The 576716-nt window shown below is 42.4% G+C and overlaps 2 protein-coding genes, 1 non-coding gene and 1 pseudogene across 5 annotated transcripts; 1 reads left to right on the top strand and 3 right to left on the bottom strand.

Annotated features, from left to right (window-relative positions):
- The first annotated feature begins 13042 nt into the window (after nucleotides 1-13042).
- On the top strand, nucleotides 13043-87784 carry LOC126412441 (Hermansky-Pudlak syndrome 5 protein homolog). Of its 3 annotated transcripts, none has more exons than XM_050082041.1 (7): nucleotides 13043-13279; nucleotides 13375-13492; nucleotides 24531-24641; nucleotides 45746-45979; nucleotides 52521-55330; nucleotides 68598-68724; nucleotides 87300-87784. In XM_050082041.1, exons 2-7 carry the CDS (start codon nucleotides 13409-13411, stop codon nucleotides 87564-87566), a joined length of 3633 nt encoding a protein of 1210 aa, XP_049937998.1. In that variant the 5' UTR covers nucleotides 13043-13279; nucleotides 13375-13408; the 3' UTR covers nucleotides 87567-87784. The 3 variants fall into 3 exon arrangements, with proteins under 3 accessions (XP_049937998.1, XP_049937999.1, XP_049937997.1); XM_050082042.1 differs by having other exon boundaries at nucleotides 13043-13269; XM_050082040.1 differs by having other exon boundaries at nucleotides 13043-13492.
- A 66339-nt stretch (nucleotides 87785-154123) lies between these two features.
- On the bottom strand, nucleotides 154124-399224 carry LOC126412241 (mucin-2). The gene is made up of 10 exons (XM_050081733.1): nucleotides 399153-399224; nucleotides 370026-370076; nucleotides 268172-268404; nucleotides 240775-240910; nucleotides 215346-215513; nucleotides 210235-210413; nucleotides 185981-186116; nucleotides 165188-166431; nucleotides 159123-162001; nucleotides 154124-155593 (listed from the first exon to the last, which is right to left on the bottom strand). Exons 2-10 carry the CDS (start codon nucleotides 370056-370058, stop codon nucleotides 155208-155210), a joined length of 5394 nt encoding a protein of 1797 aa, XP_049937690.1. The 5' UTR covers nucleotides 370059-370076; nucleotides 399153-399224; the 3' UTR covers nucleotides 154124-155207.
- Trnat-agu (transfer RNA threonine (anticodon AGU)) lies at nucleotides 256543-256618 on the bottom strand. Its single transcript has one exon. It is a non-coding gene; the product is annotated as a tRNA-Thr (tRNA).
- LOC126413662 (5S ribosomal RNA) lies at nucleotides 368734-368850 on the bottom strand (annotated as a pseudogene).
- Nucleotides 399225-576716: the final 177492 nt, after the last annotated feature.

A 576716-nucleotide genomic window follows, 5' to 3' on the forward strand; every position in this document is an offset into this window, starting at 1 on the left:
TAAACAGATGGAAATAATATATGGTAAAACTCAGACGATATGCTTCTTAGTTGACAGGGCAGAAAACATCATGCCCTCGATATTAGCTAACATATTACTGCAATTTAAAACAAGACTGACGAAAATTCTTGACTTTAGCAAGGATAATTTTTCTGCTGTGGCGTAAAAGCGCACTCCTGTGATTTTACCATGTAGTTAAAAATTGAATCCATGGAAGATATTACAGTCAGTCATCTGATAATTTCTGAACTCCTTCCATATCGGGCTCTGAGGAATGCATTTCAGCACCGCTACGTTGATAATTAGGCAATCAGCAACAGAATCCAAAGCCACCAAAAATCCACATTTACTCCTCCTCCTTTATGATGTGAAATTCTGCTTTTCGACATCGTTCAACATTGACATGTCACAAAGCTTCGTGCATTAATTCCACTATGTTTGGCAGCTTAAATGTTTTGCTATTTCTCATGACAAATCCTTTAACTTGCCTGCACATCAATTGTGTTGGGTTCAGTTTGTAGTATTACACTGACTACTGCAAAAATGCAGCATGTGTATAGTGTGTTTTCCGTGTTCCTACGACACTTATCAGTCTGGCTCCTGTAAGAGTACATCTGTCCCACAAAACAATGGGCAGATTCAAACAACAAAAGTATCTGATTTTTCATTTTTCACCAAAAAATGTAATTGTGTAATTTTTTTATAACTTCATCAATCTTTTATAAAAATTGACAATTCAGAATATGTATTTCCAATGAAAACCAAAATTTCGGGTCCAATATGTAATTCGAAACCAGCAACTGTGCACTTTGCTTGAAAAATAATGGTTGACTACGAGTTGATTACAATATATTTGCTGAATTTCATATTTAAATGATTTTTTATATTCAAATGGAACAAAAAATTATAGATCATGAGGAGATTTGAATCGCCACTAACCAGCTCACGTGAATGTCAATCTACGAAGCTACCGGTTACACGAGGGACACATTTTCAATGTGCCCTCTTATTTCTATTGTATAGAGTTCCTTGAAAAACGTCAAAGCTGATTTTTCTGTGTAATCTTGGGAAAAACATTAACAACTTTTATCTGACCATTAACGATGTTTCGCTCGCATATTGCACTACAAAGCAGGAAGCATTGTTATCCATTTTGGCGATACATATGAACAGCGAGACAATCAGAGCACAAGTAGCGTTTGCAGAGACTGTGACTGTACACAATTTTTTAAATAAAAATTACGTAGTTAAAGTACGATTAAGAAAAACGTTGATACCTGTTAATAAACCTGAATGTATTAAAGTTTCATTTCCAGTGACATAGTAATAAGCTATCTGATACATAAGTTGGACCTATTTCCAAGAGCAGAATAACACCAGTGTGCGTGAGCTACGGCTGCTGACAGTCATCTCGTAAGCGTTTGTTTACACCAGGTTATTCTTATGATGAACGAAGTAGAGCAAGATTATACAGGGTGAGTCAGAAAGGACTTTATAACTTTGAAATAATATAGAACTTTATTGCGATAACTTACAGAGGCGGTAGGTGTGCCATTTTGTGGGAAACAGGCTCCGGTTTGATTCATGTGGTGCATCAGTATCCCATTCCGTCACCAGGATCGCTAGTGTACAGTTAAAATGGCTACTTTCACTGCTGCAGTGTGTGTTTGGTCACATGACACGAACTCTGCAACAACTCTCGGTGTTCAGCGTAAATTTCGCACCGAATACGCTAAAGAACCTCTAAGTAGGCCTAAAGTTTACTCTTGCACAAGAACTTTGTTGAGGTGGGTTGTTCACTGCGACATGATAAATCACCAGCTCGCCCATGTATTGATGATTATGTTAGGGAGAACTTTGCCCCCAGGCCACAAAAATCGACGCCATGTGCGTCTCGTGAGACGCCATTCTACAAAAGACTGTTTGAGGAGTACTGCATAGACGGTTACACTTCAAACCATACAGATTCACAATGACTCAGCACAGCAGTGATACAGATAAAGTTACTCGTGGGGATTCTGTGCAGAAATGTTGCATCGGATAGACGATTCTGAGATATTGCTGAACACAATAATCCTCAGTTACGAGCCAACATTTTATATCAGTGGCATGAAATAACACCCATAACAACAGAATGTGGGACAGCAAGAATCTTTATGAAGTCCTGGAACACGTACATCACAATCCCAGAGCTAATGTGTTCTGTGTGTTCACCAAATTGAAAGTGTGCCGTTCTTTCTCTTCCATGAAGAAAACACACTGATATTGTGTACTTGGATATACTTGAAAACTTATAATTCCACGGATCAATTAAGATGACCGAGAGGGGATGGATCACTACCGCCAAAATGGTGTATCACCTCATTTCCTCGTGGAAGTCCGAGGTTTTCTCGATAATCGCTTCCCAGGTCGATAGATTGGCCATGAAGGGCGCCTCACATAGCCACCTTGCCCCCCCAGACTTCAGGCCACTTAATTTCTTTCTCTCTGATTTCGTTAAAGACTGTGTGTATGTTTCTCCCCTACCAAACAATTTAGCTGGCCTGAAAAATCGAATCTACATTGTTGTTGCACAAATTACGCCTTATTTTCTGCAACGAGTGTGGAACGAAAATAATTACTGGTTGGATGTTTGCCGCATCACAAATGGTAGTCACATCAACCAAATTGACACTTGACACTTTCATGTGAATCTTGAGGTTGTTTGCTGCAAAGTGACACATTTACCGATTCTGTAAGTAACCTCAATAAATTTCTATACCATTCCAAGTTTGTAAAGTCCTTTTTCACTCATCCTGTATATTTCACTGGTGTGCCACAAGCTACACGTAACTGTGTCACCACAATCAGGTCTTTTGCTTTCACCCTGGTAGCTTTCACCACCTAACAGAAAAACCACTAACTTTGCATGTAACTTAGGCCCCTGGCTATCCCACAGATCAGTCTGTCACCACAGCCAGACTTTTTGTTTTCACATTCATTGGCTTCACCAATTCGGCCCAAATTGTAGCATTCCAGCCTAATGACGAGTCCTGGTTATGCTACAGATCAGTTTGTCATCACAACCAGTTTTCATGCTTTCACATTCGTTGGCCTCGCCAACTCACAAACAAACTGTTGCATTAGGACTTTAGCCACGCGACAGATCAGTCTATCACCATAACTAGGTATTTTCTATCAATTCAGGCTGTGTTCTTCTTTCCCAGCCTAACCACACCCTCGAAAATAGCTAGATGTTATGAAAATAAAGCCAAAAACAGTCTCAGGACACTCTTGGAAACTGCGACCTGTTTGTATAACAACAGCCAAATATTTGTAACAATGATGAAAATATATGTCAGCGTTTCACTTGCAGTGGTTTAACCCAAGATTTCTAAACTCTCCTAAAATTTTCGACTGCAATTGGTGCTAATTCGTGGTAGACGCAAACAGTTTGAGTAGTATAATTTTCAGGGTAGGGTAGCTTTGCCAACCCTACGATCTGGGTACGATAATTTAAGATGGTGCATGAACATATGTACGCCCTTCAGATCAAACATCTGCTGTATGACCTTTTGAAATGCTTACTGTTGTTAAGATTTCATTTTTTATTATTTTAAGTTTATAGTTTATTTAATTTTTGACAATTTCTTTCACAAATACGATTTTGAGCATCCTACTTGCCATAAGTAAACTTAGGTCATCACCTCAGATGAATCCCCTGAAGAATTCACCATTTTGAATTCTTTGCTTCCTGTGTGATGCTCATACATAAGTGAAAAGGATTAGAGTTATCTTGTTGGCTCAGATGTGCGATTTGTAATGTTTTAAGTAGTGCAAAACTGTGTCAATGGAAGCTGAAGAGAGTGACAGTGGTGCTACTACTCCCAAGACATCTACAACAGACGTGTTTAAATGTAAGAGAGGAAAACAAAAATGTAAAAAGGTCTGGGAAACTAATCATGAATTTAAAGTTTGCTTGTATGCTGAAGAATCAAACTCTGAAAGTGGTAGAAGTAGAATCTGTAACGTAACTTTAGTGCCTGAATTGGGATGCATTAAAAAACATTCTAAAAGTTAAAATCATGTCAAAAAAGTGAAGGTAGTGTCCTCTAAAATCAAACAATTTTGAGTACATTTGTGAAATCAGTTTCATCTGAAGCATCTTTAAATAAGCAGGCTCACATTGCTGAAATAAGTTGGCAGAAAACAATCTTCCTTTCAATGTCATAGATCCCCTGAAGGGTATAGTTAAGACTATTTTCCTGATTCTAAAATCACCTATTCTATACATTTTTGTCGCATTAAACGTTCCCAGATGGTAAAGAACGTGATAGGAAAGATTCATAAGAACGAATTTTCAGAAAAAAATGTAACATAAAATTCTGTGTTCTTACTGATGATTCACCATTCTTGATCTGTTAAAACGTCATGTATTGTGGTTAGATATTTTGATAAAGACATATAGAATTGAAAGTAAATGTGGAATATTTGCGAAATTTTTAAGCAGGGTAAATATGATAACAAAAAGAAGCTGTAACAAGGAAAAACCTTTATTCTAACCAACACTTTCATTTTGTGAGTACAATATTTCTTAAAACAAAGTTATAGGATTTGGTTCTGATGGATGTTATTCTGTGATCCGGTCAAGAAACTTTGTTGCTACTCCGTTAGCTGAAAAATGCCCTGGACTAATTATTCTCAAATGTGCCAGTTAAGATTGTAAATGTCTTCCCAGACGTTGTGAAGACCTAGCCAGAAACATTCACAACTATTTTAAAGCTATTGGTAAGAGACAGGTACAACTGCATGAATTTCACAAGTTTTTAAATATCAAAACTCATTAATTGTTGCATCCATCAAAAACTAGAGGGTCATCTTTGTAGGCAGTTGCAGTGATAATTACAAAACAGCATCCATCTCTGTTTCGATTCTAAACACGTCGAGGAGAGGCTGACTGCAGCAGAAGCAATTCACCAGCGCCTCAATGACAATTTTTAAAAATTATTGTATTCATTTTTGGCCTACATTTTACCAGACTTCACAGATTTAAATAAGTATTTCCAGAGTTGTAAATTTTTTATTATTGACTTACATGAAAAGATGATAGAAACGTGCAAGGAAATGTTGCTTTTCTGCATGGAATGACGGTATGTTGTAACCAATAAGTTGGTTGACATTGAACCCAACAACTGGTCAAAGTTTATTTCTGACAGCAAAATGTATTTAGAAGATAAAGTTCTGAAAGCAGGTCAGAAAATAGAAATATGTAATGAATGGGATGCCATGAAAGACTTTTACTGCAGATTTAGGGATTTCAAACAGACGGGATGTTCAGAACTGAAAAAGACATATAACTATGATGAGCATTTATTATCATTGCTTGCAGTTTTGACACCTAAAAGGGCTCTTTCAAACACAGAAAGAGGAAAAAAAACTCCCTCTCTTTTACAGCTTATGTCAAAATTGCCAAGTATACTCTATCTATATGATAACAAGGAACTAAAATTAATCGGTGAAGACTAGAGGAAACTTCCTATCGCAAAAATAGAGGAAAATATTAAGAACTGGTCAGAAGTGCATGTATTTTTGAGGAGCCTACACAACCTGAAAATATTATTTGGCGAGAAAGAATTTCCAGCCCTACCAGAGTTTACACTCTCATGTTGATCCCTTCCACATTCAAATGCTGTCTGCAAAAGAATTTTTAGTAAGATGAGTCTTATAAAAGTGAACAACAAGAATAGGTTTGTTACTTTCGCGGTAATTGGATTTCTGCTGGTACTTGTCACACATTGGCTGGCAAGCATTTATTTTTATTTGTTTATTAAATAATTATTATTTATTAAATAATAATTATGAATCATTATTTATTATTACTTTATTATCATTTATTAAATAAATAAATAAAAATAAATGCTTGCCAATCAGTATATGATGAACAGTAGCTCATGTAAAAATTTCGTTCCTACTGAAACATGTTATGTTGCAATAAATAGCAAATCAAGCGTAGTCTTAGAAAGATCAGCTAATAAAATATTTGTGGACATTAATCACTGGTTCCTAGCCAATTCTTTGTCACTAAACTTTGAAAAAACACACTACATGTAGTTCAGAACTTGTAAGGGGTGTCCCACGAGTATATGTCTAACATACGATGACAAGAAGGTAGAAGAAGTGGACAGTGTTAAATTCTTGGGATTATAGCTTGATAATAAATTCAACTGGGAGGAGCACACCACAGAACTGCTGAAGTGTCTTAACAAATGTCTGTTTGCAATGCGAATTTTGTCAGACATAGGGGATATAATAATGAAAAAGCTGGCATACTATGCTTACTTTCATTCCATAATGTCATATGGGATTATTTTTTGGGGTAATTCATCAAGCCAAGCTAAAGTTTTCCAGGCACAAAAACATGCAGTAAGAGTTATATGTGATGTGAACTCAAGAACATCCTGCAGAAGCCTGTTTAGGGAACTAGGGATACTAACTACTGTTTCCCAATATATTTATTCCTTAATAAAATTTGTCATTAAAAATATATCACTTTTTCAAACCAACAGCTCAATTCATGGAATCAATACTAGAAATAAGAATAATCTTCACAAGGATTTAAAGTCACTTAGTCTTCTACAAAAAGGTGTGCATTATTCAGGAACACACACTTTCAATAACTTTCCAGCACCCATAAAAAGCTTAACAACCAATGAAATTCAGTTTAAGAGAAGCCTAAAGGATTTATTGGTGGCGAATTCCTTCTACTCCATTGATGAATTTCTCAGTAAAACCAACTGATAAATACAATATAACTTATGCACAATTTCAGTGCAGTAATATGTTCATTGTAAATGTGTATGTGTGTGTGTGTGTGTGTGTGTGTCAGTATACTCTTTCAAAGCAACAGTGCATTCAAAAGTATCACAAACACGTCACCCTTTAGACCCTTAGTGAATGTAAGTTTAATATACTTCTCTAGAATATAGAGTTCTTAGTATTGAAATACCAGAAGCTTGAATTGTAGCTACTACTGATTCTAGAACCAGTAAAGGTCTTTGACCTATAATTAGTAAGGAAATTAAATTCATTGCTATTGCAAGTCCTGTGTTTCCTAACAAAGTTTGCAATAAATGACCAGCAATTATGTTTCCAGCCAATCATATTGTTAATGTTCCTGGTTGAATAACATTTCTAATTGTTTCAATTAAAATCATGTATATTAGTGCAAGTGGGGTACCTTGAGCTACAAGGTGTTTAAATATGTGGTTGGTGTGATATTTTATCCAAATAATATAAATATTTATCATATACCTAATGCAACTGCAAATGTCAACGATAGGTGTATTTTTCTGGTGAAAATATAAGGGAATGATCACATAAAGTTAGTAAATAGTTTCATGATAAAAATTGAGATAAAGATGAATGTTGTTACATTAATTGGTCTTTCCTAATAAAGCTTGTGCAAGGTTAAATTTAATTTGTTTCAAATGATATTAATCTGTGATGATGTAAATCAGAACAGTGATGGGTTTAGTAGTAGTCCTAAGAATATTGCAGTTCAATGTAATGATAATTTAAAGATGTTAATAGATGACTCAAATGTTGAGAATAAATTTGTTACCATTTACAGGTTAGGTTTTTTATTTCAATTGTTCTTTTTCTGTGCTTCTTGTAAGGTTGAGTTTAAAAGAGAAAAGATTATTTGGTTGAATAAAATCAAATTGGCTGAGAATATAATAAATAGGAAGAATCATATTAGTGGCGACATTTTAGGGATTTAGCTTGAAAATTCCCCATCTGAAGCAGGCGTTAACTTACTGTTCTTTGATTTAAGAGTCCATTACCTACTTTCAGTCACCTCATTTTTCAAGGAGTACTAATTATTTACTTATTTTAGATTGGCACTCTAATGTTAAGGTTTAACTAACTCCTTATATTGACTTAGATAATCACTTGATAAATATGTTCACCCCCCCATGAACCATGGACCTTGCCGTTGGTGGGGAGGCTAGCGTGCCTCAGCGATACAGATAGCCATACCGTAGGTGCAACCACAACGGAGGGGTATCTGTTGAGAGGCCAGACAAACGTGTGGTTCCTGAAGAGGGGCAGCAGCCTTTTCAGTAGATGCAAGGGCAACAGTCTGGATGATTGACTGATCTGGCCTTGTAACAATAACCAGAACGGCCTTGCTGTGCTGGTACTGCGAACGGCTGAAAGCAAGGGGAGACTACAGCCGTAATTTTTCCCAAGGGCATACAGCTTTACTGTATGATTACATGATGATGGCGTCCTCTTGGGTAAAATATTCCGGAGGTACAAACTACTGTGCAGTTCAAAGATTGGAGCTCAACTATTAATAGTTGTATTTTATTTTTTATTGATTGTATGTTTTGATGGAGGATTGTTAAGTCTGTGAAATTCCCCATGTTACTCTTTCCAATGGTTTGTTTTTCGTTGTGACATTTGGTATATGTGATATTTGAGCTGTTAAAATGTGTCTTGTGAGAGATTGTTTCAGTATTTTTAAAGTGCTGGAGATACTCTCTAGGCAGGTGAACGTGTTGTCTGGATTTATCCTTAAAAAGACTAACTTTTCCCACCTATAACAACAGATATTTGACCATGTGTGTCCCAAGATCCACTCCCTATACTTTCATGAGTCTTTCCTTCCCAGTCCTGTTTAGGTGTAGGCCATGCCTAGTGAAACCCCATCTGTTGATAGTCCCAATGGGCACCAGGAAATGTGAGCAAAGTTGGCTATCCTCAGAGCCATCTCTAACCCCACATTGATTCGCCTCAGAGCTCCATCAAGGTGTGGCCCATCATGACGCCAGAACAGCTCAACAAAGTGTACATTGGTGCCATGAGTCAGGGAAGCTATCTTGTTGAGGTCACCACCTCTGTCATATGCCCCATCCCTGACCAAACTGTTTCCCGCCCCACCCACTATCACTACATGGTCCTCTTTGTAAAGTTCTTACATAAAGACCCTAGATCCTCTATCACATGATTTAGCCCTGCATTTGGCTTGAAGACAATGGTGGTCTGGTACGCTACCACTAAACTTTCTTGTACCTGAGGGCCTGCACCTCGCCCATGGCTACTACCTAGCAGCAGCACTTTCTTCTTCCTAAGACTTTGTACATTCCTAGGCTTCTTGGCCTTGGTTGAAGTGTGCTGCACATTTCCTACTCTTCATTCTACCTTAGGCTCTTCTCCACTTAACTCTGGCAGTAGTAGATACCTGTTTTTGGTGTTGATGATAAAACTGTCAGAAAGCGTTCTCTTTCTTCCTATCCTCCTACCAGCTGCCAGCTGCCAGTTCCGAACCACCCTCATCCCCCCTACCTCCCTTGATCCTTATGAGTTGCGTCCTTGCTTCCTCTAACTATGCGTGAAGGACACAGATTTTCCTTTCCTATTCCCCAATCAAAATGTTCCTACTGCGTACTCTGTAGTTCCAGGAGAGAGCCTCTTCTGTTCTCCCAACATTCTCCCCACTGCACCCCCCGCCCCCAGTGAAAATATTTCCTAGATGATTATACAATGTCTTAGATTTATACTTGATGTGTTGCCATTCTCTATAGGAAAAGTGAAGCCAGAAGTACAGTGTCTGTGTGAACATTGGTTATCAGCTCAAAAAGGTGAGTACCATGACTATATTGAATACCTAAATTTGGTAAGTGCATGGCTCAGAACAGCTGCTTCATTTGATGGCGTATCTGCATATACCAACAGAGAATTGAGTGTTAAAGAAATTCTGTCAGGATCTAGATTTAGAATGGGAGTTATTAGATCTTCATATAACTGTTGTGTTAGTCTACCGTTCTCCAAATGGCAACTTTGAAAGTTTTCTCATCCAAATGGAATTGTGTCTGTGTTACTATTCATAAATGAACTTGAAATGAAAAATTGCATTGTGTGGAGATTTCAGTGTTCACTTTGGTGACGAGAGTACTAAAGAGAGAATTTATGAACCTAATAGCCAGGTACGAACGACTTGTTGCAAATCATGCCTGCAGTTGGTGACTGTAGTTGACACGATGATATCTGGTCACAAAGCACTTGTCATGGAAATTTATACAAAAAGAGCTATTTATCGACCAACTGTTCCTTGCCATTCTAATAATGTATTTACGAAAAGGGTCATAAATAAATATGAAAGGTTAACTGCTTTTGAAACAGCTCTATCTGCAGTTGAGTGACAGCTTGCATTACAGGAAATGGCAGTGACTGATACATTTGAAGAGTTCTTCCAGACTACTGAAACGATATTTCCCTACATCACTCCACAGACGACTAGAAAACGTTCTGTAGACATGAAATAACACAGACAATATATGGTGAAAGAAAAAGCAAGGTACACTAAAAAAAGGAGAAAAATAAAATGCATTTTACTGCTATCACATGATCACTCCGATACAGCAACAGATCCCAGTGCAAAGGAAATTTTCTGCAGCAAATATTTACAGACAAAAAGATTTTATAGAAAGAATGTAGAAGAAGCTAAAAAGAAAAGCAATGATAGGTTCGCTGAAGAATTTCACAACTCATGCAAGGCATTCTGGGACCTGATCAGTGAACACAGGAAAAAATTCCCTTCTCCATTAAACTTGTGTAGTCCAGAAAACTTCAACAATTACTTTATTGCCATTGTGAGGAACACTACAAATGCAGTCCCTGACTTGATTATAGACCCCACAGCTGCTGTAGGAAGTGACAAAGTTGCGTAATGATGAACTGGATGCAGTTTCAAAAAACGAAGTAATAATGATTGTAAAATCTTATCATCGTTTTGCAATCATCATATGTATGGGATGACCTCTATCATGCTCAAGAAAATTATCCACAGCATTACTTAACCATTAACTACAGTAATTAATAAGTGTCTCTGCTGACTTTCTTAAACTTTTTGAGGACAGTACAGTTTATAAAAAGGGTGACCCAGTCATGGTAGCAAGCTTCAGATGCGTCTCAATCATTTCAATCTTTGCTAGAGTCATTGAGACTACACTGAAAGACCAAATATCAAACTAAATGAAACAATGGAAAATACAGGATAGACTGTGGCAATATTGTGAAAAGGATAGTTGCAACTCACTGTACAGCAGAGATGCTGAGTCACAAGCACAACAAAAAGACTGTCGGAAAGTTAGCTTTCTTCCAACAAGGCCTCCATCAAACACACACACACACACACACACACACACACACACACACACACACACACACAATGCCTTGTTGGTCGAAAGCTAACTTTCTGACAGTCTCTTTGTCATGCCTATCTACTACTCAACATCTCTGTTACGTGTTGAGTAGCAACTATCCTTTTAATAATATTGTCACACTTCAACTACTTTGAAATTTATGACCTTTTTTATGTGCACAGCATGGTTCCCAGAAAGGCAAATTTACAACAGCAGCACTAGATCTGGTTACTGCAATAAAGCACAGTTTTGAAGAAAAACAATCTTTTCCTGTGGCATTTTGTGACCTTACAAAAGTGTTTGACTGCATTCCTTATAGGGCCCATCTAGATAATCTCAGTCAGTATGGAGTAGGCAACCCTCGAATATTGTCTCGAAAACACACGGCAGATAGTGCCAGTCCTTGGAGCGTTTTTGTGTGAACAGAAATTGGAATATAATCTGCCACGGGGATTGGTAATGAGCCCCTTCCTGCTACTAATTTGTAAATGACTTAGGCTCTCAAATGCAATTCTTGCAATTTGCGGACGACACAACTCTTTACTCAAAAGGTAACGATGCCAGCAAGGCTTAAAATAAGATGCCTTAATTGATGTGACAAAAGAATGGTTTGTTATAAACAAAACGAACATCGACGAAGAAAAACCGCAAGAATTGATAAGAAGCATCAGCGACAAGGATACCTAAACTGTGTATGTTGTTGTTGTTGTTGTTGTGGTCTTCAGTCCTGAGATTGGTTTGATGCAGCTCTCCATGCTACTCTATGCTGTGCAAGCTTTTTCATCTCCCAGTACCTACTGCAACCTACATCCTTCTGAATCTGCTTAGTGTATTCATCTCTTGGTCTCCCTCTACGATTTTTACCCTCCACGCTGCCCTCCAATACTAAATTGGTGATCCCTTGATGCCTCAGAACATGTCCTACCAACCGATCCCTTCTTCTGGTCAAGTTGTGCCACAAACTTCTCTTCTCCCCAATCCTATTCAATACTTCCTCATTAGTTATGTGATCTACCCATCTAATCTTCAGCATTCTTCTGTAGCACCACATTTCGAAAGCTTCTATTCTCTACTTGTCCAAACTATTTATCGTCCATGTTTCACTTCCATACATGGCTACACTCCATACGAATACTTTCAGAAATGACTTCCTGACACTCAAATCAATACTGGATGTTAACAAATTTCTCTTCTTCAGAAACGCTTTCCTTGCCATTGCCAGCCTACATTTTATATCCTCTCTACTTCGACCATCATCAGTTATATACCAACTTGTCGACCCAAAACAAGAGATAGTCTTCGCATCACTGCCCTGAAAATGTTCAGATCATTACCTATGGAAGTGCGGATCCTATCCCCGGAGAGATTCAAGAACAAAATTTCAAGAGGCTTGAAACTATGTCCATTGTACTCCATCAAATAATTTTTTAGTGTGAAGAAAGTAAATGGATCTACGGAACTTTCTCCAAAACTAGTGAATCTTTCAGAGAAATCTAATGTCAACAGCAGCTTAAAAGTATATGTAGTAAAAAGCTTAATGTATTAAAATATTTTGTATTGTTACACATTGTTTGTAGATATCAATTTTGTAATTTTTGTCTTAGTCTCTCCAGCCATGGCTGGCGAACGACACAGACTTGTTAATAAAGTTCTGCTCACAATAAGGACACTTTGCCTCATGAAAATATTACACAATGCTCAGTCTTCCTTAAAGAAAGAAAGATGTTCGCAGTAAGTAAGTCGCCGTGTTTAATGAAAAGTCCGGACATCGACATCAATAAATAAGTCACATTGGTAAATGTCAAATATTTACGTAAATATTATCTTTGATTATGTAGCAGTGGTTGGGGGCGGTGGTGAGGACGGTGCGTGCGGGATGAATGTGGCCAATATTCCAGTAGTAAAGAATTAGTCAATTAAGACATACTTTGTTTTTGTGTTGTGTAGTACTGTTACATAATAACATGTGTTGTTTATTCGCTGGCGCAGCTGAGTCGGGTCCATATTAAGTTATTAATGCGATGTTAAAGTGATGGATCCGTTCTATTTTTACGAGGATAGTAGGCTCAGAAGAGACTGTGTAAGATAGAGTAAATGTCAAAGACATTTCATCATGCCATTCGTCAGAAGTGTACGTCCTTTTTTTCATACCAAGATAAATATAAGTAGTACAATTTTTCCTCAGGAATTTAAACTCAAGATGATATAAGGTCTGAAACATGGGCTCTGTGCCCTATGTATTATCCAGTTTAGAAGATGTGTCATCGCTGTACGCTCCTCTCAGATCCACACAGAGAATCAAGGTAAGTTACTAACATGCGCCTTTCTCACTTAGTGTAAAAGATGCCTTCATTGTGATATTGTGCCCGCTGACAAATTCTTATAAGCAACAGAAGTTTGTTCAGATACTTACTGTAGTTCAGTTTTGATATATCACCACGTGTTCCAATCATCTATGAACCAGAATTTAAGTTTTGTTTATGTCATATAACAGCTTCACGACGTGCCACTTTATTTATTTCAAATTCCATGAATCAGTATAGTGATGAATCACAAGGATGTGCATCTTTATAAATATACAACAAACATTAGTGTAATGACAAGAATGTAGCGATATGGCGATATAAGCTTAAAGGATGAACTAAAATTCAATAGATACAGTTCTAATAAACATGACTTAAACTACTGAAAGTAACTTTTGATGCAGAGTAAAGAAAATTAGTACATTGATCATCTTAGGCAGCAAAGACGAATTACAGCTAACATAATACACCCAGAGACTGGAATGTTGTTGTGGTCTTCAGTCCTGAGATTGGTTTGATGCAGCTCTCCATGCTACTCTATCCTGTGCAAGCTGCTTCGTCTCCCAGTACTTACTGCAACCTACATCCTTTGGAATCTGCTTAGCGTATTCATCTCTTGGTCTCCCTCTACAATTTTTACCCTCCACGCTGCCCTCCAATACTAAATTGGTGATCCCTTGATGCCTCAGAACATGTCCTACCAACCGATCCCTTCTTCTGGTCAAGTTGTGCCACAAACTTCTCTTCTCCCCAATCCTATTCAATACTTCCTCATTAGTTATGTGATCTACCCATCTAATCTTCAGCATTCTTCTGTAGCACCACATTTCGAAAGCTTCTATTCTCTACTTGTCCAAACTATTTATCGTCCATGTTTCACTTCCATACATGGCTACACTCCATACGAATACTTTCAGAAATGACTTCCTGACACTCAAATCAATACTGGATGTTAACAAATTTCTCTTCTTCAGAAACGCTTTCCTTGCCATTGCCAGTCTACATTTTATATCCTCTCTACTTCAACCTTCATCAATTATTGTGATCGCCTAATAGCAAAACTCCTTTACTACTTTAAGTGTCTCATTTCCTAATCTAATTCCCTCAGCATCACCCGACTTAATTCGACTACATTCCATTATCCTCGTTTTGCTTTTGTTGATGTTAATTTTATATCCTCCTTTCAAGACAATGTCCATTCCGTTCAACTGCGCTTCTAAGTCCTTTGCTGTCTCTGACAGAATTACAATGTCATCGGCAAACCTCAAAGTTTTTATTTCTTCTCCATGGATTTTAATACCTACTCCGAATTTTTCTTTTGTTTCCTTTACTGCTTGCTCAATATACAGATTGAATAACATCGGGGAGAGGCTACAACCCTGTCTCACTCCTTTCCCAACCACTGCTTCCCTTTCGTGCCCCTTGACGATTATAACTGCCATCTGGTTTCTGTACAAATTGTAATTTTACCCCTGCCACCTTTAGAATTTGAAAGAGAGTATTCCAGTTAACATTGTCAAAAGCTTTCTATAAATGCTAGAAACATAGGTTTCCCTTTCCTTAATCTTTCTTCTAAGATAAGTTGTAGGGCCAGTATTGCCTCACGTGTTCCAATATTTCTACGAAATCCAAACTGATATTCCCCGAGGTCAGCTTCTTCCAGTTTTTCCATTCGTGTGTAAAGAATTCGTGTTAGTATTTTGGAGCTGTGACTTATTAAACTGATAGTTTGGTAATTTTCACATCTGTCAACAGCTGCTTTTTTGGGATTGGAATTATTATATTCTTCTTGAAGTCTGAGGGTATTTCGCCTGTTTCATACATCTTACTCACCAGATGGTAGAGTTTTATCAGGACTGGCTCTCCCAAGGCTGTCAGTAGTTCTGATGGAATGTTGTCTACTCCCGGGGCTTTGTTTCAACTCGGGTCTTTCAGTGCTCTGTCAAACTCTTCACGCAGAGTCCTCTCTCCCATTTCATCTTAATCTGCATCCTGTTCCATTTCCATAATATTGTCCTCAAGTAAATCACCCTTGTATAGACCCTCTATATACTCCTTCCACCTTTCTGCTTTCCCTTCATTGCCTAGAACTGGGTTTCCATCTGAGCTCTTGATATTCATACAAGTGGTTTTCTTTTCTCCAAAGGTCTCTTTAATTTTCCTGTATGCAGTATCTATCTTACCTCTAGTGAGATACGCCTCTACATCCTTACATTTGTCCTCTAGCCATCCCTGCTTAGCCATTTTGCACTTCCTGTCGATCTCATTTTTGAGACATTTGTATTCCTTTTCGCCTGCTTCATCTACTGCATTTTCATATTTTCTCCTTTCATCTGTTAAGTTCAATATTTCTTTGTTACCCAAGGATTTTTACTAGCCCTTGTCTTTTTACCTACTTGATCCTCTCATGCCTTCACTACTTCATCCCTCAGAGCTACCCATTCTTCTTCTGCTGTATTTCTTCCCCCATTTGTGTCAGTTGTTCCCTTATGCTCTCCCTGAAACTCTGTACAGCCTCTGGTTTAGTCAGTTTATCCAGGTCCCATCTCCTTAAATTCCCACCTTTCTGCAGTTTCTTCAGTTTTAATCTACAGTTCATAACCACTAGATTGTGGTCAGAGTCCACATCTGCCCCTGGAAATGTCTTACAATTTAAAACCTGGTTCCTAAATCTCTGTCTTACCATTATATAATATATCTGATACCTTCTAGTATCTCCAGGATTCTTCCATGTGTACAACCATCTTTTATGATTCTTGAACCAAGTGTTAGCTATGATTAAGTTATGCTCTGTGCAAAATTCTACCAGACGGCTTCCTCTTTCATTTCTTACCCCCAATCTGTATTCACCTACTATGTTTCCTTCTCTCCCTTTTCCTACTCTTGAATTCCAGTCACCCATGACTAAATAAATTTTCGTCTCCCTTCACTACCTGAATAATTTCTTTTATCTCATCATACATTTCATCAATTTCTTCATCATCTGCAGAGCTAGTTGTCATATAAACTTGTACTACTGTAGTTGGCGTGGGCTTCATGTCTTATCTTGGGCACAATAATGTGTTCACTATGCTGTTTGTAGTAGCTTACCCACACTCCTATTTTTTTTATTCATTATTAAACCTACTCCTGCATTATCCCTATATGATTTTGGGAAATACGGAAGTGTCCGATCTCACCCGTCGGCTTTGACCCATGACGTCACAAATATAGCGGAAACGACAATTCCAATATGGCGGATATAGAAACGTTGCATACGTATCACAAAGACGAAAACACATAGAAAAACAACACACACAAAGGTTTCACAAGAACAATCTGCTAACATTGATAGCAAACAAAGATAATAATAAACAAGTGGTACTCAAGGCCAAAAAAAAACTCCCAACCTAACCTCGTATTCAGGGCTACGCTACAGATCAATGTGTAGGTCAATCAAAAGATAAAAAAAAGAAACAAATAAAAAAAAAAGAAAAAAACCAATATTGATTCATTAGACATAACGAGTAGCGACAAAACTCCGCGCTGTAATGACGTCACACACCACAACACCCTTACGTCACGGGTCAAAGCCGACGCGTGAGATCGGATGTTTCTGTTGACCCTGATTTTGTATTTATAGCCCTGTATTCACTTGACCAAAAGTCTTGTTCCTCCTGCCACCGAACTTCACTATTCCCACTATATCTAACTTTAACCTATCCATTTCCCTTTTTAAATTTTCTAACCTACCTGCCCGATTAGGGGATCTGACATTCCATGCACCAATCCATAGAATGCCAGTTCTCTTTCTCCCGATAACAACGTCCTCTTGAGTAGTCCCCGGCTGGAGATCCGAATGGGGGACTATTTTATTTCTGGAATATAAACTTGTACTACTGTAGTAGGCATGGGCTTTGTGTCTATCTTGGCTACAATAAAGCATTCAGTATGCTGTTCGCAGTAGCTTACGCACGCTCCTATATTTTTATTCATTATTAAACCCACTCCTGCATTACTCCCATTTGATTATGTATTTATAACCCTGTATTCACCTGACCGTAAGTCTTGTTCCTCCTGCCACCGAACTTCACTAATTCCCACTATATCCGACTTTAGCCTACACATTTTCCTTTCTAAATTTCTAACCTACCTGCCTGATTAAGGGATCGGACATTCCACACTCCGATCTGTAGAACACAAGTTTTGTTTCTCCTGATAACGACATTCTCTTGAGTAGTCCTCGCCCGGAGATCCGAATGGGGGACTATTTTACCTCCGGAATATTTTACCTAAGAGGACGCCATCATCATGTAATCATACAGTAAAGCTGCATGCTCTTGGGAAAAATTATGGCTGTAGTTTCCCCTTGCTTTCAGCCGTTCGCAGTACTAGCATAGCAAGGCCGTTTTGGTTAGTCTTACAAGGCCAGATCAGTCAATCATCCAGGCTGTTGCCCCTGCAACTACTGAAAAGGCTATTGCCCCTTCGCAGGAGAGCTTCTGTAAAGTTTGGGAGGTAGGAGACGAGGTACTGGAAGAAGTAAAGCTGTGAGGACGGGGCGTGAGTCGTGTGTGGGTAGCTCAGTTGGTAGAGCACTTGCTCGCGAAAGGCAAAGGTCCCGAGTTCGAGTCTCGGTCCGGCACACAGTTTTATTCTGTTTTCTTAGCTCTGCCCTGCTCCCATCTCCATAAGTTCTTACCTCTCTTCAATTTCTTCAGTTGTAGTCTGCATTTCATAACCAGTAAATTATGATCAGAGCCCACATCTTCCAGTGGAAATGTTTTGCAGTTTAAAATCTGGTTTTGAAATTTGTATTACCATTATGTTATTTATTTTAAAGCTTACAATGCCACCCGGTCTCTTCCACATATATAGTCTTCTTTCATGATTCTTAAACAAGGTGTTAGCTATGATTAAATTATGCACTATGTAAAAGTCTGCGAGGTGGTTTCCTCTTTCACGTGGTTTCCCCTGTTCCATATTCACCTACTATTTTTGCTTCTCTTCCTTTTCCTACATCCGAATGGCAGTCCCCCGTCACGATTAAATTTTCGTCTCCCTCAACTATCTGAATCATTTCTTTTATCTTATCATACATGTCTTCAATCTCTCCATCTTCTGCAAATGTAATCGGTCTATAAACTTGAACTACTGTTGTAGGTGTTGGCTTTCTTGTCTATCTCGGCTATGGTAACATGTTAAGTATACTATTTTCATTCATTGTGGAACAGATTGTCAGGGAAGTAAAATAATTACAACTTGGAGAAAAACTGTTGCATGGTTTTAACATACTGACTTATGCAGATGATACCATAATCTTAGGAGAAAATGAAGAAGATATTAATTCACTCATCACAATATTGTGTAACAGCTTACTTGGAACAGGAATAGAAATAAATGCCAATAAAATCAAATACTTCATTGTCTCATGGCTAACTAACGCAGATTATATCTTTAAAATTGGTGCGAAGGAAATTGAAATAGTAACAGAGTTCATCCAGAACTGCAGTACTAGCACAGCAAGGCCACTTTAACTAATGCTGTAACACCAGATTAATCAATTACCAGGCTATTTTCCCTGTACTTCTGAAAAGGCTACTGCCCCTCTGCAAGAACCAAGGGTTAGTCTGTCCTCTCTACAGATACCTACCCATTTTGGTGGCACCTATGGTACAGCTATCTGTATTGTTGAGGCATGCAAGCTAGTGTAGCTTGCCCAAGGTCTGTGGTTTATGGAAAGGAGGAGGGCTGGGGGCTGATGTTTTCAGTGCCTATCTCTGATAATATCCGAAACCTCCAGTTTCAATGGCTTCTCATAGAATTTTATCAGATTTCTGTTTTTGCCTTACATTTATTGAACTTCTGTTGGTCATTATTACTGCTATAGAACTGGAATCTGTGTGTTGCAACAATTTCCCATTATTACCGCTAGCTCCTTGGTTTTATGTAGTGTTCCTTATGAAGTTTGGAACTGCTTTTTATTTGCTCCAGTTTAGGAAGATATTAAAAATACTGGCCTCTTACTGAACTGAAGTGGGTCTCAGATTGGTACCATGCCTTTCTGAAATAGATTTTGTGTAATTTATGTATGCACTTCAATTCACCATCTGTATTGTTTCTTCAATGAGCAACAATGGCTTCCTTACCTCATGTTGAGACACTGGGTCTGCTGCAGTGCTTTTTAATATCCCAAATATTCTACAAATGAAGATGTAACACATTGTAAATTGTGATTAGACTACAAAGATCTAGAGTTTGGTTCCCAGTCAGCTCTAGAAGTTTGCTGTCAGCAGTTAATCTCCAATAATTGTTTGTTAAAGTGAAAGTTACCAAGTTGCACTGTGATTTGTTGTTCACAATAAACTGTAGGTGCCATAGAATTTGTTGAAGTCTTTTTAAATCTCTGATAGGAATAAGGGTACGCAATCTCCAACAGGATCACATCCAGTAAAGCACTGTGATGTTCAAACCAACCTTGGGCTTCTTGTGGACAGCTTTACCACTTTTTTACTACATTGGTAGATGGAGAGATCTTTCGAGTGCTGGTGTAGAAAGTATACGAAGTTGACTCTGACATAGAACATTCCTTTGTATCATTCTTTTAAATTTTGCATCATTTTTCAAAGTGATTAATTTAGTTGGCAAGGTGATACTGATATCGCCCTGACTACTGCCAAGCGATTGGCAGCTGCTGTGAATCAGTGAGTTGGAAGAGCTCCTGAGAGTCTTGTGCCTGTGATACCTGTACCAGAGATACCTCAGGTACTATTCTCTCATGTGGATCCTGGCTCCTCTGCAGAAAGTACAAGATCTGTCATTACCTGTTCACTTGACTGCAAGTGGTGTGTCAATGGTAGATCTAGGTGTCCTGTCCAGGGTGGATTCGGGTGTTGTACCGATCCCTGTAACCAACAAGTTCGAGATGCTGCCTTTCACTGATATTGAAACAGCCAGTGGGACTCAAGTCACCTGTTTTGGGAAATCTGTTTTACCTGGTGTTAGGAGGCAAACGCAAAAGGATAGGGGTTTATTAACTGTCAGTGGTCCAAATGTATGGTGAATGATGGTGCCCCTTAGCAGCAGGGGATAGGAAGGTACACCAGGTGCACTAGGTGCACTATGTGTGTGTGTGCCTGGAGCTTTATTCAACTTTTTGAAGAGACTATTACAGTAGCCATTGAGGGAACAGAGTGCAACCAACTGCAAATTGTGGCACACATTGGAACAAATGATGCTTGTCATCTGGGCTCCGGGGTCATTCATGAGTCATCCCGGCGACTGTCATTGTAGGTTAAGTAGACCAATCTGTGTGTAAAGTTTCAAGGAAACTCACAATTTTGCAGCATGGTCCCCAGATCTGATTGTGGCCCTTCAGTTCTTAGTCAAATGGAAGGACTGAACCAGAGATTTTGAAAGTTCTGGGACAAGCTAAGCTGCAACTTCCTGTATTTGCACTATAGTGTTGAGAACTGTAGGGGTCCCCTTAAATAGGTCCGGTGTGCACTACACATAAGAGGCTGTTACTCCGGTAGCTGACTCTGTGTGGGGTGCACACAAGATTTTTTTTTGATCAGGTGACTCTCCAGCAAATCCAGATAATAATAGTTGTAGAAAAACCAGACATATCAAAGATAGAAAGAAATGCCTCACGCAGGTGAGAATATTAATAGAATATTGAAGTGCTCATGAAATGTAGTGAAACTCATATAATAGTAGTTATAGAAAGCTGGTTGAAACCTGAAATTGATAGCAGTGAGATTTTTGTTGAAAATCTGAGTGTTTATTAAAGGACAGGCAAATGGGAAACAGAGTTGGTGTATTTGTCGCAGCAGGCAGGAAACTCAAATCCACTGAGATAGAAGTTGAAGCTGCATGTGAGATTGTTGGGGCAAGACTCAGTATCGGGGGTGGTCATAATATGTTAATTGGGTCTTTCTATCGCCCCCCAGACTCATCTCCTGATGTAACCGAAAACTTTACAGAAAACCTCTGTTCACTTATACACAAGTTTCCCAAACATAATGTAATCATTGGGGAAGACTTTAATCATACAACAATCAATTTGGGAAAATTACAGTTTTGTAAATGGTGGGCATGATAAGACATCCTGTGAACCATTATTAAATGCCTTCTCTGAAAACTACTTAGAACAGATAGTTAGGAACCCGACCCATGAGGGAAATGTATTGGATTTAATGGCAACAAATAGACATGACCTGACCTTGAGGATGTCCACATTGAAACTGGTATCAGTGACCATAATGTGGTTGTGGCAAAGGTGATTACCAAAATATAACTAGAACAACCAAACCAAGCAGAAAGACATATATGTTCAGTAAACTAGATAAAAAAATCAGTAGTTTCATATCCAATGAAGAACTTGAAACTTTCAGAATGGGGCAGTAGCTCAAATTTAAAAGAATAATTAACAGTGCACTGGATAGATATTTATCCAGTAGAACAGTTCATGATGGGAAGGAAACTCTATGGTATACAGTCACTCTAAAGAAACAGAGATTACTGCATAATAGGTGTAAAACAAAGGATAAGACTATAGCTAGAGAGATGCTGAATGAAACGCATTTGGCTGCCAAGAGAGCAGTATATGATGCTTTTAATGACTACCGTAGCAGAATATTGTCAAATTCTGATCATATGTAAAGACTGTTAGTGGCACCAAAGTTAGTGTCTAGTCACTATAGAATGACAAAGAAACGAAAGTTGATGGTAGCAAAGCAAAAGCTGAAGGGCTTAACTTTGTTTTCAAATATTCCTTTTCAAAGGAAAACCCACGAGAATTGCCCCAACTTAATTGTCATACCACTGAAAAGATGAATGAAGTAAGTATGTGTCACTGGTGTTGAGAAAATCATTAAAATTGAACAAAGCTCCAGGCCCCCAATGGAATCCCCGTCAGATTCTATACTGAATCTGCTGCTCAGTTAGCCCTTCTTCTATCTGTAATCTGTCATAGATCCCTTGAACAAAAAACCATCCCAGTCCTTAAAAAAGGCACAGCTCACACCTGTCTACAAGAAGTGTAGTAGACGTGATCCACAAAATTACTGTCCGTTATCCTTTATATCGATTTGTTGTAGAATCTTATGACATACTCTGAGCTCGAACATAATGAAGTATCTTGAACAGAATGACCTTCTCAATGCCAACCAGCATGGATTTCAAAAACATCTTGTGGAACCCAACTCGGACTTTTCTCACATGACATGCTGAAGACTTTGGATCATGGCAACTGGGTAGATGCAGCATTTCTCGCTCTCTGAAAAGCATTTGTCTCAGTATGACACCTATGTTTATTGTCAGAAGTACGATCATATAGAGAATCAAGTGAAATTGGTGACTGGATTGAGGACTTTTTGGTAGGGAGAACACAACATGTTATCTTGTATGTAGAGTCATCAGATGTCGAGATAACTTTGGGTGTGCCCCATGGAAGTGTGTTGGGACTTTTGCTGTTCATGTTGGATATTAATGACCTTGCAGACAGTATTAATAGTAAATCAGGTTTACTGTAGATGATGCAGTTGTATGTACAGTGAAATACTGTCCAAGAGAAGCTGCGTAAATGTTCAGTCAAATCTTAAGATTTTGATGTGATGCAGGTACTGGAACTTGCCCTACATGTTCAGAAATGTAAAATTCTGCCCATCACAAAAGGAAAAAAATTAGTATTCTGTGACTGTAATGTCAATGAGTCAGTGTTGGAATGAGCCAACTCATACAAATAACTGGGTGTAACACTTCATAGGGATGAAGTGGAGTGATCACATATGTTCGGTTGTGGGTAAATCAGGTGGTAGACTTCGGTTTATTGGTAGAATTCTGGGGAAGTGTAATCAGTCTATAGAAGAGATTGCTTACAAATCACTTGTGCAACTGGTTCTAGGACATTACTCAAGTGTATGGGACCCGTATCAGGTAGGACTGACAGGGGATGTTGAACATATGCAGAGAAGGGCAGCAGCAATGGTCAGAGGTTTGTTTAAACTGTGGGAGAGGGTCACAGAGGTACTGAAGAAACTGAATTGGAAGATTCTTGAAGATGGACATAAACTATCCTGAGAAAATCTAGTAACAAAATTTCAAGGACCAGCTTTAAATGATTACTCTAGGAATATACTAGTGCCTCGTACTTATTACACAGGTAGGGATCGTGAGCACAAGATTGGAATAATTACTGCGCGCGCGCACACACACACACACACACACACACACACACACACACACACAGAGGCATTCAGTTAATCATTCTTCCCATACTCCATATGTGAATGGAATAACTGGTGCAACTGGTAATAACTGGTACAGTGGGATGTACCCTCTACTTTGCTCCTCACGGTGTTTGCAGAATATTGATGTGGATGTAGCTGTGGCTATAATTCCCCCCCCCCCCTCCCCCCCCCCCCAAAACACACACACACACACACACACACACACACACACACACACACACACCAACAACAAAGTGAATCGTGAGCAGAAATTTTGATCCTGTCAAGGCCACCCATCAGGTTTGACCCAAGACATATTCACAAATCATCATAAACCAAGTGTGGAAATCCAGTAAGTGTAGGATACACATTGTAACAAGAGTTGTAGTTGTCATCATGACATCATATTTATTGGCTTTGCCAACTCGTAACTAAATTGCCAACTTCCAATCTATTCTAAGACATTGAGTTGTGCTGCAGATTAGTTTGTCACAATAGTCTATATTGCAAAAAAAATAATTAAGACCACAATAAATTTTTCAGTGTTCTTTTTTTTTCTCTGTTTATGTATATACAAAGCTGCACAACTCATCGTTATTACATCTGGTGTTGATAAGTTCAACTGACCCACACAAGCTTATAATAGTAATTTGCATGTCACAAATAAGTGTGGAGTTCTCAGTCACTACTGATTTATATTATGTAAAACTGAGAATACTTCATTTTAATGGGAAAATTAAAAAAATACATTATATATACATAATTTAACAGGTTTCATAAATGTTATTGAAAACAAAATAAGGTTATCACAGCTATTTCTTTTTCAGTACACCTGCTTCACTGTCTCAAAAAGTTTTCTAATATTTGGTGCCACAAGTGGAGGCCTCTATGTGTTTCGCAGAGAATCGTGTGTTTTTCTACAGTTGATTCCTAACAAGGTAAATATATGAAAAATAATTGAGATGTAAACATACTTTTAATGTATATGTGGTAATTTCAAGTGTTATTTGTTCTGCACATGCACCAGTTTTGAATTCAATTACAGGTTTCACAACTTGTACTTTACAATAAAAATTGAACTGGCAGTTTTCTTTCTCTGTCCTTATGGCTGTGGCCTATATACCTATGCTGGATCATCATTGCCTGTAGAAAATACTAATTCATTGGAAAATATTACATTCTGTCAATCACAATACATATTTTCCTCCACAAATACTCATTGGTAGTCAGTGATCATCATGGAACTTCCCCTTGGTGGCTGCACATTTCCTTTGTGCCACAAATACTCATTGGTAGTCAGTGATCATCATGGAACTTCCCCTTGGTGGCTGCACATTTACTTTGTGCTCAAGTCTTGTGAAACTTGTACCAAACCTTATCAACTGACCTGGGAAATGCCGTAATATGTGCATGTTAAATTTAACTGTGTATGGATACCGTTCCGACATTTTTCTGAAGATTGTGTGGCAGCTGTGCCACAGAAATGCATGAATGAAACAGAGCTACTTACAGCTGGCACAAGCTAGTTGCATCAGGTATTTGTTGGCATGCACATTTACCGATAACCACAGTCCTGACAACGGTGTGACACGCATAGGTGTAGTAGGTCTGCATAAAGCAGCAGTGCAGATGCATTTTTTTTCCCTCCACAATCTTCAGACTTAGTGTGTCGAGCCCAATGCGAGCTCTGCATCGATGCGTATGGAAGTTGGTTTGATGATCTGTGTTATTTTCTGCTTGCATCAGCCAAGTATAGGCACCCTTCAATCATGTAAATAGCTTGCTTTGTTCCAGACACGGGTCTATTGTTCTCTCTCTGTCATGGGATCGGTTGACGCACTGGGCACTGAGGAGTGTACACCTTCCAGGGCAGTGTTCGAGTGGAATTATCGTACAAACACCTATACCTCTTTTGCCAATTAATAGTCATTGTAAACATATCATTTGTCAGTTGTTCATTTACTCTTTTGTGTAGAATAAATATACTTATGGCAAATATGTACTTTATCAAGTCCCATCACTATAACCTGTGTCCTAAACATAGTGCGTGGGTGCAACATTAGAGCAAACTCACTGCATGACTTGCGTGTAAGCAGTGGTGCCCATAAGTTCCATACTTCACTTCCCAAAGTTTTTGCTTTCATTCTGTTGTCTGCTTCAAACAGTCAAGTTACATCATAACAACATCCCACCATGCGGCACAGCCTGCCTGTAATCCAGGTATTTAATGGGTTACAACTTGGCACCTCATCACCATTTGATGTAGGTGCCCTGTCTCCAGCAGGCCACATAATCAGCACATCGCCTCCACTGGAGCTCCACACACCAACTACCACATGACTGGTTGCTTGTCCATTGCAGCTCCTGGACTCGTGTTCACTTCCCTGTGTCAGCACTGTATCAGGTGTCTAGGCAGGATGAACTTCCACACTGGTTTTTATGTTCTTTGCCATCAAGCTCTGGGCACCGCACTCTGTGCTGCTGGGCTTGTCCTTTGCAGTTCAAGTCATGATGAGATCAATGTTGCAAGAGAATGGACACTTCGCTTAAACTATGTGGTTCCACTACGGTGAAGCATTGAGGCCGCTTTGAATCCCGCACCATGCTTCTGTCTCTGTGTGTGTGTCAGTGAACTCTGAACAGTGCAGCCCATGAATGCTTTATTTTGTTATCATTTATCATCAGTGCTTTTCTAGGTGGTCTTTTGTACTCACAGCCGTGAGGTCAGCTACATGTTACTACAGGCAGTTTGCGACTAGCACCGTGTGCCACTACTGTCACTAGTCAGCTGCAGGAGGACACACCTACTGTGCGCGTGTCCAGTCACCACTGATGGCTCACCGTCATGGTGCTTGCAATGATGTCACGATGATCTGCATGAAACCCAAACATCTGTCTACAAGCCATATGCAGGCTGGATGATGCTTGTGCCTTGTTAAAGCTCCGTAGCTCTGCTCTCCAAATGGCGATCTATGTGCAATCGTGTTGCAGAAATGTGTGAACGGGCCAGAGTTGCTCACAGCTGGCACAAGTTAGCTGTGTCAGGTATCCATCAGCATGCACACTTACCAATAGGCAGAATTCTGACAGTGGTGTGATATCAAGGGTGCAGGTCAACAGAAAGTAACAGGCAGTGTGAGCTGAGCCACTGTACAGTGCAGATGGACCACAAATAGAGTCCAATGCGAGTGCTCTGCTGGCATGTATTGAAGCTAGCTTGGTGCTCTCTGTTTGTTTTTGCTTTCATTTTATCATGTACATGAAGTACACAGCACCTCGCAATGGCGAAGAAAGTTTGCTTCGTTCTGGTCCACGTCACTGAGAAGTGTGTACCCTTCAGGACAGTGTTTGAGTGGAGCTATCATGGTCATGAGGCCATCAGCTTCATGATCGCAAGTTCTTAGTCATTGTGAACGTTTCATATGTCAGTTGTTCATTTACTCTTTTGTGTAGAATAAATATATTTACTGCAGATGTGCGCCTCATCAATTCTTGTCACCATAGCACATGTCGTGAATAGTGGGAAGGTGTGACAATAAAGTTGGCTCACTGCATGACTGACATGAAAGTGGCAATAGCACCATGTTCTCTCTTTACTGTGGTAGTGCAATTAAGTGTTGAGAAGAGAACTTGAAACGTGCTAGCAAATACAATAAGAAGTTGAATTTAACATCAGGAGTGCCACATGAATCATTTTTGACGCAGAAGGGTCCTGCCCCCTTCATAATCATTGCAGGACCAGACGCTCCTGTGACTTTTAGTCGTTTCTGGAGTTATACAACTCGTCAAAATTTCATCCCTATAGCTTACTTAGAAGTACGAGAAATTTACCTATTACACCTGATGTACCATGTAGGACGTTTTTTTACCCATGTGCAGTTTAATGTAATTTGATTTCAATAACACTGGTCTGCAGACTTCAAATAGTTTCTGAGCATGGCTCAAAGCGATTCACGAGATGTTGAAGTGTATTATGCCAGTTTAGGACAAAAAATAACCTGAAATAAGAACAATTTGGAGGTCGGACGATGTTATGTATCACTGTGGCTTTCCGTTCCTTACGGACTGGCAACATGCTGTCTTCTTAGGCTTAATTTTATATCATCAAGGAGACAACACAAGAAAACTGATAAATTTTGCCTTCCTTCAGAAATATGGAACCTATATACTGCATTGCCTGTTACAAGCGAGGTGAGAACATGATTGCTGATGGGTGTTGTATCCTTGCAACTGCAGGTGCCCATTCATACAGTATATGCCAAAGAAACCAGATAAGTGTTGGATAAAATACTGGCTTTTGTGTGACGCTGACAAGTGCTGCTGCCTGAACGGATTGCCTTACTGTGGCAAACATGAAAGTCTAGGTCTGAGCGAAGGTCTTGGGCACCATTTTATGAAGTTGGCACAGGCAGTCCTCAACTGTGACCATTTAACATCACGAATGACAATTTCTTCACTTCTGTGAATCTGGCAAATGAGCTGAAACAAAAATGAACTATTTTAGTTGGTACTATGCGGAGATCACTGAAAGAGGTCCCTCCTGTGGTGCGAAGTGGAGATGACGCATTGTATGCAACAAACTTGTACAAATTTGGTGACAATCTTCCTACAGGATATTAAGACAAAAAGAAGAAGAAAAAAATGTTCTTATTCTGAGTAACATGCATGCTGGATGTCACTTCAATGAGAATACTGAGAAGAAATTTTCAGAAACTGTGAACATTGTGTATATAATCCGGGACATGTGGAAAAAAACCAGGAATTTTTTCATCTTGGAGAAAACTAGGAAAACCCTGGAAATTTTTTAGAATTCTGGGAATTTTTCATTGTTTTAAAATTCAGTTAAATGTTTGTAATTTTGGCTGGTAAGAGCTGGTAAGTGGCGAAATGTGTCAAAGGCTGTAGGACGAAGACTGTGGAATACTTCATAACAATAAACTGCTGCCGACAAGCATGACATCACAACTGTTTACATTAGGTTCGTTTGACCAGTTGCCTGTGGGCTCACGCACATGCGCAGTAGTTGCGTATGGATAGTACCTCCTCCCGCTTCTGGCTATTTGAAGTGTGGCTGTTAGCTGTATCAGCAGTAGCGACAAGTAGCCAAATGGTAGCCGGAAAAATTTTCTGGTACACCCAAGTTGCCAGATTGCTGCATGCACTTAGGGGTCTGGGTTTTAGCACGGAGCGGGTTAGTCTCCACATAAGCCATGCTTACGTTTAGTGATTTTGATGTTTCCTCTTTGTTTACACTTCTCACATCAAATGAAAACAAAATGGATTTCTGTTGTTGGGAGCTATCGAGTGAATTAAAATACATTCACATAATTACAGAAGGCTGTCATATGTTATTTGTTTGTTTTCTGATTTTATTTTATTTCCACGTTTATGGCAGTCAGTCGCCTTGCAGAATAATGAAGTTATTTTTGTCAGTTTGATAAATAAATTTGGCTTTCATTAATGTTTTCCCCAGAGGCAGTCAATTTGTTAGAAACCAAGTGTTTCGTTCCACAATGTTGTCTAGGTTCAACTATTCACTGAATTTCAAGTGCACATTTTCATCTTCTGGCACTTACGTCATTATGCCATAATAAAGAACCAGACATGAGATAATACAGTATTGGTATTCCAAGAAAATTTGCATCCTGAAAACTGCACTGAAATCTTAAGATCAGGTTGGGACCTACTTCATTTGGAATCTGGACATACGAGGGGTGTTCGAAAAGTTCGTGCAAAGTCCGAGAGATGGCACCACTAGTGCATATTGAGGTCGTGTTTAGTTAGTAGCATCTTTGGAAAGAATGCACACCAAGTTTCAGCCATATTGGTGTATTTCTTTGGGTTTGGCATTTGTGTGAATCAAGGAATCGAGTGATTGTCAAGAAATGGACAAAAAAGGATTTCGTGTGGTGATTAAAGATTACTTTATGAAAGGCAAAACGCCTCAGGAGACTAAAGAGAAGCTTGATAAACATTACCATGACTCTGAACCTTCGATTAGAACAGTTTATAAGTGGGCATATGGGCACAAGTGATGCTGAATGTTCTGGACACCCTGTGCAGTTTACGTCTCCAGATATCATTGATAAAATCCATGATACGGTGACGGATGACAGAAGAGTTAGGGTGCGTGAGATTACTAGTGTTGTGGGCATCTCGAATGAATGAGTACATAATATTTTGCATAAACATTTGGACATGAGAAAGCTATCTACAAGATGGGTTCCGCAATTGCTCACGCTTGACCAAAAATGGAATCGTGTGAAGTGTTGCAACGACGGTTTGCAGCTTTTCAGGAAGAATCCGCAGGACTTGAAGCATTGTTTTGTCACTGTGGATGAAACATGGATACATTAGTATACTCCTGAGACCAAAGAACAGTCGAAACAATGGGTTGCCAAGGGAGAATCGGCACCAAAAAAGGCGAAGACCGTTCCTTCGGCCGGAAAGGTTATGGTGACTTGTCTTTTGTGATTCATAAAGGATAATCCTCATAGACTATCTGGAAAAGGGTAAAACTGTTATAGGTGCATATTATTCATTGTTATTGGACCGTTTGAAAACAGAGCTGCAAGAAAAACACTGGCGATTGGACTGCAAAAAAGTCCTTTTCCATCACGACAATGCACCAGCACGCACCTCAGCAGTTGTGGTAGCAAAATTAATGGAAATAGGATTCCAGCTCATTTTACATCCCCCCCTACTTCCAGACTTGGCTCCCAAATTTGAAGAAATGGCTGACAAAGATTTCATTCAAACGAGGAGATGATTGCAGCAACTAATAACTATTTTGCGAACTTGGACAATTCCTATTTTTTGGAAGGGATTAACAAATTAGAACAGCATTGTACAAAGTGTATAAGTCCAAAAGGAGACTATGTCGAAAAATAAAAAAGGTTTACCCCAAACTCGTAAGTAGTTTATATTTTTGCACAGACTTTTCAAATGCCCTCGTATGCATGTGTACTTTAAGCCTAATTATGCATCCTAGTATGGTGTATGAAATTCCGATGCTCTTGGAGTATCCTATTTCTTGTATGACATCATGTAAGATCTATTAATTCTATTTATCTATGAAGATATGGACTTCCTACGTAATTGTAGCTGCCCATGTGCAATAACTCCTGTTTTCTGGTACTCTCTGGCAACTGATGAAACAATTTCTAACAGACCGTAGGAAAATATTGTGAATGGTGCTTTTAAAAGCATTAGTTTCAAAGTAAATTTCCTTTTATGCAAGATGAATTATATTACATGTGTAAATGTGCAATGAATTTCTTAAATCGCAGACTGTTTGGCTCTCATTTAAAATTTAATGCATTGAGGACTAGCCACTTTGAAGAATTTCGAACCCAGAAGACCAGACATTGTCATCTACTAGCACATTTGTGTGATGTATCTTAAAGTGTAACACATCCGAGAAAGACCAATATTATACATGATAGTTTAGCTTTTCTTGTAGCTACACTGTTTGCATTAATTTAAACTATTAACTTTTCCTATTTGTGTGTCCACACTACTTAACAGTGATGTTACTGTTGGTTGACTACATTACATGTCGTATGCTCTGAATATTTGCTGTCATTGACAGATAAGATCATGTGACATGAGCTATGACCGGCTTACAAAAGTGCATGTCAGTCTTGATTTCAGTGCTTCGAAAACTAGTGTGCTGTTGCAAATCTATGCTTTCGCAATATGAATACAAAAATATGCACCTTATCATAATATGAAAATATGCAGCATAAATGTTGCTGCACATCACAGGTTTTTCCAAAACTTTCTCTTTCTGCCGAGTTTTTTTTGTTTCCTGAAGTTCCACACTGGTGTACAAAATCTTTACTATTCAAAGGATTGATATTTTTACAGCTCCAAGGGAAAGTTTACTGTCGCTTATCATGGAAAAAGTATATTTTTCACCTTGGAAAAAGTGCGTTGTTAACTGGGAAATTCAGGTAAAATCTGAAACTTTCTTCCTTGTCCGCGTACACACCGTAGTTGAAGTTTTACAATGAAACTAAGGGAGGAGGCGATATAGTTGACTGAATGACTAGGCTCCATAGTGCCCGAGCTGGCACCCACCAATGGCTTGTGCATGTCTTTTACAGCATTCTTGACCTTGCCATGATCAGTGCTCACACAGGTTTTAAGTTATTTGCCTCCAAGATGATTTGATGGTGAGACTATCATCAGAGTAGCAGATGAGCTTGTTGGCGCCTACAAACTACAAAGAGGAGCCAACCTCTCCTTGCAGGCCTTCTGTACCAGCACTGGCCAACATGGGAATAGAAAGCATTGTCAGATTTATGTCGCCATAAAAGCTCCTTGTCTACTGTTGACATTTCCTAACTGATTGTAGTTGACTTTTGCCATAATAGTGTGGTAATGACTTACGACAATCAGCTCCATCTGATCCACCAAAGTAGCAGTTTGCAAGGGTCTCTTGGTTCATTTTATACAGTAGTTTATTAACCTATAACAAGCAGTTTTGAAAGCTCATAAATATCCTGGTTTGAAGCATAGCAGATTCTGGCAGATAAAATAAACAAATTTGCCTATCAAATACATTGTTTTAGTGCTTAACTTTGGCTACAAACAATGATTATTGATTATTCAAATACTTTGTACTCAACACTAAGATTGTACAGTGTCTACACCAAAGACTACACCCCACAGGAGTGATGCTGTGAAAATTGCCAATAATGAAAGCAAAAATTGAAAGTGGTGATTCAGCATTATATAGATAGAGCCTTATTGTAACTATTGCTTCTTTATGATGCCGATGTAAACTGAGCGTCATGCACCTCCGTGAGTTATAGGGTTAAATTTTTCTAAAGCAACATAGCATTCCATTGTGATCTTCTAGGTTTTGTAATCTTAAAGAGTATTTTCTGAGGTTTTATTATATTTATATTCCGTGCTGTAAAATAATGTAAAAACACTTCTTATTAGCAGAGTTACATTCCCTAAACCACAGGAAAATCTTATACTATTAGAAGATAGTACAATTACAAATTTTTTGATGTACAACTTCAAATTGTATTAATTTTTTTGTATTTATCGATAATCCATTTTTCCCTACTTTTGATAGATATTCTTACTCATCAATATGCAAGACTCAGAAATTAAACAATATAGCTTTGAAAGGTTAAAGCATGCTTTTTCCAGCTGTGGCAAAAAAAAAAAAAAAAAAAAAAAAAAAAAAAAAAAAAAAAAAAAAAAAAAAAAAAAAACAACCAGATACAGTTGAGATATTTCCTCCCAAAAATTCCCTACAATTTGCACATAGAAAATTCTGGGCACCTTTTGCAGATGCATATCTTTTCATCTAGGCACTCAGTGTTAATTAAATTTGATCCATATATAGACATCATAGGAAGGAATAACCCTCTGAGGTTTTGGTGTGATTCGTTCATATGAAAAGTATAAGTGGTCGGTCAAACCTAGGCTCTCAGAATAGTGTGACGATTTTTTTTAGCTGCTTACGGGCTGGTATCTATATTTAAGTGTGGCTAAATCCCTAACTTTTGCTGTGATGTGGTTCAGCATAAAAAATTATCTGATGTATACTAAACCAAATGACCAAATGCCTGCGAGAACTTTTTAAAAAAGCCTGGCAAACTGGGCACATTTGCACCTCTGTATGTGATGCGAACATGAATAACCTCTCTTTAAAAGCCCCTAAAAATTCAACCACTGAAGGTGCTGGACTGAAACCATCAAAGTCCATGTAGAACCTTAACACCAAATTTCATTTAGATTTGGAGATGGTCAAGTGGGAACACCCTGTAATAGTGGTCCCTTTGACGTGGAACGACCCAAATGCTATCCTTACTGCTGCGGTATGTTCCATACCTGCATCTCTTCCTCGCCATGATGTGCCCCCATCCCTTGGCAGACTGAGGCATGCCACTTAGCAATCCGCGTATGGAGCAGAGTTTGCGTTTTTAAATTACATTCCACGATGGCGAACTGTATCTGTTATAAACAGCTAAGTGCGCAGTGTTGCTGCATTTTCAGAGATAGCAAGAAAGTTAGTTGACTTCCTTTTCAAAGCTCTTTTACCAGTTTTACTTTCTCTCTTCCGTCATTTGAGATAATCTCCATCAGCTTTCAGGAACCTTGGTTTCTGGTTCGACCATAACGAACAATGTCATTGTGGACCCTCTTGATCTATCCAAGACCTTGGACCAATATTTTGCCCTCTTGATGAAAGAGGAAACCGCCTGGTAGAATTTTGCACAGAACACAACATAATCATAGCTAACACTTGGTTTAAGAATCTTGAAAGAAGGTTGTATACATGGAAGAACCCTGGAGATACTAAAAGGTATCAGATAGATTATATAATGGTAAAACAGAGTTTTAGGAACCAGGTTTTAAATTGTAAGACATTTCCAGGGGCAGATGTGGACTCTGACCACAATCTATTGGTTATGAACAGTAGATTAAAACTGAAGAAACTGCAAAAAGGTGAGAATTTAAGGAGATGGGACCTGGATAAACTGAAAGAACCAGAGGTTGTACAGAGTTTCAGGGAGAGCATAAGGGAACAATTGACAGTAATGGGGGAAAGAAATACAGTAGAAGAAGAATGGGAGCTTTGAGGGATGAAGTAGTGAAGGCAGCAGAGGAGCAAGAAGATAAAAAGACGAGGACTAGTAGAAATCCTTGGGTAACAGAGAAATATTGAATTTAATTGATGAAAGGAGAAAATATAAAAATGCAGTAAATGAAGCAGGCAAAAAGGAATACAAACGTCTCAAAAATGAGATTGACAGGAAGTGCAAAATGGCAAGGAGTATATAGAGGGTCTATACAAGGGCGATGTACTTGAGGACAATATTATGGAAATGGAAAAGGATGTAGATGAAGATGAAATGGGAGATACGATACTGCGTGAAGAGTTTGACAGAGCACTGAAAGATCTGAGTCGAAACAAGGCCCCCGGAGTAGACAACATTCCATTGGAACTACTGACGGCCTTGGGAGAGCCAGTCCTGACAAAACTCTACCATCTGGTGAGCAAGATGTATGAAACAGGCAACATAGCCTCAGACTTCAAGAAGAATATAATAATTCCAATCCCAAAGAAAGCAGGTGTTGACAGATGTGAAAATTACCGAACAATCAGTTTAATAAGCCACAGCTGCAAAATACTAACACGAATTCTTTACAGACAAATGGAAAAACTAGTAGAAGCCGACCTCTGGGAATATCAGTTTGGATTCCGTAGAAACACTGGAACACGTGAGGCAATACTGACCTTACGACTTATCTTAGAAGAAAGATTAAGGAAAGGCAAACCTACGTTTCTAGCATTTGTAGACTTAGAGAAAGCTTTTGACAATGTTGACTGGAATACTCTCTTTCAAATTCTAAAGGTGGCAGGGGTAAAATACAGGGAGCGAAAGGCTATTTACAATTTGTACAGAAACCAGATGGCAGTTATAAGAGTCGAGGGGCATGAAAGGGAAGAAGTGGTTGGGAAGGGGGTGAGACAGAATTGTAGCCTGTCACCGATGTTATCCAATCTGTATATTGAGCAAGCAGTAAAGGGAACAAAAGAAAAATTTGGAGTAGGAATTAAAATCCATGGAGAAGAAATAAAAACTTTGAGGTTTGCCGATGACATTGTAATTCTGTCAGAGACAGCAAAGGACTTGGAAGAGCAGTTGAATGAAATGGACAGTGTCTTGAAAGGAGGATGTAAGATGAACATCAACAAAAGCAAAATGAGGATAATGGAATGTAGTCGAATTAAGTCGAGTGATGTTAAGGGAATTAGATTAGGAAATGAGACAATTAAAGTAGTAAAGGAGTTTTGCTATTTGGGGAGCAAAATAACTGATGATGGTCGAAGTAGAGAGGATATAAAATGTAGACTGGCAATGGCAAGGAAAGCGTTTCTGAAGGAGAGAAATTTGTTAACATTGAGTATAGATTTAAGTGTCAGGAAGTCATTTCTGAAAGTATTTGTATGGAGTGTAGCCATTTATGGAAGTGAAACATGGACGAAAAATAGTTTGGACAAGAAGAGAATAGAAGCTTTCGAAATGTGGTGCTACAGAAGAATGCTGAAGATTAGATGGGTAGATCACATAACTAATGAGGAAGTATTGAATAGGATTGGGGAGAAGAGAAGTTTGTGGCACAACTTGACCAGCAGAAGGGATCGGTTGGTAGGACATGTTCTGAGGCATCAAGGGATCACCAATTTAGTATTGGAGGGCAGCGTGGAGGGTAAAAATTGTAGAGGGAGACCAAGAGATGAATACACTAAGCAGATTCAGAAGGATGTAAGTTGCAGTAGGTACTGGGAGATGAAGAAGCTTGCACAGGATAGAGTACCATGGAGAGCTGCATCAAACCAGTCCCAGGACTGAAGACCACAACAACAACAACAACATCTGTCCAATACCTTGGGTCGATATTTTGGAGACAGAGTCCCACCCATTACCATTCTGCCTTCCTCACTCTGAAACAGGTGGTGGAAGATATCTTTCTCCTCCCAGTATCGTGAATGTTACTATACTGTCTTTACTATGAGGGAGCTTAAACTTGAGCTCTCTTCGTCCCAGTCGTACTTTCCAAGACCGGGCAGCATTCACATTCTGATGTTGCAATACCTATGTCCTGAGGGCTCATATGCTTTGTCCTCCATACATATAGTAACCGTGTTTGGACAGATGGCAGATTTTCCAGTTGCTAGTGGAACACCATTGTCATTCCCATACCTAAGCCTGGTGAGGACAAACACTTTCTTTCCAGTTAATGCCCTGTGTCCCTCACCAGCGGTGTCTGCCAGGTGATGAAACGTATGATTAATGGTCAGCTTGTGTGGTGGCTCAAATCTCAGAATCTCTTCACAAAAACTGTATGTGGGTTCTACAGGCATTATTCTGCAGTTGATCATCTTGCCTCAGGGTTCCGTGCTCAGTGTCATATTATTTGCCATAGCCATTAACCCCGTTATGGATTGTTTCTTGCCAGGTATCTCAGGCTCTCTTTTTGTTGATGACTTTGCAATTTGGTGCAGCTCTCAATGAACCTGTCTGACTTAAGCTGCATGTTCAGTGATTTCTTGATCATGTTTACTCGTGGAGCACCAACAATGGCTTCTGCTTTTCCGCTGACAAGTCTGTTTCTATGAACATATGGCAGCACCAGGAGTTTCTTCACGCATTCCTATGTCTCGGCTCATTTTTTCTTCCATTCATTGACCCAACAAAATTCTTGGGACTTGTGTTTGATAGGAAACTCTTTTGGTCTTCCCACATCTCATATCTGACAGCTTGTTGTACTTGCTTCCTCAATAATCTACATGTTTTATGCAGTGCCTCGTGGAGAGCGGATCGAACCATCCTCCTCCATTTATACCGCCCATTTGAAAATGGATTATTGATGTATTGTATATTCATCCGCACGTCCGTTTATCTTACAGTGTCTTAACACCGTCCACCATTGCAGGATATATTTATCCACTGGTGCCTTCTATACTAGTACCATTGAGACTCTTTACGCTCTTACTTACCATTGTCTTACGAGCGGGATGTTCTCCTCAGTTGTTACACAAGTCATCTGTCTTCTATGCCAAGTCACCCATCCTATGCTCCATTTTTTGATGATTCACTTGACCACCAGTATGGGCTGTGTCCATCTTCTCTCTGTTTTGAAAGCGTTGCTTTACGCTTCATGCCACATTACCCACCCTCCTTTCGTGTTGAGGTATGTGGTCATTTCGGACTCTATTCACTTCCTAAGGACACTACTTCCAGCCTGGTGTATTGCAGGGAGTTTCTCGCTCTTGACACATGGCTTGGGGACAGTGTCGTTGTCTACACTGAAAGTTCCAAGACTGACCATGGTGTTGGGTGTGCCTTTTTACTTGGCGATGACCCTTTTCAATATCTGCTTCTTGACTAGTGCTTGATTTTTACCGCGGAGCTCTACACTGTTTTATCATACCACCCAGTATATTTGCTGAAACGGGCTTCCAAACTGTGTTGTCTGCTAAGATTCTCTCAGTGCTGTTCAGAGCCATAGTGCACTTTAGTCAGTCCACCCTTTAGTACAACGGATCCAAGAATACTTTCTCTCGCTTACTGTGGGGGGCGTTAACGTGGTGTTCGTATGGGTCACTGGTCATGTCAGTGTGCCAGGGAACAAGGGTGCTGATGTTGCTGCAAGGGCTGTAGCTCTTCTCCCTCGGGCTGCTAGTCATTCCATTCCCTCGGATGATCTTCGTGTCACTGTGTGTCTTCATATAGTATGACCTAGGAGTGCACAGTGGTCTTCTCTCCAGGAGAACAAACTCTGGGACATAAACCTCTTCCCGTAGCATTGTCGACTTTCGGTCCTCACATCACGAGGAGATAATTCTAGCCTACCTGCTTATAGGACACTGTCTTTTAGTCACCATCATTTATTAAGTGCCGATCCTGCCCCACTCTATGCTTACTTCTCTCAACCCTTGATGGTGCGCCACGTTCTGATCAGGTGACCATTTTTTGCTGTCTGCCTTGTCGGATGTTTTAGCAGATGGTGTGCATTCTGTCCATCGCATCTTACTTCTTATTTGCTGCAGTGGCATGGCGAAGCAAATTTGATTCCCTCCCCTTCGTGGGGACCTCTGCCATCTCAACAATGTTTTGAGAAATTTTCCCTAGGGCTGTCCTTGTCCTTAGTTGCTCCTCTTTTAAAGTTGCTTGATTGGGTTTTGCCTTTTTCATCTCGTGTTTTTATTTAATACTTTTTTTTTGCTACGTTTTGATATAGGTGCTTATGATATTAGTATTTTTGCATCCTGAAGCACTAACCAACAACCTCAGTACCATTACGGTACTGTAATTCTTACAGCGTCCATTCTGTTGTTCTCCAAGCACTGGCCAATCTGGCTACGAGCACAGTATGTATGCACACTGATAGGCCGCCCACATTGTTGCATGTCTGCTGTCGCAGCTCTGCCATGCCTGAATGCATCTACCCACTGAGCTGCTATTTGGTGCGGTAGAGCAACATTCCCCACCGCTTCCATAAGCATTGTCGTGCATTTCTCCCATGGTGAACTAGAGTCTTTACTTAAGAGTGCTGTTAAAGTTGGGTAACGTCATCCTGAATGGCTGCGCAACTCACAGTGTGGCCCCTCTTCACATTTCATTCTCCTGGAAAAAGACTGCCATCTAGTCTAATGTTACATTATTGTCGATTCTTGGGGAGACTCCTGACGATGCCATGAAATGCGTGTAGGTTGTGATGTACTGTTATGTACTGTTGCAACTGACAGTAAAACAGGGTTGCGACAACAACCTTGTTTTCATGTTTCTTTTTCTCGTGCTGTATCTGTGTGTGTGTGTGTGTTTGTTTGTTTGTTTGTTTGTTTGTTTGTTTGTTTGTTCATCTGTCTCCCTATATGTAATGTTTACAAATGAGTTAACCTTCCATTTGCATAATCCAGACTTTTTTAGTTTTTTATGATTTTTGAGACAATAAATTGTTGCCGTGACTTCCAGTTATGTAAAGCAAGACTTGTCATCGAGGGGTTTAATAGTACTGTGGTGTAGACTGCTGTAAAACTTTTAGTGCAGTAGCTAAACTGAGTGTAGTTTGTTCCACGTTAGTGTTGGTGCAGCTGAGATGATGCATATGATACATATCTACTGCTTTCTTATACGAGGATTTAGATGTAATCTATTTGCAACAACCAGAAGGATACAGTGATGGCACAGGATGAGTTCGAAAATCTAGGTGAAGTTTGTATGGACTTAAGCAAGTACTGAGATGCTAGAGAATAAATGTGTTTTAGGATTTCTCTTGTCAGCAGGTTTCAAGGCAAGTGATGTGGATTTCTTCTTATACATCAGAGAAGAAGGTGACACTGTTATTCGCTCTTTATGTAGATGGTGGGTTAGTTATGGTGAGTGAGGAGCAGGAAGCCAGGAGTTCATTGAAGAGTTGAAAATTAAATTCAAGATCATCATGAAACCAGCACTGTGCATCCTCAGACTCAAGATTTAATGATTTGAGGATGGTGCAGTCTAGATAAGTCAGCAAACTTATGCAAGGAAGATTTTGGAGCAGTTCAGTTTTCAGGAGTGCAAACTTCTTTCAACATCTATTGTAAAGAAGCCAGATACATCACCTATGAACAACCAGTTGGAGCACTGATGTTTCTGCTGCTTGGAATGGGTCCCGATTTGACTTAAATGTATCAAACACTTCACTCAGCACCAGCATATGATGTAGTGAGATTAAAATGAATATTTTGGTATTTAGCTGATATATGTGACCTAGCCATAATCTACTGTCCAGTTTTAGCAATGGGGCTCCAGACTGTTATGCTGATGTGGCCAGGGGGGGGGGGGGGGGGGGTGCAACAAAACTGGTCAATATCTGGTGGCTTTATTGTACACGCAGATGGTGCTATCTCCTGGCTCACTCAAAATAGGTAATGACTGCCGTATCTACAGCTGAAGCAAAACTGGGAGATGCTATAGATGCTGCTAAGCAAATAATTTATCTGGTAGACAACAAAACAAATCCCAGGTAAAGGAACGAAATAAATTATAAATGTAATGGAGAAACAAACTGTTGAGATCCTACAAAAACCAAGTAAATGAATGCAGGAAACAACAAATCTATCCGGAAAACAAACTATACAGTTTGCACAAACCAATGAAATCACCAAAGAAACTATGAACCACTCAAATTTAACCAGCAAAGACCAGTCAGTATCCTAAAAGCAAACCTTCAAAAGCTATAAACAATCAAAATCGCCAAAGGAACTATAATTGATTGAAATCCAAAGAGAATAAAACATTTAAGAAACCTGATAACATCTGTGGTCAAAGATTACAGTCCAAAACACTTCATTGAAACCCAAATAGAAAACATTATTTAAGAATCCTGATAAAATCACAATCGAATACACATTCTACATTCTGTGAAATATTTTCATGAGCATACATTACATTGTTATGGAGTTTAGTGATGATTTTATCCTGAAGTAATATTTCTGCTTTTGTAAATTTATGTATGTACTTTCTTCATTTGTTTAAACAAATCAAAATGGGCACTGCGGAAAAGCTAATTTCCATATTTGAAACTGTGTTATGACACCATTCCAGTTAAAGGGAACAGCTCATTGAAGATCCATCACAAACTCAACATCTGTGGTATGATTTGTAGTAATGGCTATTACTGCCATGATGAGCTAGTAACACAATATCTGAAATGCTTATTGTTATGTGTTCCGTGTAGCCACATGGTTAGAAATGTCATATTATGAAGTTGCATTAGGTATGAAGATAGTTCGCGTTCTGCTGCAGACTTTCTTCTGCCCCCCCCCCCCCCCCCAACCCTCTTTGCATTTGTAAAAGATTCTGAGAGGTTCTTATTAAAAATTGAAATAGTTGCTATACTGCTGCTTACAAAATTTAGTTTTTTATTGCGAATCTGTTGGTTTTGAGGTTTTGGTTAGGCAGGAACTAACAGTAATACTGTTTTAATTGCTGTAATTTGTTTACAATGATGCATCTCACAAATATTTCATTTTTTGTTACATGTGTGTTTATTTCTGTGGTTGCATCCTGGATTGCAGACCAAAATAAGCAGATGTCATGTAGGAATACGTGTCCGTGTGTGTGTGTGTGTGTGTGTGTGTGTGTGTGTTAGTGCCACCTTGAGCCGTTAGAATTAGAGCACACTGATGACCAGTGTTTCATTATTTCCCACATAGATGTCAGTCAGCATGCATCGTTTCCCCAATGCAGAGCTGGCCGACATAGATTTTGTATATGGGACTGCACAAGGAAATGGATTTGTTCTTCAAAGGATGTACAGGGAGTGATTCTCGGATAGGAATCGGCTGGTTCGCCCAACATTCGAGCGTCTTCATAGAGAGTAGCTCATTTTGTGTTTCCAGTTGTGGAACTGGTGTTCTAAGATATTGCAAAACTCCTGTAATGGAAGAAATAATACTAAACAGAGTAGAGGATAATCCTTCGACAAGCTCGGGAGCTGTAGGACGTGTGCTAGGTGTTAGCCATCGAAGTATTTTGTGGATTTTACGTGAAGGTGGAATGCATCTGTATCATTTACAGAGAGTACAAGCAGTGCCCCGTGATGATTATTTTCCATGTCTCCACCTGGCTCATTAATACCTATAGTGAACTACAGCCAATGAAACCTTCCCTACAGATCTTTTATTTACTAATGAGGTTACCTTTACACAGTTGTGTATTTTGAGCATCCCTAATTCTCGCCTGTGAGCACATGCTAACCCACATGTCACAACAGCACATGCCTACCAAGAAAAATTTTCCATTAATGTTTGGGAAGGCATAGTGCACAATAACTTAATAGGACTGTACATTCTATCTGTCATTTAACTGGCCACACATACATCATCTTTCTACAGGAGGTCTTATCAGAACTTGTGTGTGATGTTCTTCTAGCCATCTGCAGATGAATATGGTTCCAGCATATTGGATGGAGCCCCAGTTCACTTCAGTCGAAAGTTCAGGAATCAGCTGGATGCTGTCTATGACCAGCTGTGGATAGGATGGGGTGATCCACTTCCCTGGCCACTGTGTTCTCCTAGTTTGACCTGTGTGGATTTTCTTGCAGGGTCATTTGAAAAGCCTGGCATTACAAGAGTCCTGTCTCATCTGAAGAAGAGCTAGTTGCCTGCGTGTCTGTTGTTGCTGGTCATGTGATCAAAATGCCTGACATCTTTCCTAATGTATGCCGATCCATGCGCCGTCACTTTTAATTGTGTATCGCAGTTGGTTGCCACTGTTTCGAGCACCTCTCGAAAACTATGAATAAATTTCTGATGTTATTTGTCTTTACATGTCTTTTCGGTTTCCTGTGATTCATACCACTGTACAAGCTAGCACTGTAATGTACCATTACCGCACACTTTATTTGTGTTCGAAATCTGCTTATTTAGGTTCCTTGTACCTGCCTTTACATTTTTGACACATAGTTTAGGACCACCCAGTGTATGGGATAGTCATGCATGTTTAACTTGGTACCATCCTGTATGCAGATAACTTAACACCAGTAGAGCACTGTGAAACTAATAAAGAGTTAATCCACTGTCTCGAGCAAACACTTGGGAAGGTAGAGACGTGGGTAAAAAATAACTGAAATTAAACGTGCAAAAACAGAAATTTCTCATTTCACCACAAAACAACCTGCACAATGTGTAAGAGACACACACGACAGAGGGGTCCAGAAAAATTTACATTCTTTTTGACAGATAATATCTTTGAACCAAAATGACATACCATTGCAATTTTACACGGTAGAGTAGTCCATTGTTTTCTCAACAGAAATTAGCATGCATTTTCCAGCAGTTGGCAGTGCAGCAATGAATGAAGTAATATTTTCATTTGAGTAATGCAAACCCATATTGAAGTGGTACTGGAAGTATGAAAACATGATGCAGGTACAACGGCAATGGCATGATGTGTACAGATCTAGGCTACCAACACGTATAATAATTTATCATATTCGGGATAAATTTGAAACTGATGATGCTCTTCAGGTTGTGCATGAGGAAAGGTCTGGCTTACCAAAAACATCAACAAATCCAGCTTCCAGAGCTGCTGCATTGCAAAATTTTACTAGACCGGCTGAGAAATCCATGAAGCACCGTGCACATGAAAGCAGGGTAAGCTGATAAAGCATAAAACAAAAATCTGAAGACTGCAAAGTGGAAAGTGCAAATTTCATGCTATGAATGAGGATTAACTGGATTGAAGGATGGAGTACTTAAAGTGGTTTGAAGGCGTGCTTTGCAAGGATGAACATTTTTGCATGGTTATCTGGTCTGATGAGGGACAATTCAAACAAAATAGTACTGTAAACTGCCAAAGCTGCATCTACCGGGCACCTGAAAATCCTCACATTCATTTGGACAAACATGTTAATCTCCACGATTCTCCTGCGTTCCGCTGCCCATGTACATTGTTCTCACAAGTACATCTTTCCACACTTGGCAGATTGAAGTCCCTTCATTGTTTACAGTACACTGTGGCTCACCTGAAATATAACTTTTCACTATGTGTATATAACATCTAACTTTGCCTCTGTTACATCCTTTGCTATTCCTCCCCCGTCCTTATCCCAGTCCCCCTCTCTCTCCTTTCCTTCTCCTCTATGGTTCCCATGCCCTCACCTCTGGATGCTGCTAGCCCTACCCAGCCAGGGAAGTGTCCCCCTTCTTCGGCATCTGCCAGTGATAGGTCCCCCTCTTTGGACCCCTCCCTATGCTGCCTCCTAGACAGAAGGCCTGCAGTCAGTGTCTATTCGCTATGGAATTCTTTTCTGGGGAACAAAAGCACAAAACTTGAACACAGGTTTCAGACTACAGAAGAAGTTCATAAGAATAATAACTAAAAATAGCAGTCAAGCTCATTGTAAAGATCTTTTAAAAACTCTGGGAATTTTAACTACACCATGTGAGTAAGTTCACTGATCTGTTGTATACATCAAGAATAACATTGATAGTTACTGCACAAACAACTCTGTCTCACATTTATCAAGAATCAATAAACATAAAACAGAAACCAGTTTTTTTTTTCTTTTTTTGGTAACTGTAAAATAAATTGCCCAAGGAAATTTAAGAGATTACGAAACAAACTTATTTAAAAAGGCACTTAAAAGTACCTATCGAGGAATATATTCTGTACAGTGAATGTTACTTTTAATAACAGAGTATGAGTTCGGTAAGAAATGTAATGCTTTAACAATAATAAAACACATGTCATTTCCATAACATTTTCTCACTGTGTTTTTTTCTTTCTTTTCTGAAAAACTTACTCCCAAAACTATGCAGTGCGTAAAACTAACACCTTATTCTTGTTCTGATCTCAACATCTCACTCACTATGCTCAGTTTTTAAGGCTAGCAAATGGGAAGTCTCGGCACACAAAATGGGAACCAACCATCATCGCTATGGTCCTCACGTCAGCTGATTTTGTAGTGTTACATAGTGAAACAGTGTGTGTGTGTGTGTGTGTGTGTGTGTGTGTGTGTGTGTGTGTGTGTGTGTGTGTGTATGTGTGTGTGTGTGCGCGGTGAATGGGGGTGAGAAATGAATGACTAGTATAGCAATAGTTTTTTTTTACATTTTAAATAATTTCTTTGCAAAGTGGTATTGTGCACAAACGATAAAATGAGTGAAGTAGCACAAATGTCTGTGTATATGAATTACGTTATTTTTGTTATTCGTAAATTGTAATACCATGCTGTGTCCAATGTCCTTGTAAAAGTGATCTACAGATGAATAAAAACAACAGTGGGCAGTTGTGATATAATAATAAATTGTAGACTCAAATAAAACAAAAGTAAATAACTATACTCTTGTTACATGTAAGTGGAGAAAATGACTACAGTCATAAAATATGCATTTTAAAACATTATTCGTGGATCGCAGTTCTTTGATCATCATTTCATTGAAATAGGATGAAGAATTTTGTTGCCAAAAGTAGATAAAAGTACTAATAAAAGAAATAGTTCACATCTTGCTGTAAAACCCAAAAGTCTTGTTCTCCTCAGTGGCAGGAACACACATAATATTGTTGTCAGTCTAATATGATCATACACTGTGTTATCACTTTATGAAAGGAAACAGTATTTTTGCTCTCTGTCTGTGTTCTACTGGAGCAGTTAAATTATTCAGGATTATATCCATTGATTATGTGGAGTACTAGTGGACTGAAATACTCGTAAAATAATACTGTGATATGAGCAATTGCTTTAGTTTGGTATTCTTTTCGTATGGGATATTGCCAGGCACACCTCCTTCAACACCGAAATTCTGATCGAGTTGAAGGACTCAGTCATTCCAAGAGTTCGAAGAAGTTTTCAAGACCTGTTCAGTCTTTTTGTATCATCTCTCACTCAAATAATTTTACTACTTTCCATGGTGTTGTTGCATTAATTAACTTTTTTTTCCTTTCCAGAGTACTGATATAGCTTTGTTCCTGCCTAAAAAGAAAGCAGTAATTAAATTACTTTCTGTTACTCTTAGGAGGGGCCTATTCAGCATGTGACAGTTTCTCCTGATGAGCAGCTGTTTGCATTTGCCACTGTTAAGGGAGCAGTGTGTATGCTTGAGCGGAACCATGTAGCTGGATCACGTCATTTGCACAAGTCATCTGAACATGTTGGTACTGAAGTTACTGCCTTGTGTTGGGGTGCTCAAAATGAGCTGTACATTGGAGATGCCTTGGGGCGAGTATCAGTACTCAGTGCACCCGTGCTGGTAAGTGTTCAGAGGTTTTTGAGACATAATATAATCATCACTTCGCTAATACCATAGTGAAATCCATTGAAACTTCAAAATTTTACAACTGGTGGTGTTATGGTTATGCCTACCAATAACTAACCTACGCCCAGTCATAAAATTTCAAAGTAAATGACTGTTCTACACTAAGTTCTCTACAATTGCATGTATGTCTCGGCTTTGGCTGTTTCTTCCTGGAAGTACTTGGTACAGCACAAGATTACTGCAGTGTGGCATTTTTTGGTTGGCACAACTCTCTTCAGTTCTATTCGGTGCTATTTGCCCTTCACTGTTTTTTTGTGATATGAAGGATGTTCACAGGTCCAGTGGATGTTTACACAAAAAGAAAGTCTAGAGGTCTATCATGGAAAAAACCCTTAAAAATGAGCAGGAATAACAGAAGAGAGGATGAAAAGTCTCAAGATCTGTCATGCAGTTGCATAAGTGAATGGTATTGCAAATTTGATATGAAATGATTTTACAGTATCATGCAGAAAGAAATTAAAGATGTTGTTGACAATGAACGAGCAAAAATTTACGACATTGTTCTGTACATCAAGAAGTACTTTGTGTTAATTTGCAGGCATGCAATAAGTGAAGAAAATGGTGGTATTAATTGTAAAATTTCTGAAGTTGCACCCGCTATTCCACTGTCAGTTGCAACAGTTTGATGGAACTGAAAAGAGTATGGAGACTTATATATTACTTTAAAGTACATTGATTAAGTTGTAGGGCATGTCTGGAATGATTTTTTGATTTAAAACTTGCTGTTGTTGAATTTATTTAGGAAAAAGGAGTGCAAGAACAAAAATTAGAACATCCGGAATGGACTGCGACCTTGCATTTTAAGTCTGTGACAGCACACAGCCACAGTAAGACATTGCAAGGTGAAAAAAATAAATAAATAAATAAACTTATTTCTGATTTGATGGGGCTCCATTTAAAAAGAAATCATGTTATGGAATTGACAAATTCTGAGAAACACAGTCCCGTTCCGTAAGCTCACTGCCGTTAAAGGAAACGCGAGATTTGAAGAATTCATAGGGGGCTGGAAAGCATTATAAGCATATATCCCTAAACGTTTTGAAGACACTGTCAGATTTATATCTGTTGTCTAGCTGTTTTCAAATCCACTTGCTGTTTCATTTGGAAGCACCCCTGTGCATGTGCAGAAGTAACTGACTGATGTGCGAGGTAATTCCTGTTTTTATGAAAACTGCTTTTGCATCAAAACTGTGCTGGACATCTACATTGCGTTCCTCAGGTAGAGTTTCACTTTCCCATAATGAGGTTGCAAAAGTGTTTAAGTGTTTCAATCGACATAATTGTGTGAAGGACCTTTTTTCAATTATGAAACTAAGTATGTTACTGTTACATGGCAAATTGAGTGTGAAAATCTGTGAAATTGTCTGTGTCTATCCTTATGCCTACAGTTTGTACTGGATAAAAATTATATTATGTCTTCAGCATGCCAGAAGTAATTAAAGAATACTGAAAATCTGTTTTCTTTGTGATATATGTTGTTGAGAAACGTGAAATATAGAACAGAGTAGTACCCAGTGAGACTGCATTGCCGTTTAAATGCTGTGCCTTTGCAGTTTCTCCATCTTCACCCTCCTTACACTCAGACAGCGCGCCACGGTGTTAGGGGATATGTGCAGTGAGGCTGAGTAATATGGCTCTGTTGCCAAGGTATGGCCCTCAAGACAAATTCTTGGACGGCCATGTTTTAGGATGTTGTTATTAAATAACCAAACAATGGAAAGTCCAACAATGTGGATAGTATGACAATGAAAATAATCAATTTTTGACAATGTAATGTAATTGTATTGATAAAAAATCTGCTCACCAAGTGACACCAGGAGCACGCGCTCACACACACACACACACACACACACACACACACACACACACACACACACAGAGTCTTATCCAGTGCTGTCCCCAACAATCAGTCTTTCCGTCTCATCCCATCTGGTAAGTCTCCTCTGAGCAAGGATTCTGGGTGTCTTTTCTGAACTCTACTCAGTTTTCTAAACCTCCCCAGTCTTCTTCCTTCACACCTCTTCCTTCCCCTTCAATCCTTCTGCCAGGAGGAGGAGTCACTGGCTCCTAAAGCTCTCATACACAAAACTTTTTTGTTGTATGTCTGTTCTCCTGCTGCCATTTTGTGAGTAGATTTTTTTTTCTTGTCTAATAACAATATGGATAGGACAGATCACTACCACACAGAGATTGCATTTATTCGCAGACAAGCGGCCACTGTGGATAGTTTTGACACAAACTCTGTTATCTGCGAGATTCAGATGAGATCAGCAACTTTGTACACTCCATGTTAGGACTACTCGGAAAGTGAATTTGAAAAACACTGGGAAGTGAGAGTCATAAATGAAGCCCAGTTTGAAGAATAAGCCCCACTACATTAGTCACATTCAGCTACTTATAGTAACGCCCCTTTTTGACTGTGGCCAGCTGGAGATGGTGGAAATTGTGGACCCTCAATTTCCTCACAGCCTGTTCTTGATCCTCCACTCCGATCACAAGAACTTTACACCACAGTCAAAGTACATTTACTATCCAGGCTATGTAAGTTTTCCTCAAAACCTACTTCCAGGCTGCAATAGCACAGCTACATCTCCTGCTGCAGCAAATGATGCTGATGGTCCCAATACATCATACATGCTAGAATTATTTCAAGAAAAACATACATAAACAAATGAGACAGGTTTCTGACTTCTTGTCAAAAACATTTGTAAATTGAATTTCAGTCTATAACAACGTACTTTTCGAATAAAAACTGAAAATCACTTCTATGTGTGTTTTACTGTTACAACTAAAACTGTAAATATTACTGCAGACAACAAATAATTAGCGGTGACTGGACCAACAGCAGCAACAATGGCAGACGCGAGCGGCGGAGGCGCTGTCAGTGGAGTCGTGGGCTGAGGCGGCGGAAGCCGCGAAGCCTTCAGCTCTGCTGGAAAACAACCAGCGGCAGAAAACAGAGGATGGCACAAACGGGTCTGGTTCCGGTGTCACTTGACAGTGCCGGAGGGACCAGAAATGACAAATAAGGTGCGCCCAAGATGGTGAAGAATGCGCCCCTGCTCTCAGCACTGCCTGCAAGAGAAAACGCGATTGAACACCAAATCATGTGGCGCCAAGCCAGAATGAGGCAAAGCAGCAGGAGCACGCGGTGGTGGGTGCAATAGCTGCAGGAGCAACCAATGGGCACGGCTATGTAGCATTTCCGCGGGGAACGGGTGCCGCACGGCTGAGAGCTATAGGAAGCAAGGAAAGTCCAGAGTGTGCGCTTGCAAGCATGCTTTGTGCACTACTTGCTCATCTTTGACTTAAACGTACGCACAAAGCGTTCAGCCTCGCCGTTCGACTGGCGGTGGAACGGGACTGAGGTCAGATGGCGAATGCCGTTAGCAGCACAGAGCGCTTCAAACTCTGAGGACATGAATTGGGGGCCATTGTCAGAGACAATAACTTCAGGAAGGCTCTCAATACAAAAACTAGACGTCAAAGCCTGAACAGTACTCGCAGATGTAGTAGGCACAGTAAAAGGAAAGTTGCTGTACACATCAATAACTATCAACCAGTGGGTGTCCCAGAAAGGACCCGCAAAATCAATATGGATGCACTGCCAAGGCGCAGTAAGAGTCGGCCACACAAAGAAGTGTGATGCTCTGCACAAGAGCGACAATTAGCAAGCAAATTCTCAATATGTTTATCAATGTTGACCCAAGTGTAGTGACGAAGCGCTAATTGCTTCGTCTGTACTATACTCCAATGACCAGCGTGCAGCAATCGGAGGATTTCCGACTGAAACAAACGAGGTACAACCACACGAGACTGATCATTGTCAGTTCATGGTGTACAGACAAGTTGTGATGTTGTGCAAATTAGCATCAAACAAGTGAATCACGAATCTGCATAGCAGATGGAGGCCATTCAGCTAATTCCTTATCCTGCTAATCAATAAACACGCATGACAATTTGGAAGAACCAAACACTGCGTCAGGACCGATAGGTAGATGAGACAAAGCATCAGCATTGTTATGCTGGGCCGTAAGCCGAAACAAAATTTCGTAATTGTAGTTTCACAAAAACAAAAACCGATGTTGCAACTTTTGTGCCGTATGGGCTGGAACTGGCTTTGACGGGGGACACGACGACGTCAAAGGCTTATGGTCGGTGACCAAATAGAACTTGCGACCGTACAAAAAATCGTGAAACTTTGTCACTCCATAGACAATTGCTGAAGCTTCTTTCTCAATTTGAGAATAGTTCTGCTGGGCAGAACTGAGCAACTTAGACGCAAAAGCAATCGGGCGATTGACAGAATTAATGCGGTGCAAGAGAACCACTCCGATGCCATGAGACGATGCATTGACAGCCCAAACAACCGGTTTGGTTGGATTGAAAGGAATCAAACAGCAATCACTCAACAAAGCAGATTTGAGCTTGTGGAAAGCAGCGTCACATTCCGTAGACCAAACAAAAGAAACACTCTTACGCCTAAGGAGATGCAAAGGCGCTGCAATCTGCACTGCATTTGGTATAAACCGAATATAGTATGTAATTTTGCAACACAGACTGAAGTTCTTTCAAGTCCCTAATCACACTGAGATGTGACAGTGAGGGGTGGATACCCTGTCCGTTAATCATATGTCCTAAATACTGAATCTCAGTTTGAAAAAATTTGCACTTGTCTCTGTTACACTTTAGTCCTGCCTGCAAAAGTACAGTAAATAAGGCACGCAAATTCTGCTAATGTTCTTCAGGGGTGCAACCTGATACAACTATATTGTTCAGATAATTGGAACAACCAGGGACAGTGTCACACAACTGCTGCAAATGAGACTGAAATATAGCAGGAGCCGAAGTACAACCGAACAGAAGGTGACGAAACTTGAACAATCCAAGGTGGGTATTGATTACAAAATAGCGCTGTGACTGTTCGTCGAGCGGGATCTGAAAGTATACGTCCCGCACGTCAATCATGGAAAAGAATTTTCCCACACCAAGCATATCAAAAATGTCTTTAGGACGCGGTAAGGGAAACGTAGCTACCACTGTCTGGGGATTTACTGTAGACTTAGTCAGCACAAATACGGAGACGACCGTTTGGTTTCTTCACACACACTATAGGTGAAGCCCATGGCGAAGCAGAAACAGGTGCAATGACACCACTGTCTTGCAAATACATAAGTTCAGCAGCTACGGCATCACGCAGTGCACGCCGGAAAATAGACATGGCATTTTCTTTAACTACAACATCCGCTGCAAAGTCTGTGGCACAACCAAGGCCATCAGAAGAGAGTTCAGCAAAATCATCGCACAGTGCGGCAACACTGTCTGCATGGTCACTAGTGTTGATGCAAAGTACATTGTCCTGAATTGCGAGGCCAAAAAGTTCAAATGCGTCCGTGCCAAAAATGTTTGTAGCATCACTAGAGCGGATTTCCTGTCCAAATAATGCAGTCAGTGTGGAATTCGAAAGACGAAGTGGGACCAAACCAAGCAAGTCATACGTTGATTGGTTCGGTAAAGAAACTGACACTGGTTCGGTAAAGAAACTGACACACCAGTGTCCAGTTGCATGGGAACAGAACGTCCACAAATGTTCAAAGTCACAGAAAGTTTTCTCGCACCGTGTTGAATGTGAGAGGAAGTGTCTGGCGAAATGTGAGTCACACGAAGAGCAGTAGAAGCATGTGAAGCAGAGGGCTTTGAATAAATGGCATTAATGTGCATAGGCTGATGTGAATCATGAGCACTTGGGTGAAATTTGAATCCCGTTACATGGATGCTTAATCAAAAAGTTTATTTTTTGAATTAGAAGAATGTCTGTAGCCCAGGGAAAGGCTACTAATGTAATGTCAGGGGAAGGGGAAGGGGGAGGGTAGTAGGCTGGAGGCCAGATCTGCATTTCTTGCATGGAAAAATGTTCTTAAACCAGCCCTGAACATTTTTCTGGGAGAGACCATTTCCCCCACCACAAATGTTGCTTGCTCTTCCAGTTATAGACAGACTATACTAACTGCATGGTTTTGAGTTTTATTCTTTCTCCATCATCCCTTGTCTTATCCAATACAATGTTTCTGCTGAAAAGAAAGCTTCATACTGGAAATGACAATAAGTATCTTCTTATTGGTTCTGCATTTTTAGTGTGCATCACTGATGCTTATGATAGGGCTGGTACTTTCAGTATTGTTAATTTAACTATATATTGATAAATGCCTGGGAGGAGTCTGTTGCCAGGTGTTGATAGAATGCATATTATTTTGTTGTATGATTGTTTTTATTTTGTAGTAAAAATCAATCATTGTTGTATCTCATATGATACTGAGTACTGAGCTCCTAGTTACATCTTCTGAATCTTTCATCGTCTGTGAAATGCCTGTTTTGTAATCTGCTATGGAAAGTGATTATAGTAATGTTTATTTATACACAGAAACAGTGTTTTTTGTGCTGTAAGTATTAAATGTAACAATATTGTTATTTGCAGGGGAAGAATGTTTTTAGCACACCATCATTCCAGCTTATGCAGCTTGATTCACGTGTGGTACAAATGGATGGACAGGATGGACTTCTGTTGGTGTCAACACTCACACGATCATTTATCTGTGATACAATTAGAGAACAATATAGGCAGATAGGGCAGAAGCTTCGGGAAGGGGAATTTGGAGGCTGCTTTGCAAAGCATGTTGAAGATAGGCAACCACATATGTTTTGTGCTCGACCTGGATCACGTATTTGGGAAGCTGCATCAGATGGAACTGTTCTGAGCACACATCAGTTCAAACTTGCTCTTGCTGTACCTCCAGAACCAGTTATAAGTTATTCTAGTCAGAATTTGCCAGTCAGTTTAGAAGGTTCCAGTGTCTGTTGGAATCAGCAGTCATTTAATTTTGCTAAGCTGCTCACTTTATCTGATAGTTTTCTCTTTACTTTCAAAAGTGATGGACTTTACATTTTTGATCCGTATACAGCCAGAGTGATTCTGTGGAATAACAGCTTTACTGATATTGTGGATGCTGGCACAGTAGACAATAGCATTTACGTTTGGACGGCCACAGGGAAAATGCATGTACTTACACTTCATCCATTGGAGAAATTCTTGTTACTACTGTACTTTCGTAAACAGTATACATTATGTGGCCTAATGTGTAAACTTCATGAGAAATGGTTATTGGAAGCAATAAACACGTCTCCGAAACTGTGTGTGTTAGCAGATCTTACAGAAAAGTTGGAACTTGATCAAGATTTAGTCCTGTCACTATCACCACTTCTCAAAGAATTGTCAAAACATGCTGAACAGAAACAGATAGCTCAGCGCCTTGATTCAGGAATTTTCATTGTCGGTAATGATTACTTTCTGTGCAATGAGAACAACACTGTTTCCGAAATCCCTAATGTAAGAAGAACGGAACATCTCAAAGATAAATCAAGATCACTAAGTCTCTCCCCTGAAAGAAACAGTGCACACAAATTAGAAACAGTTAATGAACTTGAGAACAGCAAAAGATGTGTCAGTCACAGTTCTCTGCCAGATGTGACAAATAGTTTGATTGATCAGCAACGTCCTTTTGTTGATAACAACATGAATAAATGGATAACAGAAGAAAGTTGTGGAAATTATGTGGACCCTGATAGCAAATGTAGTGATGATTTTCAAACATCTGCTGTACCATCCCAGGAAGCAGTTCAAGCACTGAGAGAAATAGGACAATCAGTTACATGGACAATTACCAACAGTACAAAGTCTCTGAAACAGAAGTGGCAGTTTCTGGAAGACAAGGTCAAGAATTTCGCTCAAGAAAACTCTTCTCAGCCATCTGAAGCTTTGTCTCATTGTCAGTTAACTGAAGATAATTCTCTTGTTAATTCAGAAAGAGCATACGAAAAACAAAGTGTCTTGGAGTATCCAAATTTGAATGTGTCTGATTTAATTAACATCTGTGATGAATATCATAGAATGGATATTGCTGATACGGAATCACTAAGAATGAATTTTTGTAGTAGTGTCATAGCAATTTCTTGTAAATATAACCATTATATAAACAGAAGGAATACTAAACTAGATTGTAGCAAAGGTGACAGTTCACATTTTAAAGATGAAAGTGAACATTTGGATGAAAGTGTTGATTCTTTGGTAGTGGGAACAGCCTTTCCATTTCACCACTACTTTTCTCCAGAGAGACTTGAAACTATGAAACTCTTAGTTCATGATGTTTTGAAGCATAAATCTCTAGTCAAACACTTAAAAGACTTCTTATATGATATAGAACTGCCAGAAAGCTCTCTAAAAGACTACTTTACTGTTATTTCACAAGATAGTTTAAAATTAGATGTTGCTATTGGTAGATTTTTGTCATTGTGTTCAGAAATAATTGAGCCTGAGACCGTTCTTGATGATTTAAGGAAACTGGAAGTGCCTTGTTACTTTACCTCTCTTTCTGTGTTACTAAATATAGTCCAGACAGGTGCTTCAAATTTTCTTGGTCCTAGAAGTATAGAGAAGAGTGACAGTAGCAATGGTTGGTCAGAATTGCTGCTACTTAATGCTCTGTTCATTACAATGCAAATGGGTCAGACCGAAATGTACAATTCAGTTCGAAAGGAAATGTATGTAAAGGATATTTGTTATTTAGCCATAAAGTTGGAGCAATATATGGTGAAACATGGTGAAAGTGAACAATCTGCAAAACGTCACTGCCATTTTCTCTTCCTCTCTTGTGTTGTTAAATTGCCTAACTTCAGAAACACTGTACTGGATTCGGTACATGACAGCTTCCTTGCAAATTTCATCACCGCAGCTTTAGAATCAGTGAACCAGGATTGTGGAAAGACATGCAAGTGTGGATATCCTCTGGAAACACCGAGTAGTGAGAAAGTTAAATTTATTGAAATAGGTACAATTGTTTTAGATTACTTTCAGAGGACTGATCATGAGCGAGCATTACTTCTGTGCAAACAGATTCCTCATTTATGGTTTAATATGTTACATAAGAAGTGTGATAGGTCAGATACAGACTTAAAATTGATTGTGCAGTTGGGCAGTATACAAGATTTAGAAGAATATCTGTCTGAAGCAGATGTAAGTTTCTGGAATCATGTTTTATCTCTGGTGTTTACTTTTCGCTCTGGTATTTGCCTGGGCTGTAGCTACCCGTTTACGGTAGAAAAGGATTTCCATGGTTCACTGTCTCTCTCTTTGTTGGGTGCTTTGATTGTCAAAAGCCTGGGCCCTCATGGAGCAACCTCTCTCTTCAAGAAGCATAGTCCACAGATTCAGCCTGGTGAACTTGATGCAAAGTAAGTGCAGTACAGTATTAATTAATTAATTTAATAAAATACTTTATTCTAGAATGTTGTATGTCTTATACATACATTTGATTTCTTAATTTGTCTGACCAGTGTGTTTGTAATTGCCGTATAATACCTTAAGTAATAACACATTTGATTTTCTGTCCTTTTAGTTATCTACCTTGCTTGATTAATGTTGAATCCCAAAACAAACTAATAATGTAAATTTGAATATTAAAAATAACATGGTGATTCATCGATATTTTTACTGTGATCAGGCAGTAACTAACATTAGGAGGCGCAATTCCAAGTACTGTGAAATAAAACGTTTAAAATAGCTTCCTTTTTGTGGGAGAAAGGACGAATTGATTAGAGTGATGTTATGGACACTCAACACTATGATTCCAATACAACATTTGATTATTTGACACAAAGGAATGTGCATCATGAAATATGTATCATATAAAGTCATGGATAATCAGTATTGTCAGAGTGTATGTAATTACAAATATCGATCTGCAACATCTTCCCCAACCTGGTCAGTTTCAAGAGAAATGAGCAGTTGAATGGGACGTGAGGTTATGGACCCTTCAGAAGTTCATAATGTTACAGTTCACATCTTCCTGTCTCTTCTCTCATGAAGATCTACCTGCACCTTACTCCACAAGTGCTATGGGCAAACATCCTCTTGAAGAAGAATGACATCACCCAACTGAAGTCTTCCTGAACCTGACCTTGGTTGATGAGCTTCATGAAAGTTTTTGAGCAGAATCAGGTATGCTTTCTTCCACCTGTTGTAGATATGTTCAACCATCTTCTGCTGTCATTGAAACTCCTTGGACATATCCTTTGTAACTGGTGGTTCTGGGCCTGTGGGTAATGTTGTGAGTCGCTCACCTACAAGGAAATGTGCAGGTTTCAGTGGTTGAGATTTCTTTCCCCCTTGAATAATAGGTCTAGAATTTAGTGCTGCTTCCTTTGACCAGGATTGTGTTGAGACCTTCATTCATCTAACTGTGACTGTCCTAAAACGTTTCTCAGGCAGCGTTTGACAGATCCCACCATCTGTTCCCAGAATCCTACTGTGTCGGATTCATTGCTAACCAAGCAGGCCTATGGAACCATATAGTAGTGTGCTGAAGTTTGTCTGCAGTGGTACCTCTGGAGATCTGATCAGTTGGGTTTTCCTCACAAGGGTTGTGTCTCCACTGTGATGGATTTCTTCGTCATTATATGTCGATAACATGGTTTGACACAAAGGCCTTCCATCAATTTTGGTCATTTCGTATCCTTCCTAAGGCTACAGTTGAGTCAGTCCACAGTGTTGCACAACCTGTGTCATAGCTCGTGGCCTTACTGAGATAATGAAGTAGTCTTGAACCAAGAAATGTTGCTAGAAGCTCCAGACATGGGAACTTTTTTCTCTTGATGGAAGGTTGTCAGCCTTTACTGCAAACTAAATGAATTGATTTTATGTTTGTAGTGATGTCATACATAAAGGACTGCACCTTATACCTTTTCTGATGTATCAGAAAATACATGGATTTCTCATTCAGTGTCTTCAGAAACACCAACCCTTCAGGGCATTTTTATGTGCGAACGTGCTGGCAAAGTTTATATCCACATTTACAAGCATATGGAAGGTTCAAGAGGTAAGAGTTTGTCCTATTCAGTTCTTCTTGGCCAAATTTCTGGTAAACTATTTTTGCCATGAGGGACACAGGCAACAACAGACCCAGTGGGTCTAGAATCTGGCAGTGCTTCGAAGTACTTCTCACTTTATGCCAGGACATTCTCTAATATTGTCAATGACATTGTGGACAGTCTGAGCATGTCTGTCAGCCTCTGTGTCCTATGGCCCCCAAGTACTCCATATCTGTAGCCTTCACAACACATTCTGATTGAAATATGGCAATCAGTTGGCCTGAATTTGTGGCCCACTTCGCCATAGATGGACTGATTTATGCCATGGGTGAGGTAAACATGTAATGTAAGTTAATCACTGAATTGTCATCACCAGCACCTGCTACATAATGATCCATATACATGTTATCTTCAAAAAGTAAAGCAGCTCGAGGAAAATTTGTTTTGTGCATTTTAGCAAGTCCTTTGTGCGAGGCTGCAGTTAAGATTGAAAGGTAGCTGGGAAAGTGGTGTGTAATCTTTTCATCAATTGTGATATAATTTCCTTCTACACTTTTGTCTACATCTACATCCATACTCCGCAAGCCACCTGACAGTGTGTGGCACAAGCACACAAGACAGAATCCCTGTAATTGCTGGAACCAAGGGGGCACATTTTTTAGTCTAGAGTCAGATCACAAACAAAGAGTGCTGAAAGAAATTGGAGCAGTACAAAACCATAATACATGTAACAGTTTCCAGAAAAATAAAGTTTGTTTCATCAGAACATTAGAGAGTTGAAAAACAAAATAGATTAGCTTATTGCATGCACAGATGATATGGAAAATTCTGAAGTAATAGGTGTTCTGTGCCTCTCTGAACACGATGTAACCACAGGGACCTACAAGTTAAATATCATTTTCGTGTGGAGTTAACCCCCTTGCCTTAACATTTTTTTTCAAATTATGTTAAAAAATACATTTTTATTAATGAAAATATTCTCTAATAATTAACATCAAATATAGACATATAAAGACACTTTTAAAGCTCCAAATAATGATTTACAAAATTTTGAAGATCACCAATAATAAAATCCCGAGTATGCTTGTGCACTGGACTTTGACTAAAATATCCTGAAACTTGAAGTGTTTTTTTTTTTTTTTTTTTTTTTTTTTTTTTTTTTTTTAAATAGCTATGAAGTCTTGCATATTCCTAGCAGTTGAGCATGTCTGGTCATATTTGTGCTCACAGAGAATATTATGAATAGCATCATGTAATGAAATGAGCTTCTGTGTAGTGTTCAAAATTGCCAAATGGGCTTTCTGTGGTAAGTCCTGCTTAGAAATCTGACAGTCTATGCTCAGATGTATAATGAAAGAAGCTTTTGCTGTCAAATTAGCTACACAGGGTGAAGGCGTCAAACTTTTAGTATAAGAGAGAGTCTCCGAATCTACGACAAACACTATTTTGAAGCAAGCAATTCATGTGATCATATTATATTAGATGTCATCTCTTGTTTGCTGCAGGGTGAAGTAAGCCATTAATTGTTAATATCACACAGGAAATTGTAATTTGTTCCAAGTTTCAGCACCAGAATATTATGGATGTACAGCACCATGATTACAGTACATCGATTTATTTCACACAAAGGAACATTTCGCATGGAATATCAAACAGATTAAGTCATGGATAATCAATATTGTCACAGTTTCTATAATCACATGTATCTGCCCACAACAGAGGGGAGGGGGAGGGGGGTGGGGGGAGGGGGGAGTTGAGTGAGAGGTCACTCAAACCGTAGGGTGGGGGGAGTTGAGTGAGAAGTCACTCAAACCGTAGGTAGGGGAGGAAGTGTGGCAAAAATGTCACTGGTAGTGCAGTGGTAAACACTATGCCAGCTTCACTTCAGAGACAGAAGGAACAGAGTAAAAATAAGTTAAAAGAGGAAGTGAAAGTAAAAGTGGTTAGAAAAGGAAACAAAAGTAAAAATAGATTAAAAGAGGAAGAGTAAATGAAAAGTGGGAAAAGGGAAAAAATAATACATTTTTATTGGGATTCTACCTGCTTCCCTTCCATTTCACAACATGTGGGCCTGTCTCTGATTGCAGTTGAAATTACCTTCCCACACCTACCTTCTCCAATCAATCCTACTTCCTTTCTAGGAGGTTATGGTTCCAAAAACTAGAAGAAATTGCCTTGCAGTATTTCTGTTACATGTATTGGGATTGAGCCTCCTGCAGGTAAGTACTGGCTAGCCTTTGTGTGTCTCAGTAATATTAAATGTTTTATTAATTGAATTTTCATTTTATGTGTATTATAATCACTGACAGATGTACATTTCCAGAAAAAAAGAAAAATAATACACATCCAAAGACAATGTCTATTTTGATCTGATGATGGCATATGTCACCTGGAGGGATAGTAGATGTACTGATAATAGTTTCAGTATCGTTTGCCAAGAGGTATCATATTGGCATAGGTACAAGAGCGCCAGCTATGTCTACCCTTTAATAGGGAATGCTCATATCCAAAAGGCTCAGTGTGGTGCAAACATGTGAAGTGAGCAGGCAATTGTGCCAGGAAGATGCACCTGTGTTTCCTACAGCCAACTGAGTGGCTTTGAAAGGGTTGAAACTGTGGCCTTCAAAGTTGTGGGATGGTCCTTTCAGAAAATTGCTACGCAAGTTGGATGTGCTGTGTCAGTTGTGCAACAGTGCTGATATCAGTGATCACGTGAACATTCTCAGATCGATAGATAAGGTTCTGGATGTCCACACAGCACAGATGCGTGCCAGGATCATTGTATTGTAAGGGCAACAGGGGTGGATTGTATAGCTGTCACAGCACAGCTAGGAGGTCTTGTAAGTCCAGATGTGTCAATACAAACTGTTGTGAACCTGTTACTGGCAATGGAACCATGGGCACACACACCTCTAGCCTGTCTTCCAGTCACGCCACAGCATCAATGTGCACTGCTGGACTGGTGCTGTCAGAGGATCTCTTGGAAGATGGAATGGCACACTGTGGCCTTCAGCGATTAAAGCAGACTCTGCCTGCATGCAAATGATTGTTGGTTGTGTATACATCGCAGTTTTGGTGAGTGTTGTCTTGTAGAGTGAATTTGTCAAAGACACGCTGACCCCATCCCAGGCCTTACGGTCTGGGATGCAACACGCTGCAACTCTCGTTCACCCTTTGTGTTTCCGGAGGGCATACTAATCAGTGCTCGGTACATGCAGAATGTTGGTAGACCCGTTCTTTTGTCATTATTGTAATAGGAAGGTGATGTGTCTACCCAACAGGATAATGTTCGCCCACACACTGCCACTGAAACTCAGCATGCTCTGCAAGACGTGCAACTTCCCTGGCTAACATGACCTCCAGACTTGTCTCCAATCTAGCACATGTGGGATGTGACAGGTGAGAAGTAACTAGTGCAATTTTTCAACCAGCAGCTCTTGCAGAACTACATGAACAGGTCAAGCAGATGTGGAATAACAGATCTTAGGACAGTATTCACCATCTGTATAGTTGACTGGATTCCAGAGTCAGCACCAGCATTGCCACCCATGGAAACTTCATCAAGTACTAATATGGGTGTTTGAGAGTGGATGGATACCTGGTACCTCAGAACTGCTTCTGCCATTGGTCTGTAAATATAATCATTTCATGTGCTCCATATGCACTGTTGCAGCAATAAATCTTGAGTGAATTGGAAACAGCTAAAGTGTTTACCCCCCTCCCAGCAGTGTGCTTCAAAATCAAAGATAATAGCCAGTCATTATTGTATTTATGTTTGAGAAGACCACTGCCATAAACAATGTTGTGAATTTAGTTGTCATTTTTATAAACTTTGTTAAAAGGCAGGTGAAATTATTTCTTTCTGAATTCAGAATAAAAATACAATCTCATGTCGAAGAAGCATGGGATTTTAGTCAAACCTTGTCACATATGCAAAGAAGTGAGATTACCAACTCTGAGAAATAACAGTATTACAAAGTTTTGACCCTGTAATGTCAGTACATGAACCACGAACCTTGCCATTCGTGGGGAATGCCTCAGTGATACAGATAGCCATACCATAGGTGCAACAGCAGTGGATGGGTATCTGTTGAGAGGCCAGACAAATATGTGGTTCCTGAAGAGGGGCAGCAGCCTTTTCAGTAGTTGCTGGGGCAATAGTCAGGATGATTGACTGATCTGGCCTTATAACATTAACCAAAATGGCCTTGCTGTGCTGGTATTGCGAGTGGCTGAAAACAAGGGGAAACTACAGCTGTAATCTTTCCCTAGGGCATTCAGCGTTACTGTATGGTTGAATGATGATGGCATCCTCTTTAGTAAACTATTGCGGAGGTAAAATAGTCCCACGATTCGGATCTCCGAGCAGGGACTACTCAGGAGTATGTCGTTATCAGGAGAAACAAAACTTGTGTTCTACAGATCGGAGTGTGGAATGTCCGATCCCTTAATCAGGCAGGTAGGTTAGAAAATTTAGAAAGGAAAATGTGTAGGCTAAAGTCGGATATAATGGGAATTAGTGAAGTTCGGTGGCAGGAGGAACAAGACTTACGGTCAGGTGAATACAGGGTTATAAATACATAATCAAATGGGAGTAATGCAGGAGTGGGTTTAATAATGAATAAAAATATAGGAGCGTGCGTAAGCTACTGCGAACAGCATACTGAATGCTTTATTGTAGCCAAGATAGACACAAAGCCCATGCCTACCACAGTAGTAAAAGCTTATATGACAACTAGCTCCGCAGATGACGAAGAGATTGAAGAAATGTTTGATGAGATAAATTAAATTATTCAGATTGTGAAGGGAGACAAAAATTTAATTGTGATGGGGAACTGGAATTCGATAGTAGGAAAAGGAAGACAACGAAAAGTAGTTCTTTAGTATGGAATGGGGATAAGTAATGAAAGAGGAAGCCACCTTGTAGAACTGTGTACAGAGCATAACTTTATTGGTTATGAACTGTAGATAAAAACTAAAGAAACTGCAAAAGGGTGGGAATTTAAGGAGATGGGACCTGGATAAAGTGAAAGAACCAGAGGTTGTAGAGAGTTTCAGAGAGAGCATTAGGGAATGATTGACAAGAACGGGGGAAAGAAATACAGTAGAAGGAGAAAGGGTATTTTTGAGAGATAAAATAATGAAGGTAGCAGAGGATCAAGTAGGTAAAAAGATGAGTACTAGCAAAAATCCTTGTGCAACAGAAGAATACTGAATTTAATTGATGAAAGGAGAAAATATAAAAATGGAGTAAATGAAGCAGTTAAAAAGGAATACAAATGTATCAAAAATGAGAGCAACAAAAAGGGTGAAAAGGCTAAGGAGGGATGGCTAGAGGACGAATGTAAGGATGTAGAGGCATATATCATTAGGTTAAAATATATACTGCCTACAGGAAAATTAAAGAGACCTTTGGAGAAAAGAGAACAACTTATATGAATATCAAGAGCTCAGGTGGAAAACCATCCTAAAGAAAGAAGTGAAAGCATAAAGGGGGAAGGAGTATATAGTGGGCCTACACAAAGGCAGTGTACTTGAGAGCAATATTATGGAAATGGAAAAGAGCGTAGATGAAATGCAAGATATGATACTCCGTGGTTTCACAGAGAACTGAAAGACCTAAGTCGAAACAAGGTCCTAGGAGTAGACAACATTACATTAGAACTGCTGATAGCCTTGGGAAAGCCATCCCTGACAAAACTCTACCATCTGGTGAGCAAGATGTATGAGACAGGCGAAATACCCTCAGACTTCAAGAAGAATATAATACTTCCAATACCAAAGATGGCAGGTATTGGCAGGTGTTGACAGGTGTGAAAATTACCGAACTATCACTTTAATAAGTCACGGCTGCAAAATACTAACATGAATTCTTTACAGATGGATGGAAAAACTCATTGGAGCAGAGCTCGGGGAAGATCAGTTTGGATTCCGTAGAAATGGAACATGTGAGGCAATACCGACCCTACAACTTATCATAGAAGATAGATCAAGGAATGGCAAACCTACGTTTCTAGCATTTGTAGACTTAGAGAAAGCTTTTGACACTGTTGACTGGAATACTCTCTTTCAAATTCTGAAGGCGGCATGGTTAAAATGCAGGGAGCGAAAGGCTATAAAATGCAGGGAGCGAAAGGCTATATACAATTTGTACAGAAACCAGATGGCAGCTATAAGAGTCGAGGGGCACGATAGGGAAGCAATGGTTGAGAAGCGAGTGAGACAGTGTTGTAGCGTATACCCAATGTTATGCAATCTGTGTATTGAGCAAGCAGTAAAGGAAACAAAAGAAAAATTTGGAGTAGGAATTAAAATCCATGGAAAAGGAAAAAAAAACTTTGAGGTTTGCCAATGACATTGTAATTCTGCCATAGACAGCAAAGGACCTGGAAAAGCAGTTGAATGGAATAGACTGTGTGTTGAAAGGAGGATATAAGATGAACATCAACAAAACAAGAGTAATGGAATGTAGTAGAATTAAATTGAGTGATGCTGAGGGAATTAGATCAGGAAAGAGGCACTTAAAGTAATAAAGGAGTTTTTCTGTTTGGGGATCAAAATAAATGATGATGGTCAAAGTAAAGAGGATATAAAATGTAGACTGGCAGTGGCAAGGAAAGCATTTCTGAAGAAGAGAAATTTGTTAACATCGAGTATAGATTTCAGTGTCGGGAAGTCGTTTCTGAAAGTATTTGTATGGAATGTAGCAATGTATGGAAGTGAAACATTGATGATAAAAACTTTAGACAAGAAGAGAATAGAAGTTTTTGAAATGTAGTGCTACAGAAGAATGCTGAAGGCTAGATGGATATATCATGTAACAAATGCGGAGGTACTGAACAGAACTGGGGAAAAGAGGAATTTGTAGCACAACTTGACTAGAAGAAGGGATCGGTTGCTAGGACAATTTTCTGAGGCATCAAGGTATACCAATTTAGTGTTGAAGGACAGCATGGAGAGTAAAAATTATAGAGGAAGACCAAGAGATAAATACACTAACCAGATTCAGAAGGTTGTAGATTGCAGTAGGTACTTGGAGATGAAGAGACTTGCACAGGATAGAGTAGCGTGGAGAGCTGCATCAAACCAGTCTCTGGACTGAAGACAACAACAACAACAACATACAGGGTTACTTTGCAGAGAGATTAAAACAAGCCACTTTTCACTATCATGTCTGTTCCAAGAAAAGAAAGTGTACATTTATTACATTAAACAGACAAAAGTTTTGGATTTTTGGACTGATACAATAAAATAACGGTTTGCGTCATCACCAGTTACCGCATTTAATGAGAGAATGTCAGCTGTCGGGATTTTGTGTGGCTGTGACCATTTCATAATCTCAGCTTAAGTCACATTTTATGGGCTAGATTGTGAAGTACATGAGGTAGTAACCGCAGCTTATGAAAAATCTTTTTAAGTAACACAATTTACAAAGTCTTCATTGCCTGAAGAAGAATTGGTAAAACTACATTGTGCATATTTGGACGGTGATTTTATGCTGTTCTTGCATTTTATTTGAACCAAAAGCAAAAGAATCTCTCTCTGTCTCTGGCACAAATACTGTTATTATGCCAATAGATATATCCACCACAAGGAAAGATTTAATGTTTTTAGAAGTTATTGCATTATTTTCTCCATTTGGCTTTCTGTGTACTACATAAAACCAAGGTATATTTTGTTTGGTGCTACAAATCAGGTGAATAGGTAAAAATATTTTTTTATGAATGGTTTTTGTTTTGCCCGATGCGTTTTAATGGCTTACAGTTATTACGACTTACGCAGAACTGAGGTAATTGTTGTGGACAGTTTTGTCTAATATTCCCTTCACTGTAGTGATTTACTTACAGGACAGCTATGTAGACATGAAGTATAATTGCAGTAAATGGGAGATTCCCAGAAGAAATGACTTAAACGGTAGGCCTACTAGAAAACATGCTGTTTGTCACTAATTCCTGAAACTCTTTCAAAAACTTAATGAAAATGACTATTGTAGAGTGATGGTCACTTTTATGCATTGTAGTTAGAGATAAACCTCATTCTCTCTCATGTATTCACTGAACTGATTCTGTTGTTCATGTTAGAAAAGTTTATATTGCCAAACATAAATCACACAAAAGAGTAGGTGTATTGTAATGTCATTGTAAGAATTCCTTGATGGCAGAGTTGTGATAAAGGACTTTGTCAGAAGGAACAAGGTTTAAATTCACTGTGAAATTTGTGCAGTGTATGGAGAGGTTGTCATGAGTGATAGTGATGTGAAACATTTGTGTAGAATGTTAGGGGATGGACTAATGATGTGCACGATGAGGCATTGAATAGACAACCATCTTTAGTCATTGATGAAGTCATACAAAAAATGGGCAGAATATATGGAGAAAACTAGCAGTTTGCAATTACGGTAATTATTCAACAAATTTCCTCATCCGTGAACAGTTGTGAGCTGTAATAACATACAGATTAAGCTACCTCAACTTATCTGCTAAAATTTTCTTGTCATTGTGAGACCCTCAGAATTGCTTCAACTATCACATTTCTGCAGTGGAGCGCAGATGAAGGTGATCATTTTCTGTGTGACATTGTGACGTGATAAAACATAGGTTCCATATGTAAGCATTTAAATAAAAATTCTAGAATGATTGACAAGCTGTAGATTGAAATTACTTTGCTGTGCTAGATATAGTTATGACTTAGCTCCCAGTGATATGAACCTCTCCTCTGTCTTGAAAAAAGAGCTATTCTTACTACAGCATTTTCAAAGATACCATCAAATCATGCTTAAGGCCACTGGTGGCATCGCGCTGTGATGAGTATGTGCAGAAGTTCATGCATCAGTATAAAAAATTCATGTGCTATGAAATAACTGACAATTCTGGTATAAGGTGTACACAGTATTTGATTACATGTTGTTGTTAATAACAAGGTGGAAACAACTTTCCAGGTAGCCTATTATTTTAACACTTCTGGTAATAGAAAAGGTTTACGGTTTAGTATTGCCAGTGTGTGTGTGTGTGTGTGTGTGTGTGTGTGTGTGTGTGTGTGTGTGTTTAATATTGGTAGAATCCTTGGAAAACTGCTTGAACTTTAAGAGAAGATATGTGTTACAATAAAACTGCCAATTTCCTAATTAGTAAGTTTCATTTGTCATTATGTGTCAACTATGAATGAATAAAAATCTTGGTAATTGCACTTTCATTCCCATTACTGGTTTGTTTGAGTACTGTCACTCTGTTCCACTATCTGTAGCATTTTCCATGTGGCTCTGCTCTTGTAGGTAGAAAGTGCCTAATTAAGAAAGCAGGTATTTAGTATTTGATTCCTGACCGATACTTTTGTATTTAAAAATAAGCCCCTATTTAAGTTTGTGTGTCAAGTCCTTTTCATGAAATACACTGCATGACAAAAAAAGTGAAGAACCCAGAAGGTGAGGATGAAACGAAGTGAAACTTCATGGGTTGAGAAGATATACAATGTTATTTCAGTGATTACAAATTGACTCAAGTTTACAAGGAACTTGGTAGTATGAGCCCAATATGATGTTGAAGCCTCTCCCCTGTGGCCCTTTCGTGGTCTGGATGCATGTATTGATTTCGTTGAGAAGCCATAATACCCTCTCCTGAGGCAAGGTGGCCTACAACTGGTTCTTAATATTCTGACTTCTGATACTATCACTAGCACAGTTTATGTCCTAAGTGATCCCGCACATGTTCCGTTCCAGACAGGTCTGGGGATTTTGCTGGCCACGGAAGAATCGCAACATCATTAAGGCAGTTCATAGGGCTTTGTGTGAATGTGCATAGTTCCTTTGAAAAATTGCACCTAAATACATTTGCATGAGAGGCAAGGATGAGGACACAGGATGTCTGTTACTTACCATTGTGCTGTGAGAGTTCCCTCAATCATTATGAACCATGACCGGAAGCCATACACAATGGCTCCCGACACCATGATGCAACGAGTAATACCACTGTGTCTCTCCAAAAAGTAGGAAGAAGGGACCTCTCCAGGTCACAGCTATACAGGGTAACAGTGTTCGTCTGGGGTAGTGCAGAATGGTGGGTTCATTGCTGAACACACTGTGACACCGTCAGCAGTCCTTGCTTCCAAATCACGGTACCTGTCCAACATATGGGATAGTAATTCACTATTTTGTCTGCTACTAGTCTCCAACCAGTGGTTTGGTTTGAGACAGAATGTAGCTGGGAGTTCTTGATTGTCAGGGTTCACGGTCCCAGAACAAAGGAAGTCATTCACTACTGATAGGACAAGAATGTTATATAAAAGTTTTATCTGTGTCACCAACTGATGAGAGAGATGCTTACTACTAATGAATGGATGTCCCTGGCTAGCCGAAGAACAATGGAACCTTATTAACACAACACATCAAGCAAGTTCAACATAAAGCAGCTTCGGAATAATCCATGTAAAGGATTGTCCAGATTTGATGTGAGAATGACACAGTATACAGTAAAAGTTTCTTAGAAGATATAAACCATATCATTAACGCTAGATGTAGTCACTGAATTGAGTCTGCTGGTGTGCCCTAATAGGGTATCATAATGTAGCCTGTGGTGTATGCACTCGAGGTGACTCAACAGTCGGGATGCGGTATAGCCCAGAGTGTACTGTGCACTCATCGATTGAAACTCTTATTGAGGAACTGTGTAATGTTTGGCGTTAAGCCCAGAGAATAGTGAACTCCCAGTGGTTGTGTTTCTGGTGTACAAGAAGGACGGTACATTGTTATTTGATTGGTGGCTGAACCATAGGTGACACCCAAGATAACAGCCCGAGGTGGCGCAGTTGTTAGTACACTGGACTTACATTTGGGAGAAAGACAGTTCAGATCCGCTTCCAGCCATCCAGATTTAGGTTTTCTGTAATTTTGTGAAATCGCTCCAGGCAAATTCTAGGATGGTTCTTTTGTAAAGGGCAAGGTGGATTTCCTTCCCCATCATTTCGTAATCTGAGCTTGTGCTCCATCTCTAATTATTTCACTTCTGCTGGGATGTTAAGCTCTAATCTTCCTTCTACCCTTCACAAATCTGGATAATGCACAATTCAACCAGCTGGCCAAATGGAGACCCAGAGTGCGGTTCCTTTCAAACTCTGGCAGGTGCTGACGGTGCTGTTACACATAGGCGTCATTTCCATGATCTTCAAAGTGACCTCTCAGCTCCTGACACTGTTCACACCCCTTGTATACCGGATCAGACTTATCAACAACACTTAACATGAACGACACTAATGCAGTCTGTTGGCCATAGTACCTGTCTCAGAGAATTGCAGCTCTATGTATTTAGATACTTGCTGATCATATGTACATGTATTAAGTTATATTGACGTCTGCCATGTCTTCTGGGTGCTTCACCGGGTGCTGATAACCTTGTTGTTGTGCGCCCTAAAACACTAATAATCATCATCATTATTCTGGGTGCTTCACTTTTTTGGTCAGCTGGTGTATATTGATTCACTGTGTATTAAATCCATAAGAAAATAATTTTATTTTCATACTGTTAACATGTATGTTAGCTGAAAACATTATCTGCACTTAGATGTTGAAGGGTGATGGGGGAGGGGAACAATTTTGCTCTCATTTTGTGGACTGTTTCCTGTCATGACCAATTTTTTTCAGGTTTTTCCAGTCCTGCATCTTTGCAGCCATGGTAAATGTAAAAAAGGATGGACTACAAAGTACTGTTGTTGATAGAGTACAAGGGCTGTCCGGACATTCATCTAAAGTCGCCACTTTCTCATCAAAGGTAATATCTCATGTTAAAACATTTCTATTGAACTTCATGATCATCTCCATTCTTGCAGGGAAAATCATTCTGGTTCCACAGCTGATGATAATGTTTCTGGAAATAACCTGTCCACAGGTTAGTTGAATTCTTTATTTAGTCACAGCCAATTCTGAGAAAAAAGTCTCATTTTCAAAAGAATGACATCATCATCATCATCAAACAGCATTCATGATTGTAGAAAGTCCACAAAAATAATGGAAATGAAGTTTGAAATTACATACGGCTGTTAAACGAAACTACATTTTTCCACCATATTAACAGTAATAAGCAGGAGCTGATCGAAGACAATATAATTAGGCTTAGCCTTGAAACTGGTTGTGACAGAATAAAGAAGCCAACTTGAGCTGTGGAATATTTATTTCCTGGAATATTTCTATCGAAGTAGCTGTTTGCCCAGGCATTTATTTTGAAAGAAATAAGAAAATATTCATTATCTTCTTAGTTATATTTCCACCACATGCAGTCTTTTTTAAAAATTGTCTCATAAGGTAAACAGAGTTAATTCTATCTCCTGTTTATGTAACAGTTTGTACTGTATTTATAAAATTCTTTATTGTCTACTAAAAATGGTACAGATGAGATAATGAGAAATATTTCAAATTGCCGCTCTTGTTCTAAGCATGATAATGGTTACTTATAAAACCAATAAATATGTATTCATTCTCTTACCAAATTCCATGCTTGAATCATCTGATTCCCAGAAACAATTACTTTTTTTAAAAGTTTTATCTTGCGATCAGATCAGCACTACTGCAAACCTTTCTCACATCTCCTAAAATAATCCATTTATATCTGTGATGAACTTGCTAATTTTCCAATAAGTGAAAAAATTGTTTTGTAGTTTCATTTCATATGACCCTGGGTACATTTGCTAGTAGTCAGTATCCATTACACACTGTGGTATTCTGCAAACTAATACTGTAGAATAGGTCTGTATGTGTGGTAGCACAGGAGGCAAGTTTGTGTCAGTCCTGTAATGGATTTACCTGATCTCGGATGAAACTATCCCTTCCATGGGTTCGTTTATCCTTCCATTCTCGTATTCATACATAAATTCCAGGTACAACCCATCTTATAAATTTTTCAATTTTGTTTCCAGTTTCTGTCCCTTCTCCTTTACACCTACTAATTTTGAAATTTTCTCCATAGGATAGTGACCTTATCAGTCTATATAAAACACCAGTTTTGTGCCTCCTCCTTTTATATCATTCCCTCTGTTTCTCACTATGCTTTAATTTTTATATGATTCAGATATTTCACTCTGAGCATTCTCTCTCATACACCTGTTTCTGTTCATCAAAAACCTATTTTCTGTTACTGGATTATAACGTCGTGATGTGTTCGTTATTGTAGATCATCAGATAGTTACAAACCACTAACTTGAGAGAGAGAGAGAGAGAGAGAGAGAGAGAGAGAGAGAGAACTGTAGATGTAATAATTTGTTGCTTTGTTCTTACCTTTAGATTAACCAAGACTGCTTATACAGGATGAATAACCTAAAACTTACACCACAGATATTGATGAAATGGAAAGTGCTATTGATACATGGATTTCACAGAATGGATTGGTAGTCAAGGGCTCGTATTGTTAGCCAATCAACAGATTCTAGTAATACAGGGTATTCCATTTATCTGATGATCACATGCCTGGGCATTGCAGACTGGCCATGGAAGTTGCGCCTGCCAGTCGAATGGGTCCTACAGGACCACCCTATGCCTCCCTCCCTTTTTTTGTGGGTTTTAGGCTGAGGGCCATACAGAAATACGGACCTTGTCAGCCAGTGTCATTCGAGCGGTGACACAAGCATCATGAGTGTAACAGTGAAGTTTTCAAAGGCAACAATGGCAAGAGTGAATTATTTAATTCCACCATGAGTGTTTACTTACAGTTCGTATGTGTTTACAGAGTCTACTCATACTGTTCGAAGGTAGTTTGAACAGAAGTTTACAAGTGTTTGAGTTCAGAGTCGTGATGCAGTTTATAAAGTAGTGAATAAATTTCATGAAACAGGACGTGTTCAAGACAAGAAGTGTAAACGAGAACGTACAGTGCTCGCAGAAGATCATGCACCTCTGTACAAAGAGGCACTAAGCTGCGTGGCCTAAGACCCAATAAAGTATCAGTTGTACAAGAAGTTTTGACCTGACGATCCTGCACTCAGGTTTAAGTTTTGTGAAAGTGTTTTAAGACAATTTCATGAGGGTGAAATTGATCATTACCTCATTCTGTTTTCAGATGAGGCTTGGTTCCATTTTCATGAGTATGTTAATTCCCAAAACTGTTGACATTGTAGTGCAGGTTCTTCGTGAGGAACCCCTTCATGATCAGAAAATAGGGGTGTGGTGCAACATTAGTGGGACAGAAAAATAGGACCTTTTTTTTTTTTTTTTTCAATGACGATTACAAGAGAAAGTTTCGTGCAAAACATTTTGCGACCTTTTTTAACAAACTGGGTGAAAGAGAATGAAGCTTCGCATTTTTTCAACAGGATTCAGCAAGGGCTAATCGGCCATTGTTTCTTTGAACGCAGTTCACGATGTGTTTGATGAAAGAGTGAGTAGTAACACAATTTGGCTCACTACAAGTCCTGATTTAACTCCCTGAGAGTTTTATTTGTGGGGTGCACTGAAGGACAAAGTGTACACAACAAATCCTCATACGATAGAGGAACTCGAGGATAATATCCATGAATCAGTATGTATAAGAGCTGATGGGGACTCCTTTGTCTCGATGAAACCTTAGTTTTTTGTAGAACATTCAGAGGACGAGTTTGTGGAGGTGGACGGCTTGTCCAAAATGCGGTCAGTCAGTCGTGATAAAAACAGCAGCCTCTCCTCAGTCATGGCATTACTCACTTGCGACAAGTTGGGGGATGTTTCCATTACCATTGCACCTCATAAGAACTTAAATATGATCCAGGGTATTATATTCCAAAGGGACCTTCTTTTCCAGTCTGACAACAAGCTGCGTGCCAACTTAAAGTGACGAGAGTTCATTTCGTCCGGCGCATCCATCGGGGTCCGAGGGATAATCAGGTTTCCACCGGTACCTTTGTCTTGGCTTTTGAGGGTGACACATTACCCGAGAAGGTCAAAGTGATGGTCTACTGCTGTGATATCAAGCCGTATATCCCTCCCCCAATGTGGTGCTTTAAGTGCTGGAAGTTCGGGCATATGTCTTCCCACTGTATTTCCAGCATCACATGTCAAGATTGTGGACGTCCATTCCATCCCAATACTCCATATGCCCCACCTCCCATATGTGTCAACTGTGGAGAATTCTCATTCTCCTTGCTTACCAGACTGCAGGATTTTACAGCGAGAAAGGAAAATCGTGGAATACAAGACCCTGGACCGAATGACCTACACTGAGGCCGAGAGGAAATTTGAGCACCTACATCCTGTGGCTATGACCTGTTCTTATGCCGCCGCTACGAGAACAGTTGTAGCCCCATCAGTTCCATGAGCTCCAGTCGGCTCTCAGAGCCGGAAGACTACACCTGCCCCCTTGATGGTGGGGGGCACTTCCCTCCCTGTTGTTCCTGCACCACCTACCTCGGGAGCACTGTCCCCACCAACCATCGGGGACACCAGTCCCCACTTCTTGGCCTGAGAAGTGTAAGTCTTCTTCAGCTCCTCTCACTGGGAAGGGGTCCCTTGGGTCACCCCCTTCCCAGGTTTTTGCTAGTGGGACAGATGACATCCGCCAGTGGCTGAAGTGCCCAAAAGCAGCTGGTCGTAGGGCTTCATTATCATCCTCAGTCCCAGAGACTGAATCAGTGAAGCCCTCCCAGCCAGAGAAACCCAAGAATCAGCGAGAGAAATCCAGAAAGAAGATCCTCTAAGACCAAGGGAATTGCGGTGGCACCCACACCACACCTGCCTACAAGCTCTGCATCTGAGGATGATGTGAAGATTCTGGCATCCACTGAGGACTTAGATCTCGCCAGACCCTCAGACACAATGGATATAGCCTGTTCAGGAAATAAGTCGGCAGCAGCAGATGACCCTGAGGCGTAGACTGCCTCTTTGAGTGTTTCATGCCTTCCCAGTCTCACGATCACGTCATCCTCCAATGGAATTGCGGCGGTTTTTTCCACCACGTGGCTGAGCTATGGCAACTGGTAATCTTTACACCGGCTTTCTGCATTGCCCTCCAGGAAACCTGGTTCCTGACAATGCGGACCCCTGCCCTTTGCAGCTACAGGGGATATTACAAGAACCATAGCGAATATAATAGTGTGTCAGTTGGAGTTTGAGTTTATGTCCTAAACTCGGTATGTAGTGAACCTGTTACCCTTCAAACTCCTCTTGTAGCTGTGGCTGTCAGGATACGGACGAAACAGGAAATAACTGTCTGCAACGTATATCTCCCTCCAGATGGCGCGATACCCCTGAACGTATTGGCTGCACTGATTGATCAGCTCCCTAAACCTTTCCTACTTTTGGGAGATTTTAACATGCATAACCCCATTTGGGGTGACACCTTGCTTGCTGGCTGAGGTATGGAGGTCAAAAATTTACTGTCACAACTCAACTTCTGCCTCTTAAATACTGGGGCCACCACACATTTCACTGTGGCTCATGGTACTTACTTGACCATTGATTTATCAATTTGCAGCCCAGGACTTCTCCAATCTATCCACTGGAGAGCACATGACTACCTGTGTGGTAGTGACCACTTCCTCATCTTCCTGTCACTCTCCCTGCATCATACCCATGGACGCCTACCCAAATGGGCTTTAAACAAGGCAGACTGGGTAGCCTTCACCTCTGCTCTCACCGTTGAATCTCCCCCACGTGGTGCCATCGATGTGATTGAGCAGGTCACTACAACAATAATTTTCATGGCAGAAAATGCCATCCCTCTTTCTCTTGGGTGCCCCCAGTGAAAGACAGTCCCTTGGTGGTCGCCAGAAGTCGCTGAGTCAATTAAAGAGCATCGGCGAGCTCTACAGTGACATAACCGGCACCCTAGCCTTTAAGCGGCTCTGTGCCCACGTTCGCCTGCTTATAAAACAACAGAAACAGGAGTGTTGGGAGAGGTACATGTCTGGACGAAGATTAGACGTCTTTTTGGGTACCAGACCCCAACAGTTGTCCCTGGCGTTAATATGAATGGCGTGCTCTCTATTGACCGCAAACACAATTGCCGAGCACTTTGCTGAACCTCTGCATCAGAGAACTACCCCCCCCCCCCCCCCCGCCTCCCGCCCCCCGCCCCCAAGCCTTTCACACGGATCCACAGTCAGATGAATAAACCTCTCTTATCTGACTGCAAGCAATATCTACTCGTCATCTTCAACCGGATCTGGTGCGATGGCATCTTTCCATCACAATGGTGGGAGAGCACCATCATTCCGGTGCTAAAACCCAGTAAAAATCCGCTTGATGTGGATAGCTATCGACCCATCAGCCTCACCAACGTTAACTGTAAGTTGCTGGAACATATGGTGTGTCGGTGATTGGGTTGGGTCCTGGAGTCACGTGGCCTACTGGCTTCATGTCAGGACGGCTTCCACCAGGGTCACTCTACCACTGATAGTCTTGTGTCCCTCGAGTCTGCCACCCGAACAGCCTTTTCCAGACACCAACACCTATTTGCCGTCTTTTTTGACTTACCTAAAGCATACAACACGACCTGGTGACATCATATCCTTGCCACGTTGGTATGAGTGGGGTCTCCAGGGCCCACTCCTAATTTTTATTCAGAATTTCCTGTCGCTCCGTAATTTCCATGTCCAAGTTGGTGCCTCCCTTAGTCCCCCCCCCCTCCTCCCCCATATATTCAGGAGAATGGTGTTCTGCAGGGCTCCATATTGAGTGTGTCTCTATTTTTAGTGGCCATTAATGGCCTAGACAGCAGCTGTAGGGCCTCTGGTCTCTGTATGTGGATGATTTCTGCATTTTCTAGCCCACGGCTTCCAGTTTTCAGCCGCAAAGTCATGTGTCATGCACTTCTGTCGGCATCGTGCTGTTCATCTGGAACCTGAACTTTATCTTAATGATGATCCACTCACTGTAGTGGAGACATATCAATTCTTAGGACTGATTTTCAATGCCCGATTGACTTGGCTACCTCACATTCGTCAGTTTAAACGGGAGTGCTGGCAGCACCTCAATGTTCTCCGCAGCCTGAGCAACACCAGCTGGGGTGCAGATAGCTCTATGCTGCTGCAACTCTACAGGGCCATTGTTCAATCCCGCCTTGGCTATGGGAGTCTGGTTTACGGTTTGGCAGCACCCTCAGCGTTGCTTTTACTCGAGCCAGTGCACCACTGTGGCATTCGCCTAGCGATGGGAGCTTTTAGAACGAGTCTGGTGACTAGTGTCTTGGTAAAGGCTGGAGTCCCGCCATTGTGGATCCAACGTGCACAACTGCTCACCAGTTATGTTGCACACATTCGTAGTTCTCCTGAGCAACTGAATTACTGTCTCCTTTTCCCAGCCGTGGCAGTTCGTCTCCCACATAAGCGGCCCAGGTGAGGGATCAAGCTTGCGGTTCACGTGCAATCCCTTCTCTCCGAACTAGAGTCCTTCCCTTTACCAACTCTACTTGGGGTCCATTCACGTACATTTCCATGGTGCACCCCTCTGCTGAAGCTTCATCTGGACCTTTTGCATGGCCCTAAGGACTCCGTTAACCCTGCCAGTGCGGCTTTCTCTTGATTCTTGACGTGTTCCAGGGCTCTGAAGTTGTTTACACCAATGGCCCAATGGCTGACATTAATGTTGGCTTCGCCCATGTCCACACAGGCCATATTGAACAGCATTCCTTGCCTGCTGGCTGCAGTATATTCATTGCAGAGGTTTTGGCCATATCTCGTGCACTTCAGTACACCCGTTCCTGTTATGGCGAGTCGTTTCTTCTGTGTTCTGCCTCCCTGAGCAGCTTACAAGCTATCGGCCAGTGCTACCCCCACCCCACCCTCTCCCCCGTCATTTGGTAGCGAACATCCAGGAGTCTCTCTCTGCCCTGGAATGATCCAGTCATTCAGAGGTGTTTGTGTGGACCCCAGGACACGTCAGAATCCCAGGCAGTGAACTTACTGACAGGCTGGCCAAACAGGCTATGTGGAAACCACTCCTGGAGATGGGCATCTCTGAGACTGACCTGCATTCTGTCTTAACAACGCAAGGTTTTTCAGCTTTGGGAGATGGAGTGGGATAACAGTATGCACAACAAACGGTGTGTCATTAAGGAGACTGCGAATGTGTGGAAGTCTTCCCTGCGGGTTTCTTGCTGGGAATCAGTAGTTCTTTGTTGACTCTGCATTGGCCATACGAGACTCGCACATGGTTACCTCCTCCGTCATGAGGACCCACCTCAGTGTTGCTGTGGCTCCCAAATGATAGTCGTCCTTCTCTTGCTGGACTGCCCACTTTTAGCCACTATGCGGCGGACTTTTAACTTTCCCAGTATCCTACCTTTGGTGTTGGGCAACAATGCCTCAACAGCAGCTTTAGTTTTACGTTTTATTCGTGAGGGTTGGTTTTATCATTTGATCTGAGTTTTAGCGCATGTCCTTTGTCTCTCTGTGTCCTCCACCCTGGAGCTTTTAGGGTGGAGGTTTTAATGTATCACAGAGTGGCTGGTTTCTCCTTTTTTACTCTCATGGTCAGCAAGCCACGGTAATCTGCTTTCTTGTTTTTAATCTCTTCTCCCTGTTTCTTGCATGTCTGTGGTTTTCCCATCCTGTTTTGTCCATTGTAGTGTTTGTTGTCCTTCTGTCGTTCTTGTGGGGTTTCCTTCCTCCTGACGTATGTCTTCTTTATTTTCTTCTTTCCCTTGGGTAATTGTTCTACTGGGAACAAGGGACCAATAACCTCACAGTTTGGTCCCTCCCCTCCCCTCCCCCCCATTTAAACCAACCAACCAACCCACTCCTTCAACCTGTAGCATGGCAGGTTCCATTGCCTCTGACCCAATAAGTCATCACTGGTGACTGGCACAATCTCCTCATGTTTAACGAAAAACTTATATTCCTTACCTCTTACAACACTCACTACTGCACACTCCACACTTTGCATGTATATTCTAATTTTATCGGAAGTGCTTGTAGGTGGACTTAAGAGTTCCCATTTGCATTTAAAGGCTTCTTTCCACGTCTTCGTCCACCCTATGTCCATTACCAAAAATCTACTGCTGATACCTTCCATTCTGTGGTTCTCTTTGGCTGGCAGCACAGCTGTCCACACCTGTAACACTCCATGTTCGCAGAAAATACCCCACGTCTGTCTCGTACCCCTGTTGATATGTCAGTTTCTTCGCATTTCGTCACTAACCTAATAGCAGAATACAGGTCCTTTGCTGCACCTATACGCACCCCTCTTGATATGTATGACAGCAACTTCCTCAAAAAGCATTGAGCACCCTCTACTCAGCTTCTTGTAATGAAATTGCATTTGCTGTGCCCCAAACTCGTATGTGTGTTCATTAACTTCCAAACAATGGAAATCCAGAGAGGAATATCAACAATGTAGGAAAAGACAGATAGCTACTTACCACAAAAAAGACATATCAAGTTGCAGACTGGCAGAGATTACCACCATCTCCAGCATCTTGGACCAGAATGCAACTGTCACGTGGGATGCAAGCAGCAGTCTGGTGGGAGTGGGGAAGAGGAAGGGATAGTAGTGTACGGGTGGGGAGAGAGATGGCCACTGCCTGATGGAGTGTTCAGGAACTAGGCTGCCAACCAGTTGCAGCATGAGGAGGTTGTGGGGCAGGGAGGTGGGGGGAAAAGGAGAAAAAAAGGAGAGGAGCGGGAAAAGACAGGTAAGTGTGTTAAAGAGGGCAGCAAACAGAGAAGGTGGGAGACAAGAATGGGGATGAGATGATAGGACAGGGAAACTGTTGGGCGGAGGGTGTAGGTTGAGGCCGGGATAATTGCATGAGTAGAGAATGTGTTGTAAGGAAAACTCCCATCTGCACAGTTGAGAAAATCTGGTGGTGGAGGGAAGGATCCTGATGGTTCACATAGTGAAGCTGCCATTGAAATCAAGTTTGTTATGTTCAGCTGCATGTTGTGCCACAGGGTTGTCTACTTTGCTCTTGGCCACTGTTTGGTGGTGGCCATTCATCATGGTGGACAGCTGGTTGATAGTCACACCACTATAAAAAGCTGTGCAATGATTGCAGCAGGAATGGTAAATGAAGTGGCTGCTTTCACACATGGCCTGGGCCCGGATGGGTAGGATAAACGTGTTCCAGTCCGGGGTAGCACTGGGTGGTAAAAGGGGTATTCCTCTGTGGCTGGTACTTAGGGGTGATGGGAGAATTGGGGATGTGAGGGGAAATTGCACCAGAGATCTGTTTGCAGATTAGATATGGGGGATAGTGCCTTTCTTTAAAGGCCTTGGTGAATCCGTCAGCATCCTGAGGAAGGGAGTTAATCTCACTGCAGGTTGCAGTCTCTGGGTGGTCAGACTGTATGGGAGGGATTTTTTTTGGTGTGAAAGAGACAACAGCTGTCAAAATGCAGGTACCATTGGTGGTTGGTGGGTTTAATGTGGACAATGGTGTGGATAGATCCATCAGAGAGGAGGAGGTCAACATCTAGGAAGATGGCAGGCTGGTTTGAGGAGGACCAGGTAAAGCAGATGGGAGAGAAGGTCTTGACACTGTGGAGGAATGAAGATAGGATATCATTAATTAACCTGAACGAGACAAGAGGTTTGGTGCTTTGGGAAGCTAGGAAGGTCTCCTCTGGATGGACCGTAAAAAGGTTAGCAGAGGAGGGTGCCATGCAGGTGCCCATGGCTGTGCTGTGGATTTGTTTATACACCTTCCCTTCAAATAAGTAGTAGTTGTGTGTTAGGTTAAAGTTAGTAAGGTGTGTGAGGAATGAGGTAGCTGGTTTTGAGTCTCAAGAACGTTGGAAAAGGTAGTGTTCAGTAGTGGTAAGGCCATTGTGTGAGGGATGTTGGTGTAGAGGGATGTGGCATCAACATGACAAAACAGGGATCCAGGAGGTAACGGGTGGGGGATGGCGGTGATTCGGTGAAGGAAGTGGTTGGTGTCTTTCACATGGGAGGCTAGGCTGCAGGCAATTGGTTGGAGGTGTTGGTTCGTGAGAGCCAAAATTCTTTCAGTGGAGGCACAATGATCAGCCACAATGAGGTGTCCAGGATTGTTGAGTTTGCGAATTTTGGGGAGCATGTAAAAGGTGAGTGTGCAGGGTGTCATAGGGGTGATGAGGGAAATGGATTCAGGGGTTATGTTCAGGTAGGGGCCTAAGGCTTTAAGCAGGGATTGTGTGTTGGACTTCTGGGATGGGATCACTCTGGCAGGGTTTATAAGCAGCCATGTCACTTATCAGTTTTGCTTCAATCATTACATTGCTTTTTATATTGGTATGATGACCAATCAACTGTACACCAGGATGAACAGCCACCACAAATTATGGCCAAGAGCAAAGTAGACCAACCTGGGGCACAATGTGCTGCTGGACATAACACACTTGGTTTCAATGGCTGTTGCATTACCCAAGCCATCTGGGTCCTTCCCTCCACCACCAGCTTTTCTGAACTGAGCAGATGGGAGTTATCCTTACAATAAATTCTCTGCTCCCTAATTAACCCGGCATCAACCTATGATAACACACTGTCCCCACACCCTCCACCCAACAGTTTCCACCCCCTCTGTCCTATCATCTCCTCCCCATTCTCATCTCTCACCCTGTTAATTTGCAGCCCGCTGCTGATGCATTCACCTGATTTTCCCCACTCCTCTTCCCCTCTTTTTTTTCTCCCTGCCTCACAACCTCCTGCAACCTGATGGTGCACCTGTTGGCAGTCTAGTTCCTGCACACTCCAGCAGTGTTCCTCTCTCTGTCCCCACCCATACACTACTATCCTTACCCCTTCCCCACCCCGCCAGACTGCTGCTTGCATCCCACATGATAGTTGTCGGAGATGCTGGAGTTGGTAGTTGTTTGTGTGTGAGGTGTGTGTGAATGGTGCATGTCTCACTTCTTTACAGTAAGTAGCAACCTGTCTCTCTGTACATTTTTGTTCTTTAACTTTACTTATCATGTCTGCAATATCTTCCACAGTTATGCCATGCCTCTTCACAGCAGTGCTCAACTGCTCCTGAAAATATCTCACACTATTCTCTTTTTGCATATTTGCAAACACCCCTTTTCCATCTGCTCAAAATTTCTGCATTCTTTAGTGCCTGTGTGTGCTTTATGTATTGTGTTCACATCTCCCACTAGTCACAGTTTTGCTGCCCAAAACAATTGAGTGTCGGTCAGTGACTCCCATACTCAGATGATTTTCCAAAACAAGGGAACAATTAATCCTGTGGCAGCTGGCTTCACCTCTTGACGTGGTACCTGAAGCCATGCAAACTGTTTATCACTAGCTGTCACTTTACCATACAATTGCATTTTGTCAGCTGTCAGCTGTGCCACCTATTCCAACAATATCCATACTGCTTGCAGCTCGTTAAACCTGGCGTGTCTGACTCTGCCATCACGACACTAGTCTCCATTACACACAATAAAGTAAAAAGGAATCATAGCTCCAAAAACTCATCACAAACTAGTTTTTTTTGTTTATCATGAGCCATCTAGAATCTCTCTTCTGGCCTTGCAGTGTGACCACACTGACAATACATATAATAGGCTAGAGACACTGACTCCTTGTGTGGCACAGTATTCCCAAGCAAGTTACAGTGTGTACACCTTACAGACACCAAATGCTACTCTCTGCAATTACTCCTAAACTCAGATAAGTCAGTTGGCTCCTCCATCCTTGACAAAGTAATTTTCAAGTTATGTTCACGGTCACACTTCACTTCAATGTCTATTACATCCTCCAAAAGATAACAAAGTGATACATCACTCACTGCACTGTGTTAACACCGTAGTCTGTGGTCCAGACACCAGTTGAGCAACACATGGCATATGAAGAATTGCTACAGTATTGCTGAGACAATAGTGTAATTGTTACCACATGGCTTGGTCTATTAATGCAGCTACATCTGCATGCTTGACAAGCACGCACGGACAAGCGTGCTTGCTGAAGCATGGTCGAATGTGCATAGGATAAATTTGCCAAAGCATCAGGACTGTACAAGCAGCATGATGCTTGATCAGATTTTGATTATGCATGATTGTGCGTATATGCCAAGAATAGGGAGGCTTGTGCAAGCATTCATTGGTGATATGATTTCATTTTTATTTGGTAGTGTTAAATTACACTCTACAAAGGCTGTACTGTAATGTAGAACAAAGGAAAGTTAAAGATTACAATGTTACACGAAGAAATAGAGAAGGGAAACAGCAATACTCTAACACAGTTTCTGTAGGGTGTCTACCACAAATAGTTAATATGAGAATAATATTTTCATTTCATTCCCCTCTTTTTACTCCTCATAACACATTTCCTCTTCTGATTGTTTTTTCTTCATAATACAAGTAATAGGCTGCCAAAGCCAGATTATCATCTGAGCTCAATATTTTCTGGAAAACGAGCTGTGACTTGTAAAAGCATGCTTGTCCATGTGGAAGGGCAAGGAAATTTTGCATGCTTGTGCAGGTACACTTGACGATGTGTGTTTGTCAACATACAGTTCCATATGTAGCCATCTTTAGATGGTATGTGTGTATGTGAAGTTTGCTAGACTTGCTCCACTGGGTATATATGGTAGTGTCCCACTTTTGTCATCTGACATCGGTTCTATTACAGAATGGCACCATCCGTAGTCTCGAAATATTTCCCAAAGTGCAGTAGCAATGGAGTGCAATGCTCCATTTGATTTACAACATTACAAATGGAAGGAGGCACAACAAAATTGTGACATCATATAAAAAGAAAACTTAAAAGTTAACAATTCATTCATAGCTTACAATAAAAATAGAAAGTAACTGATCAGCTACCTGTGTCCACATGATGTGGCTTTATCACCTTGCAGTCCTTAGAAACGGACAGTTTAACATGAACAATGGAGTTTTTCAACCTCAGATTTCACCTTTACCACCATCTATTCGTAATGCCCAAATAATGATGTGATACTCGATTGCAACATGGTTTTTGATTAGAGATTCAAAAATATGAATCAGAAGAAAGAAACTGGTGTTTTTTGTAGTGTTCAACTGCTTACCACTCTTTTAGAAGAGCAGCAAATGGTGGATTGACTAAGTTTTCTTTTATTTGCTTATTTTATTTAATATTTTGACTCTTTGTGGCTACTTATAAATTTGAAATACAGAAGTCTGAAGGAGTCTTAAAGTTGTTCACTCTTTATTTATTCAGTGTCTATATTTGTTGCTGGAAATAACAGCAATAAGAAACTGAAAATTGGTTATTTCATAAACTGGTTATTTTGAACAGTTTTCACATTTGGGTTAAACCAGAGCTGAAAAAAACAGTTATAACCAAAAATGGGTTGTTGCAGTGATAACTGTCATCCCTCAGGCAAGGTTTGAGTCTAGGAGGCTACAGAGAAAAACAGCGGAAAAGGTGGCAAGTCCGTTATTGAAGCATCTGCACTGCTTAGTACACTGGATGAGTTGCCACCTGGCTGCTGAGTTCTGCTGGGCTGGCTGCTAACATGCCGTGTGAAGCTAGTGCACAAGCATCTCGTTATGTAAGTCAGCCGAGCGGATTCTGCACCAGCGGCATGTGTACTCAGTGCTGTCATATCTGCTATGGCTCCAGACAAAGACTTGGCTAGGTCATAATGAGGGATGCCAAACAAGATGAGGCATCCGTCGTATGCTGGCGGTATATGGCTGATGTGCGTGGAGAGCAATCTGATGTCCCCTAGGCAGAAATCAAAGTAGGTCTTGGATGGCCTGCTGCACCGTGGCTCTAAGTCCAGGATGGACTTAGGGCGTAGAGTTGCTGACCTGCCATGACCTCACACTGGTTGCTTCTGCTGTCAGGCCCATGTGGCAACCTCATTTGGCCCATCCATGTCATCCTGGTAAAGCTGAGAAACTGAGAATAATTTCATTACAAAATGTCCAGTATTTATAGTCAGCAGTGGCGGCCTGTTGTGTATGTGTGCCACTATCCACCATGTATCCCAAAGCACCACTGCCCGTGCCAGTGTGATAACCTCCCTTGCTGCATGAGGCCATGCAGTACCACTGAACCTGCTGTTTCAGTAAGCTGACCTGCCTCACAACATTGCGTCGGATTGTTGAAATCTTGTGGTGATTACATCCCGCACTCGCCTGCTGCAATACACAACTCAGGCTCACAGTATTCTGCCCATATATGGTTGGTACACTACAGTATCTACGTCTTAGTCTGATGACAGTTTAATTTTCAAATCCAGTCATGTTACAAGCAGCCTATCATCAATTTTAAATTTTTTAACTCTTTGTGTGACACATTGGCCTTCGTGGCCTATGCAGGAAGTTAAAGGGGCTGTTTGGTCAACAGTGGAGGTCATGAGAGCCCAGAGCACCAGTGTGAATATGTTTCAGTTGAGTGGATGGTGTAGTGGTTGTGGTCTCAGCTGTTTCAGGATAAGATAAAACTTGGTTTTTCCTATAATCCTATGGGCCATTTTGGCCCATGTGTCATGCAATAGTCGTGTTTCGTCCCATGGAATTCTTTACAGAAGAGTCTTTAAGAGACAGGCGTAGTGTCTTCACAAAACTCTGTAGAATAGTCTTTGTACTACACTGCTCTGCTCATATGAGTGACAAAAACCTTTTCCCACAATATCTGCTGGAGTAGTGGCTACCAGATACAGGTATTTTAGCTAAAAAAAAAAATTTACAGACCATCCGGGTTCTTTATTTTATTACTTTCTGAATGAGACGGTCTGCAGTCCTTTTGAACTAGTTTTGACAAATCTTCCAGTATCTTTAAAAAGCATGAACTCCAAATATCAGTTTTTCAGTTCTTCAAAGTTTGGTGTTACACAAGTGCTTGACTGAATTGATTATTTTCATTTCGGATTCCCTTCAACTGACTTCAACAATCAAGCAACACAGCAACTCGTCTGTTGCAGTATTTCATCTTCCAGTACGTACCCAAAATTTTCTCATGAGCTATGTTGAAATTTTGCAGTGAAGAGTGTACCCACAACAGTTGAGCTGCAGTACTTACATACATTGTTTAGCGTTGTCATAAAACATTATTCACACTACTCACATTGTTTTAGTACAAGGTTAAGTGCATCAAAGTTATTTAACTACATGTTCCGTAGATTATTTGAATGTTTTTTACAAAATGATGTGGAACGAATCAGAATACTGTATGGGATATGTATACATAATTAGCTTTAACATTAATGAACATATTATTTTTCAGTCCTATTCATTATGCAACTACACTTACAAACTAGTTCATTTATTTATAAGCTATCAATTTTTGAATAAAAAGTTTGTGTAGAATAGAAAAAATTATCCGGAAGAAATGATTTTAATTAAAATTTTAAACTTTCTTTGCTACCAACCAGACTTTTGATGTTATTGGGGAGGTAATCAAAGATTTTCATTGATGCATATTGAAGTGGTTTATGGTCCATTGACAGCTTTAGTAGTCGGTAACAAAGGTCATTTTTTCTTCTGATGACGTAGGTACTGACATTGATAGCCTTCTCAAATTGTGATGTATGGTTTATGATGAATTTCATTAGCGAATATATGTGTTGTAAAGGTGTAGTTAAAATTCCAGGCTTCTTGAAGAGCTACCTGCTAGATAACTGTGAGTGAACATCGATGTTATGGTTACCTCTCGTTGCCTTGCAGTCAATGTGTTTGTCTAAGTGATGTGTTACCCCAGAAAATTGTTCCATAAGACATCATCAAGTGGAGATATGCAAAATATGTTACAAAGGTGATTGATTTACCCTACTCCTAATTGATCATTCTCACCATTGCAGTAGAATGTGGGTTAAGTCTCTAGCAGTAGGACATAACTTCTTATACCCTGTACAGAATCTGTCTTCATGAACTTCATTTGAGTGCCACAGTTATATATCTCGTGATAGACCAGGAATGGAGATTACATCTGTCTACCCTCACGTAGCCGTTGTTTTCATCTATATGTTCGTGATGCTAACTAATTTATTCGCTTTTGGGTGTAACGTACATCATGTAGCAGATACGTATATTAATTTCTGTATTTTCGTGTCAGATGAAATTCCTGAATTTTTTACAGCTTCACACAAATGGTGACAGCAAACAAAGATAGAGAAGTTCCTTGATGTATGGTAAGCAGTCATAATTAATTTTAGCATTGGACTGACTTTCTGATGTGCTTATGAGATAACCATACGCAAGGTATGAAAACATTAAAAGATGCTGAATTGAAAATGACTGACTGTCAAAATTTTTCTTATAGCACATCGCAGTTTAGTTTTACGGCCAGACAGGAACAATGATTCTTTTAAGCAAATCAGAATTAATCATATTTCACCAACAAGTAAACAAAATTGTGGAGCTAGAGGATTTTGCAAGATCCACTCAAATAATTTGTAAAGAACCTGAATCCTTGAGGCAATTTTCGTTTATGACATCTCCCCACCCCTCCTTCATTGTGCCAGTGTGTTGCTTCTATGTTCCGTGGAATTTTCTGCGCAATTGAGAGGGACCAGTGACATAAGAATATTACATCACATTTCATTGTTTGCATGTCATTACTTACTTCCACTGCAATCCATTAGAAACATATGGGCTGCTATCCATGGTGGCTATTTCCACGGTAGTTCAGCTGTTCCATAACACCCAACTATGCTGACAGTCGGGAAGCAATTTCACAATTGCTTCTTCACAAAGCTTGAAAACACAACCACTATTTAATATAAGATCTGTTCTGAAAGTAATGTATAATTTAAAGTAACTTTCTAGTAGCTGACATACTTAGTTGACATTACACATTTGAAACAATGGAAAATGCACAACAGAATGACAACATTATGAAAAGGAGACACACACACACACACACACACACACACACACACACACACACACACACACACAAAAGCGCAAGCACAACTCACATACACGTAACCACTTTCTCAGGCCACAAAGGCTGGACTGCAAAGAACTGCCTCTGATGGGAGAAGATCTTTGGTGGTGGGGATAAGGAAGAAGCTGGGGTGAGGAGGGGGAAGGATAGAAGGGTAGAGGTTGGGGAGGGTGTAGTGTTGCTTGTGGGAGCATGCAGGGACAGTGTAGGGTTGTAGTGGACACACTCGGGAACTAAAGGCTGTGTAGTGCTGGAGTGGGAGAAGGGAAGAGGATAGACAATTGAAGGACAGGGATTAGCGAAGGTTGAAGGTGGTGGGGTTATTGGAATGTAGGATATCGTGCCGGGAGTGTTAATTTAACCCTCCTTGGCCTCAACCTTCGATACTCCTGTCTTCACCCACATATTTTCCTACATGTTGCCACTACAGAACTACAAAGTTCCACCAACACATCCACTAGTCTTTCTCACCTCCTCTATTTCTCTCCTTTTCTGCTCCCCCTCCGCCCCCCCCCCCCCCCACCCCACCTTCGAGCCACCTGACTGCTCCTAGGATCCCTACACTGTCCCCACCACGCCGCTGCATGCTCCCACAAGCAGCACTACACCCTCCCCCACCCCTACCCTGCCCTCCCCCACCCCAGCGTCTTCCTTACCCCCACCACCCAAGGATTGCTTTTCCCATCAGGTGCAGTTGCTTGCAGTGTGGCCTCAATGGCCTGAGACACAGTGGTCATGGGTATAATTATGCTTGCATAAATGTGTGCATATGCATGTGCGTGTGTTTTCTACTGCAAGGCCTTTTAGCCAAAATTTCAAATGTACAGCAGTCATTTTGTTGTGCCTCTCTGCAGCTCGACATCTCTATAAGGTAAATTGAGCATTTGAATAGATACACTCTTCTTCTACACAAAATTGGTAACTCAATTATGTCTGCACTAGTCACCCTGTCCAATCTTTTGCAATTCATGTCAGTAGCCACAGTTAGTCACCACCTGTGGTTTTTAATGCTGGTTTCAGCTTCTGTAAACTTCATCCATCTGTGTGCATTGCTTGTGCATCAAATATGTTATTCACATGCAAAAGGGGAGGGAGATATGAAACATCTATACAACATGGATTCTGAACACACTACATCTTTTGATAAAGAGGTTATGACCCTTTTTTGCTGCACTTTTTGTTCATTCAGTGTATTAAGATTCACATTATTGCACTTCTCCCCAAATCTAACTGCTTAATGCAGGTGCTTCGTTTCATTACTTAATTTATAATGGACAAACTTTCAGGAAAATAAATGCTGTTCACAGTATAATATTGCACATGTTACAGGATGATGATGAAGGTATGGAACAGTACTAATAAGGCTTGTGTAGCATTAAAGATTTCAGCCTTGTGAAGAAGTTATGTAGCAAGCTGCTTGAGTAAAATTATACACCATGTGTGTGAAATTTAATTATTATTTCTAAGAGTTTTTCTTAAGTTGTTTTTGTATTATCTGTTCTGAAAGAAAAGCTAAAAATTCAAAGTGTTAACTGTCAGGTTACCCTAACTTGGCATTAAGGAGAAAATTATTTCTTTTTCTTGTATCTGCAGGCAGCAGACAGGATCAACAAAGCTCTTCATGAAGATGGATTTGTTTTGAAACAGACAGGATATAACAACATCACAGAAAGAGCAAATAATCATCACTGGGGAGCACGACTTGACCTCTCTCATGATACATGTGCTCTATGCTGCTTGCCCTTAGGATCACAAGTTTTGCTGAGAGAAGGGCAGGGCCTTACTGCATATCCATGTGGACATGTGTACCATACAGTTTGCCTCCGGAAGAAGTATGCTACCTGCCCTCTTTTTTGTTAATCTATGTTGATTGCTAATGAACAAAATGTCGTATTTCGAGGCTCTCTTTTTGATACATACTAAAATTAATAACACAAGTAATTTCAGTGTTATAGTTACTGTGCAACTTGTTACCTTCATATTTGCATTCCTTACTGACATAAGCTGAAAATTATTTTTTCACAATAGCAGCAAATGTCTGTCCCTTGTTAAACAGTCACCACCATGATGGTCAACTCATAAACATTTAGTTTTTTTTTTTTTTTTATGGTCAGAAAAGTAACTGATTCTGGAAAACTGCCAGTCAGGAAGCAATGCTTTCATGGTTAACACTATCATTTGGCCGTTTATTTCTCTCAGGATTGTTCTGTTGCAATCAGATTAAAAACCTTCAATTTAGTGAGAGATATCAAGTACAATAGGCACTTAAATTTTTATTTTGATGATGCCAGATGAAGAGCACAGGAAAAGAATGTGGTTTCTCCATATTATCAAACTGTTCAGGAGAGAAATTTTAAAGTTTGAAACTGAATTTCATGGATATAATGAACAAAATTAATCAATACAAAAGTCATTTGGAAGGACACGTTATATGCATTAAATTAAATATAAGCTGATTCCTTAGATATTAAAATTGTAATTTTATTGGCATAATGTTTAAAGTGATCTCATGTGTAACAGAGGAAAAATGTGCTACTTGTATACAGCAGAATAGAATATAATCAAGTAAACCTATATTTTTTGTTAGAAATTGTGTTTGATTATTTTGTAATGAAAAACAATGTTTGAAACAATGAAGATACTAAAATGAAACTTCCTGGCTGATTAAAACATTTTAGAGCACTTGCCCGTGAAAGGCAAAGTCCTGAGTTAGAGTCTCAGTCTGGAACACAGTTTTAATCTCCCAGGAAGTTTCAGAGTGAAAATTTCATTCTGGAATAAAGACACTTCTTGGTAAGCAATTTCTCTTCGCTATTTTAACTTCGTGTGGCAAAGTGGTAATTAGAGTAAAATATAATATCACTTTGTCTCAACATACACTTCTCAGCCTAGTGTAAAATGTTTATGTAAAACACTCTTGATTCTCTTCTGCAATACTCCTTCAAAACCTGGAGGTCTGTGATACTTTTCTTTTAATGTTGCCAGAGGACCTATAGGTACATATTATTATTGTTGTTGGCATTATACAAAATTATACTGAAATAAATTTTTATATTTTTACATTTTACCCCTGTAAGCAGGAGATGGGTATTCAAGCGATTGCTACTTTTGAAGTCACTGTGAAGCTCTCATCACCTATAAAATCTAAGCTTCATTATCAGTTTCTTTATGTTGAATGACGCACAGATGTTTCTTACGATGACTAACACTCTAATGAGTCTTGTTAGGAAAGGACATTTCCTCGAATACTTATTCTTCTGAAATGACCCACAATTTTGTATCATATCTTAATTGACCAGCACAACATTAAAAGGCTTAGTTTTACATCAAGCTTTAACCATTATCTGCATACTATCCACTGTAACTCCTGCTAATGCTTGTCTCGTCAATCAGTCCCATATTCTTATCACACTCCAAAAATAGTGTCTTGTAGTAGGGGAAGCTACTTCCATTGTTTCCAAAAGTTTCAGTTCACTCACACAATAATTAAGATACTTTGGTACAATGTAATTGTTTTTCTGGGATGAAGATGAATCACAAAAACTTCAAGACATTTGACTTTCTTGTCCAATAATTTTGTCACAAAGTGACTTACAAGGGGAGGCCGCCAATTGTGAAATTCAGATTCGATTCATACAGCGCATAATAAAAGCTCATGGCCAGAGGTGTAATGTGGCAAAGCACCAAGATGCACTTCTCAGCCGTTGTCGAGAAAATTGACAGTTAAAAGAAACCGTTGTGGTGAAATACTCTCTACGACTAACAGTTATCTGCAGCGCCGTGGCGCAGCAGTAAGCGCTCGGATTCGTAATCCGAAGGTCGCCGGATCGAATCTCGCGCCATGCAATTTTTTATATTATTAGTTTTTTGTAATTCATATGTATATGTCTATCGACCTGCCAGCGCTTTTGTTCGGTAAGTCACCTCATCTTTGTTTTTATATATAATTTTTCCCACGTGGAATGTTTCCTTATATATATATAAGGAAACATTCCACGTGGGAAAAATTATATATAAAAACAAAGATGAGGTGACTTACCGAACAAAAGCGCTGGCAGGTCGATAGACACACAAACAAACACAAACATACACACAAAATTCAAGCTTTCGCAACAAACTGTTGCCTCATCAGGAAAGAGGGAAGGAGAGGGGAAGACGAAAGGATGTGGGTTTTAAGGGAGAGGATAAGGAGTCATTCCAATCCCGGGAGCGGAAAGACTTACCTTAGGGGGGAAAAAAGGACGGGTATACACTCGCGCACACACACACATATATCCATCCGCACATATACAGACACAAGCAGACATATAAACTATTAATGAATTGCTTATGCATGTTGGTGAAGGCGGATCGCTCTCCAATTGTACCGCCTCCATTTTTCCGTTTTTTAAACAGGGTGTACCAAAGCTCTCCCGTCCGCACTGATTTTCGACGATGTTATAAGTTGCGCTAGGGACCGCATCTACCTTCTTTCGAAGTTAGCACGCAACTACGCTGTTATGCGGCAGCTCGTTTCGGTCCATTCAACATCTCTCCTTCAAGTGTAACGAGTGAGTAACGGAGTTCATATTTCATACCTGCCACAGCGAATTTGTGTTCGTGGGGTCTCTATTCTAATTCGAACGTTTGACTTACGCTATACGTATTCGTTTCGGAATATCGTTTCTACGTCTTCCGTTAACTGTACGTGGTTAACATTATGAAGACAACTAATAACATTTGTGAAATACAACTTTGTTTGCGGAAAACATAATGATGTTCGAAGTCGCCAGTTTTTCCACGACAAACGACTTTCAACAACTTATTATATGCATAATTGTTGCAACTGATTGCCGGGAATTATATATATATATATATGTGTGTATACACATTTGAATTACAAAAAAAAAAAAAAGAAAGGTTGCATGGTGCGAGATTCGATCCGGCGACCTTCGGATTACAAACCCGAGCGCTTACTGCTGTAAAAAATTATCAATCATAGAGAGTATTTCACCGCAACGGTTTCTTTTAACTGTCGATTTTCTCGACAACGGCTGAGATGTGCATCTTGGTGCTTTGCCACATTACACCTCTGGCCATGAGCTTTTTTTATGCGCAGTATGAATTGAATCTGAATTTCACAATTGGCGGCCTCCCCTTGTTAGATTGGAAACAACTTCATTGGCCCCTTTCCTTTCAATATCTTCAATCTAATTGTAGAAAACTGAAGTTGCACTTGAAAGCTGAGAACATTGAAAGAGTAAATAGACAACTGCCTTGTGTAATAGACATCGTTAGTACTTATGTTTGGTAAGCGTACATTCTTTTATTTGTCCATGCAGGTTGCTTCTGTTTCATTAGACTTTTGGCTTCTTAAAAGAATGTTTTCACCTTTGACTTTGTGTACTTTCCAATCAATAGTGATCTTATTTATTTATTTCAGTACTTGTGTTTTCATGTCATCTTTTAAATTTTCAGGTAACACTGCATTCATCCCAGTTTCAACTCAGCAGTGCACTTATCTCAGGTTGAGCATGCATCATGCCTTGTGTACCCAAAAGCTATATTGAATTTGCTCTTAAATACTGTTCTATGCATTTCATATGACACATGAAAATTTTGGTAGTTTTCCTGGACCATTTCATGCAGTTTTTTTTTCACCAAAAGTTCCTCTGGGAGATACAACCTCTTGGTCTTGTCATTGTTGTAATGGCATGATCTATCCTTAAATGAATGAATGTGATCATTAACCGCCATTCCTACTTCTTCCTCAATTTTCTACAGCCTATTGCCATGCTTATTCCTTCCAGCATGAGCAGTCTTGCCCAGCTTCAAAAAATTACGACCCGTTATTAATCATTGCCTTGGTACTCCATGTACTTCCTCATAAAGGCTTTTCTGCATATAGGAATTTCATGTACAATGTCGTCACCTTTCACTCGTAGTGTGTAGTATGCTCAAAGCTGAGCTTCATCTTCATTCTCCCTTAATAGCACTCTGAAGTGAAAGTATTGTAATGTGACCTATCAGATACAACAAGTGTTCATTCCAGTGTCCCATATCACTAAATTTTTATATAATATTTTACCTTTCTCCAGCCCTTACTATCACAAAACACTTTAACATACAGTTACAGCCTCTTCCTAGTTCGTGTGGCTCAACTCTTAATTTCTTCATGACTGTACTCATTTGCTCTCATCCGTGGGTTTTCCTAACACTGTGGGAGTCTAAAGGACTCTTGTCTTTCATCCTCAGATGAAGTACACATCATTCAATATAAATAATTAACTATTCACACTGAAATGAATCACTTACTGCACCTGCATTACTGAACGGAATGTCTCAGACTAAAGCAATGGTTTTCAGTAGCGTTCTTTCCCTGCATCCCTAAAGTAGAGTTACAGAATGTGGACTGTTCATATTATCACACTGGTTGATTACAAATATTAAACAACATGGAAGCCTACATCTGATGGTATACATAACTTACTTTGGGAAAAAAGTGGACAAAGCACGTTCTTTCCCTGTACTCTTCAAATGGAAAAAAAGGTTAAACAATGGAAAATCCAGGACGTAGTAACAGTATTATGAAAAGGTTAGGTTACTACTCACCATATAGAGGAGATGTTGAGCTGTAGACAGACACAACAAAAAGACACTTTACGTTTGACCTTTTGGCCAGAAGGCTGTGTTCTGATTCAGAAAACCCAAACTCATTCACCCAAGTACAACAACTGTCTCTGACCACTGAAGCCAGACTCACTGGCCACACATGGTGTTTATTTATGGGTGTTTGTTTTCTACATTAGAAGAACCATTTTTGCATAAAGCTCACATGTATAGCAGTATTCTTTTGTCTGTCTGTGCACTCAACATTTTCTCTATATGGAGAAAAAGATTACTAGTTTTTGCTATGCATAATGGATATTATTTGTGAAATGTCTGAGAAATTTGATACCACCCCCACCCAAGGAAGTAATACCTGACATGTCCTATTGTGATATCTTCATTCAACATTGTGTTCGTACTTAATTAAAATTTATAATATGTTGCAGATACAAGATATGGAAACCATTTTAATGAACTTTAATAATTCATTCATTCATTCATTCACACATTGTATTCCATAAATCACATCATGGAGAGCCTTAAATGGTGTGAAGTAATGAAAAATGCCGAATTAAGATTCTTTTGCTGCATTTGTGTGACTCATTCTTTTGTAATTTGTGACATTGACTACAGACAAATATCTCTCAATATTACTCCGTGTCTCCTTAAAGTGATTGATTGTGTTTCGCTATGACCTGTGCTACTTTTTGAAAATGAATTAGTTATTTGATGTGCAGATAAAAGTTGCATAAATGAAACCTTCCTTGGATTTCTTATAGAAATGCATGGAAACTAGAGAAGACAACTCTTTTGTGTTACTAGAAAACAATAATGTAACAGTTTGCACAAGCAAAGAGATGAAGTAAATATGTGAGCTTTCCAAGTAAGTGGCTTCCACTCTTGCAACCAATTGGGAGTGGCCAAAGGAACATAATGTAATCAGCTCATAGACCTTAATTATAAAAACAAAATGTTACCAAAACTGAAACCAATTAAATATATAGTTTTTCCATTGCATGTTCCACTTTTAACTTGTACAAACATTATCATTTTCATTTTTGTGGCCTTGTGTATTCTTTCTTTTAAAATTAGTGACAAGTACAAGAACCAGATAATTCTGTGATAATTTGTTTAGGATGCTAAAAATGTGAAAGTTTATTGAAAAAGTCTGCCATTATCAGAGTTATTTAGTTACGTAGCATATTGTTGATCGCCACTCGAGACTTCTCATTTGTTTGACAGTGTGTTTCCCACATTATTAATTTCACTGTTACACACTAACTGTTGGATAAGCTGTTTTAGGAAACATATACAGAAGAAACCGAACTTGACTCCACATAAAACAGATGTAAAAACAGTAGTGCACAAAACTGTATGCTAAATCTTGAGTCTTGCTAATCAAAGGTTTGAGAGAGAAAGTGAAAGACAAGACAGTTACTGAAAAACAAGAAGTTTGTTCATATTTGTGGTGTCATCTTTTACTTTTTGTGTATTTTTTTAAAGAAATGTTCTTTCTTGTTGAAAAATGGACTGTTAATATTAGTGTGTGTATCAAATGGTGCTCTCTTTTAATGTTGTTTTGTGTGTTTTTGTTATCTTAACATATTGACTTCTAAATATAATTTAATGGTAGGTATTCCTTAAGTGTTTACACTAATTGTTTCAGTACAAAGGAAAGTATTCATGAAAATTTGAAGATAACTTGATAGTAACAGATTAGTACAGTGCTTAAAATATGTCAGATTGTTGGCTGTTCTGCAATGACAGTTTCAGATTACATTAGCTTAATATACATTATTCTGTATATAATGAAGAGATTTTATATACAGCTTCTTAATTATTTAACAACATTGGCATATGAAAATTGGTTAGAACTTTCAGTTCATTGTACACTATTTTGCATTGTTGCAAAAACTTAACTTGTGGAACTGTGTTACTTGCCTCAAATATTTAGAAAGAAATTGTGTGCCATCACTGAGCATCTACTACTATTGCCATCTACAGTTTTGTGTAATGTGTTTCATATGATATGATAGAAATTCTGAGTCTTATAGTGAAGTCAGAAAGAGTTAATACTCCAGTCTGTGCTGTAGAAGTTATCAAAATCAGCAGATGCTGTTATACTAATACTGTACTGTTGAGTCATTTGTATCGTAGCGGAATATTAAGAGTCTTGGTAGCAGTAGTTGCACAACTCTATGAATGAATGGGATTGTGTGGAGTTTCATGAAAACTATATGTCGGAAAAGTTGTGTGAATCTCAAAACGTTGTGCAGGAGAGAGTGAATTAAAAAATTGTTGATGGTTCTCAAATGTTATTGATGCATAAATGTGGTGAGACTTAACCTAGCTAGGTATATTTTTCAGAAAAAAAGTGTGTCCTTTTATAAATCTTGCAAGTGTGTGTGTGATATTGCCCTTTACATAATTTTTCGTATGTGTTACTCCAGTGTTACAAGAGAGATCTTTTTGTAGAAAAAAAATGTGATACAAACACAACTGACATTATAAAGAAATCATTATTTTATTGTATGTATGTGGATTACTGTTAAGATAAATCCTAGTGATTTCACATTGTGTGAAAATCCACCCTTTACCCTTAAAATTCCTCTACAAAAGCAAACTTTCCTATTGCAAGGTGAAAAGCTGTAATAGAGTTGTGAAGTCTCCTTAGTCACAGTAATGTTAGGGGGATTATTCCTGAGATAACTGAAGCAGGTAGCAGAAGAATCTCCTTATCCATAAAAATGTAATTTTGAGTTATTGCATGCTGTATGTGCTCTAGTGCAGAAAATTTTTTGACTTCCAGTTAATTCATTTTAATAAAATTTCTTCATTGTTTCATAAAATATCACTGGGCAGGTACTGGAGCAAAGAAGTACTCATTTTACTCTTGCGTGGTCTCCAGCTGTTGTAAGTGTGTTGTTCTGTTTACCGGTTACTTATTAGATCAAATCGCTACATAGTACAAAACTGTCCCTGTCCTCTCTCTAAGTATTTATTATCTCCCCTCTATGGTTTATAGTTGTAGTAATATTGTAATTATACTCAGAACTCACGTTCGTAAAACTCAAGCGTTGGATAAACAACTTATCTTTTGCAATGTATTAGGGCAGACAAAACTTCAAGATACTCCAGTGTTGACAGCTTAAATTTCATCATAAACCCCTAGTGGAAATACACTCCTCTCTGTAATAGTCAATATTAAATAACATTATTGGAGATAAATAAAAAGTGTTTATTTATCATGATGTAAATTGTATCCAGGATAGGACTAATGTTACAAACATACAGAAACTCCGCAACACCATGGACTGTGGTGAAACATGCAGGGTAAAATTAAATTAAGGATTATATGTAAGATTGTAGGTAATAGTAACTGTAGAAAAATATTATTTCGAGACCAAAGTATGTAAAACATTATGAAATAATATTTCACAATGTCATATGGTAAAGTAGAATGAACTCAATATATGGGAAAAATTAATAAAGGTATATTTAACAGTTGATGTGAGTAAAACTTCAGTATCACAAGCAAAATCTCAAAACTACTAGTGCAACTGTGCGAACCATAAACATTATATTTTAATTCAGAGGTGAAAAGTAAGCAGGCAAGGGGAATTCTGTTGAGACAGAAAACTGATTCAGTTAGGAGAGAGAGGATGCAAGAGAAAGAAATGTAGAAAGCAGTGGGAAATGAATCACAAGAGACAGCTATTTTTTTCAGAACATTTGGTCAGATTTGTTCCATTACAACATGTACAGGAAAGTTATGATTAAAAAGTAGAAAGTCCATGATGATGTAACAGCAAATTATGAGAAGGATAGATGGCTTCTCAGCACGTGAAGGTGCTGGTAGTCGCAGACAGGCAGGCACAAGGAAAAGGCCACTCGACATGTTAAGCAGTCTTTTTCATTGTGCCTGTCTGTGACTCGATGCCTCCTATGTGGTGAGTAACAATCTATCATTTCCATAATGTAATAGTTATAATTAACTGTATTAGACGAGCATTGTGTTTGAAGTGAGCGACATCATTTGGGGATTCATTCGTCCATTTCTATATCTGTCTTTCATTGAAGCATTTAGTTTTTCTGACAAGATTAGGACCTTCAAGCCCTATCTTACATTTAACCACACATCCTTAGAGGTTCTCATTATATGTGCCATCGTAATAAGTATAGTACATAAGTTACACATCGTAATAGAGATATAGTTGTTAACATATTACAGTAATGTCAAGGGAGGTGAATTAATATTAGGGATGCTACGGAAGTTCTTTGCTGTATTTCCAGAGAGAAGGAAGGACAAAGATGAACTAATGCAAGGTGAGTGGTGACATTAAAAAAAGCATGCAGGAGCAGTCTGAGTGTTTCTCGCTGGAACGCATACTAGATGGACCTCTGTTCTGCAGTGGATACCAAATTGGCGGTGGTAGGGAAAATGTCAGTTGCATTAAGGTGATTTAATTCTCCTGCATCGTGAAAGAGAGAATATACTAACAGAAAGCCATGAAAGCAAGACCAGAAGAATTGTGCCTTTAGAAAGCTGGAATTTTAAATTTCACATTTAAGAAATCTTTCACGTAGGAGGATTGTAAGAACATACTGTCATCTGACTTTTGTGCAGACTCCTGCATGGAGAACATAGAGACAGACATCCATGCCATAGAGAAGCAGCTGAAAGAGATGAAAAAAAAGTAAGCCACCAGGTCCTAATGGAATTTCAATTCAGTTTTACACAGAGTACTCTGCAGTGCTGGCTTCGTACTTAAATTGCTTTTGTTGCAAGTCTCTCACCCAGTGCAAAGTCCCAAGTGACTGGAAAAAGTGCAGATGACTCCTGCATAATCACAGACCAATATCCTTAACACCAGTTTGGTGCAGAATTCTTGGACACATTCTGAGTTTGAATATAGGAAATTTCTTTGAGACAGAAAAGCTTCTTTTCACAAATCAGAACAGATTAAGAAAGCATCACTCGTGCAAAACTTGGCTTGCTCTTTTCTCACATAATATTCTGTAAACCATGGATGGAGGGTGGCAGGCAGCTTCCGTATTCCTAGGTTTCCAGAAAGTGTTTCACATGGTGCCCAGTGCAGCGTGTTGATGAAAATTTAGGTTTCCAGATGTGTGATGTATGAGTGGCTCTAAGACCATTCAAGCAATAGAATTAGGTAAGTTGTCCTCAAAGGCGAGTGTTTATCAGAAATGAGGGTATCATCAGGAGTGCCACAGATGATAGGACCACTATTGTTTTCTATATACATAAGTGATGTGATGACAAACAGGGTGAGCAGCAGTTTACACCTGTTTGGTGGTGATGCTGTGGTGTACGGTATGGCATCGGTATTGTGACTGTAGGCGTATACAAGATGACTTAGAATTTCTAGTTGACATGACAAATGGCAGCTTGCTCTAACGTAGAAAAATGTAAGTTAATGCACATTAGCGGCAAAACAGTTGTGCAATTTTCGAATACAGCATTAATAGGGTGCTGCTTGACACAGTCACATTGATTAAATATGTAGGTCTAACAATGTACAGTAATATGAGATAGAATGAACACGTCAGGTTGGTAGTTGGAGAGGTGAAATGTCGACATCACTTTATTGTGAAAATTTTGGGAAAGAGTAGCTCATCCATAAAGGAGATGGTGTATAGAATGCTAGTGCGACCAATTTTTGAGAATTGTTCGTGTTTCTGATCCACACCAGATCAGGTTAAAGGAAGGTATTGAAGCAATTCAGATGTGTGCTGCTAGATTAGATTTGTCACTGGTGGGTCCAGTCAGCACGCAAGTATTATGATGGTGCTTCGTGAACTCAAATAGGAATCCCTGGAGGGGAGATGGTGTTCTTTTTGTAAGGCACTATTGTGTAAATTTAGAGAACCGGCATATGAGGCTGACTGCAGAGAGCAGTTCTACTGCCACCAACATACGTGTTGTGTAAGGACCATCAAGATAAGATGTGCAAAATTAGGGTATGTATGGAGACCCTTAGACAATTGTTTGCCTCTCACTGTATTCACAAGTGGAACTGCAAAGAAATGACTGGTAGTGTGTGTGGTACCCTCTGCCGTGCTCTGTACAAAGGCTTGGACCGTATGTTTGTAGATTATATGTAATTTCTTCGGAGGAGAGCAATAAATTAAAGCATAGGGAATGGAGAATTTTGGCCACAGGACAGATGTACTGATAAGCTGTTTGGCTGTAGGAAGACAGATGGAGATATATGCCAATGATGACAGGAAAAACTTTAATCTCCTCTCAAACGCAGCGTAGGTTTGAATAGGACATAGGTTACTGAGTAGTTTGTGCCACAGATGTGTAGATGAGTTGGAAGAGTGAGAGTGAGTTTAAAGTTGTATATATGTTCTTTCAGGGCAGTGTACGTATCAGATTAGATATGAAATAATGATAAGCGTGTTATCTGGGAAATTTAATAACAACTAACATGAAGAAACTAAATATTGCACACACGTTAGGGAAGCATCTGCTGCTTGTCCAAACTGTCTGGAGTGTTCATCATATTAACAAAAATTTGGCATGACTAATGATTGGGCCAGCAAGTTATACCGTTCAACCTAGTAGATAATAAAATGCTTATGGTAGGGAAGAGTCAAAAGATAATGTTGGAAACCAAGTGCAGCTCTTGACGACGACATGGAAAACACTGTGCAGATCATCAGTAGTCACATTATCCTCTGCCAAGGAAATGAGTAATGGGGTACTCCAAATACAATATTTTTCATATAATCTCCATTGTATGTACAATGATTCAAGAGAGACCTTGCAGTAAAAACTGAAGTCAAAAGGGAGGACCCCCCCCCCCATAAAGTATGATGGTGGTAGATGTTCTTGGAAAACTCGGTGTTCAGAAATAGCATAATCACCCCTCTATCTTTCATGAAAAGAACTTTCTGATCTCATACTACCTACAGAAAGCAAATAACACCCAAAAAATGTGGTATACATTGTGCAGTTTTATGTGTTGCCGAAAATGGCATGAAAAAGACATCAAAAGAGCCATTATTCTTGTTACAAGTCTCTGGGTTACACTATTTGACAGTTTCCATCGTTATCAACATCTGACGTTGAGGATAGATTTAATCCCTCACTGTTTGAACTCCAACCAAACAGTTAGCATTGAAATCTGCACTCAACGTTGGACGAAGAAAACTAGGAAAGTTATTGAAATATCATGTAGAAATAAAGTGACAACTCAGCTATAAAACACACAAACACGTAAATCATCAAATATGCTGAAAAAACCTGATGGTCATAATATTATTGTGCTCATTACATCTTCATACACATTTTCTAAAAGTGTAGTTTCATTAATTGTACTGAGGCTCGTATTTAGTCAAATAATGTGATATTTGATAATGATAAGGCCTTTCTGTATTTAGTTTTCAAAAACACACCTAGTGAGATACTGACACATTCAAAAATTCTTCGAAAAAGGAGTTCAGTGATATATGGCTTGTTAAGGTTTTCAGTGAATTTTTATAATAATAATGAAACAGTTTTGTAAATACACTTACCAAGGCTGGCAGAAAGAAACTGTATCTTCTAATGAAGATATAAACATCACTCTGTGGAGTTTGGCCTGATCTTAGAAACATTATTTTTTCTTCATACTTGTGGTGGTGAAGATTGGATGCAACTCAGGAAAGGGGGAACTGTTCTACTCAATAGCTATTAGGAAGAATTTGCAAAAAGTTTTTGTGAAGATGTAAAATCATTGCAAAACATGACAAAGTACTTGTGAACTGTATCATTTCTGTAGATCAACAAGAATTCAAAAACCTATAGAAATGAAATACATGAAGCAGTATCACTTCACACTGTCACATTTGCTTTAGTGTAAACACACAAAACTACTTGATAACATAAACAAACACCTGAACCTGTTGCATATCGCACAAAATCATTGCAATAAATCCCTAGCGCCCTTAAATCGTCAAACTACATTTTTTTTGCAGGTTAGTTGATACCTTGTCAGGTGCTCCAATGTACTGTTCTACCTACAGACACCAGGCATAATGGTAAACATTAAACAAATTGGGGTTTAAAGTAATAGAATTTGGAGAAACTAAAGCCTTTATCCATTTATAAAATAATCAATGAAATTTTACTTCTTAAGTAAAATAGAATGTCAGTGATTTATCTGAATAATCAAGTTGTGGGTGTCTGAAGGTAAAATTAAAAGCTGAAACTATTTGTGCTTTATCCCCTTTCTTAAATTTTTTTTCCATGAACCCCATTTAAGTACAAAACTGCATAAATTCTTCTTTAGTTTTACACTTGAAAGTGTCAAATGTTTTTACAACTTCACTAATGAGTATATATATATATATATATATATAAACAAAGATGATGTGACTTACCAAATGAAAGTGCTGGCAGGTCGACAGACACACAAACATACACACAAAATTCGAGCTTTCACAACAAACTGTTGCCTCATCAGGAAAGAGGGAAAGACGAAAGGATGTGGGTTTTAAGGGAGAGGGTAAGGAGTCATTCCAATCCCGGGAGCGGAAAGACTTACCTTAGGGGGGAAAAAAGGACGGGTATACACTCGCGCGCACACACACACACACACACACACACACACACACACACACACACACACACGCACACACACCCATCCACACATATACAGACATATATATATATATATATATGTGTGTGTGTGTGTGTGTGTGTGTGTGTGTGTGTGTTCTTTCAGACGTGTCCAAAAGGACAGACAACATTGCTTACCCTGCAGCCTTTATATGACATTTAATCAAAGGAATATCATTAGCTGCTAGTGGACATTGTAATTAATCAATGGGGAAAGTTGAAAATTTGTGCCGGATCAGAACTCGAACCTGTATATTTCTGTTTCTTGCAAACGATCGCCTTGACCACTGACTCTGCTATCTGGGCATGGAGCATGAATGACTCAAATTTCCAACTTATCTACATACTACTGACGTAATGCCCCAGCCCATTACCATCACTACTCACAGAGATAATTGATTTCCATTGGAGTTTGGGCTTGTTTGTGCACCTGCACAGAAAGGATAATGTGTCATTGGCAAACTGAAAAGTTTTTATTTCTTCTCCCCAACCTTAATTTCCTTTCCAAATTTCTCCTTGCTGTCCTTCACAGCTTGCTCATTGTACAGATTGAATAACATTAGCGATAGGCTACAACCTTTGTCTCACTCCCTTCTCAACTGCTGCTTCCCTTTCATGCCCTTCAACTCTTACAACCACCATTTTGTTTCTGTTGTACAAGATCGAAATAACATTTGCTTTCCGTATTTTACTTCTGCTAACTTCAACAATTTGACAACCGTGATCGATCAACGTTTGCAAAAGCTTTCTCCAAATCTACAAATGTAGGTTTGCCTTTCCTTAATGTACCTTCTAAGATAAGTCGTACAGTCAATATTACCTCATGTATTGAACATTTCTCGGGAAACCAAACTGATCTCCCCAAAGGTCAGCTTCTTCCAATTTTCCATCCTTCTGTAAATGATTTGTGTCAGTATTTTGCATCCATGGCTTTTGAAACTCATTGATCAATAATATTCATGCCTGTCAGGACCTGCATTATATATATATATATATATATATATATATATATATAGAGGGAAACATTCCACTTGGGAAAAATTTATCAAAAAACAAAGATGATGTGAACGATAGCACTGGCAGGTCGAAAGACACACAAACATACACACAAAATTCAAGCTTTCGCAACAAACTGTTGCCTCATCAGGAAAGAGGGAAAGACGAAAGGATGTGGGTTTTAAGGGAGAGGGTAAGGAGTCATTCCAATCCCGGGAGCGGAAAGACTTACCTTAGGGGGAAAAAAGGACGGGTATACACTCACACACACACATTTCAATATATGTCTGCTTGTGTCTGTATATGTGTGGATGGATATGTGTGTGTGTGTGCGCGAGTGTATACCCATCCTTTTTTCCCCCTAAGGTAAGTCTTTCCGCTCCCGGGATTGGAATGACTCCTTACCCTCTCCCTTAAAACCCACATCCTTTCGTCTTTCCCTCTCCTTCCCTCTTTCCTGATGAGGCAACAGTTTGTTGCGAAAGCTTGAATTTTGTGTGTATGTTTGTGTTTGTTTGTGTGTCTTTCGACCTGCCAGGGCTTTCGTTCGGTAAGTCACATCATCTTTGTTTTTTGATATATATATATATATATTGTTCCATAGATCATGAATACAACATTTCATAATTATGTGGAACATGTCACTTTAACATAAGTTTTCTTTACACAAGATAATTAATAATAATAATAATTATTATTATTATTATATATATATATATATATATATATATATATATTTTTTTTTTTTTTTTTTTTTTTTTTAGTGCTTCATATCTAAGAATTCATCTATTGAGTAGAAGGAGTTGTCATTCAGAAATTCTTTTAATTTGCTTTTAAGTGTTGGTTGGCTCTCTGTCAGACTTTTAATACTATTTGGGAAATGACCAAAGATTTTTGTGGCGGCATAAGTCACCCCCTTTCTGTGCCAAAGTGAGATTTAATCCAGAATAGTGAATATCATACTTTCTTCCAGTGTTGTAGCTATGCACTTCACTGATAGTTTTGATTTGGGATGGGTTATTAATTATAAATTTCATAAGTGAATATAAGTAAGTTCCTTAAATAAATGTCTGCAAGGTGATCTTGGGTGGGCTCCAGCTATTATTCTGATTACATGCTTTTGTGCAATGAATACTTTCTCTCTTAAAGGCGAATTGCCCTAAAATATGATGCCATATGAAAGCAGTGAATGAAAACAGGTGTAGTAGGCTAACCCTAATAGTATAAGTAGCTGAACCTAACCGTTTCAGCAGATCATCGATGTGATTCTTCCAATTCAATTTCTCATCAGTGCACACACCCAGAAATTTTGAGTACTCTGCCTTAGCAACAGACTTACGTTCATAGTGTATATTTATCAATGCCATTTACTGCACAAAATTGTATAAACTGTTTTTTCTCAAAATTTAGAAGAGTATTTGCAGAGAACCACGTAATAATTTTCTGAAAGACATTATTTGCAATTTCCTCAGCCAATTCTTGCTTCTTGGGTGTGATTACTCCACCTGTATTATCAGCAAAAAAAAAAAAAAAAAAACTAGCTTTGCATATTCATAAATATGGACTGGCAAGTCATTAATATATATTCAGAACAATAAGGGACCTAAGACTGAACCCTGTGGGACACCATTCTTGATACCTCCCCAGTTAGAGGACTCTGCTGGTTTTTGGAGACTATCTGAACTGTTAATTAGTGCACTGTCCCACTCATACCACAATACTTAAGCTTATCTGGAAGAATTTCATGATTCACACAATCAAAAGCCTTTGAGAGATCACAAAATATCCCATTGGGTGATGTTCGGTTATTCAATGCATTTAATATTTGATCAGTGAAAGCATATATAGCATTTTCTGTTCAAAAGCCTTTCTGAAAACCAAATTGACATCTTGTTGGTACTTCATTTTTACAAATATGTGATGCTACTCTTGAATACATTACTTTTTCAAGAATTTTGGATAAAGCTGTTGGAAGTGAGATTGGGCGGTAGTTGTTAGCATCAGATCTATCCCGTTTTTTATGCAGTGGTTTAACAATAGCATATTTCAGTCTATCTGGAAAAATGCCCTGTTTCAGTAAGCTACTTCATATGTGGCTGAGAATCCTACTTTTTTGTTGGGAACAAGCTTTTAGTACTCTATTGGAAATGCCATCAATTCCTAATTTCAGTAGGAAAGGTGGGTTGAATTTCAACTTAATCAAATTGCATAGGTACTGCCTCTTCCATATACTGCTTTGCATTTTCTAATGAATAGCTGGATCCTGTTTGCTCTACAACACTTAAAAATGATTATTAAAATGTTTCCTACTTCTCACTTCTTGTTAACAAACTTTTCATTGTGTTTGATAGAAATACAGTCTTCCTGTGCTCTCGGTTGCCCTGTTTCCCTTTTCACAATATTCCAAATTGTAATTTTATTTTCAGATGTGCTAATCTCAGACATAATTCACATACTTCTGGACTTTTTAATAACTTTTCTTAATACAGTGCAGTAGTTTTTATAGTGTTTCACTGTTTCAGGATCATTACTCCTCCTAACTACAAGATACATTTCCCTTTTCTGTTTACAAGATCTTTTTATTCCGTTAGTAAGCAATGGCTTTTTACGTTGTTTCTTACAATTATATTTCATTGTTTCCTTAGGGAAACGGTTTTCAAATATACTCACAATATCACGAAATACGCTACTGGCCATTAAAATTGCTACACCATGCAGATGTGCTACAGACGCGAAATTTAACCGACAGGAAGAAGATGCTGTGATACGCCAATGATTAGCTTTTCAGAGCATTCACACAAGGTTGGCGCCGGTGGCGACACCTGCAACGTGCTGACATGAAAGTTTCCAACCGATTTCTCATACACAAACAGCAGTTGACCGGCGTTGCCTGGTGAAACGTTGTTGTGATGCCTCGTCTAAGGAGGAGAAATGGGCACCATCACGTTTCCGACTTTGATAAAGGTTGGAGTGTAGCCTATCGCAATTACAGTTTATCGTATCGCGACATTTCTGCTCGCATTGGTCAAGATGCAATGACTGTTAGCAGAATATAGAATCGGTGAGTTCAGGGGGGTAATACGGAACACCTTGCTGGATCCCAACGACCTCGTATCACTAGCAGTCGAGATGACAGGTATCTTATCTGCATGGCTGTAACGGATCGTGCAGCCACGTCTCGATCCCTGAGTTTGCAAGACAACAACCACCTACCTGAACAGTTCGACGACGTTTGCAGCAGCATGGACTATCAGCTCGGAGACCATGGCTGCGGTTACCCTTGGTGCTGCATCACAGACAGGAGCGCCTGCGATGGTGTACTCAACGAAGAACCTGGGTGCACGAATGGCAAAGCGTCATTTTTTCGGATGAATCCAGGTTCTGTATACAGTATCATGATGGTTGCATCCGTGTTTGGCGACATCTCGGTGAACGCACATTGGAAGCGTGTATTCGTCATCGCCATACTGGTGTATTACCCGGCGTGATGGTATGGGGTGCCATTGGTTACACATCTTGGTCACCTCTTGTTCGCATTGTCAGCACTTTGCACAGTGGACGTTATATTTCAGATGTGTTACGACTCGTGGCTCTACCCTTCATTCGATCCCTGCGAAACCCTACATTTCAGCAGGATAATGCACGACCGCATGTTGCAGGTCCTGTACGGGCCTTTCTGGATGCAGAAAATGTTCGACTGCTGCCCTGGCCAGCACATTCTCCAGATCTCTCACCAGTTGAAAATGTCTGGTCAGTGGTGGCCGAGCAACTGGCTCGTCGCAATACGCCAGTCACTACTCTTGATAAACTGTGATATAGTGTTTAAGCTGCATGGATGGGCAGCTGTACCTGTACACGCCATCCAAGCTCTCTTTGACTCAATGCCCAGGCGTATCAAGGCCGTTATTACGGCCAGAGGTGGTTGTTCTGGGTACTGATCTCTCTGGATCTATGTACCCAAATTGCTTGAAAATGTAATCACATGTCAGTTCCAGTATAATATATTTGTCCAATGAATACCCGTTTATCATCTGCATTTCTTCTTGGTGTAGCAATTTTAATGGCCAGTAGTGTAGGTAAAATTTTAAATTAGCGTCGTGTTCCCTGTACACCGCATCCCAGTCTAACTGCGGCAAGCTTTCCCTAAAATTTTAAATTGTTAAATCGTTAATGGAACGCACTGTTTTAGAGGACTGTATTTTGAATTGGAATTACTACAATCTTCAAACAATCCTGTTGGAAGAACATCTGCGAACCGATCGTTATAACAGTGCTCGCTTTTAAGCATTTTAGAAGAAGTAGAAATCGTCCACAGCATTTTCTTTCATCCATTCGGCATTTTGAACGAGCAAACTGCGCTTAAACACTCAGTCCTGCTGAATAACTTTCCTTTTTTGAAGCAGCGTCCAGCCTCATTTCCTTCTCTTTCTGGTCCCTGATTACTGTACGCCATACATGTATACTACTTTTTATCAAGTCAATGATTTCTTTTTTTTTTTTTTACTTCTGTAGGCTTAACGTATGTACGGCATATGCCTCTTTCCTATAGTGAGGAACACTAAGTCCACCCAGTTTATTTTACATAGCTGTAAAATTGTCCTCTCTTAATAAAAGTTGCATGTTTTTCATTTTATCCTATGACTATGGCACACTACAATATTGTGGCATTATCTGTGCCCTCACTAATTAAAAATTTACCTGTCTTTCATAATGTAAAATGCGTCTCAGGTCTTATCTAATGGAAGCCTCGATTAGTTGTCGACTGTTGGTTTGCAGTTTTAAATTGACCCCACTCTTAATGTGTCCTTTTAGTGCTATTGCTGCTAGCTATTAATTGACATGTTACTTTCTGACAGTATAGACTATAAGGTTTCGCTACTTTCCTTGTTGATCAGTATTGAGAGCTTGTAAATAGGAGTGGCACATATATATGTTCTTTTAACTGATGACTGCGGTGCGTTGTTCCACATTGCCATTTATATATCCCCACTAAATTTAAAACTTGTTTGCCACTCATGTAAAAGGAAAGTTTCATTGTTCACAGTTTAAATAATAATTTTACATTGCACCTTCCACTCAGTTTTACCACAGTTCTGTACCGACGTGTTCAATACGCTCCTGTACGAAGCAGAATGCACTTTTAACTTATTTTGTGTATTTGTATGTATTTTTTTTTCTTCATTTCAAATATAAACCACTAAGTTCAAATTGTGAATGACCGGGCTAGTGGCCCGGCGTTCTTCCGTCAATAGGTGGCAGCACTTTTGCCACTCTGGTTTACCAATTTTTCTCCTCGTTCACATCCGCTACTCCCTGGTACATGCAGTGTTTGGGGACTACACCGCAGTGTGTTGTGATATCATTTGTATATTTCCCTACCCAGGCAGTCGTCTGTAGTACTGTCTGGTGCCACTTTCGCATCGACATAAGTTTCACAGCACTTAGCCCGACTGGCGGTTTCTAAATGTTTTTTTAAAGTTTTTAAAACTAAGAAATTTTCTGTTTTTTGTTTCATGTGTGTGTTGCGGCGTGTGAAAATTATCCCCCTTCTTTTGCTATTTCCAGTATGACATCTGAAGGTGGGCTTATAAGAGTCCAAAACCGGTTGTGTGAAAATAAAAGAAATTTACAACTGAAGCGGTATTTTAAACCTCTGCTATTACAAATTTTTTGAAGTCTGAGGGTACTTCCCCTGTCTTATATATCTTGCACGCTTTGTGTAATAGTGTAGTCCTCTCTGGCTCTCCCGAGGATTTCAGCAGTTCTAGCTACTACTTCAGTGACCTTGTTTCAGGTTAAGCCTTTCACAGGGTGCATACGCTCTGGGAGATCTGGGGAAAAAATTCGGGAATTTTTTTATCAAGGAGGAAACCGGGAAAAACCCGGAAATTTTCCAGCATTCCAGGAATTTTTCATTGTTTTAGTCTTTCGTTAAATTTTTGTAATTTTGACTGATAATAACAGATAAACAGCAAAATGTGTCAGAGGCTTTAGGACGAAGACCATGAAGCACTTCATATCAGCTAACTGCTTCCGATGAGTGTGACGTCGCAACTTTTTACATTAAGATCGTTTTGAGCAGTTGCCACCGGGTTCAGTTGAGTTGCGTATGACCTTCTCCCACTTGTGGCTACTTGAAGTGTGGCTGAAGCGGTCCATGCTACAGAAAAATTTTTCTGTTGCGCCCAAGCTGCCAAATTCGCGCATGCGCAGAACAGTCTGGGTTTTAGTGGGGAGGGGATGATGACTTGTATTTACGTTTAGTGATTTTGCTGTTTCCCGAAGCCCCATTCCTCTTTATTTACAGTTCACATGTCAAATGAAAACTAAACGGATTTCTGTGGTTGGCAGCTCTCAAGTGTATTAAAATACATTCACGTAACTACTCAAGGCTGTTCATTAGTGTCAGTTTTCTGGTTTTATTTAATTTCCACGTTCTTGTCAGTCAGGCATTGATGAGCTTGCAGAACAATGAAGTTATTTTTGTCGATTTGCTAAATAAATGTGGCTTTTATTACTCTTTTTCCGCAGATGCAGTCAATTTATAAGAAAAAAAAGTGTTTCATTCCACACTATTGGCTAGTTTCAACTGTTCACTGAAATTCAAGTGAACATTTTCATCTTCTGCCACGTATGGCATTATGCCATAATAAAGAATCAAACATGAGAGAATACAGTACTGGTACACCAAGAAAATTTGCATTTCGAAAAGCCCACTGAAAAGTTTAATATCAGGTTGGGGCCTACTTCACTGTGAATCTGGACATACGAATGTGTCGCTAAAGCCAAATGATACATGTAGTATGTTTTATGAAATTCCTATGCAGCACTTGCCCGCGAAAGGCAAAGGGCCCGAGTTCGAGTCTCGGCTCGGCATACAGTTTTAATCTGCCAGGAAGTTTCATTAATGTCATTGTTTGAAACTTTACTGGCACATTTGTTTGATGTGTCTTAAGCCTAGTTTACGCGAGGACACTAGGTTGCAGGCAACTGCGCTACCGGCCACTGCGAATGCGCGCCGCGCGTTTGCGCAACTCATTGGTGAAACTAAACACTTTCGGAGTGATCCAACTTTGGCGACACTATAATTTAGTTGTAAGAGTTTTGAGGTTGTGGTGTTCGTAGAGTGTAGACAAACTGAAATATGACATGGAGAACGGAGAATAATGTTCGCTTTTTGGATATCTATTCTTTGCATAGGTGGTTGTGGGGGTTAAAAAAATACAAGCAAGAGTAATTCTGGCTGTGACAATGTTCTCGTCTACAACACTAAAATGCCATCGTTCGAGTTGAGCAACTCTTTGTTAAGGAATATTGTTGACATGAGGGAAGGCTATACAAATTCAACAAGCTGCATTCTTTATTCGATATTCATCTATTTAAAACGTCGCTGCAGTGCTCCCCATTCACATACGTTAGAATTTTGTCATATTGCCGCTGTACAGATCTATCTTCGAGAGAGTAGTTTGCAAACCATTCTCCTGTTAATGTGGCGAGTGTCGAATAATTATTAGTGTTAATGTTAATAATCATTGGTGTTAATGTTAATAATTATCGGTGTTAATGAAATAGCGTCATCACCAACTAAAACCGTATTTATAGCATGCCAAGTGTTCTCGATTGTAATACACGCAATATGATGCTTGATTGTAATGCACGCAATATGATGCATAATTTCAGTCCTTGCGACAGTGCTTCATGCATTACAGAACCTTTATTCCTTATCGCATAATTAACTCTATTTAGAGGAAACGTGAACAGTTCTGGTGACATTATAAGATCAGTAAAAGAACTTCTTGGATCTTCCGTTATAAATTATTTAAGCAAAGATGCTGAGCAACTGAGCTGACGTCTTTTCTTCATCTAGTCATGAATCGAAACACGTTTCTTACTTTTTTTTTTTTTTTCTTGTGCAGCGATTCCAGGCAACAAGCGTTAACTCCGTCACAAGTCGCGTGACGTGCAGCTGCCAGAACTTCCATTTCAGACACGACTCAGGGACCCACAAAACGACGAAACTGAAATGTACACTGGTGTCGCCGTGTCAGTCATATATGAAACCCTTGCGTGCAACTCAGTCCACGCAACGAGTGGCGCAACCCAATGTCGTCGTATAAACAACGCTTTGAAGTGTAACACACGCAAAGAAAGACCAATGTTACATGTGAAAGCCTAGCTTCTGTTTTGCTAATCTTCGAGACCAATATTATATGTGTAAGCTTGGCTTTTCTTGGAGCTACACTATGTATATTAATTTAAACCATTAACTTTTCCTATTTGTGCATTCACGCTACTTAACAGTGATGTTGCTATTGGCTGAGTACATCATGTTTCCTCTGCTCTGGATATCTGCCGTGATTGGCTGACGAGATCACGTGGCATGAGCTATTATTGGCTTACAATAGTGCATTGCAATCTTTGTTTCAATGCTTCAGAAACTAACGTGCTGTGTTTGGTGGAATTGGAATTTACACTTTCGTAATGAGAAAACGTGCAGCGTATCGTAATAAGAAAATATGTAGCGTACATGTTGCTGCACATCAAAGATCTTTCCAAAACGCATTTCTTGTCCCCTTGCCGATTTTCGTTTTCTAAAGTGCCGGGAAATTCTCACTAGTGTATAAAACCTTTGCCATTCAAATGATTGATGTTTTTACAGCTCTGATGGAAAGTACACTGTGACTTATCATGGAAAAAATGTATTGTCACGTGGAAAAAGTGCGTTTTTAACCGGGAGATCCGGAAAAAATCCGAGAATTATCCTTTTCCTTGTCCGCATATACACCCTGTTTCAGTGCTCTATCAAATTCATCTTGCAGCATCATATCCCACCTCGTATTTGTCTACTAGCTCTTACCTTTCTTCTATAATACTGTCTTCAACTTCATTTGCTGAGTATAGATCCACAATATATTCCTTCCACCGTTCTCTTCTTTGCTTAGTACCATTTGAGCTCTTGATATTCATACAATTGCATCCCTTTTCTCCAAAGACCTCTTTGATTTTCCTGTAGGTGGTATTTATCTTTCGCCTAGTTGTACATGCTGCTATAGCCTTACATTTGCCTTCTTAGTCATTTTGTGCTTCCTGTCAATCTCAGTCTTTAGATGATTATGTTCTCATCAATATCTCTTGTGTTATACATGGAATTCTATTAGGTCTTATCTTTTTATATATTTGATCGTCTGTTGCCTTCACTGTTTCATCTCTCAAAGCTACCCACCATCTTGTAATGTATTCCTTTCCCTTGTTTCAGTCAATTGTTGCCTAATTATCTCTTTGAAACTCTCAGTAACCTCTGCATCTTTTAACTTATTCAGATCCTAAATTTCGTACCATTTTTGCAAATTCTTCCCTACAGTTCATAACAAATAAGTTGGGATCAGAGTCCACATCTGCCGCTGTAAACGTCACACAGTTTCAAAACTAGATCTGAAAGGTCTTGCCTTACCATTATATAAGCAATCTGAAGCCTTCAGTTGTTTCCAGGTCTCTTCTGTGTGCCCAACTTTCTTTCTTTCTTTTCCTTTAATTACCAATTATTAAATTATGCTGTGTGCAGAAAGTCTAATAGGTGATATCCTCTTTCATCCCTTTCCCCCAGTTCATGTTCACACACTATTTTTCCTTTTTGGCCTTTTCTAACTATTGCATTCCAGTCCCCCATTACAATCAAATATCCATCTCCTTTAAAAATCTCCATCATATGTTCTTTCAATCTGTTCATCTTCTGCATAGCTAGTTGGCAAACACCTCCAATCGTTTCTGTGTCTGCTCACTAGACTATCACAACATCAAACCCCTTTTCTGTCGCCTCCAATCACTTTCCAGTTTCCTTCGTAGATTTATGTACCTCGTCGATCTTACTTAATTGACCCATCATACTCTGCAAAAGCACGTCCATTTCTCCACCACTCTGTTAAGCTTTCTCCAGCACTCTGTTAAGCTGGCTCCATTACTCTTATCTTCCCTATCAAGATTCTCAGTGACCTGTAGTTTCTGACAATCCGGATTCGCACGATTTTCTACTCTTCAGTTTGCTCAACTGTGTTCAACATCCTGTTTTCTATGTGTTCTAAAGGTTCATTATTTACATTCAGCCCAATGCTATTGTCGTCCTGATTCTCACGTCTATTGTTTTTCGCACGGCCGCGTCTATCCATAAATTTAAAATTCAAAAATCCATACAATAAAAAAGAATAATAACGCGTCCGATGATCTCGACAACACACGATTATTTTACTGTGCAAAAACACAACTTGCAACGCAGTCTGTACTCAATTTTGTCAAACACAAAATGTCACACAAATTCAAAAGTATACATAAATACAATAGACAACAAACAAAGCTGTTCTTAATGTTGAGACAAACTCTTTCTCTCAAGCAACATAGAAGTTGTTTGAGCGCTGTGGAAAAATTTGCATATAGTTAACACACTGCTAAATCTAACTTTACATCAGAATTTCGCAGGTCTAGCACATCCTAGGCCAGGGTCGGCCATATGTAAAGTATATATGTAGAACTGTAAATGGATCCTAGCCAAGACTCGGCATGTGTTATGTACCAAGAATAATGGGGATGTAAGCCTTGTGCACAATTTCTGGTTAAGCCACTTCACAAGGACAATCATAAATTTAAAAATTACAAGGTCACCACCAGCCCAAGCCCTTCCTAAGAATTAAGAGAAGACCAAACTGGAAATTATCAGTTTAATTAAATTAAGAATTTAATTATAAGAATGCAATTTTTTAAAAGTAACTAACAAGATAAACAACACTAAGTCGTGTATAAAAATAATCAGGGAATAGAAAATTAATTTGAAAACTGGCATCAATGAGAAAGATAAAGTACAAAGAGTTTATCTTTTATGTAGCACATTTATTTCATTACTGAATTTGATGCACATCCTATGAATACACATGACTGGTGCCTGAATGAAAAATTTAACTAAATAATTCTCCAAAAAATGGTAGAATAGCGCAATTAAAAAAGGAAAAACACTCAAAATGGAAGTGGAACACAATAATTCAATCACTTCATCTACATACCCACGAAAGAAATAGTTAAGAGAGATGCCTATCACCATTATGCTCATGCACTAGCTTTGAAAGAGGTTTATCCGATTCGCAAGGTTTGTATAGTGGATACACGACATGGAATCCGCACCTGCCACTTACGAACAGCACGTGGTAAACTTGATTACGAGTTAACCGTTCGGAAATTAGACATTGAACTAGGTACAAAAGTAAGAAATTTTAATGGTGCAATGGCAGAATGATTTTGCCGTCACGAAATAAAATTAACTCCGCAATGCAGAAACCCTTTCTAGGAGGTACGAACTGTACTCACAAACCGCTAGCTGCAGAATGTCCTTTCTACCTCGAGCTTCGCCTAACTATTGGTGCAACAGAAGCTACCAGAGGGGTAGGCTTCCGCCACCAACCTGACAGACAAACCAACCTCACACTAAAAGGAGTAAACCTCTCTGTCCAGGCACTGGGATCCTAAGTTGGTCATCTTGCGCTACCCTCCAAACGAGAAGCAAACATCACCTGCTCCTAGCAGACGACAACCAACTCAGCGTCCCCCACAAAAAAAACCCAGAACCACTCGTAAAAACACTCATTCAGTCACATTCACGCACACATATGGTAGGGTGACAGGAAAAGCATAATAAATACAGGACACAATTTCCTATGGAACACAAAAAAATCAAACATAATATAATTTAATAAGCCTTACTTTGATTGCTCAGTCTTTCTGGGAGAGTTAATAAATTAAACCGCAATCAGGTGGTGAACATAATAGGATGCACAGAATCCAGTGAGACGAGCGTCTATGAAACGACTCCACAGAGACGTTTGACATTTAACTGTCTTAGTAAACGTGCAATATGTGATACTTTTTTGGCTTTCTAATCATATTATAAAGGAGCCAATGACCTTTTTTATTTTAAAAATTTACCCAAAAATGGGTCATTAAATGTAAATGCATGTGAAAAAATTACAGTGTTCTATTGGTAAAACTTCCAGAAAAAAGATACATGTAAACAGCTCAATTTAACATGAGAGAGATAGAATGTATCTTCTGCCCTTAAAATAATCTTACTTTGGTATGTTGTCTGCAAAGCAGTAAATTCGAAGCTACAGTTTCTACTGTAACTGTGAGAAAGGTGAACTTTTACTTTCTTGTTCTCAGACAAAATATTTACAATGCTGTTTATGAAGACACAAGTAGTAAGACAGCAATAAAGTTCGAAGCAATATACAAGGTACTTCAGCTTTTAGCGACCTGAAGATCAAAGAGGAAATCACAAGCAACAATTGACGATTATTACAGCGAAATATATTTTGTCTTTTTTGAGCTCTTTGTATTCAATTTCCCAAATTCCCTTATGATCTAGCAAAACTGTATTGTGCAAACTTTGAGTGTATTAAAAGTGCTTATCACAGGTGGTGTGTAGCTTCATTATGGATCAGCACATTAGCATTTTTTTTCTCAGCATATTACCAGTACTCAGAAGAACTGGAACACCATTGACAGAGTTGTACTGCTTGTATGCCGCTGTCAGATATATTAAGAGACTCATCTGAAAGGTAACATTTTTCCATCTATGCTGACCACGTTCCTCTAACGGCACTCTTCACAAAAGGAGCCTCCAATGGGTTTCTGGAGAATGCAGACATGCACAAAGTTCATGTCACAGGCAATCCAGCTTTGAATTACTGTAGATGCATGACATGGAATTCAGTATATCTCTGTAGTGTGAAAAATCTTGTAATATAATTTGAGTCTTTGTCCCCAAATAGTTTTGGCATATTGTCTAATGACACATTTCATAATTTGTCTCATCTGGGAGTGTGTGCTATGATGCAGTTACGACAAAGAAAGTGACTTGGTCTGAGCTAAAGAATGGCTGAATCCTGCTGGGTTTAAGGACAGCTCTGAAAGAATATATAGCACACACAGCGACCAAGCTCGTCTACAGGGATGCTTGAGACTGTTTGCCACACTTATTACAGGCAAACTCACACAGATTCCAGTGGCTGAATTTGGCAAGCCATTCTGTGAGATTGTGTCTCTGCTGTGGTCAACCACACCTAAGCCTCATGGTGACAAGCCAGTGCTGATTCACAAGGATCTGTGCAATTCTACTCAGGTATGGCTGTGAGATGATTCATTCCACCCTCCTTTAAAACCATCATACAATGGACCTTATGCTGTGATACAAAGAGGATCGCATGCCTTTCAATTTTTTTAAGTGGGAGTAGGAAGGCTGTTTCAATCATGTGCTTAAAGCCGACTAATTTTGCAGAGGCCACCAACATGGATTCAACTGGGGCCAGCCCACATCCACAGGGTGGGACTGTAACCCATTAACACTCCTTGCTGAACGATGAATTCAACCAGCACATACATCAAGCTGACAAACAAGCAGCTGTGGCTGCCACAGTCACCTATTCCAGGGTGTACAATAAAGGTATTGCGCAGGATGGCAGATAAAACACCAGCTCCCAGACATTCCTGGGGCACTGGGTTTCGTAGAATAGGGGAGGGAGAGAGTGGGGGCTGAGCTGGTATAGCAACTTTAAGATCAATGGAGGCATCACAAGCAACATTTGACACTCCCAGTGAGATATATTTAGTCTTTTATAGTTTATTTTAATCTGTTTGGTGCGTTCTCTTGTGACATTTTATTGTGTAAGCTTTGGGTGTATGAAAAGTGTTTGTTAACATGATGTGTGTGCTTTCACTCTGGATCAGTATATCACTCACAAAACCCTACAAGCTGAATTCTTTAACAGGAATTCCTAAATGTATTATAGTGGTCAATTATGAGTAATGACCAGCAGCTTGATGGACCAAAATATACATCGTACTGACTAAACCATCAAACCATAACAGCAAATATAGTCAATAAAATTTCTTTTGGTTTTTGACCACATTGTCATTATGTAAAACGAGTGCCTAACAGCCTATCAAAATTAGATGACAGCCACGTCTGCAAATATATGTGAAACGAAGTTTCCTCAGTTAGCAGTAAACAAAAACTCCCTGAACATGGTCACTTGCAACAGTGACAGAAACGACGGTAGTTTCACATTTTGACAATGTCGTCACAAAACCAGAAAAATTTTATTGACTGTTACAATGGCCACGAAAGCCTACGTTCGTAAGCAAATATAGTGTTTCATTCTACATAATTCAGCAGTAGATGATAGTATAATTAGGATATACAAGTTACTGAAGCTATAAATGTTATTTCTCTATGTTATGTGTTTCCTCAGGACATACTTCAAACAGGTTTCATCTCAGCAGAGGTTGGAGTACCACTGGTAGTTTACTACTCCATTATCTCTATTGGTCTCAAACTGATCTGGAGTAAAATGATTATGGTAAACAATAAGATTAGTATTAGCTGATATCATTATGACTCTTGTCATTAAAAGCAGAACAATTTATTAACAGTCCATTGCAATGATCTTCAGCAGCAAAATTATGTCTGTGCAACAACAAAACCTTGCAGAAATAACTCATAACAATAATGCACAAAGTGCACAACATGTTTGAATAATGCACAATGACACTTTCTCATATGTAACATATCATATAACTTACTTAACAGCTGGAAGGGTATGAAACTTAATTTTTTAAAAAAAATTATTGTCTCCTTTTAACTCTTAGTATTTAATTGTCGTTAAGTTTCAAGTATGTATTGTACCTAGTATTTACAACTGAGATTGTTTACCATATTACAGAAAGAGGTAAAAAAGAGAAATAATTTGCCTTGCTTTTCTCTTACGATTTTCAGTTCCCCTATTTATCTGCGATACTACGCTAAATGCAGGCAAACCAATGAGAAAAGCATGCATCAGGAACTCCGCACTACAATCCAAAACAAGAATCTGTTTCGTTAGTCACTCATAGGTCATGTTTTTTGTATATTTTCAACAATTATATGCAAATAAAAGCAACGATGTACCTCAACATTATGTAGTAATTTTCTCCTGCGTATTTGTTCAGGTTAAAACATTGGTGTCAAGAGGAATGTTCAGTACAAGTCGTCAGCTCTGGCCAGTGAAGTAACGGTAATGGCTGCTGTGACGTCACCTTTTCACGCATATATTCAGTTTTGTTAGCCAAGGAATGTGAAAGCAAAAAAGCTGTTATAGTGACGCATTGAGCGCAAGGTTAGGTTGGTAGGTGACAGTTTGATTGTGAGTTGGCAAAGCCAACAGGTGCGATATTAGAAAAAAAGAAACTGGTTAGTGACAGACGGATCTGTAGCTTAGCCCATTTGAAGAATCGCCAATAAAATCACTAATAGTCGTCATATTGTTTACGGCGTTTGTCGCATGTTTCCTATGTCTCTGGTCAAAGCCAACAACTCATATCAAACATGCGATATGTATGCCTATCTTAAAGGTCAATTCACAATTGCCATCACGGCACTGGGGCGTCACATCACGGGGCCGCCAGTGTATTCACATTGTCCGTCACGTCACATCAAGTCAATTCACGTCACGTGATATCGACTTTTATGTCTGCCCACAACTGTGTTTTTCGTGGGAGGTGCCACATTCTCAAGATGATTTCCCGCTGTTTTTGCACGTGAAGTGCACATACACAATGTAGTAGCTTATACAGGGTGGTCCATTGACAGTGACTGTGCCAAACATCTCACGAAATAAGCATCAAACACAGAAACTACAAAGAACGAAACTCGTCTAGCTTGAAGGGGGAAACCAGATGGCGCTATGGTTGGTCCGCTAGATGGCGCTGCCATTGGTCAAACGGATATCTACTGCGTTCTTTTAAATAGGAACACCCATTTTTATTACATATTCGTGTAGTACGTAAAGAAATATGAATATTTTAGCTGGACCACTTTTTTCGCTTTGTGATAGATGGTGCTGTAATAGTCAAACGTATTAGAACGTGGTATCACGTAACATTCCGCCAGTGCGGACGGTATTTGCTTCGTGATATATTACCCGTGTTAAAATGGACCGTTTACCAATTGCAGAAAAGGTCGATATCATGTTGATGTATGGCTATTGTGATTAAAATGCCCAACGGCCGTGTGCTATGTATGCTGCTCGGTATCCTGGACGACATCATCCAAGTGTCCGGACCGTTCGCCGGATAGTTACGTTATTTAAGGAAACAGGTAGTGGTCAGCCACATGTGAAACGTAAACCACGACCTGCAACAAATGACGATGCCCAAGTAGGTGTTTTAGCTGCTGTTGCGGCTGATCCACACATCAATAGCAGACAAATTGCGCGAGAATCGGGAATCTCAAAAACGTCGGTGTTGAGAATGCTACATCAACATCGATTGCGCCTGTACGATATTTCTATGCGCCAGGACTTGCATGGCGACGACTTTGAACGTCGTGTACAGTTCTGCCACTGGGCACAAGAGAAATTACGGAAAGATGAAATTTTTTGCACGCGTTCTATTTAGCGACAAAGCGTTATTCACCAACAGCGGTAACGTAAACCAGCACTATTGGGCAATGGAAAATCCACGGTGGCTGCGACAAGTGGAACATCAGCGACTTGGCGGGTTAATGTATGGTGCGGCATTATGAGAGGAAGGGTAATTGGCCCCCATTTTATCGATGGCAATCAAAATGGTGCAATGTATGGTGATTTCCTACGTAATGTTCTACCCATGTCACTACAAGATGTTTCACTGCATGACAGAATGGCATGGTGGATGTCCGGCACATATCTCGTGTGTAGTTGAAGTGGTATTGAATAGCATACTTCATGACAGGTGGACTGGTCTTTGAAGCACCATACCATGGCCCACACATTCACCGGATCTGACGTCCCCAGATTTCTTTCTGTGGGGAAAGTTGAAGGATATTTGCTATCGTGATCCACCGACAACGCCTGACAACAGGCATCAGCGCATTGTCAATGCATGTGCGAACATTACGGAAGGCGAACTACTTGCTGTTGAGAGGAATGTCGTTACACGTATTGCCAAATACATTGAGGTTGACGGACATAATTTTGAGCATTTATTGCATTAATGTGGTATTTACAGGTAATCACGCTGTAACAGCATGCGTTCTCAGAAATGATAAGTTCACAAAATACATTTGAACAACCGAAATAAACTGTTCAAATGTACCTACATTCCGTATTTGAATTTAAAAAACCTACCCGTTACCAACTGTTCATCTAAAATTGTGAGCCAAATGTTTGTGACTATTACAGAGCCATCTATCACAAATCGAAAAAGGTGGTCCATCTAAAGCATTCATATTTCTTTACGTACTACACGAATATGTAATAAGAATTGGGGTTCCTATTTAAGAAAACGTAATTCATATCCGTTTGACCTATGGCAGCGCCATATAGCGGGCCAGTCATAGCGCCATCTGGTTTCCCTCTTCAAGCTAGACAAGTTTCGTTCTTTGTAGTTTTTTCGTTTGAAGCTTATTTCGTAAGATATTTGACCTGGTCGCGATCAATGGACCACCTTGTATACGTCGATTTTAACGTCCAAATTTGAGCCAAATTAACATTTATTGGACTCAAATGGTTTGGAGGTTGCAGAGATAGCGTGTATATTAGAGAAGGAAATCAGAAGTGCAAAACAGCGCAAAAAAAGAGTGTGCGTTCGAAAAATGTCATTATGTGGTATAGAAAGGGAACTGCACACACTATACATGGAGCTCAAGGAAGACAAAACTTCATTTTATATTTTAGATAGTCGAAGTTCCAGTTTTTTCATTTGTTGTGTCAAACTGCACCCAGAATCACTCAAAGGAACGCACTTTTACAAGCTGCCATCACATTCTGTGAAAAATTGGTTTGTTTAATGTTAAGTTTAGTTGCTAGTTCAGTGCAAATTTTTGTGTAATAGTCATATCTCCCTCAATAACTTTGCCTTCAAGATTTATAGGTTTTTCTTTACGTTTTTTAATTGCTTTAACAGTTGAAGTGCCTATTTGTACTGGCATTAGCTAGTGGAACCAAATAAATATTGACCATTGATCCTTGCAAAACTGTTCCACACGCAATCCAGAGACCTACATAACAGTAAATAAACTCGCCACAAACCGATATTGAAACAAACAACTTTCAGTGTCTGAAATTTCAATCTATTTCTTTACGAAGTGTCATAAATACCTGGCAACAACAAATAAATTCCACTACTAATCAATCTGATTCTACCAAAATACATTTTTCACTTCAAAGCACAGCCATACTTCAATGCAGTTCATTGTAAAATATTAAATACCATACCATTATGTATAAAAATTCACTTAATAAATGTAGTAGAGGGTAAGTAATTTAGCACACTCAAGTCATACAATTCAGACTGCTGCCTCACTGCTTCAAATAATCTTTCTTCATTTATTAGAAAATTTAGTAACCGAAATAACGAAACGCAACAATTTGTAACAACTAACGAAAAAACCAGCGGATATTAGCCACGAAAACCACAATATAACGAAATATAGAGATCTGTGCTTGGCCGTATATTGGGAGGAAATGAGTTTGGTGGTCACATGATCAACAACGGACGACTAACATCAGCCATCAAAACTTTCCTCCTGATAAACCTTGATTGTGCCACGATGGGACATGACAGTACACGAAGTCCAGTGTGGATGATGCCATTTGAAATGCATTGCAGAATGTTTGGATGGGATGTGACATGATGTAAACTGGCCTTAAGTCTTATAATTTATCTTAATGCATGAAAACTGCACATGCTACCAGTTTGTGCTCTGCAGATTTTCATAAGCTGGATTCTTCTTCTTACTGCATTTCTCCCTTCAGAAGAACGCTAGTAAAGTTGTTATTTAAAATATATATGAACTGAATGTCACTGGTCACAGCTGACAAAAATTTTTGTCATCTGTAAAAAAATTCAGCAGATTGTTTGCATAATCATCATGGTTATCAGTTAGTTCAACTAAATTTCAGTACACATTTTCCTCTCATTGAAGACTGACAGATAATACATTACACTTCATTCATTCACCTAAACAAGATAGCGCCGACAGTAAATTGCGAATATGTTAATTCCCAGAATAAATGCAACAGTTCTTAACATTTCATAGACTTGATATATATCATGATCATGTGCATATTGCATGTTTTATTATCAAAAGGGTTTCTGAATGAAGAAATAGAGCAGCATAAAATTGCGAAAATGAAATCGCACATGGAGCAACCACACTGTTATACGAACCAAGGGAGCAGACATCAGAACTACGCTACTGCAAGACGCTTGCTGTAAAGGGCATAATCCACATAAATGGTAAAACTGTGTATCATTTTACATGTGTAAACGTAAATCCAAGACGAAAACAATGGTGCTGTAAAAGGTGTAATGCATATGGCCTTGGCAAAACAACAATGAAAGTCTGCAAGGACGAAATTATTGCCATACTGCTAGAAGAGATTCATGCTTTAAAATATAAATATGTCAGTCTCAAGAAACAAAATAGGGAATATGATAAAAGAAGCAGTGAACCGCTAAAAGTGGTGGCATATGTATGAAGTGAGAGTCAAAATTTCACATTTGAAGTGCAAAGGCAGACTCCTCATTGAAAGAAAATGAGAACTTCACAGAAACATAGAACTGCAATATGTGTACTGATATACTAAACAGGTCAGCAAATATTCCTATAACACACCAATTTGAAGTGCTCAGTGATGAAAGTGACAATAGTGCTTTTGAAGATCACACTGAACATATGCAGATACCGAGTGTTGCAATAGCTGCTCTTGGGAACACTACTGTTTCTCCACATCAACATGAAGATATAGAATTTCCTAGTGGTTCTGTTCCTAAAAACGTCTGCCAACATGATTATGATTGTAATCACCTGAGAAAGCTTGTGATTCTTGCTGACAGTCACAAGCGAGGGATCGCTTCTCAGGTACATACAGTGACACAAACTCTGTAGGCAACAGGTTTTGTTAGGCCTGGGTCATCACTGTTTCAAGTAATAAAGTATGTTCATTTGAAGGAAATTGGTAAGTTATTATCGAAAGATTATGTTGTACCATTTTCTGTCTCAAACCATGTGTACCGGAATGAAACTTCATTAGCCTGCCAACAACTAAAGGAGTGCCCAAGTTACCTGGGACACACAAATTCTATATATGTCAACATTCCCCACCCTCCTGGTCATGTGTGAGATCAGCACTGAAAATGAACGGCTCTCAAACATATGAGATCAGTTTGTAAATGTGAATGTTGTGGACAACAATAGTATTGGCCAAAGATTCCATACCACACACGAACTTCCTTTGAATTGGAAAGAAGTTTATAACTCAAAAAATAGTCAAAACAATCACATGTAATTCTTTCATATCAGATAAAATAAAAGACATGAAACTGTCGTTTCTCGCACTACAAAAATGAGAAACAGTGATTGATTGCCACTGTAGCATATTCTGGCAGTAGTTAACACTCAAAGAACGCCTTTTTAGGCTAGAGGATAGGGAAAGTCACAGAGTAAATGCTGCACCCTTTCATAATAATTTACCTCATGTCAAATCTCATATTAAGAAACCTTTCAGAAGTACAGGTAATCACCTGAATAGCTTAAAATCGTTTCACCAAAATATAAGAAGCCTTCTAAATAAAGAATAATAACTACCGCTTTCTCTTCAAGAAACAACTGACACTGATGAAACTATTGCTTATGCGCTCTTCCTAACTGAACATCAACTGGGAACTACAGATATCAATCAGATATATTTAAATAGTCATAGAATTGTTTCTTACTACTGTAGGACCAAGTTAAGGCATGGTCAGTTGGCAATTTACATGCACAGTACTCTTAGATCAGAAAGCATTGATGTAGCTAAGTACTGTATGGAACAAGATTTTGAATGCTGTGCTGTCAACTTAGAACTGGAAAATCTGTTCGTCATAATAACTGCAGTTTACAGGGGACCTGTGGAAAACATTAAAAAGTTCCTCTCACAGCTAGAGTTCTTACAAACCTTTATAGGAATAGCAGTCAGGCTATAGTATATGGCGATTTTGACATTAATTTTCTTTCAAGAAGGTAGAGTCGTAAACAATTGGAATCATTGTCATCAACTTTCAACCTACTCCTGATGGTCTCATTCCCAATAAGAATACATGGGCACAGCAAAATCTTGATTGATAATCTGTTCCTGGACCTCACAAATTACAATGATATAAAAACACAAGCTATAATAAATGGTCTACCTGATCATGATGGTCAACTCACAACCTTAAAACTTGCCAGTCGAAAAACAGTAAATGGTCAGACTCAGGTTAAACATGTTAGAATAATAAATACAGAATCTATTTGCTTGTTCAGAAACAGTTTATGCCATGAACAATGGGAGGAAGTGTACCAGGCAGAAACAATGAATGAGAAATTCAATTCATTCCTGTCCTTATTACTCAAACATTTGGAAGTCTCTTCCCCCAAAGACAGATTAAAATGACATCAACCTGTTGTGGAAGGAAAGAGTGGGTAGCAGCTGTCATCAAAATACCATGTGCTAAACAGAGACAAATGTATATAGAACAAAGGGTCTAGTATAAACCTAACAGTGAAAATACATTACAAAAAATACTATAAAATTCTAACATGTGTAATCAGGAAAACCACACAAATGCATTATGCAGAAAAAATCAGTACATAAAACAGTAATGTGAAACATTACGAAACATCATAACAAGTGATGAGAAAAATAGGAACATAAAATCTGAGCAACCAGGAACTCCACAGTCCTCTGGTAGTGGTCCAGACAAGTCTCAATCTCTGATATTAATAATTTTTTTGTCACTGTAGCTCAAAGAACAGGGATCATGAACAATTTCACACTCAAGTAATAGAGTTATTAAATCACATGCAAATCGCACCTAAAATAGAACTTCATTTCAAAAGTACAACTCCTAAAGAAATTGAAACAAGAATCATAAAAATAACCTAAAAGCTCTAGATCTTTTAGATATAATGGAACATCAGATAGAATCTTAAAATCATGTGCAACCTTAATGAGTCACATATTAAGCTCTTTATGCAACCAATCAATGAAAACAGGGACATTCCCAGACAGATTGAAACATGCAGTAGTAATGCTCAACCACAAAAGTGGGGCAAGGAATGTACTATCCGATTATTGGCCTATCTCTTTGCTGCCAGTGTTCTCAAAGGCGTTTGAGAGAGTAGTGTATGATAGGATTTATAGCCATATGTCACAAAATGGCTTCCTGACTCTTGCACAGTTTGGCTTTCATAAGGGATCCTCCATAGAGAGAGCTCTATTGAGCCTAACAGATGAAACTCTAGGTGAATTAAATTTCAGAAGGTATCCAATGGGGATTTTTTGTGACCTTGCTAAAGCATTCGACTGTGTGGATCATAACACAGTGCTAAAAAAGCTTCCACACTATGGCATCAAAGACAAACCTTTGATATGGCTAGAATCTCATCCGCACAAAAGAAATCAAAGAGTTATCTTTATGAAGGCAGGGGCAACTGTAATCTCAGTTTGGGTAAACGTAAAATACAAATTCCCCAGGGATTAATTCTTGGACCACTGATTTTCCTGATATACATTAATGATCTACCAATTACAATTAATGACAGAACAAAAATGTTTGCAGATGATGTGAGTATTCAGATCATGGGTCCCAGCTCCACAATGCAGGTTACAGCCCAGACAGTCCCTAACCAAGTATACAAATGGCTCCCAGCAAATAACCTAACCCTAAATTTTTCAAAAACTAACATTTTACAGTTTCAAGCAGTAAATAAAAGAACTCGAATCTCCTGACATAGAGATCAAAACAAAAAAATTATGAAATTAGACATACAAAATTCCTTGGCATCAAGAGAGACAGCATGCTAAGATGGAAAGAGCAAATTGATCAACTGTTCAAGAAACTTAGCACAGGGTGTTTTGCCCTGAGAGCTATTTCTCACCTTGTCGTCAGAGAAATATTTCTTTTGTCACATTTTGCATGTTTACATTCTGTACTCTCCTATGACATTATCTTTTAGGGAAATGGTACAAGAGTTGAAAAAGTCTTCAAACTACAAAAATGAGCAGGGGGTCTCCAACAGAACATTCTGCAGAGGATGTTTACTGTTAAAAATCAATATATATGTATATATACTCACTGATACTGTTTGTAGCCAGCAACAAGGAATTATTCCAGAAAAACTGTGACATTCACAAGCATAACACGAGACAAGGGATAAATTTCCACCAAGGCTTTGCAACTCTTACAAATATCCGTAGGGGAGTAACTGAGTCAGGAATAAAAGTTTATAACGAGCTTCCTATCAATTTAAAAAGAAATTTATAACATACAGGTATTCAAAAGGAAACTAAAAACTTTCCTCAGAGAACAAACTTTTTAAAAAATGAATGAATTCCTAGAGTCACAAGGCATCATTTTGAGTAAAAATGAGGAAACCACTTAGATAAAAAAAATTCTCAAAAGAAATCTTCATTTATGTCATGAAAACAAAGTTGTATATTCTTAACATAAATTATAATAATAAAATGTAAATTTATTTATATCATAGGTTCAAATGTGACTCATTTATTCTACACTATAAAGTATTCACTTGAACTTAAGTGATGAAGATAAACAATTTGTATATTAATTTAAATTATAATGACAAAAATGTAAATTATTTATTTAGTTGTGACACTGGAATAAAATGTATACTGCCATTTATTCTGCTATTTTAAGCATTTACTTGAACTTATACCACTAAAATACAAGTTGTAGTATTGTCCAAAATGCTCAGGTAATTTCGTATTATTTCGCTTGAATTGTTCTATATTAATAGTGCATGGTTTGTACACTATGTAATCAACAGTACCAAATAAAAAAATCAAAATCCTTGCCTCGTTGCTACAAATATCGTGTGACTCAGTTTCACCAAACCATGAACTTAATTGGCAGCCATACATTCCAAGGCAGTGTATCGAGTGCCATCTGTTAGTGATGCAAAGCAACAGTATGTTCAGAAGCTTCAGACAAAAGGACCTGATATCGCTTCACAGTTAAAATTCTCACATGGAAATAGTCGTAGTGACACCAATGACACTGAACATGTTTCAACAAGGGAATTACGGAGCATTTAGATTTTACTTTCTTTTCTTATATCTTGGGTTTAGCAAAGAACTAACTTGGTTATGTCTACCACTTTTAACAAAGCTGGTGGATTCCATCCAGGTGTTATATGTATCCTATCCCGCCATTTTTTTCCAAATATGATCGGTATGATCATTTATGTGACATGTTCTCACTCCCACAAATCTTAAATATTAACTCATGGCTTATCCAGCTACACTTTATTATCTGTTACATTAATTTGGTTAGGAAGTGTGATTAGTTTATCTGAAAAACGCGCTAATTACAAATGCCAGTAATATAAAACTTGGTTCTCTTTGTCCACATGTAAATACATACCTGATTGGTAACTTCCTGATAATATAAATAAAAAAGCCATGAAAAGGACAGTAGCATTTATACAACTAATGTCGAAAATATGTTAGCACCTTTTGTGCTCACTAAGTTTCAAAGTAATTAGCATTCATATTTAAAACATTGTTACTGAAATAGAGCATCCTAGTTTGGTGAAACAGACAGTGCAATTCAATAGCAGTTACTTCTGTAATTAGAATGATCTCGGTCCACTGTTCAGTTAATTAGAAATATAACTTTTCAATTGTAATTTGTAAAAAGCCAGTGAACAACAGTAGATAAATGTAGGTCTAATTATAGTACTCATGTAAAAGAGAGGCTGCTAGAACCGTATTTCCTTTTCTGTGTATAATAGGAGGCAGCAGTGTCTGGAAAAACGCTCGAGTTGGTAACCCTAACTCCCTTCCTAAACTCATTTTCAATTCAAGGTGCATGTCCTCCAATCATGCATGGGTTTACAATTACTATGCACAGTGACTGAGCGCTACAAATCCGTGTTTGGGGCATGTTCTGTGTGATATGAATTGGAAATAAAATGCAAAGTCTTTCAGTATTTGTTATTATATATAATAGAAACAAAACTACATTCAAATATGTATACAATATGTAAGCCAATCCACATAACTATGTACATATAAAAATATAATTATGAATTTCTATAAAATCAGTCTTTCTTAGCAGGAGGTTTGCATCATCAACATTTGACACAATTTTGTGAATGTGTTTCCTTTTCATCAGTCAGACTTCCATTACACATGTAATACCCCATACCTTGCAGCGAGCGATCGATGTAGGTTGTACACTAACTTTCCAAGGTCTTCGCTGTTTTTTCTGACAATAAATGATATAATACTTAAAGGAGCCTGTAATTTCGACAATTCAAGATCCAAATTTGGTGAGAATTTTTGTATTTCAGCATTTGAATTCCTCTCCAAGATATCAGTAATTCACTGCCATTGGGTTTTAACAGTTTGAACAGCATTGTCGAAGTTTTCATTACTGATAGTTATTCTGCTTTCTTCTCGATTTATTGGAAGTTTTAAATGTTTGTGGCACTTTATCTGGTATGAAAAAGTCAGTTTTCCTGCTTTCACTATTTGCACTCGATTCACAGTCATATTCTCGAAGAATGATACTGAAAATTGGCCATCCAGAGCGTATTTTGCAAATTGTTGGCGATCGGAATCGTTTAAATGTAGTAATGCGGTAAGTATAATCCCACGTCTTTTTCTACAGCACAGAGATGTTTACAGAATCGATCCACAGCTCCATGTCGACTGTCACATGTTGCCACTACACAATCAACAATGTACAGATCAGTATTGTCTTTGATGAAGTAAGTACTGTCATCTACTGTCATCCACATGTACAAGATCTTCAACATTGCTAATTGCTTGTCAAAATTTTTCGTATGCTGTCATAAGATTTCTCGCTTTCCCATTGGCAAACGGAATCAATCTCTGCTTGTTGAATGCTTCAGATGTCTTCATGATAAAAGTCCACTAGCGCGCCCATATTAAAAACTTTACAGCACTGCAGTACTACATCTTTAAAAATTCGTGTTGATGATCCACAGTCATTTGCTTTATTCCCCTGTCTTCAGATATTCATGCAGTATGCTAAACATCACTCATCGTGCCATCCCACAAATGTGTTACGCATTTTTCCACTTTTTCATTTTTCTTTCATTTTCCCCTCATTTAATAAATCAACCTTAGTGATTCCGGCATCTTGTACTGTATTGGCATAAACCGTATTACAGTTCGGAATTTCCTCATAACGGTTGTCGATCATCTGTAATAATGTCATGATCACTTTCCCACAATCAAAGCCAAAGGGCTTCTAATTAACGTGAAATATGCGGGAAGTAACCATCTGTTTGGAAGTACAGCTCAGGAAACATTGCCTTCTATGCTGCTGTCACCTGTCACAACTATATTTGGGGGAAAAGCCTTCTGGCAAGTCTCCTATAAATGATCTTTTGCGCATCGAAAGATATGTGTATAGGTTTCTTGAGACAGACTTCTGTGCAAAATGGCAACAGGGAGAGCAACAATTTTCGTTGCAGAGAAAATAAATTTAATACTGGAATTTGTTTGATCTCAGGAGGGACTTGTATCAATAAACACAATTTCATCAGCAATTCTAGTCATTAACACTCTTTGAATATCGATGTTGTTATAATGCACATAGGTTCTTCTTTGACGGAAATACAGACGTTAATGTTGGGTAACTCACTTTCGCTTTAAAACGTCGATAACATCACTGTTCTCGTATCATGAGGTTCGACGACGTTATTGTTCATATAGATACATAACTTGACAGTCAGGTGGATGTTTTGTGCATTACACAACATAATGTGAGAGTTTTTCTCACATTCCTTACTGACAGCCACTTCAAAATAAGGCTTGGCTGATGCAAGTCTCATGCCACCTTCAAAATCCCATTCCAATTACTTTATAGTGTTTTTAGAACAACACAGCAGGCTCAGTGTTTGGGCGACATTGACCCAATGGGAACAATTACAGTTAATCTCTATTAGAACAATGATCATAATTAATATCTATGAGGATATTCAATCCCTGTCTCATTAATGGTGAATTTTTAAGATACTCTTACTTTTAAAAACTTGATTCTTATATTAATTTTACAATTAAAGTTTCTAATCGAATCTTTCGTTTTGTCTTTATTTCTGTTAAGTTCTGAAAAATGACAATTATATATTTTCTAAAACCAGAAGTGTTTCAGCTTCAAATGACGTCTTGTTGTAATCCAACTGGTCTGAACTGACTCCAAAAATTTTTCTGTGAGTGCAATTGGCCGTTGTTGACTGCCATTGTCTGCTGTTGCTATCATCTCATGGTGGAAGACTGGTACACATCATCTTCAGGGGATTCAAATTTCATTCAGTTTCACACCCTTTTCCTTCCTATTGAAATTCTTGGGGTGTTTCAAGATCTCTTTGGCGTCTCTGTATAGTCTTTTATGGTATCCGCTTGTGGCTGCCAGTACCTGAGTCTTATCAAAATGAATGTGGTGGTCTTCTGGCTGGAAAGCATGGTCTGCTACAGCTGACCTGTCATTCTCCCCTCTTCTGCAGTTACCCCTGTGCTCTTTGAGCTGTTTTTTGACAGTTTTTTTTTTCGTAGTACAAAAGCGAGGCATCATAAAAACATTGTCAGATAGAGAAATGAAAATTTGTAAACCATAGCTACTTGATGCAGAATTAAAACTTCTCACCAGTGCATTGCTTAAGAATGATAATTCACTGAAGTGAAAAGAGCATTAAAACCAAGGTGTAGAAATCATAGCGATGTTCAAGTGCTGGTAAAATCAAAAGTTTTCCTGCCATTCATTAAGAATGGCAGGACTGACTGCATAGGGAAAATCCTGAAAAAGCGGAACGTTGCGGTAATCTACACACCAACACTGAAGATACAAGATCACCTAAAATCAGGCAAGAATGTTTGTCAATTGCTGCAAAAAGCTGGAATTTATAGGATTCCGTGTAGTAGTGGGGAGGTGTACATGGAGACTACAAAAAGAAGTGTCAAAAAATGACTCAAAGAGCACAAGGGCAATTGCAAAAGATGGGAGACTGACAGATCAGCTGTTGTGGAATTTTCTTTCCAGCCAGGAGACCACCACATTCATTTTGATAAGGCTCAACTATTGGCAGCCACAAGTGGATACCACAAAAGGCTGTACAGAGAGGCCATAGAGATTGTGAAAGGCCCCAAGAATTTCAATAGGAAGGAGAAGGGCGTGAAATTGCATGAAATTTGGATCCCAGTGCTGAAGATGATGTGTACCAGTCTTCCGCCATGGGATGATAGCAACAGTAGATGATGGCAGTCGACAACGGCCAATTGCACTCAAGTATTCAAAACATGTGACATCACGCCACTGTGTGGAAGCTTGCTGAAGCGGAATTTTGCTGTAATCAGTAGCAAGCCAGGGTGTCAATCACACATTCAACAAAACTACGATCCCACTTGAAAATGCCCTCCACAGATGGGGGCGAAATGTCAGGTTCTGACCACAGAATAATAGCCTGGAACATTTTATTAACTGTGATTTTTGTTCTTACGATCCAGCCACGCACTACACAACAGAGTGATGTACATTGCCATTCTGTCAAGATACCTGCAACTCAGCTGCAGCTCATCTTGCATGTGACAGCCACTGCAGTGTGTGAGAGCACCACACCTATAAGATACAATTGATACTATGTCATTTCCACAACCCTCATGATAACAGAGAACTTCCTGGTATTCCTCCACTGGGCAGCCTTTATAGGTCACTGTCCAACAGCCTGCCAGCGAGTGCAACTTCCATTCTCAATGCTCAACATCTGAAGTCCATGAATATATTCATCAGAGCAGCACACATCTTTCAGAGCCCAAGACTTCATCAGTGCTGCCATATGTACAGACTTTGCCTATGACAATATGTTTTACTGCTAGCACTAATGTTCTTGGCTCCTACTTTCAAGAACTGTTACTGTGTTAGTGACAAACTGTCATTGGATCAGAATGATGTTTTAGTTGCTTTCATCTTGAAGCCATTTCAGTAGCTACCCATAGCCAAACATTATTGTGTACTCTCTCTGTTATTAATAAAGTTCTATTGTTTGTGGTTACTGGGCACATCTCTGTCCTTGTGCAGATCAACCACACAATGGGGTACTAAAGCAGTGATGGGGTAAAAGCTTTCTTCTTTTCTGTACTGCTCTTATCTCAATGACAACAGTTTTGTTTTTGGGACTTTACACTATATTTACTGCTCAGCCAGGCAATTTACTCTTCCGTGTTCTGTGATTCTCTGCCTTCTTCTCCCTTTTTGCCTTGTTTTTTTAGCCTTGTGCTAGTGCAGCTTTCTTCCTTGTTCCAGTTCACTGTACTCATCTGCTTCTCTTGCTTCCTGTAAAAATTGGACCCTCTTTTATGTTTCCATGTTGTTCTCACTTGCCCTTTTGCTATGGATCCTTCCATGTGAGAACTATTGCTCCTGCAACTTGCCCAGTCACGAGGCCAGCTGTTGCATCATTTGACTCAGCACATCACTTACTAGACCCAGCACTGTTTGGGGATGACAGCCCCATGTGTTACAGACAGGACAGCACAATTTCTGCAACGTGCACAGCATTTGTTACAAACTGCTGTGCTTCACTGACAGTGCTTCACCTATCCCAATACCACTCATACCCAGAACTTTTTTCTCTGCTGCCTCCACATCCTTTTGAGTTTGACAGTGCTTTGGATTTGTGACCTGCCTTCCATTCTGCACTGACTTGCCTCCTTCAGGTTTCTTCTCTTCTCAGTGTTTCTCTCCTCACCATCTCTGGCACCTCCACCTTCATCCCCTTTGCTCCTAACAACTCGCCTCCAGTTTTGCTGTACTGACTCAGCCTCGTTGTCCCCTGTCCTGATGCTCCATGCCTCGTGCCCACTGCCCCGACATCATCTCTCAGGCCATGACACCGTTGGCCTCTTGCTGCTTGCCCCAGCTCCTCTGCAGTCTCCAGCACCAACACCTGCAGTGCCACCAGATCCAGTGCCACTAGCTCCTGTCCCACTGACTCGTGCACCACTGGCTCCTGCATCACACACTCCAGTGCCACCAGCTAAAATGCCGCTGACTCCAGTGCCACCATTTCCATTGTCACTGGCTCCAGCACCACCAGTTCCAGCGTCACCAGCTCAAGGGTCACTGGCTCTAGTGCTCTTGGTTCCTGTGTCACTGGCAACAGCCCTGACAGCTCCTGTGCCTCCAGCCCCCACATCCCGGGCACCAGCTCCAGCACTGCCAGCTCTGGTCCTGCCAGCACCTCAGGTGCCACCAGTTTCTGCACCAGGGGCTCCACCAGCTCGTGTGCTTCAGGCTCCGCCATCTGCTCCAGCACCACCAGCACCGGCATCACCTACTCTGGCACGGCCCTCTCTGGCACTGCTCACATCAGTGTCGTCCACACTATACGGCCCGCACAGGCACCTACCACTCCAGTGTCTCCCAGTCTGGTACCTCCCCCTACCGCACCCACCACTCTGGCACCACTGCTCCAGCACCTCATCCTTCGGCGCCACTCTCTCGGGTGCCTCCTGCTTTGATGCCCCCTGCTCTGATGCCACTGGGCCTTGTGTCATCCCTTTCAGGTTCCAGCAGCATTGGCATTATCCTTGTTTCCAGAATGAGATTTTCACTCTGCAGCGGAGTGTGCGCTGATATGAAACTTCCTGGCAGATTAAAACTGTGTGCCCGACCGAGACTCGAACTCGGGACCTTTGCCTTTCGTGGGCAAGTGCTCTACCATCTGAGCTACCGAAGCACGACTCACGCCCGGTACTCACAGCTTTACTTCTGCCAGTACCTCGTCTCCTACCTTCCAAACTTTACAGAAGCTCTCCTGCGAACCTTGCAGAACTAGCACTCCTGAAAGAAAGGATATTGCGGAGACATGGCTTAGCCACAGCCTGGGGGATGTTTCCAGAATGAGATTTTCACTCTGCAGCGGAGTGTGCGCTGATATGAAACTTCCTGGCAGATTAAAACTGTGTGCCCGACCGAGACTCGAACTCGGGACCTCTGCCTTTCGCGGGCAAGTGCTCTACCATCTGAGCTACCGAAGCACGACTCACGCCCGGTACTCACAGCTTTACTTCTGCCAGTACCTCGTCTCCTACCTTCCAAACTTTACAGAAGCTCTCCTGCGAACCTTGCAGAACTAGCACTCCTGAAAGAAAGGATATTGCGGAGACATGGCTTAGCCACAGCCTGGGGGATGTTTCCAGAATGAGATTTTCACTCTGCAGCGGAGTGTGCGCTGATATGAAACTTCCTGGCAGATTAAAACTGTGTGCCCGACCGAGACTCGAACTCGGGACCTCTGCCTTTCGCGGGCAAGTGCTCTACCATCTGAGCTACCGAAGCACGACTCACGCCCGGTACTCACAGCTTTACTTCTGCCAGTACCTCGTCTCCTACCTTCCAAACTTTACAGAAGCTCTCCTGCGAACCTTGCAGAACTAGCACTCCTGAAAGAAAGGATATTGCGGAGACATGGCTTAGCCACAGCCTGGGGGATGTTTCCAGAATGAGATTTTCACTCTGCAGCGGAGTGTGCGCTGATATGAAACTTCCTGGCAGATTAAAACTGTGTGCCCGACCGAGACTCGAACTCGGGACCTTTGCCTTTCGCGGGCAAGTGCTCTACCATCTGAGCTACCGAAGCACGACTCACGCCCGGTACTCACAGCTTTACTTCTGCCAGTACCTTGTCTCCTACCTTCCAAACTTTACAGAAGCTCTCCTGCGAGAGCTTCTGTAAAGTTTGGAAGGTGGGAGACGAGGTACTGGCAGAAGTAAAGCTGTGAGTACCGGGCGTGAGTCGTGCTTCGGTAGCTCAGATGGTAGAGCACTTGCCCGCGAAAGGCAAAGGTCCCGAGTTCGAGTCTCGGTCGGGCACACAATTTTAATCTGCCAGGAAGTGTAATTATCCTTGTTGCTGGAATGCGTGCCGCTGGCCCACCCACCAAAGGACCGTATGCTGCTGGTGTATTCAACATTCTCCTCCTCTGGCCCTGCTCTTGTGCATCCCAGTCCTTTGCTCCTTTCCTCTTCATGACCTCTCCACTGTCCATTCTTTGTTCCCTCCTGGCATGTTGTCAATGGTTCAGATTGCCTGTTACTGACATTCAGCCACTGTTCTTAGAGCCCTGCTTGCTCTCCCAGACCTCCTTCCTTCTCAGTGTGGGTGTTGCCCATCTTATGTTCTCATCTTCTTCTCCAACAGGCACTTTTGCCTTCTGACTTCTGTGAGAACCTGCCCTGCAGTGCCCCTGTGGGGATGCCACCTACAGACATCTTTCAACACAGTCATTTCATGTAGCCCCATGGATTTCCCTGCACCTCCTATACTCCATTAGTGGAACATTCACTTCAAGGCCTGGCCCTACTGGGTGTTGCCATCTTTGCTGCCTGGTTGTCCTTTCTTGACAATGGTCCTGCATGTCACTCCTTTTTCCAGATATCCTTCTTCAATCATCCACATCCCTGTCTTTCCAGCGATTGCCTTCTACTAACCACACCTGATGCTGGTTACACCTGTGCTAGCTTACACTGGCACCAGCTCATCATGTGGCATAGAGGTTATGAGAGTATCAATGGAGGCCAACGATAAGACTCACTGGAAACGCGCCACTAACATCCTCCAGCTGCCAGTATTTAGGATCGCCATGGCGGAACTGGAGGGCCAGTTAGCCAGTTAATTTAGCCAGTTAGTTTGAGTCTCTATGCCATGGAGTTCCAGCATGCGACCAAAATGGAGCCACAGATGTAGCCTCTAGCACAGAGACAGGCATTACACAGCAACCTTATACTGAACATAGTGGACTTCTACTTCAACAGAATTGATGCTACGTGCACTACGCAGAAGAGAGCATGTACCACAGCACACAGAAACTTAAGTTAAGTAGCTCTTTGTTCATGAATAAAGAACCCAGTTATTAATTGCGTGCAGTTTGTGTTATAGAACAAGGATATCGGTCACCGACTAACATCCTCTCCTTGTTTCAATGTATTTGTGTAAACCATGGCTACCCTGCCCACTCCACCCCCTCCCTGAACACCTCAGCTGCAGACAGCCAATGGAATGGATCTAACACAAGCTTTTCAGTTTCAGAACCAACAAATTGCTTCCTTGCTGACGACGGTACAACAACTTCTGGCTGCACAAGCAATGGCGGTCGCACAACAGACCGACTGACACACCCAACTAGTGCCGCAGCCCAGCATACCTATGTTCCCTCAATTTAATGAAACGGAAGAGAAATGGCATGAATACCTGACACAGTTCCAAGCTCATCATGTAGTTCATCGCATTCAAGGTACTGTGAAGCAACAATACTTTCTTTCGATTGCAGGGTCCCCAGAGTTTAGGTTAATACAAAAACTATTCCCAACTGCGTATCCTAACGAACTCAGTTATGATGAAGCAATCACTGGATTAACCAAGTACTATGACCAGCAAGTTCAAGTATCTGTAGCCAGATATAAGTCTTTTCATTTGAAGAAAAAGCCAGAACAGACATACCATCAGCAGTATACAGAATTAATGGGAATGACTAGGAAGTGTAAACTTAAGTGTAGTTGTGGCAACTTTTATAGTTGTGCCAGCTTTTACAGTGACTTCATGATTTGAGATGTTATAAATTTCAATGTCCCCAATAGTAGAGTACAGGAACAGATCCTAAACTACTCTTATCCTTCACTTCCTCAAGTGTTCCAAGTCATAGAGCAATATGATTTGGGTGCCATAGTGGCAGAAAAGTTTGACCAGGCCCCAATTTGTCAGGTTGAGTTGCCCCTTGCTCGCGACCACTGCAAGCAGCCACAACGGCGAGCGCATCTAAGCCATGTGAACAGCCTTGTAAACACATAAACAGACCTGTGAACTTAGTGAATTCTTGCCCTAGATATTTTGCTTATCATAAAAGACAAGATTGCCCATCACGTAACACAATGTGTTACACGTGCTGAAAAATGTCCATGTCCAAGCGGTTTGTTTGCAATAGCACAAAAATGCAAATTTTACCCACTCCTAGTAAAAAGAGGCTCATGCCCCCGTGCAGTGAATGTTGTGGTTTCCAAACTTACAACAGGTTCTGACAGAAGTAAGATTAAGGTTGTGCCTCCTTCTCTTCCTAGTGCTGTGCAACGACATTCTAACAAAATGTTTGTTTCATTATGAATTGCTGGCCGTCATGTGAACTTTCAGTTAGACACAGGTGCATCAGTCACTTTGCGTAATCATGCCATGTATGAACAGTTAGGGTCACCACGCCTTTCTAAATCTAGCAAGCACATCATTGCTTGCAACGGACAGGAAATCCCAGTGTTTGGACAGTGTAGTTTGCCTGCCACATACAAATGTCACTCAGGACAGTGAATTGTACCATGTTGAAATCAAGAGACAGTGAGAACATTTTCGGTTTAGAAGCCTTTGATTTGTTTGGCCTCAGCATCCAAGACAATTTACTTTCCGTATCAGATTTTGATCCAAAAGCCAATGTAGCTAGCTTGCTTAAAGAATTTCCTGAACTAATTTCCAAAGGAATAGGAAAAGCTAATAACTTTATAGCGCATGTTACATTGAAAGAGAATACACAGCCTAAGTTTTTTCAGACCTGCCCCATTCCAATTGTTTTAAGAGACAAAGCAGCCAGTGAATTGAAAGAATTGCAAGATCAGGGTGTAATTGCTCTCATTCAAGTCCACTAGTTTTGTTGCCAAAGCCTTCTGGTCGCATTTGCATTTGTGTTGACTTCAAGTCTACAGTCAACCCACAGACAGTTGATGCAGGATGTTACTTCTCTAAGATAGATTTCTGTGATGCGTATTTGCCAATTTCATTGGATGAAGAATCTCAGGAAGTGTTTGTTGTAAGTACACTCTTAGGACTGTTCAAATATTTGCATTTGCCCTTTGGCAGTGCTTCCGTGCCTGCCATTTTTTAACATTACTTAGAACAGCTGACTGCAAAAGTAACATTTTGTTCAAACTACCTTGACAGTATTGTTGTCACAGGTCATACACCAGAGGAATACTTTGCAAATTTGCGTACTCTTTTTCGAGTGTTGCATGAAGAAGGACTCAAGTGTTGACTCGAAAAGTGTGACTTTTTTCAAACTGGACTAGAGTACTTAGGTCATGTGATAAACAGTCAGGGAAAGCATCCCCTACAATCTCATTTGCTTGTAATCCATGACCTGCCTGTTCCTCACAATGTGTTTGAACTGCAGTCAGTACTAGGAAACATGACATATACTGCATTCGGTTCATACCGACTGCCACTCAGATCGCAGCTCCATTGCATCACTTGCGGCACAAAAATGTACCCTTTGTGTGGACTAAAGACTGTCAAGATGTATTTCAGTAACTCAAAAATGCTTTGCTTAGTGACAGATGCTTAGTGCATTTTGACCCTGCCAAGCTGATAGTTTTTTAAGTCAACACTTCTGCCTATGGAATCAGCACTGTGCTTTTGCAAAGAATTAGTGCACAGGACAGACCTACTGCTTTTGCCTCAAAGTCATTAACTCAAACTGAGTACAATTATTGTCAAATTGAAAATGAAGCTCTCGCTATTGTGCATGGTGTGACAAAATTCCATCACTATTTGTAAGGTTGCAAGTTCTATTTAGTGACAGATCATAAACCTTTGCAGTCCTTGTTTAATCTATCAAAGCCGGTTCCTTCATGCACTGCTCAAAAATTGCAACAGTGGGCTTTGTTGCTTTCACAGTATCTGTATGAAATTGTGTACAGACCATGCACTGTGGCCTTTGTTGCTTTCACAGTATCAGTATGAAATTGTGTACAGATCTAGGGCAAAGCATGACAATGCATGCACCCTATCTCACCTTCTGATTAGCCCAGACCCTGATTTTGATGCATCTGCCTCATCTTGTTTCCAAATCAATGTGCAGGACTCTGAATTGCTGGAATCTTTTCCCTTGAACTACAGAAATATTGCACAGGCTATGGAAGCAGGCCTAGACCTCAAGATTTTGTTACATTATATTCACACATCTTGGCCTCATTCATTGAACAGTATCCAGAACTCAGTTGTGCACTGATATTTTGCATGCCAGCATAGCTTTTCAGTTCAACAAGGTGTGATTCTAGCTCAAAATGACAATGGAGAATCCCATGTGCTTTTTCTCAATGTGTTGCAAAAGGATGTGTTGCGATTGTTCCATCAAGGACGTAGGGGAATTGTTGACACTAAACAGTTAGCAAGCTGGCACAGTACGTGGCAGGGCATGGACATCCACATTGAACAGATGGTGGTTAAGTGTCGTGCATGTGTGGAGAACCAATCCGCTCCACCACAGACATTTGCATCATGGCCTAAGACTGAATCGCTATGGCAATGAGTGCACATAGACTTTGCAGGACCATTTTGGAACAATCGTTGGTTATAGTAGTAGACTCTTTTAGCAAGTTCCCATTTGCACTGTCTATGAACTCTACCACATCACATAGCACCATTCAAGTGCTGTGCTCAAAATTTTACATAGTAGGTTCACTAGCAGTACTTGTCTCAGACAATGGACCACAGTTCACTTCACATGACTTTGAACAGTTTTGTGAATGCAATGGCATTCAACATCTAACAAGTGTTCCATTTCACCCACAGTCCAACTGAGGAGCAGAATGCTTCGTATGCACTTTCAAGCATCAGATGGCCAAACTTCACACCAAACACACACAGAAAGAGTCACTGCAACTCTCTGTCACCTCATATTGCTCCCACCCACGAGACGGACCATCACCAGCAGAACTTCTGCATGCTGCCATCATTGGATGCTGCTACACTTGCTACAGCCACCGCAGCATCTGGCGCCACCAGTGGTCCACAAGTATTGCTTTGCACCACACGATCTTGTTCTTTTCATGGTTTATGGCAACCATGGGCACTGGGAAAGAGGCATAATCCAGGAATACATTGGCTCCTATATGTACTTAATTGCATGTCCCGATAATTTGCAGTGCCGCCATCAGAACCAAATATGCGTATGTCATTTGTCCCGTGATTCTACTGCTTTTCTTCCTCCATATTCATGACTTCACAGGACCATGCAGCCTTTGCAGCTGCCTACTGGTGCCACCAGGGGACTGCAGGAGGAGTGGATGGAATATGTGCTCTTGCTCCCGCCACCTCTACTCACTGACCCCATGATATGGACCCGCCGCCCGCCCCAGCACCACATGCCCTCAGGCCTGGATCTGTGCCCTGGCAGCAGTTTTCTGGAGGATGTTTCTGTTGCCTCACAAGCCAGATGGCGGGGTATGGTAGAAATACACCATCCTCCACAGTAACGGCTCCCAGCCCATCACGACGTCCAGCATCTAGCCTCCCTCCCCATTGTCATTCACAGCCTCACTGCATGACAACTGTGCGGAATTTTGGGGGGCAGGAATGTGCTGGTGTATGTTGGCACCAGCACACCATGCGGCATAGAGGTTACGAGAGTATTGATAGAGGCCAACAACAAGACTCGCTGGAAACGCGCTGCTAATGCCCTCTCAGCTGCCAGTATTTAGGATTGCCGCTGTGGACCAGAGGGCCAGTTAGCCAGTCAGTTTAGTTTGAGTCTGTATGCCATGGAGTTCCAGCGTGTCACCAAGATGGACCCCCAGACTTAGCCTCTAGCTCAGAGACAGGCAGCACATAGCAACCTTATAGTGGACATAGCAGACTTCTACTTCAAGGGTATTGAGGCTACATGGACTTTACAAAAGAGAGCTTGTACCACAGCACACAGAAATGTAAGTTAAGTAGCTCTTTGTTTATGAATAAAGTACCTAGTTATTAATTGCATGCAGTTTGTGTAATAGAACAAGGGTGCCGGCCACCAACCAACATCCTCTCCCTGTTTCCCATGGCATAGCTCTACTAGGATAACAAGATGACATAAAAGCAGCTTAAGAGAATACAATAGCACCTTCTGCCGGAAGCCTGCTATCATGGCCGCCCTTCCTTCTGAGATTCGCTCAATGCTGTGGGCTCATCTCACCATTGGTGATGAGGTGTCTGACAACCTTCTGGAACAGTCATCTGGCCTGTCTTTCTGGACTTAGCTGCCACTGTGTCCTCTCCAACCCATTGCGCCCTCATAACCTGGCAGCTGCTGTTGGTTCGAGCACCTATCTCGCATCACCTGCTGGCGCCCTGCTGATGTCCTCCTGGCCAACCTGCACTGCAGTCTCCATCCCAGGCACCTCCCGCTCCCTCATCCTACCACCTTTCCAGACAGTAGCCATACCCTCTCTAGGCCTTTGGTTGGACATCACTGGTGCTCCTGTTCTATGGTTTTGCTGGAAGTTTCACTGCCAGCTTGCCCTCACAATGCCACCTTCAGTAGCTCATTCACTTTATCAATAACATCCTTGCGTGATTCCTTTTTCTTTCTTTTTGTCCTCTCAGATCCACTTTTTCCCCAGTGGTACCACTGTCCCCTCCACGGGGAAGAGAGACGCTGTATCTTCAGTTGCTGGCACCACCACAGCCAACATATACGCAGTGAGATGATCCCATCTGCTCCTCCGTAGGTAATAGGAATCTATGTCATCTATGAAACAGCTGCCATCTATGCCACAAGATGGCTCCATCATCTCTGTAGGGAAGAAGAATATGGCATCTGGTTGGCACCTTGTGATCCAGATGCATGCCGCACAACAGAGTGCTGCAGGTTGCCACCCTGTCAAGGTGCCTCAACTCAACTGCAGCTCATCTTACCTGCAACAGCTGCTGCAATATATGAGGGCCCACATCCTTTGGATACAGACAGCACCAACTTGCTTCTGCAGCCCACATGATGCTAGATATTTTTCCAGGTGGCCTTTAAAGGACACCGCCAAGCAGCTCACCACCCAGTGCGAGGTAATGTCAGTGCTTGACATCAGAAAGCTGCTAGTATATTCATCAAAGTATCTCACATCTGTTGGAACTGAAGACTACATCAGTGCTGCTGCATGTACAGATTTTGCCTGCAACAGTGATTCTTATGGTAACTGACAACATTCTGAGCTTGTACCTCCAAGAACTGTTATTGTGTTAGTGATAAACTTTCTTTGGGTGAGGACAATCCTTTAGATACCTTCATTTCAAAACCATTTCAGTTGCTATTCAGAGCCAAATGTTATTGTGGTATATATGAATGTTTAAAAAACTGAGAAACTAAGCATGTGTGAGTTGAATGTGTTCTCAATTCTAGCTCAATTCAGGTTCACTCCAGATGAGCTCGTTTCCAGTCTTTAAGTGCTACTCTTTGTTCTAAGGCCTGTTTGGGACTTCAGAAACAGTAGCCTTAATACAAGCGCTCAGAGTTACTTGTTCGCTGATCTTCTTGTTGAACTCCAGACACAATGACAGCACCAGCCATTGTCTTATGTAAAGTCATCTACTCCTGCCGAAATTTTACCACTGGAGACTGTAGTGCCTGATCGTTTATTTATTTATTTTTTTATTTATTTACACGTCAAGTTCTGTAGGACCAAATTGAGGAGCAAATCTCCAAGGTCATGGAATGTGTCAGTACATGAACTTACAACATAAAAGTAATAAACAGATAAAAATAAATATTCATGAACCTGAAAAAAATTCAGTCCATAAGTTTAAGTAAACGCTACCAGCAATACAATAGGAATCAGCTTAATTTTTCAAGGAACTCCTTGACAGAATAGAAGGAGTGACCCATGAGGAAAATCTTGAGTTTCGATTTGAAAGCACGTGGATTATTGCTAAGATTTTTGAATTCGGGTGGCAGCTTATTGAAAATGGATGCAGCAGTATACTGCACACCTTTTTGCACAAGACTTAAGGAAGTCCGATCCAAATGGAGGATTGATTTCTGCCGAGTATTAACCAAGTGAAAGCTGCTTATTCTTGGGAATAACCTAATATTGGTAACAAGAAACGACAATAACTGAGTGAAGGTTGCTTATTCTTGGGGATAAACTAATATTGGTAACAAGAAACGACAATAAGGAATATACATATTGAGAGGCTAAATCCAAAATACCCAGACTCGTGAACAGAGGTCGTCAAGAGGTTCATGAACTCACACCACTTATTGCCCGAACCGTCCATTTCTGAGCCAAAAATATCCTTCTAGAATGGGAAGAGTTACCCCAGAACATAATACCATACGACATAAGTGAATGAAAATAAGCAAAATAGACTAATTTAAATGTCGAAGTATCACTCACTTTTGATACTGTTCGAATAGTAAAAATGGCAGTATTAAGTCTTTGAACAAGATCCTGAATGTGGGCTTTCCATGACAGCTTACTATCTATCTGGACACCTAGAAATTTTAACTGTTCGGTTTCACTAATCATATGCCCGTTCTGTGAGATTAAAATGCCAGGTTTTGTTGAATTGTGTGTTAGAAACTCTAAAAACTGAGTCTTACTGTGATTTAACGTTAGTTTATTTCCTAAAAGCCATGAACTGAGATCATGTACAGCACTATTTGCAACCGAGTCAATGTTGCACACAACATCCTTTACTACCAAGCTAGTGTCATCAACAAACAGAAATATTTTAGAGTTACCCATAATACTAGAGGGCATATCATTTATATAAATAAGGAACAGGAGTGGCCCCAACACTGATCCCTGAGGCACCCCCACTTGACAGTACCCCACTCAGATCCCACATCACAATGTTATCAACATTGTGAATAATGACCTTTTCCTGCCTGTTGCTAAAGTAAGAGGTGAACCAATTGTCAGCTACTCCCCTTATTCTGTAATGGTCCAACTTCTGGAGCAATATTTTGTGATCAACACAGTCAAATGCCTTAGTTAAATCAAAAAATACGCCAAGCATTCGAAACTTTTGTTTAGCCCATCCAGTACCTCACAGAGAAAAGAGAATATAGCATTCTCAGTTGTTAAACAACTTCTAAAGCTGAACTGTACATTTAATAGCAAATTGTGTGATATAAAATGATCAATTAACCTTACATACACAGCCTTTTCGATAACTTTTGCAAACACTGATGGCATAGAAATAGGTCTAAAATTATCTACATTATCCCTTTCTCCCTTTTTATAAAGCGGATTTACTACTGAGGAAACTGACCATTCCTAAAAGAAAAATTACAAATATGGCTAAATACAGGGTTAACATGTGCAGCACAGTACTTTAATATTCTGCTAGACACTCCATCATAACCATGAGAGTCCTTAGTCTTCAGTGATTTAATTATTGACTCAATCTCCCTCTTGTCTGTATCAAAGAGGAGTATTTAGGACATCAATCTCGGAAAGGCATTTGCTAAGAAATTTATATGATTTCCTGTAGAAACTAAATTTTTATTTAATTCACCAGCAATGCTCAGAAAATGATTGTTAAATACTGTACATATATCTGATTTATCAGTAACAGAAATATTATTACTGCGAACTGACTTTATATCATCGACCTTGTGCTGCTGACCAGACACTTCCTCCACAACTGACCATATGGCTTTAATTTTATCCTGTGAATTAGCTATTTGCATGCCACATACTCTTTGCCTTGCTAATAACATTTTAAGCACCTTACAATACTGTTTGTAATGGGCTACTGTACCTTGATTGTGACTATTTCTAACATTTTGATATAATTCCCACTTTGTTCTACATGATATCCTTATCCCACTAATCACCCACCCGGGCTGTCCATTACTGCTAGTACCCCGTTTAGAATGTTGTAAATGGAAAGCAACTCTCAAAGAGCATGAGAAATGTGTTAAGGAAAGCATTGTATTTATCATCTATATTATTGGCACTATAAACATCTTGCCACTCTTGCTCCTTGACAAGTTTTAAAAAACTCTCTATTGCTGTTGGATTAACTTTCCTACGTAGTTTGTAATTAAATATGACATTGGTTTGAGTACAAAAGCCTTTTAGTGTTAAAATTTGTGCATCACGGTCTGAAAGGCCGTTCACCCATTTACTAACAGAATGCCCATCTAGTAATGAAGAATGAATAAAAATATTGTCTATGACTGTGCTACTGTTCCCCTGCACCCTAGTTGGAAAAAACACCGTTTGCATCAGATCATATGAATTTAGGAGATCTACCAACATCCTTTTTCTTGCACAATCATATACAAAATTAATATTGAAGTCACCACATATAACTATTTTTTGGTATTTCCTACAAAGTGAATCAAGAACCCTCTCTAGCTTAAGCAAAAATGCTCTGAAGTTGGAGTTATGGGACCTATAAACAACAACAATTAGAAGTTTAGTTTCACTAAATTCAACTAATGTTGCACAACTTTCAAATATCTGTTGAGTACAGTGTCGTGATATGTCTATGGACTCAAATGAAATACTGTTTCTTACGTACAGAGCCACTCCCCCACCCTGCAAGGAACTCCTTGAGAAACAGCCAGCTAATCTGTAGCCTGGTAAAGGAAGCCTCTGAATTATCAAATTATTTAAGTGGTGCTCTGATATACCAATAATTTCAGAGTTAACCTCTATTAGCAGTTCACTAACTTTATCTCTAATACCTCTTATATTTTGATGAAATATGCTGATTACTTCTCTACTTGGAAACGTTACATCCTCTGAAGGTGAGCCCTTAGTTAGAGGGACTTCCTTTAAGCAGGTATACCTATCAGCTGACTTCAATCTAAAAAAGGTGCAGCTCTAACACCAACTACTACAGGAATTTTTCCATGAGTGACACCACAACCACCACCACCACCCAGTACATTGTCACCTATAAGCTTAGCCAGCCTCCCCTTACATACCTATCGAGGTGCAGGCCATGCCTAGTGAAACCCCAGCTACTGATAGACCCAACTGGCACCACTGAGATGTGATCCATGCTCTCTGCCATCAGTGCCCTCTCCGGCCCCACATTAACGTGCCTAACATGACGCTGAAACAGTTGCACGAAATGCACATTAGTGCCACAAGTTTCAGTAGCTATCTTAATCAAGTCACCACTGACATCATATTCCCCGTCCCTATCGAGTCTGTTCCCTGCTCCACCAACTATCACTACCTGATCCTCCTTCATAAAATTCTTACATAACTCCCCTATGCTTTCAGTCACCTGAGCCAACCCTGCACTAGGCTTCACAATGCTGGTGACCTGGTACTCACTCCCCAATGCTTCCTGCAACTGCTGGCCCACACCTCTACCTTGGGAACTACCTAGCAGCAGAACCTTCTTTCTGCTAGACTTTGCAACTAACCTAGGCCTCTTAATTACTGAGGACTGCTGCAAGTTCCCTACATCTACAGCTACACGAGGCTCCTCTCCACTCAGCTCTGATAGTTGGTCATATCTATTGCATGTATGCAAAGTAAAACTGTCTGAATACCTCCTCTTCCTAGCTACCTATGAGCAATAATTCAGTTGATGCTGTACAGAAATTTCATTATCTAAATTTTTCTTTGCATTATGAAGCAAAGAATCTTTTGACCATATGGCTGTGACATCAGGAAATCTGATGATGGCAGCCCCAGATTGGCAGGTACCACTATCTGTTACATCACTACTGTTCCAGACCGTCCTCTCACACTGACTGCAATCTTATAATTGCAACTGTTGACTTCTTGCCACCATATGCTCACACCCAAAATGGATTCTTGTGAGAAGACAAGATGGGTTAAACAGAGAGTTGTGTTCCAAAGGCCGTTCTCTAGTGCATATATAGTTTTTCGCAGGCTGCAGAAAGCTCTAGCACTGAAATGCTGAAAGCAAAATTCAGAGGATTGATGTGGATAAGATTGATTTTGAATCCTAGCACAGCTGGAAATTGAAGATGAATCCATGGATCTTAAAGGACAGGGAGGAACTTGAGGATACCTGGGACTTCATTGAATCCACTATCGGTGCTTTAATAAAGAGGCACCTGTCACAGCCAGAAAATTGATCAAACCTGTCAGGCAGTGTCAGTTCTTTGAAGTTAACCTTTGTTAACTGGTCAGATTTTAAGGAGATGACCTTAAGTATCTGTGTTACAGGGGTATCTTTTTGAGTCTTATTATGAGCAATAATTCAGTTGATGCTGTACAGAAATTTCATTATCTAAATTTTTCTTTGCATTATGAAGCAAAGAATCTTTTGACCATATGGCTGTGACATCAGGAAATCTGATGATGACAGCCCCAGATTGGTGATCGTGTGCTGTTCAAGGGTAATAACTTGCTTCCCTTGGTGTAGAAACTGGGTATTTTCAGGCAGATGTTTCCTTGTCCTGATAAATGTGCTTGTGTAGAGAAGTGATAACTGCCAAGGGGCAGGTTAAGAAACCTGTAGCAAAACTGTGTCCTCTTCCTAAGCAGTGAAACAGTGATGTATTCTATCCCATTTTTGTAGTGATGTTGTTGTACACAAAGAAAGGCTATTTACAGCAAAGAAAATCTTAGCTCATAAGCCCATCTGAAGAAGTTGTACATTTTCTCTTGTGGAATGACTTTTGTCAGTATGAATTTCGTAACTGTCTCGTCATGTGTCTCAAATGTTAGTGCCTTTCATGTTTGATACATGGTGTTACATTAATATTTTGTTTCATAAACATAACTACTTTTTACATCACATGCCTTGATATTCTTCCTAGTAATATTTATTTGCATTGTTTTCCATGATTTGGAATTGAAATTTTTATTTTTATTGTTTTGTGAAATTTATGCTAAGTTGGTAAAATGAAAAGATGCATTTTACAGTGGCAGTATATTGAATTCTGTTGCTCACTTTTTTCACTCCTGGTGAGATCAAGTGCAGCATCTTGCAAACTGGCTAGGTCAACCTGTCAAGTATAATCTGATCCCTTTGGGAACTGTTATAACTGAATTGTGTGCTTTTACCTTTTCCAGCCCTCTGTTTAGGGCATACAGGTAACGTGGACACACTACTGTTCATGGTCGCTTTCTCAGCCCAGCCAGTTAAGTTCTTCAGCAAGTGGACATTTTGAGCATCTTGTTTTTACGGAATAAACATATTTTTACAGTAAATAATTTGTGTTCTTGTAATCAATAAGTTAAAAATCAGTTTAGTGTCAGCATATTACAAAATTAATAGTGCCATAAGTAATAAAATGAGAACCAGATCAGAAATCCAATATTTATAAAATGTAGTGGGAAGCTAATTGGTCAAACAAGAGTTTGTGTAATCTTATAGAGTTGTTTTATGAGGCATGAAAGGGTCAAGCATCTGTAAGAGAATCGATGTAATGTATCAGCTTGTAAATAGGAAGGCATATAAAGAAACAAATACATAAATACATGATGAGATATTTGTTTGAATAAATGATGTGAAAAATGATATATGGAGAGGCCAAGGAGCCTGGAGTAGTATTTTTATGTAGCTGTTGCAGCGAATATGGAGGGTTGATGTAGATTGAAGAGATATTTATATTTATTTATTTATTTTTGCAGCTGAAGTTGCTGATAAGTTGAGGGAGTTACATGTAATGGCGTGTATTGAATGTGAGATGTTCGAAGTATATCATTTAGCGCACAAGCAACATCTGTTTGTAGGTATTTGTAGGTATACAAGTTGATCTAAAGTATGCTGATAAAACAGAAAGTGTAACTCATGAGTATTGAGTAATTCATGTATACAATTAGCTATCAGAGTCAATTATGGTTATACTTAGGTTGAGCTTTGGAAGCAGAATTCTGGCACTGTGTAATAAATAATAAATATCCATATAGCAGAGTTGGATTAATGTCAGTATAATAGGAAGTATTGTACCTCTCATCTGAGCATTAGTGATAACAATTCACACATGGCAGTATAAATATTTGGCAAAATGAAATGATCAGTAATTTTTCATTGGGCAACCTCATTAGTTATAGCGATACAAATAGTTATGTAAGACATTTAGTGCAATAATGGAGCATTTAAGATTATTGAATCAATCTGTAGAGGTATGAGGAATTGTAAAACAATTGCATAAGTCAAGGTATAAATGCTATATTTCATTCTCATATTCAATGTCACTTGTGTTAAAGACTCACATGAATAAGTTGTGAATTTATTCCTTAACTTTTGTGTATGTTGACCAAGTGAGTTATAAGGTAGAGCATGGATGGCAGGAACCCCGCTGAAAGGACAGCAACCAAAGGGGTAGCTGGCATTCAACTAGTTTGTTTTCTTGTCTTTGCTGTAGCAAGTTATAAAAGATTAACCAGTAACAAATATGTAGTTAACGGCCCCTACAAACCTTTGAAAGTAAAGATTTTTGGTAATTGAATGTAAGACAAAATTTGTAAAAATATTTACCTTGCTATGTTAATTAAGATAGATTGATGTTGTCTAATGTTTCTGTAAGGGCAGTTTGCTACTGGAGTCAATAGGGTATTATTTGTGATACGTTGTAACTTTCAGTATGTGAACCAGAATCTAATGTTCCTTATCTTCATTTGTATGCTGTGTGATAATTTTTTCCTATTATTCTTTTTTGCCCGTGGCCACAAAGAAGGTTTTTTAGGGCTGGAATGTAAGGGATCTGTGATCCCATGTATATAGATATTAGTATCCGACACCTAGGTCGATAGCAGACAGGAGTCGATTGTCAAGCGCTGCAGGAGACAGTGAGATTAGTGTCGAGTGGAGGCAGTACTAGAAAGACGGGCAGGAACGGTGGTCGAGCTGAGTACGGTGTCAATTGCGGATGTGCCGACTGAGGAGTAAATTGTAAATTGACCAGAGTGTGACAAATGAGTGCATTCCCCTTATCTTCGTGGGGTTGATCTTCATCGATACTGATTCGCGAGTGATATAAAACCAAAAGTGACATGTGCCGAATTACGTGTTTCGTGTCAACTGTGTTGGTCAGCAACAACCATGGATTGCAGTGAGGATTGTTGTGAATGTTAACCATCATCATTGCATGTGACGAAGTACTTAAAATCAGCAACCAATAAAAGATATAACTGCAATTAAATGTGCAAGGCGAAGGTAACAACTGCCTCAGAATTTGTGTGTTAATAGATAATACATATCAGTTTGTATATTGCAACCTTTGTGGCCTATAATAATAGAAAAACTTTCAATCATCAACTATTCGATCTCAGAACAACCGCACTTGGTTGAAATAACCCCGAAACCACAGCAGAAAAATCAATGGCCTTTCATCCATTAAGCACACGGTCACATAATCATAATAATTAACTGTTTGTTGGCTTCGGTAAATCACACAAAACCCAATAAAGGACATAATGGGGGTGTTTCAACCTCTTCAATTTGCCTCCTATTTTGGACTAATAACCATAACGGTATTTCTCTCAGATGTTATAGGTATTTCAATGGCAAGAAATAACGCCATATAAATTTTGGACATGATGTTTACTTAATACGTAACTGTAACACAAATACAAAGAGTAATGAACAAAAGCCTACATCTGTAATAACTGCTCTCTGCCAAAACAATGATTCACCTTTTATCTCTTGCACGAACTGCTAGCACAGTAACTGATGTCGCCACACTAGCTCTTCCCCCCCATCTCCCTTTTTAAAGCTGGGCTCTCCAGAACTTAACCTGTTGGCCAGCCTTCATGATAACTGGTTGGAGACAAGGAGGATCATGGCAGCAGCTCGTGTCTCCTGGAAGGCTGCAGTGGCACTCAGCATTGTAGGCTCAGCACAGGCTGGTGGAAAGCTGACACTGTGGTGCTGTTGAAGTTTCCTGCTTGTAGAAGTCAGGCTTGAGTCACTCTATGGAGACTGCTGTTCCAAAAAAAATGGTTCAAATGGCTCTGAGCACTATGGGACTTAACATCTGTGGTCATCAGTCCCCTAGAACTTAGAACTACTTAAACCTAGCTAACCTAAGGACATCACACACATCCATGCCCGAGGCAGCATTCGAACCTGCGACCATAGCAGTCGCGCGGTTCCGGACTGAGCGCCTAGAACTGCTAGACCACTGCAGCCGGCCTGCTGTTCCAGTCAATCTTGAAAGCTTTCTTCTCTTTTGAAAGCACTCTGTAGGGATCAATGGACATAATGTTGGGTGCATTGTATCATCTCTGAGCCAGAAAAGTGATGCTGTAAACAGATCTTCATGGATGAAAACTTTTCTCTCTCCCATGCCTGACAGGTTGGCTTGTATGCAAATGTCTCATCTGAGAGCTGAGCTGTCATGGTAACTCTGTTACTGTTTATGGAGCGATTGGGTGAAGTGGTGCTGGTACAGTGAGTTCACATGGCACACACAATTGCTCACCATAGACCAAGTGGCCTGGTGAACACTGCAGATCCTCCTTTACAGATGCCTGCAGGCCTAATGCATATACCAGTGGCAAGGCGTCCAAATACGTTGATGACTAACACATCAGCGCCGCCTTTAGAGTGTGATACAACCTCTCCACCATTCTGTTACTGATGGGATGGTAGCTACTGGTGTGAAAATGGTTGTAGTTGCATAGCTGAAGAAGCTCATTAATAGGTGTGAACCAAACTGGCATTCATGGTCAGTCATAATGGTTTGAAGAACACCAACATCGAAAACTATGTAAGGAACAATGCCTATGCAACTGTCTCTGTGGAGAAAACTGGTGTGGGAGTACCTTTGGGCCACTTTGTAAAATGACACACTACAGTAACTAGTTAGTGGTGACAATCAGAGTTTGGTAAAAGTCCTGCTATGTCCACATGTATGTGTGAAAATCGTGCTGTTGATGTTGAAAAATGCACAACCATTGTGAAGGAGGAAGGAGATTAGTGTTTAACGACCCATCAGCAGTTAGGTCATTAGAGATGGAACACAAGCTCAGGTGAGCGAAGGATGGAGAAGGAAAGCAGCTGTGCTGTTTTGAAGGAACCATTTCAACATTTGTCCTAATCAATTTAGGGAAACCTAAATCAGGATGGCCAGACATGGGTTTGGACCATCGTCTCCGTAATGTGTGTCCCATGAGCTGACCACTGTGTTACCCCACATGGACTGTGCGAAGGCATGTCGGCTGACTTTACTGTGCTGGAAATTGAGGCAGAAACACGCCCACACTCAGCAGTCCTGGATTTCTAACCACAGTACCTTGCTCACCACTAACCATGCTGTAGCCCGGATTAACCTGGTGGAAGTGTATGGACATTGTTTGTACTAGATGTGTCTCACCAGAAACTCGTTGCACAATATGGAACAGAAATACATCACAGCTGCAAGGCTGTGTGTTCACTTTGGAACTAGTCATGCAGCCCTGTGTCCTCTTAATGTAGGCTAGTGCAATTTTTTGACAGGCCATCAGAGACAATGTTCTTTCTACCAGAAATGTGGTGCAATCCGTTGTAAATTGGGCAATATATTCTGCTTGTCTACACTCCCATGGTGTGTCATGATCTGCTGTGCATTGGAAGAAATAAGTTAGTGGTTCATGTTCAGTAAAAACTGTAATATGTCTTTCTTCCACAGATGATTGAAAATGTTTAACAGCTACCTCAATTGCTAACAACTTGCAACTGACAGCACATCATTCTTCACCTGCAGCATAAGGTGCTGTGAGTAAAAGGCAAGTGTTTGGCATTGACTATATCTCTCTGTTGCAGTGCTGCGGCAATTGCATTTTGGCTCGTATCCACTATTAGAGCCAATGCGGCACTAATGTGCAAGTGAGGCAGCCATGCTGCTTGTCCCAAACAATGCTTGAATTAATGAAATGCCATCTCATTCTTCAATGTCCAAGATGCCTTTCAAATATTGGTTGTATGCATGCCTGAGTGCAGTGTGGTAAGTGATTCTTGCTGACTTGCCATTCTTGGAAGGTGTTGGGTAGTAATTTAACATTCCCAGAATTCTGCATAATCCTGTGTAGGTTGTTGGCAAAGGCATGTCTCGCACTGTTGCCACATGTCCAGGAAGTGGTGACAGACAGGCAGCTGAGATTACACATCCCAAAAATTGCACCTCTCACTTGCCTACACCATGTTCCTACAGGTGCTGAAAAAGCTGCCACAGGTGATTCAATGCTCGCCACAGGTGATTCAATGCTCCTCAAATGTAGGTGAAAATATGAAGATATCATTCATGTAACAGAATAGGAATGACAACCCATGCAACACTTCATGTACAAAATTCTGCCACGTCCGTTCAGCATTTCTCAGTCCAAAAGGTATAAATTTGTACTAGAATATCTCTAAAGGTATTATAACAGTGGTTTCCTGAACCTCTTTTGGTGCTACTGGAACTTGCAAAAATGTCTTTGTACTATCAGCTACACTAAACATCCGAGCATGAACGATCGCACCATTAACAAGAGGCACAGGCTAACGATCGAGACATTGAGTGCCCTGTAATCCCCGCATGATTGCCAGGAGCCATCTTTCTTATATATCTTGTGTAGTGGGGATGCCCAAGAACTATGCCCCAGTTAATACCTGCTTTCAACAGCTCCTCAAACGCTGCTTGCTCTGCAAGGAGTTTGTGAGGCGGAAGCCTCCTCGGACAAGCTGCAACAAGTCGGCCAGATGATGTGTGGGTGTAGTGCAGTTTTGAGTGGTGACACTTAGGTGGTAGCTGGATGGGTGAACACTGGAAATTCCTGGAGTATATGCCCTAAAAGATTGCTGCCAGTTACTGTAGTAGTGGTTTTCATTGGCCAAAAAACATTTAAACTCATGGTCAGCATCATGTGAGATGCACCAGGTGGTTTCCTATTTGCTGTACAGGCGTAGTTGACTCCTCATTTACCAGTACAGATGACAAGGTTGACAGATTGGCAATGCAGCTCTCTGTAATTAAATGATAGTTGACTAAATCCAGCGATAGATGTAAATGAAACAAAAATCCACACTGAGTATGGGGTCAGCAACATTGGCAAAATAGGCTCATGTTGAAAACCCAAATCTAGTGTTATTCTTTGTTCACCTTAAAGTTTCAAAGCATGAATCGTTCACCATGGTGAGATTATGCTTTGTTGGTGTGGCAGGTGCAATATTCAGCTGTTTGGGGTAAACACTCACTTCAAACCCAGAAACTATGAAAAATAATGATCAAAAGTCTATATAAATAATAAATACTCTCTCACAAACCAGCAATTCATATTTTATATCTTGTGCTGGCTACTTGCACAGTTACTGATGCTGCCACAATATCCTCTCATCCATCACTGAAAGTTTGGTACATTGGAATGCTTCATCAGAGGAAAATACCTCTATTTGCATAGACTTCTGGTAACATTTAATGTGGTCTTGTTCCTGTCCATTTGAGTATTACTCAAAACTTTGTTGTGTCATGTTCTTCAACACTCGGCTGAATTTTGGCATGTGATGCTGCACTGAAAAAGTGTCTTATGTATCCACTGCCTTCATTCTATGAATGTGTAGGTCTGACTATTCATTGTCATTCCTTACCTTCTGCTCCAGACATAACATTTGCCCCTGGATAATCCTGGAAGTAAAGAAATATTGTTCTCTCATTCTCTTTAGTATTTTGACGTATCCTTTCATATGAGTTTTCTGAAATGAATGTATAACAGAGAAAGGAAATGTGCATTGAACTAATGTTGATAGCATAATCTCAGGAATACTCTTAGGTTGATGTCAGGACATTTTCCACTTGATATTTGCTTCTATGTAAAAGAAACAACAATACATTTACTGAGAGAACATCTAAAATTTATCCCACAGAAAGAAGAGAATGAGCACTAAGTTTTTGAGTCACCAGCAGCTTTACTTATTATAAAATATAACTTTGTTGGATTTTTATTTCCACTAAGTTTACCGCAAATAAGAAACTATGGTAAAATCAAACAATGGAAACTCCAGGTAGTGGTATCAGCAATTCAGGTAAAGACAGATTGCTACTTACTCTAAAGAAGACACATTAAATTGCAGGCAGGCACAATTAAAGGACAGTTACTCAAAGCTTTCAGCCACAGCTTTCATCAGCTAAAGGCATTATGGTCCAAGCTGCCAGAGTTGGTGTGAGGTGTGCTTGCTAATGGGTATGAATGATCTGTGTTTCTCTTTTGCTGATGAAGGCTGTGGCCAAAAGCTTTGTGTAAGTGTCTGTTAATTGTGCTTGTCTGCAGCTCAACATGCCTTCCTTATGGTAAGAAAATATGATAATGTAGAGTTTAAGTTGTTTCAGCAATACTTTTGAGGTTTGGTTGTTTGAACTGCAGCAAAATGGAAGTATTACAAAATACTTAGTAAACAAAGGTACTTTTGTATAACTGGAGAAATGAGTACATTACAGCAGAGTCACCAATTTTATTTAAGTATTTGATGAAATTTTTATATGTGTTGCAATAAAAAACTGGTTTTTCACTTAGATACTGTAATTCTGTATTTGAAAATTGGCTAAGTAATGGCACAAGTATACAGTTTCCTTAAGGTATACAATATTGTGGAGAAACAAATGTTTATGTCAGAGTTTCTGAATGAATATTCCATTATGTCACAAAGTGTGCACTTGAGTGAACCTTCATGAGAGACTGAAGCACCTCAGTAAATTGAGGTCATAACTTGATTTTATGCATATGTGCTCAGAGTTTTCAGGAAGAGAACTGAGGCACTGGGTTAGCAGTAGCTAGTGAACATTTAGCAGAAGCCAATGTACCTGGGTGCACAGATTTAATCTGTCATAGAGGTTCAGTCTTATGTCTGTTGTTTAGAGAAGTTTTTGTTTGCCATATTAATTTGTGCTCAGGACAAAACAGTCTTGCTATAAATTTTAGAGACATTAATTTGTGCTTTTTGCTTTCAATTCTTTTTAAAGCTTTCTTATTTAATGCTGAAGAACTGTCTCAGCCAGATTAAAAAACTTCAATTTAGTAGAGCAAAAGTAGGATAAAAAGCATTACTTTTATCATAATTTGAATATTGAGTGTATCAGTAACTCAATATGTAATGGAAGGTATTATCTGCTATTATCTAAGAGCACAAATTTTTATTGTTCTGTGAAAACTCCCTGAGAGTGAAGCAATTTGATCAAAATTTCACAATCAAACATCTGCAATAATCGCCTTTTATCTCATATGAATGTGTCCACACATAAAAATATTATTTTTGTTTTTCTATAATGTATAAAATACACACTGTCTGTGCTTAATTTAGGAACAATTTATATAAAAATTTATTGTGTGTTTGCACAAAACCAGTTTTCTCTTGAAGACATGTAGGTACTGGATTTGTGGTGTAAGTCAGGCTACAAGCTCCATATAATGGAGAATAAATATTACACATAACTTATACCACAAATTGTTAAAGTAAAAGATGCACTTTTGAGTGTTTCTTTGTAGAAACTCTTAGAAAAGACAGATTTGTTGATTTGAATTCGCTATTTCAGTTCCGGCATAGTTGTTATAACCCTTTCTGATCGCTGTATGTTGCGATATTTATGAATTCTTAAAAAAATGTATGAAACAGCTGCAACTGCACTAATTATTACTGCAACTGTAGCTACAATTGTAACTGATGTATTTGTGAGCTCTCCTTGAACTTGTTGAGGATGGACATCATATTGAAGATCTCGTTTAACTAGTGAATGTGACCGAAGATCATTTTCAGTGCCAACCATAAGCCCACGTACTCCGATTGTTATGGCAACAACTTGCTGCTCAACTTCCCGTTTGGTCACGTGATGTGTTTGAGAAATGTTTTCTTCATCAATGCTGCGATGAAAAATTTTACGCCTGCGACCAATTTTTTGAGGTTCAAACAGCCCTGTGGAAAGTACTGTAATTTAGACATCATTCTTGAAGCAGTTTCTCATGAAAACATATATTAATAAAAGGTATATAAACATACATAAAAACCTAATGCTGTTTATAAGGATTAACTTTCTTACTGTCCCTCATATACCAAAAATAGTTATGTATTTATGGATGATGTTTTACTAGAATATTCCACTGTCATGTATTATTCACTTAGGTATGTACATGTAATGACTGCATCACAACAAAAAGGACTTGCTTTTTATGTAAACTGCTGCTCAGTATTCATGTGATCTGCCAACTCCAAGCTAAGTAGAAAGATTTACATTTCGATTTTGTTGTTGATTTTACACAGTTTATTATTTGAGCACACAAAATGTCTAAATCATATCATAAACTTTACATCACAGTCACAGAAATGTATAACAGTTGGTGTGTCTCTGCAGATTAGATACTCATGGAAACTTATTTGAATATTTAAAGAAATGTCCAATACTCCTTAGCATGGATGAGAATTTGTGATGATTATCTGCAGGCATCACGCAAGAGCACTCTCTCTCTCTCTCTCTCTCTCTCTCTCTCTCTCTCTCTCTCTCTCTCTCTCTCTCCCTCTCCCTCCTCCCCCCTTCCCCCCCCACACACACATGCAGTTAATGATGCACATATATAATTACCTAAAAATGAGGAACAGTGAAAAATGATACTGCTTTTCCATGAACATTATTCTGCTACTGGTGAACTGTATGTGCAAATATAACAAACAGGATGATATACAGATGATTTTTGAAAGATAATACTTATTATTTGTATGAATGGGCCTTATTTACAGAGAAAAAAACTTTTCTGTAGTGAAATTATTTTTAAATTTCTCAAGATTCCCAATTTCTTGCAGTTTGTCTATGAGATATGAATAAAAAATTTTGCACAAGTGCAAATAACTGACTTTTTACCTAATACTATGATTGAGCCTCCACAAGAACATCACTTATAATCTACTTGCATATATATGAAAGTATGGCAAGATCCTCAAGGAATCCTCTGTATGATATTTAGCTGTCAACTCCACACACATAATAATTTAATTGTGACAATGCAAATGCCAGTATGTAATCAACAAATAAATAACTCTCGTTATGGTGTGGGTTCATATGTCTGGCCTTGCACCTTGCACTGTGAGTGGACCAAGGGTTTTGTCAGTGATAGGGTAGGACATCATACGTCTGAAGTCATGATTGATCTAGACCAGCTAGTCTGCCATGGGATTCTGCTGCTATGTCTCCAGACAGAACCCACAACTTCAGCAACACTGATCTATGTCCCAAAACCCATATATCATTGCCTACCTCCCTGCAGTGCCACCAGGTATTTGTCTAGGCCAGCACCATCTATGGCTTCAACATTCATATATCATTGCCTACCTCCTTGAAGTGCTGCCAGGTATTTGTCTAGGCCAGCACCATCACCTACACCTTCTCATTATTATAACCTCTGCAGTCCATAGCAACAATCTTAATTCTCTGTGCAGATAGTGTTCATCTGAGCAGAGGCGACACCTATTCCACCTCCAGTGCCACACCTGACACACAGACTTCACAGGTACACTTTTGATACAAATAACAGTGGCAACATGTCGTGGCATAGAAGCAATGAGGCCATGGTAGGTCCCTGGAGGGAGTTGGCTCCACATCTGCAGGCACAAGTCATCTAATTCCCGTAAATTCCAGAGAGGGAGTCAACGAGCTCTTATGCTAAGTTCAAACAAATCCCAGATGTCTTCAATTAGCTTCAGATCTGGTGAGTTGTGGGCCATCACATCAATTGGAACTTACCACTGTGTTCCTTGAACCACGCCGTCACACTCCTGGCCTTGTGATGTGGTGCATTATCTTGTTGAAAAATGCCGTTTCTATTGGGAAACATGATTGTCCTGACTGGGCATATGTGGTCTGTATCTGGTGCCTGATACTCCTTGGTCATCATGATGCCTTGCATGAGCTCCACTGGACCCATGAATGCCCACATGAATGTTCACAAGAGCACTATGGAGCAGCTGCTAGATTGTTTCCACCCTGCAGTACAAGTGTTAAGGAGTGGTTCCCCTGGAACACAATGGGTTTGCGCCCTCCCATCAGTATAATAAAGAAGATATTGGGATTCATTAGACCACACAGTGCTCTGCCACTGCACCAATGTCCAGTGCCAATGGTCAAATGCCATTTCAGTCAGAGTTGCTGATTGTGAGGGCCCATTGTATGAGTGTTTGGTGCACTGCATGTTCAGACATACTTGTACCTTGCCCAGCATTAAAGTCTGATGTTAGTTCCGCCACAGTTTGCTACCTGTCCTGTTTTACCAGTCTGCCCAGCCTACAACATCCGGCATGATGTTAGTTCCACCACAGTTCGCTACCTGCCCTGTTTTACCAGTCTGCCCAGCCTACAACATCCGGCATCTGTAATGAGGGAAGGCCGTGCAACCCCACGGTATCTGGATTTGGTTTCACTACATGTTGAAGATGTTCACCACAGCACTCCTCAAACATTCAAGTCATGCAGTTTCCAAAATGCTTGAGCCAAGTTTCCAGGCCATAACAATCTGCCCTCGGTCAAATTAAGTTAGATTGCATGTCTTCCCCATTCTGCACACGGACATCCCGCTCACTGATACTACATGCACTGTGCATGTGTCTGACTAGCAGTCATTCCTCAACAGGTGACAGTGCTATCGCCTGGGCATGTTTATATCAATAGTAGGTCAGAAGGGGTAATGTTCTGGCTGGTAGTTAATGATTTGGTTGTACTTGATACCCCCACCCTGTACAACTGGCTAATCCTGAAAAAAAGTGATACTTTGATAGAGATCCTAGCTCACTTTGTTCCTAAGTCATCAGTCCATATCAGGGCATTTTTAGCACCATGTGATAATTAAAGAGGGAGGGTTTTTGTATCCTCACTAAAAGACTACAGGCATAACTGGCACAAATTGTGTTGAGACTTAGGCCACATTAAGATGCTATTCATTGTTCTGCTGTGATTTTTGGATTTCCTGTGATTCTGTTTTGGACTGGAAATATTAACCATCTGGCAGCTTCAACTTTTGGGTGGAGATTTGATTAGCCTTGCTCTTTTGACTGTGAAGATGTACCTTATGTAACCTGGGATCTACACTTGAACATGGATCACAGCACTCAGTTACTTTCACTATTAATGTTTCTATTCTGTTTGTAGCAGGACAGTAGAGATCAATAGGGTATTTCTTTAAATTCTGCATATACTAATACCACGTAAGTGTACGATAGTGGCATCAACTGCATAAAGAACCACATGAATGATTTTCAGAGCTGAGGATTGAACTGTACACACATGAGTATGCACATATGTGCACATGCACATGTGTGTGGCTGCACACACACACACACGCACACACACACACACACACACACACACACACACACACACACACACACACACACACACAAAACAAACAAAAGCAGAGACAAAAATTTTATCTAAAACAAAATATGAACTTTGTTGACTTACATGAATGGAATGCATGGTATCTAGGATCTTGATCCTTTCCATGAAAGTCATCCTTGGAAACTACTGGTACAGATTTCCTTGTTGTTGTCCTTATTATAGGAAATATTGCAGAACCATCTTCTCCATCAAAACAGTCTGCATCATCTGTTCCAGGGAAACATTTAGGGGGTTTCACATCTGTTTCAATATTTATTGTGCTGTCAGCTGCACAGTTCTTGTCTGGGGACCCTGGATAGCAGCCAGATGGTACCTCTGGCTTTACTCCAACTGTGGTTGAGACAACAGGTGGTAAATAACTTGGACCAGGAGTTGATGTCCGAGGTACTGTTGAGCATCTTGGATCTGGGGACCCAGGGAAGCATAGTGGTGATGAGGTTGTGTACGGAGGTGAAGTTTGGCATCTAGGATCATTTGAACCTGGAAAACATATTGGAGGTAAAATAGGTTTCTTAGTTGTCGTTGGACACCTTGGATCAAGACTACCTGGAAAACATTCTGGAGGATGTTCTGTAAGACATGGACAGTAGAATGGTGTTGTAAATGTAGGTGGTGCTATAGTTGTAGGTATTGATGGTATTTTAGGACACCGCGGATCAGGTGAACCTGGATAACATATTGGAGCACGTTCAGTAGTGGTTTGTGGGCATCGTGGATCTGGAGAGCCAGGATAGCATTGAGGTGGCGAAAATGTAGTAGTTGTAGGCCTAGGACATCTTGGGTCGGAGGATCCAGGATAACATACAAGTCTAACAGTTGTTGTGGGGATGGGGTAAGGAGTAGAAGTTTGTGGACACCTAGGATCAGAGGAGCCAGGGTAGCACTGAAGACTAGTGGTTCTTGTTGTGGTTGTTGTTGGCCTAGGGCATCGAGGGTCCAGTGAACCTGGGTAACATGATGGCTGTCTCGTAGGTGGCTGAGTAGTTGTTCTTGGACATCTGGGATCAGTTGAGCCTGGGTAGCAGACTGGAGGTTTAATAGTTGTAGGTGGTGGGAGGTAAGTGCTTCCTGGAGTACTTGTTCTAGGTCTCGTGGTCGTTTGTGGACAACGTGGATCTGGAGAGCCTGGGTAACACACAGGCGTGATTGGTGTTGTATACGGTGGTGGACACCTTGGATCAGTTGAACCTGGGAAGCACCTTGGTGTTGTGGGAGGTTTTGGACAACGAGGATCAGTTGAACCAGGATAACAAACAAGTCTTGGAGTAGTGGTAGGTGGTGCATATGTTGTAGTCTGCGGGCAGCGAGGATCTAAAGATCCAGGGAAGCAGCGTAATGGAGTTGTTGTGGTTGTGGTAGTGATTGGTTTAGGACATCTTGGATCTGTAGATCCTGGGAAACATCTTGGTGCAGGGGTGGTGGTAGTTGTTTTAGGACATCTGGGATCCGTAGATCCTGGGTAGCATCGTGGGGGTGGAGTTGAGGTTGTAGTTGGTCTTGGACAACGGGGATCTAGAGAACCTGGATAACAGATGGGTTGTCGTACAGTTGTGGTAACTGGTGGTAGGTAAGTGCTACCTGGAGTAGTTGGCCTTGTTGTAGGTTGTGGACAGCGGGGATCTGTTGAACCAGGAAAACATCTTGGTGTTGTAGGAGGTTTTGGACAACGGGGATCTGTAGAACCTGGATAGCAAACAGGTGGCTTTTCAGTAGTAGTAGTTGGTCGGTAAGTAGTGGTTGTTCTTGGACACCTTGGATCAGTCGATCCTGGATAGCAAACTGGTTTGCGAGTGGTGGTTGGTGGTGCAAATGTAGTTGTTTGTGGGCACCTGGGATCAAGAGATCCAGGATAGCAGCGTGGAGGGGGTTGTGTTGAAGTTGTTGTAGTAGGCCTTGGACATCTGGGATCTGTAGATCCTGGGTAACATCTAGCTGGTGGGGTGGTTGTTGCTGGGCATCTGGGATCTGGTGATCCAGGGTAACAAGATGGTTGTCTTGTAGGTGGCTGAGTAGTTGTTCTTGGACATCTTGGATCAGTTGAGCCTGGGTAGCAGACTGGAGGCTTAATAGTTGTAGGTGGTGGAAGGTAAGTGCTACCTGGAGTACTTGTTCTAGGTCTCGTGGTCGTTTGTGGACAGCGTGGATCAGGCGATCCTGGGTAACACACCGGTGTACTTGGTGTCGTATACGGTGGTGGACATCTTGGATCAGTCGAACCTGGGAAGCACCTTGGTGTTGTGGGAGGTTTTGGACAACGAGGATCAGTTGAACCAGGATAACAAACAAGTGGGCGCTCTGTTGTAGTAGGTGGTCGGTATGTGGTGGTAGGTCTGGGACACCTAGGGTCAGTTGAACCAGGATAACAAACAATTCTTGGAGTAGTGGTAGGTGGCGCATATGTTGTAGTCTGTGGACACCGAGGATCTAGAGAGCCTGGATAACAGCGTAATAGAGTTGTTGTGGTCGTGGTAGTGATTGGTTTAGGACATCTTGGGTCCGTAGATCCTGGGAAACATCTTGGTGGAGGGGTGGTGGTAGTGGTTTTAGGACATCTGGGATCTGTAGATCCTGGGTAGCATCGTGGGGGTGGAGTTGAGGTTGTAGTTGGTCTTGGGCAACGGGGATCTAGAGAACCTGGGTAACAGGTAGGTTGTCGCACAGTTGTCATAATTGGTGGTAGGTAAGTGCTACCTGGGGTAGTTGGCCTTGTGGTGGGTTGTGGACAGCGAGGATCTGTTGAGCCAGGAAAACATCTTGGTGTTGTAGGAGGTTTTGGACAACGGGGATCTGTAGAACCAGGATAACAAACAAGTGGGCGTTCTGTAGTAGTAGGTGGTCGATATGTGGTGCTCGGTTTGGGGCACCTTGGATCAGTTGAGCCTGGATAGCAGGGAGGTCTAGCAGTTGTTGTGGATGGTACAAATGCAGTGGTTTTTGGGCACCTGGGGTCAAGAGATCCAGGATAGCAGCGTAGAGGGGGTTGTGTTGAAGGTGTAGTAGTTGGCCTTGGACATCTGGGATCTGTAGATCCTGGGTAACATCGTGCTGGTGGGGTAGTTGTTGTTGGGCATCGGGGATCTGGTGATCCTGGGTAGCATGATGGTTGTCTTGTAGGTGGCTGAGTAGTTGTTCTTGGACATCTTGGATCAGTTGAGCCTGGGTAGCAGACTGGAGGCTTAAGAGTTGTTGTTGGTGGGAGGTATGTGCTACCTGGAGTACTTGTTCTGGGTATCAAAGTTGTCTGAGGACAGCGTGGATCTGTTGAACCTGGATAACAGACAGGAGTTGCTGGTGTTGTTTGTGGTGGTGGGCAGCGTGGGTCTGTAGAGCCTGGATAGCACCTAGGAGTGGTTGGAGGTTTGGGACATCGGGGATCTGTAGAACCCGGATAGCAAACAAGTGGCCTTTCAGTAGTAGTAGTTGGTCGGTAAGTAGTCGTTGTCCTTGGGCACCTTGGATCAGTCGATCCTGGATAGCAAACTGGTTTGCGAGTGGTGGTAGGTGGTGCAAATGTAGTTGTTTGTGGGCACCTGGGATCAAGAGATCCAGGATAGCAGCGTGGTGGGGGTTGTGTTGAAGTTGTAGTAGTAGGCCTTGGACATCTGGGATCTGTAGATCCTGGGTAACATCTAGCTGGTGGGGTGGTTGTTGCTGGGCATCTGGGATCTGGTGATCCAGGGTAGCAAGATGGTTGTCTTGTAGGTGGCTGAGTAGTTGTTCTTGGACATCTTGGATCAGTTGAGCCTGGGTAGCAGACTGGAGGCTTAATAGTTGTAGGTGGTGGGAGATATGTGCTTCCTGGAGTACTTGTTCTAGGTCTCGTGGTCGTTTGTGGACAGCGTGGATCTGGCGATCCTGGGTAACACACAGGTGTGCTTGGTGTTGTATATGGTGGTGGACATCTTGGATCAGTCGAACCTGGGAAGCACCTTGGTGTTGTGGGAGGTTTTGGACAACGAGGATCAGTTGAACCAGGATAACATACAAGTGGTCGCTCTGTTGTAGTAGGTGGTTGGTATGTAGTGGTAGGTCTGGGACACCTAGGGTCAGTTGAACCAGGATAACAAACAAGTCTTGGAGTAGTGGTAGGTGGTGCATATGTTGTACTCTGTGGACACCGAGGATCTAGAGAGCCTGGGTAACAGCGTAGTGGGGTTGTTGTGGTCGTGGTAGTGATTGGTTTAGGACATCTTGGGTCCGTAGATCCTGGGAAACATCTTGGTGGAGGGGTGGTGGTAGTTGTTTTAGGACATCTGGGATCTGTAGATCCTGGGTAGCATTGTGGGGGTGGAGTTGAGGTTGTAGTTGGTCTTGGGCAATGGGGATCAAGAGAACCTGGGTAACAGGTAGGTTGTCGCACAGTTGTTGTAATTGGTGGTAGGTAAGTGCTACCTGGGGTAGTTGGCCTTGTGGTAGGTCGTGGACAGCGAGGATCTGTTGAGCCAGGATAACAAACAAGTGGGCGTTCTGTAGTAGTAGGTGGTCGATATGTGGTGGTTGGTTTGGGGCACCTTGGATCAGTTGAGCCTGGATAGCAGGGAGGTCTAGCAGTTGTTGTGGATGGTACAAATGCAGTGGTTTTTGGGCACCTGGGGTCAAGAGATCCAGGATAGCAGCGTGGAGGAGGTTGTGTTGAAGTTGTAGTGGTGGGTCTAGGGCATCTCGGATCTGTAGAGCCTGGGTAACACCGTGCTGGTGGTGTGGTTGTTGTTGGGCACCGAGGATCTAGTGATCCCGGGTAGCAAGATGGTTGCCTAGTAGGTGGTTGGGTGGTTGGTTTTGGACATCTTGGGTCAGTTGAGCCTGGGTAGCAGACTGGAGGCTTAATAGTTGTTGGTGGTGGGAGGTATGTGCTACCTGGAGTACTTGTTCTGGGTATCAAAGTTGTCTGAGGACAGCGTGGATCTGTTGAACCTGGATAACAGACAGGAGTTGCTGGTGTTGTTTGTGGTGGTGGGCAGCGTGGGTCTGTAGAGCCTGGATAACACCTAGGAGTGGTTGGAGGTTTGGGACATCGGGGATCTGTAGAACCTGGATAGCAAACACGTGGCCTTTCAGTAGTAGTAGTTGGTCGGTAAGTAGTGGTTGTTCTTGGGCACCTTGGATCAGTTGATCCCAGATAGCAAGCTGGTTTGCGAGTGGTGGTAGGTGGTGCAAATGTAGTTGTTTGTGGGCACCTGGGATCAAGAGATCCAGGATAGCAGCGTGGTGGGGGTTGCGTTGAAGTTGTAGTAGTAGGCCTTGGACATCTGGGATCTGTAGATCCTGGGTAACATCGCACTGGTGGGTTGGTTGTTGCAGGGCATCGGGGATCTGGTGATCCTGGGTAACAAGATGGTTGTCTTGTAGGTGGCTGAGTAGTTGTTCTTGGACATCTTGGATCAGTTGAGCCTGGGTAGCAGACTGGAGGCTTAATAGTTGTAGGTGGTGGGAGGTATGTGCTACCTGGAGTACTTGTTCTAGGTCTCGTGGTCGTTTGTGGACAGCGTGGATCTGACGATCCTGGGTAACACACAGGTGTGCTTGGTGTTGTATATGGTGGTGGACATCTTGGATCAGTCGAACCTGGGAAGCACCTTGGTGTTGTGGGAGGTTTTGGACAACGAGGATCAGTTGAACCAGGATAACAAACAAGTGGTCGCTCTGTTGTAGTAGGTGGTCGGTATGTGGTGGTAGGTCTGGGACACCTAGGGTCAGTTGAACCAGGATAACAAACAAGTCTTGGAGTAGTGGTAGGTGGTGCATATGTTGTAGTCTGTGGACACCGAGGATCTAGAGAGCCTGGATAACAGCGTAATGGAGTTGTTGTGGTCGTGGTAGTGATTGGTTTAGGACATCTTGGGTCCGTAGATCCTGGGAAACATCTTGGTGGAGGGGTGGTGGTAGTTGTTTTAGGACATCTGGGATCTGTAGATCCTGGGTAGCATTGTGGGGGTGGAGTTGAGGTCGTAGTTGGTCTTGGACAACGGAGATCTGTAGAACCAGGATAACAAACAAATGGGCGTTCTGTAGTAGTAGGTGGTCGATATGTGGTGGTTGGTTTGGGGCACCTTGGATCGGTGGAGCCTGGATAGCAGGGAGGTCTAGCAGTCATTGTGGATGGTACAAATGCAGTGGTTTTTGGGCACCTGGGGTCAAGAGATCCAGGATAGCAGCGTGGAGGGGGCTGTGTTGAAGTTGTAGTGGTGGGTCTAGGGCATCTCGGATCTGTAGAGCCTGGGTAACACCGTGCTGGTGGTGTGGTTGTTGTTGGGCACCGAGGATCTAGTGATCCTGGGTAGCAAGATGGTTGCCTAGTAGGCGGTTGAGTGGTTGGTCTTGGACATCTTGGGTCAGTAGAGCCTGGATAGCAGACCAGTGGCCTCTCAGTCGTGGTAGGTGGGAGGTATGTGCTACCTGGAGTACTTGTTCTGGGTATCAAGGTTGTCTGAGGACAGCGTGGATCTGTTGACCCTGGATAACAGACAGGAATTGCTGGTGTTGTTTGTGGTGGTGGGCAGCGTGGGTCTGTAGAGCCTGGATAGCACCTAGGAGTGGTTGGAGGTTTGGGGCATCGGGGATCTGTAGAACCAGGATAGCAGACAAGTGGCCTTTCTGTAGTAGTAGTTGGTCGGTAAGTAGTGGTTGTTCTCGGACATCTTGGATCAGTTGATCCGGGATAGCAAACTGGTTTGTGAGTGGTAGTTGGTGGTGCAAATGTAGTTGTTTGTGGGCATCTGGGGTCAAGAGATCCTGGATAGCAGCGCAGAGGCGTTTGTGTTGAAGTTGTAGTAGTAGGCCTTGGACATCTGGGATCTGTAGATCCTGGGTAACATCGCGCTGGTGGGGTGATTGTTGCTGGGCATCGAGGATCTGGTGATCCTGGATAACATGATGGTTGTCTTGTAGGTGGCTGAGTAGTTGTTCTTGGACATCTTGGATCAGTAGAGCCTGGATAGCAAACAATTTTGGCTGTGGTGGTTTGTGGTGCAAATGTTGTTGTTTTTGGGCACCTGGGATCTAGAGATCCCGGAAAGCAGCGCAAAGGAGGTTGTGTTGAAGTTGTAGCTGTTTGTTTCGGACATCTGGGATCTGTAGATCCTGGGAAACATCTTGGGTAGGGGGTAGTAGTCGTAGTAGTGAATTGTGGACATCTGGGGTCTGTAGATCCTGGGTAGCATTGAGGTCTTTGAGTTGTGGTTGTAGGTGTTTGAGGGCATCTAGGGTCTAGTGAACCTGGATAACATCGTGATGGTGTCGTTGGAATTTGCTGGGTAGTTGGGATGGGGCATCGAGGATCTGTGGCACCAGGGTAGCAATTTGGTGGTAACTCTGTTTGTACTGTTGTTACCTGGGTTTCTTGACACTTCCCAGTGCATTGTCCGGAGCATATCTGGAATAAAACAAATAAATTCTTACAGTTAGTAAAGGCACTAGTTAGAGGAACTAAAAGGTGAATATCCCTGAATTTTACTTGTTATCTTAATACTGGTTTTTTAATTTATAATTTGTTATAGTGACTTCATCTCGTATGATCACTATGATATGTGTAGTACTAATTCCTATGTTGTTGAAATACATAATCGTTTGTCTTACTGCTTTGGGAAGCTGGAGTTGGATTATTTTGCAGTAAGGCATACTGTTATTTTAAATGATCATCCAGAGCTTATAATTTGCTTCCAGGTTAAAGTTCCCTTCAACATCATTAAATTAGTTGACACTGAATTATCAAATGACTTATTGTGAAGTTCAATACATTTGTATTTTGATTTCACATGTAATTTTTGCTTGTCAAAGATGGAATCTTGTAATCTTTTTTCCATTGCAATTCTGGATAGCAGCAATTATGATATTGATTCTGGTGATAATTTAACCTATAAGAGTATTTGGTAATTAATACAGCACAAATGTTCTGATGGCCAATGGAACTTTTTAATTTGAGCTCAGTTATTCCCCTTAAATGCCTGTTATGATAGTTTTTGTCTGTAGACTTTTGTGAGAGTTAATTTCTATGGTGGTAATATGTGTGCACGCAATACACACACACACACACACACACACACACACACACACACATATATATATATATATATATATATAAACAAAGATGAGGTGACTTACCGAACGAAAGCGCTGGCAGGTCGATAGACACACAAACAAACACAAACATACACACAAAATTCAAGCTTTCGCAACAAACTGTTGCCTCATCTTTCCTGATGATATGTGTGTGTGTGTGTGTGTGTGTGTGTGTGTGTGTGTGTGTGTGTGTGTGTGTGTGTGTGTGTGTGCGCGAGTGTATACCCGTCCTTTTTTCCCCCTAAGGTAAGTCTTTCCGCTCCCGGGATTGGAATGACTCCTTACCCTCTCCCTTAAAACCCACATCCTTTCATTTTTCCCTCTCCTTCCCTCTTTCCTGATGAGGCAACAGTTTGTTGCGAAAGCTTGAATTTTGTGTGTATGTTTGTGTTTGTTTGTGTGTCTTTCGACCTGCCAGCGCTTTTGTTTGGTAAGTCACATCACCTTTGTTTTTTGATATATACACACACAACCTTGTGTCTTTGTACGTGCGGATGGATATGTGTGTGTGCGAGTGTATACCTGTCCTTTTTTCCCCCTAGGGTAAGTCTTTCCGCTCCCGGGATTGGAATGACTCCTTACCCTCTCCCTTAAAACCCACATCCTTTTGTCTTTCCCTCTCCTTCCCTCTTTCCTGATGAAGCAACCGTTGGTTGCGAAAGCTTGAATTTTGTGTGTATGTTTGTGTTTGTTTGTGTGTCTATCGACATGCCAGCGCTTTTGTTTGGTAAGTTACATCATCTTTGTTTTTAGATATGTTTTTCCCGCATGGAATGTTTCCCTCTATTATATATATATATATATATATATATATATATATATAGTTCCAGTTTCCTGGGTACTGGTAATGAGCCTCTTCTACTTCATCCTGTCCAAATACACCTGTTCACGGAGATCATCATCCAATGTCCATCCTCTGGTCACTAGATCAGCCTTACTCAAGTCCATCCATCAGGTTTGAGGTCTTCCTTGAGGTCTTTTCCCATCCACCTGTCTTTTCAATTTATTTTGGCTGTTCTAGTTGGCTCCATTCTCATCACAGGTCCATACCATCGAAGTCTAGGTGTGCTGATTTGATCTATTGGGGATGTCTTTATTCTGGCTTCTTTCCTCACCCCCTCATTCCTTAACTTGTCCATCTTGGTCTTCTGGATGGTGGATCTAAGAAATTTCATCTCTGATGGTTGCTGCCTTGATGATTCTCTTTTTGTGAGGGTACATGTTTCAATACCAAAGGTCAATATTGGTATGAAATAGCTATTAAACATCTTCAGTTTGGCTGATTTTGGCATCAAGTCATCCCACATACAAATGATCATACTTGGTGGTAGAATTCAGTGGTCCTTTTTGTACTCTGCTGGTGATTTCATTTCTGACCAAATTATCACTGGAGATTACACTTCCAAGTTACGGAAAACTGTCCACACACTCTAGTTGTGGTTCCCTAGTTTTACACTTGCTGGTTGTCCATCTCTGTTGACTGCCATCACCACTGTCTTAGTCTTGCTGATGTTGAGGTTATATTTCTGGGACTGAGATTTCCATTCATTGAGTCTCATCTGTACTTCCTCTTCAGTATCACCCCATATCATGATGTCATCAGCAAAGGCAAATGCATTCAGTTCACCTGACTTTTTCTTGACATTCTTCATTGTAGTATCAATAACAGTGATGAATAATAGTGGGGACAGTGCACTTCCTTGCTGAACTCCACTCTTGGTCTCAAACCTTGATGATCATCCTTCCCCAATTTGTACACAGTGAGTAAAGTCTGTGTACAACATCTGAATTTTTCTTATTAGTCCTTCAGGCACATTCTTTTTCCCCAGGCATTCCCAGATCGTATCCCTTATAACACTATTATAGGCTGTTTCTATATCAGGGAATACATGACCAGGTTCTTGCCTTTCTCCCAATACTTTTCCATCAACATATGGGTGCTAAGAGCTAGATCTATTGTTGATCTGTTACTTCTGAAACCATATTGTTTCTCCTCCAGCTGTGGTTCTGTGATACTTCTCAGTCTCTTTTATATGATCTTCTCAAGTATTTTCAGCCCATGAGACAGTAGCATTATTCCTCTATAGTTGTTGGGTTTCTGCCTGCTACCTTTCTTAGACAGGGGAATTATTACACCCTTGCTCCAATCCGCAGGTATTTTGTTATCTGCCCATGTGGCATTGAGAATTCGATGCAGCCGGTGTATGCCTTGGATACCTGCTGCCTTTATCATATCTGTGTTCACTTCATCTGTACCAAATAAAACAATCAATTGTAGATGATATAATGTATTAGGATGGATAAAAAAACCTACTCACCTAGTGGTGGCAGAATACACACATAAAAGAAGGTTATAATTAGGCAAGCTTTTGGAGCCAGTGGCTCCTTCTTCAGGCAGAAGGGTTGAAGGGGAAGGAAGAGTGGTGAAGGAAAAGGACTGGAGAAGTCTGGGAGAAGGGCAGATTTTCGAAAAGTCACCCAGGACTGCAGATTGCTTTCCAAAATCTATCCCTTTTCCGAGACCTCTCCAATCCTTTTCCTTCATCCCTCTTCCTTTCCCTTCAACACTTCTGCCTGAAGAAGGAGCCACTGGCTTAGAAAGCTTGCCTAATTATAACATTTTTCTAGGTGTGTGTTCCACCATCACTTGGTGAGTATGTCTATCCATATTCATTCGGCCACTAGATATTATACATATTGTTTGTTTACATATAACCCACATTTTGATTGTACAGTGACATTTAAAAAGTATACTCTACAACTTAGAGTATATACACAACATATTGTAGCATAATAGGCAGATGACTTTTTACAGTGTATTAAGTTCTTCTTTACATTTTTATCACCAATTTCCTTATGTTTGAATTTATGTACATTTGTATTGTTTATCAAAACTGAATGAGAGTTAATTCTGTTTTCTTGCTTTTGTGTGCTGTCACTTGTGGATTTTCCTCCCAGTAAACCAAATAATTCGTTTATGGAATAAATGGATTTTTCTCCACTATTGTCCCGGCTGTGTGCTTAAAGGTATTAATGTTCATTTCTTGGCCAAAATTGTTTGGAAGCTATCTGAAGAGGTACATCCCCACAATCATTACACAACAATTTGTCCTGTATTGATTAGTTCTTAGTTTCCAAACTTTCTTGTTTCATATTGTTGTAAACTACCTCATCTGCCTACTACTACCATTATTTCTTCAGTTGTTCTGCTATGTTTGTGTAATTGGTTTATATTTCTAACACTAAAATTAGAAGTAGTATGGCCTCTGTGTGTGCAGCATGTTTAGATTAAGTAAAGGAAGGAAGTTCTCTTGTCATTATTGGCCTCTTCCTACTTGAATCCTCCAGTAGTCATGGATGTGTGAAGCATGTTGTTGTTGCTGTTGTTGTTGTTGTGGTCCTCAGTCTAAAGACTGGTTTGGTGCTGCACTCCATGTTGGTTTATCCTGTGCAAGCTGCTTCATCTCCAAGTAACTACTGCAACCTACATCCTGTATCTGTTTAGTGTATTCATCTCTTGGTCTCCCTCTGTGATTTTTACCCTCCACACTTGCCTCCAGTACTAAATTTGTGATGCCATGATGCCTCAAAATGTGTCCTACCAACAAATCCCGTCTTCGAGTCAAGTTGTGCCACAAATTCCTCTTCTCCCCAATTCTATTCAGTACCTCCTCATTGGTTACATGATCTACCCATATAATTTTCAGCATTATTATGTAATACCACATGTCAAAAGCTTCTATTCTCTTCTTGTCTAAACTGTTTATCATCCATGTTTCACTTCCATACATGGCTGCATTTCGTACAAATACTTTCAAAATAGACTTCCTGACAATGAAATCTATACTCAATGTTAAGAAATTTCTCTGCGTCAGAAATGCTTTCCTTGCCATCGCTAGTCTACATTTTATATCCTCTCTTCTTCAGCCATCATCAGTTTATTTTGCTGCTCAAATAGCAAAACTCATTTACTCCTTTAAGTGTCTCATTTCCTAATGTAATTTGCTCAGCATCACCTGATTTAATTCGGCTACATTCCATTATCCTCATTTTTCTTCTGTTTTTGTGAAGCATATCTGTAAATTATCAGAGTGAAAAGGAAGAAGAAAAGAACTCTATTTATTATACTTTCTTTGTCAGTAGCAGTACATCTTCCTGATACAAACAGAAACGTCCACAGTGCACAGTATATCATTGGCAAAATTAGTGCTATAAATGATGTCCAACAAAAAAGGAAAGCTGCATCTATTCAGACTAACCATTGTAAGAGTCTATACAAGCATTAAACAATGCATGGAATTAACGCTCACTATTAAAAAAAAGATAACAATAAAGTCTGATCTGATACCTATCAATGTCCTAATAAACAGTTCTCTTCAGTTCCATACTGTAAAACTGTCTTCATGTTCCCACATAGGTAAAAAATATGTAGTGATTATAAAAAAAAGTGAGTGGAATGAGATATTATGATGGGACCTGGAATTCCAATCCAGTCCAGAGAGAGGGGAGGCAATTTCTAAGTGATGACAAACCGCATCACCAAAGTGTGTGGGTGGTTCAGTGTTCTGCAGCTATTTGCTCTGGTGGAGAACAAAAGACTCTATTTAGAACAATATGTAAAACCATCACAAGGAAAACAGAGCGGTATTGCATCTGATGTTGTCTGGCATATTTCTCACTTGTAGAATTCTTGAGTGTCTACCCAGGTCACATCACAAGTTCTCCACATTATTTTGATAAACAGATTCGTTATTTTTTTCTGGAGGTTCCTGTGCACAGCTCTGTTCATGTCAGTGTCATATATACATTGGCTCTGTGCTCCTGGCACTATCCGTGCAGCCGTCACAGTGTATAGTGAAAGAGTGGTGATGCCAAGCTATGAAATACGGTGTCTCCGCAGTATCACCATCAGCTTTGGACCTCACTGTACAGGAATGATTTGCTTTTGCTCAGTGCAGTGTAGGGTTCCTTGCTTAAATCAGTTGTATCTTTGTTAATTAGTCCAACTTTGGCCCTAATTTCAATGGCTTCATTAACTCGCAGTCAAAGAAAGAGGAAGACTGTGTAAGGATTTTCATTTTGTTATAATCTATAGAATGGCCATTCTTTAGTACTAAGGTCAGCCAGAATGATTTGGTGGTTCTGCATACTTCATTGTGATGTCTGTGCTTATAGCACCCCTCTTCCAGCATGCATACAATTTTCCCAGTGTATGATTTGCAGCATTGGCAGAAGGTTTTGCAGTCCATGGCTTTGGAAAGAACTATTCATGCCAAGGTCATAGGGGGTGGGCGAAATACTCATCTGACATTGTGTTGCTGTAAGAGTCTGCTGACTTTTCTGGTGGTATTGCCAACAAATGGGATACACACTAGTGACCTGTGCTCCTCTTTAACATCCTGCTGTTGTGTAGGTACAACTTGTGTAATTGGATACCTTATCTGCATGCCGTTGTACCATTCCTTCGGAATGTTGTCTCCTGGTGCTTCATCTCAGTTGGAAGACTCTTGGTTGTATATGGATTGTGCCCATTGAACAAGTGTGTGTAAAATGCCTTACGGGATTATGTAATAAAAGAGTTAAAAGAGGCTCCAAGACAGTGTAATTAACCATGATAGTGCCCACAACTGAGTGAAGCAAGGAACACTGCACTGAGCTGAGAAGAAGGAAATCATTCCTTTATAATGAGGTGACTGCATGGATAGCGATAGGAGCCACAGTCATTAGGAACCACCTGAAGATAGAAAAGAATCTGTTTGCTGAAATAACTTGGAGATTTTGATCCGGATGACTACTCAAGAACTGTATGAATGTGTGGTATTGTTATGCATTCAAGCTCAGTGTGCAGACACAATACATTCTGGGTCATAGTGGGCTTGAGCCAATTATTCCTGATTTTGGAACTTGTCTGTCACCTACCTAAAGAGGTTAGGGACACAATGTACAAGTTCAAAGTGGTACAAAGACTGGCAGCTTGCTTTTAATGTTCAGAAAATAATATTATGCACTTACCAAAATGCAGAAAAGTAGTCTTCCACGATAACTTTGTCAGTGAGTAACAAGTGGAATTCTGTCTATCTACATACAACACGGGGTGTAACAATTTGTGGGGATATAAAATTGAATAATAATATAGGTCAAAAGTTCAGAAGTAGGTACAGGAGATGACAGACATTGATAATTGGTAAGATACTGGGAAAATGCAGTTGGACTATGAAGGAGATTGGTTATAAAACACCTCTGTGAGTAAATCCAAACAAATTATAAAAATGTATGTACATATATATGTATGTATATCTGTTAGTGTATATTTATATATATGTGTATATACAAAAAACTAAGATGCTTTAACTTACCAAACGAGAAAGTGCTGGTATGTTGATAGACACAAAATAAAAAACACACAAACACACACACAAATATTCAAGCTTTTGCAACCCATGGTTGCTTCATCAGGAAAGAGGGAAGGAGAGGGAAAGACGAAAGGATGTGGGTTTTAAGGGAGAGGGTAAGGACTCATTCCAATCCCGGGAGCAGAAAGACTAACCTTACGGGGAAAAAAGGACAGGTATACACTCGCACACACACACATCCATCCGCACATATACAGACACAGGCAGACATATGTAAATGCAAAGAGGTTGGGCAGAGATGTCAGTTGAGGCGGAAGTACAGAGGCAAAGATGTTGTTGAAAGACAGGTGAGGTATGAGGGGCGGACTTGAAATTAGCGGAGGTTGAAGCCTGGTGGGTAATGGGAAGAGAGAATATACTGAAGGGCAAGTTCCCATCTCTGGAGTTCTGGATAGGTTGGTGTCAGTGCGAAGTATCCAGATAACCCGGATGGTGTAACACTGTGTCAAGATGTGCTGGCCATGCACCAAGGCATGTTTAGCCACAGGGTGATCCTCATTACCAACAAACTCTGTCTGCCTGTCTCCGTTCACGCGAATTGACAGTTTGTTGCTGGTCATTCCCACATAGAAGGCTTCACAGTGTAGGCATATCAGTTGGTAAATCACTTGGGTACTTTCACACGTGGCTCTGCCTTTGATCGTGTATACCTTCCGGGCTACAGGACTGGAGTAGGTGGTGGTGGGAGGCTGCATGGGACAGGTTTTACACCGGGGGCAGTTACAGGGGTGGGAGCCAGAGGGTAGGGATGGTGGTTTGGGGATTTCATAGGAATGAACCAAGAGGTTACGAAGGTTAGGTGGACGGTGGAAAGACACTCTTGGTGGAGTGGGGAGGATTTCATGAAGGATGGATCTCATTTCAGGGCAGGATTTGAGGAAGCCGTATCCCTGCTGGATAGCCACATTCAGAGTCTGATCCAGTCCCGGAAAGTATCCTGTCACAAGTGGAGCACTTTTGGGGTTCTTCTGTAAGAGGTTCTGGGTTTGAGGGGATGAGGAAGTGGCTCTAGCTATTTGCTTCTGTACCAGGTCGGGAGGGTAGTTGCAGGATGCGAAAGCTGTTTTCAGGTTATTGGTGTGATTGTTCAGGGATTCAAGACGGGAGCAGATACGTTTGCCACAAAAACTTAAGCTGTAGGGAAGGGACCGTTTGATATGGAATGGGTGGCAGCTGTCATAATGGAGGTACTATTGCTTGTTAGTGGGTTTGACGTGGACGGATGTGTGAAGCTGTCCATTGGACAGATGGAGGTCAACATCGAGGAAAGTGGCATGGGATTTGGAGTAGGACCGGGTGAAACTGATGGAACCAAAGGAGTTGAGGCGGGGGAGGTAATTCTGGAGTTCTTCACTGTGGGTCCAGATCACAAAGATGTCATCAATAAATCTGTACCAAACTTTGGATTGGCAGGCTTGGGTAACCAAGAAGGCTTCCTCTAAGTGACCCATCAATAGGTTGGCATACGAGGGGGCCATCCTTGTACCCATCGCTGTTCCCTTTAATTGTTGGTATGTCTGGCCTTCAAAAGTGAAGAAGGATGAAGCTGGCTAAGGTAATGAGGAAAGAGGTTTTAGGTAGGGTAGCAGGTGATCGGCGTGAAAGGAAGTGCTCCATCACAGTGAGGTCCTGGACGTGCAGGATATTTGTGTATAAGGAAGTGGCATCAATGGTTACAAGGATAGTTTCCGGGGGTTACAGATTGGGTATGGATTCCAGGCGTTCGAGAAAGTGGTTGGTGTCTTTGATGAAGGATGGGAGACTGCATATAATGGGTTGAAGGTTTTGATCTATGTAGGCAGAGATACGTTCTGTGGGGGCTTGGTAACCAGCTACAATGGGGCGGCCGGGATGTTTGGGTTTGTGGATTTTAGGAAGTAGGTAGAAGGTGGGGGTGTGGGGTTTCGGTGGGGTCAGGAGGTTGATTGAGTCAGGCAAAAGGTTTTGTAGTTGCTTTCTAGTTGTTTTCTAGTTCACCTTTATCTCTCCCAATATATTTTTATTTTTATTTTCATTTTAGCCTCATGTTACACTTTCTACCTTCTAAATACCATGTCACCCTCACAACATCCCCACAATGACCACATCAAGTGTTATTTACATTCCCTCTGCAAACATTCCTTCGCCCTGGCCACATTATGCTCCCATATTTTATTTACTCAGGTTTGTCTGACATTTGGCATTACCCCAAAAGGCCTCACACTTAATGTTCCCATCTCTGGCTGTAACCCTTCTTTCCATCAGTCCCTATACCAGTTCCAAACCAAACAATCCATAGCCCTCACCCGCCTAATCCTTCACCTACACATCAACTCAGCCAATGAACACACCCGTCAACTCCTATCCGTAATCAAAGTCCTCAATCTTTCCTCTCCCACATCCATACCGGCTGTTCAGAGCATCCTCCTACAGGCCAACCGCAAATTAGAACAGCATGCCACCCTCCACCTCAAAAAACTATTCAATCTCCTGGTTTCCCACCCCCAGAAAGGCAACTCACTCACCCTCCACAACCTTTCCAACAAACCTCAACCTCCTCTCATTGCACACAGACGCAGTCTCTCCCATCTACTCAATCTCCCACTTCCAGCTCCACTCCCCCCAAAACCCCAAAATTCTAATCAACACAATCTGGAACCACAACACCCTAAATCAGTAGTTAACCTTTCCTCCAAACCTCTCTCCCAATCCGAAACCTCTGTCCTTCACCTTCATCTTCAGCCCTACTACCAGATTCATCCAAACAGCCCTCGTCAAAGATTTACTGTCCTACACTCATAGTCTCTGCTGGAAATGTCACTTTGCCACGAAGAAAAATAATCCTAATCCTACTCCTAATGATCCAACTCCCCAAGACACTATCCACATTGAACCCTGCCTGGAACAGTTCCATCCTACATCACAGTGGGACCCACCTCCTCTTCCTCAAAATTACCCTCTCCAACCTTCCAGGAATTTCTCAATTCCAGCCTTGCCTCTCAATCTTTCTTGAAAAACCTTAATCCTAGACCCACCATTATCACAGCTGAAGCCCAGGCTATCCGTGATCTGAAGGCTGACCGATCCATCATCATTCTTCTGGCTGACAAGGGTTCCACGACCGTGGTACTTGATCGTCAGGAGTATGTGGCTGAGGGACTGCATCAGCTTTCAGACAAAACTGCATACAAAGTTTGCCATGGTAATCTCATTCCTGATGTCCAGGCAAAGCTTCAAGGAATCCTCAGAAGCTTAGGCCCCCTACAAAACCTTTCACCCGACTCCATCAACCTCCTGACCCCACCGACACCCCGCACCCCTACCTTCTACCTATGTCCTAAAATTTACAAACCCAAACATCCCATTCATTGGCTGAGTTGATGTGTAGGTGAAGGATTAGGCGGGTGAGGGCTATGGATTGTTTGGTTTGGAACTGGTATAGGGACTGATGGAAAGAAGGGTTACAGCCAGAGAGGGGAACCTTAAGTGTGAGGCCTTTGGGGGTAATGCCAAATGTCAGACAAGCCTGAGTAAATAAAATATGGGAGCATAATGTGGCTAGGGCGAAGGCATGTTTGCAGAGGGAATGTAAATAACACTTGATGTGGTCATTGTGGGGATGTTGTGAGGGTGACATGGTATTTAGAAGGTGGAAAGTGTAACATGAGGCTAAAATGAAAATAAAAATAAAAATATATTGGGAGAGATAAAGGTGAACTAGAAAACAACTAGAAAGCAACTACAAAACCTTTTGCCTGATTCCATCAACCTCCTGACCCCACCGACACCCCACACCCCTACCTTCTACCTACTTCCTAAAATTCACAAACCCAAACATCCCAGCTGCCCCATTGTAGCTGGTTACCAAGCCCCCACAGTACGTATCTCTGCCTACATAGATCAAAACCTTCAACCCATTATATGCAGTCTCCCATCCTTCATCAAAGACACCAACCACTTTCTCGAATGCCTGGAATCCATACCCAATCTGTAACCCCTGGAAACTATCCTTGTAACCATTGATGCCACTTCCTTATACACAAATATCCTGCACGTCCAGGGCCTCACTGTGATGGAGCACTTCCTTTCACACCGATCACCTGCTACCCTACCTAAAACCTCTTTCCTCATTACCTTAGCCAGCTTCATCCTTCTTCACTTTTGAAGGCCAGACATACCAACAATTAAAGGGAACAGCGATGGGTACAAGGATGGCCCCCTCGTATGCCAACCTATTTATGGGTCACTTAGAGGAAGCCTTCTTGGTTGCCCAAGCCTGCCAATCCAAAGTTTGGTACGGATTTATTGATGACATCTTTGTGATCTGGACCCACAGTGAAGAACTCCAGAATTACCTCTCCCACCTCAGCTCCTTTGGTTCCATCAGTTTCACCTGGTCCTACTCCAAATCCCATGCCACTTTCCTCGATGTTGACCTCCATCTGTCCAATGGACAGCTTCACACATCCGTCCACGTCAAACCCACTAACAAGCAATAGTACCTCCATTATGACAGCTGCCACCCATTCCATATCAAACGGTCCCTTCCCTACAGCTTAAGTTTTTGTGGCAAACGTATCTGCTCCCGTCTTGAATCCCTGAACAATCACACCAATAACCTGAAAACAGCTTTCGCATCCCGCAACTACCCTCCCGACCTGGTACAGAAGCAAATAGCTAGAGCCACTTCCTCATCCCCTCAAACCCAGAACCTCTTACAGAAGAACCCCAAAAGTGCTCCACTTGTGACAGGATACTTTCCGGGACTGGATCAGACTCTGAATGTGGCTATCCAGCAGGGATACGGCTTCCTCAAATCCTGCCCTGAAATGAGATCCATCCTTCATGAAATCCTCCCCACTCCACCAAGAGTGTCTTTCCACCATCCACCTAACCTTCGTAACCTCTTGGTTCATTCCTATGAAATCCCCAAACCACCATCCCTACCCTCTGGCTCCCACCCCTGTAACTGCCCCCGGTGTAAAACCTGTCCCATGCAGCCTCCCACCACCACCTACTCCAGTCCTGTAGCCCGGAAGGTATACACGATCAAAGGCAGAGCCACGTGTGAAAGTACCCAAGTGATTTACCAACTGATATGCCTACACTGTGAAGCCTTCTATGTGGGAATGACCAGCAACAAACTGTCAATTCGCATGAACGGAGACAGGCAGACAGTGTTTGTTGGTAATGAGGATCACCCTGTGGCTAAACATGCCTTGGTGCATGGCCAGCACATCTTGACACAGTGTTACACCATCCGGGTTATCTGGATACTTCGCACTGACACCAACCTATCCAGAACTCCAGAGATGGGAACTTGCCCTTCAATATATTCTCTCTTCCCATTACCCACCAGGCTTCAACCTCCGCTAATTTCAAGTCCGCCCCTCATACCTCACCTGTCTTTCAACAACATCTTTGCCTCTGTACTTCCGCCTCAACTGACATCTCTGCCCAACCTCTTTGCATTTACATATGTCTGCCTGTGTCTGTATATGTGCGGATGGATGTGTGTGTGTGCGAGTGTATACCTGTCCTTTTTTCCCCCTAAGGTTAGTCTTTCCGCTCCCGGGATTGGAATGAGTCCTTACCCTCTCCCTTAAAACCCACATCCTTTCGTCTTTCCCTCTCCTTCCCTCTTTCCTGATGAAGCAACCATGAGTTGCAAAAGCTTGAATATTTGTGTGTGTGTTTGTGTGTTTTTTTATTTTATTGTGTCTATCAACAAACCAGTGCTTTCTCGTTTGGCAAGTTAAAGCATCTTTGTTTTTTATATATATTTTTCCCACATGGAATGGTTCCCTCTATTATATTTATATATATGTATATGTATGCATGTTCCAAATCTCATCCTAAACCAGTGGACCTGTTTCAATCAAACTTGGTGCATATATCACTGACTGATTGGAAAGATCCATCACCTATCTATCAAAGGGTTGGGAGTAGAAAAGCAGTGTAGCCCATGATGTACAAATACCCATATTGTAGTTATCTATTTTTTTAGAATGAGAGCACTGTGACACTTGCAATAAACTTTACATATAATTTCAAACTTTTATGAAACTTTTTGTCACTGATGACACCAACAAAATGATGAAAGGAAAAAAGTTTTTTGCTTACTACATTTTCACCATTTAACAGTAAAACTGTTGCATGAAGCATAATGTTTTAATGTGTTACTTCTTTACTACTAACTGTATTTGTGACCCATTTTGCAGACAGTATGCACATATACCACTGGATGAAACAATGAAATTACATTGTACAAAACTTAGTTTAGGTGGTATGACATTATAAACACTGAGATGCATGAAGAACTGTGGCATCATATATGACATTTTAATTTAATACTCCTTTACTACTTACACTGTTCACAACACGTATCACATAGAGCAACCACATTAAACATTTGATGTACTTGCAAAATTACATGATTGTGTAGCACATTGATCAGGAGATAAAATGTCATAAGCATTGAGCTATATGAAAATAAAACTGCAGGGCAAAATTCGCTAGACACACAGGTAAAATATGTGTACAAACACGTGTAATATATGTGAAATATATTTGACATGAGCATGTGTGGGAAAAGCCATAGGTAAAAACCTCATCTTTAGTTCCTGGAATGATTCCAGACAAATTTGGTACACATATTAGTTACATTCTGGAAAGAAACACTGTAGGGTTAAGGACCACAAGCCTCGTACTGGGTGAACATGATAACGTGGGGAGAGAATGAAGGAGGAGGAGATGTACAGTCGGTGGGGGGGAAGGAGGAGACAGGCACAAATAGGAGGATGAGGAGATGGATGGAGAGAAGGGAGACAAGGAGATGGACAGAATGGAAATAGGAGGTAGATAGAACCTGGTGATAGTTAGACACAGGGGAGAAAGTGATAGGCAGAGGGAGGGGGGAGGTGGAGATGAACAGGGATGAGGAGGAAATGGACAAAGGAAGGTCAGAGGAGGAGATGGATAGAGAGATAGAGAGAGAGAGAGAGGAGAGGAGGATATGCAGACAGAAAGGAAAGGGCAGGAGATGAAAAGGGAAGGGAGAGCAGAAGGTCGACAAAGAGAAAGGGGAGAAGGAGATGGACAGGGAGGGGGAGGAAAAGATTGGCCAACTATTTTGCAAGAGCCTTGGTACAAAGTTTCAAGAATGAGTATTAAGCCAAGAGTCTTAAGAATTGTCCACAGTCCCTTACATATTGTAAGGAAATGCAAAGAACACATTAGACTAATTACAGTGCAAAAGCATTGTAACAGTATTTTTTCCTGTATCTATACACTAATGAAATGGTAAAAATGCCTAGCAAGTGATACAGTGCCCTCTGCCATGGATTTCACACTGGTTTGCAGAGTACAGATACAGATGTACAAGCAGGGCATGAAATCTAGTTGCTCAACAGAAATGCAAGTAACTGAAGCTTGTACAGATACATACTGGCAAATGAACCTGACTAAAAACGGCTGCCACTCTCATTTTATCAGCTAATTTGATATGTGAAGCACAAAGGTTCTCAAATGACAATCAATATCATTAACAATTGCATCTACATGTGATCTGTACTCAGGTGATTCATGTGAAAAAGTTTTTGACATGATTATGGCCATGCGACGGGGATTAACAGACTTTGAATGCAGGATGTTGTTGGAACAAGATACATGGGACATTCTGTTTCAGAAACCATTAGGGAATTCAATATTTCAATATCCACAGTGTCCAAGAGTGTGTTGAGAAAACTAAATTTCAAGCATTAGCTCTTACCACAAAGAACTCGTGGGCTGATGGCCTCCTCTTAATGATAGAGAGCAGTGGCATTTGTGTAGTTGTCAGTGCTAACAGAGAGCAACATTTTGTGAAATAAATGCAGAAATCAATGTGGGGTGTACAACAAATGTATCTGTCAGACAATGTGGTGAAATAGGGCATTAATGAGCTATGGCAGCAGACGACCAATGCCAGTGCCTATGCTGATAGCACGACATGGTGAGAAACACCTCTCCTGGACTCATGACCATTTCAGTTGGACTCTAGATGACTGAAAAACGGTAGCCTGGCCAGACGAATCCTGATTTCTGTTGGTAAGAGCTGACGGTTGGGTTCAAGTGTGGCACAGACCTCATGAAATCCATGAATCCATGTTGCCAACAAGGCACTGTGCAAGCTGGTGGGGGCTCCATAATGGTGTAGGCTGTGTTTACGTGGAATGGACTGGCTCCTCAGGTCTAACTGAACCAATAATTGACTGGAAATGGCCATGTTTGGCTACTTGGAGACCATTTGCAGCCATTCATGGACTTTATGTTCCCAAACAATGATGGAATATTAATGCCACCAGGCTACTGTTGTTCGCAATTGGTTTGAAAAACATTCTGGGCAATTCAAGTGAATGACATTGCCATGCAGATTGCCTTACATGAATCCCATCGGACATTTATGGGACATAATCAAGAGGTCAGTTCGTGCACAAAATCCTGCACATTTATGGGCAGCTGTATAGGCAGCATGGCTCAGTATTTCTGCAGGGGCCTTCCAACAACTTGTTGAGTAATGCCATGTCGAGTTGCTGCATTTCACGAGGTGAAAGGAGGTCTGACATGATGTTGGAAGTAGTGTAATAGCTGTGGGTACACTTGTTACCAGTTAATGCCGATTACTACTTCTTTGTATCTTCAAACAATACTGATTTGACACGTCTGTCTGTGTGGTAGGTCATAATGCAAGCTCAGTTTGCAAAGATTTTTCATTTTTGTAGGTTTGGGAGGGGGAAAGGCCCACCCCTACCCTGCACTTTGCTGGATACACTCTTGTACCAGAAATGTCACTAACCACTCATTATGCTGGTGAAGCTTGAATGTCTGTGGAGTTGTGGTTATAGATTCATGAGTGATTTCCTTGTCCGGTAGTAAAATGTACATCCTGCACTGAGACATCTGTGTGAAGCTGCACCTCACAACATCTCATTGACATCAAAACACCAGGTATACATAACTAAAGGCAAAGGTCATCACCAAACCACTCAGGTAGTTCAGTGCACTGTGCACAAATTCTAATGTGGACAAATTAAATTATTAGCCACGTTGACCGAAAGCTTGAATGCTTAAGATACATACTGCCTGAACTTTAACAGCCCATAGCCATGAGGCTGTAGCCCCTACTCTAAGGTCAATTTTGGTAATAATGGACATAAAATGATGTGGTAATCTTCATCAGTGTCACATATCAGGCCTATCAGGTGAAGAATATAACCCAAAAACCTACTATGTGCCATTTTTTTTAGATACATTACCTTTGCTTTACAACGTATCTATATAACATTGCCAGAGCTATGTACAACAGTAGTTAGTAGAGGTCACATATTCATCACAAAATGTAACCTTTGCTATGTTGCTATGTCTACTATGTACCAATAGTTCGTCTGAATTAAAACAGGATGATGACCTTCCTTTTTGTCTATCTTGTGTCACTTGGAGTCTGTGACATCACTGAAGAAAAGTTCTTAATATCCGAATATAGCTGCGTGCCATGAGATAGGGTCTTTGAGAAGAGGAAGAGGCTGCGAATGGCATTTGTACCTGAAGACCTGTATGATACTGCAAGATCTGCTACATGTGTTAACAAATTTGAAGTTGTTGACAGAAGAAAATTTCTTCAATTTCTGTGTGCTGCAGATTCGTGGGTAACAACAAAACAGTTGCAGCTCCCAAAGGAAACAATGGTATGCTTCTCAGAGGGGAATCACAAAATCATAAAAGTGAAATATGCCTTCAGTGAGTTGGAAACTTGGAAAAATGTTAATATTCTAAAAAAGGGAGTGGAGGTTTCTGACATGAGAAATATATTATTCATTGGAACTGAAGGGGAAATAATACTTAGCAAAGAAAAAAAGGCAGACTCATTATCAATGATACCAAATTTTGATGAAATATACAGACCATTTTATGAGGAATTTTGTCCTATTAGTGGGGCTTGATTTGTACTTCGAGTTTCTTTCAATAGTGTACTGGTACTAAGACTGAAACTACCTTTGACACTTAGCTGATGTTTGAGTAAAAAGGTATAACCAGTTGCCTGTGTTTAGTATTTCTGACTTTAACAATTCATACTGCTTATGTAATATGCAATAAAATTAATTAAGTATAAAATTCTGCCTACAATTGTCTTTCTATTTCATATTAAAATTTAAAATGTAAACCCTTGTGATATATTTTTTAATATAATTCCTAAATAACGTTTTGGCACTTAGTGGGTTTTTGGGTTACACTATTTAATTATGTTCAACAGCGAAATCCTAACAACAATAGAGCTAAGTGGAATTGTTGTTAAGGCATTGAACTCTCAAATCCCAATCCAGCCATTGCGATTCAGTTATTCATGATTTCCCTAAAATCAATAAGGTGTATTCCAGAGCCGTTTCTTTGAAACTGGGCTGTCTGATTGCCAATCTCAAACTTGCCGTATCTGAGCTCATACTCCATCTCTGATAACCTTGTCCGTGAACATTGAATTCTGCCTTTCTTGTCTTCAGTGTAGTACTCTTCATGCAGAGATTCATGATATATGAATTCTCCAAAGGATTGATATTTGTCATGTTATTGGAAACGAACATTAGTAAGCACATTATGCACTATCAGACAAGAATCATGAAGCAACCAGGATGTCAACGTAACTTGTACAAGTACATACCACCAGCTGGTATGTAAATGATTGTGGAGTTCCAATTCCCTGTGACAGGTAGAGCAATTTATAGGGAATTCAGATGTGTCAGCCTTCTGATGTTGGACTATATGGGAATGTGTGGGCTTCCATACTCATCATCAAGTTTCTGAGGATCATCATATTGTGCTCTGAGAACATTGTCACACCTGTGTTTGCTATCTGAGAACAAGTAATGAGAATCATCATATTGTGCTCGGAGAACATTGTAACCCCTTCACACCTGTGTTTGCTATCTGAGGACAAGTAATAGACTCATTCAGTGTCATCCTGCACCATCGGTTGCTGAGTAGCAGCAGCCGGACTGGGGAATCACCATCTCGCGTTCAGGCTGCCTTTACCAGCATAACACAAATTACTACATATGGAGATGTGCCATGACTGGGAAGCACAGACTGCTGATGAATGATGTCGGATTGTGTTTGACACTAAAATGTGGTTCTGCAGTATCCAGGATGACCATCATCTGCATATATTGTGGCGACCTAGGGAGAGGGCTCATTCTTTCAACATTTTAGAGAGGCACAGAGAGCTACTCCTGGCATCGCAGTGTGACTGAAGGTCACGGCTACTGGTGATTGAGAGAACAGCACAAAAGTGTATCATTGACCTCCTGCATCCTCACCTCTCATGTGACAGTATTATGGTGCAGTTTCCAATAGGAGATGCTCATCCACACATGGCATGTGTCTCTGTGAATTGTCTGCATAACAGTGAGGTACTCCTATGACCAACAAGGTCCCCAGATCTGCTCAGTGGAACATTTGTGGGACCAGATCAGACATCAAGCCCATCCCAGTGCCAGTATCTGGATATCAAGAACGAGTTACAACAGTCGTGAGCCTGCTTACCTCAGAACAGGATACAACAATGTTATAACACTCTTTCCAACCAAACCAGTGCATGCACCCAAACTTGATTGGGTACAACATCATACTGATAAGTGGGCTCATGCTGCAAAATTCTTTGTAAACTGGACTCCAGTTTTTAATCATTAAAATAACATCACATCATTTTCTCTGCCCCTTTCGGCTGCTCTACTTTTTTTGTCAGGCAGAATATTTAACTATAATAATCATTTCAGTCAATGATCATATAAATTGTTCAGTAACTATACTGATTACAACTGACTAGTCACTGTCAACTGCTTAGCCGGTTGCTGTGTAAAAACGTGGTAGCAGTTAACATTCCTATTAGCCTGATATTACAGGACTGTGAGTTAACTGCTAGCACAGTTTGATGCAGCCAACAGATAAGAAGTGTTTATAGGCTACTGATCGTGAGTAGTTGGTTGAAACCGTATAGCCAATAAACGGTCTATAGGATTATTGAGTGAAACGAACTTTATATTCCGATGATGCATTATGGTGGTGGATCAGGTGGAAAATTTAGATGTCCAAGAGTTTTGTACGGTACATAGCGTGTTCTTTTACAATGCACTCATTTTGCAAGATGACACTGTCAGATTTGACATTGATACCTTTTTACTGGAAGGGGTTAATGCAAATAAGTGAACTTCAGCACTTGGTCTTATTTACCCAATCACTTGACTTGAACATTATTGATCAGCTATGGTTGTCTCGATAGCATGTGTTTCGAAATATTTCTGCTCATGGCCTTATTGATATCCAGGCTACCAGAGTTGCAAAAAATGTAGGGAATCTGAAGCCTGTGCTCTGCCAAAGGAACTATCGTAACAATTCACTATTCATTCAGTAAAATTCGCCTTTATGTCAAGTTTGTCTTACCTCTATGTTACAAGTTAGGTAGACTTGCATTCTGTCAGGAAACTTGAAAGCCGAAATGTTGTTGTAAGCAATTATACTCGCATCCGTCTTTCCGACATCTGTTGTTGTCTGCCAGTAGCCGATCAGCTTTCGTTTCCTGAAATGAATATGTCATCATATTTTTAGAACACAGAGTTATAAATTCACAGTATTACAGTTTAAGTTTTTACTTTAATTTTGTAAGGCTAAAGCAGTTTCTGTACAAGCAGTGGCTCCCTTTCACTCCCTGTATTTTAGCCCTGCTATATTCAGATTTTCTGAGTGGCTTGTCACTGTAGACTAACATGGAGAGCTGCATGAAAGTGGTCTTCAAGTTGAAGACCACAACAATAACACCAAAAGATTATCCGGTATATGGGATTAATCCTGCCTATACCTTGGGTTTAGGTGTTATATTAATCATACACAATTGATTTTCCTGAGACATATTGAGTCTCACCTTTTCCTACAATAATGATGTAGGTCAAAGTCAGAATTAAAATTTGTATGAGCACCACAATTCGAATCCAGACCTCCCACTTACCAGGAAGGTGCACTGACTGTTACACCACATTGGCACTGTGAGTACCACCCCTACACGGACTATGAGGTGCATTAACTGTATGTGATATCACCCATGCTTGAGGTACAGGCAGGATTAACCCCATTTCGCTCATTGCTAAGGTGCTATTCCAATACTGGAGAGCTCTGGCAGTACTCGTGGAAGTTAAGTAGGGGATTATCAGTGGGGTGAGGAGTGACTTGGAATGTATCACGGAGGAATGCCTACTAGTGTAGCCCCTTGCAGTTGCAGTAGGCACAGTGCTAGTGTGGCATCCTGGCTCGTGCATCTGCCCAATAAGCAGCCTTCACGATAGCTTAGCATGTACTATCAGAGAACTGGATGCCTTTTGTAATAATAATAATAACTGAGTGAAGTATTCAACAGTGAACTTGAAGGGGTGCTATGTGATGTGTATCCAGAGCAAATTCCGGTAATAGTGACAAAAAAAAAGTAGTCAGGAGACTTCGGTTCAAATCACAGTACCGGTAGAAATTTTAATTCTTTGCTGCAGCCTACTCATTGTCATACGTAAAGGTGAGACTCAATATGTCTCAGGAACATCAGCTGTATATGATTAACATATCACCCAGTATAAATAAATTGACAGTCAAAGAGTGCTGTGCAATGTTTAGACCAAAAATGGCGTAAAACAGAAATTGTTTTGAACAAGTCAAAAAACAGTACGAAATGTGCCCGCACACCAGAAAATGTGGTGCAGTTCACCAGAAAATGCTTCAAAGTCCTACCAAGTCAAATCGACGGCTGTTGCAAGAGACCAGTATGGCACGTTGATCATGCGGACGAATTCTCCACAGGTGTACAAATTATCTTTCCAGCCTGCCTCCCCTATCTCCACCGCAACCATTAAAGCAGCTCAACCTCCCGAAACGAGGACACAAGGGTGCATGTGTACTGAACACTGTAGTTAAACTATCCAACTTGGGTTTCCACAAGCCTGCAATCTTCTTGCGACCCATTCAGCCTGCTGCACCTGGCAACAGGTTGCGCTATCAGTCCAGGAATATGTTCGTGTAGATAGTTTCACTGCAGCTCATTTATCATAAGGATAGGAGCATCAACATTAGCAACCCAATCTCCAAGAAGACTGAGGAGAAATTAAGAATCGGGGAATATACAGAGTGATCCATTGATGGTGACGGGGCCAAATATCTCACGAAATAAGCGTCAAACGAAAAAACTACAAAGAACGAAACTTGTCTAGCTTGAAGAGGGAAACCAGATGGCGCTATGATTGGTCCGCTAGATGGCGCTGCCATAGGTCAAACGGATATCAACTGCGTTTTTTAAAATTAGGAACCCCCATTTTTTATTACATATTCGTGTAGTACGTAAAGAAATATGAATGTTTTAGTTGGACCACTTTTTCGCTTTGTGACAGATAGCGCTGTAATAGTCACAAACATATGGCTCACAATTTTAGACGAACAGTTGGTAACAGGTAGGTTTTTTAAATTAAAATACAGAACGTATGTACGTTTGAACATTTTATTTCGGTTGTTCCAATGTGTTACATGTACCTTTGTGAACTTATCGTTTCTGAGAACGCATGCTGTTACAGCGTGATTACCTGTAAATACCACATTAATGCAATAAATGCTCAAAATGATGTCGGTCAACCTCAATGCATTTGGCAATACGTGTAACGACATTCCTCTCAACAGCGAGTGGTTTGCCTTCCGTAATGTTCGCACATGCATTGACAATGCGCTGACGCATGTTGTCAGGCGTTGCCGGTGGATCACGATAGCAAATATCCTTCAACTTTCCACAGAAAGAAATCCGGGGACGTCAGATCCGGTGAACGTGCGGGCCATGGTATAGTGCTTCGACGACCAATCCATCTGTCATGAAATATGCTATTCAATACCGCTTCAACTGCACGCGAGCTATGTGCCGGACATCCATCATGTTGGAAGTACATCGCCATTTAGTCATGCAGTGAAACATTTTGTAGTAACATCGGTAGAACATTACGTAGGAAATCAGCATACATTGCACCATTTATATTGCCATCGATAAAATAGGGGCCAATTTTCCTTCCTTCCGTAATGCCGCACCATACATTAACCCGCCAAGGTCGCTGATGTTCCACTTGTCGCAGCCACCGTAGATTTCCTGTTGCCCAATACTGCATATTATGCCGGTTTACGTTACCGCTGTTGGCGAATGACGCTTCGTCGCTAAATAGAACGCGTGCAAAAAATCTGTCATTGTCCCGTAATTTCTCTTGCGCCCAGTGGCAGAATTGTACACGACGTTCAAAGTCGTCGCCATGCAATTCCTTGTGCATAGAAATTTAGTACGGGTGCAATCGATGTTGAGTAGCATTCTCAACACCGACGTTTTTGAGAGTCCCGATTCTCTCGCAAGTTGTCTGCTACTGATGCGCGGATTAGCCGCGACAGCAGCTAAAACACCTACTTGGGCATCATCATTTGTTGCAGGTCGTGGTTGACGTTTCACATGTGGCTGAACACTTCCTGTTTCCTCAAATAACGTAACTATCCGGCGAACGGTCCGGACACTTGGTTGATGTCGTCCAGGATACCGAGCAGCATACATAGCACACGCCCATTGGGCATTTTGATCACAATACCATGCCAACTAGCTCTGCAGATGACGAAGAAATTGAAGAAATGTATGATGAAATAAAAGAAATTATTCAGATAGTGAAGGGTGACGAAAATTTAATAGTCATGGGTGACTGGAATTCGCTAGTAGGAAAAGGGAGAGAAGGAAATGTAGTAGGTGAATATGGATTGGGGCTAAGAAATGAAAGAGGAAGCCGCCTGGTAGAATTTTGCACAGAGCACAACTTAATCATAGCTAACACTTGGTTCAAGAATCATAAAAGAAGCCTGTATACATGTAAGAAGCCTGGAGATACTGACAGGTTTCAGATAGATTATCTACTGGTAAGACAGAGATTTAGGAACCAGGTTTTAAATTGTAAGACATTTCCAGGGGCAGATGTGGACTCTGACCACAATCTATTGGTTATGACCTGTAGATTAAAACTGAAGAAACTGCAAAAAGGTGGGAATTTAAGGAGATGGGACCTGGATAAACTGGAAGAACCAGAGGTTGTACAGGGTTTCAGGGAGAGCATAAGGGAACAATTGACAGGAATGGGGGAAGAAATACAGTAGAAGATGAATGGGTAGCTTTGAGGGATGAAGTAGTGAAGGCAGCAGAGGATCAAGTAGGTAAAAAGACGAGGGCTAGTAGAAATCCTTGGGTAACAGAAGATATATTGAATTTAATTGATGAGAGGAGAAAATATAAAAATGCAGTACATGAAGCAGGCAAAAAGGAATACAAACGTCTCAAAAATGAGATCGACAGGAAGTGCAAAATGGCTAAGCAGGGATGGCTAGAGGACAAATGTAAGGATGTAGAGGCTTATCTCACTAGGGGTAAGATAGATACTGCCTACAGGAAAATTAAAGAGACCTTTGGAGAAAAGAGAACCACTTGTATGAATATCAAGGGCTCAGATGGAAACCCAGTTCTAAGCAAAGAAGGGAAAGCAGAAAGGTGGAAGGAGTATATAGAGGGTCTATACAAGGGCGATGTACTTGAGGACAGTATTATGGAAATGGAAGAGGATGTAGATGAATATGAAATGGGAGATACGATACTGCGTGACGAGTTTGACAGAGCACTGAAAGACCTGAGTCGAAACAGAGTAGACAACATTCCATTGGAACTACTGACAGCCTTGGGAGAGCCAGTCCTCACAAAACTCTACCTTCTGGTAAGCAAGATGTATGAAACAGGCGAAATACCCTCGGACTTCAAGAAGAATATAATAATTCCAATCCCAAAGAAAGCAGGTGTTGATAGATGTGAAAATTAGTCACAGCTGCAAAATACTAACGCGAATTCTTTACAGAAGAATGGAAAAAATAGTAGAAGCCGACCTCGGGGGAGATCAGTTTGGATTCCGTATGAATGTTGGAACACGTCAGGCAGTACTGACCCTACGACTCATCTTAGAAGCTAGATTAAGGAAGGGTAAACCTACATTTCTAGCATTTTTAAACTTAGAGAAAGCTTTTGACAATGTTGACTGGAATACTATGTTTCAAATTCTGAAGGTGGCAGGGGTAAAATACAGGGAGCGAAAGGCTATTTACAATTTGTACAGAAACCAGATCGCAGTTATAAAAATCGAGGGACATGAAAGGGAAGCAGTGGTTGGGAAGGGAGTGAGACAGGGCTGTAGCCTATCCCCGATGTTATTCAATCTGTATATTGGGCAAGCAGTGAAGGAAACAATATAAAAATTCGGAGTAGGTATTACAAACCATGGAGAAGAAATAAAAACTTCGAGGTTCGCCGATGACATTGTAATTCTGTCAGAGACAGCAAAGGACTTGGAAGACCAGCTGAACGGAATGGATAATGTGTTGAAAGGAGGATATAAGATGAACATCAACAAAAGCAAAACGAGGATAATGGAATGTAATCTAATTAAGTCAGGTGATGCTGAGGGAATTAGATTAGGAAATGAGACACTTAAAGTAGTAAAGGAGTTTTGCTATTTGGGGAGCAAAATAACTGATGATGGCCGAAGTAGAGAGGATGTAAAATGTAGACTGGCAATGGCAAGGAAAGCGTTTCTGAAAAAGAGAAATTTGTTAACATCGAGTATAGATTTAAATGTCAGGAAGTCATTTCTGAAAGTATTTGTATGGAGTGTAGCCATCCATGTATGGAAGTGAAACGTGGACGATAAATAGTTTGAACAAGAAGAGAATAGAAGTTTTTGAAATGTGGTGCTACAGAAGAATGCTGAAGATTAGATGGGTAGATCACATAACTAATGATGAAGTATTGAATAGGATTGGGACTAGAAGAAGGGATCGGTTGGTAGGACATATTCTGAGGCATCAAGGGATCACCAATTTAGTATTGAAGGGCAGCGTGGAGGGTAAAAGTCGTAGAGGGAGACCAAGAGATGAATACACTAAGCAGATTCAGAAGGACGTTGGTTGCGGTAGGTACTGGGAGATGAAGAGGCTTGCACAGAATAGAGTGGCATGGAGAGCTGCATCAAACCAGTCTCAGGACTGAAGACCACAACAACAACAACAACCATACATCAACACGATATCGACCTTTTACGCAATTGGTAAACGGTCCATTTTAACACGGGTAATGTATCACTAAGCAAATACCGTCCGCACTGGCGGAATGTTACGTGATACCACGTACTTATACGTTTGTGACTATTGCAGCGCTATCCATCACAAGGCGAAAAAAGTGGTCCACCTAAAACATTCACATTTCTTTACGTACTACATGAAAAGTAATAAAAAATGGGGGTTCCAATTTAAAATAACTCAGTTGACATCCGTTTGACCTATGGCAGCGCCATCTAGCGGGCCAACCGTAGCGCCATCTGGTTTCCCCCTTCAAGCTAGACGAGTTTCGTCCAGCTATCAATGGACCACGCTGTATACCAGTCACGAAATGGAGTTCAAGTTCAGGAGGAGAAAAGCAGTCGAGTATTTATGAGGCAGGTTCACATAAATCGGAAGGCGTCTCGCAAGCCAAATTAGAAAGTTACTAAACACTGATTCAGAAACCTCGATCATGTTACAACGTGTTTGTAAGCTTCATCAGCAGCTTTCTCACTCCATAAATACTTTGAAAGAGGACAAAGTGTGTGGAAACGTGTGCTAAGGGCTTGAGGCCATGTAGCAGTATATAAGCTTTCTAAATTAAGGGCAAACATTGATTGAAACAGGAACAAAACATGGCTCAGTTGATATTAAAAACCACGTTCCGGTGGTATGCAACGTAGTGCAAAGAAGGATTAATGAAGCTAAAGCTTCTTTTTTCAGACATGTACTTTTTAGATTAATATGAAAAATGAACTTTGTTTTCTAAAATTCATTTGGGGAGCTAAGAATGAACTATTTTGTCCTCTTAGAATGAATTCAACGAACCCCTAATACACATCATGGGAAAGGTAATTAAAATTGGTATAATTGGTGTCATATTTGGCTGAAACACACTAAGGTCACAGAAACTAGACATACAAAACCTTATTTTAGTTGACGTTGCGATATAATAGACATTTTCAGGTACTTAGGCCTAAGTCCAAAAGACATCGATTTTCGGAGACAGTTCTACTTGCTACAGAAAACATGTATTAGAGGTGACTTGGTGATGGTTCGAATTGAGAATAGGCAGGACTAGTCAAAAGAGGGTGAAGTTGCAGAGAAAACCTTTCCTATCGAAGTAAACAAATAATCCGCCGAAGAGGAAAAAGAGGGCAGATAAAATCTACCGTTTTCTGGCCCACAATGACCCAACATGAACACATTTTTCTGGAGCCTCGTGTTGTGATACTCGGGTAAAAAAAATTTTTTTTCATCATCTTCTATACTCTACTCATAACAGTATAATGAAAGCGTACAGAAATACCTGCTGCACAGTGAAGCACAGCGGGAAGACAGTCAGTAAGGCAAGATTCCTTTAGCTTGCTTGGGTTGGGCATAGCTTGACTTGGAGTAAAGCACGCTGGCAACATGCGGCAGCCTGCCCATCTAGCTAACAAGCAAGCAGGGCAGGTTAAAAGCGGAATGTGTACACCTCAGACCTGGACCTACACATGCATCCTTACTGAGTGTCTGTTGTTCATGATTAAAACCAGCAGATGCTCCTCAGCGCCTCCAATTTTGTGAGTGACTGTTAACTGAGATCACAATGAATGGCTTGGACATAGATCTGTTCCGTATGTCTGATGAAGCTTGATTTCACCTGAGTGGTTATGTCAGCTCACAGAATCAGAGGTTCTGGGCAGCAGAGAATCCACGTAACTTCCTAGAAAGACCGCTGGATGATCAAAAGGTTTGGGTTTGGTGTGCAGTGTATGCATGTTGCGTTATTGGTCCCATCTTCCTTCATCAGACGCTCACTTCAGCAAGTTACATTTCCAACATTTTGAAAGCATTTGTGGCAGCATTAACGGAGGAGGGAAAGACCTACAGTTACTTCTAACAGGATGGAACAACTGGCCCATAGAGCTGGCTGAACCTTGGAGCACATTTACACAATCTTCAAGTGCTGAAAGAGTTGTTAGTAGAGGTCAGTCTGATCGAGGCCCTAGCTGGCCACCTTGATCATCTGATCTTTTTTTGTGCGATTACTTCGTGTGGGAGCCCTCAAATTCAAGGTGGATCGCAACAACACTCATAGTCTTCAAGAACATTTCGGACGAGACTGGAGCAACTCAAGCGGTCCAGCTTCGATTCGCTTCCAGCAACTTGCTGACCAGTGCCCAAAAGTGCCAAAAAATGAATAGTCACTTCCAACGTCTCCTATAATCAGGTCAGTACTATATTTCCGTTACTCTGCTGTTTCTTCGTACCCTGGAACTCTATTCACTGGGCCACTTTTATTTGCCCCGCCCTATGTATCCGGGGTATAATAAGATACTATGAGGAAATGAACATTTATTTATCGTTATGTACGCGTATTTTAAATTTAATTCACGTTATGACTTCACTGCAATAAACCCATGCATATAAGCATGCGTGCATACCATGTTCATTTTACTACCATTCCTTATTACAACCCGATTAAATTTCGCCACAAATGTGTCACTATGACTGTCATTATTACATATTTTTATACTATTATTATTGTTGTCTCTTTCCGAGGAACTGTGATTCTTTGCAGCGGTGCTAGTGTTGGCACGATCAACATATAGGTACGAGGGGCGTTCAATAAGTAATGCAATACCTTTGTTTTCACGACTTATTTCGGTTGAAAAAAAAGCGGGATTTGTTGAGGGACATCGTGGAATATCCCCTGTTTAGCCCGTATAGTTTCATGAAGTTCTGCTAGGTGGTGGCACTATATGTAGCCTTCAAAATGACATTTGTAAAGGAGGTGAGTTCCAAGCAGAGAGCTGTCATTGAGTTTCTTTCGGCGGAAAACCAAAGCATCGCAGATATTCGGAGGCGCCTGCAGCATGTCAACGGAGACCTGGCAGTGAACAAAGGCATGGTGAGTCGTTGGGCGAGGCGTATGTCATTATCACAGCAACATTGCGCAGATCCATCCGATCTCCTGCATGCTGGGCGGCTGCACACAACCGTGACCCCTGCAATGCTGGAACGTGCAAACACTCTCATTCGAGGTGACCTACAGTTCACAATGAAATACCTCGCTGCTCAAGTGGACGTCTCTGTTGGTAGTGATGACATACTTGTTCACCAGTTGGAGTACTCAAAAGGGTGTGTCTGAGAGGTTACTTGCCGCCTAAGACTATAAACAGCTTCCATTTGTTTTGTTCAATGAAGAGTACACTCCACAGGAAACACTACGTGGTTAATGGGGAGGTTATTGTTGTAGCAAGACGCTGGCTCCGATGCCGGCCAGTGGAGTGGTACCATGAGAGTATACAGGCCCTCCTAGTAAGGTGGCGTAAGACCGTCGCATTGAATGGCGATCATGTTGAAAAATCCTGAATAAAACCGACTTCCTTTCAGAAAAAAAAATGTGTTGCATTACTTATTGAACGCCACTTGTGTTACAGAGATATTTTGGGAACTCAAATGGGAATTCCTGGAGCGAAAGTGACGTTCTTTGGCACATTGATGAGAAAATTTAGAGGACTGGGATTTGAAGCTGACTGCGGAGCGATTCTGCGATCATCAACGTACATCTCGCGTAAGGACCAAAAACGTAAGGTGCGAGAAATTAGGGCTCGTATGGAGTCATACAGATAGGCGTTTTCCCTCTCACTCTATTTGAGAATGGAACAGGAAGCGAAATGAATAGTAGTTGGACGTGGTACTGTTCGCCATGCACCGTACAGTGGCTTGCGGAGTATGTATGTGGATGTAGATGGTAGCGAAGAGCAGTTGGTGCTCCATGCTACCAGCTCCAGCGGTCAGAAAGGAGTATGTGATGGTCTGAGATTTTTTAAAATAAAATATTTTACGCGGTCTGCACTGTTTGATTGTATTTTTAATAGTTGATGCAGATGTGGCCAGATTTTAAATTTCGAACAACCTTGCAGCCAGACTCTTGGTGTGCCGCCTTAGACAGTTGCTGTGTAGCTCGTTTTACATGAGCGACTTTCTGGTCAAAATCGACTACTCGTTGTGGCTACGCGCCACGTGCTTGCGTGTACGAGGGTTGGAACTTAAATAGTGGGAACTATGTATTCATAACCGATACAAAAGATTTACATGTTTGCACCTGTTACTGTTCTTCAAAGTAGTCACCAGTGTTGTGTATAAACCGTTGCCAGCGATGTGGAAGGGGTAGTGTGCCGTTAGCAGAGACTGTTCTGTTGATGGTGCGAATGGAGCGGTCTAAAGAAGTTATGCTGATTCTCGTGTACGACTGTGATGGTGTTATCCTAACGCATTACATTCCTCCACGGCAGACCGTCAGTGCACAGTATTACTGTTCGGTTTTGGAGCATCACCTGCGACCAGCTTTGTGAAAGAAACGGCGACACTTTCTGCGCAACGCACCCATCATTTTGCACAATAATGCGCGGACGCATACAGCGCAAGCTGTGGCTGCTCTGTTCGGTCGATGGGACAGGCAAGCACTGTACCATCCACCATACTCCCCGGACTTAAGTCCTTGTGACTTTGATTTGATTCCGAAGATGAAGGAACCACTTCGTGGCATTCGCTTCAGAGCTGTTCCAGAGATTCGACAGGCAGTAGACCACTCCATTCGCACCATCAACAGAACAGGCTCTGCTAACGGTATACTACGCCTTCCACATCACTGGCAACGGGTTCTACACAACGCTGGTGATTTCTTTGAAGGACAGAACAGGTGCAAACATGTAACTCTTTTGTATCGGTTGTGCATAAATAGTTGCCACTATTTAAGTTCCAACCCTCGTATATCAGCAGCCAACCGACAGTTACGTTAGTGATCAGTTGCCTGTGCTGAGTGTGTGGAGTTCTAAGATGAGTATGGTACAGACAAGGCAAGCGCACAGAGGCAGGGGACTATGGTATTGCCTGTTAACATCGGAAGTTGACTTATTTTCGCAGTGTGCAGTAATAGTTTTTGTGCTTTCTTAAACATTTTTCTTCGTGGTTCCTTTGTTTTCGTGTCAGACTGTGAAGGCTGCACTACGGTCTGCTATTCCTCCTATTAGCATTCTCCTAGACGAGAAATGAAATAGCTGAAAAGAAAAAGTTTACATTGTACAATACATGGACACAGAAAAGCCCACACAATGCATAAATAAGGATTTAAGTACATGAACGTTATTTTTAATGAAAATTGTTGAAATAGTGAAAGTGAGGTCTAATAATTGAAAAAATAATTTTCGACATTATTTGACATTTAAGAGCACAACCCTCATAGCAGAGCGGAGACCAGCAGTACCTTAACGGTTGGACACAGTTTCCATACATCGTTTAGTTTAGTGGAATTCTAATTTACTTCCGAGTAAACTAGTGCTTACTAACTTAGCGTACGTTTTTTGCGTAAATTTTGGTGTATATCTCTGTGTAGGGCAACTTTCTCGGTTAGCTCCAAGCCTCCAGAAGTACCACATTACGTGACTCCATTTAAATCTCGTTTTATCTTGTTAGTACACAGTATATAGTTATAATCAGTGCTTTTGTGTCTGCGTATTTTTTTTTCTGCAGTAGCTTTTATATAAACAGAGTTTCTAGTAAAAAGTGACTGCGGACACACAAATTTTCAATAGATAAATTTATTTTTGTTTTAAAAACTTGTGGATCTTGTCTTAGGCCGTAGTGAGAAACGTCCAGAGTAGGTTTTAGTGTTTGTTTATTCTCCTCGTTAATATTTTTTACATTCGAAACTCAGTAGTGCCACAGTCAGGTAATTTTGCTTTTGCAGAGATCAGCTCGTACTTTCTCGGTTACTCTTGACTGCTTTGTATGTATTTTTTGAGATCTTATACAATTTTTTTACACAGTACGATATGGATAGGGTCTGTGCTTGTTGTGAGCGGACAGAAGTAGAACTGACTGCTGTTTTTGAACAGCTGGAAGCTGCGCTGGGCACAGTCGACAGGTTTCTGGCTGCTGCTCAAAGCTGCAGTGACATCGGGGCGCCAGTGACGAGACCTCCGAAACCTCTGGTGCCGTTGGAACCCCTGGTGACCTGGTTGTTGCTGTGTCTTCCAATATGCAACATCTGACCGAACAGTCTTCAAACGAGAGTGAGTGGCGGACACTGATGGGTACAGGCATCACTGGGCGGAAGGCGAAAGAGGGAATGGGCTGCATGGTCGGCTCCTTACATCTTCTCAACAGGAACGAGTTGCTACCAAGTGTTGTTAATACTTCTGGGCTAGCACGGGATGCCTCTGTTGTTGGACCAGCGGTCGATTTTGCTGCCCAGTCCTGCAAACTGCACAGGACAGTTACGCTAGTCTTTGACAGCTAAAACTTAGGTCGGTAATGGAGTCCCTCTTTGAAATAGCAGGCAGGGCGTAAAAGAATTCCAGAGTGCACTTGGTCTGCTTGCCAGAGGGCCTTGTCTAAGATGTGGAGGAAGCTGTGCTAGCAGCTATCGAGTACGCTGGGTGCAACCAGCTGCAAATAGTGACACATTTCGCCGCGAATGATGCCTGCCGCTTGGGTTCTGAGACCAACCTTGATTACTTTCGCCAGATGGAGGATTTGGTGAAGGCAGCTAGCATCGTATGTGAGGTGCAGGATAAGGTCTGTATTTGTAGCATCATACCGAGAGTCGATTGCGCTCCTCTGATTTGAAGCAGAGTGGAAGAAGATATAAACCAGAGATTCAGACGATTCTGGAGTGGTATTGGATACAAATTTCTCGATCTCCGCTGGTGAGTGCAGAATTGTAACGTTCCCCTTAATAAGCTAGGAGTGCCCTACACGCAGGAAGCGTCTAATATGGATAATGTGTTGCGTGCACATGGTTCTTTTTTTAGGTTAGAGGAACCCTACCTTGGGATTAGAAACGAACTGCCTGCCAAAATTGAACATAAATCAGCTGCAGTATTTGCAAAATAGAAGATAACTGATCGCGGAATGGAAAAGCAACTACAATCGCTTAGTAATGGAAAGGAATAAGAACCGGATGAGATACGACTAAGATTCTACAAAGATTATGCGAAATCACTTGCTCCCATTCTAGCAGCAGTTTATCATAGTTCGCTGGAGCAACAAAATGCACCAAGCGATTGGAGAAAAATGGAGATGATTCCCATTTGGAGAAGGATCGTATGACAGAGGAATATAATTATGGGCCTATATCAGTGGCGTCATTCTGTTGTAGGATTGTGAAACGTGTGGTATGTTAAATAATTACGACGTTTTTGGAGAACTAGAGTCTCATCTATAAAAATCAACATGGATTTTCCATACAGAGAACTTGCGAAATACAGTTCGCTCCATTCCTCATGTGATCCATAGCGCTGTAGACACCGGCGCCCAGGTTGATACTGCGTTCCTGGACTTCAGGAAGGCATTTCACACCTTCCTGCACAGCCGCTTAGTGAACAAAAAATCGAACTTACCGAGTAACGGACCAGATTTGGGACTGGATTCAAGACTGCCTTGCAGATAGAACACAACATGTCGCTCTTAACGGAACAAAATCGACAGATGAAAAGATAATTTCGGAAGTACCCAAAGAAAGTGTGATGGGAACGATATTGCTTGCAATGTATATAAATGGTGTAGCAGAGAGCGTCGGAAACTCTCTTAAGACTGATCGCAGATCATGTGTTTGTCTACGTGAAAGTAGCAACGCAAGCATACAGCATCGATTACAAAATGACCTGCAGAGGGCTGATGAGTGGAGCAGGAACTGGCAGTCAACCATGAACGTAAATAAATATAACATATTGCGCACACAGAGGAAAAGAAATCCACTAGCTTATAATACACTACTGATGACAAATTGCTGGAAACAGTATCTGCCGTAAAATATTAGGAGCAACTATCCAGAGCGACCTTAAGTGGAATGATCGCATAAAACAAATAGGAAAATCGGATGTCCGACTGAGATTCAAAGGAAGAATCTTAGGGAAATGTAACACATCGACGAAAAAAGTGGCTTATAAGGCGCTTGTTCGACCGATTCTTCAGTAGACCTATTCTTGATCAACATGGGTCTGTGGGACTGATAGAGGAGATAGAGAAGATCCAACGAAGAGCAGCGCGTTTCGTCACGGGGCGTTTAATCGGCGCGAGAGCGTTACAGAGACGCTCCAAAAACTCTAGTGGAAGACGTCTGTAAGAGAGACGTTATGTATAACGGAGAGATTTGCAATTGAAGGTTGTGGAGAGTACTTTCCGGGAAGAGTCGAACAATATATTACTTCCTTGTACATACAGCTCGCGAAGCGATCGCGACGAGAAAATTCGGCAAATTAGAGCAAATCTACGTGCTATTCGTGAGTGGAAGAGGGACGTTGACAGTTAGTGGTGCCAGAAGTACCCTCCGCCACACACTTCGGAAGGCTTGCGGAGTATTGATGTAGCTGTAGATGTGAATAAGATACAAAGGATGAAGTAAAAGGTGCCGTTTATTGCCTCCGAAATATTGTTTGACGTAATTGGAGAGAAATTTCACTTTAAAGACACCATTTGTTTAATTTCTCTTTATTCAGACATGTTTCAGCAATTGTATGCCACTGTCAGTAGGATTTTTTCCATGGTTCAGCCTGAAGTCGTTGTCTTTATAAAGGAGTGATACTTAGAAGTCGATCTTTTTCGTTGCTTTACAGATATAGTTAATGATACATGTTACATAATAGAGACACGAAGTGTTGTATGTTTATGCCATGTCGAGAGCTAGGCCTAAGAAACTGGTTTGGTAAACAAATATTACATGACACTAACAAGTTTTTTCTGCTGGTAGCTTTATAACTAACAACAAAACAGTTTCTATACCTCCGTTTTCCATTTATTTCAAACCTAAAACAGCGTTATTTAGCTCTTTACTTGAGATCTTTTAATGTGTGTCCTCGTTCCTCTCATATTCGATTTGTTAAGGCACTTATATTCTTTGTAATGGAGCTTTTGATGGTTGTAGACGCATTTATATTTCTCATAAAAACATGATATTTCATTCGTCATCTACCGTATTACTGCGGTTGCATGAAGTTCATTCATTGTGCGGTTATTTGAAAGGTGGCCCGCGAATTTCGAAGTGTTATTAGCATTTATTATATATTTACTGTGTGTGTGCGTGGGGGAGGAGGGGGGGGAGGTATAAGAGGTGATTATTTATACAGTTCTTCTATAGTGGAAAATAGTATTTTACTGCAGAATGATGTATATTTATTTAGAGCACTTTTTTCCTTGGGACGCTGATTTTTATATACAGCTGTTCTCTTCTATTGTTAATTTTTTTGCGAGCTCTTGCTAGTTTTAGGAATTTTCAAGTCGGTTTCCAAGCTTTTTGTGCGATTATTACGTGCCATTAAGTGGTCCGCTAATGTTGAGTGTGAAGCATCGCTTCGCTTTTCAATGTTCGTAAATATTGTGTATATCAAATTCCAGAGTTCTTACATGGCTGAGCCACATGTATAGACTGACTGCAACGTCAGGTTAATTGTTTACAAGTATGTGGGCCAAACATGCCAGAACTTCAGAACCAGATATGCAGAACATTTAAGAATATTAAAAAGTAATGAAATCAGAAGAACAGAAACCGTTTTGTTGTTTGTGTGGTAATTAAAAAGCTACCAGCACAAAACAGCTTGTTGGCGTCGTGTATAGCATGTGTAAAAGTAAAGAACAATATGTTTTTCAAGCTGGTATTCTAGTTCTAGCTATCGCCATAGCATACACATATAATAATTCACGTCTCAGTCATGTAACATGTGTCATTAAACATACAAAGTGATTCACCTGCTGCTATCAACATCGTTTTATGCAACCCGAGATGCAATATCTGGCCTTTATACATCAACTGCGAAATTTTTCACATTCTCTCGCTCGCTACGCGCAAACTGTTAGTCTACAGAAAAAATGGATCTTTTTGTAGGAAATTTAACGTAGTTAAATTTTTTCCTGGGACATGTTTTCACTGGAGGCCACAGTTTTCGAGTAATTAAAGAAATGCGTACAAAGTGACCTTCAAACGCACCTCCATCACAATACTCATCTACTCATCTCTCACGAGTAAAAATTTCTAGTGTGTAGTACGTGACACTCCCTTCAACCAATGAACAAAAATTTCCGACTACACGAACTATTCCCGACATTCAACCTCTTTTGGTCTCCATTGACTGGACTATTACGCCACCAGCATAATTGGCTATTTCGTTAACATGATTGATTTATACGTACCCGTGAGGGTAATAAAATAAAAACGACATTTGTAAACGTTAGGCTAAAACTAATTACGTTGACAATTCGATCCGAACTTAACCGTTACAAGCACAGTAGTTTCGTAGTCAGAAACCCTGAAGAATACAACGGTGTAATTGTTTATTTTATGCTGCTAAAATTAATAAAAATATTAGGTAAAATTTACACAAACATCAGTTTTACAATTTTTAAGTGCTCTACTAAGCAGGTGGAGTAATGAAGCCAGTCAATGAAGACCAAACAAGGTCGAACGTGGGAAACATTTCGTGCAGCGGCGGGAGGAAGTGCCACGAATAGCACACTAGAAATACTGACCAGTGGGGTCTGATTGTGAGTGTAGGAGCGCGTCTGAAGCTCACTTTTGTATGTCTTTCCTGAATAACACTAACTGCTGCCTTTAGAGGAAAGTATTGCAGTACAAAATTTCCTACTAAAGAGACCTGTTCATTTTTTCTGTAGGACCGAAAGTATGCGCGTAGCGATCGGGGGAAATGGAATTTCTCACAGTTGGTTTACGGAGACCAGATATAACATTGCGAGTGGCATAGAACGACATCGGAAGGGGCAGCTCAGCGACCATGTATATGCAAACCAAGGGAAAAAAACTGACGTTCAGTTATCACTTCCTTATATACGGTGTTCCAAAATCAATGACCTGATTTCAGAACTCCATATCTATTAATAAAAACATACTAAAACATGAGTTGAATTACAAAATGCAAAATCTTAAAGTTTTATCCATGTTATTAATGGTCTATGTGTCCACCACAACAGTACGAACAACGTCTAGAAGATAGCTAAATTCGGCGTAAACCTTCTACTTTTACGGAAGTTATGGCGGCTGTTATTCTGTTCTTCAGTTCTTCTGTGTCACGAGGTAAAGGGGAGATGAACACACTTTCCTTCACATACCCGCACAAGAAAAATTGCATGGGATCATATCTGGCGGCCTCGGAGGCCAAGAATACGGTGCAGTGTCTCGGGGTCCCGTGCGCCATATCCAGCGATATCTTCAAATTCTGCAGAATCAGCTTTTTCCACAGCTTAAGGAGGAGTCCGATGACTCGATTTTCCAACAGGATGGAGCTCCACTACACCGGCACAACAAACATTAGTTTGTCAATGACACTCTGCCTCAACGCTAGGTAGGGCGCACGGGACCCTGAGACGTTGCCCTGCAATCTTGTCCTCCAAACTCGCTAGATATGACCCTAGGCGGTTTTGAAGAAAAGTGTGTTGGTTCAAATGGCTCTGACCACTATGCGACTTAACTTATGAGGTCATCAGACGCCTAGAACTTAGAACTAATGGAACCTAACTAACCTAAGGACATCCCACACATCCATGCCCGAGGCAGGATTCGAATCTGCAACCGTAGCGGTCGCTCGGTTCCAGACTGTAGCGCCTAGAACCGCACGACCACTCCAGCCGGCAAAAGTGTGTTCATCTCCTCTTTACCTCCTAACACAGCAGAAGTGAAGAACAGAATAACAGCCGCAGTAACTTCTGTAAAAACAGATAGACCTCTATTGTGTGAAGTTTATGTCGAATTTTGCTATTGTCTAGATGCTGTTCGTGCTGGTGGTGGTGGAGACATAGAGCATTTGTAATAGCATAGTTAAAACTTTAAGACTTTGTGAATATCGTGCAATCCGTCAAATGTTTGTAGTATGTTTTCATCAATAAATATGGAATTACGAAGTTAGGTCGTTATTTTTGAAAAATCCCGTATATGCGAGTATAAATAACTTTAAACTGACATTTAAATATTGCCACATCGTAATAACTTTCAGACTGAAAAATACAAAAATCCCACTGAATATAGCACAAAAAGTGCTGAAACATGTTTTGGTAAGCAAAAATTAAACTAAACAAACGGTGTCTTCCGTAAGACGAAATATCTCTTCTGTTTTTCTCAGCAAGGACGGAAAGAAAGAAAAAGTTATAATAAAAGGTGATTATCGTTTGACTATTCGTAAACATGTATTTTTTGAGCTGATCACTGTAGATGTTTTGCAATGTTTGAACGACACTTTTCTTACTCTTTCAGTTCTCAGTTTTGTGTCAAGAACATCCACTACGGATTTTACATTCGTCATTAATAAACTCTACTAACATTGTTTGTTACTGCATTCTGTAACTATATTTTGATTTATGCATGAAAAAGGTGGTCACTCATAACTCCTCTTACACCGTAGAACTACACAGTAAACAGTTCCCACAGCACAAACAAATTTGGCGCTCAACTATAAACGTAAACGATCACTCGTAAGACGCAAGACTCATTAGTCAGGAATAAAACGCCAGTGGTGCTGCAGTACATTTACAGGCTGACAGTTATTGAACTATACGAAAAAAACCGTAATTTAGTTAAGGACTGCGGCGTGCACACACTTTATTCAGCATGTAAATGTCACTACAGATATTCGGATTTAGGTTATGACATGTCCGATATGCCTGCCATCATTGGCTATGTGGCGCCGACGGATAGCGAAATTCTGCATGGCCCGCTCAAGTGTCGGAACATCGATGCTGTCGATGACCTCCTGAATGGCTGTTTTCAGCTCAGCAGTGGTTTTGGGGTTATTGCTGTACACCTGGTCTTTAATATAGCCCCACAAAAAGGAGTCGCAAATGTGTAGTGCCGGAGAATATGGCGGTCAATCGAGGCCCATGCTAGTGGCCTCTGGGTATCCCAGAGTCACCAAAGTGCTCCTCCAGGACTCTCCTGCTTCGATGAGATCAAGCTACTTCTTGCATGAACCGCACCTTGTCGAAATCAGGATCACTTTGGATAATTGGGATGAAATGTTCACGTAACGTTCGGTAGTCACCGTGCCATCAAGGAATATCGCACCGATTATTCCGTGACTGGACTTTGCACACTACACAGCCACTTGTTGAGAGTGAAGAGACTTCTCGATCGCGAAATTCGGGTTCTCAGTCCCCCAAATACGCCAATTTTCCTTGTTGACGAACCCATCCAAATGAAAGTGGGTTTCGTCGCTAAACCAAACCATACTAATTCCCATCATGCCCCGCGGTCAACCGTGCAGTTTGAACGTCCTAACGCAAACCGTTCAGTAGTTGATTTCGTATAGTTCAATAATTGTCACCCAATACTTGCCCACGAGTAGTTGATTGAGACGATAAAGTCGCTCGTGTAAAAGGGGCTTAACACCGCCCCACGACCAGTGGCGCTCTCGTATGGTACGCACACCCAATCACACAAGACAATGGATAGCATTGTCTCAGAAATAAATTAAAATAGATCGATTCCTCCAAACCGACCAAGGATTTTGGGAGGTTCATCTTGGTGATCAGGCAAATAATGGAACTGGAAATCCCCTCCACTCCCAATTGGCATTCCCTCTACCCCACTTACAGCCAGCTGGCGTATTTGGCTCATAAGAACGAAGTTCTACAAGTTAGCTGCCGCACTAAAATACCTCGGACTAAGACTTAATCGTCGACTAAATGGAAGCTCCGTCTACTATCCATTCAATAGAAAGACCACACTAGATTAAAATTACAAAAACTACTAACTGGCCGAAAATGGGGCTTGCACCCTTGCACGAGACTACACACCTTTAGAGCTCTGATCCGGCCGATTCTCTGCTATGCAAATATGGTGTGGACTTCTGCTCCTCATTTTTTTTTTTATAACGCCCTACAGAGTCTCAAACGCTATGCACTCCGCCTAGCCTTTCGGTTTCCCTTATCCTCCTTCACCCGCATCCTTCACTGGCTTATAAAATTCTAGAAGCTACGTCTCTATTATTTGAGCACCTCCGAATATCCTATGTTACCCGTAAACTCGACACTAACCACCCCCTGGTTTCCCCACATCCCTCCCTCCCCCCCCCCCCCCCTCCCTCTGCTCGCTGAGCGCCTCTGTCACCACTTTCCACTTTCCCCCAACACTACACCTCCACACCTTCCACGTCCTCTCCCAACGAAACTTTAATCATCTTCCCTTACTCGCTCATGAAATCAGCCTTGATATGTACCTGTCCTAACAGATGAACCCACCCCACCTCCCCCCTGTCAGGACTCGCTTCCTCTCCACTCCTCTCCAGCCACATCCTAAACCCTCTTTTACACGATCGACTTTCTTGTCTCAGTTGACTTGTCGAGACAAGTGTATGTACTGCATCGCCCCTGGCGTTTTGTTCCGGTGCTGAGTCTTGTCTGTTTTGAGTAGTCATTTGCATATATAGCACACGTTAGCATCAAAATTGCCGGTGTTGCGAGAGCTGTCTGCCGAGCAGTGTGGCACCTGATGTTGAAAACGAGGTTATGAGAGACTATCCTTTCTACGGAAAAAATATAGTATGGTAATAAAATGTAGGAACAAGCAACGACAATAGTGTTTATTAGCGACCAAAGCAGAATTCACTGTGAAAGTTCTTGTCAAAGGTCATGTGGTAAATTGTTCACACTCGTGAGAACTGAACGAATCGGGAAAGTGTCGTCCCAACATTTCAGAACATATAAACTTATTTGCTCGAGAAAATATGTACTAGCAAACACATCAGACAATATGTACAACGCAGTAAATAGCGCCTTTTTGCTTTATCATTTGTATCTTGTTTTCTTGCTAAGTGCCAAATAACAACGAAAATTATTTTTCTCGTCCAATAACCCTGATTTTATCACTATTCAAATAATTTTCAATAAAATATTTACCTATTTACGTTCTTACGTATAGATAACGTAGATGTTTTGTCTGTAAAAGGTAAATACTTTTTGTTTTCAGATACGTCATGTCTCTTGTAGAAAACTAGTAGGGAAAAAATACCAGGATCTTGTGTAACTTTTGAATGCGCCACGAAAACAAAGCACATAACACAATAAAGATTAAGAAGACACGACAGTACAAAATCCATTTCTATGACAGAAGTGTGAGTTCAATCAGAACAGGTTACAGCTTCGATGTTAGCAGACGTCGCCATAGCCCCTTGTCTCGTGCACCGTACTCGAAAATTTAGAACGCCACAGTCGGCTCAATGTATAGGTCATTGACATCATAGACAAACTCGTGTCGCAGTTGGATGCTGATTTTACACGCAGGCACGAAAGGCGCATCCATTTCGAGTCATCGATTTTGAGCAGAAAGTCGCTTGTGAGGCTCGGTCCGAAACAGTGTCCCTCCTCCAAACATCCGCCCACACAACTTCCTACGCATTACCCCGACTGCTAAGTTCGCAGCCGTGTGGGGTAGCGTTGAGGTCCGCAGCTCGTGGTCGTATGTTAGCGTTGTCGCTTCCCGCGCCCGGGTTTCCGGGTTCGATTCCCGGTGGGGTCAGGGATTTTCTCTGCCTCGTGATGACTGGGTGTTGTGTGATGTCCTTAGGTTAGTTAGGTTTAAGTAGTTCTAAGTTCTAGGGGACTGATGACCATAGATGTTAAGTCCCATAGTGCTCAGAGCCATTTGAGCCATTTAGCGTTGCGGTCTAAGGCGCATTGTCACGGTCTGAGCGGCTCCCCATGTCGGACGTTCGAGTCCTCCCTCGGGCAGGGGTGCGTGTGTTGTCCATAGCGTACGTTAGTTTAAGTTAGATTAAGTAGTGTGTAGGCTTAGGGACCGATGACCTCAGCAGTTTGGTCCCGTGAGACCTTACCAAAAATTTACAATTTTGCTACGTTCGCACGATACCCATCTCCCTAGCAGTCTGCGCCGACTCATCACTTCACTTTTCTGCGTCTCCGTCGTAATCAGTCAAAACGCATGCTTTTCCTTCAAACTTATGCGACTGCCCATCAGTCCATCTGTCTTTTATACACTACTAGCCATTAAAATTGCTACACCACGAAGATGACGTGCTACAGACGTGAAATTTAACCGACAGGAAGAAGATGATGTGATACGCAAATGATTAGCTTTTCGGAGCATTCAGACAACGTTGGCGCCTGTGGCGACACCTACAACGTGCTAACATGAGGAAAGTTTCCAACCGATTTCTCATACACAAACAGCAGTTGACCGGCTGTGCCTGGTGAAACGTTGTTGTGATGCCTCGTGTAAGGAGGACAAATGCGTACCATCACGTTTCCGACTTTGATAAAGGTCGGATTGTAGCCTATCTCGATTGCGGTTTATCGTATGGCGGCATTGCTGCTCGCGTTGGTCGAGATCCAATGACTGTTAGCAGAATATCGAATCGGTGGGTTCAGGAGGGTAATACGGAACGCCGTGCTGGATCCCAACGGCCTCGTATCACTAGCAGTCGAGATGACAGGCATCTTATCCGCATGGCTGTAACGGATCGTGCAGCCACGTCTCGATCCCTGAGTCAACAGATGGGGACGTTTGCAAGACAACAACCATCTGCAGGAACAGTGCAAAAATAGTTCAAATGGCTCTGAGCACTATGGGACTTAACATCTATGGTGATCAGTCCCCTAGAACTTAGAACTACTTAAACCTAACTAACCTAAGGACATCACACAACACCCAGTCATCACGAGGCAGAGAAAATCCCTGACCCCGCAGGAACAGTTCAACGACGTTTGCAGCAGCATGGACTATCACCTCGGAGACCATGGCTGCGGTTACCATTAACGCTGCAACATAAACAGGAGCGCCTGCGATGGCGTACTCAACGACGAACCTGGGTGCACGAATGACAAAACGTCATTTTTTCGGATGAATCCAGGTTCTGTTTACAGAATCATGATGGTCGCATCCGTGTTTGGCGACATCGCAGTGAACGCAGATTGGAAGCGTGTATTCTTCATGTCCATACTGGCGTATCACCCGGCGTGATGGTATGGGGTGCCATTGGTTACACGTCTCGGTCGCCTCTTGTTCGCATTGACGGCACTTTGAACAGTGGACGTTACATTTCAGATGTGTTACGACCCGTGGCTCTACCCTTCATTCGATCCCTGTGGAACCCTATATCTCAGGAGGATAATGCACGAACGCATGCGCAGGTCCTGTACGGGCCTTTGTGGATACAGAAAATGTTCGACTGTTGCCCTAGCCAGCACATTCTCCAGATCTCTCACCAACTGAAAACGTCTGGTCAATGGTGGCCGAGCAACTGGCTCGTCACAGTACGCCAGTCACTACTCTTGATGAACTGTGGTATCTAAATCTACATCCATACTCCGCAAGCCACCTGACGGTGTGTGGCGGAGGGTACTTTGAGTACCTCTATTGGTTCTCCCTTCTCTTCCAGTCTCGTATTGTTCGTGGAAAGAAAGATTGTCGGTATGTCTCTGTGAGGGCTCTAATCTCTCTGATTTTATCCTCATGGTCTCTTCGCGAGATATACGTAGGAGGGAGCAATACACTGCTTGACTCCTCGGTGAAGGTATGTTCTAGAACCTTCAACAAAAGCCCGTACCAAGCTACTGAGCGTCTCTCCCGCAAAGTCTTCCACTGGAGTTAATCTACTATCTCCGTAACGCTTTCGCGATTACTAAATGATCCTGTAACGAAGCGCTGCTCTACGTTGGATATTCTCTATCTCTTCTATCAACCTTACCTGGTACGGATGCCACACTGGGTGGGCAAAAAAGTGTACTGTAACCTACTTCCTTTGTTTTCGGATTGCGTTTCCTTAGGATTCTTCCAATGAATCTCAGTCTGGCGTCTGCTTTACCGACGATCAACTTTATATAATCATTCCATTTTAAATCACTTCTAATGCCTACTCCCAGATAATTTATGGAATTAACTGCTTCGTGTTGAAGCTGCATGGGCGGCTGTACCTGTACACGCCATCCAAGCTCTGTTTGACTCAATGCCCAGGCTCATCAAGGCCGTTATTACGGCCAGAGGTGGTTGTTCTGGGTACTGATTTCTCAGGATCTATGCACTGAAATTGCGTGAAAATGTAATCACATGTCACTTCTAGTATTATATATTTGTCCAATGAATACCCGTTTATCATCTGCATTTCTTCTTGGTGTAGCAATTTTAATGGCCACTAGTGTATTTTCTTTTAATTAATCAACAAATCAGCATTTTATATTTTGAGTTATGCAACTGACAATCTCTATTTTTATTGTGTCAACATTCATTATGTAAACCGTCCTGTCCAATTTTATAATAGCCTTAAAATTTTTACTCTCATATGGCTTATGTCTGCTGACATCCCACGCCTGAATGGGACGAGGAGGACGAACTGACAATAAAAAGAAAAGAAGTTCTACAGCAACAGAACTCGGACCTCGGTTTCTCGAAAGTGCTTGACAAGTTCCTCGTACTACAGGAACATTTGTTACACCTACGAATGTTCCACAGTCGTGCGAAAGACGAGCAAAACATTTGACGTGTTGGACGTGAGGAGCTGAGCGCAGAGACTCACTTTGGGCAGCCGTCGGGCCCGGTGAGCTGCAGCTTCTGCGTGTCGGCCGCCTCGTAGTCCTCGCTGTCGTACGCCCAGCAGTCGCGCATGCGCACGTCGTAGCGTCGCTCGCTGTCCTTGATGTACACCAGCACTGTCAGCGGCTCCCCAATCTTGATGATCTCCCCGAGCGGAGACGTCTGCAAAACAATGTTCACTAAGGGGCGGGCTCTCACGCCTAATACTACTCTCTCATACCATTGCGGTTAATCTCTATTCATTTTTAGGGTTCCTTGCCTCAGTCTGTAAAAACGGGACCCTTGTAGAATCGCTTTGTTGTCTGTCTGTCTGTGTGTCCTACTGTTAATAACCTTTCACCCGGGAACGGATAGACGTATCAAGTTGAAATTTTTTTCACATACTGAGATCTTCGGTCCCTTGGCGCTGTAAAACATTTAAGCTTCTAAGTCAATGCAATCAAAAGATACGGCCGTTTACGCCACATATTTTAATACTCTCAAACTCACTCATCGAAACCTGTGGTGTACTTCCCGTTGAACTAGTGCCATAAAATTTGGCAAGAAGCAAGGTTTCGCAGTACAAGTAAAGGAAAAAATGCTAAAATAGCTAATCTGTAATTATATCACACGAAAAAATATTTTTGGTCATTTTTCTTATCCATTGTTCGTTTGTTAAGCCCGTTTTTCCCTGGAACAGTTTGGCGCAGCAAGCTCAAATTTATCTCAAGTGATGAGGTCCATGGTTCCTTGGCGTTTTAAAAATTGTAAGCTTCTAAGTCAAAAGATACGGTCTTTTACGTCACGTATTTTGATACTCTAAAACTCACTCATCAAAAGTTGTAGGATACTTCGCGTTGACCTAGAATCACGACATTTGGTAAGAAGCAAGGTTTCGGCACACGTCAAGGAAAAAAAACAACCGAAAATTGTTAATTCAAATTATATCACACGAAAAGTATTTTCTTTTCATTTTTTATCCGTCTGCCTGTCTGATCGTCTATTAAGACCATTTTTCTCTGAAACATTTTGGCGTATGAAGTTCAGATTGATGTCACATACTAAGGTACATTATCCCTTGGCGGTATATACAATTTAAGCTTCTAAGTCAATGCAATCAAGAGATTCGGCCATTTATGTCACATACTTTGATATTCGCGGACTCATTCATCAAAAGCTATTGGGCTCTCCCCGTTGACATAGAATCATGAAATTCGGCAAGAAGCAATGTTTCACAGTACAAGGAAAGTAAAAAATCTGAAACTTATTAAATTGTAATTATATCACATAAAAATATCTTTTGACATTTGAACATCAACTGCTTGCATCATACGTTATAATCATAACGGAAAAACGTTACTGCACGCAGACATAAAATGTAAGCTTTAGTCATGTTTTCGTAAGTAAATAAAAATGTATTATTAATTATTCTCTCTACATATATAAACTAAAGACCCTCTCATTTCTTTTTGTAGACCTGGTTAATCTGAGGAACGACTGTACAGATTATGATATGGCCTTGGAATTCCCAGCACCAATATCTTTCCAGTATCGACATACTTCTGAGAATTTTGCCCTGTCAGAACCACATATGACAGTACTGTCAGTACTCTTATATGTGGTTCTTAGCAGACAAGACGAGTTGCTGACGCAACTACTTAGATCTGAAGATGATCCAGAATGATCGCAACATGTAATGTAATTAAAAATGTGCACCTGAGACGGAACAATAAATGACAATTATCTTCAGAATTTTAAATATTGCTCTTTTGCATTCCCTGTACCAAAAGTTTATAGTAGTTTCCTCTGTAAAAATGGTAATGCTAGTTCGTCCAAAAATTTTCTTCTTACTATTGGTACAGCCGTTGCGTTATAGAATACTCAGCAGTTGTTACCGAGCTAAGCACCTTTAACACTAACTCGAATAACAATGAGAATTTGAAACGCTGCTAATTCCCGAGAGTAGGCAGCTAGAATGAATGTTCACTGTGTAGTGGAGTTTGTGCTCATTTGAAACTTCTTGGCAGGTTAAAGGTGTCTGACGGACCGTCACTCGAATCCAGGACCTTTGGCTCTCGCAGTCAAGTGCACTACGGCTGAGCTACCCAGGTATGACTTACAGCTTTGCATCCACCAGTTTTCAGAAGATATGTACGTATGCGTTGTGTATCTCTCGGTCCTCAGCTACTTCAATTACTCAAGAGCTCGCGTGCACACAATTATTTGCCTGACAGTAAAGTGGGCTCTGGACACTGTTGCAGACACTGAAAATGTCTTCGTGAAACTGTTCACGTGTTCCGTTGCTGTAAGCCTCCCAGGAACCAATTGTGCGTTGCTGAAACTGAATGCAGTGTCCCCTGAGTGGTAGCTATCCCACCTAACACAAGTGCGGTGCTGGTTGCCAGCTACGAGGCGCTTATGACGTTGTAGCTCCCCGCCTTTTTTTCCATCCTAATCTGTACAACTTGACATTATTGTATGTCATTTAGTCTAACTGATTCGCAGTCTACTCAGAACCACGTATGAGAGTACTGTCAGTACTTTGACATGTGGTTCTGAGTAGGCAAGACGGCTTGCTGATGCAAGTGCTTAGATCTGAAGATGATTCGGAATGACTGAAACATTTAATTTAATTAAAAATGTGCAGCTGAGACTCAGAAATAAATGATAATTACCTTAATTTTCTAAACAGTTGGTGAATCTTTCAGGACAATTATGTTGACTGTAGTGATTTAAAATTATTCCCATCATTGTAGGAGAGACTGGAAAGCTCATCTTCTACCTTCCAAAATTCACAGAGGTTCTGCTGCAAAACTTGCGAGACTAGCACTCTGAAGAAAGGATATTTCGAAGACATGGCTTAACCACAGCCTGGGGAATGTTTCCAGCTTGGATTAGGACGTGAAGCGCTGGCGAAAGTAAAGCTATGAGGAGGGGTCGTGAATCGTGCTTGAGTAACACACTTTCCCGCGAAAGGCAAAGGTCTCGAGTTTGAATCCCGGTCCGGAAATAGTTTAATACGCTAGGAAGTTTCGTATTAGCGCACACTCCGCTGCAGTGCGAAAATTTTATTCTGGAAACAATCCCCTAAGCTGTGACTAAGCCATGTCTCTTCAATATCCTTTCTTCCGGTAGTAATAGTCGCGCAAGTTTCGCAGGGGAATATCTGTGAAGTTTGGAAGGTAGGAGATCACGTATTGGTGTAAGTAAAGCGATAAGGACGGGTCGTGAGTCGTTCTTTGGTAACACAGTGATTGGTTTGCATGCACACTCTGCTGCAGAGTGAAAAATAAATTCTACTGCGCATTTGTCGTATCTTAAAAAAATTGTATTAGGGACACTGTGACACCATCGCTTCCCCCCGAACCCAACCCTAGATCCGCATCTGCTGGAGTATTTGATTAGAGTCTACTACAGGACATTCCTCTTAAAGAGAGAGAGAGAGAGAGAGAGAAAAAAACATAACAGTATGACACTGCGAGTTATCAACTACACTCCTGGAAATTGAAATAAGAACACCGTGAATTCATTGTCCCAGGAAGGGGAAACTTTATTGACACATTCCTGGGGTCAGATACATCACATGATCACACTGACAGAACCACAGGCACATAGACACAGGCAACAGAGCATGCACAATGTCGGCACTAGTACAGTGTATATCCACCTTTCGCAGCAATGCAGGCTGCTATTCTCCCATGGAGACGATCGTAGAGATGCTGGATGTAGTCCTGTGGAACGGCTTGCCATGCCATTTCCACCTGGCGCCTCAGTTGGACCAGCGTTCGTGCTGGACGTGCAGACCGCGTGAGACGACGCTTCATCCAGTCCCAAACATGCTCAATGGGGGACAGATCCGGAGATCTTGCTGGCCAGGGTAGTTGACTTACACCTTCTAGAGCACGTTGGGTGGCACGGGATACATGCGGACGTGCATTGTCCTGTTGGAACAGCAAGTTCCCTTGCCGGTCTAGGAATGGTAGAACGATGGGTTCGATGACGGTTTGGATGTACCGTGCACTATTCAGTGTCCCCTCGACGATCACCAGTGGTGTACGGCCAGTGTAGGAGATCGCTCCCCACACCATGATGCCGGGTGTTGGCCCTGTGTGCCTCGGTCGTATGCAGTCCTGATTGTGGCGCTCACCTGCACGGCGCCAAACACGCATACGACCATCATTGGCACCAAGGCAGAAGCGACTCTCATCGCTGAAGACGACACGTCTCCATTCGTCCCTCCATTCACGCCTGTCGCGACACCACTGGAGGCGGGCTGCACGATGTTGGGGGGTGAGCGGAAGACGGCCTAACGGTGTGCGGAACCGTAGCCCAGCTTCATGGAGACGGTTGCAAATGGTCCTCGCCGATACCCCAGGAGCAACAGTGTCCCTAATTTGCTGGGAAGTGGCGGTGCGGTCCCCTACGGCACTGCGTAGGATCCTACGGTCTTGGCGTGCATCCGCGCGTCGCTGCGGTCCGGTCCCAGGTCGACGGGCACGTGCACCTTCCGCCGACCACTGGCGACAACATCGATGTACTGTGGAGACCTCACGCCCCACGTGTTGAGCAATTCGGCGGTACGTCCACCCGGCCTCCCGCATGCCCACTATACGCCCTCGCTCAAAGTCCGTCAACTGCACATACGGTTCACGTCCACGCTGTCGCGGCATGCTACCAGTGTTAAAGACTGCGATGGAGCTCCGTATGCCACGGCAAACTGGCTGACACTGACGGCGGCGGTGCACAAATGCTGCGCAGCTAGCGCCATTCGACGGCCAACACCGCGGTTCCTGGTGTGTCCGCTGTGCCGTGCGTGTGATCATTGCTTGTACAGCCCTCTCGCAGTGTCCGGAGCAAGTATGGTGGGTCTGACACACCGGTGTCAATGTGTTCTTTTTTCCATTTCCAGGAGTGTATTTTGCAAGGGTAAGAATGATGATAATGGCGCTTTGTGATGTTACACAAGTGAATCCATCAGTTATTCAACGCGCATTTAATTAATCTGTCAGAGATGCCATAGAAATAGCTTTTCAAGCATGAGGATGCAAGTGGTGTCTCGAGACAGAGGAGTGAGAGAGTGGGTTAGAGTTGGACAGGGTAAGACAGATTACTCACGTTGGGGAAATAGCCGCGGCGGATGTCCATCCAGCAGTCGACGGTGCCCGTGGTCACCGGCACGGAGACCACCTCGAGCATGTCGACGACGAACGGCCGGAAGAGCACCGTCTTCTCCTGCAGGCTCGCCGTGGCGCACGACACCTTGCGCGCGATGTCCCACGCCTCCTGCGAACACAGCCACGGACACCCGTCGCCATTTATAACTGCCACCCTGTCCCCACATCATGATGACGGCGACGACGAATGTTTTTAGGTGCCAAACTGCAGGGTCATTAGCACTCTTGCATAGAACAAAACAACAGTAACAACACAAGAGCGCAAGTCACAAGTTTTAAAATAGAATGCTGCCGTACATCAAGAGCTCAGACGGCAAGCCAGTGCTAAACAAAGAAGGGTAAGCAGAAAGGTGTAAAAATGTGTAGAAGGGCTATAAAAGGAAAATGAAATTGGAGACAGAAAGGATATAAAAATGAGACACGATATTGCGAGAGGAATCTGAGAGAGCTGTGGAAGACCTAAGTCCAAAAAAGATCTCTGGAGTAGACGACATTCACTCAGAATTATTGATATCCATGCGAGAATACCACTGGTGACAAATTCCTCGGTATGACTGAAACAAAGGACGGTTGAAAGAAAGTAAATATGTCTGGAACGGTTAGGTAGGGATTGGGGGGCGTAATGGGACAGCGAAGCTTGCGACAGGTCTGGACACGAGTCTCAGTGTTGCGCCGCTCCCTGTGCATTGTCGTCACGTACAGGAGACTCTATTGTGTTTTAATAGCCAAAAGTTAAGTGTTTTTCTTCTGTTATATCGCGTATTTTATTTAACTCAAAATATTGAATGTCTGTTTGTGACTTTCATGTAGTTTGTAGAGTTCCGAATAATGACTAATTTTAATGTGTTACTATTACCACCAGTACTATAAACTGTATTTTGCCAAAGGTGGGGCTGAGGATGGTTGAAACAATTTTTGTGGGTACGGTTGAAACAGTATATATATATATATATATATATATATATATATATATATATATATATATATATATATATTAGATGCGTAGAGTTCGGGCGAGAAAGATATCCAGAGGACATACTGATTTGACGAGGTAGAAAGATGCATGTGAATAAACTCACTACGAAAAGTAGCGGACATGCATGGAATAAACCACCGTTCCCACCGTTCTCTACTGAGATATATTCTGAAGCTAGATGCGTCTGGTGAGAACAATGAAGGTATGAGATATAAAGCACACAACAGAGCTGTTAATGAAGAATAAGAGCAAGAATTATCAAAATATTTGATTCGATGTGCAGATATATGTTTTGGACTATCGAAGGCAGAGGTGCGAAAATTGGTTTACGAACTTACCATTAAGTATAATTTATCACGACCTCGAACTTGGGACGACAGAGAAATGGCTGGTGACGAAATGCTGAACTGCCTGTGTTCTTAGGTGTTCTTAGTTTTGTTTGCCACAACTGTGACTCACAGTACTCAGATTGATCCATAAGGTAAATGTTTAATTGATTTAAGACATGTTCGCTTTTAATTTATTCTGTAGGCTATGTTTATTCGAATGAAGAAATGTTTTATTCTATAATTTAGAAATATCCTTATAAGTATTAAAATCATTAAGACTGATCAATATTGTCATATGGTGGCATAATTATCCATGTAACTAGAATTAATGGTAAATAAAACATGTTGGAATACTATATTTTGTATTATTTGCTTATGTTTCAACTAACTCCAATCACTGTTTCAACCGCCCCTAGTATGGGGACGATTGAAGCAAAACGGATTTTTTTTTCTAATTTTGAATCTTTGTAAAAATTGCACCCCAGGAATAAGAGTGGTATAGCCGTTTCGCTGCTCTTTAATTTGACATATCACCATCGTCGATTGGTTTATAAACAACAATAACATGAAGGATAAGAGCCAAATCGTTTCAGTCGTACCCAGTATACCATCCATAACGTTAAATGTATAGGAGCGACTTTAAGTGGAATGAGTACATAAAACAAATAGTAGGAAAATCAGACGTTAGACTGTGATTCATAGGAAGATTCTTAAGGAAGGATAACTCATCGACAAAAGAAACGGTTTACAAAACACTCTTTCGATCGATTCAAGAATATTGCTCATCACTCTGTGACACTTACCAAGTAGGACTAATAAAAGAGACAGATAAGATCCAACGAAGAGCAGTGCGTTACGTCACAGGCTCTGTATGTCGGCGCGAGAGTGTTACAGAGATGCTCAGCAAGCTAGAGTGGCAGACGTTGCAAGAGGGGCGTTGTGCATTACGGCGCGGTTTACTATTGAAATTCCGAGAGAGTACGTTCCGGGAAGAATCGGACAATATATTAATTCCTCCACATACGTCTCCCGAAATGACTGCAACAAGAAAATAAGAGAAATTAGAGCTGATGCAGAAGTTTACAGACAATCATTCTTCCCATGCGCCGTTCGCGAATGGAACAGGGAAGGGGATATAAAAAAAAATGGCTCTGAGCACAATGGGACTTAACATCGATGGTCATTAGACCCCTAGAACTTACAACTTCTTAAACCTAACTAACCTGAGGACATCACACAACACCCAGTCATCACGAGGCAGAGAAAATGCCTGACCCCGCCGGGAATCGAACCCGGGGATATCAGATAGTGGTACCAGAAGTACGCTCTGCCACACGCTGTTAGATGATTTGGGGAGTACTGATGTAGATATAGAGAATAAGTCAAGAAAAAAACCGTTAGTTGGCGTGCAAAACTTATGAGAAAGGCAAAGTGTCCTCGGATTACAAAAAGAATTAATACATGTAATTCCAAAAAACGGTAGTTGCTGACACGTGTGAATATTACCGAACTATCCGTTTAACAACTTATAGTTGCAAAATATTGACACAAGTTATTTACAGAATACTAAAACAAAACTGGTAGAATCCAACCTTGGGGAAGATTCGTTTGGGTTCGGGAGAAATGCAGGAACATGCGAGTCAATATGACCCTAAGATTCATCTAAGAAGAAAGGAAAACCTATGTTTATAGCATCTGTATAAGGGTGATCAAAAATGTTTCCGTCCGAGAGCATTGCTGCGCCGTATATGCAACGTAGCATTGCTTCGATTCGAGTATATAAGCACCGATATGTAGGCAAAAGGTTAATGTTGCGTTAATGTCTTTCCGATGTGTGTGCGGTAAACGCGGAAATGTGAACTATAACGACGTTTTTCTCGAATGCGTCCAAAAAGGACTAACGTGTTATTCTTTTCTTAGCTGCCGAAGGACAAGCACCGGTAGGCATCTCTCGGAGAATGAAGAACGTGTATGGGACAGCATGTCTATCAAAAACCACCGTTGTGGAATGGTGTGCCAAGGGGTGTTGCTGCTTCACGATAACACACGTCCTCATACCGCAAACGTCATAACTGTAGAATAAGCCAACTAAAGTGGGAGACACTCGAGCACCCGCCTTGTAGTACTGATCTCTCCCCATCCGATTATCAGGCCTTCGGTCCCTTAAAAAAGGTTTTGAAAGGTCGACCATTCCTGTTGCACGAAGATGTGCAGCAAGCAGTTACTAACTTCTTCACGAAGCAGGACACAGTGCTTTACCAAACGGGTATTTTCAACATGATGCGTCCGTGGGATGATTGCCTCAGTGCTCACGGCGATTTCGCCTGATTACCACACCGATTCTGGACAGCGCGGCCTTCGAACAGAAACATCTTGATCGCCCCTTGTATATTTAGAAAAAGCTTTTGACAATTTCGATTGAACTAGATTGTTAGAAATTCTGAAGCCAGCAGGATTAAAGAACAGAGAAAGAAACCTTATCTACATCTTGTACAGAAACCGGGCTGCAGTTATGTCATTCGAAGGGCAAGCAATAATTGACAAGGGAGTGAGACAGAGTTGTTGCCAAACCCCGATGTTATTAAATCTGTACATTGAGTAGGCTGTAGAAGAGACCAAGGAGATATTTGGGAAGGATATTGAAATTCTGGGAAAAAAATAAACACTTTGAGTATTTAGGGATGGAAAATAAACAAACTCTGTTTTTGATTTACTAATACGATATTAATAGTACAAAGATAGAGTATGTTTGTTTTTAAACATCAGATATGAAATTTTTCTACTTCTACGTATACGTTTGCACTCCGCAAGCCAGATTATGGTGTGGCGGAGGTACGTTGATTACCACTGTGATTTCTCCCTTTCCTGCCGGCCGGAGTGGCCGTGCGGCTCTAGGCGCTACAGTCTGGAACCGAGCGACCGCTACGGTCGCAGGTTCGAATCCTGCCTCGGGCATGGATGTGTGTGATGTCCTTAGGTTAGTTAGGTTTAATTAGTTCTAAGTTATAGGCGACTGATGACCTCAGAAGTTAAGTCGCATAGTGCTCAGAGCCATTTGAACCATTTGAACCATCTCCCTTTCCTGTTCCAGTCGCGAATGATTCGCGGGGACAATGAATATTTGTAAGCCTTGCTGTAAGCTCGAATCTCTCAGATATTGCGTCCATACTCTTTTCTCGACATACAAGTTGAGGAATCAACACAGAATGCTAATCACTTTAAAACTATATTAGATATTAACAAATGTTTTTCAACATGTGATAAGGAAACTCACAAAGTTTCTTTTTTACTTTCCAAGTGAATTAATTCTGATATGCTTGGCAAGAACAACACAAAGAATGACTTTTTCGAAAAGATTTGTTTCCCCAATGAGGCAACGTTTCGCGTATCCGGGAAACCAATCGTCATAATGTTCATACATAGGGTTCACAGCATCCTCATGTTACACGGGAAATGGAAAGAGATAGTCCCATGCTCAGTGTCTGGTGCACACAATTGTATCGCCGGTCTCTTCTTTTTCATCGAGTCTGCTGTCAGTGCTGGTATTTACCAGGACAAGTTACAAGAGTTTGCTGTTCCACAACTGGGACACCTGCAAACCGATGTCATATTCCAGCACGATGTGGCACCACCCCACCGGTCCCTAAATGTCCGTCAATTTCTAGATGAAAAGTTTCCGGATAGGTGGGCTGGACGAGATGATTCAGTTCGATGGCGGCTACGATCCTCTGACCTCACACCACCAGTCGTCTTCCTGTGGGGTTTTGTAAAGGATCTGGTGTACCAAACCAAGGTTAGAGACCTACAGGACTTGAAGGCACTCATTCGCGATGTATTTGTACATGCCGCCGTGGACATCTTGAATCGTATGTGGCGAGAAATGCAATTCCGACTAGACATTATCTGTGCCACTGAGGGTGCACATATTGATGTGTATAAATGAGGAAATAAAGCATTATGAGTTATCTTATCACGTGTTGAAAACCACTTGTTGATATCTAGCAGAGTTTTAAAGATATTAAAGTTTTAAGTTGTGAAGACAGTTTATGGGAACCCTGTATAATAACTGACTCTTCTAAGAACGTAAGCTTTCGGAATTTTAACAGTGAAACACACCTCGATGCAAAACGCATCTTTTTGGACTTCTGTCAGTGGAATACGGAAGAATGTCATGAAGGTCTCCGAGATGCTTCTAAGCTTACAGAACGATCCTGTGACGAAACGCGCTGCTCTTCTTCATTTCCTCTATCAGTCCTATAGATACGGATCCCAGACTGACAAGAAATATTCAGGCATTGGTCAAACGAGGGTTTGTAAGCTACCTCCTTTCTCAGTGGGCAACGTTTCCTGAGTGCTCTTTCAACGAATCTCTGTCTGTCATCTGCCTTACTTGCGATTAGTTTCATATGACCGTTACAGTTTAAATCTCTACATACGCATATTTTATGTATTTGACTGCTTCCAGTGATTGCTCTGCAATCCTGTTATCATACAAAAATGGGCCTTCGTGCCTCGTTATTGAAGCACTTTACATCTGTTTATGTTAAGAACCAATTTCCAGTGCTTACACAAATTATCGTCCCTCTGCAGGTTTGCCTATATTTCGGTACAATTTTCTATTATCACGACTTCTCTGTATATAACAGCATCATCCGCAAAAGCCTCATGGAACTTCCAACGTCCTCCACTAGGTCATTTATATGCAGGGAGATTTAGCAGCCCCTACCGATAGGTTTTATGCAACCCGCAAGACCTTCAAATACCACACGCATGATTTTCATATTCTCTCGCTCGCTATGGGCAAACTATTAACGCTACATAAAAAAGTGAACAAGGCTTTTTTGTGGAGATTTAATGTAGTTAAATTTTGTACTGGATGCTTTTTTGCTGCTTGCCCTATTTTCGATTTATTCAAGAAAAACATACAAAGGTGACATTCCAAAGCGTTTTTCTTCAATAACTCTAAAACTGTGGCTTCCAGCGAAATCATATTTCAGTACAAAATTTAACTACATTAAATTTCCTACAAAAAGGTCCTGTTCATTTACTCTGTGGGACCAGTAGGTTGCCGAGCGGTTCTAGGCAATTCAGCCTGGAACTGCGCTGCTGCTACCGTCACAGGTTCGAATTTTGCCTCGGGTATGGATGTGTGTGATGTCCTTAGGTTAGTTAGGTTTAAGTAGTTATAAGTCTAGGGGACTGATGACCTTAGATGTTAAGTCCCATAGTGCTTAGAGGCATTTGACTTCAACCAGTAGGTTGTGTGTAGCGAGTGAGAGAATGTGAAAATCTCACTATGTTTTTGAAGGTCTTGCGGGTCGAAAAAACACGTAGGTAGCGGCAGGTGAATCATCCTGTACTGTGAAAATTACCGGACGTGTTGAGCCGTGCCGCGAATCGATCGATCTTGTCATGCTCTGAAGTGTACTCATCTTTGGCCGTCCGCAGCTCGTGGTCGTGCGGTAACGCTCTCGCTTCCCACGCCCGGGTTCCCGCGTTCGATTCCCGGCGGGGTCAGGAATTTTCTCCGCCTCGTGATTACTGGGTGTTGTGTGCTGTCCTTAGGTTAGTTAGGTTTAAGTAGTTCTAAGTTCTAGGGGACTGATGACCATAGATGTTAAGTCCCATAGTGCTCAGAGCCATTTGAACCATCTTTGGCCAGAGGGCGTGGCTGGCGGCCTGATTTGCCGCACGGGAGGGGCCTCGCTCTATTGACTTTCGACCATCGAAGATCGAGGTTGGCTGAGGAGCAGAGCCGGGAATGCGTCACAATTCTACTCCGTGTTGACTCGAGTGGCCTCGTGTTCTGTGTCTGTGGTTCGTCATTGAAAGCCCTCCTGGGGCATGCGGGCTTTACTGACCGTGGGGACTTGGACGGATGAGAGTAGAGCCGGCTGAGTGGAGCAAGCTGCCCGGTGTTTATCGCCGTAACGGCGTTCTGGTGGGCAGCAGCTACCAGCTAAGGAGTTCTACCACGGGGGGAAAGCGGTACTTACACCGACGTCAATCTGTGTTCTCTAGCAGCTCGTCGAAACTTTCGCTGTGCTTAAGTTCGTTGTGTCGTACGTTTTGGCCTTGGGGCAAGACATTTTTCTATGCGACCAATTCTTTTAATCTTTTCAGTGGCTTTAATCAATGATGCTTATATTACGTTTCTCGTGCTACTGACTGGTATACATTGGTTTTTCGTGGTCGGACAAGCGTGCTTTAGACCGTTAAATTTGCTTGTTGTGCAACTCAACCTCCCTTAAAGTGTACTTCTGGTTCCTATAATTATTTTTTTAAAGAACCTTTCCCTTCTAAATTTTATGATTTCTGAAAGAGTTCTGTAATGCATTCCCCAGTTTTGCTTCATATATATGGGCTTTCCAATCTGTGCAATTTGTGACATACGGTGGGTGAAGTCCACAGCCCTTCCTGTGTGCGCTGATGGACGCTCTCATTCTTTCTTGGCTCTGTAACTCATTCTTAATACGATGAAGCTGTTGGGCGCATCCCGTCTCTTGTTTACTGCCATGCCATGCGAGTTGTTTGGGTTTATGTACACGGTGTGATCGAAAGTATCCGGACACCTGGCTGAATATGACTTAAATATTCGTGGCGCCCTCCATCGGCAATGCTGGAATTCAGTATGGTGTTTGCCCACTCTTAGCCTTGGTGACAGCTTCCACTCTCGCAGGCATACGTTCAGTCAGGTGCTGGAAGGTCTCTTGGGGAATGGCAGCCATTCTTCACGGAGTGCTGCACTGAGGAGAGGTATCGATGTCGGTCGATGAGGCCTGGCACGAAGTCGGCGTTCCAAAACATCCCAAAGGTGTTCTATAGGATTCAGGTCAGGACTCTGTGCAGGCCAGTCCATTACAGGGATGTTATTGTCGCGTAACCACTCCGCCACTGGCAGTGCATTATGAACAGGTGTTCGATCGCGTTGAAAGATGCGATCGCCATTCCCCGAAATGCTCTTCAACAGTGGGAAGTAAGAAGGTGCTTGAAACATCAATGTAGGCCAGTGCTGTGATAGAGCCACGCAAAACAACAAGGGGTGCAAGCTCCCTCCATGAAAAACACGACCACGCCATAACACCACCGCCTCCGAATTTTACTGTTGGTATTACATACGCTGGCAGATGACGTTCACCGGGCATTCCCCATACCCACACCCTGCCATCGGATCACGACATTGTGTACTGTGATTCGTCACTCCACACAACGTTTCTCCACTATTCAATCGTCTAATATTTATGCTCCTTACACCAAGCGAGGCATCGTTTGCCATTTACTGGCATGATGTGTGGCTTATGAGCAACCGCTCGACCTTGACATCCAAGTTTTCTCACCTGGCGCCTAACTGTCATAGTACTTGCTGTGGATCCTGATGCAGATTGGAATTCCTGTGTGATGGTCTGGATAGATGTTTGCCTGTTACACATTACGATCCTGTTCAACGGTCGGCGGTCTCTGTCAGTCAACAGAAGAGGTCGGCCTGTACCATTTTGTTCCGTACGTGTCCCTGCACGTTTACACTTCACTATCACATCGGAAACAGTGGACCTAGGGATGTTTAGGAGCGTGGAAATGTCGCGTACAGACGTATGAGACAAGTGATACCCAATCGACTGACCACGTTCGAAGTCCATGAGTTCCCCAGAGCGCCCCATTCTACTCTCTCACGATGTCTAATGACTACTGAGGTCGCTGATACGGAGTATCTGGCAGTAGGCGGCAGCAGAATGCACCTAACATGAAAAACGTATGTTTTTGGGGTTGTCCGGATACTTTTGGTCACATAGTGTACGCATATATGTGCTGTCTGTTGTTTCGAACATGTCCAAAAGAACAGACACCGTGTTGATGCAGCAGCCACTATGAATCAAGACACGAAGGAACTAAAGATATTAACTGTCAGTGGGAACTGATGTGCAGATGACGGAGATAATGAGCAGGGGCACTACATCAGTAGTGTGTAGTGTAAATTGAGGGTAGTCCATGCAGTTCTGTTAACCACAGTGCCCGGATGGCGTAGTGGTCGGCGCTTATGCTTTGTAAACAGGAGACCCGAATCCGAGTCCCAGTCTGGCACAATTTTTCAACTTTGTCCATTGAGATAAATAAATACCCACTGGCATTTAATGTCTTTAAAATCTTTGCGTCTTGATCCGTAGTGGCTGCAGGATTAACATGGTGTTTGTCCTTTCGGACATGTCCGATAATGAACGTGATGATGGCCAATGACAACTTCAGTGCAGAAGTACATCAAGGTCGACCTCTTACAGGTATCGGCGAGATGCCATGAGTAATGAGGACAATGAGCAGGGACACTACATCAGTAGTGTGTGGACACGTCGAGAATTTGGGTGTGAAGGTAAGGCGTACTGGGGCAATCCGTGCAGTTGCAATGACCACTGTGTCCGGATGGCTCAGTGGCAGACCATCTGCCTAGTAAGGAGGAGACGCGGGTTCGAATCCCATTCCGGCACAAATTTCCAACTTTTCCCATTGATTTCAATCATTTCCTGCTCGCAGCCAATGTTGGTAATTTCTTTGTGTCTTAATTCGTAATGACAGCTGGATCAAAATGGTGTCTGTTGTTTCGAGATGTCCGTAAGATCGGACACAACTGATTTCTGTCACGAATGGTATTCAGGCCCTGTTTGCCCAGTCCTTCTACCCCTCCTCCCCCCTTCCCCAAGTGGTTGGCTGCGTTTCGCCTGCATCACTCCGTTTGGGAATAGTCGAAGTTACTTTTACACTTTTACGTCTGGAGATTCCTCTTCGCCGGCCGCTGGTGGCCGAGCGGTTGTGGCGCTACATTCTGGAACCGCGCGACCGCTACGGTCGCAGGTTCGAATCCTGCCTCGGGCATGGATGTGTGTGTTGTCCTTAGGTTAGTTAGGTTTAAGTAGTTCTAAGTTCTAGGGGACTTATGACCTCAGCAGTTGAGTCCCATAGTGCTCAGAGCCATTTTTGAGATTCCTCTTCGTTCAGAACGACACACTGTGTTCTGTTTGCTAGAAACTTCCTCAGTCCAGTCACACAGCTAATCCGATATTCCGTACGCTCGTATTTGGTTCATTAAGCGGCAGTGCAGAACTGTATCGACTGCCTTCCGGAAGTCAAGAAACACAGCATCAACCTGGAAGCCGGTACCTATTACTTTCTGGGTCTCGTGAGTGAACAGAACGAGTTCGGTTTATGGTTGCCGTTGTTTTCGAAACCCGTGTTGATTCCTACACAAGAGATTTTCCTTCTCCAGAAATGTCATCATACTCGAGGAAAAAATAGGTTCCTGAATTATACAACAGACCGCTTTCAGAGATGTAGACCTACAGCTTTGTGCGTGTGTTTGACGACCTTTATTGAAAACTGGAATGAGTTGCCCTTTTTTCCATTCAGTCCTACAGCGACTTACGGTAAACCGCTGTCAGAAGATGGCGAAGTTGTTTCGTATACTCTATGTAGTATCATGTTGTTAACACATCACATCAAGTGGCCTTTCATCTGTTGGAAGATTACAGTTCATTCCTATCCCATACTCATTTGTCATTTTTGTTTTTGTGCTACGATTTTATACTGTACGATCTTCCTCAGCAAAACAGTTTTGAAAAAAGGCGTTTACTTTTTCGGCCTTCTCTCTGTCATCTTCCGTTTCGATGCCATTATGTCCGCGGAGTGTCTTTACAGACAGCTTCGATCTGTTTATTAATTTAATATGAAACGAAAGCTTCTTAGGGTTTTGTGTGCAGTCGTTAGGCAGAATTTTCCTTTCGAGCTGGTTGAGTGTTCCATGCATGGATCTCCTTACGCTAATTTTGGTTTCACGATAAAATCTCTCTGCCATTATTTCGGGAAGAAGGCCAGGCAACATATAAAACACTAAAACTTGCACCACACTCATCTACTTAAAAATGGTGTATCGATATTGTAGGTTTCATTGTCCTCTTGGACAATATGTTATGTAAGCTCTGCCGAATTTTTAGGGAGACGTACTAAAAATTACTTCGCGATCTGAATGCTAGGGAGTTGCACCAAAATTAAAAGAACCGTCCAATAATACACTGAAACAGAATGGAAGTGGAAATGGATCGTGGACCTTTCTAAGGAACTGGCTTTATATTCGTCTGAAGAGGTTTAGGAACTCCACAGAAAACTTAAGTGAGGACGACTGAATGAAAATTTGAGCCTCGCTGACATCGGATACGACTTCAGAGTCATTTACTCTGTCGCTTACTACGCAGACATCACGAATCCTACGTTGTCAGCGACGTCTTACGACCTTCACGCTACTTCAGTGCAATTTGAGACGCCTGATGCGAGATTGGATGCGATTGAAATGTTTATTCCCCTTTACATCGTCTTGTTTATTTTCTGAACTAAGCAGGCGGCGATCTTCAGGATTACGCGATGTCACGGTGAGGTAACAGTGAGTTTCACAGTTACGGGCTGCAGCTGACTCGTATATGTGGGTAAGGCAGAGGCTGCGTTGTCCGCGAGTCTGGCGAAGCGAGGCATAACGGCGGTCACTTTTTCTGAAGGAACGAGTTTCAGTTCGCCGTCCAGTCATCATAACTTAAGTCTTAAAAGCGCAGGTTTGCATACAATCTATTTCCTCGCTCTGTGTACGTTATTGTCTCATCACGTATACAATACCTCATATTTCTTTAAAGTTCATAGTCATATGACCAGCACACCAAAAGAACTAGTTCTCATCAGAGAACAATCCTTCCTATCCCGCTCTATTACACAGCCGTATTCTCTAAATTCTTTTTCTGTAGCAGAAACTCGACTTTGGAATAATATCAAAAAAACTGCATCTCATCTTCAACTCCGAGTGGCAGTTATTAATCAGGTTCCTAAAATAAGAGTAATGTCTGTACTTGTTTTCAAACACCGCTTCAGATCCCGGTCTAACATACCAGATTTACGTTTTCGATGGTTTACCTAAATCACTTAAGGTAAATGCTTGGTTGGTTCCTATGAAAGGTTAAACCGATATACATGGAGGTGACAAAAGGCCTGGGATACCTCCTAATACCGTGTCGAGCCTCCTTTTACCCGGCGTAGTGCAGAAAATCGACATGGCATGGACTCAACAAGTCGTTGGAAGTCCCTTGCAGAAATACTTAACCATTCTACCCCTATAGCCATCGATAATTGCCAAAGTGCTACCGGTGCAAGATTTTGTGCACGAACTGACCTCTCGATTATGTCCCGTAAATGTTCGATGGGATTCAGTTCGGGTGATCTGGGCGGCCAATTCATTCGTCGAAATTTGCAGAATGTTCTTCAAACGAATTGCGAACAATTGTGACCCGGTGATATGGCGCATTGTCATCCACAAAAATTCCATAGTTATTTTGATCAAGAAGTCCATGAATGACTGCAAATGGTCTCCAAGTAGCCGAACGTAGCCATTTAAAGTCAATAATCGGTTCAGTTGAACCAGAGAATCCAGTCCATTCCAAGTGAACACAGCCCACACCATTTTGGAGCTACCGCCAGCTTTCACAGTGCCTTGTTGACAACCTGAGCCCATGCGTTCATGGAGTCTCCGCCGCATTCGAACCCTGTCATCAGCTTTCACTAACTCAAATCAGATCTGACCAGCTCACGGGTTTCCAGGGGTCCAACCGATATGCTCACGAGCCCAGGAGAGGTGCTGCAGGCGATGTCGTGCTGTTAGCAAAGGGACTCGCGTCCGTCGTCTGCTGCCATAGCCCATTACCGCCAAATTCCTCCGCACTGTCCTAACGGAAACATTTGTCGTACGTCACACACTGATTTCTGCGGCTATTTCACGCAGTGTTGCTTGTCTGTTAGCACTGACAACTGTACGCAAACGCCGCTGCTCTCGGTCGTTAAATGGAGGCCGTCGGCCACTGCGTTGCATGTGGTGAGAGGTAATGCATGAAATTTGGTCTTCTTGGCACATTCTTTACACTGTGGATATCAGAAAATTCAATTTCCTAACGATTTCCGAAATGGAAATTACCATTCCGCGTTCGAAGTCTGTTAATTCATGTCGCGCGACTATAATTACGTCGGACATAATTTCACATGAATCGCCCGAGTACAAATGACAGCTACCCCATGCACTGCCCTTTTATACCTTGCGTCCGCGATACTACTGCCTCCTGCAAGTGTGAATATCACTATCCCATGATTTTTGTCTCTCAATGTCCTTTCCTATCGTTCTCCAATCTGAGCTTCTGCTCTGCCTCTGATCACCACGAAGCGGGATGTTATACCCTCCGCCCTTCTGTCTTCTAACATAACTTTTACTCTGCTACAACCAAGTAACCCCCTTTCCCACCAGAGCTTCCCTAATTGCCAAAGTCTATAGCTGGGGCAGACCACATGAATTTCTCTCTATTAGAACTCGCTAGCCCATGCTTTCACATTTTTAACTCTACTCGTAAGTACACTTGAATTTTCTGTCGTCACTATTGTTGCTATTTTTACTATTGGTGCTAGCATTAGTAGTCGTAGTAGTAGGAGTCGTAGTAATATTGCTGTTGTTATTAATTACAAGACAATACTGTTACTCTAAATAATCTCCGATGCATGCAACTTGTGTTTCAGGTCACCGTCTTACTTCTGTTATTACCGTTACCAGTGATGTTTATGATTATTTATTTATTTCGTTAGTCGGTGAGTTAAGGATCACGGTAAGCTTGGCGGCCTCTGTGACCGAGCGGTTCTAGGCGCTTCGGTGTGGAACCGCGCGGCTGCTGCGGTCGCATGTTCGAATCCTGCCTCGGGCATGGATGTGTGTGATGTCCTCAGGTTAGTTAGGTTTAAGTAGTTCTAAGTCTAGGGGACTGATGACCTCAGATGTTAAGTCCCATAGTGCTTAGAGCCATTTGAACCATTTGAACGGTAGGCTTACAACCATTATGGCCGCTGCTTCCATTTTTCGTTTTTTGTTTATGTGAGATACTTTTTTTTTTATCAAAACACTGAGTCTAGCAAAGCATTCATCTGACCACTTGGCACCAGCTGTTCTTTTCTCGTTTCAGAAACTCCGAAACGTCACTACAGCTGATCTGAATATGTACAGGTTTTGCGTGTCTTCCGGTTGTATGTGCATTTCCTCTACATCTTTCTTTAAGTCCATGTATCATGGTATTATTGTTTTCGGTTTAGAGTGACAGATGTTGACGATATGTTTCGTCTATTTTGAATCATTTGTTCTTTTCATGCGATCATAAAACAGAACACTATGTTTGCGCATTGTTTACGTAACTTTTAATAATTTAAAATATGTTCAATTTTTTCTGTGTGGGTCCCATTTTTTATAATTAGGACACAGTGCATTTTGTGAATTATTTGTAGCATGATTGTTATCATAAAATTATAATTACTGTCTAATTAAACTGTGATTAAAATTCTTTGTACGTGTATAACTCTAGTTCGATGCAAGAATAGAGCTGAAAACTCTAATTCGGTCAGGTTAAATAATTATAAAAAACATAAGGTGAATGCTGGAACTGTTCCTTCAGCAAGACCATAGTTTATTCTCTTGCCATCCATTTACAGCTCGTGCCGGGTTTCTGATAACATTGCTATGGATGGTACATACATGTCGAACTACTCACTTAAAATAATTACTGAATAAACACTGCCAATAGTCCGTTTGAAATTCATGAACTCTGCCACTAATCGGTGTGAAATTACGTTCGCTCGTGTGGTTTTCGTTTCGCTGTTACCAGTTCCCAGCGTTTTCCAAGCATCAGGCGGCGTGCACTCCTCGTTCTCTATTGTGGAGGCACAATACACTGTACTGGGTGGTTATAATTGAACTTTCCCTACTTGATGGGGACGCCATGGAAAGCGAGTGATCGTAGCACAGTTAAACTCAGTTTAAACATTTCTAACGACATACGGAAGAGAAATGACGAATAAACCATTGAAAGAAACACATTTTAAATTCCACATGAAAGGGGTAACAGTTGTTAATTGCGCACCACGTTACAAACTTTGCTCAGTATGATGACTATCTACATCCACGAGAGCCTGGGACCGCAATAGAGATACCATTTCGCAACTGAACTTGAATAAAAGCACAACAGCTGTTAGGTGACTGTTTAATCACGACTAGTTTCGCTGCGTTACAGTAGCATTTACATTTGGTTAGCAGTGTCACATAAGTTATAACACAGATATATCTCCCCCCTCCCCCCCTCAAAGCTCTTAGTCTCGTAATCCAGTGCTATGAATAATAACCGCCACAGCATATATGGCTGACCGCCTCCAGTGGTTTACCCTCGCGGCAACCAATTACAGGTGCTTCATCCCCTGCACTGTTCACCTCAGTGCTCTGCCTGTTATTATTTCTTGACGACTTCCCTTCTTCTTGGGGTTGGATTCTGTGAATAAGAATGTTGGAGGCAGCTCCGTGTGTTAATCTATGTGACACTACTAACCCCCTGTAGATGCTGTTGTAACGCAGTGAAACCCGTCGTGATTAAATCTTCACTTAACAGCTGTTTGCAGTTTTATTCAAGGTCAATTCATCATGAATATCAGTGGCTGTGCCTGCCCGAATTACAAAATCACAATTATAAATTTCACAATTGTTCGCAGCACTTTTCGAACGTTGGACCATGGAATATTCGTGCACTGCTTGAAGATCGTGCTTGGCGTCCATCGATTTCGACGGTGGCAATAGTAATTTTTTCAATAATCTGAGGCGAAACTGGTGTATCCCAGGAGCAGTTCTCAAAACACCAGTTAATTCGAACTTCTAGGTGTGAAGAGAGGACCTCTCCGAATTCCTTTCAAGTTCAAGTGGCTCTAAGCACTACGGGACTTAACGTCTGAGGTCATCAGTCCCCTAGACTTAGAACTACTTAAACCTAACTAACCTATGAACATCACACACATCCACTTTCATTTTTGAATTTTTGTGTAAGTGAGAGTTTTCGTGCTTTTTTTTGTTTTTTTGGAGAAATGTACAAAATCCCTAATGATGAATTAGTCCACGAATTAACTCCCGGGTTGAAAATCAGACAGTCTTACATTACACCACCATAACAACTTATGATATTGTACAATCCTTTGCTAAATATTTGGTTGTACAGAAGCTTATTTGATTTCATCACTTTCTCAATCAACGGATCTGATCTGAGAGGCCCTAATTCCTTTGCAGCTAACTTTACCTGATCATTTTCTTTTCTGTTAGCATCTTAAAAAGAGAATCGACAGACTTAATGTTGATGCTGCACACAAAAACCGATTCCTGCACAGTAAACAACCAACTCAGAACACAAACTGCCATTTGTGGAAGTGAAATTCAATTAGTAATGTCACTTGACTAGAATACAAATGAGGCACTGGAACCATAAATGTCGAAAGCACACCATCATTGATCTCACACTTAAGTGAATATAAGAGTGAGACAGCTTTCGTGAATATTCATATATACATTGTGGGCTTACAGCACACATAAAAGTGACTCGCCACAAGATCAACTGTCATATGCATGAATCAATATCACAATTAAACAACTGATGTTGATGTGCTTTAGTCCCTTATGGTTCTCACTGCCTCAAATGAATTACTGTATGACAAATCCCAAACTTAATATAATGTAACTCATTCACAAACCCACAAACTAGGTTTTTATATCAGTATAACTATAACATATACTGACGCCCGAAGGCAGGTTTCGAACCTGCGACCGTAGCAGCAGCGCTGTTCCACGCTGAACCGCCTAGAACCGCTCGGCCACAGCGGCCGGCCCGAATTCCTTTAATGTGTCGATATTCACGAAGAGAGCGGCACTATTGCTGTTGTTTTGACAAAACAGCTTTACGCATAAAGCCCTGCTCTCCTCGTCCACGCCCTTGTTTACTGTCTGCAACTATAATGCACACTGATACTTGAGTTTCAACCCCACGTCGCTGTACCAGTTCAGATGGCTCTGAGCACTATGGGACTTAACATCTGAGGTCATCGGTCCCCTATAACTTAGGACTACTTAAACCTAACTAACCTAAGGACATCACACACATCCATGCACGAGGCAGGATTCGAACCTGCGACCCTAGCGGTCGTGCGGTCCCAAACTGAAGCGCCTAGAACCGCTCGGCCACTCCGGCCGGCGTTGTACCAGTACCGGAGTCTATCGGCAGTTCGTGGCACTAAAACTACGAGCAACGCAAATCCTGCAGCGCACTCTTTGAACAACATTCCTGTGAAGTTGGCTACCCAAAGGGTAAATAGTTTTCCGTCTACGTTGATTCAAGTAGCGAAAGTTTAATTGTGACCACACTGTTTGTCACATTGTCGGAGTGTAAACGAGGGCTATAGTGATAGAGCTTGCGCACATTTCTGCTCTTCGTAATACAAAATAGACAGTACGACATTGAAAATCAGCAGCTACGGTAAAAGAAGTCGAATTCCTTAAAGGTAGAGAAAAGTTTATTATCCCAACGACTTCAAGTAGAGGTAATCTATGACGGAGTCCTAACTTATTTGAAAGAGGCGAGGGAGTTATCGTCACAGACCATTCTAAAGGAATAAAACCCAGCTTGCTCTGTTCGTTCATGCGATCCAGAAGAACAGAACTCAAGGCTTCTTTACTACAGTCCCGCACCATCGCCTTATGGACAAAATTCGTGTATCCAAAATATCCGAACTGTTGGACTGACGTCCTAGCAGTCAAACCTCAGTATGTAATCGTAATGGGGAGGCGTGGTTAGAGGCGAAGGTAGCGTCTCATGCAGAGCAAGTGACCCTCTGCTGTTCACGGCACACATTCATGAGTCAAAACATTATGACGACCTACTCAGTACTGACGGTACGATATTGCAGTCCCTGCGTTGCTCAGAAGTACGATACAATGTTCCTTCGGACATGTATGCCTAGTAAAACTAGGACATCGTCTTAGCAACAGAGATCACTAACGTTTCGATAATATCGTTACGCACCACAAAGCATGATTTCTGTAGTCGGTCACCTATTAATCTCCTGATTCTACCCTGATAAGGATCCTTCTTTAACCAGGAGGGAACTTTATAGGATGCCCTACGGCTGTGTGCAAGAGCAGGAGTTTGCTCAATTCCGTTGAGGCTCTACCTAAATCAGACGCAGAGAGCAGCGGAGCACTACTAATCGCTTATCTAACCGCAGATTCCGGCACCGATTTCTGCCCATACTCCTAAGTAAGATATACACACTACAGCAGCGAGAAAATTCCAAGTCCGAAAGGTAGTGGAGACAGAGCGGTTCTAGACCTAAAATGTCCCTACGACATCTAGTAAAACTAGGTCGTCGTTTGAGCTACACTGATCACTAACTTTTCGATAATGTCGACGCCCAACATAGAGCTGCAAATGCGTTGAAATGATTTCTGTAGTCAGTCATGCATGTCTGAAAGAACGTGGCATCATACTTCTGAACAGCATAGGCGCTGCAAAGTCGTTTTCATCCGCCGATACCGGGCAAGCGACTTTCAATTAAAATGTCTCCCCTGTACGAGAACTGTATATATATAATGGATGTGCGAGTGCAGGTTGTCCACAGATGGTCGGTGACATTGGGAAGTTGCGGTATGGCCGTGCAGCGTACTCGAATACCCTAACGGTAAGGCGACCGCTCTGGATGAGGGGGAAATCCGGGTTCAAGTCCTGGCCCGGTACAAAGTTCTACAGTCGCCATTCCATTACCCAGCTGATGGCTGCCCATTTTCCCATCTGCGAATACATTTCATGTGCTTAATACCGTGTTGGTCTACCTTTAGAACGCAATACACAAGTGATTTTGTGTGGCAAATATTTCTACAGGTCCTTGGTAGGTTTCCGAAAGTATGTGGCACTAGACGTCTACTCATACGCCATAAAATTCACGTAAATTCCGAGCCAGTGGCTTGCAGGCGCGGAACTGGCGCCCGACTCCATCGCAGATGTGTTTCAGCGGTTTTAGATTGGACCAATTTGATTGCCATAAGCATGAGTTCATTATAATGCTCCACAGACAACAGTAACAAGATTCTCGCCTCCTGCTGGAATGTGCCATTGCCGTCGGGAAAGATATCAAGCATGAAGGGATACAGATGGACCGCAGAAGTAATTCACAGGTGTCGTAGTGCGTTAGATTAGTAAGACAGGTCCCATATAAGGCCAGGGGACTGTCTCCCATAGCACAATACTCTTCCCCATCGGTCTGCATCCATGACGCGGTGTAACTTCGAGCAGCTGTTTCCCTGGATGACGGCGTATATGCACATGAAGATCAACCTGCTGTAGCACAAACCAGATGACGAGTTTTACTGATCCACTATGCAATCTCGATGATCCCGTGTCTGCTGCAATGGTAACTGACGATGTCGTTGGGTCAACACAGGAACGCGTGGGGGTCGCCTGCTGCTGTGGGGTCCTGTGTTCAGCAATGCTGAGGAAGCAAAGGCTATTGCACTCTCGGTTCAAAAGAGAATACGCAGATGACGACAGTAGGACGTTAGCAGAGATTCGGGCGTCTGTGAAAAGATCGATGCGCGAAGCATACAACAACTACCACCATCACCCCATAGCAACAGATCTGGCCGAGAATTCGAGACAGTTCTTGTTCTATGTAAAATTGCTAAGCGGGTCTAAGGGTTCAAAGTAGTCACTCATCGAGCAGTCTGATGTGGCAATTGAAGATAGAAAAACGAAAGCCGAAGTTTTAAATCCCGCGTTTAAGAAATCGTTCACGCAGGACAATCGTGCAAACATACCTCATTTGACCACCGCACAGAGTCCCATATGAATTACGTAGAAATAAGCATCCCTGGCGTAGAGAAACAGCTGAAAAAGTTGAAAACAAATAAGTCTCGCTGTTCGGATGGAATCCAAATTCGGTTCTGCAATGAGTACTCTACGGCACTGACCCCTTACTTAGTTCCGATTTCTCGCGAATCTCTCGTCCAGCGCAAAGTGCCAAACGACTGGGGTAAAGCGCAGGTGACTCATATACATAAGAAGGGTAAAAGAACGGACCCGCCAAATTACAGACCAGTATCCATAATCACTGAACGTATTCTCAGTTCGAATATAAAAAATATTCCTAGAGAGCGAAAAGCTTATGTCCACGAATCAGTCCTATTTTAGATAGCATCGCTCGTGTGAAACTCAGATTGTCCTTTACTCACATGGTACACTGCGAATTACGGATGAAGGGCAACAAGCATAGTCCATTTCCCTAGATTTCCGGAACGCATTTGACACGGTGACTCACTGCAGACTCTTAACGCAGGTATGAGAATACGGAACAGGTTCTCAGATACGTGAGTGGCTCAACGACTTCTTGAGTAATGTAATGAAGTATGTTGTCCTCGACGGCGAGTGTTCGTCAGAGACAAGTGTATAGTCAGGAGTGCCCCAGGGGATTGGGACAGGATCGCTTGTATTTTCTAAATACTTAAACGATCTGCTGGAAAAGGTAAGCAGCAGTTTGCGGCTGTTTGCTGGTAATGGCGTGGTGTAGGGGAAGGTGTCGCCGTTGAGTGACTTTAGGAGGATACAAGATGACTTTACAAAATTTCTCGTTGGTGTGATGAACGGCGGCTAGCTCTAAATGTGGAGAAATATAAGTTAATGCGGATGAGTAGGAAAAACAAACTCGTAATGTTCGGATACAGCACTATGCGTGTTCTGCTTGACAAGTCCTTTAAATATCTGAGCAAATCGTTGCAAAGCGGTATGAAATGGAACGAGCATTGTAAGGAGTGTGTCAGAACTCTCCATTACATTGATTAAATATTACACTGAGTATCGAAAACAATATAGCAAACTTAAGGCTATTCTTTATGTTATGTAAGATTCTACTATTCTCTACGGAAATAAATAAGCACTCAGATATCGATCGTAACAATCTCAGGGCGGAACATGGGAGTGCGATTCTAAGTATTATTGTGAGACGAGGTCTGTCTGTGAGAGTGGAAATAGTAGTAGTGCCGGTCGAGAGTTCGGAGACAGAAGACGTGTCACGCTGCCCTCGCGTCGGTGATGGCAGGTCTTACCACACTAAAGGCCTGATTTCATTTACATGGCCAGCAGTGATTTAGACGGGTTACCTACGCGTGAAGATGAAATTCAAGGTAAAATTCGCAAGCATAGCGCAAAGCGCAATTGCAGGGTTCGGCTCGTGATTGTTAGTCCGAGTTTGTAATAATCCCATGTCTTGATTGTCAGTTAAAGAAGCCTCCTTATCCTCCAAATAATAATAATTGTTCTCCACATCGAATTCATAAACATGCTGTGGTTATTACATGTTAATGTAACTTTGAAATTCAAATAACTTGTTAATCTGGCACTCACCCATTATTGATACTTATAAGATCATTGTCAGGCATTTCGCCATTATTAATACTTGTCAAACTATTATTGGTCATGATGATTGCTGAAGTTTTAAATAGACTCAGTTTATTAAATTCTTTCTTACGAGTTATTTAGTGGTTAACAGGACCCAAGCAAATTCGTTTTAATTAAATTCATTCTTAGTAAGAATAAGCTTTAGCCGCTGCTGCTGCATGTTGCTGCAAATTGCCGTAAATCACTTGTAAAAAGGCAGTGATCTAAAGAGGTGAGTGCAAAATTTAGGGCCAAAACAGACACACTGACACACCACAACATGTCATGTACTCTAATCCTGTAAATTGAGTTGTACAAGCCACATTCTGTATCACTTGTAAATTCTTATTCAAATACGCAGCCAGATAGCTTATCCAAATGTTAGTTTTAAGTTTTTCATGTAACGATCTGTTGAGGGCTTAAATGACAGTGGAACTGACTCTCCTACAACACGCACACAGTGTTATGCAGGTTAGATTCCGATTACTGATAGCTCAGGTTGCTCATTTTCACAGACGAACAAAGCCTTCATTTGCTGCAGGTACGTTACAGCATGTGAGAACTGCGGTAGGGAAGGCGAATTGTCGACTTCAGTTTACTGGGAGAATTTTGGGAAAGTGTGGTTCATCTGAAAAGGACACCGCATATAGGACGTTAGTGCGACCTATTCTTGAGTTGCTGCTCGAGTCTTAAGTATCTGCACCAAGTCGGATTAAAGGAAGACCGAAACAGTTAAGAGGCGGGCTGCTAGATTTGTTACTGGTAGGTTCGTACAACACGCAAGTCTTACAGAGATGCTTCGAGAACTCAAGTGTGAATCCCTCAAGGGAAGAGACTTTTTTTTTTTTTTTACCCAGGAACACTACAGAGAAAACTTAAAGAGACCCGGCATTTGAAGCTGACTGCGTAACGATCCTGCTGCCGCCAACATACGTTTCTCGTAAGGAAGAGGAAGATAAGATCTGAGTAATTAGAGCCCATGCGGAGACTTGTGGATAGTCGTTTCCCCTCTGTCTGCCAGTGGAACAGCAAAGAAAACGATTATTAGCGGTAAAGCATACCCTCCGCCACGTACCCCACGGTGGCTTGCAGAATATGTATGCAGATGCAGAACAATGTACACTGAACGGGGTGCTCCAAAACAGTTTTAATTGCACCATATTCTGGTCTGTCGTCAGATCCGGGACGGATCGGCGCCTATCCTGCTTCATACAGTGAGCAACCTTCGGATTTCCATAGTCTGTGGTGAGGCGTGCGCGTCTTACAGAGTGCCGCCCACTCGTACAGTAGGTTCACCGTCCTTCAAACGCTTTCCATAGATCTTCACGGCAGTAGCATACGAACAGCCGGCCACCGTTTTCGAGATGGTCGTTTGCAGGCGCTAGGGCATAACAATCCTTTCTTTGTCGAATCGCTTAGGCCAGAGGATTCCACTGTTTATGGCCCTTATCGTTGCTGGAATGATTCCCCTTTCGTCTCTGCCCCTGTTATATATTTTCCTTATTAGGTCATGTGCCACCAGTACTATTAGGCACCATTCAGTCTCATGGTGGGCAGTGGTCGTAATGTTTGGCCCATCAGTGTACATATTGTGTACAGGGAGACAGGGAGCTGACACGGTTAGAAACTTCTTACGAAAGAAGGTAAATCAGTGTGTGATGTAAGTAACTCTAAATATAAGAAGTGATCAAAAAGTTCCCGTGTGTGGGCGTTGCTGCAGCGTATATCTAACGTAGCGCAACTCCGATGCGGGTATACAAGCACCGACATATAGGCAAGCGATTAGTGTGGCATTCACGTCTTTCTGATGTGCGTGCGGTAAATGCGGAAAATTGAGCTATGGCGACGTTATCACCAAATGCTTCCAAACAGGACTAACGTACTGTTATTCTTTTCTTGGCTGCCGAAGGACAAACACCGATAGACATCCACCGGACAATGAAGAATTTGTATGGAGCAGCATGTCGTCGAAAACCATTGCTGTGGAGTAGTGCGCCAAGTTCTGTGCTGGAGCTCCTGCTTCATGGTAACGCACATCAGCTTATCACAAGTGTCGTAACGCAGAATTTACGCCAACTCAAGTGGGACCCACTCGAGCACCCATCCTATAGTCCTGTTCTCTGCCCATCTAATTATAACGCCTTCGTTGTCTTAAAAAAAACCCTTGAAAGGTCGGAAGAAGATGTGCAACAGGTAGTTACTAACTTCTTCACGCTGCAGGATACGGTATTTTGCCAAACGGGTATCTTCAACCTGGAGCGTTGGTGTGATGATTGCCTGAATGCTCTTGGCAATTCTTCCTGATTGGCATACTGATCCTAGACAGTACGTCTTTCGAACGGAAACTTTTTAATCGCTACTTATATCACAAAATGCATTGCAATGTGCGTATAGGCGAAAAGATCCGCTATGGTTTCTCAGTGCGGTCGGCGATCATTCAGTGAAATGAGTCACAATCTTCAGCTATGTAGGAGTATCAGTCCGGAGAAATTTAAAATCTAAGGACCACACAAATTCATCTGAGAGGAGGGGAAGGTGCCACATTCAGATCTATTGAAAGAATCCTAAAAAAAAATGTCATTCGCGAGCGAAGTAGGTCGCTTACATAGCACTCATTCGATTAATTCTTAAGTATTGTTCGTCAATGTGGGATGCTTGCGAAGTTAATGGGAGAGATACAAAAGATTCAAAGAAGAACCGCTCTCGACAAACCGCCGGTGAGAGACGTTATAACAAAGGCGCTGTGAAACACGGAGATCTTGTTCTCAAAATTTTAGTAGAGTGCATTCTGAATGAGTCAAAAGAGATTCTACAACTTCCAATGTGCATCTCTCTTAAAGGCCACACTAAAAGTAAAGAAATTATGGCTCATACAAACTGCCTCACAACGTATAATGGCTTGCGGAGTACAAATATAAATGTGAAAGGAATCATCGAGAAAGTACCCTAAAATGTTTTAGGAAAATAACGAAACTGAAATCAGGATTGCCGACAGACATACCGGACATCCTACTGCTCAAAAGAAATGACGAACTCCAACTATTGCATCACATACATAGTTCTTTCATTCTACATGTGAGCAACTACTAAGATACTGCAATAACTGGACGACATTACCTACACTGATGTGCTTTGCAAGTTTCACTAGCTACAAACGTCGACCACCTCTCCGCCTTTAACAAAATTACCTACACATTTTTTTTGATTGAGCTTCTCAATTTTAATGAACAGAATGTTGACGCGTTGGTGTTAGTATCAATGAAGCAGAAGTCGCCAATGAAATAACTGATGAAAGCGCCAAACGTACAATTTTGCTATAAATGGTTGATAATATGCTGTGCTGCTGTGAAAAAGCGCTATGAAATAACTCAGTATTCACTAGCTGTCTATTCGCATTTTGACAATCTAAAAGAATGGTACATGAAACATTACTTTTTAACAGTGAAATGATGTGCCAGCTAGGAACATTGTCCTAAATTGACAGCATATAAAGGAAACCAAGAAAGATAAATGTGTTAGCTGTTAGCCTATGAAGATTTTTTCAAGACTTAATTCTTTAACGCAACCATTTGGCAAGTGACACACTATCATATGACACTGTGACCCAGTCTTGATATTTACTTAAATTTGTGAGTTATTTACTATCATAGTGTGAGGCAGTTTAACTGTAATGTCTCGTGAGTAGAGTCCCACTGAAGCCGAATAATGTACCGTATTTGTTTGAAGGATTACCTGTACGTCATCTTCCGTCTGGATGACGATGATATTGTCGACTGTTTTGCCGAATCCTCCTGAAGGAACCGTTCCACAGCCTTTGACTGGAATGTTGAACTTGAAGGAAGATTTGTTGCTCCCAGCTTTCACGTATCTGCAAACACACAGAACGTTTACGTTAATACAGACAGAAAAGTGCAGCATTGCTCGAATGATCTTTATCTGCCACAAATATAGACATGTGCATTATTTCCTAAATCATTGCAGATAATTTACGCAGGTTTTTCTATCTACCATAAATATAGTTTTCTAACAGCACTACTGTCGTGAGATATTGTTTCTTCTCGTTCAGCAGTTACTTAGTCCAGGGGATTCTGTAAATGTAACGCCCACCAACTTTAAATTTCGTTCACTGCTAGTTTACTAATAAATGCGTGTCAGAATGTCAGCGTTTTAAAAATGAAATTCAGTGAATGTATATTTAGAATGAAAAACACAGTTTTGAGTATCTGATCGAATAGTTATATCAATGGCAGAAAATTGTAAGACCTCAAGATATTGGGACATAACAGCATCACGGATTATTAATTTGGTAATGATTATTCTTGATAATTACAGCCGATGAGCAGCGAAGAAGGCTGCAGCTTTTGAGCACATTGGTAACCATTTAAACCATAGACAGAGCAGATAATCAATAGTTCTTGCAGGAAATCGAAGGCGCATAGTTCGTTTCCGCTAGGTGTGAATTCATGGACAGAAGTTTCCATTACCATTTGATATGTTCGAACACTGTATTCGAACACTCCCTTCCATCCAAGTGGGATCACAGCAGCAACAGCGTTTAGAGACATGAAACTCGAATTTAACATACTTCTCATCAGCATGTGGTGTTGCTGCACCTCAGGAAAAGCGTAGCGAAAATGTAGAAGACATTCAGAGAATCGACGTTTGATTCGCACAAAATATTGGTCATCCATTAAAAGAGGGCACTGGTCGCTTTGGAGTAGAACTGTCATGAGACACACCACCGCAGAGAACTCGTGTCAGTGAAGCGTTGTGTACATTCCAGTCGGTTGTATGGAATTATCGTAGTAAGATGCGTCGTCGCGAAGGCGTGACAGAACGGCAGAAAGAATATATGCGTTTGGACGTGATATTGATCACACTGTGAATCATGTTCCTCTATTTTATGGTGTATCAATGGGTACTGTACGTGTCATCAAGGAATGCTGTCCTATAAGAAAGCAGCAAAGTCTGAGCTTACTATTAATATTGTTCACAAGGTCATGAACAGGAGGGGTCACAACACGCTTCTCAGGGTTTCACCCGAAGGGTTTATCTCATGATCACTCAATCCATGGCAACATGCGGCGTCCCTCCTACCAAAACATTCCATCAGGATTTCTAAAATCAATGGGGAAGTGGCAACAAAACAACTATTCACGTTGGTATGTAGAGTATATGAATCTGGCAACATATCATCTGACTTTCGGAAAAATATCATCCACAGAATTCCGAAGACTGCAAGGGCTGACTAGTGTGAGAATTGTCGCACACTCAGTTTAACAGCTCATGTATTCAAGTTGCTGACAAGAATAATATATAGAAGAATAGAAAAGAAAGTTGAGATGTGCTAGATGACGATCAATTTGACTTTAGAAAAGGCAATCCTGACGTTGTGGTTGATAATGGAAGCAAGCATAAAGAAAAATCAAGACACTTTCATAGGATTTGTCGACCTGGAAAAAGCGTTCAACAGTGTAAAATGGTGTAAAATGTTCGAAATTCTGAGAAAAATAGGGGTAAGCCATAGGGAGAGAGGGGTAATATACAATATCTAAAAAAAGCGAAGAGGGAATAATAAGATAGGACGACCAAGAACGAAGCGCTCAGATTAAAAACGGTGTAAGACAGGGATGTAGTCTTTCGCCCCTATTGTTCAATCTGTACAACGAAGAAGCAATGATGGAAATAAAAGGAAGGTTCAGGAATGGAATTAAAATTCAAGGTGAAAGGATATCAATGATGCGATTCGCTGATGAAATTGCTATCCTGAGTGAAAGTGAAGAAGAATTACAGGATGTGTTGAATGGAATGAACAATCTAAACGGGTACAGAATATGGACTGAGAGTAAATCGAAGAACGGTCAAAGTAATGAGAAGTAACAGAAATGAGAACAGCGAGAAACTTAACATTAGGATTGATGGAACAAAGTAGATGAAGTTGAGGAATTCTGTTACCTAGGCAGCAAAGTAATCAATGACGAACGGAGCAAGGAGGGCATCAAAATCAGGCTAGCACTGGCAAAAAGGGCATTCCCGGCCAAAAAAACGTCCACTAGTATCAAACATAGGCCTTAATTTAAGGAATAATTTCTGAGAATGTGCGTCTGGAACGCAGCATTGCATGGTAGTGAAACTTGGAGTGTGGGAAAACCGGAACAGAAGTGAATCGAAGCATTTGAAATGTGGTGCTACAGACGCACGCAGAAAATTAGGTGACTAATAAGGTAAGGAATGAGGAGGTTCTGCGCAGAAAATGGCTCTGAGCACTATGCGACTTAACTTCTGAGGTCATCAGTCGCCTAGAACTTAGAACTAATTAAACCTAACTAACCTAAGGACATCGCACATCCATGCCCGAGGCAGGATTCGAACCTGCGACCGTAGCGGTCGCTCGTTTCCAGACTGTAGCGCCTACAACCGCACGGGCACTCCGGCCGGCTTCTGCGCAGAATCGTAGAGGTAAGGAATATATGGAAAACGCTGACAAGGAGAAGGGACAGGGTGAAGTACGGAGATTGGACTACATACATCAAGTAATTGAGGAGATACACTACTGGCCATTAGAATTGGCGCATCACGAAGTTGACGTGCTACAGACGCGAAATTTAACCGACAGGAAGAAGATGCTGTGAAATGCAAATGATTAGCTTTTCAGGGCATTCACACAAGGTTGCCGCCGGTGGCGACACCTACAACGCGCTGACATGAGGAAAGTTTTCAACCGATTTCTCATACACAAACAGCAGTTGACCGGCGTTGCCTGGTGAAACGTTGTTGTGATGCCTCGTGTAAGCAGGAGAAATACGTACCAAAAAATGGTTCAAATGGCTCTGAGCACTATGGGACTCAGCTGCTGAGGTCATTAGTCCCCTAGAACTTAGAACTAGTTAAACCTAACTAACCTAAGGACATCACAAACATCCATGCCCGAGGCAGGATTCGAACCTGCGACCGTAGCGGTCTTGCGGTTCCAGACTGCAGCGCCTTTAACCGCACGGCCACTTCGGCCGGCAAATACGTACCATCACGTTTCCGAATTTGATAAAGGTCGGATTGTAGCCTAGCGCGATTGCGATTTATCGTATCGCGACATTGCCGCTCAAGTTGGCCGAGATCCAATGACTGTTAGCAGAATATGAAATCGGTGGGTTCAGGAGGGTAATACGGAACGCCGTGCTGGATCCCAACGACCTCGTATCACTAGCAGTCGACATGACAGGCATCTTATCCGCATGGCTGTAACGTATCGTGCAGCCTCGTCTCGATCCCTGAGTCAACAGATGGGGACGTTTGCAAGACAACAAACATCTGCACGAACAGTTCGACGACGTTTGCAGCAGCATGGACTAGCAGCTCGGAGACCATGGCTGCGGTTACCCTTGACGCTGCATCACAGACATGAGTGCCTGCGATGGTGTACTCGACGACGAACCTGGGTGCACGAATGGCAAAACGTCATTTTTTCGGATGAATCGAGGTTCTGTTTACAGCATCGTGATGGTCACATCCGTGTTTGGCAACATGGCGGTGAAGGCACATTGGAAGCGCGTATTCGTCATCTCCATACTGGCGTATCACCCTGCGTGATGGTATGGGGTGCCATTGGTTACACGTCTCGGTCACCTCTTGTTCGCATTGATGGCACTTTGAACAGTGGACGTTACATTTCAGATGTGTTACGACCCGTGGTTCTACCCTTCATTCGATCCCTGCGAAACCCTACATTTCAGCAGGATAATGCACGACCGCACGTTGCAGGTGCTGTATGGGCCTTTCTGGATACAGAAAATGTTCGACTGCTGCCCTGGCCAGCACATTCTCCAGATCTCTCGCCAATTGAAAACGTCTGGTCAATCGTGGCCGAGCAACTGGCTCGTCACAATACGCCAGTCACTACTCTTAATGAACTGAGGTATCGTGTTGAAGCTGCATGGGCAGCTGTAGCTCTACACGCCATCCAAACTCTGTTTGACTCAATGCCCAGGCGTATCAAGGGCGTTATTACGGCCAGAGGTGGTTGTTCTGGGAAGGGATTTCTCAGGATCTATGCACCCAAATTGCGTGAAAGTGTAATCACATGTCAGTTCTAGTATAATATATTTTCCAATGAATACCGGTTTATCATCTGCATTTCTTCTTGGTGTAGCAATTGTAATGGCCAGTAGTGTAGATTGTAATTGCTACTCTGAGATGAAGAGGTTGGCACAGGAGAGAAATTCGTGGCGGGCCGTCTCAAAGCAGTCAAAAGACTGATGACTAAAAAAAAAAAAAAATTGCTGTGGAGTATCTCCTCTCATTATGAACTGTTCTACTGGGTACATATATATCCAGTACGTGGTCAACAGCTCTTTTAAACTTAAACCATAGTTCTTCTACATGCTCCTGTCCCGAGCGAAAAGTCAGCCGAATGCCCAATCACGAACATGCACCACAGACTTAAGGTACCAGCATCTCACCAAATTGCCATCTCGCAGGGCCACCTTCAACGTTTATATGCATAGCGACCATGGGTGCATCTTCCTGGATTGCAAAACCTCACGCCGATGCGTAGCTCTCGTCGCGTACGAGAGAAGTGTGCACGACTGTGATTCCCATGAGGTGTAGACGCCCGCATTCGTGTCTGCCGAGGACAGCTCAGCACTTGGCGTGACGGGTAGACTGGCGAGTGTTGCCACCTTCGTGCCTGGCACTTCTCGCACTCGCCGCGTGCCGACACGCTGGTGGATTGCGTCTATGGGATCCTGTTGTCGGCACCGTTAACGCAGGCGTGACTCGGCGATCTGCGACTGGCGTCACGCGAGTGTCTGGCCGACAATAGGCGGTGCACGGGGTTTGGTTGGGGGACCCTGACATTTAGCCGGCCGCCCCGTGACTGTCCAGTTCCCAGTGGCCGGAGGAGCCGGCCGCGGCGGCAGCGGCAGCCGGTGAAAGGGAGGCAGGCGGCGCGTCCTCAGAGCGCCGCGGGCGGTGTGTGGAAAGCGGCTGGCATTGAGACCGCCCCCTCCTCTCCACACTCACTCACTGCACTGCGACAGCGCGAGGGCTCTCGCAGCACCGTTTATGAACGTAACGCTGCGTACTGCTGCTTACTTCCCCCGCTAGGGAAGGCAGCCACCGCAGAAAATAAATAAATAAATAAAATCGTAGATCGACGATAAAAATGCTTTGTGTTTTAGAACATCAAGAGTGTTACCACAACGACTCTTTCAGTCTGCAGCAGATTGCGCGATGTTTTGAAATTTCTTAACGGACCAAAACTACAAATGTTTTCAGAAATAATCGCAGACTAGTCGCCTGTTACGATGGTTTAGTTTTTATAACGGGTTGGTGCATAAGTTTGTAACGTTCTTCCATAAGTTTAAGAAACACAACAGGTACACATAACAGAGACTTTAGTCATTAGTAATACACTACTGGCCACTAAAATTGCTACACCAAGAAGAAATGCAGATGATAAACGGGTAGTCATTGGACAAATATATTTTACTAGAACTGACATGTCATTATATTTTCACGCAATTTGGGTGCATAGACCCTGAGAAACCACTACGCAGAACAACCACCTCTGGCCGTAAAAACGGCCTTGATACGCCCGGGCATTGAGTCAAACAGAGCTTGGATGTGGTGTACAGGTACAGCTGCCCATGCAGCTTCAACACGATACCTCAGTTCATCAAGAGTAGTGACTGGCGTATTGTGGCGAGCCAGTTGCTCGGCCACCATTCACCAGACGTTTTCATTTGGTGAGAGACCTGGAGAATGTGCTGGCCAGGGCAGCAGTCGAACATTTTCTGTATCCAGAAAGGCCGGTACAGGACCTGCAACATGAGGTCGTGCATTATCCTGCTGAAATGTAGGGTTTCGCAGGGATCGAATGAAGGGTAGAGCCAAGGGTCGTAACACATCTGAAATGTAACGTCCACAGTTCAAAGTGCCGTCAATGCAAACAAGAGGCGACCGAGACGTGTAACCAATGGCACCCCATACCATCACGCCGGGTGATACGCCGGTATGGCGATGACGAATACGCGCTTGCAATGTGCGTTCACCGCGATTTCGCCAAACACGGATGCGACCATCATGATGCTGTAAACAGAACCTCGATTTATCCGAAAAAATGACGTTTTGCCATTCGTGCACCCACGTTCGTCGTTGAGTACACCATCACAGGCGCTCCTGTCTGTGATGCAGCGTCAAGGGTAACTGCAGCCATGGTCTCCGAGGTGATAGTCCATGCTGCTGCAAACGTCGTCGAACTGTTCGTGCAGATGTTTGTTGTCTTGCAAACGTCCCCATCTGTTGACTCAGGGATCGAGACGTGGCTGCACGATCCGTTACAGCCATGCGGATAAGATGACTGTCATGTCGACTGCTAGTGATACGAGGTCGTTGGGATCCAGCACGGCGTTCCGTATTACCCTCCCGAACCCACCGATTCCATATTCTGCTAACAGTCATTGGATCTCGACCAACGCGAGCAGCAATGTCGCGATACGATAAACCGCAATCGCCATAGGCTACAATCCGACCTTTATCAAATTCGGAAACGTGATGGTACGCATTTCTTCTCCTTACACGAGGCATCACAACAACGTTTCACCAGGCAACGCCGGTCAACTGCTGTTTGTGTATGAGAAATCGGTTGGATACTTTCGTCATGTCAAAAAATGGTTCAAATGACTCTGAGCACTATGGGACTCAACTGCTGAGGTCATTAGTCCCCTAGAACTTAAACCTAACTAACCTAAGGACATGACAAACATCCATGCCCGAGGCAGGATTCGAACCTGCGATCGTAGCGGTCTTGCGGTTCCAGACTGCAGCGCCTTTAACCGCACGGCCACTTCGGCCGGCTTCGTCATGTCAGCAGGTTGTAGGTGTCGCCACCGGCGCCAACCTTGTGTGAATGCTCTGAAAAGCTAATCATTTGCATATCACAGCATCTTCTTCATGTCGGTTAAATTTCGCGTCTGTAGCACGTCATCTTCGTGGTGTAGGAATTTTAATGGTCAGTAGTGTATATTCTTCTTCACTATTTGCTAGTCTGCCAGCGCTGGGGTAGTTTTTAGATTCCGAGACAGTAGAAATCACGTGGTTTTGAGACGAAGAGCCCATCGAACCACGTTCTGAGTGCATTTTCATCCGGGAAAGAAGTTCGGGGTTGTTCGATAGAGAGCAGAAAACGTGAAAATATGAGGGTGCAAGATCAGGTGAATAAGGGGGATGGGGAATGACTGCCCAACCCAACCCATAGTGTTTCTTGTCAGTGTGTCAGAATGCGGGCGTTATCCTGGAGTAGCATCGCTTCACTCAGTCTTGCTGGTCATTGTTCTTGGATTGCATTTGCTAGGCGTTCAGCTGCTGACAGTGAATGTCGGCAGTGGTGGTTACGCCTCGGGGAAGCAATTCGTGGTACACCACACGGTCGCTGTTCCACCAGATGCTTAACAATATCTTTTGTGGATGCGCGAAGATCTTTCTACTCGGAGTTGCTGTTTTTTTTTTTTTGGGATCAGTTGTTCCTTTATTTTCCTTATGTTAGCAGAAATACAGCTGCTTCAATCCGGTTTCTTAATTCAAGGAGGTGCGCTGGTAGCGGGGGCACGTACACACGATCCTTGATGAAGCTCCAAAGGAAAAAATCGCATGGCGTTAGGTCGGGCGAACGTGGAGGCCATGCAAAGCAAGCCCTGTCATTGGGCCTCTTGCAGCCTATCCAGCGATTGGCTATAGACTTGATGTGTGCCGTGTGACAAATGGTGCTAACACTGAACATTTATAAGGTCCCTGGTAAAACTGGTTGAGTTGCTCTTTCATTTGAAATATCATTTGTAACTGTAAGTTTAATGTAATAAATACTATAAAGCCTTAAAACCCCGATATTCATCTATAAACACTCTGTATTTCTTGTCAAAAAATGGTTCAAATGGCTCTGAGCACTATGGGACTCAACTGCTGTGGTCATAAGTCCCCTAGAACTTAGAACTACTTAAACCTAACTAACCTAAGGACATGACACACATCCATGCCCGAGGCAGGATTCGAACCTGCGACCGTAGCCGTCGTGCGGTTCCAGACAGTAGCGCCTTTAACCGCTCGGCCACTCCGGCCGGCTATTTCTTGTCACCCTTAACGATACAAGATAGGTGTCGTTCATCTTCAAGTTGATGACGAGTAAGCAGAGATGCACTGATTTTCGGCATAGATCGTGCTGTACCTACACACGCGATTTTTGAACCTTCCCCACTGCATGCAAATATCGCACTGTGGTGGAATGATCAAAGTTCATCATATTTGCCCGTTCCCGATTGCACTAGCGTGTATTATTGTGGATTAATGCATTTAAACGATCTTCATCAAACCGGGAAGGTCTTCCCGAACGTAGAGAGTCACTAATCTCGAAACGATCCTCCTTAAAACGAGAAAGTCATTTACTTGCTATGCTCTGTCCAGTGGCATTATGCCGACACGCGGCGTTAAGGTTTCTGGCTCCCCTCGCTGCTACCAGCACTCTACTGAACTCATGCGGAAGAATCCGTCGGAAACGTTCCGATTTCTCCACTTGGCACTCAATTTTTTTAGCGCCCACAGCTCCACTCACTATCTCCAAATGCCAGATTGACAATATGCAAACTCAAATGGCAACAGTGAACTACAAATAAAAATGACAATCGATAAATAACCCATAGCTACCGGAATACCAACATACAAAACAAAAACGCTACGAACTTATGCATCAGCCTGATATGTCATGACCGGTTTCGAGTCGTAAAGCGACTCATCATCAAATGGTGTCCGTCCCTGGTAGCTGAGTACGGCGAACGTGACTATGAAAAAATGGTTCAAATGGTTCTAAGCACTATGGGACTTAAACATCTGAGGTCATCAGTCCCCTAGACTTAGAACTACCTAAACCCAACTAACCCAAGGACATCACACACATCCATGTCCGAGGCAGGATTCGAACCTGAGGCCGGCCGCTGTGGCCGAGACGCTCTAGGCGCTTCAGTGCGGAGCCGCGCTACTGCTACGGTCGAAGGTTCAAATCCTGCCTCGGGCATGCTTTGTAAGTAGTTCTAAGTCTAGGGGACTGATAAGGAGGGGGAGTAGATTAGTGTTTAACGTCCCGTCGACAACGAGGTCATTAGAGACGGAGCGCAAGCTCGGGTTAGGGAAGGATGGGGAAGGAAATCGGCCGTGCCCTTTCAAAGGAACCATCCCGGCATTTGCCTGAAACGATTTAGGGAAATCACGGAAAACCTAAATCAGGATGGCCGGAGACGGGATTGAACCGTCGTCCTCCCGAATGCGAGTCCAGTGTGCTAACCACTGGGCCACCTCGCTCGGTCAGGGGACTGATGACCTCAGATGTTAAGTCCCATAGTGCTTAGAGCCATTTGAACCATTCGAACCTGCAAGCGTAGCAGCAGCGCGCATCCAGACTGAAGCGCCTAGAACCGCTCGGTCACAGCGGCCGGCTACGTCACTATCTTCTCAAATTTTGCCTCTTGGGGAAGAAAGGGCTATCTTTCCTCGGCAAACATTAAGACCTCTTATTCATCTCCAGCAGAGCTGACGCCACCATGGAGGCGAAGGGTAAACACACATTATTGATGCCCACTAATAGGTTTGCGGAGATTTTGATCAGATAGTGTGCAAACGACAGTAGTATCAGTCTCCAAAATAAGCCGAACTTGTAAGTGAAATACATGTGTAGATGAACGTGCATATGATGATAATTGCGCCGAAGACTTAGGTCCACGGTAAGGTCACGGTTTCGTTGGCGCCAAGGCTGCACAGAGATGGCGGGCAGTGTTGCGCCGGAAGGCGGCGGTCTGGTGGTCCTGCGGTCCCAGCTCCCAGGACGTTCCTGGGCCGGAGGACACGAGGTCACGAGGCGTCCTTGGGCGCACGTGTGAAGAGGAGAGGGCCCAAGGTGAGCGGCCGGTTTGACCGCAGGGCAGGGGGGCGCGCTGGTCGCTGCGGACTGCGCACCTCTAACCTCTCGCCGGGGACGAATCCGCAACTGGCGCACGCCATTCCACGTACTCTATTAAAGTCTCCGCTTGTATGTAACCTTGGCCAATGCTGATAGTGAAGGTAACGAGACAGCATAGTGTATCGTTGTCATATTTTCTGAATTTACAAGATTGAGCAGAATAATGTTCTGACCGTAAGCTAAAGAGTGCACTTGCAAGCCATCTTATGGTAGCCAGAGCAACTCAGCTGTCCAAAATCTTGTACATCACTTGTATACTATTTGTTGGTAATCAAAACATTTATTTTTGCAATGTTAATAAGGTTGGTGGGTGCATAAGTTCGTAGCGTTTTTGGTTTACATGTTGGAATTTCGGGTCGTACTGGTTTACTTATCGTCTGTCATTTTCTGTTTGTAGTTCAGTGTTGCTATTTGAGTTCACATATTGTCATTCTGTAGCCGGCCGGTGTGGCCGAGCGGTTCTAGGCGCTGCAGTGTGGAACCGCGCGACCGCTACGGTCGTAAGTTCTAATCCTGCCTCGGGCATGGATATGTGTGAGGTCCTTAGGTTAGTTAGGTTTAAGTAGTTCTAAGTTCTAGGGGACTGACGACCTCAGATGTTAAGTCCCATAGTGCTCAGAGCCATCTGAACCATTTTGTCATTCTGTCATTTAGAGACAGTGAATGGAGCTGTGGACACTAGAAAATGGAGTGCCATGTGGAGATATCGGATTTCCGACATATTCTTCTGTTTGAGGTCAGTAGAGGAATTATAACAGCGAAGGGAGCCAGAAACATCTGTGCTGTGTATGGGGATAATACTATTGGTCAGAGCATGACAACAAAATGGTTTTCTCGTTTTAATGAGGATGGTTTTGACATTAGTGACTCTTCACGTTCAGAAAGACCTTCGGGGCTTGATGAAGGTTGTTTAAACGTATTAATCCACAATAATCCACGTCAGTGTACTCGAGAACTGGTAAATATGATGAGCTGCAATCATTCCTCCATCGTACGACATTTGGATGCAATAGGGAAGGTTCAAAATTTTACTGTATGAGTACCACACGCTGCAAGCCAAAATCACAAAAATTTGACGGTGGCCATATGTGCGTCTCAGCTTTCTCTTCATAAATGGCCTCGTGAACGACGCCGATCAATTGAAAACGTCTGGTCAATGGTGGCCGAGCAACTGGCTGGTCACAATACACCAGTCACTACTCTTGATGAACTGTGGTATCGTGTTGAAGCTGCATGGGCAGCTGTACCTGTAAACGCCATCCAAGCTCTCTTTGACTCAATGCCCAGGCGTATCAAGGCCGTTATTACAGCCAGAGGTGGTTGTTCTGCGTAGTGGTTTCTCAGGATCTAAGCACCCAAATTGCGTAAAAATGTCAGTTCTAGTATCATATATTTGTCCAACGAATACCCGTTTATCATCTGCATTTCTTCTTGGTGTAGCAATTTTAATGGCCAGTAGTGTATTATTGGTGACTAACCTCTCTGTTATGTGTATCTGTTGTCTTTATTAACTTATGCAAAAACTCTACGAACTTATGCGCGCGCCCGATATAAAGGATATTATTCATTTTACGTCGATAACGGCAGCGAACATGTGTTGAAGCGGCCAAATTGAGAATGAATGGGAATTCTGTGAGTGCCTATCTTGCCGCGGTCGTGGGCGTAGTGTAGAATGTGGAGGTCCGTAATGGAGTGGTGTGACCGGCGACAGCGTGTAACGTGACCGCCAAGGGCGCCGGCACGGCGACTCGCCTCAGCTTCGCGGATCCGGCTGGACAGTCGGGGCGGCACGCTGACCTTTGGCACCCCCTGGCACGGACTGGGCTGCCGTCTACGGGCTGCTGCGTGCTGGGAACGGGCCCTCACACCTGCGTCTGCCTCTACAAGGCCGCCGGGCTATTCCTGGGCAAGCCGCGGGCCGCCGACCAGCCTCCGTACCGTGTTCATCTGCATCTACATCTACGTCTACATCTATACTCTACATGCCACCATGCCGTAGCTGGCGGAGGACACGTGGGTAACAGCTTTTCAGAGACCGGTTATAAAGTTTTATTGACTTAATTATTTAACTAAGCAACGTCCAGGTACAAACTTAATCATCTGGCTACAATGGCAAAAAAACCACATTTAACACAAGTAGACATAGATACAATAGTTACTCTTTACAGTCTTGGCATGGTTTTGGTCATTCTGTCGTCATTAACGTGAAATTGTCACAGTCTGTCTTACTGTAACATGCACCGTCCAGGCACATTATTGAGACCTCCTGTCAGAAGCCCGAGTAGACACTTTTTTAGGAAGAGAGTCAATGAGGTTCTAGAACGTACCAACAGGATGTCGAGTCATGGTAACTCCGTTCCGTGGCGCGAACATCTCGACTGAGGTTGTGCCACAGGGAATTCGGTGGTCATGGATGCTTTTCGAACTACACTTGTAGACTACGAGCTCTGTCACACCTTGCGTTATGCTGCTGACAGATGGCACCGGGCTGAGGAAAACCAAACTGCATGTGTGGGTGGATACTGTCCCCAAGGATAAATATGTACTTGTTGAGCCTTGGCGTCATATTTTACTTCGCGTGCGTCTTGTCTGGCGCCACTGGCTCGAATTTGCTATTGATTTACTATTTGTTCAGTAAGCATCTTTGGTCGAAGTCGGCCTAGGAGGAAGTGCTGGCCGTGAGGTGTGTCTCTGGGTGGGAAGAGAGTTGGTCTGAGACAGCGGAGTTCCACGGTTAAAGGCGCTTCAGTCTGGAACCGCGTGACCGCTACGGTCGCAGATTCGAATCCTGCCTCGGGCATGGATGTGTGTGATGTCCGTAGGTTAGTTAGGTTTAAGTAGTTATAAGTTCTAGGGGACTGATGACCTCAGATGTTAAGTCCCATAATGCTCAGAGCCATTTGAACCATTTTTTGACTATATCAAATGGTTCTGAGCACTATGGGACTTAACATCTGAGGTCATCAGTCCCTTAGACTTAGAACTACTTAAACCTAAGGACATCACACACATCCATGCCCGAGGCAGGATTCGAACCTGCGACCGTAGCAGCAGCGCGGTTCCAGACTGTAGCGCCTAGAACCGCTGGGTCACAACGGCCGGCGCACACTATACCCAGTTCTGTACACAACTAGTGCTGTGGCACATGGAAAGGAGACGTTTAACATGATAGAATGCTTCAGTTTTTAAAGTATACATGTTGATGACAACTTGGAGTGGAAGAAACTTATTATTGAGCTGCTCAGACAGTTAAGTTACTTTTGCTCTTTGTGTAATTGCTTGTCTCACAAACGAACGAATCAAACATCCTAACACGTTTTGTATATTTCTTGTTTATAATGTCCTGTGGAATAATTTTCTGGGATACTCTTCAGTTAGAAAGAAAGAACTGATTCCACAAAAGCGGGCAGTAAGAATAATATGTGGTATTCACACGCAGTCTCAGAATAATACTGTCCGCATCTCGTGGTCGTGCGGTAGCGTTCTCGCTTCCCACGCCCGGGTTCCCGGGTTCGATTCCCGGCGGGGTCAGGGATTTTCTCTCCCTCGTGATGTCGTTAGGTTAGTTGGGTATAAGTAGTTCTAGGGGACTGATGACCATGGATGTTAAGTGCCATAGTGCTCAGAGCCATTTGAACCATTTTTTAGAATTAAATTAGGCCAGTGTGCCATTTAGGAACTTGTAAATGGCCAGTATGTAGCCATCCACTGGAAGAAATCGTTTAAACATATCCTTTAAACTGACATGTTCCACAACATTTAGATAATAAATCTATCAGATAACCTGTGAAACATGTAACTAAATGAGACGGTTCAATTAAGTCACGCTTTGCATACCCGTTCAACAGCTGTGGCACGATTTGTAGCGTTGACGTCGCCCACAACTTGCTGAGAGGAAGCTGCATTGCCGGCTTGAGCAAACGTAAAAGCCTGCTCGGCTCCTTACCCAGCTACTCCCCCCCCCCCCTTCCACCTACTAACAGCCGCTGTGGAAAGTGACGTCAAACTGACGTGTCACTCGGTGCAACAGACGCCATATTAGTTTCGTCGGGTCTTGCTTGTTTTTCTTTTATAACTTGCGGCATGCCTTCTCAATGGAATGCCGCATCGAGCATTTATCACAAATACGTCTCCATTAGTACGATTTCGAATAATTAAATGCCAGTTAGTGAAGCATTGGCGGCAAAAGCCTTCAGGACACTTTATGATGAATAGTAATATTACTGATTGTACGTATTCATCGCGGCCGGAAAAAAAGTACTAAAAGGCGTAGAGTTACGAAACCAAAGAAAATAGGTACGCGTCCTGCGGTATGCTAATATTTTGCTTTCATCTTAGACTTTTTTAACGGGTTCTGAGACCAACAAACCTTGTGTGAGGCTAACATGCCATATCTGGTGGTTTCTTTATTTACACTTTCGTATTACGAAAGCCGCGCGGAGTGGCCGCACGGTTAGAGGCGCCATGTCACTGACTGCGCAGCCCCTCCCTCCGGACGTTCGAGTCCTGCCTCGGGCATGGGTGTGTGTGTTGTTCTTAGCATAGGTTAGTTTAAGTAGTATGTAAGCCTAGGGACAGATGACCTCCGCAGTTTGGTCCCTTAAGAAGTCACACACATTAGTATACGAAAATACGCAGTTTTAGCGACTCACCACATTAAAGATATCTCTAAAATACGTCGTTTTTAACAGGGTTTGTTCTGCTAAAGCGTGGGGAAATGTACGCAAACTTCAAATGTGTGGAGGTACTGCACTTAGTACTGAACTGCAGTTCCAGGTAGCGTTGAAGATATGTATTGTATTGTATTGTATTGTATGTTAACCGAAAACCTAGAAACGACGGAGAGGCTCCGTCCCCAGCGCAGCCGCAGTGGTCCACAACCCCACGACGACTACCGCAGTCCACTTCACCCCTCAGTCGCCCCACACCAAACCCAGGGTTATTGTGCGGTTCGGCCCCCGGCGGACCCCCCCAGGGAACGTCTCAGACCAGACGAGTGTAACCCCTATGTTTGCGTGGTAGAGTAATGGTGGTGTACGCGTACGTGGAGAACTTGCTTGCGCAGCAATCGCCGACATAGTCTAACTGAGGCGGAATAAGGGGAACCAGCCCTCATTCGCCGAGGCAGATGGAAAACCGCCTAAAAACCATCCACAGACGGGCCGGTTCACCGGACCTCGACACAAATCCGCCGGGCGGATTCGTGCTGGGGACCAGGCACTCCTTCCCACTCCGGAAAGCCTTGCCTTAGACCGCACGGCCAACCGGGCGGGCTTTGGAGATATGTAGTTTGACAATGTTTGCTGGTTTCTCATTACAACTAAGGCGGAAATTTAAAGCAGAACACGGAGTACTGACGATCAACATAACCTGAAGGAAGATTAGCATTAACACACTGGTTATATGTAAATTGAAGGAGTAGGGGGTGAACAGAAAGGCAGGGGACTGGTGATGTCAGATGTATCGGGACTTTTCGAGGAATCAGCGGCGACGCATGAAAATGTATACCGGACCGGGATTCGAACCCGGGATCTCCTGCTTACTAGGCAGTTGCGTTAAACACTGTGCCACCCGGACACAGTGTTTATCTTATCTGCACGGACTATCTCGGCACACCTCCCGACCGACCCACAGTCCCTCCGAGCGCTACCTATCTGCTGTCCCTGTCCACGTTCTCCGTGCTTGTTACTCTGAGGTTCCCGGGGGCGGTCGGATGTAGTTGTGCATCTGCACCGAAGAAGGTGGATTGGTTACCCATCTAGGCGAATCAGTTACAACCTGTCACATTGGTTACTTGATAAAATCTGTTATATAGTTTTTAGAGGGAAAGAGCGTGACCCTGGATAAACCTATATCATTAAAAATCTCTAACATAACAGTGATACATCAACAATATAATTACATGCAGCATCAACACAGGCAACGAGAAAGATCAGATCTTTCGGATATTTTTAATTTTAATCAGCATTATAGGTACATATTCGCACTTATTTACTTGCACTGATTTCCGAGGTAGTCTCATTTCCTGTCGACCGGCCAACAGGGAAACACGTGATGGACAGCGTGTGGTGTACGGGCGCGGTTTGCTATGTGTCTAAGCCAGGAGTCTACTGGGACTCTCAGAACGTTTTCATCCTGCGTGTGACTTGCGCTTTTGCCTTTGCTTGCACTTATTTATTCCGTTTCCGCTTGGTGCAAGCAAGATGATGAAATTATCGTCTTTCTCCCGTCCACAGTTGGCCCAAATTGCTGCGAGTCAAATATTTAGTTGCTGTCTCTGCGATTTCCCAGGGCCTACTCACAAACTTGAGAAAGTGGTGTCAGTCTCTCACTCAGCTTACTCGAAGTGTGCTGCTGGACACGTACACGACATTTTGACGACGCTTCCGTGTCTACCATCCGGAGCCGTGTAGGCTTTAAGCTCATCTGTCCGTTTCGGAGGTGCTGCTTTCCGAGGTAGTCTCATTTCCTGTCGACCGGCCAACAGGGAAACACGTGATGGACAGCGTGTGCTGTACGGGCGCGGTTTGCTATGTGTCTAAGCCAGGAGACTACTGGGCCCCTCAGAACATTTTCAGCCTGCGTGTGACTTGTCCGATCTTATGGGCTTGAGAGGTATCGGATTTATGGCTCCTTGGCTCGCTAGCAACCAGTTGCATCTAGGGTGCTCTGATCTGCGGATGTTGAATGAACTGCGGCTTCGTCAAGTTAAAAAGGTGACTATTTTTGGAACAAGCGCTTCCTATCCGTTGCCGATCCGTAGTGAAAAATCTGTTTTTCCTGTTGAAGGGCTGTTGCTGTCTGTTCTTCCGAAAAAGACTGTAATAACTGCTTACCTTTTTCATTGCTCTTGTGTTGTCTACCGTGTATTTGGTGAACCTCCAATTAAGCTACAGCGTTCCCTCACGAACTGAAGTTGGTTTTTGTAGCTGTCAGATTGAATCTCCAGTTTCATGTGAGAGCTTTGGATACTGATGTTTTAAAAATATTGTTTTACAAACCTATGATTTCAATGCTATTTCCTTTAATTCTGCTGAGCAATCCAAACTGTTTATAAGTATATAAATAAATATAAATACGTAAATAGGCATTAGCCATAGAAATTCAAATCACAAAAATAACTCTAATAGCAAATAAGAAGGGTTGCAATTAGACAAGTTGCAGGCACTGGTGCTTCCCCACTACACACACCTCGGCGCGGCTCCACGATGTTCGGCAGCTGTCTAATGCAGTCACGAACCGACTGTTTAAACAGTTTTGCTTGATGAGCGTCTATGTTATTGTTTCTGCTTTCTAAATCGTTTTAGACTCTGATGATGTCTCCAGCACCGGAACACGAAACGTTAGGTATAGAAATAGGCCTTGGACCGCTGTCTAATGCCCTCAAAACAAAAATCAGAAAGGACGTCCTTTATTATCGTATGGGAATCGCCACTAGAAAAGAAACCTGCAAAGTGATTCTTGTATGCTTTGGGACAGAGACCTGTTTTATGTTATGTTTGCTGTTTGGAATTTTGATTTCTCCTTGTTTGTTACTATTTACAGTTGTAATTTATTTTCGAGACAGAATAAAAGCCGTTATAGAGCAGTAGTGTAACTGTTTAAATGGTACATAAAGCGTCATGCAAGAGCGCTTCAATAGTGTCCCTACTGGTCGCAGAGATGCCATGCGATATCTCGATGACTCTTCAGAATACAAGTCATGTTTGAATTAGCATGAATGTTGTCAATGACCGATAACCATCTCCAGTAATAAGTTGCATTTCTCATTAGCAGCCACTGCTGTAACGGCAAACGAGCGCAGTTTTCCTGTTTTTTATATTATTTAGTGAGCGTGAGAAAGTCGCGAAAATTCTCAACAAAATGCAGTGGGAAACGGTACAAGAAAGGCACTGTGCGTCGCAGACAGCCTCATGTGGAAGCGGCAGTGCTAATGCTGACCATACACGATGGTGCAATCACGACGATCCGAAGTGAACAGAGTGTAGTAATTCGAAATTAGCTGGCAGTTGGCGCTTCAGTCATTCCGGAATGTCCGCTACTCGCCTCTAGACGGACGGGTGGCACTACAAATGAAGATGGATGGATGGAAGTTCCGTACTCTTGGACAGAGCATAGGAGAGTGATACGGAAGACCCGCACCGCCGTACTAGGCAAGGTCCTAGTGGAGTTGGTTTGCCATTGCCTTCCTCCAACCGTAATGACGATGAATGATGATGATGAAAACGACACAACAACACCCAGTCATCTCGAGGCAGGAAAAATCCCTGACCCCGCCGGGAATCGAACCCGGGACCCCGTGCTCGGGAAGCGAGAACGCTACCGCGAGACCACGAGCTGCGGACACAAATGAAGATACCTGTCGCCATTAATGGCCACGTCCCCAACGGAGCTACTAGTGTTCTCCCATGGGTGCTGCTACAAGTGAAGATGCCTGTCGCCACTAATGGTCACACCGCCCAATGGGGCTAACAGTGTTCTCCCGCAGGTTGTACTACAAATGAAGATACCTGTTGTGATTAATGGTCGCAGCCCCAATGGAGCTAATAGTGTTCTCCCGCGGGTGATGCTACAAATGAAGATACCTGTCGCCATTAATGGCCACGTCCCCAACGGAGCTACTAGTGTTCTCCCATGGGTGCTGCTACAAGTGAAGATGCCTGTCACCACTAATGGTCACACCCCCAATGGGGCTAACAGTGTTCTCCCGCGGGTGGTACTACAAATGAAGATACCTGTCGTGATTACTGGTCACAGCCCCAATGGAGCTAATAGTGTTCTCCCACAGATGATGCTACAAATGAAGATACCTGTCGCCTCTAATGGCTACCCCCCCCCCCCTCCCAATGGAGCTAATAGTATTCTGTTGCGCCTTTTTATAAGATGGCACATGCAGAGATCCGACAGAAGATATGACGATCGTTGGAATACTGCCATCGACGCCTGCTCCATAATAATGAGTTTCTAGAAGCGACTAGTTCTTGAACCAAGGACAGTATTCAGTTAGATGAGTAATTACAAACGCAACAGACAAAGTAAAGTATTTGCCTTTGCCAGCTTATCCACATGCAGTTATTGTCAATAAAAATGTGTGAATTTTGTCTGTGGAACTGTATGTCTTTCGAGATCCTAAGTTTCGAAAAGCGTCAAGTAACATGTTACTTCCTCCAACATAGACATCGAGTAATGGCCATGGCGTTAAAATGAGAGGAACCCAGGCTCTTACAGGGAGTTCCTGACAGTCTTACTTCACGTGTACCATCTGTGAATGGAATAGGAAGGGAGGGAAGTGATCGTGAGATGGCAGATGGGATTGGTTTGGCTGGTTGAGAGGTGTTTACAACAGTACTAAAAAAAAAGTTTTTTCTGTCAGTACAAAAGCATACATTTAAAACAAACTCCAGCCAAGCGAGGAAGTCCCAGTTAACCTTACAACTGCATTATCAGAATGTATAACAATGGACTATAATTAAAAAAAAAAAAAAAAACAACAGCACTTACGTTAGTTACGTGAGCTCAGGGCATTTTCGTTAGTATTCACCTAAAGATGGTCAGAAGACAGCGCCGAAATATCGTGGCAGGAAGTTGCAGATATTCGGCTGTTCTCCCGAAATTTTATGGATCATTCCGTAAGCCGGGAAAGTTTTAAATTTCGCAGTAGTGAGATGGTCGCACAAAATATTAGTCACCTCCTCAAAAAAAGGACACTGGTCGGTTTAGAGAACTGTTAATGTTGTGGAACTCGTACCAGGCTCTCATGTGGCCGTGCATGTCCTGCCAATGAAGTGTAACGTTCAAGTCAGTTGTATGGAATCAGCACAGTAAGACGGGTCGACGTAGAGAATGGCAGGAAGGAGATGTCGTCTTCAGATGTACCCATGACAATACCATGAATGAATTTAATTAATATGTGGGAAATTTTGGAACAGCAGATACGTAGCAGTCAGTATTCCTGCAATTTCGTAGCCCTGCATGAGAATCGCCAGATAGGCGGTTCTGACATTGCGGTTGATGAAGGAAGGCTACAGAAAAACTAAGACATGCTCATAGGATTTGTAGACCTAGAAAAATTGTTCGACAATGTAAAAAAGTGCAAGGTGTTCGAAACGAGATGCATATGAGTAAACTAATGGGAAAGACATGTAATATACAATGTGTACAGGAACCAAGAGGGAGCAATAACAAATCACTCGGATTGAAAAGGGCGCTAGGCAGGGATGCAGTCTTTCGCCCATTCTGTTTAGTCTGTACATCGAAGAAGCAATAACGGAAGTAAAAGGAAGTTTCAAGAATGGGATTAAAATTCAGGGTGGAAAGATATCAATGATCAGGTCCGCTGATGACATTGCTATTCTGAGTGAAAGTGAACAACAATTGCATGATCTGCTGAATGGAATAAACAGTCTAATGAGTATAGAATATGGATTGAGAGTAAACCGAAGAAAGACGAAAGTAATGAGAAGTAGCTGAAATGGGAAGAGCGAGAAATTTTACATCGGAATTGATGATCATGAAATAGATGGCGCTAGGGAATTCTGCTGCCATGGAAGCAAAATAACCCATGACGGACGGACCAAGGAGGACATAAAAAAACGGTCTAGCACATGCAGCGCGGGCATTCCTGGCAAAGAGAGGTCTACTAGTATCAAGCATAAGCCTCAATTTGTGTTCTGCTTTTAAATTTCCTCCTCAGTTGTAATGAGAAACCAGCAAAAAGATTTTTTTAACGTCTGGGTCACAGCACTGTATGATAGTGAATCATGAACAACCGGAAAACTGAAACAGAAGAGAATCGCAACATTTGAGATGTGATGCTACCGAAGAAAGTTGAAAATCAGTGAACTGATAAGGAATGAGGAGATTTTCTGCAGAATCGGCGAAGAAAGGAAAGTGTGGACAACACTGATAACAACAAGACACAGGATAATAGGACTTTTGCTGGGGTTTCAAGGAATAACCTCTGGGGCATTAGAGGGGACTTTAGAAGGTAAAAACTGTAGAGGAAGACAGAGATTGGAAAACATCCAACAGGTAACCGAAGATTTAAGGTGCAAATACTACTCTGAGAGGTTACCACTTGCAGAGGTTGGCGTAGGAGAGGCATCCGTAACGGAACTCATCAAACCAGATGACTGACGACACAAAAAAAAAAAAGAAAAGGAATTCGCCTCCTAATCGAAGTTATTATCAAGGCTAGAGGCTGTGTTGCACGGTATTGAGTTGATGCCTGCTGTGGCAAGTGTGCTTATTTCTACCGCCAGTCATTGCCTCTTAAAGGGAGAGTCTCGTGTTCATGCCAGCAGCCGTTCCGGTGCTATGTCACCAGCCACGCTTTTCCATGACGTCAGCTGCGCCGTGTGTGTTACGTCCATGAAAGGCAAGCGGTCTCGTCTCCTGCAGTGCTGACAGTCGGCCCGTTTTCCTCTGCTGCTCAGTGGCGTGTCCGTTAAGGGGGGAGGGGCGACGGGAGGAGGGGCAGCGGTCTGCGGGTGGTGCCCCGTTGCGTCACAGCGACCGGGGTCAAGGACGGCTCGTCGGCGCTGGCCATCTCGGGCGGGGTACGTATACACCGTTAGCGTTGTACATCAATGAGCCTGCAACCTGCGCAGTCGAACCGCGTTATTCTGTAAATTACCTGGTGTCGTACAGCACTGGTGCATGCAGTAGTTACCAGGAGAAATCAGACACAGTGACCCACCATTTTCTATGAGCTTCGTCTTTCTAGTAGCGGGCCATTGGTCTTGTGAAAGAGTTGAAGTCACGCTTTCGTTTCCGAAAACTTTTGGACCAAATGTCATGATGCGGGGTCCGTTTCCGACGATGTGAAATCGTTAGCCGGCCGAAGTGGTCGAGCGGTTCTAGGCGCTACAGTCTGGAACCGTGCGACCGCTACGGTCGCAGGTTCGAATCCTGCCTCGGGCATGGATGTGTGTGATGTCCTTAGGTTAGTTTGGTTTTGGTAGTTCTAAGTCTAGGGGACTGATGACCTCAGATGTTAAGTCCCTTAGTGCTCAGAGCCATTTTTTTTTTAATCGTTAGACCCTTTGACATTAAGGAACTTTTATTTATCCGTATCAGGCCCGCAGTTTGATAGCTTCAACAAAGTGAGCAGTCAGTGATTACAATCCTTTGCAGATACAGTTAAGAAGTTAAGCTGCTGTTAATGTTTATGGTAGCTAAGGAGTTGAATGTTTTCTTTCAAATAGGACATATCCTGAGACATCAAGAAATAGTTATTTTGTTAATGGGGGAAAGTGTACGTATGTGGGGCGAAGCGGTATGACTGTAGAGTGAGACTAGAATACAGAAAACGGGCTTAAGTGGATGTATTGTGCAAAGTTATGCATAAATGAAGAAACTTACTCAGGATACACTAGCATGGAGAGTTGCATCAAATAAGACTGAACAAACAACTCATGTTGCAATACATTGTGCAAAAGTAGAGTATGACTTTTTGAACGCCCCCCTCCATAATTGTCTCCCACTGCGATGGGTAAATTTGAAATTGAATCAAAGGCACCTTCCTCTTTAATGGTGGAACAGGAGGCGCCCTGCGCTGTAATCCTCGGTCCAGGCGATGCTTCAAACAGAGAGGTGTCGACAAATGCGAAAAAAAACCACAGCTCAGAAGTACATGTGCGGTGTGTTAAATGACCTCACATTGGCGCCAAATTTAACCATAATACTGCCTAACGCCTCGGAGGATGTGCGACGCGATGGAAAGGTCGTCACATCCCCTTGTTACCCACATTTCACCCCTTCTTCTGACTCCTGTCCGGCGGAGATCGGAACCGCGACACCAATATTGAAATCACATGTTTTCTTATGGGTGATAGAGGAAAAAATTTCATACACTCTGCCGCTCAGAGTCGACACGAAAAGCCCTCAGGGGGGGGGGGGGGGGGAATAAAGGGCGTCAATGAAACCACCCTTTTCCGTAGGGCGTTGATTTCCACACGTTCCGCGGTCGAAAACCATAGTTCGCAGTGTGACGTTCTCGACAACGTTCGACACTGGTGACTTCCTCCTGGACCACTTAACCTTGCTGTAAGGATATCGTATGATTGCAACCCCACTGAACATGATCTGACCCATTTGGCTTTTAAGTTGTGCACTTTAGAGCCCATGTTCACCAGATTTTTTTGTTTTGTTTTGGTTCATACCACCACCTCTGGAATTCTAGTTCATCATGTACATTCTTGTCCTTTGATACTGAAATGAGCACGATGAACTGACATCGTCCAGAATTATAATGAGATGGTTACTTGCTTGCATGGCCCTTGCATAATTATACGTTACGTAGTTTTTTAGATTTACTGACGAGAGATACATTGCTACTGCATTTCTTGTGGACAAGATTAGTTTATTTGTTCGGTTTCACAACTTGATAGGAACACGTTGGAATCCATATCCATTTTCGATTCATTCATGCGAGTCTGCTATTAGTTTATCCCACTGCTTTCCAACTCGTTAAATTACATCATTGGCATTGATATGAAGATAGGAATATTTTTCTGACTTCGTGACTGTGTCGTCACGTAAAGTAATGGGCACTTACACCAATATACCCGTCTGTGGTGGTATCGACTACACTCGGCGTGGAATTTCATTGAATGGAGGAGAATTGCCGGCCGCGGTGGCCGAGTGGCTTTAGGCGCTTCAGTCCGGAACCGCGCGGCTGCTACGGTCGCAGGTTCGAATCCTGCCTCGGGCGTGGATGTGTGTGACGTCCTAAGGTTAGTTCGGTTTAAGTAGTTCTAAGTTCTAGGGGACTGATGACCTATAGTGCTCAGAGCCATTTGAACCATTTGAGGAGAATTCTCTTCAGTGATGAGTCCTGCTTGGAACTGAGTTCAGCGAAGACAACTGTGGAAAAACGCTGGACAGCAGTGGGATACCGACATGACTGTCGCCCGCCATGCAACCCGACAACCAGGTGTGATGGTCTGGGGTGCTATTCCGTTTCATAATAGGACCCTATTCGTTATAATCCACGGTTTCCTTACAGCACTGCGGTAGGTCGACTATATTCTATGTCCCGTTTTGTTGCCCTTCATGTCAAGCTGTTCTGGGCTTATGTTTCAGCAAGATAATGCCCGCCCTCACAAGGTGAGAGTTTCTACTGCGTGCTTGCTAAACCCTATCGTGGCCAGGAAAGTCGCTGGATCTCTCCCCAACAGCTACTTGCGTAAGATAGACAAACGTCTTATTGACTTGTTCAATTTGTGAAGCTGTTTCTCTTGAATAAATCATGCAGTTTTTCTGAAACTGCAATAATTTGTTTTTGCTGCACATGCACATCGAATCTACCAATTTAAGTCCAATTCGGATAATTTCTTCATGGTGCGACGTCTTTTTATCTTACAGTGTATTTTCATAAAAGGCATAAAAAGGAAAGGCAAAGGAAAATTTGAGATCGGATCTAGATTTCCACCAAGGGTATGTATATGAAGTTATCATTTTACAGTTCATGATTTACCCTTCCTAGGGTGATATTCACCGTAAACGAGGGGAAGCTGTAGTTTTCTCGCCATCGTGCACAAGCTATAACCGTCGCATTTTTACACTTGGTTGTTTGAAATTTTTACAGATAAACAAAACTTGGTTTACATTCATAAAAGGTTCTCTCCAATCGCAAGTTTCGGCAGAAAACCATGCGTAAAGCATTATTTCGCTAAAAATTAGCCAGGGTAGCTGGTGATATGCAGTGGTATGTATTTTGAAGCAGTCTTCTCGTGACGTGATTTCTTTTTGTCTCTCGATGAGAGACATTGCGAGGTGTGGCATCATGTACAAGTACCAATGTACTGGCGTCATTAAGTTTCCATCAGAGGGTGATAGCGCTCGTGTAGGATCCAGTGGACCCAATGGCTGCGCCACGCTCCAGCGCCTATGAGCGCCCTCTGCTGCCACAATATAAAAACAGCCAGCGACAGCCACAGCACACATTCGCACTTGGTGCCACTTCGCTACGTGACACTACGCAGACCCCACCTAGTCATGGTTCTGACACCATCATTCGTGCCTTAGTTCAGAGAGCCTCTTCCATGTTGAGACTGACAGCTGGACTATTTCTTACTGCATTATTTGCAATGAGTCTTCGTTCGTTTGGAGAAAAACAAGTTAAGTAACTCTTCTGTTAACTGCGTTTACTTGTTCACTTATCATTTCTACTCCTTTACAACTTAGACTATGTGATCAAAAGTATCCAGACACCCCAAAAAACATACATTTTTCATATTAAGTGTATCGTGCTGCCACCTACTGCCAGGTACTCCATATCAGCGACCTCAGTAGTCATTACACATCGTGAGAGAACAGAATGAGGCGCTCCGCGGAACTCAAGGAATTCGAACGTGGCCAGGTGATTGGGTGCTACGTGTGTCAGATGCCTGTACGCGAGATTTACACATTCCTAAACATCCCTAGGTCCACTGTTTCCAAGGTGATAGTGAAGTGGAAAAGTGAAGGGATACGTACAGCACAAAAGCGTGGAGGCGACCTCGTCTGTTGGCTGACAGAGACCGCCGACAATTGAGGAGGGTCGTAATGTGTAATAGGCAATCATCTATCCAGACCATCACACAGGAATTTCAAACTGCATCAGTATCCACTGCAAGTACTATGACAGTTAGGCGGGGGGTGATAAAACTTGGATTTCATGGTCGAGCGGCTGCTCATAAGGCACACATCACGCCGGGGAATGCCAAACAACACATCGCTTGGTGTAAGGAGCCTAAACATTGTTCGATTGAACAGTGGAAAAACGTTGTGTGGACTGACGAATCACGGTACACAATGTGGCGATCCGATGGCAGGGTGTGGGTATGGCAAATGACCGGTAAACGTCATCTGCCAGCGTATGTAGTGCCATCAGTAAAATTGGTAGGCGGTGGTGTTATGGTGTGGTAGTCTTTTTCATGTAGGGGGCTTGAACCCCTTGTTGTTTTGCGTGGCACTATCACAGCACAGGCCTACATTCATGTTTTAAGCACCTTCTTACTTTCCACTGTTGAAGAGCAATTTGGGGATGGCGACTGCATCTTTGAACACGATCAAGCACCTGTTCATAATGCGCGACCTGCGGCGGAGTGGTTACACGACAATAACATCCCTGTAATGGACTGGCCTGCACGGTGTCGTGACCTGAATCCTATAGAACACCTCTGGGATGGAACACCTCTGGGATGTTTTGGAAGCCGACTTCGTGCCAGCCGGCCGCGGTGACCGAGCGGTTCTAGGCACTTCAGTCCGGAACCGCGCGACTGCTACGGTCGCAAGTTCGAATCCTGCCTCGGGCATGGATATGTGCGATGTCCTTAGGTTGATTAGGTTTACGTAGTTCTAAGTTGTAGGGGACTGATGACCTCAGATGTTAAGTCCCATAGCGCTCAGAGCTATTTGAACCATTTGAACTTCGTGCCAGACCTCACCGAACGACATCGATACCTCTCCTCAGTGCAGCACTCCTCGGAGAATGGGCTGCCATTCCCCCGGAAACCTTCCAGGACCTGATTGAACGTATGCCTGCGAGGGTGGAAGCTGCCATCAAGCTTAGAGTGGGCCAACACGATTTGGAATTCCAGCATTGCCGATGGAAGGCGCCATGAACTTGTAAGTCATATTCAGTTAGGTGCCCGGTTACTTTTGATCACATAGTGTACCAACGATGACAGTTGCCACACTACTCTGTACCCCATCTATCCTTACCATTGTGTACGAAGTCGTACACAATGTGGAATTAGATTAGTGAAGTGCATTCTGGGGCGTATCATTTTAATAGTGCACAAGGGCAGTCTTCCTTCATCTTGAAAATACAATGTATTGAGCATTATTTCGGTTTATTTGCTGCGTAAGTAACGTAAAAGTTGGAAATAAAAATATATGCATAGGAGCTCGACTCCACGACATTTAGATTACCATTCGGTACTCTTTTTGCTGCGCCAACCGCTGCCTGGAAAGTACACTAACGTAAGTGGCTCATGCCTAGCCTGCCCTGGCCCAAAACGGTTGGTCATCTGAACCTCCCGTTTCCGTCACTTTCATTTCTGCATATAGCATAAATTTAAACGAGTAGGCGCGGACCCCTTATCAGAGCGCCCGGCACGCTTCAACTGCTGTCAGGCCTACCTGCAGCGTGAGTCGCTGAAGTGGCCCTTGCTGTAGACGACGCCGTTGAAGGGACCGTCGAAGTCGAGCGTGACGGTCATGGAGGTGGCGTCGCAGACGACGTCGAGCCTGGAGACGTGCGTGTGGTGGTGGTGGTGGTGGTCGTGGTCGCCGCCGGCCGCGCCCGCCGTCTCGTCCAGCGGCGCCAGCGCGCTGATGCCGGCGCCCACGCGCCGCCTCTGGCCGCTCGCCACCTGCCGACATCGCAAGGGTCAGCGCTCCGAGCTTACGCTGAAGACAGCTACAGCGTCGCAGCCTACACGAAGACTTACGAGCAACCCCTCGAGTAGGAGGGCTCTAGTTCAATCTTCAGTAACTCTCATTTGAACGTTTCGTGTTAACAATGGACAGAAGAAATGTTAGCTCCTAATCATTCACCATGTGAAACAGTAGGGTGACAGAGAATGAGTGTCTGAGAGGAACAGAGATCAACCTTCTATGGGATTTACAGAAGATAGGCAAAATAATGTGACCAGTGGTAGTATTGGATGGTTGTGTTTGATGGTCAACAACGCAGGTAAGGCACGTGTCGCGCTGGACTGTGCATGTTCAGTACGGACTGGGCATCACTGCAGATTGCTTATGAGTAGTGCACGCTTCGTATGTACATTCAGAAACCGAGGTCTACGTGCAATAAAAGACCTAACAGAGTTCCAAAGAGGACAGATTGTGGGGGCCTGATTAGCTGGAGCATCAGTAATTGAGACAGCCAGCTTATTGAATGTTTCAAGAGCAACAGTTTCAACAGTCATGAGAGCCTACACAAAACATCGAAAGACATCGTCATGTAAACGTAATTGTGGGCGCAAATCAAAACTAAATGACAGAGATCGTCGTGCTCTAACACGAATTGTGTCAAAACAACAGAAAACTGCTAAAGTGACTGCAAAGCTCAACAGCCATCTTCGGGACCCCGAATCTATCGACACTGTCCGCCGAGAACTCCATAAAGCGAATATTCGTGGACGAGCTGCTATAATGAAATCATTGGTGACGACAACCAACACAAAGAAGCGTAAAACAAGGCGTCAGGGGCAAAAATCCTGGACGACTGATCAGTCGAAACACGTCATATGGTCCGACAGTCAACGTTTTCGTTATTTCCAACATCGGGTCGGGTTTACGTCTGGAGAGCACCAGAAGAAGCCTACTGTCCTGATTGCATGATTCCGACAGTTAAGCATGGAGGTGGAAGTGTGATGCTGTGGACAGACATATCATGATATTCTGCTGGTTCCATCATTACTCTCAAAGGTCATGTTACAGCCAGCGATTATGTGAACATTTTAGGTGATCAGCTGCACCCCATGATTCAAATGTTGTTCCCTAACAATGATACCATATTTCAGGACGATAATGCACTTATTCACACAGCCACGACAGTACAACCGCGGTATAAGGAGCATACAACTGAATCGCAGCGTCTTCCCTGCCCAACACAGTCCCCGGACTTGAACATTATCGAACCCTTGTGGGCGGTTTTGGAGAGCAGACTCCGAAGCAGACCTCCGCCTCTGTCGTCACCACAGGCGTTAGAAGAGGTTCTGATCGAAGAGTGGCATAGTATTCCACCGGAGACTATAATCATTATATGCCAGTATTCCACCAAGAATCGCAGCTGTATTACGGGCAAATGGGTGTCCACCCTATTAATAAACCATTCCCAAGTAAGTACAGGTGTTCAAATTATTTTGCTTATCCTCTGTATGTATTACACTGCACAAAATGGATATCATCGACATTGAAGAGACGTTCAAAACAAAATCATTAACTTGTACCATGCACATCGAATGAAAAATGGCGTGTCACAGTAGTAACAAAAGTTCGCACCATCAAGATCGAAGGCGAACTTCCTGCGAGTTGTAAGAGGTTAAGTTAAGTATGTACTCTTAAAGAATGCGTATAGAATCATATTGGTGTAACGGGGTGATGGGAACTGATGGAATGTGATGGCATGCAACCGCAAGCGAAACAGTCTGTCGTGGAGCATATCATGAAACTGGCTATCTTTTAAAGCATAGCTGCAGATAGTGCGATAATATGTTTTATAGGCACGGAAAAAACAAACCTTCAGAGACTGAAATCGTCCAGTGGTTCCAGGTGGTATGAAATGCAATGTCGGACACTTTTCAGGAGATTTGTTTGCTCTAAAGTAGTATTATTACTAGCGCAGAGCAGGAATCAAGCAAAAACAAGTAATTTTGACCAGCTATTGCCCAAAAACAGTGCTCATAACCGTAGTTATAGTTTTCTTATGCCCATTTTCCCACTATTGCTTGCTGTGAACTTAATATTTCCTACTGTCCTTGCAAGATCATGCACTCGAGAAAGAATGCTAGGCCGCAGAGCACTTCCAACGTATCGCAGCCAATTTGTTATCCCTGGTTGTCAGTATAATTGTACACGAATGCGTTAAGGCATTGCTGTTAGTTGATCTTGATATAACTCTCTTGGTACCTCTAATTTTCAGGTTTTTTTAATATGCATTTCGTCTTAACATCCCGAGTGGTAAGAGTTAAAAACAAATTTCTTGCTGAACGACAGGATTAGTTTGTTTATCTGATTTGCAGATTTTCGGGCCATTTCGCAGTTTGTTGTGCATCGTCGAGTTGACACTTTCTTTTGAAAATTCATTATATTACGTTTTCCAATTCTATAGCACTGTTGGAAGTTAAACAACCATCCACTACTTCCCTTGAAATCACCGTAATATATGTCGCGTGCAGTTTGATGTGCATCACGTACTACGTCACTATGTGCACATCGCGTAAACGTGCATACTCCAGCATCTGTAACAAGTGCGCCTTGACCTCCCTTGAAAATCAGTAGTTTTTGTTATACACTACACGGTCACATTGATGCGGACGTATTCGAAATCTGTTCATAATGTTTTTTTTTTTTTTTTACTATGCTGCGGATGATATTCCATGTATCTAATTATGTTTAGTACCCGCTGCTTCGACCACCATTGTCCTTTACTATGTTTCACCAGAGACGAGACTTGTAGCTCCCTGTCTCATGAGGATGATGCACTATATGGCTCGACACCTGTTTCAGTATCGCTTTCACTTGTTAAGCAGGTATCGTCATCATTGTACTCCTCATATATATTGTCCGGACAGTCGAGCGTATACGACACCACAAATTCCACTGACTTTGTTTGCAGAAACGCTAATTTTTCCTCTGCCACTTACTTATCTCCCTGCGAAATTTCTTCGTTTCGTTTCTGACGAAATGTCAACTTCGGCAACTGTTGTTGTCGATATAATGCAATGTTTGCGTTGTTTACCGTCGCTATTGCTCTGCTTTGTACCAACGGCACTAGCACTGTGGCACTGCTGTGAGTTACTCGTCGACTAAGCAGTGCAACTACGCTCACCGTTGGATATCTCCAGTACCGCCCCTTGTTGCCATTTGCAGCCAATAATGTCGTTGCATGGTAGAAAATATGTGGGGCGTCGAATGCCGTAAATATCATTGGCTTTTTGCGACCTACCACGCCTGGGGTTCCCTGTCAGCCTGTTTTCTGATGGAGTGTCTTCAGTCTTGGGTTGTGCAGTTTAGGATTTTCTTGCAAAAACTACGGTAGCTCGATTGGGTTGTTTCGTGTTCTTATCGCAATGATGAATTTAAAACTTATCAAGAGCCTTATGATACGGTAAAAGTGATGGTGATGATACAAGTGGGGAGGGGGGGGGGGGAGGGATAATGGGGGTAACGAAACCCCACCCGCAAGAAACATTCACACTTTTTCATCCGAGGCTGTGTGTTGTGAAGAGAGCCAGTATGTATGATATCATCCGGCCACCTTACGGTCACTGCACAGCTTCCAAGCTCGCTGACTGATATTTCGGATCACAATTGTAGGCAGACCGTTATTCCCAGGCTCCGAGCTCTGTCTGCCCTGAAAAGATGTCTCCCGCCTGTTCTGCCGTTGGCATATTATAAAAAATTATGATATGGAAAAGATATAGAAAATAAGATTAAGGGTGGGGGACATTCAAGAAATTGACTGAAAATGTCATTTTTTAAATTTATTAGTAGAACACATGGACAATAAGTTCCCATAGTTTTATTGATGATATCGCATCCGAAGTGCCTTAAACATAATTAAATGTGTGGCATGACCTTCCTACCACTCCCAATTTTTGAAGCAACATTCAATACTAGCTCGGTGAACATATATTCTGTGGATTAATTCCAAGCAAACTTACAAGGATTGCAGGTAGGAGACTGTGATATATAAACTTTGGTTTTATATTCACCTGTGACTCTGTTTCGTATCTTAGAAATAATAACAAACCAGCTGCTTTATTTATGAAGAAGCAATTCTTGGTCTGCCACATTTTCATGCTCTACAGCTGTCAGAATTGCAACTTATGACGCAGTTCTTGTATTTAATGATAGAAACGTAAGGAGAATGGTGGTATTGGAGAGAATGGGCTGTAAAACAGGAAATTCCACTCAAGGCTTTTCGAGTAAAATAGATTTACAGCGCCTTTCTGCAGCTGAAAAGTCAGTTGAAGACCTGGTGAACGAAAGAGGGCAGAAAATAAGAAACCAGAAGAGAAGCTTTGAAGGGAAAGAGGACTCGAGTACAAATCTGGGGTCTTTTGAAGACATGACGTAAGAAAAAACGTTCGCTTGACTTTAAATGCATTTCACGGAAATTATTTTTTTTAAGTTCATGTACCTTTTCCCCAGAACGTATGACGGTTAGAATTATGAAATTATGAACACTTACTTGTATATATCCAATAAATGACGTCTCAAGAGTAAAATCCGAAATTCTGAGATATGGGTAAAGTGCTTGGAATTTTGCCTGGATTTTATATTATTCTTACAAAATTATAATTTTTTAAAAAATAAAAAATAATATTCTCCTATTCGGTACGTTCAAAAAACCTCATGAGATAAGCTTACTATATGCAAATACATTAAACAGGTAAATTTTGTAGAAATCTCTTCAGTAGCTTCTGAGAAAAAAGTACATGTATTATTTTTAGAAAATAAAATTTTTAAATTCAATAAAAAGAAAGTTTAATATATATAATTTAAGGCAGTTAACAGTAAATGTGTTGATTTCATGTAAAGCATGGTACAAAAATTCATTGGCGTATCTTCAAAATTGTGCATTTGGTGCATGTTTTAAATAATGTGTGTTTTTCATGAACATCCGCCCCCCCTTAACAAATATCAACCAGTAAGAGGAATGATAAACAAAACATTCCAAAAGAAACTACTGAAGGAAAGAAATTAAAATTTTGTAAAAACATGTCTACACCTGTATTGCTGTATGGAAGTGACTCACAAGTCCATAAAATACGTGATAAAAATCAGCGATAATGATATCTCTCAGGAAAGTGAGAAGTGTTACCACGGAAGACCAAATAGTAAATGAGGATATCAGGAAGCAACTAGATATTTACAAAATTAATGAAAAGGTTGAAGAGAATAAAACATCTCCTAAAAATGAGTGTATCGAGAATCCCACGTCAGGGCATGCTTTACGGGCCAAGAGGAAGAAGGGGTGTGGGAATCGACGCAAAACGAGATGGCAGTAAAAATTGAAGGCAGATTACATACTCGTGCGTATCCCTTAGAGCGAAGAAGATCAGTTTTGAAGCTGCCTTTGGAGAATAAAGTAGGGATGAAGAAAACCGACCGGTTACGGTATTTTAGTTCTGAATAAGCGGTGTTTTTGGATATTTGTGTGGTCTCGGTTATAACAGATGTTTATTATCTTTAATTGTAACCGCATAAAAATATCGGAATGTGAATTAGCCACAGCAGCAGAGCTAAAATTTTTGTTTTCAAACAAACCTTTTTTAGAATGAAATTTTCACTCTGCAGCGGAGTGTGCGCTGAAATGAAACTTCCTGGCCGATTAAAACTGTGTGCCGGACCGAGACTCGAAGGCAAAGGTCCCGAGTTCGAGTCTCGGTGCGGCACACAGTTTTAATCTGCCAGGAAATTTCAAAACTTTTTTAACGGACAATGAATTTTTATTCGTTAAATTCCATTGCTTTGAAGTGTAGCATTATTATAGAAAATGGAAGAGCGACCAGTGCTATTTTCGTGACAATGCCAACAGAAAGGAGCAACAAACACATGGTATAAAAATCGGTACGGCATTGCTGAGACGATATTGCACCTGTTACCATGTGGAAAGGCCTGTTAGAGGCCACGCGTGTGCATGTAGTGTGAGGACAGATATGCCCCATCTGTTCTGTATAGTAATTACTCGCTTTCGGTGTCGAATGTCAGTTGTGTTACAGAATGGTACCATCCTTAGACTGGAAGTATTTTACAGAATGCGGTAGCAATGAAGTACAATGCTACATTTACTTTAGAAGTTTCAAAAAAGGAGGAGCCACAAGAAACTTGCGACATCATATAGGAAGAAAACTTGAAATTTGAAAATTCATTCTCAGCTTAAAATAAAAATGGAAAGTAGCTGCTCTGCTGCCTGTGTCCAAACAATATGACTTTATGTTCTTGTACTCCTTGAAAACGGACAAATTAACGCGAAAAATACAGTTCTTCTACCTTAGTTCGCATCCTTTAGCACTAACTATTCATAATACCCAAATACTCGTAAAATCCTCGGTTACAACATGATTTTTGAGCAGAGTTTCAAAAAATTAGAATCAGTAGGAGACTTTTTGCAGTGTTCAACGAATTATCATTTCTCGAGAAAAGCAATTGACGATGGACGGACTAAATTTTCTTTTATTTGCCTGTTTAACTTAATATTTTGATTCTACCTATTTTGAAACTGCGGCAGTCAATTTTTTTCAATTTTTGTTCGATTTCTACGTTTATTACAGGAAATATTAGGAATAAAAACCGAGAAACTGTTATTTAAGAAGCAGGTTATTTGGAGCAGGTTTAACAGTTAGATTGAACTGGCGGTTTAATAAATAAATAAATAAATAAACAAAAAAACGATACAACCGAAGATGGATTGTTTCTGAGATAACAGCCATCCATAGAACAAAGTAGCATGAAAAGTAAGTTTCTTGGAAATGGCAGGGAATTCTAGAATTAACAATCTACATACATATAACATAGGATACTTTCCAGTTGCTAGTCTGTGGTCCTGCCCAATCATGGGCACATGGTCTGGCCGATAACATTCCGATCGGGTACAGGAGTACCAACACATTCATGGGCCGACAGTACCTGGTTTCGACAGCAAATCCGGCGCGGTTCCTTAGTCTACAGGCAGAACCCGCAAAACACAACAACTTGAGTGAATGAGTACAGAAACGGAAGAAGCAACTTAGTAAAACAATAAAAGGAAGGCTGGATTTCGGAACGAAAGAGTAAACTAGTCAAACAAATAGTATTCCACAATTTCCAGGCTCGCATAGCCATAGTCTGCAGACCTGTGTCCATAATCGTAGTGCTAAGTGATACGCTGATAATGGTGAGTGAATACTTCGATTTTACATGATTTAAATTATAACACAACCAAAGTTGTGAGAGTTTGTGACTGTTATTGTAGTTAAAATGACTGCATGATACATGTATTTCTCAAATTTTTGGATTATGCTTTCCATATCCTGTACATCTATGAATTGCAACTTCCTGGGGCTATGCTAAAACGGTGTAGTAAGCTTTGGAGTAAGCAAATTATTACGGTAATTAAATTTAATCCTTTCCTATTTTCATAGAAATTAAATAATTTATTATTATCGTCATTGTTGCTGTTATTCAAATTGCGGTCATTTCTGGCACGTTAAAAGTGGGGGTGAAAGTGAGTTCTATTTGGGGGGGGGGGAGAAAGTAAAAAAACAAACTGTTGCAGGTACAATCCGCTCATTACAGTCCCGTCATAAATAATGTGTGCGCATCACGGGGCAAATGATTTTGAACCCAGAGTTGAGTTCTGTCCATTTTTTTCATGCGGGAAACAGGAAGTGGCTGAGTTGTAAGATGGAGAAAACTGAGACTCGTAATGTGACAAATTTCCTGCATTTGAGAGGTAACAGTGGGCGGGAAATCCATGGCGAAATGTCGATTTTTTTATGGAAATGACTGCCCGGATTATGACAAAGCTGTGAGGCGGAAAAGGCGCTTATAAAATGATCACATGTCCCTTACAGACGAGCAAAGTGCAAACGTTATTTGAGAAGATTATGCTGTCAGTTTCTTGGGACTGTCGTGAAGTGATCCACACGGAGTACCTTGCTAAGCATCAAGCTATCACGGCGGATATTACAGAAATCTTCTGGAGAAGTTGCGAAAAGCTCTGGCTAAGAAATTCCACGGTATGCTCTCCAAAAGTGTCGTTTTCTGGCCGACAATGTACCGGCTCATTCATCTAAACTTGCAGTTGACAAAACAAGGGCACGTGGCTTTAAGATCTTGCAGCATCCGCCTTTTTCTCTCGATCTCGCACCTAGCGACTTCTCTTCTTCCCAAAAATGAAGAATTCGTTGCGTGGTCGCCAATTTGACAACACAGATGGTGTCATTAATGAAGTGGACGAGTGGCTTACAACAAAATCTGTAGGCTTCTACAATGAGGGTATTCGGAAGCCCAATGAAAGCTCCCTCTCAGAATAGCAGCGCCCTCACACTGAGGTCAATATAGTGTCGAGCATGCAAGAGCTCAGGCCAGTTTGTGACTCCAGCTACAGCAGCCAACACCATTGTGTAGGACAGTGACAGTTGTTAAGACTTCATATGAATTTTTACTATTGTAAATGTCGAAAATCGTACTTAAAAAGAACAATTTGTTACTTACTGCATCAAACGATGCTTCCATGGCCAATTAAAACTGTAAATTATCCACTACGTAATAAAGTGAACTAATACTTTATGTATTCTAGTTAGATGTGCCACCTCACTGACAAAGAACTCACAATTATGGCCTGAGGAAGACGGTTTCGTCTGGTCACAATAATAACACAGGCCAACGATGAAAAACTTTTTTGCTGAAAATACCTTATTCTTATCTTTTTTAGGGTGGGAAATCCAAATATGATACTTAAAAAACGGTATCACCCACAATTTCTTCACAGTTTACAGTTAAATTTATTAAATTAAGCGATTTTTTTAAAGAATTTAACAACCTTTATATTTAAAAAGGAGGTGTAATGAATGTTGATGACGTTGGTAGCACTGCTGAAAAACATATGCCGGCAAAAAAGTCGATTCTATTTTTGTGTTAACATATGGTGTTTACTATCAACCTAACCTCACTTTCCCGCTTCCTGTACATGTGCTCAGTACAATATCTAATCGTGGTTGTAAAAACTCTACTGACAGTTTTTGTTATATTTGTGGTGAATTTGTGATTAAAAACACCAAGGAAACATTACAGACTCTGTGAAAAAGTTTTATCTATCATACTTTGGATTTAAACTTGGTGATCAAGATAAATATTGGGCGCCGTATTAGGTATGTTATGTGTGTGTTGAAGATCTGAGAAAATTGTCGAAAAAGGAGGAAAAAGCCTTTAGATTTGCTGTTCCTATGATATGGAGGGGGACAAGAAATCATTCCAATGATTGCTACTTTCGCAGTGTTGATACTACTGATCATAATTCGAAAATCAGGAAGGTAATAAGCTACCCTAACCTTCCGTTCGCCATCCGACCAGTAGGGCATGGTGTAGATCTGCCGATTCCTGAATCACCAGATAATTTAAATTCCATTCCAACAGAAGTATTTTTTGATGTACAATCAGATTTAGATGAACCAGATGATGATGAATTCCATTGTAATACAGAAAGTCTAGAGCGCAAATTATTTATTCAGACCGAGCTTAATGATTTGGTTAGGGATCTGGGCTTAACGAAAGAAAAAGCTGAATTGCTTGGCTCTAGATTAAAAGAAAAGAACTTATTGGCTGTTGGAACCAGCATACACATGTATAGAAAGAGAGAGCAGCAATTTTCCAAGTTTTTTCAACAAGAAGGTTATTTTGTGTACTGCTCAGACATTCCCGGTCTGATGAATGAGTTTGGTGTTGAATACAAAAAGGAAGACTGGAAGCTGTTTATTGATTCATCCAGAACCAGTTTAAAGGCTATTTTATTACACAATAGTAACATGTATGCATCTATACCTGTTTGACATTCTGTACATACGAAAGAAAGTTATGAAAACCTAGAAATAGTGCTAAATAAAATAGGCTATTCTACTCATGGTTGGATGATATGTGGCGGTCTAAAAGTAACATGCATGCTCCTTGGACAGCAAGGTGGCTTTACCAAATTTCTATGTTCCTTGTGTGAATGGGACAGTAGGGCTAGGGATCAATACTGGTGCAGAAAGAACTGGCCTGTGAGGGAGTCCTTAAAACCTGGTGAGAAGAACATTCTACGCAAAAACCTTGTAGATCCAAAAAACGTGCTCCTATCACCTCTACATATAAAGTTAGGCCTAATGAAACAGTTTGTAAAGGCTTTGTCTAAATATGGACTATGTTTTATGTATCTCTGCCAAAAGTTTCCACACCTTTCAGAAACTAAACTAAAAGAAGGCGTCTTTGTCACACCTGACATTAGAAAATTGATGTTTGATGTTAACTTTGAATCCACAATGACCTTACATGAGAAAGAAGCATGGGTATCATTTAAACAAGTCGTTACAAAGTTATTAGGACATGAAAAAGACCCAGAATATGTTTCTATTATAACTACCATGTTAAAGAGGTTTAAAACTTTAGGATGTTTAATGAACCTGAAAGTTCACTTTTTGAACAGTCACCTTGATTACTTCCCGGACAATATGGGAGATGTTTGTGAGGAGCAAGGAGAGAGTTTTCACCAGGACATTAAAGTGATGGAAAAACGCTACCAAGGCCTCTGGAACACCAACATGGTGGGGAACTACTGTTGGTCACTTCACCGAGAAGTTCAGCAAGCGACTCATGGTAGAAACAGCTACGCAAGAAGCTCCAGTGAAAACAGAGAAAGAAACTACAAACCAATTCCACCTGACAAGTGAAACCTCTATTAACACATATCATTGTTTTAAGTAGCTTACTGTAAATATAAACCATGCTTATGTTGTAACAAAGCGTTTCATTAATTTCCCCGTTTACTGTATAGCATAGGATTTTATACTATATAATAAAAAGCATATTGCTCGAAAACTATGGGTGATACAAAAAGTACTGAGGCTAAATTTGGATTTGACTCGTAAAAATCTATAAACATCAGCTATCAAAGTAATAAAAGTTTATCAAAAAAATTTTCATTGGCCTGTGTAATAATAATAATAATAATAATAAAGAAAGTAAGCGGTAATAGATTAGCAGTATCGAAGAAGCTAGGGGACTAATATACTAATGTATCTGATTAGGGTAGGCTACAACTTTCTAAAACCATTCAGGCCTTGATTTCGAAACGAGCATCACGAACTTAAGAGTTCGGGCTTCGCAGGGTCATTTCTGTTAAGCATGGATCATGATTTACTATAGGTACATCGACATATATGACGCAGCAGCTAGAAGGTAGTGTTAAGTAACAACGCTCATAAAGCTACGTAATAGGTTATATGTCTCCGACGGGAGTCAATACTTCTCTTCAAGTGTGGCGGCCGTTTAGCTCATTTTATAACCGTTAGCCTTAATGTTTTCCTCGTGTATCCGCTGATAATAGTTTTGCGCAAGAGGTACGGCATTTCGTCCTAAGGCGCTTCATCATGACCGCTACAAGAAGGGCAGAATTAATCCTGTGATGGGCATTTTTTACCAAGTACGGAATGGATTAACAAGGCACCTTCTGTGGATCGTCATTGATGGTGCCACGAAAGCTTCTTCTCGTGGCCGGACGTCAACCTACAACTGCGACCGCGCGTTTGTGTCCAGACAGATGCGCTGTTGCAAGACTCCAGTGGCTCAATCACGGGCAGTCTGAAAGGCAGCCTTGCATGCAGGTGCAGTTGGCTCGGCCTTGTAGGCACACTCACCTGCAACTTACGGGAAGGCAGCTGCTGCAGTGTGAACGCAGCATGTGTCAGACAATCCTCTACACAATAAACCGTCTTACACCAAACGAGGTACTGAAGCTCGTACGTTTATGAGGCGCATTTGAAAATTTCTAGGGAGACGAGTACAGTGATTCAACAGTTGTTAATATTGGCGCTGAAACAATTCGTGTGCTGAAAGAGGAAGTCAAGGTGGCCAGAATGGTGCTGTGTAAACACAAGCTAGTGGGGCTCTCGTGCCAGGCTCTGTTGTTCTAGGAGGTCTCTGACTATGTACTTGTTTCGGCTTTCCGGAGTGGGAAGGTTCCTGGCCCCCGGCACGAATCCGCCCGGCGGTCTTGTGTCGAGGCCCTGTGAGCCGGCCAGTCTGTGAATGGTTTTTAGGCGGTTTTTCATCTGCCTAGGGGAATGCAGCTGGTTCCCCTTATTCCACCTCAGTTACACCATGTCGGCGATTGCTGCGCAAACAAGTTCTCCACGTTCGCGTACACCACCATTACTCTACCACGCAAACATGGGAGTTACACTCGTCTAGTATGAGACGTTCCCTGGGAAGGGGGGGGGGGGGGGGGGTGAGGGCGGGCGGTCCACTGTGGACTGAACCGCACAATAACCCTGAAGAGTAGTTCGGTATGAGGCGGCGGAGGGGTGAAGAGGACTGCGGTAGTCATCGTGGGGTTGTGGACCACTGCGGCTGCGAAGCCTCTCCGTTGTTTCTAGGCCCCCGGTTAACATACGATACAATACATACAATGTACTTGTTTCCGCAAATGCAGTCCACTTAAACAAGATCACGAACACGCATTGTAAATAGTTTCCCTATGCCCTTTCTGGTAAGCTAGAAATGAGCATATACGAGAGCAACACTGAAAGTAACGAGTACTAATTTTTAAAAGTTTTAATCTTTAATTTTAAACATACTACGTACGTAATACATGGGAACTCACAAGGAAGAGAGGGTCGGGTTGATGGTGAGGGGAGTGTGGGGTGGGCAAGATGGAGCACATGCCTCTCCTGGAATTTGGGGTACAGAAAATCTCACACAGGCTGTTCACGGACAATTATACGTTTTCTTTCGCGCGACGGTGATTTCAGCCTTGTCCTGCATTAAAGGCGGATGTGAAGATCTACAGAACATTATAAAAATAGTCCCCAAACTGTTGTCTGTCCCATCCTCATACAGTTGTTACGTGAATTCACGTGCCTATTTCCAGAAAAAAATTAATGTGGGTGCAGTATACCTGCTTAGTTCCCAGTTTCCACAAGGACACACCCTCCCCCCTGCTGGACAATATAATCACAGCAGTAATTTGCCATTTGTCTGTGGTCAAAAAAGGTCCGTCACAGCTTGCTGAAACCGCTTTTAGTTTCACAGTCACGAAGAGACCTTAGCAGTATTTATCTGTACCTATTAATACATTCTAAGGACAAAAAAAAGGTGTATGACGAACGAATTATCCGAACGGGACGGAAACCGTGATGCACATGGACGAACAGAAGCACTGAATGATTAGTCAAGAGAAAGAGCTTCATAAACTGAGCACGTCCATCTCTGTTATGCAAGCAGTTATTCGCCTTTGCACTGATTTGTAGTGTTTTTGGGTCTCCTCCTGAGGATATCGCGGCAAATTCTGTTCAATTGGCGCGTTATACCGTCCAAATCGTCAGCTGGTTGGAGGGCTTTGCCCATAACGCTCCAAAAGTTCTCAGTTAGGGAGAGATCCGGTGACTTTGCTGGCCAAGGTAGGTCTAAAAAGCACGCTGTAGAAACTTTAGCCATGTGCGTGTGGGCTTTGTCTTGCTGAAACGTAAGCCCAGGATGGCTTGTCGGAAAGGACAACAAAACGAGGCGTAGAATATCGTCGACGTACCGCTGTGCTGTAAGGGTGCAGCGGATGACAACCGAAGGGGTCCTGCCATGAAAAGAAGTGACACCCCAGACCATCAATCCTGGTTAGCTAGCCGTGTGGTGGGCCACAGTCACGTCGGTAGCCCAGCACCGTCGGGGACGTCTCCAGCAGACATGCCATTGCTGGTCATCAGGGATCAGTTCTTTACGTCTTAGTTTCAATATGGACCCAAATGCATCATTCGACGAAAGAGAATACCATTTTCTGCGCTACAGGAAAGAACAAAATGGGCGAAAAATCATTAACAGAGAGATCTGAGATGGGCAGAGTGATCTTAAAGTCCATGTGGTGTAACACACTACAGCATTCAGCCACACAGTTATGAATTCAACAGTCTAGTTGGCGTGACTGCACAATATGTGTCGAACTGGGGTCTTAGTTTACTGACAGTCGATTAGGTCTTAGTCTACTCACAGTCGATTATACCGAGCAATTTGTGATTTCGTCTTTCTTTTGGTTGGGGTGGTGGAGGGAAGTGATTTCTCATTCACTTGACGGACGCCGTTGAGTACAAGATCGGTCTCTCAGGTTTTCCGTTTTTCGGCCGGGTGACTGAGTACATTGCTATACGCCTTAAAAATAGAAACGACGACGTCAGGCGGAACCTCGAACGGGAATTCGGAAACACTGATCGTACGCAGGCCGAAACCCGCGTGGTCAATCAACACATCACCTACGTGTCCGTCGGGGTGCTTAAATGCGTGGTGGCTCACAATTTCTGTACACAGTTCGGTGTGCATCTTGACATATACAAAGTTCCCAGTGAGGGAAAAGCGAATGACAGTGACATCCTGCGGATCTACGTGAAGATCATCTCGTACAAAGTTCTCTGTTTCGTAAGATCTTGGTCGTGCAAATTCTGCGTGGAATACAATCTTGATCGTTGTCCGGCGGTAAGAGTGTGTTCGAAATTTTTGTGCTCCGATTGGAGTAATTTTCCGCAGGTTCCCTTCTTTTCCCTGATGCAGCAGGGCATGTAACTCATATGAAAACAAATGTGTATGGGGAGTGATTTCTCACATTAATCTTGTCAAATGCTTGCGCTGATTACACTCTACTTAGACATCCCAAAAATGTAGTTTTCTGAACGCATTTTATTAAACTGTAACTATGTCACTCAACTTTAAAAAAACAGAAAGCATGAAAACAGTACAATAGATCCATTAACATCAGATATATTTTGTAAGCAAGCAATGTTATTGGTGGCTTAACTTCAAAAATCGTTTTAAAGGTTATTTTGAGGAGGATTAATCAGCAGCATTTTTGCTGATTATTTTTGTTAATAACTGACAAGAACTTCTCACGTTTTCAGACACTGAAAATGTCAATTTTAGAATCTTGTACCTTACTGCATAAATTTCTGTAGACGCCCATGACATCAGCTTAATCTACATTTTTTTCTGTCACTTTTCAACATAGGTCCATTTCTTTGTATAGATTTCTTCCGTTGTTCTAGAAATTAGGCAATACCCTTACGGAGGAAACCCCTTTCAGCTTCCCAAAGACATTGACACCCTGTTTGACGAACATGCTCCACCGTCCCGTATAGTTGTCCTCGCATTTGTTCCTTAACAGAACTGAAAAGTTTGCCGTGGGATGAAGCCAAGTCGGGAAAAATCTCCTGATCTGCTCCACAGCGACACGACCAGTGTGAGGGCGCGCGTTATTCTGTCGCAGGGTGGTCTTCCCAGGGCGTTTATCGCGCAGTGCTCGACGGAGCTTCAAAAGCTCTCGATGTAGCGCGTGACATTTATGATTTGTCCACGTTCAAAGAAATCAGTCACAACGCAATTTCACGGAGGCATTTCCATGGCGGAAACTGTGAGGCTCCTCTTGGACACTCGTGGTTTCATCTTGGACGTGTATCAACCACATAACACGACTGGTGCCCACGCTGACGTCTCCACAGGCTGAAGTCTAAGATGAATTTCAGGAGAACATTTCCCCTCTTACAGAATTCAGTGTCAGCACGTTGTCGAAACGAAACATCGATGTCGACCATTTTGGAAGTACTACCTGTGGTCACGTGATAGATTCTAATGACGCTACAATACACCAACATGTGATGTAAGGACGGTAGATTACGATCCTACAGTTGGTGTTGTTACTTTGTTGTAATTGGAACTTTAGCAATGGGTTGTTTATAGATTTAAAAAAAAAATGTTCAGATTTGTGTGAAATCTTATGGGACTTAACTGCTAAGGTCATCAGTCCTTAAGCTTACACACTACTTAACCTAAATTATCCTAAGGACAAACACACGCACCCATGCCCGACGGAGGACTCGAACCTCCGCCGGGACCAGCCGCACAGTCCATGACTGCAGCGCCTTAGACCGCTCGGCTGATTTACAGACTTCAGTTTGGCCCTAGTAGTTCTAGTTGTCGCAATCGTCAGCTGAGATATCTCAGCTGTAAGAAGCAGGGCCAAGAGGAGCCTTGAATGGGAGCTCCACCTGTGTTTAGACCACGACAACCGGTTCCAGACGCCTCTCTTTCAAATTTAGCATGTTTCTCACATAGATTTGTGAAGAGTTCGAATGCCGACACTAGCAGCCGTTATATTATTGTACTCGCCATTTCAAGAGCTTTCGACTGTAATGATACTAGATCTATTTGGACAGTTCTCAGTTAATCCATTGTGGGTAAGGGACACCGGCCAGTCAAATATTTACCAACGGCATTATGTTTCGAGAAGTTATTTTATGTAGACAACCAGTTTCGGCATCTCAATAATGCTGTCGTCAGGCCCCTACGCACTCTATGTATTTTCGGCGGAATTCTTTTTATGCACTAAGGAAAGCAGAGGTGCCAGTAGATCTTTTGTGAATGGTCACCATGAAAGTATGGGCTGGGGGCGCCAGACTTAATAGTTACAAAAAATGTGAGAGTAGACTTCACCTTAGAATGGCATTTCCCTTCCAGAGATCGTCATTTCTCCTACAACGCCTGCCCGCAACACCCACCGCTAACGCTCTTCCCACCCTGCCCTGTCATTTGCGCATCTACCGACCACGCCATTCTGCGCAGACTGTAACACACAACTAACTTGTAAGTGCTGAGACTTCGATGCATTGGTGGAACTGCAACTCGGAGCGCACAGCTGTAGCGTCACGTCCCCACGCACTTACTATTGCATCACGCTAGGCTGACAGACACAAAGCAGACACATGACTGCGCAGCGGTTGTCACGTAATGGCCTGACTCTCGAGGCGCAGGCTATTGCTCTCTGCTGCTAACGCTTCCTTACGTGACTTTCTGTTAGAAGACGGCTGACAGAATGTAATAATTTTTCGCGTAATCTACCATTGTCTAGTATCTTAACAGCAGCAGTCATCTGCCACCATTGTTTCAGACTAGTGCCATTATGACGAACGCTATTTTGCATTAGTCGCACTATGCCCCCTAATCTGCGTGAACCTCCATTTACCTGGATCTTTGGAAGCTATTTTCTTGCTGCTCCTTCATTCGACGTACTGTATAATGTAACAAGGAACAGATCCTTCCTAACTTTCTGATAATCTCAAATATTTCCAGATCTGCAGTCTGGTCTCCACAATTAATGTTTTCTGGAGAAGTTCCTATATGAAAATTAAGTTTTAGGTGATATTTCAAATAACGTAGGCAACACTAAATTTTTCATCGACTCACCACAATACTGAGAAAAATCTTATACAAAATACTAGCACGCTTCTGGCTTGCGTCCATTAGCTACAACTGCTACCAGAACAAGAAGAACGAATAACGACTTTTGTTTATTTCTCTTTCCGTCAGTGACAAATGCAAATGAGGCGGCAACAGAGACATGTATACTTGCAAGTGAGCGTCTAATCGATATCAAAAGAAGTATGAACGAAAAACTTACGTTGCAGCTGTGAGAGATGAGAGATATTACGTATATACCCCGAAATACAAGTCCTAGACCACTGTTTCTGTTTCGGTATTGCTTTCATCACTGGGTTTTGCAGTGACTTGAGGTATTTTACCTACAACAACAGTTCGATTAAAATTACTTGATAGCTGACATCTCACGCGTTGGAGCTCTGGTTTCCTCAGTCAGAGACTGAGATTATGGAGACGAATTCCATGATGTTTAACAGTAATGTCTTTGATGGTCAACGAAGTTCAAAAAGGTGGCCTGAACGTCCATGCACAGAATGTATTCGTAGTTGTGACCATTGGTATCAATGCAGTGCTGCAGTCTTCGTACCAGGTATTGAGTGGTATTCCTGATCACTTCAGCACTTGTCGCAGCACACACTCTGACAATTCTCTCTCGTATATCGTGCAAATAGTAAACATTCGCCGAATACGGCGTATCCATCTAACGTCCGATATCAGAAAGTAAGTACCAAACTATTGCATCCCATTTTAAAAAACAAAGTTGACCTTCATATCTCTCAAGCGAGCCCACCTCGCAACAAGAAATCAACGTCATATTATGGCCCCCGTTGTCCCATGCAATTTTTGTCCCACAAACTTTTCAGCTACTATCATACTTTCGGAGTTATTCTAGGTGTCAATAGTTAGTGACTCACCCTGTATACATGTATAAAGAATATCTGAAGGACAATACATCGTTGAAATAATTGAAATATACGTAATGCAAGCCTCATGTAGCTTGCGCACATTTTGGTTATAAGATACTAAACTAGTTGGAATTGATATAGGAAAGACATGTGACTCAGAAACTAATGGGCAACTATGAAAAGTAGTAAACACATTCATATAAGCAGAAAGTAACATTCTCATATCGACATATGACAACCAGGCGATATGTCTGTGCGAAGTAGCCCAATGTCCACGTAAATGGTAGACGTAAAAATTGGTTAAATATAGTAAGACTGAGACTAACAATAATATAGCAAAAATCTTCAAGCCATATTAGTCGACAATTTGTCGCAAACTGCTAGTATATGTTACGTACCCAATGTTTACACTGGACTCGCATTCGGGAGGACGACGGTTCAATCCCGTCTCCGGCCATCCTGATTTAGGTTTTCCGTGATTTCCCTAAATCGCTTCAGGCAAATGCCGGGATGGTTCCTTTGAAAGGGCACGGCCGATTTCCTTCCCCATCCTTCCCTTACCCGAGCTTGCGCTCCGTCTCTAATGACCTCGTTGTCGACGGGACGTTAAACACTAATCTCCTCCTCCTCCCAATGTTTACGAGGCATGTAAACTCAAATGCAAGAAGTACTATGTGATTACCCGCTTTAATAACACATGCATCCTTGTTGTTCATAGATGTTACGTGTCATGGGTAGCTCATTCCGTAAACTGTGATGTTCATGCTGCGCTTGTGGAGTCCATATAATACACTCCTGGAAATGGAAAAAAGAACACATTGACACCGGTGTGTCAGACCCACCATACTTGCTCCGGACACTGCGAGAGGGCTGTACAAGCAATGATCACACGCACGGCACAGCGGACACACCAGGAACCGCGGTGTTGGCCGTCGAATGGCGCTAGCTGCGCAGCATTAGTGCACCGCCGCCGTCAGTGTCAGCCAGTTTGCCGTGGCATACGGAGCTCCATCGCAGTCTTTAACACTGGTAGCATGCCGCGACAGCGTGGACGTGAACCGTATGTGCAGTTGACGGACTTTGAGCGAGGGCGTATAGTGGGCATGCGGGAGGCCGGGTGGACGTACCGCCGAATTGCTCAACACGTGGGGCGTGAGGTCTCCACAGTACACCGATGTTGTCGCCAGTGGTCGGCGGAAGGTGCACGTGCCCGTCGACCTGGGACCGGACCGCAGCGACGCCCGGATGCACGCCAAGACCGTAGGATCCTACGCAGTGCCGTAGGGGACCGCACCGCCACTTCCCAGCAAATTAGGGACACTGTTGCTCCTGGGGTATCGGCGAGGACCATTCGCAACCGTCTCCATGAAGCTGGGCTACGGTCCCGCACACCGTTAGACCGTCTTCCGCTCACGCCCCAACATCGTGCAGCCCGCCTCCAGTGGTGTCGCGACAGGCGTGAATGGAGGGACGAATGGAGACGTGTCGTCTTCAGCGATGAGAGTCGCTTCTGCCTTGGTGCCAATGATGGTCGTATGCGTGTTTGGCGCCGTGCAGGTGAGCGCCACAATCAGGACTGCATACGACCGAGGCACACAGGGCCAACACCCAGCATCATGGTGTGGGGAGCGAACTCCTACACTGGCCGTACACCACTGGTGATCGTCGAGGGGACACTGAATAGTGCACGGTACATCCAAACCGTCATCGAACCCATCGTTCTACCATTCCTAGAGCGGCAAGGGAACTTGCTGTTCCAACAGGACAATGCACGTCCGCATGTATCCCGTGCCACCCAACGTGCTCTAGAAGGTGTAAGTCAACTACCCTGGCCAGCAAGATCTCCGGATCTGTCCCCCATTGAGCATGTTTGGGACTGGATGAAGCGTCGTCTCACGCGGTCTGCACGTCCAGCACGAACGCTGGTCCAACTGAGGCGCCAGGCGGAAATGGCATGGCCAGCCGTTCCGCAGGACTACATCCAGCATCTCTACGATCGTCTCCATGGGAGAAAAGCAGCCTGCATTGCTGCGAAAGGTGGATATACACTGTACTAGTGCCGACATTGTGCATGCTCTGTTGCCTGTGTCTATATGCCTGTGATTCTGTCAGTGTGATCATGTGATGTATCTGACCCAAGGAATGTGTCAATAAAGTTTCCCCTTCCTGGGACAATGAATTCACGGTGTTCTTATTTCAATTTCCTGGAGTGTACAATACTTGTACATTAGATAAGACAATCTCATATAACCGAGTGAAAACTGTGTGTTTTTTTTCTGGTGTTACGTCTCTAGAATAGCGTAATGTTTTAATTGTGATCTCATTCTGCACATGTCGAGGTTATATGATGTGATGTTACGAAACAGTGGATACGACAATCTATTACTCTTGGGTAAGAAATATCTTGTCTCAACTTTTCCTTTTGATACGATGACGCACTGCGCCATAATATTTGTTCATGGTGTGAATATGAGGGCAGTGTAATATCCACGACACTATGTTCTAGCCACAAGATGTTAAAATGAACTAAGTGAACAAACTTCAACAAATATTATCGATACTACGTATAAAAGGACTGTATCGTGTAAAAATGACGATAATTATTTCATTATTTCTGTAATAATTTAATTTCTGTATGAATTAAAATTATTATCAGAGAACTACATTCATGGACAACGAAAATTATATATTTTTTTGTTATCTGTGATAATTGTGATACAGTTGTTCTTCCTGTGCTCACGGATGAACTGTTCGGACGTGAGACGTGTGAGGTCTGTAAAGAGAAAACCTGTAATTATATATATTGTTAATTATTATTTGAAAAATAGAGTCGCTATTGGTTAGACATGGATTTGCATTTATTTCAATTGTAATCCAATCTAATTAATATTTTTGAGCGTTAATTTTCACCTCCGCAATTAGGAGCGCAGTCATTAGCGCTAGTAACTTACAGCGGAGTTTACTAGTAGCTGGTACAAAAAATATGACGGTATTTATCATTGAATATGTTTTTAAATGCTAAAGAATAGAGAAAAAAGGCTTAAAGAATTTTATCTAAATATATTACCTTGATAACATAAATCGAGAGTAATAATAGACAAGCAGGCCAGAGTGGCCGAGCGGTTCTAGGCGCTTCAGTCTGGAACCGCGCGACCGCTACGGTCGCAGGCTCGAATCCTGCCTCGTGCATGGATGTGTGTGATGTCCTTAGATTAGTTAGGTTTAAGTAGTTCTAAGTTCTAGGGGACTAATGACCTAAGCTGTTAAGTCCCATAGTGCTGAGAGCCAATTGAACCATTTTGAACAATAGACAAATTGACTATCGTCTGTCTGCCGCCATCTTAGCAAAAATATCTCCATGGCAGTTTTGAATCGAGAATTACAACAAACATAAATGTTGTTAGGAATAAATGAATGGAAATAAATGTGCACTGGTGGTCCCGAATCTACTTTAAAAGACAGAATTCAACTCAGATTGAATCCTTAAATACAGTTGCAGCACGTTACGTAATATCAATTTCTTATTTGCTGATGTATGAAGCCTAATTATTTCGGACGATTTACATGAAATATTTTAATAGGAGACATACGTCAGTGTTGTGCGCGGGTAGTATTTTGTGACTAAACGTTTCCTTTGCTAGAGAAAAGTGCTTCCATATTAAGTAACAGTTGTGTGAAATCTGATAAATTACATGCAATTTAGTGCCACCCACACGACTTAACAGACAACATTTCTACACAAAGTCAAGTGGAGATTTCTTTAGCAGAGTGACAAATATTAGAAGGGATAATCATTTTTGAGATCAAACGAATTGTTACGCTGACAATAGGTAACTGGTTTTATATATTTTTTGATCTACCTTAAATATCATTTATAAGTAATTAAAGTCACGAAATACTATAAACCGGTTCCGCCACAGCAGTCAAATGAGAACCGAACATTCTCTACAGTGAGAATGTGGACTGGCTCCACTCAAAAGTGATCATCAAACTAGTTAATATGCTTATCCCATTGAGGTAGGAGACGCTCAATTCCTGTTTCACAGAATGCTGTCTGCCGCTGACAGATCGACAACGGCACCCGCCCTTGCATTTCTCGTCCGACTGAAACCGATGTCGACACATGTCCTTTTTAAGGTCGTGAAAGATGTGAAAATCGAACGGTGAAGATCAAGGCTGTACGGAGGATGTTGCAGTGTTTCCCAAACAATCCACTGAAGCGTAGCATTCGTCCTATTGGCAGACTAGGGGCTGGAGTTGTCGTGCAACAGGACGATTCCGTCCGACAACTTTCTGGCAGGCAGAGGGCAAACGGCAAAGCCAACAGTGGAAACTTCCCTCACCCGTCCCATCAAAGGAAAAATTGGGGAAACACTGCAACATCCTCCATACAGCCTGGATCTTTCACCGTGTGATTTTTCACATCTTTGTCGACCTGTAGAAAGACGTGCGTGGACGTCGGCTTCAGTCGGACGAGGAAATGTAAGAGCGGGTGCGGTTTGGATCCGTCAGCTGACGACCGTGTTCCAAAGAACAGGAACTGATCGTCGCGTCTCCCAGTGGGATAAATGTCTTAACGCGTGTGGTGATCGTTTTGAATGGAATCATTTCATGATCCCGCAGTGGCGGGTGTTCGGTTTTCATTTCACTGCCCCTTTTATATCTTTTAGATGATTTTACATTAATGTTCCATCGACCTGTTCAATAAGAATGAGCTATGAAGCTTACACAAAATTTATGGCCATGAGTCCTACCGGTTAGTGATTCTATACAGGATTTTTTAATACCTGTGACACGTATTTACGCAGTGGACGTTTTTTTCCTTGCGCTATACCATTTTTCCTTATACGCAAATTTCTGTGTAGTTACAGATCTGAAGATGGCTACCAGCTTGAGCTGAAACTAGTAATCAATAAAAATAATAAACTGTGCCCGACCAATGAAGTATTTTTTCTGAATCTGATAACTCTAAATGATTATAGATCGTGTATCTTCAACTTCACCGTGTTAAGAAGCAACAGAGTTGGGATAGAAGTAACTAAGATGGAGGCCAGGCCATGTAATGAGGAGAGGACAGGAAGGGGTGGGGAACCCGGATGTGGAGAGATTAGGGAGTAGGTTGTATATAGTAGAAAATGACAGGAAGGGTAAATGTTACGGCGGATTTCATTGTCTGGAATGGGGAGGCTGTTAAAACTTCGTAACGAGAGAATGTGGAGAATGTGTAGATGTAGGTTTGGTGGAATATGTTGGTATAGACGGTGGAGAATACCAGGATTGGAAATTAGAGGAGAAACTATGGTGTTCCTTGTAGTCTAACTGGTGGAACGTGTTTGGTGTAAGGAAGTGTTTAGCGTGTAAGAGGGGGAAATGGAAGGTGGTGACCTGGCAAACTATTCGAGTTTCAGGGGTAAATCAAGGTAGCGTGCGCGGATTTCAAGGATTTGGTAGTTTGGGATTAGTTGTGTCAGAAGTTTGTGTGTGGTTGTATTGTGTTGTACGTGAACCGGGGACCTAGAAACGACGGAGAGGCTCCGTCCCCGCCGCAGCCGCAGTGGTCCACAACCCCACGACGACTACCGCAGTCCACTTCACCCCTCCGCCGCCCCACACTGAACCCAGAGTTATTGTGCGGTTCAGCCCGGGTGGACGCCCCCGGGGAACGTCTCAGACCAGACGAGTGTAACCCCATGTTTGCGTGATAGAGTAATGGTGGTGTACGCGTACGTGGAGAACTTGTTTGCGCAGCAATCGCCGAAAAAGTCTACCTGAGGCGGAATAAGAGGAACCAGCCCGCATTCGCCGATGCAGTTGGAAAACCGCCTAAAAACCATCCACAGACTGGCCGGCTCACCGGACCTCGACACAAATCCGCCGGGCGGATTCGTGCCGGGGACCAGGCGCGCCTTCCCGCACCGGAAAGCCTTGCCTTAGACCGATCGGCTAACCGGGAAGGCTTGTGTGTAGTAGAAAATAGAAACAAAAGAATCGAGAGTGAAACCTATTATAGCCTCATTAAAATTATTTGATAGTTCACGTCTGTCATTTGCAGCTACAGTGTTGCCACATCGGCTGCCGGTTGCCGCTCGATTGTAAGTGACTCACAAACATGTCGGATCACTTCACAGATGCTGTTGATGTTGGAAGTGGCCACTGCGAGGTATGCCGGAAATACGAGGTGCTCTGTCGATAGCTGTTTTTTAAGTGCCAGATAACTGAACTGCAGCAGACTATTCGTTTTGTAGCCCCAAATTTAAACTGATGTCCTAAGAAAATGAAAACCTCGTGATGTGCAATGTATCTGAGAAAGAGGCGGTCAACAATGTGCAGCAGAACTAAAAATCATGATCGCTTTGTTCACGGCGATTTAAACTTAACCTTTACGAGCAAACTGTAGATAGAAAACATTCAGTTTCAGAGCCAGGTGCAAATTGTAATTTCTCACCATCATTGGTTACCTGAAACTATCCTTCCCTGGCTACACGATCTGCCACGTTACCAACCGACGAGCAATCCTCGTTGGCACTTGGTTGCAGATTATAAGCGACACAGGCAGATTCCAACCGAAAAAAGAATGATAGGGAGAAAAATAAGAGCAAATAAAAAGGTCAGTACGATGATGAAAATAACGCGGCCAAGTATTAGAAATAAAAAATTACATTTCAACCATGTCTCCCCTTTTTCAACGTCCAGGTGACCACTATAAATCGCGGTGACTTCAGTTAATTAATGTGTTTGAACAAAAGCGTCGTTTCTGTCCGTCTCACTGCGTATTTCTTTCTGTTACCTTCTTTTCTACACTGTAGTAGTTATTTCTATGCATGGTCCACGTTTGATGGAGCTATGTTATTTGGCAATGAAACATCATACGAAAGTTATTTTCGTCATTAAGTTTTATGCACCAGTGTGTATTAAAACTATTTGTATTACTGCTGAAGAGAGGCGTTCTGTACTACTGCCAGTCCATCCTCACTCGCGAGTGGTGTGTGTATCAAATAATAATTAAAAGAAAAGCTAATGGAAAACTGACGGTACCAATTGTAGCCTACCCCACCTCTCCTATTGCAAACTGAGACTGAAATCCATTCTTTCCCTGATAAACGGAAATTCTACCATCTACCTATACCTACTTCCCAGCTATCTGTCCCTTTCCCGACATACAACCCACATCCTTTTCCATATAACATTCTCTTCAGAACCACGCACATCCAAATTCCCTGTCGTACACTTAAAATTACAATTACAGTTACAGTCACCATCATAATCATCTTGAGCAGACAAACCGCCGTCGTCAGTACTGCATTAAGTATATCATCATTGTTGTTACACCATAATTTTTTGTATTGCATTTAAATGGTAACAAAAACGATTTAGGTCTAATTTGGCTGTCGGCTCGCCTACCATAACAGTAATGTGAAGAAACAAATAAAGAAAGAAAAAAAGATCTAATCTGAACCGGGAGTACGCTTGGCCCCTACTGGTCCACCACTCCCCAGGCAAGTCTAATCCACAGACTGCTGTCCAGTCTCATCTCATTCGCCTATATATCACAGTTAACTGTACACAATGTCATCAATTTCTTCTAGATTTTAGATTCTTGTTTCCCACTGCATGTGAACTGGTAATAATAATGAGCGTATGGCATTGGTGGCCGGGAGACCCCTCGCGGGGCGGTTCGGCCGCCGCGCCACAAGTTCTTTAACGCCACTACGGCGACTTGCGAGTGAATGAGGATGAAATGATGATGAAAGACACACAACACCCAGTCATCTCTGACCCCGCCGGGAATCGAACCGTGGACCCCGTGCGCGGATCATTGTGAATATATTAACATTTGAAACCATTATGTAATACAAATAACCTAAACTACGAAAAATTAGTATTTATAGTGCATTCTGATGACAAAGTGCAACGCAACTGACATGCACATTTCATAGCGGAAGTTAATGGAGCAATGTAACTACGTATTAATGTGCTTGTGTGTTCTGAGTCTTTTATTGATGAGCTAACTTTCGGGATGTGTTGAATTTCACTGAAAACAAAAAATAAAATAAGCAGCTCATAAAGTTTCTCTTGTGATAGCGATTGCTGCCAGAATAGCGAGTTAGATTGCACCGTGCAATCACTGACTCTATCTCCTAAAATGGCAACAGATTTACTGTCAGAAACTTTCCCATTTATCACCAGCAGCTGTTAAAATTTTTCTACACTTAATTACTATTAGGCAGTTGGCAATTTATCTTAGCCTGCTTAGGAAGTATTGCCGAGAGAGTCACTCCGTCTGGAAAGGTTAAGAGTCGTCTGTGTTGCTGGAGAGAATCCGGAGCTTTCCCTCAGTGTGTCAGGGGTCACACCATCTGTGTTCACCCATTGTAAAGCGGGACGCTTCTAGTGTATACAAACTACGGCCTGTTGGATAGTAACGTTATGGACACTGTTACAAGTCACCTGCTACAGGAACAAAACCGACAAGAAACTCGAACCGGAATTCCCACATCTACTTTCACACGGACTGTATACGGGAAGATAGATTTCCATTACGTTATATGCGTGCCCTAAGCTTTAATTTTTTTACTACAGTGTTCGAGTAATACACACTTATTTGCTGTTGTATACTGCTCTAGAGTTCACTATGCACTTCGGTTACATTTTCGTGACCTCTCAATATAGGCTCCCAAAATGGTGCAGCTCAGATTTGATGGTTTACTTCATTTTGCTTTACTTATATCTCCTGCGTAATAGACTATTTTGGATCCATTTGAAATGTTGCGTCCAAAATACTCGTAACGAATCACAGTCTGTCGTTTGCGTTTTTCACTGTAAGATTGACAAGCGTCGTCAATTTTTGTATCTGTAGCAACGGTCAGGACTTGGTGCTCGAACGGATGTGCGCAGGTTCTATTTGAAGATGATGCCATAAACTACGTACGATAGTTTCGTATAGTTGTGTACTTTAATATGCAGTTGTGTAAGTGGATGCCTCGCACAAATCTTTCTGAGTATCACAACAACTCTGATAAGAGCTCTGTCGCCTATGCAACACCACAGCGTCCAACAAACATACACCTCAAGTCCCCAAGCGTTTGCTCGTCTTTGTATACAACTAAATGAAGTGTTTTATTCTACTTTCAACTGGTCAGTATGATGATAAAAGTCTTTAGAAATCGCTCGTTTTACATACAAAGAACTGCAGTAATAATCAGAAAAAAAAAGTATTTGATACGGGATTATGGCGGAACAGTTGTTGGTCTCAGCGATATATCCGGTAAGCGTTTTAAGTTACTGTTCTCTAATGCACTTTGCACACAGTAATTCTGATACGAGACATGGTAAGCTGAAGAAGGATTTTAGGGACATTAGTAGGGAGCTAGATTTAATTCCTGGTACAGGATCTAAGTAAGTAAATGCTTGTGTTAAAAAAAGTGAAATGGACATTTGTCCATAAGAGAGGGCCTCCCTGTTGCGAGCACAAACCTCGTTTATGTACTGTTTCCTCAAGAGCAAGTAAAGAATGAAGGAAGATTAGAGTAAACGTCCCGTCGACAACGAAGTCACCAGAAGGAAGATTTGGTTCTAACGTCCCGTCGACATTGTCATTAGAGACGGAGCACATTCTCGGGCTGTGTCAAAGATGGGGAAGGAAGTCGGCCATGCCCTTTCAAAGGAACCATTCAGGTCTTTGCCTGGAGCGGAATACGTAATCTGGAAGGCCTAACGCGGGTAGCATTAAATGCAGAGCACAGCCTCGGGTTAGGAAAGACGGAGGAAGGAAATTGGCCGTGTCCTTTGGAAGGAATCATCCGGGAAATCGTCTTAAGCTATTTTAGGAAATGAAAAGATGGAAAACATAAATCTGAATGCCCGAACCGGGATTCGAACCATCGTCTTCCAGAGCAAGAGTTGTTTGTGCCCCAGCCCTCCCACTTTTCCCCACTAGTATACCCAGCAGGAATGGATGAAACTATGAATTAATTCTTACAAAAAAACTTAAAATAGTTGAAACATTGTCCTTATTTATCACCAAACACACCAATGCTACGACTATGTAATAGGCACCTATCATACACCTACCGTTTTCAATGTAAGTAACCGCGAAATTTGTATCTATTATTTTGCTATCAGGCAGGTGTCGCTCCCAAACGTATGATTAATTTCTGTATTTATATTTTTAACAGTTTCGACATTGGCTGGTAATACGAGAAGAAGCGTTGCTAACTGTCGAAGCTACGATAGTGAAGTCTTTCAGGAAACCAGAACCGCGTTTTCGGTTATAAGGGTAACAGTGGCGAATGGCGAAATGCGACTTTTTTGGGAGGAGTGGGGGAGGGAGGGGTGAGTGAGGCAACTGCTCACCTTTGGCCGTCGCAGGGTATGCCCTGCCTGTACCCAGGAATTTTCAAATTCGATGCATGTATTATCATTAACCCACTTACTACGAAAGTACAGCAAAAGTAGTACCGTACGTTGCAAGCTAACAGAGAACTTGTGAAGGAGAAACGTGTTTTGGGTCCTGTATTCTGAAACTTCCTGGAAGATTAAAGCTGTGTGACGGACCGAGACTCGAACTCGGGACATTTTCCTTTCGCAGGCAAGTGCTCTACCATCTGAGCTACCCAAACACGATTCACGCCCAGTCCTCACAGCTTTACTTCCGCCAGTACCTCGTCTCCTACTTTCCAAACTCCACAGAAGCTTTCCTGCGTACCTTGCAGAACTGGCACTCGTGGAAGAAAGGATATTGCGGAGACATGGCTTAGCCACAGCCTGGGGGATGTTTCCAAAATGAGATTTTCACTCTGCAGCGGAGTGTGCGCTGATATGAAACTACCTGGCAGATTAAAACTGTGTGCCGGACTGAACCTCGAACTCGGGACCTTTGCCTTTCACGGGCAAGTGTTCTACCACTTGCCCGCGATTGGGAAAGGTCCCGAGTTCGAGTCTCGGTCCGGCACACAGTTTTAATCTGCCAGAAAGTTTCGTATCAGCGCACACTCCACTGCAGAGTGAAAATCTCATTCTCCTGTATTCTGATTGGTGAGTACTGTGTCAGTTAAATCAAAAAAATGGTTCAAATGGCTCTGAGCACTATGGGACTCAACATCTATGGTCATAAGTCCCCTAGAATTTAGAACTACTTAAACCTAACTAACCTAAGGACATCACACAACACCCAGTCATCACGAGGCAGAGAAGATCCCTGACCCCGCCGGGAATCGAACTCGAGAACCCGGGCGCGGGAAGCGAGAACGCTACCGCACGACCACGAGCTGCGGACTCAGTTAAATCAATCGAGGTAAATGAAGCGAATTTTCCTTCAAGAAGACCTTCATTCGCTGCATGGTTTTGCTCACACGAAAGCAAATGAGGAATGAGTTCTAGCCTGTGTACGCCAGCTCCAGTAAAGTTATGATATTTTTCTGCAAGTGTGCGCTGCGTATTGACTTCTGGAAGATGGCACCACAATTAACGCATAGCGGTACGTGGACACTTCATAAAAAGTTAAGTGTGCTATCAAGTCCAGGAAAGTTGACGGATGGTAGCACTCTGTTGTAGGGAATGCCAGGCCACAAGTTGCCTCGTTTGGTTCGACCACGCTGCAGAAGTTTCACTGGGAAGTCTTGACGTGTCTCCACACAGTCCCGACCTCACACTATACAATTTCCATATTTTTAAGATGCTGCAGTTCTTGTGTTGTTCACAAGTACGACGTAATATTCCCCCTGCCATGCATGCGTGTCCCAAGGAACAGGGACTGCGGCGACTACAGGCGTTGTGAAATACATGAAATATATTCGCAGTTGTGAATATGGACAGTCATCAGCTGTACAATAGAATGACAAAAGTGAAAATGTGTGCCGGACTGGAACTCCAACCCATATTTCCCGCATGTCGCGAGGGATCGCCTTACCATTAAGCCATCCGAGAACGTTCCACGGCGAGACCCAAGAAGTCTCTACAACCTGCACACCTACATGTGTTATGTACACCCGCATACAGAGGAGAAATTTTAATTGAAAGTCACTTGCCCGGTGTCGGCGGACAAATAAGATATTGCAGTGACTGTCTTGTTCAGAGGTACGATGCAATGTTCCTTCCGACAAGCATGCATATTCGAAGGAACAGGCACTGCGGCAACTAAAGCCGTTATGAAATACACGAGATGTATTCGCAGTTGCCAATATGGACAACTACATCTACATCTACATTTATACTCCGCAAGCCACCCACCGGTGTGTGGCGGGAGGCACTTTACGTGCCACTGTCATTACCTCCCTTTCCTGTTCCAGTCGCGTATTGTTCGCGGGAAGAACGACTGCCGGAAAGCCTCATTGTGCCCTCGAATCTCTCTAATTTTACATTCGTGACCTCCTCGGGAGTTATAAGTAGGGGGAAGCAATATATTCGATACCTCATCCAGAAACGCACCCTCTCGAAACCTGGACAGCAAGCTACACCGCGTTGCAGAGTGCCTTTCTTGCAGAATCTGCCACTTGAGTTTGCTAAACATCTCCGTAACGCTAACACGCTTACCAAGTGACGCAACGCGCCGCTCTCCTTTGGATCTTTTCTATCTCCTCTGTCAACCCACACTGATGAGTAATACTCAAGGATATGTCGAACGAGAGTTTTGTAAGCCACCTCCTTTGTTGATGGACTACATTTTCTAAGGACTCTCCAAATGAATCTCAACCTGGCACCCGCCTTACCAACAATTAATTTTATATGATCATTTCACTTCAAATCGTTCTGTGCGCATACTCCCAGATATTTTACAGAAGTAACTGCTACCAGTATTTGTTCCGCTATCATATAATCATACACTAAAGGATCCTTCTTTCTATGTATTCGCAATACATTACATTTGTCTATGTTAAGGGTCAGTTGCCACTCCCTTCACCAAGTGCCTATCCGCTGCAGATCTTCCTGCATTTCGCTGCAATTTTCTAATGCTGCAGCTTCTCTGTATACTGCAACATCATCCGCGAAAAGCCGCATGGAACTTCCGACACTATATAATGGAATGATGACACTGAAAATTTATGCAGGATCGGGATTCCACCCAGATTTCCCGCTTTTAGTGAGCCGTCACCTTAACAGCTTCGGCCATCAGCGCAAAACTCGTACACGCATGTAATTCGCGTACAGGAGATGACATTTTAATTGAAAGTAATTGCCTGGTATCGACGGATAAATACGATACTGCAGTGCCTTTGCTGTTAAGAAGAACGATGAAATGTTCCTTCAGACCGGGCAACGAATTTCAATTAAAATACCCTCCCCGGTACGAGAATTACGTAATGTGTGTACGAGTACAGGTGGTGACGCAGCACGCATGACATATGGAAGTTTGGCTCCGGCCGTGAACCGTGCTCTGATAGCCTAATGGCAGGGCTACCACTCACGATAAGCTCGAAAACCGGGTTCGAGTTCCGGTCGCTGATGGTTGTCATTAGTCGCCACTGCGAATACGAGGGTAATCCCAAAAGTAAGGTCTCCTATTTTTTTATAAGTACATAGACCTGTTTATTTCTACAATGGTTTACGTCAGTTTACAGCTTGAACATTTAGCTATTTTTCGACATAATCACCATTTCTGTCGATGCATTTTTGTAGACGCTGTAGCAGTTTTTGTGTGCCCATGTCATACCAGCTCGCCGCCATGCTGTTCACAAACTTATGAACCTCTTCTTTCACCTCGTCGTAGGAGCTGAATCGCATTCCGGCCAAATGTTCTTTTAACCTAGGGAACAGGGATAAGCACTGGGGGCCAAGTCAGGACTATAGGGTGGGTGGGTGATTATGTTCCACTGAAACTGTTGCAGGAGAGCAACGGTTTGCCGATCGAGGTGTGAGCGAGCGTTGTCATGGAGAATATGTACGTCTTTGCTCAACATTCCTCTTCTCCGGTTCTGAATTGCCCGTTTGAGTTTTTTCATAGTCTCACAATACCTGTCAGCGTTAATTGTGGTCCCAGCGATTCAGCTCCGACGACGAGGTGAAAGAAGAGGTTCATAACTTTCTGAACACCATGGCGGTGAGCTGGTATGACATAGGCATACAAAAACGGCCACAGCGTCTACAAAAATTCATCGACATACATGGTGATCATGTTGAAAAATAGCTAAATGTTCAAGCTGTAAACTGATGTAAATCATTATAGAAATAAATAGGTCTATGTGCTTATAAAAAAAATAAGAGACCTTACTTTTGGGATTACCCTCGTACGTTTCATGAATATCATATTTTTGGAGCTCTGAAGAAAGACATTCGTGACCGTAAATTCGCTTCGGAAGAAGAGGTGCAAGCCTGGGTAGAATCATTGTTCCGCAGGCAACCGCAAATATTTTTTCATGAAAGTATTGACCTTCTCGTCTCACAATGGGATGAATTTAACAATTATGGCGATTACTGCTGAAATAATAGACAGTTTACTTACATTTTTCTCCATCTGTCTCATTTTCGTTTGACTGCCCCTTGTAAAAAACTGAACGATATATAGATAAGCAATATGTTTGGCATATGCTCCAACTAGTTACGGTTCGCGTCTGGCACACAGAGTTCCGGCAGCAGCAAGTACGCGTCAAGCGCGTGCACGCTACCCCGGTGGCATTTCGCCCGCGGTGGAGAGCTCACAGACGCCTTTACTCTCCTCTCCGTGCGGACACTATTAGCTGTACGCTTTCCGGTTTCGCAATGGTGAAACGCGAAACGCCGGCGCCGTTAGCTTACGTGCCGTGACGTCACTTTCCGAACAGTGAATTCGGAGGTCGGAGGTCAGAGCTTGGAAGTCGGTGGAGTCATTAGCAGGCCATGTGACAGCCCGTGGAAGGATCTCGCAATGACCTGCGTGACCCGTAGAATTCGGTTAGGTAAGCGCTAGACGAAAGTGGCGAACACGAGGACGCTGCGTGCGGTTTCTTTCTCCCTTATCGCTCGTTTCATTTTTCTGGTCGGCGGCGGTCGGCAGTTGAGGACGGTGTCAACAGCTGCATAACTGCTCCTCAAACCACACAGTTTAATTAGATTATTTCTACATCTACGACTATATGGCTACTCTGCAAAACACACTTAAGTGACTGGCAGAGGTTTCACGAACCACCTTCGCCCTAATTCTCTAGTATTTCACTATCGATCAGCGCGCGGAGAAAAAGAACACCTATATCTTTCCGTGCGAGCCGCGATTTCTCTCATTTTATTATGATGACTGTTTCGTCCTATGTAGGTCTGTGTCAACAAAATACTTTCGCACTCGGAGGAGTAAGTTGGCGATTGAAATTCCGTGAGAAGATTCCACCACAACGAAAAACCCCTTTGTTTTAATGATTCCTACCTCAAATCCTGTATCATGCCCGTGACACTTTCTAGCCTATTTCGCGACAGCATAAAACGATCTGCCCTTCTTTGAACTTCTCGATGCGCTCCGTTAATTCTGTCTGGTAACGATCCCACAACGCGCGGCAGTACTCCAAAAGCGTAGTGTAGGCAGTCGCTTTAGTAGATCTGGTGCATCTTCTAAGTATTCTGCCAATGAAACGCAGTCTCCACAACATTTTCTGTATGTTATTTCCAATTTACGTCGATCGTAATTGTAATTCCTAGGAATTTAGTTGAATTTACCACCTTTAGATTTGACTGATTTATCGCGTAACCGAAGTTTAAAGAATTCCTTTTAGCACTCATGCGGATGACATCACGCTTTTCATTATTTAGGGCCAATTGTGAATTTTCGCTCCATACAGATATCTTATCTAAATCGTTCTGCAATCGGTTTTGAACATTGATGACTTTACTAAACGATAAACGACAGCATCATACGCAGACAAGCTAAAATTTTCTCCTAAATCATTTGTAAAGATAATAATCAGCAGAGGACCTGTAACACTGCCTTGGGGAACGCCAGAAATCACTTCCGTTTTGCTCGATGACTTTCCGACAGTTACTACGAACTATGACCCCTCTGACAGGAAATCACGAATCCAGTCGCATAGCTGAGACGATATTTCACAAGCACACAATTTGATTACAAGCCGCTTGTGAGAAACGGTGTCAAAAGCCGTCTGGAAATCTAGAAATACGGAACCAATTTGAAATACCTTGTCGACAGCACTCAAAACTTCGTTTGACTAAAAACCTAATTGTGTTTCACAAGAACGATGTTTTCTAAATCTGTGTTGACTGTGTGTCAATAGGTCGTTCTCTTCGAGGTAGTTCATAATGTTCGAACGCAATATATGTTCCAAAATCCTGCTGTATATCGACGTTAGTGATGTGGGCTTGTAATTTAGTGGATGACTCTTATTGTCTTTCTTGTACTGGTGTGACCTGTGCAAGTTCCTAATCTTTGGGCACGGAACTTCCGTCGAGCTAGCGGTTGTGTATGATTGTTAAATATGGAGCTATTGCATCAGTATCCTCAAAAATGTACGTAACTGGTAGGGGTCCGGAAGACTTACTTTTATTAAGTGATTTAAGTTGCTGTACTTCTCCGAGGATATCTACTTCTAAGTTACTTATGTTGGCAGCTGTTCTTGATTCGACTTCTGGAGTGTTTACTTCGTCTTCTTTGTTGAAATAATTTCGGAAGGCTGTGTTTAGTAATTCTGCTTTAACAACACTATTATAGAGAGTATTTCCATTGCTACGGCCCAGAGAAGCAAAACGATTTAAAAAATAATAATTTAAAAGAAATGTATTGACGGTCCGTTGTGAGTGCAGCTAACGATGTAGGTACGCAGGAGATATTGCATACTTTAGATGGTCATCTTAGATGATTGTAGATGGGAGAAACATATAAAAGGGGGCGATATGACGGGATTCGCTTTGGGTGGAGGGCGGTGTGTTCTTTGAAGCGTGGCAGCTCTAGAGGTGGCTGTGCTAGGATTGAAGGGTTGGCAAATATCCATCCGTCAAACAGTAAAGCAAAGGCTCCTATCTTCTTCCCTTAGCCCATGACGGTACTTTCACTCCCTTTTTTTATTTACTTGTAATCCACCACGTTGCTCTCTCTCCGTCACGTCCACTGCTGTCAGAGACCTCATTTTAAATCTGTCTGCTTGTAATTTCTCTTTGTTGTGCTACTTTTCATTTACGAATGAAAAGTGTATTATTTCTGTATTGTAGACACTACCGCTTTACTATTTCTGATCAAAAACAGTTTTGCATCACCTCGGTTCCGAAAGTTCCGGAACCTGTACAGAAAATTGTAATAGAGATTAACGTAAACATCATTTCCGCCCTTTTTATTGCTCATGAAGACCACACATTGCATGTTGTACCACTATACAGCGAGGCCTTCAGAGGTGGTGGTCCAGATTGCTGTACACAACGGAACCTCTAATACCCAGTACCACGTCCTCTTGCTTTGATGCGTGCCTGTATTCATCGTGGCATACTATCCACAAGTTCATCAAGGCACTGTTGGTGCATATTATCCCACACCTCAACGGCGATTCGGCGTACATCCCTCAGAGTGGTTGGTGGGTCACGTCGTCCATAAACAGCCCTTTTCAATCTATCCCAGGCATGTTCGATAGGGTTCGTGTCTGAAGATCATGCTGGCCACTCTAGTCGAGCGATGTCGTTTTCCTGAAGGAAGTCATTGACAAGATATACACGATGGAGCCGCGAATTGTCGTCCATGAAGACGAATGCCTCACCAATATGTTGCCCATATGGTTGCACTATTGGTCGGAGGATGGCATTCACGTATCGTACAGCCGTTACGGCGCCTTCCATGACCACCAGCGGCTTACGTCGGCCAAACATAATGTCATCGTAAAACAGCAGGGAATCTCCTCACGTTAGATTTACCTACAACAAGGAAGAACAGGTGGAATATTTATTTACTTTGAACAGATAGATCTAGGGCACTACTCCACTACATTTCTTACGCGCCGTTCCTCCCAAATATTCGTGTAACACACTGATGAGCAAAAACATTATGACGAGTGTTTCATACCGTGTTCGTTCACCTTTGGAATGCAATACAGCAGCGGTTTTGACTGATACGGATTCGACAGTACTTGGAAGATTTCCGGAGGTATGTGTCACTATTTATGTGAGCACGCGTCACCTAATTTTCGTAAATTACATGTCTGTGGTTTGTGGGCAAGGAGCTGGTGTTCGATAGTGTCCCATGTGTGTCTCGTCGGGTTCAGATTAGGCGAAGTCAGTGGCCAAGGCATCAACGTGAGTTCACTGTCATGTTCCTCAAACCACAGTAACACGATTCTAGCCATGTGACAAAACCATTTACCGTGCAGTAATATGCTACAAACGTCGTCAGAGACACCAAGCAGGAAGGGATGCAGTTGGTTCGCAGTAACGTTCCCGTGGTCCATAGCTCTCATGGTGCCTTCGATTACTACCAAAGGTACCATGGAGGCCCAGGCTCTGTCTGCTGAGATCTTCTTCCGGATCATAAGGTGTTCAAGGTCAGTAGCTGAGCTGCTCAGCTAACTGTGAACACCATAAGATCCTGAAGAAGTTTCCAGCAGAGTGGTCGAAAAGTCTATCGTGTCGAAGGAACGTGACACGGCTTAATAACTTAGTAGATTTTACCTTCAATGACAACGGCCACGGAAGGTTTCACACTTACATATTTACCACTTCCTCGGTATGTACTAGGACTGACTCTTATAGTACACTGACGGAAAAAATCGCAACACCACGAAGACGTTATGTGACATAAACGAAAGTTGGAAGGCATGTTTCTACATCTGAAAGATGATATATATTAAAATTTCGCGCCAGTCGCGTAAGAGTGGTGCTAGTAGCGTCACTATGAGCATGCAAACCAGATTTGCATGAATACAGGCCGTAATAGTCGTGAGAGCTAGTTATCTTTGAGATTAGACGCGGTGATTTGACGTTAGTCGAGAATGCCTTTAAAGCGACAATGATGCTATTATGAACACCACAGTGAGTTTGAACGAGGTCGTGTAATAGTGCTAGTAGAATATGGATGTTCTTTATGCGATACTGCAGAAAAGCTTGTCATGAATGTAGCCACTGTACGTGACTGCTGGCGTCGGTGGTCGCGAGAACGTACGGTCGCAAGAAGACCGGGCTCCGGACGGCCACGTCGCACTACCGAGAGAGAAGACTATCGCGTTCGGCGTATGGCTCTGGTGCATCGTAATGCATCTACGGCAGCAACCTGAGCAGCAATTGACACTACAGTAACACAACGCACTGTCAGAAATCGGTTACTTCAGGCGCCACTCCAAGTTTGTCGCCCTGTAGCATGCATTACACTGACCCAGATGAAAAACATTAGCGACTTCAGTAATATCAAGTGAGAGCTGACTGGAGGGCGGCGTGGAGGTCTGTTATTTATTTATCTATTTATTGTTCCGTGGGACCAAATTAAGGAAAAGTCTCCATGGTCATGGAACGAGTCAATACACGAAATTATAAAACGCTAGTAGAAACGGATAAAATGAAATATAAGAAACGTATTCACGCGACAATTCGTAAGTTTAAATAAAGAAAATCAACAATGTAACACCGAAATTTACTGAGTTTTTCAGCTCTTCCAGCAGCTCCTCGACAGAATAGAAAGAGTGAGCCATGAGGAAACTCTTCAGTTTAGACTTAAAAGTGTTTGGGCTACTGATAAGATTTTTGAGTTCTTGTGGCAGCTTATTGAAAATGTATGCAGCAGAATAGTGCACTCCTTTCTGCACAAGAGTCAAGAAAGTGCATTCCACATGCAGATTTGATTTCTGCCTAGTATTAACTGAGTGGAAGATACTAACTCTTGGGAATAAGATAATATTGCTAACAACAAACGACATTAAAGAAAATATATACTGTAAGGGCAATGTCATAATTCTCAGACTATTGAATAGGGATCGACAAGAGGTTCTCGAACTTACACCACATATAGCTCGAACAGCCCGTTTTTGAGCAAAAATACCCTTTTTGTATCAGAAGAATTACCCCAAAAAATAATACCATATGACATAAGCGTATGAAAATATGCGAAGTAGACTACTTTTCGTGTTGAACTGTCACTTATTTCAGATACTGTTCTAATGGTAAATAAAGCAGCATTTAGTTTCTGAACAAGATCCTGAACATGAGCTTTCCACAACAGCTTACTATCTATCCGAACGCCTAGGAACTTGAACTGTTCCGTCTCGCTTATAATATGCCCATTCTGTCTGATCAAAATATCGGCTCTTGTTGTATTGTGAGTTAGAAACTAAAAACTGAGTCTTATTGTGATTTAGCATCAAATTATTTTCCACAAGCCACGAACTTATTTCATGAACTACATTATTTGATAATGTTTCAATATTACACACAAGATCCTTCACTACCAAGCTGGTGTCATCAGCAGGCAGAAATATTTTTGAATCACCTGTAATATTAGAAAGCATATCATTTATATAAATAAGAAACAGCAGTGGCCCCAGCATCGACCCTTGGGGAACGCCCCACTTAACAGTACTCCATTGGGACTGAACATCACTACCACTCTCAATATTGCGGAGAATTACCTTCTGCTTTCTGTTCTTAAAGTAAGAGGCGAACCAATTGTAAGCTACTCCCCTTACTCCATAATGGTCCAATTTCTGCAGTAATATTTTGTGGTCAACACAGTCAAAAGCCTTCGTTAAATCAGAGAAAACACCTAGCGTTCGCAACCTGTACTTTCTGATGAAGCTAGTTCTGTCTCGGTGCCAGTGACGGCCTTGTGTTGGTTAGGAGGAGGCCAGTTGAGGACTTGCACCCAGCCTGTCTGCGTGTTAGGTATACTGGATCTACACCTGGAGTTATGGTCTGGGACGCCACTTCGCATGACAGCAGGAGCACTCTCATGGTTATCCCACGCACCCTGACTGCAGATTTGTGCGTCAGTCTGGTGATTCGACCTGTTGTGCTGTCATTCATGAACAGCATTCAAAGGGGTGTTTTCCAACAGGATAAAGCTCGCCCACGCACAGATTTTGCAATCTAATATGCTCTACAGAGTGCTAACATGGTGCCTTGGCCTGCCGGATCACCAGATGTGTCTCCAGTCGAGCACATACGGAAAATAATCGCGCGTCTCCAACGTTATCCTCAACCAGAATTAACCGTCCCTGTATTGACCAACCAAATGCAACAGGCATGAAACTCCATACCACAAAGTGACATCCGGCACCTGTACAACGGAATTCATGCACTTATGCATGCTTACATTCCATATCCTGGTGGTTACACTGGTTGTTGGTGTACCATCATTTCCCGTTTTTAATGGCTGACTCGGGCTTACATTAACCTGTGATCCTGCGATGTTAGTCACTTAAATATATTACCTAAGTAAATGTATCCCCGGAATTTCATCACTCTACATTATTTTTTGGCACTGCAATTGTTTTGCTTAAGTGTAATTATTTTCTGTGTTTTTTATCTCAGGGAAAGTACCCTGTCCCATGGCCATAGAACTCCTTCCTTATTATCTGTGCATGGTCTCAAAACTGCCTCTATGAATTTAAGCTCTGTTTTATGCACCACATTTCTGATCACTTTTTCAATGTAATTGTTGTAAGGCATTTGGTAAACAAAGTAGGATTTACTTCGTTGAGAGGACGTGCACACTAACTAAGACACTGGATTCATTTTCAGAAGGGGCGGGTCTAAAATCCTGCTTCAGATTTGGTGTGGATTTGAAGTGGACGCCAGCCTTGTTCCTGCAAGTAGGACGTGCTCGGTTTCCTTATCCAGTCGATGTAGAGCTCCAGCTCTAATGACCTGGACGTCGACAAGTAATTAATAATTCCTTTCTTTCCTATTGAAATTGACCTTTAGTGCTTTCCTCGTAAGTAATCGGAGATTTAGCTCTTCATTATCACTATTCGTTTCCTGTTTATGATCAGCTTCTGGGGTGTTTATCTATCTTTAGAGGCGTAGGTCACACAGCTTACAGCCTCCAAATGAGTTTCTACTTTCACTTGGCCTTAGCTGACCAATAACGTTTCATTTGCACGTATCTCTTAACTCCAATCCTTTAGAGAGATTCTGAACTGTTATTTACGCTACCCACCTGACATGTTAAGCACGAGTCATAAGAAATGCAGCAACAGTTACTTTTGACGCAACGTATTAGCATACAGTAATGAATATGCCGATGATATACGTACAGCATCCTCATATGGCGCCAATCTTAGCGTAGCGTCACAACGCGATGGGTATCAAGTGAACGTGTTTCATCTTCTAGAACTGTTTGCTTCAAAGAGCGGTAAAGCTGCGGTTATCAAACAACAAGTAGGCGAGGGGCGGGGATGGTTGAGGTAGGGGGGGGGGGGGGAGGGGGGGCTTAGGGGGAGCATAGAAAACAGGCGGGTCGAAAGAAAGAAGATTAGGTTTAGGCTTTAATATCCAGTCCATATCGAGATTATTAGAGATGGACCACTAGCTCGGATTGTTTCAAGGACGGGGCAGGAAATCGGCCGTGCTCTTTCAAAGTAACCAACATGGCGTATGCCTGGAGCGATTTAGAGAAATCACGGAAAACATAAATCAGGATCTTAGGATGCGGATTTGAACCGTCGTCCCCCCTGAATGCGAGTTCACTGTGCTATACAACGTGCCACCCTGCTCAGTATAGGAGCGATGGGAGAATACGAAAGACATCGCAGTGAAGAGGCCGCTGGAGGGGTTCATTACACTTCTTTCTAACTCCTTAATAGTATGCAATGCTCAAAACAGAGCAGGATTTAATTCATGCACGACATTGTGAAGGATGTGCTTGCTTTTACACCTACATCCAGACCATGCGAAATACTATGAAATGCAATTTCCTTTGTGCGCAGGAAGTATGTCTAAACCCCTCACTGTGTGCTGCGATCTCTATGGGAGTGGTACACTGGGGTTTAAATTCTACTCTTCAGAAATTGTAAGTAGACTTTCTAGGGACAGTTTGCGTCTGTCTCCGAGCGACTGTCAGTGCACGTTTTTCGGTATCTCTGCGGAATTCTCCCATGGGTCATACAGGCCTGTGACTCACCGTCCTACCCTTCTCTGTAAACGTACAGCCCTGTTACTTCAATTTTGTATGTGTCCCATACATTTCAGCAATATTCTAAGATGTCTGGCGCAAGTGTTTTATAAACAATTTCCTTTGACTGCAGTTCCCTCCTGTCCTGTCAATGAACCGCAATCTGCCATCTGCTTTACCTACAATGAGATCTTCTGATCGATCCATTACCTATCCCTACAAAGTTATACATCCAGTTGGCCGATACTGTTTGTGGCTCGCTAATGTCTTAGGATTGTATGTGAATTTTTTTATGACCGTTGCTGTAGTTATATGGCCTTTGCATTTGCTTTTAACAGCCGGCCGCTGTGACCGAGCAGTTGTAGGCGCTTTAGCCCGGAACCGCGCGACTGGTACGGTCGCAGGTTCGAATCCTGCCTCGGGCATGGATGTTTGTGATGTCCTTAGGTTAGTTAGGATTAAGTAGTTCTAAGTTCTAGGGGACTGATGACCTCAGATGTTAAGTCCCATAGTGCTCAGAGCCATTTTGCTTTTAACATGAGTAACCACTCATACACTGGGAAAGGGCACTGATGACCACGCTGTATACTGCTCCGCCATAGGATACTAGGCTTTTTTGCCTTTGTGAAGTGAACAGTTTTACATTTTGTAACATGTCAAGCAAGTTGCCTCCTTTTCATTCTTACAGAGTGACAATTGTAGAACCATATGAAATAAAATCGTCATAACTTCTGAACGATTCGCGTTAGGACGTTCAAACTTCACCATTGGGCACGGGGCATGATGGGAATTAGTATGCGCCGTAAGGTTTGGTTTAGCGACGAAGCCCACTTTCATTTGGCTGGGTTCGTCAAGAAGCAAAATTGGCGCATTTGTGGGGCTGAGAATCCGCATTTCGCGATCGGGATGTCTATCACCCTCAACACGTGATGTGTGATGTGCAATGCCTAGTCACAGAATAATTTGTGCTATATTTCTTGATGCCGAGGCGACTACCAAACGGTACGTGAAGGTTTTGGAAATTGATTTCATCTTCATTATCCAAAGTGACCCTAATTTTGAGAAGATGTGGTTCACACAAGTCGGAGCTCGACCCCATCGAAGCAGTAGAGTGCTTGATGTCCTGGAGGAGCACTTTGGGAACCGCATTCTGGCTCCAGGGTACCCAGGGGCCACTGGCATGGGCCTCGATTGGCCGCCATATTCTACGGATCTGAACATATACGACTCCTTTGCTTGGGGCTGTATTAAAGAAAAGGTGTACAGCAATAACGGCAAAGCTATTGCTGAGCTGAAAACAGCCATTTAAGAGGTCATCGACAGCATCGATGTTCCGACATCTCAGCAAGTCATGCAGAATTTCGCTATTCGTCTGCGCCACATCATTGCCAATGATGGCAGGCATATCGTACATGTCATAACCTAAATCCGAATGTATATAGTGACGATTACACCTTGAATAAAGCGGGTGCTCGCTGTAGATTGTAACTAATTTACGTTTTTTTTCACTAGTTGAATAATTGTCACCCTATATGAATATTTGTGCAGTTTTTTTCAGATAATACTTCATTATCGATAACTGCATCACATGTTCAAAATGGCTCTGAGCACTATGGGACTTAACATCTGAGGTCATCAGTCCCCTAGAACTCAGAACTACTGAAACCTAACTAACCTAAGGACATCACACACATCCATGCCCGAGGCAGGATTCGAGCCTGCGATCGTAGCGGTCGCGCGGTTACGGACTGAAGAGCCTAGAACCGCTCGACCACACCGGCTGTTGCATCACATGTTACGGTTAATATTGTCTGCAAGGTCATTAACAGACAACACGAACAGCAAGGATCCCAATAGACTTCTCCAGGGACATACCTGAAGTTAGTTCACCGTCTGTCGATGATTCTCCATCCAAGATATCATGACGTGCCCTGCCCACCAAGAACTCCCCTATCCAGCCAAAAATTTTGCTTGATTCCCCATGCGACCGTACTATCAATAATAAAGCTTCTAATACGTGACGTTCGAGAAGAGTATGCTGAACTGGGCAACTTTGTTTCGGAAACCTTACATTAACCTGTGATCCTGCGATGTTAGTCACTTAAATATATTACCTAAGTAAATGTATCCCCGGAATTTCATCACTCTACATTATTTTTTGGCACTGCAATTGTTTTGCTTAAGTGTAATTATTTTCTGTGTTTTTTATCTCAGGGAAAGTACCCTGTCCCATGGCCATAGAACTCCTTCCTTATTATCTGTGCATGGTCTCAAAACTGCCTCTATGAATTTAAGCTCTGTTTTATGCACCACATTTCTGATCACTTTTTCAATGTAATTGTTGTAAGGCATTTGGTAAACAAAGTAGGATTTACTTCGTTGAGAGGACGTGCACACTAACTAAGACACTGGATTCATTTTCAGAAGGGGCGGGTCTAAAATCCTGCTTCAGATTTGGTGTGGATTTGAAGTGGACGCCAGCCTTGTTCCTGCAAGTAGGACGTGCTCGGTTTCCTTATCCAGTCGATGTAGAGCTCCAGCTCTAATGACCTGGACGTCGACAAGTAATTAATAATTCCTTTCTTTCCTATTGAAATTGACCTTTAGTGCTTTCCTCGTAAGTAATCGGAGATTTAGCTCTTCATTATCACTATTCGTTTCCTGTTTATGATCAGCTTCTGGGGTGTTTATCTATCTTTAGAGGCGTAGGTCACACAGCTTACAGCCTCCAAATGAGTTTCTACTTTCACTTGGCCTTAGCTGACCAATAACGTTTCATTTGCACGTATCTCTTAACTCCAATCCTTTAGAGAGATTCTGAACTGTTATTTACGCTACCCACCTGACATGTTAAGCACGAGTCATAAGAAATGCAGCAACAGTTACTTTTGACGCAACGTATTAGCATACAGTAATGAATATGCCGATGATATACGTACAGCATCCTCATATGGCGCCAATCTTAGCGTAGCGTCACAACGCGATGGGTATCAAGTGAACGTGTTTCATCTTCTAGAACTGTTTGCTTCAAAGAGCGGTAAAGCTGCGGTTATCAAACAACAAGTAGGCGAGGGGCGGGGATGGTTGAGGTAGGGGGGGGGGGAGGGGGGGCTTAGGGGGAGCATAGAAAACAGGCGGGTCGAAAGAAAGAAGATTAGGTTTAGGCTTTAATATCCAGTCCATATCGAGATTATTAGAGATGGACCACTAGCTCGGATTGTTTCAAGGACGGGGCAGGAAATCGGCCGTGCTCTTTCAAAGTAACCAACATGGCGTATGCCTGGAGCGATTTAGAGAAATCACGGAAAACATAAATCAGGATCTTAGGATGCGGATTTGAACCGTCGTCCCCCCTGAATGCGAGTTCACTGTGCTATACAACGTGCCACCCTGCTCAGTATAGGAGCGATGGGAGAATACGAAAGACATCGCAGTGAAGAGGCCGCTGGAGGGGTTCATTACACTTCTTTCTAACTCCTTAATAGTATGCAATGCTCAAAACAGAGCAGGATTTAATTCATGCACGACATTGTGAAGGATGTGCTTGCTTTTACACCTACATCCAGACCATGCGAAATACTATGAAATGCAATTTCCTTTGTGCGCAGGAAGTATGTCTAAACCCCTCACTGTGTGCTGCGATCTCTATGGGAGTGGTACACTGGGGTTTAAATTCTACTCTTCAGAAATTGTAAGTAGACTTTCTAGGGACAGTTTGCGTCTGTCTCCGAGCGACTGTCAGTGCACGTTTTTCGGTATCTCTGCGGAATTCTCCCATGGGTCATACAGGCCTGTGACTCACCGTCCTACCCTTCTCTGTAAACGTACAGCCCTGTTACTTCAATTTTGTATGTGTCCCATACATTTCAGCAATATTCTAAGATGTCTGGCGCAAGTGTTTTATAAACAATTTCCTTTGACTGCAGTTCCCTCCTGTCCTGTCAATGAACCGCAATCTGCCATCTGCTTTACCTACAATGAGATCTTCTGATCGATCCATTACCTATCCCTACAAAGTTATACATCCAGTTGGCCGATACTGTTTGTGGCTCGCTAATGTCTTAGGATTGTATGTGAATTTTTTTATGACCGTTGCTGTAGTTATATGGCCTTTGCATTTGCTTTTAACAGCCGGCCGCTGTGACCGAGCAGTTGTAGGCGCTTTAGCCCGGAACCGCGCGACTGGTACGGTCGCAGGTTCGAATCCTGCCTCGGGCATGGATGTTTGTGATGTCCTTAGGTTAGTTAGGATTAAGTAGTTCTAAGTTCTAGGGGACTGATGACCTCAGATGTTAAGTCCCATAGTGCTCAGAGCCATTTTGCTTTTAACATGAGTAACCACTCATACACTGGGAAAGGGCACTGATGACCACGCTGTATACTGCTCCGCCATAGGATACTAGGCTTTTTTGCCTTTGTGAAGTGAACAGTTTTACATTTTGTAACATGTCAAGCAAGTTGCCTCCTTTTCATTCTTACAGAGTGACAATTGTAGAACCATATGAAATAAAATCGTCATAACTTCTGAACGATTCGCGTTAGGACGTTCAAACTTCACCATTGGGCACGGGGCATGATGGGAATTAGTATGCGCCGTAAGGTTTGGTTTAGCGACGAAGCCCACTTTCATTTGGTTGGGTTCGTCAAGAAGCAAAATTGGCGCATTTGTGGGGCTGAGAATCCGCATTTCGCGATCGGGATGTCTATCACCCTCAACACGTGATGTGTGATGTGCAATGCCTAGTCACAGAATAATTTGTGCTATATTTCTTGATGCCGAGGCGACTACCAAACGGTACGTGAAGGTTTTGGAAATTGATTTCATCTTCATTATCCAAAGTGACCCTAATTTTGAGAAGATGTGGTTCACACAAGTCGGAGCTCGACCCCATCGAAGCAGTAGAGTGCTTGATGTCCTGGAGGAGCACTTTGGGAACCGCATTCTGGCTCCAGGGTACCCAGGGGCCACTGGCATGGGCCTCGATTGGCCGCCATATTCTACGGATCTGAACATATACGACTCCTTTGCTTGGGGCTGTATTAAAGAAAAGGTGTACAGCAATAACGGCAAAGCTATTGCTGAGCTGAAAACAGCCATTTAAGAGGTCATCGACAGCATCGATGTTCCGACATCTCAGCAAGTCATGCAGAATTTCGCTATTCGTCTGCGCCACATCATTGCCAATGATGGCAGGCATATCGTACATGTCATAACCTAAATCCGAATGTATATAGTGACGATTACACCTTGAATAAAGCGGGTGCTCGCTGTAGATTGTAACTAATTTACGTTTTTTTTCACTAGTTGAATAATTGTCACCCTATATGAATATTTGTGCAGTTTTTTTCAGATAATACTTCATTATCGATAACTGCATCACATGTTCAAAATGGCTCTGAGCACTATGGGACTTAACATCTGAGGTCATCAGTCCCCTAGAACTCAGAACTACTGAAACCTAACTAACCTAAGGACATCACACACATCCATGCCCGAGGCAGGATTCGAGCCTGCGATCGTAGCGGTCGCGCGGTTACGGACTGAAGAGCCTAGAACCGCTCGACCACACCGGCTGTTGCATCACATGTTACGGTTAATATTGTCTGCAAGGTCATTAACAGACAACACGAACAGCAAGGATCCCAATAGACTTCTCCAGGGACATACCTGAAGTTAGTTCACCGTCTGTCGATGATTCTCCATCCAAGATATCATGACGTGCCCTGCCCACCAAGAACTCCCCTATCCAGCCAAAAATTTTGCTTGATTCCCCATGCGACCGTACTATCAATAATAAAGCTTCTAATACGTGACGTTCGAGAAGAGTATGCTGAACTGGGCAACTTTGTTTCGGAAACCTTCTATGCCCTCCCCCCCCCCCCCCCTAAAACCCTCCTCCCGAAAACAAACCCAGTGCCTTGATTTCTGTACCGTCGCTCTCGTTGCACGCACTGGAGGAAGGGCTTTGTTATGATGACGCATTCGCAGCACAACGGTGAACGGCGCGGGTCGCTACCTCCGCAAGGCGAGCGAAGGTCGTAGCGGGTTGGCGATCGCGGTCGCCTCGCAGAATGGGAGCAGCGGTTCAGTAATCCAGAGCAGGCGGTAGCGGCGCGCCAGTCGCCAAGAGAACCGCTCCGCGGCGCCTTGTGCCATCCTGTTGGGGTACAGCCTCCTTGAACACGTTGCTGGAGCGAGCTTCTGCAGAGTGGTACAGTGGGATATATGCCCCACGAGACAATATGATGCTACACGTCCTAAAATAGAGGGCGTTTCTCTCGTTATGTAGCTGCGCTGATGGCGGCAACAAGAGTGTTCGAACATTTAACAACGCAGGTGCTTCTGAAACAACAACGAACACGTGTCAAGTTTTACCAGGGAGTGCTGAAGATGGACAAACAGAGTGCAGCCTTTGGTCTGGGTCGTGTAGCTGGTCGCCTGTTCCAGTGACCGCGGAATGGAGTTGCGGCGATATGGAGAACCGGTACGTCCAGTGTTGCGACAGAAGACGAAGAGCTGACGGCATGCAACGCGAGCCTGTTCCGAGTCTACACGACTAGCGAACGACGCCTCGGCATCGGAAGTTTACGAAACGTAGTTGCGCAGTGCTACGAGCTTATGGCGTCAGTTGTTGTTGTAGTATTGGTTGACCTAAAGCTTATTCAGTTATCGAAAATTGTTACCAAGTGGCACGGATGCAGATTTTATAGAAATCATCACAAGGACACTAAATTTGTATTAAGCAACACGTATTTGTTAGCAGATCATTTGTTTGGGAACTGCGACCACTCGCCTTTAACCACAGTCGTAATGTTGAACTCCAGCACGTAAGAAAACAATTGCTGTTGGAACAGGGTCTACTTTTCTCAAGCAGGTGTTGCTGTAGGTACCGCCAGTCATTTTATATATTCCTCACAACTTTAACTGCGTAACACTATAAACTGCTGTTAGAAGTATTCCTTAACAGGTGACCTATTTCGACCAAAGATCATTTTCCGTCATAGCATGAGCTAACACCAAGATAAATAATAATTTATTACATCCAAGATCGCTTAAAAATTAGTGTTACCATTACCGGTTTCACCACTTGATTGGAATCTTCCCATGTGATTAATCCACTAATAGCTTCCAGATAAGTCATGAAGTCTCACAAAATAATTCAATGGATTACAAATCATATCATAACAAATGAAAAGACACCGAAATTGAAATACTGTCATTTACTATTTGCACAGGGGTTTCATTAATGACTCACGTTTCTTTAAAAAATGTACTTGATTATGGTGATGTTAATAGCTTTCGATTTACATACATATAAGCGTTTTTAATATTAGCACTACTATTTTGATTGATTGGTTGTGCTATATTTTTACAGAATTTCGCTGTGAATGTTAGCTTGGACATAAAAAGGTCTATTTATTATTATCTTAGAATATGACAGCTGCTGTCATGTGCTTATTTGTTCATATTACTTATTATTAAATTATCTACAATTTTTAAAATATTTAAATCTTATAATTCTTTTACACTTGCTTATACTTCTAGGCATTATTTTAAAAAACTGTGTAGGTAAAGTGCGCCGTTATCCGCCCAGCTTCTCTCCTGGTCTTAATTCTTCCCCATTTCCCTTTACCTAGTCTTCCATAATCTCTATATAAATAGCACACAAAGTATTTTAATTTCAATCGTTTTCAATGTGAATATGTGATGTGCAGTTCATTAACGTTTTTTATGACTTCTTGAGGCTCAGAATGCTTAACTGTAATTTTAATATATCTTGACGAAGCTGTTAGTCGATTAATCGCACCTGAAGATGGCAATCAAGTGCAGAAACCAGCAATGCAACCATTGTAGTTTTTAATCTATCCTGTATGAAATGAATTATTATGTAAACATTTAAAAAGTCTCATACTTCTGTTTGGTAACTTACCAATTTTTAACTAAGAGCAAGAGTTACATTGTAATACAATAACGCCAAAAAAAGAAGACAATATAAAAAAGTCGATTGAAACTGTATAGGAAGTAAACATGTATATGTGGTATAGAATACTCCCTAATACAGTTTCCAGCGGACTGCTTGAGATTGTGCTTCTTTATTGACGTCTTTGCATTACAACGTAACTGTTACTTCAAGCTGTGATGGAAAATTTTCTTTCACCGAAACCGGTCGTTCTTTAAAAAATACGAGTACTTTTAACTGAAGATGTTGCCTGATACCATTTCTAAAGTCAGTCAAAGTTTTGAAGGGCGGTCAGTATACAATTACGCATAAAAGCGCGCGCACACACACACACTATATACATATATATATATATACATATATATATATATATATATATATATATATATATATATATATATATATATATATATAGTGTGTGTGAACGGGATAATCGATACTCTTTCTGCGGCGTTATGAATATAGCTTAGTAGCTGTTCAGAGAGTTAAAGCAACGAGTTATAATTTTTTAAATAGAACGTTATTTTTCCTACCTTGTAGCACATGTATTTAAACCAGTTGTGTACAAATCAGTTTTGATGAAGTTTCTATCACATTTAGCTGTGGTGCTGGAAACTTTCAAAGTTGTAGGACTGGATGCATCATGCTTGTATAATTGATTGAAATTTGATTTAAAATGATTTATACGCATTTGACTTAAATATGTCACCTACGTGACAGAAATGAATAATTTCCTATCTAAAAAAAATTTCAATTCATTGCTATAATTCTCTGGAAAATAATTAAATGAAATATGTTCATAACTCCGCAGAAGAGTAACGTTTCATAAGTTCGGTTATATAAAAAAATATACATTTTTGTTAGAGGGACATCCGCTGCAATTGTACAACTGTAATGGAAGTTTCAGTTATGAACAATGTAAAGAAATATTAATTTCACTCATTATTTTGTAAGTTACGCTGGATCCAGTATTTTGCCAAGATGTCACACAATAAACTGTGGAACGTCGCGGTCGCTAATTAATTTATTGACGCATTTCCGTATTTCATCATCAGACAGAGCTGTGGTGAGAACAAAGAAATACAAAATGCAGGAAGTCTCAGGAAAAATATACGTAACAGCGGACAACAGTTTCCATCGATACTTACAATGAAGTACAAAAACAAACCACACCGGAGTGAGCATGTAAGGTACTGAAAAAATAGCGTTCACGTATTTTGAGCCAGCTATACTTTAAGTACCTTATGTTCCCACTTGTTATTGTACTTGGTGGTAGGTTGTCCACTGTCGCATATGTTTTTCCTCATAAATCTTTTACATTGTATTTCTTTCTTTTAACCACAGCTATACAAGATGACGATGATGATGACGATGGTATCGAAACGCTCCAATAAATTAATTTGCGGGCAAGACCTTCCCGTATTTATTGTGTATCAACTCTGAATGGTCGCCTGCTTCCTAGATGGAAGCATTTCTCTATCAAGTGAAGAAAAGTTTGCTAAGAGGTGCACAAATTGCAGTTACAGTGAATAATGATGCCTCATTTTCCCCGCTTAACATTTTTCATTGACATGAAACCTTCGGTTATTTTCTGCTACAGCCGTATTATCTTAACTGCAAACGCGCAAATGTTCCTTCTCGCTATTATTGTTCAATCCGAAGTCTTAGTAGGTACTTAGTAAAGCGTCTTGCTTCTCATTGCAAGAAGAGATTGAAAACGTTTGTAGCTGTAGGCAGTGTGGAAGCACGTGCAGGAAGTGGGAAGCTCAAAAGAGCCCTCGCAGTTGTGTACGAGGTCGAACGCAAGGCCGTGTCACGGTCGGTGAACTTGGCACGTGGAGGATGCTGCAGCAGTGAAATTCCAGCAGCAACTGACACCTCGTATACGACTGTGCTGTGATTGCCCAGAGTAGGTATTATTATACAAGTTCTCATGCACAGAGGGTGAAACCAACTGATCTTCCAAGCAATTTGGTTTTATATAAAAGTTAAACAGTGAAAATTGGTTTTTAAGCGTCTTGGGTGCAAATGAAATACACTGTTCACTTACATGCACCGCGTACTACGGATGCAATTTGGCGATAGAGAACACACATACAGCTGCTCGCTCTCACCTCCATCGATTAAATTAAACGTGTGCAGTGGAGTGCTGATTGGCTGCTTCTTTCATTACCGGTCCTCGTTTCTTGGCGGTGACCACAACGACAATGCGCATTCCTGTCGCCCAACAACTCCCCAGAAATGGTGCATTATATCAGTGATCAATTTTTTATTATGGACCCACTCTAATTACTATTTTGCGTAATCTTTTTCTGAACATGCGAATTAATCATCAAATGTATTTCGTGAAAGTCAGCTCGTACACTATGCTATGTCTACAGCTGTGAGGACATTTGTAAGCTGCAGAAATATTATTTGTAGCTTTGTGATAGGCACTCACAGCTGGTTACACATCACGTGGTAAGGAGTTATATTTTATATTTCACTGAATAGCTTAGCAACAAATCTGGTGCACAAGGATGCAACGCTTAATTCAATGTTTCTAACCGGCTTATTTCTATCCTTACATTAAAATATCACCCAGCCTAAATACAACACAAAATTCCCCAACTGCTCTGTCTACAATGTTTGTGTAAAGGTCATTTGGTATTTCCTTCTTACATACGTTGGTTGGGGCAAACGCGCTACTGTCTCACTTAGAGACTGGCGGCTCTAGTGAAATGTCTATTGTTGCAGATGAGAGTGAAGTTACTGGCAAACAGATTACCGGTTTCGAGTAACAGCAAGCTTTAGTCACACATTGCCACAGTAACTACGGGCTAAAGACGGCGTCAAGACGTATCACTAGCTGCTAATTTTAGGTGGTGGTGGTGGTGGTTAGTGTTTAATGTCCCGTCGACAACGAGGTCATTAGAGACGGAGCGCAAGCTTGGGTTAGGGAAGGATTGGGAAGGAAATCGGCCGTGCCCTTTCAAAGGAACCATCCCGGCATTTGCCTGAAACGATTTAGGGAAATCACGGAAAACCTAAATCAGGATGGCCGGAGACGGGATTGAACCGTCGTCCTCCCGAATGCGAGTCCAGTGTGCTAACCACTGTGCCACCTCGCTCGGTGCTAATTTTAGGCTACTTTTCGAACAGTACTGTCGATCACTTTTCTTGTGACTGCCAAATATTTATATGATGTTGCCCGACCACTTAAGCAAGCACTGTTACTAAGTTAACAATTCTGATGGTTTCCTTGAACCTTCCTCGCAAACGAAACTGCATCCCGGAACCTTGGTAATAATCGTCGACAGCGGAATGCTGGGAATGCTTCTGCTAACATGTCCCTAAGCAAATGTCACATCAGTAATTCCCCGACATTGGACGCTGTTTCACTGATACTAACCGTTCATTTAATATCGACACACAGACTCCTCAACATGTAGACCAATATTTCTTCGAAATGAGTGCTCCAGCGCTCTGAGCTCAATATATTTCGTAATCTCTTCGAAATGACAGTTTCATGTCTCCAGCTGTCGATATCTTACGTTGTTAATAATTATTTTGGCTTCTAATTTCTGTGTGGAGTGATTGTGGACTTGAGTTTCGTATGTAATTCCATTTTGTGCTTCTCCATGATGATTATGATGTTTGGTTTATGGTGCTCAACTGCGCGGTTATCAGCGCACGTACAAATTCCCAACCGTTACTCAGTCCAATCTCGCCACTTTCATGAATCATGATGAAATGACGAGGACAGCACATACACCCAGTTATCTCGAGGCAGATGGAAATCGCTGACCCCGCCGGGAATCGAACCCTGGACCCCGTGCTCGGGAAGCGACAACGCGACCGCGAGACCACGAGCTGCGAACAGCTTCTCCATCACCCCCTGAATTTTGGTCAGTCAACCTTATAATACAGGGTGTTTGTCCCTTTTAAAATTATTTCGATTAATATATCAGTCACATATCTTGTCATTGACAGTACTCTACAGGTTAGTTGTCTGTTATTTTTCTACGAGTAAAACTTCTGAAAAAAGTTAAAAGGGGTGAGGAATATTATAGTTTTATGGCTTTGTAGAGTTATACTCAGTTTTTTACTAGTGGTCTTCTGGGCGTAGTGCCATAAGAAGATTGGTAAGATTTCCGAGGATGTCGATCACTGGCTAGGAAAAATAGCCAGAGGAAAAAAAAAAAAAACCTCCCGAGAATGGCTAGCGCAAGGACGGCCACGCCGTGACAAGCCGCACGCGATCCGGATGTGCGGGCCGTGTGCTGGACGAGCCTTAACCCGTCTCGCCTTTGCTCGGTCCTTCTCTGCAGTATCCGGTACAGAGCGACATTTCATTCAGTATTGCGGTGTGCCATTTTTCGGTCGGCAAAACACTCTTCATTTCGGCAGAGTCGTGGTGTCACTGCTGTTTACCCTTCGCTATTTGTTCGTAGTATGAAAGACGTTGCCGAGTTTATGAAGGAAGAAGGAGTGTAGGAACGAGAATTACAACATTCGGAATCGATTGCGGATCTCGCATTGACTTGACAGCACACTGCTTGGACATTGCAAGGTGAGAAAGAACTTGTGTCTGACAGGATGAAAATCGCATTGTAGAGGAGACTAATTCTCATAAATACAGTCCAGGTCCCTAAGATCCCTGGAGCTGAAGAAAACGTGAATTTTGAAGGATTCATAGAGTTCTTTAACGAATTACAAGAAGAGTTTTCTAAGCGAAATTTAGAATATCCAGAATGCATTGCAGAATTCGCATTTTAAGTGGCCTTGACTGCACACTGCCAACAGTAAGACATTGCAAGGTAACTTTCTGATTTGATGGGGATGCATTTAAAACGAAAATCGAGTTTTAGAAGGGACACCTTCTGACAAAGACAAAAAGAAAATCTAGTTCCCTAAGCTCACTGGCGGTAAAGAAAGCGGGAGGTGTGAAGAAATCATTGTTGTTCAAATGGTTGAAATGGCTGTAACCACTGTGGGACCTAACATCTGAGGTCATCAGTCCCCTAAACTTAGAACTACTTAAACTTGACTAACCTAAGGACATCACACACAACCATGCCCTAGGCAGGATTCGAACCTGCGACCGTAGCAGCAGTGCGGTTCCGGTCTCAAGCGCCTAGAACCGCTCGGCCACAGCGAATTCATTGTGGCCTTGCAAGGACTACGATAGTTTTATAAAGGTTTTGAGGACATTGCCAATTTTACGTCTGTTTTAGAGCTGTTTCCGAGACATTTTCTGTTTCAGTTGAAAGCGCCGCGGTGCGTGTGCAGGTGTAATTAATTGATCTGCGACGTAATTTCCCTTTTGAAGACACTTTTTCGCTAAAACTGTCCAGGAGATGTACGTTGTTTTCCTCAGGTAGAGTTCCCACATCTCCATAACGAGGTTGCAAAAGTGTTACAATATTTCGGTCAACATATGTGTGTGTAAGACCTTTTTCGATTATGACACTAGGCACGATTACGTGGCAATCTGAGTGCGGAAATCTGTGAAATTGTCTGTACCTGTCCTTTTTACAGTGTTTTTTTTAACATTATCTTCGTCAAAAGTTTCTGTTATCTGTACACCTTCACGTTATTGTATGCCAAAGATAATATCTTCTTTTTTCTCTTTGTATTAATAATAGATTGATTTATAATTAGAAACCAATGACATTGTCAATAATCCGTTTTAGGAGAACGAACTTTACTTCATTTTTTTAATTCTTCGTTACTATTCTTCTTCTGACCACTGTCTGAATTAGACGTAATTTTCGCAAACTGTACATTATCCGTTCAGTAATAATGTTAGTACATTCAAGGTAGTGTGTAACTTTCTGATAGACGATCGTCTTTGATTCCTGTTGTTTGATTTAATATTCGGGTTTAATTTTCTCGCCATTTAAATAAGTTGATAGCAGATTGTTTGGTAACGATGAAGTGTTTTGTGCTCCCTATCATTGATTAGTTTTGATTACAACATGAATCTGTACCTATGTAAGCGAAGCTTGATAATTTCCATTTAACAATTTTATGTATGAGAATCTTAGTGAACTTACATGACACTGAACATTGGCCTGGTACGATAATTTAACAGCAATGAATATTTAATAAAATATGGCCTTTATCTACAGAAATCTCCGTAGTTTAAATAATATTAAAATACAAAATTACCGTTTTCTTTCCCATCGCTAGTGGAGTGTATCCTTTGGATGCACAATTCACGATTACGATCGAGTCATTCTCAATTGGTTGGTCGCCAGAGAATCTTATGTGACAATATCGCAAAAACTGTAAGAGGATACACTTCAGTACGCCGACAGTTTGTACTAGATAAAAATTGAATTATGTCTTCAGCGCGCCAAAAATAATTAAATAATAATGAAAATTTGCTTTGTTTATGCTCTATTTTGTTGATAAATATCGAACGTGAGACCAAGTGGTATGCAGTGCGACTGCATTGTCATCTAAACACGGTGCGTTCTCAGTTTCGCCATCTTTGCTCTCCTCCTGCTCACACATCGTGGTGTGGCAGTGGGGAAGCGTGCTGACAGGCTTAACGCTGTGAAACGTGAGCCAGGGCCAGGCCCACGAGCAGAATTCCTGGCCACCCCTGGTCTAGCAAAGCAGAATCACCAGCAACCTCACACGTTTCCCGCTGCATACACTTACCCCTGCTAGTAGGCGGTAATCACATGGTAACAGGTTTGAGATTCACAGGTTATACAGATTTGACCTGAACGTGTGCACCCGCTGTGAAGATTATGTGCTGTCCCATTTACGTCGTGTCGCTTCCTACCGATTACGTAATTACAATGTCTTACTACAGTAACAATCTCTTCTTCGGTTTCATTGATTAACCATTCATAATGGTTATTGAGCTCATCAGCTGTGGACTAAATTACTTGAAGAAATACAGTAAGTGGTCAACTTTTATGCAGCTTTATTTACGCCAAGACGAGTTTCTGGATTTCACCCATCTTCATCAGTATGACAGTTTACCGACTACGTTTTGAATGCTCCAACTACCCTGTCTGAAGCAATTAATGCTCTCAGAGAACACGTTTCCCGGGTTATATATTTACGTTCAATTAATACTTAACTATTTCACTGTGTAACTTGTGGCTCCTTGTTTTGAATTCATGCATAATACTCACACTTTTAGCTTCATGATGCACGGATGTAATTCAGCTTTCCCTGTTTGGCCGACTTATTTTTTTGATAAGGTCGGAAATTACACCTAAAGTCTCGTTACAAGTTTATTAGACATTCATAAATAATTTCTGAAGTCGGTTGTGTTCATGCACTTAATACTACCGACAATAAAAATTTGTTACGTGCCCCTTATGAAAAAACGAATGATATCATATTCCTTGTTTGAAGCGCAAAGTGTGTACTGTATGACCAGCGCAAAGTTATTTTACGTATCTGTTCGTTATTTTCGGTAAATTATGTGAAAATTGATTATATTAGCAATTAACACAAATGGTTACACTAGCCATTCATTACTTTACCTCTCTGTTGATTGCTATAATAATTATTATTATACGATAAAACTAAAGAACATATACCGTTAAATAGTCGTAGTTATTACAGTACACACTTAGTACGTGAAACAAGGCATGTAACACCTCTCATTTTTTTGTCATACATAGACAGGTATCAAATTCTAAGGTTGGCAATATAGTGAAGCTATAAGTAACAGAACAAAAGTCAGTGGTCCTAATTAAACTGAAGCTGATTAAATGTAAATATACAACTCGGGAAACTTGGTACTGTAGGGATTATTGTTTTGCGCAGGTCAGCTGAGTGTTCAAAATGCAGTCGACAAAAATGTCGCATTGATGCAGACATACAGGTGTTATGCCATGTGAAGATGGGAGGAAGCCCAAAACGTATCTTGGCATAAATAAAGCTACGTAAAAAGTGGCTTGTTCCTGTACAAGGTGAAAACGATTACTGCTTGTAACGTACCACAGTTGCAAAGGAAGTCAAGTTGAACAAGACACTTGTGGTCCACCATTCTGGAGACAGCCTCAAATTGGCGTACAAGACGCATCCAAGCTAACCTTTCTCTGAGGTTAATGAAAGAGAAAAGACTTTTGAAGATGTTATGTAAAAACTAGCTTTCGAAATGTGGTGCTACAGAAGAATGCTGAAGATTAGATGGGTAGATCACATAACTAATGAGGAAGTATTGAATAGGATTGGGGAGAAGAGAAGTTTGTGGCACAACTTGACCAGAAGAAGGGATTGGTTGGTAGGACATGTTCTGAGGCATCAAGGGATCACCAATTTAGTATTGGAGGGCAGCGTGGAGGGTAAAAATCGTAGAGGGAGACCAAGAGATGAATACACTAAGCAGATTCAGAAGGATTTAGGTTGCAGTAGGTACTGGGAGATGAAAAAGCTTGCACAGGATAGAGTAGCACGGAGAGCTGCATCAAACCAGTCTCAGGACTGAAGACCACAAAAACAACATGTAAAAACTAATTTAGTTTACAAAGCGATCCGATACTAATCCTTACAAGCACAATAAGTCGTAGTAAAAAGGCCGGAGGAACAAAGCGATGTAATTGTTGGTTTTACATATTGAAATTCACTAAACTGAAGTAAAATTTACAGGAAAGTCAATTTTACAATTTGTAAGGGCATGAACAAGCCGGTGACGTAAGAGTACGAGATTATATACCAAAATTACGGTCATGTGGCTATCGTAGGCCAATTTGAGTCTATTTTGATAGACCGCAAGTGTCTTATATCAAATTTTTCGTCTCGTCTTCTCCTACACCAATGTGGTATGTTGTAAACAGTCGTCGTTTACACCCTATATTTCTTCGAGTAATCTGGTCTACAATATACTGGAATGCGTCTTGGGAAATAACCGAATGCTTCAGGATTCTGTACTCTCGTTTTTTTTATATTTTCTGGTAACTCTTATGCTGACGCTATTTTCAACAAACACACACACACACTCACACAAGATCTCTATTTTAGTGAGGTATTGCTCGAATCTTCGTTGAGTCGCCAGTGTTCCTCTTTTCTTGGTGTCCAAAAAATCGGGGCGAACGCTGTCATTCTTCCAGAAAAAGCTCACTGCCGATTCGATTCCTTGTCCTTGCCAATCTGAATTAGAAACAATGAAATCATTTGGCATTGTTGACTGGGAGACCACCTCACTGAAAATGTTTTCTATCTTCGCATCACTTTGCGTCCTCCCTCGTGAAGTGTGGGACTTGTTCTTATGTGTGTCTGTTGTATATCTGTCAGTGGTAAGTACATATGGGGTTTTACTGTTGTGTTCACGCTTTTGCTGACCACAAGACACAAGCGAGTAAACTCGATGCCACTACGTAGCCTTCTCCCCTAGAATAGCACCAAGGAAGACCATCTGCTGACTAAATAACCACCTGTCACATGCGCTCACTACACGATACATTGTAGAGAGGTTTGTAATTAAATCCAGTAAGGGCTGTTGATAAGGAACTGTACGTTACTAATCTTCGTAATCTTGCTTTCCAAATACTACCGAGAAAATTCTTTTACCCGCTAGGAAAAAATAGACTCTTTGTGGAAACAAAGACAAATAAATTCCGTCTTGGAACTGTAATAAACGTCATCATCAGGGGAGAAATACACGACTCATCTGGAAGACAAAAAAAGAAAATGCTCCTGAAGGCAAAACAGCTAATAGCAACTGTTCTTGAGAAAGCATTTAAAACATCTTGAAAATCACAAAGTGCATAGGCTCTTCATGGGAAACTGTACAGCTTTTGCCGGCCGTTGTGGCTGAGCGGTTCTAGGCGCTTCAGTCCGGAACCGCGCTGCTGCTACGGTCGCAGGTTCGAATCCTGCCTCGGGGATGGATGTGTGTGATGTCCTTAGGTTAGTTAGGTTTAAGTAGTTCTAAGTCTAGGGGACTGATGACCTCAAGGCGACCGGATCTGCCCCGTAGGAGGCCTCCCGGCCAATGACACCAAACGCGCATTTCCATTTACCATGACCGTTCAGTCTTTGACGCTGTCGACGCCCCTTTATATACACTATCAGACGCGCTAACATTTTAAACACGAACAATGGTAATGCACTCTGGTGAACATTCTACTTGTCAGAAAGAATTACAACTCTAATCGTTTACATATCCACAGCTGGTACGCACATGTACGAAATTACGTTGACAGCGGACCATGCCTTCTGGATGCTTCACTGCAGCAGTACCTTGAAGTAGATTGAAACATGTGAAGCAAGGAAGAAAAACAAGGGCTTAACGTCCCGTCGACGACGAGATCACTATAGACGCAGCACAAGCTCGGATTGAGAAGGGCGGAAGGAAATCGGCACCCTCCTATACACAGGAGCCGTCTCGACAGTAAGTGTAAGTGATGTAGAGAAACCACGGAAAACCGAAGTATGAATGGCGGACATGGATGCGAACTCCGGTCCCCAGCATACGAGGCCAATATCTCAGCACTGCGTAGTCTCGGTTGGTTGGAATGTAGCGGTGTCTTTCAGTTTTTCAATAGGGCTTCGGGGCGTGCTCAGATGGGTCAGCTTGTGAAGCTTTTCAATGTAAGTTCCAAGTTTCATATCGATCTCTATTAGAGAGGTTGACGACTTTACTTACTTTCAGAGTAAACATTCAGCGTACGTCATTTTTTGCTAATTCGTTTCACAACGTCTTCATGAACTCGTCCATCCGCATGCTACAGAGAACAATGTAAAACAATTATCTGTCTCAATAACTTTTATTTTCTTCCACGACGCGTTTCGATGGCTTACGCCTTCATTTTTAATTACATAACTGATGCATAGTTGCACAATTGATGCCTGCATTGCAGTACATCATCGCCAACATTGATTCATTAAAGTAAGCGCAACATCTGTTGGGAACAGTAATTACGTGAGTTAACATACAGATTATGCGAAACGTATCAGCAAAAATGAATTACTGCAATGAAGTTATGATAACAAGCGACATACAATGTATTATTTGTAGCAAATTTAAGGTTTAGACAGGCAACTGTGTAGATCCTGAAAAATAAATTCTAAAGGAATCCAATGATCGATCTGAAGATCAGTGTGAAAGTTCTCGAAACGCGTCGTGGAATAAAACAGAAGGGACATACACAGATGATTGTTTCAATTTATCCTTTGGATGATAGATAGTCGCAGTATTGCAACCAGATTCGAACATGCACGACGTAAGATCATTCACTTTGTACTGAAATATGAATAATTGTACGGAATATATCCAATGAATTACGACAATAGACGAAAGCCAGAACAATACATTTGATCAGGTTCCTAAGTCTTTCTACTACTTTTCTTGCACAGATCTCATCGCATGACGACATTATTGTAGATTTTGCGTTATTCGCAGGCAAGCTGCGTAGCATTTTGGAAGTTTTCACTGTTGAATTCCTTTGTTGTAACATACTTCACGCCCGTCTATTAGTTGTTTTCATTTGTGTGAGACGTCGACGTGGTATTTCGCCTACTTTCGTTATTCATCACGTTTACTTGTGACCGTAACGTAATCTTGCCCCACGACATATTCTACAACCAGCGTACAATACGACACCTACCAAGACTACAGAAGGCGAACAAACATTTCGATGACCGGACGAACAGTTCATAATGTTGTGAAAAAAAATTGGAAATGAGAAACACGAGAAAAATTTGAACACGGCTCGTCCGCGTGGTAGCCCAACACTGTTTTTTTTTTTTAACTCATTTTGTTCGATATTGTTCGTTGCGTTTGGCCTGGGCGGACGTCACAAGACATTCGTTCAAGTTGAACGTTGATTCTTGGACTCAGTTTTTTTATTACAGAGAGCACGCAACCCTCTGACCGAACACGCTGAGCTACCGTGCCGGCTAACACTCTAAGCTCTACACCACAACGCCGGTGCTGTTGTAGGCCCCTGTATATGGCACATCTAATTCTTCGACCGATCATTGTTTCTATTTTGCTTTTTTCCCAGTTCAGTATACCTTCCTTTTTTCATGCATATCTGTGTTCAGTATTTGACGGGCTACCCACTGACCCATCTTACCCAAAATCTGAAGGGGATGCGATAGGAGTTTCCCTTGTTAGTAAAGCTGCTTCCTCCTGATTAGGTTGCTCTAGCGACTCTTTTGTTCCCTTCTTCCCTAATATCTCTAGCGAAAGAAAGGTAAGCAACAAAGACATGAACAAAAACGTTGCGTGCGTCTGTGTCACTGCGCACACATTGGCGCCACATTAAGATTTCTACAGCAGCTAAGTTCACGCCTGGAAGGCCAACTCTACAGTAAATCGTCACCAACATAGATTTATTGAAAGGAAGCACAACATGATTTGCAAATTGTAAGTATATGAGGTAGTGCACAAAATATGCAATATGTGTCTGCAAAACTGAACTCGTTTTCGAGTTCACCTAAATCTTGATCTTCTGTCATAAACAAAAGAGAGGGACCTTTTCGGACGAATAGTACTCTGCAAGATAAACATGTCCTTACTACAAGGAAGGCTAAGGTTTATCAGACCCTAGAAAAGCATGAGCAACACAAACAAAGAGTGTGAAGAACTGATTGCGACTCAAACACACGTGTAAAACAAGCTAAAGAGCTATAAATACTTTTTCTGGGGGCTCCGCTACGGGTCTTAAAAAATTCATTCAAGACCGCGGAAAGCTGTCTGTTAATAGTTTTTATTATTTTCAACAAGTTTCCATCTTAATCGTCACAAATAAACAAACAATATGAAAACGTGAGGGGGTGTTCCAGGACGTCAAAAGTATAGGCAGAAATCGGCTGTCAACTGCATCAGGCATCATGGTTTTATGGTTCAAATGGCTCTGAGCACTATGGGACTCAACTGCTGAGGTCATTAGTCCCCTAGAACTTAGAACTAGTTAAACCTAACTAACCTAAGGACTTCACACACATCCATGCCCGAGGCAGGATTCGAACCTGCGACCGTAGCGGTCTCCCGGTTCCAGACTGCAGCGCCAGAACCGCGCAGCCACTTCGGCCGGCCATCATGGTTTTATAGTTCAGTTCTTTGACATCAGACGAACGACATATGAGTACCTATATTACAATACTAAAGTGGCTCTAGAGAAATGTCGGAAAACAATAAAACTGTCAATCATGGCCGGCCGAAGTGGCCGTGCGGTTAAAGGCGCTGCAGCCTGGAACCGCAAGACCGCTACGGTCGCAGGTTCGAATCCTGCCTCGGGCATGGATGTTTGTGATGTCCTTAGGTTAGTTAGGTTTAACTAGTTCTAAGTTCTAGGGGACTAATGACCTCAGCAGTTGAGTCCCATAGTGCTCAGAGCCATTTGAACCATTTTTTTGTCAATCATGATCAAGCCGTAAACACGTCCACGTAGCAAAGTAAAATTCAAACCTGTTTACGACAAGTTTCAGTCGGGCGAGTCAAGAGAAGATAACACCACGCCCGATGACGCATCGACTCTAGTTAGTTGCGAGAACAGTTTATGACTTTGTGGTGAAGCTATTCTGGCGTTTATCCAGAGCCAGTTTCGGTCTATGCAGTCGACCCCTATGTTCTGCAAGCACTTTTGATGTCAACGAACTATCTATGTTACCTTGATAATATTTTTCAGTCCGATAATTTAAGATTGAAACAACAGAATTCCGATCGAAGGGGCCCGGGTTCAATTCTCGACGGAGTCGGAGATTTTCTCTGCCCGGGGACTGAGTGTTACGTTATCCTTACGGTTGTATAGTTGCAATTTACATTTCATTGTTGATATAGCTGTATGGGCATGTACCGAACGCCAAAAACAAAAGATTGAAACAATGCGAAAATAATGACAGCGTTTTTGCCATTTTAAGATTTCTTTACTAAAAGTGTGATTATTCTAGGTTGTTAATGTTAGTTGTCAAGAACAGCGAATGTACAGTAGTTACATTACAGTAAGCCCTCGAAACAACGTACAATATCCTTTCCCTGCGTGTTCTGTTGAATATGCTAGCGAGAAAAAAATAGCGCCTGGCCTCGAGGATCTCGGCAAGTACGTTTGTGACGTCTGCGCTAACACCTAGCGAAGGGCTCGGCTGCAGGATCTCAAGTGTGAATCAGTGGGAAGGTCGCGGGGCGGGCTCGTCTCCGTTTAACTGTTCCCCCACAGTCGCTCTGTCATGCAAATTGAATGAATTTCACACGTATGTCAGCGGCGTTTACGGCAACAGCTTTTAGCGCACGCTTTGACTGAACAACTAAGCGATGACGCGTTGATTACTTAGTCATGTGATCGTAAGATGAGAGAGTAAATAACTGATCTCATTCCACGCGCAGCATATATGTGTGTATGTTTTTGCGTGTGTTTGTCTACGTGTGCATCAGGAAGAAGATTTACAGGAAATAAGAAGCTCTGCAAACATAGTCCAGCCTGCAGTATTACCTATGTTATTTGAAACACGTAAATGTGTATGCATGTAAATGCTGACAATATATATTTTCCGTTGTGCTCTTTGTGTGGCAGAGTGTCAAGACAGAGGGTCTTATATTTTAAATGATTGTATACACGTTATAGAACAATAGAGAGACCTTCTTCAATTATCAAAACGAACTCTTTATCGAGGTGCAAAATGCGTTAAATTGGCGGTGTAATTTTTGAAGATGAGCTGTAACAGAAAATTTACACACACAGCCAACTATTAAGGGTTACATGATGGGCTTCTCCGAACAAACCGTACTATATGTAAAAGAGGGTTACAGTGGAGATGTTCTCTGTCAGAAATTATTTCAGTCTAGTCTTGAACATACGAAAGTAGGGGAGAAAGACTTTTAAAATTTTTCTGGTAGTTTTAAACCATTTACCATTTGAGACTTGAACACGGTATCTTTCTTTTCGCGGGCAGTACTCTTCCGACTCAGGTATCCACGTGGGGCTGGCAAGTGACCGCTCCTCCTTACAACTTCATTTCTGCCCTCTGAAAACTTCACAGAAGTTCTTTTGCACATCTTGCGGGACCAACACTCCAGTAAGGAAATATGTCTACGATCTCATTACTCGAACAGTAGGAGGAAGGTGCTGGCAGATTTGAAGCTGTGAGGGTGGCTTAATAGCACTGTCGGTAAGAAAATTAGTCACGAAAAACTAGTATTTCCGCTCGAGTCCCGATCGAGCACCTAGATTTTAATCGGCCAGCAAGGCTTTGATTTTTGTGAATGGGCATCATAAATTAGTGTTACAGCACCGGTAATCCTTTTCTGAAAGGCGGTTAAAGACGAGTTTTCCAACCCCTTACAGATTACTCATGCCTGCCAGGGCCATTACTAGGTGTTTTGCCACACTAGACGAGAAATGAAAAACGACGCATCCTCTATTTTACTACAGTTGTTCTCTTCGACCCCCCCCCCCCCCCATCTCACACCTCCAACATCCAAAGACACAACAATGCAAATACCCTATTATGTTTTAATTATTAAACTGAGGTGACAGAGTCCTCATTTTCTGGGGACAGTTCTCAATTTTCGTTCTTTTTCCACGGTTCCTTGAAAACTGACTGAGGGCAACAAATGCCTTCGATTTCTTATTTTTTGTCCTCAGGTTTAGAGATTTCCCAAAATAACTGAAATACTATGAATATGCTGAACATTTTAAACTAGAAAGAAGAAAAAACTTCCTGGCAGATTAAAACTGTGTGCCCGACCGAGACTCGAACTCGGGACCTTTGCCTTTCGTGGGCAAGTGCTCTACCATCTGAGTAACCGAAGCACGACTCACGCCCGGTACTCACAGCTTTACTTCTGCCAGTATCTTGTCTCCTACCTTCGGTAGCTCAGATGGTAGAGCACTTCCCGCGAAAGGCACAGGTCCCGAGTTCGAGTCTCGGTCGGGCACACAGTTTTAATCTGCCAGGAAGTTTCATATCAGCAGCAAAGGTCCCGAGTTCGAGTCTCGGTCGGGCACACAGTTTTAATCTGCCAGGAAGTTTCATATCAGCACACACTCCGCTGCAGAGTGAAAATCTCATTCTAGGAAGAAGAAGTTCATCGTGCTCATACATAAAAAATGTGCATTTTTTTATGTATGAGCACGATGAACTCCACTTGCTTTTTACTTCTTTTAGATATCTTGAAAGAGAAGTACAAACCTATCTTGTGAATACGTGATCCATTATTCACAGGAAATATCAGTAGAATTAAAAACATCAACTGAACTAACCAATACAACTGACGTTTGACAAGTGATCTGCAGAGCCAAAAACAAAAAGAGGGACTGTATGGTATCAAACCTCCCCGCCCTCCCCCCCCTCCCCCCCCACATCCCCCACACACACTCGCATGAACCGTGGACCTTGCCGTTGGAGGGGAGGCTTGCGTGCCTCAGCGATACATATAGCCTAACATAGGTGCAACCACAACGGAGGGGTACCTGTTGAGACCGAGCGAGGTGGCGCAGTGGTTAGCACACTGGACTCGCATTCGGGAGGACGACGGTTCAATCCCGTCTCCAGCCATCCTGATTTAGGTTTTCCGTGATTTCCCTAAATCGTTTCAGGCAAATGCCGGGATGGTTCCTTTGAAAGGGCACGGCCGATTTCCTTCCCAATCCTTCCCTAACCCGAGCTTGCGCTCCGTCTCTAATGACTTCGTTGTCGACGGGACGTCAAACACTAACCACCACCCCCACCACCACCTGTTGAGAGGCCAGACAAACGTGCGGTTCGTGAAGAGGGGCAACAGCCTTTTCAGTAGTTGCAGGGGCAACAGCTGCATGATTGACTGGTCTGACCTTGTAACATAAATCAAAACGACTTTGCTGTGCTGGTATTGCGAACGGCAAAAATCAAGGAGAAACTACAGTCGTAATATGTTCCCAGGCCATGTAGCTTTATTGGATGGTTAAATGGTGATGGCGTCCTCTTGGAGTAAAATATCCCGGAGATGAAATGGTCCCCGATTCGAATCTCCGGAACGGGACCGCTCAGGAGAACGTCATTATCGGGAGAAACAAAACTGGCGATCTACGGATCGGAACGTGTAATGTCAGATCCCTTAATCGAGCATGTAGATTAAAAAATTTAAAAAGGGAAATGAACAGGTTAAAGTTAGATGTAGTGGGAATTAGTGAAGTTCGGTGGCAGGAGGAACAAGACTTCTGGTCAAGTGAATACAGGACTATAAATACAATGTCGAATAACGATAATGCAGCAGTAGGTTTAATAATGAATAAAAAAAAAAGGAACGCGGATAAGTTAGTACGAACAGAATATTGAAAGCATTATTGTAGCCAAGATAGACAGAAGCTCACGCCTACTACAATAGTACAGGTTTATATGCCAACTAGCTCGGCAGATGATGAAGAGATTGAAGAAATTTATGATACGATGAAATAAATTATTCAGATAGTTGAGGGAGACGAAAATTTAATAGTCCAGGGTACAGGGTAAGGAATGAAAGAGGAAGCCGCCTGGTAGAATTTTGCACAGTGAATAACTTAATCATAGCTAAAACTTGGTTTAATAATCATGAAAGAAGGTTGTGTATGTGGAAGAGGCCTGGAGACACTGGAAGGCTTCAGATAGATTATATATCGTGGTAAGACAGAGATTTAGGAGCGAGGTTTTAAATTATAAGACATTTCCAGGGGCAGATGTGGACTCTGACCACAATTTATTGGTTATGAACTGTAGATTAAAACTGAAGAAACTGAAAAAAAGGAAGGAATTTAAGGAGATGAGATCTGGTTAAACTGAAAGAACCAGAGGTTGTAGCGAGTTTCAGAGAGAGAATTGGGAAACAGGTGAAAGAGATACAGTAGAAGAGGAATGGGTAGCTTTGAGAGATGAAATAGTGAAGACAGCAGAGGATGAAGTAACTAAACAGACGAGAGCTAGTAGAAATCCTTGAGTAACAGAAAAAATATTGAATTTAATTGATGAAAGGAGAAAATTTAAAAACGCAGTAAACGAAGCAGGCGAAGTGGAATACAAACGTCTCGAAAATGAGATCGACAGGAAGCGCAAACTGGCTAAGCAGGGATGGCTAGAGGACAGATGTAAGGGCCGGCGGAGTGGCCGCGCGGTCCTAGGCGCTACAGTCTGGAGCCGAGCGACCGCTGTGGTCGCAGGTTCGAATCCTGCCTCGGGCATGGATGTGTGTGATGTCTTTAGGTTAGTTAGGTTAAATTAGTTCTAAGTTCTAGGCGACTGATGACCTCAGCAGTAAAGTCGCATAGTGCTCAGAGCCATTTGAACCATTTGAACAGATGTAAGGATGTAGAAGCATATATCACTAGGGGTAAAATAGATACTCCCTACAGAAAAATTAAGGAGACCTTTGGAGAAAAGAGAACCACCTGTACGGATATCAAAAGCTCAGATGGAAAACTAATCATAAACAGAGAAGGGAAAGCAGGAAGGTGGAAGGAGTGTATATAGGGTCTATACAAGGGCGATGTACTTGAAGGCAATGTTATGGAAATGGAAGAGGACGTAGATGTAGGTGAAATGGGAGATATGATACCGAGTGAAGAATTTGACAGAGCACTGAAAGACCTAGGTCGAAACAAGGCCCTGAGAGTAGACAACATTCCATTAGAACTATTGATAGCCTTGGGAGAGACAGCCCTGACAAAACTCTACCGTCTAGTGAGCAAGACATATGAGACAGGCGAAATACCCTCAGACTTCAAGAAGAATATAATAACTCCAATCCCAAATTGGTTCAAATGGCCCTAAGCACTATGGGACTTAACATCTGACGTCATCAGTCGCCTAGACTTAGAACTACTTAAACCTAACTAACCTAAGGACACCACCCACAGCCATGCCCGAGGCAGGATTCGAACCTGCCACCGTAGCAGCAGCGCGGTTCCAGACTGAAGCGCATAGAACCGCTCGGCCCCAGCGGCTGGCTCCAATCCCAAAGAAAGCAGGTGTTGACAGGTGTGAAAATTACCGAACTATCAGTTTAATAAATCATGTTTGCAAAGTACTAACACGAATTCTTTACAAACGAATGGGAAAACTGGTAGAAGGCGACCTCGGGGAAGATCAGTTTGGATTCCGTAGAAATGCAATACTGGACCTACGACTTATCTTACAAGATAGCTTAAGGAAAGGCAAACCTACGTTTCGAGAATTTGTAGACTCATAGAAAGCTTTTGACAATTTTGACTGGAATGCTCTCTTTCAAATTATGAAGGTGGAAGGTGTAAAATGCAGGGAGCGAAAGGCTATTTACAATTTGTCCAGAAACCTGATGGTACTTATAAAAGTCGAGGGGCATTAAAGGGAAGCAGTGGTTGAGAAGGGTGTAAGGCAGGGTTGTAACATATCCCCGATGCTGTTCAACCTACATATTGAGAAAGCAGTAAAGGAAACAAAACAAAAATTCGGAGTAGGTATTAAAATCCACGGAGAAGAAATAAAAACTTTGAGGTTTGCCGATGACACTGTAATTCTGTCAGAGACAGCAAAGGATCTGGAAGAGCAGCTGAACGGAATGGACAGTGTCTTGAAAGAAGGATATAAGGTAAATATCAACAAAAGCAAAACGAGGATAATGGAATGTAGTCTAATTAAATAAGTTGATGCTGAGGGAATTAGTTTAGGTAATGAGACACTTTGAGTTGTAAATGGGTTTTGCTATTTGGGGAGCAAAATAACTGATGATGGTCGAAGTAGAGAGAATATATAATGTAGACTGACTATGGCAAGGAAAGCGTTTCTGAAGAAAAGAAATTTGTTAATATCGAGTATAGATTTAGGTCTTAGGAGGTCTTTGCTGAAAGTATTTGCATGGAATGTAGCCCTGTATGGAAGTGAAACATGTACGATAAACAGTGCAGACAAGAAGAGAATAGAAGCTTTCGAAATGTGGTGCTACAGAAGGTTGCTGAACGTTAGATGGGTAGATCACATAACTAATGAGGAGGTACTGAATAGAACTGGGGAGAAGAGGAATTTGTGTCACAACTTGACTAGAAGAAGGGATCGGTTGGTAGGACACGTTCTGAGGCATAAAGGGATCACAAATTTAGCATTGGAGGGAAGCGTGGAGGGTAAAAATCGTAGAGAGAGACCAAGAAATGAATACACTAAGCAGATACAGAAGAATATAGGTTGCAGTAGCTATATGGAGACGAAGAGGCTTGCACAGAAAGAGTAGCATGGAGAGCTGCATCAAACCAATCACAGGACTGAAGACCACAACAAGAACATGGTATCAGTTCGCAACATCATGGCAAGCCAGCGTACGTCCCTCGCTCTAGAACTCGATAGATATGAACGAAGGTCATGTTTGTTTCTGGTTAGCACTAAGTTGCTGCTGCTGTCTTTTGAGGTAGGTTGAGACAATACGTTTACTTCCGTCAAAGTAAGTAAAGACAATAAGTAACTGTTCCGTATGCTCGTGAAAATAGTTCGGTATTTCTGTGTTTCTTCTTTTTCATTCTTTCTCCTAATCTGCTCAATTTTTTCACTCTTTTATTTCAAATTAATTTTGGTCCGCCTGCCGCCCTAGAATTTTGCCACCCTAGGCAGCCGCCTAGTCTTGCCTGCTGGTAGAAACGGCCCTGATACACACGAATTACTACTCTCCTCCGATCGCCCTCACTGAGGAGCTTTACCACTCGTCAACTTGCCGTCAGTCAGGAACTGGGAGAGCTAACAAAGCGGACGACGGCGTCTGTGTGTCCAGCGTTTCCGTGGTGCCGGCTCCAGCGGCGGAGAAAGTTAAGACGAAAGCTGACAGGCCACCTGCCGGCAGCGCCTCGTCACCCACGTGGCTCCGCTGGAAACTGGACCACTGTACCACGCCGAGCACTTCTCAGGGGAGCTACAGTGCGATTTAATCTCCTGAAGAACGGCAGGGGGTAGCCTATAGGCGGATCACTAACGCTGCAAATAACCTGCCTCCGTAGCCTTTATTGAAGCGAGAGAAAATTCCCCAGTATGTCGCCCCCAATAGGAATGCCCAAACTCAAGTGCCTCTTTCCATAAAGCCTGCACCACACGACGCAGGTGCTCACCTCTGCAGTAGCGCCCCAAGCGTACGTGTTTGGAACTGCAGACAGATTTACGTCGTACTATCACACGAAACACGCGGGCTATTTATAGAGCGAATCAACGCATGCACAGTAGACAGCAACAGTACGCGTAAATGGAAGGGCAGTATCTGATTTTTGTAAAGTCGCTGTTTCGAATTAAAATTTCTTGAGATTTCGAAGATCCTATTTATTAAGTAATTGTCGTTCTCTTGAGTAGCTATCACATAATTTTGTTATTACTGTTCTGAATATGGGTCAACTGTTGGTTGCATACAATTAGACTTGTTTGCTGAAGCATATGTTTGTATAAACTCACGTTTATACAGCATTTTGCACACGGAAGGCGCAGTTGCTTTTGGAGCTATAGCCCTGGCAGTGTCTGCTAACTTCAGTATCCCGCCTGGAAGGCGGCGCGTGGGTCTGCTCCTGTAAACGGAATGCGTAGGCCGAATGTAGGAAGTGAGTAGGAGCAGGTGAGGTAAGATTCTCGGTACAGCTTTTTACGTGAAAGTACATTTAATTATTAGTCAGTGATATACGTAACTTAACACTGAAGAGCGCGTAGGTGCGAAACTGTATTCCCGTCGTAAGTAGATGCATAGTCTCAATATCAAGCTGAGGTTGAAGCGATGTTTTCAGGCCGTCTCCCGTTGATGAAATGGCAGAATCTGGAGCGGAGCTCGTAGAGCTCTCCCGCTCCGGCTGGAGTGCGCTGTCGCCTTGGTGCAGGTCTTATTACATTCGACGCCACATTGGGCGACCTGCGCGCTGGATGGGGATGAAATGATGATAAAGACAACACAACACCCAGTCCCTGAGCGGAGAAAATCCCCGACCCAGCCGGGAAACGAACCCGGGCCCCTTAGGACAGCAGTGCGACAGGCTGACCATTCAGCTATAGGGGCGGACAACGATCATGGTGAAGGACAAGGAGATGCCGCGTGCTAATGTGAGACAGCGTTAAGAACATGTGGTACTTTGATAGGGGCCTCATTGTGGGCCTCCATTTGGCCGGCTGGTCGATTCGTGCAATATCCGGATTTGTGCGGCAGTGGCCAAATTTTGGACTGCATGGGAACCTGAGGGCAGGCTGCCCATCACCAGGCAGGACCGCAGTAGTATGCACCAAGCACGTTGTGAACCCCTTCACATCTCCGCCTGACGTCCGAGAGCAAGTAGTGGACTGCAGGTATGGTGGTTGTTAATGAAGCAACCGGTATTCGGTTATATCTTTTCTTTTCAACGCCGATTTAACTTGAGTATTAAAAACACCCAAAATAACCAGTTTCTGAAATAAGGCCACACAAATGAAGAATCTGAAATAAGATTTTCGGTTTTTTATTCATTCCCTGTAATAAACATAGGGATCAAACAAAGACTGAAAAATTTTGACACCCTCACTTTCAAGAAGCACGGAATCAATATACATTGAAGAGCCAAAGAAACTGGTAAAACTACCTAATATCGTGTAGGGCCCCCGCGAGCACGCAGAAGTGCCGCAGCAGGACATGGCATGGGCTCGAATAATGTCTGAAATAGGGCTGGAAGGAGTTGACACCATGAATCCTGCAGGACTGTCCATAAATCCGTAAGAGTGAGAGAGGTGAAGATCTCTTATGAATAGAACATTGCAAGGCATCCAAGATATGCTCAATAATGTTCGTGTTTGGGGAGTTTGGTGGCTAGGCGAAGTGTTTAAACTCAGAAGAGTATTCCTGGAGCCGCTCTGTAGTAGTTCTGGAAGTGTGACGTGTCGCATTGTTTTGCTGGAGTTGCCCAAGTCCTTCGGAATGCACAATGGACATGAACAGACGCAGGTGACCAGACAGGTTGTTTGCGTACGTGTCAACTGTCAGAGTCGTATCTAGACGTATCAGGGGTCATATAGCACTTCAACTGCAGACGCCCCACATCATTACAGAGCCTCTACCAGCTTGAACAGTCCCCTGATGACATACAGGGTCCATGGATTCATGAGGTTGTCTGCATACTCGTACACTTCCATCCGCTCTATACAATTTGAAACGAGACTCGTCTGACCAGGCAACATGTTTCCAGTCATGAACAGCCCAATATCGGTGTCGATGGGTCCAAACGAGGCGTGAAGCTTTGTGTCGTGCAGTCATTAAGAGTACACGAGTGGGCCTTCGGCTCCGAAAGCTCACACAGATGATGTTTCATTGAATGGTTCACACGCTGAAAGTTGTTGACGGCCCAGCATTGAAATCTGCAGCAGCTTGCGGACGGGTTGCGCTTCTGTGCCGTTCTTGCAGAATCTTTTTCCAGCCGCAGCGATGTCGGAAATTTGATGTTTTACCAGATTCTTGATATTCACCGTACATTCATGAAATGAATATCCCCACCTCGTCGCTACCTCGGAGATGCTCTGGCCCATAGCTCGAGCGCCAACTATAACACCACGTTCAAACTCACTTAAAGCTTGATAACCTGCCATTGTAGCAGCAGTAACCGATCTAACATCTGCGCCACAGACCTGTTGTCTTATAGGCGTTGCCGGCCGCAGCGCCGTATTCTCCGTGTTTACATATCTGTGTATTTGAATGAGCATGCCTATACCAGTTTCTTTGGCGCTTCAGTGTAAAATACAGGTATTTGTTTTAATCGGGTGATTTTTTCCATCCCTTATCCACACATTGTAACATTCTGTTTCATTCAGCGCCATGGGTAGGAGACCAGTAACACCAGGAATGAGGAATTTACCGTCCAATGTGTAGGTCGTCGTTAATACCACAACACAAAAAAAATAAAAAATAAAATGAAATGAGCGTATGGCTTTGTTGGCCAGGAGGCCCCATCCGGGGAAGTTCGGCCGCCTAGTGCAAGTCTTATTTGAGTCGACGCCACATTGGACTTGCTCCACGGTGATGAGGATAAAATGATAATGAGGACAACACAACACCCAGTCCCCGAGCAGAGAAAAATCTCCAACCCGGCCGGGAATCGAACCCTGGCCCACCTGCATGGGAGGTGAGCACGTTTCCACCCAGCTAGACAGACAGACACCAGAACACAAACCGATGCGTTTGGAATGGTGCCGTGGCCAGCAGGCATTCATTGCTCATGAATGGCATGGCATTATGTTCAACGATGAATCGCCGTTCTGTACAATCCTAGATGACCATCGTCGGTAACTACGGCGGCGACGTTGGGAGAAGTCCCATTCTTACAATGTCTTGGAGATGAACGACGGTGTTACTGCTGACATCACGGCGTGTGGAAGCATTGGGTATGACATCTGGTCACGTCTGGTTGTGACCGAGGGAACTCAACGGGACGTCACGGACATCATAAGTCTCCATGTGCTACCTGTCACGCGAAAGAGTCGTGGTGCCACTTTTCCACAGGGCAAAACTCATCCACACATGACATGTGTCTCTCTCTATGAGCTGTCTGCGTGGTGTTGAGTGCTCCACTGGACAGAAAGATATTTAGATCATTCCCCGATAATACAGGTGAGAGACCATCTCGGACGTACTCAGGGCATCAAGGGCGAGTTACAACAGTTGTTGACCAGCTCACCTCAGGAGAGGATACAGTCGCTTTGTGACACCCTTGCCAACCGAGTCACTGCATCCGTTCAGGCCATAGAGGGGCGGAATGTCATACCGATAAGTGTACTACGAAGTTCTCGATACATTTTGCTCGGTTTTGCAATCCCTGAAATAACATCACACGCCCTCACAACCTACAAAGTTTCGTTTTACTTACTTCTCCCTTTCTGAATGCTTCACTTTTTTTTCAGGCAGTGCAGTTAGGAGGAAAGGGTACTGCGGAGAATCACTAAATCACAACCTAAGAGTTGTTTCCACTCATATAACATTATATATATCGAACCTATACAAAATACGGCCTGAATGACCACGATTTTGTTTCAATCATGGGCTTTTGCACTCAAACACCGAAAATTCTAAACTTGTTATCAATGAAAAAAGACGTGCGTTATTTCACAGAAACAAGCATAAGAAACGTGCGGAAGAGATTTTTAGTTAAGAATCAAGAATTATTCTGCAGCTGAAGCGATCATGTTCGTGAGAGGATCATTAACGAAAGATTAAAATCGTAATAGCCTACACAGACATTCATTATTCGTCATTTTCCCCATACCCTATGCTCCATATTTGATACAAAATGATCTAAATCTGTAGGGTCAAAATTATCTCTGTGGTTGGAAACACTAAAGATTATGTTACGATAAGGCATTAAAGATAATAAATTTCTGACTGGCTTACCCAACTCTGTTTTATTTATGTAGTTATTATAACTGGCAAAATTAGGGTCTTCAGATCCTCTTACATCTAATCAATATCGTTAGTTAGTCAATGTTACAATTTTTATTGCACATGAACACTACATAATAATAATAACGGTAGTAATAGTAATAGTAATAGGAGTAGGAATAGGGGCAGGAGTAGAAGTAATGGTAATACTACTACTACTACTACTAATAATAATAATAATAATAGGAATAATGATATTTAGAAACATTACTATACGAACTGAACATGAACAGTACATAATAATGTTAACAGTAATAGCGCAGATGATTATAACAGTAATAATAACAATAACAATATATACAGTTATATGCATACTTTAAGAAATTTCACTCCTATTAACATTATATTAAGCAGTTTTCTTATTACGCTCTGCCGAGTGTGACATTTAACGGAAATGCAAAACAGCAGCAGAGAAGTACTCAGATGTGAAGAAGAATTTAACTGATCAGATTAAGTGCGAGAGCCGATCGGTGTGGCCGAGCGGTTCTAGGCGCTACAGTCTGGAACCACGCGACCGCTATGGTCGCAGGTTCAAATCCTGCCTCGGGCATGGATGTGTGTGATGTCCTTAGGTTAGTTAGGTTTAAGTAGTTCTAAGTTCCAGGGGACTGATGACCCCAGTAGTTAAGTCCCATAGTGCTTAGAGCCATTTGAACCATTTGAAGTGCGAGAAATATTATAGTAAGGTTAACAGATGAGGTGTAATGAAGAAAAACAAAAGCAAAACAAAGAAAAAGAAACAGAAATAGATGGGGATGAGAAAAGCAAGACTAGTGTTGACAATGTAACACAAATACTGGTTCACTGTTGGACAGAAAGAAAACTGCTGGGACTTGCCGAGAGGGAAGCTACACCGACGATGATAAATAAAGGTTTAATCAGAGCGATTTTGGATAAGACCCAGAATGCGAGGCAGTTTGTTCCAGAGTCGCGTGGCTAAAATGAAGAACGAGACGCAGAAAATTTAGTGCTGTTCATAGGTACAGTCAGGATGCTGGACGTAACTGATCTGTTGTTGCATTTATCGAATAACGACAGGTACTTGATATTTGACAAGATCTCTTAGTGCACACTTACTATTGAATGTCGCAAGTGTGCACTGGGGAGCACATTTACATCCACCCTCTACACTGCACAGTGAAGTGTGTTCAAATGGTACTCTGTGCCTGTTCTCCAAACGGCTGTTATCTCTCTACAGCAGGCACTTAACAGCAATAAGCGGTTTTTCAGTTAAGAATCTAGGATTATAGTGGAGTTCCATCAATAAAGTTTACGAAGGACAATAATGTAACATTAAACTCGCAGGAGTTTGCACAGTAATACGTCAGCCCTGATTTTTCCTGTTTCTCTTGCTTAATATATGATAAAATACTATGTGTATCAGTCCTTTAGCGGCAAAGCTATAGAGACTGCATATATTCCTAAATCGAGAATTTTTGGGACGTTAGGATATAAATATTTCAGGCAAAACGAGAACGTGAATGAGCAAGACGTGAGTTATTGAGAGTTATATAGATGTATACGATCAAGACGGACATTGAATGAATGAAGTGTCAAACGTGATCGGAAGCTCATTTACGATTTCGTGAATTGCTTATGTTTAATAAAATGCTACCTGTCACGTCGGCGTTCATGACTATCTCAAAAAAGCAATATAGTATTGTTTGTCGCTTTTTACATTTAATGGCTGGTTTTCGAAGATGGAGCTTCATTTGTTACTAGACTTTCAGACCTGGATACAGTTCACGTGGCAATAGGATGTGTTGCCCAAAAATGTGGAACTACAGCGCTGAAGAAAAGGTTAGCATGAGTCGTACATTCCACGTCGAAGAAATTTATCGCCGTAGATAGAAATTTCCGATTAACTTCATCATTCAAGTTAGAGAGAAATGATCTAAGTTCGTGAGAAATAATTGTTCGCACATGCTAATATGTAGAGTTAGTGTTGGAGAATGCGGGAAAAGATTCATCAAGCATCACTAATCTGACGTGAAATGCAGCATTTCGGAGGATACAATGTGAGAGCTACGGGTGAGCAACAGTAACGTCATAAGCCAGTACGTAAATAATGGAAGCAAATAAAACTGAACTCAGAGTTTTGTCAATGAATCATTCACCAAAATACTGTAGTGTTGAACTTACAACAGTATATATTGCTCTATGTAACGCATGCATTGGAACTTGAGATATCACTTTCAACAGCTGTTATAACTATAAGTTTTTTCTGTACTGTGAAATCTCTCTCCTACCTACAAAGCAACCCAAAAATTTAGAAAACACTTCCCCATCATATTAAACAAAAATAAGTCCAGCTCTTAGCCCTATGCACCTTGCAATGTTGACGTGCTACGTTTGGTTAGATGGAAGAGAGACTCTGAAGGCCGCGATCGAGCCGGATGAAATAAATGCCCAAATAAATACATGAAAAACTTAACTGTGTAGGTACAATAACACTGTCGATTCTTTCGTGATGGACCATTATAACGTCGGACAAGCAAGTCTTATGGTACGAACTTTCTAAAGACGTGAACCAAAGGTTGAGGCAGCGGGCAAACATCTAATTTGCACCTGCGTTCTCAGACATTTCAAGGACGGCTGCGCTCAAAGTGGCTCCTGGTTTTTAGGGACTGTTGATGTAACGGTTCGTGGCCTCGACTAACCCACTTCCGCCAAAGTACTAATGAAGTATTAAGACCCCGGCCCGGACCAGCAAATTTTGTTGGAAGGACGTATCTACCGACGGCCCTGGTGACCTGCAGTTGGCCAAAAGCCATCTTGAGGACTGGAATGGCTCTGCTTTTTGAGCGCGCGCTCGGCCTTTGGCGAAGCGGTCAGCGTGTGGCGTTACGTCACACGTCAGAGGCGCGCCGCGACCCAGCTTACACAGCACTCGTCCTTCTGGCTCGTCGCGGGCTTACGAGCTTTCTGAGCCAAGGCGACACTTGAAATGCTCCGCTGATCACCTGTGGCTGCCCTTTAGTGACACTTGGTCGAGTGTCGTTCACCAAATGTCAAACTGCACATACGTTTGAAATTATGCAGGATGTGAACGACAACTGTTCACAACGTACCACAGTCGAGGAGAACATATTGACACAGGACGCTTGTGATGTGACAAGCCGGGCAACAGACTTAAAATGGCCTACAAAAGCCACTTAGTAAGTTTTCTCTTTTTCTATCGGATGACCACAGCATTTACGAAAAGACTATGTAACAGCAGTATGTCCTTATTGTAAAGTTGTTTTTTTTAATGCCATTTAGCCTGAAGATGAGGTATAACACTCGAAACATGTCGTTAAATAAACAGGTAATACAATAGTTGACAAAGTTTGTGACTGGTAGCGGTAATTTAAAAAAAAATCTTTACGTACAGCGTAATATTTGTATTGTTGTGCATAAACGAATAACAATTTTGCTCTACTTTCCTTAGTTGTGGTGTGTCACGCTCCACGTTTTAGCAAAAGGTACCATAACGCTACGTAAAGTAATAATACTGTTGTTAATCGGCGGCCCGTATCCACTCTTCGCACAACTATGTTAGTGAAATAGTTTTTGATAATAATCGGGTACCTCTCTTTAATCCACGGGACAATGTTAAAAAGTTGCTACATTAACGCATGGTAGCGATCAAGACCGCTGTCCAGGAAATTCCGAGCTGTGTTAGAATTATAGAGGTCTAAGAACTCGGACTGCATCTGAACTGTCTTCATTCTACATCCGCAGTCTCAACAAATAAAATGTTCTGGGACTACAGTTCAATGATAAGAAGGTCGGGAAGTCGCTCCAAAATCACATTTCAGTTCCTTACGGTAAAAATGTCGTTCATTACCCCTATAAATAAACTTTGCCAACTTTGAGATGCGTCTCCTTCATCTTTCTATTAGCTAGACTAGATCAAAGTCGCCACTGCTGATCAACTAACACGGTAGCAAAGCAGTTGTAGACGAATCAAACGCGCATACGCTGAGAAGACACTGCCGTACGTTTCTCAGATCTGCCTTGAACACTTCCTGTTCCCGTGAGACTCGCCATCTTTCCGTCACTGGACTACTCAGTTTTTCGCGGGATCAGGGAAACTGTTAGACATATGAGGCCTTTCAGCCAGTCAACACTTCGGCTGCCGAATAAATCGTATGTTTCTCGTTCAAAGCCATTCTCATTGATTCATCCGCTCTACAACTAATAAAAAGTTTCTAGTCGGTGCTGTCGCCTAGCAGAACAAACTCGTATCCTAATTTTGCAGACTGACAAACAGAAAGATTTCCCTGATATCAGGTATAACCCTTTTAATACTGGCCGACCAAAGTCTAATTCAGAAAGCCCAGATTTGCGAGTGCCACACTGCGCTTAAATTTGAGAAAAAACCACGTCGTCCCCAACAGCTGCCGCTAAATCCTGTATACCAACCCCTAGTCGGTTCGGAGTGTTTTACGACAATCTCGCTGATTCTCGCGCTATTCTCTTTGACTGTTACTAATGGGCGACAAGTTGACACTCCGCACTGGAACCCGGAGTGGAAAATTGTGCCTTCGATTAAGCGACCTCCCTGGCATGACAAATATAGCACAAAATAAACTTCATCAAATACACTTTTAATCGACTGAGTAAGTATTTCTACAGGATGTCCCAAGAGGATTGGTCAATACTTGGATGTATGACAGGACGGTTATTCTAAGCAAAAAACTCTAGTAAACATGGGCTCAAAAATGCATACCTTACGGGCTCTAAGCACCTCTTCATCTTTCCATATTTTGGGAAGCGGAAATATGGACCAAAACAAGAAAATAATTTTTTGTAGACATGGGCTCTAAAATGCGTACCTTAAGACACCAGACCACGTTTTCAATCAAAGAAATGTGTTTCACAACAGCGAAAACGAAAAAAAATCCTCTTAGTCCTTAAGGTACGCATTTTGGAGCCCATATTTACAGACTTTTTTTGTGTTGGTCCTTCATACAACCTTTCAAAAAATGGAAACCGAAGAGCCTGCAGTACAAGAAATTTGTTTCACATTATCGAAGATGAAGAAGTCCTCTTAGCTATTAAGAGGGACGTTCATGAAAACACCCTCTATTTGAGATGCACAGAGTCCACAGTTTTAAGATATAGCAATGAACTTTTGTACCATGCTTTACAGGTTGAGTTACTTGGATTTTACAGATTTAACTTTTGTTATTGAATTTAAAAATATTATTTTCAGAAAACAATATGTGTACCTTTTCCTCAGAAACTACCCAAGAGATTTCTACAAAATTTCCTCTTTTTAATCTCTTTGCATACAGTAAGTTTCTCTCAAGAGTTTTTTTTTGAAACTATCGGATAAGAGAATTTAAATACGGTTTAATTATAATTCTATAAGTATAACTAAAAATTCATGGAAAACTCCACGCCCTTTGTCCCATAGCTCAGCGTACACCCCGAATTTCAAAATTTACTCTTTATACAACATTTATTTGGTTTACAGAAATAAGTGTAAAAAATTTCATAATTCTATCCTTCATAGATTATGGGGAAAAGGTACATAAACTTTAAAAAACTCAATTTCATGAAATTCAATTTAAACTTGAACCTAATGATTTTCTAACGTCACCTCCTCACAAGGCCCCAGATCAGTACTCTTTCCCTTCAGGGTTTCTCTTCTGATATCTTGTTTTTTGCCGTCTTTCCCTTACCAGAACTTCAGCTGACTATCGAGTTGCAGACAGATTGTGTAATTCCACCCTATGTTCCCAAGATTAAAGACAAGAAATGCATCATAATCTGCAACCCTGGTAACTGTAGCAGATGCAAACGTGTTTTACGGCATCGTTTCCATATGAGTGAATGTAAAAATCCATTTGGATTCTGGGTTTTCCCACGAAAAAACGTGTTTCGAAGCTCAGGATCGGCCAGAAATCTGTGAGTGGGAGTGACAACATGCAGGATACAGTTTGGGAGCCTCTCCTTGTGAATGTAGGTGTTGTTATTCCTCTGAGCCTGCAAATATTTACACCAGCTAATGTGGCACAGACAATGAATGGGATGTTCGTCTCTTGACACTATGTGGAAATACGTAGCCCAAACTGCACTTTTCATGTCACATTTCTGAAAATGCAGTTTATTCAATTTCCTATAGACTCTTTGTGACTGTGGCATCATTTAATAATGAAAGACTTGAAAACTTGCGTAGATCTCTGTCAGTAGCGCGAGGCAAAACAGGAATTGCTTCTTCATAAAAAAAAACAGCTGGTTTGTTATTGTTTCTAAGTCACGCAACAGAGTCACATGTTGTTGTTGTTGTGGTCTTCAGTCCTGAGACTGGTTTGATGCAGCTCTCCATGCTACTCTATCCTGTGCAAGCTTTTTCATCTCCCAGTACCTACTGCAACCTACATCCTTCTGAATCTGCTTAGCGTATTCATCTCTTGGTCTCCCTCTACGATTTTTACCCTCCACGCTGCCCTCCAATACTAAATTGGTGATCCCTTGATGCCTCAAAACATGTCCTACCAACCGATCCCTTCTTCTGGTCAAGTTGTGCCACAAACTTCTCTTCTCCCCAATCCTATTCAATACTTCCTCATTAGTTATGTGATCTACCCATCTAATCTTCAGCATTCTTCTGTAGCACCACATTTCGAAAGCTTCTATTCTCTTCTTGTCCAAACTATTTATCGTCCATGTTTCACTTCCATACATGGCTACACTCCATACGAATACTTTCAGAAATGACTTCCTGACACTTAAATCAATACTGGATGTTAACAAATTTCTCTTCTTCAGAAACGCTTTCCTTGCCATTGCCAGCCTACATTTTATATCCTCTCTACTTCGACCATCATCATTTATTTTGCTCCCCAAATAGCAAAACTCCTTTACTACTTTAAGTGCCTCATTTCCTAATCTAATTCCCTCAGCATCACCCGACTTAATTAGACTACATTCCTTTATCCTTGTTTTGCTTTTGTTGATGTTCATCTTATATCCTCCTTTCAAGACACTGTCCATTCCATTCAACTGCTCTTCCAAGTCCTTTGCTGTCTCTGACAGAATTACAATGTCATCTGCGAACCTCAAAGTTATTATTTCTTCTCCATGAATTTTAATACCTACCCCGAATTTTTCTTTTGTTTCCTTTACTGCTTGCTCAATATACAGATTGAACAACATCTGGGAGAGGCTACAACCCTGTCTTACTCCCTTCCCAACCACTGCTTCCCTTTCATGTCCCTCGACTCTTATAACTGCCATCTGGTTTCTGTACAAATTGTAAATAGCCTTTCGCTCCCTGCCACCTTTAGAATTTGAAAGAGAGTATTCCAGTCAACATTGTCAAAAGCTTTCTCTAAGTCTACAAATGCTAGAAACGTAGGTTTGCCTTTCCTTAATCTTTCTTCTAAGATAAGTCGTAAGGTCAGTATTGCCTCACGTGTTCCAGTGTTTCTACGGAATCCAAACTGATCTTCCCCGAGGTTGGCTTCTACTAGTTTTTCCATTCGTCTGTAAAGAATTCGTGTTAGTATTTTGCAGCTGTTACTTATTAAGCTGATAGTTCGGTAATTTTCACACCTGTCAACACCTGCTTTCTTTGGGATTGGAATTATTATATTCTTCTTGAAGTCTGAGGGTATTTCGCCTGTTTCATACATCTTGCTCACCAGATGGTAGAGTTTTGTCAGGACTGGCTCTCCCACGGCCGTCAGTAGTTCCAATGGAATATTGTCTACTCCGGGGGCCTTGTTTCGACTCAGGTCTTTCAGTGCTCTGTCAAACTCTTCACGCAGTATCATATCTCCCATTTCATCTTCATCTACATCCTCTTCCATTTCCATAATATTGTCCTCAAGTACATCGCCCTTGTATAGACCCTCTATATACTCCTTCCACCTTTCTGCTTTCCCTTCTTTGCTTAGAACTGGGTTTCCATCTGAGCTCTTGATATTCATACAAGTCGTTCTCTTATCTCCAAAGGTCTCTTTAATCTTCCTGTAGGCGGTATCTATCTTACCCCTGGTGAGATAGGCCTCTACATCCTTACATTTGTCCTCTAGCCATCCCTGCTTAGCCATTTTGCACTTCCTGTCGATCTCATTTTTGAGACGTTTGTATTCCTTTTTGCCTGTTTCACTTACTGCATTTTTATATTTTCTCCTTTCATCAATTAAATTCAATATTTCTTCTGTTACCCAAGGATTTCTACTAGCCCTCGTCTTTTTACCTACTTGATCCTCTGCTGCCTTCGCTACTTCATCCCTCAAAGCTACCCATTCTTCTTCTACTGTATTTATTTCCCCCATTCCTGTCAATTGCTCCCTTGTGCTCTCCTTGAATCTCTGTACAACCTCTGGTTCTTTTAGTTTATCCAAGTCCCATCTCCTTAAATTCCCACCTTTTTGCAGTTTCTTCAGTTTTAATCTACAGGTCATAACCAATAGATTGTGGTCAGAGTCCACATCTGCCCCTGGAAATGTCTTACAATTTAAAACCTGGTTCCCAAATCTCTGTCTTACCATTATATAATCTATCTGATACCTTTTAGTATCTCCAGGGTTCTTCCATGTATACAACCTTCTTTCATGATTCTTAAACCAAGTGTTAGTTATGATTATGTTGTGCTCTGTGCAAAATTCTACCAGGCGGCTTCCTCTTTCATTTCTGTCCCCCAATCCATATTCACCTACTATGTTTCCTTCTCTCCCTTTTCCTACACTCGAATTCCAGTCACCCATGACTATTAAATTTTCGTCTCCCTTCACTACCTGAATAATTTCATTTATTTCATCATACATTTCTTCAATTTCTTCGTCATCTGCAGAGCTAGTTGGCATATAAACTTGTACTACTGTAGTAGGTGTGGGCTTCGTATCTATCTTGGCCACAATAATGCGTTCACTATGCTGTTTGTAGTAGCTTACCCGCATTCCTATTTTCCTATTCATTATTAAACCTACTCCTGCATTACCCCTATTTGAATTTGTGTTTATAACCCTGTAGTCACCTGACCAAAAGTCTTGTTCCTCCTGCCACCGAACTTCACTAATTCCCACTATATCTAACTTCAACCTAACCATTTCCCTTTTTAAATTTTCTAACCTACCTGCCCGATTAAGGGATCTGACATTCCACGCTCCGATCCGTAGAACGCCAGTTTTCTTTCTCCTGATAACGACATCCTCTTGAGTAGTCCCCGCCCGGAGATCCGAATGGGGGACTATTTTACCTCCGGAATATTTTACCCAAGAGGACGCCATCATCATGTAATCATACAGTAAAGCTGCATGCCCTCGGGAAAAATTACGGCTGTAGTTTCCCCTTGCTTTCAGCCGTTCGCAGTACCAGCACAGCAAGGCCGTTTTGGTTATTGTTACAAGGCCAGATCAGTCAATCATCCAGACTGTTGCCCTTGCAACTACTGAAAAGGCTGCTGCCCCTCTTCAGGAACCACACGTTTGTCTGGCCTCTCAACAGATACCCCTCCGTTGTGGTTGCACCTACGGTACGGCTATCTGTATCGCTGAGGCACGCAAGCCTCCCCACCAACGGCAAGGTCCATGGTTCATGCGGGGGGCAGAGTCACATATGATCTGTAAAACCATGGAATATATATCACAGCCTTGTAGATGTATCCCGTGCAAGTTTGCTTGAAAGTAATCCACGGAATCGTTCACCAAGCTCGTATTGAAGCGTTGCTTCAAAAAGTGGGTTTGGTAAGAAGGTCAGCTAATAAATTTATTTTTCAGACACTTCGGATGCGATTTCATCATTGGAACTTTGGGAACTTATTGTCCATGAGTTCCAATAATAAAATGAAAATTGGCGTCTTCGGTCAAGTTCATGAATCCCCTTCGCCCCTCGCCTCCCCGTTTAAGGTGTACATCTTAGAGCCCACGTTTAGTTGACTTTTTTGCTTAGAACGATCGTTCTGTTAAGTGCGTGGCAGATGATCCTTCCCTTTGCACTATAAACTAGAAAAACTTCAATTTTTGCTTTTTCTGTTTTTTGGCTTTTTAAAGTGACAATTTTAGCCTCTTCTGGTGGATGGCAAACTTGGCATTTTTTCAAAAGTGAACTCCTATATGAAACGGTTACTTTTGGCATTGCAGGGAATCGAAGTAAATTTGAGAACGGTGACGTCAGAGCTTGTTCGTGTTTGCTAACCGCATTGGTCATGCAATACATGATCCATGTAAAATGAACGTACGGAGAGCGCAATAAAAATAGCATTCCTGCGCGTTTCATAAGATTGATTCCGAGGCATTTGTGCGATTGTCTAAGGCAGCCACTTTCAAGTCTCCCCATAATGCGTCTCGTCATTTTTTTTGTTCTAATCTTCCACCGAATACTTGTATCGCTACAATTTTCATTTTCTTCGAGAAATAGCATTAATAATTAATAATAATGATAACCGTGATAGCAATATGCATTGCAACTGCTAAGAAATAACTTATATTTGATAAGAAACAACTTACACTTGCTAAGGAGTGACTTACATTTGCTAAGGAACCGCTGCCAATTGCTACAGAACAAACGAAAATGGCTACGCAACACCCGACCAATGTCAGTGAAAGGAAATGCAGAGAGCGGGACGTATTAACTGCAGCGAAGCCTGTACACGAACGTTTGAACGCAGTACGGTTTTTGAAAGAGGTTATTGTGGAACAGATTAATGCGGCATTCCGTGTGGTGTAGAAACATGTCTGCAAGACATCATACTAGTGCTTACGATAGTGGACGACCAGTTGGAAGGCTCGAGCCGGTCAAAGTGTCACTACTGTGGCCACGGTAGTGGATGTGCCGAAAAGTACCATCTTGCGATCAAATAAGCCTCTGAAGGTGGAAATGCTATACGAAGGCATGCTGGTAGCCATAGGCAGAACACCACACCTCAAGACGATAGATACGTAGCACCAGTGGCGAAAATGAAGAGACATCTCACTCCCAGGCAGACAGTTGGAAAAGTTGCAACCGCTATCGGCACTTGTGTCTCTGCCAGAAACATTTCGCGGCGATTAAATCAGGCTGGTTTTGATGCTCAGAAGCCTGTTAAATGCTTCCCATTGACGCCATCTTCGAGAAAGACTTAGTTGGTGCAGGGAGCATGTTGATTGGCGTCCGCAACAGTGGTCCAGAATGATGTTTTCCGACGAATCCGGCTACACTGTAGCAAGTGATTCTGGCCACCAGTTAATGTGGAGGGACAGAGAAACATATTACACACTACAGAATGTCTCTGAAGAGTTTGCTTGCTGTATGTAGTACATAGTGCTGTAAAAAGTGTTCATATCTTTTCGCATTTAGCGTTTTCATAAGAGTAATTAGGAAACCACACCATAACCGGGAAAAACACCTCCACATCATAAACTGCCTTCTCTGTACTTCACTGTTGGCACCACACTTCGTGACAGGTATCGTTCTCGAAGCATTCGCCAAATCTAAACCTTCCTTTGGATTGTCAAAGGGTATCGCAAGTCACTCATTTTCGTCATTGATTGTTCACTAGCGTAGCTGTTTGCACTGTCTCAAGTGTCGCTTAGCACTGACTACGAAATCGTGTGGCTTACGAGGAGATTCAAAAATGGTTCAAATGGCTCTGAGCACTATGGGACTTAACTTCAGAGGTCATCAGTCCCCTAGAACTTAGAACTACTTAAACCTAACTAACCTAAAGACACCACACACATCCATGCCCGAGGCGGGATTCGAACCTGTGACCGTAGCGGTCGCGCAGCTCCAGACTGTAGCGCCTAGAACCGCTCGGCCACTCCATTCTTTTTAACTCTCAAACGACGATCACTTTGCACGCTGCACTGCCGATAGCACTCTGCAACTCACGAGTAACTCTATTTGCTTATTTCATGCGATGTTTTACAAGAGCCACCCTCAATGCTCGCGGTCCCTGTCCGTCAATACATGGGGTCTGCCTGGTTTTGGTTTAGTTGTAGTTCGCTTTTCCACCTTACAGTCGCATCACCAACTGCCGACTTAGGCAGCTTTAGGATGGCTGAAATGTCCCTGATGGATTTGTTGCTCAAGTGACATCCAATGACTAGTCCGCAGCTCGTTGTCGCGTGGCTAGCGTTGCTACCTCTGGATCAAGGGGTCCTGGGTTCGATTCCCGGCCAATTCGCCAATTTTCTCCGCCGAGGGACTGGGTGTTTGTGTTGTCCTCATCATCTCATCATATTCTGGAAGCCGCGAAAATGGAACTGGAAAGATTGGAAACTTGTACGGGCGCTGATGACTTCGATGTTGAGCGCCCCACAAACCTACAACATCACCATCATCACCCAATGACTAGCCCACGTTCGAAGTCACTGAGTTCTCTTGATCGACCTATTTTGCAGTTACGGTTTCTCACTTAAAACACAATACCCTCCGCCTCCTTTTATGCTGGTGGGTAGGCTTCTCGTGACATCTAGTGGTCAATTCCGCATTACACAGGAGTGTCCGGATGCTGAGATGGTGTTCAAGCTAGAAAAGTCCTCCTTGCTGTCCCTGGGTACCAGAAGCCGCCTCTGGCTTTCACAAAGGCGACGAGCCCGTGGACGCCGCCAGGAAATGACAGGTTACAAGTCCAGTACAACAAGACCACCACCTGACACGAGAGCGCTACCTGACGGTCCGGAGGCAAGCAGCATGCTTACACACGTACGACCAATGCGTCGAGACGTGCCACATGGGAGATCACGTGACAGCGCTTACAAGTCGACGAGTAGGCGCGGCTGTTGACAGGCTTTCTCCGGCGCTTTCCCTAATCCGAACGGTTCTCGTCCGTAGCGCACTGCTCCTCCGGTGATAGCTGGAGGTGCGGTACGTGTTTACAGAAGAGCAGCCGCCGAGGCTCGGCCGTGGGACCGCGAGACGGCTGCCGCCGCATTGTGCAACCGTGACATAAGCCGCGCCGCGGGTCGGAGAAAGCTCCGCCCCTCCTCACCTCTACTCCCTCCTCTCCTGCTCCCTCTACTCTGCTTTCTCGCCCAGCGTTACAAAATACACCGGCCGTATGAGAAGCCACGGTTGAGCGTAATTACGCCGTAATCAGGGTGTGTGACGTCTTTGTTTCCGTCAGCGGAGACACCTGTCTGCGGCGTGAATGTCTGCGAGCGTTTCGGCATGTAATCACAGGCGTCGGGTGCCCATTAAAACAGCCGAGTGACTTACCTGTCTGTCAGGGCGACTCCACTTTCTCATCCTACACAGCAATTAACTGGGGAGGCTCGGTGTGGTGGTCACGAAAGCGACAGGTTTATGATTGATTCTATATGCAATTAGTTATTTGTTTGTACAATTTATCATATGTATACTAATTTGATATGTTGTGGAAAGTATCAGTTAATTACAAATTCGGTACGTCTGATGTTTACGTGAGTGCTTTTAGAGCTACATGACGACCGCTTATACAGAATGTAAAAAAGAAAAACTATTGTTACATGAGTTTGTAATCTTCAAGATGGTACCCTTGTCCTGAGATCCATTTCTTTCGAACTGCACACATCAAAAAATGTTTTGCATCACCCGGTTCCCAGAACTCCTGAAGATAGACGTTGACTGTGGATATTGTATCACAGACACAGTCCCTTTGACTGTTCAAAGATGTCACTAAACCCGCCCAAAGATGTAAGCAACCATGCATGAGCAGCGCCTATTAGATGTATTAGATGGAGGGGGTCCGACAGCCGATCAGTTCCAGTCATTCCACCAAGAAGGAGGTTCAAGGCTGGTGTTGTCTGTAGTTCAACCATGCCTAGATGGTAAATACCGCGGTTCGATCGCGTCTGCATTGTTACTTTGTGCCAGGAAGGGTTCTCAACAAGGGAAGTGTCCAGGCGTCTCGGAGTCAACCAAAACGATGTTGTTCGGACATGGAGGAGATACAGAGATTCATGAACTGTCGCTCGCTCAGGCCGCCCAAGGGCTACTATTGCAGTGGATGGCCGCTACCTACGGATTATGGCTCGGAGGAATCCTGACAGCAACGCCACAATGTTGAATAATGCTTTTCGCGCAGCCACGGGACGTCGTGTTACGACTAAGCTGTGCGCAATAGGCTGCATGATGCGCAACTCCACTTCCGTCGTCCATGGCGAGGTCCATCTTTGCAACCACGACACCATGCAGCGCGGTGCAGATGGGCCCAACAACATGCCGAATTGAACGCTCAGGATTGGCATCACGTTCTCTTCACCGATGAGTGTCGCACATGCCTTCAACCAGACAATCGTAGGAGAAGTTTTCGGAGGCAACCCGGTCAGGCTGAACGCATTAGACACACTGTCCAGCGAGAGCAGCAAGGTGGAGGTTCCCTGCTGTTTTGGGGTTTCAATATGTGGGGCCAACATACGCCGCTGGTGGTCATGAAAGGCGTCGTAATGGCTGTACGATATGTGAATGCCATTCTCCGACCGATAGTGCAACCATAACGGCAGCATATTAGTGAGACATTCGTCTTGATGGACGACAATTCGCACCCTCATCGTGCACATCTTGTGAATGACTTCCCTCAGGATAACGACATCGCTCGACCAGAGTGGCCAGCATGTTCTCCAGACATGAACCCTATCGAATATGCCTGGGATAGACTGAAAAGGGCTGTTTATCGATAACGTGAACCACCAACCACTCTGAGGGATCTACGCTGAATTGCCGTTGAGGAGTGGGACAATCTGGACCAGCAGTGCCTTGATGAACTTGTGGATGGTATGCCACCACGAATACAGGCGCGCATCAATGCAAGAGGACGTGCTACTGGGTATTAGAGGTACTGGCGTGTGCAGCAATCTGGACCAGCACCTCTGAAGGTCTCGCTGTATGGTGGTACAACATGCAATGTGTGGTTTTCATGAGCAGAAATGATGTTTTGTTGATATCTATTCCAATTTTCTGTACAGGTTCCGGAACTCTCGGAACCGAGGTGATGCAAGACTTTTTTTGATGTGTATATAAGTGTGAAAGCGCTGCCTCCGAACCATCAGTGAGCGCACTGACAGTGCGTGAGAATAGCTTAGAAGGGAAATATACACCCAGCGTGTTACCGATTTTGCCCATTTTCCGCACGAATGTAGTACATACAATATCTGATAAAATTGTTCAGAAACTCATATGTAATGCGTAATTCAACATTACCTGTCACGAAAGGCGGATCCGCCACTAAAAAGCTGCGAACAGCAGAATGAGTCGCGCAGGACAGCTCTGTGCCTTCTAATGTGGACTAGTCATTGGCTGTCACCTGAGTAACAGATCCCACAAGGACATTTCAACCCTTCTAAAGCTTTCCAAGGCGGTTGTCGGTGGTGTGACTGTGAAGTGGAACCGCGAAGGAACAATCACGGCTAAAGGAAGACCAGTTAGACCTCATTTACTGACGACAGATCGAGCATTGCAGAGAGTAGTTGTAAAAAACGCATGAAGTAATTACTCGTTAAGTTCCAAAATGCTACTAGCAGTCCAGCTCTAGCACGGTTATTGCGTGTAGGTATTCGCCTTACCTACTGTTGGTTAGGTCCATGATGCTTTACCACTCAGGAACGGCCCTTGACGTAAGGACTATAGGCTTTGACTTTCTACTGATATCTACAGCATCAGAGAAAGAACAAAAGCCGGGATTTAACGATATTGCCAAAGAAGATTTGACGCAGCCTTGTTTAAGGAACCACCTTCTCTTGTACATGCTGCGATTCGGGGAATGCACAGTAGACATGATTCTGAAGCTTCCTGGAGGGTTAGATGTGTGAGCTGAACTAGGACTCGCAATTCGAGTCACCTTTATAATCTCCCAGGAAGATTCAAAATAGTCCACATTACGCTGCAGACTGAAAGATTTATTTGGAATCATAAATACCGGTAGCCACTCTAGGACGTAAACCCTGGTCCTTACAAATTCTTGTCCAGTGTATTAATGAATGGTGTAAATAAATGCCAGAATGGGGAAATACAGCAATTTCATACTAGTTTCTTCTGGTAAACTGATTTGCATCGCAGCGGGGTTGTTCCCAACAGCACTTAAGACTTCTCGTGCAAACCACCGACCTCAGTTGCTGCGGCGCTAAGTTTTAACCGCAGACCACTCTACAATAACGAGGCATGTACGGTAGTAGCGAGTGGCTCTTAATGAAGCAGTGACTCTCCCACGTGGTCGTCGTCTTTTGTGTGCTCTCTGCTGAGCACTCGCGTCGCGTCAGCAGTTATTGCTGTTGTTAGAGCAAGGAAAAATGGAATTTGACTCGGCCCAGCGCCTAGCATTTTATGCTTTTGTCCTTTCTTCTTCCTCAACGCTTAACTCTTATTACTTTCCTCATTCTAACGTTATTGAGAACAAGATGGCCTCGAGAATAACTGCGAAAGCGTGGCGACCGTTACCCTTTTTGTGAAGGATTTCCAGACAGAAAACTACCTTTAAGGACTATCTAGCATGGAACTGGACCACTCTCCATAAAACTGTGGGAATTCCTCGATCGGCGAACAGTGAAAAAAGAATATTACTGGAGAATACGGGAATTTGTTGAAGTGAAAGAACCTTCAACTCAGATTAACAGTGTGTAACAGGGATTGAAATCGAAATCGTGTTGTCTGCTTTTCACAAATATCGCTGTGGACTCTTAGCCATCGATGAGCGTTTAATGCTTTCAGCTTTTTAAAAACTTTATTCCACTATTTCCACCTTATCAGAAAATTAAGCTTCAGATTTCCAGTCAGGCACACAGTTCAAATCTGTGTAGGATCTTCATTTCAACGTTACAGGCTTATCAGGTGTAGAAGTTCAAATGGTTCAAATGGCTCTGAGCACTATGCAACTTAACTTATGAGGTCATCAGTCGCCTAGAACTTAGAACTAATTAAACCTAACCAACCTAAGGACATCACACACATCCATGCCCGAGGCAGGACTCGAACCTGCGACAGTAGCAGTCGCTCGGCTCCAGACTGTAGCGGCTAGAACCGCACGGCCACTCCGGTGTAGAAGTATGAAACCGGTATTTGGTTGCAATAATTAAACATCAGTTATTTGAAACTGATAAACAATATTTTATTCAAAATAATCTTTATTGCTATTCATACATTTCTCAAACCTTTCGTACATTTTCATACGAACTGAAGCACTGTTCAGCGAGAGTGTGTCCCAGTGATGCAAATAGATGATAATCGGACGGAGTCAAAAGTCTGGAGAATAAGCCGCATGCCCTAGTATTTGCCAATTGAACGCCTCGATCGTTTTCATGACCCGTTTTGCTCTGTGTGATGGAGCTATACGACTTTATGTCGCCTTTTTCCATATTCCGGTCGTTTTTCACGTAATGTTCGATTTGAATCGATCATTTGCTATTGGTAGCGGTCAGTGTTAACGGTACCACCAGGTTTCAGGTTTTAGCAGCTCATAATAGATGACACCCTCCTAATCCCACCAAAAAGAGAGCATTGTCTTCTTTCCAAAGCGATATGGCCTTGCAGTGGATGTCGATGTTTAGCTGTATTCATTCATAATTTACAACGCTTAGGATTCTAAAAGTATATCCATTTTTCATCACCTATCTCTGTTCGTCGGAGAAACGACTTTCTTTGTATCTGGCGAGCAGCATTTCACAAGTGGTCTTTCGATGTGCTTGCTGTCTTTCATTCAGTTCATGCGGAACCCATTTTCCCTCTTTCTGCACATGTCCCATAGCTTTCAACCGAAGAGAAACGGCTTTCTGCGTCACGTTCAACTGTTCCGCGAGTTCCTGTTCAATCTGTCATCTTCACCCAATGAGGCCTACAATTAGTTGTCTTCGAACTTTTTAGGTGGTTTCCCGCTTTTGTCGTTTGTTACATCAAAATCACCACTTCTGAATTTTTGAACCACCCGAAACACTGTGTCTTCCCAAGAGCGTGTTAGCCGAAAGCTTCGACAAGCATTCGATGTGATTCTGCATCAGTTTTCTTCAAATGATAACAGAAAAGCAATTCCGTCCGCAAATCGTAGTTCGTATGCACAAAACTCGACATGTTTACGGGTTTGAACACAGATACCAGTGTGCGGAACTTGGGTTACTGTGTGTTGACATTCGTCGTCAGCCGTTACAGCAAGGAGATGGCACTGCAGACGCGGTTTCACGGTCCCTACACTGGCGGCTAGCAACATCTATAGGGAAATTCCGCTTTCATACTTCTACACCTGGTAGTTACTCTGACAATAAGTCTGATGATTCTTCGGTTTTTTCTTTTTTTTCAATAATAAGTTATTTTCATTTACGTGTCCAACAATGTTTTTCCTTCATCAGTATAGACGACGAAATCGACTATACATTTCTGAATTCTTGCGCAGTAACTTGTGTCGGTATTTGTCAAGTAAATATTGCATAATCATGCGGAAAATGAAATGCGTCGGTGGTCTTGATTTTGAGCGTGGTATACTTCCCAGTAATCTTAGAGAATAGTTTCATCGTGAAATTATAGGAGCCTTGTATCATTACTGTCCTCTTTTGGAGAAATTTCTAACGCCTTCGAAATGTACATGATAACATTTAAACGAAGAACGCAGTTGCGCTAATATTTTGTTGGGTGAAAAGAGAAGCGTTTAATATAGTGAAAACTACGCCACACTGGGAACCAGCAGTTGCCAAAATATCGTTTCCAAGTTATCCAACGTGCACGTGCGGCATATTTACATAATATTACGAGGGTTATTCTGTATGTGAGGTCCAAATAGTCTTGGCTAATCGAATATCGCGCGAACATTCAAACACACACGTATACCGACCCCCGCATGGCTTGCTCGGCAAACGACGCGATTTCCATTGGTAGTATCACAGTGTGCTGTTTACAGTGTCAGTTTAAAATGCGTAAAACAATTGATCCGCTTAGTGCTTCGATTTTTAACAGCAAGGAAAGTTGCTGCAGTGCAAGATCATCGACAGATAAGTGAAGTGCAAGGCCCCAATGCGATCAGTGGCAGCAAAACGTAATGAGAACTTTCAGGAATGGACGGGAAAATGTCCATGATGAACCGCAATCAGGCCGACCATCAGTGATCTCAGAAAATTTGGTCAAGGCTAGGGCGAAAAGATTCGTGAAGACCAGCGATTCAAAATTTCAACCCCTGCATTCGATTTTCCGAATGTTGCTGTAACAACTTCGCACAAAATTGTCTTTGAAAAGTCGCAGTTTCGCAAATTGGAAAGAATTGCTTGGCCTCTTGATTTTTTGAACCGATATCGTAAGGAAAGTGGTAAGTTTTGGGAGTACATTGTTACAGGGGACGAGAAGTGGGTTTCATCCCATGACCCCAGTCCACATGTCAGTCAATGGAACGGCGTCACACGACATTACCAGTCAAAGTCAAGGCCAAGTAGACAATCTCAACACGCAAGACAATAGCAGCCGTGTTTTGGGACAGACATGGAGCCTTGTTAGTCGATTCTATGCAGCAAGGGACAACAATAAACGCAGCTGCTTACTGCGCTATCAAGATTACATTTCGGAGTGCAATAGGCCTACAGAGTAAGAGTCTTTTGGGTGCGTATAGGTTGTCTACCCATCATACAGCCCCTTCAGAAATATTGAGCCATGCTGCCTCTAAAGCCACCCATAATTGCGAAAGTGTTACCAGCGCACGATATTGCACATGAACTGACCTCTCGATTACGTTCCACAAATGTGCAATGAGATTCACGTTGGGTGATTTGGGTGGCCAAATAATTTTCTCGAACTATCCAGAATGTTCTTCAAATCAATTGCGAACAATTGCGAGCCGGTGACATAGCGCATTGTTATCCTTAAAAATTCTGCCGTTTTGGAAAACGAAGTCAATGAATGACTGCAGACGGTTTCCAAGTAGCCGAATAGACCAGAGAACCCAGTCCATTCTACGTAAATACACCCTACACCATCATGGTTCCACCACCATCTCACACAGAACCTTGTTGACAACTTGGGTCCATGACTTCGTGGAGTCTGCGCCACACTCGAATCCTAATACCCCTTTTTCCAACTGATATTGGTACGCTTCTGACCAGACCACGTTTTTCCAGTCGCCTAGGGTCCAGCCGATTTGATTACTGGCCCAGGAGAGGCGATGTGTCGCTGTTAGCAAAAGCACTCGCGTCGGTCGTCTGCTGCCAGTGCCCATTAACACCAGATTTCGCCGCACTGTCCTAACGGATACGTTCGAGGTACGTCCCACATAGATTTCTGCTTTTATTTCAAGCAGTGTTGCTCATCTGTTAGCAGTGACTGTTGTACGCAAACGCCGCTGCTCTCGGTCGTTCAGAGGAGGCCGTCGCTCACTGCGTTGTCCTTGGTAAGAAGTAATACCTGAATTTTGGTATTCTTGGCACAGTCTTCAACTGTGGATCTCGCAATATTGAATTCCCTAATGATTTCCGAAATGGGCAGGCCGCGGTGGCCGAGCGGTTCTAGGCACTTCAGTCCGCAACCACGCGGCTCCTACGGTCGCAGGTTCGAATCCTGCCTCGGGCATGGATGTGTGTGATGTCCTTAGGTTAGTTAGGTTTAAGTAGTTCTAAGTTCTAGGGGACTGATGACCTCATAAGTTGAGTCCCATAGTGCTCAGAGCCATTTGAACCTGGATCACTAAATCACCAGATCTTAATCCGATAGAAAATGTCTCCAACTATTAGGAGAAACTCCGAATGAAACGTAAGAAGTAACATCTCTGGAGATAGGTAGCTCTTACATTCCCTGTTTGTGAGATTTGCTCAGGCTGTTGTAGAAATATCCATGCTGTGTGGCGGTGGAGCAGAGAGGATTCCACTGGAAATATAGGATTGGCGCGATGTCTCCTTTTTTGTCCTGTGTACTTGTAAGTGATTGTTAGGACATTTCGGAACGTTTCCTCAAGCAGGCCACCATCTAATCATTCCCCTGCTAAGATTATTCTACCTTTTTATTTTTTATTTCGATTTGTTGGCTTTCGGTTCGTGCCCATTCAGCAGTGTCATAATAGAAACACGATACGACAGTGTATTGGAGACGATTGTCTTGTCAGGTACGACGATTCGGACGTTAAGGAGAACACAACGCCCACCCCAAGTGGAGCAAATCTCCCGCCCGGCCGGGAATCAAACTCAGTTCCCTTCGGTAAGCAATCTACCGCGCTAATCGCGCAGTTAACGGGGCGGGCATGCTGAGATCATGCGTTGACGCGGTCGAGTCGAGCAGCCGCACTGCAGGTGAGAATAAGGCGGGCCCGCCTGCGAGTAAACACGGCGGGCGTCTAGCCTAGGCTGGCGTCCCGCTTTCCACGACGGCGGCCGGCAGACGGAGGTCGTCCGCGGAGAGCGACAGTGAGCCGCGGCAGCGCTAACAGCTTCTCCCTAGCCCACTCTGCCGGCGCCGGGCCCCGCCTTTCCTTTTCTAGCTGCCACTTTACCTTCCCATCTTAACGGACCAACACTACGTGGTCCCCAGAAACAGACTTGCTACGGCTTATACTTGTTGTAGCTTATCTGGACTTACAAGTTGAGAGAATCAATCCATACATATCATGTACGTGCGTAAGATGTATGTTTCACGTCCCCTCCTAAACCACTGGGCCGATTTTAACCAAACTTCTTACACGTACCACTTACTGTCCAGAAATCATCGCTGTGGGGGTAAGAACCACCTAACTATCAAAGGAATGGCGGTGGAGCTGAAAAAGCAGGGTAGCACATGACGCGCTAATAGCCATATTTCAGTCATCCAGTATCTGAAAATGAGAGCGCTTAGTGACTTGGAAAAAGCTTTACATACAGTTTCAAAACTTTACGAGGCTGTTTCTCGCTCCCAATCCCCATAAAATCATGAGAGGATAGAAGTTTATCGCTTAATATATTTTTGCTACTCATACAGTGAAACTGCCACACGCAGCATGACGTTTTAATTTATTACTTCTTCGTTGCTAACAGTATTTGTTACTGATTTTTCAGAGAGTATTCACATATACCACTGAATGTACCACCAAATTATATCACTGCGCTGCATATAAATCATGGGATATGACGTCATAATCACTGAAATGTGTGAAAAAGTGCCGCATCATGCATGACGATCTTTACTACGAACTACACGTTTAACAGACAGTAACCACATATACCATTGGATGTACATGCAAAATTATATCATTGTACAATATATATGTCTTAAACATCAACCTATGCGAAAATGAAACTGCAGGGCGAAATTCGGTAGAGATACAGATGATATATGTGTACAAATACTTGTGAAATATGTTAGATATGTGTGAAAAATATTTGAAATGTATATACGTGGGCAAAGTCGTGGATATAAAGCTCATTCTAAGCCCCTGGAATGATTAAAACCAAACTGGATACACATATTAGTTAATATCTGGAAAGAAAAAGTGTGGCATAAGAATTACCAGTGTCCTTTTGGCGTAAGTGTGACAACGTGGAGAGAGAAGAGACGTACAGGCGATGCAAAGACTGTGAGGAGAAAGAAGGAGATGGGCACAGAGAGGGGCGCAGAGAAGATGATCAGAGGTAGGCTGAGGGGGCAGAGAGGGGAGAGATAAGGAGACTGACAGAGAAAGGAAAGACGAAGAGATGTATAGATGCAGAGAGAGGAAGAGATAGCAGAGAGAAGGGGGAGGAGATGCAGAGAAAGGGAGGAAGAAATAAGCAGAGAGGAGTGAAGGGTAGCGACAGAGAGAAGGGGAAGGAGGGATGGACTAATAAAATAATGGAATACGTACATACCTGGGATATGCTGAGTGCTCACTTAGTATAAACATAAATACTGCGATCACTCGCTTCTAAACTGTTATTTCCATTAACCAATTTCTAAACCTTTTCATCAGATGTGGTATGCATAAGCTACACATTCATGTTTGTGGCACTACGATGGGCGGAGGGCACACAATATAACTCGGCCCCTACCTGTGCAGACGATGTGGTAGTGGAGGGGACTATGGTAGTGTTAGGGACTCCGCTGTGTGGAGTCACTGCGCAGTAGGGGACGTGCAGTTGAACAGCGGAAGCCTATTCACAAGCAAAACCTCTAATCTGCAGCTAGCAATACCGCAAACGATCATATTAACAGATCACGCCAGTACGGCCAGAAATTGGACAAATCAGTAGTTTCCGACAATAGTACCATATAAAAAATCAGTGCATAAACAACTGAGATGGCTGTTTCCACAGCTTGGCAGGTGCCAGCAAACTAAAGCAGTTTCCCCTTCGGAGCAAAGTGCCAGATATGCCCAGTGTGAGAACGAAAAGGCATTTCTGTGCCTGGGCCAAGTTATTTTCTGCGAGGTCTACTGGGGTTGCCTTTTGCGATTGTTTCTAAATGGCTCTGAGCGCTATGGGACTTAACATCTGAGGTCATCAGTCCCCTAGAACTTAGACCTACTTAAACCTAACTAACCTAAGGACATCACACACATCGATGCCCGAGGCATGACTCGAACCTGCGACCGTAGCGGTCGCACGGTTCTAGACTGAAGCGCCTAGAACCGCTCGGCCACTTCGGCCGGCAGTTTGCGATTGTGTTGGTGTGTGCCCTATATTAGTTGCTTGTCAGTTACAGCAACAAGCACTATTCTCTGGAAGAACTGAGTCACCAAAAATCCACGAACATCTAGGATATGTAGTTGTACACAAAATGCTGGATACTCAGCGGTGGAGAAGAAAAACGTAAACAGAATATGAGGCAGGTTGCTCGGCGAATGCACTGGATGAACTGAGGAAAAGTGGCTGGACCATGACCATCTACATTTCTACTCTCAAACCGACAGTATGGTACTTTGCGGAAGATGTTTGTGTCAGTATTATAAATTTTCGGTCCTATTCCATTTGCGTATGAAGCTATACCAGTAGATTCAAATTTGTGTTCCCAGATAAACACTTCTTAAAAAACAGAAGTCAGTATGTTGTCCTCGATAGCGAATCTTCACCAGAGACGAGAATATCGGCCGATATTATTTTCTGTATACATAAATGGTCTGGCGGACAAGGTAGGCAGCTTTCTGCGGCAATTTGCTGAGATGCTGTGGTGTACGGGAAGGCGTTGTCGTTGGTTCGACTGGGTGACTATAGGAGAACACAATATGATTTACACAAAATTTCTAGTTGATCTGGTGAATGGCAGCTAGCACCAAATGTGGAAAAAGTAAGTTAATGCAGATCAGTAGTAAAAACTTTTGCGAAATGTTCGGATGCAGAATTACTAATGTTCTGCTTGATACAGTCAGGTGGATTAAATATGCAGGCGTAAAGCTTCAAAGAGATATGAAGTGGAACGAGTCCGTAAGAACAATAGTGGGAAAGTCAAATGGTCGACTTCAGTTTATTAGGAGAATTTTGAGGAACTGTAACACATCTACAATGGAGGTTGTGCATCGAAATCTGGAGCGACCTATTTTGAGGAGTGCTCGAGTGTTTTGGATTCCCTTCAGATCGATTTAAAGGACTCCATCAAAGCAACTGAGGGTCAGGCTGCTAGATGTGTCACGGTAGGATCAATCGACAAGCGACTATTGCGGAAATGTTTCGTGAATACAAACGACAATCTCTGGAGGAAAGATAAGTTCTTTTCGTGCGATACTATTGAAAAATTTAGAGAACCGGTATTTGTAGCTGACTGCAGAACGATTTTATTGCTGCCAACGTTGTTGTTATGTTGTTGTTGTTGTGGTCTTCAGTCCAGAGAGTGGTTTGATGCAGCTCTCCATGCTACTCTATCCTGTGCAAGATTCTTCATCTCCCAGTACCTACTACAACCTACATCCTTCTGAATCTGCTAAGTGTATTCATCTCTTGGTCTCCCTCTACGATTTTTACCCTCCACGCTGCCCTCCAACACTGGACTGATGATTCCTTGATGCCTCAGAACATTGTCCTACCAACCGATCCCTTCTTCTAGTCAATTTGTGCCACAAATTTCTATTATTCCCCAATTCTATTCAATACCTCCTCATTAATTATGTGAGCTACCCATCTAATCATCAGCATTCTACTGTAACACCACATTTCGAAAGCTTCTATTCTCTTCTTGTCCAAACCAATTATCGTCCATGTTTCACTTCCATACATGGCTACAATCCATACAAATACTTTCAGAAACGACTTCCAGATACTTAAATCTATACTCAATGCTAAAAAATTTCTCTTCTTCAGAAACGCTTTCCTTGCCATTGCCAGTCTACATTTTATGTCCTCTCTACTTCGGCCATCATCAGTTATTTTGCTCCCCAAATAGCAAAACTCATTTACTACTTTAAGTGTCTCATTTCCTAATCTAATTTCCTCAGCGTCACCTGACTTAATTCGACTACATGCCATTATCCTCGCATTGCTTTTGTTGATGTTCATCTTATATCCTCCTTTCAAGACACTGTCCATTCCGTTCAACTGCTCTTCCAGGTCCTCTGCTGTCTCTGACAGAATTACAATGTCAACGGCGAACCTCAAAGTTTTTACTTCTTCTCCGTGGATTTTAATTCCTACTCCGAATTTTTTTTTGTTTTCTTTACTGCATGCTCAATATACAGATTGAATAACATCGGGGATAGGCTACAGCCCTGTCTCACTCCCTTCCCAACCACTGCTTCCCTTTCGTGCCCCTCAACTCATATAACTGCTATCTGGTTTCTGTACAAATTGTAAATAGCCTTTCGCTCCCTGTAATTTACCCCTACCACCTTCAGAATTTGAAAGAGAGTATCCCAGTCAACATTGTCAAAAGCTTTCTCTAAGTCTACAAATGCTAGAAACATAGGTTTAGCTCTCCGTCTTCAGGGCACGAGTGGCCTACCAGGACCATCCGACCGCCGTGTCATCCTCCAAGGAGGATGCGGATAGGAGAGCCGTGGGCTCAGCCCACTGCTCTCCCAGTCGTTATGATGGTATTCTTGACCGAAGCCGCTACTGTTCGGTCGAGTAGCTCAAGAGGCATCACGAGGCTGAGTGCGCCCCTAAAAATGGCAACAGCGCATGGCGGCTGGAAGGTCACCCATCCAAGTGCCGGCCACGCCCAACAGCGCTTAACTTTGGTGATCTCACGGGAACCGGTGTATCCACTGCGGCAAGGCCGTTGCCTAGAACAGTAGGTTTGCCTTTTCTTAATCTAGCTTCTAAGATAAGTCGTAGGGTCAGTATTGCCTCAAGTGTTCCAATATTTCTACGGAATCCAAACTGATCTTCCCCGAGGTCGGCTTCTGCCAATTTTTCCATTCGTCCGTAAAGAATTCGCGTTGGTATTTTGCATCCGTGACTTATTAAACTGATAGCTCGGTAATTTTCAGATCTGTGAACACCTGATTTCTTTGGGATTGGAATTATTATATTCTTCTTGAAGTCTGAGGGTATTTCGCCTGTCTCATACATCTTGCTAACCAGATGGTCGAGTTTTGTCAGGGCTGGCTCTCCGAAGGCTGTCAGTAGTTGTAATGGAATGTTGTCTACTCCCGGGGCCTTGTTTCGACTTAAGTCTTTCAGTGCTCTGTCAAACTCTTCACGCAGTATCATATCTCCGATTTCATCTTCATCTACATCCTCTTCCATTTCCATAACATTGTCTCAAGTACATCGCCCTTGTATAGACCCTCTATGTGCTCCTTCCACCCTTCTGCTCTCCCTTCTTTGCTTAGAACTGGGTTTCCATCTGAGCTCTTGATATTCATGCAAGTGGTTCTCTTTTCTCCAAAAGTTTCTTCAATTTTCCTGTAGCCAGTATCTGTCTTGCCCCTAGTGAGATATGCCGCACATCCTTACATTTGTCCTTTAGCTATCCCTGCTTAGTCCTGACAACGTACATAAGACAAATTAGGACTCTTATGGAGGAAAACAGATAGCGGTTTTTTCTTCGCTCCATTTGTGGATGAGACAGGATCGGAAATGACTAGCAGTGGTACAAGAGACCTTCCGCAGTGCACCGTACGGTGGATCGCGGAATGTGCACAGAGATGTAGATGATATGTCACTTTGAACTGAACTGTGCTAGGCCTAAACTAAGCAAAGAAAACAGAGCCTAAACAACGCAGAGGCTTCGTTGAGTTCAAATAAACATTCTGAATAAAACTAATTGTTTAACAAGTTTTAAACTATTATAACACAATTACGTACTACAGAAAACGTTTGATGGGTTTTATACTTTAAATTCGCTTCTCATACCGGCAGAGAAACGACAACCTTGGAAGCAGACAAGTGCGACTACTTCCCTACCGCGAGTCGATGCGACTGCCTACAGAACAGCGGCTGGGCGAGCTGTTTACCTGGGCGAGCAGCAACAATGGCAGCCACCGCATGGCCGCCCGCCTGTGATCCTGCAACACAAAACAAGAAAAAAAAATGTGTGTGAAATCTAATGGGACTTAACTGCTAAGGTCATCAGTCCCTAGGCTTACACACTACTTAACCTAAAATATCCTAAGGACAAACACACACACCCATGCCCGAGGGAGTACTCGAACCTCCGCCGGAACCAGCTGCACAGTCCTGACTGCAGCGCCTGAGACCGCTTGGCTAATTCCGCGCGGCCAACACAAAACAAGTCTGGTCACAATGAGCAGGGACGCCGGTCACAGAATTTCAAACTGTGGGAATCCGGAGGTTAAGTGGTTGATTATGTTATTTTATTCTTTGTCTATTATTTGTATAGAAGCAGAATATGAACCTCTGAGAATGAGAATTGGAAGAGAGGAGCTGGAGGTGATAGAGGAAGTTACTTATCCGGAAAGAAAAATCACAAGAGATGGTAGAACCCGGAAAGAAATAGCGACCAGAATACAAAATGCCAAAATCGCATTTAATCGGAGAATTAACTTACTCACCAGCAACTACATCAGTCTGAAAATAAGGAAACGTATCATGAAAGGTTTCGTTTGGAGTGTGACCCTATACGGATGTGAATCTTGGACAATTGGAAGGGAAGAGAGAAGACGGCTAGAGGCACTGGAGATGTGGTGCTATAGAAGGATGATGAAGATCAGCTGGAGAGACAAAGTAACAAATGAAGAGGTGCTTAGAAGAGTACAGGAAACCAGATCTCTGTGGAGTTACATCCAAACAAGAAGAGACAAACTTGTAGGGCACATATTACGACACAACAACATGATTGGAACAATAGCAGAAGGAGCTATTGAGGGAAGGAATCGGCGGGGGCCACCAAGGATATCATACATGCAACAGATCATGAGTGACGTTGGCTGTAACACGTGCGTGGAAACGAAGAGGAAGGCAGACAGAAGAGACAAATGGCGCTCTGCTGCAAACCAACCTCAGGGTTGAACACTGAAAGAAACGAAATTCTTTGTCTGATGACAGTCTGAAGCAGGTCGAAACCGGTTACAGCATTGTCAAATGCACACGTGACTGAGCCGCAAAAATATAAAAGTAGAATTACAGGATCAGGGAATTTAGAAATTTGTACAGACTTATTAGAAGACAGACTGCAAGAAGGCAAATCTACGGTTATGGCATTTGTAGATGTAGATAGAAGCTATCGAAGATGTTTCTTGGAACAGATTCTATGAAATACTGTAGATAGTAGTGATAAAATGCGGGGATCGAAAGCTTGTGCAGAAACCTGGAAGCAGCCGTAAGAAGGGAGTGAGACAGAGTTGTAGCCTGTTACCGATGTTATTCAATTTGTGTGCTGAACAAGCGTTGAAGAAAACCAAGGAGCAATTCGGAAAGGGCATATAAGTTCGTGGAGAAGTCAAAACTTTGAAGTTTTTCGAGAGATTCCAATGGTTTCAGAGACTTAAAAGGAACTGGTGAAATAGTTGAATACAACAGGTAATGTCTTGAAAAAATATTGTAAAATGACATTAACCAAAGTAAAATAACGGTAATGGAATGTAGTCTAATAAATTCAGGCGATGATGAGGGAGTTAAGTTACGATGTGAAACACTAAAAGCGGTAGATGAGTTTTCTTATGAGACACTAAAAGTAGTGGATGAATATTATTATATATATATATAGATCGGATAATTAATGAGGAGATTCTGAATATAACAGAGGAGAAAAGAAATTTATGGAAAAACTTGAGTAAGATAAGGAATAGATTGCTGAGATTCATCTTGTGGCATCGAGGGATGGTTATTTTTTCAGTGGTGTTTGTTGTGGGGTTTAAAATTATTGAAGGATACCGGGGATCGACAATGGTAAGTACGTTCAGATGGCTTCAGGATTGAGTAGCTGTGCACAGAAGAGGAAGTTTTCATAGGGTAGACCACCGTAAGGACCTGCATCAAACTAGTCAAACAACAAGAAAGTACTGCACACCTGCACAATGGTTCAAGTGGCTCTGAGCACTATGGGACTTAACTGCTGTGGTCATAAGCCCCCTAGAACTTAGAACTACTTAAACCTAACTAACCTAAGGACCTAAGGACATCACACACATCTGTGCCCGAGGCAGGATTCGAACCTGCGACCGTAGTGGTCGCGCGGATCCAAACTGTAGCGCCTAGAACCGCTCGGCCACTTCGGCCGGCTACCAGCACAATATTTCACCTTCTGCCATCTCTCATCACACATGATACTACTCTATACACACATACAGTCAGTAAAACCACTTATGACACAACAATCACACAGTGTGAGGAAAGGGGCAACTGTACGTTGAGAAAGAAAACTCTTTCTGGTCAGCCTGCTGAACCTACAGATTGGGGTTTCCCAGCTGATAATACCGTGCGACTCTTTCTTTTCTGTAGATTTATATTAATGTGTGGTGCCTGTGTCCTAAAGAACAGACACCACGTATTCATATAATTCATTCGCCTCGATGGACAATGAATGCAAAACCTTCAGTACGGATGCCTATTTGCGTTCGGCCTCCAACGGGAATCTAAAATTAGGGAGCCTGGAGGATGTAGCTGAGGACTGCGGGTAGGCAGCGCTAGTTGGGAATGTGTGTCGGCCAGGGAGCGTACCGAGGTAGTCTGCGCATTTGCGAAAAGCACTCTGAAACAGTGGCTGACGCAATTGCCTAATAAGCAGGTAAGTGCGAGTTCTGGAGTTCGAATCTCGATCAGGCAAACATTTTCACTAGTCACCGCTGGTTCAGCATAAAGTTTCGATGCAGCTGATACCATTAGTTCCTTTAATTTTCTTTCTCCCCTCTCCACCATCAGTTTACATAACATCTTTCTTTTCTTTTAACTGCAGTTGTTTTCGAAGCCACAAGACTTCATCTTCAGACATATTTCGGGAATCGACGCACATCTCATCAGTAAGTATATCATGTTAATATAAGGTAGCTCATCAACTCATGAACAGGTATATAACACCTCAATCTGATTTGTACTTGCCGGCCGGTGTGACCGTGCGGTTCTAGGCGCTTCAGTTCTGGAACCGCGTGACCGCTACGGTCGCGGTTTCGAATCCTGCCTCGGGCATGGATGTGTTTGATGTCCTTAGGTTAGTTAGGTTTAAGTAGTTCTAAGTTCTAGGGAACTGATGACCACAGATGTTAAGTCCAAAAGTGGTAAGAGCCATTTGAACCATTTTTTTGATTTGTACTTGAAGATGGAGCCTTCTGGCTTCAGTACGGTTATTTAAATGGAAATATAGCTATTTGAATACAGATACAAATAGGGAATTAATACACTGCCTGACAATAAGAGTGAATTACCCAGATGTGGAGGAATAAACGAAATGAACTTCATGTGTTGAGAGGGTATGAGTTGTTATTCCAGTGACTACAAAATCTAGTTATATCTGCAAGGATCCCAATTATCAGTATGACGTTGCACTCCATCTGAGTTGAATGCATGCATTTATTTAGTTGGGAAAGAAGTCATAAAGCTGTTGTATTGTGCCCTGAGACAACATGGCCCATAACTTTTGTAACATTTCCTTCACATTCCGGATACTGGAATTGGGCAGAGTTGATGTTGGACCTGGTCCCACACATGTTCTGTTGGATACAGATCTGGAAATGTTGCCGACCATGGGAATATCTCAAAATCACGTGGACAGTTTACAGAGAGATAAATGCCATCTGTGAAGTGTCCTGTTCAAATATGCCACTACAATACTGCCGCTTCAGAAGTGACGCATGAGGACGCAGGTTGTCCATGACGTATCGTTGTGCCCTCAAACACTACCAGCTGCGACCTAAAACCATACGCAGTGGCTTTCCACACTACACCGCCAGAACTCTACTTCTTCTCCAGGAGAGTCCATTACGTATTCTCGGATGGCAGGCCCAGATGTGGGGTTCAGATGTGTTTGGTGCACAATAAGGGGGATTCTCCCATGTGTTCTGACGTGTTGCTCCAGAAACTTAACGACTAATAAATATCCTTTTCTCACGTTGCCACACGTTGCCATACAGGCCGCTGTCATATCCGATTGCCCCATAAATCTGGATATTTTTTGATTCCATCAGTCAGCCAATGGAGACCCACAGTGAGACCCTTTTCAAAACCTGACACCTGCTGATAATGCCGTCCGACGCAAGTTCGAAGCATTTTCATGACCTTCACGGTGATCGCTTAACATCTGACGCAGTTCAAGCGCCTTATATACACTAGCAGCCCTGGTAACGACACTAAATACGAACGACAATAATACACTCTGATGGCCGTGCACATACAGAGAACAGTCACAGAGAACAGCAACTCTATTTAAATACCTGCTGATGGTGTGTAGGTATACGAAGATACATTGACATCCGACATTGTCTTCTTGGTGCTTCGCTTTCTTTGTCAGGCAATGTAGAATTTCTTCAAACAGAAAAAATACGATTCCAGTAGTCATCAGAAAATTTGTATTAATGTTAACGACTTTGTACACTTGGAGACTGATAAGTACAATATATATGATAAACGTACAAAAAAGGAAAAAAAGCACACTGGCGTTCTCGAAGAAGTGTATGTAGAGAGATAATAATAATTGCATGCCAGAGAAAGATGATTTATTAGGAGAAGCTGCCAGTATTAACATTGTACAACTATCATAATCATTATTGCACTTAAGTTACAAAGAAAGATCGATATCTAACTACACTATCTGGACAGTTCTGATAAAAGATATTGGAGTAAAATGATACACGTACTAAATGTGAATTGCCAGATTTCCATTTCCTGATGTCAATTTTGTAGCGTAATTATGCACAGGAAGAAATTTTGTTACATTTTTGTATTGTTACCATGCAAAGAATCGCGCTGCGAAATCCAAGAGCGTGAGTAGTTCTTCAACCAGTATTTCGTCTGGTTTCTACAGTGAAAAGATATGATGCACATGCTCGCTTCAAACTTGAGAAATAAGTACCCAATCTACTTCGTTCAACAGTCTAAGAGTTCGTTACTTTCGTACAGATGTACTATGTAGTTACCAACCTTAGAACACGGATATGGTCGTAAATATCTTCAGACACAGGGATTCGAGAGGGTTACCGCTGGCTCACGAGCCACGGTGGTGGGATGTGTTAGTGGCCTAAGTTACAGAACCTCGTGAGGTGAAAGTGGTCGGCCCAACAAGTATGTAGGTGAAGCTCGTAAAAGTCTTTGAAGAATATGTGACGTTTCATTTGTCCCCGGATGATGAAGTGCCACTTGTGGGATAGCTCCTTCCCGTAACAGCTGTCTTATTCCGGTAAAGTAGCCATCTGTCCACTAAGAGTTAATAACAAGCATCAAAACGGATACAGATATTAGTGTACACAGGTTGTCGTAGCGAGATTGAATATTGTAACCCCCAAATCCTCCAAAAATAATACGATAAATATATCTATTCAAAAAACAGATAAAAATTCGCTTAATGCCTTCCTGAGAGACAATCTTCACTCCTTCCAAATTAATAATACAAGAAAATATAAGATAAGGCTTGAATTCAAAGAAATAGTATCGGCAGCGATTGAGAGATTTATACCAAATAAATTATCAAACGACGGAGATGATCCTCCTTGGTACACAAAACGGGTCAGAACACTGTTGCAGAAACAACGAAACAAACATGCCAAATTTAAACAGACGCAAAATCCCTAAGATTGGCAATCTTTTACAGATGCTCGAAATTCAGCGCCGATTTCAATGTGAGATGCTTATAAGTTTCCACAATGAAACTTTGTCTCGAAACCTGGCAGAAAATCCAAAGAGATTCTGGTCGTATGTGAAGTACGTTAGCGGCAAGAAACAATCAATGCCGTCCCTCCGCGATAGCAATCGAGATACTATCGAAGACAGTGCTCCAAAGCAGAGTTACTAAACGCAGCCTTCCGTAATGCCTTCACAAAAGAAGACGAAGCAAATATTCCAGAACTCGAATCAAAAACTGTTGCCAACATGAGTAACGTAGAAGTAAATATTCTCGGAGTAGTGAAGCAACTTAAATCACTTAATAAAAGCAAGTCTTCTGATCTAGACTGTATACCAATTAGGTTCCTTTTAGAGCATGCTGATGCATTAGCTCCATACTTAACAATCATATACAACCGTTGATTCGACGAAAGATCCGTACCCAAAGACTGGAAAGGCGCACAGGTCACACCGATATTCAAGAAAGGTAGTAGGAGTAATCCACTAAATTACAGGCCCATATCATTAACGTCGACATGCAGAAGGATTCTGGAATATATATTGTGTTCGAACATTATTAATTACCTCGAAGGAAACGCACTATTGGCACACAGTCAACATGGGTTTAGAAGAAATCGTTCTTGTGAAACACAACTAGCTCTTTATTCACATGAAATGCTGAGTGATATTGACAAGGGATTTCAGATCGATTCCGTATTTCTGGATTTCCGGAAGGCTTTTGGCACTGTGCCACACAAGCGGCTCGTAGTGAAATTGCGTGCTGATGGAATATCGTCTCAGGTATGTGACTCGATCTGTGATTTCCTGTCAGAGAGGTCACAGTTCGTAGTAATTGACGGAAAGTCATCGAGTAAAACAGAAGTCATTTCTGGCGTTCCCGAAGGTAGTGTTACTGGCCCTTTGCTGTTCCTTATCTATATAAACGATTTGGGAGACAATCTGAGCAGCCGTCTTCGGTTGTTTGCAGATGACGTTGTCGTTTATCGACTAATAAAGTCATCAGAAGATCAAAACAAACTGCAAAACGATTTAGAAGAAATATCGGAATGGTGCGAAAAGTGGCAGTTGACCTTAAATAACGAAAAATGTGAGGTCATCCACATGAGAGCTAAAAGGAACCTGTTTAACTTCGGTTATCTGATAAATCAGTCTAATCTAAAAGCCGTAAATTCAACTAAATACCTAGGTATTACAATTACGAACAATTTAAATTGGAAGGAACATATAGAAAATGTTGTGGGGAAGGCTAACCAAAGACTGCGTTTTATTGGCAGGACACTTAGAAAATGTAACAGACCTACTAAGGAGACTGCCTACACTACGCTTGTTCGTCCTCTTTTAGAATACTGCTGCGCGGTGTGGGATCCTTACCAGATAAGACTGACTGCGTACATCGAAAAAGTTCAAAGAAAGGCAGCACGTTTTGCATTAGCGCTAAATATGGGAGAGAGTGTCACAGAAATGATACAAGATTTGGGAAAGGCGTTTTTCGTTGCGACGGAATCTTCTCACGAAATCTCAATCACCAATTTTCTTCTCCGAATGCGAAAATATTTTTTTGACACCGACTTACATAGGGAGGAACGATCACCAAGATAAAATAAGGGAAATCAGAACTCGTACGGAAAGATATAGGTGTTCATTCTTTCCGCGCGCTATACGAGATTGGAATAATAGAGAATTGTGATCGTGGTTTGATGAACCCTCCGCCAGGCACTTAAATGTGATTTGCAGAGTAGATGTAGAAATATGTTTGCTAAGTTCTGATACACTAAAGGCTGAATATTGTATAGTATTTCTAACATAACGAGGATATGTTATTAGGCGGATTTTTGAGCAAATCAGCCTTCACATTACATCCACTTTCACAGTTGTCACTTGTCACTATCTACCACCATAAACAACTAGGTCCACAGGCGCCAAGCTGCATGTCACGTCATGCTCTGTGTCTCAATACTGTGTCAGATCGATTTCAGTATTTCTCTGTCTGTCTCTCTCTCTTCTTAATTGGATTTCGGGGCGTGCCCATACGGCTGTCTCAATAGCCTAATGTCAGTTATGACGGTACCAACGCAAGAACAACACAACACCCAGTCTCCGAGGGGAGAAAATGTCCGACCCGACCGGGAATCCAACCCGGGCCCACCGAGCGAGGTGGCGCAGTGGTTAGCACACTGGACTCGCATTCGGGAGGACGACGGTTCAATCCCGTCTCCGGCCATCCTGATTTACGTTTTCCGTGATTTCCCTAAATCGCTTCAGGCAAATGCCGGGATGGTTCCTTTGAAAGGGCACGGCCGTTTCCTTCCCCATCCTTCCCTCACCCGAGCTTGCGCTCCGTCTCTAATGACCTCGTTGTCGACGGGACGTTAAACACTAATATCCTCCTCCTCTAACCCGGGCCCCTTTGGTCAACAATTCGCCACGCTGACCGCGCACCTGCCGAGGTGGAAATTTTTCACTGTTCCTCAAATTAATGATGGCCTCGTTTTCTTCTCACTAAGCGATATGCGTAATTCGTTCTTGCGATCAGTGGCTTCTGAACGGCACACGCAAGATAATCCGAGTCATATCAACATCTCTACAGATCGCGCTGCAACTAGACTCTAGTGGAATTGCTCGGCAGGAGATAACAAGTCTGTCTACGTTTGTTAAATGCTGTAGTTTTGGAGCTCGGGCGGCCCGTACGCTCTGTATCCTTCGTAGCGTAAACGTGCTGCGTTTTCAAATCTGACTCGCTTTCATAGAGGGGATCGCCAACACACGCGCAAGAGGTAGCGCTCTACTCGAAGCTAACCGGTTCGAAGTGTGGAAGCGGAACAAATTTTCGTCACTACTAGTCGGTTCGCCGGCACAGGGAAGAGATGTAGGTTCATAGTCAAATTCCATGTCATCGGACCTTGCGTCAATGTCCTACATCAGATTCAAAACCTCTTCGAGGTGTCTCGTGCACTGATGATATGTGACAAGGTTGGTGGTGAACCGTGTGTCAGATGGCGACTTTAAGCTCGGCGGCTCCCTTGGTGCTATTACCAGTACTGGGAGTCACCTTGTCTATTCTCTCATCATTTTAATTTTTTTCTTATTTTTTTTTTTAAATCGTGCTTGCTATATGCTCAGCCTCTAAAAGCACTCAGATATACAAAGAAGATATTGAAAAATGGATTATCTATTGTTATATATGTTCTACAACTGTACTGCGTTTTGTGTACATTGATGTACTTGTGTACTGGTGCAAGAAAATTTCAAAAAACGGTTCAAATGGCTCTAAGCACTATGGGACTTAACATCTGAGATCATCAGTCCCTAGAACTTAGAACTACTTAAACCTAACTAACCTAAGGACATCACACACATCCATGCCAGAGGCAGGATTCGAACCTCCGACCGCAGCAGCTGCGCGGTTCCGGATTGAAGCTCCTAAAACTGCTCGGCCACAGCGGCCGGCTAAGAAAATTTCATCGAAGTTGTCCTCGCCACACACCTTAAACCACATGATGCTCCCGGAACTTCGTGACGGTAGAGAATTTTGAAAAAGTCTTGCCAATATAAGCTGTTCATTAATGTGACCACTTGTTAAATCGCCAAATACGCACCTTTCGCAGCACGGACCGCTGCGAGTCGTGCAGGAAGAGAGTCAGTGAGGTTCTGGAAGGTACCGACAGGGATGTGGAATGACGCCGACTCCAGAGCAGTGGCCAACTGCGCTAGTTTCTCGCTTGAGGATCAAAAAATGGTTCAAATGGCTCTGAGCACTATGGGACTTAACTGCTGAGGTCATTAGTCCCCTAGAACTTAGAACTACTTAAACCTAACTATCCTAAGGACATCACACACATCCATGCCCGAGGCAGGATTCAAACGTGCGACCGTAGCGGTCGCGCGGTTCCAGACTGTAGCGCCTAGAACCGCTCGGCCACATCGGCCGGCTGCTTGAGAATCCATGGCGCGAACAACCCGATCGAGGTGGTCCCACTGTTTCTGGGTTGGGTTTAAATCCGGGGGGTACACTGTGAGCTGTGTGACACATTGCATTGTCCTGCTGGAAATCGCCATCCTGCCAAGGAAAGACAAACAGTATGGTCCCAATGGTTTGGTGGATACTTCTGTTGATCTATTCACCTTTCCAGATTGACGAGATCGTCCAGGGAATGCAAAGAAAACAAGTCTAAGACCATTACGCTTCCTCCACCGGTCTGGACACTTCCAACGATTGTTGCAGGTTGTTTGCTTTCAGATGTTTCTGGCCGTACATGAAAAAGCCCCCTGTCACCACTCAATGGTCGTCCAGTTGCGGTGTTGGCGTGCAGTTTCCAGACTTCGTCGTCGATGAGTAGCAGTCTGTATGGTTGCTTGAACCAGGCGCCTGCAGCGGAGGCCCATGTGCAACGATCGTTCAGGAGACACTGTTCGTAGGCCTTTGGCTCATTTGGTCTGTCAGCTGTTCAACAGCTGCGCGTCTATACACCCGTACACATCTCCGGAGCTGTCGTTCACCCCAGTCATCTTATGGCTCGTGGTACACCACAGTTGCCTCGGTGTCGGTTTTGGGTACTGCCACTCTGCCATGCGCGGTGTACTTCAAATCACGGCGCCACGCGAACATGATACAGACTTGGCCATTTCAGAAATGTTTCGATCCTTGGCCCGAAAACCAATGATCATGTCCTTTTGAACGTCAGATAAAGCGCTCCGTTTCCCTGTTACAACAGCGACACTCTTTCCGTATCCTCCTCCTAACACGTTTTATATAACCTTCTGTGCTAGTGATGCCACCTGTCGTCTGTGAGTAGTGCTTACACATTGACATCGTCATAGACTGTGGTTTATACTACACTGCCCGACAGAGTATGTGATGTTATTTCGGTGATTAGAAAGTCGAGTCAAATTTACAAAGACCTTGGCAGTATGAGCCCACTTATTAGTATGTCACTGCATCTCCTGTGTCGTGGAAGCGTGCACTGATTCTGTTGGGAAGGGTGTCAGAAAATCGTTGGACCCTTCCCTCAGGTAAGCTGGTCCACAGCTGTTTTAGCTTATTTCGTGATATCCTACGTATTGGCACTGGGATGGAGTTGACGTCCTAGGAGATCTCACACAAGTTCTATTGAGGACAGATGTGGGGGTCTAGCTGTCATCCGAGTACCTCAGCACCACGCAGACGGCTGATAGAAACACGTGCCATGAGTGAACGAGCATTGTTCTGTTGAAAAATGGCACAACGGTTCTATTGCACGAGGTGTAACACATGAGGACGTACCATTGCGCCACCAGGTTTTGCTTCAGTCTCTATCAACCATGACCCTATGGCTCCCCACGGACCATGACGCCAGGGACAACACCGCTTTGCCTCTCCAAACATTGCAAATATAGGATTTTTTCCCAGATATCCGCCAGGCTCTCCGACGATGGTCACTCGTCTTAGTGCTTAGCCATGATTCATTTCTGAACTGAGTGCGGCGTTATTCATCAACACTCCATGCTTCCTGGTCACGTCACCTTTCGCAACGCACTCGTTCGTGGTATTAACACTTTGCCGTCCGCACGTCTCGTACAAATTTATTCGCTTGGCGCCGGCAGCGCTAATTCGGATTACTTGGCTTGTCGCCCGCCGCTTGTAACTTTTCCGTTTATGATAAGCTTCAAACACATTGACTTTTTCGCGCTTTAACTTTTTGGAAATCCTGTATTTTGCCGTATCATTCCACAAACTCGAATTTCCTTTTCAAGTAACTTCTTTGCAAGTTCTACACCGTTATAACAATTACTCCTGCAGAGGTGATGCCCCTTTCCATCAGAAGGTGCCAATAGTTCCATCACTCTTTTTGCTAAAGGCTGTCCAGCGCCGGAAAATATCTTGAATTAGGAAATGTCTTCCGTACTCGAATCACACAGCATCCGAGTGAGTATGCCGTATTTCGTAATTTTCGACGGATTGTAAACTTTAAAATTTAACCGTCCACGCCACGGTATCATTCCTTCATCAATTGAAATGTTTTGACTTAGATTAAACGTTTCTTTAAACTTTTTGGAAAAATAATCAATTACGAATTGCACTTTGACAAGCCGATCGGCATTATCCGGTTTATTGTTGCTGTCGGAAAAATGTAAAAATTATAACATTTGTCTGAATCTGTTGCGTGTTACCGTTTTGCTAAATATCTGTGTGTTGACCAATAATCATCGATCCTTGCTTTTTTTACAGTTCCCATAAGGATAGCAAGTCCAAACCATTTTCTAAGTTCGGGTCCCGTAACGTCGACAAATGAGGCATTTTTTTTAAATCCAGTTTTGTTCTATAGCAATTTTGACTGCAGTACTTGTTGGTTTCGCTGCTAATATATTCAAACAGATCGTTCCCAATACATGATTCTACGATATCGTCGACGCTCTGTGTATCTTTGGGAAATATGTTTGGACCCAGGAATCCTTCAAATTTATTATTGGTCCTCGGTAAATCAAAGTTTGACCACTGTGCATTGTCTTTTTCGTCTGATTCAGCTGAATCAGTTGGCAACCATAGCGTTCGCCGAATTCTTCTTGGATGTATTTCACGATCTTCCTAGATTCTGCTTCACTTCCATTTTTTTGATATCCAGTGCCTTCTTCTCAATCGACGAAGTCGTCTGGAACGTCAGACAAGACGTCCGTGCATTCATCGTAAATAATCCTATTGTCTCTTTCGTCCGCCATGATGAAAGGACACAACTACTTATAAACACAAAAAACTTGTTGACGTGTGTAACTTATTGTTACTCAAACAAAACACCAACAGAATGCAAAAGATACTAAAGCGCTCTCGCTGGCCACTGCGCGATACTATGCTCACGACGCCACTGTGGTGTCGCCGGCCACTGAGCGATACTATGCAGACGACACCACTGTGGTGTCGCCGGCCGTTGACCGCTATTTCGCGGACGACACCATTGTGGTGTCGCCGGACGGCATAGTGTCAACGGAAACTAACGCGTCGAACGGTAATTCTCTTGATTGGATGCTGATAGTCTCCGGCCAATGATACGAAAGATCCAGAATGTTGCAGAGTCTGAGATACCTGATACAGACGTATTTGGTGCAATACGGCGATCGTGCCTTGTGGTGGTCTGACTTGGTCGATCGGAACTCTAACGACGCGTAAGCCTGCACTCACGTTCCCGCGCAGTCCAATGCTACATCCGAATGCCTCACAAAGTTGCATATTGCACACGTCGACCAGCTGGCCAAATGGAAATCCACAATGAGGCCTCTCTCAGACTCTGTCACGTGCTGATAACGCTGTCTCACACGAGTACGCGGTATCGATGTGTCCTTCACAGTGGTCACTGGACGTCTGACGCTATTCACGCCCCTGACGTACACTACCAGGCCTGGTAACAACACTAAACACGAACAATACTAATTCTCCCTAGTCGCCGTACTACTGATCACTCAGAATTTAGCTCCAGTTACTTACATACCCTCCAATGGTGTGCACGTGTACGAGGTTACGTTGACATCTGACTATGTCTTCTGGATGTTTCACTTTTTTGGTCAAGAAATGTGTTTCCAAAACTACAGAGGCATACGATCACGTTTTCTTTTTTGTGAGTGAAAATGTAGCTGCAGGATGGAAGGTATGGTCAGTGGCATTTGTCTTGCCAGTATTCTAAAGCAATTGTGTAAGTTTTTTTTTCCTTTTGCAACATTCATTACTCGAGTAATAGTTTCTGCGTCTTCTTAAATTTTAAATGAAGCATGTCTTCACATTAGGAAATATGGATTACAGGCAAAAGAAATCTCATTTCCGATGAACAGATAGGTTCTAAATTTTTATTATAGCTTCATATCATAACGAGAGCTCTTTGTATGTAAAGTAAAAAGTGCAAATGTAAATTAATCTTCGAAACTGGGATAAGACTCAGATTTTTAAGTTAGTTGTGTTTTGCAAAATTTGGCCCATATAATGAGCTGAAGATAAGTCTACGGTTTACGCTATACTTCCTTAAGTATAGATATCATAAATTTACTATCAAGCAACAAATCCGTTACGTATTTGACTGGCTGCATGGGTCAGGTCGTAAAGTAACTGCTCTGTGAGGCGGAGAGTCCATATTTGCACCATGCAGCACGAAGTTTATTTGACTTATTTCATATTCAAGTCAACGTTCAGCACGCGCTGTCTACAGTTCACATATAATATTATTCTCTATTATCCAACACGCATTGGTATTTTTTCTGTACAGGGTGGAAAGGAACAGTCGGGAGAGCTTGTTGGAGCGTTGCAGGGTAGGTTGTGCTGAGCAATACGTTCACAATTAATATCAGTTGTTCTCATACCGTGAGCGACAGCGCCGGAGACCGGTCTGCCTTTGGCTCGGGCTCCAACTGTACTATCGTCTTATGTCCAGTTTTTGTATAGCTTTCTTGTTCGGTTAAAACGAAGAACACGTTTTGCGACACGTTCTATAGCGAGCCGCTTAAATGTCCGCGCTCAATTGGCTAATTGGGTAACTACAGTTCTAACTAACTCGGAAACGATGCAACGTATCGAATTTTTTTCTTAACAGTTATTTCTCGTCAAAACCTACTCTGTAACACCCTCACAAGCATTTCAGACTGTTTCCGAAAATCATGTATACTGAATACATTTCTGGTCGTAAATAAGGGTGTGTTAAATCTCACATGAACAGTGACATTAACGAAATATTCCTGTTACATCGTATATACTTGACATACTACCAACCACTATCCGATATAATGTTCTATTGCTCTGACGACGGCAGACGGTTATTCAGCTTAGTTCACTGATATCGTGGTGTTGTCTTTCCGACGATCTGCATCTCCTCCCTTACGCTCATAGACTTTCCGATCAGGTGGCTTAAATCCATTCGCACTGTCCCAGCCACCAATGCTACACGACTCTATTTCTTTCTTTGACACTGAACAGAAACAGCTGGGCGAAGAAAGCGCGCCTAGCAGGGCGGCAACCCGCGACTCAGACCAGTTCGGCCACTGCACATGGGAACGCAGGCTGCGGTGTTGAAACTCTGCACTCACTAGGAAGTTACCCTATTACCCGAGGAGGTACTACACTATCGGGTAGCAACTATTTGCAACATTGGCCACTAAAATCGTAAAACCAACAAGGCGGCATGCGAGAAAAGTCAAACTATGACATGAATTGTGCTGCGTGCTTAGCTATGCAAATGATTAGCTTTTCAGCGCAATTGCAAAGATTAGTTTGTGAAAAGATCGTGTTTAGCCTCATCTAAAAACGAGAAACTTCTAGGAGTAAGATATTGTAGTGCCAGTGTTATTCCGAATTACAATACAGTGTTCCTTCGGACATGCATGCAAGTCTGAAGGAACATCTCGTTTTTACAAGAAGCATGCATATACGAACGACATGGCATCGTAATTCGGAATAACACAGGCGCTGCAATATCGTATGTTCTTCCAGTCCAGCTTAACGGCCAAATATTTGGCACCAATCAGGCCGTTTTAGAAGTTATGAAATCGGTGGTATTAATGTAATCCTGGAGCTCTCGTAGTTCTGCCTAAATATGAGCCCTGTTCCTCTCTGGTCTTATGTCGTCTTCTTAGCAAAGCCATTAGGTTTTTTTTTACTCAAATAGGATACTTGCCAGTTTGTCGCTTTAAATGATGACGCATTTTACACATTTCAATGTAGCTATAAAAAAAAGGGGGGGGGGGAGTTTACCCACATAACGTCCGTCTTCCAAGTTGGTGTGTATTTTTTAAGCCTAATAATTTTACTTGGATTTTATAAAAAAAGTTTTCTTGCTAGACGTTCTAGCTCCGAATGACGCAGTATTGAGTGTTATATGGGCGGCCTCTTTATTTGAAATTACGGACCTGTGTTTTTAATGTTCTCGTTCTAGTGGTATATGATACGAAAAATCTGTTAATGTACTGCATCTGTGTGTTGTGTTATACACCTTGTTTTCTCATTTTAAATTTACCGCCTTCATTTATATTTTACTTCGTCAAAATTTTAGGATAAGTTAAGCACAGGTGTTACCCGTAGTAATTCCATCTTATCAATGTTTTATGTGCATTACATTTATAAAGTTTTAGTGGGTATGTATATCCAGTTTACGATCTCTCATTTTTATCACTGCTGCGTCGCAGCGCCACCTCTTGAGGTGATTCTGTATTAGGCTTCAGTACTGCCACACGACGCTGCGGCGCATTATGCTTGCTACCTGAGCCCCCATCTTACTGTTACTCGCTCCTGTGAACGGAAACGCGTTATGCAGATCTTGGTGCCTCTTGCGTCCATCTAGAAAAGGTAATGATTTTACTATTTTATATTTCTAGTTTTTACTGAGTTTAACGAAGGCGATGTTGGCCTGATATATTCGACGATGCCCTTTGGCTACTCTGCCAAAAGGATTCTTAAGAAATACCAAATTAAGGTATTTGCTCTTTCAATAGGTGATCTGCTTATATTTGCAATAGGTGATCTGTTTATACATGCTTATAGGTTATCCAAGTCTGCATAACGCGATCGCGATTTTTAAATAGATGTATTTGTTCTCTGTTTTCTATTTAGATAACCTGAAGATGCCTAAAAAAGGCGAAACGCGTCGTTGAAAAATAAAAAAAAATAAAATTGCAACCAAGACTGTTTTTAACCAATAATATCGTACGTACACGCCGACAAGCGAATTTCAAGTAAAATACCTAACCTGAACGGGAATATACGTAATGCATGTATGAGTACTGGTTGGAGACACATAGCTCACGACATATGGAAGTTTGAGCGAGGCTGTGAGTTGTGCTAGGATAGCCAAGTGGTATGACGACCGCTCGCGATAAGCGGGAAATACGGGTTCGAATCCCGCTATGGCACAAATTTTCATTGTCGTCATTCCATTATACAGCTGATGATTGTCCACATTCGCAATTGCGAATTTATTTCATGTCTAGGAGTATGTGTCGGAAGTCGACATCGCCAGGATCGTAGCCTACCCAAACTACTTTATCGTGCCGTGCTGTTGCTGCTCGCCTCATTCGGGATCTATATCCACAACTACGTACATACTCCGAAAGCCAACGTCTGGTGCATGGCGGGGGGTACCTTGTACCATTACTAGTCATTTACTTTCCTGTTACACTCGCAACTAGAGCCGGATTTCGCCGCCCCTATCTGAACAGATACGTTCGTTTTGTGTTCCACATTGAATTCTGCTGTTGTTTCACGCAGTGTTGCTTGTCTGTTAGCACTGACAACTCTACGCAATCTTCTCTGCTCTTAGTTGTTAAGTGAAGGCCTTCGCCATTGCATTCCGCGTCGTGAGAGGTAATGCCTGAAATTTGGTATTCTCGGCACACTCTTGACACTGTGGATCTCTGCATATTACATTCCTTAAAGGTTTCCGAAATGAAGTGTCCGATGCGTCTAGCTTTACCTACCATTCCGTGTTCAGTATCTATTAATTCCCGTCGTGTGGTCACACTCACGTCGGAAATCGTTTCACCTGAATCACCTGAGTACAAATAACATCTCCGCCTATGAACTGCCCTTTTATACCTCGTGTACGAGATACTACCACCATCTGTGTATGTGCACAAGGCTATCCCATGACTTTCGCCACCTCGGTGCATATCATTCTTTCAAAAACCACAAGCGAGTTTTTCATATTCTATCACTCGCTGAGCGCCAATTATTAGTCCTACAGAAAAAAGAACAGGATCTATCTATAGTAAATTTAAAGTAGATAAATTTTATACTGGGATACGATTTTACTGAATGACACGGTTTTCGAATTATTCAAATGCACCTCTACCCCCACACTCATCCCTCACCAGTCAAGATTTCTAGTGTGTTGTTGTGGCACTGCCTCCTACCACTGTACAAAAATTTCCTACTACACGAATCATTCCCGATATTCTACCTTCCTTTGGTCTCTGTTGATTGGCCTATTGTGTCATCAGCACAGTCGGCTATTCCGTTAACATTATGAATTTAAGCGTGCCCCTGACGGCAATAAAAAAGAAAACGACTTTTGTAAATGCTACGCTAGGACTAATTGCGTTGACAATTCGGTTCAGGGTTAACCCTTACAAGCACAGTAGTTTCGCAGCCAGGAGGCCTGACGAATCTAACGATGTAATTGTTTATTATAAGCTGTTAAAATTCACAGAAGTGTTATGTATTATTTACACAAACGTCAACTTTATAATTTTTAATTGCTCGACTAAGTCGGTGGCGTAATAAGACCAGTCAAAGAAGACCAAAAATGGTCGAATGTGGGAAACAATTCGTGCAGTCCTAAATTTTATAGAGTGCTAAGAGGGAGTGCTACGAACAACATATTAGAAATCTGACTACTGACGGATAACTGTGAGAGTGGAGGTGCCTTCGAAAGTCACGTTTGTAAGTTTTTCTTAAATAACTCGAAAACTGAAGCCTCTAGCGAAAACTTATACCGATACAAAATTTAACTACATACATTTCCTACAAAAAGCTCCTGTTCATTTTTTCTGTAGGACTAATAGTTTGCGCGTAGCGTTCGAGAGAATATTAAAATCTCGCGCGTGATTTTTGAAGGCTATATATAACATTGCGGGTTGCATAAAACGACATCGGTAGGGCAACTGAATCACTCTGTATGAGCACGACTAAAATTTTCAAACTCTGTTTTCTCGAAAACAGTTGAGAGATGCATTTACGTATGATGAAGTCCTAGTCGTACATACACACCCTATCTTTATGAATAAAATTGGCGAAGGGAGATTCAGTTCGATCCCACTGTTAGTTGGTCTCTATGACCACCTGGTTTAATTCCATGGTCGCTCTAAGAGGTGGCAGTCCTGTGAATGAAATTTCGCATCTACAAATTTAATGTTGTATTCTTGTTACTACGTTGTAAAGACATAAGCTTAAACACCTTTCCTGCTCTCCTTACCCCAGAAAAAATCTGAGAGGCAACAGGAATCTAACCTGGCTCCTTGTGAATCCAAAGCAGTGACGCTAACCTTTGCAAGGCTAATTTTTTTTAAATTTCTTATAAACAGGAAGTGTCGGAAGTTTATTCCATACTTTTCACAAGGAGAGCCACATTTAAAAAAATTACAAAATGCCTTAAAAGGCAGAAAATTGCAACAAAATAATCAGGTATACACTCCTGAAATAAATTAAAATTACTGACTTGCAGCATTATGCCAAATAAAAGAGCATCTGAATCTCCAACTCTCTAACAGAAGAGGGCCAGCCGGCTTCTCAGAATTCACAGTCCGTAAGGATTAGTTGGTGTATCCAATCAAAACTAACTACACAACAAAACTTCTCACAACTGCTACACTCCAACTGTTGGAAGGCTTCATGAATACTCTTCTTAAAAAAATTGACATAATGTGTTTCATATCTCGTTCAGTGCTGTATCTTCTCGTGTTGTTCGTGTAAGTACATTCAGAATTGCAACATTTCCACTCCATTTTCGTCACATGTGCGACTCACCGCCATCCCTACGATCCGAGTGATCGCATTGGTTTTTTGTCGGGGAAGTATGTCACATATTGGAAACAAAAACAAACGTTACCTCTGGGTAACGAATTACCGTCTGTGAGATCTCTGTGTAAATCTTGCGGTTAAGAAAGACTATAATACGACGTGTCAGAGTCCTCACTTCCATCGCCTTTCCATACACTAAACGGTGTTCATTCGTGTTCATCAGCCCGCAATATGTGCAAAGGAGCGGATTAGCCATGTTTATGACGCGCAGTATGGTTCGTGTGACGCACTTGTGACACAACGAGGATCGAGCCGCCGAGTTCAATACTATAATACGACGTGTCAGAGTCCTCACTTCCATCGCCTTTCCATACACTAAACGGTGTTCATTCGTGTTCATCAGCCCGCAATATGTGCAAAGGAGCGGATTAGCCATGTTTATGACGCGCAGTATGGTTCGTGTGACGCACTTGTGACACAACGAGGATCGAGCCGCCGAGTTCAAGAACGGAGGGCTCACAGAATGAGAGAGAGTGGGCCAGGCTCTCATCGTATATCGCTGTTCCATCACGTTCCTCTCATTAAGAGACAATAAATAGTTCGCACTGTCGGGTTTCCGGGCGACGGAAGCTAAAGTTGAACGTAGCTATAGTCTACAAGAAACGGTGTAATGTGAACAAGTATTCGACGACATGTTGCCTATTAGGACAGGTGGCACATACGAACATGGCATTAGTTCGTCAATCAGTGCCGATGTTATTGTATGCGTCCAACGGCGCCATATTCAGAGCATCGGCCGCGTGGAAAGGGATGGAGACTTAAGGTGGACGTTTATAAGGCCAAGGCCACCGTTCCACATGTCGAAGGTTAGTGGTATAACGAATCTTGAGTATCAGCCCATGGCTGACAAAATATTTCAAGGCCGTCAGAGGCGATCCGCAGTTCTCATCGGCAGTGGAAATATGTATGCAATATGTGGCAACCGCGACTCCAGATATACCGGGTGATCAAAAAGTCAGTATAAATTTGAAAACTGAATAAATCACGGAATAATGTAGATAGAGAGATACAAATTGACACACATGTTTGGAATGCCATGGGGTTTTATTAGAACCGAGAAATACAAAAGTTCAAACAATGTCCGACAGATGGCGCTTCATCTGATCAGAATAGCAATAATTAGTATAACAAAGTAAGACAAAGCAAAGATGATATTCTTTACAGGAAATGCTCAATATGTCCACCATCATTCCTCAACAATAGCTGTGGTCGAGGAATAATGTTGTGAACAGCACTGTAAAGCATGTCCGGAGTTATGGCGAGGCATTGGCGCCGGATGTTGTCTTTCAGCATCACTACAGATGTCGGTCGATCACGATACACTTGCGACTTCAGGTAACCCCAAAGCCAATAATCTCACGGACTGGGGATCTGGGAGGCGAAGCATGACGAAAGTGGCGGCTGAGCACACGATCATCACCAAATGACGCACGCAAGAGATCTTTCACGCGTCTAGCAATATGGGGTGGAGCGCCATCCTGCATAAGCATCGTACGTTCCAGCAGGTGTTTATCAGCCAGGCTGGGGATGATGCGATTCTGTAACATATCGGCGTACCCTTCAACCGTCACGGTAGCAGTTACGTTTTGCTGTCCAGCGCCATTGTCGGACATTTTGTGAATTTTTTTTTTGTTCTAATAAAAGTCCATGTCATTCCAAGCATGTGTGTCGATTTGTACCTCTCTATCTACATTATTCCGTGGTTCATTGAGTTTTCAAGTTTGTACTGACTTTTTGATCACCCGGTACATTGAAGAGCCAATGAAACTGATACATCTGCCTAATACCGTGTAAGGCCCCATCGAGCACGCAGAAGTGCCGCAACATGACGTGGCATGGGCTTGACTAACGTCTGAAATAGTGCTGGAGACAATTGGCACCATGGATCCTGCAGGACTGTCCATAAATCCAGAAGTGTATGAGGGAGTTGAGATATTTTCTGAACAGCACGTTGCAAGGCATCCCAGATTTGCTCAATAATGTTCATGCCTGGGGAGTTTGGTGGTAATCGGAGTGTTTAAACTCAAAAGAGTGTTCCTGGAGCCACTCTGTAGAAATTCTGAACGTGTGGGGTGTCGCATTGTCCTGCTGGAATTACCCGAGCCCATCGGAATGCACGATGGACGTGAATGGATGCAGGTGATCAGACAGGACGCTTACGACCGTGTCATCTGTTAGTCATATCTAGACGTATCGAGGGTCTCACGTCATTCCAACTGCACACGCCCCACGCCGTTACAGAGCCTTCGGCTCCGAAAGCCCATATCAATGATGTTACGTTGAATGGTTCGCACCCTGATACTTGTTGATGGGCCAGAATTGAAATCTGCAGCCATTTGCGGAAGGATTGCACATCTTTCTCGTTGAACGATTCTCTTGTCGTCGTTGCCCCCGCCCTTGTATGATCTTTTTCCGGCTGCAGCGTTTTACCGGATCCATGATATCCACGGTACACTCGTGAAATGGTCTTGCGGGAAAATCTCCACTTCATGGCTACCTCGGAGATGCTGTATCCCACCACTCGTGCGCCGACTACAACACGTTGTTCAAACTCACTTAATTCTTGATAACCTACCATTGCAGCAGCAATAACCGTTTTAACAAGTGCGCCAGACACTTGTAGTCTTATATAGGCGGGCCGAGCGCAGTGCCGTTTTCTGCCTGTTTACATATCTCTGTAACTGAATACGCATGCCTGTGCCAGTTTCTTTGGCGCTACAATGACATACTGCACGCGTTGCATCGTTTCCAGGACTTGCAAGGAATTATGTCGCACCCTAAAGCGAATCATACGGAGTCATTCGGCTGTTCTTCCAGGGTATTGCAGAACCGTGATTCATAGCTGATCACAATTCGACGCCATTCATTAGCAATCCAGGCTTCCTAGGCACTACACTACACTATCCGCAGCCATTATTATTATTGTTATACAAATGGCACACTAAGCATCGGATGGTAATTCCGTAGTCCAGCTGCTGCTGGTCTTCGACCAATGGTGTGGGACGACACAGAGTGTTGCGGGGAGGTCGTTGCTTGTTTTCGGATGACAGGCGCATATGTGAAGGGGGCATATGCTTGGTGCACAATATGGCTATCCTCCAAGGTGGTGGTCAGGCGTCCAACGTTGGGCCACTGTCACATCTGAATGCACCACAAATCGGTATATTCCACGATTCGACCAGGCCTGGTAACCCAACACTACTTAACACGATCAACACTAATGCACTCTGGTGGCCGTTCTATGTATCACAGAGAAATGAAACTGTAATCACTTAGATACCCGACGATAGTGTCTCACATTTTTGGCAGGGTATTTTAATACCTATGGAATACACGAGTTGTAAATATATTACAGTAGAGACATAGCTGTTTTACTTTTGCAAAAAGAGATTGTGAAGGGTGATATTGTGTGAACACGAATTATTTTATGGTAATTGAGAAAGAGGTTTTTTCCACTCATCTAGTGATGTTACTTAGCGAGCATGGAACCCTTTGACCTATGGCGAGCACGTATCAGCGACGTAAGTGGAAGGAAGGACGCTCAGAATGCGGTTGGCTCATTCCGTGAAGTGGAAGGCAGGCAACACGCGCGGCGGCTGCAGGCGGCAAAGGAGAAACGAGTACAGACGCGGCGCGCGTGGGTTTCACTTTCCGTAGCACGCGTCTAACAGCCAGGCTAACAAAACACTGTCGCTGCCTCGCGCCACGGGGCTTCCCCGACCCATTTCGCCGCCCTTCGACGCGCTCAGCCGACGCAGTGTTTTTCGTGGGTACTCACAACTGTCTTTTTAGAGTACTCGCATCTTGAGATCAGCTCGGAAATAACTACTTGAGGTCTTGTGAAACAAAGATTAAACACAGCAGTCTGCGCGGCACAGGAAGGACGTGTTATGTTGTTTGACACTTGAAACGCCAAAGTGTTGGTTCCGTGACGTTGGATAATTAGGACTGTAAAGTATTTTGTTTTGGAACACAGTCTATTTTCACACTAGCTTTCCTGTCAGCTGTGTTTTTTGTTTATTTACAACAGCTTTCGAAGATACTTATAGTATCATCTTCAAGTACTCACAGGTACAGAAATGAAGCTGACCTGCAAGCCAATTTTTAAAATGTGTGACTTATCCCGTCATGTCAATAAGTTTTGGGACTGGCTTAATTAAACGTAGAGAAAGTTAAGGCTCTGGTTTTAATGCTGTGTCCTAAATAGCCCCCCCCCCCCCCCCTCACACACACACACACACTTGATCACAACGCACACAAAGTTCATAAAAGCATGTGAAACTGCCAGAGAAGTCCTTCTTTGTGGTGTGGTACAACTCGTGCTTCACATTGGCTCGAATGTCGGTTATATCGTCAGAGCGATTTTCTGCAGTGTTTCGGTTTGTGGTAGGTTCGCACTGATAAGAACTGCTCTCGAAACTTGTGAAGTTGTTTCCAACAATAATTGCACGCATTTTGCATTTCAGTCGAGTCGCGGCAGGCGTCCGCTTGTTGCTTTTGCTCGGGGTCAAGGAGTGCGGGACAAGCAATGCACACTCTTTTCCCTTCTTCAAAACATTCTGCCGAATGTCTTGAAGATTTGATTTCGAAACGCTGCTCGGTTTGGATTTGTGACACAACAACTTTGACACACTACAGGGTATGTACACTACTTAACACTGTGCCTGCTCACAACAGTCTGGTTGAATGCGCATCTGTTGTTTATAGTTGTTAGTTCAAACTGCCACCGAAGATACTGCGCTGACGTCGCTTATACTCCAGGAAAAAAATCAAACTTGGAAACTCTTTAACGGACGACGTAATCGCGATTAAGACCAGTGATCCAGGAAGATAGGGTTTATTTAATTTCAGTCTATGGTAGTAAGAACTGTCGTCAGACTATAGATTTCGGTCGGTTATGACCCTCCTCAGATCTGATTAAAACAGACGAAACCTCGTACCAGCCTAAGATAATTATAGCAAAGTGGTATCTTCAGTCGATCTCAATCCAAATTAGTTTCGCATCTTTGAACAGATATAATAATATAGAGCCAAATAGTCAACAATACCAGACCACTGTGTCCACTGCGCTACTGTTACATCAAACTTACTGCCAGACAGTAGCGCTCAAGCTTTCTTTCGGTATATCTATGAACGGTAGAAGCGTTCACATAACGTTTCTCTCGGTACTGTGGCCTTATTGGCACTATAATATTATATCTGTTCGATGACGCCAAGTTAATTTTTTCTATATCTATTGAAGATTCCACTTTCGCTTGATTATACTAGGATAATACAAGGATTCGTCTTTTTTAATCAGATCTGAAGATCGTCATTATGTGCTGAAACTGATAGGCTGGTGACAATCTTTTATTATGGACTGGAATTAAAGAAAAAAATACTGCAAGTATTTCTTGTTGATGTACCACTGTATCCATTAATGTGGTAAATCTAAGACTGAAAACTAGCGCCTAAGTGCCGAAGACGAAGCCACAAAATGCATCGAAATCGATTGCAAAGAAAGTAAATAGCAAGCTGTGTGGAGAATTGAAGAGTGGAAACATCAAACGTTCTGAGTGCGAAACCTCATACTTGTAAGAGACTCAATTTATCTCTTTTTCCTCAAAACTTATTTGTATCCAAAAACCCGAGAAGATCTTCTGATACTATAAAATTATGCAAAAAATGAGACAAATTAGAAAATGAATCATACATTAAGAACGTTGTAGGTGCCGTATTAAGGAACTAACTGGTTCTAAGAACCAACAAGAAAGTTACTGATTCAGTTGCTGTTGATACTGAGGCTCCACGTTTCATTCACAATAATACAAGTGCACAAACACAGAAATAATCCTTTAATTATCAGAATTGTAGTTAGAAAAAAACCGTTGCTGATATCTTTCGTTTTCTTACAAAAGAATGAAATTAAATTCAAGAAAACATTTACCACTGTTGACTTCAGTTTCTTACATAACTCCATTCTTGTGATCAGATGTTGCAACGTTTACAAGTGCCAAATCTGTTAACGAATACATGGCTTTTCATAACATTTTACAGTATTTTTGTTTCTTCACTTCTCAAACATTTATTACTATTTTTGAAACCCAAATTATCTCCTTGTATTACAAAGATGTTTTATTGATACAAGCAAAACTTATATGCACCCCGTTTACCATACAAACTGTGCATCTGCTAAATGGCGGAGACGTTGACACATGGCACTACTTAGCAGATCTGTTAATGAATATTTGAAGCATTTTTTTCCATAATTTGACACTTGGAGCAAGTTTAGGGGCGTGCAACAGAGTACCGAGAACATAGCAGCAATGAAACCGTGTTTTCTGGAAAAATGACACATGGAACGTTTTCCATTACCTCTCTTCAATCAGAAAGATAATAGTCTGTGAACTCCGAAACAAAATTGTGTTTTAAGTTGAATTCCAAGCTTCTGCCCAGTGTCCTATTGTATGCAGAAGAAACGTACGGACTGAAAAATGACGATCCGTGGATCACATGGGGATGTTATAGTGTGCAGTCCCGTCGGTGTTGTTGGAGAGGATTGGGCAATCTGCTGGACCGGGATTTACACTGTGCCGTTCTCTCTGTTCACATCAGTCCGCACAGTCACACGGCACATCATGTAGTTTGTGTTCTAACACCCCCGCGAATCCGTGGTTCTTGTTAGAGACGGACTGCTGCCTCCGACTTTACAAAGAAGCATCCTTGTCGATAAAGCTCCTCGGCATTCGCCGGAAGCGATTTAAGCGGAAAACCAGTATCAGAACTGGAGGTCGAAGGAAGGAAGATTGCAGTTTAACGTCCCGTAGATGCCAGTGACATTAGGGACGGAGCAAAACGGCTCTGAGCACTATGGGACTTAACTTCTGAGGTCATCAGTTCCCTAGAACTTAGAACTACTTAAACCTAACTAACCTAAGGACATTACACACATCCATGCCCGAGGCAGGATTCCAACCTGCCACCGTAGCGGACGCGCGGTTCCAGACTGTAGCGCCTAGAACCGCTCGGCCACTCCGGCCGGCAGGGACGGAGCACACGCTCGGAACAGGGAAGAGTAAAGAATGAACTCGGTTGTGCTCGTGCTTTAAGTGATTTAGGGAAAACCACAGACAATCTAAATCTGTATGACGCGACGGGGATTGGAACAGTCGTCCTTCCGATTGCGACTCCATTGTTTTAACCGAATGGATTGCAATGAGCTGGATCCTTGAACTTCTGCAGTATAAACGCTACCTGCTCTCCATGAAGATGTGCCCCGATACAGACATTTTCTGGGTACTTCCTTAATAGTTTCGATCACTGTCCAGAACACAAGAGTTAAGGGCTGCATTTTGCTCTATTCCTTTTCCAGTATATGCTTAACACTTTCCTTGATGTTTCATTATTGATTACGATGAAACTCCTTTAAGATACAATAAAATACGTAGCATACGCTCCTTTAACGATTAATCGTACAGTGTAAAAGTGATCGAAGAAATTGTTGGTTAATGTTCAACACGCGTCTCGCTTCGAGACACTTGGTGTACACTAGCTACTTAACATTAAAAGTGACTGAAGACATTGGACTGTTACAAGTAATATGAGCTTCAGTCAGTTTCTCTCGGTTCATTAAAACGGAAACTGATCACATTGTGATAGAACGTCAGGCTTCAGTATCACACACATTATCGTTACACAAGGCTCCATTGGAACATAGTAAATTACTTTCATATGTTGTCTATTCCTACGTTAACGGATGCTGTAGTGCTGTTGTATATGTATAACAGGCTTATTCAAGAACCTACCGTGTAGATGGACACGTTCATTGAGATGATGTTACACGTAGTAATATAACTTTGTTCTTGATGGCAACAGAGATATTCGGTTTTGTCGTCTAAAGCTGCAACCAAAGCAAATGACTCATTTACCGACAAAATGCCGTGCAGTTAACTCTACTTAAACGAAGCAGCGTCTGAAGCGAAGCGGACACCGCACTAGACTTCCACTACCGTGTCTGAATTTCGCCCCCTGCTCAAACAGACACAACATTTCGGACACGCTGTACGCAATGCTCTCAGTTTCTGAGCATATTTACTTTTATTTCATAAACTTCAATCCATTCATCAACCGTATAATACTTGGCGCCTGTTTCGTAATCTACGTAATTAGGGAATTATATTGTCAATAAATCGAAGTAACATCCAAGTTACACAACCAGTTTTCGCTCGTTCTCGGCAATGCTATTCCGCCTGTATTCTTGGCGACCCTTCGTGTGCCATGGTATTATTGTTTAAAAACAGGAATTTTCCATCGCGTTTATGTTTACTGGTCTAAAACGCAGCGGTACTCATAAAAGGATTTATACAAATTTCTGAAGTGTATTTTGCCATCGATGTTTCGGCCACAACTAGAAGGCTCTTCGTCGGAAACAGTTTCACTTTTTACAATGTTATTGTTGATAACAAGCAAGAGAAATGAAGGGTGTTTTCCTAAGTCTGTCACATTGCTTCTGTGTCTCCTTACATATCGTTGCGATAGAGGTCGGACTGTTCTGTAACGTCAGAGGTGAAGACGGTGTTAGCATCTGAAACATAGTGGAGGTAAGAAGATGTAAACAAAGGCTATCGACAATGATAGGAATAAGAATAGAACAGAATGTATCGTCTTGCTCCCGTTTATTTTCTCAAGTATCACACACCTTTTCGCGTCTGAGCATATAGCAACAAAAGAATCACATTTAGAAGGGCATGAGATCGCGTCAAGTTTATGTGCACAAGCACATACCACAGACTAGTTTGTTTGAGTCTGACGCCAGCATACGCCAAAATTACAACGTATATAAAAGCGATTATGATGGAAAATGTTATTTGTTAGTGTCATTCTAAAATTAAGTAATTTTTTGGGCATGTTTTCTGTTTCGGTATCACGGACACATGATCTCTGATGGTTCATTACACAGTAATAATGTGATTTATTCAGCGTGTTATCTCTATTATGTTTATGTTGGTGAAAATACCTTCTTAACTGTAAAGAAACCAGTAACATGCAATTACCAAATCGTTCAATACAAAACACAAAGAAGTGCAACAACCTTCAGACGAAGCATGTACACTGTGAAGAGGTTGGCGTCGTTGCGGGAACAGTTCAATATAGCAACGTTGTGAAAATCTTCCATTGAATTCAGTGAACCCACGCACCAGAGACGTATGGGTCAACCCCTCATCAGTAAATCTATCTATACCGGTGTGTATTAGGGTTAACGTAGAACTGTCAAACGATCGAAAGAGAGAGAGAGAGAGAGAGAAAGAGAGAGAGAGAGAAGCGGTCAGTACTGAATGTAAGCTTGAGGGCGAAGAGGAAATGACGTTCCTGTTGTGAGCAGCAATTTCTCTGAATGGACGAAACAAATTTGTTTCCAAACAAAAGTCACACAGTATACCGGCGACAGTTGCAGTGTTATGCTGACGTTTTCAAAGCAATACCGATACAAAGATAAATTGGGGTGACAAATCGAATGAGCTACAACTAGTCTGTAGCTAGCCAGCGGAGGCCACAGGTTCCTTAGACAAAAATACTTAGCAATTACCCCTGAACAGTCTCCGAAATGTCGGTGTTCGGTGCATCCGGTAAAATATAACGCGACACAAACGAAGCCGATATATCGTTTTGCTACACAGTTACCCCTCTCGTGCTCACACCATTGTCGGGACATTTTCGCAACATCTTGATAGTCCTGTCGACGGTGCACAGCCTCGTGGTTTCGAGTTGACGTAATCGCAGGAGCAGTCGTCTGTCTGAGACGCCGGGGGCGGCGCGCCGCTGCGACGCGACGGTTCGCGCGACGCGGACTCACCTGTGCAGCTGCCGGCCGGAGAGAAAGGTCCAGGCGCTCGGGATGAGCGCACGTGAGGACGAGTCCGACTAACGAAACATGAATGCCGGCCCAAAATATGCAGTGAAAGTATTTATACGGAGACGCGTGGCCAGACAATGGGATGAGACGGCGGTGGTGCGTGGTGGAGGGGGGCGGGAGCGCGTCTGCCGTGGTGGGGCCGCGCCGCGCCAATGAGGCACAGCCTCCCGCGTCTCGAGTCTGCACGTCTCTGCCGGGGCATGGATGCGCGGCCGACCTCGGCAGGCAGAGGCTGCTGGCGCTGCCGGGGCGCGCTGGACCCTGGCACGGCCTCTTATCCTGAATCTGACGTGCGGGTCCTGCCGGGGGTGATATTGTAACGACCCACGAATTAAAAGGTTAAAACTCAGAATCACTTGTACAGCACTGTGACATTCAAACTAAACAACGGGTTGTATAAAATCCTCTAGAAATTCAGACCACGTCAAATTTAACTCGAGCCTTCGGAGAATATCGTCATTTCCTTAGTCCAGAGATGGCAGCCACCTTTCTCTTTTTCCTGGCTTTCATCCTGTGTCTTCACGAGGTCAGCATTTTAATTTGTGAATTTGACGGTGGTAGTGGTAGAGGGCTACACGCCAGGGTAGCCGAGCGCGCTAAAGTGTTGCTTCCTGGACTCAGGTAGGCGTGCCGGCCCCGGATCGAATCCGCCCGGCGGATTAACGACGAGGGCCGGTGTGCCGGCCAGCATGGATGTGGCTTTTAGGCGATTTTCCGCATCCTGCTAGGTGAATACCGGGCTGGTCCCCACGTTCCGCCTCAGTTACACGCACTGCAGACACTTGAAACACGTCAGCACTATTTCACGATTTACACTAGACGCGGACAGTTGGGGTACACTGATTCCGTCCGTGGGGGGTACGGGGTGGCGGCATGAAGGACATCCGGCCATCCCTAACACTAACATTGCCAAATCCGTTGTAACCACGCCGAACCTGCTATCACTGCGGGACTATGGCGTAAGCGAAAGAAAGAAAGAAAGAAGGGGTAGAGGGTCACGGGATACCATTCCTATCATCAATCCGACCCCTCCCCCCCTTCACTCCCCACTCCTTGTCACTCCCTCCCTTCCTCCCTCCGTCCCAGGACGAAGGGCCCAGTATTCACCTAGTCGGGTGGGGCAAACCGCCTAAAAACCTCATCATCCAGGCTGGACAGAAAATCGGCCCTCCTCGTCAGTCCGCCAGGCAGATTCGATCTGGGGCCGCGTTACCTAATCCCGAAATCAGCGTGCTAACACGCGTAGCTATCTGGGAGGCTTATCCATCGCAAAGCACTAGTGTGTTCACACAAGCCTTCCAAAAAATTTTCTCGTTGTTCAGACCGCGTCAAATTGGAATTAAAACACAAGCTCCGGAAGATTACCACCACTTCTTCGTCAGTAGATGCAGCCACCTCCTAACGAAGAAGTTCGTGGAGTTGCAACTCCGATTTGACGCAGTGGGGCACTCAGAAGATTCTACATAAAAATGCTGCTGCGAAAAACTTTGAGGTCAAACTTTTGGTTTGAAGACAGGCTTACTTCTTTCAAACTCATCATTTAAGCCGATGATAGTTTGAGAATAGCGCGACTGTTTTCGTAAACATCATTTAACAAATAACTGCAACGAGCTACACTTTCTGAATGAAAGACTTATTTCACCATTACACGAAGAAGTTCGTGGAGTTGTAACTCCGCTTTGACGCAGTGCGGGACACAAAAGATTCTACATAAAAATGCTGCTGTGGAGGTCAAACATTTGGTTTGAAGACAGGCTTACTTCTTTCAAACTCACCGTTTAAGCCGATGATAGTTTGTGAATAGCGCTGCTGTTTTTGTAAACATCATTTAACAAACAACTGCAACCAGCTGCACTTCCTGTATGAATGACTTATTTCGCCATAACTGTTTTGGGATCTGGGCCCTTCCTCAGATAGCAGCGATGATATCTCGTAAAAATTGCACAATATTATATCTTTTAGAAGATCAATAATACAGGCCTCTATGCTCTAATGTGCAAAGAAAAACTTTTGCTTAAGACAAAAATTTGAAATTCGTATAGGAAATCCTCTGTCCATCCAAATTTAGGATTACCGTGATTTACTTGAAACGCTCAAAGAAAATTCTCGGATTGTTCGTTCAAACAGGACACGACCGACTTCCATTCCATCCTTTCTCAATCCAAGCTTGTGCCCTGTCTCGGGCGAACTTGTCGTGCACTGGACGTTGAACCCCAGTCTTCCTTTTACTTTCCAAATCCTCCCGCCCCTCCACACACACGGAAACTTATCTTGCCATCACCCTTAGATTTAATCTGCCACTGATGCATGGTGTTGTTAATGATAGTACCAGTAACAATAAAATACAATAGTACAGCACTCTCCCCATTAAAGGGGTTTATGCGGATCTAAAAACTGCACGAAAAATCCAAAAACGTGGATAATAAAAAAAACACACATCCATTTTATCTGAAACTGCTATTCATTGTATTTACAAAGCATGCTACATGTCACATTTGACATTCCGCTACTTACATGTAACTCACCGGAAACAACGCTTTGAAAATTTTCTGTCCTTAGCTCCTAGGAAAGGGCTGTGTAAATAGATAGGAAAGAAATCGGCTGCGCTCATATTAAAAGGGCGAAGTCCCTGTAATTTCCCGAACATGAAAAGGAAACAACAGAAATATATTTAAGGGAGGCAAATATTGAGCTTTTTGTTAGTGTCTTTTACAAGTGACAGAATAAAATTTGGTAGTAGGCTATTTCGAAGGTTTCTTGTCAACAAGGTATGGTATCTCAGTTTCATTTTTACTCCTCTAGCATAGCAAGTATCATGTTTATGGGATATACTTTAAATATACCGTCCTCTATGCACTGTGGTGAGGCAACGATACATTTTTGCTCTTTGGATGTCTTCCTCCTCGCGGGGACAAAGGGCGACACCAGAGAGAACAGTTTGAGTTCGTCAGCTCGTTGAATTGTACGCTTTTGTTTCGAGCTCCACCATATATAATTAACAGCCGTTACGAGAGGCCTATGCATTTGAATATTATTGTTGAGACGGATACTGAATTCAAACCTAACTAATACAGTATACGAATGCATCCTTGGAGCTGTGTTAACTCCCGTGCTTGGGGCAATGAGAAACCAAATAGCTAAAAACACTTTTTATTCCTCTAATTCTGTGTTTATTAACCAGTTTAGAATTTTGTGTGCCCAGATTAATCGACCATTGAGTGACGAAAGTAACCGACAGTTTTCTAATGTTCTACTATATCCTCTTCACCCATGCAAATAGGCGACACGGTAATTAATTGTTTATAAGTACAATAAGCGTGGGGCTCGCGGCATTATATTGTCCAAGGCAGATAATATTTTTATGTACAGATAATTTTCAGTTGTTGTCAAGAGAAGGAGATCTATATAATAGTAAGTTTTTGCGTTAAGGGTGTTATGTGTCACTTACCCTGTTCAAAATACGTGTAGTTTAAGCTCTAAATCAATGAAAAAAGAAATGCAGAGGAATGGGTATAGATAGGCGTCCGGAATAGATCAAAAAGCTCAACACCTTAAACAAGTGATGATGATGGTGATATGGGTGAAACGTACTCGTATACGCTGCAGTTTTTGGATGACCAGTTCGAGATTGCCAACGCAAATGATGATGTAGAATATATGACACGAAAACTACAGGGAACAAAGTATCTTCCAGTAGGGGCGGAACTATCCAGCATCCAACTCGATACTGAGGAAACTGCAGCTTGCTCTAGTTACACATATCTAAGAGTGGAATTTGATACCACACGTAAAGGTGTTAAAGAAATTACAAAACGAATAACTCAGGCTAGATGTCTGATCTCTTGCTTAAACAAAATTCTTCCGGAGTAGTGAAACAAGAAAAAAAAACGGAAATGCACTATGTATCAGTCTCTAATGAAAATTTTCTTGTTATATGTGGCAGAGACATGGAGATTTACGGAGAATAAGAAGAGGAAGTTGAACCTCACCGAAGTAGATGTGTTCAGAAAGTCAGAGAAGAAAGGAAATACGCAACAAAGAGGTTCGATTACAAACGAATGTAGAAGGGTCTTTGAAACCTGACAACGAACGGAAACAATTATCGAACGGCCGATAAATTGTTCCCTATACATTGCTACGGGTGTAGGGTCCTTTAGTTTTAATGGGCTTTCAGTATCATGTTTATTTGCTATTGTGCTGGTAGGTCGGCTGCTGTTCTTCGTGGAGTGCTACCCTATTTGATTCGGGAGTTGGGCTGGTTTTGTCTAGTGTAGGCCTGAACTGGTTAGGAATTTCTACAGCAATGAAGAAGGCACTGAGTTAGATACAGGAATGAATACAATGGGTAAGATCTTTTCAATTACTTACCATGCTCACTATTAAGCGAAGTCCACTACTGGTAGCAGAGTGGTCAACGCGACGAAATGTCGTACCTAACGGCCTGGGTTCGATTCCCGGCTGGGTCGGGGATTTTCTCCGTTCATGGACTGGGTGTTGTGTTGCGCTTATCATCAACATTTCATTCCCATCGACACGCAAGTCACCGAAGTGGCGTCAACTCGAAAGACTTGCACCAGGCGAACGGTCTACCCGACGGGACGCCCTAGCCACACGACACTTATTTTACTATTAAGCGAATGTACAGATTATTTCAGAAGTGTGTTCGTAGGTTCTATGCAGTTAACTTGCAATTAATATGCGTCCAGACTCACGACAATATGCCTCCGCGTGACAAAATGAAACTGCACTTCTTGTTAAATGAAAGCTGATTATAATGTGTTAGTGCAAAAGGCCGTAGTATTTCGCCATAAGTTTAAGAAACACAACAAATACATATAACAGACGATTTAGTCATCAATAATACATTCTTAGTCTATATTTACAACCTCCAACGCAGGGGTAACTTTTCGATTCCGCGGCCTTTGAATCACGTGGCTTTGAGGCGAAGAACTCGTCGAGCCATTTTCGGGGCGCATTTCATCCGGAAAGGAAATGCCCTGAATGTTGTTCGATAGAGAGCGGAAAAGGTGAAAATATGAGGAGGTAAGATAAAGTGAAAAAGGTGGGTGCGGAATGACTTCCCAACCCACAGTGATTTTTGTCAGTCTAGCAGAATGCGGACAGGCGTTATCGTGGAGCAGCATCACTTCACGCATCCTTCCTGGTCGTTGTTCTTGGACTAAGTCTGCAAGACGTCTCAGATGTTAAAAACAAACTTTAGCAGTGATGGATACACCTAGGGAAAGCAGTTCGTAGTACAAAGCACCATCGCTGTTCCACCAGATCACCAGATGCGTAACATTATCCTTCGTGGATGCGTTCGGGTCTTTGTGAACTGAAATGCTGCTTTGTTTGCGCTCAAGCATTCCTTCCTTTTCCTTACGTTAGCTTAAAGACACCATTTCTCGTCACCAGAAACGATACAGGATAGCAACGGTCGGTATTATTCAAGAGTCAATTGATGGCAAACAAGCGGAATTGTACTTTTGGCGCCGGTCGGTGTAGCCGAGCGGTTCTAGGCGCTTCAGTCTGGAACCGCGCGAACGCTACGGTCGCAGGTTCGAATCCTGCCTAGGGCATGGATGTGTTTGATGTCCTTAGGTTAGTTAGGTTTAAGTAGTTCTAAGTTCTAGGGGACTGATGACCTTTGATGTTAAGTCCGATAGTGCTCAGAGCCATTTGAACCATTTGTACTTATGGCCCTCCTCTGATTTTTGTAATTTTGTCTTAGAGCATGCGGCACCCAATATACGATTTTGTAACCTTTCCCATTGCATGCAAATGGCACACGATGGTGGAATGGCCACAGGTTATCACATTTGCCATTTGTCGAGTACATTGACGTGGATCATTGTGGATTAACGCGTTAAGAGTGGAACGTCACCAATGTCAAAAAGATCCTCCTAAAAACGCGAATACCATTTTCCTGCTGTGCTCTGTCCAGTAGTGTTATCCCCATACACATCGCAAATGTTTCTGACTGCCTCCGTTGCTGTAACCCCTCTATTGAACTGAAACAGAAGAATATGTCGGAAATGTGCTGATTTCCTCACTTGGTACTCCATTTTCTAACGTCCACAACTCCACTCACTATCTCCAACTGACAAAATGACAATATGTAAATGCAGACAGCATCAGTGAACTACAGATAAAAAATGACAGTCGATAAATAAACCCTTAGAAGCCGAAATATGAACATGCAAAACAAAAACACTACTAAGCTGATAGTAGAGAACTTTATCTTTTCCATCCGTCGTATTGTAGATTAAAACTTTTCATCTCTTCCTGAGCTGTCAATCATTCAGTGCCACGATAGAAGCAATGTGTATAAATATTGCGTGTGATATTCATAAAATTTTCTTTAAATTATTTGTGTCCTTTACAACATTTACTTAAACTAACTGCATGCTGACTCGCCGCCATATTGAGCACACATAGAAGTCGAATGAAGCGTAAATCCTATGAGATGGCACAACCAGTTAATTGAATCCGTTAAATTTTGCAATTGCAAACTACGTACAAGGGTGGCCGTCACGAAATTTGACACCTCTAGGTCACATGCGCTCCATGTAGTTCGCGGACGCTAAACTCCTGTGATTCGCCCGCCTGATAGTTTTGTTGACACACGTAAACTGTCAACAGTGCAGTAGGTCAGCGCCAACTGGATGTTCAGTCTTTCGGTGTGATATCGTGTGTTCATGTGTGGTTTCAGCCTCTTTTTGGAACGGTGCGCTGATGTGTATTTGGTAGTGAGTGAAATGCAGGACCAAGGGTCTACTTGTAGTGCTACCAAAAATGGTTCAAATGGCTCTGAGCACTATGGGACTTAACTTCTGAGGTCATCAGTCCCCTAGAACTTAGAACTACTTAAACCTAACTAACCTAAGGACATCACACACATCCATGCCCGAGGCAGGATTCGAACCTGCGACCGTAGCGGTCACGCGGTTCCAAACTGAAGCGCTTAGAACCGCACGGCCACACAGGCCGGCGTAGTGCTACCACAGTTGGTGTGCATACAGGGCGAAAAGACATTCGAAAACAACTAATATTGTCATATCGAACGTACTGAAGATCTTTTATGATGTTGTCGACAACGAAGAAACCAGGGATAGTACAAATTTTGCACAAGTTCATAAAAGTATTTCAGAATCGACTGTATTCCACCTTAACATCGCAGTAACATCGGCAGAATCTATAGACGTGAGCACGAATTTTGATTCTGCAAGAATGAGATGTAAATGAAATCGGAAATCTACGAAATTTGACGATTTCGAGAAGAAGTTAGCACGTAGAATTCTACATCGATACTACAACAGCGTAGAACATTCGACGGCTTGAAAAATACGGAGTGATCTCCATGAGAAAAATTAATTATTCTTGCTCAGAGACGGCCATTCTTTGTCTTCTCTGCTCACTGGTTGTTGATTCAGAAAGTGTAATGACGGACAAAAATTTTTGATGGAAAGCAGAGACATTGCAGCAGCAAGAACGAAGTTTCTAGTACAATGCATTTACTGCATGCTGAGAACAATATTCGTGTATCACCCTTCAATGAAACTTGGGCTTCACAAAACCAAACGCAAAAATATATTTTTCTCTACTTAAGAGGAATTATTGGCCTGAAAGTGCCTACAGTTACGTCTGTGCAGCGTGTATCGGTGATCTGGGTGACGGGTACAGTGACAAAATGTCCCTAATAGCTGCAAATAAAACTTTTTTCGAGAGGTAAGGAATATTCTGGGTCGTATTAAGTCGAGCCGTTGGAACTAAACTCCTGGTGGTGGCACATATGTACTCGAGCGCTGTCGCTTACGGAGTCTCTCGCAAATACACGAGATACACTGAAGCGCCAAAGAAACTGGTAAAGGCATGCGTACTCAAATGCAGAGATATGTAGACAGGCAGAATACGGCGCTACGGTCAGCAACGCCTAAGTTATATGACACAAGTGCCTAGCGCAGTTGCTAGATCGGTTACTGCTGCTACAATGGGAGGTTATCAAGATTTAAGTGAATTTGAACAAGCTGTTATAGTCGGCGCACGAGTGATAGGACACAGAGTCTCCGAGGTAGAGATGAAGTGAGCATTTTCACGTAACACCATTTCATGAGTGTGCCGTGAATATCACGAATACGGTAAAACATCAAATCTCGGACATCGCCGAGGCCGGAAAAAGATCCTGCGAGAACGGGATCTTCGACGACTGAAGAGAATCGTTTAACGTGACAGAAGTGCAAGCCTTACTCAGATTGCTGCAGATTTCAATGCTGGGACATCAAATAGTGTCAGCATGCGAACCATTCAACGAAACATCATCGATAAGGGCTCTCCGAGCCGAAAACTCACTCGCGTACGTTTGACGGCGGCACGGCACGAACTTTACGTCTCCCGTGGGCCCGTCAACACCGATATTGGACTGTTCATGACTGGAAACATGTTGCCTTTCGGACGAGTCTCGTTTCAAATTGTATCGAGCTAACGGACGTGTACGGGTATGGAGACAAACTCATGAATCCATGGAGCCTGCATGTTAACAGGGGACTGTTCAAGCTGGTGGAGACTGCAATGTTATCGGACCTCCGTTACGTCTAGATACGACACTGTCAGATGACACGTAAGTAAGCTTTCTGTCTGATCGCCTGCATCCATTCGTGTCCATTGTGCGTTCTGATGGACTTGGGAAATTCCAGCAGGACAATGCGACACCCCCCACATCTAGAATTGCTACAGAATGGCTCCAGGAACACTCTTCTGAGTTGAAACACTTTCGCTGGCCACCAAACCCCCCATACATGAACATTATTGAGCATATTTGCGGTGCCTTGCAACGTGGTGTTCAGAAGAGGTCTCCACTCCCTCGTACTCTTACAGATTTATGGACAGCCCTCCGGAATCCATTTTGTCAGTTTCCTCCAGCGCTACTTCAGACATAAGACGAGCCCATGGCACGTCGTATTGCGGCGCTTCTGCGTGCTCGCGGGATTGCTACACGATGTTATGCATCTGTACCAGTTTCTTTGGCTCTTCAGTGTAAAATAATGATGTGTCGGATATTGCCAAATTAATTTCAAAGTTTTCTTAACAGTTTTCTCGCTGAAAGTTTCTACAAAGTCCTACAGAACGCAAATTCATCAGTGACGACATTTTTCGTTACACAGGCGGAACAATTTCATACCTCTTTTTTTTTATCGCGAAATACTTTTCTGTTTTCACGATAAAATATGTATGGCATGCATCTGTAATCTTTGAGGAGGTTCACATTTTATTTTCAGTCCTAATATGTCAGCGCGGCAGTTACTCTGACTCAAGGAGAAGACATGTACGCCATTTTCAGATAGTTGCTGCCGACGTGTGCTTTATAGTGCTTCTTTATAATGTCAGCCGTAATTGAAAATGCCGCCGGGTGCGAAATCAGTTCTGTGATTCGTTTTCTAAATGCAAAGAAAGTTAAATCAAAGAAAATTCATCGGCAAATCTGCGAGGTTTAGGGACAAAATGCTATGAGTGATTCAATGGTTAGAAGATGGGTCAGACTGTTCAATGAAGGACGTGCACGATGAAGAACGAAGTGGACGCCCGTCTGTAGTTACTAATGAACTGGTTCACACAATTGAAGAGAAGATTAAGCACAACCGTAAGTTTACACTTAGTGCCATTGCTATGGAAGTTCTTACACCTAAAATCTGTCCTTGGTGGTCAACACTTCAACGACGAAGACGAGCTGAAAGAACATGTTACCACGTAGTTGAATAAACAGGCGGCAACCTTCTGTGAAGAAGGCATACAAAAACCTGTGCCACGCTATGACAAGTGCCTACAAAATTTCGGAAGCTATGAAGAAAAGTAGTTTAACAATTGTAGATTTTTGTACAATAAATATTTTTTCTGTATCTGTACAAACAGAACTTACTTTGTGGACATACCTCGTACACACACGCACGCACACACACATATATATATATATATATATATATATATATATATATATATATATATATATATATATATATATATATATACTCCTGGAAATTGAAATAAGAACACCGTGAATTCATTGTCCCAGGAAGGGGAAACTTTATTGACACATTCCTGGGGTCAGATACATCACATGATCACACTGACAGAACCACAGGCACATAGACACAGGCAACAGAGCATGCACAATGTCGGCACTAGTACAGTGTATATCCACCTTTCGCAGCAATGCAGGCTGCTATTCTCCCATGTAGACGATCGTAGAGATGCTGGATGTAGTCCTGTGGAACGGCTTGCCATGCCATTTCCACCTGGCGCCTCAGTTGGACCAGCGTTCGTGCTGGACGTGCAGACCGCGTGACACGACGCTCCATCCAGTCCCAAATATGCGCAATGGGGGACACATCCGGAGATCTTGCTGGCCAGGGTAGTTGACTTACACCTTCTAGAGCACGTTGGGTGGCACGGGATACATGCGGACGTGCATTGTCCTGTTGGAACAGCAAGTTCCCTTGCCGGTCTAGGAATGGTAGAACGATGGGTTCGATGACGGTTTGGATGTACCGTGCACTATTCAGTGTCCCCTCGACGATCACCAGTGGTGTACGGCCAGTGTAGGAGATCGCTCCCCACACCATGATGCCGGGTGTTGGCCCTGTGTGCCTCGGTCGTATGCAGTCCTGATTGTGGCGCTCACCTGCACGGCGTCAAACACGCATACGACCATCATTGGCACCAAGGCAGAAGCGACTCTCATCGCTGAAGACGACACGTCTCCATTCGTCCCTCCGTTCACGCCTGTCGCGACACCACTGGAGGCGGGCTGCACGATGTTGGGGCGTGAGCGGAAGACGGCCTAACGGTGTGCGGGACCGTAGCCCAGCTTCATGGAGACGGTTGCGAATGGTCCTCGCCGATACCCCAGGAGCAACAGTGTCCCTAATTTGCTGGGAAGTGGCGGTGCGGTCCCCTACGGCACTGCGTAGGATCCTACGGTCTTGGCGTGCATCCGTGCGTCGCTGCGGTCCGGTCCCAGGTCGACGGGCACGTGCACCTTCCGCCGACCACTGGCGACAACATCGATGTACTGTGGAGACCTCACGCCCCACGTGTTGAGCAATTCGGCGGTACGTCCACCCGGCCTCCCGCATGCCCACTATACGCCCTCGCTCAAAGTCCGTCAAATGCACATACGGTTCACGTCCACGCTGTCGCGGCATGCTACCAGTGTTAAAGACTGCGATGGAGCTCCGTATGCCACGGCAAACTGGCTGACACTGACGTCGGCGGTGCACAAATGCTGCGCAGCTAGCGCCATTCGACGGCCAACACCGCGGTTCCTGGTGTGTCCGCTGTGCCGTGCGTGTGATCATTGCTTGTACAGCCCTCTCGCAGTGTCCGGAGCAAGTATGGTGGGTCTGACACACCGGTGTCAATGTGTTCTTTTTTCCATTTCCAGGAGTGTATATATATATATATTACTGAGAATATCCCATCCACCGGTATATCCGCACCCGCACATGCCTTTAGTAGCAGGAATATATGATGTGGCCAAACGCATTCACGTACGTAGGGACACTATTGGGAAGAGCACCCACCACTGCACTGCGAGAGTGTGAAAGGTGTGATCAAAAGTGTGTGGCACCGGTGCGACCTGTGGCACAACACCAACGGAAGGAGTCAGAGTCATAAATTGTCTACATGTCTTTCTTGGTTAGAGGTGTTAGGACTTCAGCTGTCGTAATGAATATTGATTAAAAGAAGACTAAAACACGATGTGAGATACATCTTTATTGGCATTCTTATGTGAATGAACGCTGCTTTCGCAGAGAGCTTTAGTTAGAGAAAAATTCCACTTTTATTGCCTGCGTCATTTCTGTGAGACGTGTAACGAAATAAGGTCACAGTTATTTATAATTATTACTACAGGTGACCTAGTCCCATGATTTGAGACAGTTAGCTCCGGAATTAAGGCAAAACTGAATAAATCAAATACTGGTGTGGAAGAGTCTGTTTTGCTACTATAGGGATCAGAGAAAGATTCCTTGTCCTCTGTCTTGAGGCAAGGAAGCCTGCCACTCCTTTTGAAACTGAACCTGAGTGTTCACGGAAGAGTATGAGCCTGGTTTCTGCTTTGAAACATACCTCTATGCACTGAATATGACCCATTAATAACGCTATTTCAATGTGTGATTATTTTGGAGATGTCAATTAGTAGGAGGAGGGGGGCAGTGTGGTACTCGGAAGTAACACAAACAAAATTTAAGTTAGAACATTAAGGACAAACAACATACTGTGTCTTATAGGTTCTTCTTGTGTAGGACAAATAAGTTTGTCATCTATCGCCTATGTTGCTTGATTACCTGTAAATCTACGAGCTGGTGTGACCGAAGAAATAACTTCCGGTGATATCGTCGCTACCGTCGCATGCCTCAAAGTACTGCGGTATGTGCTCTTACTTGCGAATGCTTAAACTCCGTCCACAGGCCCCGGCTGGCCCATCGTACCGACCGATCGCCGCGTCGTCCTCGGCCAGCGGCGTCATTGGATGCGATAAGGAGCGTGGATTTAGCACACCGTTCTCCCGGCCACTGGCAGTTTCCGTAACGTAAACTCTTACCAGTGGTGCTGCAAATTTCTAACAAAAGTAATTGGACAACCGCTGCGTATTTATGCCTTGTTACCCCTCCGGAGGTAAAATAGTCCCCCATTCGGATCTCCGGGCAGGGACTACTCAAGAGGATGTCGTTATCAGGAGAAATAAAACTGGCGTTCTACGGATCGGAGCGTGGAATGTCAGATCCCTTAATCGGGCAGGTAGGTTAGAAAATTTAAAAAGGGAAATGGATAGGTTGAAGTTAGATGTAGCGGGAATTAGTGAAGTTCGGTGGCAGGAGGAACAAGACTTCTGGTCAGGTGACTGCAGGGTTATAAACACAAAATCAAACACAAAATCCAGGAGTAGGTTTAATAATGAATAGGAAAATAGGAATGCGGGTAAGCTACTACAAACAGCATAGTGAACGCATTATTGTGTCCAAGATAGATACGAAGCCCACACCTACTACAGTAGTACAAGTTTATATGCCAACTAGCTCTGCAGATGACGAAGAAATTGAAGAAATGTATGATGAAATAAAAGAAATTATTCAGATTGTGAAGGGAGACGAAAATTTAATAGTCATGGGTGACTGGAATTCGAGTGTAGGAAAAGGGAGAGAAGGAAACATAGTAGGTGAATATGGATTGGGGCTAAGAAATGAAAGAGGAAGCCGCCTGGTAGAATTTTGCACGGAGCACAACATAATCATAACTAACACTTGGTTTAAGAATCATGAAAGAAGGTTGTATACATGGAAGAACCCTGGAGATACTAGAAGGTATCAGATAGATTATATAATGGTAAGACAGAGATTTAGGAACCAGGTTTTAAATTGTAAGACATTTCCAGGGGCAGATGTGGACTCTGATCACAATCTATTGGTTATGAACTGTAGATTAAAACTGAAGAAACTGCAAAAAGGTGGGAATTTAAGGAGATGGGACCTGGATAAACTGACTAAACCAGAGGTTGTACAGAGTTTCGGGGAGAGCATACGAGAACAATTGACAGGAATGGGGGAATGAAATACAGTAGAAGAAGAATGGGTAGCTTTGAGGGATGAAGTAGTGAAGGCAGCAGAGGATCAAGAAGGTAAAAAGACGAGGGCTAGCAGAAATCCTTGCGTAACAGAAAAATAATTGAATTTAATTGATGAAAGGAGAAAATATAAAAATGCAGTAAATGAAGCAGGCAAAAAGGAATACAAACGTCTCAAAAATTAGATCGACAGGAAGTGCAAAATGGCTAAGCAGGGATGGCTAGAGGACAAATGTAAGGATGTAGAGGCCTATCTCACTAGGGGTAAGATAGATACTGCCTACAGGAAAATTAAAGAGACCTTTGGAGATAAGAGAACGACTTGTATGAATATCAAGAGCTCAAATGGAAACCCAGTTCTAAGCAAAGAAGGGAAAGCAGAAAGGTGGAAGGAGTATATAGAGGGTCTATACAAGGGCGATGTACTTGAGGACAATATTATGGAAATGGAAGAGGATGTGGATGAAGATGAAATGGGATATACGATACTGCGTGAAGAGTTTGACAGAGCACTGAAAGACCTGAGTCGAAACAAGGCCCCCGGAGTAGACAATATTCCATTGGAACTACTGACGGCCTTGGGAGAGCCAGTCCTGACAAAACTCTACCGTCTGGTGAGCAAGATGTATGAAACAGGCGAAATACCCTCAGACGTCAGGAAGAATATAATAATTCCAATCCCAAAGAAAGCAGGTGTTGACAGATGTGAAAATTACCGAACTATCAGTTTAATAAGTCACAGCTGCAAAATACTAACAAAAATTCTTTACAGACGAATGGAAAAACTCGTAGAAGCCAACCTCGGGGAAGATCAGTTTGGATTCCGTAGAAACACTGGAACACGTGAGGCAATACTGACCTTACGACTTATCTTAGAAGAAAGATTAAGGAGAGGCAAACCTACGTTTCTAGCATTTGTAGACTTAGAGAAAGCTTTTGACAATGTTGACTGGAATACTCTCTTTCAAGTTCTAAAGGTGGCAGAGGTAAAATACAGGGAGCGAAAGGCTATTTACAATTTGTACAGAAACCAGATGGCAGTTATAAGAGTCGAGGGACATGAAAGGGAAGCAGTGGTTGGGAAGGGAGTTAGACAAGGTTGTAGCCTCTCCCCGATGTTGTTCAATCTGTATATTGAGCAAGCAGTAAAGGAAACAAAAGAAAAATTCGGAGTAGGTATTAAAATTCATGGAGAAGAAATAAAAACTTTGAGGTTCGCCGATGACATTGTAATTCTGTCAGAGACAGCAAAGGACTTGGAAGAGCAGTTGAATGGAATGGACAGTGTCTTGAAAGGAGGATATAAGATGAACATCAACAAAAGCAAAACAAGGATAATGGAATGTAGTCTAATTAAGTCGGGTGATGCTGAGGAAATTAGATTAGGAAATGAGGCACTTAAAGTAGTAAAGGAGTTTTGCTATTTGGGGAGCAAAATAACTGATGATGGTCGAAGTAGAGAGGATATAAAATGTAGGCTGGCAATGGCAAGGAAAGCATTTCTGAAGAAGAGAAATTTGTTAACATCCAGTATTGATTTAAGTGTCAGGAAGTCATTTCTGAAAGTATTCGTATGGAATGTAGCCATGTATGGAAGTGAAACATGGACGATAAATAGTTTGGACAAGAAGAGAATAGAAGCTTTCGAAATGTGGTGCTACAGAAGAATGCTGAAGATTAGATGGGTAGATCACACAACTAATGAGGAAGTATTGAATAGGATTGGGGAGAAGAGACGTTTGTGGCACAACTTGACCAGAAGAAGGGATCGGTTGGTAGGACATGTTCTGAGGCTTCAAGGGATCACCAATTTAGTATTGGAGGGCAGCGTGGAGGGTAAAAATCGTAGAGGGAGACCAAGAGATGAACACACTAAGCAGATTCAGAAGGATGTAGGTTGCAGTAGGTACTGGGCGATGAAAAAGCTTGCACAGGATAGAGTAGCATGGAGAGCTGCAGCAAACCAGTCTCAGGACTGAAGACCACAACAACAACAACAACCCCTCAATTAAGTGGAAAAAAGTGAATTATGCACTTTTTTATGAGTCTGATCTTAAGGATCCACGTATAGACGTTTGGGACCCTTGGTAGAACTCGAGAACAAAGAAAGATGAGCAAGATAACAAATCTGTGAAAAACAAACTCATAAAATATGTAACATAACATCTAAGAGAGACAACAGAAATAAGATTGTCCGCAATGGCTAAATAAAAAGTATCAATTAATGAAACAACAAGTTCACTGTTACCAGTCACTGTTTATTTATCTACACGATGTCACAATTTCCTCCACAAAATCGTAACACAACACACACACATGTCATACTAACCAATGTAAATCCACCTGATGATGGAGGTTTAAACCTTTGAAACGCGTCGTGGAGATAAATGGACAGTGACTGGTAACAGTAAACTTTTCGTTACATTTAATGTCAATAACAGTCACGGTAAAGCCAAACCTAAAATGTTCACATTACAAAAAAGTATCAAGTCAAACCGTTTAACATCCCTACTAGACATCAGAGCATGAGCAAAATTTAAAATTATGTTGTAAGCTTCTAAAACACGATCTTATAGGTGAGAGAAAGTGTTTATAAGTCACTTGAATTAACGGATTGTTAAATTAGAAACGGATAATGAGTACAACGTGCTCTGATGAGATCAAACGAGAGAACAAAGCATAACGTGCGCCACGCCAAATTCGAATTCAAAATACAACATGAAAAGGATCTCAGTTCTGCATAATATTAAAGCACACGGACATTCCAACTACTTAAATGCAACCTGAATACACGTCGCTTGCTGAGATCTTACTGTAAGGCAGGTAGATGTCAGTTGAATGAAACCGTATCGAAAGCGCAAGACTCATATTTAAATCACGTCCATTCTATATAGTCTCTGATCTGAAATCATTGCCTCTATTAACTGAGAAGTCGATAATACTCAGAAATATTGATCTATGACTAGTGCAAGAAAGTACGCAAACACTGCTGCTATCGGGTAGTTGTCAAACTCAAATTTTCTGCGCTGCCTGTAACTTTTACGAAATAGAAGGATTGTGTTACGTTCTAATTGATTAAAACCAACCAACCTAATGGTGGACAGTACAAGGCAAGTACGTTTCGTAAGGACACAGCATGTCGTAAACATAAAGCTTGTTTCACTAAAAGTGTTTACCTCTGTAAGTTAAGAAGTAATAGGCGACGGAAATATTTATTGCGGTTGGTCACCCTAAGAAACGTTACACTGCCTGCGGAGCTATGAATATAGTTGGTTGTGTTATTATCCAAAGAGTTACAGCAAAAAATATAATTTTTTAAATGGAACAATAGTTATTTCTATCATGCACTGGAATCAGTAAAACCAGCTGTGTATACATCAATTTAAATTACATTCCTTTCACTTTTAATTTGGGAGCTACAACCATTCAAAGTTTCAGGGGCAGATACCACACACGCTGGGCATAACGCAGTGCACCTTCTAAATGTGGTGCGGCCGAGTTGCAACGTCGCCGGTGTCACGGAGCGAGAAGCTTCCTCTATGCGCTGTTTAGACTGCCGACTGTCGCCGCACACGGTCGTATACCTGACAGTTCGAGCCCCATAAACAAACGGGGCTCAATATACGATAGTTACTGACATCGGATGAAGATGGCATACTCGAACAACGAGTACATTGACATGTTGCTGATGCTCGGCGAGTGCCGATACGATGCCACTGAAGCAGCCATGGCGTACGCCGTGAGATATCCTAGGCCAAGAGCTCCGGCAGCCATTACGTTCTTACGTGCCGAACAACGACTTCGGAAAACAGGCAGCTTGGTGATGCGCCGCAGTAACAGACGAAGAACTCCAAGAAGTGAGGAGACAGAGGTGTTTGTCTTAGCTGCAGTACACCACGATCCTCATGTCAGCTTACGAGCCGTTGCTGCAGTCGCTGGTGTCAGTCTCACATCTGTGTCGCGTATAGTACACGGCCACCAGGTTTCACCCGTACCGCCTGTCACTGACCCAGGAGCTGCATGGGAACGATTTCCGTGCGAGAGTTACATATGGTGAATGGGCCATGCATAATTTCACGCTGGAGTCTTTACAAGGTGTTATGTTCTTTGATGAGTCCACGTTCACGAGTTATGATGCAGTGAATCGCCATAACGTGCACTACTGGGCCGCAGACAATCCTCGGTGGTTACGACCTGTCGACCGTCAACGTAGGTGGTCTATTAATGTATGGTGCGGGATCCTTGAGGATGAAATCATCGGTCCAAACTACTTCCCGGGTACACTGACAGGTGAGTTATATTGCGCGTCTATAGTCGACAGTTTGAATGCAGCGTGATGGTCACCCAGCCCATTCTGCGCGTGGTGTTGTAGAACCAAACAACACGTTTGCAGGAACATAGTTGGGGCGCCATGGTCCTCATTCATGGCCCGCAAGGTCACTGTAGTGGGACGCGAAATTGAAGCGTCACCCCTCCACTAGTGTCAGCCCAGTTTGCAGGTGAATATAGGTTTAATTTAGTTTTTTGTTTATGTATTTTTTGTAATATTTGTAATGGTTGTGAATTGTCTAAAGTTTGTATTTATTTTTTATGTTTCATGTACGGAGAGGGCGGCGCAACGAACGGAGACAGCATCTTCGTTGCCGGGACCAGAGAGAAAATTGCTGGCCACTATACGTCGCTGGTCGACAGCCAAAGAGCAACAGAAGATCCTGAAACCGAGTTGTTGCGTCGTGCTTCTAAAAATTGAAAAATTGTGATTTTTTTAATGTTTTGTACAACAATGACGTCATAGAAAGTTTAATCATGTGTAAATGGTCAGTTCTATCTTGTCAAGGCTCAGGTTCACGTCTATATGTATGAAGATAATAAAGTAGTGTATACTACAAAAGTTTAAATACGTGTTCCGAGAATTTATTTATGAAGAATTAAGTGAATGAATTAATAATCTATTTGACAATATCATTAATTTTGACAACGTTCATCACGAGTTTGAGTCTTGAAAGTTTATGCAATGTGGTTCTAATATTTATTAAATCAGATAACTTGCGTGAATATGATTTCTGAGAAGAAACAAACGACATCTAAATTGAAAAAGTTTACGCAAACCAATTGGACTGAGTGACGTAATTCTGCGCATATGACTCAAATGATGATGTTTTAATTACAGTTTCGTTCAAGGACCATTCAGAGACAATTTAAAAAGAGTTTAAATAATTTTTAAGTGTGTTGTAACTGACGTAGGTGACGAAGTCTGCACATGGTCATATGTCCAAAGAAAATCATTTATACAAAACTTACGTCGTTACACCACATCGCCCGGTTTAACACCATTAGATTTATTTTTGTGGGGATATCTAAAGGGTCGTGTGTATGTCACTGAGCCCTCAGCGCCAGGTGATCTAAAACGGTGCATCGAGGACGCATGTTGTCCGTGACACCAGCGATGTTACATCTCGTCCGCAGATCCTTTAGAAGGCACATTGCATTTTGCATTCAGGAACATGGCCACAAATTTGAACACCTCATTTAAATCAACTTCTCACCGCCTGAACATCCACCACCCACCACACAGCCATGTATTATGTACAGCGTGTGGTATCTGCCCTGAAATTTTGAAGGGTTGTAGCTCCAAAACTAAAAGTGATAGGAATGTAATTTAAATTGATGTATACACAGCTGGTGTTACTGATTCCAGTGCATAATAGAAACAACTATTGTTCAATTTAAAAAATTGTCTTTTTTGCTGTATCTATTTGGATAATAACACAATAAACTATGTTCATAGCTCCGCAGACAGTCTAATGTTTCTTATGGTGACCCACCGCAATAAATATTTCCGTCGCCTATTACTTCGTAACTTACAGAGGCAAACACATTTAGTGAAACACCCTGTATATGTGAATTATTTTTTTAACAGAACTGCTGTCATGATAGTCTTCTCTCGTCGAGCAGTTGGACTTCTTCTACAGGATTCTGTAAACGTAGCGTCACACACTGTTAGTTTATTGATAAGTGCAGGTCATAATTTCATAAAATGCATTGTAAACGACTGTACACGAAAGTGGCACTTATATTTCAAGTCTGATTTTTTCTTTGTCAGATCCACTAGTTCGATTCCGCAGTGCAAAAAATATTTTTAATTTGGTGTACAGTCATATACACATTTTAAAAAAATACGAAAAGTATACGAAAATCTTATTTACTTTTCGTCTGAAATTATACTTAAGTAGCTGCTTAACCAATTACTTTTAACTTATTTATTGAATTTATTGTATTAACTTTAATAACTCAATTTATAACACTACTATGTACAATGTTTGTGAGGAAAATAAAATGAGAAAATAATTTTTTTTTCATAAATCCGTATTCGTCTTGCATAGTCTCTTTTTTATGACCTATAAACTTAGTGCGATATACTGACAGAAGCTGAAGTACTTATTGCTTCTGTTTCTTGTCTTGTTTTTTAATATAATCTATAGAAATCCTGTGTGAGCTTCACGCACCTTTCTGTAGGATCATTTCCAACTTTCAGTTCTTTCATTAGTCATAGAGCAATCTCTAAATCTTCATTTTCACGCCATTACGAAGAATCTGTCTTAATCAGATATCAGACTTAGGATCAAAATATGAGAAAGGACAGTTTCAGAAGAAATGTATTACAAATGGTTTTTCTGTATGTGTGAAGCCACGTGGAAGATATCACACTCAACCCCCTCATATTCACTGAGCTTCGAAAGCTTTGAAACTTCTTGGCATATTAAAATGCATGCCGGACCTAGACTAGAACTCAGCACCTTTACCTTTCGCGGGGCAAATGCTCTACAGACTGAGCTCCCTAGCACAACTAACGACCTTTCCTCACAGCTGTACTTCCGCCAGTACCTCATCTCCTACGTTCCAAACTTCACAGAAGTTCTCCTGTGAACCTTCTAAGACTAGCACTCACGGAAGAAAGGATATTGCAGAGATATGGGTTAGCCACAGGCTGGTGATGTATCCAGAATGAAATTCTGATGCTTTGTCTACAGAGGGGAAGAGAAATACTCTTCGGTATACACACTGAGAAGGGAAATACAAATACTACAAGTGCAGTCTCTTCTTGTGGTGGTAATCGAAATTCATTGTGCAATACGAACATTTTCAAGCTTTCACCATCCACCATACGTGATGGATAGTCCCTTGAGCACAGAAAGGTAATTGGGCATAACTTCTGACGTCCTTCTCCACTTGTAGCAATGGAATTTTTCGGACAGTGTTACAGGCTTCTGTTGCTGGAGCTACTCCTAAATCAAGTAACTAAGTCAAGACTGCAGAAACTCAGTCACCCATGTGTCAAGTCGGTCTCAGAAAAAACGATAAGAAAGATCTGAGATAGCAAATTAAAAGATCGAAATTTACGTACGATCATCAGCACTGAATGAGTAGTGCGCTTTTCTTTTGTTTTATTTTGACGTGTGTTTATGTATAACATTTTGAAAGGTGTGTGTTATAATTCACCTACTAGCTTAGATTATTTTTTACGTGTTGTAACGATATGTCAGTTTTTTATTCAGTATTTTATTCCTCATGTAATGCAATCTGATGAATTATTTGGAGACTTCTTTCTGATGTACAGGTAACTTCTTCATGTTAATGAGTGGTAGCTGTAAAAGCAATGGTAAAAAAAAGTTCACCGTAAACTATTTATATTAATAAAGTAATTAAAAATATAAAGAGATTTTAGTCCTCAGAGTCACTGAGAATGAAATCTACTCTTCCTAAAGAGATAAAACTATTGGACTCTACCCTAATGACTTAAAATGGCCATATCCTAGTGAAAATCTTGGCCACAAAATGGTCATATGAAATAATATAGAGATACTTTGGCTAGGTAATATAACCTTTCGGCGTAAATAAAGTGGGTGATAAGAAAATTTTCAAATTAACTTCAATTAGTAAATAACAATATGCTTGGTATGTTACACAGATGCTTCTGCCTAAATTTTTGAAGAAAGTGCGGAATGTAGAATAGTGCAAGATAATTGAAATATTTTTCTTATTTCCCTGATTTTTTGTAAATACGTAATACCTATTTGTAACAGTAAGAGAGTTGTCTCATATCAGAATAGTTATTAAGAAATTATCTGATATGTGCGTAAGTAGAGCAACAAAGTTACGGATTTAAAATGCCAGCTGGAGATGATCAGATAAATAAGAAATATGCATTTGCACTGATACATCAGAATTAATTTCATGCACAAATAAATAAGTTGGAGGTACTATAGAATTCTAGGTACGAGTCTCAAATGAATAAATTTTATTTCTACTTTATCCTTCCAATAGCTCCGCAGTTAGGGTTCTCATTCTTTTTCTCCTTTTATGAGACAGATTTCTGCATACACTGGTGCTTATAATTTCCTTCACGTATTGGCAATTTGTTGCTTTCTCTTGTAAATAAATGAATGTATGGTATTATCTTGCTAAGTGTTATTGACGAGAATACAATATGTATTAAATTGTGTTGCCATTTGAATGGAAAGGTGACACAAAATATTAACCCTTAAATTAATCGAATCATCTCTTCGCATAAAGATAGAAAGTTACAAATAAATAAAAGATTTTAACACAGTGTAAAGGCATCAGATGAATTTCTAGCTGAATAGTTAATTAAATTATTCGTCGCTGAGGCCTAATGCATATTAAGTGTTCTATAAGTAAGGCAAGATTTAAGTAATAAACTTATTTTATCCAGTCTAAGCAGTTCTTTGTGGTATGTGCATCTACGACTGTTTGTGATGAATAAAAGATGGTAATGCAAAATAACTGTGTGGCCTACTGAATAAACTACTTGAAAAAGAAAGTACGTGCCACCGAGCGGTGCTGATATATTGTGCAGGCGGACTGCAATTACAGCCGCAAAGGGAGTCGTCGCTTCATCCACAGAACTGTGCCAGATACTGTAAAATCGGTGATCACGCACACGTCCAGAACATTGGCTGAATCGACGCTATATGTGAGCACAGGTCATTCTGGCAGAATAGCGTGATTCAAACTGTGGCACGCACGTTGTGGTAATTTTAAATTCAATTATTGCCGGTATGCAGCCTCTGACACCTGCATTTCAATGTTCTACAAACAAAATGATGCAAACGATGCACAGAGAAACGGCATACTGTGCAAGTGTTTGATTATTTCTAGACCGGTCCGTAACAAATAAAAACTATTTAAAACTGTGGTATTCTGCAAATAAACTGTGCTATATATTATAATATTATAGTCTCAAGTTATAGTCACTAGAATTTCTTACAAATAAATCCTAATGCAAGTTACAGCTATTATTTCCATACAAAAAAAAAAAAAGAAACTGTACCACCGTAATATATCTTTTTCTTATCATACACGTAGATATTTCATGGCGCAACTATCCTAATCTGAATCCATCCGTTTTCTCATGTAATCCACAGTATGTGGTCGCCACCATAAACCCCAAGAAACCCTATCCACTAATTCCGAGTAAACTTCCTGGATGGTCCTGGCTTCGATGACGGGCTGCGGGACATCACGCCATAGCATCTGGAATCCCACGCACATGTTACATCATCTGCAATGCCCACATCACCGGTCCTATTCAGTCGAATCTCCTAATTAAAATTTTAACAAATAGTATAAATAATTAAATCTTATCCAAACTTTTTAAAGAACAGACTATACATGGAATCAAACCACTGCTGATTTGGTGCTACGTATTAAATAACTGGGAGAACTAAGCTTGGTGTACAATATCTGGTAATTACCCAACTGATGTTACTTTATGAAATTTGAGAGTACTTAACATAACGGTTCAACATACTGAAAGACAGCTTCGCCTTTTATCTTTGTGTATCTGAACAACGTATGGACTCCATAAGAAAAATAGTGAAAAACTTTATTTCTGCACACGGATAAGCACTCAGTTCAACTTTTGGTCTATTTAAGGTATTAAATATTTATCATTTACGGACACTGCAATTAATGAAAGACTTTTGCTTGATTTCGTCAAGTAAATATCATTACTTTGCCTTAATCAATGGGGCTGTATAAGGACAGAACAGTATTTTTTCTTATGAATCCAGAGTCTGAAGAAAGTGATATAAATTTCATTATCTTTGTTATGTCATCTCTATTTTTTTGTCTGTCTTTCTTCGTGTGTCACTTCCTCCGGTACCTTTCCTCCTTCTGGCCTTGATCTCTTAAAATGTATGTATCATTGTAATGACATAAAAGTGCAGGTAATTATTGCTTTCTTTCAAGTAATAAGTCTTGTTCTATTGTTTCTCAACATTAATCTGTATAATATGTTACTGATAGGTTCCCAAGTGGAAATGTGGGTGAGTCTTATTGCATGAGAGCGAATAATTGGCTTGTGCTATATTTGTTTCGACACCATTGCGGCCATTTGACCGAGATAATGTCGAATTGTAGTAACATTTGATTTAAAAAGTCGGATTGCCCACATTTTTATTTAAATTTCGTTCCTTTCATCAATTTAATTAAATGAATACATTTTTCATGATTTAGTAACCATGAGGCCTTGCTCTAATACCTTGCATAGAAATAATAAGAGAAATGATCTGGTGTCTTCAGCTTAATTATTAGTTCGATGATAACCACTTCACACGTCTTATATGGACAAAGTATGTCTATTACTTTAATAATTAGCTTTCAGATGCCACTAGGTAAGTTTGCCTTGAGAATTCCAGACCAGCAGTTTTTTCACCATACTGATACAATGTTCTGTGGGAACGTTGTATTACCAGATACGAACAGTCAAGAGTTATAAACCATAACTGAATTCGCCATAATGATTACGTCTTTCTTACTAGGCGGGGCTAGATTCAATTATGAGAAATTTGCCAATTAAACAATAGTAAATGATTTCTGATCCCAAAAAGTGCCAAAAAATATCCATTGTGCTAAATAAGTGTCTGTATCGAATGATTCATGAAAGGAAGTCAGGACCCCTAAGAATATCATCCTCTGGGGCTTTTCTCACTTGGTAAAAGGGTATCTTTAACCATGATAATTTTGTGTAAAACTTATTGACAAAACTACTAGAGTGAGTTTTACAGCTACCGTACAATTCGTTACAAATTCATAAATAAATTACTTAGCGAATAATTGAATTTCATATTCGCTTCCCTCTCGCATCTTACAAGTTACGTTTCTTATTTCTCATGTTCTGTCTTTTTAAAGTAGCTGTTAATCGATTCCATGCATGAACTCCAGCCGTCCTGTCTGTCGTTGGTTATTCAAAAGCTTTTTTATTCTTCAATGGAAATGATATTTAAAAGTATTAACATGGGCCATGTCATAAAGGGCAACAAGTTTTTGAACAAAATAAGATATTTAAAGTATTGACATAGGCTATGTCAAAAATGTCAACACGTTTTTGAAGAAAACTGTTTCTTTTCGTTTATGAACGTTCAAAGACTTTCCAGCATGTTCCTCTGGATGCTTGCATTCTTGATACTGAAATTCCAATTTTGATACGCGGTTTCTTAGCTCCTATGTCTTATTTCCCCCCCATGAACCATGGACCTTGCCGTTGGTGGGGAGGCTTGCGTGCCTCAGCGATACAGATAGCCGTACCGTAGGTGCAACCACAATGGAGGGGTATCTGTTGAGAGGCCAGACAAACGTGTGGTTCCTGAAGGGGGGCAGCAGCCTTTTCAGTAGTTGCAAGGGCAACAGTCTGGATGATTGACTGATCTGGCCTTGTAACAATAACCAAAACGGCCTTGCTGTGCTGGTACTACGAACGGCTGAAAGCAAGGGGAAACTACAGCCGTAATTTTTCCCGAGGGCATGCAGCTTTACTGTATGATTACATGATGATGGCGTCCTCTTGGGTAAAATATTCCGGAGGTAAAATAGTCCCCCATTCGGATCTCCGGGCGGGGACTACTCAAGAGGATGTCGTTATCAGGAGAAAGAAAACTGGCGTTCTACGGATCGGAGCGTGGAATGTCAGATCCCTTAATCGGGCAGGTAGGTTAGAAAATTTAAAAAGGGAAATGGATAGGTTGAAGTTAGATATAGTGGGAATTAGTGAAGTTCGGTGGCAGGAGGAACAAGACTTCTGGTCAGGTGACTACAGGGTTATAAACACAAAATCAAATAGAGGTAATGCAGGAGTAGGTTTAATAATGAATAGGAAAATAGGAATGCGGGTAAGCTACTACAAACAACATAGTGAACGCATTATTGTGGCCAAGATAGATACGAAGCCCACACCTACTACAGTAGTACAAGTTTATATGCCAACTAGCTCTGCAGATGACGAAGAAATTGAAGAAATGTATGATGAAATAAAAGAAATTATTCAGATTGTGAAGGGAGACGAAAATTTAATAGTCATGGGTGACTGGAATTCGAGTGTAGGAAAAGGGAGAGAAGGAAACATAGTAGGTGAATATGGATTGGGGGACAGAAATGAAAGAGGAAGCCGCCTGGTAGAATTTTGCACAGAGCACAACATAATCATAACTAACACTTGGTTTAAGAATCATGAAAGAAGGTTGTATACATGGAAGAACCCTGGAGATACTAAAAGGTATCAGATAGATTATATAATGGTAAGACAGAGATTTAGGAACGAGGTTTTAAATTGTAAGACATTTCCAGGGGCAGATGTGGACTCTGACCACAATCTATTGGTTATGACCTGTAGATTAAAACTGAAGAAACTGCAAAAAGGTGGAAATTTAAGGAGATGGGACCTGGATAAACTAAAAGAACCAGAGGTTGTACAGAGATTCAGGGAGAGCATAAGGGAGCAATTGACAGGAATGGGGGAAATATATACAGTAGAAGAAGAATGGGTAGCTTTGAGGGATGAAGTAGTGAAGGCAGCAGAGGATCAAGTAGGTAAAAAGACGAGGGCTAGTAGAAATCCTTGGGTAACAGAAGAAATATTGAATTTAATTGATGAAAGGAGAAAATATAAAAATGCAGTAAATGAAGCAGGCAAAAAGGAATACAAACGTCTCAAAAATAAGATCGACAGGAAGTGCAAAATGGCTAAGCAGGGATGGCTAGAGGACAAATGTATGGATGTAGAGGCCTATCTCACTAGGGGTAAGATAGATACCACCTACAGGAAAATTAAAGAGACCTTTGGAGATAAGAGAACGACTTGTATGAATATCAAGAGCTCAGATGGAAACCCAGTTCTAAGCAAAGAAGGGAAAGCAGAAAGGTGGAAGGAGTATATAGAGGGTCTATACAAGGGCGATGTACTTGAGGACAATATTATGGAAATGGAAGAGGATGTGGATGAAGATGAAATGGGATATACGATACTGCGTGAAGAGTTTGACAGAGCACTGAAAGACCTGAGTCGAAACAAGGCCCCCGGAGTAGACAATATTCCATTGGAACTACTGACGGCCTTGGGAGAGCCAGTCCTGACAAAACTCTACCGTCTGGTGAGCAAGATGTATGAAACAGGCGAAATACCCTCAGACTTCAAGAAGAATATAATAATTCCAATCCCAAAGAAAGCAGGTGTTGACAGATGTGAAAATTACCGAACTATCAGTTTAATAAGTCACAGCTGCAAAATACTAACAAAAATTCTTTACAGACGAATGGAAAAACTGGTAGAAGCCGACCTCGGGGAAGATCAGTTTGGATTCCGTAGAAACACTGGAACACGTGAGGCAATACTGACCTTATGACTTATCTTAGAAGAAAGATTAAGGAGAGGCAAACCTACGTTTCTAGCATTTGTAGACTTAGAGAAAGCTTTTGACAATGTTGACTGGAATACTCTCTTTCAAATTCTAAGGGTGGCAGGGGTAAAATACAGGGAGCGAAAGGCTATTTACAATTTGTACAGAAACCAGATGGCAGTTATAAGAGTCGAGGGACATGAAAGGGAAGCAGTGGTTGGGAAGGGAGTAAGACAGGGTTGTAGCCTCTCCCCGATGTTGTTCAATCTGTATATTGAGCAAGCAGTAAAGAAAACAAAAGAAAAATTCGGAGTAGGTATTAAAATTCATGGAGAAGAAATAAAAACTTTGAGGTTCGCCGATGACATTGTAATTCTGTCAGAGACAGCAAAGGACTTGGAAGAGCAGTTGAATGGAATGGACAGTGTCTTGAAAGGAGGATATAAGATGAACATCAACAAAAGCAAAACAAGGATAATGGAATGTAGTCTAATTAAGTAGGGTGATGCTGAGGGAATTAGATTAGGAAATGAGGCACTTAAAGTAGTAAAGGAGTTTTGCTATTTGGGGAGCAAAATAACTGATGATGGTCGAAGTAGAGAGGATATAAAATGTAGGCTGGCAATGGCAAGGAAAGCGTTTCTGAAGAAGAGAAATTTGTTAACATCCAGTATTGATTTAAGTGTCAGGAAGTCATTTCTGAAAGTATTCGTATGGAGTGTAGCCATGTATGGAAGTGAAACATGGACGATAAATAGTTTGGACAAGAAGAGAATAGAAGCTTTCGAAATGTGGTGCTACAGAAGAATGCTGAAGATTAGATGGGTAGATCACATAACTAATGAGGAAGTATTGAATAGGATTGGGGAGAAGAGAAGTTTGTGGCACAACTTGACCAGAAGAAGGGATCGGTTGGTAGGACATGTTCTGAGGCATCAAGGGATCACCAATTTAGTATTGGAGGGCAGCGTGGAGGGTAAAAATCGTAGGGGGAGACCAAGAGATGAATACACTAAGCAGATTCAGAAGGATGTAGGTTGCAGTAGGTACTGGGAGATGAAAAAGCTTGCACAGGATAGAGTAGCATGGAGAGCTGCATCAAACCAGTCTCAGGACTGAAGACCACAACAACAACAATGTCTTACTTTTTGTCAATAAATCAATACTTCCTGCACAGATAGTGCGGCACTTTGGCGAGCAGTTCATTTTTTTATTTTATTAATCCTTTTAACTTCTTATTATGAGCAAAGGGCTGTAACAGAGGATCGCCATCTTGTTCTGTCTCCTGCTAGTATTTTCACTTCTTCCCATCCTATCCCTTGCTGTTGACCTTCCGCTTCAACTGACCGCCTCCACGCAATTTTGGGCCTGCCTCATCTCCATCGTCCCTGAGGGATCCAATAAAGTGATTCCTTCGCAATGTGTTCATCTGGTCTATGCCCTAACCACCTCCACTTCCTGCTTCTTATTTGCAGGTCAGTTGGCTTCTGGCTGGTTCTTGCCCAGAGCATTTCCTTTGAGACGACATTTGACCACCGTATCCCCAGGATGTTCCTCAGACAACTGTTGTTGAATGTTTTTGCTACTTTGTCACCCACATGCATATCGAAGCAAAGATTTTACATTACTTTCAAATATCCTCAATTTGGTCCTTAATGTTTTTCCTTTGATCTACAAATAGAGCGGAGAGTTGTAAAAGCGCCTTTGGCTTTGTTGATGTGGCTGTTAATGTCCTCTGTTCCACAGCTATATGGTTAGCCATGCTTCCAAGGTAGTGAAACCTAGCCACTGTTTCGATTACCTGGCTCCCAAGCTTAAGATCTGCGATGTTTTTATCATTTGCCCGCATGTATTTTGGTTTTTGGGCACTAATTTTTAAACCGGCTCTCTTCGCCGCAGATTTCAGATCTAGTTTCTCTTTCGTGTCGTTGAGGCTATGGGATAGAAGGCAAAGGCTAATTTACACACCAAGAGTAAGAAAACTAATACGTTTGACAGATGACAATTTGTTTCCACTTGTTTCATGGGAGTAATACTCGATCAATGAATATTCTTCCATAAACAGCTGATGACGAAGACATTGCACTTGCTATAAGGGCTCCCCCAAGTATCTCAGTTATTGTGAAGGAATGTCTACTCCAGCGGTCTTGTTTCGGCTTGAGGCATTCAGTTCTGTATCAGTTTCCTCACGTAGTATTATATCTCTCACATCGTCATCAAGTATTTCCTATTCTTTATCTGTAATGTTGTCTTGAAGTGCATTTCCCTTGTATAGCTATTCTACTGTTCCTTCTACCTTTCTTTGCTTAATATTAACGTATCACCTGAAAAGTTGATTTCCATACAGCTGCTTCTCTTTTCCTAAATGTGTCAAAACACAGTGCCTTTAATACTTGTAGTCTTTGACGTTGAGTGCGCTAGCCGGTGAGACTTACCTTAAAGTTCTCACTATAATTACTCCTCTTTTCTGGCGTCTGGGGTTTTGTCGTGTCACATCCACAAAGCGTGCGGTGGCGAGCACGCACAGTCGGTAGCGATTTTGTGTCACAGAGTTAATATTTGGGGAGAGAGACGTGCGAATTGGATATAAGTTAAAGTGCAAAATATTTAGTAATTAAGACCGAAAAGATGTAAACCGACAATACTCCACCTCGAGCAGAAGCAATTTTACCGGGACAGATGCCAACTGAAATAATTAGTGTGAATATCGATTGTTAATTTGGATACCCACACTCTAAATAACTTGTAGCCGACCTTAGAATGCTTATAATTAGAGCGGTACTAAACCAGCATGTACGAAATGTGGCTTCTCCTGAGTAAATGAACTTTGATTTGCGAATTATATCAAGCTGAGTGAGAGGGACACAGGCGTATCCTAATGTCTGAAGATTAATCAGATAAATGAGGTGCATTGACTTTTATTGCAGAAAGCCTTTTCATCACTAGTTATTAATTTTGTGTGACAGTTAATTACAGGAACGTAAAGGAAAGTAGGCACACCGTTTCATCACTTTGCCGGCCGTGATCTGTCTGTCAGTTGTCTTACTTCGAAAGATCTGATTGCCTTCCAAGTAAATGTACTGTCGTATTGAGGAAAGTCAAAAGGGGGCTTATAAGTTTCTCTTTAATTTTTCACTAGGTGGTATCTATCTTTCTCCTAGTCATGCACGCTTCTTGTACAACTTTGCATTTCTTCTGTAGCTGTTCTTGCTTTGCCATTTTGCACATTCCGCCAGTCTCAATATTTATACGTCTGTATTCTCTTTCACCTGCAGCAATTCCTGCGTTTTTGTATCTTCTCTTTTCATCTTTTAAATTACATATCTCGCGTGTTGCCTAACGATTTCTACTGGATCTTGTCTTTTCGCCTATTTGATCCTATGCTGCCTTCACTATTTCATCTCTCAAGGCTTTCCATTGGTTCAAATGGCTCTGAGCACTATGCGACTCAACTTCTGAGGTCAACAGTCGCCTAGAACTTAGAACTAAGTAAACCTAGGTAACCTGCCCGAGGCAGGATTCGAACCTGCGACCGTAGCGGTCGCTCGGTTCCAGACTGTAGCGCCTAGAACCGCACTTTCCATTGGTCTTCTGTTGTATTCTTTTCCGCTCTTTCAATCGTACCCTAACTCTCAACAAGCTGTGGTTTTTGCAGTTTGTTCCATATTAACCTAATTTCTACAATTTCCTCAGTTTTCATTAAATTGAGGCCGCAGTCCAGATCTGCCCCTAGATATGTATTGCAGTATAGAATTTGATTTCTAATCTCTGTCTTATCATTATAACGAATCACAACCTTTATAGCACATATATAGCATATACTACCTTGTTTCGTTATTCTTAAACGTTAACAACGATGAAATTATTTTATGTTCGAAATTATGCTTGGTAGCTTAATCTTTCATTCCTTTTCCCAGTCGGTGTTCTCCCACTGTTGTGAGACCACAGTGCTTAGATAAACAATTTATTCGTAGTTAACTGCGAGGCAGATCCATCCTCAAGAAACAGAGATGGATTAAATGTACACAACACACTAAATTAACGCTGCAGACGTTTGTGGACATAGCAATGAAACATAAGTTTGGGTATTTATAATTCTTTTATTAAAGACATAGATCATGATAGAGGATTTGGTAGTTACGTTAATCATAAGAATGATCTGCGCAACTCTGAATTGATAACAAAAGTTCAAATGCATAAAAAACAGAAAAATTGTGATATAAAATTACTTACTGCACTGTCAAACATTGATTACGATGAAGTTTAGATAATTCAATTAACGGTTTGCAAAGTTAATTGGTGAGGAACTGGAATTTGCTGAACACAATCTCCGTTTACTAATGAATTTTCCACTATCTGCATAGGCATTAATAACAGCGATTGTCTGGCTCAAAAGAGAAACTGAATATATTCACGTAACTGTGACAATACTGCCGAGCATGGAAAGCTAAACCAAAGATGGTGTTTAATCCATAAGTTACGTTCGTCCTGTTATTTTCTCTTACCGTACTCGTCGACGTAACGTGAGCAGTCTGCATAAGGGATGGCAGGTTGCCGTCAAATCTACACCTAGAAGTGCTCTGCTGTGAACTTGAACATGTCCATTCCGTCCACCTCCACTGCAGAGGAGAGCTGCCTCCGAAGTCGTATCATCCTGGTTGAGAGCAGTCTCCTATCACTCAGAAGCCACAGCCCTTTCTCAATCCACGTCCAGAGGCCAAGTACTTACTTTTAGAAGTTAGCACAAAATGTCTGCATTTTCTGCCTAGAATATTTCGTCCACCAATCCTTAAAAAGTTACATTTTTCCATCAATGGTGTAATTTTTCTGTTGTTAAAAATCTCCCATCAGAAACCGGCAAAATAGACAAATCCAGTAAGCCCACTTTGCTCACCTCCATTCTCGAAAACATCCACCCAGATACTGCATCATACTGAAATTGCATTACAGCCACCAGTCAATGATATTTTTAGCTGCTCCATAGTTTCCTCTAGCTGTGGGAAAAGAATTAAGAGAAAAAAGCAGACCACTGGACACCTGCAAGCTGCAATTTTTTAGAGCCCTGTTTCTTGTGTTTTAGGATAGCTAACGGATCTCTGTCTCCAGGAATGATTCTCTGACACAGGTCTGACTGCTGATCACTGCTTCACCGAATTCCATGCTGCAGAACTAAAGCTTTCAGGACACCGTTCTCTGTCAGGGCACAGTTGGACCTCGCCTTTTTAATGTGTCTCCCACTTTGCCAGACTGGCGTTGCTGCAGGTGCGTCCGGTCCTCAGCTTTTACACGAAGAATGCATGGAACACTTGCCATCTTTACCTGTGTCATCCTCTCACCAAATCTCAGAACACTTTACCTTTTATCCCATGAACCGTATTATACCACAGCGTACAAGTTCGCCCAAGGAAATCATTACAACAGCATGCACTAGGATAATTGTAGCACAGTAAAGAAAATGAAATAAAATGTCCCTAACAATCACTGTTGTCGCTTTAAGCAACATGAAAAATGTATTTGAACAATCTACTTACGTTTAATTACATTAAATCAAATCTCCGTATCAAGATGAATGAAAAGTGATCACCCGAGGTTTTTCATCACCCCCCCCCCCTATTCACATTAAAATTTTGTGCTGGAGAAATCAGACTGAAAAATATAGTGGAGAATATTCTATGGAAATTTTAACTATCCACTCCAGGTCTTACATGTTTAGCTAGATGATGCAACATGTCATTGTCTTAAATGAGAGTAGGAGACAAGTATCTATGTCAATAAGAAAACAAGGAATAAAACACAAATATCATCACACAATCGTCCATACGGAAATCACCTCATTCACTCACTTGTTGCTGAAGGATATTACTTGTTGTTGCAATTATTTAATTACAATATGATTTCTGTTAGCGAACATCACCAAAACTATCACAAATAAATATATGTTTACCATTGCGTCAATCGTTGGGGGCGACCTGAAGTTTATATTATTCTTGAAGAATCAAGTCTGCCAGGATCGTTAGTAATTCTTTGTATTACTATTACCGTTTTCGACAGATCTACACTGTCCTCGTCAGATATCATAACTTTATTAGATATACCGGGTGATCAAAAAGTCAGTATAAATTTGAAAACTTAATAAACCAAGGAATAATTTAGATAGAGAGGTAAAAATTGACACACACGCTTGGAATGACATGGGGTTTTATTAGAACCAAAAATAAATTGCTAGACCCGCGAAAGACCTCTTGCGCGCATCGTTTGGTGATGATCGTGTGCTCAGCCGCCACTTTCGTCATACGTGGCCTCCCAGGTCCCCAGACCTTAGTCCGTGCGATTATTGGCTTTGGGGTTACCTGAAGTCGCAAGTGTATCGTTCAAATGGTTCAAATGGCTCTGAGCACTATGCGACTTAACTTCTGAGGTCATCAGTCGCCTAGAACTTAGAACTAATTCTCAAGGCGCCTTGTCCCTTCCCTGCGGGGTTCCGATTCGTTCGTATTCCACTCTGAATGTACTGTCACACAAAATTAAACATACCACAGCGTGAAAGTTCACCCAAGGAAATCATTTTAACAACACGCACTAGGTTAATTGTAGTTGAATAAGGAGAGGAAATGAAAACGCCACAAACAATCACTGTTGTCGCTTTATGCAACATGAAAAATGTGTTTACATGATCTGAATAAAGTTTAATTGCCTAAAATCGAATCTACATATCAAGGTGAATCGAAAGTGAGCAGTCGAAGCAGCATGACGCTTTCACTTCCTTTTCCTAATACTCAATTCCGGTCCCTGTCACAATTACATTTTCGTCTTCCTTAACTGTATGACTAATTTCTTTTATCTCATCATACTTTTTACAATCTGTTCGTTATCTGCAGTGTTAGATGGTTATGAACTTGTAGCGGTGCTGGCTTCATGTCTATCTCAGTTATAACAAAGCGTTCGTTGTGCTGTCCTACTCCTGCCTTTCTCATATTTAGTTTTGTATTTGTAATCTTGCTCTCGTCTGACCAGAAGTGCTGTTCCTTTCGCCAACGCATGTTATCTAACTTCAACCCATCCATGTCCCTTTTTAAATTTGCAGCCTTCTTATACAATTAAGCACTCTAATGTACCACATTCTGGCCCCTAGAATGCTAGTTTTGTTTTTCTTGATGACAGCTCGCTAAATTATCTCCATCCGAAGATCCGATTGGGTGACTATTTTACCTTCGTAATATTTTCTCCAAAAGGGTATATTGCATTAACCCACATTGTAGAACTTTATGTTCTCAGGAAAAATAAACTTCTGTAGTTTCCCCGTGTTTTCAGTCGTTCACAGCATCAGCGGAGAAAGAGCATGTTGGCTAATGTTACAAAACCACGTCAGTACATCACCCTGACTGTTGCCATTGCAGCTACTGAAACGACAGTTGCCCTCTTCAGGAAGCACAAACAAGTCAGGCCTCTTCATAGATACCCGTCTGTCGTAGCTGCACCTACAGTATATACGGCTATCTGTTTTCACTGAGACATGCAAGCCATCCCACCTTACCAATGTCTGTGGTCCACCGGAAAAAGCGATAAACCACATAAAAATCTTATTCTTCTTACCACAGAATATTAGTCAGAAGTAACAGCTTAACCAGTAACTTCCAGTAATCTTTCATTATTCCATCACTGATTCAACACAGTTAGGAAAACGCTATTTGACAATATAGTGAGTAAACAAGGAACTGTCAAACAGAAAACATAGCAATGATAAGATGCTCCTGCGGACCAAACAAAAACAAAGTACCCTTTGAATCTTAATCTGAAATCGATGCTTCGCACAAACTTTATCACTTTCAATTTATATATTAATATTGCTGGATTAGCTTTAATTATACGTTTGTAAAGCTGCTATGTACATCGTTAGAGAGGTAAATATGACGAGAAAATAGCATTTTATTTAAAAATACCAATTATTTCACAAAGTATCTTTTTGTGTTCTGGAAACTTTTGGCGGTACCCGGGTACTACCTGAAGCAATTAATACATATCTTTTTTGTTCATTATTCATTATAGTTCTCGATTAGTTTGGCCCGTCTCTTATGCTGATCGTTTAGAATTTTCAGTTTAATACCTAGGTGTAGAATGTTTGCGAAATCTTCATTTTTATACCACTTCAATGAAACTAGCTTAAGAAACTTGTAACTCAAATTAAACCTGCTCCAAAACACTCTTATTTTATTAGAAACAAAATGTGCAGCCCTGTTGTTGATTATTTCTGGGATTTGGTCGATTCCAACTTGAATCGTTTTCACATAGTCCTCTGATAATTTCATGGCCTTATCGATTTTCATTCTTGGCTCAGGAGACTAATAACGATAATCCTCTATCGGCAGCTGATCTCTTAAAGGTATTTCAAACAAACTGGAGAACTCGATACATATCGATTTGATCCAAGATTTCCTTGACTCTTCCGCGCTGAATTCCAGACCAAGCATTTAGATTTTTTTTTTTTTTTTTTTTTTTTTACAATTGTTGTAGTGTGACCAGTGATTACACGGCACATCACGTCCTCAAAAATGCTTATGAGAAGGATTTCGTGCATTTTATGCTTGCATTACAATCAGAAGAGGTCTTCTTCCAAAAAGTTCTCAGTCAAAACTAACACACCTCTAATAGTGATCGCGTTTCATGCTGTTTTGTCAATAATTGATGGTTAAACATAGGACTGTAAAACCCCTTAAGCGAGAATTTTTAGACTACGTTTATCTCATTAATTTGAGCATAAAATACTTCATTGGGTCTACGGCCATGTTTGGCTCAATAATATACGCTTGTCTTGGTCGCTAAACTCTTTTCGTTACTACTCCTTATGACGAGTTACGCGTTACTGTACCATCGGATCTGTGGTACAAAAAAAGCTGTAGAAGTTCCGAAGCACACTTATAAAATAAAAAGATTTAGAATAATTGTGATGACGCATAAGTTGAATTACATACCTAATGACTATGTAGCACCTACTCAAAGCTAAATATCTTATTCAACATCGGATGCCAAACTGGCTGTAATCGTGCTGCGCGTTATGAAGTAAACATGTTCAGTCACCAGGTGGCTGATGACCGGCGTCTGTCGAACGTGACCTCCCACATAATTTTAATGTTGTTCCCTTGCATGCATTCCCTCCCATAAACATTATAATTGCAGAATAAACATATTAAATTATAAAACAAATTGTTACTTTACAATAAACTTTACTGTGCATCATAAATGTGTAACTTGAATCATATAACGCAACACTTATAACAATAAGAAAAACAAAACCCGCAGCTGATAGATGTGTAGAAGAAACATGTAACTGCAATATAAATACGATGAAGCATAGGTAATGGTGTTATGTATACAGAGGTGAAAGGAACTTAATATTGAGACTGGAAGAGAAAATAAGGACATCATAGATAGAGGATCATATAAAAATACGAGTAGTAATGACAGTAATAAAGCAGTTACAAGCGGTATCGACAATAGTAACAAGCAATGCCACACAGCTGTAGGTATGGTTCAAAGTCTAACATTCTTCTACGAAATTTAAATGCAGTAAAACAATACTGCGTGAAATTTATATACTACAAAAACAGTTTCTAATATCTGACGTAAACAGATGTGTAAGATATACACATCTGATCAGATATTCGACGAAAACAAAAACATCATCAGTTATGTACGATGCACGATGCACGATTACAAGCGGGACAATGCACAACAAATCCTGCGTGGCGTTGATAGCCACCATTATATTTAGATACAGATAAAATAAATATTGACGAAACACTGCTGTATGAGTAAATAATGGCTGAAAGATCACCGAAAACCTCATCAATTACAACAGTTGCATGAAAAGTAGTGCCTCCACCTTCGTTAATTGTACTTGGATGGAAATATTTTAATAAATCAAACGCAGAAATAATGCTTAGAATGTGATCTTTAATTACCAATATTCACATAATCACCAGCCAATTGGATACATTTCTGCGAACGATGAACAAGTTTTCTGAAGCCGTCACGGAAGAAGTCGACACTGTTCCCGCAACCACAGTCTCACAGTTCTCTCGAACTTCTTCATCAGAAGCATAATGATGTCCCCGCAGATCGTCTTTCATAATTGGGAACAGATGGAAGTCAGACAGTGCTAAATCTGGACTGTGTAGAGGATGCCGTATGGTGGTGAGATTCAGTCTCTTAAGTTCTGCTGTGGTGGCACATGAAGTGTGTGGTTTGGCATTGTCATGCTGCAAGAAAACATTTCCCTTTTACTTTCGGACCCTTTTTAGCCGTCGTTTCAGAGTTCGCAGCGTTGTGATGTAACAACCATGATTTTTCCAGCTGAGGGCTGCGTCTTGAATTTCTTTTTCTGGGGCGAGTCTATGTGTCGATATTCGATAGGCTGACGTTTCGTCTCCGGATCGTAGTGGTGTACCCACATTTCGTCTCCTGTCACAATTGAATGGAGAAAGGCATCACCTTCATTCTCGTAACGCGAGAGGAGTTCCTGGCAAATTTCAAGTCTCTGTGCTTTCGTTTTAGGAGTCAGCATCCGGGGTAACCACCGTGCACAGATCTTCCAATAGCGAAGCAAAGCAATAATGTGACCCACATGTTCTTGTGAAATGGCGATTGTGCTTGCAATTTGTCTCTGAGTGATACGACGATCGTCCTGAATCAATCTGTCAACATTCTGTTTGTAAAACTCGGAGGTTGTTGTCACAGGACGTGCAACTCTTTGTTTGTCACGCAGGTCAGATGTTCCTGCTTCAACATCTTTAAACTTACTCGCCCAACGACGCACAGTACTCACATCAACACAGTCACCATAAATTGCATTCATTCTCTGATGAATCTCCTTTGCGGTGACACCTTCTGCGGTCAAGAATTCAATGACTGCATGTTGCTTAAATCGCATTGACCGACCGTCTGCGCACGGTTACATACTTTACGCTCTAACAACACAACCGTTCAATGCTAAGGCAAACCGCCAACTAGAGTTGTAGAGAAGAGGCTACGGAACACGCCAGTACCTGCCGCATACCAATGCTGCCAACTGTTAAAGAGTTACGAAGGTGGAGACATTACTTTTCAGTCTACCTTCGTATCATGTTAAGAGTAGCTCAATGTCAAACTTACGCAAGAGCAAGGACCCAATACCGAAAGGAAGCAGTTCCAGTGTGCTAAAAAACACGCCTGAAATACCATCCTGTATGCCAAAGTTTAAATGACACCATTTAATCCGCCATCCAAAAAATTCATTTGAAAACCACGTATTTATAGCCACACCCAAGAAAAATTATTCGTAGTTAAAACAGAAGCTTGCTGAAAGCGTGTAAATTGCCATGACATTGTCAAAGCCGACAAGCAGTTCACCTGACATTGACACTCGCTAAAAAACAAAATGACGCTTGCAGTGCCATCGAATCGAAAATTCAGTAAGTCTCCAATACGAATCATCGAAAACTACGTCCAATGAAGATACGTCAAGAAACTTCAGCATACCATGGTGGTTATAAGTAGGAATTAAAAGCGACGCCATTATCGTTAAAAGAGTATCAACAGTCTAAACACATTTAGTCTCCGACGTTCTTTGTGCCACAGATTTGATGGTCCTGTAAAGTGAACCGCGTTATTAGGAGTAATAATAAAAAGAATTTTGTGACCAAGACAACATATTATTGAGTCAACTTTTACGTGCTAGTTTCCCTATCAAGCTGGGTAAAATTATCGGCATTGAATGAGTACTGTATTTTTTGTTTTAGTTTCAAATACAATTATTTATGAAACGTATAAGTACGTGACTACACAGTTTAGTGAATTATTGAATTTCATTTTAGTTAACTCTCGCCTCTCCACGGATGTCTTTACTCGCACAGAAAGCGCTCTGCCCACATAAGTGGTGAGCGAATCAATGCATCAATATTGACCCTGCTTTCAGTTGTCGGTCGATCAAAAATTGGCTATCTTCTTCAATCTTTTCTTCAGCATTTTCTGTAGTAGCCTCCATTGCAAAACTTCTAGTTTTTGTATGCAGTTTCTCAGTTGCTGTGTTGGAATTAGTTCTTTTTCCCAGTTGTCCATCACTGTGTGCAGAGGTAGTGTGCCATGTCGATGCACAATTAAGTTACGCAGCCGCAAATTACAACAGAAAACCATTCACGTCTTTCGCTGTAGATGATTGTTTACTTTCAGTTCTTAAATGAGAGTAATGCGCTAGAAAATATCTTATCTTGTGAAAATGTATGGAAGGTATTGAACTTTCTACGACTGCTGACTTCCCCTCGTGACCCCTGACATGCAAACGTAGGTCCCCGTGATCGGACAACGGAGTGAAGCTCCCTGTGCAACCACGCGAATTAACTTTTGAAAGGTAATGAAACAAGCCAGGGAGAAACAGCAAGGGTGGAGGCAGCTTCGGCCTTCAAGTCCACGTTAAATCACACGTTTATGGTCATGGCAAAGGTACTTTAAGCTACTCGTTTACGGCCACGTCAAAGGTCGGTTACTTGCTTCTCTCCACCGTCTCTCTCTGCTAGGCTGTTGTGCCGAGTAAACGGAAAAAAATACAGCTTCTCGCAAACAGAAGTGGACAGAATTCAATTCCCAGCTTGACCATAGGCAGTATGCGGAGCTCTATGTGCCTTTTGCAAGTAATAGTACAAATTATGAAAAGAACAAATCATTTACCCATTCATTTTGTTAATGGACCTGCTGAGTTCTATGAGTGCATAAAAGTATGAATAAAAATACACTGAAGCGCCAAAGAAACTGGTACACGATGCGTGTTGAAATACAGAGAGATGTAAACAGGCAGAATACGGCGCTGCGGTCAGCAACGCCTATATAAGGCAACAACTGTACGGCGCAGTTGTTAGATTGGTTACTGCTGCTACAATCAAGATTTAAGTGAGTCGGAACGTGGTGCTATAATCGGTGCACGAGCGATAGCACACAGCGTCTCCGAGGTAGCGATGAAGTAGGGATTTTCCCTTACTACCATTTTACGAGTGTACCGTGAATATCAGGAATACGGTAAAACATCAAATCTCCGACATCGCTGCGGACGGAAAAAGATCTTGCAAGAACGAGACCAACGACGCCTGAAGAGAATCGTTCAACGTGACAGGAAAGCAACCCTTACGCAAATCGATGCAGATCTCAGTGCTGTGCGATCAGCGTGTCAGCGTGCGAACCATTCAACGAAACCTCATTGATATGGGCTTTCGGAGGCGAAGGCCCACTCGTGTACCCTTGATGACTGCACGACAGAAAGCTCTAAGCCTCGCCCGGGCACGTCAACACCGATGTTGGACTGTTGATGACTGGAAACATGTTGCCTCGTCGAACGAGTCTCGTTTCGAATTCTATCGAGTGGATGGACATGTACGGGTATGGAAACAACCTCATGAATACATGGGCCCTGCATGTTAGGAGGGAACTGTTCAAGCTAGTGGAGGCTCTATAATTGGGTGGGGCGTGTGCAGTTAGAGTGACGTGGCACCCCTGGTACGTCCAGATACGACTCTGACAGGTGACACGTACGTAAGCATCCTGTCTGATCACCTGCATCCATTCTTGTCCATTGTGCAGTCAGGCGGACTTGGGCAATTCCAACACGACCGTGCGACACCCCACTCGCTCAGATGTGCTACAGAGTGGCTCCAGAAACACTCTTCTGAGTTTAAACACTTTCACTGGTCACGAAGCTACCCAGACATGAACATTATTGAGCCTATGTGGGATGCCTTGCAACGTACTGTTCAGAAGGGATCTCCACCCCCTCGTACTCTTACGGATTTATGGACAGCCCTGCATGACTAATGGTGTCAGTACCCACCGGCAGTACTTCAGACAGTAGTTGAGTTAATGCCACATCGTGCTGCGGCACTTCTGCGTGCTCATGCGGCCCCTGTACGATATTAGGCAGGTGTACCAGTTTCTTTGGCTCTTCAGTGTATGAAAGCTGCGCTGCATGAATAATTAACCAGCCTTACACCCAGATAGCGAAGATTGTGGACATAATCAGGAAAAGAAGGCCATGTTCTTCAGTCACGACACGTCCTCAGAGCGAAGCAGGGGAGCTTAACACACCATATATTGAAGCTTCTTGTGAATAATAATACCAAAGTACGCCATAACCAAGCAGTATAAAAGGATATGGAAGAAATGGAAATACAGATGACAGAGATGCACTACAGCGTACCTCTGAAATGCAAAACTGAAACCTCTCTAGGTTTGCAGATAGGTTTATGCCCAAATTAAAAACGTCAGGAACAAAAGAGCAATGGAGGTTTCAAAGTATGGCAATGAAAGAGCACTGGACTACGAGAAAGACCAGAAGGAAAGGGGATGATACGAATTAACGTGGTTCTCAGATCTTCGATACGAAATGAAGACCAATTTTCTGTCTACAGTGATAAGTTCCTATTAACTAATATTATTTAGTCACTTTGATGGTAACTAGATTAGAGATTCCAGGATCGGGGGCAAACATGAGACTTGTGGCAAAATTGAGAACACCAATACTATGATTCACTCAGTGTAAATTAAAATTCATTACTGAAATGGTTTCCAGTTTCCTGTGAAGGGAGAGTTATGTAACTGTGAATTTAGAATTCCGTAGCTGTACCAGGTAGGGTGAAGTCTTTCCATGATGAATGACTCTAGAAAAAGGACTATTCAATATGTTGAACACCTGTAACCGCAACCGTGATTTTTTTTTTCAGGGGAACACAGTTACGAGCCGTAATGAGTATATTCTTCTTGCCACATCTGTTGGATACTGGACAATTTTAATAACTGCAATTATAGTTAACAAAATATGGCTCTAAATGCGCACTTCGCATTAAAATTTTGTTGAAGATGGCAAAAAGGATAATAAAACTTAGAATGAGTAATGAAACTACCAATATCCATTGCAGGCGTTTCCCTTCACAGCGCCACCACGGAAAAATTCTGAGATGATGCCGTTCGCTGACAGCAGAAATTCCTCTCGTATGTGAAACGTGAAATTCCTCTCCACCTCCAGTCGGTTACGATGTTTTTACGACCATCGTTCTTATGCCGTGTTACGTGACTGCGACTGGTACACCGTTTCTTTTAGACGAGTTGCAGAGTAAGCGTTGATACGCCAACAAACCGGACTATTTCGTTCACTGTGTCGTTACGGACACGTCCAAACATTGCAGCTCGTTTCAGCTGTACATCATGTGTACATGTGGACTCCTTTTAATGCGCTAATTTCTTAGAACTGAGTTGAACATACACACGACTTCGCTGTCATAACTTACTGGGCTTGGAAGAAAGTATCGAAACAAGACCAAAATATCATGCTTGAATGTAAACGCAGATGCTAGGCTAGTCTGCAGGTTACGCTGCCGTATCTGGGCACGAACAGAACCTGTGCTATGCTCTTAATACGTTGAAAGTGTCAGTTGGGGTCAGAACAGTGTTCTGTGTAGATGTGAGGGCATTATGTAGGAGCTAAGTGACTTCGAACGTCGGGTAAGTGCAGGTGCCCGTATGGTGGATGCTCCCGTATCCAAAGCAGCCGAAAGCTTAGTGTTTCAAGAGTCACCACATCGAAGATTTATACCGCGTACAGAGAAAAATGCAAAAAAAGTCGCAACGCCGACTAAAGTATGTGTTGAGTGATCGTGACGGACAGTCATTGAAGAGGCTTTTGATGAAAAGTAAGAGGACGACAACTGCAAAAATCACTGCAGAACTGAAGGTCGCACTCTAGAAAGCTGCCAGCACAAAAAACAACAGGAAGGCAACTATGAAATGGGCATAGAGCAAGGCACTTGCGGACTGGTAGGGTCAGGCCCTCAAATAAGCATCATTCACACTATAAAAGAACATTTATTTAAGTTTTCCAGAACTGCGCACAACAATAAATAACAGTTAACTGGATTTTACAATGATGCAAATGTGGATGGCTCTCAAAGCCGGCACCTGTTCTTGATACTAGACGCGCCGCATTACAGGATCTCTTCTAGTGCAATGACTGGTACTTCTAGAACAAATAACAGACGAAAACCTTTTAACATCAAAAATATTCTACAGTTTTCAAGCCCTACAAAAGATGTTAACAACCAAGTTACAGGGGACTGCACTTAATCGAAGCCGGCCGGTGTGGCCGTGCAGTTCTAGGCGCTTCAGTCTGGAACCGCGTGACCGCTACCGCCGCAGGTTCGAATCCTGCCTCGGGCATGGATGTGTGTGATGTCCTTAGTGCTCAGAGCCATTTGAACCATTTGAACTTAATCGAAACGAGGTTTGGCAAACTGCGTTGAGCAGATTATATTATATTTTAATATCACCTTCACTGCACAAGCTTAGTGCGAGAGACAAGTTCCAAAACGTGCTGACCGAGCATAGTTCTTTGCACTGAACAGAAGGTGTGGCAAGTGGCCATTGGTACATCAGTCTTACTCTGGCCGTCTCCCGCGACGCAGAGATTTCTTCGGTCAAAGTATGCTGATAAGACAAAAGTCATGGGATACCTCCCAGTATCGCCTCGGACCTCCTTTTGCCCGGAGTAGTGCAGCATCTGGACGTGGCATGGACTCAACAAGTCGTTGAAAGTCATCTGCAGAAATATTGAGCCGTGCTGCCTCTATACTCGTCCATAATTGCAAAAGTATTGCCGGTGCTAGACTTTGTGTGCAAACTGACCTCTCGATTACGTCGCAAAGCATTCGATAGGATTGAAATTGAGCGATCTGGGTGGCCGAATCATTCGCTCGAATTGTCGACGATGTTCTAAAAATCAGTCGCGAAGAATTGCGGTCTGGTGACAGGGCGCATTGTCATCCATAAAAATTCGATCGTTTGGGAACATAAAGTCCATGATGCTGTAGTATACAGAGAAGTTGCAGCAATAGAAAATTACAGCGAAATGCAGGAAGATCTGCAGCGGATAGGCACTTGGTGCAGGGCGAGGCAATTGACCCTTAACATAGACAAAAGTAATGTATTGCTAATACACAGAAAGAAGGATCCTTTATTGTATGATTATATGATAGCGGAACAAACACTGGTAACAGTTACATCTGTAAAATATCTGGGAGTATGCGTACGGAACGATTTGAAATGGAATGATCATATAAAATTAATTGTTGGTAAGGCGGGTGCCAGGTTGAGATTCATTGCGAGAGTCCTTAGAAAATGTAGTCCATCAACAAAGGAGGTGAGTTACTAAACACTCGTTCGACCTATACTTGAGTATTGCTCATCAGGGGGGGGGGGGGGGGGGGGGCCGTACCAGGTCGGGTTGACAGAGGAGATAGAAAAGATCCAAAGGAGAGCGGCGCGTTTCGTCACTTGGTAAGCGTGTTAGCGTTACGGAGATGTTTAGCAAACTCAAGTGGCAGACTCTGCAAGAGGGGCGCTCTGCATCGCGGTATAGCTTGCTGCCCAGGTTTCGAGAGGAAGCGTTTCTGGATGAGGTATCGAATATATTGCTTCCCTCTACTTATACCTCCCGAGGTGATAAAGAATGTAAAATTAGAGAGCTTCGAGAGCGCACGGAGGCTTTCCGGCAGTCGTTCTTCCCGCGAACCATACGCGACTGGAACAGGAAAGGGAGGTAATGACAGTGGCACGTAACGTGCCCTCCGCCACATACCGTTGGGTGGCTTCCGGAGTATAAATGTGGATGTAGATGTAGAATGGCTGCAGATTGTGTCCAAGTAGCCGAACATAACAATTTCCAATGAATGATCGATTCACTTGGACCAGAAGACCCAGTCTATTGCATGTAAAATTGGCTTACGAACTGAAATCTGGAATCATCTGACCAGGACATGGATTTCCACTCGTCTAGGGTCCAACCGTAATGGTCACGAAACCAGGAGAGCCACTGCAGGTGATGTGCTGTTAGAAAAGGCCCTCGAGTCGGTCGTCTGCTGCCATAGCCCATTAAATCCTAATTTCGCCGTACCCCTAACGGATACATTCGTCGTACGTCCCTCACGGGTTTCTGCGGGTGTTTTAAGCAGTGTTGCTTGTTTGTTAGAAATGACAGCTGCTACACAAACGGTGCTGTTCTCGGTCGTTAAGTGAAGGCCGTCGGCCAGTGCGTTGTCTCTGGTCAGAGGTAATACTTGTAATTTGGTATTCTCGGCACACTCTTGACAATGTGTATCTCGTAATATTGTATTCCCTAATGAATTACCAAATGGAGTATCCTATGCATCTAGCGGGAACTACCAGTCGGCGCTCGAAGCCTGTTAATTCCCGTCGTGAGGCTACAATCTCGTCGGAAACCTTTCCTTTTATACCTTGTGTACGCGATACTACCGCTATAAGTATGAGTGCATGTCGCTGTCCCACGACGTTTGCCTTCTCAGTGCATAGCTGCCCACTTTGTCCGCTGCCCGCACACTCGCCCAGCCGCTACCTTGCCTCTCGACCGCCAGACCAAAGCCCGTTTTATACGAGCGACTTTCTGGTCAAAACCGACTCAGAGAGCGTCCGCCTTTCATGCCTGCGTATACATTAGCAACCAACCACAAAGCGAGTGTGTCTATGAGGTGAATGATATACAAATTGTGTCGAGTGTCGAGCTCTAAATAACGGAGTATCCTGCACACTGCATATGCGCAGAGACAAGGGACTTGGGCAGTGTCTGCTCATATTGGGAGTTATAACCCATTCTGGTCGAGCTCACTCCTATTACAGAAACTGATTTTGTGCTTGTGTCTTCTCAATATTTATGTTTTCTGCTTTGTTTTCGCGGCACAACGAAAAATTATTTAAGGTCCTGGTATTTTTTCTTACTACTATTCTTCTACAAGAGAGATGAAATATCTGAAAGCAAGAAGTATTTACGTCTTACAGAGAAAAAAACTTACACTAAGCAAAAATAAGAATTTAAACAGATAAACGGGCTTTAGTGAAAATTATTAAAATAGTGAAAAAGTCAGATTTATTGGACGAGAAAAATAATTTTCGTTGCAAGAAAACAAGATACAAACGGTAAAGCAAAAGGGCACTCTTTTCTCTGTGTACATACTGTGTGACGTGTTTTTAAGTACATATTTTCTCGAGCAAATACATGCATAATACGTTCTGAAATGTTTGGATGACATGTTTCCTATTCTTTCAGATCTCAGGAGTATAGAGAATTTACCACACAACGGTTGGTAAGAACTTCCACTGTGAATTCTGCTCCGGTCTTTAATAAACTCTATTTTCATCACTTGTTCCTGCATTTTATTACTACATTTCGATTTTCTCGTAGAAAGGATGGTCCCTCATAACATCACTTTCAACGTTCGGATGAAAAACCACGCAGCAGAAAGTCCTCACAACAACGGCTGTTTTGATGCTGGCGTGAAAACGAGAATGACCACTCGAAACTGACAAGACTCAGTAGGAGAAAAGGACGCCAGGGGCACTGTAGTAGACACGCCTGTGCCTAGTAGTCAATTGAGACGAGGAAGTGGATCATGCAAAAGGGGCTCAAGCCCGGTATGTCTGTAAAATGTTCGGCACTCCATCCGCACGGCGACTGTGGCCCACACGAGAAGCCATTACAAGGTAACCGTCAAAGAGTCTAACCACGCACGATATCGACAGGAGCCAACACGGTTCAAGCTCGAGAAGCAGGGAATTGCAGGGTCAGCTGGAATGCAAAAGTCACTGATCACTGGTGAAAATGCCCATTACAGGAAAAAATGGTGGCAAAGCCACAAAACATGGTCTGTGGAGCAATGGAAAAAAGGTATTTGATCGGGTGAGTTCTCATTCACACTGTTTTCGACTTCTGGTAGAGTTTACCTCACAAGAACGAAACATGTTGGGCGTTCAGTGAAGATTTGGACAGCCCTATCGTGATATTTCGTGGGTCCCATGCAAGGTCACATTACTGTCAAGGAATGTGTGACCATTATGGCTGATTACATCCCTTCCCAAGGGGAATACCATCGACCAGTATTGGTTTTGTGGGCAAGATGATGAATTGTCGCATCTCCCCTGGCCACCAATCAAGCGATCTCAATATTAATGACACTTTGTGGTCTACTACGGCGAGAAGCTACTACGGCGTAACAGCTATTCACCTTCTTCGTTATTACCTGAACTTGCCACTATTTTACAGGAAGAATTGTATTAGATTTTCTTGAAAAATTACACAAGATATTTATTTATCGAATCCGAGACGACTCAAAGCTGTTTTGAATGTCAACTGGTTTCCTATACCTTATTAGGCAGGTATGTGTGGTATTTTAGGTTTTTCCTTATTTGTGTCCCCTCCCTGTAGGTCAGCGATGCGGGGTGACACGAGGTACCAGTTATACGGAATTTTCAGCGCCACAGAGCGAATAGTGCGGTGTTTTTCCAATGCACCGTACACTGTTTTTTGCACAACTCTGACCGATGTGGTGCGTTCATTAGTTTGCGTGTTTTAATCCACAGCGTGAGCAAAACCATGTCACGAAGTGTCGTCACCCCTCGACGAATCGTTCTGTCTCTGACTTAGGCATCTGAACTGCGATGAGGTATGTCGGTAACAACCGATAAGCAAGTCTGACAATTTGCGGTACAATGGGCTTTTAATTCGGCGAGTCTTGTCAGTGACTGTCCAGAGCCTTTAAAAAAATTGTTTATTTTAATATGAGTGCTATTTTCTTTTCAAGGTCTGAAAGGTCATGAAATCAAAACCACAGTGAAATTGTGGAGACATATCAGAGTTGGAAGGTGTAAACGAACGTAACGAAGCTCCTCTGGTAAGCAAAAAGAGCATATACTTGTAGGGGAAAAGTATCAGAGCAGCAGCAGAAATAAACTCTGTACACATGTCAACCCCCTGTTGCAGATCCCCACACGGTAGGGTGGAAGTCAGATGAACGTGTAGAACTGTGTCAGACTTTGAGTTTCCATCAAGTGCATCGCTACATGAGTCTGCAGACAAGCTCTCTGAAGTGTCGTAGCAGTACACAGATTTGTTTTCAGACTACGTGTTTCCAATCCGCACCACTCGTTGGGTCTCATCCAGGTACGGGGCGAGTGTTAGTATACTGTACATGGGCTTCCTGTTCAAAATGCATGCATGTAGATCATCGGGAAGAGAGGAATTCTTATGATTTTTAGTAGGCTGGTGTATAGGGCACGCAAATATCCTCGCATAAAAATCAAACAGGGCATAGGTATGCCAGTAATAAGACCATATACATAAGGAAAAATATCGAAAAACATGAGAAAATGACATGAAATCGGTAAAACCTCAGGGAAACCTGCTATAATTACAACTTGATGGAAAATACGTAACATTGAGGAAAATACGATGAAATATGTAAAATGGGGAAAATCTTGCAAAAATTGCTTAAATTGATTGAGAATACCTAAAATTAGAGAAAAAGTACCTTGAATTGAGACGAGTTGAGGGTGTACCTCGACACTCAAGACGGAGAAAAGCTTAAAAATTATGCTCTGTGTGGTGTCACCGCCAGACACCACACTTGCTGGGTGGTAGCTTTAAATTGGCCGCGGTCCATTAGTACATGTCGGACCCGCGTGTCGCCACTGTCAGTGATCGCAGACCGAGCACCACCACACGGCAGGTCTCGAGAGACTTACTAGCACTCGCCCCAGTTGTACGGACGACGTAGCTAGCGATGCACACTGACGAAGCCTCGCTCATTTGCAGAGCAGATAGTTAGAATAGCCTTCAGCTAATTCAATGGCTACGACCTAGCAAGGCGCCATTAGTAACATTGCATGTATCTACAGTCTCACTTGTATCATCAAGAACGATGTATACAAAGGATGGATTAAAGTTAAGTATTCCAGAAGCTACGTACTTTTCTTTATAGCATTCATTACGTATCCTGTTTCAGACCTCACGCCATCCTGCGTGAGCTTATAGCGTGTATTTCGGTCTCCTCAAACCACACTGTGTCGGCACTTCTGTCGACACATCATATGGCGACGAGTCAAAAAAGGGTCTTGTTCTTTATACTTGCTTACATTTCATTGTGTCATGGCTTCTCCAGACGTACTGTCCGAATTTTATCGCTTGCAGAATCAGCAGACGCAGTTGTTATTGGATGCCCTTGGACAGCTCGTCCAGGGTCAACGTGCAATGCAAAACGATGCGGCAGCCGCCGCTCCACCGCTACCGCAGCCACAACTCGCAGTTGCACCACCGTTTAGGCTGTTTGATGCGGCGATGGAAACCTGGACGGAGTGGTCATGCCAATTTGGATTTCATCTCGCCGCCTACAGAATTTAAGGTAACGAGCGGCAGCCTCATTTATTGGCGTGTGTAGGGGTGCAAACGTACCGTGTGATAGTGAAATTATTTCCCCGACGCGACGTAGCAACTCTGTCCTACGAAGACATTTTGTCTGCTTTAGATGCCTATTTCAAAGAATCAGTTAATGTAGTTGCAAAAAGGTATACGTTCTTTCGTACAAAATGTACGGCCGGTCAAACTAATCGGGAGTGGGTTGCAACTTTGCAAGGCCTTACAAGGGATTGTGCTTTTGAGTGTGAATGTGGACTCCCTTATTCAGATACTATGGTACGTGATGCAATTGCACACAACGTTTCTGATGTTCGTATACGGGAGCAAATTTTGAAACTAGTCAATCCCTCCCTTCAACAAGTGATGGACATATTGGGTAGGCAAGACACACTTGGCTTTGTTCAGGAATCATTTGAAACTTCGCCAGCTGTGTGTCACATTAACCGGCCCGCCGGGCGAGCTGCACGGAACTGTAAACAGCCCTCGCGCACGTCCGCGCAGCCATGTGTCCCGCGCCAGCATGCAAATGCAGTACTAAAATCATGCCCGCGGTGTGCTACTAGACATTCGCGTGAGAATTGCCCGTCACGCCAAGCTATTTGCTTTTTCTGTAATAGAAAAGGACATGTTCAGAGTGTTTGCCAGAAAAAGCTCAGATTGGACACTTACAACGATTCCAGGCCCTTTGCTTCGCGCCGGAATCGAACCAAGAATACTCAGGCTCGTGAACCTTCGCCCATGGAAATTCATGTAGTTAATTCCACTCCGCCCAGTGCTACTCTCTCTAACAGTGACTGTGTTCGTCCCACAAAAAGTGTGCGTCGACGTCGCCGGAAATTACGTCAATTAGCAAGTGATTCTGTACCAGTGTCTGTTCAAATTGCACGAGACAGTCGCTCTTGTCGTCAGCAGGACAATAAACTTTTTGTAGACTTGGACATCAATGGCAACGTGATCCCATTCCAGCTCGATACCGGAGCTGCAGTTTCATTGATCAATAAAGACACGTACAAACAACTGGGCACACCTCCGTTGCGTGCTGCAAATGTTAAGCTCACTGGTTATTCAGGACAGCATCTCCCTGTGTTAGGACAGTGCAGCCTTCTTGCAACATACAAGGGACAAACAAAACTTGTGTCATTTTACGTTCTTCGTTCTTCTTCGGCAGTGAACTTGTTTGGTTTAGATTTATTTAAGTTGTTTAACTTGTCTATCGTAAATCAGGTCCTATCAGTGAATCAGACTGTGCCTTCAGCCAGTGTTTCTAGTCTATGTGAAGAATTTGCAGACATTTTTGCACCGGGCCTTGGTTGCGCTAAGAACTATAAAGCACATTTGGAACTGAAAGTAAACGCGCAACCGAAATTTTTCAGAGCGCGCAATGTTCCCCACGCATTGCGTGATGAGGTCGCAAGAACATTACACGATTTAGAATCACAAGGTGTAATTGAACGTGTGCAGGCTTCTCTCTGGGCATCACCCTTAGTAATTTTGCTAAAACCTTCAGGAAAATTGAGACTTTGTGTTGACTTCAAGGCAACAGTGAATTCACAACTAGTGATTGCAACTTTTCCTTTACCCCGCCCGGAAGATCTTTTTGACAAACTGTGCCCGGGTACATATTTTTCTAAGTTGGACCTAGCAGATGCGTACTTGCAAATACCGGTGGACGAAGAATCCCAGCGCGTTTTGGTGGTTAACGTGCATCTTGGTTTGTACAGATTCAAAAGACTGCCATTCGGGTGTGCCTCCGCCCCTGCATTGTTCCAGTAATATCTGCAAACTGTTTGTGCGTTGGTCCCTACTGCAGCAAAGTATCTGAACGATTGGTCCGGCCTTTCAAGTCACAGATGTTGAAGCTAAAAGAGTCGCATTATCGAGAGGACGCGTTATTGCTCTTTTTGTCTTCGTATCGCTCTCAGCCCCGAGATGGTCGCTCGCCGGCTGAGTTGCTCCACGGTCGTCCTCATCGAACCTTGATGTCTTTGCTGCATCCGCCGCATCAGGTTCCTGTGCAGCGGCAGACTCCTGCTTTTGCTCCAGGCGACGTTGTATACTATCGCAACTATCGCGGTTCACGGCGTTGGCTCGCAGGGCGCATTCTTCGCTGCCTCGGCCGCGCGATGTATTTGGTTTTGGGGGCCTCTGGTGAGGTGCGTCGGCATCTCAATCAGCTGCGCCTCTGTCGTCGCCTGGGTTCTGCCGCTCCCCGTCTGCTTTCAGCGACGGTGCCGTCTGGTCAGCGCCCTGGGGACCCATCTACTGGCTCGCCTCATCCCCAGGTGTTACCGACGCTGCCTTCCATTTTGCCCCATGGCGACGCGCCGCCGCCGACGCCGCCCGGAGTGGACGCGTCGCTGCAGCCGCCAAGCGCCTCCCTGGGTCACGCGCCGCCGATCGCTTCCCGTGACCAGATGTCCTCCGCCATGGAACTCTTGCCCGCTCCGGACCACGTGGCGTCATCGTGCGTCGGGTACCCCGACGCGATGGAGGTCGACCCTTCGGCCCCTCTTGTCTCTTTACGGGCGCATACACCGCATGTTGGCGTGCACCCTGGACTAGGTTTTCAGGCGTTTCCTAGCTCCCCTCGGACTGAATGGCCGGGTGCGGGTGGCACAGCCTCGCCTGTTGTTAGGCTCCCCACCTCATCGCATACGCCAACATGGGATCCTCCCCACGGCGGGCGGAAGCCTTATAACACGACCGTTCGCCGATTTGCGGGGGAGGAATGTGGTGTCACCGCCAGACACCACACTTGCTAGGTGGTAGCTTTAAATCGGCCGCGGTCCATTAGTACATGTCAGACCCGCGTGTCGCCACTGCCAGTGATCGCAGACCGAGCGCCACCACATGGCAGGTCTCGAGAGACTTACTAGCACTCGCCCCAGTTGTACGGACGACGTAGCTAGCGATGCACACTGACGAAGCCTCGCTCATTTGCAGAGCAGATAGTTAAAATAGCCTTCAGCTAATTCAATGGCTACGACCTAGCAAGGCGCCATTAGTAACATTGCATGTATCTACAGTCTCACTTGTATCATCAAGAACGATGTATACAAAGGATGGATTAAAGTTAAGTATGCCAGAAGCTACGTACTTTTCTTTATAGCATTCATTATGTATCCTGTTTCAGACCTCACGCCATCCTGCGTGAGCTTATAGCGTGTATTTCGGTCTCCTCAAACCACACTCTGTCGGCACTTCTGTCGACACATCACTCTGGCTGCATTCAGTTTTAACCCTACCCCTCCCCCTGTAAACTACATGGGTTTTCGTAACATACTTCAACAAAGGCGACATAAGTATTACACAGAGGTGCTATATTAAAGCAGGCAAAACATATACACTCCTGGAAATTGAAATAAGAACACCGTGAATTCATTGTCCCAGGAAGGGGAAACTTTATTGACACATTCCTGGGGTCAGATACATCACATGATCACACTGACAGAACCACAGGCACATAGACACAGGCAACAGAGCATGCACAATGTCGGCACCAGTACAGTCTATATCCACCTTTCGCAGCAATGCAGGCTGCTATTCTCCCATGGAGACGATCGTAGAGATGCTGGATGTAGTCCTGTGGAACGGCTTGCCATGCCATTTCCACCTGGCGCCTCAGTTGGACCAGCGTTCGTGCTGGACGTGCAGACCGCGTGAGACGACGCTTCATCCAGTCCCAAACATGCTCAATGGGGGACAGATCCGGAGATCTTGCTGGCCAGGGTACTTGACTTACACCTTTTAGAGCACGTTGGGTGGCACAGGATACATGCGAACGTGCATTGTCCTGTTGGAACAGCAAGTTCCCTTGCCGGTCTAGGAATGGTAGAACGATGGGTTCGATGACGGTTTGGATGTACCGTGCACTATTCAGTGTCCCCTCGACCATCACCAGTGGTGTACGGCCAGTGTAGGAGATCGCTCCCCACACCATGATGCCGGGTGTTGGCCCTGTGTGCCTCGGTCGTATGCAGTCCTGATTGTGGCGCTCACCTGCACGGCGCCAAACACGCATACGACCATCATTGGCACCAAGGCAGAAGCGACTCTCATCGCTGAAGACGACACGTCTCCATTCGTCCCTCCATTCACGCCTGTCGCGACACCACTGGAGGCGGGCTGCACGATGTTGGGGCGTGAGCGGAAGACGGCCTAACGGTGTGCGGGACCGAAGCCCAGCTTCATGGAGACGGTTGCGAATGGTCCTCGCCGATACCCCAGGAGCAACAGTGTCCCAAATTTGCTGGGAAGTGGCGGTGCGGTCCCCTACGGCACTGCATAGGATCCTACGGTCTTGGCGTGCATCCGTGCGTCGCTGCGGTCCGGTCCCAGGTCGACGGGCACGTGCACCTTCCGCCGACCACTGGCGACAACATCGATGTACTGTGGAGACCTCACGCCCCACGTGTTGAGCAATTCGGCGGTACGTCCACCCGGCCTCCCGCATACCCACTATACGCCCTCGCTCAAAGTCCGTCAACTGCACATACGGTTGACGTCCACGCTGTCGCGGCATGCTACCAGTGTTAAAGACTGCGATGGAGCTCCGTATGCCACGGCAAACTGGCTGACACTGACGGCGGCGGTGCACAAACGCTGCGCAGCTAGCGCCATTCGACGGCCAACACCGCGGTTCCTGGTGTGTCCGCTGTGCCGTGCGTGTGATCATTGCTTGTACAGCCCTCTCGCAGTGTTCGGAGCAAGTATGGTGGGTCTGACACACCGGTGTCAATGTGTTCTTTTTTCCATTTCCAGGAGTGTATATCCCATTCCATAACTGTGTTCTCACATATGCAGTCGAATATCGATATTACCGAATTACGGTTGTTTCTTACGAGCAATGTTATCCCTTAAGTATTAAAGAGAAGACTCAGTGCTTTCATCGGACTTAAGCAATTCCCATGAGCGTTCTCTAGGAGAGTGGACTGATGCCGTACATATCACATTTAAGAGTGTGTGTGTGTGGGGGGGGGGGGGGGGGGGGATGTACTCGAGAGACATGGTGTTAGGACGAAATCGCTGTATTATCCTACACATGAACAGAATTACCTAACATCAGGCCATGACTTCTTTGTGCAAGGCGAATGCTGCCAGAGCTGTAGTGAGCTACTGTAAACACCAATAAGACTTACATCTCCTTTGGCAACTGATCATGGTGCTTACTCCCTCATAAGAAGTTGCTGCTTCTTCGTGTGCATTTTCGTGCAGCAGGATATGGTGGTACCTCAGTGTATTAGCTACAAGAAATATTCTTGTCGGTTTTTCCTTGCTCTGTTTACTAATGAGACATACACTATGTGATCAAAAGTATCTGGCCATACCCAGAAACAGACGTTTTTCATATTAGGTGCATTTTGCTGCCACCTACTGTCAGGTACTCCATATCAGCGACCTCAATAGTCATTAGACATCGTGAGAGAGCAGAATGGGGCGCTCCGCGCAACTCACGGACTTCGAACGTGGTCAGGTGATTGGGTGCCATTTGTGTCATACGTCTGTACGCAAGATTTCCACACTCCTAAACATCACTAGGTCCACTGTTTCCGACGTACCTCGTCTGTTGCCTGACAGAGACCGCCGACAGTTGAAGAGGGTCGTAATGTGTAATAGGCAAACATCTATCCAGACCATCACACAGGAATTCCAAACTGCATCAGGATCCACTGCAAGTACTACGACAGTTAGGTGGGAGGTGAGAAACCTTGAATCTCATGGTCGAGCCACTGCTCATAAGCCACACATCACGCCGGCAAATGCCAAACGACGCCTCAATTGGTGTAAGGAGCGTAGACATTGGACGATTGAACAGTGGAAAAAACGTTGTGTGGTGTGACGAATCAGGGCACACAATGTGGCGATCCGATGGCAGGGTCTGGGTACGGCGAATGCTCAGTGAACGCCTTCTGGCAGCGTGTGTCGTGCCAACAGTAAAATTCGGAGACGGTGGTGTTATGGTGTGGTCGTGTTTTTCATGGAGGGGGCTTGCTCCCCTTGTTGTTTTGCGTGGCACTATCACAGCAGAGGCCTACATTGATGTTTTAAGTACCTTCTTTCTTCCCACTGTTGAAGAGCAATTCGGAGATGTCGATTGCGTCTTTCAACACGATCGAGCACCTGTTCATAATGCACGGCCTGTGGCGCAGAAGTTACACGACAATAACATCCCTGTAATGGATTGGCCTGCACAGAGTCCTGAATTGACTCATATAGAACACCATTGCGATGTTTTGCAACGCAGTCTTCGTGCCAGGCCTCACTGACCGACATCGATACCTCTCCTCAGTGCAGCACTCCGTGAAGAATGGGCTGTCATTCCCCAAGAAACCTTCCAGCACCTGACTGAACGTATGCCTGCGAGAGTGGAGGCTGTCATCAAGGCTAAGGGTGGGCCAGCACCATATTGAATTCCAGCTTTAGCGCTGGAGGGTGTCACGAACTTGTGAGTTATTTTCACCCAGGTGTCCGGATATTTTTGATCCCATATTATAGCTGCATCTGTCAAATCTGATACTGCTACACAATTGGCCATTAAAATTGCTACACCTCGAAGATGACGTGCTACAGATGCGAAATTTAACCGTCAGGAAGAAGATGCTGTGATATGCAAATGATTAGCTTTTCAGAGCATTCTCACAAGGTTGGCGCCGGTGGCGACACCTACAACGTGTTGACATAAGTAAAGATTCCAACCGAACTCTCATACACAAACAGCAGTTGACCGGCGTTGACTGGTGAAACGTTGTTGTGGTGCCTCGTGTAAGGAGAGAAATGCGTACCATCACGTTACCGACTTTGATAAAGGTCGGATTGCCGCGCGGGATTAGCCGAGCGGTCTGAAGGCGCTGCAGTCATGGACTGTGCGGCTGGTCCCGGCGGAGGTTCGAGTCCTCCCTCGGGCATGGGTGTGTGTGTTTGTCCTTAGGATAATTTAGGTTAAGTAGTGTGTAAGCTTAGGGACTGATGACCTTAGCAGTTAAGTCCCATTAGATTTCACACACAAAGGTCGGATTGTAGCCTATCGCGATTGCGGTTTATCGTATCGCGACATTGCTGCTCGCGTTGGTCGAGATCCAATGACTCTTAGAAGAATATGGAATCGGTGGGTTCAGGAAGGTAATACGGAACGCCGTGCTGGATCGAAACGGCCTCGTATCACTAGCAGTCGAGATGACAGGCATCTGATCCGCATGGCTGTAACGGATCGTGCAGCCACGTCTCGATCCCTGAGTCAACAGATGGGGACGTTTGCAAGACAACAACCATCTGCACGAACAGTTCGATGGCGTTTGCAGCAGCATGGACTATCAGCTCGGAGACCATGGCTGCAGTTACCCTTGACGCTGCACGACCGCATGTTGTAGGTCCTGTACGGGCCTTTTTGGATACAGAAAATGTTCGACTGCTGCCCTGGCCAGCACATTCTCCAGATCTCTCACCAACTGAAAACGTCTGGTCAATGGTGGCCGAGCAAATGGCTCGTCACAATACGCCAGTCACTACTCTTGATGAACTGTGGCTATCAAGGCCGTTGTTACGGCCAGAAGTGGTTGTTCTGGGTACTGATTTCTCAGGATCTACGCACCCAAATTGCGTGAAAATGTAATCACATGTCAGTACTAGTATAATATATTTGTCCAATGAATACCGGTTTATCATCTGCATTTCTTCTTGGTGTAGCAATTCTAATGGCCAGTAGTGTATTACTAATGATAAGCACGGCTCATGCGCGAAGTGTGATTTCCGACTTAAAAAGACAAATAAAATCCATTAATTTTCTAAGGGACAGAACAGTAATCTCCTGACTTCGTTCTAGTTGGCTTATAAGGAGTTCGAGCGGTGGATATACACTGACGATGACTCCCTAGGACGTCATAATAGGTTAGAAGCAAGTAGATTTATCATTTTAAATTTTGTCACCATAGTGATTGGAGTATGAAACTTGCGGGGTGGACAAATATATCCTGCAATAGAGTATTACGAGCGTTGCATTCTGCATGGCTAATACTTATAATACCACATGGCTTTAACAACACAGCATTTTAGGTGCAGATCCGTGTAATCATAGGAGTGTGTGTTTATGCTCTATTATCATTTCTGTCATGCCGCTGCCTTCCTGGTACTGACTCTTGACAGTGGAATAATGCTTCAGAATTGATAGCACGGTTGATTTACGTGAAATGTTTCAAACACCACCCATCTGGAGCTCCATCATGTATAAACAGCTAGTTTTTTTCTTATGCACCTGTTATATCACCGTCCAACGCTCTCATGTCTACTATACAGAGATGAGAGGTGCTACCCTCCTCGACATGTCCGGCCGGTATGGCCGAGCGGTTCTAGGCGCTACAGTCTGGTACCGCGCGACCGCTACGGTCTCAGGTTCGAATCCTGCCCCGGGCATGGATGTGTGTGATGTCCTTAGGTTAGTTAGGTTTAAGTAGTTCTAAGTTCTAGGGGACTGATGACCTCAGAAGTTAAGTCCCATAGTGCTCAGAGCCATTTGAACCTCCTCGACATGCACGCATCTGGACAGATCTTGAGCACTTGGATGGGTGCCATGGGTAAGATTGTTGTTGCAGGGAGGATTGGTCAAGGACAATGTGGGAGAGATCTTTCAATCTCTGACTCTATCCTACGAAGACGGGATTACTCTGTGGTGCCCATCCACACAGAGAAATGTGGTCACTCATAATCTTAAATTCAGAACTATGATCGATGTAGTGGAAATATGTAGATAACCTAATTGTGTCGGTGTAGGGTGCTGTCTGATATACTTTGGTGTATACGGCCAAATTCACTTACTGCACAGTCATCTGTCTGCATTTGCAATCTAGTACATGATACTTGCAAAGTGGAGGAGGCTTGCTTTAGCTATGAAATAGAAATTGGGAATAATCAGCTGTGTCATTGGCTGGCATTGAAATTACGGAACAACTGGTAAAAATGTTAAAATTGATCACGCTCTCAGCTGTGGTGCATATTACGGTACATTGTCCTACATCAGTGGTGTCTTTCCCCCACCCATCCACTGGTTTGCTGTTGATTACCACATAATGATTGACTGACACCACTTGGTTGAGATGGAGGGAGACTTGGCGGAACACTGGATATCTGTTACTTGTCACTGTGGAGCGTGGGATTAAACGTAGAGGTCAACACCTTCAGACAGTTGTTTGGAAGCGTTCCTCAATGCTACAGACTCATCCTATTTCCATATGCTATACGTTCCCCACATTTTTTGTCACCAATAAGATAACAGTACCTTTTTTTAATTTCTTCTACCTCATGCATGTTGTGAACAGCACGTTCCATCGATAGTCAACACTGGAACAGTAATCATGTACATGACTGAAAAATGAGGAAACAATGCTCTTCAAAATATAACACTGAGACATCCCGTATCCTGTCACTGTGGAAGATGAGATTAACTGTACAGATCATCACATTCAGATAGCTGTTGGAAACGCTCTACAGTGGTTCAAATGGCTCTGAGCACTATGGGACTTAACTTCTGATGTCATCAGTTCCCTAGAACTTAGAACTACTAAAACCTAACTAACCTAAGGACAGCACTCACATCCGTGCCCGACGCAGGATTCGAACCTGCGACCGTAGCGGTCGCGCGGTTCCAGACTATAGCGCCTAGAACCGCTCGGCCACTCCGGCCGGCGCTCTAAAATGCCGCAAACTCTTCCAGTTTCCATATGTTGCGATACCTTCCACATTTTTGCCAATGAGAAACATTACCTCCGTGTGTTAGTTTCACAAACCTGTGTGTTGTTGGAGCTGCATAGCTTACGCCATGCGATGTTCAGCTTTCGGTGACAGGCAATGGATCAAAACGTGTTAATGTCGGTTTAGCACCTGACACCGACCTCTAACTCATGGTAGAAAAACAAAGTGTATGGCGGAGTACAAAGCAATGTATTAAACTGCTTATGAAGGACCAATAGAGGAATCCTGTCTTGTGATTGACAGCCTACTGGATATGGTCTTCTTCCAGTACAGTCAACAATACTTTACGCAGGTCTGTGCAATCAATGTTGAGCGCTGGTCACCTGCTCCAATGGAGTGATACATATATATGTAACATGCTCGATGTCAACATGCAGTCGATGTGTTTTTTCGGTATATAAGGAGAGAGAAAGAGATGTGTTAAAATCTTATAGGAGGTTCTATTACAAGGAGAGGTATAACTGGTTAAAATTTGGATGCAGATAGATTTTCCCATACAACTAACAGAAATCGGGTGTATCTATTCTCATGGAATCATGATTTTTTATTATTATCGTCACGATTGTGTGTTTAAAAACAGGTGTTACCACGAGTCCTGATTTATATCATACTTCATAACCTCTAATTATAAAGTAGACACCACTTGAAGTATAGCTCATTGTGGAACGGAGAAATTATAGTTTTTTTCCCGACATGTGATAAATTGTGTAAACATGCTGTGATAATCAAATAGCTTACAAAACTAGAACACAGGAATCTACTGCTATGGCGAATAATTGTCTGTTTGAATGATTCTACGCGCATGTCGGTGGAGTGGAATTATGGAGCAAAAACGTCAAATGTAAGCACACTGATGCTATTTGGTTTCAATGTAACAGAAGTGAGACATATGTGGTAAAATCTTCTATGGGTTCTATTGGAAGTCCGGCTCTCAAGATTTGTTTCGTAAACACAGGTGTGATAGAGCTTTGCACTGGTGAAACGGAATTTGTCATGGTCTACAAAAGAGCAACATCTTCTTGAATTATAGCTTGTTACTGTGGAACACAATGGAATTGTGTTTTTCAGACATGTAACCAAATGGTGTGAAAGATTGCATTCTCTAATATTATTTCACATGTCTGAAATGTTTGTAATACATACATGCATGACAGTTTATTTACAGACACTTATTTGAATGTGAGAGACACTCTCAGGTCGTGTAATTTGTCCGTCAAGCTGAAAGAAATTGCTGAACATAGATGTTTTTTCTTTGGAGTTTAAATTCTGGCTTGTTTTTTACACTGATGATGGTTGCTATATAGCGAGGACATTCTGTGGTGATTGGTAGTTTTTGCAGCAAAATAAGTGAAGAATTTTCCCCCTGATCTTACGCAGGATATACATGTATTGGGGTGTATAGCCCAACCTCTGAGTTTTGGTCATCTGTAATTGGCGGCAGTGCACTTCATTGGATGCCGTAGAATAAAAAGATGCGAATTGTATCCTGCAGCGGAACGCAAAAACTATACCGATTTTGCTCATAAAACTAAAATAAAATGGACTGCACCCATTTTCATGGTAAGACAACATTTATTATTGTCATGATTGTGTTTCCTTTTTTAATAGATGCTCGATTACAGGAACTGCATTGACGTTAAACTCAACTGTTACAATGCAGTGTTTTCACATTCAGAACGGCGGGAATTAGCGGGGGCGGTGTGGTGACGGTCCAGTGTGTGTGTGTGTGTGTGTGTGTGTGTGTGTGTGTGTGTGTGTGTGCGTGCGTGTGTGTGTGTGTGTCTGTGTGTGCGTGTACGGGTATGTGTGTGTGGTCGCCCTAGGAAGCTGTGCCCTGACCAGGACGCGGCGTGTGGGATGGAGCAGCCTTCATTTACCTCATATTGTTTAGTGGGCTTTACGTCCTTTTGTGTTGGCGAAGGACTGTCGCCTCAAGGTGGGTGGGGGCGGTCAGCGACCACAACTAGTCAGCCGGTGGGATGGCGGTATGCCGCAGATAAATGTGCTGCATGCAGTAGCAGTTGACCATCTGAAAAAGCCTTTGTTCCCCGTTGGTGGAGTGAAGGAGGGAGGGAGGGAGGGGAAAGGACGAGAGGAAGCAAGAAGGCCTCTAATTTCGACACTTTATGATCGTACATCGAGGAGAACGCGTATCAACTACTGCCCCCTCGTCACTCTTTTGGGATGACGATTTTCTCCAGTGCATGTATTGCATTGTGACCCTTTCATTACAAGTACTGGTTTTTTTCTCAACAATTTCGATGGGTAATTAGAGCAGTGAAGCGTTATCCATCAGTTGCAGTAGCGTGTGTTGCCTTCGATTACCTGGTGATTGCAGGGTGATTGCTGAGCAGATATCTGTAGTGAACTCTGACGTCAAAGAGCGAGAGATACAGTCCTCAGCTGTATGTTTACAGGATCAGCTCCAGCATCTCATCAGTTGAATATATTTTCCACTAAAAAAATAAAGATAATACCTCATTCTCCTGCTTCTTTTCCCACCAGCTTGTAGGCGAAGGGTAGAGTTTGAGTGCATCTGCCACTAGTTTCGAGTAGTATTGTGAAATTTTTTCCTAGCAAGATCACTAGTTGCATGGAATCATCAATTTTTGGGCTGTATTGTGATTTTAGGCAGTCCTTATGCAGCGCTATGCATATAGTTGTGTAATTAGGAGTGACCTTTACAACTAATTATGTAATTAGCACCGATCTTTACTTCAACTTCCCAACCAAAATAAATAAAGTACACTAACTTTACCTTCCTCTCCTGCATCTGGGCAGTTTCCATTTGCTGGGGCTCTGCTTAGGCTTTCCCCCCATAACAACCTCGATTTGAGTCCCACAAAAAGAAGGGCACCTCCATTTTTACTTTCCTGTGAATTCCCGGGTGTGTGTGTATGTATTTGTGTGTGTGTGTGTGTGTGTGTGTGTGTGTGTGTGTGTGTGTGTGCAGGGAGGGGGGGGGGGGCGGGGAGGGTCGTCAGTACAGCCCTGGGACAAAGAAATTCCCACCAAAATTCGAAATTCTCGGAAAAATTCGAAATTCCCGCCAGACGGGTAGGTGGGGCAAGAGGGGAAGGGGGTGGTGAAGGGGTGATGGGCCGAGGACTCACGTGCTGGCTGAGGAAAACACATGATGTCATCTGGGGTGGGGGGGGCGTGAGTACAGGGGGCGGGGAGGACTGATTGATGAGTTTAATTAATTTGCATATCAATTTGATATCAAAATTGCACCAGGAGTCCCAGTACTGTACTACTTACCTCTAATTGGGCGTCTTAGGGACTAATAGACTCTGTAATTTGGATATGCACCAAACGGCAGATGGCCGCTTAAAATGTACACCTATAATGCGAGGGGCTCTTCAACATAGTGTAAGAGAGTGTGCTAATACAAACATGCACACACACATCACTCACACGTGTGTACCTTTGGGCTCAACACAAGCAACTTTAGTTACAGGCCAAATCCAATAACTCGCCCTGGGATGGGCCATAAGGTCTACAACAAACAGAAATTACAATCAGCAGTATCAAATACTCAACGATAACAAACAATGATTTCAAGTACCAGACTAAAAATTGCAAAATACTACCTTGCGCTTACAGAAACCTCCAGATTGACACACAACCTCAAAAGGGATCACTGAAAGGTATACAGGAACGGATTCCTGACCAGATCACGCAGGACAGAATTAACGATCTTTAAGTTCAGCACTTACTGAACAGTCTTCATACATAATGTCAAATAAGTGCCAAGGAGGCTAATAGCTTCAGGACTCCAGCTAGGCGCCGGATAATATCGCCCTCCTGCTCCTAGCTGCTAAGAAGTTGTCCTGTGCATCTCGACGTATTTGGCACACCACAACTGACATGTACTTCGTAACCAAGTTGCACGCGACGTCAGCCGCTCCTTGCCCTCTAAAGTCGCCGGTAGCAACGGTGAACGCTGCAGGAAAATGCGGGCCCCCATAGTCCAACCACCAACGGTTTCAACATGCTGCAATCGCCAGGACACCGAATGTTCTGGCACACCCGTCATCTCCGTGTCCCACACACCACTCGCCACCACACATCCCGAGATGGAACACACAACGAAGCAAAGATGATACGACGAGGGCCGGAGTCGATGCAACACGCGCAAAGTGGCGCCAGTACGATCGCGCGCATGCACTCATAGAGGCCCCCACGGCATAACGGGGTGATGAGAACAGATGGAATGTAATGCCATGCAACCGAATGCGAACAATCTGTCGTGGAGCTTATCGTGAAACTGTCTATCCTTTAAGGCGTAGCTGCAGATAGTGTGATAATATGTTTTAGAGACACGGAAAAACAAACGTACAGAGCTTGAATTTGTCCAGTGATTCCACGTAGTATGCGTTGCAATGTTACACACTTTTGAAGGGAGATAGTTTGCTCTAAGGGAATATGGTTTTTATATGCAGACCAGGAACCAAGCGAAAGCAAGTTATTTTGACCAGGTACTGGTCAAAATCTGTGCTCATACCATAGTTGTCCTTCCCTTACATCTATTTTCTCATTTTTTCTTGCTGTGATGTAAATAGTCCCTACTACGCTTGCAATATCAGGCACACGACAAAGAATCATAGGGGCCAGACCACCTCCAACTTCTTACAGCACAATAAACAACTATCCAGCCAAGTCACCTTCGGGGTTAACAGTCGGCATAGTTGTATATGAATGCGTTAAGGCATTGATGTTACAACTCTCTTGGCACTTGTAATTTCCAAGATTACTTTGATATACATTTTTTTTCAAAGTCCGATTGATTGGAGGCGAAAACAAAATCCTCACTGAAAGACTGGATAAGTTTTTTCATCTTATCTACAAATTTTCGGCCCGATTCCGCAGTTTGCTGTACATCGTCAAATTGACGCTTTGTTTGAAATTTCGTTATCTTACGTCTTCCAGTTGTGTTTGAAGTCAAGCAACCCCACTGATTCCCTTGAAATCACTGTAATCTATGACGAGCGCAATTTGATGTGCATAACGTAATAGGTCACTATCATGAACATCGCGTAAATTATATCAAGCATCCTTGAAATGCGCAAAAATTAGTTTCTGAATCAAGTGCGCCTTGTCCTACCTTGAGTGTCCGTAGTTTTTCTTATGCACTACACGGTTACATTGCTGCGGACTTATTCGAAATCTGTTCATAGTTTTTTTTTTACCATGCTGAGCATGATCTTTATGTACGTAATTGTATTTAGTACCAGCTCCCTGTACTCCCTGCCCTTTACTACGTTTCAGTGGAGACGTGGTTTGTGGCTCCCTATCCGACAAGAACAATGAACTACTTGGTTCGACACCACTTTGAATATCACTCTCACTTGTTAAGTACTTATCGTCATCAGTGTACTCCTCACGTTCGTTGTGCTCATAGTCCAGCTTATTCCACTGACCCCTCTTGCAGAAACGCTAATATTTCATCTGCCACGTGTTTCTAACTCCGCGAAATACCTTGGGTACCTTCCTGACGGAATGTCAACTTCGGCAACTATTGTTGTAGATATAATGCAGTGTTTGCTTTGTTTATCGTTGGCGTTGCTATGCTTTGTATATCCAACACTAGCGCTGTAGCACTGTTATAAGCTTTTCAGAGACCAAGCTTTTCAATTATGCTCCGTAGCCTCATGCTCTGCTCATCATTGGATATCCCCAGTCCGCCCCTGTTGCCTTCAGCAACCAATGTTGTGGTTGCCTGGTAGTCAATATGTAGTGGTGGACACGGTGCCGGCCGGAGTGGCCGAGCGGTTCTAGGCGCTACAGCCTGGAACCGCGCGACCGCTACGGTCGCAGGTTCGAATCCTGCCTCGGGGATGGTTGTGTGTGATGTCTTTAGGTTAGTTAGGTTTAAGTAGTTCTAAGTTCTCGGGGACTGATGACCTCAGAAGTTAAGTCCCATAGTGCTCAGAGCCATTTGAACCATTTCGAATACGGTAAACATCATTGACCTTTTGCAACCTCGCACTCAAGGGGCTCCTTTTTGCTGTTTTCACTGCATCGGACACAATTGCCAAGCCAGGAACCCCAGAAATTAGTAGTCATCTCCAACTCAAAGCCATCACTGCAGACACAGGTGAGACAGATGGGAATCACAGTTGTACTGGGTGGCTGTAATTAAAGTGCCGCTACTCATAGAGGTCCAGTGTACGATGTAATTAGCGTATGACAGCGAAACGTGGTAGATATTCTAATGTGTTAATGCGGAGCAGATTTACGCTGAAAAAATGCCAGCGAAACTTGGTAGATACGCTAATCTGTTAATTCAGAAGTGATTTACGCTGGAAAAAAGTAGTTCCAATTTTGGCCACCAGCTGCAAATCTGGCGCTGTGAATGCAGGAAAGAAGTATAGAAATGTTTCCATATATAACGGATTAGAATCGACGTGGGCAGAAACGATCAAACAAGTAAGAAAGGCATAATGTTCATTTTATTACTAATCGACGACTGCACTGTTCGTTGAATATGAATGTAGGAGGCCATGACGAGATATCTGCATCCGTAAAAAGACGTGATCAACAGTTTTTCGCAGCAGTTCCGGTTGAGTCTGAATAAAGTTTTACTGCACTGGCCTTCAGAGCAGGCAGAGACCGAACGTGAACTGGGTAAAAGCGTTCTTGTAGTTATCCACACAGTCAAAAGACACATGGATCCAGATCAGGCAATCTTGTAGGCCACGCCTCTGGAAAGCGTCTAGAGACGACAGGTTTGTGGATGGTTGTATTAAGCAGATCTTTCACCGGGCGAGCGACAGGAGGTGTTGCACCATATCGTAAGAAAACAGTGGTTTCCACACAGTTGCCCTCTTTCAGAGCACGAATGTTACACAGTACAAGGAGGTCTCGATAATGCGCAGACGTCACAGTACACCTGACAGCCCCTCTGAGTTTATTCTCTTCAAAGAAGAACGGACAGAAAATACAGGTGTTTATGAATCCACACCACATAGTCACATACGGTGCTTGCAGTGGCTCTTTGTGCACAACATGCGCTTTAGCTTACCCCCCAAATTCGGCAGTTCTGTTAATTTTATTAGCAAACGCCGCATACGTGTTTGTTCAGTAGGAGTGCAGGAGACCACTACGAGATGCTGTATCCGTAAAACGATGTGATCAACAGTTGCTCGCAGTAGTTTCGTTGCAATCTGAGAAACGCGTTCCTGTATAATGGCCTTCAGGTCAGGTAGAGACCGAACGTGTACCTAGTAAACGCGTTCTTTTAAATATTATCACAGCCAAGAGTCGCTGTAGTGTAAAATGTGCCTCGTCACTCCATAGAATACTGCCTGGCCACATGTCTACAACTTCAGTAGGTGCCAAAAACCAAAGAGCAAATTCTGAATGTTGGTGCGGATCATGAGGTTTCGGTTGCTGAGCCGTCTGGGCCTACTATGGGTACCAGTGAAAAACGCAAAACTTTCCGCAGTGTTGGCCATGGATGGACAATTCTAGGGACGCTGTAACAGCACTATCACTACCCAGGGCACTTGCCACGTGGTCAATTACAGCAACAGCAACCACGACCACCGAGATAGGACGCCTTCCTCTTGCAGGTACCACACCAAGCTCACCCGTGGTTTAGAATTCCATAATCATTTTCTTTAAACCATTTAAAGACTTCTCCCTCAGACCCTTCAGTCGGTGATAACCTCTCAATTCGGCACTGTTGTTGTTGCCAGTCACATAAAACAGAGTCATTGACAGCACACGATCTCTCTTCTCGATAGCCATATTGTTCACTCGCATTACAGCTTGTCAAATGACAATCAGTGCACAGCGCCAGATTTGCACCTGGCGACCAAAATTGGAACTAGTTTTTTCCAGCGTAAATCACTTCTGCATTAACAGATTAGCATAGCTATCAAGTTTCGTTGGCATTCCGTAATTACAGCCAACACTGGACATCCATGAATAACTGCATGTTAATTAAAACTACCCGGTACGTCTTTGGAGGCATCCATTTTTTCACAAGAAGTCGACGAATGTTTACCCCCATACTGTACAATAAGCTAAGGACCTTTTATAGAGTTTATGTATTTTAACTAAGTCTGTGATTAAATTTCTGGTGTAGTGTAACACATGTCCAGTATTCATCTAGATGTATGACGCAAATCTCCTAATTCCACACTAGACCTGATCTGCAGAAACAACTGCTCGACAACCTACAGTTCCCGTATCCTCAGTTCGATACGCTGTGGTGCAGTCATACCACTGGGGTGTAGTAGTTAAAATTTTGTCTTACCAGAATTGTGTCCGTCGGATAGAATGTTGCATCCTCTTTCGGGCTTGCAGTCAAATCAATAGTTCTTTTCGACTAAAGAACTTTACACAATAATACAGGAAGAACATTAATAAAACCGACAAACTGCACTGATGGATTCCTGACTGGACATGGAGGAAAAACGGTCCAGTGAACCTGTGTCCGGAAATGCATGGATGCCACGGTAGATGGCGCTGACGAATGACGGCACCTCTGACCACGTGCCGTATGTACAGTCGTGGACAAAATGAGCGAGACCCCTCGCCTTTTCGTTATGCTGATCCGCACAGCTTTAAAGTCTGCTACACAGCATAACAGGCAAGGCGACGAAGTGCTACCAACATACTATGCATGAAATCGAAAAACTATTCGAAATTTGTCAGATTGTTTTTCATCACGTGTAAGACTATATCAATGCTGATTAATGTCTTAACCACAACACCTAAATATAAGATATAAATGAAAGAAGAAACGCTAATTAGTATGAACTGTACCAATAAAAATGAATTTCAGCTTATCGAGATAACATAACTGTTTTAGTAAGACAAAGTATCCCACATCGTTACGAATTAGCAAGATATGCGCATTCGGCCGCGAAATGGTCTGTGTCAACGTTCAGACCAGTCATACTGGGTTACCGTTGCTGAGCTACCATGAAAGTGTGCAAATTTAGCAATGCGTGAAGATTCATAACGAAATTCAGTTAAAAATAATTCAGTGCCACACTTAAGTCAATTCAGTTCTTGACAGAAGCGGAAAAAGTAGGCAGCAACAAGTATGAAATTCTACAAGAGTTTCATATCGACATCCACGGGGCGCCGGTGCAGAATAAAGGTAGCAATAAAACGAATTCGGGGTGCGAGAATTTCTTAAATTTCCTTTACTGATAATCTATCTGCCTCCATCGAGATTAGAACCGAAAACAAACCAGACCTCCCCTGCAGTAGCAAATACCTTTCACCTACGCTAACGACAACCCAGGCAAACAGTCCTCTATTATTACCCCAGACATGAATAAACCGGCAATTTCGCAATGAAAATGGCAAAATCATATGCAGTTTCTGTTGCACAGAACTTTCTGGATCAAAAACATGAATTGTCTACCTTTATGTCACCGCTTGTGTGACAATCATTTGGGATGTTTATCGAAATAACAAAAAACTGTTATTAACGAGTAAATGTAGCAGGATAATTCTGCACCACCCCAGGAAATAAAGGGCGAAGTAGCTGCCAACTGTATTCTACAATGTCTCGAATTCTCCATTAGACGTGCCACAGCCAGAAAACGTTCATTAGCCGAAGTGTTCCTTAAGGTAGCTAGCAATGGGAATGCTCGCACATCTAAAACGCGGTGGCATTAATAGTGGGATCTGAATTATCACGTGTATAGGCAAATGGATTTTATTTGCATTCCTATAATCGTGATTTGGATCGAAAGCGTAGCTACGATTAATATGCTGATGTATCGACTGCAACTGGAACATTTCGAATAAAGAGTAGGGGAAATTATTATGCGGCCCTCATCTTCAGTAACTGTGGCAACCATTTTCGTTGTTAGGATATCGTCACGTAAATCGGTACAAATGGTACGCTACTAGTCTCCCTTTCTTGCCCGTCTATCTGTCTACCCAACCCTTAAAACCCGTTTATCTCGAGTACGGGTGGACATAATAAGCGGAAATGTATCGCACTTCCTTAGGTATACGGTCCCTTGGTGGTGTAAAAAAGTGAGCTATGTCAACGCAATCTAAAGATACGGCCGTTTATGTAAAGAAAATTTACGCGAAAGGTCAAAAAATGACTCTAAGAACTGTGCCACCAAACTGCTTAGGTCATCAGTCCGATAGACCTAGAACTACTTCATCTTACCGAACCTAACACACATCCCTGCCCGGGGAAGGATTCGAACTGACGGCGCAAGCAGCCACGCGGTCCGCGACATGACGCTGTTGAACGCACGGCTAAACAGCGCCGGCAAGCTGTTAATATCATCTAGTGTTACTAAAAATTTATTCACTTCTGGTGAATGATTTTCTGCGCAGTTCATTTAAGAAAGAATAACTAAAATATATTTGACGTTACGGAATAGGAAGGACGCCTAATTCGTTTCCCCTTGTCTTTATTCATGATGTTGGATTCGCAATCTGAGCATACGTACTATCCATAACCACGCATTAGATCCAAGTCATAGTCACAGATATGCGAATACAACACTTGGCTTATACTTGAGGTATTTCGTTTTTCACGAAATGGAGGCAAACGATGCTGTGGCGTCTTCGAAGCGCGAGTTTCCTCAGTGCTAGCTACCTCAGCACGTCAGCTGAGCGAACTTGCATAGTATGTTGGTAGCACTTCGTCGCCTTGCCTGTTATGCTGTGTAGCAGACGTTAAAGCTGTGCGGATCAGCATAACGAAAAGGCGAGGGGTCTCGCTCGTTTTGTCCACGACTGTACCTTGAGTCTTGCAGGTAGTGTGATTGACGCAGCGTGCTGTAAGCAGCAGAATGGTCCAGTATTCATGTGGGGAACAAACAAGATGATATTTGTGTGTGGCCAAGTAGATGGAAACGGTCGAGAGGCAGCACTGCTATCTCAAAACAAGTATCCTCACAGATAACCGTCACATCACACAACATTTCTAGCTCTTTTTGGGCGTTTGTGTGATTGTGGGTCCTTTCAGACAGACGAAAGTGCATGGAGGTGGCGGACTGTGCGTACACCAGATTTGGAGGGTCGGATTCCACAGAATATTGAAACGAACCATAATACAAGCTCCAGGCAAGTGACGCGCCAACGTGGTATAAGACAAAGAACAATTATGTGTCTCCTGCATAACAACCGTTACTAAACATATCACCTGTAGTCCCATGGAGATAGCTTTGAACATCTGTTGTGACGTGGCTGCGATGCAACTCTGTGCTGTGTTCCGCAACTATTAGTGGTTCATTTCCTCCATCTCCAGTCAGGAATCCGTCGCTGTAGTTTGTCGGTTTTATTAATGTTAATCCTGTATTTCACGGTTCCGATTCAGTCGCCGACTCACCTTGAAGATGGCTGTGCGATTAACAGTCGAAATATCCGAAGAGGGAATATTGCTGACACTGGTTCTTACTCGAAACATAGTTACAATTCTAGTTCTGTGAACTGAACGGTATAATCACCTTGTCGAGATCGATAATGAGACAAAGAAAATTTCTTGCTAATCTTTTCCATTATCACTTTCATCAGAGCAGTTGGTATGTTATATTTCTGACTGATACATGTGTGTCCATAGATGAGGCATAGTACAATACACATTCTGTGTAATGTGGTCACTTTCCTCTTGCTTTTCTAGAGTTACCGTGCCATTTTATTCGTGAATGGAGTGTCAGAAAGCGGACACAGGTCTTGTCTGTGCACTAGAGTACCTGTTAACTGGCTCTTAATTTATTTTTTATATCATTCCTCGGGCCACCCCTGCCCCGACAGTTTGGTTCCACTCCACATAAAGATTACGTACTTGAAATTTTGAGTCAGTATGTTAAAGGGACGGCTGCCGTGGACCTTTAGAACCGGGAAATCGGAATATTTAGAAAAGAAAAGAAAACTAGAAAATTAAAAAGATGATTCTATATCACAAACATTCATTTCTAATGAAGAACGTGTATTCATTTCAGAGATCGCTTTGATCGAGTGATGTGCAGGTGACGCTAAGATAGAGAGACCAAAGCATGCAGAGCCATTCCTTCTTGCCACCCAATTTGCATCGCTATAATCGTGTTTCAAAGGAAGAGAAAAAGTACAATGCAAGTACTCGTACAATGCCTTCGGCTTCTGTTCGTTCACGGGAGAAAATTTGTTTGCTCGGATATTACTCGCATGAAACGACTGAAGGCAAACTACCTACGGTCAAATAAACGTTAATGGTTTTCTTTCACGACTTACTGGTGTTAAGTTGATTGCGCGTCAAAGTGCGTCACACTAGCTGCAAGTTCTAGCCGAAGCAACAGTCTGGTGGAGTACCTTTTCCTGCTCCAGTAGGTAGCCTTCATTTAAGGTTTGGGACAAAAAGTACTTATTGTTGAAAATGTTTATATTCTGTGACGACTGAATTATCGTGACTAGAAGAGAACACCAATTGTGATATTTGTGTTTTTCATGTCAGTATTTATATCGAAACGAGGTTCTTACCCCTTCTGCAGACAAAGGATCTGGATTTCAGTATTCTTTTAAATATTATTTTACACTTATATCTCTCGTGTGGCATTTCAAGAACTATAAATTCTTGCATTATACTTGCCTTATGCCTATGGAGGCTTGGTGGTCTTTGATCCTAATCTGCCTTTTGAAGAAAAACTAAAAGTGGTCAATGCAGTAAATCGTAAAATATTTTAAAATGATTCAAGTAAAAATAGATCACATACCAGAAATTATCATAAATGTGATTGAACACTTATTTTTATTAGAAAAGGACTATTTATATCAAAATTAACTTGAGCGACGTGTCTTTTAGTACAGATCCTTTACAGTGGCGCTGTGCACCTAGTTAATAATTTGAGAGTTGTAAATGATCCGGAAGACAGAGACAATGGCAGATCACAATTTCCGCTCAGAATGGACCATACCTAACATTATGACGTGACTTTAGTAATTGTAGTCATCGTAAACAGTGCTCCTCTAGCTAATGTACTTATTTGCATTGTATGCTACGATTGACACACGCTGTGCTGTACCGAAAGTCACGTGACGAAGTGTCGTATGCGATGCCAGTGGAAACGTAACAGACATTAGGCGTAAGAGCAAGGAAACCAGTGTGATAGTGACACTTGTCTGAATTGCACCAACCTCGACAGTTAATCGGTCCGTTTGTGGTGTCACCGATTTCGTAGCGCGTAACGTTATTCTGTCAGCTTGTTCGTGTTATAATCAATTCTGCAAATACAGTGAGCATGATTGTTAGCCATCACAAACACAAAAGAAGATCCACAGAAAGGAGAGAAATGCAGCTGCATTCATAATCAATGTGACAGATGTAACAGTGACAACCAATAGTAACAATATATATCATGAAAATGAAATAGACTATACCGAAGAATATGAATACGCAGAAGAAGATGTGTCTGATTGTGAAAAACTTATTGATGATCCAGAACCTGATAGTAACGAAGAGTTGCTACGAAATGATGGAAGCCAGTCGCCTGCTAATCTGACAAGCCTACTAAAGAGAAAGAAGTGGGGTGATATGTCTTTTGAAAAGGTAAAAGAAGTAATTGCATTCCATGAATCAGGTAAAACTAACAGATTAATATTCAATACAGTACAGACACGATATCGTATGGTGCAAGACATATATCATCTACGATATTTACGTCATGTGGTAGAGAAAGGGGAGAAAGGCCATCGCTCTAAACTTCTCGTGCTTGACGACTATGTAGCTGAAAAATTAAGATTTGCGAAAACTGTTCTAGGCATATTCGTGGTTGGGGTTTGGAAAAGGCCTGATGAATAGGACTGTCTAGATTCACAGGATACATCCATGGATAGATTGCAAAGTTTAATCGGAGGCACCATCTTGGTTCACGGGCAATAACAAAATGTGTAACCACTAAATCCTCGAATACAGATAGTGACGTGAATGAAAGATGTGACAAGTTTTAAAATGAGGTCCTTAATGAACACCATGGAACGTAGACAAACTGATATACCGATCAAAGTGGTGCACGGAAAGAACTTCTCATCGCGAACTCTACGTTTCAAGGGAGAGAAGTCGGTAAGTAGTTTAGTGTGGAATGATCATGCAACAACCCATTCTTACACCATCCAACCCCTTGCGTCGGGAAGTGAATACGTTTTTCCAAAGATGCTGGTAATTTACTAGGAACAAAATGGCTCTGATCACTATGGGACTTAACTTCTGAGGTCATCAGTCCCCTAGAACGTAGAACTACTTAAACCTAACTAACCTAAGGACATCACACACATCCATGCCCGAGGCAGGCGCTACAGTCTGGAACCGCGCAAGAAAGAAAGTTACTGCTTTAACCGCTACTCTATACATTCGTGTAATGATAAAAATATTAGATTTTCATGCAATATTTCAGATCTTTTTCAGACTTGGGGCAAGGAAGCACCCGTTCCAATTTTTTCTATTGGGCCCAAGTTACATACTTATTTTTTTCGCATACTCGAAATTAATTAGGGGGTAGCAATGAGAAAAAATCAAACTTGATAAGTAAGAGCCACCATAGTGTCCACAGACGAATTATATGCTATTGTGGCGATTAAACTGCGCACCTGCTGTGATGCTGTTGGTGGGGGACGGGATCCATCTGGGGACTGACGATTCTCGTGCGCGAGGCATACCGAAGCTCTTTTATATCGTGCTGGTGAGGACTAAATGAAGTGACGCTCGTCCAAGGGAAGGGACAGATAAAGACTTGGGGGTTCTCTTTTGGCACTGTTCTGCCAAGATCCGCATCCACGTCTTTCTGGGATGGCGTCAAAATACCATGTCATACGAAAATGTGTATTTTACTATGGATGGCATCAAAACCAAACAACTTTAAATTGCGTAGCGATTGCTGTAACGCAGTATTTCCGATTAAGATCGCCAACGTATTGTCAGAACAGGCTAAACCTTCCGATTATGAAAACTTCAGTCATTTCCAAAAAGGCATGAGAATTACTTTGCAGTGAGTTACAATTCTTTACTTCTCAGTTATATCTAAACTACGCAAGCCATCTTATAGTGTGTGTTTTGGATAATATTTTCTGTTCCACTGTCACTTTCCCCCTAACCTGTTCCAGTCCCAAATGACCGATCGTCGGTGAGCCTCTGTGTGAGCTCTTAAAGTCTCTAATTTTACTTTTAGGGTCTTTCCGCGAGGTATACGTAGGAGAAAGCGATATATTTGTTGACTCTTCTACGAACGTGCGCTTTCAGTGATTTAATAATAATCCACACCATTTTGCACAACACCTCTCTTGTAATGTCTAGCAATGGAGTTGGAAGAGGATCTCCGAGATGCATCCCCACCTACGAAACGAAGCTGTGACGAAATGGATCTTCTGTATTTTCTATCTTAGTCCTGTCTGACATAGATCACAGATGGTGAAGTAAAATTCAAGTATCGGTGGAACGAGGGTTTTGTTGGTTCGTTGGATTAAAAGAGGGGGAAAGAGACCAAACTACGAGGTCATCAGTTTCTTGTTCCGAATAAAACACTGCCACAAGTCTGAGAATAAAGCAAACGTGACTGACAACTCAGAACGGAATGAAAGGAAAAATAACAAGGACGATGAAGGGCAATAAACATGTAAATAGGCAAAAGGGGACAAGAAAACCACAGAAACGCAATAAACGGAATGAAGAGATTAAAAGAAAGCAGATTACCATGGCTGGCTGACCATGAAAATAAAAAAAGGAGAAGCCAGCCACTATGCAACACATTAAAATCTCCACCCTAGAAGCACTAGGGTGGAGGACACAGAGGGACAAAGGACATGCGCTAAAATTAGATCAAATGATAAAACCTACCCTCACACATAAAATGTGAAACTAATTCAACCGATGAGGCGTTGTCAGATAAAATTAGCGGCAACGAGTCCGGTAACCCAAGATTTCGTCGCTGGGCAGTCAAAGTGGGACAGAGCACCAGAATATGGGCCACTGTCAACCGGGCGCCACACCGACACTCAGGCGGGTCTTCACGGCGCAGGAGGTAACCATGGGTCGCCCAGGCGTGGCTAATGAGGAGCCGGCAAAGGACAACTGATTCCCTGCGAGAGGCCCGCATAGAAGACTTACACACATTCGTAGTCTCCTTAATAACACGCAGTTTGTTGTGCATACTGTTATGTCATTCCGTCTCCCAGAGCTGTAAAACACTACGGCGTAAGTCAGAACTCAGGTCAGGCTCAGAGATGCCCATCTCCAGAAGCGGTTTCCCCGTAGCCTGTTTGGTCAGCCTGTCGGCAAGTTAGTTGCCTGGGATGCTGACGTGTCCTGGGGTCCACACAAACACCACTGTACGACGGGATCGGACCATAGCATAGATGGACTCCTGGATGAACGCTACCAAAAGATGGCAAGGGTAGCACTGGTCGATAGGTTGTAGGCTGCTCAAGGAGTCTGTACACAGAAGAAACGATTCCCTGGAGCATGAACGGATGTACTGAAGTGCACGAAAGATGGTCACCAGCTCTGCAGTGAATACACTGCAGCCATCGGGCAAGGAATGCTGCTCAAAATGACCTCTGTGGACGTAGGTGAAGCCAACATGACCATCAGCCATCGAGCCGTCGGTGCAAACCACTTCAGAGCCCAGGAACACGTCAAGAATCGAGACGAAGTGACAGCAGAGAGCGGCAGGGAGTAACTGAGTTCTTAGGGACATGCGAAAGGTCCAGACGAATCTGCGGCGTAGGTTGCACACCATGGAGGTGTATGCGGACGGACCTGTATGGGAGATGGTAAAGGGAAGGACTCCAGTTCAGACAGAAGGAATCGCACACGAACCACAATCGTTAGCCCTGACCTGGGCCGCCGATGCGGGAGATGAACTGCATCGGGTAATTCGGATGCTCAGGAGAACTACGAATGTGTGCAACGTAAGTGGCGAGCAGTTGTGCACGCCAGATCTGCAATGGAGGGACTCCGGCCTCCACAAGGGCGCTGGCCACCGGACTCATCCTACAAACTTCTGTTGCTAGGCGAGGGCCACAGTGGTGCACTGGGTCGAGTACACGCAACGCTGAGAGCGCCGCCGAACCATAGTCAAGGCGGGATTGAACAAGGACTCTGTAGAGCTGCAGCAGCGAAGAGCGATGTGCACCCCAGTAGGTGTTACTCAGGCAGCAGAGGGCATTGAGGTGCTGCCAGCACTTCCACCTAAGCCGCCGAAGGTCAATCGAGCGTCGAAAACCAGTCCTAAGAATCGATATGTCTCCACTACAGTGAGTGGATCATTACTATAATACATTACATCCAAAAAGTTGGGTAGTGCAGTACGATAAAGTGCTACCAGAATTGGGGCCACGGAAAGAGAAGCTAGAATTTATCTGCAGATTTTTAGAAGGAAAAAAAAAGGTTCAAACGGTTTTAAGCAGTGCAAGTTAACAACGGGTATTAAAGGGCGAAAAGTTTTGGGTGTTGCAGAAGGTATTCTACTTGCATTTTCGGTGTTACACGTTCTCTAAGCTAAAAAAAGCCCCGTCTGCACGTCACACGTACTTCGCTACCATCGTTGCCGCTTCCTGTGAGTAGTGCACGCCAGACCTATTGAGGAGAACACTAAAATTCTGCACCCGATAGCGGAGGTCAAGAAATTAGCACTCGACACCGCCGCAGAGACAACAGCATAATTTTAAGCGGTATGGCGTGGGCTACATACGAAGAAACGAAAAGGAAAGGAGACAGAAGTGTGGAATGAAGTACTGATGCTAATTAACTGAGGAGTGAACATTAAATAGATAACAGAGTACAAGAGACAAAATAAATCATAAGAATCAGCGCTAATATAAACATATCAAAAAAAGTTTTGCATCACCTCGATTCCGAGAGTTCCGGAACCTGTACATAAAATGGGAATAGAGACCAACATAAACATTATTTCCGCCCTTTTTATTTCTCATGAAAGCCACACTCTGCGTGTTGTACCACCATACAGTGAGACCTTGAGAGGTGGTGATCCAGATTGCCGTACACACTGGTACCTCTAATACCCAGTAGCACGACCTCTTGCATTGATGCATGCCTGTATTCGTCATGACATACTATACACAAGTTCATCAAGGCATTGTTGGTCCATATTGTCCCACTCCTCAACGGCGATTCGGCGTAGAGCCCGCAGAGTGGTTGGTGGAAACTGGAAATTTGTGGTAAGTTCTTATGGGACCAAACTGCTGAGATCATCGGTTCGTAAGCTTGGACACTACTTAATCTAACTTAAACTAAATTACGCTAAGGACAACACACACACACACACACCAATGCCCGAGCCGAGCGGTTCTAGGCGCTTCAGTCTGGAACCTCGCGACCGCTACGGTCGCACGTTCGAATCCTGCCTCGGGCATGGATGTGTGTGATGTCCTTAGGTTAGTTAGGTTTAAGTAGTTCTACGTTCTATGGGACTGATGACCTCAGATGTTAAGTCCCATAGTGCTCAGAGCCATTTGAACCATTTTGAACCCATACCCGAGAGAGGACTCGAACATCCGACGGGGGTAGCCGTGCGGACCGTGACAAGGCGCCTGCGACCGCGCGGCAGTGGTTGGTGGATCACTCCATAAACAGCCATTTCAATCAGTCCCAGGCATGTTCGATAGGGTTCATGTCTGGATGTCTGGAAAACATGCTGGCCACTCAAGTCGAGCGATGTCGTTACCCTGAAGGAAGTCATTCACAACATGTGCACGATGAGGACGCGAATTGTCGTCCATGAAGACGAATGTCTCGCCAATATGCTGCCGATATTGTTGCACTATCGGTCGGAGGGTGGCATTCACGTATCGTACAGCCGTTACGGCGCCTTCCATGACCACCAGCGGCGTACGTCGGCGCCATATAATGCCACTCCGAAACAGCAGGGAACCTCCGCCTTGCCGCACTCGCTGGACACTGTGTCTAAGGCGTTCAGCCTGACCGGGTTGCCTCCAAAGTCCGGTTGAAGTTGAAGGCATATGCGATACTCATTGGTGAAGAGAACGTGATGCCAATCCTGAGCGGTCCATTGGACCTATCTGTACCACGCTACCTGGTGTTGTGGTTGCAAAGATGGACCTCGCCATGGACGTCCGGAGTGCATCATGCAGCCTATTTCGCACAGTCTGAATCGCAACACGACTTCCTGTGGCTGCACGTAAAGCATTATTCAACATGGTGGCGTGGCTGGCCTCGGCGGAGGTTCGAATCCTCCCTCGGGCATGGGTGTGTGTGTTTGTCCTTAGGATAATTTAGGTTAAGTAGTGTGTAAGTTTAGCGACTGATGACCTTAGCAGTTAAGTCCCATAAGATTTCACACACATTTGAACATTTTGAACATGGTGGCATTGCTATCAGGGTTCCTCCGAACCATAATCAGTAGGTAGCGGTCATCCACTGCAGTAGTAGCCCTCGGACGGCCTGAGCAAGGCATTTCATCGACAGTTCCTGTCTCTCTGTATCTCCTCCATGTCCGAACAACATCGCTTTAGTTCACTCCGAGACGCCTGGACACTTCCCTTGTTGAGAGCCCTTCCTGGCACAAAGTAACAGTGTGGACGCGATCCAACCGCAGTATTCACCGTCTAGCCATGTTTGAACCACAGACAACACGAGCCGTGTACCTCCTTCCTAGTGAAATGATTGGAACTGATCGGCTGTCGGACCCCCTCCGTCTAATGGGCGCTGCTCATGCATGGTTGCTTACATCTTTGGGCGGGTTTAGTGTCATCTCTGAACAGTGAAATGGACTGTCTCTGTGATACAATATCCACAGTCAACGTCTATCTTCAGGAGTTCTGGGGACTGGGGTGATGCAAAACTTTTTGTGATGTGTGTACTAAACTTCCAGGAAAAATACACTGCCATAACATTTCCAGTAATTAACAAGTATTGTCGCATTTAACCTTAGACAGAACAAAGAAATCTGAAAATGTAATTGCAGCTGAAGAAGAACCCCTCATTTTGGAAGTACTGATCTGTTACGTAGCTGTGTTCAAAAGCGTTGCTGTAAAGCTTTGAATCAGAAATGTTTAAGGTGCTTGTCGCATGAAAATTTAATTGTCTTCTCACGCTCATTAGTACTATCGATTTAATCTAAGTGCGCTGTCGACAAGTTCCTTCATTGTTAGTCTACGTTTTTTTTGGAACTTCTACAAGAATTAAAAGTAACTGGTATGTGGAACTGAGACGAAGTGCCGTCGTTTGGATTCACAGGAGAATCCGTGGAAGGCGGCTTCGTCGCTATGCGGTTGGTTACGTCCGGACAGTGGATAAGCTTGAAATCTGTACTATGTTTGGTCATCTATTATGTGGTTCAACATCCTAGTCCGTATCTAAACAAGTCGGGTGTACAGCTGTTCACCTATTTCAAGAGTCCTGTCAACATCTGACAGCGTCGTAAAACAGTATTAGCTGACTGAAAGACCTTGCAGACCATTATTTTACATAACGTTTCTGTTGTGCAAGTCACTGTTTGATGTGCAGCAGACGCTATGAATTACGAATGACATATGACTGTCCAGCTGCTACGTACCGATTTTTTTTTTTAAAAAAAAGAGGTGGAGCTCTTTCACTCCCACATTGGCATGATGGCCAACACAAAAGGTCTACTGCCATTTTTGGTCCCGCAGGATGTGGGTAGTGCGATGTTTGTGTAAGTCTGGTTATGATTAACCATAATTACACGCTAAACTGGAGATACATTAGGTCGAAATTTGAACGAAGGGTAGCAGTTTGAAGGGCAGAGGAAAAAAAAGTGCCAAGGCAATAACAAAGGGGCAATAACAAGGGCTGCTTGCTATCTGCGACAGATTATACAAGGGTAGGGTAAGTAAGTGTTGTGTATCATGCAAGCGGATACCTTTGATGTTGTGAGGCGTTGTTACTCGGCGGCTGTAGCTGGGTAGCGGCGTCAAATTCTCGACCAGCATCAGCATACCTATAACAGTTGGGTTCATCATCGGTTAGTGTCACATACCGGATTGACAGTGTAGGGCAGTGTTGGCGGTTTGTCTGTACGTTAGTGTGCGAGCTTGTCGGCTTCCCTGCTGTTGCCTGTTGGTCGGCTTTGATAGCAGCTGTCAAATCCAGTCAGTATTGCTAATGTCCGGGGGCTTGCTGACGTTATCGCTTGTGAGTGTGTCTTGCCTCGCCATAGATGGTTATGCCCTAGCTAGCAGTGTCTTTGGCCGCTTATGCTTCCACCTATGGTTGCGATCATACTTCCCCAGAGTGAGGATGAGAGGATTGTTGGAGTGGGAGGCACTGTCTACATCTACATCAATATTCTGGGAAGCACTGTGAAGTACATGGCAGACGGTACTTAGCATTGTACTATATATTAGTGTTTTTTGTCATTCCAATCAAATATGGAGTGCGAGATGAATGACTCCTTAAATGTTTCTTTGCGCGCTAAAATTAATATAATCTTGTCTTCGGGGAAAAATACGTATGACATTGTAGAATATTTACAAATTCCTCTTTTAATCCTGGTTTGTGAAACTCTGAAATTAGACTTACGTGGGATACTTGCTGTCTACTTAAAAGCGTCTGTCTGATAGGTCAGTTTTTTCGGAATCTCCGTGATGCTCTCCTATAGGCGAGAAAAACCGTTGACCAAGCCTTCCTCTCTTCTTTATATACATTTTCTAGCCCTTTACAGATCTTTATGGTGCAGGTTTCAGGCCCTTGAACAATATTCTAGGATGAGTCATCTGGAAGTAATATCCCTGACAGACGGACTGCATTTTCCTAGTATCCTACCAATGAGTCGAACAGTACCATCAGCTTTACATATAACTGAGGGTATATGCTCATCCCTTTTCATTTCCCTGCAAACTGTTATAGCCAGGTATTTATAGGATTTGACGGATCCGACGGATACTAATTCGTATTGTAAACATAGGATAGTACGCTTTTTTCGTTTTGTGAATCGCACAGTTTTACATTTCTGAACATTTAAAGCGAATTGCCTGTCTTTGAACAACGTTGAAATTCTGCTAAAGCAATAATTCTTCATATACTACCTAGTTTTTTCATACTTTATTGCGAAAATAACGAACGCATACCTATTTTGTGCAGAGTGATTCAAAGTGAAACTGTTCAGTTTGTTAGAGATTATAGTATTCCGCACAAGAGCATGACAGATAGGCTATGTAACCTGCAAGGCGAAAGTCCACGCGAATGACATTGTGACTAAATGAAACAGTGCTCTTAAACTTCCAAGAACAGGATTCCCAACACAAGTCAAGAACGTTAATTCCTTCTACATACTTCTCGTATAATGACTAATACGGTAAAATCAGAGAAATTTGGACTTGTGTTGAGGAAACGTCGTGATCGTTCTTCCAGGACACAAACCACGAACGAAATTATAATGGTGTAACGTGATACAAGCGTACATTGTACTAAAGTTAATACTCTGCTTTGCGGATTATACTATTTTAAAACACGCACAGGTGGTAGAACGTATTGTAGCTCTCACCTAGACGATAACGGGGCCAATATCGGCTGCGATAATTAAATCGAAACCCTTCGCTGCCGACAGGTGTTGTTGATATACATCAATGGGGACAGCTGAAAATGTGTGCCCCGACTGGGACTCGAACCTGGGATCTCCTGCTTACATGCCTCTGTCCATCTGAGCCGCCGAGGGCAAAGAGGATGATGGGACTGCAGGGACTTACCCTTGCACGTTTCCCTGAGACCCACATTCCCAACTGTCCACAACCTACATTCGTAGTGTTTCTAATAGATATTTGCCCATTCACTCATTACTCGCGCCAAACTAAGCTGACGAGTCCCGTAAGAATTCGGGCAAAGCATGCGCATTCTTACAGAAGAAAGTCAATGGCCGGGTAGCCTTTAACTACAAGATGGTATCTGTTCCCGAAAGAACAGATACAATTGATGAGCGTGCAGCTTCTCTAGAATGAAATGATAATTAAATCGAAACCCCTAGCTGCCGACAGGTGTTGTTGCTATACATCAATGGGGAGAGCAGAAAATGTGTGCCCCGACCTGGCGGTAGCTAAGGGTTTCGATTTAGTTGTCATTTCATTCTAGTGAAGCTGCACACTCATCAATGGTATCTGTTCATTCGGGAACAGATACCATCTTCATATATAATATCGATAATATTTCATATTATTCCTTAACAAGGGACAGGGTTTCTGAAATCGAAACAGTTTGTACGGTACTGCCGTTATTACTCATATTAATGCTCATTGTTGATACGCTTGTACACAGTACAACTTCATCATAGTTCTCATTTAGGTACTAGAAAGCGACATCACTAAAGCGAAATTTCCGTAAAGATGTCAGGTTTTAGTTTCGCTGGCACGACAGTAACAGTATTTAATGATTTATTGTCTGTACTCCAATCCCATAATGGAACACACTATTCCCACCTTGACGCCTTTCCTTAAAAAAAAAAATGACTTTCCGTAATTCGTATTCGGTACCATACCTTTTCACCTGCAGCCATTAATCTTCACTTTATAACAGCGATTATTTCAATACTTCACATAACAGAAGGCTTACGCGATTTCTCGCGCCTGCATACTTGACAGGTGACCTTTCACGACGACGTGCGACCCCCTCTCATGATAAAGCACGACTGCGCAGTGCCGAACACGTGCAACAATACCCCATTAAAAGACACGACAAGCAACGTACGCAAGAACTTGCCGAAAAGGCTTAGGCACTGAAGTAGCCGACCGGCCGCTGTGACCGAGCCGTTCGAGGCGATTCAGTCCGGAACCGCGCTGCTGCTACGTTCGCAAGTTCGAATCCGGTCTCGGGCATGGATGTGTGTTATGTCCTTAGGTTAGTTAGGTTTAAGTAGTTCTAAGTCTAGGGGACTGATGACCTCAGTTGTACCATAGTGCTTAGAGCCATTTGAACCATTTTGAACTGATGTAGCCAACTTACGAAACAAGAGGTGCCGCAGGTAGCTAGTATGACTCAAGGATGATAATGCAATGGAAACAGATCGTTGATCAAACACACACTGCAGCTTCTTTGGGGCCACATCTTCCTGCTTCAGATACTTACCTAGTTTTCCACTTCCTGCTTCAGATACTTACCTACTTTTCCAATGTTTATAGTTCTTGTAGAACAAGTGCCGACTTCATAATCAGCCTCCACTGAATGCGCCATTTAGCTGTTTGCATTGAGTTCTGACCAAGCGAGGTGGCACAGTGGCTAGCACACTGGAATCGCATTCAGAAGGACGACGGTGCAAACCCGCGTCCGGCCCTCCTGATTTAATTTTTCCGTGATTTCCCTAAGTCGCTTCAGGCAGATGGTTCCTTTGAAGGGCACAGCCGAATCCTTCCCTAACCCGATGGGACCGATGACCTCGCTGTTTTGTCACCCCCTCCGACCAACTAATCATTGAATTCGATTCAACCACGAGTTTACGATATAATTCTGGCATCCCACAGCGAGATCGACATCTTGCGATGTCCATCGTCGCTAGCCGCGGTGGCCGAGCGGTTCTAGGCGCTGCAGTCCGGAACCGCGCGACTGCTACGGTCGCAGGTTCGAATCCTGCCTCGGGCAGGGATGTGTGTGATGTCCTTAGGTTAGTTAGGTTTAAGTAGTTCTAAGTTCTAGGGGACTGTGGCCTCAGAGGTTAAGTCCCATAGTGCTCAGGGCCATTTGAACCATTTTGTCCATCGTCAACGACTCCGCTGGCGGCCAGCAAGAGGCGCCAGAGAGCTGTCAAATGCGCCTGGCCGATGATGTCAATCCGAAGTTTTAGCCCGGTCGCCGATCTGCTGCAAGACACCTTGAATCGTACTGCGATACTTTAGTGACTAGGATATTTACTGGATTTCTATTGGAGTACGTTTGTGGAGTGCCGTCCTAAGGGCTACTCATGGATTTGCTGGACACGGACTGTCTCGATAATTCTTTTGGTGTGTACTACAATTTACGACGACGTGCCACGGACTGGCGTTGTCAACTATCAAATAATTACAGCGTACCTATATCTTCTGTGTAAGTTAAAGTGTGTTGAACCATAGCAGATGCAGTATTAGCGACAAGGACTCGAACGTAGGGTCTATGTGACGACAACAGACTAAAGTCAGTGATCATAGATCTGAAATTCATGAAACTAAGGCAGCAACAGCTGCAGCTTCCATTGTGGCACAGCAAGAAGGACACCGACAAAAACAGATTCAGCTTCAAATGCAGTGTCAGGCACGACGAGAACAAGAAATGCAATTATATAAGTTCGTAGGCTTCCACGGCCGGTGTGATTTTGAATATAATAATTTTGGATGCTGGGCAGCGTCATAGTAAACTACTAACGCAACTAATTGCCCAACTTTTCGGCTGACTTACTGCGGCCTCTTCAGTGAACCGCCCTGAAGAGAACCGCAGCAAGTCGGTCGAAACGTCGACAATTAGTTGCTTTACTAATTTGCAATGGTGCAGCCCATAACCCAAAATTATTATATTCAATACAAATTCAGTTACTTTCACAACGACCAAGCGTGGACTTTCATTGTGAATTATCAAGTAATTACAGTGTATCCATATTTTCTATGTAATGGCATGTACATACGAGTACTTTATGATACTACATTTATGTCATTAGGGAATTAAGTAAATAAAATTAAAATAAATTAGTGTTGTCTCCAGATTTCTATACGTCCCCTTTGCGAGAGAGAGATGGAAATTCCACATCGACACTACCTCTGTACAGAAGTAATTTTGGGCCAGGTTAATTTTAATGCAACTTCTTTCGAACCGTAATTGTTGCGGTCACCAAGATGGTGATGAGCGTTAAAGAACTTCCTCCACGTGAAAAAGAAGGCCTTCCTGGAAGATAGTTGGTGTTTAGGGCAGCCAGGTAGTGACATCCTAAACATATCTGGAGAGTACCTTCACAACTCACACCAAGTGTCTCTTCAACGACCTTTCAGCAAGCGTTGCTGCTTAAGCGTATGGGCTTCCACAACAGGCTTCTGGTTCATGCACCAGTGCTGACTGCTGTTCATCGGTGACGACGGCGTAGGTGTGGCGACAGGTGGCCTTTTCAGATGAATCACGTTTCATGCTCCATCGGACTGAAAGCAAATACCCTGCAACAATAGTCGGAAGGGTCTAGGCCAGAAGAGGGAATATTATCGTCTGGGGCATGTTTTCGTGGTGTTTCCTGGGTGATTTCGCCATTCTGAGGACGTAATGGATCAACACAATGATGGATATATCCGTTGGGAACATGCCCACCCCTATATGCAGTTTTTTTTTTTTTTTCCTCGGCACGATGACCGTTACCAGCAGCACTATGCAACTTGTCACAGATCACGCAGTCCACGTGCTTGGTTCAAAGAGCATCAGCTTGAGTTAACTCCTCTCCCCTGGCCAACAAACCCCTCGGATTTAAATCCAATCAAGAATATGTAGGACCACCTCGATTGAGCTGTTAGCGCCACAGAACTTCAGCCGAGAAATGTAGCTCAGCTGGCCACGCACCCCTCTCCGACCTTTCAGAACCTGACTGACGCACTTCATGCTCGTCTCGCAGCGATCCACGCTGCGGAAGGTAGTTATTCAGGTTTTGGGCAGGTGCTTACATTTACTTGACTGGACACTGTAGATTCGAAACTGGCCTTATATAAAAAGCTACTGTTAAAAATAAAGTAGCAGAAGGTACCCTAATATATCCTGCAGGGTGACGGGCAGGGGGGGAGGGGGGGAAGATAGGAAATCGTAGCTTAATGAGGCAACATTAGTAGCATGCTGTAAATCAGAAAATGTGAGTAGTCCATCATTAAAAGGAATGAAACGTGTAATCATCAAGAACTCTGTTCCTCCTAGTCGCCGGCGGTGAGGCCGTGCGGTTCTAGGCGCTTCAGTCTGGAACCGCGTGACCGCTACGGTCGCAGGTTCGAATCCTGCCTCGGGCATGGATGTGTGTGATGTTCTTAGGTTAGTTAGGTTTAAGTAGTTCTAAGTTCTAGGGCACTGATGACCACAGATGTTAAGTCCCATAGTGCTCAGAGCCATTTGAACCATTTGAAACTCCTAGTCAGGCAGCTGTTTGACACTTTCGTAACCGTTAGATTTAAATATCGAGCTCCAGACTTTAAGTGTGTTCGCCCACCATGACGGTACAGAACGGCTTGCCCACGGACACTGCGTGACTTGTTACGTTTCCAATTCACCCTTTTCCACATATTGATGTTCGTAGACGCCACTACACGTGTCATGGCCGAGCACACTCACATCTGGCCATGGCAAAGTGGATTGTGCTGTTAACGTAATTTCCAAAGTACTACACAAAGAAGGATGGGAGTCCCATCCTACAGTAATGTATTTTGTTTACTTTATGATATTGTTACAGATGAGAGACATCCGGTCATCTGAGTTCCGTTTAAGTACAGAAAAGTCAAAGTTTAAAGGCTATCATTCCTCTCCGTAACAATATTTTTCTATTGCAGTTTGTAACGACCAAAAAATCTTGCTCATCGGTTTCAGTGTATTTACAGAAATGTGTTTCTTCATTCAACATATTATTTTTAAAGAATTTCATTTATATGTCAATTCAAATGGCTCTAAGCACTATGTGACTTAACATCTCAGATCATCAGTCCCCTGTCCGCCCCAGTAGCTGAGTGGTCAGCGTGACGGATTGCCGTCCTCTGGGCCCGGGTTCGATTCCCGGCTGGGTCGGAGATTTTCTCCGCTCAGGGACTGGGTGTTGTGTTGTGTTCATCATCATTTCATCCCCATCCGGCGTGCAGGTCGCCCAATGTGGCGCCGAATGTAATAAGACCTGCGATATGGCGGCCGGACCTGCCCCGCGAGGGGCCTCCCGGCCAATGACGCCAAACGCTCATTTCCATTTCATTTCCATCAGTCCCCTACACTTAGAACTACTCAAACCTAACTAACCTAAGGACATCACACACATCCATGCCCAATGCAGGATTCGAACCTGCGACCGTAGCAGCAGCGCGGTTCCGGACTGAAGCACCTAGAAGCACTCGGCCACAGCGGCTGGCTTATATGTTAGTCTTCACATCAAGAAAGATCACTGGATGATGTAAAATTTATGAATGACAATGTACATTTTAACTTCTGCATAATTATTTCTACAATAATTGATACCACAAGGAGATATCAATGCAAATAGCTAGAAATACTGTACCTGAATTAGTTATGCCGGGGCATCCTTCTGTAGAAGACTGACGAGATCATTAGTCAGCAAAGTGCACTCCATCTTTGATTTTAGTTTCTTGGGTTATCATTTAGGTTGATAAGCATTCATAAAAAGTTATGAAACAAATAATTCATCCGACTCACACATCTGGTAACACAAAATTGCGCGGTTCCCCCGCGTAGAAATTCAGAATATTATTCTAAGACCATATTAATATTTTGGTAGAATAAAATATTAGGGATCACTGCATTATCAATATGAGGGAAGTACTTGCGAACATCGTGGCTGACAGAAATTTTCAATTCCCAATATTTCATTACTTTGGGCGAAATGAAAGTGTCAGATTGAATCATGAAGCGCAGTTTCCACTGTTTCTCGTCAGTATTTCATGTCAAGTATGTCCGTGTTTTCACTTTGAAAAACATGGCGTTTGCTGTAAATTTTGTCTTTTTGTTACATTCTGGTATTTTCCGCGTTCCTGTTTACCAGAAGTGCAAGATCTCAATTATCCCTGTCAGTGAATTTTCAGAAACAGCTCACTAATTTTAAGTGAGTCTTTTGATCCAAGCAACCTGGTCCCAAAGGCATCTTACTTTTTTAAAGTTTTATACCTAGTTTTAATACATCCCTCTACAGTTGCTACGGTGTGTTATGCAGGTGCTTGTTGTTTCATTACAACATGTCTTCCTCACGCTTTTATTCGGAGTCGAACTTTGCACCAACGCTGTGATTACTTTCGACCGGCAACGTTGGTCAGAGATAGGCTTACAGTCGGGCCCACGTGACGTATGGTGCTGCCCTCTACTAGCTCAGTATAAGCGGGACCTACACGACCTGGAAGCTGTAGTGTAATAAATGTAATGTACTAAATCGACTGTGAGAAGCTGAGTGTCAAAGATGTTATCTGAGAGACTCTATGATAATTATCTCGTTGACTCGGAATATTAATTTCTCTGTGGTTTACTCGTAACTAAGGGTAACTAGAGTTTTCTGTTCGCTTCTTTTGATGTTATGTGGAGAATTGTACAAGAGACACAATAAACCGTTATTATTTCATGAGAACAAAGGTGAGCGTCACGACCTTTATTAGTATGTTTGGAAGTATTGAAATAGCAGAATTGTTTCAGATTGAATGCGACGTGTACGGGAAGAGACGTGGACAACAGCACTCGAACCTGCAAGCTCATGTATGAATAGTTGCTAAAAATATCCAGCCGTCTCTCCCAAGACTTCATACGCGCAACAAACAGTAATTCTTTTAACAGCACTATCAGAGACAATTTTATCACGTTGTTACGACCTGTTAATGGATCATAATACATCGACAACAGAAAAAAAACAGACAAACACATAAAAGAATCTACCCCAAAGCCAGTCGTAGACTCACCTCGGAAGGTGTTGCCCTCAGTTGGCAACGAAACTTCAGGAAGAGGAAGTTTAACAGATCGACCACAGCCTCTCAGCCCGGAAGTTTTAACTAATGAAGACGCCAGCCGTGAAAGCCTACACGTTATGATTAGACGCATCTACGGGGAGGATATGTCGGTTATGGTACAACTACTAGAGGTTCTACGTAAGAAGAAAGCACAACAGCTTTGTACGCTCACTTTTTTGCTACGTTGTCGTGACACCGAAGATTTTGAAGGTGAGAAGACTGTTCCACTCTGCGCAAGCTAACCGTTATCTACTCACGCATGGAAATGGCGATGCTACGGGAGTGAATTCATCAAACACGTCGAGGACTGCCGGTAACTAGCTGTCAACTGTTAAATCTCCATTTATTTATTAGCAATACAATGCAGTTTTGTTATTGGAATAAGGTGGCCAGGCCAACAATTAGATGTATGGAACTAAGTTCAGAAGTATCTTCTAATCGGCAGAAGAAGAAGAAGTTCGAGAATTTACCGAAGGGCAGTTACAGATGATTCCCGTGTGGTTATTAATCTGTCGGGAAGGGAATAACCCTAGGAAAAATTTCTGTTCTCTCAAAACGAGAAAACTGTGCAATTACTCTATCAAAGTTTCCTACGGAGGATATTATGGCTAATATAGAGGCGAGGATTCTGCAGTTATCACCACATTCTGCTGATGAAATCAGGATGGAAACAGCCAGGATACTACATAATGCCAAGCCACCTAACAATAATTTATCTGAAGGAGAAAGGAATGCGTTACGGGAGATAAATGCGGACAGGAATATTATTGTAACGCTACCCTTATGATGAAGCGTGAAAACTAGCATAGGAAGGTCAGTGACCTTTAGGATTCGAACATTTATAAGGATCCTACAACGAAAGAGTTAGGAGCTACCAATCGATTAATAAAAAAATTCTTCCATTCCTATAGGGGATAAAAAACAAATCTACCGGGTGATCAAAAAGTCAGTATAAATTCGAAAACTTAATAATTCACGGAATAATGTAGATAGAGAGGTAAAAATTGACACACATGCTTGGAATGACATGGGGTTTTATTAAAACAAAAACAAAAAAAAAACAAAGTATTGCTAGACGCGTGAAAGATTTCTTGTGCGCATCGTTTTGTGATGATCGTGTGTTCAGCCGCCACTTTCGTCATGCTTGGCCTCCCAGGTCCCCAGACCTCAGTCCGTGCGATTATTGGCTTTGGGGTTACCTGAAGTCGCAAGTGTATCGTGATCAACAGACATCTCTAGGGATGCTGAAAGACCAGTGCCTCACCATAACTCCGGACATTCTTTACAGTGCTGTTCACAACATTATTCCTCGACTATAGCTATTGTTGAGGAATGATGGTGGACATATTGAGCATTTCCTGTAAAGAACATCATCTTTGCTTTGTCTTACTTTGTTATGCTAGTTATTGCTATTCTGATCAGATGAAGCGTCATCTGTCGGACATTTTTTGAACGTCTGTATTTTTTTGGTTCTAATAGAACCCCAAGTCATTCCAAGCATGTGTGTCAATTTGTACCTCTCTATCTACATTATTCCGTGATTTATTCCGTTTTCTAATTTATACTGGCTTTTTGATGTCCCGGTATATAAAACGGAAGCTTACCCTCCTAGATTATATGGGCTACCGAAGATACATAAACCTAATGTCCCATTGAGACCGATAGTGAGTGCTATTGGATCGCCTACTCAAGAGTTGGCTGTTGCTACAACCACATATTGGTAAAACTGATTATCACATTAAAAATTCTGTACACTTTATTGAAAAATTGAAGGATATTACTGTCAGCCCAGGTCATATCGTTGTTACTTTCGATGTGGTATCCCTGTTTACCATGGTTCCTGTTGACGAAGCTCTTTCATACATAGCTGATATGTTTCCTACTGATATAGTAGCTCTGTTTCGACATTGCCTGTCCTCAACTTACTTCCAATATAATAATGAGTTTTACAAACAAACCGAAGGAGTGGCCATGGGCAGCCCCCTGACTCCACCGGTTGCTAATCTATTCATGGAATGTTTTGAACAGCAGACGCTGCAGTCTGCCATTAAAAGCTCTTTGAAGTGGTGTCGGTATGTGGATGACACTTTTGTGGTATGGAATCATGGTGAAGAGGAATTGCATGGTTTCTTGGTGCACCTAAATAGCATTAATCCAAAGATAAAATTTACTATGGAGTATCTTACTGTCGTATCGGCCGCTGCACAGCAACCGTCAACTCGGCACGGCGTGCTACAACACGCGCGGCACACAGCGAGTACCGCTGGCGCCGCACACGATGTCAACAACTGGCGCAAGTGACCGCGTCGTCGCGGGGTTAGCGGCAGCGAACACACCACTATCGATACGGATTACCCTGGCGGCGCTGCCCTTGCCACCAGAGTGAGCAACCGTATAAGGGCGCCATCTACCAACACTCTGATTGGCCGGACCTGCGGACTTAAGCGAGCTCCCTGAGCCCGTTTAACCAGTTCAATCTTCGCCGATGACTGTGTTACTACCCGGCTGCTGGATTCACGACGACCGAACCGTACTGTGGCCTCCCTGGCTGGAAACATGCGACGCGTCGGTATCGACTGGTTGGCAGTGTTTTGGACTTGTATTCTCTACTAGTGACTCTGATTTCTCCTTGGCGCTACAGCCAACGAAGTGTTGTGTAGTCGAACTTACGTTTTGGTTTGAGTGACAGAAGGTCAAATAAATTTGGTTATCACGGAATATTTGTTGTGTTACAGTGCGGACATAACACTTACTATGACTAATAACATTCACCAACAACAACTGCCAGGTGGAAGACTTTCCTTCCATTTATTCGCAATATTACGGACCGTTTAGGGGAAAGTTCTGGCCAAGAAGATTGTGAGTGTTTTAAGATCGGCGAAAGACGCACGACACCCCTTAGCAACTCCTGGGGTGTATAAAATTCCGTGTAGCTGTGGAAAGGGTTATATTGGAACAACGAAAAGTGTCAATATCCGCTTAACCGAACACAACAGTAAATGTCGACTAGGACATACAGACAAATCAGCTGTAGCGAACATTTTTCTAAGAGGGTGATAATGAAATAAAATTTAGTGAAACGAGCGTGCTAGCCAAGACATCGCATTATTATGCACATATGTATAGGGTCGCTATAGAGATTGAGAAACACCACAATAATTTTAATAGAAAAGAGGAAGACTTAAAGATAGACAAGATATGGCGGTGCGACAATCTATTACCTTCGACCGAGAATAATGACGTTAGTCAGAGATACACTTACAGTCCACCCCACGTGATGTATGGTGTTGCCCTCTACGCGCTCTATATAAACGGGGCCTCCACGGCCTGGGAGCCAGTCGTTGACTCACCTCGGAAGATGGTGCCACCGACTCTGCATACGCCCCCAAGAGTCGGGATGCACTGGCGGTCCCCGCGAAGTGACGACGCGGCCGTCAGCTTCCAAAACACACGTAGGTGTCAGTTCGGGTCCCGCAAGGATGAGGCGGTGGCATCTCTTTCACACATGACACCCGAGAAATACCTGTCGAAACACGTGTTCGCCTAGACACCGTTGCTGGCGCGATGACGCATGTCTGCGGTGCGGGTCCAGCGCCGAGAGAGATGCTGCACTGCTTCCCGGAATAGCACAGGGTGCATTCTTCCTAGCAATTTTAGAACAGGGAACGAGAGGTGATGTCATGATCGCATGGGTAGAAGTGACATAAAAAATCGATAGAATTGCGAAAAGTGACGGAAAATACGTATAAATTGCTAGAAAGTATACTGAAATGTGGGAAAATTGAGGAATCACTTGCGTGTCTTCTGACTGGCGCAGAAGAATTCTTGTACTTGGGAATGTGTATGCGACAGCAAGAGTAATAAGAGAAAACGTTGGCATGGAATCATCGGGAACCAGGGAAACTGTCACTTTTTCCTAGTGAGGCAACATTCTACTGTATGTCTATTGAGGTAATAGTGATACACCTGAGTTGACAGCTGTCTTCGATGCTTTCCTGAAAAAACAGAGAACCGTCTCCCTCTAAACTTACTTGCATCTGTGTTGAAGGATGACATAGAATAGATGGGATGGTCAGTTGAGATGGAGTTGTAATGACGTAAGATTTAATGGTAGACTTATGATGTACTATATAGAGAGAGAGAGGGTGAACTTGCTGCAGGTCAAGTTTTCTGCTGTTCTGTCAGGATGCAATGGGTGCATGATGTGGATTGCATTTGATTCATATACAACCACGTGTTCTGTGTGGGTCTTAGAGCAGCGTCTACTTTCGATTGACTTATCAGTCATCAGAGGACTTCCATCTCATGTGTGATGAAACGTGACACATTCATCTAAACGAATGCAATGTGCTCCATTCCCCTATCGCATGTTGGGTATAAAATCAAGACTTCAGTTTCATAACTAAGATGATTCTAAGTTAGTGATTGGTGTTTGTGAGGCACTGCAATCCCTGTGTGTACATTTGCCTGACAGATGTCGTGTTTACACAGTTAGTGGTACGATGACGCGTAATTTCACATGTCAAGCGCCGCTGCTATGTGTTTATCTGTTTCCTTCTAATAGATATTCTCCTTTACTAATGATCATTTTATATAGGACTGATGCGGACGTAGCATAGTTTCTGAACCGTGATCGGATGTGAACAGTGGACGCTGTACATGTCTGGAAAGCTGTATTGTGCACATATCACACAGAATCGACATTTCAAGGAAGTAGTTTTTTTCATTTTACGGTTTGTTACCATAGTTTATCTATGAGAAACCGGCAAGAAGGATGTATGTCGTACGCTGGAAATATATTTCTTACATTGGAATATTAACAGCGTTACAATCCATATGACTAATAGGTCGGAAACTGCAGCGATCTAATATTATAGCCTGTTTTAAGCGCGGAACCTTGCAGCCTTAGGGGTGTGTTTATGTTCTCTCTTACCAATATCTTCCAGGTACTGATCCCAGACTATAAGACAATACTTTAGAGCTGACAGCATGGTTGATTTGCGTAAAAATGCACAAAAACCACTCGTTCCTTGTTCTTCTTAACCGTCTGCTATTACATCACAACACTTTCAAATCTGTTACTATACACCAATAAGGGGTGCTAACCTCCTCAACAAGGGCATATCTGGAAAGATCTTGTGTATTTGGATGGACGAGGATTCGGCTGGCACCATTCATTCACGAGACGCGGAATATAACGGTCTACTTCTGGTCAGCTGCAGATTAAATCGGTAACAGTGCTGCAGGGCAGCCTGGTCAAAGACAGTGCGAGGGGGTCTTTCAGTCTCTAATTTTATCCTAAGACTGCGAGAATGCTCTGTGACTCCCACCCACATAGAGGTAGATAGTAAATTAAGCACTATGCTCGAGGTGCTAGAAATATTATAGCACTGTCTGATATACTTTGATGATGTATGTGTTCGAGAATTAACAATCAGTGGACATACTGCACAGTCATCTATCTACATTCGCAATGATACTCACAAAGTAGAGAAGGGGTGGTTTAGCTATGATACTGAAATTGGGAAACATGCTGACGCATCATTGGTCGGTGTTGAAATTACTGTAAAATTGCCGAAATTGTTCGCACTATCAAATGTGATGCTTATTATTGCAGCAGATCGATGGTGCCTTTTCCGTCCCATCCGTCCACTGGTATGCTGTTGGTTACCACATAATGATTCACTGACCTCGCTTTTTTGAGGTGGAGAAAGAGTTTTGGTGGAGGGGCAACACCTTCTGGGGATGGCTAGCACCAAACCAGTGATTGCGTACATGACTGCAATATGAGGAATCAGTCAAAATGGAATGCAAAGCCATCAGCTATTCCGTCACTGTGGCAGATGAGTTTAAATGTAGAGGTCGTCAATCACCTTTGAAGAGCAGTTTGGAAACTCTCCATAATGCCGTCAAACTCTTCCAGTCCTTATGTTGACACTGTCTTTTATTTAAAATCATCCAGTGTGTTTGGTGTGTTATGGTAGCAGCGGTTACAACATGACTTATACCGTGCGACGTCTAGTTTTCTGCGTGAGGCAATGGATCAGAACGAGCTAATGTCAGTTTAGAACCTGACTTAGACCTCGAAGTCGTGGCGGAAAAACAAAACGTATCGCTGTGTATGAAGCATATTACAGCAGAGAAAACAATGTTTCAACCAACGACACATGGTCACAGGGAGAGTCGCTTAGACTTATAGTATAATTTGTGAGATATGGTCATCCTCCTACAGTACAGGCAACTTTACACTGGTCCGTGCAATGGACCAATAGCTGTAAATTTAATAGGATCGTCACATGTTGAAAGGTCTCTGTTGGATTCCTTTCATGTTTAATTTCTTAAATCTGTTGTCATTTACGGCATAAATTCCTCTTCTAAATTTACTGTGGCGTTTCTGACTATCTGGGAGGAGACTGAGTAGTGGAACGTGTTACTTTTACACATAAACAAGAACGATCTGTCACACTACTACACTTTAAAACACAGTTTATATGTAATTCATGTCACACAGTCTCATACGGAACCCACATCCACTTTCTTTTACATACTGTATATGATAAGATACTGTCATCCCCCTTCCCTTCTGTGTGAGAGGATGAATGAGCAAATGTATTTCTAGTTGCATGCTTGAGGGTAGCAGACAAGCCTGTCTGCTAGAGAACAGTAGGACCAACGTCGGAACAGGTAGCTACGCTTTCTAAAAGCAAAGAGGTTTCTATCCTTAGTATGGTCCTGTCCGTCTGTTGTCATGTTGGTATAGGAAGCTGCCCCTCTGGCCACTTCCGTTTGTATTTGTGAGCCACCCCTCAGGAAGGGACCAGTCAGTCGGTCCATGGCGAGCGTCTGAAGTGGTAAGATCTCCGGCTAAGCGCGTGTCTGCTAAGTCCGTAGGACAATGGATTTCTTAAGTTCAGCCTAACTGAAAATTTAATCACCTTTATTTCAGGTTTAGCTCTAAAATATCTAATGTTATCTTAAATTGCAGCGCAGTGTAATTCTCGTGTGAAGTTCAGAATATATTCCGGTAGTTGCTTTGTCATTACTTTGTGAGTAAAGTGGAACCACGTGTTGATCAGTAACTCTAAGTTCATCAATCTTAAATGCGAATGTGCGTGAGATTAATACGTCTCGTCTTGACAATATTTTTCAATATAGCAACTTTTCTTTATGTTCAGCCCACGTGGGGTGTACTTTGTGAAACCAGTACCACGTGCTTATGCAATTGTTTGACCCATCAGGTTAATAGTAAGACGATAGTAACCAGTTCGAGGTTTTCCTTTTGTAAATTGCTTTTCGATCTAATTTATTTTAATTATCAAAATTATTGTGGAGTTACACTCTTTGTGTAAACCAAGTTGACCACGTGAAGCGTGTGGTGTAATCATCAAAATAGCCCTCAGCTATTCTTTTCGGGAAGATTTCACAAAGAGTTAATATGAATTTAGTATACTAGTGTGTGGTAATTACACGACGGACAGGATTGTGCTACGAATGTAACTTCTTTGGGTGAAAATTGAATCGGTTGGTTGTGGTTAATTTTCTCTTGCATATGTTTCAACGTTCTTCGTGTGTTATTTTATGAATGCAGTGTTGTACGCTGTCTCCCAATCTTGGCCCCCTATTTGATGTGTTCCGTAAGATTACAATCTTACATTTTCACAGTCCTAAATAAGGCACCAGTTTATTTATGAATCAAATTTAATAGGCTGAAATTTCAATGATCAATGTTAAAATAAATTTCCAAATATAAACTGATTTATTTCTTTTTATTTAAATTCTCTTATATATATATATATATATATATATATATATATATATATATATAATCACCGGTTATCGTATGCCTATTAAAACATTATAATTCATGTTAGTCTGGTTGGGAATTTGGTAAGCTAAAGTGTATACCTGGTGAAACAGTTGCTCAGTAATGCAAGGTTAACTTCCCCAGACAGCTCACAGCTTTTAACCCGCTTTTATTGTCTATCAGTACCGCTTTCATGGAAAAATCAAAGCAACAACGTTACAATGTGCTCGATGCCACATGCAGATGGTGTTTGTTTTCGGTATATGGGAGGAGAGAGATACGGCAAATATCTTATCGAGTTCTCTATCGAATGGAGTTAGTAGAGCTTTTATAGTTCGTAGTTTTTCTTTGTTGGAGGTACAGAATAACGATGATAGCATGTATGGGTGATAGCTGTGAATGGGCCCTGAGGGACGCGGATATCCTTCGGACACAGCACATGTATGTAGTTTGGGGGTGAACCACAATGCAGTAGCAAAATCCTCATTCTTCCCCCCTCCCCCTCCCCTACCCTCCAGTTCCCATACTGTCTTTTATACTACTTCGTGTTGCAGGAGCAGGCTTCGTTTTGCGCTGATCTTACACTTCGTACATTGTTGGCAGAGCTACGACAATATGTTCCCATTACCACCGGATGGTCGAAACATGGTCCTGTCACACTAACTCAGGTCACTGTTTCTACACAGGTTGCAGGAGGTGGCAGATACAGCTCTCTCCGACTTCTGCTCAGTTCCTACTTAAACTGGAACAATCACATGTGCAAAGCTGCAAAAATGGCGGCAGCTGCAAGAGGCATAGGGACTATCTAAAATTTTACTGTAGCTGATAGGTTCGAAAAAGGTGACTCGTTTCTGTATATGAGAGTGCCAGAAATATGATTCACTAGTGGCTGTAATCATTAAAGGACTTTTCTATAGGATCCAACGCAGGATGTGGTTGAATAGAAAGACTTGATTCCAAATCATTGACATCATTTCCACCCGAAAGCGCAGCACTAAAGATCCTGAAAGCTAGTGTACATTTCTTACGACCTCAATCAGCACACCATCTACTGTTTGTGATCCTTCTCAATCAATCATCGCCTATAATCCAGTCGATATATCACCGAAACTCTGACATGTCATCGAGACAGAATGCGTTACAAATACTGGAGAAATATCAAGCGGTGGAGTGAGGGTTGTTGCAAATACCGGTTTTATACCACGTTCCTTAGCCAAATCACTTTCTAATCTATTACGAGGTTACACCGTTGGCAACGGTGTAACCGCACTGTTGGTCTGACAATATACACTCTGGCGATTACCATCTGTATTCAGTGTCCCGGTATTTGCCTGGAAAAACCCCTTCATGTGGAGGTAATGCCAGTATAGCTTTTAACATGGATACTTGTGTGCACCAGTAGAACCAAGACAGCTTGTGATGGTAATATGGTTGTGCTTTTTAACATCTGGCGCTTTGTAGGACGATTATGCCTCTCTTTCTAAGACACAGTGATACCACTCGCAAGAAAAATCTTATGACCCATCGCTGATTTTCGGTCAGTATTATTTCGTATCATCAGCAATCAGCTATTGGCGTAGTATTATACTTAGTAGCAGGGCTTGCGTGATAGGTTCGCCTTGAGCATCAGGCATATAAAGTATGTGTTTGTGTTCTAACATGTGCAAAGGAATTGACTATTCCAGTCGTAAGGAAGGTATGGATTTGACGTGAAATATTGTGATAGCAAAGGGAAGAGTATATCAAGTCATAAGAATGGTACAGATATTTCTATTTCCAGATCCACAGCCGTCAGCAGGGTATATTTCCGATACTTCGCTCACTGTCGAATGTCATTCAGCTGAGACAGCACTCATAGCATTTAATTGTAAGTATAGCGATCAAATATACACTCCTGGAAATTGAAATAAGAACACCGTGAATTCATTGTCCCAGGAAGGGGAAACTTTATTGACACATTCCTGGGGTCAGATACATAACATGATCACACTGACAGAACCACAGGCACATAGACACAGGCAACAGAGCATGCACAATGTCGGCACTAGTACAGTGTATATCCGCCTTTCGCAGCAATGCAGGCTGCTATTCTCCCATGTAGACGATCGTAGAGATGCTGGATGTAGTCCTGTGGAACGGCTTGCCATGCCATTTCCACCTGGCGCCTCAGTTGGACCAGCGTTCGTGCTGGACGTGCAGACCGCGTGAGACGACGCTTCATCCAGTCCCAAACATGCTCAATGGGGGACAGATCCGGAGATCTTGCTGGCCAGGGTAGTTGACTTACACCTTCTAGAGCACGTTTGGTGGCACGGGATACATGCGGACGTGCATTGTCCTGTTGGAACAGCAAGTTCCCTTGCCGGTCTAGGAATGGTAGAACGATGGGTTCGATGACGGTTTGGATGTACCGTGCACTATTCAGTGTCCCCTCGACGATCACCAGTGGTGTACGGCCAGTGTAGGAGATCCTCCCCACAACATGATGCCGGGTGTTGGCCCTGTGTGCCTCGGTCGTATGCAGTCCTGATTGTGGCGCTCACCTGCACGGCGCCAAACACGCATACGACCATCATTGGCACCAAGGCAGAAGCGACTCTCATCGCTGAAGACGACACGTCTCCATTCGTCCCTCCATTCACGCCTGTCGCGACACCACTGGAGGCGGGCTGCACGATGTTGGGGCGTGAGCGGAAGACGGCCTAACGGTGTGCGGGACCGTAGCCCAGCTTCATGGAGACGGTTGCGAATGGTCCTCGCCGATACCCCAGGAGCAACAGTGTCCCTAATTTGCTGGGAAGTGGCCGTGCGGTCCCCTACGGCACTGCGTAGGATCCTACGGTCTTGGCGTGCATCCGTGCGTCGCTGCGGTCCGGTCCCAGGTCGACGGGCACGTGCACCTTCCGCCGACCACTGGCGACAACATCGATGTACTGTGGAGACCTCACGCCCCACGTGTTGAGCAATTCGGCGGTACGTCCACCCGGCCTCCCGCATGCCCACTATACGCCCTCGCTCAAAGTCCGTCAACTGCACATACGGTTCACGTCCACGCTGTCGCGGCATGCTACCAGTGTTAAAGACTGCGATGGAGCTCCGTATGCCACGGCAAACTGGCTGACACTGACGGCGGCGGTGCACAAATGCTGCGCAGCTAGCGCCATTCGACGGCCAACACCGCGGTTCCTGGTGTGTCCGCTGTGCCGTGCGTGTGATCATTGCTTGTACAGCCCTCTCGCAATGTCCGGAGCAAGTATGGTGGGTCTGACACACCGGTGTCAATGTGTTCTTTTTTCCATTTCCAGGAGTGTATATGTGGCCGATTTCTTAGGACAATTCTGTCTATGAGTGCATGGCGTGAGAGCGGTGGCCTGTATTTACGTTTGCCGCTAACGGCAGGAGCCGTCCGAATGGAGAGGCCTGTTGCGAAGCAGGATTGTAGTTGACTTAGCCGTGTCGTCCTATACACGGCTGAATAGCGGACTAATACTTTGTATGTGTTGGACAGCTTTCGTGATCATGTGGAAATTTGAGAAGATTGAATATGGACATGTGTTTGCATTGAACTATTATTCCCTGCCATGTAAATTGCCTGACTGACTGCTTCTGCTCATTTAGCACCTTTATTTAGATGAGAGAACATCGATTGTGGTGTGTGCATCTAGCAGGTGAAAGACAGGTGGAAGACATGTTTGCTGGTTCTCTAGACATGAGAAACACCTTAGTTGACTTCGTAAATTATAGGGATGATTTGGAATCCGTTACATCACTGACATGAGTATTCGTGAGGGGAAATATCAGTTTCCTCATTTTTTTGCGAGTTTTCATGTAAAGGTGTTTGCAGACGGGATACATTTCTAGTTACTTGTGGTTTACAGCACGCTCCACCTCGCTAAAGTTTCGGGTTTGAAGAGAAATAATTTACAGTCTATATCATCGGAATTACGTTGCGCAAGCAGTACTGCTGTGCAAGCGATATTGCTATGTGCTTGATATCGAAAGTATCACGTAAATGGTACGATATTCTGGCAGACCATACGAAATTATACATGTTCCTGTAATCCCAGAGTCTGGAGATGTGTGTAGAAAAGCTACCGAGCAAGCAGGTCAGGAGCAGAAACAGTAACGTGTTTGTGCCGACCCCAAATTTATGGAACAGTTCTGAGAGCGACTTCCGTCCACTGAGGGAACTCTGGTTATGCATTGGGAGCAGATGACTTCGCGGGAAATATCTAGTGCAGCAAGAAGTATACCTATGGTGCATGTGCTTATGCTATCTGTCTTCATGGTATATATATATGAGTGTCTGGCAGTCAATAGCTATACAAATGATGTAAAAGGGGCGATTTTGTATGGTATAGGATACGAATTCTATGTTTACTACATTGACACAGAACACAGTGGCATATTGCCGGGTTGGAGATTGGTTTCACGCTCTAATATTTAAACTACCACCATCAGTGGCAGAGCGTTGTAATTGAGTAAGAATCTTTGCGTATTTGACACTTTGCAGGACGTCCCTTCATCAACACCCCTAAGCATACCCTAGCATTTTCCTTGTTGTTCTACTGATAGTAGGAGAATCAAGACATATAGCCAGTGTGAGTGTAGGTATACCATAACTTTTATGAGTGCTGTACAGATATGAAAGATAACTGCACTGTTTGTGTAAAATGTGTATATATTGCAGTGTAACGTTACTGTGGCTTATGTTGTGGCATGACCAGAGAAAATGAGTGTGTGTCCTATCATGAGGGATGTGTAGATTCAGCGCATCGATAGCTGTGAGGGTATGAGAGAGATCTCTATGTGGAAACTTATGTGCGCTATAGATACTGACATTCGTTCCAGAACCACAACCATCAGGGGGAGACATTACCTGTATATTGATCGGTGTCAGAATGCAGCAGCAAAAGTAATATTTAATTGCAGATACACTGGTAAATATGTTCCTGGTTCCCGATATTCTTGTGAGTTTTATATGATTTTTTTATCTTTAGATAACTTTTGCGGGTTTAACTGCCAGTGCAATATGGCAATGTGTACAAAATAGTTTTTTTGCTGCTGAAAGTCTCGTCTGCAGAAAAAAAGTGGACAGTACTCCCACACCGGCAGCAGCAACAGTTTGAAGTGTAAACCCAGTGACAGACAGACTGTCCCATTAGGATTGCTAGGAAGAATGCACCTTGTGCCATTCTGGGAAGCATTGCAATATCTCTCTTAGCATTGGACCTGCACCGCAGCTATGCGTCATCATGCCAGCAACGGTGCCTAGGTGAACACGTGTTCCAACAGGTATTTCTCGGGTGTCATGTATGAAAGTGATGCCACCACCTCATCCTTGCGGGACCCGAATTGAGACGTACGTGTGGTTTGGCAGGTGACAGCCGCATCGTCTCTTCGCGATGACCATCAGTGTATCCCGACTCTTGTGGGCATGTGCAGAGTTGGCAGCATTGGAGTTGGGCGTCAAGTGGCGGAATGTGTTTTTCACTATCGATCTTTTGTTTAAACTATATTCCATCTATTTCGCCTACCAATAGGATACTTTGGAATAAAAAAAATTTGCCCCATACATGTGAAGAATATCGAATTAATTAATTTTCATAAATTTTTTTATATCTATGTGGTGTTAGTGGTACAATAGTTAAGGGAAGGGTGTGTGTGAGTGGGTGACATGGAGCAGAACAGCAGGTTAAGTGCAGAACACTGGGTTAATTTGCATAATTTTTATGTAAAATGCTGTACAATAGTTTAAAGGGGTGGGTTACAAAGACGAATGCATCAGAAATTACCTTCAAAAGCATGTGAAATTCGAAAAGTATATCAGAAAATAGTGGGAGGACATAACTAATCACTTAATTTGGTATCAAAGGCGGTACAATAGTTTAAGGAAATGGGGGTGACATGGAAAACCACTAAACAGAACAATAGGTTAAGTGCCAATAAGGGGCCAAACATTAGGTGAAGACACCGAGAGTACAGTGCTGAACATTAGGTTATACAACATGTTTGCTCCATGTAATTACTTCTTACAAGACCTACATGTATCCCAACAGCAGAGAATGATGAACAAGAGAAATCCAACCCCACAAACTGAATTTTTTATAAATAAACAATTTACCCTTGAATTTACTGTTATGAGATCCTTCCTACACACAAATTTCCTTATATTCCATACGCTGCCTTGAATCCCCTAAACTGTTTAATATAAACAATATTCCACACAATGTCTAAATTGTGTGAACAGTATTCCATACACTACAATCGAAATCCCTCCAAATGACTGATAAACTGAGTCTTCTTCCCGCCAGTTTCTGGGAGGGAGGGAGGGTGGGTGGGGAGGGGTTTACCAGAGGGGGAGAGGTTAATTAATTGATCAATTTAATAAAGTAGTCTATCATATTGATAAGAGGGAGAGGGGCTATTCCAATAACTCAGACCTGAAAGTGTACCTGTAGCAGCGAGGGTGGGGGGAGGTTTCCTGAGGGAGGGAGAGGGGTGGGAATGGATGGGGGAACAATACTTCAAGCGCCTGTCGATCAAAAGGAGGGATCCTTTTAACAGAACAATAGTATAAGGACCTGTCAATCAAAGGAGAACAATAGGTTAAGTACTTGTCAATCAAAGGAGAACAATATGTTTGTCCCTGAGTGCATACCTGCCCCTGATGTAGGCAACCCACAGTAACAAAATGTGTCACAACGTACTTTGCCCTATTACTGACATATCCTCATGTGATGAGAGATGGGAACATGTAATGCAGCCAGTCGTTGATATGAATAACCTTTAACACAATCAGTGGTGGGCTGCGAGTGTGAAATGGCTGACATGTATAAAATAATAAAAAAAAAGAACCTAATTAGTACCAGAACCATATCCTTCAGTTTTCATTCGTGTTTTACATCAAGCGATGTGATACTGCCAAAAAAACTAATGTCAGTTACCATAAAACCTGTAAAATATATGTATAGGAAACACTTCCGAATGAAAGCTAAAATCAGATGAAAATGTAGTAGGTAAAAATCGCACTTCAGTATCTTATAAGTCAAACTGTTTTTAGTTCTAGAAGGTACACCAAAATTGTAAACATGTTTCATTTCACATCACTATTGAGGTTTTAAATGCATACAGTGAAGCGCGTTTCGTAGAATAAATACTCACTTGTGGCAGTAGCAAATACAGATTTTTAAACACCTTAAAAGTGAATATTCTAGTTTATTATCAGCGGTTTGGCACCATAAGAAACGGTCAAGAACATCCGACAGCTATGATGGGCGCCTATGGCCAGTATTTGCAGCCATGCGCTCGGTTAAACACTAATCGATGGTCCTTCATGCAAAAATTAGAAATTTACGAAGATTACTTCATGTTGTTGTTGTCGTGGTCTTCAGTCCTGAGACTGGTTTGATGCAGCTCTCCATGTACCCTATCCTGTGCAAGCTTCTTCATATCCCAGTACTTACTGCAACCTACATCCTTCTGAATCTGCTTAGTGTATTCATCTCTTGGTCTCCCTCTACGATTTTTACCCTTCACGCTGACCTCCAATGCTAAATTTGTGATCCCTTGATGCCTCAGAACATGTCCCACTAACCAGTCCCTTCTTTTTGTCAAGTTGTGCCACATACTCCTCTGCTCCCCAATTCTATTCAATACTTCATCATTATTTATGTGATCTACCCATCTAATCTTCAGCATTCTTCTGTAGCACCACATTTCGAAAGATTCTATTCTCTTCTTGTCCAAACTATTTATCGTCCATGTTTCACTTCCATACATGGCCACACTTCATACAAATACTTTCAGAAACGACTTCCTGACACTTAAATCTATACTCGATGTTAACAAATTTCTCTTCTTCAGAAACGCTTTCCTTGCCATTGCCAGTCTACATTTTATATCTTCTCTACTTCGACCATCATCAGTTATTTTGCTCCCCAAATAGCAAAACTCTTTTACTGCTTTAAGTGCCTCATTTCCTAATCTAATTCCCTCAGCATCACCCGACTTAATTCGACTGCCTTCGATTATCCTCGTTTTGCTTTTGTTGATGTTCATCTTATATACTCCTCTCAAGCCACTGTCCATTCTGTTCAACTGCTCTTCCAAGTCCTTTGCTGTCTCTAATACAATAACAATGTCATCGGCGAACCTCAAAGTTTTTATTTCTTCTCCATGGATTTTAATACCTACTCTGAATTTTTCTTTTGTTTCCTTTACTGCTTGCTCAATATACAGATTGAATAACTTCGGATAGAGGCTACAACCCTGCCATCTGGTTTCTGTACAAATTGTAAATAGCCTTTCGCTCCCTGTATTTTACCCCTGCCGCCTTCAGAATTTGAAAGAGAGTATCCCAGTCAACAATGTCAAAAGCTTTCTTTAAGTCTACAAATGCTAGAAACGTAGGTTTGCCTTTCCTTAATCTTTCTTCTAAGATAAGTCGTAAGGTCAGTATTGCCTCACGTGTTCCAATATTTCTGCGGAATCCAAACTGATCTTCCCCGACGTCGGCTTCTATCAGTTTTTCCATTAGTCTGTAAAGAATTCGCGTTAGTATTTTGCAGCTGTGACTTATTAAACTGATAGTTCAGTAATTTTCACATCTTTCAACACCTGCTTTCTTTGGGATTGGACAGCCAGAGCGAGAGCACCAGCAGCAGCGAGTACTGTTTGTATAAAGCGTTTATTTTGCATTTTGTTAACGACCTTCCACTAAGGAAGGGATTCTATTTGTGTTTATCTGCTCTGCATAGTAACTAACAGTTCTTGACAAAACTTTACGTAGTTTTCGTGTTAGATTTCTTAGTGTTTTCTTGATCGTTTAGAACAGAAAGCGCCCTAAAACCGTCTTTTGTTTGTTTCGCGGCCGTTAGCCACTAGTCACTTGAATCAGCAGTTGTCTTGTGACAGCCAGAGCGAGAGCACCAGCAGCAGCGAGTACTGTTTGTATAAAGCGTTTTTGTACTTATTTGCTGCGCTTAGCTTTTAAATAGTTTTTCTGGGAAAACCTAGCGTAGTTTTCGCGTCTCGTATTTCAGTGAGTGTTTCTTGATTATCAGAGTAGCTCATCAGAAGATTATCTTGGGAATTTGTCACCGTATAGAGTAGGGTAAACATAGTCATGTGTAGGGACTGTGGTTGTTGTGAGCGGACGCAAGGAGAATTGGCCACTCTTCGGGGGCAGGTGGAGGCTTTGTCTGTTAGGCTCATCGAGCTCGAGGCGCAGGCGTCGGCTCGTAGTGGCGTTGGGGCAACTGTGGTGAGACCTATGCCTACTTCGGTGGCCTTGGAATCACATGGAACCCCTGATGTCGCTGCGTCTTCCGGCAGTGAGCATCTTACCAGTCAGCCATCACTCCAGGGTGAATGGCGGACAGTGGTGGGCTCGCGCGTGCCTGGCCGAAAGGCGAAGGTGGGATCTGGCCGCGTGGCAGCTGCCTTACCCCTTTCCAACAGGTACGGGGTGCTTCCTAGTGGTGATGACATCGTTTCCGAGCCATCACAGGATGCGTCGCCTGTTGGGCCAGTGGCCGATTCTCCGGCAAGGTCCCGACAGTCACAGAGGGCGGGCCTATTAGTTATAGGGAGCTCCAACGTTAGGCGGGTTATGGAGCCCCTCAGGAAAATAGCGGGTAGGTCGGGGAAGAATGCCAGTGTGCACTCGGTGTGCTTGCCGGGGGGTCTCGTCCGTAATGTGGAGGAGGCCCTTCTGGCAGCTATTGAACGCACTGGGTGTGACCGGCTGCAGATAGTAGCACATGTCGGAACGAATGACGCCTGCCGCTTGGGTTCTGAGGCCATCCTTGGTTCCTTCCGGCGGCTGGCTGATTTGGTGAAGACAACCAGCATCGCACGCGGAGTGCAAGCTGAGCTTAATATCTGCAGCATAGTGCCCAGAGTCGATCGCGGTCCTCTGGTTTGGAGCCGTGTGGAGGGTCTAAACCAGAGGCTCAGACGACTCTGCGACTATAATGGTTGCAAATTCATCGACCTCCGTTATTGGGTGGAGAACTGTAGGGCCCCCCTAGACAGGTCAGGCGTGCACTACACACCGGAAGCAGCTACTAGGGTAGCAGAGTACGTGTGGCGTGCACACGGGGGTTTTTTAGGTTAGAGGGACCCCCCCTTGGGCGAAACGATAAAATACCTGACGGCTTACCAGAGAGGACATTATCATCGTTGACAAAGAACGTCCGTCCTCAGAGACCAAAAACAGGAAAAGTTAACGTAATATTGGTAAACTGCAGGAGTATCCAGGGCAAGGTTCCTGAATTAGTATCTCTTATTGAAGGAAATAGTGCGCATATAGTATTAGGAACGGAAAGTTGGTTAAAACCGGAAGTGAACAGTAACGAAATCCTAGACACAGAATGGAATATATACCGCAAGGATAGGATAAACGCCAATGGTGGAGGAGTATTTATAGCAGTAAAGAATTCAATAATATCCAGTGAAGTTATTAGCGAATGCGAATGTGAAATAATCTGGGTTAAGTTAAGTATCAAAGGTGGGTCAGATTTGATAGTCGGATGCTTCTATAGACCACCTGCATCAGCAACCGTAGTAGTTGAGCGCCTCAGAGAGAACCTGCAGAACGTCGTGAAGAAGTTTCGTGATCATACTATTGTAATAGGGGGAGACTTCAATCTACCAGGTATAGAATGGGATAGTCACACAATCAGAACTGGAGCCAGGGACAGAGACTCTTGTGACATTATCCTGACTGCCTTGTCCGAGAATTACTTCGAGCAGATAGTTAGAGAACCAACTCGTGAAGCTAACGTTTTAGACCTCATAGCAACAAATAGACCGGAACTTTTCGACTCCGTGAATGTAGAAGAGGGTATCAGTGATCATAAGTCAGTGGTTGCATCAATGACTACAAGTGTAATAAGAAATGCCAGAAAGGAAGGAAAATATATTTGCTTAACAAGAGTGATAGGGCACAAATCGCAGAATATCTGAGTGACCACCATCAAACGTTCATTTCTGAGGAAGAGGATGTGGAACAAAAATGGAAAAAAATTCAGAAACATCGTCCACTACGCCTTAGATAAGTTCGTACCGACTAAGGTCCAAAGCGAGGGGAAAGATCCACCGTGGTATAACAATCATGTACGAAAGGTACTACGGAAACAAAGAAAGCTTCATCATAGGTTTAAGAGTAGTCGAATCATAGCTGATAAGGAAAAGCTGAACGAAGCGAAAAAGAGCGTAAAGAGAGCAATGAGAGAAGCATTCAACGAATTCGAACATAAAACATTGGCAAACAATCTAAACAAGAACCCTAAAAAGTTTTGGTCATATGTAAAATCGGTAAGCGGATCTAAATTCCCTATTCAGTCACTCGTTGACCACGATGGCACCGAAACAGAGGACGACCGAAGAAAGGCAGAAATACTGAATTCAGTGTTCCGAAACTGTTTCACTGCGGAAAATCGTAACACGGTCCCTGACTTCAGCCGTCGCACGGACGCCAAAATGGAAAATATTGAAATAAACGATATCGGAATTGAAAAACAACTGCTATCACTTAGTAGCGGAAAAGCATCCGGACCAGACGAGATTCCCTTAAGATTCTACAGTGATTATGCTAAAGAACTTGCCCCCTTTCTATCAGCAATTTATCGTAGATCGCTGGAAGAACGTAAAGTACCTAGCGACTGGAAGAAAGCACAGGTCGTTCCCATTTTCAAGAAGGGTCATAAATCAGATGCGAATAATTATAGGCCTATTTCGCTTACGTCAATCTGTTGTAGAATAATGGAACATGTTTTGTGTTCTCGTATTATGACGTTCTTAGATAATACAAATCTCCTTCATCATAACCAACATGGATTCCGCAAACAGAGATCATGTGAAACTCAGCTCGCCCTATTTGCCCAAGAAATTCACAGTGCCGTAGACACTGGCGAGCAGATTGATGCCGTATTCCTGGACTTCAGGAAGGCATTTGATACGGTTCCGCACTTACGTTTAGTGAAAAAAATACGAGCTTACGGAATATCGGACCAGGTTTGTGATTGGATTCAGGATTTCCTAGAAGAAAGAACACAACATGTCATTCTTAACGGTTCAAAATCTGCAGATGTAGAGGTAATTTCGGGAGTACCGCAGGGAAGCGTGATAGGACCTTTATTGTTTACAATATACATAAATGACTTAGTTGACAACATCGGTAGCTCCGTGAGGCTATTTGCAGATGACACGGTTATCTACAAGAAAGTAGCAACATCAGAAGACTCGTACGTACTCCAGGAGGACCTGCAGAGGATTAATGCATGGTGCGACAGCTGGCAGCTTTCCCTAAACGTAGATAAATGTAATATAATGCGCATACATAGGGGCAGAAATCCATTCCAGTACGATTATGCCATAGGTGGTAAATCATTGGAAGCGGTAACGACCGTAAAATACTTAGGAGATACTATCCGGAGCGATCTGAAGTGGAATGATCACATAAAACAAATAGTGGGAAAAGCAGGCGCCAGGTTGAGATTCATAGGAAGAATTCTAAGAAAATGTGACTCATCGACGAAAGAAGTAGCTTACAAAACGCTTGTTCGTCCGATTCTTGAGTATTGCTCATCAGTATGGGACCCTTACCAGGTTGGATTAATAGAAGAGATAGACATGATCCAGCGAAAAGCAGCGCGATTCGTCATGGGGACATTTAGTCAGCGCGAGAGCGTTACGGAGATGCTGAACAAGCTCCAGTGGCGGACACTTCAAGAAAGGCGTTACGCAATACGGAGAGGTTTATTATCGAAATTACGAGAGAGCACATTCCGGGAAGAGATGGGCAACATATTACTACCGCCCACATATATCTCGCGTAATGATCACAACGAAAAGATCCGAGAAATTAGAGCAAATACGGAGACTTACAAGCAGTCGTTCTTCCCACGCACAATTCGTGAATGGAACAGGGAAGGGGGGATCAGATAGTGGTACAATAAGTACCCTCCGCCACACACCGTAAGGTGGCTCGCGGAGTATAGATGTAGATGTAGATGTAGATATTATATTCTTCTTGATGTCTGAGGGTATTTCGCCTGTCTCATACATCTTGCTCGCCAGATGGTACAGTTTTGTCAGGACTGGCTCTCCCAAGGTCGTCAGTAGTTCTAATGGAATGTTATCTACTCCCGGGGCCTTGTTTCGACTCAGGTCTTTCAGTGCTCTGTCAAACTCTTCACGCAGTATCGTATCTCCCATTTCATCTTCATCCACATCCTCTTCCATTTCCATAATATTGTCCTCAAGTATATCGCCCTTGTATAGACCCTCTATATACTCCTTCCACCTTTCTGCTTTCCCTTCTTTGCTTAGAACTGGGTTTCCATCTGAGCTCTTGATATTCATACAAGTGGTTCTCTTTTCTCCAAAGGTCTCTTTAATTTTCCTGTAGGCAGTATCTATCTTATCCCTAGTGACATAAGCCTGTACATCCTTACATTTGTCCTCTAGCCATCCCTGCTTAGCCATTTTGCACTTCCTGTCGATCTCATTTTTGAGACGTCTGTATTCCTTTTTGCCTACTTCATTTACTGCATTTTTATATTTTCTCCTTTCGTCAATTAAGTTCAATATTTCTTCTGTTACGCAAGGAGTTCTACTAGCCCTCGTCTTTTTACCTACTTGATCCTCTGCTTCCTTCACTACTTCATCCCTCAGAGCAACCCATTCGTCTTCTACTGTACTTCTTTCCCCCATTCCTGTCAATTGTTCCCTTATGCTCTCCCTGAAACTCTGTACAACCTCTGGTTCTTTCAGTTTATCCAGGTCCCATCTCCATAAATTCCCACCTTTTTGCAGTTTCTTCAGTTTTAGTCTACAGTTCATAACCAACAGATTGTGGTCAGAGTCCACATTTGCCCCTGGAAATGTCTTACAATTTAAAACCTGGTTTCCAAATCTCTGTCTTACCATTATATAATCTATCTGATACCTTTTAGTATCTCCAGGATTCTTCCAGGTATACAACCTTCTTTTATGATTCTTGAACCAAGTGTTAGTTATGATTGAGTTATGCTCTGTGCAAAATTCTACCAGACGGCTTCCTCTTTCATTTCTTAGCCCCAGTCCATATTCACCTACTGTGTTTCCTTCTCTCCTTTTTCCTACTCTCGAATTCCAGTCACCCATGACTATTAAATTTTCGTCTCCCTTCACTACCTGAATAATTTCTTTTATCTCATCATACATTTCTTCAATTTCTTCATCATCTGCAGAGCTAGTTGGCATATAAACTTGTACTACTGTAGTAGGCATGGGCTTCGTGTCTATCTTGGCCACAATAATGCGTTCACTATGCTGTTTGTAGTAGCTTACCCGCACTCCTATTTTTTTATTCATTATTAAAACCTACTCCTGCATTACCTCTATTTGATTTTGTATGTATAACCCTGTATTCACCTGACCAAAAGTCTTGTTCCTCCTGCCAACGAACTTCACTAATTCCCAATATATCTAACTTTAACCTATCCATTTGCCGTTTTAAATTTTCTAATCTACCTGCCCGGTTAAGGGATCTGACATTCCATGCTCCGATCCGTAGAACGCCAGTTTTTTTTTTTCCTGATAACGACATCCTCCTGAGTAGTCCTCTCCCGGAGATCCGAATGGGGGTCTATTTTACCTCCGGAATACTTTACCCAAGAGGACGCCATCATCATTTATCCATACAGTAAAGCTGCATGCCCTCAGGAAAAATTACGTCTGTAGTTTCCCCTTGCTTTCAGCCGTTCGCAGTACCAGCACATCAAGGCCGTTTTGGTTAATCTTGCAAGGCCAGGTCAGTCAATCATCCAGACTGTTGCCCCTGCAACTACTGAAAAGGCTGCTGCCCCTCTTCAGGAACCACACGTTTTTCTGGCCTCTCAACAGATACCCTTCCGTTGTGGTTGCACCTACGGTATGGTCATCTGTATCGCTGAGGCACGCAAGCCTCATTTCTTCAATTTCTTCATCATCTGCAGAGCTAGTTGGCATATAAACTTGTACTACTGTAGTAGGCATGGGCTTCGTGTCTATCTTGGCCACAATAATGCCTCCCCACCATCGGCACAAACATAGTATACTGCGAAGTGACCAACTTTGTTTGTACTGCTAGCTCCTAGCCTAAGAACAACCCCCACATAGTGCCCATGGCAAACTGTGCACTGGACTGCGTATCCATTAAGCTCCGCTCTCTTGTCTTTAGATATTTCTTTAGGCTGAACAATGACAGCAAGCTTATTTTGATTAGGAGAGAAACCAAAACTATGTAGTAATCCATCAAGTGGCCTCGCAACGCTTCATAACAAAAACAAAATTTCATTCAGGCCGAGAATCTTTTCTCCTTAATATAATATTTCCCAGCGATAAAATGTTATTAACATCGTTCTTCTTACAGTGTGAGGGAGAAGCACAGATGACGAAGGATCGCACCTTTTCAAATCATAGTAATTAAAATACGAGTCGGATACATTGGCTGTTGGTAACAAGGACTGGGAACCTCAATAGCTGTCTCGGCTATGTCTACTGCAAGCACATGAGAGCAAGTGTGTATACTATGCAAGGCGTCATTGTGTGATACATTCGACCATTAATCACGGAGGGATCTTGTAACATAAACACCTACTGCACAAGACAAATCCTCAGGTGGTTATGTTGCTGCGAGAATACTATGGCGACAAATAAGGGTTGTTTTTCGTGTACTGGTAAAGACTTACAGACTTTTATTTCTTCTTGAAGTGTGAGTTGCGCTAACTCTAAATGGCATTATAAGAGGTTTTTCATTCCATTTACACTCTGTATAATATCACACGTTACACAATGGTTCTTCCACTCAAAAGCGCCATTTTGAAACATCTTAGCAAATTAAAACTGTGTGTCTGACCCGGGCTCGAATCCAGAAGCTCGCCCTTCCTGGGCAATGATTTTCTCATTGAGCTATCTAAGCATGAATCACGGCCCATACCCGTACCTTTATTTCTGCCAGTAAGTCTTCCCTGACATTCCAGACTTAGCAAAAGCTCTCTTGCTGGGTTAGCATTCCTGGAAGAAAGGATGTTTCGAACAAGTGACTTATCCAAAGCTTAGAGGATTATTTTCAAAATGTCTGAAGAAGTTTCAGAACAGTGCACATTCAGACGCAGTACTAAAAAGTCGTTCTCCAAACAACTTCATAAACTGTGGCTTAGTCACTTTTCCATAAGTGATAGTCCTGCAAGGTACAGAGGAGAGCTCTAGATTTGAGTTTTTAATTCAAAAATATGAAAAAAACTCTGAGGAACTGGAGGTAGAGTTACGACTAAATATTTATATGAGAGTAATACTGAGTTTAAATGAAGTACATTATCATAATAGTAGTAGGGGTGAAAGTGGTATCGTGGGCACCAGCTAGTGATTTGGGGCCTCTTAACATCTACTAACAAAGCCATGCATCCTAGTGGTGAATGTATCAATTAGAAGTACCAGTTCGTAGTTACGCCTGTAGAGCGCCCTCCTGCAGTAGCCAGTTTTACCTGTGAGCAATGTGGCTATCATGGTTTCATTGCCTACAAAACCTTATAGACACAACCATTTCTGTCAATATCACCACACCTATGCCTATGAAGATACTCATTATTATAGTTTCGTGTATTACATGCCTATCAAGGTTTAAGTTCCAGTATTACTACTGTGCTTTGTATTAAATGTTAAATAATGTTGAATTTTTGTTTACAAAGATGGTGTTGGCATAATGATCCCTTCGATGCTGGGACTATAGGTCTCAATATAAAAGGGCATAAATTATAAGTATTACTGAAATTCTGCTCACTTTTGTTTTACAGAAAGCTTGTAAACAATTAACTCAGAAGAAAACAAAACAGAAAGATTTGTGCTAAACAAGACATGATAATAGCACAATCAAGTAAAGGATGAGTCTAAAGAGGTAGCAAAATACGGGGACAGCAGTCAATAAGAATTCTACATTGTTTAATCCTATACATGATTTAATAAAAATGCTTCTCTTGTAATTTATTGCCTAATTTTTTGAATTTATCTCATACAGTCCACATTAAAACTGCAATTATTTTTCACAGAACCTGTAAGATTCTGTAAAACAAATTATTTCTTTTGTGTCATGCATAATATCTCAAAAAATATGTGATAAATAAATGAAATATATATATATATATATATATATATATATATATATATATATATATATATAGTGCATGCTCAGCAAGTTAGAAGTAAACAGAAAAGAAATTGTGGCAATAAGCACAAAAACAGCATTTGAGGACTATCCTTCCCTGCTTCCTGTAGTAGGAGTAGCAACATGTTTCATGAATGAATAGCTACTGCTACATAGCCATTCATTCATGAAAAATCTTTATAAAGATATGAGGCATCTCATAGTATTACCAGTTCATAATGTTAAAAAAACATATTCGTATTCTTGCAGGTATAGTTTCACAAGTACCTGACAAGGAGTCAGCCATTCTTTATAAACCATATTGGCATGTACTTTAAATAATTTAGGAACACCACAGAAAATCTGTATCAGAATGCCCAGATGGTGACTAGAGCATCCATTTTTCAGAATAAAAGACCTGTCTCTTTAGAACAGCGCTGTCTGCAACTTTTATCCTAGTCACAATATTCACAGACATAAATGTTATACAGATATTAACCTTAATTGTAGTTTACTCAAGTAAATTTACAAGTATTATTGCAATTTTATAAGTTTTTCAAGAGAAAAACCGATCATTTTTGGGACTTCATATCAGGATCATCATGCTGCATTTGTATATAGGCAGTACATTATCTCCTGGAAATTCATGGATTCATATTTTTAACTTTCTAAAATTTCACATGTTTAATGAAAAAACTACTTAATTATTACCTCCACATTGTTCACCTTTTAGTACTCTTCGTCATTCTAACCAATCGAAAATGTAACTACTTACCAATCTCACAATCCTCTTACACAAACATCTCCCACGGAAAAAACTCACGACAACAAGTCACATCAAACAAAATTGAATGAGATGCATTACAAGTATCAATTTTTTTGAGTTAATATAAATTAATCTTGTTACTTTACAGTTTTTATGTACTTGTAACAATAATTTGAAATTATGAGAAGAAATAATGACTGCATATTGCAACTGGAAAAGCTAAATAAATAAAATAAAAAATACTCACAGTTGGTTTCTTAGATGTGACAGAGAAAGATGTAGAACTGATTATACATGCAATCCCTGTTTCATAAATGAAGCTACAGTGACTTAGCAAAAATTTGCATACAAAGCTAACAAATTGAACTTACTGGTACAGTGCAATGATTAGAATAATGACACTAATACCTGCTGAAATTAAGTGTTGTATCTTAGAGATATGACAAACGTCATTCGGTTTATCTCTAGAGTACAATAGTGTCTCATTTATATATCCTTGCAAAGAAGCAGAAAGCTAATGCTCCACTGTTCACTAATTTCTCAGCAATAAGCACTGACATATTATTTCATAAAGAAAAAACCTGATGTTACACTGTTCATTCATATCTCAACACCAATAACTGCGAACATTACACACACACAATTGGCTGGCAACATTTCCACGACAGTAATGTTTGATTTACGTTTCTTGTACCATAACTTCCCATTTGCTTCCTTGATAAACTGAGTCAGCATCACTCATTAATGAGCGAGATATTGAGGTCAGAAAGGTGTCAGACTTATCCAATGTGCAGCTTTGCTTTAGTGTAAGGTTTTAAAGGAAAGACAGAAAGAAAATGCGAAAGTGTGTAGTGAAATGACAGGTTCTTCGTAACTGCAAGTCATTTTTTACCAAACCCCTACTCTGGATTATCAAAGGAATATTTCATTGTACAGAATTTATTGCTTACAGTAGTTTTAACAATCTTTTTAGGTAAGTTCATTTTAGGAATCTCTTTAGCATTTTTAAGCAACTGGTTGTATGATTAATTCCTTCATAGCAAATGCTATTCTAAGATTTACTGTTTATTATTTCTTCATAAATGCAAGTTCAGTCTACATCTGTCTGTGTAATAATTATCAAGGTTTTTTATGCACATAGCTCATTGGTTAATCTATGTTATTCATGAAGTACTTGATATATCGTTGGGACATCAAGGATTTGAAGAAAATGGCTGACTGTGGTATGATTCTAAATTTATGATCAAAACCCTTAAGCAAATTCTTTTGTGAACCATATCAGCATAGTTAATTGCATAGGACATAATTTACACCAAATTTGCTGACTCTAGGAGAATTTGATCTTGCTGATGTAACTGGAAGGAAACCACACACATCATTATTAAGAGAAAACTGTTTTGCATTTATGGATTTGTGTCTTCTGTTACGAACGAAAGTGATGTTGCTTCTGTATCCTTAGGGTTTCAATACTTTGCGGAATTGCAGATATGAAATAGGCTAAATGTTATCTCAAACGACAGCAGAACAGAGTCTGTTGATGATTAATTTCATAATCATTACGAGAAGACTGTTATCATCCACGAAACTACTTCATCACATACCTCAGAGCAGAATGGTAAAGCTGAATGTTGTATCAACCCTGTAGTCGGAAGTGCTCGTACAATGGTTCTCGACTCTGGCCTTCTGGAGACACTTTATGTAGAAGCTGCCAACATGGCAGTCTACACATTACATCTCTATCTGTCTAAGCCTACTTTTGACAGATACGTTATTGGAATCGGTTTGGGAAGGAAACATCATCAAAGCGTATGAGGAGGTTTAGAGCTGAATGCATGAGACATACTCCCAAAGAGTTTCAATCCAAAGTATCAAACCAAATAAAATCAAAGAAGATTGTAATGGTTGGTTATAGTGATCATAGTAACAGTTTATAGACTGCATGAACCTGTAACAAATAAAATAAGTGTTTCATGAGAATTGAACACCACAGAGTACCTGACAGGATTCATGAAAAACTACATTACATATGAATACCAGTTCCTAATAGGTGCAGAAGGAAGTGAAATTTAACAAACTATGGAAAATGGAGAAGTAGTTGTGCAAGATCAATGGTCCTGTTCTGCTGAGAAGGTTTTTCAGCTAGGAATGAATATTAAAAATCGTTATGAAATTCGTCCTCAACTTGGTTTCCAAAACTATGTGGCTTGCACAGCAATTGATGATGATGATAAATTTTCGTGCGGCTGATGACATTCAAAGGCTCTGAGAAGTCAACAAAGCAATGAATGACCAAGTATTCTTACTGATAGTACATAATACCTGGATCTACCTTCAGATCGACAAACTATAGGTTGTAAAACTTAAATGTAAAAACTTCAACATTAATCAGATAGTAGTGTAATAGGTATAAAGCAAGGTTATGTGCAAAAGCATATTTCCACAAACTGGTACCTGATTATAAAGACCTTTTTTATCTGTTGGTAGGTATGAATCAATTCGTATTCTTTTAGCTTTGGCTGGAGTGTATGATATGCACAAGAAAGAAGTTGATGTGAAAATTCCATTTCTCAATGGGGATCTGCATGAGGACATTTTCTTGTAATTGGCTGAATCATAATGCACTCTTAGTCTGTAAATTAAAGAAAAGTCTATGAACTGAAGAAGTCTGCTCGGTTGGACTCAAATACTTGTTCAGTTAACATTTTTTTAAAATTTCAAACAGTTTTATTTGGACAATTGTCTGTTTTGTGCTCAAGCTGATGGCAAAGAAGAGTTCTTAGCATGGACTAATTACTACTGAACCAAGCGCAGTTATAGACAAAATACCCGTTCTTAAATCAGGATTCATTTTCAGACTGAGGTTGATGATCCCAGTTACTTTGTAGGACTGGAAATTGGGAGAGACCGAACTTAAATACCTGTTCATCTGCCAAGAGCACTATGTTAGTCGTCTCTTAGTAACACTCAACATGAACAACTGCAAGCTCTATGCAACACCTACTGATTACAGTCGCATTTGAGATAGTTCCCAGCTAATAAAAACAAGAAATCCATAGAAAATTTTCTGTGAGAGTAGGTGTGATGATTTACGAGACCAGATATAATATTTTGTGTCAATCAAGTAGGTCGGTTTCTCATTAACCATGTATTTGAGCATTGGATTGCTGTTTAAAACAGTGGTTCCCAACCTTTCTGAGACCAATAACCACTAGGTGCAATCGAAAGTTAGATAGTAAGCCCCCATCACCAACATCATCAACAATAGAGTCTGACTAAACTTTAGAATGTAAAAGAGTTTTATTTTTATTTCTAAAATGACGAAAGATGAGTGACATTTAGTTTTGTGGGGATTTTATTAAAACATGAACTAATGAGTCAATGGGACGAATATTTCGATTTTTCTTTATAGAATGATGAAGCGATTCTCAATGTGTCACAAGCGCTAACTGCAAGTCCTTCTCAGAAAAGTTGCAAAACACGCTTTCTCTGCACTCGCCTCTCCTTTGCAATGCTTGCTCCACCCACACTCTGCATCCCATTTAAAATCAACCACGTTTAAATGTGTGCACTACATGGTTTTTTTTCTGAATCACTTGAATGCTGGACTATTTACTTCTGAACTGTAAGAAGTTGGAAGACTTCAGGCTGCCAATGCTTTGTGAACAACCACTGCCAATAAAAATAATAAAATACTATGTATGGCCTACAGCATTGTAGTTATCATTATGTAGTTACTGTTATGTTGTGCTGTCAGATAGTTCGTTGTGAAGTGAATAATGAAGCAATTTCTGGTCCATTGTGAGAGCTACCTAAACTCAGAAAAGGAATTTTCTAGAGATATATAAGTGTATATGATGTATACATCTCGGTTTTACTGCCATAGACACATGATACAAAATACAACGTATGTGTGTAGCGGGAAGACGATTTGAGCAACATGTCATGGATTGCGTGGCCCCTCCTGCTGGAGGTTCAAGTCCTCCCTCGGGCATGAGTGAGTGTGTTGTTCTTAGCATAAGTTAGTTTAAGTAGTGTATAAGTCTAGAGACCGACGAACTGATGACCTCAGCAGTTTGGTCCCTTAGGAATTCACACACACACACACACACACACACACACACACACACACACACACACACAAGATGTTGTTCATACATTCGTTTCATAAGGAGTAACCTCCACCAAATTGCGATGTTAACAATTTAGTTTAGTGACCGAAACGGAGTCGAACCCTTCTGTTTTTACCCCACAGAAAATTTCATTTCACCCCTTATGGAGTAATTATTCCCCTTGTTGGAAACCACTTTCCTAAAATATCTTCGAAGTGCAAGAGACAAAGGTATTAAATACAATGGTAGTAATCTTAAGCTGATTCGACAATGCGGTACATCAATTTATTCAGCACTGAACTTGTTACCTGAACATTTCACAGGCAAAAATGTATTGTCAGATCCACAACCAAAGCAGTGTATGTTGCAGCATCCAATACAGCTGTTAATCACATGGCTTCATGCGTTCTCACTGTAGCCTGGTGTCAACATGGGGTAGCTGTGGACAACCAAAGTGCGTTACAATTATTGAAAAACAATGAACATCACAAAAGGGCCAAAAACATAGACAAAGTTTATTATTGATAAAATTCTCTCAGGTTTCCACCCAGGACAAGTGGTTTAAAATCCACGACTTTGGCCAAGCACTCTCAGGTAATTGTCACCAGTTTCAAACAACTTGTCAGTCACTATCAGTTGTGTCTTTATGATCAGAAAACAAGGATGGGGGTGTTGGGTAGTTAGCTTGTTGTGCTAATTATATTTAATCGTCTGTGTACAGGTGAATATAATTTTTCAGCACATCTGATGTATCTTTGGGGTTTCTGACTGATACACGGTTTTTCATTCCAAAGTGTACTTTTTCTTGTTACCAGTGTTAATAAGTGTTCTATTTCTTGTGTTTCAAATGCCTTCTTTTTATTCAAGAAATAAAACTTGTTCATCATAAACAGTTTTAACTTGGTTACAGTCTGTCCAATAATGAGCAGTGTAACATTATTGTATATTAACCAGTCATCAACGTCCTTGAGAGTTTAATTTGCTTTCACTACGAGAATTTTTAATTTTTTTTTTCTAGAAGATGATAATTTCTTTGCGTGTAACATCTGTCGATTTAAGAGGAGACAGTGGCAGAAATCATGAAGAAAATCTCAAACTTTATTTTCTTATTTCTCAGTAAATATAATTGAGATTACTATCCCAAATTGTTTCTTTAGAATTCGAACTACAAATGGTATAAAAAAATAAAACCATAATCAGTGTAAAGCACCTAGAGGAGGAACATTTTGTTGTTCAATTTAGCCTGTGAACCTGGAAAATATAGCTTTAGAAGGCTGTGATTTTTTGTATACAACAGCAGGGTTGTATAGAAAGCTGTGGAGCCATTTCGTGGCCTAAGCATTGTGGTATACAAGGCTGTGGAGCTTTGCAAACAAGTTTTGTGCTGTTTGGTTGAATTTGAGTGACATTGGATTTATTGTGTCACTCTTTGCGCCAGATTGAATATATTGATCGTTTTTTTTACAACGTCTAGGCCTGGTAAAATAAAAAAAATATAGGTCCCATATTTTCAATATAAAGCGAAAAATGGATGTTGAGGTTAGGGTAGGGCCTTCAGATCAAACACTAACTTTATCGAAGTGCATCTAAACTAAAACTTGGGAAAAGTATTGTGTCAGAAGAAACAAATCATGATTGAAATACAGATTTCAGAATTGTGGGCCTGGAATTACTGGGAGACGCACTTAGTAAAGCATGCAACTGCTCCTTTTGTGGAGAAAATGTGAATTTGGTGGATGATGGAAAGAGAGAAGGTTTTGTTTGCGCATTGCACATTTCATGTCAAAACAATGATGCTGACACACTATTCAAGACTCCTAAGACCATTAATAGAATGTATGAAGCCAATATGTGATTTTCTTATGGACTAAGATGTATAGGGATTGGAAGAGATGGTGGAAAACTTATGTGGTATTATGAACTTTCATGGTCCTGCCATAAAATTTACTGCAATGAACGCTACTCTCCTCAATGTACTTGCAGAAGTAAGTGAAGAGAGCATGAAAATGGCAGTCCAGGGGGCAATTCAAGAAAACTGTAATGCAACTAATACTAGAAATATAGTAGTTTTCTGTGGCAGTTGCTGGATGAAGAGGACTTCACTGTATGGAGTTTCAACAGTCTTTAGTGACGACATTGGAAAAGTAGAAGATTTACAGGTAATGTCAAAATATTGTTCTGCATGTTCCTTGCACAAGAAATATGAGGCAGGTCAAAAAAACAGAATGGTAAGACGCTCACAAAGCTGTTTATAGCAGGAATTATGTAGGCTCCAGTGGTGGTATGAAAGTTGCTGGTATGAAACTCATTTTCCATAGGTCTTTGACAAAGTATCGAGTAAGCTGCTCACAGTATTTAAGACATGGAGACTCTAATGCTTTCAAGAATGTAGTTGAAAGTTAGACCTATGGAAGAGACTACACTATTGAAAAACTGGGGTGCTTAGACCATATTCAGAAGAGGATGGGTGGATGACTCCGACGACTTGTTGCAGACAATAAAGGCAAGTTACTAGAGGATGGGAAGACACTGGGAGGTAAAAACAGACTAACAAAGAAGAGAATTGACAGCCTGCAAGTCTATTACAGTGCTGCAATGAGAAATAACCTCACAGATTTGGCTAGTATGATGAAGGTGTTATGGACCATTTGGCTTCATTACTTGTCGACAGACGCTATACCTCAATGTGGCTATGTTCTAATGAATGATGCAAATTTCTGGAAAGCAAGGAAAGTGTAAAAGCTTACAGCCATAAAAAGAGCCTCCTTATGAAGCTGCAATGGCCATTAAGTTAAATTTTCGACCACTGGCTTCACCACACTCCTGGAAAAATGTCTGTATGCAAAACAAAGAACCCAAATGGAAGTTTCAATGCTCTTATTTGGAAGAGATGTCCGAAGACTTTGTTTGTTTCCAATTTGGTGGTGAAGATTTCTGCTTTGGAAGCTGCAGCAGTATTTAATGATGGGCATGTGGCAAGACTTCACATCCTCAGCAGCGTGGGCTTTACACCTGGACTCTTTACTCAGCAGATCATCGATAAGCAACGAATCGTGAAGGCGAGGACTTCGGTACAGAAGACAGAAAAAAATTGGTAAACAAATGAGCAGAGGAGTTGAAAGAGCTGCAGTGCATGATGAGGAAGAACTGGAATATGGAAATAGGCAGTTTTAGCTATGGTATAGTCATAAAAAATTTTAAAATATTTCATCCAAACTTTAAAATGATTTTTCTGCAACTCAAGGTTTTCTCATTTCAGGAAAACATATCGGAGGCTATAGGAAAGATTTCAATGAAATTTGGCACACCTATTCTTTTTCATGGAAGCTATATTTAAATGGAACAAAATTTTAACCTAGAGATTATAAATAGTCTTAGTGTTGAAATATATGGAAAAAATTTGTCCATAAAATATGTTCAAATCCAAGAAGCTACTGCACTTAATTGTACATTTATTAGTGTAGATTACATTACCACAGAAAAAATTTGCCAAATTTGCCTGAAAATAATGAAAAATTGTACCTTCAAATAATAAAGAAATAAAAAACTCTCTCTCAGCATTAAAATTCTGTAAAAATTATTTAAAGCATATTGGATCCCTATACATAAGCGTGCAAAATTTGAGTCAGATTTAACAAAAAATGAGAGAGATATGGATTTACAAAGACATCAACGCAAGACTGCCACTGTCTCCCCTTGATCAGGAACAGTATTTATTCTAATTTGCTACTCTGAGAAATTCCTTCTTTTACATGTTTTTGTTCTGTCTCCAGTCGATTAGCTTTATTTCATGTTCGTATTATCTCTGCTCTCTGTGTCCTTTCTGCTAGATATAGTCGACTGTCATTAGTTACACCTCAGACATTCAGTTACATTCTTGAAAGCACTAGACTCTCCATTTCCTAAGTGGGGTGTGTATCTTTCTCTATACTTTCGTAAAGACCTATGGAAAATGGGTTTCATACGAGCAGCTTCCATCCCGCCACTGGAGCTTACATAATTCCTGCTATAAACAGCTGTGAGATTCTTACCATTCTGTTTCTTTACTGCATGATTATATTTCTTGTGCAAGGGACATCCCGTGTAAGTCTATTACTTTTCCAATGTGGACTCTAATGACTGATGAAACTCCATGCAGTGAAGTATGCCCCTCTTCATACAGGAACTGTCACAGAAACTGCTATATCTTTGATAATAGCTGCATCACAATTTTCTTGAACTGCCCCTGGACTGGCATTTTCATGCTCTCTTCACTTACTTCTGCAACTGCATTGAAGAGAGTAGTTTTCATTGCAGTAAATTTTAGAAGAGGAACAGGCATGTTCACAATACCTCATAAAAGGTTTACACCATCTCTTCCAATCCCTAACAGCTTAGTCCATAAGCAAATCTCATACTGGCTTCATACATTCCATTACTGACCTCTTATTCCTAATGCCTCTAGCTTATTTAATAGAACCACGTGGTCAACAGTATTAAAAACATCGGTTATTTATTTATTTATCGTATGATGTGTACATTGATTTACATTTATATACAAATTTTCAGGACTAAAATGTACAATCACAAGTTCGTACAATTTTACAGCTCTATGTCTAGTTCTTCAATCCACTTGACTGCTTCATCCGATGTACGATGAATGTCCATTAAAGTTCCTCTGAAAGTACGATAAGGGCAGTCAGCAACAATGTGATGAATCGTCTGTGAGGGGGCACCACAGTCACAATTTGCAGAGCCAACCCATCCCCATTTGTGCAGTAGATAGCCACATCTGCCTTGTCCAGTTCGAATGCGGTTAATGATCCTCCACTGACGCCTTGGAAGATCAAATCCTTGCGTCTGCTTGGAAGGGTCCTCGACTAGATGTTTATTGGCTACTGAAGACTGATCCCACTGGAGTTTCCATGAACTGTTAATGTTGAAAGCAGATCCTTCAAGGTCGAGTGCTGTGCGCCATGGTGGTTTCCTCGATTTCAAGCGTTGGTGTGTTCCTTGTACAATATCTTGATGGATGGGGAGCTGGGGGTTCTGCTGAATGTTTTTCCACGTCTTTAGGAGAGCTTCTGATCTTCTTAGGGCTGGAGGTGGGATATTGCTTAGAACCGGCAGCCACAGCGTGTTTGTGCTCCGAATACATCCTGTGATTAATCGCATTGCCTGATTGAGTTGCACGTCTATCTTCTTAGTGTGAACACTGTTGATCCAGGTTGGGCAGCAATATTCAGCAACAGAATATGACAGAGCTAATGCTGTAGATCTCAGGACGTTAGTATTGGCTCCCCATGATGTACCAACAAGCTTCTGAAGAATATTATTTCTAGTTTTAACTTTAGCAGCCACATTTGATAAATGCTGCTTGAAAGACAGAGTTCTATCTAGTGTTAATCCCAGGTACTTTGGTGTACTACAGTATGGCAACACTTGGCCTCTGAATACAACTTCTGGTTTGTAATTTGACTGTCTGTTACGTAGGTGGAATGCAGATATAACTGTTTTCTGAGGATTTAGGTGGAGGCACCATTTCTTGAAATATTTGTCTAAGGCTTCCAGATCAGTGGATAGAATAGTTTCAGCATCAGCAAAGTTGGAGCACTGAGTCACCAGACAAATATCATCAGCATATATGAATTTCCTTGAAGATGTTTCTGGTAAGTCGTGTGTATACAAATTGAAAAGGAGGGGAGCCAGAACAGACCCTTGAGGTAAGCCGTCATTTAGTTTAAACATTCTGCTCCTATCATTATCTGAGTAGATCTGAAAGTACCTATTGCTTAGCATATTGTTGAGTAAGGCCGTGAGTTTACGACATGGGATAACACTCACAAATTTTAAAAGGAGTCCTTCTCGCCAGACAGTGTCATAGGCAGCAGATAGATCCAAAAAGGCAGCCACACTTACTGATTTCTTCTCATACCCATTTTCAATGTGCGTAGTGAGAGATAGTACCTGATCGTTACAACTTCTCCCAGGTCTAAATCCTGCTTGCTCGATAGGAATATGATGGTTGATTGTTTCACAGATTCTGTTGTAGATCAGACGCTCAAGGAGTTTATAAGTGATACTTAAGAGTGCTATTGGACGATAGTTTTCCACTTTTGTGGGATCTTTATTTGGTTTCAGTATGGCTAATATTTTTGATTTCTTCATCAGATGTGGGATGTTTCCAGTTTGCAGGATGTTTGAAAGGAAGTTGGTCAACCATTTCACTGTAGCTGGTCCACAGTGAGCCAGGAATTCTGGGTATATTCCATCATATCCAGCTGCTTTTCCAAGTTTCATACTTTTGATTGCAGCTTTAGTTTCCTCTTCTTGAAATGGAGTAGAGAATTCGGAAGACTGTAGGGCTGCTCTTTTCTTGGTGTTCAACTGTAGTTTGATATCCCTTTTGGCTTGCTTGTCCTTTATATTCTTTGTAACTGACACAAGGTGTTTAGCATAGTCATTCAAATTGATGGCATTTTTTGATCTTTTTGTTGTAGGGTTTGAAGAGTCTAATTTCCTGATGATAGACCAGGCTTTTCTGCTAGAATGGGTGTAATCTAGGGACCCCACAGTTTCATGCCAGATCTTTCTTCGATTATCATCCAGGGACTGGAGGAGGCTTGTTGCATTGCCAGAGTTAGGATGGTCTTCATATTCTTTTAGTAACTCCTCACTCTCGGAACTCCAACCAGGGATATACTCTTTACGGTACCCTCTAGGAATACATCGTCTGGCTGCACCTTTGATAACCCCAACAAATCTGCTGTAGTTGTTGTACGTTGGTTTGATCCATCTGATATTGGAATCTGTTTGCTTTGCAAATTCAGTCCAGTTGGCTTTCTTGAAGTTCCACCTCGGTTTAGGATGTGATCGTACAACAGGTATAGACATCCCCACCTCCAATATAACAGGTCTGTGTTGACTATGTGGGAATTCCTTGAGCACAGTTCGTCGTACTTGATTTAGGGAATTATGAGACTGAGTTGTGAAGCACAGATCTGGGGTATAGCCTTGGGACCAGCGAGCTGAGTGGAAGGTAGGCAGATCTTTAGCATCGTAAATTAAATTCAGGGGGTCTGCGTTGCTTCACGTCCGTAGGTATAACCTTTAAATACCCTACACGTGACCCCTGGGTGGTGCTAAGAAAGCAACAACGATAAGATGAGACCGAACTGTCTGAAAAGACCTCTCGGTCAAAGAATGACGAAGGACACGTGCGGTCCTATTCAGGACCCACAAGCTCGTAGAATTGGACCATCTCTGCGCATCTGTCAACTGAATATCGAAGGGATAAGTCGAGCAAAATGTGAGTATCTTTCCAGGCTCACACAGAAATATGCAGTTGATATCATCGCACTTCAAGAAACGCACACAGCTGATGAACCACAGCTACAGAGTAGGGGGAAAATACCGGGCTTTAAACTGATAGCCTCTAATCACCATCAAAATTATGGCCTTGCAACTTACGTCAAGAATCACATAACAAACTACCAGCTGCTGTCAGAAAATTCTGAAAATGACATTTTTACAACTGCTGTTAAAATTGAAAACCTAACGATAGTTAACGTGTACAAACCCCCAGGGACTAATTGGCCTAATCCCGTTCTACCGTCTCTGCAACATCCAACTATATACCTCGGTGATTTCAACAGTCATCATCACCTGTGGGGATATATGGAGAATGACCTCAACGGTGAAGCGCTTGAGGACTGGATGGAAAAACATCGGTTGACATCATGAGATACCCCTATGCGTCATTGAAGGGCAACTTTCATTCAAAATTCAATAGAGCTATCAGACAGTGCGTAACAGTTTATGGCAGTCTGACATGAAACTATTTCGACAATGACGAGCTTGATGAAGTGGAGCGTTTTTTTGACAGCCTCCTTTAATTCCAAAGCCTGAGAACTGTAGATGAACATCTGATTTTTGAAAGTTTTAATAATCGCCACACCTCAAAATCAGCTGACAGTAGTACACAAGTGGATAGTTGAATAAACAAATTATTTTTCAGAAAATTAATATTTCTTTCTTTATTGCAGTCATTTTTGTCAAACCGAGAAAGTGAAATAAATGGAAAACTTCATAATAACTTCTGTCCTCCGTCTCTATAGTATTTTTACTAAGATAGTGTGCATTTCGAGGATACTGCTTCATCATCAATGCCTCTCTTTGTTAAACTTTTGCTCTTTCCGTATGAAAACCATATGATGACATGATTGATCGTATGATCGTTCATAAATTCATTTAAATATTTTTAAATTGTGATACCAATGTTCCTGTTTAATTTCAACTGTTGACAAAAATAGACGATATTATTTTTTCTGACAAATACGTGTGTAAAAAACTTATCAGTACTAAGTTGTATAACACGTGAAGTATTTATTATCTCTGTAGTACTGAAATATCCACGCAATTTTTCATGTTATTTGAAACTTGTAATTTCATCTTTGAAAACTGTGTGTGTTGAAAATGTGGGAATGGTTTCCTTGGGATGTCATATGCAAAATAAATCAACTACATCCACAGGACGTCTGTAAATTTTAAGGAAAGCTACAAATATTCCTTTGTAACTTTGTATACATACACCGCAGTTTCTCAGACTGCGATTAAGAATGCTCTATAATTCCCATAGATACATGTTGCTGTAATGAAAATCCTTACTTTACGACGGAAAACCCTGACGATGAAGCTATGTCTTAGATATGCACAATGGCCTAGTAAAAATACTATATGGACACTATACAGAATTTATTACAAAGTTTTCATTTGTTTAGCTGTCTCAGTTTGCCAATAATAGCCACAATGGCTATAATTAAAAAACAATATTAATTTTAAAAATTTTATACATCAGAAAGCAGCAAAATGATATTAACTTCCGAAGATTTTACTCCAGAGGCGGGCTAAAGCTCAAGGAAATTAGTCATGGCTGGTGCGACTATATGGTGTAGATGAAGTTAACAGGCAACGAGCAAAATACTTAATAAGGTTCTTTTCTGTTCAAAGTTTCAGCATGTGTCGGGGATTATTAATCATATCGTTGTGGACTCCTAATCTTCCTCCTTCATTCAGGGATTACCAGTGATAGTACTTCAATGATAAAGTAAATATGTTCCACACTTTCTGAGTAACAGAAGCTGGCCACCTTCCATACGCATATCCAAGGGCTTCGGCTACACTCGACAATAAAACTACTTTATAATGTTTCCTATTGATTATCTATTGAATATGTAGTATCTAAGGACATTAATATATTCTGATATGACACCTCATTTGAGATTTGTTTATTAATGCTGCAGTTGAGTAATTCCGTATCGCAGTCATTATGTAAATGTGTGGATCGAGATGCTGCTATTGGTTTCTAAACATCTATTACATCATGATTATTGAATTATGCGACAGTGCACACATCTATTTTGTTTTGTTTGAAGCTCATTTTGCTATTAGCAGTAGGCGAATTACGCTTGTGCAGCTGCTATTTGAGGTACGAGTGCTATTGTAATTACTTTTGTCTCTAATCCTTGTCTTAATTTCACGTATCTTGCGCTGAGCTTTAAAAATTTCGAGCTTACATAAGCACTTTTTGTTCGTTAAGCAGTTTGCCTGTGCTATATTGTCAGTGCTGCAGTGTATGACTAACGACTTGCTCTCACTCTTACACTAGAACTCTGTCGTGCACATTAACTCGTGATGAAGCACCTTTAGTGACTAGCAGCCATTCTCGAGGTTTTCTTTAAATAAGCCTGTAACGGTTTGACCACTAAGTTGGTTGGAGCCCATATTTAGACGTTTAACTCAGAGAAACTGTAAATATTTAAGAATTTCCTGAAAAGATACTTCCGACATTACTCTGCTGTGTGGGAACCATGAGAAGTTCTCCAATCCTTTCTAAGTATAACGAAATACAAGCGACATCTCCTACATTCGATGGGTGATGTATTTCCTCGAACGTGGGGCTCGTGAAGGTGGTGGGCCGTCCAGAGAAGTCCCGCATTCGGACACAACTGAGAATGGTGATGGGCCGCCATCAACAACTGAAAATGCGGAAATATAAGACCATAATTCAAAGACCTATGACGCGATCACAGACAGAGCTGATGAAAGTAAAATATTGCGATATTTCTGGGAAGTGAGCAATCCAATCATTATGAGGACAGCGTGATTTGGGAAAATGTTTGTCCTGAAACATCTTGTAAGCTCCCTACCATAAATTATCACAACTAATTTAATTTTTGACAGTCGGACTATTTAATTAGTCGTAGAGCTCACATCTGTTGATCGTGTTAGTTGTTTTTAATAATGGTGTCTGTGCTCCCTAACCAATACGACCACGGTTAAAGTCATTATTTTTGGTATGTATTATTACTGAATGGGAAAATACTGAATAATAACAGTTCAGGTCAGGGTTTACGGAATATTTACAATTTTTTTCACATGTCAGTTAATGTGATGCACACTGTTTACATGTATGAAAGGTAGAATTACAATTTAAAGTCCATTATATACGTAAGTCCATTACCAGTGATGATTCTTCAATTCTATGAAACCTTCAGCGTAAGACGCGCTTTGCGTTAATCAGTCACGATACCATTTTATTTCTATCCTCTCAACTAATTGCGTTGTATCCACTCTAATATCCTTAACGTAACCACGAGCCTCACGTCCATATTATTGTCCCCTGACACGACAAATTCACACATTTACCTCAGACAATGCCTGTCACCGACTGTAAATGTGCCTTGGGTCAACGACAACCAACAGCAGAAAAAAGGTACACCAGCCTCACTGTGGTATAAACCCCAGCCATGTTTTTCTGTTTGCATGTGTAGTTTAATCTCAGGAACTAAGATAGGTATTTTGATACGATTTTCACTAACAGATACAGGGATTCACGAAAAATTATATATTAGTGTTAGCAGCTCCATATTTAACTGGCGCTTGGAGTGACATTTCGTGGCACTGATGGGTGGTATGAGCTGGTCAGCGGTAGATGAGGCTTTAGCTGGTGGGAACAGCTGTAACGGAAATAACCACCGCAAGACAGCAGGGAGGCTTGACCACGATCTGTATATATACTATCTAATCAAAAGTAACCAGACACTCCTATGTAATTCGAAATTGTGCCATTAGATGTCACTAGAGCCGCACCTGTCAGTATGAAGGGAAGCGCGGAGCACTGTTTTATCAGCAGAGGAACAGTAGCAGCAGAATGGGTCGGTCAGGAGAGGTCAGTGACTCTGAACAGTAACAAATCCATCAGGGACATTTCAGTCCTTCTGAAACTGCCCAAGTCGACTGTTGGTGATGTGACTGTGAAGTGGAAACGGGAAGGGGCAACCACAGCTAAACCAAGAAGAGGAAGACCTTATGTACTGACGGTCAGAGACCGTCGAACATTGTGGAGGTTGGTTAAAAAAACGCATACGAAATCACCGGAAGAAATCACTCGTGAGTTTCAAAGTGCTACCAGCAATCCAACTAGCCACAACTTTTTGTAGTCAGTGCTAACTGACGCCTGAGGTGGCGTAAAAAGCGAAGCTACTGGACAACGGCTGACTGGAAATAAGTGATTTGGAGTTATGAGTCACGTTGAACCCTGCGGCAATCTGGTGAAAGGTCTGGGTGTGATGAATACCTGGAGGACGTTCCCTGTCATCATGTGTAGTACCAATAATGAAGTAACAGAGGAGATGCTGTTTATCGTCCTTAGTTTATGTTCCCGTTATTCCGCTTAAGAAAGCGCTAAATGCGGAAGGATATGAACACATTTTACAGGAATGTGCATTGGATACAGTAGAGGAACACTTCGGAAACGAAGATTATTTGTATTTGTTTGACAATGCGCCCTGTCATAAAGCAGCAACTGTGAGACCTGTGAGTCAATGGTTTGTGGCTAATAACATTCATCAGATGGAATGGCTTGAACAGAATCCTGACCTTAACCAAATGGAACACTTTTGGGATGAGTTAGAACATCGAATTCGCTCGAGGTCCCATCGTCCAACATCACTACCCTCCCTTGCTTTGGTTCGCGAGGAACGATGAACTGCCAGCCCTCGACGGGCATTCAGAGACCTCACTGAATGTGTCCCCACCATATTTCAAGCCGCCATAAGGGCGAAGGTGGACACATCCCATATCAACGTCTTCTAATAGGTGATCAGATACTTTTGATTAAATAGTGTATGGGACTTGCTTTGAACCATGTTCTCATTTTTTATGAAAAAAACACCTGCACAGTTGATGGTCAAATAAACAGAAGTTGCTGAATAGTGTTTGACAAAACAGCCGTAATCCGCGACTATTTTTCGACCCCCGATTAAAGCCAAGGTTTTTAATTACCAGAAGGATCTCTTAGCTTGTTGCTCTTTCTCCGTATAGGATCACTGGACAAAAAATTACTCATCCCAAGGGAAAAACATGACAAGCCTTCTGCACTTGTCAACCACCTGGATACGGTTAGGAACTGAGTCCAAGAGGTTTCGCAGGTACGTGGCATCCAGGTTAAGCCACTCGCTAAGGATTTGATCCCACAGTTCCACAAAATTGCGAGGATGCTGATGTCGACGTTTTACCCACTGTTCCAACATGTCCCACAGATTTTCTGTAGGGTTCAAGTCAGGATATTCTTCAGATGTAAAGCATGGGAGGGGGGGGGGGAGTCAGGAAACCAGACACATATTCTTCCAGCCTGATGAACTTTGCTGTTGTCGTCATTACGTGGTTATGTGAGCAGTGGCCGCTTGCAAGGGGACCGACTCCACTTGTTCATTGCAAGCAATTGCCGTCACGGTGTCTTTTTTAGTCACTGCGTGCAGAAATTCCTGTCGGGCTTGGAAGCGATTTTGATTCACAAGCTGTGACACGCGTCTCCAGTCACTCTCAGTCAGGATGTTTTTCCGACACCACGTTTGGTGACCACGTGTGTTACACCACTGCCTTTAAACAGGTTGGACAGTCCGCTGAGAAACATTAACAAATCCAGCAACTTCACACACCGTATAGCCATGGTCACGGTCAAACACGATTGCTCCTTTTTGCCAGCCTGTTACCGTCCTTATACTGATCAGCCAGATTATTATGACCACTCACCTAATAGCTCGTACCTCCACCTTTAGCATGGATAATAGCAGCGACGCGACGTGGCATGGAAGCAACGAGGCCTTGGCAGGTCGCTGGAGGGAGTTTGCATCAAATCTGCATACACAAGTCACCTAATTCCAGTAAATTCCGGGCAGGGGGAAGATGAGCTCTGACACCATGTTGAATCACATCCCAGATGTGATCGATCGTGTTCTGATCTGGCGAGTTGGGGTGCCAGCAAATCAATTGGAACTTGCTACTGTGTTCCTAGAATCATTCCATCAAACTCCGTGCCTTGTAACACGGCGCATTATCTTGTTGAAAAATGCCACTGTCATCCGGAAACATGATCGTCATGAAGGGGTGTAGTGATCTGCAACCGGTTCAAAACGGCTCAAAAGGCTCTGAACACTATGGGACTTCTGAGGTCAGCAGTCCCCTAGAACTTAGAACTACTTAAACCTAACTAACCTAGGGACATCACACACATTCATGCCCGAGGCAGATTTCGAACCTGCGACCTTCGCTGTCGCGTGATTCCAGACTGTAGCGCCTAGAAGCGCTCGGCCACTCCGGCCGGCTGCAACCAGTGTACGATGCTCTTTGGCCATCATTGTGCCTAGCACGAGCTCTACTGGACCAATGGATGCCCACGTGTATGTTCCTCATACACAATGAAGCCGCTGCCAGCTGGTCTCCGTCCCGCAGTACAGGTGTCATGGAGCTGTTCTCCTGGAAGACGTCGGATTCACGCCATGGCATGATGAAGAAGATACCGGTATTTATCAGACCACGCAACGCTCTGCCACTGCGCCAACGTCCAGTGCCGATGCTCACATGCCCAATTCGCTCGCAGTCGCCGATGGTGTGGCACATGCATAGGTCGTCGGCTGTGAAGGCCCGTCGTTAGAAATGATCGGTGCGGTTTGTGTTCAGACACATTTGTACTCTGCCTAGCATTAAAGTCTGACGTTAGTTAGCCACAGTTCGCCGCCTGTCCTGTTTCACCAATCTGCCCACCCTACGACGTCCGACAACTTTAATGAGGGGTGACCGCCCAATCCCACGACGTTTGGATGTGGTTCCACCTTAGTTTGACCACTGCTGGAGACATTCACCACAGCACTCCTCGAATACCAGAGAAGTCGTCCAATTTCGGAAAGGCTCGTGCCAAGACTCCGGGCCATAACAATCTGCCCTCGGTCAAACTCAGATAGAGCGCGCCTTCCCGTCGTACACATGAACAGTACGTTCACTGATGCTACATGCACCGTGCGTGTGTCTGACTAACAGTCATTCCTCGCCACGTGTAGCTGCTGTCGCCTGCACGGGTTTACATCGATATTTGGTTCTGGTTGAAAAGTGCACACTTATCGGTGTTTGCTTATAATGTCCAACTGAAACGCAAATATTTAACTGACACTTACTGCCTTCTGCTCACATGTAGGCAGTGCGCGCGGTTGAGCACGTGATCCGACCGCTGCGCCATCTGTAAAGGCCTAACGATTCATCTGTGCGCACGTGCTGGGGTGACTAATTTTTTGTCTGGTGAGGTTACTTGTTACAGAAGGAGAATGTCAAGAACATTAGATAGTAGATCGATTACTGGACACATTCTGTTACTTGTTTTATTTGTCTTCTTTATACTGTTCGTCGCCCACGATACTTAGAGCCAGTAGTAAAGAGGAGTTTTATTTTTGGGGTTTGGGTTACGAAGACACTATTGGTCACCAGCATTTGCCGAGCATACACTAAATAGCTACATATGAAAACAATAACTAAAATACACAAATGCAAATTAAGTACCGAAAATAAAAATATCATAAGGTGTAAAAATATGAAATACACTGATAATAACATACAAATAAACAAATACAATACTATACATATGCAAATAGAAATTTTCATAGCCTCACAACCACGTATTTCAAATGAAACAATGAGTTCTATGAACAGACGGATGATGTAGCTATGAGGGCCCCTTAAGCCCAGTTATAGCGAACTTCTTTATGGAAAAATTCGAGGAGCAGTCATTGGAAACTGCTAACAAGAAACCGAATATTTGATTCCGGTACGTAGACGGTATGTTCGTTTTGTGGCGGTATGGCAGGGAGGAACTGGATCGTTTTCACAAACATCTCAACGCGATCAATCCGAAGTTTCAGTTTACCGTGGAGGAGGAGACAGGCGGAAGATTGAATTTTCTTGATGTGCTAGTTTCAAGAAAGAACACGGTAGATTGAGACACACAGTTTACCGATAAGCCACGCACACAGGCCGTTACCTACACCGGGATGCGAGCCACGACTCACAACAAAAGCGAAGTATCATAAAAACGTTGGCGGATAGAGCAAGGAAAATCTGCGAACCGGACCTGCTTGACGCAGAATTAAAACATCTCGAGAATGGTTATTCGTTCGCTGAGGTGAAAAGAGCGTTAAGACCACCGTCTAGAAATCATAGCGATGCACAAGAGCCGCTGAAATCTGAAATTTTCCTGCCCTTCATTGAGCACGGACACTTAAAACGAGGTACGAGTAGTACTTGAGATGGAGGTGAAAAACCTCTGTAGCTTATTCCCTATTAAAACTGTCCATTAAGCAAGTAGTAAAGAAATCCTAGGAGAAATGTAAAAAAAGATTAACAGCTTCGTGACTTGTCGATGACACTGTAACTCTGTCGTGGACGACAAATGAAAGTTGAAGATCAGTTATTTTGAGAAGAGATAATAAGAGAACATAAAACAAAAAGTAAAACAAAGTAACAGAGTGTATTCTAACAAAGTCATTGAGGCTGGGAGGGAGGGAGAAATTAGATCAGAAAATGAAATGATAAAATTATTATGTAGGCGTCGCTATTTCGACAGCAAAATAATTGAGGAGGAAATAAGTAAACTGGTTACAAACAGCAGAATGGCAACCGTAAGAATAGCCGAGTGACGGATTGTCTTGTGCAATCAATGCTTGCTTGTGTTGCATAAATGTTGTGTTCTGTGTGGTCGCCTGAGTGACGGATTGTGTAGCGTTTTAAGTGGTCCCTTGTATGATGGGCCATGTTCAATGATGGAGTGCTCGTCCCTGTGACGGGTAATGTTGTGCGCCAGTGTAAGCTCTTCTATGACCAGTTTCTTACACCAACAGAGCTATCAATAAATTTTAACTTGGTGAGTAGTTGTATCTTTCATGTGCCAAAACATGCCTGCTGAACGTCCTATGTGAATTATCTCAAACGGACCACAGCCCACCATCAGACTGAATACTGCGTTGTAGCGATGCGAGCACGCGGCACAGTAATTCCGCGCGGGATTAGCCGAGCGGTCTCAGACGCTGCATTCATGGACTGTGCGGCTGGTCCCGGCGGAGGTTCGAGTCCTCCCTCGGGCATGGGTGTGTGTGTTTGTCCTTAGGATAATTTAGGTTAAGTAGTGTGTATGCTTAGGGACTGAAGACCTTAGCAGTTAAGTCCATAAGATTTCACACACATTTGAACATTTTCACAGTAAGGAAAGTATATCACAGGAACAGAGGCGAGTGGGAAATCAATCTAGTGACGATAAGGACCGCAACTGGGTAAATTCATTGACGTAAGCGATTCTGATAAAGGGCACATAGTATGGACCAACACCTTCGTGTCAGCGTTTCGCAAACAGCGAAGCTGGTCTGCTGTTCATGTGCTACTGTCCTAGACATCTACGGAAAGTGACTAAAGGTAGGTGAACCACGAATGAGCGACAAGGTGTTGGACGTCCAGGCCCAATCTCAGAAAGTGGGGACCGGAGGCTTGCTCGCTCACGAGGAGAACACAACAGGTGCCTTAACCCCATTTCCCAGCAACTTTACTCATTGGACTGTTTCTGATAAAGCGACAGTCAAACTTCTTGAGGTACTTTGTGTGCCTTTCAGGACATAACCACTTCAGCTGAAGCTTTGGCGCAGAGGGTAGCGTAGCGACTTCATGCTTTTCCGCCCCGTGTTCAAAACCCAATTACGGTTTTTCTTTTCTTTTTCTGTTTATCTACCAAGGTCCGTAGAATGTTACTACACGAATGTGTAAAACAATAAATGAGTGAGAAAAATTTGAAATTGTTTTAGGTCAAATCTCTGTTGTGTTGCTTGTTTATTATATTGGTAGTGTTGCGTACTTTTTCCCGAGAAGTGGGTTTCGGTCGGCCAGCAAGTACACCCGTTAATTACTGCCGGCTGAAACGAGTGTCTCGTATTCAATAGATTCTGATCCGTCCAGCTGGTTGTGTCCTCTTGAGGGAATCAGTAAGAGAAACACATAATTCCCGAATTAGTTCTCAGAATGGACCATACACAGGTTATAATCAATGAATGACACTTATTGTTAAACCCATTTGTTACTTAACTATTACACCCTTGTAAAGCCCAACTTGATAGGAAATAGTCTACGGACACGGACAGATAAATGAGAAAGAAAAAAAAACAACAATCGGGTTTCAAACATTGGGCGCTAAAGTGTGAAGCCCTGACGCTATCAACTGTGCCAACGCTTCCGTTAAACTTATCGCCCGATAGAAGATATCTAAATTGCGTCGAAAACATTGACCGTTGTTTTCCCAGAAACGGTCCTTTATCTACGAATAAATCGAGACACGTATTCAATAATTTTGAACCCTCTTCCACTGACCTAAGTTTCTAGAAAACTGGGTGATGGCGTTTGCCGTGTTCTCCTTACGAGGAAAGCAGGAATGTTGCCCATAGACTACCAATCGTAATTAACGGGCATTGCGTAATCTGTACGGAGACGTCTGGTCCAATATCCACCAACTACTTTTTCGAATGCGTACCATGCAGAACGGCTATTGTACTGCATTTGGGAGGTTGATCAAAATGATATTTAGTAGCTGATCATAACGAAATAATTTTTTTTGCAGGTACTGACCATAAATGTGTGGCTTGACGAGCAAGAAGATCGCGGACGACAAACGTGACAGTTGTGGCCACATGATATGACATCATTGTTTGGGAATATGGAGTCTATGAACTGCAAATTGTCTCCAGATAACCGACATAACCATTTCCAGTCAATGATCGGTTCAGTTGGACCGGAGGATCCAGTCCGTTCCATGTGAACACAGCTCTTACCTTTGTGGAGCCACCACCAGCTTGCACACTCTCTTGTTCGAAATTTGGGTCCATGGCTTCGTGAGGTCTGTGCCACACTCGAACCCTACCATCACCTCTTAGCAACTAAAATCGGGACTCATCTGACCAGCCCGCGGTTTTCCAGGGGTCCAACCGATGTGGTCTCGATCCCAGGAGAGGCGCTGCAGGCGATGTCTTGCTGTTAGCAAAGGCACTAGTGACGGTCCTATGCAGTCATAGCACATTAACGCCAAATTTCGCCGCACTGTCCTTATGGAAGTGTTCGTCGTACGTCCTATCGTGATTTCTGCGGATATTTCACGCAGTGTTGCTTGTCTGTTAGCACTGACAACTTGCAAATGCCGCTGCTCTTGGTCGTTAATTGAAGACCGTCGGTCACTGCGTTGTCTGTGGTGAGAGTTAATGGCTGAAATTCGGTACTCTCGAGACATTCTTGGACTGTGGATCTCGGAATATTGAATTCTGTAACGATTTCTGAAATGGAATGTCCCTTGTGTTTTCCCCCAACCACCGTTCCGAGTTCAAAGTCTGTTAATTCCCGCCTCGCTGCCATAATCACCTCAGAAACCTTTTCACACGAACCACCTGAGTACAAATGACATCTCCGCCAAGGCACTGCTCTATACCGTGTGTATGCGGTACTACCGCCATCTGTAAACGTGGACGTCGTTGTCCCATGTCTTTGTCAACTCAGTGTAAACCTCACTCATTTAAAACAATTTCGTTGCACAAATATTACAATAAAATATAGAAACGCCCTTGAACATTGCTTTGGTCACAGTATTTCAAACAATAACGGTCCGGTTAGTTTTCGTGTGAATCCCATGTGGGACAAGACTTAAACCCGCCCAGTAACTCCAGGAACTGGACGCCATGTAACGGGAAGCAGCCCAATATAATGCAGTAGACAAGACTTCTGTAAAACACAGATAAACCTTTTCACTATCTTAACAGACGTGAGTAGTTAAGAAAAATTTATGGAATCACAAGACTCTGGAAACACATAACAATGACCTCCATAGGCAGGAAGGCGCTCACTTTTACCTTAAATTGATTTAAATTATAGAAAATGAAACAGATCATCATGGGTAAAATTAATCTTTTAAAAAATAAAACTCTGATTAATAAGTTTCTGAATGCGTTCACTTGTATGAATTAAATCTTATAAGCACTTGATAGTAATGTCTAAGCTAAGATCTACACATATGCAAACATTTATATAGCCAGTACAAAACAACAATGCCTCCTTATGCAATCATAAGACTTTATAAATGCATGAAAATCAGGGTGTATACCAAAAGGAAACAGTTTAATCAAAAAATGCGAAACTGGTACTACAAACGCACACCGGCTAATGCTTGCCACTAAAGCGATTCAGACAACAGTGCGGGTAAAGAAACTCATAACTACGGGAGCAAAAACAGTTACCAACCTCAAAACTTTTTCGTAAACAAGACCAACCAGCTGCACCAGCAGATTAAAAACGTTCATTTCAACCAGTAACCAAAACACACAACAGGGTGCTTCGTGAGTTTAGTTGACCGAGAATGTTGTTCGATTCAGTCCCGCCAATTAAGGAAATCTTGAACACAGGCTGTGGGGACGTAAACTCATCTAACATCCCTAACCAGCACTGGCTCCCCGTAACACACCTGAGTTTAAATACAAAATCCCACCAGACACTTCCATTTGTCAACAACCGGGGCAAACCCTTTTCTAGCAAAAGATGCCGGTGACGCACTTACACCACAATGCAAACGTTCCAAAGTCGCTCACCAAGTTCAGTTCCAATGCAACAGCTCCAGAGAATGCTGCAGGGTGTCGAGCAGGATCCTGGTGCTGCTCGCGTCCGCGACCAAAACCCAGCACCTCCGGACAGGAAGTGGCTCGCTACTCTTCCGCCGACGGACTGCGGTTGAATCGTGTGCTGCTCCTGTGGCTTCTGTGGCCCAGACTGGCCTGCGATGCCTGCGGTCGGTCTCTGAGTAGCTGGCTGTTCGCTGCCAAAGCACAGAATGTCCTCTTCTCGCACCGCTGGTCTGCAGAAAAACTCGGAAATGTGCATCTACATCTACATTCTACATCTATACTCTGCATGCCACCCAACGGTGTGTGGCGGAAGGCACTTTACGTGCCACTCTCATTACCTCCCTTTCCTGTTCCAGTCGGGTATGGTTCGCGGGAAGAACGACTGCCGGAAAGCCTCCGTGCGCGCTCGTATCTCTCTAATCTTACATTCGTGGTCTCCTCGGGAGGTATAAGTAGGGGGAAGCAATATATTTGATACATCATCCAGAAACGCACCCTCTCGAAACGTGGACAGCAAGCTGCACCGCGATGCAGAGCGCCTCTCTTGCAGAGTCTGCCACTTGCGTTTGCTAAACACGCTTACCAAATAACCCTGTGACGAAATGCGCCGCTCTTCTTTGGATCTTCTCTATCTCCTCCATCAACCCGACCTGGTACGGATCGCACACTGATGAGCAATACTCAAGTATAGGTCGAACGAGTGTTTTGTAAGCCACCTCCTTTGTTGATGGACTACATTTTCTAAATGAATTTCAACCTGGCATCCGCCTTACCAACAATTAATTTTATATGATCATTCCACTTCAAATCGTTCCGTACGCATAATCCCAGATATTTTACAGAAGTAACTGCTACCAGTGTTTGTTCCACTATCATATAATCATACAATATAGGATCCTTCTTTGTATGTATTCGCAGTGCATTACATTTGTCTATGTTAAGGGTCAGTTGCCACTCCCTGCACCAAGTGCCTATCCGCTGCAGATCTTCCTGCATTTCGTTGCAATTTTCTAATGCTGCAACTTCTCTGTATACTACAGTAGCATCCGCGAAAAGCGGCATGGAACTTCCGACACTATCTACTAGGTCATTTATATATATTGTGAAAAGCAATGGTCCCATAACACTCCCCTGTAGCACGCCAGAGGTTACTTTAACGTCTGTAGACGTCTCTCCATGGAGAACAACATGCTGTGTTCTGTTTGCTACAAACTCTTCAATCCAGCCACACAGCTGGTCTGATATTCTGTAGCTCTTACTTTGTTCATCAGGCGAAAGTGCGGAACTGTATCGAACGCCTTCCGGAAGCAAAGGAAAATGGCATCTACCTGGGAGCCTGTATCTAACATTTTCTGGGTGTCATGAACAAATAAAGCGAGTTGGGTCTCACACGATCGCTGTTTCCGGAATCCATGTTGATTCCTACAGAGTAGATTCTGGGTTTCCAGAAATGACATGATACGCGAGCAAAAAACATGTTCTAAAATTCTGTAACAGATCGATGTCACAGATATAGGCCTACAGGCTCTATCTGCTCGACGACCCTTCCTGAAAACTGGAGCTACCTGTGCTCTTTTCCAATCATTTGGAACCTTCCGTTCCTCTAGAGACTTGCGGTACACGGCTGTAAGAAGTGCGCCCTCTAAGCGGGCGGCGGCTGAACCTTAGTTACATACGCTGACGGGACAAAAAATTGCAACACCAGGAACTAAGTAATGTAGAGTAATGAACATAGGAACGCACTTTTATAGGTAACATACACTCCTGGAAATTGAAATAAGAACACCGTGAATTCATTGTCCCAGGAAGGGGAAACTTTATTGACACATTCCTGGGGTCAGATACATCACATGATTACACTGACAGAACCACAGGCACATAGACACAGGCAACAGAGCATGCACAATGTCGGCACTAGTACAGTGTATATCCACCTTTCGCAGCAATGCAGGCTGCTATTCTCCCATGGAGACGATCGTAGAGATGCTGGATGTAGTCCTGTGGAACGGCTTGCCATGCCATTTCCACCTGGCGCCTCAGTTGGACCAGCGTTCGTGCTGGACGTGCAGACCGCGTGAGACGACACTTCATCCAGTCCCAAACATGCTCAATGGGGGACAGATCCGGAGATCTTGCTGGCCAGGGTAGTTGACTTACACCTTCTAGAGCACGTTGGGTGGCACGGGATACATGCGGACGTGCATTGTCCTGTTGGAACAGCAAGTTCCCTTGCCGGTCTAGGAATGGTAGAACGATGGGTTCGATGACGGTTTGGATGTACCGTGCACTATTCAGTGTCCCCTCGACGATCACCAGTGGTGTACGGCCAGTGTAGGAGATCGCTCCCCACACCATGATGCCGGGTGTTGGCCCTGTGTGCCTCGGTCGTATGCAGTCCTGATTGTGGCGCTCACCTGCACGGCGCCAAACACGCATACGACCATCATTGGCACCAAGGCAGAAGCGACTCTCATCGCTGAAGACGACACGTCTCCATTCGTCCCTCCATTCACGCCTGTCGCGACACCACTGGAGGCGGGCTGCACGATGTTGGGGCGTGAGCGGAAGACGGCCTAACGGTGTGCGGGACCGTAGCCCAGCTTCATGGAGACGGTTGCGAATGGTCCTCGCCGATACCCCAGGAGCAACAGTGTCCCTAATTTGCTGGAAAGTGGCGGTGCGGTCCCCTACGGCACTGCGTAGGATCCTACGGTCTTGGCGTGCATCCGTGCGTCGCTGCGGTCCGGTCCCAGGTCGACGGGCACGTGCACCTTCCGCCGACCACTGGCGACATTATCGATGTACTGTGGAGACCTCACACCCCACGTGTTGAGCAATTCGGCGGTACGTCCACCCGGCCTCCCGCATGCCCACTATACGCCCTCGCTCAAAGTCCGTCAACTGCACATACGGTTCACGTCCACGCTGTCGCGGCATGCTACCAGTGTTAAAGACTGCGATGGAGCTCCGTATGCCACGGCAAACTGGCTGACACTGACGGCGGCGGTGCACAAATGGTGCGCAGCTAGCGCCATTCGACGGCCAACACCGCGGTTCCTGGTGTGTCCGCTGTGCCGTGCGTGTGATCATTGCTTGTACAGCCCTCTCGCAGTGTCCGGAGCAAGTATGATGGGTCTGACACACCGGTGTCAATGTGTTCTTTTTTCCATTTCCAGGAGTGTATTTAAGTGGTTAAGCGCGAAATAAGCCATTGCAAATGTGAAATACTGGTACATGAATAACCGTTGTAACCGCCAGAATGTAGAATGCAAGCTTGCAAACGTGCTTGCCTTGTGTTGTACAGGTGCCAGGTGCCGTATGACAGTTTGTGGGGTGGAGTCCCATGCCTGTGGCAGTTGGTCGGTCAATACAGGGGCAGTTAATGCTGGTTGTGAACGGGGCTGAAGCTGTCGTCTGATGGTGGCCCACGTGTGCCCGACTGGAGACGGATCTGGTGATCGAATAGCCAAGACAACATGTCGACACTCTGTAGAACACGTTGCGTTACAAGCGTGCTATGTGGACTAGCGTTATCCTGTTGGAAAACACCCCCTGGAATGCTGTTGATGAATGGAACCACAACAGGTCGAATCACCACACTGACGTACGACTATACAGTCAGATCACGTGGGATAACCACGAGAGTGCTCCTACTGTCATACGAAATCACATCCCAGATGTATTTCCAGTGTGTCGATCATGCAGACAGGTTGTTTGTAGACTCTCAGCTGGCCTCCTTCTAACCAATACACAGGCATCGCCGCCACCGAGGCAGAACCAGCTTTCATCAGAAAACACAACAGACCTCCACCCTGCCCTCCAATGAGCTCCCGTTTGACACCACTGAAGTCACAAATGGCGGTAATGGAAACGAGCGTTTGGCGTCATTGGCCGGGAGGCCCCTTACAGGCCAGGTCCGGCTGCCTTGGTGTAGGTCATATTACATTGGGCGACCTGCGCGCCGAATGGGGGTGAAATGATGATGAAGACAACACAACACCCAGTCCCTGAGCGGAGAAAACCCCCGACCCTGCCGGGAATCGAACCCGGGCCCGTAGGACGGCAATCCGTCACGCTGACCATTCAGCTATTCGGGGCAGACACAAATGGGTGGTGGTTTGGGATCAGTGGAATGCACGCCACGCGGCGTCTGGCTCGGAGATGTCCTTGAAGTAACCGATTTGTACCAGTTCGTTGTGTCGCTGTGGTGCCAGGTGTTGCTCATACTGCTGCTGCAGATGCAATACAGTGCGCCAGTGCCATACGCTGAACACGATGGTCTCCCTGTTATTACTGCCACGTGACAGTCCGGAGCCCGATCTTCGTGCGACAGTACATTTTCGTGACAACTGCTGCCCGTAATCATGTACAGTGGCTACATTCCTGCCAAATCATTCTGCAGTATCGCAAAAGGTACATCCAGCTTCTCGTAGTCCTATCACACGAGCTGGTTCAGACTCAGTGAGGTGCTGATAATGGCATCTTTGTCGCCTTAAAGGCATTCTTGACTAACACCAACTCTCCATTTCTAAACTCAAAGGTAAGTAACGCTCACAACCATTATAAAGTGCATTTAAATCAAATCTGTTCTTCACTCTCATAGTGGCGCTACTAAGCCCCTCTTACGCGACTGGTGCGAAATTTGAATAGATATCATCAGTCATACGTAGAAACACGTCTAAGAACATTCATTTATGTGGTACAGCTCATACTTGGTGTTTTTTTTAATGTTAGTGTATATAGTCAAAGGTATACAGGACAGCCAGTTGATACTAGCCGGAACGCAACAATAATGAAACTGTAGGATGATACCAAGGGTTGGCTGAATACAACAAATATGTTTAAGTAAAAGAAGGTTACAGTAGCCATACTGAGATGTAGAGACTTGTACAAGGTAGACTATCCTACAGAGTTACATCAATCCAATCTTCAGACTCAAAAGCACAAGAAGACAAATGCTGAATAAGAAGTTTGCGTACAAGTACTACACACGATAGCCTGCACCAAAGAAATAAATTAGAGACTTGTATTACCATCGTCTTCAATCAACTGAAATTCGAAAAGTAGGTAATCTGCATCTACACCCACAAGCTTTCTCTGCAGTTCGCAGTGAAGTGCCTGGGTTGTGTTGTTTGGGAGAGGAGACCAGATAGCGAGGTCATCGGTCTCATCGGATTGGGGGAAGGACGGAGCAGGAAATCGGCCGTGCCCTTTCAAAGGAACCATCCCGGCATTTGCCTGGAGTGATTTAGGGAAATCACGGAAAACCTGTATCAGAATGGCCGGGCGCGGGATTGAACCATCGTCCTCTCGAATGCGAGTCCAGTGTGCTAACCACTGCGCCACCTTGCTCGGTGAAGTGCTTGGAAAAGGGGTCATCGAATCACCAGTCAAACAGCGGATACAGTAAAGTTATGTGCATCTTTAAGAAAAAATTTGTATAAGACCCTTTCCCAATTCCGCAGTTTTTCTTAAAGATAATGAAATTATACGGCTGTAGGAAGTGATAACCTGAACGGATTTGAGTATACAATGTCGAAATACTTGAAAAGCAAACCAGAGATATGTATGTTAAGGAACCGATTTCTGGCCTTCTCTCTGTTAACCCGTACTATGTACTAAAACGGATCTGTCTGACAGATTTATTCGTGTACTGCACTAACAAAAACTGGTATACTTCCGGAGCTATGTGGTTTCATAACGTTTTATAATATTTTACTCACACGTAGATGGAAAGACGAGAACGCGGTAAGGAGTATTAGGCGTAGCGAAGAAGTCAGATCTATAATCTGGCAGGAAGTACCGCATTACGCCCTGAGGAAGAAAAAACAGCGGGTGTACATAACGTCTGCCAGTGAGCTGCCAAATACGCCTCGCTGGAGAAATCACCGAGGGAACAGCAGCTGTTAACGAGTGAGCACGACCGCCGATATGACCGCCACTTGCGCGGACTTCCGCAATAAACAGCGCGCAGTCTCGGAGGGAAAGCCTCCCATCAGTCGGGTGCGTTGAGCACACTAGGCGCCCACTGAAGCGGCGTGCTGCGTCACCCGTCAGCGCCGGCTCGGCTCGCCGCTGTTTCGTAAATAATATGCAACTCGGCTTTCCCACACTTATAGTGGGTGCGTCTGTTGAAACAATGGGAGCGCGTCTGCTATTAAGCATTGGGCAACTGCAATTTTTTGTACCTAAAGAAAGTATCCTGAGCAACGAATATGCGCTGCAGGTCATTAGATGGGTAGATCGAATAACTAGTCAAGAGGTACTGCATCGAAATGGGGAGCGTAGAGTTCTACGATTCAAATTGACTTAAAGAAGGAATACAATGATGGGCAGAAGCAGATCTTAGTTAACGCCTCTGAAGCGGAGCTCCCCAAATTATGTTTAAAAAAAGTGTAACGTATTCCTACAGAAAGTAGCATAGGTAAAACGTACAAGAAAAGTTTCTACAATTATAGGTACAGAAACCGATACTTGTTCGGCTTTTACAATAGACTGCTAAAAATGGTTCGAATGGCTCTGAGCACTGTGGGACTCAACATCTGAGGTCATCAGTCCCTTAGAACTTAAAACTACTTAAACCTAACTAACCTAAGGACATCACACTCATCCATGCCTGAGGCAGGATTCGAACCTGCGACCGTAGCGGAGACTGCTAAAGATCCGCGGTTCGTAACCCGTATTTTGTTCACAGATGAGGCAGGATTTACAATAGATGGCAGAATAAATTACCACAATACGCACGTGTCAGCAGATGCAAATCCTCGAACAGTCATGGAGGTAAGGCGTCAGTATTGCTTCAGTATCAATGTATGGGAAGGAATTGTCCGCGACAGGATCACAGGGCAATAAACTTTACGAAAGAGGTGAACAGGTGCTCTGTATCACAGATTTCTCCGTGACGAATTACTAGTGCTATTGGAGAACGTTACCCTCCCTGAAAGACAACGATTGTGGTTTACGCAAGTCGGGACAACACCCCCTTTTCCACGGATCGTACAACAGTAATTCACCGCATCGTATCATGGACGAAGGAATGGTCCAGGAGTCCGTTAGCACGGCCTTACCATTCATCGAACCTGAATCCGTTGGATGTCTGTTTATAGGGACTTTAGAAGGCATCGGTGTCTGCCCAACCCATTGACAACGTGCAGGCGTTACATCAGCGTGTAACAAATGCATGTGATGCATCCGAATAGAGCCAGAGCCTAGCTCTAAAAATGTAAGTTAATGTAGATGAGTAGAGGAAACAAGCCCGTAACGCAGTCTCGTCGATTAAGTACCTAGGCATAACATTGCAATGGAACGAGGATGTAAGGATTGTTGTACGGATGGTGACTGGTCGACTTCGGCTTATTGGGAGAATTTTCGGAAAGTGTGGTTCATCTGTAAAGGAGACCGCATGTAGGACACTAAAGACCCGTTCTAGAGTTCTGCTCGAGTGTTTGGGATAAGCACCAGGACACATTAAAGGAAGACTTCGAAGCACTTCTGACGCAGGCTGCTAGATTTGTCGCCAGTAGATACCAATAGCATGCAAGTATATATTACAGATATGCTTCGTAAACTCAAACGGGAATCCATGGAGGAAAGGCGACGTTCTTTTCAAGGGCCGCTATTAAGAAAATTTAGAGAACCTGCATTTGAAGCTTTCTCCAGAACGACTGTACTGTCGCCAACGTACATTTCGTGTATAGACCATAAAGCTAAGATAACAGAAATTACGGCTCGTACAGACGCATATAGATAGTCGTTTTTCCCTCGCAGTACTTGCGATTGGGGCAAGAGAGGTAATGACTAGTATTGGTGCAGAGTACCTACCGCCACGCACCGTTCGGTGGCTTGCGGAGTATGTAAATAGATGCAGAACCAATGCGTGATTCACAGCGAAGAAGGGCTGAAGGACGTGTTAGGATGTCTGGTAACCACGTGATGCACTATGTATGGTGTTTACTTCTACGTGACAGACAGATGGGAATGAGAGAGCAATTGGTCCATATCTCAACAGGTATTAGTTTCCGGACATATTACGGAACTTTTTTCTGGTTTTGACTAATGTTAACTCCTATAGGAATGTTGAACACTTTTTTTAATAAACGCGGACTGAAAATATATTCTTCTGTGATGTACTACAGAATTTAAATTATCAGGGACCATTCTGAATAATTTCCATACGAATCAAAATAATGACAGTCAGCGACTTTAGACCTTTTGATATCGAGTGAAGTTTTACAAACTGGTAGTAGTTAGTCTCAAGGTGAGCCCTGAAATGCCGGTTAGCATCACGTAGCTGAGGTTCTACAGTGTACAGCTCTTATGGGCTTCTGGAAAGCTCAACTGGTTCAGTATAAAGCAGTCAGCACACGGACCGTGCTTTGGTAAGTCAACGATCACCGTGGCGAGTTCAAAGCGTTGCTGAAAGCTCAGAAACGATGAGACTTGTCCATATGGTGCGTATGCCTCCGAGGTAACATCCCATAGATGTTCGGGCTCACATGCGGTTCCTCTCCGTCGATATGCCTTGGCTCAAACTCGTCTAGGGGTTGAACCGCAGGTGCCGCATTACACGCCCTAAATTAGGCACTTGCCGGCCGGTGTGGCCGTGCGGTTAAAGGCGCTTCAGTCTGGAACCGCGTGACCGCTACGGTCGCAGGTTCGAATCCTGCCTCGGGCGTGGATGTGTGTGATGTCCTTAGGTTAGTTAGGTTTAATTAGTTCTAAGTTCTAGGCGACTGATGACCTCAGAAGTTAAGTCGCATAGTGCTCAGAGCCATTTGAACCAAATTAGGCACTTGTGTCCTTTTGGTTCAATTGTCTGACTAATGACAAGTTTGCGAAACACAAAGGTAGTATATAATAACAATAATAATAATATCGGGAACTAAATTAACGGTCCGCAGCTCGTGGTCGTGCGATAACGTTCTCGCTTCCCGCGCCCGGGTTCCCGGGTTCGATTCCCGGCGGGGTCAGGGATTTTCCCTGCCTCATGATGACTGGGTGTTATGTGCTGTCCTCAGGTTAGTTAGGTTTAAGTAGTTCTAAGTTCTAGGGGACTGATGACCATAGATGTTAAGTCCCATAGTGCTCAGAGCCATTTGAACTAAATTAACGACCCATAAATGATGTAGGCTACACATTTGCGATTTGGTTAGAACAATGTTTATTCAGAAAGCAAACTAATAGCGAAAGTGGTCGTACTTAGAATTAATATTACAATCGAGAGCATATCTATTTGACACAGCACGATCATTCACAATCTCACTGCAAAATATATCTACGCGAAAAGTTAAGAGTTCGCATCAGGCGCGCGGCTGCTCACTGCTCAGTGACTAAGTCCCACGATACCGTTTCACTTCCTAGCTGCCTAAAGACCGACCTTCCGATTTCGCGTCTCTACCAGCACCGTATCATTTGGTGCCTAGACCAGAACTGTCCCTCTGCCCGTCCCCGGCCGCGTTTCCCGCGCACCGAATATCCTCGCTCAACTGACTAGGGCAGTTCCCTTTCCTGAAGCCGTCCATCTGATTGGCTACAGCTTATTCTACGTTATTTTACGTTTTACCATTTTTAAATAATCAAAGCTTGACCATTTTCACGTTCTAAATAAAGTAACAATAATATACATTGTTAAATTCTTTTACATAAAACCAATACAATTTCCTTCTCAACTTTGAATGTCACGGCCAGTACCCTTGCACCAATGGGCTTTCTGATAAATAAATAAAGACAAAAAGTAACTATTATGCACTAAACTTTACAACAAATATTCTACTACCTAATGATTCAATAAGGTGTCATGTTGTCACCCTTCAATGTGTTTTGTATGGAGGAAATGATGATCAGATGCTTAACTGATAATACTGATCATTTAAATTCACTATCTCTTTTAAGTAAAAAATGGTTCAAATGGCTCTGAGCACTATGGCACTTAACTTCTAAGGTCATCAGTCCCCTAGAACTTAGAACTACTTAAACCTAACTAACCTAAGGACATCACACACATCCATGCCCGAACCTGCGACCGTTGCAGTCGCGCGGTTGCAGACTGTAGCGCCTAGAACCGCTCGGCCACCCCGGCCGGCCTCTTTTAAACCAATAAAGTTACAGAGCTGATATTTACAACATTCGTCATTTTAATGATTCGCTTCTATATGAAATGTCGATCGTTAAGATCGACCAAAGCGTTCAGATTTTAGCATTCGGGTCTTTGTTACAAAACTTGAAAATTTCACTTTAACAGTAAATCCTAAACTATTATAGATATGATCAATATTCAAGTTTTATTGGGATCACAATTAAAATTTATGAAGGATGGTAGATTAAAATTCATTCCCTGAATTACTACAGAATTAAATAGTTTTCATAAATATTTCTCTTTATGGCCGATCTTAGGTCCGCCATATTTAACACTGTTTCGCTTCCTTGATCACAAACAGCTTCTACAGGGTTTCCCTATCACGTAGGTTCTCGTCTGTCCCACTCGCACACTACAGCGCTTTGGCCTCATTCAACACAATAGACGTCTGCGAATTTCCCCATCTCGTGGCGAATCTGCGCTCTTTGTGGCACATGCTCCTGAACGACAGGGTTCGTTTCACTATTCCTGAAGGCTGACTCTTTCGGCCATACACTTAAATGAGAGCGAAATGCTCGTTAACTCACGTACCAAAACGTGGTATACGAGACTACAGCGCGCTTCAGCGGCAGTTGTCGGCTCTATCTGGCTCGCACATCACACTGTTTACGATACGCAAGGGCGTAAAATTCCTACGTTAGCTCTGTTAAAACGTACTTTTCCTCCCTTGTGCATACGCTACTTGGCGTTGCTCTGTCTGTAGTAGACATAAAGAAAACCGTCACTATCCATGAACACGTTATAACGCAAAGAGAAAATACCACGCCCAGTCAATACGGATATTAGCTTATAAAAGTCCCATTACAAACAGTGCGATAAAAATTTGAAATAGTTCTCCACTTAAGATAACAATTATTTCAAAATCTCTACTTTTCAATGAAACCCTAAGATCATTCTTATTTGATCATTGTTCCTATTCAATAGTAGAATCTCTATAATGTCTTACATACAAAACTTGAAAGAAGATAGTACAAATTATCTTACTGCAAGTAGCGCAAGCTGTCTTATAGGTAACAAACTCACTCGTCAAGAAGGGTGCTCTCATATTCACAAAACATCCGCTTTGTAGCATGTACTTCTATTAGCCTAATAGGAAAGTACCAGGAACCTACCAAAGAACGCGAAGTCTCGTAAAAAGAAAAAAAAAGTGTTTGGATGCAGTAGAACGCGAAACACCAAAGACACATCGTTTGCACCACTTAACAATCCAACGTCCCTACTTTTTTTGTCATCCGGGATTTGAACCCGGCACTACTAATTGCGCTATACCAAAGATAAATAAAATACGACTGTACTTGGCATCTTCCCATCTCCTGAAAATTTTTATAATACTCAAGTTACAATAATTCTTTAATCATCAATAGGACATTTCCCGTCGTTTTATTACAACAAATTGTACAATTAAGACGGGTTTTCGAGAAAACCTCAATTTGGTGGCGCTTGGCAACGGCATATATAATATATGTACGTATGGGCTGCAACTGAAAGGCATTACGGCGTCCCCAGTCATGTGCTGGAGAGAGATGGCGCCATGTGACGTAGGTGCGTTCTTCCACCTCACTGATCTATGTTTAAACGCACATTCAGAATGTCTGACGTGCTAGATATTGCTCTCAACGCACAGAAAGAATCACTAATTTGTGTTTTTCCCGTTCCGCTGTTTACAGTAAAAAGAAAGCAATAGAGTATCTGAACTTGCATATTCGAATCTCTGTCTGTATCTCTCTTGCGTTGATTTGTCATTTAATCAGCAGTTAATATTGAATGTATTAACGGAATACCTCAGATCAGACATTTCAAGTATCTTCAATAATATGAATTTGACCCTCACTACCCCAGCGGAAATAATGTCCATCATAAAGTCTTTAAAATCAAAAACATATAGTGGGTATGATGAAATATCAACAAAGTTAATTAAAGAATGTGATTCTAAGCTAAGTAACATATTAAGCTATCTGTGTAACCAGTCGTTTATCAGTGGAATATTTCCTGAATGGTTGAAATATGCTGAAGTTAAGCCACTGTTTAAGAAGGGAGATAAGGAAATAGCATCAAAATTCCATCCAATTTCATTGTTGCCAGCATTCTCAAAAATTTTAGATAAAGTAATGTACAGTCGGCTTTATAACCGTCTTATCTCAAATAACATACTGTCAAAGTCACAGTTTGGATTTCTAAAGGGTTCTGATATTGAGAAGGCTATCTACACTTACAGTGAAAATGTGCTTAATTCATTAGACAAAAAATTGCAGGTAACTGGTATATTTTGTGATCTGTCAAAGGCATTTTATTGTGTAAATCACAATATCCTTTTAAGTAAATTAGATTATTACAGTGTAACAGGAAATGCTGCAAAATGGTTCAAATCTTATATCTCTGGCAGGAAACAAATGGTGTTATTAGGAAAGAGTCATGTATCAAGCTATCAGGCATCATCCAACTGGGAACTAATTACATGTGGGGTCCCACAAGGTTCCATTTTGGGGCCCTTACATTTTCTTGTGTATATCAATGACCTTTCATCAGTAACATTACCAGATGCCAAGTTCGTTTTGTTTGCCGATGATACAAACATTGCAATAAATAGCAAATCAAGTGTAGTCTTAGAAATATCAGCTAATAATCTATTTTTGGTCATTAATCACTCGTTCCTAGCCAATTCTTTGTCACTAAACTTTGAAAAAACACACTACATGCAGTTCAGAACTTGTAAGGGGTGTCCCACGAGTATATGTCTAACATACGATGACAAGAAGATAGAAGAAGTGGACAGTGTTAAATTCTTGGGATTACAGCTTGATAATAAACTCAACTGGGAGGAGCAGACCACCGAACTGTTGAAGTGTCTTAACAAATCACTATTTGCAATGCGAATGTGTCAGACATATCGGATATAAACATTAAAAAGCTGGCATATTATGCTTACTTTCATTTCATAATGTCATATGGGATTATTTTTTGGGGTAATTCATCAAGCCAAGCTAAAGTTTTCCAGGCACAAAAACATGCAGTAAGAGTTATATGTGGTATGAACTCAAGAACATCCTGGAGAAGCCTGTTTAGGGAACTAGGGATACTAACTACTGCTTCACAATATATTTATTCCTTAATGAAATTTGTCATTAAAAATATATCACTTTTTCAAACCAACAGCTCAATTCATGGAATCAGTACTAGAAATAAGAATAATCTTCACAAGGATTTAAAGTCATTTAGTTTTGTACAAAAAGGTGTGCATTATTCGGGAACACACATTTTGAATAACTTGCCAGCAGCCATAAAAAGCTTAACAACCAATGTAACTCAGTTTAAGAGAAGCCTAAAGGATTTATTGGTGGCCAACTCCTTCTATTCCATTGATGAATTTCTTAGTAAAACCAACTGATTTGTGTATATAACTTCTGCACAATTTGAGTGCAGTAATGTCTTCATTGTAAATATGTGTGTGTGTGTGTGTGTTTGTGTGTGTGTGTGTGTGTGTGTGTGAGTGTGTAAGTACAATCTAACTTCTGCACCATTTCAGTGCAGTAATGTGTTCCTTCTAAATAAGTATTATAGTAGTTGTATTACATGTTTATTACCTTATACATAAATAAAAAAACTTTTTTATTTTAAGTTCAGTGCATTAGTATTTGTAAAATGACTCTTTCATATAGTGTTCATTAAAAAATGACGATCATTCCACTTGGGAGCTGTGGAATGGTACATTAGTTTATTTGTTTTAGTCGTAAATATTTGTCATGTATTGCTGTATTTCTGACATGTTCTACATCCTGGAGGACCTCCTCACTACGGATCAATTGGAATGAAAGTAAATCTAATCTAATCTAATAGTGTTGAAGATACTAATATGTTTGTGGCATTAGTGCATCCATCCACTGCGGTAAAGAAATGTTAAATTTGTAACGTCTCGCAAGATTGCACTAGAATGTGATAACACGAGTGTCAGCACCTATCGAAATAATGACGCGAAACCTGACTCGATATTTCCAACTGATAAGACGGTTTTTGCTTGCTAACGATGACTGCTTCATAAAATGTATTATTTAAGACAATTTTTACTGTCATTATTTGATGATTTTTGCTATGTGCTCATTCGATAGAACTGATAAAACACTTGTTTTGAGACATAATTAAAGGAGAGGATGAATCGGTAGGTACGACAGACGAGAATGTGACCACATAGGCAACAGATTCGCAGTCTTCCCCAATCCGGAAGCAACGAGCCGCGTCTCTTGATGAGACACATCCCGGGGCACATGATTATTGGTGGAAGTATGGAGGGTAATAATTGTAGAGGGAGGCCAAGGATTGATTACAGCGAGGAGACTATGGTGGACCTAGGTTGCAGAAGTTAGGCAAAGAACAAGAGACCTCCATAGGACACAGTAAAGTGGAGAAGCTGTATCAAACAAGACTTCGGATTGAAGTCCACAATAACCCTAATGACTTGATTCTTCGTAAATCCACACCACTTCAGTCGAATTTTCCAAGCATGCGAGATGTGTAAGAAAAGCAAGAGACTGACAACATTGCGAGCAATCTTGGTTGGTTGGTTGGTTGGTTTGGGGGAAGAGACCAAATTACGAGGTCATCGGTCTCATCGGATTAGGGAAGGACGGGGAAGGAATTCGGCTGTGCCCTTTGAAAGGAACCATCCCGGCATTTGCCTGGTGCGATTTAGGGAAATCACGGAAAACCTAAATCAGGATGGCCGGACGCGGGATTGAACCGTCGTCCTCCCGAATGCGAGTCCAGTGTGCTAACCTGCGAGCAATCTGGCGACGCTGTGTTGTTCTGCTCGTGCAGACCGGTGTGTTTATCCCTTCCAGAAGCGCAGTCCGAGTTTCAGCTCTGTACAGCCATAACGTGATTTTTGAGAACTCCAAGAGTGAAGCTGTGTTTTTGTTGTCACAAAAATGGAACAGGGGAATTTAGAGCAAAGTTATGCCATCAAGATTTGTGTTAAACTTGGGGAACACGCTAGCGCGACCTCTGAAAAGTTGTAAAAGGCTTATGAGTAAAATTTATTATCACGAGCGTAAGTTTTGCGCTGGCACAAATCATTTTTGAAAGGTGGAGAATACGTTGAAAGTGAATCTCGCTCAGCAACGTTATTCTTAATGCTTCAGTAACCACATAAACGCCACAAAAATGCCGCCTGCTGGTGACACTTAACGAAATGTCAGTCAAAGGAAAGATTGTGGAAGTAATTTGGGAATCATTTTGGACGACAGATGCCCTTCCAGCATTCACATAGAAGAATTGCTGAAGAATACGCGTTGTTTCCTAACTGTACCCTATCCTTTATAATAAACTCCACAAGAGAGTAAATGTATTGCGAGGCTGTTGTTAGAATGCTATTTTTTTAATGGTTTAATGGACGCCTTTATGAAGTTTTGCATGAGCTATCCTCACAACACGTGTCTCTGCAATGAACATTTTCTATTTCTACAGAATTGCTCCAAAATGTTACTTTACATGACAAAGGAATGAATGTACGCAAAAGAAACAAATTTTTATGCTTTCACGGCTAAAATCATCAATAATACGTATAGCAAATGCTGCTGAATTCAAGCGTTTGAGAAAATCAATAGAATGAGATTCCCAAATCAGTTTTGAGCAGCACACACACACAAACGAGTAGTGAACGAACAGGTTTACATATTTCCTTTTCCCTATGCTGTGTTGTTATAGATGATGATATCTGTTGTCGCTTCCATTGGCAGCGGATACAAGTGACTGGTGACGCTCGATGATAATGACAATGATGATGATTATGATGATGTATCTTCCGCTTTCAATTAGTATGACCGAAGATTAGAGAATTTAGACAAAGTCGTACTAATGGATAAATGCATGAATATAAACTCAAAAGAAGTGTAAAAACACTGTTTGACCAGTACGGTGTTGTATTTGTTGTATTGTAGCATATTTAATTGTAATTTAGTGTAATACGAATTCGTCAATTGGTTGTAACGTTACAGTATGTTCGCCTCCTAAGAAATGTGATGACTCGACATTTTGCCGAGTCGCCCAGTAACCGGCCGAATATTTAAAATTCCAGTATTAAAGTTTAGTGTTAGGTAAGTACAGCGAGGCCCACTCAGTCGCAGTCTAACAGCAGGGCTCGTCATGCTATAAAATGCTAATCGTCTGTCATGGGATAACACATGTGTGGTAACACGTACAGGAAATGCTCAGGTCGCTGTATGTTGCAGTGTCCTCAGGCGGATATTTGTTATTATCATCAACAACTTTCATTTAGTGTGTACTGACCGAAGACGTAAGTGGAGTAGCCTTCAGCTGCAATAATAACATTTTGCCAGAGACAGTTGCAAATTATAATGAGTACGACGGTAGATTAGGGAACTTAGAGGCGCATCAATAAGCAAATGCATGAATGTAAATTGACGCTATATGTCAGAGACGTGTTATGTTTTTTGGACGGAAGCACATTTAGTTTAACATATATCCACCAGGAATTTGTAATATCCATCTATAGAGATTTGTGATGACACGATATTTCTCTGAGTCGCTAAGTAACAAGACAATGAATTGGAAACACAATATTAAATGTTTACTGTCAGGTAAACAGGAACAAATACAATATGTGTGAAACCCGTACGAAGTTACGCCGACTCGCGACTTACCGAGCAACACTCTAACTGGAGGGCTCTTCGAATTATGGAATACAAATAGTCTGCAAGGGATAATATTTGCAAGATATACGCAGGTCGCTGTAAGTTGTAACATCCATTGTAATGCACGCATCTCGTGGTCGTGCGATAGCGTTCTCGCTTCCCACGCCCGGGTTCCCGGGTTCGATTCCCGGCGGGGTCAGGGATTTTCTCTGTCTCGTGATGGCTGGGTGTTGTGTGCTGTCCTTAGGTTAGTTAGGTTTAAGTAGTTCTAAGTTCTAGGGGACTGATGACCATAGATGTTAAGTCCCATAGTGCTCAGAGCCATTTGAACCATTTTTTTCGATTGTAACGTCCACAGGCGGTATTTATTAACTTTCATGTAGTGTATATTGGCCAAAGACATAAGTGGAGGGAGCTTCAGGTGCTATAACAAAATTCGTTCAGAGACATTTGCAAAAATCTCACTTTGTTTAGGAACAATTGAAGAGACTTGGACTACTATATTTTTTTCTTTTTTTTTCTTTTTTTTCTTCATCCCTGTCTCGGTAGAGGTCAGACGTAATTAGCTGTTTGCTGCCATTGTGCGCAGGCTGAGCACCAACTCTTAATAAACCAGCTGTACATCAAAAGCTTTTATCATTTATAACGAGCAGTATAAATCAGCTACCTGTATTTACAGGGTTATTACAAATGATTGAAGCGATTTCACAGCTCTACAATAACTTTATTATTTGAGATATTTTCACAATGCTTTGCACACACATACAAAAACTCAAAAAGTTTTTTAGGCATTCACAAATGTTCGATATGTGCCCCTTTAGTGATTTGGCAGACATCAAGCCGATAATCAAGTTCCTCCCACACTCGGCGCAGCATGTCCCCATCAATGAGTTCAAAAGCATCGTTGATGCGAGCTCGCAGTTCTGGCACATTTCTTGGTGGAGGAGGTTTAAACACTGTATCTTTCACATAACCCCACAGAAAGAAATCGCATGGGGTCAAGTCGGGAGAGCGTGGAGGCCATGACATGAATTGCTGATCATGATCTCCACCACGACCGATCCATCGGTTTTCCAATCTCCTGTTTAAGAAATGCCGAACATCATGATGGAAGTGCGGTGGAGCACCATCCTGTTGAAAGATGAAGTCGGCGCTGTCGGTCTCCAGTTGTGGCATGAGCCAATTTTCCAGCATGTCCAGATACACGTGTCTTGTAACGTTTTTTTCGCAGAAGAAAAAGGGGCCGTAAACTTTAAACCGTGAGATTGCACAAAACACGTTAACTTTTGGTGAATTGCGAATTTGCTGTACGAATGCGTGAGGATTCTCTACCGCCCAGATTCGCACATTGTGTCTGTTCACTTCACCATTAAGAAAAAATGTTGCTTCATCACTGAAAACAAGTTTCGCACTGAACGCATCCTCTTCCATGAGCTGTTGCAACCGCTCCGAAAATTCAAAGCGTTTGACTTTGTCATCGAGTGTCAGGGCTTGTAGCAATTGTAAACGGAAAGGCTTCTACTTTAGCCTTTTCCGTAAGATTTTCCAAATCGTCGGCTGTGGTACGTTTAGCTCCCTGCTTGCTTTATTCGTCGACTTCCGCGGGCTACGCGTGAAACTTGCCCAAACGCGTTCAACCGTTTCTTCGCTCACTGCAGGCCGACCCGTTGATTTCCCCTACAGAGGCATCCAGAAGCTTTAAACTGCGCATACCATCGCTGAATGGAGTTAGCAGTTGGTGGATTTTTGTTGAACTTCGTCCTGAAGTGTCGTTGCACTGTTATGACTGACTGATGTGAGTGCATTTCAAGCACGACATACGCTTTCTCGGCTCCTGTCGCCATTTTGTCTCACTGCGCTCTCGAGCGCTCTGGCGGCAGAAACCTGAAGTGCGGCTTCAGCCGAAGAAAACTTTATGAGTTTTTCTACGTATCTGTAGTGTGTCGTGACCATATGTCAATGAATGGAGCTACAGTGAATTTATCAAATCGCTTCAATCATTTGTAATAGCCCTGTGTATTACCGCCATCGGAGAGCAAAGCTCGTCCGGATGTTCCGTGCTTTACTTAATCCGTAGGGAAGTACAATGTCACTTCGAAAAACATGAATCCAGCCCCACCAAAGATCTATTAGAATTTGTAGGTTACTTTGCCACTCAGTACAGGCAAAACTCGAAAACATACCAAGGTAGTTGCAAACCGAATGGAAGCGAGAGAAATACACCTTAAAAGCAACCAAATATATTAATTTTTAATTTTTGTTTCATTACATCTACATCTACATCATACTACGCAAACCACCAAACGGTGTGTGGCGGAGGGTACTTTCGGTACCATTATCTGATCCCTCCAACCCTGTTCCACTCTCGAATAGCGCGTGGGAAGGATATTTGTCGGCAAGCCTCTGTATTGGCTCTAATTTCTCGAATTTTTTCCGCATGGTCAATACGCGAGATGTATGTGGGGGGAAGTAATATGTTCTCTGACTCCTCCTGAAAAGTGCTGTCCCAAAATTTCAATAGTAAACGTTTCCATGATACACAACGCCGCTCTTGCAACGTCTGCCAGTGGAGTTTGTTTATCATCGCCGTAACGCTCTCTCGCCAGCTGAACGAACCCGTGACGAAACGCGCCGCTCTTCGTTAGATCTTCTCTGTCAGTCCTATCTGACAGGGATCCCAGATAGATGAACAATACTCAAGAATCGGGCAAAGAATCCGAGTTTGGTGTCTGCTTTTCCCACTATCTGTTTTATATGGTCATTCCACTTAAGGTCGCTCTGGATAGTTACGCCTAGATATTTTACGGCAGACGCTGTCTCCAGCTGTTTGTCATCAATAGTGTAGCTGTACAGTAGCGGATTTATTTTCCTATGTACGCGCAATATGTTACATTTATTTACGTTCAGGATCAGCTGCCAGAGTCTGTATCATTTATCAATCCGCTGCAGGTTGTTCTGCAAATTCTTACTATTTTCTGGTGTTGCTACTTTAGTATAGACAACTGTATCATCTGCGAATAGACTTAAAGAACACCCGACGCTTTCTACTAGATCATTTATACACTACTGGCCATTAAAATTGCTACACCACGAAGATGACTTGCTGTAGACGCGAAATTTAACCGACAGAAAGAAGATGCTGTGATACGCCAATAATTAGATTTTCAGAGCATTCACACAAGGTTGGCGCTGGTGGCGACACCTATAACGTGCTGACATGAGGAAAGTTTCCAACCGATTTCTCATACACAAACAGCAGTTGACAGGCGTTGCCTGGTGAAACGTTGTTGTGATGCCTCTTGTAAGGAGGAGAAATGCGTACCATCACGTTTTAGACGCCGGCCGCGGTGGTCTAGTGGTTCAGGCGCTCAGTCCGGAACCGCGGGACTGCTACGGTCGCAGGTTCGAATCCTGCCTCGGGCATGGATGTGTGTGATGTCCTTAGGTTAGTTAGGTTTAAGTAGTTCTAAGTTCTAGGGGACTGATGACCACAGATGTTAAGTCCCATAGTGCTCAGAGCCAGCCACGTTTTAGACTTTGATAAAGGTCAGATTGTAGCCTATCGCGATTGCGGTTTATCGTATCGCGACATGGCTACTCGCGTTGGTCGAGATCCAATGACTGTTAGCAGAATATGGAATCGGTGGGTTCAGCAGGGTAATACGGAACGCCGTGCTGGATCCCAACGGCCTCGTATCACTAGTAGTCGAGATGACAGGCATCTTATCCGCATGGCTGGAACGGATTGTGCAGCCACGTCTCGATCCCTGAATCAACAGATGGGGACGTTTGCAAGACAACAAACATCTGCACGAACAGTTCGACGACGTTTGCAGCACCATGGACTATCAGCTCGGAGACCATGGCTGCGGATACCCTTGACGCTGCATCACAGACAGGAGCGCCTGCGATGGTGTACTCAACGACGAACCTGGGTGCACGAATGGCAAAACGTCATTTTTTCCGATGAATCCAGGTTCTGTTTACAGTATCATGATGGTCGCATCCGTGATTGGCGACATCGCGGTGAACGCACATTGGAAGCGTGTATTCGTCATCGCCATACTGCCGTATCACCCGGCGTGATGGTATGGGGTGACATTCATTACACGTCTCGGTCACCTCTTGTTCGCACTGACGGCACTTTGAACAGTGGACGTTACATTTGAGATGTGTTACGACCCGTGGCTCTACCCTTCATACGATCCCTGCGAAACCCTTCATTTCAGGAGGATAATACACGACCGCATGTTGCAGGTCCTGTACGGGCGTTTCTGGATACAGAAATTGTTCGACTGCTACCCTGGACAGCACATTCTCCAGATCTCTCACCAACTGAAAATGTCTAGTCAATGGTGGCCGAACAACTGGCTCGTCACAATACGCCAGTCACTACTCTTGATGAACTTTGGTATCGTGTTGAGGCTGCATGGGCAGCTGTACGTGTACACGCCATCCAAGCTCTGTTTGACTCAATGTCCAGGCGTATCGAGGCCGTGATTACGGCCAGAGGTGGTTGTTCTGGGTACTGATTTCTCAGGGTCTATGCATCCAAATTGCGTGAAAATGTAATCACATGTCAGTTCTAGTATAATATATTTGTCCAATGAATACCCGTTTATCATCTGCATTTCTTCTTGGTGTAAAAAATTTTCGATGCTATGTGGGTATTATGTGACTATCTTTAGACAAACAGGATGGCAGTATTTCTCAGTGGTATGAAACATAAAGAAAATGTCGTTCCAGCTATTGTCCTTTGAGTGCAACAACCGCGAACGTAATACGGAAGTGAAATTTACGTAGTGTACCGTGAGCTACATAGCTTACGGTGGCTCTCGAAGTACAGATCAAATATAGATTTTGACAATAAGACGTGCTACTCCCGTTAGAAATAGTGCATTTCGCTGTTAGGCAGTGCCGATGCAGAGGGGTCACTGAATGAAAAGGAAAGCCGACTACCGAGCGCAGCTACTTGTCGTCCCACGTGTGTGTATCCTACTAGGAGCTCCAGAAGCGGCGGCAGCCGATCCTAGAATTGCGTAAGTTTGCGCGCAGGTGAAACGCATCTCTCAGAAGCAGAGGACAAGAGGCTGTTGAGAGAAAGTGGGGTCAGCCGGCGAGCGCCGAGACGCCGGAAAGGTCGGCTCGCAGCCGGCGCTCGGCTCGTTCCGTCCCATCATCACTCGCGGCCCATATCGCGCGCCCTTGATCCCGCAACCCGCGCCACCAGCACAGTGGCCAGCCACTCCCACACCGGTCCAACGGCACCCACAGTGGCGACTCTACTCTCTGGAAGGAGATCCCGCACTGCCCACGCAGTTCGCAGCCCAGCCTGGCGCTACTAAAACCCACTCACGTCCACATCTCGGTCTTTATAAAAGGCGGCGCAAAGCAACACCGACAACATTTAGTATGTTGTGCGCGAAGACAAACGGATCGGTTATCAAGAAGAAACCCATACCGGCAACACACGACTTGGGCGCTGGAGAGCGTCTAAATCCGAGAACGAACTGTTGTGATGGTTTCTTCCGAATAAGGCAGTGATAAAATATCGATACAGATCGGCGATTCTCTCCCCGATATATCGATATCAAAATGGCAATGTCGAGAGCCGATATTTTTTTTTATTTTTTTTTTTCACAATTTGCCGGCCGCTGTGTTCGAGCGGTTCTAGACGCTTACGTCCGGAACCGCGCTACTGCGACGGTCGCGGGTTCGAATCCTGCCTCGGGCATGGATGTGTGTGATGTCCTTGGGTTAGTTAGGTTTAAGTAGTTCTACGTTCTAGGGGACTGATGACCTCAGATGTTAAGTCCGATAGTGCTCAGAGTCATTTGAACCATTTGAATTTGAAGAAATAACACACCAGTTACGTTAAAAACCAATTTTTAACGCAACTGTGTACTATTTCCTCAAGTCGGCATTCTCCAAAAGCAGCTGCTGAAAACAATGAACAAAAATGTAAATGCCATCGGGCACTTTTATAAACGGCTCAGATGGCTCTGAGCACTATGGGACTTAACATCTGAGGTCATCAGTCCCCTAGAACTTAGAACTACTTAAACCTAACTAACCTAAGGACATCACACACATCCATGCCCGAGGCAGGAGTCAAACCTGCGACCGTACGGTCGTGCGGTTCTAGACTGTAGCGCCTAGTACCGCTCGGCCACCTCGGCCGGGACACTTTTTATAGCGCCACGTACATGCAGTTACCAATGTTAGCAAAGTGGTTATCGACAAGGGTGAAGGTACATCTTTTTCCTTTCACTTCTTGCTCTAAGGGGGATAGGCAGGCTGCTAGCTTGTTGATGCAAAGGATATCTAATAACATGTATTTAAATAATATATATTTAAATATACAGCTCTAAAACCGGCGGAATATTTACAATATGCAGCCGATATTTTTCTAGGCCGGTACTTCGGCAATTATTCCGTCGATATATCGATTATTCTTTTCTATATATCGAGATCCGATAACGATATTTTTTAAATATCAACAGTCCTCGTTCCCACCCGTTTTGGTATGCAACCCTTTCGCCATCTTTGTACTGCGGATGGACGTCCAGCGCCAAATAACATTCCTGCGCATGCGCTATTTTCTTACACGCACCCGTTGTGCGTATTCTACTGCGGACCTTATGAGGTCTGCCAGTACAGTAACGTTGTTGACAGTAGTGTGACATGTACCAGTAGACAGTTAAAGAAATGACCGATGTGGCAAAGTGGATTGCAATGGGAGAGCGGCCTCAAGATTTTCCAAACAAACGTGCCCTTCATCATTCCACTTAACGGCCATCGAGAGGCGCCTCAGAGAATCCGGAAAGTTCCTTGTAGGTATTTTCTGCCTGGTATATGGCCATTACAGAGTAAAGGAGCAGCGCTTCATGCTTGGTACTTGCGAGCGCTATCCGCAATCAACTGTTTGTCCTCCGGTAAGTGGCAAAATGTGATGCGGATCGTCCACGCACGGCGTGAACTCTACAATTGGACTTGGACGTGCTGACAATGTTCGAAGAGGACACAGGCACCAGCACTCAGCAGGTGGCACAGTACTGCACAGGGGCAAAATTGCCGTGTGGTGTGTTGTGCATGAACACTGTCTCCTCCATGCCATCTGCTGAAAGTCCAGGCATTACAGATGAAGGACCATCCGCGACGGGTACAGTTTGCGCAGTGGTATTTACAACAATGCTTACTGCAGCTACAATTCCCGAGCTTCCTATACACACAGATGAAACCACGTCTACTAGAGACGGTATGTTAAACATGTACGACATGCAGGGTCGGCATAAACATCTGGGCTGGGGTGATTGATGACCATATCATTGGGCCATATCTACTGCCAATCAGACTAACGAGTCCGAATTACCTCACATTTATTAGATATGTTTTGCCTAACCTGTTGAATGCAGTGGCACTAAATGTTTGAATAGACAAGAGGCTGCAACACAAAGGAGCTCCAGTACACTTTGTTGTCAGTGTGCAGAATCACCTCAACGTCGCACATTGCAATCGATGAACTGGTAGAGACGAACCAATTCCATGATCAGCTCGGTCGCCAGATCTGACACCTCTCTGTGGGGTATGGCGTATGGTACACCTGTAACGTCAGTGGAGGCCATATTGCTCGTGTTCAAGGAGCGATTGCAATACTTAAAGGAGCTGCACGTTTTGGGTCATGTGCATGAGGTTCGGCACCGCCAGTGTAGGTTATGCATTGAAAAAGATGGTACACAGTTCGTAGCTCATTTGTAATGTAGACAGCGCAATGTGTTACTCATGTTGGGTTTGTTGATGTAATGTGGAACGCACGCCCACCTCAGACTTCCACGCACTGCAGAGCCCAATCCGATGAGTGTGGCTTCCCACACAACATACTAAGCGTTGTCGGTGTTTTTTGGGACGCCCTGTGTACACTGACGAGCCAAAACATTAGGGCCACTTGTTTTATGTCTTCTTGGTCCACTCTGGAACGGAAAACAGCAGCGAGTCTACGTGACACGGAACAGACAAGTCCATGATGGGTTTTCAGATGTATGTACACCAGATGGCTATGCACTGGTCAAGAAATTCCCTTAAATTATGGGCCAGTGGTTTGTGGACGCGGAACTGGTGCCCAGTAGCACCCTCGGTGTGCGTATCGGGTCTACAACAGGTAAATTTTCTCCCCAAGACGTCAGCATGAGTTCACTATCATTCTCCTCAAACCTCTGCATCTTAATTCTGAACTTGTGAGTCAGACAGTCATCCTACTGGAAAATGCGATGGAATTCAGGTAAGACATCAAGCCCGAAGGGTTGCAAGTGGTCCTCAATAACGTTCACATAGTCCATTGCTATTACGGTGCCTTAGATTACTACCGGATGACCCGTGGAAGCCCAGTCGAATGTCCCCTATAGTATAATACTGCCCCATGTGGTCTGTACCAGTATTGATGACTTCGTAGCTGTACACGACCGTCAACTTGATTGATAAGGGTTGTGATTCATCCCAACGGGCGAAACGTCTCCATTGATCCACGGTCCAGTCTCGGTGATCGCGTGCCCACTACATTCGTAACTGACGGTGTCGTTGTGTCAACATGGGAACACGTAAGGGACGTTTGCCGCAGATCCCCATGTTTAACAATATACACGGAAAAGTGTGCTGCGAAACATTTGTGCCCGTCGCTGAACTGTATTCTGCCGTCAAGTCTGCCACTGTTCGCCGTCTGTACTGCTTTGCGGAGCAGGCATGACTCTGATATCCATGTTCTCTAATGAGACGTAGACGTGCAACTTCTAGTGACCCGCTCGTGGTTTCACCCTCGTAAAATCACTTTCCTGAGATGCTGATGACAGTAGCACGCCAACAACCGAACAGTTTCGCCGTATACGAAATTTTTGTTCTCAGGTGACGAACCATAGGAATTTGTTCTTTATTAAAGTAGCTTATGGTAGCGCATTTCGCCATTTGCGGCCCGTATCTTCACTAGCATGGTTTCCTTTTTAAACTTTCCTTAATGCTTCGCGTGGCCGCAACGCAAACAAGCAACTTTCATTATCGGGCTGGGCAATAAAATGATCCTAATTTTTCGACTGGTCAGTGTATACTCTGAAAGCTACTGCACAAGTCACGGCGGGTACGTCGTACCAATATTATCTATTTTCTTTACCATGCCGTTCGCGTATTGAGCGAGGGAAATATTACTGTCTAATTCCCTCCGTACGTTCCCTAATCTTTCTTATTTTATTCTTTACCGAGCGGGGTGGCGCAGTATTTAACACACTGGACTCGCATTCGGGAGGACGACGGTTCAGTCCCGCGTCTGGCCATTCTGATTTAGGTATTCCGTGATTTCCTTAAATCGTTTCAGGCGTATGCCGGGATGGTTCCTTTGAAAGGGCACGGCCGATTTCCATCCCCATCCTTCCCTCATCCGAGCTTGTCCTCCGTCTCTAATGACTTCGTTGTCGACGGGACGTTAAACACTAATCTCCTCCTCCTCCTCCTTTATTCTTACGAATCCCACCGAGGAATATAATAGTGGCAGCAAAATGGCAGCATAATCTCGTTCGAATAAATCTATTCAATAGAGTATAGTGAGAGATACATCGCCTTGGTTCCGAGGATTCCCATTTCGGTTCCACCAAGATTCCTGTTGCACTTTCCTATGGTCTACACCGAACTGTTACTCTCCCTGCATTCCTTCGAAGTATACTGTCATCTATACTTTGTAACGACACAAAACACTTGAACAATGTCCTACAATTGGTCGCACACGCGTCTTGAGTATGATTTACTTTGCATATGCATTGCATTTTCCCGGAACCCTTCTCACAAACCAAGTCTCCTATTGACCTTTACCAGCATTGATTTTGCGTGATCGTCCCATTTGGTATCACTTCTTAAGCTCGCAGGACAAAAGGTTACTCACCTCAGACGCACGCACAGACGAATCGTTAAGCCTTTACAGATGGCGCATTTTTCGAATCATTTGTTCTACAGCGTCGCACTATCTCTACATGAGCATAAGACAATGTCGACCAGTGAGACGTTTATGTTTCAAGTGGACATTGTAAGTAAACACGGGTATATGTAAGGACGCGGTAGGGTGGCAGAAAGTGACCATTGTGTTTGTCAATGTCATTGGCCATACGGTGTGTGAAGTTGACGTCTTTGTTCGTGTTTCGCGGCAGACGTGTCCACAAGCAGATGTGTAACACGTAGGCACGAAACACTACGTCAGAATTGTGGTCGGAAAGAGATCTTGACTGAGGGTGTCTGGAGATGCGTTTTACCGCTTGTAAATCAAAATCGAATCCAAACCCGAGAGTAATTCCTGCAGGGCGTGAATGAGGCTCCATCCCAACCTGTTAGCGAGCGAACATTGTGATGGGAACTGCATACGATGAACATATGGAGTCGATCACCTCGAAAGAGGCCATTGCTCACACAGACACATAAAGACGACGACAGCAAAGTTCACTGAATATATGACTGGTTTCTGAAGAATCCTCCATTCCCACAGCCTGTCACATCTCGATTGGCCTGAAAAATCACCAGACTTGAATCTCATACAAAATCTGTGGAACACACTGCAACAGCGTGTAAAACTCCGACACCAGCATCCTCTTAGTTTGGCGAATTGACGATGTCACATCCTGAGCGAGTGGATAAACCTGAAGCAACGTACCTGATGTTACATCCTGAGCGAGTGGCTAAACCTGGAGCAACGTACCTGCGCAATTTTGTGGACTCACTTCCTAATAGAATCCAGGTGGTTCTCAAGCCGAGGAGCTGAAGTACACGGCATTAAATGATACTTGTAATAGTTTCTCTAGGACTGACTAATTTTTGGTCCGATGAGCTTAGTATTAGCTCCAAAACACTTACACGGTGTGATGTGCTCAAGATGTTCACCCCTGATTTTGAAATTGGATATCATTGGTTTCTTTCTCTTTGTTGTCTGCATTACATTACATTTATCCACATTTAAAGAGCGCTGTCAATCATCACACCAAGTGAAAAAGTTTGTCCACGTCTTTCTGTGTTTCTTTACGATCGCCAAACGACGACACTTCCTGTACCCAACTACATAGTCAGCGAACATTCTTATTGATTGCTCATCTTTCTTCTTCTTCTTCTTCTTCTTTATTTCATGGAATGTCTTCACTAAAGCCACCTTTTCCTTGGTCTCCTGCATGTCTCTATCCTTTACATCCATAGTCTTATACATGTTGACTAATCTTTCTGCCCACGTTCTTTCGATAAGCTTCTTCCGTTTTCATTTATGCAAAACACGTTTTAATTCTTTACTTATTTCAGGACTGTTCATTTGATCTCTAAATTACATCCTTTTAATTTCCTTAAAAAATTACTTTACGGCTCACGTTATCCTCCTTTGACCTTTCTTTACTGTCCAAGTCTGACTTCTGTATGTGAGCATAGGTGTTGCCACTCCTTTGTTGAACTTCGTGCTTTCCTGGTCATATTGACTAATGCTCTGTGTGTAATGACTGCCACATATCAGTTGAAACTTGTTTAACTTATTGGAGATGTCAGTATCATATGCATAACTTATATCACAACCTAATAACTGAAAGTGAGATAGCTGTTCAACTGATTTCACATTTAGCATTACTTTAGTACGTACTGACTAGTTTCCAATTAAAAGTCATATCTCTGGTTTTATTTTCAGATATTCTCAGGTTACAGAGTTAGCCTCTTAAGCCTAAGCGATGTAGATGAAATTGTTATTCATCGTCCGTCGTTTGTAAAATTATTTGGTCCATCAGCAAAGAATGTAATATTTAAATTTGTTTTTCTAGGAACTAATTTTATTACTGGATTAACTTTATGGTTCCATTGTCTAACAATGTTGTCGTATATACGCAGGGTGATCAAAAAGTCAGTATAAATTTGAAAACTGAATAAATCACGAAATAATGTAGATAGAGAGGTACAAATTGACACACATGCTTGGAATTACATGGGGTTTTATTAGAGCCAAAAAAATACGAAAGTTCAAGAAAAGTCCGACAGATGGCGCTTCATCTGATCAGAATAGCAATAATTAGCATAACAAAGTAAGACAAATCAAAGATGATGTTCTTTACAGGAAATGCTCAATATGTCCACCATCATTCCTCAACAATAGCTGTAGTCGAGGAATGATGTTGTGAACAGCACTGTAAAGCATGTCGGGAGTTATGGTGAGGCACTGGCGTCGGATGTTGTCTTTCAGCATCCCTAGAGATGTCGGTCGATCACGATACACTTGCGACTCCAGGTAACCCCAAAGCCAACAATCGCACGGACTGAGGTCTGGGGACCTGGGAGGCCAAGCATGACGAAAGTGGTGGATGAGCACACGATCATCACCAAACGACGCGCATCTATCGGAATTCTTGTGAACTTTGTTTTTTTTTTTTTGTTCTAATAAAACCCCATGTCATTCCAAGCCTGTGTGTCAATTTTTACCTCTCTGTCTACATTATTCCGTGATTTATTAAGTTTTCAAATTTATACTGACATTTTGATCACCCGGTATTTTAAATAAAAGAGTTGGGAGTGCACCCTTGTTGCACTCCTCTGTTAATTTTCATCGGTCCTGTCTTTTCTTTACCAGTAATAATTAAAATTTCATTGTTTAAAGATAACATTTTTGTGACTTGTGCTAAATGTTTAGCATAACCTCGCATTTCCATTATATTCCATAGGATACATCTGTTCCTCCTATCACAGGCTTTTTCATATTCTACAAATGCAATATGCGTCTCTTTCAATTAAATACCACACTGCCACTGCATGATCGTACTTTTCTAAAACCAGTTATTATTCCGCGGGTTATCTTTTCAGTCTGTTGTCAATTATTCGTGCATATAATATAAAGCTAGTGTTCAACAAACTTATTTCTCTGTGATTTTCATAAGCATTTCTAGTTCCTTTTTTAGTAGATCCTGTCTGACAAATCTTTGCATTATACCGGGAACGATAGAGGTCATATTACACTTCCCTGGGGCACATCCGATGTTGCTTTTTTGCTACAGAACATTCGCTGTCCAGTACATCGCATGCTTATCTAAACAATCTCGCACACAAAAAATCGCAACATCAAGAAGCAGTTGTGCGACATAAACGAAAGTTGGTAGGAGTGTTTTACGTTTGAAAAGTAATGTCTATTCAAATTTCGCTCAGTTGTATAAGACTGGCGCTCATAGCGGCACTATGAGGATGCAAATCAGATTTGTTTTAAGTACACGCTATAACAGTTGTCAGTGTTAGTTAATTTGAGCCAGCCGCTGTGGCCGAGCTGTTCCAGGCGCTTCAGTCTGGTTCGAATCCTGCCTCGGGCATGGATGTATGTGATGTCCTTAGGTTAGTTAGGTTTAAGTAGTCCTAAGTCTAGGGGACTGACGACCGCAGATGTTAAGTCCCATAGCGCTTAGAGCCATTTGAACCATTTGAAGTTAATTTGAGATTTGGCGTGGCGATTCGCTGTTAGTCAAAAATGCGTTTAAGGCGACGAATACGCCATTATCAAAATCTCACTGAGTTTGAAAAAGAGCTTGTACTAGGGCTACGAGAAGTTAGATGTTCCTTCTATGATGATGCAGAAAGACTTGGCAGGAATGTAATCATTGATCATTTTCGCTGGCAACGGTAGTCACAAAAATGTACGGTCGCAAGGAGACCGGGCTCCGGATGGTCACGCGGCACTACCACAAAGTAAGACCATCGTGTTCGGCGTACTGCTCTCGAATCCTATTCCATCAGCACCAATTTGAGCAGTATTTGGCATCACAGTCATAATGAACTGCTACAAATCGGTAATTTCAAGGATAGCTCCCAGCCAGACGCCGTGTAGCGTGCATTTCACCGACCCCAGATCACAGCTATGTGCGACGTCAGTTGTGTCAAGCTTGTTCTGCTTCGGTGCCAGTGATGGCCGTGTGTTGGGTGGAAGGAAGGCTGTTGACAGCCTGCAACAAACCTGTCTCTGCGCTAAACACGCTAGACCTATAACTAGAACTATGGTCTGCGGTGCGATTTTGTATGATAACAGGAATACTCTAGTGATTATACCACGCATCCTATTTGCAAAGTTGCACGTCAGTCTGCTGATTCGATCTCTTGTGCTGCCATTTATGATCAGCATTCCAGGGGGTGCTTTCCAACAGGATAACGGTCGCCCTCATTCCACTGTTGTAACCCAACGTGGTCTACAGAGTATCGACATATTGCCTTGGCGTGCCCCATAACCAGATTTGTTTCCAGTTGAGCGCATATGGGACATCATCAGACGACAACTGCAGCCTCATCCACAACCAGAATTAACCATCTCTGAACTGACCGATCAAGTGCAAAAGGCATGGAATTCCATCCCATAATCTGACATACGGCACCTGTACAACACAATTCATGCACGTTTGCATGCTTTCATTCAACACATTCTGGAAGTTACAGAGGTTATTAATGTACCAGCATTTCACATTTGCAATGGCTTATTTCGCACTTACATTAACCTGCGATCTTGCAATGTCAATCACTTAAATATGTTGCCTAGACAAATGTACTCCGGAAATGTCATTACTCTACAATATTTATTTCTTGGCGTCGCGATTTTTTTCCCCATCAGTCTATTTGCGAAGATACTCCGTTGATCGTATCTTGATTAATTATCGTCGATACTGTACAGAGTCGAACGGCTATCAGAAATATAGAAAGACAGGTTCCATCAGTTTCTAACATTCTGCGTGGTTTCTGTTGTTCTATGTCGTGTCTCCCTACCACTTTCGTGAAACGACGCTCTGAGCGTGTTTTTTAGGGAATTGACTAGTTTGAACCTGGGACCTGTTGCTGGTAAGGAGACGCCAGACCACACATGACATGTAGAGTTCAGAAGAGTTTAATGAGACTAGCGATGATACAACCAGATAATTAATGATTTCAGCGTCAGCTCCACTGCACTCCCTGTAAAACAATCTTAATACTAACTAAATTTAGTGGAAGGGGTCCAGGGCTTTCCTATTTTTAGTTGGCTGGTAAAATAACGTCGAAATAGAAGTTAAGTTTACCATTGGAAATTTTATTCTACTCACAAAACGTTGTTTATAAATTGCACTATTGATAAAAGGAAATGTTTTAATACAGGATGATAAAAACCAACTGCGTTCAATAAAAATGTGAACGAATATTCCCTGAATGGGTTTCCAAGTTCTACAATGGATCGAAGGATGACTGCCATATCTCATCTATACTCTAGGTTTATATTAAGTTTCACAAAAGAGAAAACTCTCAAAATGGTCTACAGTGACCCTCAATTATCTTTAATTACTTATCTAACTTGTCGTAAATTACAATGGCTGATGTGGCTTCTCAATAATTATATAACAGAAAAATCATCGCGTTTCAGATTTTAACTTACGTAGCAAATGTGAATACCATGAGCTTCAATTGACGATCGACACTAGTATTACGTAAAAAGGGGATGTAACAGATGAGACTTCTGCAGTTCTGAGTGAAGCCTTATGCGCTCAAAAATGCGGCATCGTGTGCGTTCATTACCTTGTCAGTGTTCGTCAGGGGGCGGCGGCCGGCGCAGCTCCATACAGCTCGCCATCTACAAAGCAACTCTTTTCTAACTTCTCCTTACTACAATTTACCGAAGTTAGTTAAAAAATAAAAACTGTCTGGCTGTGTTTTCATCTGACCAAACAGGGTCTCGATGTTAACCTTAAGCTCCGCCTACCAAAATTCTGTCTATCCAATGAGAAACGTTATACTTTTTGTGGTGGGGCAATGTTTTTAAAGTTTTCAACGTAACAGAGACGCGAAAATTGTCTCACACTAAAACTTGCAGCTGGTGTGGCCCTTTTAGTGTTATTGTAAGATCTATACTACTCTTCTGGAGGGCTCTATCATTTAACGTGGGCTGGGTATCCTGGCGGTTACTATTCATGATGGGGCAATGTTTTTAACGTTTGCAACGTAACAGAGACGGGAAAAAGTCTCACGCTAAAACTTGCGGCTGGTGTGGCCCTTTTTGTGTTGTCCTAAGATCTATACTGTTCTTATGGAGGGCTCTAGCTTTTAACATGGACTGGGGGGAGGTCCTGTCGGTTAGCTGGCGACGTGGGTGTCCGTCCCTTATCGTAGTGCCTTCTAGCTTAACACGGTTCTGCTCTCGGCTTCTGTTCTCGTTTCTCCCCTCGGAACTGCGTCTGTCTCATGGTGGGGAGGTATGACATCCATTTAGGCATTCTTGTGTTAGTCTGTGGTATTCCATTTGCTCACTCGTTACTCGTATTACTTTGGTTAACTTAATGTCACGATTTATTCGGAGCTATGTGACATACTACTGGATTTGCTTATCATGTCAGGGTTTTCATGGAACGTGTTGGATTTGCCTGACACCTCACATATCACCACCCTTCGAACTTAATTTTTGCACTGAATTTAGGCAATGATTGAATCGTTGTCGAAGTCAGTCAAAAATTATTCCTTTATCTAAATTTTGTTGCCTACTGTTCAGCCACGTAATTCTGGTTCTATGTTAGTTTGTATTACCAATTTATATTTTTATATTCTTCCACATTATTCTTAAAAATATGTTTATATTGACAAGAGAAGAACATTTTTATTCTTTTATAATTATTATTTTTTAATTATTTTCTTTCTTTATTTAAGTGTGAAGTTTGTTTTTTAAAAAGTTTGTTATGGAAAGTGAGGAGTCTTTCACGTCGATTTTCTTAGAAATTTTTTTTTATAAGTGTAGTAATTAAGTAAAATTTATTCCTAACACATTTTCTAAATATCATGTACAAGTGAAATGTTTTTGTTTCTAGACACTCATTTCAACATTGTTACACTAACAAATAAGAATTATTTCCAAGAATTGCTTTGACAAAGAAATATACATACACAACTATTGAGATATTATCCTAACAAATGGTACAATTGTTAAAAAAAAGGTAAAATATGCAACAAGATAATTTTTTATTCTTTGTTTTCATAAGGAGAAAATAAGTAAAATATAGTTAATCTTTTATTTTTATGAGGAGAAAATAAGTGGCATATAGTTTTAGTGTTTATTATGCCTTACTTTTGTTCTTTATATACTGTCCATTTCAGAACTAATGACTTATTTTTATTGATAGTCTATTTTTTACTTAAGTCGATAGTCAATGACTGTTATTTTGTGGTTTATTAGCTGTCTGGTGTGCTTAACTTATTTAGTTTTTCACGTGTTTCTTTTGCACAATTCCTACATCACATTATTTGATTTCACACATTCACACAATCCTATGAATGTTTAAGCATAAGGTTGGCAAATGTTTTTGCACGAAGGTGATGGACTTGAGCGAGATGGATGTGGGCAAGTATTTGATGGACAGCTTCGTTCGTCGTTCCTCGTTGGCTTTGCAAGTGTGTGTTGCTGTTGTGGAGGTCCCATAATGGAATGGAGCTGTGAGTGCAGAATCTGATGGTTTACTGGCTTTGTATGCATGAAAGTCATCGTTATGCGTCCCTAAAAGCGGTCGTTTTTTGTTTTAATACTTCGCAGACGACTAGTTTACAATAGGATAGGGATTTGGGAAGGTATGTCGTCTATTCTTCACCCATCTTCTTTCTTGGTCTCAATCTTGTGAATCTTCAACTTCTGTTCTTCCTGCTTTTTCTCTGCTTCTTACTTGATTCTTGGTTCTTCTCTGGGCAGGATACGGAAATATTTATTGATAACTAGTCGCTTTGAAGTCCTCCTCTTAGTAGCAGTTTGATAAATTGTTTGGGCATGTCATTTTTACTTTGTGGAAGTTTTCTTCAGTTTCGTGCATCAGTGTGCTGTTTAATAGCAGTATCGTGACTTTTACACATATTTTTTTGCCAGTGGTGGCTTCCCCAAGTGGTCTTCTCGTCGGGCCGTTTTTTGCTCACTCCGCTGAGTCGGGGCGTTCCAAGACCCTCTTGACCTTCCGTGTTCTGTCACAGCAGGGTTCCACTTAGCGGGCAGATTTACTGCCCACATCAGATACAAGGGCCCTCTGTTGGTCTCGCTGTCCTTTCCCTTCTCTCGACGCTTCTGCCTTGTAGGAATTGTGTCCTGCTAATAATGTCCTTTTCTTTCTTGATACTTCTCGCGTTGCAACTTGTGGGTCGTTGCATCTGGTCTTTGCTGGAGTTTTTACAATGGTTCTTACAAAAAGTTTTACTTATAATCATCTAACATACGTCTAGTACCTACATTGTTTTACGCCTTCTTAAAAAGCTTTACAAATTTCGGTGCCCTTTCCATGTTACAATTCTAAGATATTTTGAGTCTTAACTTCTACAAGAATCCTCAAATTCGTTTTTTATTTTTGTGTAGTGTCGTGGTGTATAGCATTTTAGTATTTCATTCTGTTAGACTATCTATGCTTTATACCTTCACCTTAATCTATGGTACTATTGGTGTTATTTTTGTTTTTGTTTTTATTGAAACTACTTTCTTTTTCCCACCTTCCTCTCTCTTCATTCTTCTTTCTCCTGACGATCTTATCTGCAACATAATCTTGAAATATTGTGCTGATTATTTACCAGTAATAAAATTAATCTTCAAACTTTTTGATATGGCTCACATGGTGAAGTCCTAAGGTTTTGCTTGTTTTACTTCAAACTTGTACTGAAAGTGTTTAATACTGCCAGTCTTAGGTAAAAATACCTCTGCTTTATCTCGTAAAATACCCTCTAATTCTCTTTTACTGTGTTCCGAAATACCTTGAACTTCTTGCAATTTTTCGTCGATTTCTTTATGGACTTCTAACATGAGTTGAGGCGATTCCCCCTTTTGTGCATACCATTCTAATTCTTCATCCTCTTTATCTCAAATCATTCTTAATTGTTTGTTTATAACTGGTATTTCTTCTAATTTTAGCTTTTGCTCAAAGAGAAGTGTGACATTCCCGAATGTTATGCAACCTTTCCCCATATCTATTATTGCTCATCTCTCATTTAAAAAATCTGCACCTATAATAAAATCTACAGTCAGTTTAGGTATAATCACAAAGTTGGCTTCGATCTTTTGACCTTGACGCGAAAGAGTTAACCTTGTTTGTCTCGTAACTTCCGCAGCATTGTTTCTAATAGGACCTCTTACTTTAATCTTACGTGTTTTCAGAACTGGCAATTCCTCATTGGCATTCCACTGCATGAATAAATTTTCTGAGATCGCAGTCCGTTCCCTTGCGCTATCAATTACAATATTGACTGGGATATGCTTTACCATGGCCTTCACAATTGGTTGAATTTGAAAGGGTTGGTTCTGTTCTTCTTCTTCTTGCATCAACTAATCCTCCACTGAATCATACATGAGTCTTTTCTGGAATTTCCCTTGTGAATTCGAACTTTCTGTGGGATAAGCTTCGACTGCTACTTCTCTCTCTTTTATTTCCTCTTCTCTATTTCTTCCTTCATTTACACTTTCTTCAACATCCTCTACTTTTTCCTCATCCTCGTCTATCTTCTCCTTCTTCGTCGCTACTTCCACATAATCGCATCTAAATGCTCTAATTATCGCTTCATAACTTCCTTCATTATATACGTTGGGTTGTGTGCCCACTAGTAACTTATTCTCAACTTCTGTCGACTGCACATTATCCTCATTGAATTCGCTTTCCCTGGTTTCCATTTCAAATAGCTCTGCAATACTCGTCCTTTCCTCCTACATTCGTTGTGCATGCCTCTGGTAATTCATCTTCCTCGTCAGTATTCTCCCAATTAATTTCGTCCCAACACGATATTGTTATTTTCCTGTCTTCGTTTTCATCTGGTCCCTGCGGATTTGTTTCATCCTTCTTCTCTTCTTGTGATAAGGTGTTTACTTCTCTATTCAAGGTGCTGCAATTGTCCTGGGTCGGTGCGTCATTCTCTTTCGCATGGGCGCTTAGCTGTCAATTCGAACGTTTATCGGGGTTTGGTGGTCTTACCTCCACCTCTTCTATCTGTATTCTCTTTTCTTGTTCAGCTTGTTGATAGTGGTTTCTTTGTTGATAATTTGTCGGTCTATTGGTTCTCCAGTACCCGTTCCGGTTGTCGTTATTCCCTCTGTAATAGTTGTTGCCGTTCCTGGGTGAATTATAGTTATTGCCGTATTCTCTTCTAAATCCATAACCGGTTCTTTGTTGAAATCTATTGTTTCTTGGTGCGAAGTTATGACGTGGTTCGTAATTATTGTTTCTTCGTACTGTGTCTTGTGGATTCCACTGCGTTTTGCTTTCGTTTTCGCGTGCGCTTCGTCTTTTTCTTGCGTCATCTTCCGAAAATATGAACTCTAGTTCCCTTAGAATACCTTTAAATGCTTCGACGTCATTGCCTCCGCGACCTACTAATGATTGCTGGTATTTCAATGGTAACTTCATCCCACGTAATTTAATCAACTCTCCGTCACTGTATGGTACATCTAAGCATTGATTTTTGTTTGCCATTACTTCGAAAAATTTCACGGGACTCTTCTCTCCTGAATTTTCAAAATATGGGTTCTGTAATAATTCGTACTTCACTCTGTTCTGTGCTTCGCTGGACCAATATCGTGAGAGAAATTTCTCTCTCTCTGAAATCTTCGTACGATCGGCATGTCACTGCAACATTTTGCATGGTTTCTGCGACTGTTCCTGACATGTGTGCACATATAAAGTCTAAAAAAAATTTGTGTGCTAGCGTCCAGTGTTCTGATAATCCTACTCGGAATTGATCAATAAAAGTTCGTGGATGTAATGAGTTTCCTTCTCGTAAGTGTTGAAATTTTCTGACTGTGAGGAAATGATCGTTGTCGTACTTCGTTATAGTTCCATATGAAATTCGCGATTCTTCTCCACTTTTGTTTCTGATCATTTCTCCCGTCGTTCTTTCCGGTTGTGGTAGATCCATTGGATATTGTCCACTGTAACTTTCGCCTACCCTTGCGTAGTATCGTTGGAGTGGTACGCAATAATTTTCTTCCATCGGTACTGAACATGTAGCTGAATGCATTACACTGTACTCTTCGCGACGTGGCTTTCCATTGTCATGTATTGATTCAGTATCTTGTCTGGCTAGCCTTGCCGCTTAATTGCACGATCCAAACTGTCTAGAAACATACATTTGTAGTTCTGCATGTGTTTGTGGTGCCGTTTGTTCATCAAGAATTTCGAAACGTGTTTGTTGCTGTGCAGGCTGTCTGATTTCACGTGTGCTACTTTCCGCCTGTGATTCGAATCGCAAATGCGTAATATCTTCGTTAATTGCTTGTTTTTCCGGTGCTGTTACAGATACGGATGTGGTTGCAGACTCAGTGCTTGTTCGATCCTGTTCACTACGCTCTTCAATGGTTTGCAACAGCTCTGTTCGCAATTTCTGAAATTGTTTCTTCGTTTGCGCTTCTATTTTGACTATGCGGTTATCATATCTTTTCAGGGCTGCTTTTGTGATACGTTTGTATAACACACTGTTTTCAACAATTTCACGCGCTGTACCTGCTGCTTGTCTAATAATTGCGTTTATCTGTTTCTCTAGTTTCTTGACTTCTCCCTGGGTGTTCTTACGTAATGTTTTGATCTCGTCCTGAGTGTCATTACGCAATGTTTGTACGTCCGAATGTACCTTGTCAATGTCTGTTCTCAATTGATTGTTACCTGTTACCAAGTTTCCTATCACTCCTCGAGATTCTTTTGCCTCGTCTTCAATACGACTTAGGTGTAACTGATTTTTTTTGTTTTGTTCTTTAATCTCACGCATTTGTCTCGTGGTTTCTGCAATTTGGTTCGTCGTTTCTGCATTCTGAATTTTAATTTGGTTCGCAATTTCTTTATTTTGTCTTGTCATGGTTTCCGTGATTAATTGTAATAATTCTGACAGATTGGTGGGTCCTATTGCGTTTTCTTCCGATGCCCTACGCTCTGTGTTTTCGCCCAGGTGTTGGTTTGCAACCGATTGCATTGAACTGTGCGGTGACACGTTTCTGCTCGAATTC

The sequence above is a fragment of the Schistocerca serialis genome, chromosome 7 (genome assembly GCF_023864345.2).
Source record: "Schistocerca serialis cubense isolate TAMUIC-IGC-003099 chromosome 7, iqSchSeri2.2, whole genome shotgun sequence".
In the NCBI taxonomy this organism is placed as follows: domain Eukaryota; kingdom Metazoa; phylum Arthropoda; class Insecta; order Orthoptera; family Acrididae; genus Schistocerca; species Schistocerca serialis.

Coding starts and splice junctions, on each gene's coding strand:
- LOC126412241 (XM_050081733.1), bottom strand. CDS start 370,058: ATGCGGTGGCTGCCATTGTTGCTGCTCGCCCAG. Junction 240,911..268,171: donor TTCAGCGACTCACGCTGCAG/GTAGGCCTGACA, acceptor GTGTGTTTGCAG/ATACGTGAAAGCTGGGAGCA. Junction 186,117..210,234: donor GGGCCCGACGGCTGCCCAAA/GTGAGTCTCTGC, acceptor TATTCATTTCAG/GAAACGAAAGCTGATCGGCT.
- LOC126412441 (XM_050082040.1), top strand. CDS start 13,409: ATGGGCTCTGTGCCCTATGTATTATCCAGTTTAGAAGATGTGTCATCG. Junction 24,642..45,745: donor TACAGTTGATTCCTAACAAG/GTAAATATATGA, acceptor TGTTACTCTTAG/GAGGGGCCTATTCAGCATGT. Junction 68,725..87,299: donor TCGCCACTTTCTCATCAAAG/GTAATATCTCAT, acceptor TTGTATCTGCAG/GCAGCAGACAGGATCAACAA.